We start from the raw sequence: 493,950 nt of genomic DNA on the forward strand, positions 1-493,950 counted from the left end.
GGATGGATTACCAGCAGTCCAGATAGAATTATCACAACGACGCTTCACACAGGTAGCAATTAAAACAGAATATTAAAATTAAGTAGCTCAAATGCATGGGCAAAATTTCATAAGAGCAAGGGGAAATATACATTAAATTGAATCGTCACACCAGAAGCTAGTCTCCGAGAAAACCCGAAAACATCATCATCCCTTTTATTTTAATCAACAATCACAATAATCACCCGTCGTCACAGCAACGCACGAATGCCATATACCAAAGCATAACCAAAGGTTACAGTGGGAACAATAGCCCGAACAACGAAAGGGAAAAGCATAATTTTACATGAAAGGAACCAAGAATGAATCAAGAAATTTAAAATTAAGCCAGAGGAAAATTAAATAAAGCTTCTGTCCTCTTGGTTAGAACTCAAATGGTTCAAAATTCAACCTAGTTGGGGTGATTTGATAAAGATAAAAATTTAAATATTACATGATCTTCAAAAATTTTCTACATGATTAATTTGATCCATCAGCTTCACCCCAGATCCATTTGGGAAACCCCTAAATACTCTCATAACCATGTGCGGAGATCTGTATCCTGTATTTACAATTCCATTTATGTGATTACCCCAATGAAGATCTTTCCTTATATTAATACCTAGGTATTTACAATGATCCCTAAAAGGAACTTTCACCCCATCAATGCAGTAATTAAAACTGAGAGGACTTTTCCTATTTGTGAAACTCCCAACCTGACTTTTATCCCCGTTTATCATCATGCCAATGCCTACTGTCCATCTCACAACAATATCGAGGTAATTTTGTAGTTGCTCACAATCTTGTAACTTATTTATTACTCTGTACAGAATAACATCATCTGCGAAAAGCCTTATCTCTGATTCAACTTCTTTACACATATCATTGATATATACAAAAAACATAAAGGTCCAGTAATACTGCCTTGAGGAATTCCCCTCTTATTTTTTACAGGGACAGATAAAGATTCACCTACTCTAATTCTCTGAGTTCTATTTTCTAGAAACAGAGCCACCCATTCAGTAACTCTCTTGTCAAGTCCAGTTGCACTCATTTTTGCCAGTAGTCTCCCATGATTTACCCTATCAAATGCCTTAGACAGGTCAATCGCGATACAGTCTAATTGACCTCCTGAATCCAGGATATCTGCTATATCTGGCTGGAATCCTACAAGTTGGGCTTCAGTGGAATAACCTTTCCTAAACCCAAACTGCCTTCTATCAAACCAGTTATTAATTTTGCAAACATGTCTAATATAATCAGAAAGAATGCTTTCCCAAAGCTTACATACAACGCATGTCAAACTGACTGGCCTGTAATTTTCAGCTTTATGTCTATCATCCTTTCCTTTATACACAGGGGCTACTATAGCAACTCTCCGTTCATCTGGTAGGCTATAGCTCCTCCGACCAAACAATAATAAAATAAGAACTTCAAATATGGTACTATATCCCAACCCACTGTCTTTAGTATATCCCCAGAAATCTTATCAATTCCAGGCGCTTTTATAGTTTTCAACTTTTGTGTCTTACTGTAAATGTCATTGCTGTCATAGGTAAATTTTAATACTTCTTTAGTATTAGTCACCTCCTCTATCTGGACATTATCCTTGTAACCAACAATCTTCACATACTGCTGGCTGAATACTTCTGCCTTTTGAAAATCCTTGCAAACACACTCCCCTTGTTCATTAACACGTTCAGTACCTGCTTCTGAGCGGGACAGTTGAATGCCTAGACTGGCCATTTTCATGCCCGGCCCTCTTGATGTGCATCACTTAATACAATTTACAATTACTCCTAAACTAAAATGTTAGGAAAATGATACTTTGTGCTTACCTCTTAGTAAATATTTAGGGTGTGATAACAGGTGTCACAGGTTTCAAAATACGTCTAATTTTATACAGCCTATCTGTATTTTCGGCATAACGATTACTGTCATCATAGTGAAGAAATGAAAGAATATGAAGGAAGCGTTTTAGAAAATATCGGAGTATGAAAAACAGGGTCTTCGGTCCAGTATATTTTTTATATCAGGATTTTGGATTAATCGGTTTCCACGATTGCATGATCGAATTCTTTGTGAAAGGCCGGGGCACCGCACTTATCACTTGACTCGCGTATGGATTGGTCTGCTCACACACATACTGATAAAATTCGTCATTCATGAAAATACTCACGTAACTCAAAATATCCTGCTTATTTTCTATTTGAACGTTTATACCTGAATTCCTTGTAAATGGTGGAACAGGTGGACAATATCTAGCATGATATGTATCAGGCACTTCACTTTCCTCTATAGGCCTATCGGATTCGGGAATCGGAATTTCCTCGTCACTCTCACTTTCACTATCTGAGTCTATTTCAGGAATAAGTTCATCACCAGAATAATCATTGTGAACAATATCTAATAATTAATCTTCCATAAGAAACTTTGTTTTATAAGCCATTATACTACACTCAGTAAGAACGACACGCACTGCATTGGAATCTCAAGTACCGACTTGACGCGCGAGGAAGTGCTGAGATATTCCCGCTAAAACAGCTAAGATAAACATGAGCACACTCAACGTGAGGGTTATCTCAAAAAGATCAACCAACTTCCTGCTACAACCAATAATGCTGACTAAGGTGTAAGAAGGCATAGATGACGAATATAAACAGCATTGCTTCACGCGGAACATTAAACGTCTTACACCATCCACGGTCCGCAATGAGTTAATGATTCCTGGAATGTCCTTCTTGGAACCTGTTTCTGCATTAAAGTACCTATACATACTCTTCCATTTTTCACAAAAATTAGTATGGCCACTAATTATGCTTGCCATCATGTTATCCTTAGCTGACTTCTTTGCTAGATTCAATTTCCTAGCAAGTTCCTTCAATTTCTCCTTACTTCCACAGCCATTTCTAACTCTATTTCTTTCCAACCTGCACCTCCTTCTTAGTCTCTTTACTTCCCTGTTATAATAGTGGATCTTTACCATTCCTTACCACCTTTAAAGGCACAAACCTATTTTCACATTCCTCAACAATTGCTTTAAACCCATCCCAGAGTCTGTTTACATTTTTATTTACCGTTTTCCACCGATCATAGTTACTTATTAAAAACTCCCTCGTGCCTGTTTTATCAGCCATATGGTACTGCCTAACAGTACTAATTTTAATCTCTTCCTTTATTTCACATTTATTTTTAATTACCACAAAAACAGCTTCGTGATCACTAATACCATCTATTACTTCGGTTTCTCTATAGAGCTCATCTGGTTTTACCAGCACCATATCCAGAGCATTCTTCCCTCTAGTTGGTTCCATCACTTTCTGAATCAGGTGCCCTTCCCAAATTAACTTATTTGCCATTTTTTGTTCATGCTTCCTGTCATTCGCTACCTTCCCAATTGACATATGGTAAATTGAGATCACCCGCTACGATCACGTTCCTTTCCTTATCGTTTCCCAGATAGCTGATTATCTGATCAAATAATTCTGAATCAGCATCTGCGCTACCCTTTCCTGGTCTGTACACTCCAAAGACATCAAGTTGTTTATTATCTTTAGAGATGAGCCTTACCCCTAGAATTTCATGTTTGTCATCTTTAACTTTTTCGTAGCTTACAAATTCTTCTTTCACGAGAATGAATACTCCCCCTCCTACCATTCCTATTCTATCTCTACGATACACCCTCCAGTTCAATGAGAAAATTTCTGCTTCCATTATATCATTTCTCAGCCATGTTTCAACTCCTATTACAATATCTGGTAAGTATATATCTATTAAATTACTTAATTCTATTCCTTTCTTTACAATACTTCTACAGTTGAGCACTAACAGTTTTATGTCATCCCTACTTGATTTACAGTTCCCTGTTCCCTTAACACCGCTCCCTAGGCCACCCTGTTTCCCTGAATGTACCTCATATTGGACTGCATACGCCTCTTCAATGATGCCTAGGCCATTTATGACAGCTGATGGCAGAGCTGTTAACGATCCAACAAGCCTTAGGCCTGTGGACTGAACGTACATACAGTGAAAATGAATGCTAAGCGATTTTGCTACTTCCTTGTTGGAAACTCTCTTTTATTGTCATATTTAAAGATACATGTCCCATAAGGTTTAATTTTCTCTACCAATTCATGTCAGAAAATTTGAACTATGCTCTTTGTGCTGATTATTCATTGGAGAAAACCTATTGAGTAACATGAAAGACTCCTTGAACTTTCTTATGTTAGGAACGGGCCTGACTCTATATTCTGGAAACTGAAAAGTGTTGCTATGAGTCTTAGGAAATATTCTTTAACCATTCAAATTTTACCTTCCCCTGTTTATGATTTTGTCATATTAGTGTGTCTGCCCTCTTTGGGCATAATTGTACTACTATACCCACTCTTGTTTATAACTCTAAATATTGTAAGTTTATTCTCCCTTTATGATTTATTTTTTAAACCTTCTCTTTCTCATTTTTTCTAGGTATTGTAAATGTAATGTGAAGTGTGCAGTTGGCAAGAAACTAATAATTTGATGTCAGATTGGAAGCTTACGAATGATGTTGCTCTAATATTCACTATTTGTCAGAATGTTCTGACTCCCCCACACTAATGATGTTGATTGATTCTGTAAATTCTTTATTGGCCCCTTGTATGGATAGTTATTTTGAATATACTTTACTGAATTAATGATTGTCGCAATTTGACTAATAATTCATCTTATTTGATATTGAGCTTTCTTCTTTGTTGTGATGGTTGAAAATTGTGATAAGACGTGTCATATTTGATTTCCTTCACATATTATGGTTTGCTCTTGTTCTTGTACCATCCACATCCGCCCTTTATGGTGGTTAACCTTGCCTTAACGATTCCATGATTCTTTGTCACCTGGGTTATCTTAAATATTATTTTTTAACATGCTTCCCCTCTGCTCTATTACCATACTTTGGTATCACACATCATGACGTGCGTTGAGTGTTTCTATTTAACGATAAATTACTCTAAACTCTATGAATATTTCAGAGTAGGGTATTTCAATGACAAGCAAGGAGAGTGTGGGGGCGTACAGGCCTCTAGTATCCTCTTGGTAAGACATATTCCCGTTTCAAAACCATTGGTCTGGATTGGTTAGGTCCGTTGAGTGAACCATATGTACACAGCAAGAAAAGGTTAACAAATAAATAGAATTTTAAAAAGTGACAGCAGCGCATTCTGTGTTAAGGAGTTCAGAATTTCAATCGTGGGCTTCTAAATGTGCTCTGAAACTTTTCAACTGGAATTGCATCACTCCACTAACTCTTATTCAGGTTTACAATATAGAAGAGTTTATGACCAATGAAGCCTGACTTCCCGCAGTGTCATCTCTTGCAGTTTGTATCAAGAACTGCTTGTGTTGATTTTCTTTTCTGTTGTTTTACATCGCACCAACACAGGCGGATCTTATGGCGACGACGAAATATGACAGAGCTAGGACTGGGAAGGAAGCAACCATGACATTAATTAAAGTGCAGCCCCAGGATTTTCCTGGAATAAAAATAGAAACAACAGAAAACCATCTTCAGGGCTGCCAGTAGTGTGATTTAAACCCACTATCTCCAGAATGCAAGCTCACACAGTGACATGACCCAAACCATGTAGCTAACTCATGCGGTAGTGGTGATTATTGCTTTTAGGTGAAGTGTAAATGGGCAACCATCCTCCATTTTTGTTTATTAATTGATTGTATATGTTCATTTTTAATAAGAATACGGTTATTACTTTTCTGTTTGCAGCAGCCTCAGTTTCGTCAGGTCCTCAACACAATGCAGCTAAATGGCCCACGTGGACAACAGAATCCGGGACCACAGGGCCAGCCTCCACAGCAGTTTGAAGATTCCTTCGACTTCTTGAGTTGAATGTGAATATACTGGTATACCAGCCAATGAATCATGAAGGAGTAGTTCCTTGCTTTTAAAATCTCCAGGTCTACTTCCTTGGGTTATTATCATTGTACTTTGAGAGGACCTTCCTGTTATTTATGTGTAATTCCTGTCCTCAGTTTACTTGCGATATTCAGGGAGCTTGTTATTCTTTAATTTAGTGCTTCCATGAAACTTCTTCCTGAAAATCTAGGTGCTATCCCATTTATGTAGATTGGAAACTCAAATTATTACTTCCTGTGGAAAGACAATGGAGTATCACAGAGGCTATTTAATTACTTGTACATTTTAAGTAGACCTCGGCAGTAACTTAGAAGTGTTTCTGATGGCCAGATCTACATGTAATAGACATTTGAGCACTGATGAGTCTGTCTACATGATGGACCAGGAAATTAAGAGAGTGAGAGAGAGCAGCCACTTTGAATGTTTCGAAAAGTACTTTACAACATTACCATGCAACGTGCCTTGTAATTGACATCAAGGAAAATAGCTTGATTTATATGAATCAGCAACTCAAAAGCCCACTTCCGCAGTGGAAAAGAGTCTGTATGCGGCTTGGCTCATAGGAACGAAATCGGACACTTGGTGAGGAGAAACTTCAGAAAATATTAAAGGAAGCCACCACCCTCTCGGCCAACCATATGCCACAAGTATTCTATACTCTCTGTCTTTGACGTAACCTTATAAAAAGAAGTCCAGAGGTGTAATGTCAAGACATCTAGGAGACCAGGGAATTAGACCATGTCTTCCGATCTTACATGCTTGAAATGGCGTACAGATGGCCGAGAGGGTGGTAACTTTCTGTAGCATGTTCTGAACTTTCTCTCCACCTGAGTCTCCTATTTGGTTTCAGTGAACCATGCCACATTCTCTGAGCTTTTTCCACTGCAGATGCTATTTTGTTCAAATTATGTTCTGTTATTGAATTTGATTTAGAAAGTGGACTAAAGAAAAGTTTTTGAGTTGATGATTCTTATAAATGAACCTTTCCTCTTGTCAATTAAAAGTCAAATTAAATGCTGTTAAATTTGTAAAGTACCTTTCGGGGCATCCTGTGTTTACACCCTGGTAAATCCCTATTCTGGCTACTTTACACAGAGATTAAGATAAGTGGGACAAGCAGGAAGGTATTTGGTTAAATACAAGAAAACCTCTGTCCTTCACATGTGTAGTATAGATAGTAGAAATATCTTTGCAGTTAACTCCTCCCTACCCACCGCACTAGTCTATTATCTGTTTTCAAGTTCAGCTTCTTGAAACTCATATTTCCAATACATTCTGGCATCTGAAACCATAATTTCTATATATGTGTGTGTAGTTTTGTATTGTTGTTTTAACGTTAAAAATTAAATAATTGAAAAAGAGGTTCAACCTATTCAATACATAAAAGAAAGGAATGTAGTGATTACATTCTTATTTAATAGTGATTAGAAATGGGACCGGTTTCGACCCTAGTCCAGGTCATCGTCAGCCGTTCAAAACATAAAAAACAAGAAAAGCAATGCATATGAAAAAGAATAAGTGAACTCTGGATCGGTATAAGATGAAATATAAATTGATGATGGGGGTAGAAATTGTGAGTCACTTAAAATAAAACAGTACGTAATATTATGAAAGGTAGTACGGCACACGCAATGATAAGTAAAGTCACTCAATGTTTATGAATAGTGGAGAACGGTCAAATGGGTCAGTTTTTACACTCTGTCAGGTACAAAGTCACAACACTATCGAACAACATATGAAGATCCATAAATATTTTGAAGTCGCAGACGAATAGATTTACAGAAGCAAACTGCCAGCTCTCAGTGATCAGCGCGGCACATCCAAGGTCATGCGCTGTGGTCTCGAACGCCAAAGTAGAATGGAGAATATCCTGAAGGTCCAGTATTTGCCTCGGTTGTGGTTAAGTACGTATATATAGAAATATACAACGCAATACAGTATAATTGAATGAGTAATATTGCTCCTGCTGAGTTCTTGGAAAACAGTTGACTTGAAAAAACAATTGTAAAAAAAAAATTTTTTTTAATTAGTAAAAAGCGCAATATCGGAAAACAAATGAAAACATATATGCACAGTGCGCTATTTTTTAAATTGAAAAAATTTAGGTCATGATTGAAGTAGTCGAAGTTGGCGCAAGACAAGAGTTAAAATTTGAATGAGGAGAACCGAAATGAAGGTAGTGGGTTTTTTTTTTTTTTTTTTTTTAATAATAGAAAAGGTAGAATAAATTAATACCGGTATAGGAAGAGTGATAGTGAAATAAGAGAAGAATAAAGGAAATTAAAGATAAATGGTGTTGAAGAAGGATAAGATAGGGAAATGAAAGAAGGGTAATTGAGGGTGGGTTATTGGAGGTAGAAAATGTGGGTGGGAACTTTGTAAGGCATGGAAAATAGAATTGGGGTTTTGGAATTTGGAATTTTTGAGAAGAAGAATTAGGAAGTCGAAAAGGATGTTGGGTTTTTCAGAAATGTCGTTTAAATTGAAATTAGGGTTGAAGTACTGGTCAAGGTGGATAAAGCAATTTTCAGTTATGTTTAAGAGGGGGCCTTTGTTAATGATCTTAAGTATTTTCATGTCATTTTCAATACTGGTGAAACTATGCTTTGAGTCTTGTATGTGCTGTCCTATGGCAGAGAATCTGTTGTATTTAATGGCGTTGACATGTTCAGAGTACCTGATATTGAAGTTGGGGCCAGTTTGTCCGACGTAGGAGGAATTACAGTTGTTGCATTTGAATCTGTATACACCAGATTTAGAAAAAGCATTAGATTTATTTAGAGATTTAGAGTTGTGTAAGATATCAAGATTTCTATTGTTAGTTCTAAAAGAAATTTTCATGTTATGTTTTTTAAAAATATTAGTTATTTTATAAGCATTGTGAGTGAAAGTGAAGGTGGAAAAAGCAGTTGGTTTTATTGTGTCTTTAGATAAAGTGGTTTTTGGACGGTGTTTGAATTTGTTGATGATGCGGTTTATGAAGGAGTTGTTAAAGCCATTGAATTTAGCGATGTTGCGGATGGTGTTTAATTCGTTATTTAAATCTTTTTTGGACATAGGGGTGTTGAAGGCACGAAAAATTAAGCTGTTATAAGTGGCACGTTTATGAGCTTGAGGGTGCGAAGAATCTTGTCGTATTGTGGTTGCTGTTTGGGTTGGTTTTCTGAAAATTTTGTAAGATAAAGAAGAAGGATGTCTAGTGATAGTTAGGTCTAGAAAATTAAGAGTTTGGTTGTGTTCTGATTCGAGGGTGAATTTAATGTTAGAGTCTAAGTTGTTGAGATGAAGAAGAGTAGAGGCTGCGTTGGTTGATTCTTCATTTAAAATTACTAATGTGTTGTCGACATATCTGGCCCAAAAGAGGATGTTGGAGAAATTATTATTATTATTAATTTTTGTGTTTTCTAAGAAGTCGAGGTAAATTTCAGCAAGAATGCCAGAGGCTGGTGAGCCCATAGCCAAGCCATCTTGTTGATAAATGGTGTTGTCAAAGGTAAAATAATTATTGTTGAGAACTAATTTTAAAATAGACCTGAAGTCCTGAATTTCAAGTTTACTTAGGTTACTGAATTTGTTTAGGTTGTTGTTTATAATGGGGAATAATTTTGAAATTGGAATACTAGGGTACATGTTTACAATGTCAAAAGAATGGAGAGAGAAATTTGGTTGGAATTCAAAATTCTTTAATTTGTTGATTAGATCAGAAGTGTTTTTGATAGATTTGTTGGATAAAAATCGATAATTTTTTAGTAAAAATGCTTGGATGAATTTAGAAGTGTTGTATAGGGGACTGGGTCTGTAATTGATAATAGGACGGATGGGAATGTTAGTTTTGTGAATTTTAGGGAGGGCTTTGGCAGTGGGTAGTCTTTTAGAACTAACAATAGAAATCTTGATATCTTACACAACACTAAATCTCTAAATAAATCTAATGCTTTTTCTAAATCTGGTGTATACAGATTCAAATGCAACAACTGTAATTCCTCCTACGTCGGACAAACTGGCTGCAACTTCAATATCAGGTACTCTGAACATGTCAACGCCATTAAATACAACAGATTCTCTGCCATAGGACAGCACATACAAGACTCAAAGCATAGTTTCACCAGTATTGAAAATGACATGAAAATACTTAAGATCATTAACAAAGGCCCTCTCTTAAACATAACTGAAAATTGCTTTATCCACCTTGACCAGTACTTCAACCCTAATTTCAATTTAAACGACATTTCTGAAAAACCCAACATCCTTTTCGACTTCCTAATTCTTCTTCTCAAAAATTCCAAATTCCAAAACCCCAATTCTATTTTCCATGCCTTACAAAGTTCCCACCCACATTTTCTACCTCCAATAACCCACCCTCCTAACCTACCCTAAACTACCCTTCTTTCATTTCCCTATCTTATCCTTCTTCAACACCATTTATCTTCAATTTCCTTTATTCTTCTCTTATTTCACTATCACTCTTCCTCTACCAGTATTAATTTATTCTACCTTTTCTATTATTAAAAAAAAAAAAAACCACTACCTTCATTTCGATTCTCCTCATTCAAATTTTAACTCTTGTCTTGCGCCAACTTCGACTACTTCAGTCATGACCTAAATTTTTTCAATTTAAAAAATAGCGCACTGTGCATATATGTTTTCATTTGTTTTCCGATATTGCGCTTTTTACTAATTTAAAAAAAAAAATTTTTTACAATTGTTTTTTCAAGTCAACTGTTTTCCAAGAACTCAGCAGGAGCACAATTACTCATTCAATTATACTGTATTGCGTTGTATATTTCTATATATACGTACTTAACCGCAACCGAGACAAATACTGGACCTTCAGGATATTCTCCATTCTACTTTGGCGTTCGAGACCACAGCGCATGACCTTGGATGTGCCGCGCTGATCACCGAGAGCTGGCAGTTTGCTTCTGTAAATCTATTCGTCTGCGACTTCAAAATATTTATGGATCTTCATATGTTGTTCGATAGTGTTGTGACTTTGTACCTGACAGAGTGTAAAAACTGACCCATTTGACCGTTCTCCACTATTCATAAACATTGAGTGACTTTACTTATCATTGCGTGTGCCGTACTACCTTTCATAATATTACGTACTGTTTTATTTTAAGTGACTCACAATTTCTACCCCCATCATCAATTTATATTTCATCTTATACCGATCCAGAGTTCACTTATTCTTTTTCATATGCATTGCTTTTCTTGTTTTTTATGTTTTGAACGGCTGACGATGACCTGGACTAGGGTCGAAACCGGTCCCATTTCTAATCACTATTAAATAAGAATGTAATCACTACATTCCTTTCTTTTATGTATTGAATAGGTTGAACCTCTTTTTCAATTATTTAATTTTAACGTTAATACTTTCAGTACGGAACAATGAAATTTTTATCTTTAAATTGTTGTTTTAATCATAATATATCCTTGATGGTTATTTCTCACCATATAGTCTTCAGTTTTTCAGTTTTGTACTTACGGATGACCAGGGAATCAATATTGGTTACATACTGCCCTGTGGTGGTATTAGATTATTCTTGTAACTTCATTCAGTTCTCAGTTATGCAAGTGGAGGTTGGAATGATATACCTTATATTAACCCGTGAGAGGTCATGTCCGGTCGTTTCGACCATTTCTGTTTATTCTTATCAATCCTTCCGCGAACACTGTTTATTATATTTTCTATTCCTCAGTATCTTTCAATGGACTCAACCACACTTCCGTCACACCACTGTTATCACTCGCCACTCCTTCAGTGATTTACAAGCTGGCTATCCGGTCGTTTCGTTCGCACGCAACTCCTCAGGTTAGCTGTCTCCATTCTATTCAACCATACGTGACTCATGGCGTAGACTTATTTATAATGCGGAAAGTGCACTGTTATCATTCATTGTTGAGTAGTGGGAGAAGGAGCATTGTCCAGATGTGTGTTAAATGAAATTAAACATAATTTTAAAAGTATTTTCCATAAACAGAACTTGAATATTTATTTTCAATTTCATCACCAAAAGACAATCTCATTATTATAATTATTATGTTAAAAAGTGTTTGTCTGTGTTTATATAGTATTATCTTATATTATTGTAACAATAAATGGCATATTAAATAAGCATTTGGTGTTTTATTGATTTCCGGTCGAAACGATCGTACGCGGCTCCTGACATTACACTCTGCATGCGACCACTCCTGAGTTAATGGATAATGGACGCTTTAACAACATTGACATCATGCTGCCTCCTCTCCTCCATCCAGGTATTATAGGGCATGGAGCACTGTCAGGTCTACCAACAAATGGCAATACTCGCTACATGTGCCATAGGCTATTCCTAACCTAACCCTGTCAGTAATTGTGTTTGCCAGTAGATCAGAATCTAACCAATCACTATTTACACAATTTTGTCACAAACATTAATCTGCCTGTCACTATCAGTAATTTTGACACAAACAATAATCTGGGGTTGGAACACTTGCACGGAGTGACACTTGCACGGCGTGACATTTGCACGGAGCCTTTCACTCTACTTGATGAGTCAGAAGTAGGATGGTGACACTTGCATGGAGCTTTCACTCTACCTGATGATTCAGAAGTAGAATGGTCATACTAACATAAATTTTGGATACCTAATCTAATTTGATAGGTACTTTGACGAAAATGCACATAAATACTGTCTTCTCCTGGAAATCCAACACCACACGCATAAATGCTTCAACATGTAAGAAAATGACTCAAAAAGTATAAAATAGTCTTCGGCTCGCCAGGTGCAGGTCTTTTTGGTTTGACTCCCGTAGGCGACCTGCGAGTCATACACCCAGCCCCCGTGCCAGCGGAACGAACCCAGAACCCATTATGGTTAAACTTCCCGACCCTGCCGGGAATCGAACCCGGGACCCCTGTGACCAGAGGCCAGCACGCTAACCATTTAGCCATGGAGCCGGACAATAAATTCCATAAAATGACCGCATAATGCCTTACAACTTTATAAAATGACATAATACAAAATGGGAAAAAATGACAAAATGACCTAATAAGTTAGCATTTTTTTGCTATTTGTTTAAGGTCGCACTAAGACATTGAAGGTTTTCGGCGACGGAAGGGTGGGAGATGGGGAAGGTAGCCGCCGTGGTCTTCATTACGGTACAGCCCCAGCATTTGCCTAGTGTGAAAATGGGAAACAACGGAAAACCATCTTCAGGGCTGCCGACAGTGGGGTTCGAACCCACTATCTCCCGAATGCAAGCTCACAGCTGCGCAACTCTAACCGCACGGCCACTTTCTCGGTAATTAGCATTTCTACAATGTGGGAACTATGATAAGGATTTCCATACAAGTTAGCAATGTCTATTTAGAACCAATTAAAAAATGACATGTCACCAGATTCAGAATATTTCTATATTTACAGTATTTGCATTATTTACAAATCCTGTAATATTCCAGGGTAGTTTCATTGCAGTTTCTGAGCGTAAGCAACACAAACTAGGAATTATCTTAGTTTGCCATCAACTTGCCATCTGGTAATCACGGTAGTGAATTTAGATGCAATTTATAAGTAACCGTTAATTTTATATATCCGGCCCCATGGTGTAGGAGTAGCGTGCCAGCCTCTTACCCGGAAGCCCCGGATTTTATTCCCGGCCAGGTCAGGAATTTTTACCTCAATCTGAGGGCTGGTTCGAGGTGATTAGATTAGAATTGAGGAGCTATCTGATGGCGAGATAGTGGCGCTGGTGTAGAGAGCCAAGAATAACTACCGAGAGGATTCGTCGTGCTGACCACACACCACCTCGTAATCTGCAGGCCTTCGCGCTGAGCATCGGTCACTTGGTAGACCAAGGCCCTTCAAAGGCTGTTGCACCATGGGGTTTGTTTTTATGGTTAATTTTATACATTGTAAGAGACATTTAGCTCACTTAGCGCCGTTTCCGGGGAACACCACGGGGAGGTAGTCTCTTTGCGTTCCTCAAACATATATTTTTTTCACGTTATGCAAGTTCGTCAAGTTTTTTTTATTTTTTAAGTGCTGATTCAAGATATTTGTATGGTTATGCAGTGATATTTCATTGTCACGTTTTCTCTTTATTAATTATGATTCAGAATATTTCTATATTTACAATATTTGCATGATTTACAAATCCTGTAATATTCCAGGGTAGTTTCACTGCAGTTTCTGAGCGAAAGCAACACAAACTAGGAATGATCTTAGTTTGCCATCAACTTCAAGTATTTTTAAGACCTTTGAAATACTCTCATCGATCTTCACTGCTGATTTCTTCCTTCTCTTCTCATCGATATTCAAAACTATCCTGACAAATTGGTGACCGTAGTACTCTGCGTCATCTCGAAGAGTCTTGATCAGCGAATATACATTCGGGTGCGCTCTAGAAATTAAACTGTTTATTCTTTGGTTCCAGCCTTCAGAAACGTTATTGGTCCGATGCCGCCTTCCACAATTGTTCCACATATTCCTTGGCATGTGCTCGTTATCCAGCCATTGACCAACGACATAGTCGTAAAACACTTCTAGATTCTGATTTTCAGGCGAGCTCTCCTGAGCTCTGCTGATTTGTATGGTTATGCAGTGATATTTCATTGTCACGTTTTCTCTTTATTAATTATGATTCAGAATATTTCTATATTTACAATATTTGCATGATTTACAAATCCTGTAATATTCCAGGGTAGTTTGAAGATGCCAACAGGGGGCTTAAAGTCAGGATATCAGTGTTTGCCAGCGAGAAATGAAAATATGCTTTATCAAGTTGCTCTTCCTTCTTTGTCGACGGGACCTTCAAAAGTTCAACCATTGTCAATCATTTCTAGGGAAATGAGCGCTAGTGCTGAACACATTCGAATATGAAGTCTAATTCCTTCATTTTCCCTGTACGCAGTAACAAGGCCACAATCTTGTAGTTTCCTCCATATACATTGATTAAAATGATAGTTGCAACCAAAAATCTCAGCTTGAGGAAACAGCGTTTTAGCTGATTGGACGATGGCGATTTCGAAGTCCATAATACGTGTCACAGGGTTCCATCCTAGTATGTTGTTTTTAACAGCTTCGAAGAAACGAGCATAAGGTTTCCCATTTCTTGTTTGGTAACAGCGCGTAGACAGCTGGTATCGTGTTGGTTTCTTCCCAAGAACTTCCAAGATCGGCGTGGATGTTTAGTAAAAGCCCAAACTGCTTGCTTGAACTTTTGAAGGTCCCGTCGACAAAGAAGGAAGAGCAACTTGATAAAGCATATTTTCATTTCTCGCTGGCAAACACTGATATCCTGACTTTAAGCCCCCTGTTGGCATTTTCAAGTAGGAATTTTCTACCGTCGTTCATTGCTATGTGTCACTGTTTGAAATAGCCATGCTTAGTAATTTCCGGGAATTTTTGGCTTTCCGTGCAAGTGTCAACACATTCCATCTCCGTGCAAGTGTCACTCTGTGCAAGTGTCACAACTTCCAATAATCTAACCAATCACTATTAGTAATTTTGTCACTAACAGTAATCTAACCTTCCCTACGAGTAATTTTGACATTGACAGTAATGAGCATTAAGGCTACTGCACAGCATAATCAATCTCTGTCTTGCTCTTTGGCTGAGTGGTCAGCATAGTTGCCTTCGGTACAGAAGGACCTGTGTTCGATTCCTGGACTGGTTGGGGATTTTAACCTTGTTGTTGTTGTTGTTTGAGTCATCAGTCCAGAGACTGGTTTGATGCAGCCCTCCATGTCACCCTATCCTGTGCTAACCTTTTCATTTCTACGTAACTATTGCATCCTACATCTGCTCTAATCTGCTTGTCATATTCATACCTTGGTCTACCCCTACCGTTCTTACCACCTACACTTCCTTCAAAAACCAACTGAACAAGTCCTGGGTGTCTTAAGATGTGTCCTATCATTCTATCTCTTCTTCTCGTCAAATTTAGCCAAATCGATCTCCTCTCACCAATTCGATTCAGTATCTCTTCATTCGTGATTTGATCTATCCATCTCACCTTCAGCATTCTTCTGTAACACCACATTTCAAAAGCTTCTATTCTCTTTCTTTCTGAGCTAATTATCGTCCATGTTTCACTTCCATACAATGTCACGCTCCACACGAAAGTCTTCAAAAACATCTTTCTAATTCCGATATCAATGTTTGAAGTGAGCAAATTTCTTTTCTTATGAAAGCTCTTCCTTGCTTGTGCTAGTCTGCATTTTATGTCCTCCTTACTTCTGCCATCGTTAGTTATTTTACTACCCAAGTAACAATATTCATCTACTTCCTTTAAGACTTCATTTCCTAATCTAATATTTCCTACATCACCTGCCTTCGTTCGACTGCACTCCATTACTTTTGTTTTGGACTTATTTATTTTCATCTTGCACTCCTTACCCAAGACTTCTTCCATACCATTCAGCAACTTCTCGAGATCTTCTGCAGTCTCAGATAAAATAACAATATCATCGGCAAATCTCAAGGTTTTGATTTCCTCTCCTTGGACTGTGATTCCCTTTCCAAATTTCTCTTTGATTTCCTTTACTGCCTGTTCTATGTAAACATTGAAAAGGAGAGGGGACAAACTGCAGCCTTGCCTCACTCCTTTCTGGATTGCTGCTTCTTTTTCAGAGCCCTCGATTCTTATCACTGCAGACTGATTTTTATACAGATTGTAGATAATTCTTCGCTCTCGGTATCTGATCCCTATCATCTTCAGAATCATAAATAGCTTGGTCCAATCAACATTATCGAATGCCTTTTCTAAGTCTACGAATGCCATGTACGTGGGCTTGTCCTTCTTGATTCGATCCTCTAAGATCAGATGCTTCATGTGTTCCTACATTTCTTCTGAAGCCAAATTGATCTTCTCCCAACTCAGCTTCAACTTGTTTTTCCATTCTTCTGTAAATAATACGTGTTAATATTTTGCAGGCATGAGATACTAAACTAATAGTGCGGTAGTTTTCACACCTGTCAGCACCAGCTTTCTTGGGGATAAGTATAACAACATTCTTCCAAAAATCGGATGGGACTTCTCCTGTCTCATACATCTTGCACACTAAATGAAATAACCTTGCCATGCTGGTTTCTCCTAAGGCAGTCAGTAATTCACAGGGAATGTCGTCAATTCCAGCTGCCTTGTTCCTATTGAGGTCACTCACAGCTCTGTCAAACTCTGACCTCAAAATTGGGTCTCCCATTTCATCAGCATCAACAGCCTCTTCATGTTCCAGAACCAAATTATCTACTTCTTTACCTTGATACAACTGTTGGATATGCTCCTGCCATCTTTCTGCTTTGTCTTCTTTCCCTAGAAGTGGCTTTCCATCTGAGCTCTTAATATTCATACACCTAGATTTCCTTTCTCCAAAGGTTTCCTTGATTTTCCTGTATGCAGCATCTACCTTTCCTTGCCTTCGACATCATTGCACTTCTCCTTCAGCCATTCTTCCTTAGCTACCTTGCACTTTCTATCCACTTGATTCTTTAATCGCCTGTATTCTTTTCTGCCCTCTTCATTTCTACATTCTTGTATTTTCGTCGTTCATCAATCAGGTCTAGTATCTCCTGAGTTATCCACTGATTCTTAGTCGATCTTTTCTTTCTTCCTAACATTTCTTCAGCAGCCCTACTGACTTCATTTTTCATGACTCTCCACTCTTCCTCTATAGTGTTTCCTTCAGCCTTTTCATTTAGTCCTTGTGGAACATGTTCCTTGAAACAATCCCTCACACTCTTTTCTTTCAACTTGTCTAGATCCCATCTTTTTGCATTCTTTCCTTTCTTCAATTTCTTCAACTTCAGATGGCATTTCATGACCAACAAGTTGTGGTCAGAGTCCACGTCTGCTCCTGGGAAAGTTTTGCAATCCAACACCTGGTTTCTGAATCTCTGCCTAATCATAATGAAGTCTATTTGATACCTTCCAGTGTCTCCAGGTCTCGTCCACGTATACAGCCGTCGTTTGTGGTGTTTGAACCAAGTATTGGCAAGGACTAAATTATGATCAGTGCAGAATTCAACCAGCTGACTTCCTCTTTCGTTCCTTTGTCCCAATCCAAATTCTCCTACTGTACTACCTTCTCTTCCTTGGCCTACCACTGCATTCCAGTCTCCCATCACAATTAGATTCTCGTCACCTTTTACATATTGTATTAAATCTTCTGTCTCCTCGTATGTTCTTTCGATTTCTTCATCATCCGCTGAACTAGTAGGCATATAGACCTGCACTATTGTGGTGGGCATTGGTTTGGTGTCTATCTTGACGACAATAATTCTTTCACTATGCTGGTCGTAGTAGCTTACCCGCTGCCCTATTTTCTTGTTCATTATTAAACCAACTCCTGCATTTCCCCTGTTTGATTTTGTAATGATAATTCGGTAGTCGCCTGACCAAAAATCTTGTTCTTCCTGCCAACATACTTCACTTATACCAACTACATCTAACTTTAGCCTATCCATCTCCCTTTTCAGATTCTCTAACCTACCACAATGATTCAAACTTCTAACATTCCACGCTCCGACTCGCAGAATGTCAGTATCCATCTTCCTGATGATCGCCCCCTCTCGTGTAGTCCCCACCTGGAGATCTGAATGGGGGACTAGTTTACCCCCGGAATATTTGACCCGGGAGGAAGCCATCATCAGTACATCATTCATACAGAGAGAGCTGCATGTCCTCGGGAGTTAGTTACGGCTGTAGTTTCCCGTTGCTTTCAGCCGTGTAGCAGTATCAACACAGCTAAGCCATGTTGAGTATTATTACAAGGCCGTATCAGTCAATCATCTAGACTGCCGCCCTTGCAACTACCGAAAGGCTGCTACCCCCCTTTCGATGAACCATTCGTTAGTCTGGTCTCTCAACAGATACCCATCCGATATGGTTGCACCTGCGGCTCGGCTATCTGCATCATTGGGACACGCAAGCCTCCCCACCGTGGCAAGGTCACATGGTTCGCAGAGGAGGTAAGAGGATAATTCCATTGGCCTGTGGATTGGGTGTTTGTACTGTCCCCAACATCCTTGCAGTTCACACACCGCACACAGCACTCATCTCCATTACAGTAACATGCAGTTTTCTATCCACGGCAGATGCCTCCCAAACTCGTCAGAGGGTCTGCCTTACTAGTCTGCACCAGGCTAGAAATTGCCACACAAAATTATTATTATAACCCTGCCATTAACAGTGCTTTCCGATGAATCAGAATCTAATCAGTCCATCGGGGATCATTAGGCATGGGGAAAATATCCTTGCAATCAGTCTATCAGTATTTCTTGTATGAAGGAAAGTATTCTCAAAAATTGTTCGCCCTCTGATATCCTGTTATGCTAGTCCCATAATGTATTGCCTGCATGGAAAAGTTATAACTAGAGCCCGGATTTCCATGCACTATCAAATCTCAAAATATGCATGCATTCATGCACTATCATATGGCAAAACATGCGCAATAAACTGGAAAATGTGGACTATCAAAATTCATTTCCTTTTGAAACATGAACAAAAACTACCCTAATTTCTCCAAATTGTCTTGATTTAAGCTCATCCGTTTATCATTCAGCACATACTTAAGCACAGAAAATTATCTTTTTACGTCACGAGAAGTGATAGATGCATAATTCAATGAAGACATTTGGACAAAGTGAGGTCAAATTGTACGTCTTTTGCATTTTCACCACAATACGTCTTTTATAAGCTTGACGAATTCAAAATCAGGATTTGAACGAATTAGTTTGTTCAACTTATCCCTATCTGCAGCAGCTGTTTCTCCATGCAATGATTGCAGACACATTTGAATGTCCTCAATAACATGGTAACGATTGCTTGCTGCGATAACACAGACGTGTGACGATTCAGAGTTCCGGGTAGGACATTCCAAGATAACAACAGTAGAGGGTTCAATGAAAAACCAGAATTTGTAAGCTGCTATCCCAGTAACGCGGCACCACAGAAGTGCGATACAAGGTTTCTTTTGTTCGTCTAACAGACGAAAAATGAGCCGTCAATGATTAATTGACAATTTACGGTTCAATTTATAGCAATGTACAACTGTAGAACTGGGACACCTTATTCCTAAGAATTAGATTTCGACGTGGGGCCTACCGACTTACGTCATTGTTTACTCAAGCAACAGATAAGAAAGTGTTTGGTTAATTGCATTATACTGTAGGACCTGTACCGTATGTAGACTACTAACTATGGTTGTCACATAGGATGCCAGGAATACATTCTCTCCGTCTCTCAGTAATAGACATACCGTAGCCTACAACGTGAAAAATTGTCCCAAATTCTGCAAACTAACATTCAGAAAATTCACTATGATGCAAATTAACAATATATATGCATCAAAGTCAGAATAAAATTCATATTATGCAATATTAAACCTCCAAATATGCGCTATTAAATCCAAAATCTTCCAAATATGCATTATGCATGAATTTTCTCCGAAAAATGCCAAAACATGCAAACGTGCACAGAAAAAGAACGGTTATTTGGAATTGTTAAGCCGTAAAACGAATATTTGCAAAGTTTGAGAAGTGTAGCTAGCTTATTTAAAAACATGCATTTGCATGGAAATCCGGGCTCTAGTTATAACTAATAATAATATTGGTCCACGCTGTTGTTAGAGCACTATGCATTCATTACATTAGCAGCTTTGTAAGACCATCATCCATCAGTGTACCAAGTTAAGAATAGTGAAGTGAGTGAGAGGGAAGACATCATGATGTCTATGTTGTTACATTGACAACTGTCATCTACTGTACTGTAGTCATAGCATACCTATCATAAACTTTATTCCAAATATTGGTACTTATACACTTTTCTACAGACAAGAAAATTATAGCCCCTAAAATAAACCAATAAAATCTTACCGTATCCGTTCCCCCATCATTTCAGCAGGTAGTAATGGCAAAAGAAAAAAATATTCTTGAATAGTGATCCCCAGTTGGTGTATATTAAATATTCAGGCATGGAGGGATAAATTTGGTTTTGTTCTAGAAGAAAATAAAATCCAGCTTCATCATGTTGTGATTTCATTTCATTATTTATCGCCATCAGAGTCAGTCTTTTAGATATACTTTAAACAAGATTATATTGAAATATATATATATATATGAAGGATGTATATCATCTTCTTAATCATTCCTGTCTTATCCTTGTAATCAGTCATCATTTTTTCTTCTGTGGAAGAAATCATCCTCAAAAAATAGTTTGCTTATTTGTATCCTGACTTGTCTAATCCATAATGTAAGAGTTATATGTTTGCATCTTACCCCTGGCTTGTCCAAGGACTGAGGGCTTGAACATGGTCTACTCTGCTTCGGTCATCTGAGGAGTTCTCTGTTACAAGATACAGTAGATGTGGTCAAGAAAGCAAAGCTGTCACACTGACTTCCTGGTATCGGAGTAGCGAGCCTGACTTTTACCAAGAGGCTGCAGTTTCCATTCCCAGCCATGTCAGATATTTTTATGTGGACGTAAGGGCTGATTTGAGGTCCACTTAGGCTACCTGAGAACAGTTCAGGAGCTATTTGGCATTGAGATAATGGCCCCTGTCTAGAAATAAATAATAATAATAATAATAATAATAATGTTATTGGCTTTACATCCCACTAACTACTTTTATGGTTTTCAGAGACGCCGAGGTGCCAGAATTTAGTCCTGCACAAGTTTTTTACATGCCAGTAAATCTACCGACACAAGGCTGACGTATTTGAGCACCTTCAAATACCACCGGACTGAGCCAGGATCGAACCTGCCAAGTTGGGATCTGAGCCACTTAGCCCGGCCAGTCTAGAAAGCCAAGAATAATGGTAGAGAGGATCTGTCATGCTGACCACATGTCATCTTGTAATCTGCAGGCCTTCAGGCTAAGCAACAGTCATTTAGTAGGCCAAGGCTCATCAGGACTGTAGTGCCATGGAGTTTATTTATATTTCTGGGGGGAGGAGAGGAATAAGAAACCTTCTTTTGTGGGAGTTATGATATTTTCATTCACAAGTTGTGTTAGCAAGGAAATTGCCGTGGTCGTAGTATGTCAGTTTTGTATGACTGAAGGAATGGATTTGCAAAGATTTCAGTCCACCTATCATGTAATTGGCAGGAATGGTGGCTGAAAATCTATGCAGCATATGTGTGGTGCCTTTTTTATGGGTCTGTGTGTGTCCAAGGAATTTCACTAATATGAAAATCTGGGATTTCACCCATATATTCTGTACTGTAATTTTGCTAACCAGCATGTGTGTGTGTTATTTATATTTTGTGGTTATTGTATTAGTCTGCTTGAGGGTATCCTTAAATGTTGGCAACAAAACTTTGAAGAGATTTCCAACATTGAGTTCTCAAATCCAGAAGGTAATCCAGCAGCAGGTCCTTTCTTACACATCACATCAGAGGAAGTCACTAGCATGATTTGTAAGATAGGACCTTCTATTGGAAATCTCTTCAAAGTGTTGTAGCCAATGTTGAAGATTGGAACAGCCGTCTCTCACAGTACAGTCTTAAACTGAACAAAAAGAAGACCGAATACCTGGAAACCATCCCAAGCAGCAGCTCCATCCAAGTTGATGGAGAGACCTTAACAAAGACCGTAAGCTTTAGGTATCTAGGATCTCGCCTACAGATCGATAGTGGGATATGTGATGAAGTGCAAAGTAGGATAAAGGCAGCATGGATGAGATGGAGGGAAGTCACTGGCGTATTCTGCAACAGAACAATGTCACTACATCTGAAGTCCAAAATATACCGCATGGTAGTACATCCTGTTTTTTATATGGTGTTGAATGTCAACCAGCTGACAAAGCTATAGAGTGTCAATTACACAACATGGAAATGCATTGAATCTTAGGGCGTGCCGGATTATTTCTTGTCACTTCGTCGACCAATCGACAGGGTTCAGAGGGGAGCGTAGAAGAAGAAAACCTACAACCTGTTTTCCAGTCAGTGACCGGGTCGGGAATGGAATAAATGAAGCCCCCATCTTGCAGCGAGGATAGGAATTGTGCCGGTTGCTGAAACCTGTCACACTCCTCTGGGTTAATGATTAATGACTGACAGTTGAAATGAAATGATAGTGGAGAGTGTTGCTGTAATGAAAGATGACGGGGAAAGTCAGAGTACCTGGAGAAAAACCTGTCCCACCTCCGCTTTGTCCAGCACAAATCTCACATGGAGTGACCGGGATTTGAACCACAGAACCCAGCGGTGAGAGGCCGACGCGCTGCCACCTGAGCCACGGAGGCTTCTGAGGAGAGCACAACTACTTCAAATAATGGGCAAAATGTGCTTACTAAAATTATTGACTTTAAATTGCAATAAATATTATTTAATGAACAAATATAAGAGAGAATTGATATTATTTAATGTTTGTCACAAATTATCAGTCACTTTCCATGATGTGTGTGGTGAAAGTATCTTGAAACAATTTCAGTGGAGTATTACAATGTTCTGAAACACAATGAAAATATGTGGACAATAAAACCAGAAAGAAACTCAAAAAGAACTGAAAATCTGGTAACACTGATCCCGAACGATAACGGAGAGTCAACCCACACAATCCATAGAAAATCTGTCCAGATCTACATTTAATTAAGGTTATCCACGATTTGAATGTCCTATTGGATACCAGAACATCACCCAAATTAATCCTTAATCGAACCAAATTAATTTGCAGTTAATCTGGGTTGGTTGTAAATATTTATTTCAAAGCATGGTGCTTATTATAAATTAACAACAATTACCAGAATATGAAATAAATTTACACCATGTGCTGTCAGTTCATGACACCCTTAAATTATGGTTAAACCTCAATGCTGAAATGTGCATCACCCCAAACAGGTGTTCGGAAGGAACCAACAACACTTGATCTGGAAGGATCCTACGTTACATATTCAGAAGGTACAAAACTGCGAAGTGTAGAAAAATATTAATTCAATATGCATTTAGAAGAAAAGCCAAACACTGAAGTTAAATAAAAAGTTAAAACCACTTGAAAAGTCTTATAAATGAACCAACTTTCAGTTTATAAAACATTTAACTTCATGAAGCTAATTCAAATTACAAGTCAACAGTTTGCTAAAGAAAAATAAACATGATATTCTTTAATCCATCGACCTAACTACATCTACAATCACAGTTCTGTCTACTTACACTTGTCCCATTAAACTACGACTATAATTAACAACAGTAGACCAACATCTTACCTAAGCAATTTTTTTTTTTTTTTTTTTTTTTTTTTTTTTTTTTTTAAGAGTTAAAATATTTCTTAACAGCTGACGACTCGAATCCGCATTCGTAGTGTATAAATCAACTAAAATCAAAATATCAAGTGCCAACACATTGCACATAGTCTATTGCACACATGAATTACAAAATCCATAAAAGAAAAGAAATATAAAACAGAAAATAAAAGATTGTTGAACTTGAACACACGCAGCCAAGTGTTAGGGATCAGTCTTCATTAGCCAGGTTTTCACATGGAATAACCCTTACATTTAAGCCACCATTGGTGCAACTCTGCTTGGGAAGCACTTTACAGCTGGTAAATATTAAGCCAAAATGTGACTAACACCTGCTAATATCTTCCTTGACTGAGTCCACTACTACAGACACTACCATCGTCCAAGCCATTCCATGAAAACACCTAACCTACAATATGAACTATGTACATGGCGCTCCAATTCTATCGTCTAGGGTAATGCTAAGTGTCTGCATGTCCTTAACACTATTGAGAGAAATCGAAAGTAAATAAAGTATACGGACAGTTCAGTCTAGCTATCATCAAAGTTCAAACAATCAAAGTGAAGTTCACTAAAGAAACGTAATAATTCGTGGTGAATGCAAAAACAGTAAACACACACTTCAAACTACTTGCTACATGACTGATGTTATGAAGATCCAGATTGCCTGCAGTGTCAACATTTAGTTTGTGACAATTTAAACTATCCAGTAAAGTTAAACTTTCATTAAACTCACGCGTGACAAATGACTAAGCCTCCAAGCTCACTTTGCTGACCTACAATGTTTCCTAGTCGCAGTGTATTTCACTGTGTGAAGTTGAAAGAACAGAAATACAATCTCCAAACATGCAGTAAGCTATCTAAAAACTGCATCGAAATCTACTTCATTCGTGAGGTCGGTTCCCAAACTACACATCTCTAGTATGACATGAAAACGTCACATGGACATAAATGACTCCAACTATGTGAATACATGGAATCATAATCATTGGTGAACATCACTTGTATTTAACAAAGAGATATATGCATAGGCTTTATATATAACCATCCTATGGGGTCACCATATACGAATATGATTTTTTTTTAGGATTTAATAGAGGAAATCAACTTAATGAGAAGTAACTTTGAAGAAGCAGGAATCATTATGTTGGGAGATTCGAACGCTCAAAGTCAATTCCAGCATATAGTAAAGAAGGAATAGAGCCAATGATAGGTAGCAGAAATATCCAGGATAAAGAACGTAATGTATATAAGGATAAACTCCTAGAACTATGTGCTGGAGAAAATTTATTTATTCTAAATGGACGGTAGCGGGGAGATGAAATGGGAAAACTAACAAATATCACAACGCAGGGAGGTAGCGTAATTGATTTGGTCGTGTGTACAGGATATATTTTAGAGATGGTAAAGGAAATGGAAATCTTAGAATGGGCCGAAACACATAATTCCCCGGTATCTGTTACCCTAGAAGTGTATGGGAAAGAGCAGGAGGAACGTAACATTGTAAGGAAAAAAGAGAATAATAGGATAATTAATAAATATAACTGGTGCGAGATTACCCCAAAAAGAATAGAGACATATTTAAGAGGAGAAGAATTTCAGATAATTAAGAGTACAATAGAGGTAGTGTTATTTAGTAGTGATGTGGACCTAGCAGTAGAACTAGTGGAGAAACCCTTTCACGTAAAAAGAAAGCAGAATAATAATAAAGATGAGGGGAAAGGATTGTATAATGATGTGTGTAAAACTAAGAAATTGGAGGTGATTAGAGCCCTGAGGGCATATAGAAAAGAGGGGGAGGCTGAGGTTCGGGCACGCTATTGTGAACTAAGAAAGGAATATAAAGTCTTGTTAGTAGAACAAAAGAGGATATGGCAACAGGAGCAGTCTAAATTAATAAACATAGACTGTAAGAATAATCAAAGTGATAAGATATAGAATAGAATTAACAAAATAAGTAGAGGTTATAGAGGATACACTAATGTTAAAATTGCTAATGGAGTTTGGACTGATTATTTTCACAAATTGCTAGGAGGACAGGATACTTGGATAAACAATAGAACATGTGTGGATATCTCGAGGGGTTTAGAGATGTGTATCCCCTACTTAGATGAAGAAATATCAGAATATGAGGTTTTAGAAATGATCAGAAAGTCCAAATGTAGGAAAGCCGGGGGCTTCAGTGGTATAAGTAATGAATTTTGGAAAGAAGCAGTTAAAAGCCAATAAATGCTGGAAATAATAGTAAAATTGTTCAATATGATATTTGATTCTTCGGAGTTTCCTAAGTCATGGCAGACAGGTATAATATGTCCAATCTATAAGAAGCATGGGGAGAGAAGTAATCCAAGTAACTATAGAGGTATAACATTATTGGACTCCCTAAGTAAATTATATACAGGAATTCTGGCAAATAGACTGAAGAAATGGGCGGAAGAATTCTCCATCCTCTTGAGATATCAAAATGGTTTCAGGAAAGGCAGAAGAACAGTAGATAACATCATGATTGTAAAAACAATAATAGATAAGTATATAAAACCGAAATCAGGAAAACTATATATAACAGCTATAGATTTTGAAAAGGCCTTGGACACAGTCAGCAGGGGCGCATTGGTCGCGAAATTACGCCTATTAGGGGTAACTAGTAAGATGTTACAAGCAATGGAGGCGGTCCATCGAGCGGTGCAATGCAGTATTAGGGTAGGTGATGGGGTAGCATGTGGTCAAATAGAATCTAAATTGGGTTTGAAACAAGGATGCAAGCTATCTCCTATTTTTTGTTAATTATAAACGATATATTAAACGGACATGGAGGTGGTAAGTGGATGAGCCCAGTTCTAATATATCAGGCCTAATTTTCGCGGATGATGTCCTGCTGATGACGTTAACGGCCGGAGGCATGCAAAAGAGTATTAATGCTGTGACAAAGTTTGCTAAAAAGTGGTCATTAAAAATTAGCATTTCCAAGACGAAAGTTCTGATTTGTAAAAAGGGCTGTAAGCGAGCGAAGAATGAACAATGGACGATAGATGGATATGTGGAGGTCACAAATAGATTAGAGTACCTGGGAATATATATAGCAAATAATGGAAGGGTCTTGCAGCATTATCAGTAATTAGAATTCTTGAAAATAAATTCCCAAATACAGATTACAAGATTCAGAGAAATGTCGTGCAAGGCGTAGTTAAAAATCGAATGTTATATGAAGCTGAGGTATGGGGTGTACAGAAAGAGTGTGAGATGCTGAACCAGGCTATAAGTAAGTTTTGTAAAATTGTAATGGGGTACCAAATTGTACAGCAAACTGTGGAGTAAGATTAATATGTGAAGAAAATACCCAAATATATATTCTTAAGAGAATTTTGAAATACTTGTTGAGACTGAAAGGAAGAGAGGGTGGCGAGCTTCTGCAGATCGCATATCAACATCAGAGAGAAAATATCCAGGGAGAGAATTGGCTAACTAAAGTTAAAAGTATATCAGACAGGTTGGGATATGGAAATTATTGGGAGAAGGACCTCGAAAGGTTGGAGAGATCGACGAGTAAACTAATCATTAGACTACTCAGAGATATTCAGAGACAGTGGTTGGTATCCGAATGTAGAAGCAAGGCGACCCTCTCAGAGTTCAATAGGATAAGGCAGGATATGAACTTAAGTATTGTGAATGTAAATAGAAGAGAAATCCTAGGTTTGATATGGTGGATGATGGGAATTTATAAGAATAAGGGATGGATTAGGGGAAGGATGCAACAAGGTGCCTTCTCTGTAGTGAAAACAGAGAAGAATTTCACACATTGAAATCATCTAAAGAAACCCTAGCGGTGAGAAGGAAATTTTTGAATTGCAAGGAACAATATATGATAAGTAAGGATGAGAATGGATATAGGATTATTAGGATGATAAGCAAAGAATGGTATAAGCCTGGTAATCTCAGTAAATTATTAATTATAATTAGAAATTTATATAGAAGAGAGTTGAAAGAGCCTACAATACGGGTAGGGCAGATTACAGATGGATGATTGTGTTATGAACCGGTTAGTTACAGAATGAATCTGTCGATATTTGTATGTAGTATAAGCAATATTAGTAGCAGTATCACTGTAAGGTCGCTATTGTTAGTAAGCCATAACGTATTTAACTGTTAAATTGTATGTAATGAGACAGGGCCCAATAGATAGAATGTTTCTTCTTCAGCTGCTGGCGATCCATAGCTGTAGGTTGATAACATTCATTCACTCATTTATTATTCATACATTCAGTCATTCATTTAATTCAGAAATAAGGGCTCTCTCCACAGTTACTGGTTATGCGTTACTGGGAGTGATGAGTCTCCTTGCTTATCATGCATGCATGAATACCATTCATCCTCTCTGAAGGGATTCATATCTCCGTAGATGCTGGTAGTCTGTAGCTACTGGATGAGTGCATTTAATCCATTTATTCCTGTACCCATTCATAAATCCACCCAAACATTTATCCTCAGTCCAGTGAGGGAATCATTCATTCATTCATTCATTCATTCATTCATTCATTCATTCATTCATTCATTCATTCATTCGTCCATTCATTCATGTAGAAAATATCGTAGGCGTTGCCCTTTCATGTGGTATGGTGATCCGCCAGTGTAAGGAAGCACATATTAGGTAGGGAATCATTATTTAATTAATTAATCCATCCAATCAAATGGGGTAAAGTGTCTACAAATGCAACAGAGAAAGAAGAAAGGGAGGGGGCATATGGGGAGTTGGATTTCGGCTTACATGTGTCCTGCTGAATTGGGAATGGTGAGAAATTAGTGTTTGACAGCTATTAGATCAGGTGAGGGTCTTCCGTTTGGGCCTCAAGAGAAAGGGCCGGGCGTGTTATCCCTGGGAAGGTGGCTCCTTTTCTCATCAGGGGTGGATAACACGACCGGGCAGTAGCTATGCATAAACCCATCCATGCATTTATTCAGTGAATCGAATGCTCTCTCCTCAGTTGGTGGTTATCCGTGACTGGGAGAGAAGTGTTAATTCATTCATGCATGCATGACAATTCAATTCAATCATGGTATCATTCATTATCAACTCATTCATGCATTAATGTAGCCATATGTATAGTGTCCGTGAATATGGAGGAGAACTCTGTACAGACTTATGACAAATATTAGATAAAATTGTAGAATATAGTTTAGATATAAGTACCACCATGTTAATTGTAGTTTATATGGTGTACTTGCCAGTGAAATTGTAATACAAGTCCTGTAGTGTGCAATAAATAAATAAATAAATAAATAAGTAAACAAATAAGACAACCAAGGTTTGTGCCAGCAGGTCTGTGAAAATAGTCAAATATGACATCAGTCACGCGAATCTTGTTAGCAGTACAACGCCAGAGGGGGAAACCTGTGTCATCTCGAAGACCAATTCAGTGACTAAGGGCATTTCTGTTGAAATGTGTTCACCTAGTAACAACGCACAAGATTCTTACGAAAAAAAAGGACAACTTGGAAGATGAATTTGACAGTATGACTCAAATTGAAGGGAAATCCCGAAGACGTGCGTCAAAAGGAAGAAACAAAGGAGTAGCACCATCAAGATTGACTTACAAAGTGCAAACATATTACGTGAGAGAGCCAAGCACAAGGGATAAACTGCTGAAAATGGCACCCCGAGAGCGGTAGTTATGGTTGACTGCTGCTGAAGAGAAGCACGTATTCTAAAGGAATGTAAAGTATGGGAATTGGCAAAGTTTCTGTCTGAAAAGATAGCGACTTAGTGCAAATGGGTTGTCAAATCAAAACGAGATGGTGTTGGAAACATTCACAAGTACTGTATAAGGTCCGTTTGGTAGCTCGAGGAGAAGATTTCGACGAAGCATTTGCACCTCCTGTTAAAAATTGAGATTTTTAGAATTTTGTTCGTTGTAGCTGCAAAGAAGTGTCCATGTTCGACATTTGGATGTCAAATCGACATACTTGAATGTATTAACAGAAGATATATAAATGGAACAGCCACAAGGTTTTGAAGAACCGGATCAGGAAAACAGAGTATTAAAATTAATAAAAGTCTTTATGGACTGCAGCCTGCACGTATGTGGAATAGAAAGGCTGAAGAAGTTTTATTGAAACTAAGGTTTCAACAAGGAAAGGCTGATCACTATCTGCACTCCCGAAGAGAAGAAGATGGTTCTATTACGTATACTTTGTTATACGTGGACGACTTGCTGGTAGATTGCAGATCTTCAGAATAAATGGCAAGGGTTGGTCGAGAACTACTCAATTATTTCAACATGAAAGACTTAGGTGATGTAGAACAGTACATGGGAATCCAGATCGGATGAAAACTGAAAATGGAAACGAGTTTCCTCTCTGCAGAAACTGTGGGTGTGGCGAGGCATTGAGGGATATGATATGAGGGAGGAGCTGGAGAGTTTGAGGGAGGAGCTGGAGAATTTGAGGGAGATAATTAGGATTCTTACAGAAGACAGGAGGGAAGGTAGGCCTCCCTCAAACAATGTACAGATCACAGTAGGTGTAAAAGAGGGATGGGAAGGAAAGGGGGGAACTGTAGAAAACAGGTGGTCTAATTTTCTGAGAGGAAGGAGATTACAGGCTAAGGGCTCTATTCAGGATCAGAATTCAGGAGAGATGTCTGAAAAATCGGTACGAGTCACTCCAGGTACAACAACAAAGGGAAGATGAGGAACAGGGAACTGTTGCTGAGATGTGTGGAAGTAGGAGAAAGGGAAAAGGTAGGAAAGGGAAATGTAGAGTAGAGCATAGAAAAAGACAGGTGGAACAGGGTCATGGGAAGGCAAAAAGAGAAGAGGAAGTAGCTTCTGCAGCTATCAGGAAAGATATGGCTGACCAGGAGGGGAGGGGATCACATGAGGTGGGTTTGAGGCTCTCGTCATGGGGGGTTCCATCGTTAGGCATGTGGGGAAAGTGTGTGGAGGAAAGGGAACCACGGTAGAGAGTTATCCAAGAACGAGGTTGAGGCAGATATTGAGGAAAGTAGAAGAGAAGGCGGAGGGGAAGGAGAAAGTGGAATCTGGTAAATGCAGCACGAGTGAAGTTTAAGGAAGTAGAGATTATCAGTGGAAAACTGTGTAGCAGGGATTCTGACTGGAGGGTGATGGGGGATATAAATGAGACTATGAAGTGGGTATGTGGGAAACTGGGAGTGAAATTTCTAGATCCTAATGGGTGGGTAGGAGATAAGGATCTGTGCTCAGATGGCCTTCACTTAAACCGCAATGGTACGTATAAGTTAGGAAATTTGTTTGGAAGGGTAATAGGGAGGTACGTTCACGGAAACAGGGTGGTGTATGGAGCGTTGATAAGGGTACAGAGATCTGGAAGTCAAGTAGGGATGACATAAAAATGTTAGTGCTGAACTGTAGAAGTATTGTAAAGAAAGGAATAGAATTAAGTAATTTAATACATACATACACTGACTTAGCAAATGTCATAGCGTTTTGGGCCTCCTCTGGCCCTGCGAACTGCAGTGAGACGCCATGGAAGTGAGTTGACAAGTCCCTAGTAGTCCTCTGGACGCAGCTGACACCAAATTGTTTGCAGAGCGGCCGCCAGTGCTGGTCTGTTCGTGGGTGCAGGATCCATGGCACGGAGCCTGCGTTCCAAGACATCCCAGATATGCTCGATAGGGTTCATATCGGGGCTCCTGGGTGGCCATGGCAGTCGTTGGACCTCCGCTGAATGTTCCTGGAACCATTCCCTGGCAACGTGGGAGCGATGTGGCGGCGCGTTACCATCTTGAAACACAGCAGCACCGTCTGGGCACTGGAAGGCCAAAAATGGGTGGAGATGGTCTCCGAGCATCTCAACATACTGCGTACCATTCAAAGTCTCTTCCAGAACAACTAGGGGGCCCATTCCATACCAGGAAAATGCACCCCAGACCATAACAGAAACACCAGCGCCCTGGACCACACCTTCGAAGCAGGCGAGATCCATCGCTTCATGTGGTTTGCGCCATACACGGTGCCTCCCATCGGCATGGTGCAGTTGAAATCGTGTTTCGTCCGACCATATCATGTTATGCCATTGTTCCAGTGTCCATCCCTGGTGACTGGCGACAAATGCGCGTCCTTGTGCCCGATGACGTTGGGTTTGCAGTTGCACCCGTGTGCAGCTCCGGCTCCCATACCCCATAGAACCCATATTCCTACGGATTGTCCACTGGGAGACGTGTCTAGCACGGCCTGTGTTGAATTGAGCCATGATTTGTTGCACGGCTGCCTGTCTGTCACTATTGACAATCCGTCCCGTATGCAGTTATCAGACTGTGCCTCATAAATAGGCTTCTGATAAGCTCACCTGCATACACCCAGCGTCAGTGGGTAGGGTCTGACACATCCCACTCTGACGAGTCTAGTGTCAGACCTAAGACGAAATGCTGGTTAATAGAGCAAACGCCTGAAAAGCCTTACATCTGATATGCCGGTCACGGTTATCGAGGGTGGCTGGACGGCCGGTCGTTCCTCTGTTGTGGACGATGACACCGGCATTCAACCATTCACGATACACCCTAGACACGGTTGATCGTGTGAAGCCAAATTCCCGCACCACTTCCGAAATTGCACCTCCCATCCGTTGGGCACCCATTCGAACGGTGTCAGCTCACGACGACGTTCCATGTTACACCTGTCACATGCACAGCCACTGCTCACAAGGTCTCCTACACAACTGCCGCTGGCACAGGGGGTGTGTGGTGCACAGACAACACACCTGCGCATCAGTACTCCGCTATCCCATGACATTTGCTCAGTCAGTGTACTTACCAGATATTGTAATAGGAGTTGACACATGGCTGAGAAATTATATAATAGATGCGGAAATTTTCTCATGGAACTGGAGTGTGTATCGTAGAGATAGGATAGGAATGGTTGAGGAGTTGTCATTCTGGTGAAAGAAGAATTTGTAATCTACGAAAAAGTTAAAGATGACAAACATGAAATTCTAGGTGTAAGGCTCATTTCTGTAATATGCAACTTGATGTATTTGGAGTGTACAGACCGGGGAATGGTAGTGCTGATATGGATTCAGAATTATTTGATAAGATAATCAGCTATGTGGGAAATGACATGGAAAGGAATGTGATTGTAGCAGGAGATCTGAATTTACCAAATGTCAATTGGGAAGGAAACACCAACGACAGGAAGCATGACAAACAAATGGCAAATAAGCGAATATGGGAAGGACAACTGATTCGGAAAGTGATGGAACCAACTAGAGGGAAAAATATCCTGTATGTGGTGCTGGTAAAACCAGATGAGCTCTATAGAGAAACCGAAGTAATAGATGGTATTAGTGATCATGAAGCTGTCTTTGTTGTAGTTAAAAATAAATGTGATAGAAAGTAAGGTCTTAAAAGTAGGACTATTAGGCAGTACCATAATATGACTGATAAAGAAGGCATGAGGCAGTTTTTAAAAGGTAACTATGATCGGTGGAAAAGAGTAAATAAAAATGTAAACAGATTCTGGGATGGGTTTAAAGCAATTGTTGAGGAATGTGAAAACAGGTCTGTACCTTTAAAGGTGGTAAGGAATGGTAAATATCCACCTTATTATAACAGAGAAATAAAGAGACTAAGAAGGAGGTGCAGATTTGAAAGAAATAGAGTTAGAAATGGCTGTGGAAGTAAGGAGAAATTGAAGGAACTTACTAGAAAATTGAATCTAGCAAAGAAGGCAGCTAAGGATAACATGATGGCAAACATAATTGGCAGTCATACAAGTTTTAATGAAAAATGGAAGGGTATGTATAGGTATTTTAAGGCAGAAACAGGTTCCAAGAAGGACATTCCAGGAATAACACTAGCCAACGTGATTTTGCGGTGAAATAGAAAATATGTAATTCTTATGGAAATCGCTGCCCTGATTCCGAAAATGATGTTATTTTTCCCTATCACGTCTAGTTTTGACGCAATTCGGTGTTTTATAATCTGCATGAATTCGTAAGATGTAATGTTTAGAGATGTTCTCGCGCAACTATTTTTAGAAAACAATTATGTAATTTGATTTGTTATTGTTTGCATTTTATTATAGGTTTATTGCTGTCTAAATTTTCATTTTGTAGTTGGGGATTTCCTGGTAAATTCATAACAAACTCCCCCAGATACGCAATAGACCGCGAGGTATGTAGGATTGAAAATAAGACAGTTGAGAGTTTGTCTTTCATCTTAGACCACTTGAATAATCTGACGTGTTAAAAGCCCCAGCCCTTATGCAATGTTTATGATGGACTGATAAAGCAGTTTCCTTTCAAAGGTAACAGTCCGAAAGTATTATACTCAAGAAGATGAATTTGTATTTTGTACGGATGTTTCAAATCTTCTACGTCGATTGGGAGAGAAAGAGTATGATCCTAGTAACTGGCGTGTTTTTATTGACTCTTCCAAAATAAGTTTAGAGGCTGTTTTGCTTCATAATACAAATGTTCTGGCATCCGCCCACTTGCACACTCCACAAAAATGTCTGAAACATACGAGACCTTAAAGTTGGTGCTTGAAAAAATTAAATATCATGAGCATGGGTGGCAAATTTGCGGTACCGGTAATTTGAAGATCATTGGATTGTTGCTGGGACAACAAAAAGGCTATACAAAATTTCCCTGTTTCCTATGCGAATGGGATAGCAGGGCACGGGATAAACATTGGGATACAGTGAATTGGACAGAAAGGAAACAACTACAACCAAAATCCAAAAATGTCTTGAATGTAAGTCTTATTGACCGTGAAAAAATTCTACTCCCACCCTTGCACATCAAATTTGGATTGATGAAACTGTATGTCAAGGCATTAGATAAAAGTAGCCTATGCTTCCAATATTTATCCACTAAATTTTCCTCATTATTAGATGCAAAAATCAAAGAAGGCGTATTTGATGGACCACAGATTCGTAAGCAGATGAAGGATAAAATTTTCACAGACATGATGACCAAAATTGAGAATGAGGCATGGAACGCATTCAAAGATGTAGTGACTAAATTCCTTGGCAACATTAAGAACCCTCAATACAAAGAAATTGTAAGGAAAATGTTGGTAAAGTTTAAGGAACTCGGTTGTAATATGAGCCTTAAGCTTCATTTCTTAGCTTCTCACCTGGATTATTTCCCTCTAAATTTAGGAGCTGTCAGTGAAGAACAAGGTGAAAGGTTTCACCAGGATCTCAAAGATGCAGAACAACGCTATCAGGGACGTCGGGATGTAAATATGATGGCCGATTACTTTTGGTCGATTGCACGAGACGACCCTTCTAGAGATCATTCAAGATCTTCAAAAACCCGGAAATTCCACGGAAAACGGGAAAAGACGGAGGTGTGAATCTAACCTGCACATAATGTAAGTAACAAAACTATGTATTGTCCCCTTCAAAAGTGGTAAAAATCATTTACTGGAGAATATTTTATTTCTACTGTAAATTGGAACATTATTTCGTGAACCAGGAAGGGAGTTTTTGCACTTCGAGTCGGCTAGAACCAGACACCAGGTGTACGGAAATCCCAGCCAAGGGCGAGCAAGGGGAGAGAGCAGATACTGCTAGCCAAGTAACCTTCAAATCAGCCGTGAATACCACGTGACCAGGCGAAATGTGTGTCAAGTGCTCAATCGATATTAGTGAAGGTATATGACGTCTGACTATGGCAGCCAATCAAGTGATTAATTTGGTGTGATGTTAATGAAGTGACCAATCATGTACAATGAAAAGACGCACCCCTGTCTTAAGACGGTGAATTATGGATTTTCCTAAGGAAACTTTCTCTGAAATTTCTACCTCTGAACGCGACGTGGGGAGGATTACTCTGACTTCAGCTACGGACGTGAGAAGACGCATTTTGCTTACTGGGGAGCTTCGTCTTATTTAGAGCCTACAACTTGTCGCAGACAGCAGTTCAGACGTTCACGGATTCTACTTACAATTCACCAGATATTAAAAGATAAGTTACCTTTCCATCTCATCAAACAGCGGTGTGTGTTTTGGACTTGTCTCAGACTTAATTTTCAGTTTCAGCTTTCGCAAGAACCTCCACAGAGAAGATCATTGGTTCGAGTGCAAGTCAGGATGCCTGTCTTCTTACGAGATGAATGGTGTGATTTCCAGCGCGCCAGCATGTCCTCAATGCACGAGTAAAATGTAAAGCGGTTCAGACGGGCGAGACCAGGATCGATGGTGCGTAACGTGGTAATGCACTAGGTCATCAGCCCGAGTCCTGCGATCGACAGTCACCACCAAGTAATATTTAAACATTGTTATTCTTTCTTCCTATCTGTAAATGCAAATGTAATGATATAGCCTCTACTTATTTGCTTAGAAAAATTTCTATTAGTTAGAATTTTTCCACCTCTTCTTTCTTGGTGAAGGTAGTTTGGGAATGTGTGAGTATTTTGAACCTATTAGCTTGTTTGAGTGAATGTCATCGAGAAGTGTTTCAACTGTCCCGAGTTCATTGTGGCAGGAGAAATAAAAGTAATACGACCTCAACGTTAAACTAGGACTATTTGAATATTTTTTATACTTGAATTGAGATCAGATGGGACAGTAATTTCGTGGATTCCATTATATCAGAGTTCATTCCTCGATTATACGATGTATGGTTGGATTTCGAGTGCGATAGAGTCATCTGTGATATTGTTGTGCAGTAGCTTCCGCATGTATGATCTTGCGCGGCCAGGGATGATAATAATAATAATAATAAAAATAAAAATAAATTAACCTAATCATCGCGTAAAAGGAACACCTAAAGTCATGAGCATAATAATAATTATTATTGAATATGGTTGATGTGCGCTCATTTATATTAATTTAGGCCTGGGAAATGGCAGTATCTGACCGATACATTTATATATATTTTTGCTGTGCTGTTATAATTATTTGACTGGTAGATGGATATTATTGAATTTAGCAGATAAGTTGTGCATCCATTATTGAGTCAATTTAAGAAGAAATATGTTACCTGACGTAATTTCTTCGTTGTGAGCGCAGATTAATTGAGAGCCACAATTATGGTGGAGAAGTAAAAGTAAATATCGCAGCTCATGAACCGCGTGCGCGGAATGTTGATTCTGACCTGTGTTTAAGCAATTTTGTCGATGATTTTTGGATGATTTTTGCTCGTAAAATTTCCCTGAACATCGTCGTATAACTGAGTTCTTCAATAAAGTGATAATCATTGCTCTATCACATCTCAAGTGGATGAGAGGAGGTCCCCACGATATTGTCATCATGAGAATATTTTCCCTGACTTTGACTAAACATGAAAATAATAATCAAGGGCTAGCATTCGTGTAAATATGTATATAATATTTCCGTGTATCTCTGTGTGAATGTAGTGTGTGTGATTTGTCTGTAGTTTGCTTATTGTAATTTTTCAGTCCATATTTATGATGATGCTCTTCGTTGTTTCGTGGAATTTTTGGCCTATTTTATGCCAACTTTAGTGGTTCATTATTTGACTGAATTTAAACCTTTAGTGGATTTTATTCGTTTTTAAGGAAGAATAGGGTTTTAACTAGCGAATACATATAAATAAGTATAGGCCATGTCAGTGGATTGAACTCACAAAATTAAAGTTGTAAGAGTAATATAACTAATTATTTTCAATCAATGAGTAAATGTAGGTTGACATGATGTCAAGTTCCAGATTATTGTGTGAAGAACAACTACTGAATAATTATAAAAGAGAATTTATTAACTAATTTGAAGGTCAAGGAAGACGATTTAACCATAATTTCATAGGAGAAAATTTTTATTTAATTTTCAGAGAGGAGTGAAAATGATAATTTTCAAACTCGATTTTAAGTTAAATCCATTGAAGAAGGAAATTTTATTTTCAGATTATTTAATTACTATGGGAGAGATAATCTCAAATTAATTATTATTAATCAATTAATTTTCAACTAAAAATATAAATATTATATTTACAGATTCAGGCATTTGCTGTTTCGTTTATCGATGGAGTGTCCATGTTGATAACGACATAAAAGAAGACAAGTCATATAAAAATTCCTAGATTTTGTAAATTATTGTAAAGTTTGAGAAGAGCAGTAGTTGTAATAAATGTGTGAAACCTATTTAGCTTTCTCTCATTTGCCACTAGTTCATCATCTATCCCTGCACTTTAAAATTTTCGCACAGCCGATAAGCGAACGATCTACCCCCTGGAGATCCTCGCTCACCGGCCGAGCTGAGCCCGGCATGACGGGTGCAGTATGTTTAACCATGTAATTTTTATTCAAGGTACGGTTATATTAATTTAAAAGCAACTGTACAGTCGAAACTAAATAGGCGCTTTATGCTTCAGTTTCACGAATTTCAATATACATTAAAAATATAATACATACGATCTACTTGCTTACAAAGCAGCATTTATGTGTATTCAATGCATGAAAAATATGATTATGTTTTGCAAGCTGAAATTTACATTAATACATCAAATTTAATCAATACTAAGTATCAACAATTTTACGTAAAAACAAAATAATATTTTGTAAAATTGCCACCAAATCAGACGTGATTCGCCAAAACTAATTTTTTTCTCGAATTCTGCCTTATGAAATTCATAAAACCCACCTAGTTTCGTTTTACCGCACAAAAATGTTTTATTTTGCAGGCTAGTGTAATTAATGAACAAGGGGAGTGTGTATTTGAGGATGTTCAAAAGGCAGAAGTATTCAGTCGGCAGTTTGTAAAGATTGTTGGTTACAAGGATAATGTCCAGATAGAGGAGGAGACTAATACTAAAGAAGTATTAAAATTTACGTATGATAACAAGGACATTTACAATAAGATACAAATTTTGAAAACTCGCAAAGCGACTGGAATTGATAAGATTTCTGGGGATATACTAAAGACAGTGGGTTGGGATATAGTACCATATCTGAAATACTTATTTGATTATTGTTTGGTGGAAGGAGCTATACCAAATGAATGGCGAGTTGCTATAGTAGCCTCTGTGTATAAAGAAAAGGGTGATAGACATAAAGCTGAAAATTACAGGCCAGCAAGTTTGACATACGTTGCATGTAAGATTTGGGAAGGCATTCTTTCTGATTATATTAGACATGTTTGCGAAATTAATAACTGGTTCGATAGAAGGCAAGTTCGGTTTTAGGAAAGGTTATTCCACTGAAGCTCAACTTGTAGGATTCCAGCAAGATATAGCAGATATCTTGGATTCAGGAGGCCAAATGGACTGTATCGCGATTGACCTGTCTAAAGTATTTGATAGGGTGGATCCTGGGAGACTACTGGCAAAAATGAGTGCAACTGGACTAGACAAAAGAGTGACTGAATGCGTTGCTATATTTCTAGAAAATAGATCTCAGAGAATTAGAGTAGGCGAAGCTTTATCCGACCCTGTAATAATTAAGAGGGGAATTCCTCAGGGCAGTATTATTGGACCTTTATGTTTTCTTATACAGTATATATAGATGGCATGAGTAAAGAAGCGGAATCAGAGGTAAGGCTTTTTGCAGATGATGTTATTCTGTATAAAGTAATAAATAAGTTACAACATTGTGAGCAAATGCAACGTGACCTCGAGAGATGAACAGCAGGCAATGGCAATGGTATGTTGATAAACGGCGTTAAAAGTCAGGTTGTGAGTTTCACAAATAGGAGAAATCCTCTCAGTTTTAATTACTGCGTTGATGGGGTGAAAGTTCCTTTTGGGGATCATTGTAAGTATCTAGGTGTTAATATAAGGAAAGATCTTCATTGGGCTAATCACATAAATGGGATTGTAAATAAAGGGTACAAATCTCTGCATATGGTTATAAGGGTGTTTAGGGGTTGCAGTAAGGATGTAAAGGAGAGGGCATATAAATCTCGGGTAAGACCCTAACTAGAGTATAGTTCGAGTGTATGGGACCCTCACCAGGATTACCTGATTCAAGAACTGGAAAAAATCCAAAGGAAAGCAGTTTGAGTTGTTCTGGGTGATTTCCGACAAAAGAGTAGCGTTACAAAAATGTTGCAAAGTTTGGGCTGGGAAGAACTGAGAGAAAGAAGATGAGCTGCTCGACTAAGTGGTATGTTCTGAGCTGTCAGCAGAGAAATGGCATGGAATGACATTAGTAGACGAATAATTTGAATGGCGTTTTTAAAGTAGGAAAGATCACAATATGACAGTAAAGATGGAATTGAAGAGGACAAATTCGGGCAAATATTCATTTATAGGAAGGAGAGTTAGGGATTGGAATAACTTACCAAGGGAGTGGTGGTGGTGGTGATTATTGTTTTAAGAGGAAGTACAACTAGGCAACCATCCTCGATATAACACTAATCAAAGGAAGAATATGGAAGGGGCCCGACACTTCGAAAAATGAAAATGTCGGCCAAAAGAAGACAAGGACCACGAAGGGCGTGAAAATGAAAGAGTCCTTAGCCCTCACAAACCTAATAGCGTCGGGGTCGGAAAAGAACAAGAGCTGACCAAGGGAGGTCGGATAGGATAGATGATAGTGAGGAGCCTGGCACAAGTAAGTGGAAGCAATACCAGGACTCTGCTAAGGGCCCCGTGGTCGCCAACCCACGCTCCAAAGTTCAGAGCCCCTGGGGCCTCTTTTAGTCGCCTCTTACGATAGGCAGAGGATACCGTGGGTGTTACCCACAGGGGGGTTACCAAGGGAGATGTTCAATAAATTTCCAATCTCATTGAAATCATTTAAGAAAAAGCTAGGAAAACGACAATTAGGGAATCTGCCACCTGGGTGACTGCCCTAAATGCAGTTCAGGATTGATTGATTGATTGATTGATTGATTGATTGATTGATTGATTGATTGATTGATTGATTGATTGATTGATTGATTGATTGATTGATTGTGTTACGGGGATACCCGTGGAGCAGAAAAAGGTTAAAGAAGGTGCTGGGGTGAATTGGTCTAACTACAATGTCAAAATTAATTAAAAGCTTAAACTGAAGGTTATATTTTCAGAACTCAAAATTTAACAATTTTAATAGGTACAAGTAGCCAACATTAAACAAGATTGGGAAAGAATCCAAGATTCAGAACCTTAACACCTTGGACTTTAAGCCCCTAGCTTTACATTTCGTGAGCTACATGCTCAAATTTACAAAGAGCACAAATTTACTCAAGGGCAGAAATCCTCCTCATTCATGGAGCACTTGCTTCCAAAATACAATGTCTAGCCTTCCAGAGGCACTCGTTACAATCACCAAATTGAAAAAGAGCTAACAGGCTCTCAGTTTCTACTAGCCTATTCAAGGCAATATCAGAAAATTATCATCACTCACCATCAAGGCACAACTTACAAATTGAAAGGTAATGTTATACAGGGGTATCTAGTACCCAACCTACAGGGCCTTTGCGGAAAAGAACAGGTTAAGTAAATATCCCGAAACACAAATTGAATGGAGGCGTATAGTGCTCCAAGATAGTGAAAACTTAAAAACCTAAAGGGCACTAGGCCGGCGAAACAGGGGCTATCCCAAACTACTGAGGTGACTTGTATAGGAAGTAATTTACCACATTGCAGAATGAAAAACAGTTATAAACGTAGTCACCTCAAACCAAGATGAAGGGGAGCTCGAGGGGGTAATTCACTCTCTATCCCCGATTTACAGTTAAAGAGTTTACAAAGTTTTTACATTAGCCAAAAGATGATTTACGTTTTAGAAAAGTTGGTTACATAGTTAAAGATTCGGACCTTTCCCTCGGGTTAAACTGCAGAGGTAGCAAGAAAGAAAGATGTTATGTGGCCATTACCTTGTAGATGTACTGCTGACCGATGAGAGAGGCCGCCCGCCTCCAGCTTTGACACACACACTCAATAAGATAACGATCAGATGGCCAAGAGACGTGCAAAGCCGTAGTTTATAAACCCTCAGGGAAGGTTCAAGACCTTTCACGAATAAACCAGCCACACCCTCACAATTTTATTGGTCAATTTAAAAGTTACACTCAAAATAGAAGAAGAAGAAGACTGTGATAAGTTGAAAATTAATTACAGAAATTTGGGATTGGCTAGATTCAAAATTGGCGGAAATAAAAAGGAAATATTGCCAACCCAAAAATAAATGAACATCAATCGAAAAAACTATGAATACGGAACTTCTTTGAATTATAACTTCTTATACCTCGCACCAGGGTGCATGAACATAGTTTTTAGTGGTGTCCTCTATGGAAGAATGTCCAAACTTCTTGATGAATGTCAAACAAAACAAGTAGAAATTCATTCAGGTTAGGAAACAGTACAAGAACAAAATTACTCAATATTTTAGTGGCGACTTCTTCTGATTAGTGCTCTGTCTCTTCTGCTGCCAGTCACACCAGTTAGATGGCCTTCCTGCTGTCGTTACCTCCCATTGTTGATGGGGGCCTGGGGCGTAACGGTAGGGCCTGGAACCGCAGACTTCTCGCAAAATGTAATATACCCTAGTCTAATGTCACTCAGCATGGAAATAGTCTGGGCGGTTTTGTAGAATACGTCGAAGTAGGTTTGTTTTTCTTTCTTACAATTTGTATGTAGAGGAATTGCCACTTGGTTTCATCTAGTAGTCGTGCATTATTTTCAGTGTAACACAGTACCGCTGTAAAAAGTATTTGCCCTTGCCTTCTCTTGCAACACGCTCCTCAGAAAAGACCAGCACCAAATTATATAAACATAATAACAGTAATGATAATTGATACCAAAATATATTAGAGAATGATACTTTCTTAATCTGTAGTGCACCTGAGATAGTAGTACGCACAAATTTTGCAGATTATTTAACTTTGTCACACATGTATTCGACAGCAGTAAATTAAATTAAATGCCGTATGTCTTTTAGTGCCGGGATGTGTCCGAGAACTTCCGCTCGCCAGATGCAGGTCTTTTGATTTGACTCCCGTAGGGGACCTGTACGTCGTGATGATGATGATGAAGACGACACATATACCCGGTCCCCATGCCAGGGGAATTAACCAATTATGGTTAAAATTCCCGACCCTACGAGGAATCGAACCTGGGACCCCTGTGGCCAAAGGCCAGCCCTCTAACCATTTATCCATGGAGCCGGACTTCGGCAGCAGTGTACAATAGTCTACCAATAAGAAGTTGTAGTAACAGTCAGGCAACTCAGTTTCGAACCAACTCTCTTTGCGCGAAGTTAATAATAAGTTTATCAGGTGTGCTGTTTGATATTTTACACACAGCTTTTTAATTTAATTTTGTTCGATATTTTTCTGTTTTGTAATCGAATAATCGGTTACAGAGTATAGTTCTGTAGTTACCGAAGAAAACATGAAACCAATTTATATATATAAAATAAGAGTTTTGTCTGTACATTGCTCAGAATGTTAAAAGAATGGTATTTCTGTATCAGTCATGCCCACTGTAACCAGGAAATGCACTTTTTACTTTTCCCTAATGTCTGTCTGTCTGTCTGTCTGTCTGTCTGTCTGTCTGTCTGTCTGTCTGTCTGTCTGTCTGTCTGTCTGTCTGTCTGTCTGTCTGTCTGTCTGTCTGTCTGTCTGTCTGTCTGTCTGTCTGTCTGTCTGTCTGTCTGTACACGCATCACGAGAAAACGGCTGAAGAGAATTTAATGAAAATCGGTATGTAAAGTCGGGGTATGAACCACTACAATCTAGGCTATAAATAATTTTACTAACTCTGAGTGAAATGGTAGTTTAGGGGAAGATCTAAAATTTAATTCTCAAATATTTATATTATTAGTGGTCCTATCGGTTAATAATACATAACTAATGTTATATAGAATTAAATTTCCGATAATTTATGTACCAGGAAATGATTGTGGGGCCAGAGCATGAGAAGGATCTCGGGTAGTGTTCGGTTTATTATTGGAGCAGGTACGGAGACGGATAGTATCGCACGGCGAATAATATATGGTAAATCTTTTTGATATAATTTATTAAAAATATTCACAGAAAAACCACCCTGCAATTGGAATTTCAAACTCAAATTCCCAGCTAATATTTTCCAAAAAGTGTAAAATAAAAGATCGATGCTATTATCTTTTGTGACGTCTATTTGCTTGAGGATGTCCAAAATAAATATTACTCTTTTATAGATCATATACACCCTACAGTTCATCTAATATGAATTGAAATACAAAAATATCACTTTGCACCTTGAATTGTATCAAGTTCATCACTTATGGTGCTGACCTACAGTCTTACTAATATTTTGAGCATATACACACTGTCATGAAAAAGTTGGTAGATTAAATGAAAATACTTGATCACTTGCTGTATGTCTCTACAGTTCATTTAAGTTGAAAAATGAAATAAATAGTGCACTTGTAAATCCTAAAGTTCATCTATGTGAAGTTAATTCAATTTATGAATGATTTTGAAAAAGGAATTTACAGACAAAAATCAAGATATGAACCTCTCTTGAATGATTATAAATTACGAGTTGATATTCACACGAAGCACTTGTTAGACCACTGTAATGAACTGAGTGCTTTGTAAAAGATCAGTCAGTAGGATTACTCACTCAGAATACGAGAAGATCTGCTTACAAGTGTTGAAGTTGTGCTGTACGGCGAATTGGTGCCTGGAACATTCCGCGGCGTGCAGCCAAGGCTCGAACTCAGCACCGGCGACGTGTTCAGTGAAGATACCACGTTAATCTCCCTCGTCGACGTCCCTCGATGGGTACCATAGTTGAAAAAACACGTAAAACCCACGTTGGAAGCGACGTTCGATGTAGCAGAATCACGCAGCACTTTGCCAAGATTTCCGTTGTTCTTTGAGGTAATGTCGAAACACGGAAAGTTCAATTGGCATTATAGAGCTCACAAATATCACCAACACAAGTGGTAATGCACAGTTCTATTCTTATATTAATTTTACGGTGTTGAATTAGAATTCACAGTCCATGCTACGGAAAAAACAGTTTTTATATACACACACTTCATGGAATTAAGATTTAACACAGTTCATAATTGTCACTAATTATGTCTGAGATTCGACTGTAAAGTAATGATCACAGTCCATAAGCGCTTGAAAAATGTTATTAACAATAGTCTCTACCACAGTCTCTGAAATAAAACTGTTCGCAGATTAAGGCGATTTAATGGCTGGATTTACAACACACTAGTCTGTACTATTTAATGTAGTCATAAAAAGTCCTTAATGTTCACTGGGTTTCTCACAGTGGCGATCGAAAGATCGAGAAAGTGCACACAAAAATAGTCAATTCTAGCCCTGTTATTGGACGAATGTCGAGCGAAACAATGTCTCATACAGTTCACTGTTATACTATCGTAGGAGAAATACGTCTTAGATTGATTGATTGAAATAGTCTCAAATTAGGGTCTTAATCTGTAGTGCACCTGAGATAGTACTACGCAATATTATCACAGTTCAAAGATACAGTTCGGAATTACGTGAAATTGGTAAAGTTCACAATGTCGTATACTGGTAAGTAAAATATTTGACACTTCAATTCTCACTTCCAATTATAAGTTCACTCAGTTAACAAATTTACAATTATATATAATTCGATGGGGCCATCAAAGACCACGTTGTCTTGTTGCATTTGACACTGAATTTGGCCTTCTTTAGAGCCCAAATTACCCTCATTCTTTGTGAGTGGGCCTGCTTACGCTCCTCTGTCCAAGGGGCACCGTGTCTTCTCTTCGGTTGCTCGTCTCGGTTTAGCCCGTTCGTCAATATTTTCTTGCGGAAGAGATCTCTGTTAAGGGCGTCTTCAGCTGAGATATGTAGCATTTGCAGGTCTTCTTTGGTATTTCTAAACCAGGGAATTGTGGTTTTGGGGTTTGAATCAAAAAAGTGAAAAATTTCTTTAGTTAACTTTCTTCCGTCCATTCTTTTCAGATGACCGTAAAATCGTGCCCGTCTTTTTCTGATTGTGTCGGTAATTTTCTCTATTTTGCTGTAGACTTCCTTGTTGGATCTCTTTTGATGGATTCCATTTCTGTACTTTGATCCCAAGATTCCTCTCACAATTTTGCGTTCTCTTTTCTCCAGTTCTTCAAGGAGTCCTTTGTTGGCATTTAGAGACAGGGTTTCGGCTGCATATAGAACTACTGGCTTCATAACTGTTTCATAGTGACGTATCTTGGTGTTTTGGGAAAGGCATTTTTTGTTGTAGATTGTGCGGGATGTTTGGTAGGCTATTTCCAGTTTGCGTACTCGCTCCTGAAGTGCTTCTTTGTCGAGTCCATTTTTCATGATGATCTCACCCAGGTATTTGAATTTGTCTACTCGGGTGATGTCCCCGTATTTTGTATGGAGTTTTGGTGGAGCCTCTTTGATGCTAGTCTTTACTTCTGTTTTCTCAAACGATATCTGCAAACCAGTTTGTTCGGCAATTTCCTTTAAAATTTCAACTTTAGCTCTAGCGATTTCTATGTCGTTTGAGAGAACGGCAATATCATCGGCAAATGCTAAGCAGTCTGTTGCGATCCCCTTGGATTTGGTTCCTATTCTCAATGAACTGTAGTTGGTTTCCTGTAATCTCACCCGCCAGGTTCTGATGATCTTTTCAAGAACACAGTTGAAGAGTATCGGGGATAGCCCATCACCTCGTCGGACTCCTGTTTTGATGTCAAAAGAATGCGAGAGACATCCGTGGAACTTCACCTTGGATTTTGTATCGGTCAGGGTGGCTCTAATTAATGCCAGCAGTTTCAAATCAACTCCAAATTCATTTAAGATGTTTAGCAGGACTTCCCGGTCAATGGAGTCGTACGCTTTCTTAAAGTCCACAAAGACAGACACATACTGCTTGGAACTTAGTGTACAATATCTGATAATCGTTTTGATATTTTGGATCTGTTCAACTGTTGAGCGACCTTTTCTGAACCCTCCTTGGTATTCACCTATTTGATGTTCGACTTGTGCTTCCAAACGCTCCAGGATGGCAAGTGATAGAATTTTGTAAGTCGCGGGTAGCAAAGATATTCTTCTGTAGTTCTTGATGTTCTTCATGCTGCCTTTTTTGTGTAATGGATGGATCACAGCTATTTTCCAATCTTCGGGTAGGGTCTCCTTGTTCCAAATTTCTTCTATTTGCTTTTGCAAGATATCAAGTGATTCCTCTGGGGCATATTTCCATAGTTCTGCTACTACTGAGTCTTCCCCCGGCGCTTTGTTATTTTTGAGACGGACAATGTGGCGCTTGATTTCATCTCTGTCGGGTGGTCTGGAATCTGGGTACTTGAGTAAGGGTTCCTTGGTCTCAATGGCGCTTTGCGGTTTAGAGCAATTAAGTAAATTCTTGAAGTAATCTGCCAGAATGCTGCAATTTTCTTCATTTGACGTCGCCAGTGTGCCGTCCTTTCGCTCAAAGCATAGAGATGGTGGCTTATAGCCAGTGAGTTTGCGTTTGAAGGCTCTGTAGTACTCTCTGCTTTCATTCTTCCTAAAGTTTTGTTCTATCTTTTCAATGAGAGATTTTTCGTATTTACGTTTCTCAGTTCTGAACACCCTAGCTGCTTGGGCACGTTGGGTTTTGTAGGTTTCCCAGTCATTTTCTGATTTCGTAGAGTAGTACTGTTTCCACGCATTGAGTCTTTCATGGAGGACTGATTCGCAGGTACCATTCCACCAGGCATGCTTTTTGCTTCTCTTGATTTCTGCAACGTCTTTGGCGGCCTCAACAAGGAGACTTTTGGCGTTGTTAAAGTCACAGTCATTTGGTCTAGCCTTCTCCTGGAACTCCTCGACCCTCTGCCGAAGTTTATCATTGCCAAAGCGTGTGATCTGTTTGGTTATCTTCCTTGTGTTTGCGGGAATTGGTTTGAATTTGATAAGTGACATATAATGATCTGAGGCCACATTGATGCCTTTCTTTACCTTGACATTCATAATCTCAGGGCTGTTTCTCCTGGAGATTGCAACGTGATCAATTTGGAACTCTCCGAGAGCTTGGACGGGAGAATGCCAAGTCATTTGCTTTCTGGGTAGATGGCGAAAGTGGGTCGACATGACCTGCAGGTTGTGATTTTCGCAAATGGACACCAGTCTTTTGTCGTTGGGATTGGTTCTTTTGTAAGGAGGTAACTTTCTTGTACTTCTGTTCACGACCTAGTTGGGCATTGAAGTCACCCAAAAGAAGCTTGACATGGTTGCTAGAAAGGTTTTAGATTTTGGCCTGAGTTTTTGACTCTTCGGGGTACACCGAGATGCTCCGACTCGTCTCTTGCATGATGTCGAGACTCCCCCAGAATCGGAACGAGATTCGTGCACCGTGGCGTTCACGACGAGGGATTTATCCGAAGATTTACCCCCTGGGGTATGTTTCTTGAAATGTTGTGCCATCATGCTTTTTGACTTGACTTTGCTTTGGACGGGTACCCATCCTTTTACAACTAGGGTTGTTAACCCTAGAGGTTGCCTCAAGATGTTTTCTGGCTTCTGGTCATTTACCAGTCTTCGCCGTAACCCTGGCAAGGGACCAGTTTTTTTTCACGGTAGTATTTTATTTCCCTACTACCCTCTGACTCTGCTGGCGGCAGAGCCAGCGAGCTTCCCCAATTCCAATGGAATTTTAACTTATTATATTTCGAAAACCACTCGACAGATTGACCTCAAATTTGCAGCGTTTCACTTCCATAATATTAGCTAAAATTCAGAGTTGGTCTCATTTTAATTGGTCCAGGCGTTAAAAAGTCCATAAAATAATTTTCGAGAAATTTCCGATGGGGAGGGAAGCGACAGGCAGGAGTGACGTCACTTGACCTTGCTCGACTTGCGCTCTCCCTCACGCAGCGCAGTGGGAACGAGAACCAGACTCCTGCAGCCAGACCCACCGCGCAGCACTTCGAACCCACGGCCTCCTGCAGCCCAGCCCGTGCAGTGTCTTTCTCTTTCTGACGCGCCAGCGTACTGGCCCACAACACTGGGCTCGTACGGCCCACCGCTGTCCACCGCACTGGGCGGGCTCCGTGGAATAACCTTGAGTAGTTCTCCACAATAACATGTGCGCTGTGCACAACGAAATGTTCACGTCACACTACTATTCGGATCATTCACTCTACGAATTCCGTACGCTACTAACATATTGCAAGATAGGCTAATCGCATTTTGAAATTAAACGGTACATATTTCTCCTGCACTATAATAATATTATTATTAATAATAATAATTGAAAACAAACAGAAACTTTATTATAAACTAATATTCGTTTGCAATTGACATCAAGTTAACTGAAAATGAATCTAAATAACACGAAGCATATTCATAGGACTTCATTCGCGTTTACCTCGAAATAAAATATAAACAGAAATGACGTGCAATTTGCCAACAACAAAAACAATTCTGAACATAGCTTTTACTCAGTGTGAGTAGTTTATTGATAGTTAATGAGGTGGAATGGAATTACTGTGAATGAAAAGAAGAGCATCAGCATTGTCGTGCGTTGATAATGAAGCCAGCTGAACATGATGCTTGCATACATGTTACTTTCTTAGCGATCTGGTGAAATTTTGGATAGTTTTGTCCATTTGTTCTCCAATGGGATGCTATATCTATCTTCTTGCATTCAACAATTTTGCCTTAAATATCTTTCCAGCTCATCTGTTGGAATAGGAGCATCATGAACGTCAGTCCACGAAGAAAATTTCATTACTTTGGCAGGTTGTGGCATAGTCATGGAGTCTGATGAAATGGCGTATGGCTTTTAGTGCCGGGAGTGTCGGCTCGCCAGATGCAGGTCTTTTGATTTGACTCTTGTAGGCGACCTGCGCGTCGTGATGAGGATGAAATGATGATCAAGACGATACATGCACCCAGCCCCCGTGCCAGCGAAATTAACCAATTAAGGTTAAATTTCCGACCCTGCCGGGAATCGAACCCGGGACCCCTGTGAACAAAGGCCAGCGCGCTAACCATTTAGCCATGGAGCCGGACAAGGAAACGTTAGAATGCTCGTCATTCAAGCACACTTCGTTCATCGTAAGTTTTTTATCTAATCATAAAAAAGACAAAATCAGTCCGACTCCTTTAATCTACACTAATACAATAAAGAGAGAGCGCGAATTTTGTTAGTTTGTGTATATCTGGAGGGTAATCTCAGAAACTACTGGACCGATTCTAAAAATCCTTTTACTAATGTAAATATAATTATCCCTGAGGGACATGGGCTGTATTTTATTTTCAAAACAATTCGAGGTGGGGGCGACAGGGAAGGCATAAAAATAATAGGCTGATATAGGCTAAATATCGAATTTGTCGTGCAAGGACAACACTAAGCTCATTTTAAGCCCCTTGACCCAAAGAACAAATCTCGGTAAGCCCTATGGGCCCGAAAACTATATTTTACGGCCCTGAAACCGACCATTATGGAGATATTGGTACCACTAGTGCTGCGAGAGGAGGCAGTTCTCCGAGTGATTGAATCGGTTGTAGCAAGTGAAGCGCTCCTCCGGTATTCTCCGGTACTACTGCCGAGAATTGCGGGGGTATACGGAGGGTGGCGGAGGAAACGAAGCGAACGTGATCTGCTCATTCAGACAAAACACTCCTTCCTGTCAGTTGCTGCGTGTAACTTGTGAAATTTCTGGCACCGTTACCTTCAATGTGAAGCTAATGCCACGTAAACCATCAGATGTTTGGAATGTTTTCGATGCAGAAGGCGATCAGAAGAAATCTGCCAAGTGCAAGTTATGTGCACGTAGTTTTTTTAACGGGAGGCGGCACATCTAATTTATTTGATAATTTAAAGAGGAGTCATAAGCATGGGCGCCCGCAGGATCTTTTCCAGGGGGGGGGGGCACATTAACAATTTTCTTGAATATAAATACCAATATAACGTCAGAAACATTAAATTGTTTACAGAAATTTGCGAATATAACAGATGCTAGATGACTGTCAGTAAGTTCATTTTATGAAATAATCTGGTATGATATTAAACAATTGAACATCAACTTTTTAGAATTCCAGGGGGGGCAGCGCCGCCCCCCCCCCCTTGCGGGCGCCCATGGTCATAAGCAGTAAATGGAATGTCGTATGGCTTTTAGTGCCGGGAGTGTCCAAGGACATGTTCGGCTCGCCAGGTGCAGGTCTTTTGATTCGACGCCCGTAGGGGTCGTCATGATGAGGATGAAATGATGATGAAGACGAAACATACACCCAGCCCCCGTGCCAGCGAAATTAACCAGTCATGGTTAAAATTCCCGACCTCTGCCGGGAATCGAACCCGTCTCCCCTGTGGCCAAAGGCCAGCACGCTAACCATCTAGCCATGGAGCCGGACGTCATAAGCAGTGTTTGGAACAAACAACTGAGCGAAGTAGCGAGGTGTACGCCCCAGGCAGTGAAGAGCATAAACGCTTGAATCGAAGTTTGGCTACGGTATGTTTGTTTCTATAGATATGCAATCGCTCGACATTGTCCGGGATAATGGTTTCAGGAAGTTTGTTAACGATTTAAATCCGAAGTATGGACTACCATGTCGCCGAACTCTGTCTGAGGTAGGTGGAAAATGAACTCATATTGCACCATTTATTGTACAGTATTACAATTAATTGCCAGCTATTTCCTGTGATCGATATCTAGGTTATATTTATTTTTTCTTAGGGAATTCTAGGCGAAATACATGACGAAGTACAGGTACAGGTTACAAGAGGGAGGGGAAGGAAAGGGAGGAGTTGTAGAAGACAGGTGGTCTAATGTTCTAAGGGGAAGGAGATTGCAGGCCAAGGGCTCTATTCAGGATCAGAATTCAGGACAGGTGTCTGTGCGAAATCGGTACGAGTCACTCCAGGTAGAACAACAGAGGGAAGATGAGGGACAGGGAATTGTTGCTGAGATGCGTGGAAGTAGGAGGAAGGGAAAAGGTAGGAAAGGGAAATGTAGAGTAGAGGATAGGAAAAGACAGGTGGAACAGGGTCATGGGAAGGAGAAAAGGGAGGAGGAAGTAGCTTCTGCAGCTAACAGGAAAGATAGGGCTGTCCAGGAGGGGAGGGGATCAAATGAGGTGGGTAGGGTTGAGGCTCTGGTCATGGGGGATTCCATCGTTAGACACGTGGGGAAAGTGTGTGGAGGAAAGGGAACCAGGGTAGAATGTTATCCAGGAATTAGGTTGAGGCAGATGTTGAGGAAAGTAGAAGAGAGGGAGGAGGGGAAGGAGAAGGTGGTAGTGTTTCACGTTGGTACCAACAACGTAAGGCAAGCTGATATAAGTACCAACATAGTTGGAGATGTGTGGGATTTGGTAAATGCAGCACGGGTGAAGTTTAAGAAAGCGGAGATTGTTATCAGTGGAATACTGTGTAGGAGGGATACTGACTGGAGGGTGATTGGGGATTTAAATGAGACTATGGAGTGGGTATGTGGGAAACTGGGAGTGAAATTTCTAGATCCTAATGGGTGGGTAGGAGAAAGGGATCTGCGCTCGGATGGCCTTCATTTAAACCGCAGTGGTACGTATAAGTTAGGAAATTTGTTTGGAAGGGTAATAGGGAGGTACATTCAGGGAAACGGGATGGCCTAGGGAGCGGTGATAAGGGAACAGGGAACTGGAAATCAAGTAGGGATGACATAAAATTGTTAGTGTTGAACTGTAGAAGTATTGTAAAGAAAGGAATAGAATTAAGTAATTTCATAGATATATATTTACCAGATATTGTAATAGGAGTTGAATCATGGCTGAGAAATGATATAATGGATGCAGAAATTTTCTCACGGCACTGGAGTGTGTATCGTAGAGATAGGATAGGAAAGGTGGGAGGGGGAGTTTTCATTCTGGTGAAAGAAGAATTTGTAAGCTACGAAAAAGTTAAAGATGAGACACATGAAATTCTAGGTGTAAGGCTCATTTCTAAAGATAATAGGCAACTTGATATATTTGGAGTGTACAGATCGGGAAAGGGTAGCACTGATGCGGATTCGGAATTATTTGATAGGATAGTCAGCTATGTGGGAAACGACATGGAAAGAAATGTGATTGTAGCGGGAGATCTGAATTTGCCAGATGTCAATTGGGAAGGAAATGCGAACGACAGGAAGCATGACCAACAAATGGCAAATAAGTTAATATGGGAAGGACAGCTGATTAAGAAAGTGATGGAACCAACCAGAGGGAAAAATATTTTGGATGTGGTGCTGATAAAACCAGATGAGCTCTATAGGGAAACTGAAGTAATAGATGGTATTAGTGATCATGAAGCTGTTTTTGTGGTAGTTAAAAATAAATGTGATAGAAAGGAAGGTCTTAAAAGTAGGACTGTTAGGCAGTACCATATGGCTGATAAAGCAGGTATGAGGCAGTTTCTAAAAAGTAACTATGATCGGTGGAAAACGGTAAATAAAAATGTAAACAGACTCTGGGATGAGTTTAAAGAAATTGTTGAGGAATGCGAAAACAGGTTTGTACCTTTAAGGGTGGTAAGGAATGGTAAAGACCCACCTTATTATAATAGAGAAATAAAGAGACTAAGAAGGAGGTGCAGACTGGAAAGAAATAGAGTTAGAAATGGCTGTGGAAGTAAGGAGAAATTGAAGGAACTTACTAGAAAATTGAATCTAGCAAAGAAGGCAGCTAAGGATAACATGATGGCAAGCATAATTGGCAGTCATAAAAATTTTAGTGAAAAATGGAAGGGTATGTATAGGTATTTTAAGGCAGAAACAGGTTCCAAGAAGGACATTCCAGGAATAATTAATGAACAAGGGGAGTGGAGTGTGTATGTGAGGATCTTCAAAAGGCAGAAGTATTCAGTCAGCAGTATGTAAAGATTGTTGGTTACAAGGATAATGTCAAGATAGAGGAAGAGACTAAGGCCAAAGAAGTAATAAAATTTACGTATGATAACAATGACATTTACAATAAGATACAAAAGTTGAAAACTAGAAAAGCGGCTGGAATTGATCAGATTTCTGGGGATATACTAAAGACAATGGGTTGGGATATAGTACCATATCTGAAGTACTTATTTGATTATTGTTTGGCCGAAGGAGCTATACCAGATGAATGGAGAGTTGATATAGTAGCCCCTGTGTATAAAGGAAAGGGTGATAGACATAAAGCTGAAAATTACAGGCCTGTAAGTTTGACATGCTTTGTATGTAAGCTTTGGGAAGGCATTCTTTCTGATTATATTAGACATGTTTGTGAAATTAATAACTGGTTCGATAGAAGGCAATTCGGTTTTAGGAAAGGTTATTCCACAGAAACTCAACTTGTAGGATTCCAGCAAGATATAGCAGATATCTTGGATTCTGGAGGTCAAATGGACTGTATCGCGATTGACATGTCTAAAGCATTTGATAGGGTGGATCATGGGAGACTACTGGCAAAAATGAGTGCAATTGGACTAGACAAAAGAGTGACTGAATGGGTTGCTATATTTCTAGAAAATAGATCTCAGAGAGTTAGAGTAGGTGAAGCTTTGTCTGACCCTGTAATAGTTGAGAGGGGAGTTCTTCAGGCCAGTGTTATCGGACCTTTATGTTTTCTTATATATATAAATGATATGAGTAAAGGAGTGGAATCGGAGGTAAGGCTTTTTGCGGATGATGTTATTCTCTATACAGTGATAAATAAGTTACAAGATTGTGAGCAACTGCAACGTGACCTCGAAAATATTGTGAGATGGACAGCAGGCAATGGTATGTTGATAAACGGGGCTAAAAGTCAGGTTGTGAGTTTCACAAATAGGAAAAGTCCTCTCAGTTTTAATTACTGCGTTGATGGGGTTAAAGTTCCTTTTGGGGATCATTGTAAGTATCTAGGTGTTAATATAAGGAAAGATCTTCATTGGGGTAATCACATAAATGGGATTGTAAATAAAGGGTACCGATCTCTGCACATGGTTATGAGGGTGTTTAGGGGTTGTAGTAAGGATGTAAAGGAGAGTGCATATAAGTCTCTGGTAAGACCCCAACTAGAGTATGGTTCCAATGTATGGGACCCTCACCAGGATTACCTGATTCAAGAACTGGAAAAAATCCAAAGAAAAGCAGCTCGATTTGTTCTGGGTGATTTCCGACAAAAGAGTAGCGTTACAAAAATGTTGCAATGTTTGGGTCGGGAAGAATTGAGAGAAAGAAGAAGAGCTGCTCGACTAAGTGGTATGTTCCGAGCTGTCAGCGGAGAGATGGCGTGGAATGACATTAGTAGACGAATAGGTTTGAATGGCGTCTATAAAAGTAGGAAAGATCACAACATGAAGATAAAGTTGGAATTCAAGAGGACAAACTGGGGCAAATATTCATTTATAGGAAGGGGAGTTAGGGATTGGAATAACTTACCAAGGGAGATGTTCAATAAATTTCCAGTTTCTTTGAAATCATTTCGGAAAAGGCTAGGAAAGCAACAGATAGGGAATCTGCCACCTGGGCGACTGCCCTAAATGCAGATCAGTATTGATTGATTGATTGATTGATTGATTGATTGATTGATTGATTGATTGATTGATTGATTGATTGATTGATTGAAGTACGCAATGAGCTGAACATCGAACTGGCAGCAGCAAAACATGTCGCTTTTATCGACTGACATTTGGACATCCAATAGACAAGACCCGTACATAACTGTGACTGCCCATTTTATATTATAGGCGTCAATTGCACTGATGTCGGCATGTCTAGCAACGGAAATTCTGGAAGGAAGTTATACCGCGGAGCATATCGCTAGCCGCTTGTCAGGCATCATCAATTCTTGGCAGCTGTCTGGAAGTGCCAGCAATTACTACAGATAACGCTGCAAATATGGTAGTTGCGGTATGAAAGTTAAATATCCGCCATGTTCCCTGTGTAGCGCACACACTTAATTTGGCCATAAGTGATGTGGTAAACAGCACGTTCCCTTTTCGTACGCTTTTGGATACTTCTTCAAATATTGCCACGGATTTCAAGTATGTCACAACATAAGTAAAAGTAAGATTAGGGTTGTAAGTTTTGAAATGTTAAACTCAAGGTGTTGCCGAACTATGGCTTATAAAAATACATTTGCTCCAGGCCTTCTCGCAACGCTGTTAGTGTTTATGTCCTAATGTTTCTTCTAGGCAAAGTACTTTTGCAAGCCATAAATTAAAACATCAACAGTTATAGAGTCCGGTGAGCACCCACTCCGGCTTATTCAGTAGGCCTACTATTCGACCCGAAGGAACAGTCAGCTTGCCATGATGCGCCGTCTCCTCGAGGTAAAGGACCAACTCATAGTGGCCCAGTCGGAACTTGTGAAAGCGCCGCAAGCACTAACAGGTGAGAATTGCGAATACAGTGTAATGTATTGAAAACCCTGTATTTATGCAACATTTAAATATAATGTAAGACATCAACTTTTTCCAGTTGACGAATGGTTGACACTGGCGTTTGATTGTTTGGTGTATGGCTGTGACTCCGAAGTAATTGGGTGTATTTATTATGACGCTGCCTTTTTATAACATACTTCTCTTTAATATACCAAAAATTATGAATTATTTTTACATTAAATTATGTATCGGTATTAGGCCCTATACGGTAGTTTCTTCATTCAAAGCAACACTACTACAGCTGTTGCTTAAAAACAGTACCATACGTAACAGCCCAACGGTTTGGCCGTGTTGACACTCTACTTAAAATAGGTCATAATAAAACAAACTACTCCGCTCCTACTGCTCCTTTCCTTCCATAACGGTTTTAGCGAAGGAAACGGAGGTAATCCGAGATACCGATTCATGTTGCGCGAACAACTGCTCCGCTCCTTACGCTCCTTTCCCAGCACCAGGCACCACACTACCCCTGCTCTCGGAATCGGATAAGGAAATGAACTGCCGTAACCATGGCAACGCCAGCTCCAGGGTTCTACAGCAGCGCGATTATGTGTGTACGTTTGGGCATAGCTGCCAACCTAAATTTGCATACATAATCCCTGAGCATATCTACAATATATCTCCAAAAATTAACATGTTACAGATGTGAAGTGGTATTTATAATCTGTTTTAAAAATAAAGAGACATGTCTCTCTTTTTTGTTTTTGGAAAATCTACGTAGGAGTGGGTGGAGGAAGGGCTGATAAAGGGGTTGAATTCTTTTTATGCGGATACTTATATCTCAAAACCTGAAGATGTTACAGATGCGGAAATACGTATCTGTAATCTCCTTTAAAAATAAAGAAACGTGTTTTTTTTTTTACTTGAGAGAAGACGTTCTCACGTGTACAGTTCTATGTCGCATGGTCATCTCAGCCCCAAAAGGCAATACGACAAACTTTGTTTACAAAGAGTTTCTGGGGTAAATGAAACTCAATTTTTCAGTGAGGTTTTATACTTTCAGGGATTTTCAGATAATGTCTTAGTACAGTACCGGGGAACGATTACTTTTATCAAATTACGAAATCCACGCCAGAAGCCGCGAGTAACTGCTAGTGTGTACATAAAGTTCACCGCAGATCGTATAGCACACAAAATTAACGTCTTTCCCATCACTGTCAACTGCAGGCTTGAATACCAATCAAATACGACTTTTAAGTATAGGATCCGGTTCAGAAGTCTTGTATTGTGCGGTTTTAAGTTCGTTTGTTGCTTCTTTTTTTACTTCACGATTTTTTGCCACGGTTTCTTTTCTTTTGGAATTACAGTCCACATTCGTTTCCGATAACAGAATAGACGGAGAAGTCAAACTGAAAACCACAGCAGATTTGATCGGCTCCACTCGACCGTATTGCAACGCACTCCAGTGACATGCAGTACACTGTACACATTGAAGCAGTCAGCCCATAGAACTACCACAGCGCTGTCCTTGGCTCACCGCGAACGAATGACAGAGCGCTGGCCCTGATCGGCCCGTGCGATGACGTCACGGGCTTCGTTTGTTCGAGCCTTTCAAAGCCGAAAGCCCACTGCAGTGTACTGCTGAAGCAGCTCATGGGCTGGGCCTCGCTGCAGGACTCTGACGAGAACCTTCTCTCGCACAGCTGTTCATGCATCAAGCCGGACTACCGTGAGTCGCCGACTCCACGCTGCAGGTATTTAAAATCGCCTAGCTGCGGAAAAGGGACTACTTCTTCCTATCCACAGAGAACTTCGCGTAGGCTTTCCACTACAAGAAAGTGTTACTCCACGACAGGAATGGAAATTACAATTTCGTTAGATGAAAAGGTATTTTGCTCCAATGCAGGTAAACAGCTTAAGTGCTGGCGTCCAGCTGGAAAAGTGTTATGAAGAGCCCTCTGTCCAGGTAACTAATCAGTCATGTCGCTTCACATGTGGCGTATTGCGGTGGATGAGTGGTGCCGGTCCAGGAGACCGAGCTCGATAGCTGCAGTCGCTTAAGTGCGGTCAGTATCCAGTATTCGGGAGATAGTAGGTTCGAACCCCACTGTCGGCAGCCCTGAAAATGGTTTTCTTTGGTTTCCCATGTTCACACCAGGCAAATGCTGGGGCTGTACCTTCATTAAGGCCACGGCCGCTTTCTTCCCACTCATAGCCCTTTCCTGTCCCATCGTCGCCATAAGACCTATCTGTGTCGGTGCGACGTAAACCAACTAGCGAAAAAAAAACCGGTCCAGGAGAGTTAATAGAGGTCACTCAACATAAGATTACTTGTGAATATATGGACGTTTTAGAAGGTGCTGTTCTTTTTAGTGTTCGAGCTAATTACCCCATAGAAGAAGTTCCCGTTATCAGGTTTGTGTAAGATAACTGCTCTGTTCACACTGAGCATGTAACCGAAGCTTTTTTTCAAACAGCGCCCTGACGTTCACGTGCCTTACTGGCCTCCTTAGTCGGCTGACTTAAACATAATAGAACATGTTTGGGCAAGAATGGTAAAAACGAGGGTTCCAGGTCAGGAGAGACCAAGAGCGGCTCTGTTAATGCACTGCCATCGAGTTTGGGCGAATCTAAGGAATGAACCAGACTTTTTCCAACATCTAATAGCTTCCATTCCCAAGCGGCTAAAGAGCATCCAGCGTTAAGAAAAGACTAGTGATGGGCGAATGATACAGAAGTTCGAGCAGGCTCGAGTCGGCCCGATACGCTACGTAGGCTCGATGCCGTATCGAACCTGTTCGAACTGTCAGGCGACACCACACATCGACTAAGCGGAGCGCGGACGGAAAATTCGTCCTATTAGATTACTACTAGGTACACTCAGTATATTTATGTGTGGGGGGTGGTGAACACAACGTTCTCAGTGAACGGAAAGAGCATTTGTTTAAGTCTTTCTGGCAGTACGAACAACAGATTGGTAATATTTATTTCGTTAATATGTACCTTTGCATTTTACATTTTGTCCGCTCTTCAGAAATACGTTTCTGTATAACTTTGTCGTGTTTTTCAGGCTTAATGTTGTTAATCATTACTTTCAAGTACCGATAGTTAACATGTTTTTCGTATGCTACGAGCTATTATTTTCTCATTAATAATTAGTAATACATTATTATTTTATTTGCTATTGGCTTTACGTCGCACCGACACAGATAGGTCTTATGGCCACGATGGGACAGGAAAGGGCTAGGACTGGGAAGGAAGCGGCCGTAGCATTAATTAAGGTACAGCCCCAGCATTTGCCTGGTGTGAAAATGGGAAACCACGGAAAACCATCTTCAGGGCTGCCGACGGTGGGGCTCGAACCCACTATCTCCCAATAATACATTATTCTGTCCGCCTCTGTGGTGTAGTGGTTAGTGTGATTAGCTGCCACCCCCGGAGGCCCGCGTTCGATTCGCGGCTCTGCCACGAAATTTGAAAAGTGGCACGAGGGCTGGAACAGGGTCCACTCAGTCTCGGGAGGTCAACTGAGTAGAGGTGGGTTCCATTCCCACCTCGGCCACCCTGGAAGTGGTTTTCCGTGGTTTCCCACTTCTTCTCCAGGCAAATGCCGGGATGGTACCTAACTTAAGGCTACGCAGGTGAGACCGCCTGGGCGAGGTACTGCTCATCCTCCCCAGTTGTATCCCCCGACCCAGAGTCTGAAGCTCCCGGACACTGCCCTTGAGGCGGTAGATGTGGGATCCCTAGCTGAGTTCGAGGGAAAAACCGACCCTGGAGGGTATGCAGTTTAGGAAAGAAAGAAAATACATTATTATAATAGACGAATTTGTTATTACTTCAGACAGAGCAGACAATGGCCGGTAGAAAAAGGTCATGGACGTAGGACTACTTTGAAGAGCTTCCAGACAAACGAGTAAAATGCACTCGATGTGATAAAATATTAAAACGATAGTAAAAATACATCGACGATGATAAGATACTTAAAAATTCATAATATTCGTCCTTCGTCGCATGACACCATTCCAAATGAGGGGGAGACACCTCCACGTAAACGACGTCGACATATGCAGGTAAAATATTCTTAATAGGTTCCGTTTTGTTTTTCATGAATAGTACAGTGGACGGTCGCTCGCATTTGACTGGCGAAAGGCTCAGAATGTCCGCCTAGACAGGGTCTACATAGTTTACTGTTGAGGTATACAGTTTATACCGATTTTACGTGCGTAAGCATTACGTTATGAAACCATCAATTTATTAATTGATTGGCAATTAGTCCGCCTCTGTTTTGGAGTGGTTAGTGTGATTATCTGCCACCCCCGGAGGTCCGGGTTCGATTCCCGGCTCTGCCATGAAATTTGAAAAGTGGTGCGAGGGCTGGAACGGGGTCCACGCAGCCTCTGGATGTCAACTGAGTAGAGGTGGGTTGGATTCCCACCTCAGTCATCCTCGAAGTGGTTTTCCGTGGTTGCCCACTTCTCCTCCAGGCTATTGCCGTGATGGTATCTAACTTACGGGCTCGGCTGCTTCCTTCCATCTTCCTTGTCTATCCCTTCCAATCTTCCCATCCTCCCGCAGGGCCCCTGTTCAGCATAACAGGAAAGGCCGCGTGGGCAAGGTACTGGTCATCCTCCCCAGTTGTATCCCCGACCCAAAGCCTGAAGCTCCCGGATACTGCCCTTGAGGCGGTGGAGGTAGGATCCCTCGCTGAGTCCGAGGGAAAAACAGACCCTGGAGGGTAAGCAGATTAAGACGAAGAAGAAGATGGGCAATTAAAGAAAACGATGCCGAAAACCGAAAAAGTAGCTAGTGGGTCGTAAAGCCAATAACGAACAATGGGATTCTTTACTTCTATGGTTATGGCCCCAAACAGGAAATAAAAACCCCTTACATCCTCGTTTTAAAGCGCTGGGGAAATCGGGCTAGAAAAATATAAGGGCCAAGAAAGAATAATAATTGTATTGGCTTTACGTCCCACTAACAACTTTTACCGTTTTCGGACACGCCAAGGTGCCGGAAGTTAGTTCCGCAGGAGTTCTTTGCGTGCCATTAAATCTACCGACAAGAGGTTTACGTATTTGAGAGCTCGAACCTCGGCGCGTATCGGGTCGGCTCGATCCCGCTCGAACACGGGTATCGTTTGCCCATCACTAGCTGTAGCCCGAGTTAGACTCCGCCTTCGGTCACGTGACTGCTCGAACTTGCTTCGAACAGGCTTGACCCTCGCCGCGTATCGGGTCAGCTCGATCCTGCTCGAACACGGGTATCGTTCGCCCATCACTAGCTGTAGCCCGAGTCAACTGCGCCTTCGGTCACGTGATGACTGCTCGAGCTTACTTCGAACAGACTCGAACCTTGGCCCGTATCGGATCGGCTCGATCCCCCTAGAACACAGGTATCGTTTGCCTATCACTAGCTGTAGCCCGAGTCAGACTCACCCTTCGGTCATGTGACAGCTCGAGCTTGCTTCGAACAGGCTCGAACCTCGGCTCGTATCGGGTCGGCTCGATCCCGCTACAACACGGGTATCGTTTGCCTATCACTAGCTGTAGCCCGAGTCAGACTCACCCTTTGGTCATGTGACAGCTCGAGCTTGCTTCGAACAGGCTCGAACCTCGGCTCGTATCGGGTCGGCTCGATCCCGCTACAACACGGGTATCGTTTGTCTATCACTAGCTGTAGCCCGAGTCAGAATCCGCCTTCGGCCATGTGACAGCTCGAGCTTGCTTCAAACAGGCTCGAACCTCGGCTCGTATCGGGTCGGCACGATCCCGCGAGAACACAGGTATCGTTTGTCCATCACTAGCTGTACCCCGAGTCAGAATCCGCCTTCGGTCATGTGACAGCTCGAGCTTGCTTCGAACAGGCTCGAACCTCGGCTCGTATCGGGTCGGCTCGATCCCGCTACAACACGGGTATCGTTTGCCTATCACTAGCTGTAGCCCGAGTCAGACTCACCCTTCGGTCATGTGACAGCTCGAGCTTGCTTCGAACAGGCTCGAACCTCGGCTCGTATCGGGTCGGCTCGATCCCGCTACAACACGGGTATCGTTTGCCTATCACTAGCTGTACCCCGAGTCAGAATCTGCCTTCGGTCTTGTGAGAGCTCGAGCTTGCTTCGAACAGGCTCGAACCTCGGCGCGTATCGGGTCGGCTCGATCCCGCTAGAACACAGGTATCGTTTGCTTATCACTAGCTGTAGCCCGAGTCAACTGCGCCTTCGGTCACGTGATGACTGCTCGAGCTTACTTCGAACAGACTCGAACCTCGGCCCGTATCGGGTCGGCTCGATCCCCCTAGAACACAGGTATCGTTTGCCTATCACTAGCTGTAGCCCGAGTCAGACTCACCCTTCGGTCATGTGACAGCTCGAGCTTGCTTCGAACAGGCTCGAACCTCGGCGCGTATCGGGTCGGCTCGATCGCGCTTTTACACAGGTATCGTTTGTCCATCACTAGCTGTACCCTGAGTCAGAATCCGCCTTCGGTCATGTGACAGCTCGAGCTTGCTTCGAACAGGCTCGAACCTCGGCTCGTATCGGGTCGGCTCGATCCCGCTACAACACGGGTATCGTTTGCCTATCACTAGCTGTAGCCCGAGTCAGACTCACCCTTCGGTCATGTGACTGCTCGAGCTTGCTTCGAACAGGCTCGAACCTCGGCGCGTATCGGGTCGGCTCGATCCCGCTAGAACACAGGTATCGTTTGTCCATCACTAGCTGTACCCCGAGTCAGAATCCGCCTTCGGTCATGTGACAGCTCGAGCTTGCTTCGAACAGGCTCGAACCTCGGCGCGTATCGGGTCGGCTCGATCCTGCTCGAACACGGGTATCGTTCGCCCATCACTAGCTGTAGCCCGAGTCAACTGCGCCTTCGGTCACGTGATGACTGCTCGAGCTTACTTCGAACAGACTCGAACCTCGGCCCGTATCGGGTCGGCTCGATCCCCCTAGAACACAGGTATCGTTTGCCTATCACTAGCTGTAGCCTGAGTCAGACTCACCCTTCGGTCATGTGACAGCTCGAGCTTGCTTCGAACAGGCTCGAACCTCGGCTCGTATCGGGTCGGCTTGATCCCGCTAGAACACAGGTATCGTTTGCTTATCACTAGCTTGAACACGGGTATCGTTTGCCCATCACACGCGTAGAGAGCGGGATCGAGCCGACCCGATACGCGCCGAGGTTCGAAGCAAGCTCGAGCAGTCACGTGATCGAAGGCGGAGTCTGTCTCGGGCTACAGATAGAACGTGTAGATTAGCAAACAGCATATGAAGTGAAGCACCTTTCACACATGTGTGTGTGTATAATATTTATAACGAAGGTGCGTGCTTTCACATATTACTACATTCAGTCATTGACGTATATCTTATGAGGAATAAAGGTTGGCCATAAAATTAGAAGGCTTAGATTATGATAATATGCAGTGTAAATGACGAAGGATGTACCCGTAATATTCCCTGCGTATTAACAGAAGTATTTCCTCCCAAGGCAGTACTTGTGTGCCGTGTAACAACTCCACGTTGGACGCAACACTATGAATAAAAAACCAAACCAGACCCCATGGCGCAACAGCCCCGACGGGCCATGGCCTACCAAGCGACCGCTGCTCAGCCCGAAGGTCTGCAGATTACGAAGTGTCGTGTGGTCAGCACGACAGATCCTCTCGTGTGTTAATCTTGGCTTTCTAGACCGTGCAAAATTATGAATACGGTAATATTATTCTTACAATGCGATGCTTTGGGCGGCTAAGACAGCTGGCAGCGCCTCGGGCGAGGTTCTCCTGTCCTCAATGTTGGGGGGTTTGAATCCACTCCTTGGGAGAGTATTACCCTTGTTGCTCGTATAGAAGACTTTGAGTAAGAAAGGATTGACATCTCATCAATCGTATACACAAATACATGTATAAATATTATGATGCAGCAATGTTACTGTTTGATTGCGTGAAATATAGGCTATATGAAACTCAAACGTGACTCGCGATTTCAAGCTGTATCATTTACAATAATTCAGGTCAATCGGTTCAGTAGTTTTCGAGACCATCTGGAACAAATAAAACAAGACATCATCTTATGGTTTTAAAAATCCTGACCCTACCGGGTATCGAACCCGGGACCCCTGTAACCAAAGGCCAACACGCTTACCATTCAGCCATGCACCCAAGCGAGAAACGTGTCAACAACAACTGCTGGTAAAATATACATTTTTAGTCTTGTAACCATTTAAATATGTAATTATTACAACAGGTGAATGGTTTCCTTTTTCTGTCTTTATACGGCCCAAACAACACATTTTAGTAGAGAATTGGTTTATACGGATGGAGGCATGTGTAACGAATCATCGCACAAACACATATTTTGACTGTCTCCAATATATAGGTATGGGTCGAAATTAAATTATGTACAAAATACACGGAAGTAACAGTAGAGAGGACGAACCGGTACTGTCCAGCATAAATACTCTTACATATCCTTCTCAAGTTTGCTGGGTGTTAGTAACAGCAAGGCGCTAGGTTGCGGCGCGCGCAAAAGCTCGAGCAAAGCTCGAACAGGCTCGAGCTCTGACGTCATCTGTTCGAGCAGCTCGAGCCGGGCTCAAGCACATCACTAGAAAAGACTACAGGCCTTATGGGCCTACTGCCTTCCACTGTTGCCATACTCGCTCACTCACCGCGGTTCGGACACTGCTTGTGAAATACAGTGATGACATAAAATTATACAACGCTCGGTACAGCTGTTGCAAGACTAATAATAATATAAATGCCAGATTATCTCCAGTCATTAATGAAATTTCGTTTTGCCATAACGTTTCTAAGGATAATAAGCCCACTGACTGTATCATTCGAAATAGAGTAAGAGTTTGAACATGTAGGGATGCCAACTAAATAATAATAATAATAATAATAATAATAATAATAATAATAATAATAATATGCATGTCCAGAAACCGAAATGATTGTCTTGTTTCTTATATCTGAGAAAGTTTCATGATCGTTGTTGCTTTAAGGGAGCGCAGTGCTGAGTCTATTAGCCCCCAGAAACATTTCATTATTAAGGTAAATACTGTGTGATTACTAACACAGGAAGCTGACGGCGAGATATCTCTGTCTCGGTGATGTATCCTTCAGCTCATTTCAGATAAATTTAATCGCAAGTGACAACAGATGCAAGGGCTTCATGTTTATCACAAAATACGATAACTTAAATATTCTTCGGCAACATAAAATACAGAATGCTGAATGACCTATTCGTATGATTTCTTAAAATCAGGTAGTTCGGGGATGCTGTTTACGAAAGTGAGGATTGTGTTCAGAGTTGGCGGTTCATCTCTAAAATAGAATTCATGAACAGTGCGCCCTATTCCACTTCTGACAAAATCATGGTATTTAATGAGTCTGAAGTTACTGCGAATTAACTTTTTCCTTTCCCGCTTCTTGCTGGGACTCTTGGAGTGGCCCTTCGCTGGCTACCTTCCTTATTTTGAAGACGGAAGTCTTCGAAATTCCTAAAAATTTTGCGGCTTTATCTACTACCCAGTTTACACTTCGTCCTGGATGCTTTGTTTTCAAATATGAAAATGAATTAAGCACCATTTGCCGTTCCTTTCTCCTGACAACTTCACTACTTATCCTTTTCACATGTTCAGCTATAATTTAAATGTATTACTCGCTGACTGATTATATAAACAATACTCAACAGACAAAAACAATACACGATACACACAACCAAAAGCAATGCAATACACGAAAAATGAAACACAATATACTGTATTTATAACAAAACACTATGCGCCCCAGGAAGACGATCACTTCACTCTGCCGAATATCTCCCAATCATTGTAATGAGTGACACACACAAAAAGGGAAACATGCCGCACTGACCTCACCAATGATGATTCGCAGTGGTTAAGCTGAGTTATTACACGTGTTGACTACTGTACACACTTCCGCACTACACGCTGAAATGTGGCGCGCAATGCGACAAGCATGGCCGGCTGTTCCGTGTACTGAACCGCATATACGATATTTAAAAGGACAAACTCAAAGATATCAAAATGATTTTACGTCTTCTTTAGTATTGTATGGCACAACCAATGCTTGTTTCATAAGAAAAATTATACATTTGATAGGAATTCATTATAATTTTTATATACATGTAGAACTAAAGTGGGTAATACCAATAGAAGTAAAAGCCCATAAGGCGGGTAGAGTAGCGAGGCGAGTAGAGCTACTAGCATCGTGTACATAGAGTTATAGTCACTGATCTCTATACCTGGATGGCTGGTAGCTTGGGTAGCAGTAAGCCGAATAGAAGATGACTGGCGCAGTAAGATGGCAGCGAGCGCACGGTGCAGTAGACCACGAGGAGCGCGCTTGCTTTGTTTATGCTTAGTTCAGTGACGCCAGGCCTCTTGATTGTAGTTTCACGAGTGTTCTGTGCTGTGTTATTGCAAAGTAAATAGTAGTGTGTTTTACGAATTTAGGTTCGTTGCCTTGTAGTATGCTTGTGAATTACAAGATTAAATTTAAATATGTATATGTTTATCTGAAATATGAATGAAGAAACATTCTACGGGGTATTAACATACCGCAGTATTCAGCTTATAGATGTACAAACAGAACCGATCAGCAGAAGGAGAAATCATTTCATCGGGGAGTTTTAATAATAATGTTATTTGCTTTACGTCCCACTAACTACTTTTTTAAGGTCTTCGGATACGCCGAGGTGCCGGAATTTAGTCCCGCAGGAGTTCTTTTACGTGCCAGTTAATCTACCGACACGGGACTGTCGTATTTGAGCACCTTCAAATACCACCGGACTGAGCCAGGATCGAACCTGCCAAGTTGGGGTTAGAAGGCCAGCGCCTTAACCGTCTGAGCCACTCAGCCCGGCTCGGGGAGTTTTATACTGTACATAAGAATCTTCCTAGGGTAGTGTTTTGAGTTTTAGGTTTATTGTATCTTATTTCGCATATTCTGGGAGCAAAACGGCAATTAATTTTTGTAGGTTTCCTTTCTCGAGACCCGAACATCTAAGATCATCGATTAGGAGTATCAGGCGGGAGAATTGGGAGCCTTCTAAAACAGCTGTTCTCTGCTCGGATCACTTAGAGGAAGACTGTTTTGATAGAAATGGACAAACTGTACACCTTAGAAGTGATGTACAGCCAACTGTTTTCAATTTTACTGAACATTAACTGCAAGTAAAGATTTTTTTTCCTCATAATTAAACTGACGGTTTCGATGAAATAATTGACGTGACCTTATAACAATCTTAGAAAATGAAGTCTGGAGGAATACTAGACCTTATTTACATCAGTAATAATTATGGGTTTCAGACACTGGAGTGGTGGGAGAAGGAAAAGTGTGGTGGGTGTTTGGGGCTGTTCCATTATACTATTCGTGGTATTTGGGACTCTTTTAACTGGTGTTACATATTTCTGATGATAACCATCAATATCGCTTTGCTAGCTGAATTTAATTAAAGAGGTCTGTAATAGTACATTAAGCTGCAGGTAATGTGATATATTGACTAGTTTTGAATATTTGCTGGTTTTATAAATGTGTACATTTGCTTCAATGATATTTTAATTTGATAATATGCGCGTTATTTGTTGGAAACAGGAAACAGAAATTCATTATCAAGCACCGATTACGATATGTCGAATCTAGGCCTGTATATTGAGCTACGTTTATAGGTACATCATTTTAAGAATGCATAATTTCGTGGCATACATGTATACAATTTACAGCAATGTTTCCAGAAACTGGTTTTCACTCGCATTGTGTTACCGATCGCTAATTGCATGTATTCAGCACCTAAGTTAATATTTGCCGGCCGTTATTATACACTCATGTTTATTGCTATCCCGGAGATTTACTGACCTCGGAATGACGTGTCAGTGATCCCAATGTCCTTATGCTTTGAGTGAACATGTCTCTATATTTTTAATTATTCCAATGCGCCATTAATTGCGACTTAAAATTGACTATATTATCATTGCTTCCCCATAAGGAGAGCTCGAGGTTGGGTACGCCAACATGGCGAACCGCGCGTTCAACTTGGCGTACTTTCTCCTGCAGCGGAGACCTGCAATCAGCGATCCATGTATAGAGATCAGTGGTTATAGTCCATCTTCGTAGTAAGCGTCTTTCTGGACGACCGGAGGTGTGGCCTGGCCTCGTGTGCGAGGAACTATGGGAGCGTTCGCGCTGGTGGTGGGGGAAAGAACTTGAACCTTTCCTCCAGCTGACACAGTCGAGTTCAGGCAGCGGACGTAGCCCTGGGAACTGACTGAAATAGTGTGGAAAGCTTAGGTGCGATACGTTCCCGGGTCGGGGTGGTCATTATGCAATGGCTCATCGGTGTACATACATCACACTAACTCAAAGGTGTAGGAATTACTTAATATGATAAACTAGTGAAAATAAAATAGTACCGTGCATTGTACAAATCGAGTCTTATATTTCGATTGTCTGCCTTAAAACCTTGTCAATTAACTACACAGGCCTTTGAGCATAACATTCTAAAATTTCAGTTCTATTCCAGTACGGAAATACTTCGTAACTTTCGTCGTAAATGTTGGTGACTTCAGGAAATCAGAGGGTCATGCCTAAAAGAATTCATATCGGATGATGCTTTCGACACAACGTGAAATAAATCTCAGTGTATAGTAAAAGTGGAGGTCAATATTTTGGCACTCTGTAGCCTTTAATTTATTCTTATACATTCTTACGAATATGAAATCTGTTATATAAAATTGAAAGGTTTGAACCATTTGGTAGAAAATCAATTGAACATAACGACAGTAACTTGCAACTGGTAATACTGCGAATAAAGGAAGTTCGTTTGAAACTGTACTGTACTGTATACCAAGGAAAGGCGCATCGGTACGCGCTATCAGTTCATCAATCGCCTAACGAATAGGAGGAAGTTGTTTCCACTGACAGCCTGGAGATATAATCTACTTAACGTGATTTCTAGTGAAATACGTACAAAAGAGATTAATTAATGCAATTTTGTCGGGAAAATTCAGAGAAGAAGCATTAGTAGAAATACTTCAGCTACTTTCATAATAACATTAACAATGTCTACTTTTCTTGTCCATCAGAAGAAATATAATAATATATAACACTCTTGAATAATCTGCTATTGTTATGACTGAGAGAACAGGTCTCCTACAGCAACAGCAGCAACAAAAACAACAACGAAAACAGCAACAAAATGCTCCGGAACAATAGACAATATAAATCTGTCTCATAAAATCAGAGCAAAAATATTATCGGACTTCTTACGTGTTCTATGATCATGTTTGTTTAATATTCGGAGTTCAGGGATCTTATTTACAAATTATTCAGAATAATCTTCACTCTCGTCTGAATCAGTGTCATCTGAAGTTTCACCGAGGTTGATGTCGGACTGGTCTAATTCTAATTCCTTATGCATGGTGTTGTAACGCTCCCAGTATTCCTGCTCAGTGTCTTTTAAGTGGTCGCAACATTTTTTTCCGTTTGTCTTGCGAATACTGTGCAAGCAATATCGGCAAAGAGCTTCCTTTTTGTCGAGTGTGTCTGCTGTCAAGTCACAAGTGATCTATAAGACACAGAAATATTTCGTACAGAATAAGCATTTTTATTTTTATTGGGAATAGGAGCGCCTCATTTATGAACAGTGAAGGCATTAGAGATGCTATGGCACACATTTTTATGCTAAAAAACTAATTATGCTTTATTACTATTAATTGAGATATATTCTTTTTTTTTTTTTGCTAGGGGCTTTACGTCGCACCGACACAGATAGGTTTTATGGCGACGATGGGATAGGAAAGGCCTAGGAGTTGGAAGGAAGCGGCCGTGGCCTTAATTAAGGTACAGCCCCAGCATTTGCTTGGTGTGAAAATGGGAAACCACGGAAAACCATCTTCAGGGCTGCCGATAGTGGGATTCGAACCTACTATCTCCCGGATGCAAGCTCACAGCCGCGCGCCTCTACGCGCACGGCAAAATCGCCCGGTGAGATACATTCTTATCACAGACCTCTCCTTTGATATCTCCCCAAACCAACTCAGTGTGATTGAGATCTGGATGATATGTTTCATATGTTCACTCATGGTATAAACACTTTCACGTGCCTAGCCTCGCAGTGGTCTCCCAGATTTAGAAGAGGACCTAGAAGCCATGCTCGTCACTTCAGTAATTTCAACTTAGCCCGCACGTAACAACACGCGCCGCTTGAGAGACGTTTTCACTTCAGCGCTATAGTCCGTTTTGGTTGAAAGCGTCCTGCGCGAGAAATGGTTGCGCATGCAGTGGTGGGAGCTATCGTCCCCCCACTCCTACAGCAGGTCCAGTCGCCAGGCTAGCGCTGAAGTGAAAACGTCTCTCAAGCGGCGCGTGTTGTTACGTGCGGGCTAAGTTGAAATTACTGAAGTGACGAGCATGGCTTCTAGGTCCTCTTCTAAATCTGGGAGACCACTGCGAGGCTAGGCACGTGAAAGTGTTTATACCATGAGTGAACATATGAAACATATCATCCAGATCTCAATCACACTGAGTTGGTTTGGGGAGATATCAAAGGAGAGGTCTGTGATAAGAATGTATCTCACCGGGCGATTTTGCCGTGCGCGTAGAGGCGCGCGGCTGTGAGCTTGCATCCGGGAGATAGTAGGTTCGAATCCCACTATCGGCAGCCCTGAAGATGGTTTTCCGTGGTTTCCCATTTTCACACCAAGCAAATGCTGGGGCTGTACCTTAATTAAGGCCACGGCCGCTTCCTTCCAACTCCTAGGCCTTTCCTATCCCATCGTCGCCATAAAACCTATCTGTGTCGGTGCGACGTAAAGCCCCTAGCAAAAAAAAAAAGAATATATCTCAATTAATAGTAATAAAGCATAATTAGTTTTTTAGCATAAAAATGTGTGCCATAGCATCTCTAATGCCTTCACTGTTCATAAATGAGGCGCTCCTATTCCCAATAAAAATAAAAATGCTTATTCTGTACGAAATATTTCTGTGTCTTATAGATCACTTGTGACTTGACAGCAGACACACTCGACAAAAAGGAAGCTCTTTGCCGATATTGCTTGCACAGTATTCGCAAGACAAACGGAAAAAAATGTTGCGACCACTTAAAAGACACTGAGCAGGAATACTGGGAGCGTGACAACACCATGCATAAGGAATTAGAATTAGACCAGTCCGACATCAACCTCGGTGAAACTTCAGATGACACTGATTCAGACGAGAGTGAAGATTATTCTGAATAATTTGTAAATAAGATCCCTGAACTCCGAATATTAAACAAACATGATCATAGAACACGTAAGAAGTCCGATAATATTTTTGCTCTGATTTTATGAGACAGATTTATATTGTCTATTGTTCCGGAGCATTTTGTTGCTGTTTTCGTTGTTGTTTTTGTTGCTGCTGTTGCTGTAGGAGACCTGTTCTCTCAGTCATAACAATAGCAGATTATTCAAGAGTGTTATATATTATTATATTTCTTCTGATGGACAAGAAAAGTAGACATTGTTAATGTTATTATGAAAGTAGCTGAAGTATTTCTACTAATGCTTCTTCTCTGAATTTTCCCGACAAAATTGCATTAATTAATCTCTTTTGTACGTATTTCACTAGAAATCACGTTAAGTAGATTATATCTCCAGGCTGTCAGTGGAAACAACTTCCTCCTATTCGTTAGGCGATTGATGAACTGATAGCGCGTACCGATGCGCCTTTCCTTGGTATACAGTACAGTACAGTTTCAAACGAACTTCCTTTATTCGCAGTATTACCAGTTGCAAGTTACTGTCGTTATGTTCAATTGATTTTCTACCAAATGGTTCAAACCTTTCAATTTTATATAACAGATTTCATATTCGTAAGAATGTATAAGAATAAATTAAAGGCTACAGAGTGCCAAAATATTGACCTCCACTTTTACTATACACTGAGATTTATTTCACGTTGTGTCGAAAGCATCATCCGATATGAATTCTTTTAGGCATGACCCTCTGATTTCCTGAAGTCACCAACATTTACGACGAAAGTTACGAAGTATTTCCGTACTGGAATAGAACTGAAATTTTAGAATGTTATGCTCAAAGGCCTGTGTAGTTAATTGACAAGGTTTTAAGGCAGACAATCGAAATATAAGACTCGATTTGTACAATGCACGGTACTATTTTATTTTCACTAGTTTATCATATTAAGTAATTCCTACACCTTTGAGTTAGTGTGATGTATGTACACCGATGAGCCATTGCATAATGACCACCCCGACCCGGGAACGTATCGCACCTAAGCTTTCCACACTATTTCAGTCAGTTCCCAGGGCTACGTCCGCTGCCTGAACTCGACTGTGTCAGCTGGAGGAAAGGTTCAAGTTCTTTCCCCCACCACCAGCGCGAACGCTCCCATAGTTCCTCGCACACGAGGCCAGGCCACACCTCCGGTCGTCCAGAAAGACGCTTACTACGAAGATGGACTATAGCCTGGCGACTGGACCTGCTGTAGGAGTGGGGGGACGATAGCTCCCACCACTGCATGCGCAACCATTTCTCGCGCAGGACGCTTTCAACCAAAACGGACTATAGTAAATGAAACACTAGAGGTAGCATTGGCGCCACCGTCTACGAGAGAATCATTGTAGCGAGCGGAGCATGTTGATATCGCAGCTGTTTGGCAAAAAGCTCACTCCGCTGCACACATCAATGTAAATATGGCACTTTTAAAACTGTGGTGATATAGATAAGGTTTAAAATTCTTACATATAAATATTCTCAGATACTACAGTATACTTGCGACGCTTCTCTCCAGTAAAAATGGGAAGCCCTAAAAGCATAATTACTGGAGAAATGCGTTATAAAAGAGGACGGTGTTCAGGTGCAGTTACGTAACACAAAATTAATCTACTCTTCACATTAAGTCTTCTAAGAACATACGTTTAGATGGAAGGCACGTATATATCGATATCCTTTATGTAAATGACCAGGACTTTGCTATAAATCTGCCCAACAACCGAAAATGTCCTCTTCTCGTACGAAGCGGATAAGCGAGTTTTTAGGCCTAAAAGTGTTGACGAGATTTTGGGGTAAAGTAGACAAAATATTGTCATCGCCGGTATAGACCCTAGCTTTCTGAGCCCAAGTTGGCAGGTTTGAGCCTCGCTCACTCCGGTTATACCTGAAGGTGCTCAAATATGTCGGCCTCTTGTAGATAGATTTACCGGCACATGAAAGAACTCCCGTGGGAAAAAATTCCGACACCTCAGCGTCTCCGAAAACCGTGTAAGTAGTTAGTGGGACGTAAAGCCATTATTATTATTATTATTATTATTATTATTATTATTATTATTATTATTATTATTATTATTATTATTATTATTGTCGATGTTTTCTAAACGCGATTACAAGTGGAAGTATGACACTCGGTTGTGGTTTCAACATATTGTGGAGTTTTTATTTAGCTTTTCCTGAAATTTATTTAACTTGTACATTGATATGCGACAGGAAAGGGCTAGGAGTGGGAAGGAAACGACTGTGGCCTTAATTACGGTACAGCCCCAGCATTTGCCTGGTGTAAAAAATTGGAAACCATCTTCAGGGCTGCCGACAGTGGGTTTCAAACCCACGATCTCCTCAATGCAAGCTGACAGCTACGTGACCTAAAGCCTGCAGCCACTCGCTCGATATCATGCACATCATTTTTCTTTATATTCGCTTTCAAAGGCTTGGCCATTCAGTGAAAGGAAAATGTCATCCCTTATATTTCGTAAAACATTCATTTCAGTCTTCAAGGAGAGATCCAAAGAATTTCATTCACGCCGACAGGAGAATCAGTCGCGAAGTCAGCCCAAGTAGGCCAATTCCCATGACAATAAGTGTCACGCAAAGTATTATTTTACACGCAGGGAAATTAATTTCAAAGAAACATACCTGTGAAATGATATATCACTGCCCTTTAAGACCCTCTCTATGCAGCAATAAGATGCACAGGAGACTGGCATTTTCCTTCAGAGAAGTACATACCTCCATTTATCGGGAAGCTCCATTAGTGACAGTGCCAAACAATCCAGCTTTTGCCAAACAGCGCGCTCGTTCAACTTCGCTCGCGACTGCAGTGCCAATGCTACCTCTAGTGTATTATTTACTAACTCTATGAGCGTGTAATCGACTGGGATAGTATTGTTGGGAGATCAGAAGAATGCACATGCTCGGTGAGGCACGGGGTGAAGGGATTTTCACCAGCACAGCCAGTGAAGCAATGGTTACCATAGCAACTCCGCTACTATCCAGGCGACTTCATATTGTCTTCTACTGGCAGCTCTTCGCTCTTGTCAGTTGTAATCCAGCAAACTGCAAGGTGTGAGTTAATGTTTTCGTGTAGCAGTTAAGAGCAGATAAGAGCCGATCTGTCTGGGCAAAACAGGAAGCTCGTGCTTGTAGGCCACATTCCTCATACTTGCATTCTTCTCATCTCTACACAGTAGCAAGTAGAGTAGAGTAGCTAGTACGCAGTAGAGTAGAGTGGGTTTCCGCTGCGGTAAAGTAACTCAACCCAGAGTCCTGCAGCAAGGCCCAACCCATGAGCTGCTTCAGCAGTACACTGCAGTGGGCTTTCGGCTTTGAAAGGCTCGAACAAACGAAGCCCGTGACGTCATCGCACGGGCCGATCAGGGCCAGCGCTCTGTCATTCGTTCGCGGTGAGCCAAGGACAGCGCTGTGGTAGTTCTATGGGCTGACTGCTTCAATGTGTACAGTGTACTGCGTGTCACTGGAGTGCGTTGCAATACGGTCGAGTGGAGCCGATCAAATCTGCTGTGGTTTTCAGTTTGACTTCTCCGTCTATCCTGTTATCGGAAACGAATGTGGACTGTAATTCCAAAAGAAAAGAAACCGTGGCAAAAAATCGTGAAGTAAAAAAAGAAGCCAACAAACGAACTTAAAACCGCACAATACAAGACTTCTGAACCGGATCCTATACTTAAAAGTCGTATTTGGTTGGTATTCAAGCCTGCAGTTGACGGTGATGGGAAAGACGTTAATTTTGTGTGCTATACGATCTGCGGTGAACTTTATGTACACACTAGCAGTTACTCGCGGCTTCTGGCGTGGATTTCGTAATTTGATAACAGTAATTGTTCCTCGGTACTGTACTAAGACATTATCTGAAAATCCCTGAAAGTATAAAACCTCACTGAAAAATTGAGTTTCATTTACCCCAGAAACTCTTTGTAAACAAAGTTTGTCGTATTGCCTTTTGGGGCTGAGATGACCATGCGACATAGAACTGTACACGTGAGAACGTCTTCTCTCAAGTAAAAAAAAAACACGTTTCTTTATTTTTAAAGGAGATTACAAATACGTATTTCCACATCTGTAACATCTTCAGGTTTTGAGATATAAGTATCCGCATAAAAAGAATTCAACCCCTTTATCAGCCCTTCCTCCACCCCCTCCTACGTGGATCTTCCAAAAGCAAAAAAGAGAGACATGTCTCTTTAAATTTAAAAGAGATTATAAATACCACTTCACATCTGTAACATGTTAATTTTTGGAGATATATTGTAGATATGCTCAGGGATTATGTATACAAATTTAGGTTGGCAGCTATGCCCAAACGTACACACATAATCGCGCTGCTGTAGAACCCTGGAGCTGGCGTTGCCATGGTTGCGGCAGTTCATTTCCTTATCCGATTCCGACAGCAGGGGTAGTGTGTGGTGCCAATATCTCAATAACGGTCGGTTTCAGGGCCGTAAAACATAGTTTTCGTGCCCATAAGGCTTACCGAGATTTGTTCTTTGGGTCAAGGGGCTTAAAATGAGCTTAGTGTTGTCCTTGCACGACAAATTCGATATTTCGCCTATATTAGCCTATTATTTTTATGCCTTCCCTGTCGCCCCCACCTCGAATTGTTTTGAAAATAAAATACAGCCCATGTCCCTCAGGGATAATTTATATTTACATTAGTAAAAGAATTTTTAGAATCGGTCCAGTAGTTTCTGAGATTACCCTCCAGATATACACAAACTAACAAAATTCGCGCTCTCTCTTTATTGTATTAGTGTAGATTAAAGGAGTCGGACTGATTTTGTCTTTTTTATGATTAGATAAAAAACTTACGATGAACGAGGTGTGCTTGAATGACGAGCATTCTAATGTTTCCTTGTCCGGCTCCATGGCTAAATGGTTAGCGCGCTGGCCTTTGGTCACAGGGGTCCCGGGTTCGATTCCCGGCAGGGTCGGGAAATTTAACCTTAATTGGTTAATTTCGCTGGCACGGGGGCTGGGTGCATGTATCGTCTTGATCATCATTTCATCCTCATCACGACGCGCAGGTCGCCTACAAGAGTCAAATCAAAAGACCTGCATCTGGCGAGCCGACACTCCCGGCACTAAAAGCCATGCGCCATTTCATCAGACTCCATGACTATGCCACAACCTGCCAAAGTAATGAAATTTTCTTCGTGGACTGACGTTCATGATGCTCCTATTCCAACAGATGAGCTGGAAAGATATTTAAGGCAAAATTGTTGAATGCAAGAAGATAGATATAGCATCCCATTGGAGAACAAATGGACAAAACTATCCAAAATTTCACCAGATCACTAAGAAAATAATATGTATGCAAGCATCATGTTCAGCTTCAGAGATAAATTGCAGTTCAGCGGGCTTCATTATCAACGCACGACAATGCTGATGTTCTTCTTTTCATTCACAGTAATTCCATTCCACCACATTAACAATGATCAATAAACTACTCACACTAAGTAAAAGCTATGTTCAGAATTGTTTTTGTTGTTGGCAAATTGCACGTCATTTCTGTTTATATTTTATTTCGAGGTAAACGCGAATGAAGTCCTATGAATATGCTTCGTGTTATTTAGATTCATTTTCAGTTAACTTGATGTCAATTGCAAACGAATATTAGTTTATAATAAAGTTTCTGTTTGTTTTCAATTATTATTATTAAAAATAATAATATTATTATTGTGCAGGAGAAATATCTACCGTTTAATTTCAAAATGCGATTAGCCTACTTTGCAATATGTTAGTAGCGTTCGGAATTCGTAGAGTGAATGATCCGAATAGTAGTGTGACGTGAACATTTCGTTGTGCACAGCGCACATATTATTGTGGAGAACTACTCAAGGTTATTCCACGGAGCCCGCCCAGTGCGGTGGACTGCGGTGGGCCGTATGAGCCCAGTGCTGTGGGCCAGTACGCTGGCGCGTCAGAAAGATAAAGGCACTGCACGGGCTGGGCTGCCGGAGCCCGTGGGTTCGAAGTGCTGCGCGGTGGGTCTGGTTGCAGGAGTCTGACCACTATCCTACCCCCTCCACCGGAACCGAGCTCCGAGAGCTGGCGGAGAAGGCCGAGGACGCTCGATTTTTCAGTTGGCGCGTCATTCGCCTATTCCATGTGTGTACTGACGGTATTCCGCTGAGTAAACTGAGCATTTTTGTGCGTTTATTTGGTGGCAAAATCAAGTGTATGGAAGAAGAAACATGTAAATTTGTAGAACTGACAGTGAAAAAAGAATGTTTATGGAACATAAACAGCATTATTTACAGAAACTAAAATATGAGACGGGCGGCGGAAGAGGACTTGATTACGAAAATGGTTAAAGAGGGTTTTGGTTTTATGGAACTGAAACAGATTTTTTTAAAAAAATACGATGATCTTACAGCCAAGAACTGACGAAAATTCGTAAATCCAAGAAGTCTGGAGGTGGTGCCGCCGACATCTACACTCCCTCTCTAAAGTGGTTTAGTAAAGTATATTTTGCAAGGTTTACTGAAAGCCGTCCGCCTCTGTGGTGTGATTAGTGTGATTAACTGCCACCCCCGGAGGCCCGGGTTCGATTCCCGACTCTGCCACGAAATTTGAAAAGTAGTACGTGGGCTGGAACGGGGTCCACTCAGCCTCGGGAGGTCAGCTCAGTAGAGGTGGGTTCGATTCCCATCTCAGCCATCCTGGAAGTGTTTTTCCGTGGTTTCCCGCTTCTCCTCCAGGCAAATGCCGAGATGGTACCTAACTTAAGGCCACGGCCTCTTCCTTGTCTATCCCTTCCAATCTTCCCATCCCCCACCAGGGCCCCTGTTCAGCATAGCAGGTGACACCGCCTGGGCGAGGTACTGGTCATCCTCACCAGTTGTATCCCCCGATCCAATGTCTCATGCTCCAGGACACTGCCCTTGAGGCGGTAGAGGTGGGTCCCTCGCTGAGTCCGAGGGAAAAATCAACCCTGGAGGGTGAGCAGATTAATAAAGAAAGAAGAATATTAAAAGCCACAACGTAACATTTGGAGCTCAAACAAATGCAGGTGTATTGTCCTATAATGGAGAACAGACCTCCCTCTTTTCGATGGAAGAAGGATTTAAAAAATACCTAAACCTATAATAGTTTCGAAGATGCAACAACAAATATAAACAAGTGTCAGCTGGATTGTCCCTTTAGATGAAGGTTTCTCAAGTTTCAGTGTTACACAGCGTGTTCATCATGTGTCTCGGCGTGTTTAAGTTAGACAATGATGCAGGACTGTGTACTTTAATCATATTAATAACATACATAGGGATCTTCTACCTCGTATCACTTGACAATGTCATTCATTTTAAGCAATAACAGTAATGTCCACAACAAATAGAATAATTTTCATATTTTGTTTGGAATATCCAAAATAATGATTGTTTACAGTACAATGTCAGGTCTTGAAACTTAATCTCTACACCTGGGCCGTGCAAGCAACGAACAAACGAATTATATAAATAAATAGATAATTGGGGTAATTATGGCAAAGAAGCTACTACAAATCAGGCCGACGCCAGCGTGATTTACAGTGTACTGATGGCTATTATCATTGGCCAAGAACTTCAGAGTCACCTCAAGCTTAAATCTCGGTGTTATTGCATTTCTCATCACTGTGTTGTCTCTTTGAATTTGCGGTGTTATAGCATCTAACAGTGTCTGAAAGTTATCAGGCTTCGATCTCATACACTTTCTGTATTCTTTTTTATACTCTGTCGCTAGTTCTCTTAGAATTAATGTTGATGCCCCGAGTGTATCTCTCCTAAGCCAGCCTCTTACCCATTCCCTTCTTTCCTCATTTGCTTCTTCTAATGCTTCACTAACCTCTTGCATTAAAATGTTTGCAAATGTCTTTAAACTCTTCGTTACGATGTGCTTGCGTCTTGACATGGTGCTACTACTCTACTCTACTGTATGACTCTACTCCCGTATGAACGATACAAGTGTCAACTCTACCAGACAGTGGTAGAGTAGAGTAACGTGGCTACTCTACTATCTACTATACTCGCCACGCTACTCTACCCGTGTAAACCAGTCCTTAACGCTGGATGCTCTATAGAGCAAGTGATAAAGAGGAACGGAAGGAATGTTCTGGGAGGGAGAGTGAGGATGAACCCGTCACCTGCACTTGTTGCAAAGTCAGTATTTGACACGACTCTTCAGTTATTTAATACCCATTTCACAATTAGTTTTAATTTCCATTTTTCTTTTCTTGAAATTATGTAACTATGGACAGTGCATTATGTTTATTACTTTACCATACGTTTATTTTATTTACATATTTTCTAGCAAGGTGCGATACGTTCTTATTTTTGATAAGATATTTCTGTAAAAAAAGTCTTAATTTTATAATAAGTACTAGGTGATGTACCCGTGCTTCGCTAAGCGATTCTCAGAAAGACTGACCTTGTGGTTTTCCTAACTGAAGTCAACAAAGGTCATTACAAAAATGTCAGTAGGAGAGTACCGATTAAAAGCAATGTTATCATATAAAATACTCGATCAAATGAAAAACCGCACATTTTCTCACTTTTAACGAACAGTACCTACTACAATGCCGATTTGACAGACCAACGTTCCAGAGCTGGACTGACCAGGCCGCAGACAGCCGTGAACACTCCTCTGTCATTATTCCGTTAAATATGCACACTGTTCTTTCCAATCCGAACACTCCCGGCACTAAAAGCCATACCCCATTTAATTTCCCTGACTCAGAGTAGGGATTGAATAGTTCGAATGCTATAATGAAACAGTGTGTTAGGTACCAGTAGTACCAGAAAATTTATGAACCAAAGGAGTGGCATGCTAAAGAGCAAAGTGATCTAACTCCCCAGCTACTTCCCGTCAATATTCAGGCAGGCTGTTACACTCGGTACGACGGGGCGAGTTGGCCGTGTGGTTAGGGGCGCGCAGTTGTGAGCTTGCATCCGGGAGATATTGGATTCGAACCCCACTGTTGGCAGCCGTGAAGGTATTCCGTGGTTTCCCATTTTCACACCAGGCAAATGCTGGGGCTGTATCTTAATCAAGGCCAAGGCCACTTCTTTCACACTCCTAGCCCTTTCCCATCCCATCGTTGTCATAAAACCTATCTATGTCGGTGCGACATAGAGCAAATTAAAAAAATACTCGGTACGCAGCAGTAATTCTATATATCGCAGATGAGTGGCAACAGAAGACACAAAGCACATCACAACAAACAGTGGTCAATGTAATGTTATTGTTGATCAGATTTATGAGCTGTCTATACTGCAGGCCTACACATGTAGTTTTCTTTCGACTCTGTGATATTACGGCGTCTTATAAAATTATTTATAGCGTAGACCGTAGTTCCTTATTCTCCGACTTCACATACCGATTTTCATTAAATTCCGTTTACCCATGACTTAGTAACCAAAATACAAATTCATGAACATCTCTGTGATCATAACCGGTACGATAACAATGTATAAGATATAATTGGCTGTAAATTTAATACTATATAACTTTAGTTATGTAGTATTTATAGATACGACCACTAATAACATAAATATTTGAGAATTAAATTGTAGACCTTCCCCTAAACTACCATTTTACTCAGTGTGAATAAAATTATCTATGGCCTAAATTATAGCGACTTATTCCTTTGTATACCGATTTTCATTAAGATAGGACCACTAATAACAAATATTTGAGGATTAAATTTTAGGCTTTCCCCTAAACTACCATTTTTCTCAGCGTGAATACAATTATTTATGGCCTAGATTGTAGCGACTTATTCCCATACTTTTCCTACTGATTTTTGTTAAGATACGATAACTAATAACATAAATATTTGAGAGTTAAATTTTAGGCCTTCCCCTAAATTACCATTTCACTCATCGTGAATACAATTATTTACGGCCTACGTTATAGCGTCTTATTCCTCGACTTTGCATTAGTGATGGGACATTCGATTCATTTTACTGAATCGATTCATTTGATTCCGTTCACGTTACTGAATCGATACAGTGATCCGATTCACGGCACATTAGTCACCGCTCCTACTGCATCTGTCTAATATGTGCTGGTAAGACAGCAGCAACAGCATTCAGTGCTCGCAACTGCCATCTGGTTTTCATACTATGAACTCCTTAAAAAAAATGCTAGTCACTCTAATACCTACATGGAAGGTTTCCGGCGATGCAGGATGGGAAAGGTTAGGATTAGGAAGGTAGCAGCCATGGCCTGAATTAAGGTACAGTCCCAGCATTTCCTGGTGTGAAAATGGGGAAACTACGGAAAACCATCTTAACGACTGCCGACGGTGGGATTCGAACCCACCATCCCCCGAATGCAAGCGCATAGCTACGCGATACTAACCGCACGACATCTCACTCAGTCATTTTTGAAAATATGTATTTTGCTATCAGCTGAAGATTTTTTTAAATCGTCATATTTTGTACAGGCTACCTGAGATGTACAGTAGCCCGCTGGTTTTCTGATTCAACATACTGTTGGTTAAGTTATTGCATATGTCCACATATGATTGAAGTCTTGTCCAGCGATGTGACATATGAACTGAGAGAATACTGAGGCGTTCTTCCCAATATAAAACAGGTAATTTTGAGTGTTCATGAGCATGACTCATAGCCATAGGGCTGGCTAGAGTCGAGTTTAATTGTCAAATGTCAACTAAAGTTATAATACTAAAATTCATTAAACTAATAAATAGTATAACCTAATAGCCTACCTACTTACTAGCTACTTCAGAATTATGTTTTGACTACCTTTTTAACATTGCAAATATATCCATCTATTATTTAAACCTCCCTGTAAGAAGAGGACAGTGAATGCAAATGGGTATCTTTTTCAAACGAGCTGAGCTCGAGAGTCCATTGTAGCATACGATTCTTTCAGTGTACGATGGGTCACTGTATGTCTCGCTGCAGCGGAAGCTCGGTTCTCCGACAGTGTCCAGTGAGCCGATAAAGGCCCGCTCACACCTAGCGGTAGAGAGACGCGGAGTGATCGTCGGGGATCCAGCTCTTCGGGAAACAACACAGGATGGAACCATCTCGTTCTCCTTCACAACCACCCACCCGCCCTAACCCATCACGGAACCATACCCGTCTCCCCCCCCCCCCCCCCCTAACTCACATAATAACTCCCACCTTCTTTCCTCTTACTCACTTCCCTCGCCAATATCACCCCCTTCTATCAGTAAATCATTCACCTATTCCTCCCTAACAACCGTACCTCACCATAGACAACAAATTATAACTCAAAATCTCTGTAACTTGTTATCATCCAATGTCTCTCCCCCCTCCCCCCTCCTACCTAACTCACATAATAACTCCAACCTTCTTCTCCTGTTACTCACTTCCCTCGCCAATATCACCTCCTTCTATCAGCAAATCATTCACCTATTCCTCCCAAACAACCGTACCTCACCATAGACAACAAATTATAACTCAAAATCTCTGTAACTTGTAATCAAACCAATGTTTGTAAATCATTGTAATCTGCCGATGTATGTAATAAAAACTAATAAAAAGCATTAGAACAGAGCTACACCTCTTAGCCAGGAGGCCACTTCCCCACATCTCCGTAAAACAAAGCTCCTCCATTTTCATCTACCAACTCTGATAAATCCCCAAACCCCGCCAAATCTCCTGGCCACAGAGAAGGCGTAACGTTCGGGAAAGGGAATGGAAACATCCTCCTTGGTCCTTGGAAGAGAAGTTCCGAGAAGAATTTCTCTCGTATGCCCTCATATCTACCGGAAGCGCGCCTCGCCATTTGGACAGCTGTTATCATCTGCCATAGTGGTGTGTGAAGCGTGACTCAGTCGAACGCAACTAAAATGGATCGCTTGTTAGCTCTTGCTCTGTTGGCTGAAGATGCTGAAAGGGAAGAACAAAGCCAAAATCGAAGATTTTGGGTTCACGACATAAATTTATCCAGGAATTTAAATGGTGAATTTTGTACATTGTTTCAATCGCTGTTGCGCGATGAAGAGAAATTCAAAGTGTATTTTCGAATGAGCATTGTGAAATTTCAACAGCTATTTCAGCTTGTTGAAGAACATTTAAATAAGCATTTTGCGAGATTTCGTGAACCTATATCAGCGACCCTACGACTGGTTGTATGTTTCGGGTGAGTTAATTATGTTGAATATTTTAATAGTTCTTAATGTTCCATTTATTACAAAACTCTAGTGGCATACATATAATAAACACAACTAGAACTACATGACAATAGATATTACATATTAAAATCAGCGATGCACTAGTACTCAAGTGGTTCTGTTAATACATATAATTTTAAATAATTACGAATAACAATGTAATTTATTACTAGAAGTAGTAACTTAAAAAGAACTAAAGCTATTGCCACTGGACTGAATTTAATTCCGATGATACAGTGGTCTCTGCCATTCTAATTACCCGCATTTCGCAGTCTGTAACAGTATCCAACACTTTTTTTACCTCAACTTGAATTTCGGTGGGGGGGGGGGAGAAGGATTTCACGGTTTCAGCCATGTTTTGAAAGAAACTAAAAATGGGACATTGCACTGCCGAACTAATATTAGTCTTTTTCAAGTACTCTTTGAACACTTTAGCTACAGAGAGACTCTGATCTTTCTTCCTCTTACGACTCTCATAAGCAGGCCTGTTAATTAGGGATAACAATGCTGAAAGAGGAGAATCCTCACACACACTAGTAAAGGCTTGTACTTCGGTGGCATCACTTTCCTCTTGTGTTTCTAGTGTCTCAATAGTTGATACCTGACTTTGTTGACATATGAAGGGTTTGAGAAAATATAATTCCTCCTCGTATTTCCAGGGTTTTTTCACTTTCCCCCCTTTACTGCCACTCTTTTCTCTTGAAGCCATCGCTTTTCTATAGCATTCCCTAATACTTTTCCATTTTTCCTTGCATTCGTTTCCTGAAAGAAAGATATACTTGAAATTAATTATAATAAAACAAGACCATGGGCAACAAAACATGCTGCTATGTGTAATTTATAAAGTCTCAAAATCGGACGGTTAGACTATTGTACTCTCGTTTGTTTTCAGATTTCTTGCTACTGGTGACAGTTTCAAAACATCTGCATTCAGCTTCCGGCTTGGCCATTCAACAATAGTCACGATTGTTCATGAAACATACCGGATTTTGTGGGAAGTTCTTCAGACAATAGTAATGCCTCAACCGACATCGGAAGTGTGGAACGGATTGAAGCAGGCTTTCGAGACAGATGACAGTTTCCAAACTGCACTGGTGCAATAGACGGCAAACATGTATCAGTTCAAGCACCTGCTGGGAGTGGATCTACATTCTATAATTATAAACGCTTCTTTTCGATTGTTCTCCTTGCATTAGTGGATGCTGGCAACAAATTCATTTGCGTAGATGTCGGTTCGTATGGCTCTAACAGTGACGGTGGCGTTTTTCGGAATTCTAATCAGGGAAAAGAATTGGAAAACAACAGTCTTAATGTACCACATGGGAACCCATTGCCAGGGACTGGAGTTGCAGTACCACATGTTGTGATCGGGGATGAAGCATTTCCTCTCCGAAAGTACTTACTAAGGCCCTACGCAAGAGCCCAGTTAGAAAATAACTATGAATAATAATTAATTAATGTTACTTTTTTTACGTCCCACTAACTACTTTTTAAGGTCTTCGGAGACGCTGAGGTTCCGGAATTTAGTCCCGCAGGAGTTCTTTTACGTGCCAGTAAATCTACCGACACGGGGCCGTCGTATTTGAGCACCTTCAAATACCACCGGACTGAGCCAGGATCGAACCTGCCAAGTTGGGGTTAGAAGGCCATCGCCTTAACCGTCTGAGCCACTCAGCCCGGCAAATAACTATGAGAAAAAGGTTTTCAACTATCGTTTAAGTCGAGCTCGCAACGTCGTAGAAAATACATTTGGTATAATAACTCAGAAATTTAGGGTGTACCAGCGACGGTTGCAATTAACACAAGCACACGCTACAGACACTGTGTTAGCAACGTGCGTTATCCGCAACTTTTTGAAAGATGATATTACTAGCCTTCCGGAGGAGCCAACATCTGCCACGGGACGTATAGCTTTTCAGCCGCTAGAAACTATCGGAGGAAATGCTTCGGTAGATGCAATGGTAATTAGAGACAATTTTAAAGACTATTTCAATACCATAGGAGCAGTTGAATGGTAAAAGAACATTGTGAATCGTGGACGTCAACCAGTTAATTGACTGAACATTACTATTATTTCTCTAAAGTCAGATTGTGGCTATGACGAAACGTGTATCAAGTAGTATGTAGTCTATGGCAATATTAGTAAATATATAATAGTTTACTGTTCTGCACAAATTAAATCACTGAAGAACAAAGCATAACAATGAAATTAAATGAAATGTCGTATGGCTTTTAGTGCCGGGATACCCCAGGACGGGGTCGGCTCGCCAGGTGCAGGTCTTTCTATTTGACACCCGTAGGCGACCTGCGTGTCGTGATGGGGATGAAATGATGATGAAGACAACACATACACCCAGCCCCCGTGCCGTAGGAATTAACCAATTGAGGTTAAAATCCCCGACCCGGCCGGGAATCGAACCCGGGACTCTCTGAACCGAAGGCCAGTACGCTGACCGTTCAGCCAACGAGTCGGACAGCATAACAATGATCTTATTTTACGTTAACGACAGAACTATTTAATTTCCACTGTATTCTGAAATGCACATAATTATGAATAATATTTATTACCTTCTCTAAAATAGTTACGAAAGATACAATATGCTGGATACGCGAGTAACTATATTTAAATATCGTATTCTGTTACCTTAAATGGAGATTGTGATTTTAATTGATGCCTTGCGGATAAACAGCCTTTTCTTGAACATTGTTATGATAAAATATCAACATTTTATTGAATTTTCAATTTTAAAAAGTACCTTACCTGTTGCATTTCCCAGTTCCTTGCTTATCTCATCCCACGCATTATCTCTTGCAATGGTATTGCTATATAACTTATGACATTTACGATATAGAAACGTGTACTTTTCAACTAATTGAATACGTTTCTCACAATCCATTTTCAGCACAGCCCAGTTTAAGTGTCTCTCAGGAATGTGAATATCCGCAGACGAAGCAAGCACTGTGCTGTGTATGTGTGTATCGCCAGTGTACCGCATGGACTCGACGAAAACACCCGACTACTTTACGAATGCTACTTTTTTTTTTTTTTTTTTTTTACTACGGTGGGCCCCCGTAGCCCGCTCCGCCACCGTGACCATCGACTCAATCTACATGGCCTCCGACATGCTATTAATTTCTAAGAAGAAAAGAGATAGCTTGGTAGAGTGGGAAGTGATACAAGGAGTATCTGCCTGTTTCCATGTCAGACACGATACCAGGCGAGATTGTGTTAGGTATATGGTGTTGAAGTATGGTATTGAAGGGTCAGGGAAAAACCACATAGGCAGGAAGAAGAAAGAGCCTACATGTAAAACCTGACATCTTTTGATAGCACATGCAAGGAGTGGGCTGGAGATAGACCAGAGGTTGTGTTAGTTAGGAACAGGTAACATTTACAAAACATAAACCAATTCCTTGCCTTTCCATCGTCTGGGGATCAGTCCGTCTGGGCACTGCTGTGACTAGCACGGTCCTTGCCGGCTGCGGAGCCATGCGTCGAGTACCACTAGGGCCTGTCGCACGACTCCACCTCCTTGGGGTGCCTCGTACCCAGTCTCCGATCCCGGAGAATGAGGCCAAGCCCGCCGACGGGGGGGCCTCCTGGAAGGGGGTGGGTCATGGAGCCGGGCCTCCCTCCTCTCTGCCCGCACCATGGCCCTGTAGACTGGGCAACTGCGGTGGGAGGCCGGGTGGCCCCCCGCGCAATTGGCGCACACCAGCGCCTCCTTAAGTGTTGCGCAGGCCGTGTAGTGGTGATCACTACCACAGCGGTTGCACTTCACTTGGAGTCCACAGCTAACTTGACGGTGGCCCCACCTCAGACAGCGGAAACACTGCAAGAGCTGCTGAGGGGGACGTTTTACTCTCACCTGACTGCCGCTACCCGCTGAGGTCCTTTCCTGATTGGCTCCTCGGTTGACTGCTGTCCTGGGAGCAGTCTTGGGTTGCGGCTGGGTGGCCCTCTCCTGTTGGGCCGGCGTCGCCGCCCTCGCCTTCTGCTTCGTGGTCCGGCGTCGTCGTCGTCTTCTTCTTCTTCTTCTTCCCGGGCGTATCTTCTCGGCAGGGGAAGAGGCCTCGTCCTGGTGACCCTCCTCCCGGCCTGGTGACCCCGGGGTAGCTGGTGGCTCCGCTGCGTCGCCGTCTTCTTCCTTCTCCTGGCTGGCGGCGGCGGCGGCGTCGGTCGGTGCTAACACTTGACTGCATTCCCTGTCCTGTGGGGCGCACATCGAGGTCTGCAGCTCGATAGACGTGCTGGCAGGCTGCGCCTGGACAGCAGCCTCAGAACGCCAGGGGGCGTCCTCCTCCACTGAAGTCGCACAGTCGCGGCGCCAGAGGGCGTCGTGCCCCACCTCCGTGGTGGCGTCGCTGGTCGCCGGCTGGGTGGCCAGGACTAGATCGGTGTTAACCACCCTATTCCTTAGCCTCCTCGGCGTCTCCCTGGTCTCCGTCGCGACCCTGACTGCGCCGGTGTTCATCCCTGGCACTCCGTCCCTCCCTGGTAGACGGATGACCTGGAGCAGAGAAGAAAGCTCCCGCTCTGCGTCGCGCATCCGCTCCTGGTCGTGATGCCTGATGATGAGGCCTCCTGGTAGGAAGCTCTCGACGGCCATGGTTGTCGAGATGATTCTGCCTCCTCGGCGAGGGCGCCGCATTCTGTCCAGGACGAAGCCCCGTTCAGAAGTTACAGGGCGCCCCGCCCTGTAGTATACGAGCAGCGCCTCGTACTCCGGGTCGGTGTAGCCTTCGGAGAAGAGGAAGCCGTCAGGGGGGTCACACCCGTCCCTGTACGGCTCCGTCTCCACCTCGATCTCCTGGTCCCCCTGCTGTGGCTCCGTCTCGGGTGCAGGCGACTCGTTGTCCTCCGCTGCCCAGCAGTAGTGCCACACGTCCGAATTCTTCATCCTGGTCCTCCTGAAAGAGAATAAACGAACACTGAGAAGTGCTCAGCTCAGACAAAGCTCTTTCGAAGTCGTACTAATAAGTACAGCTGTCTGGTTAGCACTTGAAAAGTACTGAGAGCCTGGCAAGGAGAGAGAAAGCGCAGCGAGAGGCACATACGTCCTTCCACTACGGCAGTCAGCTCGTCCTTTACGAATGTTACCGATGTTATATTCCGGTGGGAGGAGCGGAAGAAATATTCTCGCCAAGCAATTTCCTCCTCTTCGGCGCGGCGCGTTTCCCCTCCAGTCTGTGTAATCCACTGCATCTAATACGCAGTAAAAGAATATTTTCCGGCCTTCGCGCCGCGTCTCGCTTCCGCTAAGTGTGAGCGCCGCGCAGCGCAGCCGAGAAGAAATTTCCGTGGTCTGCTTCTTGTGAAATGAAATGGCTTAACGCCCACTGCAAGGAGCCGCGCCGCGCCGCGCGGAACAAGCTTGTGGAATTTCCGCGCCAGAAGCCTCCAGGTTTCTGGAACGGAACTTTTCCTTTCGGCGCGCTTATCTGGGCGAGGGTAGAAGGATGGAATAACGGAAAGATTGTTTCGGGAGTCCTCGACTAGTACCAGCATGCTCGTACCTTCACGCGGTTAGTGGTATTGTGCCTGTTATCTTGTCTGTGTTTCTGTTGTCTTCTGAGTTGTGTTTCCTCTTCTGTCCTGTGCTCATCGTTCATTGTGGTAAGTAAAATCATGCATAACCAAATTGAGCTAGAATTCAACAAAATCAACATCGAGCCGGATGTTTCCATGTGTTTTTATATTGTAAATTTAATTAGAATATAATTTAAAAATGTAAAAGTGTTACTTCTCCAACAAACTCCTCAGTCACGTTTATTAAGTGAGGTAAAACATATTTAAGGATTTCATTTCTTTTTTTAAATTCAGATTTTCAGAATGAATGAAGAAGGATTGGTGGTTTTGGTGAAGGAATATCCCCATCTGTACGATCCCTCTCATCCCAACTACCACGATAATCTGGGAAAGGACAATTCGTGGGATGAAATCAGCAAGGAAATGGGCCTCAGTAGTAAGTACATTTATTTCCAATTGACAAGCACGTTAAAGTTATTATAAAATAAAATAATATAAAAACTTTTCATTACCCAGTACAGTGAACAAAAAAAAAAAAAAAAAAAAAGACATATCAAATACAGCCATTAAATTCTAAGGACATCATAATTAACACTGCCTTCTATCCATAAGCAAAATGTGTTAGAAGGAAAGTAGTAGCGTAAAAGCAAAAGCCGCTATAAAATTGTACTATGTGACAAGAAAACAATGATCCTATACTAAAAGAAAGAGTAAACAAAAGGAGTTAACAGATAAACAGATGTAGTGCAACCTGAAAAAAACATCAGATTTAAACATTATAAATATGTTTAACAATTGATCACATTTTTGTTTTCTTATTACTTATTACGTAAGAAACTTATTTTTTGTTATAATAATTATTACCTCACATATTCATTGCCATATCCTATGCATTTCATGATTATGTTTCCGGTCAGGGAATTGTTCATCAAAACAAATATATAGAGAGATGAAAAACGATAACTTAATTTCATTACGATGAAAAGTCTAAAATTATACTACTTAGTTAATGTAAAACGTTTACTAATAATTGTACGCTATCATGTTAAGTTCTCAACGAGAACAATACGTTAAGAATTAACTTTTATTCGTTAGTGTTCCTTCGGCCAACATTTATCATTCTTTCTTGCCATTCCACCGATCGTGCATGGGAGCTGAAATAGTCCTTAAATCTGTCCCTGATCCGAAGAGCTGATCCTGTGTACGTCCCTCCAGTGCGTCTCAAATCTTGAAGCGCAGGTGTAGCTCCTATAAGTTCTGCAAGCAGATTTGGATGATCTTCGCGTAAGAAATTATGAAGCACGCAGGCTGCCAAAACAAATTTCGTCATATGTTCTGGCGAAACTTGCATTTTCTGAACTTCTTAGATAAAATGCCAAATGAATCCTCACAGGTATTTCTAGCTCTGCTGTGTCGGTAATTGTATATTCTCTTTTTTTTTTTTTTTGCTAGGGGCTTTACGTCGCACCGACACAGATAGGTCTTATGGCGACGATGGGATAGGAAAGACTTAGGAGTTGGAAGGAAGCGGCCGTGGCCGTAATTAAGGTACAGCCCCAGCATTTGCCTGGTGTGAAAATGGGAAACCACGGAAAACCATTTTCAGGGCTGCCGATAGTGGGATTCGAACCTACTATCTCCCGGATGCAGGCTCACAGCCGCGCGCCTCTACGCGCATGGCCAACTCGCCCGGTGTATATTCTCTCCTCCGCGTTTCTTTTTGATTCATCACCGGGATAAGGCCTCATCAAGTTCCGTTGCAGAGGAAATGCTTCATCTGCAACAATGACATGAGGCATGAGCTCATTCGTTCCAGGTAGAATTTTATCCGGAGGAAAGTCCAGTTTGTTCTGCTGAAGTTTTCTTCCGAAAATACTATTAGAAAATATTCCCCCTTCGCTATTTTATCCAAAGCCCCTACATCTACCATCACAAACTTATAATTGGCATCGACTAGATCGAGAAGCACAATGGAGAAGCTTTTTTTGTAATTGTAGAACAATGACCCACTGTTGGCAGGCTTGTCAAACACCATATGTTTCCCGTCCATTGCTCCCACACAGTTCGGGAAATTCCATCTTTCTCGGAACTCTAGTTCATTTCTCTCCCAGATTTCTTTGTTTGGTTGAGGCATGAAAATAGGAACCAACTTTGTCCACACAGCGTCACACACATCGTACACAATCCTTCTGACGCTTGTCTCTCCAAGTCTGTAGCTAAATGCAAGTGTTCTGAAATAGTTCCCGGTAGCGAGAAATCTGAAAAGAAAAGGCAAATAAATAAATAAATAAATAAATAAATAAATAAATAAATAAATAAATAAATAAATAAATAAATAAATATTATTGCTTCTTGACTAATTCTTTACGTTTGTTAAATTATCATCATCATCATCATCATCATCATCTGTTTACCCTCCAGGTTCGGTTTTTCCCTCGGACTTAGCGAGGGATCCCACCTCTACCGCCTCAAGGGCAGTGTCCTGGAGCTTCAGACTCTTGGTCGTGGATACAACTGGGGAGTATGACCAGTACCTCGCCCAGGCGGCCTCACCTGCTATGCTGAACAGGGGCCTTGTGGAGGGATGGGAAGATTGGAAGGGATAGGCAAGGAAGAGGGAAGGAAGCGGCCGTGGCCTTAAGTTAGGTACCATCCCGGCATTCGCCTGGAGGAGAAGTGGGAAACCACGGAAAACCACTTCCAGGATGGCTGAGGTGGGAATCGAACCCACCTCTACTCAGTTGACCTCCCGAGGCTGAGTGGACCCCGTTCCAGCCCTCGTACCACTTTTCAAATTTCGTGGCAGAGCCGGGAATCGAACCCGGGCCTCCGGGGGTGGCAGCTAATCACGCTAACCACTACACCACAGAGGCGGACTGTTAAATTATCACAAATTTTAATTCATCTCTGATCTGATTACTTTCTTTCTCCAGCTAACAATAAATAATTTGATAATATTAAATGCCCTGTCAGTTTGATCAAAAGCCTGTAATTTAGTTGTGAAATCCCTAAACTGAAAGTATACAATTTTGTGACTGGTAAAATATTCGAAGAGATCCTGCACATCCCAAAATTTAGTACAATTTCGCTTTGAGCCATTGATGGTTACGTGTTTCTCTTAATTTCTAGTGGACGAAATAAATATGATATACTCAGTTTTGCTTCCTACGTCACGATGAAGAGAACTGCTCAAAACCATGGGATGTGGCTACAGCGACAAGGCTTAGCCTTTAGATAATTGATTTGAATTGATTTGATTGATTGATTGATTGATTGATTGATTTTATATTTCAATAATGATATAAACATTTAAGAAATTATTTAAACTTTTATGCATAGTTAAATTATTTATTTATTTATTTATTTATTTATTTATTTATTTATTTATTTATTTATTTATTTATTTATTTATTTATTTATTTATTTATTTATTTATTTATATTACATCATTTTTATTTACTTTCAGCTGATGAGTGCAGAGCCAAATGGAAGTCCCTGCGGGAATGTTATCGGAAGGCTTTAAGAAAAAGACAACCGAAATCTGGACAAGCAGCCAAGAAAATCAACTCTTGGCGCCTCGAGGCACAAATGGAGTTCAGCAGGCCCTTCATCACAATGCAGAGAAGCCAGGTGAGCAATGTAGGAACTCCATCCGATGACGATGAACAAACAGATATTTCTGAGGTTCAGGAAGAATCTCAGGATGTCGACTCGGGTTCCTCACATACAATTGAAGATACCCAGAAAAATGACAAACGACCAGGATTGTGGAGTGGCAAGAGAAAGAAAACTGCGCCTTTAACACCTTCGGCTGCTATTTTTAAAGAGTTTGTTGAGTTGAAGAAATCGCGACAGTCTTCTCTAGGGCAAGAGGGTGACCATCTCCGAAAATACTTTCAAAGTGTAGAAGAGACAGTAAGAACATTTCCACCACAGTTACAAGTAAAAATTAAAAGTCAGATTTCCACCATCATTCATCAGGCAGAATTTGTAGCAATCAATATGCAGTCATTTCCAGCACCAAATTTCATCCATCGCGAAATTCCTGTCCAGTATCGCTTTCCACCAAGTTTGACTTCTTCCAGTATCCTTACACACACTCAAGCAGGTTCATAGATCCCAATCCCACCAACACCAGGCCATACTCAGGCACCCCAGTTCAATCAAAATCACCAGCCGAATGACGTCAACCACCCAGTGAACGACAATTAAGTGTAAACCATTTCGCTACTCTCCATGAGCTGTAACTACATACCGCCTCCCACAAAATTATCGAGACATCTGCTTTTGTTATAAGACGTTATTAGAGCAACAATGATATGTTCATGTTATCTGTCTCTGTGATTCGGATTTGCTTTCATTTCTCAGTGTAGCAAATACGTTCTATTTAACAACTTGAATTTCTATTTAGTAATGTTTTTTTTATAACTATGTTCCTTTGCTTTAGATTTGCATTAAATAATATATTACGTTTTCAAACCTAAACTGCTGAGTAACAATTACTTTGTGATGTTGTAAGTGGTTCTTTGTGCTTCAGATTTGTAGTACGGTAATTTTAGTGTGTAGCAAATACATTCCATCTGAACAAATTGTCTGTGCTTTAGATTTGCACTAATTCCTTAGTGTTGCGAAACATTCCAATTTAAGTCCTAAACTGATATTATATTTTGTGTCAGTCTTTGTCACGTATTTCTGTAAATATCTGTCTCTAGCAAATAAATGGCATTTTAAAACAATTTAATGAACGTTTTTTGTGTCTATTATTTTTTGGGAAGTGCGTAGTTGAACAGCCGGCCCCGTGGTGTAGGGGTAGCGTGCCTGCCTCTTACCCGGACGCCCCGGGTTCGATTCCCGGCCAGGTCAGGGATTTTTACCTGGACCTGAGGGCTGGTTCGAGGTCCACTCAGCCTACGTGATTAGAATTGAGGAGCTATCTGACGGTGAGATGGCGGCCCCGGTCTAGAAAGCCAAGAATAGCGGCCGAGAGGAATCGTCGTGCTGACCACACGACATCTCGTAATCTGCAGGCCTTTGGGCTGAGCAGCGGTCGCTTGGTAGGCCAAGGCTCTTCAAGGGCCGCAGTGCCATGGGGGGGGGGGGTAGTTGAACGATTTTCTTTGGCGTATATCTTCCGCACAAACATTTTTACAATTATTTCAGAGAGTGGAACATGTTCCATAAAAGTATGTTAGTCACAAAATCCATTAAAATAAAAAGTATATTAAAAAATCAGCCTTTGGGGAAGTTTTATTTAGTTTCCCAACTAACTTTTGTTCACCTACGCCTTTTTAAAAAACACTGAGTCAATTATTTTATATTTTGTTTCCTCCAGAACCTGTATAGTCTTTAAATGATTTAGTGCATTACCTTAGGATGGAAATTTTCAGCAGCTCTGTGATACTTTCATACTATAATCTGATGCAATTGTATAATCTATTATCATCTTTAGCCCTAAAGTACCTTCGGATAAAATAGGCTTTGTGTATCGGACAACAAAATAAATAAAAACCTTTTCGATACGCTGCATTGAATTGTCAGTAACTACTATTACTGTTGCTATATTGTGTTACTCTGTTTGTACGAGAAAATATGAAATTAAAATATAAATGAAACAAATAACTTACCTGAGGCATATAGCAAGTCTTTCTTCACATGGTACAGCTCGGCGAAAGGTGGTATTTTCTCGCTCTACACACGGCTTAACTAGGTTCAATAGTTCATAGAATTTTTCTTGGGACATATGAAAGTAGTGGAAAAAATTACTTCGGTCCTTTAGTAGATCAGGAAATAAATGGTGAAACTCTCCGTACGTTTCCCTTTTCTCATAAATGTTGTGGACCCAAACTTTTCTTTCGCGTTTTTCTTCTTCCTCATTTGCAAGTAGCGCAAGCGCAAATAATAAATCCTCCTCGGAACTGGAACTCATCTTTCTGCGTGAGCTGCACTTCCCCAACTGGGTGACGCGGCGCGGTGAGGTGTGCTGTATGGGCGAACTCTCGGAAAATGGCCCGTGGAATGTTCCGCGCGGCGCGGCGCGGTTCCCTGCAGTGGGCGGTGCTTATTAACGGTCTCTCTTCGACAAGTCGTACAATTTCTTCTTCCCGCCGAAGCTATGCAGGATCACGATGCGGTCCACGACCCTCGATCCGTGGAAGAAGCGAGCCTGTGTCCCCGAGCCTTTGATGCACAGCGACGAACGTTCGGCTCCTGGGAATACGGCAGTTTGGGAATCGTTGTCTGTACAGCTCCCTTGCTGCATGAGCCGATTCTCCTGCTGCACCGTAAACGAGGTGAATATCAGCTAATTCTGAAAACGTAAATGTTTCCATTATCTGATCAATTGGATACAGTGATGTTAGGTCTACAACTGTCCCACGCCTGGGGGACAGCAAGCTAGAACGTGTCAGCAATGACGATGGGGCAGTGGGGGAGCCTACGTCCAGTGCCGCATTCACTTATTCACGCGCCACCGCTGAATGTGCAACAGCTGTGTCAAACCGTTTCCTCATGTGATTGGTTTACGTAGAGTTAACAGTGTGTTGAGGCTAAAAAGGGTACATTTAAAGTAAATAATAAGAATACATTTTGAAATAAATCAGTGGAGCGAAGTCATATGTAATAATAATAATAATAATAATAATAATAATAATAATAATAATAATAATAATAATAATAATAATAATAATAATTCGCTTTACGTGGCACGGACACAGATAGGTCTTATGGCGACGATGGGATAGGAAAGGCCTAGGAGTTGGAAGGAAGCGGCCGTGGCCATAATTAAGGTACAGCCCCAGCATTTGCCTGGTGTGAAAATGGGAAACTACGGAAAACCATCTTCTGGGCTGCCGACAATCGGATTCAATCCCACTATCTCCCGGATGCAAGCTCACAGCCGCGCGCCTCCAACCGCACGGGCAACTCACCCGGTAATAATAATAATAAAAATAATAATAATAATATCATTTAGACTTTCACGGCCCGTGTAAATATTCATGAGTTGTATTTTTGGGCTTATGTCGTGTAAATAATAAAACACACTCAACGTTTCAAAAGGAACCTTGCCTTTCTTCATCAGGAGACAAAAGAGAAAAGAAACGACGTATTGATGGTTGCTAGGAGAAAGTAACAAGGAAGCTTCAAACGGTGCCCAAAGATGTAAAGGGGGCGCCATTTTAGCCCAATGCTTGAGACAATGAATAGTAACAGCAAAGCATTACTCTCTAATGGTTCTGATTATAGGTAGCCATGATTCACTGAGGTTGTAACCTGTAGCTCGGCACATAATCGGACGTCTGTTAAGAAAAAAGATGTAAAAGGAACTGCTTACCTACCTTACATATATAACACGACGGATCGTATTACTAAAATCTTACGTAGGTACCATATACGAACTGTTTTTGGAACATCAGTTAAGATTAGGCAACTCCTGCGACCAACTAAGGATAGTTTGTCTAAATTACAACAACCTGGTATCTACAGAGTTCCCTGTACTTGTGGCAAGGTTTATATTGGGCAGACTTCGAGAACGGTGTGTACTCGCATCAAAGAACATACCATATGTATCAGACTCAACCAACCTGATAAATCAGCTGTTGCTGATCATGCCCTAACACCTGGTCATGATGTCTTGTTCCAAGAAGTGGATGTTCTTGCCTGTATAAAGCAATATCGCCCAAGAAATTTCAACCGCGATACAGGTTACAACCTCAGTGAATCATGGCTACCTATAATCAGAACCATTAGAGAGTAATGCTTTGCTGTTACTATTCATTGTCTCAAGCATTGGGCTAAAATGGCGCCCCCTTTACATCTTTGGGCACCGTTTGAAGCTTCCTTGTTGCTTTCTCCTAGCAACCATCAATACGTCGTTTCTTTTCTCTTTTGTCTCCTGATGAAGAAAGGCAAGGTTCCTTTTGAAACGTTGAGTGTGTTTATAATTATTTACACGGCATAAGCCCAAAAATATAACTCATGAATAATAATAATAATTTGCTATTTGTTTTACGTCATCTTATGACGACGATGGGATAGGAAAGGCCTCGGAGTTGGAAGGAACCGGTCGTGGCCTTAATTAAGGTACAGCCCCAGCATTTGCCTGGTGTGAAAATGGGAAACCACGGAAAACCATCTTCAGGGCTGCCGACAGTGGAGTTCGAACACACTATCTCCCGAATGCAAGTTCACAATAGCACGCCCCTAACCGCACGACCAACTTACTCCAAGCTCTAATGCCGGGCTGAGTAGCTCGGACGATAGATCGCTGGTCTTCTGATCCCAACTTGGCAGGTTCGATGGAGGCTCAGTTCGGTGGTATTTGAAGGTGCTGAAATACGCCAGTTTCATGTCTGTAGATTTACTTGCATTAAAAAAGTCCTGCGTTACTACATTCCGGCACCTCAGCGTCTCCAAAAACCGTCGAGGTAGTTCTTGGGACGTAAAAAAATTACATTATTATTTCGTGCTTGCAAACGAAAAGCACATGTATCATGGTAAAATAAAGCATTATAGCTTACAGCTGCCTTTGCAGAGCTTAATAAATTTTTAAAATAAAAGTGACCAGTCTGAGTTGCTCAGACGTTTAAAGTACTGGTTTCTTGGTTCCAACTTAGCAGGCTCGATCTTGGCTCAGTCCGATGGTATTCGAAGGTGCTCAAATACGTCAGCCTCGTGGCGGTAGATTTACTGGCGCGTAAAAAGAACTCCTGCGGGACTAAATTACAGCACCTCAGCGCCTCCAGAAACAGTAAGAGTAGTTAGTGGGACATAAAGCAAATAACACTACCGATATTATTATTATTATTGTTGTTGTTGTTACGGAGTTATCAATCAATCAATACTGATCTGCATTTAGGGCAGTCGCCCAGGTGGCAGATTCCCTATCTGTTGCTTTCCTAGCCTTTTCCGAAATGATTTCAAAGAGATTGGAAATTTATTGAACATCTCCCTTGGTAAGTTATTCCAATCCCTAACTCCCCTTCCTATAAATGAATATTGGCCCCAGTTTGTCCTCTTGAATTCCAACTTTATCTTCATATTGTGATCTTTCCTATTTATAAACGCCATTTAAACTTATTCGTCTACTAATGTCATTCCACGCCATTACAGCCCGCTGACAGCCCGGAACATACCACTTAGTCGAGCAGCTCTTCTTCTTTCTCTCAATTCTTCCCAACCCAAACACTGCAACATTTTTGTAACGCTACTCTTTTGTCGAAAATCACTCAGAACAAATCGAGCTGCTTTTCTTTGGATTTTTTCCAGTTCTTGAATCAGGTAATCCTGGTGAGGGTCCCATACACTGGAACCATACTCTAGTTGGGGTCTTACCAGAGACTTATATGCCCTCTCCTTTACATCCTTACTACAACCCCTAAACACCCTCATAACCATGTGCAGAGATCGGTACCCTTTATTTACAATCCCATTTATGTGATTACCCCAATGAAGATCTTTCCTTATATTAACACCTAGATACTTACAATGATCCCCAAAAGGAACTTTCACCCCATCAACGCAGTAATTAAAACTGAGAGGACGTTTCCTATTTGTGAAACTCACAACCTGACTTTTAACCCCGTTTATCAACATACCATTGCCTGCTGTCCATCTCACAACATTATCCGTGGTAGTTAGAGGTGAAAGAAGGTGCGGGCGGGAATAGGTCTCAACTTACGAAATTAAAGTTAATTTAAAACTTTAACAAAGGTTATATTTTCTTTTCAAAATCAACAGATAACAACAACAGAGTAACAGGTACCAAGTAGCAGGAAAACAATTTAAGAAATTACAATTGTTACAAGATTTGGGCTTCGAGCCCCAAGATTAATTTCTGAGCTCTCAGCTCACCACCACAATAGCTAAAGGGCAGAAAATCCCTAAGTACGAGGAGCACTTGCTCCTAATTACAATGTTAAGATGAAAAGAGCAGACTCGCTCTCAATTTTACAAGCCTATCAAAGGCTACAAGAACCTTCATTCCTAACTGCCCTTAAGGCACACATACAGTGAAACAGGGGTATTTAGTACCCAACCTACAGGGCCTTCACGTGAAGAAAACAAACTCTGGGTTAATTAAATGGCCTAAAAAACCAAATTGACTGGAGGCGTAGCTTGCACTCCTACATGAAACTTCTTAAAACCTAGGGGGCACTCGGCCAGTTATACAGGGGCTAATCCCATACTAGGGAGGTGACTCTCTTAGTCTCTTAGCGATGAGTCAGGTGTAACTTCGTATTGTGGTTAGCACTAGAGGACGAAGTGTGACAAACAGGTCTTGTCTATAAACATAAAATATGCACATCAACAGACACACACACGCAGTGAACCCAAACCACTTACAGTGTAGAATGAAGAACTGCCAAGCTGCGTTCAAGGTCAATATCTAGCGTTTTAACAAGCACGTCGTCCGTGTGTTGTGTTCAGCTTGCGCCACGTACAAGCAATTGCGCACTGAAACTCTAGATTTATAATTTTTGTTATCGGTACTTCAATTTTTCTGCTCGGATTTATGAGAATATCGAACTATCGAGACTCAGAATACTACATCGATTGAGAACTGAACTCCCAACTCAATACGCTGCAGAAATGGTGTAACATCTGACATATCAATGTGAAACTCGTAGCAATTGTTCAAGTGACCACCCTGGGCTACTCTGCAGGCTTCACTTCTCCGTACCGGGCGAGTTGGCCGTGCGGTTAGGAGCGCACAGCTGTGTGCTCGCATCCGGGAGATGGAGGCTGCGAACCCCAATGTCGGCAGCCCTGAAAATGGTTTACCGTTGTTTCCCAAGTTCACACCAGGCATTGCGATTGCTGTACCTTAATTAAGGCCACGGCCACTTTCTTCCCATTCCTAGGCCTTTCCTGTCCCATTGTCGCCATAAGACTTCTCTGTGTAGGTGCGACGTAAAGCAACTAACAAAATAAAATCACTTCTCCGAATCCAGTCTTCCATAATATCCATTGGAGATCTGGCGGGCCAATTGATGGGTCCATGTCGTCCTATCCACCACTGACCAAATGACTGATCCAAATTATCACGCAGTAAGCGGCTTATATCAGGTGGTGGACCATTGTGTAAAAACCATGTGTTTCTGCGTAGTCGAAACGGCGCGTCCTCTGAAAGCTCTAGTAACGTACTTATGAGGAACTCCAGGTAAGATACTGAACCCTTTAGGTCCATATTGAGGGATACCTACCTTTCTTACCTATCAGCAAAGTTCATGAGATCTGTCTCTTGGGTCGTGTCGGGTTCTTCGTCACTTGCTGAGGTAATGGTAGGGTTCAGTAATTCTAATCTATCTACTGGAATGAAAGGTCTATTTAAAAGATTCCTATTTATTCAGGAAATTTTGAAGCATTCTATGTCAACGGTATCACAGAAGTCAATTGTGTCCACTGGACACCACAATCATTTTACATAAACGTCAGAACACTGGTGTGAGACTTTAACGTAACTGCCTGACGGGCTTTCATACTAGAAACCATTGTCTCAATTAAGTTATTAATCATTTAAGAAAGGAAAGTCTGGAAATCCTTAAATTCGGCTTCCATGTGAGACCACATGTACCATCATAGTGATTCGTTATGGTCCAGCCCTCGTAACACGAACTCTGAACTCTGGGAATAATTAAGGCCGTCCAATCGGTGTGTGCCACACAGTGGTTCTACGGCATTGACCCTTAATTGAATCGATGTGACCTGCGTCTATGTCATGGACCGACATCTAATCTTCTAAGTTACTTTAAAGTCATTGTGGATGATGACCGCAAGGAAATGATGCTACAATGGCATATGGCCCTAATCTAAGTCACTGAGGTTAATGACCCCCTGACCATCCAAGTTTCTAGGCTGAAGGCTAAACACAATTAAGTTACATCGGTTGATGACCAAAGTTTCCACTTTACTATCCCCAGCACATTCACTGCTCAATCAAGTTCAATAATTACAACAATAGCAATGCTCACAAACTTTGTGGCAGTAAAATCCATTTCCTTCGGATATATCCCTTTAATCGTTACTTTATATTTTAATATTCCCCCAGAAAAACAAACTAAAATTTCCAGAATACATCTCCAAGTTATTCGCTTGATTAAAGTTATTCAAAATGCGGTTTCACTGAATTTAATAATTAAATAAATTTAAATGATTTAACGAAATGTTAACGAACAAAAAATTTTATCTCCGCGGACTCTGGTTTCTTCACAAATTTCTGCGCAGCTTGTGATGTGAATTCAATATTGCGATGTTTATCTGGCTGGAAAAGAATTTTTACACAATTCATGTCCAGTTATATATCTTGTCTTGTGATCTCACACTTTTTAAAATCTAATCTAGTCCTAACCGTTATTAACACTTGGATATCCTAATAATCTACGTACAAACCAAACAACTCTCCATATAATTACGATGTCATATTTCGTCATACCATTATGAATTTTGCACACCCCTCACAGACAAACCAATTATCACGACCACCGCTCTATATTTTGGACAACCCTGAATTTGGTTACTCTGTTCCTTATACTCGAAGTTCATGGTTTCAAATGTTCATTACGTCCCCAATTACAGTATTTCACAATACTCAGATCATTACCGGCTATGAATTTCAACTAAATCCAGCATTTTAACGTTTCCCTGGCCGAGAGTACAATCTCACCTCCACGCCTGTCCCGTTATCATAGCTGAGGTCTCTCATCCCCCGAGTTCGCTTGGCAGTTACACGAAACACCTGGTTTATTCACAGTTGACTGGCTTCTCAAAATGCTCCCTTTAAACTCTGCCGACATAATTAAACAAATACGATATTCTGACCAACAAAATGCACAGATTATGCTTCAAGATGCCCACACTAATTATACGCGTCGCCAATTGATACCGCTATGGATTTCTATGAATTTCTTTCCATTCCCAACATTATAAAATATTCCTCGGGCTATCATGTCCCGGCTTCAATGACAGGACTCTAACCTGATTCGCACATCTCATCTCAACTCATATAAAACATTCCTCGGGCTTCCGTGTCCCGGCTTCAATGACAGGACTCTAACCTGATTCACAAATCTCATAACAACAAAACTAACCTCTGTTTCCCAGCTCCACAATTATCATCGACAAAGAACTGGAATAAAATCCTCACTAGAAATCCCGACGTCTAATATCGCACAATGCGTTAATCATGAATAACTTCGCATAAATGATATCGTATTTAATAACTTGATTTTTACGAGAAATGACTGAAACATTCTACTAGATCTTTTTATTGTCAGTCAGACACAGTTTAAAAATGGGCATTAAAAAAAACGTGTCTCTCCGTGACCAAACTCATCACCCTAGGTTCTCACCCGACAGCGCGCTTCCACTCGATTGAAAATGAGTGACCATGGATTATTATTATTAACGTCAAATTGCAGACAGAAGAATTTTACGTCGAATGAACATCTTAATTTGACATCACAAAATATAGGCAGTACACTCACACGGATGACGATCTACATTGGACGTGATATCACTTCGGAACCCTATTCAATAACTTTTTACAACATTATACGGCACTCGCAAGACTTCAAAATTTTATCCAAGTGGAAAATAAAACAAATGACTCTTTTAGTCGTACCCTCACATTTACAAAACTTAGTAGGGGTGACCACTGCGTCGTATATCCCCATTCAAATACACTTTTAGAGATCACGAGACAAGATATAAGAGGTAGTAAGATGGAAAGTCACCTACCTCATGTCGTCACGCCAGTGTTCGTCATAGGGCTCACCTACGACCCTGGCACTTTATTTAGCCATTTTTACATTCATGGCTTCACAGTTTATTATTATTGTTACCGTGTTTTAGCGGTAGGTAGAGGTGAAAGAAGGTGCGGGTGTGAATGGATCTCAAGCTACGAAATTATAGTGCCTGTAAAGTAAATTTAAAATTTAATACGGTTATATTTTCTTTTCAAAATAAATAAGTAACAAGCATGGCAGGTACAGAATAGCAAGTCAAAATAAGGTAGTTACAATATTTACAGAATTTGGGCTTCGCGCCCCGAGTTCACAATGCTTGGGCAATCAGCTCAGTTTTACCCCAAACACAAGTTTTAACAGAGGGGCAGAAAACCCCATTCATACCTAGGAGCCCTTGCTCCAAATTACACTGAAAAGCCTCCTCGAGGCATACAACATACAATTTTCAAAAGAGCCACTCGCTCTCAAATTTAAGCCTCTCCCAGGCCACACCAAACTCCACCTTCAAGCTGTCCTCAACGGACATAAACACAGGGGGTAAAATACCCAATCTACTGAGGTCTATTAAACGAAAAGAATGTTAATTAAATGACCTCTAAAATAACAATTTGAGAGGAGGCGAACTTGCACTCCTAATACACTAGATTAAGACCTACTTGGCGCTAGGCCGTTAATACAAGGGCTAATCCCATACTAAAGAGGTGACTTAAGAAGAGAACAATTTGTTTTACATCGAAGAATAGGTTGAGAAAAATAAGTTCACCTCAAAACAATATGAGTGGGAGCTCGAGAGGGTTAGCACTCTCTATCCCAGAATGTAGCTTTCCAAGAGAATAGATGAAAAGATTAGTTACATTTACATTTTAGGAAAAGGTTACATGGTGGAACGCTTCGCACCCCCGCCCCGAGAGTTAAACTGCTGAGCTAGCAAAGAAAGAATATATTAATCGGCCATTACCTTATAGTTGACCGCTGCCGGAGAAAGAGGCGCTTCCCGCCTCCTGCTATGTACTTAATACACTGAAAGATGGAACAGAAGTGGCCCGGAGACCCAAAAATCAGCAGTTTATATCCTCTCGCGGAAGGTTCTAGGTGTTAGGGGAAAGAAAACACCCTCCCACAAACTTTTTATTGGCTAGGGTATAGAAACATATTCAAGTTGGGGGAAGATACCAATGATTGGTCAGAAATTAATAACAGAAATTCGGGATTGGTCAAATACAAAACAAGGGGAAAGAGAGGGGTATACAGCCAACTTAAACAATAACCGAAAGAAATTTAACAACGAACAAACTTTTGAAATAAAATTTTCTCCAAAGAACAGTTATTTTTCTTCCCACTAGGGTGCACTATAGTAGTTTTTCAGTGGTGTCCTCTAGAAGAGAAAGTTCACACTTCTTACTTCAAGCAAAACAAAAGTACGTCGAAAATGACACCGTTCACAAACTCAAAAATTTCCAGGTGGTGACATCTTCTGAGAAACTAGAAAATTAATAGGGTAAATAAAGTTCAGACTTCCTCCAGCAGAGGAGTTTCCACAGGCGCACATTTTAAATTAGCGGAGTGGAGGTGTACCGCCCGGTACAATTATTTTCTTCAGGTTTCCTGGAATAAAGCATTAAAAAAAGAAATACCCTTCACTTGTTTGTTGAGCGCACACGATGGACTATAATTGTTTCCGCACACGAATTAATTAATCACATTAGAATTTATTCAGTACTTTGACCGTCCTATCTGGTACAATTATTTCACTCAAGAAAACTATCCCCTCATGGACTCAAGACCTAGCCACACTGGCTGAAATCTGCAGTTGAACTCAGTCTACTTTCGTTGTTTGATTTCGCAGAGCAGCTCAACAATTTTTCGTCCGCTTTGTATCACAAATGCCGGAGAAGGAGAGTTCGTCATGGCGTCCCTTCATATTTATAGCAGTTACCCCCTCTCTTCGGATCTCTCCCTTTGCCGCCAAGAAAATTTCTCTAAATTTTCTGACTTACCTAAACTGTAATTTCAAGAGTTTTGAAAATGACTACATGCTTGCTACATTTCTGGCGGTAGTGTTCATGGACATTTAAAAATTTTACGGGTTCGATTTGTGAGATGATTGACCCCCTTTGATAGGCACTATATTTTTTTGACTTGGCTTGGGTCGCCATGTACACGCGCTTTGAAATAGTTCACAAAAATGACTTGAGATTCTTCCGCCGTTGACACGTGTGGCTGACGTCACGTACCCCAGAGCGTGGGACCGAAGGTAATCACCCCCTCGTCACGTGTCAAATCCATGCTATCAAGAATCCAACTTTTAAATGATTGTCGATTTTTGCATAATGTTCTTAGGGCACAAAGGTCATGGGTTCAATACCCCTATGAACTGTGCAGGTAAGATGATAATAATGTTATTGACTTTACGTCCCACTAACTACTTTTCACGGTTTTCGGAGACGCGGGGTTGCCGGAATTTAGTACCACAGGAGTTCTTCACGTGCCAGTAAATCTACTGACACAAGGCTGAAGTATTTGAGCACCTTCAAATTCTACCAGACTGAGCCAGGATCGAACCTGTCAAGATGGGGTCAGAAGGCCAGTGCCTCAACCGTCTGAGCCACTCAGCCCGGCAAGATGATTGGTGCCGCACTGCGTAAAGTGCTGGCCTTCTGAACCCAACTTGGGAGGCTTGGTCTTGGCTCAGTCCGGTAATTGAAGGTGCTCAAATACGCCAGTCTCGTGTCTGTAGATTTATTTGCATTTAAAAAATACTGCGGTAAAAAATTCTGGTATTTCAGCGTCTCCGAAAACCGTGAAAATTAGTTGTTATTATTATTATTATTATTATTATTATTATTATTATTATTATTATTATTAGTAGTAGTAGTAGTAGTAGTAGTAGTAGTAGTTATTATTATTAGTAGTAGTAATCGTAGTAATATTATTATTACGGAGGTTCTAATTAAACGGGTCCATTACAGTCATCATTTTACCTATCGGCACTTACTGTCCAGTAATAAGCCTTCTGTCCGCCTCTGTGGTGTAGTGGTTAGTGTGATTAGCTGCCACCCCCGAAGGATCGGGTTCGATTTCCAGCTCTGACACGAAATTTGAAAAGTGGTACGAGGGCTGGAACGGGGTCCACTAAGCCTCGGGAGGTCAAATGAGTAGAGGTGGTCCGATTCCCACCTCAGCCATCCTGAAAGTGGTTTCCCGTAGTTTTCCATTTCTCAAGGCAAATGCCGGGATGGTACCTAACTTAAAGCCATGGCCGCTTCCTTCCCTCTTCCTTGTCTATCCCTTCCAATCTTCTCATCCCCCCGCAAGACCCCTGTTCAGCATAGCAGGTGAGGCCGCCTGGGTGAGGTACTGGTCATTCTCCCCAGTTGTATCCCCGACCCAATGTCTCACGCTCCAGGACACTGCCCTTGAGGCGGTAGAAGTGGGGTCCCTTGCTAAGTCCCATGAAAAACCAACCCTGGAGGGTAAACAGATTAGGAAAAAGAAGAATAAGCCTTCTATTACAAATGCCCGGCGGCAATTTCACAGTAGCTCTTTTTCCTTTGAGCAATGTTCACGCATGGATGCAATTACGATTTTTGAAATTTGTCTTATTAATAAAAATTTAACTGAATACTTATAGCCTTTTCTTTCAGTGTCAACCGTCCTTTCATTGACCTAAAAAGTTTATGAATAAGCATAGACAACCCGTACTGTCTGTTGTCAGAAATTCATCGTAGACTGTCGCAATAACAGCACAGAAATGTTGCGCCCATTTTTCATTTACTTATTAACTATTTCCTTTCATTTTGTCAGCTTGGATCACTGAGTAATGCCATTGACGTCTTATAAATCACGCACAACTACACAACACTTGATTTGCATGCATGTGCTGCTACGGATCTTCGACGTCACTGTAAGGATTCTGTGTACTTTTCACACAGGCTACCCTAGACCGGTTTTCGAGTACAGCAAGTGGCCTGGCACGTGAGTCTACCTCTCCTACTTGCCAAGCCTTTAGGGAAGTGCACAACATGTTTTGGCCTGCAATAAGAAACAGGTTCAACAAGCCCTACACTCTGCTACTGTACTTAGACTACGCTTGGACAGAATGACATCACCGGCGTATCCTGCTACGGCCGTTCAAAACACATTAGGTCCTGAAATATTTGGCTCAGTTATGGGCAAACTAATAGGAAAAGGTAAAAAGTACATAGCATATATTGTGAGATGTATTTTTCTTTGCTGACTAGCTTAATATCTGCCCGTATACCCCTAACACTCTGTATATATATATTAAATTACTCAATTCTATTCCTTTCTTTACAATACTTCTACAGTTCAACACTAACAATTTTATGTCATCCCTACTTGATTTTCAGTTCCCTGTTCCCTTATCACCGCTCCCTAGGCCACCCCGTTTCCCTGAATGTACCTTCCTATTTCCCTTCCAAACAAATTTCCTAACTTATACGTACCACTGCGGTTTAAGTGAAGGCCATCTGAGCGCAGATCCCTATCTCCTACCCATCCATTAGGATCTAGAAATTTCACTCCCAGTTTCCCACATACCCACTCCATAGTCTCATTTAAATCCCCAAATACCCTCCAGTCAGTATCCCTCCTACACAGTATTCCACTAATAACAATCTCCGCTTTCTTAAACTTCACCCGTGCTGCATTTACCAGATCCCACACATCTCCAACTATGTTGGTACTTATATCAGCTTGCCTTACGTTGTTGGTACCAATGTGAAACACTACCACCTTGTCCTTCCCCTCCTCCCTTTCTACTTTCCTCAACATATGCCTTAACCTAATTCCTGGATAACATTCTATCCTGGTTCCCTTTCCTCCACACACTTTCCCCGCGTGTCTAACGATGGAATCCCCCATGACCATAGCCTCAATCCTACCCACCTCATTTGATCCCCTCCCCTCCTGGTCAGTCCTATCTTTCCGGATAGCTGCAGAAGCTACTTCCTCCTCGCTTTTCTCCTTCCCATGACTGTTCCACCTGTCTTTTCCTATGCTCTACTCAACATTTCCCTTTCCTACCTTTTCCCTTCCTCCTACTTCCACACATCTCAGCAACAGTTCCCTGTCCCCCATCTTCCCTCTGTTCTTCTACCTGGAGTGACTCGTACCGATTCCGCACAGACACCTGTCCTGAATTCTGATCCTGAATAGAGCCCTCAGCCTGCAATCTCCTTCCCCTTAGAACATTAGACCACCTGTCTCCTACAACTCCCCCCTTTCCTTCCCCTCCCTCTTGTACACCTACTGTAACCTGTACATTGTTTGAGGGAGTCCTATCTTCCTTCCTGTCTTTTGTGAGAATCCTAATTATCTCCCTCAAACTCTCCAACTCGTCCCTCATACCCCTCATTGCCTCGCCACACCCACAGTTCGTACACTCGCGCCCCTTAGCCATTCCTTACGGAAAAAATGAAAATAAAAATAAAATAAAAATAAAATAAAAGTAAAATAAAATATTGGGCTGAGGTGACTACGTTTTGTAACTGGTTTTCTTCCTTTCCGTAATGTTCTAATTTATTCTTATACGAGTCACCTCCGTAGTTTAGAAATAGCCACTGTTTCATGAGCCTAGTGCCCCTTAGGTTTTAAGTGTTCGTATCTAGGAGTGCAAGCATTCGCCTCCTTTCATTTTGTGTTCGGCCTTTTATTTAACTGTTATTTCTTTTTACACGAAGGCCCTATAGGTTGGGTACGAGATACCCCTGTTTCGATTTGTACGCTGGACCATGGAAGGCCAAAAGGTGTAAGATATTTTTGGTGTTGCCTTGAGTAGGCTTGTGAACTGAGAGCCCGTTAGCTCTTTTTCATGTGTTGTAAAAGTGCCTCTGGGAGGCTTAATATTGCAATTTTGGGAGCAAGTGCTCCATGAATTTAGGGGATTTCTGCCCTTTGAACAAATTCCTGCTCCTCTGTAAAATTTGAGCTGGGAACTCAAAAAATTGTAAAACTAGGGGCTTGTAGCCCAAGAGTGTTAAAGTTCTGAAATCTTGGATTTTTTAAAATCTTGTACCTGAAATGTCATTGTTATCCTACTAAGTGAAAAGTTGTTAAGTTTGTTTTTCAAAAATATAACCTTCATTTAAAGTTTTAAATTCTTTTCTTGCCATTGTAGTTAGACCCATTCATCCCGGCACCTGCTTTCACCTCTGCGGTCCACAAATACCCCTTATCAATAATAATAATAATAATAATAATAATAATAATAATAATAATAATAATAATAATAATAATAATAATAATAATAATAATAATAATAATTGTACCGGGAGGTACACCTCAACGCCGCGCATTCAAATTCAGCGCCTTAAGAATCTCCTCTATTGATCAATAGGTGAAACTGATACTACACGAACTTTGAACTTTAATCAGAAGATGTCACCACTGAAATATTGAGTAATTGTTTTGTTGTGAAGTTTCCTAAACTGACTGAATTTCTCCTCGATTTGTTTTGCTGTACATGAAGAAGTTTGGACATTTTTCTACAGATGACACTACTAAAAACTATGATCATGCACTCTGGTTCAAGGTGCAAGAGCTTTTAACTTAAGGAAGTTTCATATTCCTAGGTTTTCCATAGCTGATCTATGTTCATTTATTTTTGGGTTGGCAATACTTCCTTTTCTTTCCGCCAGTTTTGAATCTAGCCAAGCACGATTTTTTAAAATTAATTTTCAACCAATCCCGCATTTCTTGTTCACTTTGAATCTGCTAATAAAAATTAAGGGGATGTGTCATGATTAGTCTTGAACGATCTCGAACCTTCCCTTGTCAATTGATCATCGTCTTTCTCTCTCTCTCTCTCTCTCTCTCTCTCTCTGTGTGTGTGTGTGTGTGTGTGTGTGTGTGTGTGTGTGTGTGTGTGTGTGTGTGTGTGGCGGGGCCGCCTCTTTCTTCGGTCAGTAGAACATCTATAAGGTAATGGCCACATAACTTCATACTTTCTTGCTACCTCCGCAGCTTTACTCGAGGAGAAGATCCGAATCTTTAATTATGTAACAGTACTTTTCTAAAATGTAACTTTTCTTTGGCTAATGTAAAACTTCATAAAATCTTAAACTGTAAATCGGGGATAGAGAGTGAGTTACCCTCTCGAGCTCCCCTTCATCTTGGTTTGAGGTGACTACGTTTTTGTAACTGTATTCTCCAGTAATGTGTTAACCCATTTATGCCCAGTGTTGCGTTTTCGCAACATTTGTCATCCGTCCGTTTAACAGCATGTAGCTAGTATTATAATAAAGAACAACAGGATCTATCAGTTCCAACTACAATTTGAATGTCGAATCAACATCGCAGACAGTGAATTGAGAATCCAGTGTAACAATCGAAGTGGCAGTGGACTGTTGTAAACTTGTGTCTATGGAAATGGAAGGTAATAAGCGCGCGCTGTTACAAAAACGGTACGTTATCACATTATAAATGTGCGTAATTCGTTGAAGTTCACAAATAGTGAATAACAAAACTTAAGTTAACAAGTATACAGCTTGTGAGATTTGTATTTATATTCTTCTGCTCACATATTGGCTTAGAACACGAGCGTTGCGTTTTCGCAACACTGGGCAGATACGATACCTATTCAAAACTACAGTGTATATTTATTTTACAGAAACTTGAGTGTCCATGAAATTCTCTCTTTATTGGAAGAAAATGAAGATACCGATGAAGATAGCGGTGACGAAGACTTTGGTGGGACATGCGATAATCTTACTGGAAGACAGCTAGCTGCAGAGACCGAAACTGTTCTTGGAGGTGCAGATGGGGCCGTTGTTATAGGTGATGAGTGCAAGGGGAGTATGCTCAATTTTTCGTACAGTAATTCTAGTGCTGTGAGCGGGAAGGTAAACAATGGCAGGGAAATTCCTACAATGCATGCTTCTGCTAATTCTTCTCTCACCTTGGTCACGAAAACGCAAAGAAAAAAGACAGTTGAGACTACGAGCAATTGTCGGAAATGGCAGAACGAGGACTTGCTACATCAGAATTGCATAAGAAATAAAGTTCTACAAAATGAACAGCTAATTTATAGACCCCAGTTTATTGATCAGCCATATACTCCACTCCAAATGTTCCAGTTCTTTTTTATAGACGAACTTCTTGACATTATTGTAAAGGAAAGTGTGAAGTATGCTATTCAGAAGGGAAAGGAAAACTTTCAGCTTTCCATTGAGGAACTTAAAGTGTGTTTTGGTATTTTAATTCTGAGTGGTTATATACCTGTACCTCGAAGGAGGATGTATTGGGATGAACGGCCCGACACAAGAAACGAGGCTGTGATTAATTCTATGAGGCGAAATCGTTTTGAGGAGGCTATGCGTTATCTCCATTTGAATGACAATACGTCTCTAGACACGAGGGACAAAATATCAAAACTCAGGCCATACCTAGATTCACTTCGAAACTCGTTTCTAGAGTACACCATTTGGCAAAATCAATCTAGCTGTGATGAAGCCATGATTCCCTATTACGGGCGCCACGGTTTGAAGCAGCATATAAAAGGCAAACCCATCCGCTTTGGGTATAAAGTTTGGTGCCTCAATCAACCCCTGGGATATCCGATTGATTTTGATATATACCAAGGAGCAAAAGGGCCTGGAAACTGTTACAAGGAAAAGCTCGGTTTAGGTGGTAGTGTACTTCTAAAATTCACCAAAAGTCTTCTAAGGGACATAGTCGGGAATGTACTTCCACGTCATATGTTTGCTGACAATTACTTCATCAGCCTAAAAGTAGTTGAAGAATTCACAAAACTTGGTATTGGTATCACAGGAACTATTAGAAGTAACAGAACTGACAAGTGTCCTCTAAAAGATATCTCTGTTATCAAGAAAGAAGAACGGGGAACGTTTGACATGAGATGTGACAGCAAGAAACTACTTGTGTGCAGATGGAATGACAATTCTGTTGTAACTCTGGTATCGAACTGTGATGGTGTTTATCCAGTAGGAACAGCAATCAGATATTCCTTCAGTGGAAAGAAGAAAATCTCGATTCCTCAGCCTTTACTAATAAAACCATACAACGAGAACATGGGTGGAACTGACAGAATGGACCAAAACGTTACTACTTACAGAGTAAATATGGTGGTGGCCCATATTTCTTTGGGGTATTTATGTGTCAATCCAGAATGTCTGGATTTTGCACAGGATTTCAACGAAATCTACTGGAGTTAGTTCTATGGATCTCCTAGAATTTCGACGTTGCATAGCATTAACCAGTGGCGGTGGGCTCTCAGGAGCACATGAGCACGTGAACACCCAGTTTTAATACATTTTACGCATTCATGGATAATTTAAAACTTCCCTTTCTTTCGACCTGATTTCGACAATTGTTCGAAAGCATTTGACTTATATCGAAGCTCTGTTACACCGACAGTTGTTTGTTTGGCTGACAGTGCAGCGAGCACTCAGGATAATGCGCTATTTTGCTGAAGACTATACGCATGCGCAAAGCAGATGACGTCATGGTTTACGCACTGATATTCCCATTAGCGAGGAGCACGGTAAGGTACGTACCTTTCAGTCTAGTCACCCTCAAACCAGTGGCAGTATTACAGTTGACCACAAGGGTCCGCCACCTCCCCTATTGCGGTTAGCCACAGCCTCCCAGCAGCTACTATTGCATTACATTACCGGCAGATTTCGCTAGTAATTCTGAATAGGCACTTTCTAGCTCGTTATGAACAGGTGTTCCTAATCGCGGGAAGAAGTTTGCTTTATCTTGTGATTGGAAAATCTTTTCAACTGAAATTTATTTGAGTGTTGTGTTTTGCTTCTCTGCTTGTATGATTTGTAAGCATGGTATTCTTTGTGCTAGAGAAAATTAATTCAAATCAGGTAATTTTAACCAGCAAAGTATTAACCTCACGATAAGTTAGAAATTAAAAGGCTAGGACCGGCAAGACCAGATTTGATTATCGAAAAAGTTACAAAACTGACAAACGCGAGTATAGGCGTAAGTTTAAGAGAGAAGTGTACGAAACACGCAAGTGGCTCTGTGGATGTAGGTCTAGGAATGCGCTTTTTTTGTTTGCCCTTTTTATTTTTCAACAAACAAAGAAGTGTATGGAATTCAGCTGGGTGCACAGACCCTGCTCTTTTGAGTGCAAAAATAAATAAACATGAAAATTCTCATGCACACAAAAACGCGAGTATTGAATTCCCTATGTTAGTGTTGTCTATAATTTCCAGGACGAGAATAATTAACATGTGATACAGTAGAACTCTGATTAACCGAGATAATGTGGAGACTATTAGGGTCAATTCGCAAAAAAGTATTTTTTTTAAAAAAAATCGACCGGTAAATGCGGTACACATTATTTCTATGCTTTTCACCATACCCAGGTGAACTTCGTGCTATTTGAAAACCAAAAATAGTACTCGCATCCTTCAATGTTCGCAGTGCAGTAAAGTTATTATTAATTTTACTTTTGTTCTACACTAACACAGCCGGCCCCGTGGTGTGGGAGTAGCGCGCCTGTCTCTTACCCGCATGCCCCGGGTTCGATTACCGGCCAGGTAAGGGTTTTTTTTACCTGGATTTGAGGGATGGTTCGAGGTTCACTCAGCCTACGTGATTACAATTGAGGAGCTATCTGACGGTGAGATGGCGGCCCCGGTCTAGAAAGCCAAGAATAACGGCCGAGAGTATTCTTCATGCTGACCACACGACACCTCATAATCTGCAGGCCACCGGGCTGACCAGCTGTCGGTAGGCCATGGGGTTTGCTTTTGTACTACAGTATCACCCAAGTGAACTTCGTGCTATGTAAAAGCAAGAATAGTACTCGCATCCTTCAATATTCGCAGTGTAGTAGCGTTAATATGAATTTTACTTTTGTTCTACATTAACAGATTAGTCTAGTATAAAATTTATTCTCGATTACAGGGGTTCTACCATATTATTTGTGTGAAAGGAACCGTACAAGGAACTTTTAGTGAAGTGATTTATGTGCCTATGTTACCTTTTTGTTGATTTGAGACATGAACAAATATGTTGTTGTGAACCCCCCTAAAATTTTTATCACGAGCCGCCACTGGCATTAACATTACTACACACGCATGGAACGCCCGGAGTGAGACATGGTCCAGTTGCTACTCCTACCGGTGCTAGAGTGTCGACTGAGCTTCGTTTCGATAACATCGGACACTTACCTGAAACTCAGTGCAAGAGAACGGGGTGTGCCTTTTGCAAGTCAACTACTAACAATCGATGTGTGAAATGCAGAGTAGCTCTTCACAAATGTTTCAGAAAATTTCACATCCGGAAGGGACAGTAAAAAATGACACTTCCTTCCAGCAAATTTTCGGTATTGTTTGTATTTATTCGTGAATATACATGTTCATTGTTTGGGGAAAATCTTCACAGAGACATTTTTTATCAATTATACCGAAAATGTCAGTTTTTCTAACAGTAGATTGCATCTAAACGGTAAATATCATATTCCATACATGGACTTCATTGAAGTTCTGGATCTGCCCAGTGTTGCGTTTTCGCAACATGTAATTTTGAACACATAGAGCTTTATTACTGTGTAATTTTGAGTTATTTATGTTTATTCTTAACCAAGTAGTCAAATTTGTAAAAATTATCAAAATAGTAAATTAAAAATGTTCTGGGAATAAATGGTTCCATGCGAGCCACCTCAGTAGTTTGGGAATAGCCCCTGCTTCATCGGCCGAGAGCCCTATAGGTTTTAATATTTCATTATCTGGAGCGCAGTGTACGCCTCCACTCAGTTTGTGTTCGGACCGTTTATTTAACCTGTTCTTTTTCGTAAAGACCCTGTAGGTTGGGTACTAGATACCCCTGTATTAAGCAATTTCCATTTGTAATTTGTGCGTTATGAGACCAGAGAGTGTAATATTTTGATGTAAGATTGCCTTGAGCGGGTTGTAAGAAACTGAGAGCCTGTTAGCTCTTTTTCAAAGTTTTGTAGGAATAACGAGTGCCTCTGGAAGGCCAGATATTGTATTTTGGGAGCAAGTGCTCTTGAATTAGGGGATTTCTGCCCTTGACTAAAGGATTCCTTATTTTTAATTAAAGTTTTGTAAACTGGATCCGGTATCTCTGGAATTGTAAAACTAGGGGCTTGAAGCCCAGAATCTGTAAAATTCACTTATCTTGGATTTTCCTAGTCTTGTTTCAAGATTGCTTTTGTACCTGACATGTTGTTATTTGTTGATTTTTTGAAATTCTAAAGAAATATAACCTTCAGTTCACGTTTTAAATCAATTTTGATATTGTAGATAGACCCATTCACCGGCACCTTCTTTAACCTCTTTCTGCTCCCCGTATCTCCGTAATAATAATAATAATAATAATAATAATAATAATAATAATAATAATAATAATAATAATAATAATAATAATAATAATAATAATAATAATAATAATGGGGATTTCAGCCTGTTCCCCTATCGGGTGCGTCCCAGGTGGCGGATCGGGAGGCTCGCGGGACTTGTCCGGAGGGTTTGAGGGAAATAAAATACCTCTCGCGGACCAAAAACAGGCACAGCTCGCGAACATCTTCAGCAACCTCTGAAGCTCACTACTTCAGTTGTAACCATGACACCGACATAGATCGATGTCCCCAATACTTTTAACTTGATAGCATGATGGAATAAACCTACAATATAACTACCCGAGGCCCAAGTAGACATACTAGTTTTTCTCGGTAATCGGATTTTGGGGGACCGAGAACATCATGCGGGAATGTATCGGAGCTTCCCAAATCTCTTCGCCCAAAATGCAAAACTTTCTTTGGTAGTCTAAACATCAACACACTTCGGAAAACTGGGAAGTTAAAACAATTAACAGACATGTTAGATAACTTAAACATCCAAATTTTAGCACTTCAGGAAACCAGATACACGGATGAAAATCATTTTGACTCAGGATATTATAGAATTTACAAAGGCAAGCCAGCAATCTCCCTTCATATGAGACCATTACAATTTGGCACAGGATTCGCTGTAAGAAGAAACATTGTAAACTCAGTACTTAACTTTTCTTCGCCTTCTGAACGAATTTCAACACTATCCATTAAATCAGGAAACAAAGCTTATACATTAATTAATGGGCATGCACCCACCAATAACTACAATTGAAAAGATCCACAAACGGTGGAAGACTTCTGGGAACTGTTAGAAGAAACTACAGCCACAATTCCAAATCATCACATAAACATTCTATTAGGAGATTTCAATGCCCAAATTGGTAGGGAAAAGAAATTCAGGACCATTGCAGGACTATACCCAGCGCACAATAGAACAAATAAAAATGGAGAAAGATTAATTGATTTTTGCAAAAATTTTGATCTCAAATTAATGTCAACACATTTCCGGGCGCTTCCACACAAGAAAACAACCTGGAGATCCCCAAATTTTCACTTGGGTGAATTTCAACTAGATCATGTGGCTATTTCCAAGAAAAATCAAAAAGAAATTATGAATGTTAAAGTTAAAAAAGGGATCATTGTCTCTGACCACCATCTATCCTTAATCAAGGTCAAATTTCAACCAAACAGGTCCAAACCCAGAATAACAAAAAACCTGCGTTTCGATTCGGAATTTCTTAAACAGAACGCTAGTACTTTCATTGAAAGTATTCCTACTCACAATCCTTCGAACTGGTTAGAACTCAAAGACATACTTTTGAAGGCTTCTCGAAATGTTGGCACACCACCCAGGAAACGCAAACATAGGTGGTGGAATGAAACCTGCGACAAGGCCATAAACTTTAGAACTAAAGCCTGGCAGAATTGGAATTCTTATAAAACTGAACAAACCTGGCAGGAATTCACCAAAATACAGAAACAAACATAAAAAATTATCAGGTCTGAAAAACGCAAATACGAACACTACAGATTGGCAGAAATTGAACAAGGTTTTACAAAAAAACAATACACGAAACTTCTACAAAACTTTCAGAGAAGAATTATCAAATTATCAGGCACCTGGTCTTTGCTTCAAACGCCCAGATAGGACATTGGAAACGAATAATCAAGAGAACTGCGAACTTCTAGCAGCTTATTTCCAGGATCTTTAAAACTGTGAATCCCCTAAAGAACAACTCACCTTTGAAAAACCCTTATCTAATAAAGATTCAGAACCCCCAACACTGGAAGAAGTCAAAGAAATAATCCATGGACTCAAAAATAATAAAGCCCCGGGGAAGATGGTATAATTGCCGAAATGCTGAAGATAGGAGGTGACAGCGTAGCCCAGAAAATCCACTCGATTCTTGAGAACATCTGGATCACTGAAGAAATTCCGGAAGATTGGAAATGTGCGCTAATCCATCCACTACACACGAAAGGGGATAAAACGAACATCAATAATTACAGAGGAATTAGCTTGATACCAGTTGCTTACAAACTTTTTTCCAAAGCCTTGCTGACTAGACTTGAGAAACAAACAGACCATCTAATTGGTGAATACCAGGCAGGTTTCCGAAAAGGAAGATCTTGTACAGAACAAATCCTTAATCTCAAAACTATCCTCCAAATGCGCAAAACCAGACAAACAGTCATTACTTTTGTAGATTTCAGAAAAGCATATGACTCTATAGACCGTCAAACACTTTTCAATACTCTAGAAGAATTTCAAGTGGATAAAAAAACAAGAGAATTAATCAAACAAACATTAACTGGCACAACTTCAAAAGTTAAATTCCTAGGCGAAACATCTGAGCCTTTTCCTGTTAACACCGGGGTCCGTCAAGGGAAAGGTTTATCGCCGTTACTGTTTAACTTGGTACTTGAGAAAGTAATCAGGACCTGGGAAAAGGAAACTAAAGGAATAACCCTTGGAAGACTACGTTAAGACAGAATTCACGTGCAATGTCTGGCCTTTGCTGATGACATAACAATCCTTTCCAATAATAGGCATGAAGCAATTCATTCCATTGAAAAACTGCATGAAATTGCCATCAAAACGGGACTTCAAATTTCATATGAGAAAACTCAGTACATGGAAGGAGCCTCACGATACTTAGATGGACAACCTATGATAACTAAGTTTGGCAAAATTGTTCAAGTGAACCAATTTAAATATTTGGGAGAAATTACTCAGCCGTCTGGTTTAAACCGCGAAGCAAATAAAGAATTTCCAAATTACAGAAAGCATACAGGATCACTTGGAACATGTAAAATAAAAAATCAATATCTCGGAATGCAAAACTTAGACACTATAATACAGTGATCAAACCTGAAGCGTTATATGCCTCAGAAACCTTAATCATTGGTGGTGGATCTTTAATTAAAGACATTGAAAAACAATAAAGGAAAATTTTACGAAACATTTTTGGCCCGGTTTGTATAGATGGAATATGGAGAAAAAAATCATCCCAGGAGATATATTGTCATTCTGAAAAAAATTCTCACACTTTTCGGAAAAGACGATTGAAATTTTATGGCCACATTATCAGAATGAACACTAACAGGCTAACTAAAAGAATTTTCAACCTGGCCCTTTCGTCTAAAACGAAGAACAGCTGGCTTCATGAAATTGAAACAGATCTCCAGGAAATCAACATCTCAGAAGACATTGTACAGGACAGATGTAAATTCAGAACAAAATCGACAATCACCAGTTTGAAGACAAACCCAACACCAGAGCTACTATAACTTGGACAGAAGAACGAAGGAAGAAGCTCAGCGAGAGGATGAAGAGATTTTGGGAGGAAAAGAAGGCCAACACATCAGCTAAGCAAGTTCAACCGTGCTCCTGAGTAGGGCATAACGATGTAAAATAATAATAATAATAATAATAATAATAATAATAATAATAATAATAATAATAATAATAATAATAATAATAATAATAATAATAATAATAATAATAATAATAGAACTCTCTATTTCTCACTTACCGTCTTCAACACCCATTTCATCAGCTATTCCCTTCCATGCTTTGTCAACAACGTTGGCATAGGCTTGCAACCTTTTGTCCCAAATTACACTTTTCATAAATAGGCCTACTTTGGAGATTAATGCCATTTTCCGCTTTCATTTATAAAAGCAAGAGTGAGAACAACGTGCGCAGTCGGAAGATAAACAGCAGACTGACCGGGCGTGTTGGGCGGTAAGCGGTTCAAGCGGGGAAAAGAAATAATAATTATTTCCTCTTAAAGCGGGTAGAATCGGTTTGAGCTGGTTAACGCAGGTAGGCGGGTGCACTATGGCCGCCCCGATCAGTTTTCACTATCTTTTCTTTCCCGCTCGCCCGCCACAATAAAACAGGAAGCGGGAAGCGGTGCACTATGGCCGTACCCTAACGCAGGTAGGCGGGTGCACTATGGCCGCCCCGATCAGTTTTCACTATCTTTTCTTTCCCGCTCGCCCGCCACAATAAAACAGGAAGCGGGAAGCGGTGCACTATGGCCGTACCCTAACGCAGGTAGGCGGATGCACTATGGCCGCCCCGATCAGTTTTCACTATCTTTTCTTTCCCGCTCTCCCGCCGCAATAAAACAGGAAGCGAGAAGCGGTGCACTATGGCCGTACCCTTAAGCGAGAAGTTGGGTCACTGTGCTTTCAGCACTACCCCGTCCCTCCTGTTTTGTACTGGAGTGGTCTTCAACACTACCCCTTCACTCAGGGGCGGCCGTACCTTATGTGCTGCAGTGCTGCCGCACACTGCCTATTGGAAAAATAAATTAGTTTAAAAATATTATTTACAATCAAATACAGTGCATTGAAAAAAACGTCAGCCAAAGACTAGGGAATTATTCAACTCCCCTCACAACCATGTACTGGTGAGCTCCACGCCGGGTGCTGTGCGATCACAGCTCAGCGAGAATGTATAAGCTTTTAGCCAGAAACCAGGTACTCTGGCTTTTGCGCATGCGTGCCGAACTTCTCCGATACAAAGACAATGTGTTCCGATAGGCTGTGGAAACAACAGCTAAGACATCACTTCACAGCGATTCTTCGTTCGACCACAGAGAGGCAGCACTAGCACTAGTCACACTTGCATTACTACCGATATGAGAACGTGGCAGCTAGCACCCTCTTGACTCAGCGATATTATTACGAGGGGATTGCTCAAAGCAAACGGGAAAATAAAATACTGTAGAGCTGTTCACGCCAGGTCTTTTAATACTAAAGAGGATAGAATACTACCAACTTGCCTATTCCATAGCCACATTTGTAAATCAATGAACTATAAAATTTGTACTTTTTATGTTGTCAAAATAAGGACATGATATTGTGATGTTCTTTAATTAAAAAATTCTAGTTTATAAATGTCACTATAGAAACATAACATGCAATTTTGCATTACGACGTCGCTGGTTTTATTTCAATGATGTTGGTAACATTGGGAAGTTCTGTTTTTGCGCGCTCACACCAAGTGTTTGAGTTCGTGAATGTTTTGCCATTGCAGGTGTTATTGTGTATTTAATTACATAGTTTTATAGTTTTTTATGAGGAATGTGTGTATGTGTTGGGGTTGTTTGCGTGTTTGTTCAGTGTGGGAAACTCAGTGGAGAGCCTCTTGAAAACCACATACCGGTACGTTTCTAAATAGTTTTATTTTTTGGAGTGGGGATGGGTTACAGCACACAACTGATTTTCTGCACCAGCCGCCACTGCCTTCACTCCCTCCCGTCCATTCCAGTACTGGAGTGGGGCAGTGTTGATTGTTTACAGTACATCGGAACACCGTTAATGCGCGCGCGTATACATATACCCTCTGTAATGATGTGTCATACCGCGTGAGCAAAATAAAACTGGTGCGGAAAATATTTATAAGATTGATGTGGAATTGGCCCTTGTTAATGAACAGAAGAACTGTCTATGACAGGAAATGCTGGAAATCGTGATTTCAATGCACCCATCGATTGCTGTCACATGTCTGCGCGTTCGCACCTCCCGCATGCTCTGTCCCGAGTACATCGCTGTGTCGTTACATGTGGTTCATGCGCCCATGAACGTATGATTTATTGGCAATTCTCACTATTTTCGGTACTTTTCTACTTGTTTGAATTTAAGTTTGATGTTGTGCTTACCTTTAATTATGTTACGTTTAGTTATTTTTTGTTGATTTATAACAAGTTCCCCTTGGCGTGCAATCATGTCACAGGTCATACGAACACTTTTTGCTTATTTTCTTCCTCTCGCTTCGCTAACTTACGTCATTTTTACGTCGCCTGTTGATTGGTCACATTACCTTCACATGACTGCTTGCGTCACCGGTAACTTGTCCCCTTCTGGTACCGAGAATGTATTCTTCCGCGTCTTTCTATTTTTTCATTGGTTATTTCTGTTTTTCCCTTGCCTTTATTATATTATTAATTGTGTGGAAATCATGAATATTCTTTCTGGACTTCTCTTCTTTCATTATTTTGTATTTTATGATAAGGTTTCTCACGTACTTTTTAGTAATTACTACTGTTAGTCTTGCAGCACTACTTTTTGTTGAATCTGGAATCTTCTGCAGTGCTTCTTAAGGACTGCCACTCAACATGTTCATCTGGACTCCGCCCTGGACTCCGCACCTGGATTCCGCTCCAGGACTCGACTTGAGGACTCGTCGCGAGGACTCGGCTCCTCACTTTGCTTCGGGCAGCTCACTAGAATTGCCAATTCTTAGCAATGTCCATACGGACTACGCATCCAGCCTGTTAGCCTCGCCGGGTGTTTAGAAGCGGCATTTCTCACGACATGTATTCACTTCGCCCTGCTTGGGGCCGTTGACATGGGCTCGCCCTCTTGTATAAACGAAAGTATGTCAAGCCGAGTACCTTCTACTCCGCACCAGCTGGCCTGTTCAGCAGTTCTATTTTATTAAATTTCATTAATGCCAGTCTGGAGTTAGCATTCTGCTTTACTTTTATGAACATTTTAAATCTACGTTTGTCAGCATGTCTGATCTTGAAGATGACATTTTCTACTGAACTGGTTTGCCTAAAAGGATTTGTCTTTTACACTGCAGTGTTAGACTATTAATCTGAAAGCTTAATGTTTTCATTATTTTTAATTTTACCTCCCCGGTGGAGAATTTAATGCTGCAAGTCTGCCTCAAGTTCGTTGTTAACTTTCCAGTCCTTTTCAATCTATTGTTAAAGCAACTTTTTTTTCTATTTAGCTTCGTCATTTGATGTTTTGAATATTCATTTATTACTCTGTTAAATTTCAATACTGGTTTGGCTTGTGCCAGCCTTCCACATTAATGTAAACTTCAGATATGCTGAATTTTGTCAGTTTCAATTTATATTCACTATTATGTGCACAGCCGGTGGTCAGTTCGGTTCAAGGCTAGGTGTACGTTACTTGAATTTCGAATTTAATCATTGATCAAATTATTCAAATTATTTATTGTTGTTTTTTTCTAAAGATTATAATAAATGTTGTTGACTGCTGATCCTTTATCTTTCATTCCCGTAAAACTGGGAATTACTCTTTGTCCTTTCCTGGTTTTACCATATGGTGCCGTGACCAGGATCAGCAGATTTCGGTTTCTTACTATTTTGTATTCATTTTGAATTGTTATTGTTTCAGAAGGTGATTTTGTAATTACTTCATTGCGTTCCTGATGTAGCCTGCAGTTGCCCCAGTTAACCCGAAAGCTAGCATGCTGCCCGAGGACAAGCTGATACGTGCTCGCGCAGCCTACAAGGGACAGCTAAGCCTGTTTCGTAAGTTCCTTGCCAGCTGGGAATACGAAACTTGTTATGTTGACAATCTTGTTCAAAGGTTGAGAAATTATGAGGTGGCTTACAGTCGTTATGATGAAGCCCAAACGAATTTAGAAATTCAATGTCCGGAGCAGTCAGTTGATAGGGAGGAGGTTGAGAACCTCTATTATGAAGGACACGCTCAAGCCGTTCAAATTATTAGACGTCTTACTCATTCCTTAAAGCAGGAAGAACTTTCAAATTCTACTCCCCGGTCAGGATTGTTGAAAACTCCTGACAGTCCCGCTCAGGCCTCTTTGCCTAAAATTCAGCTTCCTCCGTTTCGCGGTAATGAAGACGAATGGGATTTCTTTTTTGAATTGTTTGACTCTTTAGTCAACCAGAATGAGTCGCTTCCTGACATTCAAAAATGTCACTACCTTTGTTCTTCGTTACAGGGTTCGGCGTTGGAACTCGTTGAGTCTCTTTCTCTTACTAATGATAATTATAAGGTTGCTCTAGGATTATTGAAGGAACGTTATGCTAATCCCCGTCTGAGGATACATCGGCATATGCAAGCCCTATTTAATTTACCTGCTACAAGAGTAGATAATGTTCAAACATTTAGAACATTATTAGACACTGTTGAACTCCATGTTAAGGCTTTGGCGATTTTAAACCAACCGGTTGAACACTGGGATACTTTTTTAGTATATTTGGTTTCTTCTAAATTTGATCAGGATACTTTAAAAATCTGGGAGTCTGAGGTTTCCAATTCTCAAACAGTTACTTATAAAAATCTAATTCAACTTCTAAAGCAGAGATGTCAGATTCTTTCAGCTGTTGATTTTCAAATGAATGGTCAGCCTTCAAAATTGACGAATAAACTTCCGCTGCCTACAAAGGTCTCAAAATTCAAATCATTTTCAAAACCTCAGGTGTTGAATGTTCAGACCAAAAATGCCAAATGCAGGTGTGGTTCGGAAGGTCATTTATTATATTTGTGCCCTAAATTTAAATCGCTGTCCATAGTTGACAGGAGGTTATTTCTTCAGGCAAACAAGCGTTGCTTTAATTGCCTATCCAGCAATCATTTGCTAAAGAAATGCAACTCTACTAATTCTTGTAAGCATTGTGGCTCTAAACATCATTCTTTAATACACCGTCATATCAAAACTGGAGTTAATGCTTCATCGGCAGACTCTGTTCAAGGCAGTATTCCATCTGCTAGTGCACAAACCTTTACTCAAGGCACATCCACTTTGCGAGGTTCTCAAGTACTGCTTTCCACAGCGGTTGTTCAGATAAAGGATTCCGAAGGTCAGAGGAACTCTGTTCGATGTCTGTTGGATAATGCAGTCACCCACGACTTTATTAGTGAAAATCTGATAGAAAGGTTAGGATTACAAAAAATTCCCACCGATGTGGAGGTCATAGGCATCAATAACAACAAAGTATGTTCTACTAGCTTTGTTAGGATCTGTATAAGGGACTCTATTCAAAGCAATGCATTGTTTAATTTGAATTGTTCAGCTATGAAAGTTATCAGTAGTAACACACCTCATCTTTCCTTCGATATTAAAGACTGGGCCATTCTCCCTCAAGTTGAAATAGCAGACCCTAGTTTCTTTGAGAGTGCACCTATAGATCTTTTATTAAGTGCTGATATTTTTTGGCAATTATTATTGCCTGAGAAGGTGCAAATCATGCCTAATGTGTTTGCCCGTAAAACTAAGCTGGGTTGGATTCTCACCGGGCGCCTCCCTAAGAATCCTATAGCTATTAAACCTCAATGTCATTTCATCTCCGCTCAGGATCAACATAATCTGGAAAGATTTTGGAAATTGGAAGAATGTTCTTTAGATTCACTTCAACTCTCTGAGCAGGAGCATATTTGTGAACAACTTTATAAACAAACTGCTTTTCGTAATTGTGATGGTATATTCGTGGTTCAACTTCCTCGTGTCTCCAATCCCCCTCCTTTAAGTAATACTAAGCCTCGTGCTCTTAAGGCCATGATAGCTATTGAATCGAAATTTAGGAATGATCCCTGTCTTAAATTCCAATATGCTCAATTCATGGAAGAGTATGAAGCTTTAAATCACATGGAAGTAGTAAGGAAATTTGAAGACACTATTCTTACTGATTCTGTCTATCTTAATCATCATCCGGTTTGGAAGAGTGGGAATGAAAAATCTAAGAAAATACGAGTGGTATTTAATGGTTCAGCCCTGGATGATCAAGGAACTTTTTTAAATGATACTCTTTTGGCTGGTACTTCTATTCAAGTTGATTTATCTATTATTTTGTTAAATTTTAGATTATTCCCGGTTCCCGTGATGGCTGACATTCAACAAATGTATCGGCAAATTCTGATTGATCCCGCTCAACGTGACCTGCAAAGAATTCTCTGGCGTGATGATCCTAAGAAACCGCTAAAGCTCTTCAGGTTAAAAACTCTAACTTATGGATTGAAACCTTCCTCCTTTTTGGCGATCAGAACTCTTCATCATCTTGCTGAATTAGATGGCCATCTCTTTCCTCCTGAGGTAAGTCAGGCTCTAACTACATCCTTTTATGTGGACGATTTCTTGTCCTCTTTCTATTCAATCTCAGAAGCTGCCCAGGTTGCTAAGGGTTTGATTCAATTGCTTGAAGGTGGTGGATTCGTCTTACACAAGTGGTGTTCCAATCACGACCTATTTTTAAACGCCTTTAAGGATAGAGATCTGATTAATGATTGCGTAGAATTGTTTAAGGAAGAAACTACCATTAAGGCTCTTGGGATATATTGGAGTCCTAAGCAGGATATATTCACTTATAAATTGACACTCTCTTCAAAGCCGCCTATCACTAAACGTCAAATCCTTTCTGAAATTGCAAAAATCTATGACCCTTTGCAATATTTAGCTCCTATTGTTGTCCTGGCTAAACTTTTCATGCAGGAGTTGTGGGCATTGAAAACTACTTGGGATGAAGTTGTCCCCCCTAGTTATCTTCAAAAATGGATTAAATATAGAGACAGCCTTCTTGAGGTTTCTACTATTTTTATACCTAGAGTTCTCATTAAGCATCCCCCTGCTGATATTCTGGAACTCCATTTGTTTTCTGATAGTTCTGAGAAGGCATACGGGTGTTGTGCTTACCTTGTCTCGAGAAACGAACCATTTTTTTCCAATCTTGTATCTTCGAAATCCAAGGTAGCCCCTTTGAAGGTCGTTTCATTGCCTCGGTTAGAACTTTGTGCAGCCCTACTCGCTGCGGAATTGTCCAATAAACTACTTCAAAATTTAAAGGTTCACATCTCTCAAACCTTTTTCTGGACTGATTCGACTATCGTTCTGCCTTGGCTTGCTAAGCCTTCATATCACTGGCAATCCTTTGTCTCTCACAGAGTTGCTAAAATTCAGGAACAAACTTCAGTAGACTCCTGGCGGTATGTTCCTACTCGCGAGAACCCTGCTGACGTGATTTCGAGAGGTTGTAGTCCTAGGCGTTTAGCTAACCTTTCCTTATATTGGCACGGTCCTATTTGGCTTGTTCAACCTACTTCTCTATGGCCTAGCCATCCTAATTTAGAGTCTGTTGAGCAAATTGTTCGCACGACTTTAATTTCTGCGCATGTTGCTATTGCAACTTATCCATTGCTTCACAAATTTTCCACTTTTCACAAGCTCGTAAGAGTTATGGCTTATGTTCTCAGATGGAATTTTTTGTATTAGATCAGCCTTTAAGGCCTCGAGACTTTTTAACTGCCTTGGAAATGAGAACAGCTACTAATAAAATATTGTTTTTAGTGCAGCAAGAAGTATTTTTGGAGGAGTTTCGATCACTTAGTAAGGGCACTCCCTTAAAAAAGGTCAGTAAACTTCTGTCGTTGTCTCCTTATCTTGATCAAGATAATCTCTTACGAGTAGGTGGTCGGTTGTCTTCTTCTATTCTATCAGAGGATAAGAAGCATCCCGTCATCTTACCTTCTAAGCATCACGTTACTGAATTGATTATAAGACAATTTCATTATCAGCATTTGCATGCCGGTGCTCGCACTTTGCTATACCTTATTCGTGAACATTATTGGATTATTAACGGGATTCATGAGGTTAATTCTGTGATACGTAAATGTGTAAAATGTTTTCGTGCTTATCCCATACCTTCATCTCAGCTCATGAGTGACCTGCCCTCTTTTAGATCTCAACCCTGTCGCCCTTTTGAGTACATCGGTGTTGATTATGCTGGTCCATTTTCTTATATAAGTAATCGTCTAAGGCCTGCCTCTAAGACTTTAGGTAAGGCTTATGTTGTTCTGTTTGTTTGTATGGTCACTGGGGCTATACATCTTGAGCTTGTTACCAATGCTACTACTTCCTATTTTTTAGCTGCTTTCTCTAGATTCTTTTCTCGTAGAGGGTTCCCCTCAGAAGTTTTTTTGACAATGCTAAAACATTTTGTGGAGCCTCTGAAGAATTAAGGCGAGCTATTGCTTCTTCTTCAGCTCAGCAGGAAATTCAAAATTTTGCATATTTAAAGGGATTTAAGTGGAATTTTATTCCCCCATATGGTCCCCACCATGGAGGCAGATGGGAATCTTGTGTTAAACTTCTTAAGCGGCATTTAAAGAGAACTTTGAATTCATCTTTTCTTTCCTATGAAGAATTTAATTCGCTACTTATTTTGATTGAAGCTGTGATAAATTCTAGGCCACTCACCCCTTTATCTCAGGACCCTCAATATCTTCTTCCCCTTAACCCTTCACATTTCTTGATAGGGCAATCTATGGTCTCCTCTCCTCCGACACTGCTCCGAAGACTAGATTTATCTCTGCCGATTTTGTGGAGAAAAGTAGAGGCTGCTCGTGAAAGATTCTGGCAGCTCTGGCGCCTGGAATACCTGGGGCAGCTTTAGGTAAGGAGCAAATGGAAATTTGAGTAACCCAACATTAACGAAGGCGATTTGGTTCTCTTGCGAGATCCAAGTCCTCTTTTAGTATGGCCGTTGGGCAGAATTGTTCAAGGTTTTTCTGGTCAGGATAAAAGGATTAGGGTGGTAAAGATCCGCACTAGTAATGGAATCTTTGTTAGACCCATTACGTCATTCTGCCCTCTCCCTCTCGATGTATATGGATGAAGTTATTGTAAGTCCCGAAATAATATCTTTTTTCTTTTCGCCCTCCCCCCAGTATGGTTCATGCGCCCATGAACGTATAATTTATTGGCAATTCTCACTATTTTCGGTACTTTTCTACTTGTTTCAAAAAGTAATAAAGAAACGGTAGTAAGAATACTACATTTTCCAATGAGGCTTCATAATACCAAAACTATAACCAGAAGGTTGACATTCTCCCATTACACACAATAGAGGATGAACCGAAATTCGCGCGCTCGGGCGTCGCAGCGTGACTCCTCACATGCCAGCAATAAAAAAATTCTCTCACAAAAGTTCGTCCTGCGGGTATATCCTGCAAAAAAATGACGTTGAAGAGTGATAATCTGGCAACACTGTAACCACATGTAGGGTAACTACGTCTGTCAGCACACATTAGTTGTACTGTACAGTTGGTGCAGTGGATCGAGTTTTGGGTTAGCATGCAGGAGATCGAGGGGTCGATCCGTGTTGAGGCGTACGCTTTTTATTTCATAAATATAATCCAGGCGGTATGGCATCTGGCATCTTAATCGTCAACAGCGAATAAATTCACACCCACGACGTGGAAAGGGCGTCTTTCAAAGCTGACCAATGAAAAAGATTGTTCCTCCAATTCAAGGGTCGTAGTATGTAAGTGCAAATGGTTTCTAGAGGACCCGTTGCAATCGCTGTTGACGATTAAGATGCCAGATACCATACCACATGGACTACATTTATTTCTTTCTTAATCTGTTTACCCCCCAGGGTCGGTTTTTCCCTCGGACTCAGCGAGGGATCCCACCTCTACCGCCTCAAGGGCAGTGTCCTGGAACTTCAGATTCTGGGTCTGAGGATACAACTGGGGAGGATGACCAGTGCCTCGCCCAGGCGGTCTCACCTGCTATGCTGAACAGGGCCCTTGCAGGGGAGTGGGAAGATTGGATGGGACAGACAAGGAAGAGGGAAGGAATCGGCCTCTTGTGATTATTGGGATTTGATTATTTGGACTCGGAAGACGGCGATGAATTGTGTATGTAAAGTATTTATTCAATTGTTTGTTTTGGTTTCTCCTCAGTATGTGAATTTTGGAATTGTTTGATTTGTTTGAAGTTGATATGATTTTAAAATTATTTGATTGTCATGGTAATTCTGGTGCATCCTGTACCACACGCGCCACATCGGCGTGGGAGCATTCCGGTTTCGTAAAGTTGCATCAATTTCGTAATTTCTAGAGGCTTCCTAAATGTTCTTTGTCAGCACTATTTTTTCTGCACTCCTATTGGAGAAAATAAAAGGAAATGTGATTGGTAGGTGAAGGAAAATATCGTACGCTCATTGGCCGTGGTAAGATTTCATAATTTCCGGGGAGAAGCGTTGTCGCTGGAGCCTTGCTCTGCGAGGGCGTCTTTTCTGTTTCACCAGTGAAGGGAACGGTCACCTTCCAAGGTACGGGTCTTCTTGTCCCCGCCATCCGGTAAGCACTGATTATTTTTTTAACTTTTCAGGTATTCAGTTTCCTTCTGCTTCCAAATGTTATAATTATGACTTAGCCGTTTCGGTAAGTCACCTCACTTTGTCAAGAGATAGTTCCCGTTTGTTGTTTTGTAAATTAAATGTTATACGCCTTTCGAAGTAATCTTTATAAGTAATATTTTCCTCGGGACTATCTCATTCATTCCGCTTCATCGTGGATTATTCATCTTTAGGTCGGGTACCCTTTCTCAGAAGTGTTTTTGAGGGGGCTACCCACTGAAGATGCTCTGCTCCATGATTATACGTAAATATTTTTCTCCTTAGATGTATCTCTTCACTTTAGTATAACGTTACCTTCCTTATTTATTTCAAACTGTTTTGGGTTTTTAAAGGTAACGCCACGACAGTGGAACGTCATGTGTGATGTTCCGGTGTAAAAGAAATTTCATAACTAAATGCTACCCTCATGTAAACTGTAAATTGTAATGGTTGTTGAAATAATGCCGTCAAAATTTTAATGGTATATTGGCTATTGCTTTATATATGAAATTGAATCTAAATTGTTAAGTAAAGTTTAGGATTACATTGACTTCGCTTCCTCAGTATTACCAATACCTTCCACCGCCTGGATATGATTCCCAGCCGCTTCCCGGTTATCCTTTCTTAATAGTCATGTTGGTTAAACTGTTTGTTTATTTTCTGTGATTAATGTGCTTGCAAATTTAGTTTCGTACATGTTGACATGCCTAGTGTAGAGTACTTTTGGTGAATGCATTACGGTAGCAAACATTTTCTCTTCATTAAACCTATTAATTGTAACCTTACCCTTTGGAGAGGTTACAGTATGTTAGCAGAGTTTTGGGTTGCTGAAGAAGCAAAGTTGACGGTAATTCGGTGATTATAACCTAAAATTTAATTCAAGTATTATCTCGTAGTGTTTCCTTTTTTATCAACATGTCTCGTGCTATCCCAGGTCCGTTCCATTTGAGGAAGGAGGAATTAGCTTACGAACTTCGTATTCATAAGTTGAATTCGACAGGAAATGTTAAGGATGACACGAGCTTGTTGAAACAATCGCTAAATGAACCTGTTTTTGTCCCAGGGTTATCAACAGATGAAGTGTGCGCATCTTTGTCGATTGTCAGAGATAAAATTGTAGAATATAAAGCCATTATTATGTCATTTTGTTCTTCTAAACCGTCCGATGCACAGTTAACACGTGCGAAAGGCCAAGTGCAGCATTACGTGGACAGGATTCGCGATTTGTTGGCGCATAATTTATCTGAAGATGAGCGATGTGAGTGCGAATCGTTGTTATTGCAGTTTTGTGATATTTTTGATAAATTTGTTGGATTGCTGGAAGGTAATTCTTTGCCTAGCTCAAGTTCAATAGTTAATGTACCCGTCCAATTTGAAACGTGTGACAGTGATACTGTATCTATATCTACTGCTTCACAAGTTAGTGCAGTGGTCACTTGTAATGATATTCCCGTGCAATCTTCTCCTGCTGTATTTACCAGTGCTTCTCTGCCCGTGAATAATGATAGTGGTGCTTCTTGTACGCAAGTTGCTATGTCAACTGTTCCTATGGGAACTGTTAATTCTACTGTGTCTTTATCTCATCCTCCGGTTGCGACCCAAGTTGTTTCTCTTCCTATTGTACAAAGATATCCCCATGTCCAAGTGTCACCTGTAGTAAATTCTTCAGGGTTGTCACAGATGTGTGAAAATGTGTCGCAAATGCGAATATCTGTGCCGGTTTCTATGCAATCTAACCATAGTCCTAACCTCACTTTTAGTACACCTACCCTATCCCAAGGGCATTCTAATCAAGATTTCCTTACTACTGTGATACCTTCTTGTAGCCAATCCAGTGCTATTCAGGTAACTAATCCTGCTGCTTCTCAAATTGTTTCAAACTTGCCTCACCCATTAACTGCTATATTTAAGGGTGTATCTAAGTTCACCGCTAATTCAATTGACGATGTCATAGTGTTTCTACGTTTTTTGGTTGAATTTAAAGATCAGAGTATAGTGTATTCCTTAAGTCGTGACAATTTCTTCCAAGTCTTATATCAACATGTATCTGGAGCTCTTTCTGAGCATGTCATAAGAGCCATTTCAGAAAAGTGGACAGTTGACCAATTTCATGCACATGTGCTTGAGTTTTTTATTCCTTCCCGTGCTTTGTCTCCTTTGGTTCAGAAGCATTATTTTCGAGTACAGCATTTGAATGAAACATTGTCGGAATACATCCAGGACATTAAGTTCAATGCTCGGATCTTCATGCTAAACTATTCTGAGTCTCAAATGGTTGCTAGCATTATTGAGGGTCTTGCACCAAATTACCGGTCGCATCTTGCTCTGCCATCACGACCCGCTACGTTCGCTCAGTTGGAAGCTATTACTGTTTCTGCTGAAGGCATTAGGTATGCCGACGAGTTACGAGTCGCGTTAGCTCCTCCTCCTGTGAGCATGTCTTTTCAGGTCACTAGTACCGTTTCTACTTCTTCCAAGCCACGTAATTCACGTGCATGTTATAGTTGTGGTTCTACGGATCACTTCCAGCGGAATTGTCCTAAGATTGGGCCCTTAGGCAATTCAAAACCTGTCATGGGTGGTCAACTTCAAAATTTCCAAAGGAATTGTCCTAAGATTGAGCCCTTAGGCAATTCAAATCTTAATGAGAATAGAGTTTCTCCCTCCACTAGTTCTTGCAGATATTGTGGGTCAAATAGACACTTTTCAAGACAGTGTCCTCGCAATTCTTCCGGTTCTGGGCGTTCTGGTAATAGTAATCCCAGATGACTAGCCGCCGATCCTGGTGCCAAAACTTATAGTGTACCTTCATGTTTCGTCTGTTATCGCTGTCAATTAGTTGATGATTTACCCGACCCTGTAGTCGATTATAAACTTCAGTCTGACCCTAGTGTCAATTTTCCAAAATCTTGTGGTATTTCTGCTATTCCTCCATGTAAATTACCTTACATTTGCCTAGAAGAGAACAATGAACCAGTTTGTGCTCTAGTTGATTCTGGAAGTAGCCTCACCTTGATGAGTGAAAATTTGTATAACTCTGTGAAATCTATTTGTATGTTCCCTGCTTTAAAACCTGTGTCTTTAACCTAATTCTAATTCCTTGAATTTGATTGGAAGTCTGAATCTCAAAATTACAATACGTAATTTCACATGGAAAATGCCCGTGGTAGTGGTGAAAGATTTATCTTGTCCTTTCATTCTCGGTGCAAATTTTATTGCCAAAACTGGTATGGTTTTGGATCTTCAATATAATGAATTCCAGTTTAAGTTTTCCATGAGGATCTTTAAATTGTGTAACCGTTCTCCTATCCTTCCTTATCATGTCAGTGCTGTGTCTGAGGACACAAGTGAACCAAAAGCTTTTGACTTTAATCATTTGCCTGATGACCAGGCCAACCAGCTTAGGAATCTTTGTGATAAATTTCCTGATGTGTTCACTGACAAGTTAGGTGTGACCAATGTTTTGGAATATAAAATTGAAGTAACTGACAATGTACCTGTTCGTTCTCCTCCGTACCGGTTGTCGCCTCCTAAGATGAAAGCCCTTAAGGCTATCATCGACCAAATGCTCGCTGATGGTGTAATACGTCCTTCTAAATCTGCGTACTCTTCTCCCATATTCCTAGTCCCTAAACCACAGGGTGGTTTTCGGCCTGTAATAGACTATCGAATATTGAATAAGCGAGTTGTGCTTCAATCTGTTCCACTTCCTGACTTGCGCTCTTGTTTCTCTTGGTTTGCTAATGCCAAAATTTTTACCACTTTTGATCTGAATCAGGCGTACTATCAGATACCTCTTGCTGAGGAATCCAAGCATCTCACAGCTTTTGCTACTGACTGGAACCTCTATGAATTTGAGCGCGTGCCGTTCGGACTGGCAACGGGAGCCGCTGTTTTGACTCGGCTGCTGGATAACGTGTTGTCAGACATTACATTCAAATTCGTTTATAATTATCTTGATGATTTGGTAATTTTTAGCGAAACTTTTGAAGAACACCTTGCTCATATCAATGAAGTCCTTGAAATACTCCGTAAAGCAGGACTAACCCTTAAGGGTAGAAAAGTGACTTTCGCACAGCCTCAGATGTCCTTCCTAGGCCATATCGTGTCCGAGAAAGGCGTTTCGGTTGACCAATCTCGTACTGCAGCTATCCAAAATTTTCCTACTCCTAAAGATGTCAAAGCTGTCGCTAGGTTCGGTATGGTAATTTCTTCCGTAAATTTATCCCCAATTTCGCTGAAAGAGTAGCCCCATTAAATGGCTTGAGGAGAAAAGATGCTAAATTTGAGTGGGGTGATGCCCAACTTGAAGCTTTCTATGATCTGAAATCTGCTTTATGTAATACTCCTGTGCTGGCGATGCCAGATTTTCTAAACGTTTCATTCTCCAAACCGATGCCTCATCTACAGGTATATCTGGTGCTCTCCTTCAGGAATTTGAAGATGGACGTTGTCCTATCTCTTATGCTTCCCGTAGTCTAAATCCTGCTGAACGCAACTATTCTATATATGAGTTGGAAGCCTTAGCTGTTGTTTTCTCCTTGGAGAAATTTATAATGTATCTTGAACATCTACCTTTTGATCTTGAAACAGACAATCAGGCATTGAGTTGGGTACTGGCCAAGCCAAGAAGAACTGGTCGTCTTGCGCGTTGGGCAGTACGCATCTCAGCTTTTCAATTTGAAGCTCGTCACATTCGTGGAACTCAAAATATTATTGCTGACACTCTTAGTAGGATGTTCTACCCTGGCAGTTCTGATCCTCAATTAGAATCCGCTCATCCCTCTCCTGAACAAATTTCGGCCTTTGTAAATGTGGTTTTGGCCAATTCCCCTGTCCTTTCCAAAGATATTTCTAAACATCAGGAAGACGATCCTGAATTGAAGGGTATTATTGACAGGATTAAATCTGGTGAACACGTCAAACCGTATGTCCTAAAAAATGGTGTTCTGTGTTGTCCTGCTCGTGGGCGCAGAGACCCCAAAATTGTTGTACCTTCTAATTTAGTCCCTGCTCTTTTCAAATATTTCCATGAATCCCCTGTTGGCGGACACCTTGGTGTATTTAAAACCAGAGAGAGAATTCGTAAGCATTTTATTTGGAAATCTATGGATGGTGAAATTCGCACAATGGTCAAAGCTTGCAAAACCTGTAACATCAGTAAACCCGCTCCTAATACCCGCCTTGGTCTGTTGTCATCTGAGCAAGCTTCTCGCCCAATGGAGAGACTATTTATCGACTACATTGGACCATTTCCGTGTTCACGGACCGGCCATCGTTTCATACTTGTGTGTGCTGATGCGTTCTCGCGTTTTACATGGCTGTTTCCTACTCGCATGGCTAATGCTAGTACTACTATTTCTTGCTTAAAACAGATCTTTGCTTCATTTGGACCTTGTCAATTTTTGGTGAGTGATAATGCTAGAGCTTTTATATCTGTGCAATTCCGTAATTTCTGTTTTGACCTATCTATCTCTCATGTGACTACCACACCTTATTATCCCAGGCCTAATTATGCTGAAAGAGTTAATCGGAACCTAAGATCTGCTCTTATTGCATACCATTCTTCTGACCACTCAAGGTGGGATTCTTCACTTAATTGGCTATCATTTGCTTTCAATACTGCTGTTCATGAAAGTCACAAGCAAACTCCTGCTTCATTAATGCTAGCGTTCACCCCTAATTCTCCACTTTCTAATCTGTGGTCCATTAACGATCTCCTGCCTGATGTCGCTAATCCAGAAACGATCCGTGCTGCTTGGCATTGTGCGCGTAAAAATTTGAAGGTTTATTACGCTAAAGTTCAACGTAACTATAATCACGGGCGAAGACCGCACAATCTGTCTGTGGGTGACCAGGTCTATGTAAAGACTCATCCCATTAGTAGTGCTGCGGACCATGTAATTAGCAAGTTATCCCCCAGATTTCGAGGTCCCTGCACAATTTTGAAATTTTTAACCCTGTGTCATTGTTAGTCAGTGATCCTGAAAGAAAGAGGATCAGCCGTGTGCATTTATCTCAGATAAAAATTCCCTAGTTATGAGATAATACTTTAGAAACTATTTTGTTTTGGGGTAGTGATAAGGAATTGGTTGTAAGCAAATTTTTAATTAATTAGTGCGCGCAATTTTTCGGGTTTTATAGTTGATTATTTAGTTAAGTCTCTTTAGTTGTAATGGAAAGGTCATTTATTATCATATTAGATATAATTTAGTATGTATTGTGGGGTAGAATTAAGATCTTCGTAACTAGGGATTGTTGTCAAATTGTGAAATCAGGGTAAACTCCGGTAGAGTTTTTGAGTTTCTTTAAACTATTTCCGAAATTTCATCTTAAGGTGTCCATAGTGCTTGCCTGAATGGGGGGGCTAAGATAGTCCCAAACCTGTGGGGGAACCTCCCAAAGGAAGGTCGAGGAGACACCGGTTAGGTGCCTCCAAGCTCTTGTCCACCAGGGTGGCTTTAGCTTTATATTCCCTGTCTGCTGCGGATAAATTTCTGTTGCAGTGGCCGGAGGGGGATACTATCCCCATTTCTGCTGTCGTGCCTAGTGAACAGGTACGTTATGTCTTGGGCCCTTCCGTTCTGCACTGCATTCCAGTGACCTGATGTACAGATGACAATTACTGTTCCTGCCTGACAACTTGACGTCCCTAGTGCAAGAGGGAACCGTCTGCATGGTGGTGACCATCATCCCATGTCTTGATTCTGAATAGTTACCAGACATACACTGACGTGGCCATTAGTGGCACGTGATATCACCTATACTTGGACATGTCAATTTACAGCGCTGTAACCAGATATGCCAATGACGCCAGTCGTGCTAGGCTGTGCGCAGTCACCCAGTTTGAACTGTAATGTGGAGGCTGAAGACAGCGGCCGCGTCGTCAGTCACATCAACAGCAAGAACTCGTGGTGCTATGGTGTAAATAAAATGAAAAACCAAGAACTCAATCCAAAAGATGTCTCTTATTTTGTGTTAAATTTTTTTTCAGGGAACGTTTCAGTTTTTTTAAAGAAAATAATTTCAGTGTGGTGTTTTATGAACATAAGAACAGAAAAAAGAAATTTTTTTAAAATCTCTTTAGTGTATATTTTATGTGATTTCTGTTTCAAAGAACATTGTTATATGTCCTTTGTCTTCAGTGACATTTTTCCTTTGTTTTTCAGCGTTTTATTTTTAAGGTGTTTTGTTATTTTCTAAACTATGCAGAAACTGGACTGCTAAAATTGTGAATAAAATTTTTATTTTTGGAGCTGTGCTCCAAATTAAAGGGGGGGAGTATGTTGTGATTATTGGGATTTGATTATTTGGACTCGGAAGACGGCGATGAATTGTGTATGTAAAGTATTTATTCAATTGTTTGTTTTGGTTTCTCCTCAGTATATGAATTTTGGAATTGTTTGATTTGTTTGAAGTTGATATGATTTTAAAATTATTTGATTGTCATGGTAATTCTGGTGCATCCTGTACCACACGCGCCACATCGGCGTGGGAGCATTCCGGTTTCGTAAAGTTGCATCAATTTCGTAATTTCTAGAGGCTTCCTAAATGTTCTTTTTCAGCACTATTTTTTCTGCACTCCTATTGGAGAAAATAAAAGGAAATGTGATTGGTAGGTGAATGAAAACATCGTACGCTCATTGGCCGTGGTAAGATTTCATAATTTCCGGGGAGAAGCGTTGTCGCTGGAGCCTTGCTCTGCGAGGGCGTCTTTTCTGTTTGACCAGTGAAGGGAACGGTCACCTTCCAAGGTACGGGTCTTCTTGCCCCCGCCATCCGGTAAGCACTGATTATTTTTTTTAACTTTTCAGGTATTCAGTTTCAGATGTAGTGTTTCATTTAATTTCTCTTGCCGGAGCGTACCCGTGTTTCCTTCTGCTTCCAAATGTTATAATTATGACTTAGCCGTTTCGGTAAGTCACCTCACTTTGTCAAGAGATAGTTCCCGTTTGTTGTTTTGTAAATTAAATGTTATACGCCTTTCGAAGTAATCTTTATAAGTAATATTTTCCTCGGGACTATCTCATTCATTCCGCTTCATCGTGGATTATTCATCTTTAGGTCGGGTACCCTTTCTCAGAAGTGTTTTTGAGGGGGCTACCCACTGAAGATGCTCTGCTCCATGATTATACGTAAATATTTTTCTCCTTAGATGTATCTCTTCACTTTAGTATAACGTTACCTTCCTTATTTATTTCAAACTGTTTTGGGTTTTTAAAGGTAACGCCACGACAGTGGAACGTCATGTGTGATGTTCCGGTGTAAAAGAAATTTCATAACTAAATGCTACCCTCATGTAAACTGTAAATTGTAATGGTTGTTGAAATAATGCCGTCAAAATTTTAATGGTATATTGGCTATTGCTTTATATATGAAATTGAATCTAAATTGTTAAGTAAAGTTTAGGATTACATTGACTTCGCTTCTTCAGTATTACCAATACCTTCCACCGCCTGGATATGGTTCCCAGCTGCTTCCCGGTTATCCTTTCTTAATAGTCATGTTGGTTAAACTGTTTGTTTATTTTCTGTGATTAATGTGCTTGCAAATTTAGTTTCGTACATGTTGACATGCCTAGTGTAGAGTACTTTTGGTGAATGCATTACGGTAGCAAACATTTTCTCTTCATTAAACCTATTAATTGTAACCTTACCCTTTGGAGAGGTTACAGGCCGTGGCCGTATTTAGGTACCATCCCGGCATTTGCCTGGAGGAGAAGTGGGAAAACACGGAAAACCACTTCCAGGATGGCTGAGGTGGGAATCGAACCCACCTCTACTCAGTTGACCTCACGAGGCTGAGTGGACCCCGTTCCAGCCCTCGTACCACTTTTCAAATTTCGTAGCAGAGCCGGGAATCGAACCCGGGTCTCCGTGGATGGCAGCTAATCACACTAACCACTACACCACAGAGGCGGACTGGACTACATTTACGAAATAAAAAAACATACGCATCGACCCAGGATCGACCCCTCGACCTCCTACATGCTAACCCAAAACTCTATGACTGCACCAACTGCGCAGCACGACTAATTTGTGCTGACAGAGGTAGTTACCCTACATGTTGTTGCAGTGTTGCCAGATTGCCACTCTTCAACATCCTTTTTCTGCCAGATATACTCGCAGGTTCCGCCTCTGTGGTGTAGTCGTCAGTGTGATTAGCTGCCACCCCCAGAGGCCCGGGTTCGATTCCCGGCTCTGCCACGAAATTTGAAAAGTGGCACGAGGGCTAGAACGGGGCCAACTCAGCCTCGGGAGGTCAACTGAGTAGAGGGGGGGGGTTCGATTCCCTCCTCAGCCATCCCGGAGGTCGTTTTCCGTGGTTTCCCACTTCTCCAGGCAAATGCCGGGATGGTACCTAACTTAAGGCCACGGCCGCTTCCTTCCCTCTTCCTTGTCTATCCCAACTTTCCACCCCCACCCCACAAGGCCCCTGTTCAGTATAGCAGGTGAGGCCGCCTGGGCGAGGTACTGGTCATCCTCCCCAGTTGTATCCCCAGACCCAGAGTCTGAAGCTCCAGGACACTGTCCTTGAGGCGGTAGAGGTGGGATCCCTCGCTGAGTCCGAGGGAAAAACCGACCCTGGAGGGAAAATAGATTACGAACGAACGAATATACTCGCAGGACGAACTTTTGTGAGAGACTTTTTTTTATTGCTGGCATGTGAGGAGTCGCGCTGCCACGCCCGAGTGGGGGAATTTCGGTTCATCCTGTATATATAATCCTTTATTTAGGAATCTGACCCTCAACGGATTTGCCATAAGACACAGTATTGTACGATTTTTATGTTTTGGATGATGAGATGATTGACTTACAAATACAGTACTCATAAAAGAAAAAATATATTGTTCCGCCCTTTACAAACAACTTTACATTATTGATACTTGATTTATTTCATCAGAATATGTTTCAGTTCTCTTGAACCATCATCAGCTGGTTGACAGTTAAATTGACGAAAGACATTCTAAAAATTACTAGGAAAATGACACATAAATGGATGATGTGTTATAAAAATTTTAAAAGTACATTATAAGCAGCGTGATGATTTAAAAACCACTTGTTAGTGTCTAATTATTAAAAATACATTTCAATATTACAAAATTTACGACCAGGTGCTTCCTGCCGCCAGTTTTATGTGGAGGATTATAATTATTTTCTATTGCATGTTTCTGTGGTGATACAGTCTGATGTGTTGCAAATGCAAACTTGTGTCCTCATCCCGAGGTAGTGCAGCTCTTTTAAGGCTCACCCCAATGGAGGTGAGCTGCATGAACCATTTCAATCACATACCAGCCTCCCGCCATTCTTAAATTTCTGGCAGTAACAGGAATCGAACCCGGGCCTCCGAGGACGACAGCTAAGAATGCTGACCGTTATGCTACGATATGTGCACGAGAGCCGGGCTGAGTAGCTCGGACGGTAGAGCCCTGGCCTTCTGAGCCCAACTTGGCAGGTCTCCTCTCGGTAGATTTACTGGCACGTAAAAGAACTCCTGCGGGGCAACATCCCGACACCTCGGCGTCTCCGAAAACCGTAAAAAAGTCACTGGGACGTAAAAACTAATAACATTATTCATTGTACATGGAGATTGATGAAGATGAACACAAACACTCAGCCCTTCAGGTAGGGGAATTAACTAGTGTACCGTACCCAGGGGTAAATACCCTCTAGGACGATGCCTCCATTCCTGTATGGACATCCGACTAACTCAGGGTTGGGCAGAGTGTGGGTTGGTTGTCGATTGGGTCAGGATAAAAGTCGAAGTTCTACACTAAAATAGCAAACAATGACAGGAAATGGAGGTATAACACGAATGAGAAACAATCATAGGGGGTAAAATGGATTTATTAATAAATATCCCCGATCATATCACATGAAAATAAGTCAATCAAAAAAATAATTTGTAAAAAAATGAACTCAAAGTATTAGAAATAAGTCGAAATTAGAACGTTAATTGAATAATCATACAAATTTGACATTAAAAAAAACAAGTTCAACAAAGAACATTTATATAAATCAAGACTAAGTTTCTTCTTATAGACCAATGTTTATATTGTATGGCAACAAGTGTACGCAAACACTGACATGTGGTATTTCCGTATGGAGTTTCACACTATCGCATCCCAACGATACGGTTTCAAAGTTAAGTTAATCCCGAGAATCGTCAAACTATTTCCGTAAAAATAAAAGTTACATTATAAAGAAAAGTTACGACGCAAAGAAAAATAATTAAGACGCAATGGACGCTATGTAAGTTATGCAAAATACTAGGGGCAAATCCTACACTATATTTACAACAATTCAAATAATCAAACTAGACATATATACATACATCGGATATCGAGTAAAGTCTTAAATGCTACACTGATTCTAATGTGAATCCCGGTTCACTGCAAAAGATCTAGACAGAACTAGAAAAACCAACAATACTTCAGCACTCGGGCTGTTCCCTTTAAAAACAACGAGACAAGGTATACAATCACAAATAATAATGTAAAACATCATCCTGTAAGGGAAAAACATATAAATAACCCTTGATATCACGAAGAAAGCAATGGGCAACATTGCCTCCTTCTGCTGCGTTTGAGCGCTCAACAGCGCGGTCATCCGTCATGTACTTCCGGGTAGATTACGAGCTGAAAAGAAATGTTGAACTCCACTATGCTAAAGATTGGATTTTGTCTCCCGAGGCCGCCACAAGGAAATACTGTCTCCTTCACACTTACAGATAAATACAGGCCAGGAATCAGCTTGCCATGAAATAACGCCTTTCATCGGCTACACGGAAACTCACGTATATTCATTCCTTCTTAGCATGCTTGGGCCATTTAACAACATCAGACTCAATAGTCTGGAATTAACACTGTCCATTCTGATCACAATATACACTCAGAAGACACTAGGCAGGCACACACATCTGCACAATACTCTATATCTTGTCAGGCATACAATCAGCCTGCACCAATACATTATAATTCAGCATGCAATTTTTATCTCATTATTTCTCATGAATCCCACTGGCCTTTCCAGATAATGAGACGCAGTTCATGTCCTTGGCAGACCATCAGGCAAACAGAATCCAACTTAACTTCAAAGATCTTATTTTAACAACGACGTTCTGCAGCTCCTTCTGGCAGCTTCTGTAAAACCATGCATAATGCAAAATAGCTATACCTGTCTCTCTGAATAACCCGAAATAAAATGAACTAATACGTGTCTAACGTTGTATAAAAATGAACCTGTCCATCTAGCCCTTCTAGCATATATTTAAGGAAAACTTGGAATATCCTACGCTAAATAACATACACAAATAAACAACAACTGATCCTATCAATCCCTCATTTTCCCAAACATCTAATCATAAAGCAAAATGAAAATAAAATAAACATGCATTATTCTCGTATCCGAATCTATCATAATCACAAAATTAAACAAACACATGCCGTCAGGCTTACTTTACATGAAAATTAAAAATTCTATCTACACTGCCCTAGTACCTTAACATAACTTACATATCATGCCATAAATAACGCATGCGCCTTACTGTAATTTACATGACGACTCTCGAGATACCACGATAGCAGCTTACATCCCCACTGATTTAGGGATCTACACCATGTTAATCACAGCATTAATATGTGGGAATGCACTTCCTTCCTCTGCAGGCGTATCCATCATCTTGCTGGAAAATAATTCACTGGAACACAGAAGACTATAGCTGATAATATCTTCGCTGCTTAATGCTGCGAGCCGAAATACCCTTTCTCTTTACAAGATCAGCTAAACACACTGATTCACATATATATTACACACTTCACTTAAAGGGTGAAAATACAGTTTGAAAAGCAGCACACGGTTCGTTACGGAAGTTCCACGCGAAGACGCGCCCGTCGCGAAGTAGTGAAACAATAGCACGTTTCCACTACACTTGTTACTCAGCAGTCACTAAGCACCGTCTTTATCAATTGAAAGTAAACTCTGCCAAAATTATACTATTCCATTTACTCAAGTACAGTAAAATATTGCAACTGCACAATTTAAAGTATCATTGAGAGCCAGTTACTATTACTGGAATAACACCACGTTAATCACGATCACCAATCAAAGTTTGTGCTTCCGCACTATCCAAGCATTTAACACAGAGATACAGAGTTGGTGCTTCCGCACTATCCAAGTTTTTAACACAGAGTGACGCTCTCCAGAGCTTGGGTTACTGAGGAGGCTTCGGTGACGCCATTAATGCTGGGGTTCCCGGGTGTCTGAACCAACCACCAATCAGAGAGTTCGTCGTATATAATGACACAATACTTATTGTGATATATTTACAAAACCCAGCTCAAACACTAGCAAATCTCTTCCACCAATTTTTATATTACATTTCCAAATATATCTGACTTCTGAAACTGTGGAAAACCGGTTACCTACAGAAACTGACTTTATCAACTGAGCACGTTGGTCATCCTGGAATTAAGATTTGGCGCGATGTGGCCTACAGGTTTGCAAAATCCTTAAGTTCCCATTGGCTGAAATATCTTGCTTGGTCAGCATCTAATACACGTGTCGATCCTTGCCAGCGCTTGGGTACGCTATCCTTTCTCACGGTCATACGGAAATATGAAGCAATATCCAGCGATTCACTGTCTTGCTCAACATCCGGTATCAACTATCTTGGGATACAGTGCTTTAACATGTTAGACTGTAACTTTTATGAATAAATTTTACATATTGGGTCAAATAATATTCCAATTATTATTACGGGCCGGCAGGATACGGCTCACTAGATGCAGTTAGAATCCCCGGCTTGGCCGAGAATCGAGCCCGGGGCCTTCTGAACTGAAGGCCAATATGCTAACCGTTCAGCCAAGGAGCCGGTTTAGTGTTGCACCCGCCTATCGAGCGGTCAGTGCCAAGTTCTTCCGGTAACTCAATTTCTTCTCAGGGTATTCCATCTATCGCTCATAAAATCTGTGATTTTATATGGTTAGTATTTTTTACGTGGTTTCGCAAGAGACTCGGTCTGTTGAGATGCACATCATGGGAATACCTATACGCTGAAGTAAGGACCTGTGGCCGATAACCTCAAAAAGAATCTCTTTCTTTTTGTTAAACTCATCAATTACTTATATCTACAAAACTTATTAGCTAACTTACAAACTAGCCGTTACCCAAAAGGAATTCAAAACACAGGCAGTTTCTAAAAGAAAAATATAAGAAAATTTATTGAATAAATCATGTTCAATGTAAGTTAATGTGAATTCTGGGTAGTATTATCTTAATAATATTTAAGCATAAAGGATTAGAGTCAGCGCTGGCTCAAATAAAAGTAAAATAATTAAGCTTTAAATTATTTACATTCTTTCTCATTTAATGTTCAAATTCATATTAGTTATTTACTTCTATAATGGTAGCCATGTTCCGAAATGTATTTGATTTCCTCTAATTATATTCAAAAGATCACTGAGCAATCACGGTCTCCATATAAATACTCGTTGTGAATACTGTCACGCTAATTATATAAATTATTCTCACCACATTTAAGTCATCTCACTGTGATAAAAATGGATGGTTTGCTAAATTGAAACGTAATAAAAATTAAATGGGATAAAGTCAGATTGCGAATGTAAATCTGATCATATCTTTACGTATGTATTTCCCAAACAAACTCTTGCGTGAGTGTGAAATCGTAAAACTGCTCTCCAAATTTTCCATTCATAAATCTGAACTCTGATTATTTGGTCACTTATCTTGAATACGCATAAATAACAACTTACGGGCTAAGACAATACCTCCCTAGATCCTACGACATATGGCTCCTAACTAACCATTATCCTATTCTTTATATTTAAAACACTTCAATTTAACTCATATCTGCGTGAAAAGAAATGAACATCTATCTAACTGTTCAAGTAGTTTCCGATCCACACACTCCTCGACCAACGGCTCAATGTGCTTTAGCTATCATCTATAACTCGATATCTCTCGTGTGTAGGAGCTACTCAACTCGTATAGACAGTACAGAATGAAATTAATACGTATTATATTGAAACGTCACCGCACCAAAGAATATCACATGTATACTTAGTCATGAGCCTAGTAAACCGTATGTTAAAGAACTCTCTTATACTCGGTACATGCCATTTACTAATGTCAGATAAAAACTGTCACGATTCACAATTCTACCATAATACATGTCAATCTTACCTTAAAATGATCATCTGCGCGATGTTCACACTTTGACATATTCTTTCCATATGGCACAGAAACTCACCACATGTAAATCTAACACAACGTTTCCTCGGCGAATAGCAATTCTTTCTCTTACCGCAGAATATAAACAAACATCTGTATTTCAAGTATTCCTCAATATGCTCCAAGAAATAACCACATTTCAACACCATTCCAATATACATTATCATACCACCGGCATACATATTGCCGTACGCATATAGCCGAATACACCCAAAACTATATGCCAAACATTTTAGAATTGCCTTGTAATAAACGCATTTTAATAACCTTTTATCTTAAAAACCGCAGTTTGAGTTCAATGCCCTCTTTCTATGAAGAAAGGAATACGTAACTTAACTATATTCATCTGTGTCGCGCAGGTAAATTCGTGACGTAGTCTTTGTACAGGTAAACGAGATTAATCGAAATTTCACTAGCTATATAGACTCATTGCTATTAGGTCTTCACAAGTAACACTTCTTTCATTTACTCATGCTAGTTTCTACTGTATGTATGCAAGTGCGGTAGCCTGTCTATGATATAATAGAATTCTAATTCTACACTGCCATCTTATCTTATACCCTTAAATATCTCACACTTCACTTTATGTTTCACACACGTTCTTAATTCATAAATATCACCAATTATTCAGCACATGCCGGAGTTAGATTGAGGGTGTAGATTGTAAGAAACTACTCTACTAAAAAAATGTATGGACTTAGCTCGTCAGATGCTACGTTTGGTCTGGTTGTCGCTCCATTCCTTGGTTGTGGTTAGACCCTCTGTTAGGATCTGGATCTCTGGTTGGATAACGTCTTCCTGGTCATCAGCTAGTCACATGGCTCGCCGATCCAATCCTCATCGGCCGGTCCTCTGGCTCGCCGATGCTCATCCTCATCATCCTGTCCTCTGGCTGGCCGGTCCAATCATCATCAGCTGGTCCTCTGGCTCGCCGGTGCATATCCCCAGTTCAGTCCATCATGTAGATTTAGCAAACAGTCATCATTCCAAATCTGCAGACAGCGTAGAAAATTCCTTTTGCGGAGCAATCAGCCATGATATATTCCCTAGTTCTACTGCTATTCTAAACGACGAAGTTTTCTTCGGTTGGAATAAGTTCTCCGTATATAGATATTAAGTTTATAACCACAGGGGTAACTTTCTTTTCATACGAAATTGTCGGTTCTGCAATATGGTGAGTCCTTATTCTTCAATCGCAGAGTGGTTGCTCACCGGACCCAAGTCAGACGTATCTCACCACAAATTATTTATTTCTATGATATCTCGTCTCTTTATAACATACGTAGGTGAATTATTTTATCGGATGTTATCGCCGATTGTAAACAGTTAATATCTTCCTCAGGAGTTTAGGATATTCTTCAGATGTAAAGCTTCGCTTGTATTTGCGTCTTACTTCTGCAGTTGAAATTTTTAGAGTATATTTTTAAACAATCATTCCGCTGCTATATTTTTTTCAAAACAATTCAAAATGAGCCTCTACTGTCCTGCAGTGTCTTCCAAATCAGTCCGTAACGTGACGTGCATGGTCTCCTATATGCTGTATTAATAAGAAGTTCATTGCCTTAATAGATCGCATGGGCCATACCTTCCTACGCCGCCATTTTGTAAATGGTCTACGAGATGCGAACGGGCACAGTGTTATTTTCATTATTTATAATAATAATAATAATAATAATAATAATAATAATAATAATAGTCCGCCTCTGTGGTGTAGTGATTAGCGTGATTAGCTGCCACCCCCGGAGGCCCGGGTTCGATTCCCGGCTCTGCCACGAAATTTGAAAAGTGGTATGAGGGCTGGAACGGGGTCCACTCAGCCTCGGGAGGTCAACTGAGTAGAGGTGGGTTCGATTCCCCCCTCAGCCATCCTGGAAGTGGTTTTCTGTTGTTTCCCACTTCTCCTCCAGGCGAATGCCGGGATGGTACCAACATAAGGCCACGGCCGCTTCCTTCCCTCTTCCTTGCCTATCCCTTCCAATCTTCCCCATCCCTCCACAAGGCCCCTGTTCAGCATAGCAGGTGAGGCCGCCTGGGCGAGGTACTGGTCATTCTCCCCAGTTGTATCCCCGACCAAGAGTCTGAAGCTCCAGGACACTGCCCTTGAGGCGGTAGAGGTGGGATCCCTCGCTGTGTCCGAGGGAAAAGCCGACCCTGGAGGGTAAACAGATGATGATGATAATAATAATAATAATAATAATAATAATAATAATAATAATAATAATAATAATAATAATAATAATAAACCCTTTATTAATCATCATTAATAAAGATACAGAGCCCGCCTCTGTGGTGTAGTGGTTAGTGTGATTAGCTGCCACTCCCGGAGGCCCGGGTTCGATTCCTTGCTCTGCCACGAAATTTGAAAAGTGGTACGAGGGATGGAACGGGATCCACTCAGCCTCGGGAGGTCAACTGAGTAGAGGAGGGTTCGATTCCCACCTCAGCCATCCTGGGAGTGGTTTACCGTGGTTTCCCATTTCTCCTCCAGGCAAATGCCGGGATGGTGCCTAACTTAAGGCCACGGCCGCTTCCTTCCCTCTTCCTTGCCTATCCTCTCCAATCTTCCCATCCCCCACCAAGGCCCTTGTTCAGCATAGCAGGCGAGGCCGCCTGGGCGAGGTACTGGTCATTCTCCCCAGTTGTATCCCCGACCCAATGTCTCACGCTCCAGACACTGCCCTTGAGGCGGTAGAGGTGGGATCCCTCGCTGAGCCTGAGGGAAAAACCAACCCTGGAGGGTAAGCAGAGTAAGAAAGAAAGAAATAAAGATACAGCACACAAATTGTGCCTGGTATAAACAAAGTTTGTCATATGTACTGTCACCTCTCATTATTACAGAAGTTCGCAATGGATAATCCCCGGTTTTTGCATGTTACATGATATCGATTGCAATGCTCACTGCACAGCTTGCAAACACAGGTTTCGTCAGGGTCATGGAAGTACTCAGTGTTGCACAGTTTATGGTGATACCCATGGACCGCCATCGAGTTAACGAAATGTCGCATGTCTTGATTAGTCTTTATCCATGTTCTATTCATCATCGCCTCCGATGAGTAAAAATCGAGCCAGATATCTTCCCTCTTCTTCACTTTGCCCTGCAGTAATTTTTCCCAAGCGTCTGTGGATGGAAACCCTCGCTTCATTCGGAGGTCCTCGATGAAGGTCTCCTTTGCAAGCTCATATGCAAGCCTTGATTTTGTGTATTTTGATATTCCCAGAGTAGCTTTCAGGAAGCGCTACTTGACTCTTTCAATCTTCAGCTCAGCCAGACCCAGTTTATCCCATATAATGTCCAGTCCATATGTGGCAATTGGCGCAATTTTCGCATCGAATAGTTTCGTAGCAGTTTCTAGTGAAAGCTTGGTAATTGTTTTAATATCATATATGGCTTTGGTGGCCGCAATTGCTCTAGACGTTATGTGAATTCTATAGGTTGTTGCTGTTGTTTGCATGGTCAGTCCTAGATACTTAAATGTATTGACAGTTTTGAGGACTGTAGATCCTAGGTATATCCTGTCACTTGTGGCCTCTCGGCCACGTTTCCGAAATGTCATTTTCACTGTGTTCTCTGTGTTAACTTTCATCTTGTTATCTTTTGCCCACCTGTCTAGATTATCTACAGTTTTTTGTACATCATGTAGGGAACTTAATCCAATGACCATATCGTCTGAGTATATTTTTAAATCCTCTATTCCTTGTTGAGTAACCTTTACCACATCGTACGTCGCAATGTTAAACAGCAAGGGCCTTAGTGGGTCTCCTTGGAGTACTCCATTGGTCTGCATCATCAGTTTCGAAGTCGCGACCTAGTCATCACTTTGTATGTAATTTGTAGTCAGTATGTTGCTTATCAGAGTCGTGAGCTTGTCTTTCCCCATTATGGCTTCCAGCTTCGCGATTATTAGTGGTCTGCTTAACGTATCGAAAGCTTTTGCATAATCAACAAATACTGCATGGAATTTGCCTCTTGGATATCTAAGGGCTTCTTTAATTTTAGTTAAGAAGTAAATAAATTTCTTTCTTTCTTGATCTGCTTAGCCTCCAGAGTTAGGTTTTCCATTGGACTCAGCGAGGGATCCTATCTTTACCGCCTCAAGGGCAGTGTCCTGGGTCGTGGGATGAAACTGGGGAGAATGACCAGTACCTCACCCAGGCGGCCTCAGCTGCTATGCTGAACAAGGGTCTTGGTGGGGGATGGGAAGATTGGAATGGATAGACAAGGAAGAGGGAAAGAAGCGGCCGTGGCCTTACGTTAGGTACCATCCCGGCATTTGCCTGGAGGAGAAGTGGGAAACCACGGAAAACCACTTCCAGGATGGCTGAGGCGGGAATCGACCCCACCTCTACTGAGTTGATCTCCCGAGGCTGAGTGGACCCTGTTCCAGCCCTCGTACCACTTTTCAAATCTCGTGGCAGAGCCGGGAATCGCACCCGGGCCTCAGGGGGTGGCAGCTAATCACACTAACCACTACACCACAGAGGCAGACAGTAAATAAATTAACATTAAAATATTGTACATTTGAAGTACAGTAACAATGAATTCTTACGTTTTGGCGAATTTTGTGCCCCCTTCCCCCCGCACCCAAATGGCGCCTTGGGTCCGGACCAGAGGGCCGTTTCTGACGAAGTATATCATCCGAAAAAACATATTCCACGTTTAACGATCAACTAAGCCCGAACTAAGCCATTGGCTGATGATTTTATCAAATTCGCGTTAGTCATCTCCAATCAGCTTCAGAGATGCCGTGTAGCGAGCTACTTTTTCTTTGCTTGTGGCTTTGCGTCGCACCGACACAGATAGGTCTTATGGCGACGATGGGATTGGAAAGGGCTAGGCGTTGAAAGGAAGCGGCCGTGGCCTTAATTAAGGTACAGCCCCAGCATTTGCCTGGTGTGAAAATATGAAACTACGGAAAACCATCTTCAGGGCTGCCGATAGTGGGACTCGAACCACTATCTCCCGGATGCAAGCTCACAGCGGCTAACTCGCCCGGTAAACTACTATCTTACTTCATTTTTAATATGTTTGTTTACAGACTAAACGGGCATTTTGAAAGTTTCAGGATCATTTTCGCTGTCAGCCGCAATCGTGATACTGTTGGCTCGGCACGGTATGAGTAGAGGAAGAAAGCAGCAGGAATGCTGGGTCAGTATTCCAGCGACTCGGTACGGCACGGTCGAAGCAGGAGACGGTCTTGCATGCTGTGGTAGTGCTAGTGTTGCGCTCGCCAGACGGGCCGCGCGTATTATGGTGACCTATTGGACTTTATTTGTGTTGCCGCGTGCACGTCTACACAAACTCAACAAACGTTTCTCATGTGAGTACAGCTTTCTTCTTCTATAGCGAGAGCTTGTATTTTCTTTTGAACTGGTTCCAGAGAGCTTCAGTGAGCTAAGTGTATGTGGAATTATTTTGGGGCAAGGTTGCTATTGTACAGATGTTATTCCTGAAGGGCGTGTGTTGTGTAATATTTACGTATAGTGAATAATTATGTAGGGTCAAATTTTACCTCCTGACATTACAAGAAGTATTATTGTAAATTGAATTATCTTCTGAATAGTGTTGTTCCTCGTGTGAAACCGGTTCCCGCCTGCATTTGTAATATATTGCATACTTGAGACTGTACAGCGTTGTGGATATGTATTTGTTGACGTCTTGAGTTGCTGGTTTTATGAGCCCAGTGCTAGAGAGTAGAAAGAAAGATTTGCCGTGTGTTGGATTGTATTTTCAGGGAGTGTTTAAGATACAGTATTATATGCAGCTGCGATAGTTTCTCCAGTTCAGATATTTTCCCGCATTAGGTTTATTTCCATCGTAGACAGGTTGACTCACCCTGTAAATTTCAATGACGCTTATACCTAGGAAGGACCATCCTCCCTTACATGTGGGTTTATTGTGGCCATGTGGAAAGGACGCTCTTATATAAGGAAATTTCTTTTAACGGTGGTTTTGTTAGTCTGTAACTGTTCTTACATGTTTTTGCAGCTGGTTTTCTTTCCCTCTTTTTATCTGATATGCAAAAACGCCAGTGTCCGCGAATAGCCTTGACTTTTTATGCCCTGTGTAACTATTCCCAAGAGTTACAAACCGGTTTAGGGTGGGAGAAATCCTTTGCCGAACAATGGTTGTACTTGAAACTCTAGTCGTCCAGTAACTTACCGGTAATTTATTTTTAAGTTGCCATTACATTTGCATTGTTTGTGGAAGCTACTATTTTAAAATTGTAAACTAAGGCCTTCCACATATTCTTATAATACATCACGTGATAGTGTATTCTGAAAAAAAAAAAAAAAAAAGATAAAAAAGGGGTGGGGGATTGGGGAACTGATAATTTGTTAGGACGCTGATTAAGTCAATAATTGGTCTTATCTTACAAATTTCATCCAAGCACCGTTAGTAGATTTGTATTAAACTATGAACATAGGGTAATTCTAAGAGGTTGTTTATTTTAACAAAGCTATGACCTACGGCATATGTTGAAGATGACCTTGTGGCGCACAGCATGAATTCGGTGAAAATTACTGAACGGAGGCGAAGTTTTATGATTTTTCCAGGTTTTCACATCTTTAGTTTTTAATAGAAGCAGAATATTTCTTTGTCAGGCATGTACATGATGTTTTCTGACAGTGGTGTCTGTAGAGCAGGGATACTACATTCTGGCTATCTCTGAAAGATCTTTAATGTCAAAATCTTAGGTAACTATATTTTACAGTTTATTATTAGCCTGTCTTGTTAAGAGGTTAGGCAAACTAAAACTACTGTCATCTAATATTAATAAAACTATGGTTTCATAAGCTGACCCAGCTGAGAATGGTTAGTCCACACCAAAGTTAATGAACAATGTCAACGAAAACATTTCTCAAGATGTTAATAAACATTGTGTCCACACCAAATAAACTTTTGTTAACAAACTTCTTTAACATTGTGTCCACACCAAAATATCTGTTTGTGAGGTTACAATGGATAGGGTCAGGAAGAAGAAAATACAGCTGCAGCTTTCATTATTTTAATGAGTGCAATTAGAGAAAAACGCAGACGCAAAGTGTGGCAAAGAAGAATATTGGAAAAGCGTTTAGAATTAAGTTTAGACCTATGTCAGAACTTTCAATTCATGATGCAGCAGGCTTTCAAAACTTTCTGAGAATGTCCCCACAAGTCTTTCAGTTCTTGTTGACAGTAATTGGGTCTGAAATTGCAAGAAATGATACAAATTTATCGGAATGTCATCTGCATTAATGTTAGGCTAAGTATAACTTGAAGATTCCTAGCGACTGGTGACTCCTACCAAAGAGTGTAAGAGATACTCCTATACTTCGCTTATGTATTTGTATGGTGTATACGAGTTGCTTGCGATTCGACAGTCGATTTCGAAAAATAAAAAATGTATTGTATTCCGCGCTATAAATTTGCGTGTTCTAATTGCGTCTTTGCGCATGTGCGAACCGAAATGTTAACGAAAACACGAAATGTTAATGAAAGTTTTCATTAACAAAAGTTAAAGAAATTTTGTTTATCAACATGCTCGAAAAGTTAATGAACACGCTGTTTTGTTTATTAACAGACAGAAATGTTCATGAACATTGTTCATTAACAATGTTTATTAACAAAGTTAACGAAAACATCTTGGTGTGGACGCACCTTAGTGGCCTGTCTCTTCAGCTTGTAGTCGCGTATTTATTTCCATCTACGCGCAGGAAAAACTAATCCCGTGACATAAACTTTCAAGTAAAAGTGCAAAGGAGCAGATTAACCGTCATACCAACCACCAACCCTTGCTCGTTGTATATAGTGCTCCTTAAATTCACCACTGGACATTCGAAGGAAAACTAATGTCACTCAACGGATGGTTGGTCTTAGTATGCATATTCCTTTACGAACTTGGAAAAAAAACGTGATCTCCGTACAGGCCATGAAGGTCCCTGGAGGGGTGGAAAGTAAAGGCTTCCACTATCCGTAACCTCGGCACTTGGTGGGATAGAGTGGTTAGCTCTACGCCCGGCCGCCTTTGCCAGCAGGAATTAACCTGATACTCATTTTGGTGTAGGCTGAGTCAACCTCAGGGCCATGCGCGGAAGTGGAAATCTCGTTTCTTAACTCGTACGACTTCCTGACGGTGAATCGAAGCCACGTCCTTCCGGGTGAACCGATTGAAACAAAATAATTTTCTAAAAGAGAGGTTGGTTGATGATTCGGTTTGAAGCATTTCATCATAACTGTTTGAAAGAAAAGGAACCCCGCATACAATTTGTGAAACAGTGCTGTAGGAACCCCACTAGGGGTAAGCGGGTTCGTCTCAAGAGGTACACGAATTTATCGTAGCTTGTGTTTTCAGCAGTGGCGGCTCGTGGATATCAGCAGTGGGGGGCGCACCTTAGTTTCATAATTCCACAAATATCTCAAGTTCTTCAAAACATGTTATCAAGATACACAATTCGAACACTATACGGTGCAATGCATACGCAATTGTTTTGATTATTATTATTATTATTATTATTATTATTATTATTATTATTATTATTATTATTATATGCCTTTACTGGCAGGACCTAGTGTTTACAGTGCACTATGTCTTCTGGTATGGGCTGGAGCAATTTTGTTACTTTCATTGATCTGTCTCTGTCTTATCCTTGGCTTTGACAATATGGATGTGACTGAGGTATGAGCGATGCTAGTAATTCCATTCCTTCTGCAGCCAGTCCCTGCTATGGATGATGTGAAAATGTTGCTCATAGGGTCGGTTGGTGCGTGCATTTCAGTGGGCTTCGCAGACTGATATGTAACAGCAACTTCTGGCTCAGTGAGGAAAGCTACGGGAAACTACCTCACTCCTCATTTCCCTAGTATGCCTCTTCAGTGATGCCTAGGCCATCTATGATAGCTGATGGCAGAGCTGTTGAGGATCCAACCAGCCTTAGGGCTGAAGACTGAACATACATAATAATAATAATAATAGTAATAATAATAATAATAATATTTGCCTGTTCTTGTCCACCATCGAGTTATGTTTAAGAATAGTTTCATTGTAGTGATCACTTACACAAGACACGACATTGACTTCACCAAGCATTTCAAAGTCCATGGTACTATTGATATCACCCCTGTGGTGATCCATTTATCTCCTTTCCTAGAACGGGAGAATAGCGGGCAAGGAAAGCAGTAAAAGGTTTCTGAGATATCACTTCCACATATCCGCGAGTTCTTGTTATATACGTCAGGAGAACTAATTTGTCTTTGGAAAGCCCTATTTTCATTTTTCTTTGTCTCCGGTTTTTTCAACAAGAAGTCTGGTGTCGGCCTAAAACACTCCTTCAGTTCGACTTTCTTCTCGGTAGAAAGAGAAGAAAACGTTAGTTCTTTAATATGTTCGACGGTAATCATACTGTACGAAGTGCATACATAGCACTACGCCTACATATAAATCACAACCTTTCTCCTAATTTCACCTTGTCACAGTCACATCACGGTCATTCACCAACACAAAGTTAAACATCGCGCTCTCCAGTGAGTATGGCCAACATGAGTCAAGTGCGATGAGCCAGTAGTTACAGTCGTTACTCGTTTCGTTAGTTAATAATCCTAAAAATTACAAGACTATTTTAAATGTATACCGGCACATTTAACTCAGGTAAGTGCCTCAGTAAAATAGTTCCTAGTTTTAGGAGAGAAATGGCATAAACTGACCCCTGTTAAATATAAATCATATCACCAATGTTTCGGGTAGGTTGGCTGCAACGATGGGCCGCGGCAGAAACGCGCCGGAATCTCCGTAGAACAGCACATCTCTACTGTACCTCTGATTGGCTCCCTCAAGGCCAGTCAAGCGAGACTCGGGAGTATTTGGTCCGCTGTGAGAGAGCGCCCTCCTGCGTAGGGCCAGCAGCGCATCGCGCCGCAGCACAGTACAACTCGCGCCCTTGATAATAATCTTATAGTAAAATATTTCCCTTGTTAACATTTAAGATTAAAATTCTCGAATTTAATGGAACCCCGTGGGGGGCGCGCGCCTTAGCGCCTCCCAAACGAGCCGCCACTGGTTTCAGTGAGCAGTTCAGAAAAGAGTCGCTACAGTCAATACAATCTTGTTTTGATTTAGTATTTTGGTCTACCATTACACCGAGTCCCCTTTCCGAACTATTCATTCTAAAATACGTGGATACGTGTAAGTTTGTACCTCCCACTAACGTGGTATGCTGCATTGCTCTTGTTTTATTGTCCGCCTCCGTAGCGTAACGATTAGTGTTATTAGCTGCCGTCCCCGGGGGCCCGGGTTCAATTCCCGGTACTGCCAGAAATTTAAAAAAAACTGACAGGAGGGCTGGTACGCGGTTGAAATGGTACATGCAGCTCACCTCCATTGGGGGTGTCCCTGTAAAGAGCTGCACCACCTCGGGATGAGGACACGACTTTACTTTTGTCCGCCTCTGTAGCGGTTAGTGTTATTACATTAGCTGCCGTCCTCGGGGGCCCGGGTTCAATTCCCGGTAGGTACTACCAGAAATTTTTAAAATCTGGCAGGAGGGCTGGTACGTGGTTGAAATGGTACATGAAGCTCACCTTCATTGGGGGTGTGCCTGAAAAGAGCTGCACCACCTCGGGATGAGGACACGAGTTTACTTTGTCCGACTCGTTGGCCGAATGTTCAGCGTACTGGCTTCTGTTCAGAGGGTCCCGGGTTCGATTCCCGGTCGGGCGGGGATTTTAACCTTCATTGGTTAATTCCAATGGCCCGGGGGATGGGTGTTTATGCTGTCCCGAACAACCCTGCAACTCACACACCACACACAGGACTATCCTCCATCACAATAACACGCAGTTACCTACACATGGCAGATGCCGCACACCTTCATCGGAGGGTCTGCCTTACAAGGGCTACACTCGGCTAGAAATAGCCACACGAAATTATTACATTATTATTTTTTTGTTTCGAAATCTACTCATTCACTTCATTTTTTCAGCAGCAGTGCATACAGTAATTAATGCATTAATAATGCTCGTATATATACCGTTGCTAGGCAATGACAATCTTGTAATTCCACTCACAAAAAAAAGCACGTTTCTCCATCTGTCTTGTCACTCTGCGTTGCCTGAGAAGTGAACAAAAAACTCCATTGGTCGAATAATTGGGCTATCATTAAGCAATTAAACAGTTCCCCGGCCATTGCTGACCGCTCAGTTTTGAGCTTCTTTTGTAAACTTTACTCTAAAGAAGTTACGAGATTTTCTTTTCCCAGCGACGATTATATACAATATTGTTGTTATTGGTGTAACGGCTTAGCTGCTTGCCTGTCATCCCCACGACCGATTTGATACCTGGTGTTGCTGGGTTGGGATTTTCAGTTGAAAATCCCGTGGTGTCTGGACATGGTTATGAGGGTGTTTGGGGGCTGTAGTAAGGATGTAAAGGAGAGGGCATATAAGTCTCTGGTAAGATCCCATCTAGAGTATGGTTCCAGTGTATGGGACCCTCATCAGGATTACCTGATTCAAGAACTGGAAAAAATCCAAAGAAAAGCAGCTCGATTTGTTCTGGGTGATTTCCGACAAAAGAGTACCGTTACAAAAATGTTGCAAAATTTGGGCTGGGAAGAACTGGGAGAAAGAAGACGAGCTGCTCGACTGAGTGGTATTTTCCGAGCTGTCAGCGGAGAGATGGCGTGGAATGACATTAGTAGACGAATAAGTTCGAGTGGCGTTTTTAAAAGTAGAAAAGATCACGATATGAAGATAAAGTTGGAATTCAAGAGAACAAATTGGGGCAAATATTCATTAATAGGAAGGGGAGTTAGGGATTGGAATAACTTACCAAGGGTGATGTTCAATAAATTTGCAATTTCTTTGAAATAATTGAAGAAAAGGCTAGGAAAACAACAGATAGGGTATCTGCCACCTGGGGGACTGCCTTAAATGCAGATCAGTAGTGACTGATTGATTGAAGGGCATGCGACCTTGAATCCCTGGTCACTACTAGGGTTGGGCAGACCGGAACATTCTGTTGTTCCGTAACATTAGGAACTTGGAGGCGGAGCGTTTCGGTACAGAGTGCCGCCACATGGGACGCGGGACTGTGACTGCATAGTAGAGAGAGAGAGAGGCAACATGACATGCTCCGCGTCAGCTGGAATGTGCCTGTAACGAACGTGCTGTGTCGAAGGCTGCACTAGATAAACTACTTGGCCTTGGCTGTGTGCAGTGGGCACTTGGGACGCGGGGCTGTAACTGCGCACTGCGCAGTAGAGAGAACTTCGAGAGGCAACATTACATGCTCCGGGCCAGCGGGAATATGCCTGTATCAGTGTATCGAACGTGCTGTGTGTAGTTTATAATGGCCATGGCCAGCATAAAGCTGCACGAAACGTGAACGAACAGTTGGAACACTGAAATTCGCGCACAATAATCTCGTTTAAAGGCTGCGTTTAGATTAAGATTTTTTCGGTCAATACGAAATACAGATAACACAGTTACAATGGCAGTGCAGGTGTTTAAAAGTAACTAATCCAAGGATATTTCCACCAGTTGAATGTATCGGCAGGTATTGTAATTAGGGCCAGGATAAAACTTCACGGCACGTGAAAAACCAGTCGAAAATCTGAAATATGCACCCAGAAATATCATGTCTAAAATGTTTTTAGGATAAGAATGTCTTCATTCATTCTGAAATACACCTGTCATAATTACACTGGCAGTAGATGTGTTTACAAATGTCACAATGTTATTTTCACTAATTAAACATATACTCGCACAATTAAAGAGATATTTACCGAGCTCGATAGCTGCAGTCGCTTAAGTGCGGCCAGTATCCAGTATTCGGGAGATAGTAGGTTCGAACCCCACTGTCGGCAGCCCTGAAAATGGTTTTCCGTGGTTTCCCATTTTCACACCAGGCAAATGCTAGGGCTGTACCTTAAGGCCACGGCCGCTTCCTTCTCACTCTTAGCCCTTCCCTGTCCCATCGTCGCCATAAGACCTGTCTGTGTCGTTCGGTGCGACGTAAAGCCACTAGCAAATATATATATATATTCGTCAGTACCGGTACTCTATTTACGTACACGATATTAAAGCAGGACACTAAAATACAAATTAAACAGTATATACTATACAAGGAGAATACGAAAATAAAAATTAAACACTATATTATACTGTAATAGGAGAACACGAAAATAAAAATCAAACACTCTGTTATACTGTACTAGGAGAACACGAAAATAAAAATTAAACACTATATTATACTGTACAAGGAGAACACGAAAATAAAATTAAACACTATATTATACTGTACTAGGAGAACACGAAAATACAAATTAAACACTATATTATACTGTACAAGGAGAACACGAAAATAAAATTCAACACTATATTATACTGTACTAGGAGAACACGAAAATAAAAATTAAACACTATGTACTGTACAAGGAGAACACGAAAATAAAAATTAAACACTATATTATACTGTACTAGGAGAACACGAAAATAAAAATTAAACACTATATTATACTGTACTAGGAGAACACGAAAATAAAAATTAAACACTATATTATACTGTACTAGGAGAACACGAAAATAAAAATTAAACACTATATTATACTGTACAAGGAGAACACGAAAATAAAATTAAACACTATATTATACTGTTCTAGGAGAACACGAAAATAAAAATTAAATACTAGGTATGTACTGTACAAGGAGAACACGAAAATAAAAATTAAACACTATATACTGTACAAGGAGAACACGAAAATAAAAATTAAACACTGTAACTTATACTGTACAAGGAGAGCACGAAAATAAAAATTAAGTGACTCTACCGACAAATGTTAATCTTCCAATAGGCTACAACACTTTAAATGGTGCTCAAAATGTTCACGGCATATTTGCATTCAGGAACATGATTTTAGAAACTTTGTCACTTTTCAGACGTGTACGGTTTTCTGTGATGGTCTGTCCCTGCTTTGAGAACACTCGTTCACAGGGAACTGATGTCGCCATAATGCAAAGTCTCTTCTTCATTAAGTCGTAGAGGGCTGGCAAGGTATCTTTGTTGTCATTCCACCATTGAAGAGGATTCTCTATCCTATGCAGAAGAGGCATATTTAAATACTTGTCCATCTGTATGATACTTGCTGCTTTTGGATTAACAGTGGGCGCTTGAACGAGCTCTTCAACGGCTGCATCAAAGTTTTTCCATAGTATGCTCGAAAATGATACTGTAGACCCATATGCCTGATTCTCATTTGATGAGGGCTCTCGTGTTCCAGCTGATGTGTTAACAGCTGTCTGTTGGTGTGCAGTGCCAATAACGGTAGCGGCATCATTAATAAGTTTTTCCTTTATTTCTTTAAGTTTGCTTTCATCCTTCATAAAACCATACGTCTTAAATCGTGGATCTAAAAGTGTTGCTTCCCACATTATATTTATATATTGTGGTACTTATTGCAAATTTTACTTGTCAGTTCTTCACATATCTTGCCAAGGAGTCGAGAAATGGCCGGACTGTCATATTCCATCTCTCGCAGCTGTTGGTAATGAGTTCGAAGGTTCCTACTCATCAATCCAATTTTTGAAAGGGTAACGTGCTTTTCACTGCTGACTTCCCTCGTCATTTCATCGAAGCACCGTAGAATTTCAACAGATTTCTCAATTATGTACCAGTCTTCATTGTTTAAAACTTCCACAGAATTATTGTTCATTATTGCAAGAGTACTTTGTAGTGGTTCTTTGGTCTGAATCACTCTATTCATCATCTCGTATGTCGAGTTCCACCGTGTTGGACAGTCCTGCTTTAGAGTCAGAACAGGATAACCCATCTGTTTTTGACTGCTGTGAAGTTTCTCCAAGGATTGTGGGCTCCTTTTAAAGAATTCGACAATACGTTTTACCTTCTCTCTCGTTGGCCTTATTTCTTCCAGGCTTGATTGTGCTACTAGATTCAAACTATGCGCTAAACACGGAACGTGCCACCAGTTGCACTTCTGAACCGCACTAACCATATTTGAAGCATTATCTGTTGTGCAGGCCACGATTTCGTCCTGAAGATCCCATTCTATTACCACTTTCTTGAGTTCTTCGGCAATGTTTTCTGCTGTGTCTTCCTACAAACTTTGAGCAGGACAGAAGCTTTGAAGAGAGTGTGCCATCACTTTTACGTATGAAATGAGCGGTAACTGCTATATAGTTTTAATTTTTCAATGAAGTCCACCCATCTGTTGTAAGGGCTACATATGAAGCATTTTCTGACATGTTAGCCTTGACATCTTGCAATGTTGTGTCATAGAGTTTATTCAAGAGACTATTCGAAAGTGTTTTACGGCTTGGGATACTATAATTAGGATTCAACATCGATAAAAACTTCTGAAACTCCTCAGCCTCAACTATATTGAAAGGTAAAAAATCTTTTGCAATCCATTTCAACAACTGTTCGTCAAGTTTCTCTTTCTTACTTGTTGACATAGGCCTGGATGAATAGGCTTGTATTCTATTTTGTTTCAATCTTTGTACCTTCCCTCTGCTTAACTCGAGTGTATGATCGGACGTACCTGTAGTAGTAGTAGTAGTAGTAGTAGTAGTAGTAGTAGTAGTAGTAGTAGTAGTGTTGGTGGGAGATGATGATGAAACAGCTTCCATTAGCGACACAGGAAGATAGGTTTGTCCAGTTATTGCTTGAACTGATGTGGCAGGCACAGTACTTGAAGCTTCAGTTGTTGCCTTTTCATCTTCTGAGTCATGATGCACCGATAAGAACCTACTTTGATAAATGTCTGTTGTGGGATGTTTAAGTCTGAGATGTCTCGTCATTGTGCCGGTTGAAGATCCCTTTGCACACAAAATAGAAAAACATACATTGCATTTCACTCTGTCGGGTTTTATTCTAGTAAAAATGTCCCAAACAGGACTCCGGTGTGACATCATGGAAAGTTTACCGTCTTTTGTACGGTATATATTCCTAGGCTTCAATGAAAACACTCTTACAGAACAGTTGAACACAACACAGAACACATTAAGTTATTCGCATGTACCGATTTACTACCGCAAGCCAGTGGCCGGTGCAACGGAACTCGCAGAACTAAGAGGATATGACAGAACACGAAACACTCCAACACGAGCAGCACGTGGCGGGACTGGCGGCGGCACGGGCACACTGCACTTCCGTCTCGTGTAGCGCCTGACACCCAGGAGCCGTCATCGGCTATATTCACTGTCACTCGGCTCATGGTGTCAAGCGCATCGTGTCGTCACAAGTCCCGCTTACCTTTGATTACTTGCGAATCTTGAAGTGAAACCAATTAAACTAGTGTATTATTTAAGAGGCGGCCAGAGCTGGAACGGCCGGCCACCAGCTCAGTAGTTGTTGTAACATGGGTCAAATGTTTGTAAGAGTTTCTATAAGGAAACGGAACAAGGTAAAATTATTTTGTTTTTATAGCGTACGGTAGTCTGTGATACACTTCTCATTAGTGTAAAAGCATTTTAAAAAGAAATGCAAGTATAGTTATAAAATGGTATTTAAAATAACGAATCTCCATATGAAAATGAGCTCTGAACCGCGGTTTTCCTGAACTTGTTGTAAGTTAAGATGGTGTTCAAATTAGAAGCAAACTATACCGTAGGGAAGTTTATTTTTTTCTCTAAGCGGCTACTTTAACATACTTAAAAATTAGGGATTCTTTATATATTTAATCGTGATTTTAATAAAGCTCTGCTTATTGACTTCCGAGTGTCGGCCGAATTCTAGTGCTGGTAGTTCAGCCAGTTTCCGTCAGATGCCGCAGCGTCACAAAGCCTTGTCCTTGAAGAGGGATGATGACAGATTAGCTCTTACCCATGCAGGGATGTGGTGAGCGAGATCTTCAGCTGCTATCAGTAGCTTCCTCACCCTTGCTTCGTAACAAGCGGCAGTGGACACGCTGACAATACTTCGTTACTCGCTAGTTGTGGTATGACCTTTCAATAGCACGTTATATTTTTTACCGAGTGCAATGGAATGGCAAAATGCTTGATTTGTAATAAGACATTAAACTTTATTAACAATTTTAACACTGGGCGAGTTGGCCGTGCGGCTATGAGCTTGCATCCGGGAGATAGTGGGTTCGAACCCCACTGTCGGCAGCACTGAAGATGGTTATACGTGGTTTCCCATTTTCACACCAGGCAAATGCTGTGGCTGTACCTTAATTAAGGCCGCGGCCGCTTCCTTCCAACTCCTAGGCCTTTCCTATCCCATCGTCGCCATAAGGCCTATCTGTGTCGGTGCGACGTAAAACCACTAGCAAAAAATATTAACATTCATCGACATTATTCTTTAAAACACGCCGAAGAATATGACAAATATGTTGGTGAAGAACACCATGAAATTGCGAATGAACTTAAAACAGCTGCCTTATCTGAGGTAGATGTTACCTGACTTTAATGAATTGTCTTTGTTATATTAGTGACGCAATGATGCTTACTATTCAAAATAAGACAATTAACTTATTTTTATTGGTAATTGTAGGTCGGAGGTGAATCGTCAGTTCGAATAAGCTACAACATATCTTACTAAAGAATGGCTAAATGGCGTAACGTTACAGAAAGAGATGCAGTAATGGTTGAGAACCCTCATACTGAATAAGAATAAATTGCTATAAATATACGTTGTTCCTCTTTCAGTTGTAGCCTATTACAATATGTGCAGTGGCGGTTCTAGATACTTAAAAACCGAGTTGGATAGCTGCAGTCGCTTAAGTGCGGCCAGTATTCAGTATTCGGGAAATAGTAGGTTCGAACCCCACTGTCGGCAGCCCTGAAGATGGTTTTCTGTGGTTTCCTATTTTCACACCAGGCAAATGCCGGGGCTGTACCTTAATTAAGGCCACGGCCGCTTCCTTCCCACTCCTAGCCCTTCCCTCTCCCATCGTCGCCATAAGACCTGTCTGTGTCGGTGCGACGTAAAGCAACTAGCAAAAAAAAAAAAAAAAAAAAAAAAAATGGGGGGGGGGGCTGTTTGGAATTGAAAGTCTTGGTAACGGAATTCAAAAGAAAAGTAACCATGTTTATGAAAATACAATGGGCAACATTAGCACAACCATTAACATGTTTATTTCAAATACGTTATATCTGTAAATTATCAATTTCTTTATTAATCAAGGAATTTTAAAATAATTAATTCACTAAAACCGAGCCCCCAGCCCCGCCAGGGCTAGAATCGCCAGTGGATATGGGTTTAAATCTACGTCTGTTACTAGTGTGCACGGAAACTCACCGCTGCACTGCTTCCCTTGCTCTCGATACGAGGCTTGCAGGCGGACCTCCCCTGTTTCTGCTTTACAACCCTCCTTGAGGCTCCGTGCATGTGTCACTGTTTATAATACCCACTACAACTGGGACAGATAGAACGCAACCGTTTCGGGAACACAACCGTTGTTGAATGAAACAATTACAAGAATATAACCGTTTTTCAGTTGCAGTGCGGTGGTGGTGATTATTGTTTGGTTTTTTGCTAGGGGCTTTACGTCGCGATTATTGTTTTAAGAGGAAGTACAACTAGGCAACCATCCGCTATATAACTCTAATCAGAGAGAAAAAATGGAAGGGATCCGACACTTCGAAAAATGAAGGTATCGGCCTAGGAAAGACAAGGGCCACGAAGGGCGTGAAAATGAAAGACTCCATAAACCTCCTTACGTAATACCGTCGGGGTCGGAAAAGAACAAGAGTTGACTAAATGTGGTCGGATAGGATAGATGAGAAAAGAGAATATCGTCTACTGCAGCTGGTTATTCAAGGGAAGATACAAGGTAAAAGAAGACCAGGAAGAAGGCGCATTCCTTGGATTGATAATTTGAAAACTTGGTTGAACTGTTCCACTACTGAGCAACATCCAAAGCAAGAATCTCTATTATGGTAGCCGATCTTCTGAAAGGAGATGAACCGAGCTCGATAGCTGCAGTCGCTTAAGTGCGGCCAGTATCCAGTATTCGGGAGGTAGTAGGTTCGAACCCCACTGTCGCCCCCTGTGGGTGGGGGTAGTAGAACAACACCCACGGTATCCCCTGCCTGTCGTAAGAGGCGACTAATAGGGGGCCCAGTGGCTCTGTACTTTGGAGCGTGGGCTGGCGACCACGGGGCCCTTAGCTGAGTCCTGGCATTGCTTCCACTTACTTGTGCCAGGCTCCTCACGTTCATCTATCCTATCCGACCTCCCTTTGGTCTACTCTTGTTCTCTTCCGACCCCGACGCTATTAGGTATGCGAGGGCTAGGGAGTCCTTCATTTTCGCGCCCTTCGTGGCCCTTGTCTTCCTTTGACCGATATCTTCATTTTTCGAAGTGTCGGATCCCTTCAATTTTTTCTCTCTGATTAGTGTTAATAGAGGATGGTTGGCTAGTTGTACTTTCTCTTAAAACAATAATCATATGATGAGCACACAAGTACAGTGTAGTGCAAACCGATTGATATCTGTCAAGTATACGCGTCCAGATGAATACAATAATCACCACCCCATTGTCGGCAGCCCTGAAAATGGTTTTCCGTGGTTTCCCATTTCACACCAGGCAAATGCTGGGGCTGTACCTTAATTGAATCGATTATTTCAGAAACCAGTCAAGCGCCAAGTCTGTTATTTTTTGGAAAATGAAAACAGTTGTCTAGCATCAGACAAAATATAATGGTAGGGGTTTTAATATTTTACACGAAAGTATTATATCTCTTAATACTTTCTATCTAAGGAAAATATTTTGTGCTTATTAACTTTGCTATAAAAACCGGAAAATACTTCCACTTAACTGGTCCCTGAAATAAACGAGTGTTGCAAACATATTTTTATGGGATAATTCTTGAGTTTTGAAGGGATTTTGTCATAAACCCCATATTTTTTTAAAAAGAAACATATTTTAATAGGTTTAGACTGTATTGCTGATACAAAAGGATGACATCAGCAATGCCTGCTCATCATGACAAGAGGTAATCAGTCCTCATAAACAAACTCCACAGCACATTCTGTCTCTGTATTCGGCCATTGTAAAATGTTATCATAAAAGTGTTAATATTCCATCAGGTAAGGCTTTAAGGCATTTAATTCACGTACCTTCTTGATATTGATGGGCACCTAAAACAAATAGTAACAAAGAATAATGTAGGGCTCAGACCAGGTACTTCCTTGTCTGAGTAGGAAATGTAACCTTCTCCTTTTACCCTTGCATTCCGAATAATATTACGCGTGTGAGTTTGTTTGTCTACCACTCCTCGTTTCCTTTTTAGATACAGGTTCGTCTTCTGATTTTTTTTTTTTTTTTTTTTTTTTTTTTTTTTTTTTTTGCTAGTGGCTTTACGTCGCACCGACACAGATAGGTCTTATGGCGACGACGGCATAGGAAAGGCCTAGGAGTTGGAAGGAAGCGTCCGTGGCCTTAATTAAGTTACAGCCTGGTCTGAAAATGGGAAACCACGGAAAACCATCTTCAGGGCTGCCGACAGTGGGATTCGAACCCGCTTCTGAATTTTCAGACATATCACTAAGAATATAAAAAACACTGCACTAAACAAAAGAAACATTTTTTGAATCATTTGTTCACAAAACTAGGAACATGCGATTCCAGAAACACAACAATGACAACAAAAACAGATGAACAGCTGGTTATTCTGGATTCAGAACAGCAGCGCCAACCGGAAAGGTACCAGCAGTTTACCGCAGAAACCAACCAAGCGGTGTCACTTAACTGGTTTCTGAACTAAATACGAAATTCAACGTAATGCCTGACCATTATAGGACGACGTTTCTTGACTGGTTTCAGCACCAAAATGTGCGTATACCCTCTTAGTAACATATTCTGCCATTAACTCATTTTTCCATTTTTTGGCACTTGACTGCTTTCTGAAATAATCGATTCAGTTAAGGCCACGGCCGCTTCCTTCCCACTCCTAGCCCTTTCCTGTCCCATCGTCGCCATAAGACCTATCTGTGTCGGTGCGACGTAAAGCAACTAACAAAAAAAAAGATGACACTTGATGAAGAGGGATATATCAAAGTGAGGAGCCCGGCACAAGTAAGTGGAAATAAAGCTAGGACTCAGCTAAGGGCTCCGTGGTCGCCAACCCAGACTCCCAAGGTCAGAGCCCATGGGGCCCGCTTTAGTCGCTTCTTACGACAGGCAGGTGATACTGTGGGTGTTGTTTTACTACCCCCACCTACAGAGGGAAGTTGCAGTGCCCCTCAGCTGTGGCGTTCTTTACCAGCACCGTTTCAGAGTTTCATAACGGGTAGGTATACAAAACCGTCGTTTACAATCCTTGTATTTCTTGGAAATGGGGTTTTCCAACGTAACTAGAATAACTCACAGGTCAGATAGGTCATTCCGGTGAGCAGCGTTGCTATTGGCCAAAGCGCCTGACGTCACCGAAAGCGAGAATGAAGTGGTATTCTTTTGAGCTTAGTAGTTACTCTAATTACACTCCACTCAAGTCATGAAATACAGAACTAATGGATATTGAGATGCTGTAACATTTATTATTTAAAACTTATACGAAAACATACGACTTCAAATCCGTCTTTGTAAAGACAAAGAGACTCACAACGGCTCGAAGGTTGGAACACAGGCCTTCTGCCCCTTGGTAGGTTCGATCCTGGCTCAGTGCGGTGGTATTGGAAGGTCGACACGTTAAAGAACTCTTGCGGGACAACATTCCGCCACATCTGCGTCTCCGAAAACAAGTTATTTTATCGAATTCAAATTTTAACACAATATGCAATGGGATGTTTTATAGCCTACATTGTTTATATATTTCAGAACTGTTTGTTTCCAAGGGAAAAAAACTGTTATAAATTTGTAAGGCTTTTTTATAACTCAGGGTTGTTGGAAAATTCCGTTCTTGGTCGCGTTACAATCTTTATCGTATGTCCAAAGTATCACTGTGTGACTAAAAAAATGCGTAAATGAATTCTTCTGTTATATCAGTTTGTGTTTTCATTGGATAGAATTATATTATGTATCACTTACTGGCCGGTACAGGGAAAGACGTGAGGCGGGGACGGGGTTGATGCACTATTTCATTTCAACATCGGAAACAGTGTCCGGCGTGCTGGCCGTTGGCACAAGGGTCCCGGGTTCGATTCCCGGCAGGGTCGGGCATTTTAACCATAATTGGTCAATTTCTCTGGCATGGGGCTGGGTGTATATGTCGTCTCCATCATAATTTCATCCTCATCACGACGCGCAGGTCGTCGCCTACGGGAGTTGAATCAAAAGACCTGCATCTGGCGAGCCGAACTTGTCTTCAGACACTCCCGACATTAAAAGCCATACGCCATTTCATTTATTTTTGTCGGAAACAGTACCTTATTTTGACTGCTTTGCTCAGCACTAACCGATGCTCAATAATTTCCTGGAATGTTTCGCATTCCGTACAAATGTCAACACCATCAGCTCCGTGCAAGTACTGTATCACAACTTCCTGGTGACAGACTATGTGACGCTGGAGGGTGAGAGGGGAATCGCTCGTTCGGCCTTGGCCTTTCGTACTGCCATCTATGCACCCGCGATGTAACTATCAGTGGAGTTAGTTGTCGACATCAACGAGACTAGTGGCGATATTTTGAAATAAAAGATGGATCTTGAGCTGACTACGGCCGCCTCTTAATTGAGGACCGTTTTTGCAAAACTTGCTTTGTGAAAAAGTGAAATTTTTCAGGTGAGACAAAAAACTGTTTTCCAAGAAGGGCTTTTTAGTTATAAACTTTCTTTTTTGTTGATCAACTTTATAATTAGTGCTTATTACACGGTGATCTTTGGGTTTTATTTAATTTAAGAATTGTACACTGTATGAGGGTTCAAAAGTCAACAGTTCTTTCAAAACTTGCATTCTACACAAAATATTAGTGAAGAAAGTGTTAGTAATTTTACTAAAGCATGAGTTATCTTGGTTTTTCCATCAATTAAACATATTTAATAACAGTGTAAGTTTTACAGTACACCATTCCTGCAATTTCTGATATGTACATTCTGATGAATATCGGTATCCCCTGCCTGTCGTAAGAGGTGACTAAAAGGGGCCCCAGGGGCTCTGAACTTTGGAGCCAGGGTTGTCGACCACGGGGCCCTTAGCTGAGCCCTGGCATTGTTTCCACTTAATTGTTCCAGGCTCCTCACTTTCATCTATCCTATTCGACCTCCCTTGGTCAACTCTTGTTCTTTTCGGACCCCGACGGTATTACGTATGGAGGGCTAGGGAGTCTCTCATTTTCATGCCCTTCGTGGCCTTTGTCTTCCTTTGGACGATACCTTCATTTTTCGAAGTGTCGGATCTCTTCCAGTTTTCCGTCTGATTAGTGTTATATAGAGGATGGTTGCCTAGTTGTACTTCCTCTTAAAACAATAATCACCACCACCATCAGTTCATTCAGAAGAGAATGTTATTCTTGTTCTATGAAATTTATTTACATGGACATTTTATCCACCTTTCACTCAAAATTATTCGACGTCTTCAAAATAATTTAAACATTGTCTTTGGCATATACGCTTTATGAATATAAAAGAAACCACAAAAAGAAAGGAAAATAGTATCATTCTAATTTTATCAGATATTTATTAACACCAAAAAGAGGACCATTGTCGTATTAATTTTAAACCAAATCTATGCAGTTATAATGATTAACAGTTTCAATGACTTCAAAATGAAAATCATTCCTGTAGAAAGCAAGTTTTGCTGTAACTCTTAAGTAGTAGAAAGCTAGTTTTGCAAAAGCTCGCTAAATTTTATCGACTATTACTGCAGCAAGAAGCAAGTTATACAAAAACAGGTTTCACCATCCTATAGAGGACTTCAATATGAATGTGAATCAATAAAAAAGTAAATTTCCAATTTTTTGCAGAAAGCAAGTTTTGCAAAAACGGTCCTCAATTGTAAAATAGCCAAGTATAACTTCGTGTGCCCAGTATGTTGTACCCGTACTTCCTTTTATTATACACAAGACTTTCTTTCTTTTCTTCCTTATAGTGTAAGCATTCTCGAAGATACCGCGCGAAAAGATGCTTTCAATCAGTTAACTGTAGCTTGCGGTCATGAGGTGAAGTTTGTTAAAACGTGGACTTGAGTTTCTTTCTTTCAGAATGTTCAGTGAAATCATTACTTAAGCTAGTGAAGTGTATTAATTAATTCTCTAATAGTTGTGAATAACTTCATGGGCTCAGTATGTCAGAATGTTCTACATCCTTTAATTATAGGAAAACTTGAATTGTCATTTTAAGACGAAACATTCAGGTGAAGAAGTGATATTTACAAGTCACTTCTTCACCTACAATATGACATGGTCTTCCATCATAACGATATAAATATGATAATATTTGTAAGTAGATGTAAGTGTTTCATAATAATATTAGCGACATAGTTTCTCTTTAAGGTGTTAGAAATAATGAATGTGTACCAATTAACATTAGAACCGATTACAAATTGAGCACGCGATAGCATTATGAGCGTTCAATTATATCAGTGAGCCTGTAATTCTGTTCACAATACACTCTGAACTCGAGGAAAGTGAAAATAAGAAGTTCTGAAAAGCTCAAGCAGAGGGAGAGTGTGGTGGCTAAATATCCTGCTACGACGATCATGCACGATAAAAATGAAATGGCGTATGGCTTTTAGTGCCGGGAGGTCCCAGGACGGGTTCGGCTCGCCAGATGCATTTCTTTTGATTTGACTCCCGTAGGCGACCTGCGTGTAGTGATGAGAATGAAATGATGATGAAAACAATACATACACCCAGCTCCCGTGCCAGAGAAATTAACCAATGATGGTTAAAATTCCCGACCCTGCCGGGAATCGAACCCGGGACCCCTGTGACCAAAGGCCAGCACGCTAACTTAGCCGATGACGGCTCCTGAGTGTCACGCGCTAGAACAAAGTGCACACTGCCGGTATCGACAGTCAGCTAGTAGGCGAAGGGGAAGGGCGCTTCTGACGGGATAGCAAGTCAATATCTCGGTCTCGCTTGAGAATGTTTCGGAGCAATTGACATTCCGTGTTCCGGAACAGCGAAACATAACTGTGCACCGGCACAGTGTCCCGAAACAGGGACATAGTGCCCAACCCTAGTCACTACTCTTTTATGCCTCACTGCGTGCAGGGACGCTGAACAAGCGGGATAAGCTGCGGGTGATGATGATGATTATAGTTAATATTACTTGACATCCAGCAGCAATCATTTGTTACTTCCGGTATAATCGCAATATACACTGCTCTAGACCGCTTTGGTAGCTTGGAACCCGACTGTTGGCAGCCCTGAAGATGGTTTTCCGTGGTTTGTTATTTTCTCAGCAGGTACATTGCACCTTAATTAAGTCCACGGTCGCTTCTTTTCCAGTCCTCAAGCAATCACTACTGATCTGCATTTAGGGCAGTCGTCCAGGTGGCAGATTCCCTATCTGTTATTTTCCTAGACTTTTCTTAAAGGATTGCAAAGAAATTATAAATTTATCGAACATCTCCCTTGATAAGCTATTCCAATCCCTAATTCCCCTTCCTATAAAAGTGTATTTGTCCCTATTTGTCTTTTTGAATTCCAGCTTTATCTTCATATTGTGTGATCTTTCCTACTTTTAAAGACACCACTCAAACTTATTCTACTGATGTCATTTCACGCCATCTCTCCACTGACAGCTCGGAACATACCACTTACACGTTATAATTCTCATGTTAGGTCCATATTGAAATATTCGTAAATACAAAGTATGTTACAAGTGTTACTTTTAACATCCACCTATTCAATACAAAGAGATCTAGTAAATTAAGAATGAAATCTTATTATAAAATGTTACAAGGAACATATTTTGCCCATGTTAAGGGCAGATCAGATGTAAGGCTTTTCAGGCGTTTGCTCTATTAAGCAGCGTTTCGTCTTAGGTCTAGCCCTGTCCTTGTCCATCATCGCCATATATCTGTCCCTTTTTTTAAATGTTGGCTTTCGGTCTTATTCAACCAAGTCAGCCAGCCTGTATTTGTATTGTCTTATTGTACTTGTTAATGAGTTATTTTTATATGATATTAACTAATATTGCCATTTTCTGTTAATCGTGAATTAGAACATGATTAAATTAACTTCCATATTTTGAGATGAACACAATTCTAATGCTAAAAGACCATTCATCGAGCTACAGGAATGATTAACCAGTTAAGATTACAATTTCCGACCTGGCTGGGACTAACCATCTGGCCATTGAGCCAGATATTGTGTTGTTTTGAGTCGGTGCGACGTAAAACTAGTAGCGTAATTTCCTGTACATGAAAACTTCATTAGCTGGAGGAAGAACCACGAAAGGTGAGCAACCACTTACAGAATACAGGCCGGAAAATAATCGGGTAATAAATGAGGAGGTTCGAACAAGGCGTATCTTAGCATTAGTGCTGGGCAAAACAGTTGCTATTAGACAACGTTTGCCGCCGAAACAGTTGCGCGGAGACAACCGTTTCATAAAACGTACTCCTACCCCTCCTACCGATGTGGGCAGAAATGAGGCACATGAACCTCGGCAACGTCTCACAGACCAGCCAGTGATCCATATCATATTATCCGATACAAATACAAACTGATACAGAGGAAGTGAACTCATTTACGTATACCACAGTTATACAGCATAGGCCTTCACTTTCTTCTACCGCTTTTTCCACACCTTGTCGCACTTGTGGATTTGGCGCTCTTTTACGCCTTTCCTGACTCAACCCTATGTGGAGGCATATAATGAGTATAATGACTATTGCGTGTTTCAGTGGTGGTTGTCTGAGTATGAAGAGGAGAGTGTTGAGACAAACACAAAATACCAGTCCCCGAGCCAGAAGAGTTAATTACACGCGATTAAAATCCCCGACCCGGCTGGGAATTGAACCCGGGACCCCGTGAACCGAAAACCTCAATGATACAGCATAGGCATAACCATTGGGTGTATGAGTAAACGAAAGCAACGCAATTTTTCAACTATTCTGAGCCAAAATAAATTGCCTTAGAAAAATTAGAACACTGAGTATGAAGAGGAGAGTGTTGAGACAAACACAAAATACCAGTCCCCGAGCCAGAATAGTTAATTACACGCGATTAAAATCCCCGACCCGGCTGGGAATTGAACCCGGGACCCCGTGAACCGAAAACCTCAATGATACAGCATAGGCATAACCATTGGGTGTATGAGTAAAAGGAAGCAACGCAATTTTTCAACTATTCTGAGCCAAAATAAATTGCCTTAAAGTAAACTCGTGTCCTCATCTCGAGGTGGTGCAGCTCTCTTCAGGCACACCCCCCCTTGGAGGTGAGCTGCATGTACCATTTCAATCACACACCAGCCCTCCTGCCATTCTTAAATTTCTGGCAGTACCGGGAATCGAACCCGGGCCCCCGAGGACGGCAGCTAATCACACTAACCGTTACGCTACAGAGGCGGACAAAGGTAAACTCGTGTCCTCATCCCGAGGTGGCGCAGCTCTTTTCAGGCACACCCCCATTGGAGGTGAGCTGCATGTACCATTTCAACCACATACCAGCCCTCCTGCCAGTCTTAAATTCCTGACAGTACCGGGAATCGAACCCGGGCCCCCGAGGACGGCAGCTAATAACACTAACCGTTACGCTACGGAGGCGGACAAACTCGTGTCCTCATCCTGAGGTGGTGCAGCTCTTTTCAGGCACACCCCCATTGGAGGTGAGCTGCATGTACCATTTCAACCACATACCAGCCCTCCTGCCATTCTTAAATTTCTGGCAGTACCGGGAATCGAACCCGGACCCCCGAGGACGGCAGCTAATAATACTAACCGTTACGCTACGGAGGCGGACAAAGTAAAGTAAACTCGTGTCCTCATCCCGAGGTGGTGCAGCTCTTTTCAGGCACACCCCCATTGGAGGTGAGCTGCATGTACCATTTCAACCACATACCAGCCCTCCTGCCATTCTTAAATTTCTGGCAGTACCGGGAATCGAACCCGGGCCCCCGAGGACGGCAGCTAATAACACTAACCGTTACGCTACGGAGGCCTTAGAAAAATTAGAACAGCTTTTTTTTTTTTTGAAATATAAAATTCTGACGTTTATAAACAACGTATAAAACATTTCATAGTATATGGTGTCAATTTGGATTCGATCAGATAACGTGCTTTCGGAGATGCAGAGGTGCCGGAATTTTGTCCCACAGGACTAACGTGCCAGTAAAAGTACCGACACGAGCACCTTCAAATACCACCGGACTGAGCCAGAATTGAACCTGCCAAGTTGCGACACTTGTTGGCTTCACCACCTCTAATCAGAAAAGCTTAACGTAAAAAGAAAGACGCTGTGTACGTAAAATACAAATGTAACAATAATCATATAGAGTGGGATAATGAAATATTATCGTATAAATAATTGTCATGCCTTTGCTGGCGGGACCTAGTGTTTACAGTGCACTATGTCTTCTGGTATGGGCTAGAGCAATCTTGTTACTTTCATTGATCTGTCTCAGCTTTATCCTTGGCTTTGACAAAATGAAAGTGACTGAGGTATGAGTGATGCTAGTAACGCCATTCCTTCTGCAGCCAGTCCCTGCTATGAATGGTGTGAAAATATTGCTCAAAGGGTCGGTTGGTGCATGCATTTCAGTGGGCTTGGCAGACTGATATGTAATAGCAACTTCTGGCTCGGTGAGGAAAGCAACTGGAAACTACCTCACTCCTCATTTCCCTAGTACGCCTCTTCAGTGATGCCTAGGCCATCTATGACAGCTGATGGCGGAGCTGTTGAGGATCCAACCAGCCTTCGGGCTGAGGACTAAACAAACAACAACAACAAATAATTGTCCACCGAGCTAGTTGGCCGTGCGGTTAGGCGTGCGCAGTTGTGAGCTTGCATTCGGGAGATAGTGAGTTCGAACCCCACTGTCGGCAGCCCTAATTATGGTTTTCCGTGGTTTCCCATTTTCACACCAGGTATTTTAATTAAGGCCACGGACGCTTCCTTCCCATTCCTAGGCCTTACCTATCCCTTTGTCGCCATAAGACCTATCTGTGTCAGCGCGACGTAAAGCCAATTGTAAATAATAATATTTGTCCAACGACAGAATAAAATCGCTGAATTAATTTGTAAAATAATCGGCAGATTACATAATTTCGAGTTAAGTAATTGACTGAAGGATTATAGAAAAAACACTCACGGTACCCCCTGTCTGTCGTAAGAGGCGACTAAAAGGGTCTCCAGGGGCTCTCAACTTGGGAGCGTGGGTTGGCGACTGCGGAACCCTGATCTGAGTCCTGGCATTGCTTCCATTTACTTTTGCTGTTTTCCGACCCCGATGGTATTAGGTTTCCGAGGCATAGGGAGTCTTTCATTTTCACGCCCTTCGTGGCCCTTGTCTTTCTTTGGCTGATACCTTCATTTTTCGAAGTGTCGGATCCCTTCCAATTTTTCTCTCTGATTAGTGTTATATAGAGGATGGTTGCCTAATTGCACTTCCTCTTAAAACAATAATCACCACCACCACCACTTAGGTTTATATGAAAACTAGCTGTACTAACCATCACTGATGGGTTACAGAACAACTTACAGACCATAGCAGCAGGGCTGCTACATAAATAAGTTCTGGCCCCACCTGACATATCATATGACGTACCTTGTCTTTCTCAACTCCATCACGATGTCCCAAATAAAATGTGTACAGTAATGGGTATATACCTTTTTTCAGAAATACAATTTAATAAATTATTCAGAACAAGTAAAATATCAACATTGATACTCAGACTATCAAATAATAAATAACCTTAAGAAGTCTGAGTATCTTGAATACTTGATAAGTGAATGATATTTCTGCCAGGAATGTTCGCCGTAGATAGACTTACAAATGTAAGAAATTCGGACGATTTTATGTATCACATATTGAAAACCGCATTTTACACACCTTTTGTTATGTACTCTTTTTTAGGTAGAAATAATATTTCGGAGATATTGTAGAAATTTTTGAAATTTGTAATAATCACGAATATCTGTATTATTTTGCCCCGTACGGTGAAACGCATGAAACATCTTTCCTACTCCTACTAATTGTTTCCACTCCCAGTAGAACATCCTTATTCCGTCCGTCTTTCACAGTGATGCTGAGAAAACGAGAACGTTCCAACAGCTGAAACTGGCACCAGATATAGGTCATCATCTCTCCTTAGCAATAAAATATACGATAAACCTCCCGCGACTATGATTTTTGAACTTTCGAAAAGAAAAGTACGTTCTTTTCAGCGAAGTTATTGCATCATCTGCGAAATGTTGACGTGAACAGCTCCATAATATTGTCATGAGTTCGAACTATGTCCATCCTTCAGTTCTGTGCCTTCTACGGCGATACTGACAAAACTAAAAAGTTTAGAAGGCAGAAACTGACACCAGATATCGGTTAGAAGAAAAATACAATGATGACCACCACATGCGAACAGTAGTGAAAATTACCTTTTTTCAGAGAAGTGAATGAACTATCTTCACCATTTTTACGCATGCAGTGACATTATCTACATCTACATCTAAATAATTCTGATCGTGGATGCTCTGTTTTAGCTCTTTCTGTGGTCGAGGTATGATTCATGGGAGGTGGAATTCAGTATAGGCCTTACTTGGCTCTTTCTCCATAAAATGTCTCATTAACGAGGTGAAACTGTCATTTTGGTGCAAGTGGCAACATAAACACCATCTATTGCAGTAATTATGTCCGTGGACGCCGTGTGAGCTTTATTAATAAGATACACAGTTCAAAAATTAGGGGAACATGTTTTTGAACGTATGCCTTGCTCCACAAAACATTACCTCACACCCAGATATATATTACCAACTAAACCTTTATTCATTACCGTTAAATTATACAAAAGAATATCGATGTATTCGCGTTCATTTTCAGAACACAAACGGAAATGTCCAAATAGGGGCGAAAATAAAGTGATAAGTTATCCAGGGTGGATTTTTATCACAATTGGAGAGTTTCAGTATGGTGTATGTCCACCACGAACATTTAGCACAGCTTGGCACCTATGTGGCATGCTTCGTACAAGTCGACGGACGTCACGTTGCGGTATTAGGCTCCATTCTTCAAAGAGAGCCCGTTCGAGGTCTTGGAGAGTCTGTGGTGGAACAGGACGCCCACGAACACTTCTGTCAATCCTATCCCACACAAGCTCGATGGGATTAAGGTCGGGACTCACTGCTGGCCATTCCATCTCTTGAATGTCCAGTTCTGGCAAGACAGCTCCGGTGATGCGCGCTACATGGGCCCTGGCATTGTCGTGCATGAGTATGAATTCAGGGCCAACACCTATGCAGCAACCAACACATGCTGTAACAGTATCTGCTCGTTGTACCCCGCAGCGGTAAGATTACCACGGACGACGACAAGATCTGTACGGCCATCAATATTGATGCCACCCCACAGCATCACAGAACCCTGTCCGAATCGGTCGCCTTCCTGGACAACATTTGGAATGTACTGTTCATCACGGCGTCTCCATACACATTTACGTCCATCACGCTGTGTCAGGGGAAATCTGGACTCGTCTGAACAACACAGGTCTCCATTGGCGAAATTGCCAGTTGACGTGGGTACGGGCAAACAGAAGGCGAGCTGCGCGATGTTTTGCTGCGTTAAACGGGGCATTCGAACGGAACGTCTGGGTCGTAAGGATACTTCTCTTAACCTGTTCTCTACTGTCTGGTCAGACACCGTGACTCCAGTGACTCTCCTGAGGTCTTGTTACAGTTCTCTGGCAGTTGCTGAATGACGCCGCAATGCACAAATGGTCAGATATCAGTCATCCTGTGGGATTGTGATGCGTCCACGACCTTGTCCAACCCTCCTTGTGAACTCGCCTGTCTCATTGTAGCGATTTCACAAGCGTTGGAAATGTGCTGGTGTACGTACAACGTGCTCAAATGACCGCAGTAAAATGCGTACCTCAACGACACACGGGCGCATCGCTATTCACTTTGTTTTGAGGAGTCACCTGACAGTTTAATGCATGGCTACGCCTACAGATGGACTATAACTTCGATTTGAGTACTGTGTGGAGATGAGAAGAATGCATGAATGAGGAATGTGGATGCAAGCATGAACTTCCTGTTCCTCCCAAACAGATCGGCTCGTGTCTGCTACACGAAAACATACTCACACTTTGCAGTCTTCAGCGTCTCGCCTGATGTAGGTGAGATATGTGAGCACTCAGATGAATATGGAAGAATCTGTCTGACTTCTTCACTTAGTTGATCCGTATATTGCTTTGCCGCAACTGGTATTGCTCGCACATACCAAATCACAGCATTAATAAGAGCAAAAGTCTGCAATATAACTGGCTAGATCTTTTGCTATCGTTATTTCAGCATGCTATGAAAATCCGGATCATTGCCTCGAAAACTTCCAGCGACAGAGATGGAGATAAAGGTTCAAAGATTATAAACTTGATATAATATATTAATCAAATCTCACGTTGATAGTGCTATTAGTGTTATTAGGGAGTATATTTTGAGGCGGACGCCACTGCTTCGATATGTTTGGGTGTATAGTGAAATAATTACTCTTAGTAATGATAAAACATACCAAATGTTTTTTTTTTTTTACAATTTTCTTTACGTCGCACCGACACAGGTAGGCCTTATGGCGACGATGGGATAGGAAAGGCCTGGGAGTGGGAAGGAAGCGGACGTGGCCTTGATTAAGGTACAGCTCCAGTATTTGCCTGGTGTGAACATGGGAAACCACGCAAAACTATCTTCAGGGCTGCCGACAGAGGGGTTCGAACCCACTATCTCCCGAATGCAAGCTGACAGCTGCGCGCCGCTAACCCTTGGCCAATACATGCGGTTACCAAATGTGTGGTAAAACATTATGTAGACAGACATTTCGAGTTCCAGTATTTTGATTTAAGTTTTTTTTAAATTTCACTCATGTCTAATTATCCTCGGCGTAACTCTCATCCGTTAAGAAATCAGTTGTTTTTTTATCTATTTAGCGTCATATTTATCTACCATAGTAATGAATACATATTAATTTTAATAAAAAATCACTATCGTATATTAGATAGATCTATATATTATACTTAATGGTAGCCCTCAAACTGTACTCGAAAATGATGAGATTAAAATGTATTGGGACCGAACAATTATCACGGATAAGACGACTATCCACAACAGACCGGATATAGTGGTGTTAGAGAAGGTACAGCCCCAGTATTTGCCTGGTGTAAAAATGAGAAACCACGGAAAACCATCTTCACGGCTGCCGACAGAGGGGTATTATTTCATCGATACATACAACAATGCATAATATATATTATATATACATATCTTATAAGTAGAGCCCGGATTTCCATTTCTATCAAATCTCAAAATATGCATGCATTCATGCACTATCATACGCAAAACATGCACAATAAACTGGAAAATATGCACTATCAAAATTCAGTTCCTTTTGAAACATGAACAAAAACTACCCTAATTTCTCCAAATTGTCTTCATTTAAGCTCATCCGTTTATCATTCAGCACATACTTAAGCACAGAAAATTATCTTTTTACGTCACGAGAAGTGATAGATGCATAATTCAATGAAGACATTTGGACAAAGTGAGGTCAAATTGTACGTCTTTTGCATTTTCACCACAATACGTCTTTTATAAGCTTGACGAATTCAAAATCAGGATTTGAACGAATTAGTTTGTTCAACTCATCTCTATCTGCGGCAGCTGCTTCTCCATGCGATGATTGCAGACACATTTGAATGTCCTCAATAACATGGTAACGATTGCTTGCTGCGATAACACAGACGTGTGACGATTGAGAATTCCGGGTAGGACATTCCAGGATAACAACGGTAGAGGGTTCAATGAAAAACCAGAATTTGTAAGCTGCTATCCCAGTAACGCGGGGCCACAGAAGTGCGATACAAGGTTTCTTTTGTTCGTCTAACAGACGAAAAATGAGCCGTCAATGATTAATGCACAATTTACGGTGCAATTTATAGCAATGTACAACTGTAAAACTGGGACACCTTATTCCTAAGAATTAGATTTCGACGTGGGGCCTACCGACTTACGTCATTGTTTACTCAAGCAACAGATAAGAAAGTGTTTGGGTAATTGCATTATACTGTAGGACCTGTCCCGTATGTAGGCTACTAACTATGGTTGTCACATAGGATGCCAGGAATACATTCTCTCCGTCTCTCAGTAATAGACATACTATAGCCTACAACGTGAAAAATTGCCCCAAATTCTGCAAACTAACATTCAGATAATGCACTATGATGCAGGTTAACAATATATATGCGTCAAAATCAGAATAAAATTCATATTATGCAATATTAAACGTCCAAATATGCGCTATTAAATCCAAAATCTTCCAAATATGCATTATGCATGAATTTTCTCCGAAAAATGCCAAAACATGCAAACATTCACGGAAAAAGAACGGTTATTTGGAATTGTTAAGCCGTAAAACGAATATTTGCAAAGTTTGAGAAGTGTAGCTAGCTTATTTAAAAACATGCATTTGCATGGAAATCCGGGCTCTACTTATAAGCAAGCATACGATAATAATGAATCTTACACAAATAAACCAAAGACTAGAAAGTTTCTCTCAAACATTTGAACATACTACAAATAAAAAAGAAAAACCTACATGGTAAAACATGGTTCCTTTTCTTAATACTTCTTGCTAGTCCGTAATTATAACATAATTTCCTAATGCTGCACATTTATATGCAAAAAGTATCCACTACGGAAAACCTCCAAGCTTCTACATCTTTTTTTTTTGCTAGTTGCTTTACGTCGCACCGACACAGATAGGTCTTATGGCGACGATGGGACAGGGAAGGGCTAGGATTGGGAAGGAAGCTGCCGTGGCCTTAATTAAGGTACAGCCCCAGCATTTGCCTGGTGTGAAAATGGGAAACCACGGAAAACCATCTTCAGGGCTGCCGACAGTGGGGTTCGAACCTACTATCTCCTGAATACTGGATACTGGCCGCACTTAAGCGACTGCAGCTATCGAGCTCGGTGCTTCTACATCTAACATATCAAATTAATTGAATCTGAATTACACGTAGTAAGGTATGCCTCGGGGTTTTCATATCTCTCTCAGTACAATAACATAGTTCGTGTCCAGCTCCATGGCTAAATGGTTAGCGTGGTGGCCTTTGGTCACAGGGGACCCGGGTTCGATTCCCGACAGGGTCGAGAATTTCGTACCTCGCTGGTACGGAGGCTGGGTGTATATGTCGTCTTCATTATCGTTTCATCCTCATCACTACGCGCAGGTCGCCTACGGGAGTCTAATCAAAAGACCTGCACCTGGCGAGCCGAACATGTCCTCGGACACTCCCAGCACTAAATTCCATACGCCATGTTATTTCAACATAGTTCGTATCACTTTACAATGCATTAAGCCTACAACATAAAAACTTTGAGAATAATATAGTTTGCACTTTCTATCAAAATTCAAATAAATAAATGCAAATTATTACAGTAGGATAGTATAAAGGTTATCAATATAGTGCTCAGTAAAATGCTTTGAAGACTATGCGAAAATATGAACGACGAAGTTAAATGAATGAACAGTTTGAGACAATAAATGGCATAAAATACAGTACTGAGGGGAAAAAATGAAAATGTAGCCTGCATGGGGGAACAGTAATCTTAGGATTTTGAACAGCTAAGAAAGAATTAAAAACGAGAGTGAGTAACAGGATTTCGGTTAATCAACTTCACCATCGCTCACTGCTAATGGTCGAGCTAGGTCAGAATCAGAAGATGAATCACCACTCTCCCCATCATCATTGTCACGGATTCCATATCACCTAAGCGTATGGCAAAACTCTCTACTGTATCTTCCATTTACTCATCCTTTCTTCACAACTTGCTTTTGAGGTTGATGACGTGTTGGTCGAATCCCTCCCAGTCAGCGGGTGTCACAGATGCGATAGCGTTCGCCGTCACTTCCTGTTCTCATACAGTTCTTTTGATTTTGGCCCAGCCAGCTCGATAGCATTGAATTCACACGTGTAGGCCCTATGGAGGCAAGCCTAAAACCGTGTGCCCACGGAATCTCAGTAAGTCATCGAACCGGTATTTTCTTGAGTATCTTTGAACTTCTGGATCAGTTCAAAAAGCTGAAATTTCTTCATTCTCTTTTAACCATTTCACTTTTAACAGTACGCCGGGAATGTACTTTGTTTACTTCAGTAGGCTACTGTGATAAGGTGCATTGTCAATTACTATAACGCTTTCAGAGGGAAGATTAGGAAGGAATTTTTTCACTCACCCACTTATGAAAATACTCCATTCTTTTGGCCATGGTAATCTCCTGTCGCCTTTCCTGCTCTAAAAATCAACGTTGCTTCATCAATGAACCCACTCTTAGAACCAGCGTGGGAAAGTATAAGCCTATTTGAAGAGCTTCTGTTGGTTGTGGCGCCTTGAGCACTGTCACTCTGCCAACATTTATTAAATGTCAGGTTATTGTCTACCCTAGATTCATCGGTATAAATTATGTTCCTGTTCTGAGAACGGCAAATTCTCATGCGTCGTAAATATTTACTTCGCCAATAAACAATGTTTGGGTGCTCAATCAGTATTTTCCTGTAACTAGCGCATCTCTTCCACTTGAAACCCATATATTGTAACAACATTCTCAGTGTGCGCATCTTCCACGCAATGTTCATTTTCGCTTGAATTGCCTTCGGCAGCTTCGGTTCTGTGGTAACAATTCTCTACTTTACATAGAAATCGTTTATGACATCCCTTATGACTATCAAATTCATCACAATGAAACTTGTGTTCCTCTGATCTACGCCTTTTCTTACCTGGAGTTCACAGTGAAGGCTCACCAGCAGAAAGTCCTTCCTTTTGGATCTTTGAGATCATTCGAACAGATACACCGCTGCAATTAGCTGCCCGCAAGGTGTTCTGTTACCAAATACTTAAATTTTCCTTGTCTAGCTTCTTCATCACATTGGTTTGTAAGATTCCTAATCACTTATCTAGCTTCATTGTGAATTGTCTTTCCCTTCTTGCGTGCGACAGACATTACGCTGTCTTTAAAAATAGTTAACCGAGCTCGATAGCTGCAGTCGCTTAAGTGCGACCAGTATCCAGTATTTGGGAAATTGTGGGTTCGAACCCCACTGTCGGCAGCACTGAAGATGGTTTTCCGTGGCTTCCCATTTTCACACGATGCAAATGCTCGGGCTGTACTTTAATATTAAGGCCACGGCCGCTTCCTTCCCACTCCTAGTTCTTTCCTGTTCCATCGTCGCCATAAGACCTATATGTGTCGGTGAGACGTAAAGCAGCAAAATAGTTACACACAGAAATAACAAGAGAAATGAAGAGTAACAACAATAACAACGGATAAATAGCAAACAGAGAGAGGAACACGAACGAACGTAGACAAAACAACGAACGCAGACACAGCTGGATTACAACTGACAAGAGTGAAGAACTTCCAGTAGAATATAATATAAAGTCGCCTGGGAAGTAGCGGAGTTGCTATGGTAACCATCACGTCACTGGCTCCGCTGAAGATAACCCCTTCGCCCCGTGCCTCACCGGGCATGTGCATTCTTCTGATTTCCGAACAAAGCTAAGGTCTCAAGGTATGCTGTACGACCATTGGAACCCAATCTATCAAATTAACGTTCACATACCAGACGTTACAAAACATGTTCCCCTAAGTTTTTTTGAACTGTGTACATTAACATGTTCATATAAAATTTCCAATGACTATGGGAAATTTCAGCTGTCGAAGACATTAATTAAAATAATATTAATTTTTTATATTAATACATAATTAGTAATACAAATAATATACATATAATGGAAATACGTATATAATTAAATATTATTATCGTAATAAATAGTAAACCATTGTCATCGTGTGACAGGTTTAAATATAACTACAGTACGAGAAGGGCATTTTGGACAGTTCTGCTACCACCTCCACCTTTGGTCCCCTGGACGAGGCCTCCACCTCAATGACTGCGCTGACTAAGATTACATGCTTAACCTCACATGACCTCACTAGAGCGGTTGGCTAAGAGCGCGCTCGTAACCTTGCGTGACCTTACGCTGGCTACATGTCCAGGCATAACCTTACAGACCTTAGGTTCGACCCCATTCTAAGGACCTTAACCTTACTGACCCGAGTTAGATGCCAAAAAGTGCAAGCTTACCCTAACAGCCAACGTGATTATGGCTAAGAGGGTAAGCTTAACCTAACAGACATGACTTGTCTAGACTTAACCTCACAGACCCCTGGTTCGACCCCAGGCCTAAGGGGGTTAACTTTACGGACTTAAGTTCTATGCCGAGGCTAACCGCACAACAGGGTAGGTTTAATTTTACATGATGTTAAAGGGCGTTAATCGTAGTGACCCTAGTTCCAAGCACGTGTCCAAGCTTAACCTCACAGATCCCAGGGTCGACCCTACACCTAAGGGCTCAACCTTACAGACGTAAGTTCGGTGCCAAGGCTAACAGCATAACAGTACAGGCTTAAGCTCACGCTGACCAGACGTTAACCTAACCGCTTGCCCTTCATTACACCCTAGCTAATTGTGCATGCTTAGCCGCATGCTGACGAGGCGTTAACCTAACCGGTTGACCTTCGTTACACCAGCTCGGGCATAATATTACACCCTAGCTAATTGTGCTGGCTTAAGCTCACGCTGACCAGGCGTTAACCTAACTTAACCTCCCAGGACTTGGAGCTTAACTTGGAACAAGATGGCGCTATAAGGCTTAATACGTATGCTTTATTCATAGGGGCGTAACATTGGAAAGCGATTATGGTAGCGTGGAGCTGAACTTGGATCAAGATGGCGGCTATAGGGCTCAGTACGTATGCTTTATTCATAGGGGAGTAATATTGGAAGGTGACTTCGGGGGCTTAGAGATAAACTAGGAACAAGATGACTGCTGCACATAGGACTAGGGAGATGATGTAAGGCGTAATACATGTACTTTATTTATAGGGGACGTAACGTTCGAGAGTGACTTAAGGGAGCTCGGAGTTGAACTTGGAACAAGATGGTGCCTGTACTGACGCGTAACGCGCTGTTCGTTTTTTAGTGTCTGGAACACTCAATTTTTGATTCGACCCTTAGAGCTTATAAATTTGAACTTTAGAGACTTACAGTAGCCTACAATATTGTTGATATTGCCCGGAGACTAAACCCTTGTGTTTAGAACCTAAAACTGTTTTGCGCTACTTACTGGGTACCTAACAAGAGAGGTTAAAACTCACCTGATATATTATACTGACGACATTTTCAAGACACATATCTATTCGTCCTTCGATATAAAGGTGGCTTTCATGAGGTAGGGTGTATCCATCTTGATGATTGATAATCATGCGAATTTCATCATCGTTATTAAGTCCAAACGTGAAAGGTTAATAAGAATGGAACTCACTTCGTAAGTCTTGGAGAATCTGCCTATGCACATCTATTAACTCGACAACTCCTTGCAAACATGTGGCATGTCTCCTCGATGTACACCGTGTTTAATAGATTTGTTTCATATTGATTTAAGCTGAAGTTTGTAAGCTACGTGCGTGTGACGATCTAAATTAATAAGCTGATTATGTATATTCATAAGTCTAAGGGTAATGTTACTGGTGTGTTTTACTGTCACTGGATGATAAAGCACAACTGACGGTTTCTCACGAATACTGTAACCACCTTCTTCTGTAATGATAAAGTCGTGCAGGACGTGCGAAGGTTGTTGATTACTATACAAGTCTGCAATAATATTACAAGTAATGCTTACGTGACGGTCATCGAAAAATGTTATAGGTTGATCAGAATCGTGACGTGAGTTCGGTGCTAGCTCTCTTGATGAAAATCCGAACAACGGTCCAATCGAATCAGGTTGTGATTTAAAGTCAATCTTGAAAGAAGATTCAATAACACATTTATGTGTAATCCTGCTTACTGAAAGAGAGAACTTGTAATTATTGTTGCTAAAAATCTCATCACCAAACTGTTCAATCAACACACTTTCAATGTATTCATGAATATCGTCTACAGAATAAGTTCCTGCCGGCAGGGTTAGGACATACTCATCGTAGTAGAACTTGTTTCTGCCATCTCGCACGTTATAGATTTTATTTTAGCTTTCAAATGATACTAGCCCAAGACTATGTAGCCGATGATTGAGTTCAATCGATGGATTAAAGTAGACAGTTGTTTCAGCTCCTCCTCCAAAACGTTCTTGCAACGCCCATCATCACGTGCACACTTATCCCTTTTGTCTGCACTCTTGGTTTGATATACGAACATTAGACATAATCGCCCACGCATGCGTGTATTGAATTTTTGCACTCAGTTTTTATTAGAAGCAATGTCTGCACTACTTCCGAAATATTATATGAGCTCAGATGGAGGGGGTGAGTCTCCATAACTATCAAAATACCTTACTTTAGAGTTACGGTTTACGTAGGCAACGTAATGAGTTCCAGGTCCATGACTGTCGTCTAAGTTGATTACGGCACTCTTAAGTTTCCGTGGGCATGTTGGTAGCTGATCTCGCATATATACACCGCGAAAATCGTTAATTCATAGTTGTTCAGCATACGTAGCAACTTCTTCGTGGATGAGAGCTCGATGAACCCCCTGCGGGTGGGGGATCCACATGTAGAATACACCCGCGGTATCCCCTGCCTGTCGTAAGAGGCGACTAAAAGGGGCGACCAAGGGATGATCAAATTAGAACCATGAGACTACTTGTAATTAGTACCATCACGCAGGGAACACCATGGGTCGCATTTACTTGTGTGTAGTACCACTATGTTAGGTACGCAATAGGTTTGTGATTAGTAGCGACAGTGTGTGAATCAGAATGAGGGTCTTACAGTACCTGTGATTCGTACCCCTATATGAGCAACACCATGGGATGAGCGACACCATGGTTCTGCATAGCCTATGCTTAGTTCCCACTATATGAGGAATACCACGGGATAGTACGGGACCCTGTGGTTAGTCCACTTATGTGAGGAACGCCATAGGTTTTCGTTGCCTGTAAATAGCGCCGCAATGTGCGAAACAACGTAGGTCTGTGTTACATGTGCACACTACACTAGCTGTGAATAGTACCATAATGTGTGGAACACCGCGAGTCTACGCTACTTTTGATTAGTACCGCAAAATGACAAATAGCCTGTTTCTACTTTTCTAGCGATAAGTACCATTATGAGGGGCCGATGGCCTGGAGCGCTGTAATTGTATGCTCAAAATTATGATACGGCGAGAATTTACAGCTAAAGACTCTCATCGCTAGATTGATCTCCTACCTTGACCTGTGTCTACCTAAAACGATACGCCTCATCGGACTATCGGCACAAAACCACGTCTTGTTACCAAGAATACACCACGCTTAGTCATCACATAATCAAAACAGCTGATCCACGTCGCCGTTGCTTTCAAAACGGTGATTTTCTTCCGCATCAGCAAACATAAGTCTGTCTTCGCAAAAGGATACACCCCTAACTGGAGCACATACAATTTTCAAATCAGCAGCGTTAAGTTTGCTAATCCATTTACCTATTTACTTCACGATCTTTCAGGACAGCATATCAAAGGAGGATTCTACATCGAAGAGCTGCAGAAAACTAAATATCCTAATCACTATTTAATAGAACGTACTATTTGTTGTCGTAGTAATAAACAGTATGTCAAATGGCTTGGTTTTAATAAAATCTTCAATTTATGGATTAATAAAGAATATGTATTTTAAAACGTTTGTTGAAATTTCTTTTTTGTTCTAGAACCTCTATCTCTCCTGTCTACTATTGCATAAACTTGTTAGTTAGCAATACTACTACTAGTTAAGATTGCATTAACTCGTTAGTAAACATCACTACTACTACTTAAGTTAGGATTTGGAATAGTGTTGGACAGGGGACAAGTTAAAAAAGTAATCAAGCAACATCTGTACTATGTTTTACAAATCTTATTTATTTCAGTGTATGTATACAATTTCTTCTTTCACAAACGTAAATCTGTTTAGTCCTTAGATTTTTCTTTACCGTTCTTGTCTTTTAAGACCTCCACCCGGCAACAGTTTCCCTTTCATTGCACCGGCAATGCCAAGTGCTGCAATCTTCTCAGCAACTGTAGCATTAGGTGACGTCACAGGCTGCATAGCTTTACGAAGCAGATTATCATCAGCTAGACGTCTTAGTTCAGCTTTATTGTGACTATGAGCAATGTCCTGCTCTTTGCAGGCAGCATCTAACATATTAATAACAGGGTCACCGCGTGCCAAGCGGACGTGAAGTCAGAATTCCAGGGCCACAGTACTAGTAACTAGGAAGATGAATCTCAAAAAGAAGAAGATCAATCACTTTATTGATGAGTCCATGCCCAGCATGCTTCCTCGCCTTTCATCCAGCACGTTTGTTCACCTTTTTCTGCGACAGCTTGCTTGCTCTTTTTCGCAGCCATGATAAGTGTTTATAAGCTAAGTCAACTCGTTAGTTTTAGGCCCGTGATACAGTTGAATGTGTTGACATGTACGGCGCTGACTCACTTGTTCATGATATAAACTACACGTGTGAAGCTGTGACAAAACTGGATCTTGAGTCCACTCACGAGGCACCTTATTCCAGATCATCTTTAGAGCATTAGCAGCTACATTGATCAAAAACGCCTTTGGTAATGAATTCAGATCTTCTTCAGTAAAAAGTGTTTAGTTTCTTTTTGCAAGCATAAAACTTTACGATTGCCTTTTCAACTGCGTTACATTTAGTATCAGATAGAAATAACATGTTTTATTTTAACACCAATTTTTCGATGTTCACTCCTTCCTTTACTGTTTTAAGCAATTCAGCATACGTTTTGCTGCCAGTTTTGCAGATAACTGTTTCCTGAGTATTATTATTTAAGTTTTTTTCGATGTTAACTCCGGAGAAACAGCCTGTTTTATCTGTGTTTTATCCGGCTCCAAGCTCCCTATTTCAGTGTCACTCTTACTAAACATCCATCTCACGATTTTCCTGGTATAATTCCGGTCAAGACTATCCGGGATAGCTATCAGCACCTTCCTTCTTGCATGAGTCTCAATTATCTCCCTCCAGTGGGTGAGACATGAATACAGGCTCTACAGGTCATTTACTCCATTCTGATTAAATGAATATGGTATTACATACACATATCGCAGCTTCTCCCGCTCTCCTCGACTCGTGTCGGTTTGCGTGACAGTGCGCAGGAATTCAGTCTTACCTTCCTCCTGATCAGCGTTCAGCAAGTCAGAGATTTCTGAATGCATATTCTTGCTTCTCACAATTCCATTCTTCTCTGTAAGATGTTTGGGATTTACAACCATTGATATATCCCAATCAGTCAATTTCCCTATATTTTCAGAGATGACGTGCGTGTTACTGTAAACACAGTCAGGCCATTCCTTAACCGAGAGCTCCGGAAAATCTTCAAAGCACGTAACTTCCAAGAGAGTCTCCTCTATATCTAGGACTCTGTCGCTGAATTGCGCCTGTGTCCCAACATCACGGGTTGTTTTCTTACTAAAGGTACCCTGTTCCAAATCACTCCTAACCTTTGGATCTTCATTCATATCAAATGCTTTGTATCATTTTTTTTGCTAGGGGCTTTACGTCGCACCGACACAGGTAGGTCTTATGACGCCGATGGGATAAGAAAGGCCTAGGAGTTGGAAGGAAGCGGCCGTGGCCTTATTTAAGGTACAGCCCCAGCATTTGCCTGGTGTGAAAATGGGAAACCACGGAAAACCATTTTTAGGGCTGCCGATAGTGGGATTCGAACCTACTATCTCCCGGATGCAAGCTCACAGCCGCGCGCCTCTACGCCCACAGCCAACTCGCCCGGTCTTTGTATCATTTATCTCCGCTTTGGTATTAGGAGTCATCTTAACTAATGCTAATAAGTCTTCACTATATTTGACTAACTTCTCAATGTCTAGTCGCATCCCCTCTAATCCTACTCTCTGGTTTGTAGTCTTCGTACTCTGTAGTTCCATGGTTACGTCCAGCTCCTCATCCGACATAGCACCTATGGCCATCGCCCGCTTCGCACCGCTAATCTCTTCCGCTTGTGACAGGCCTTGGTTTTCTACATCTAGTTCAATCTCTCTGAATTTGACATTGCTACTCTCAATACGTCTACTCTCTTTTCTCTTTGAGGACATAACCTTAAATCTTGTAAAGGGTTATGAATGACTTATTTACCTTGACAAAAGAGGGATGCCTCTTTAGCTGTTCAAAGAGAGATAATACCACGTACTGAAGAGCAGCACTTCCACTTATAATCGCAATATATATATATATATATATATATATATATATATATATATATATATATATAGTAGTACCTCGAAGGTAATAAAGAGCTTCAAGTACTTGGGAGAAAGACTACCCAAGAACTGATCGGAATAATATGCTGTTCAAGAGCGGTTCAGAGGTAGTGAGCCTGCTTCTTGTTGGTTTTTGGGAGGTTTCTGGTTCGATTCCCGACCAGGTCAGGAAGTTGTACCCAGATCTGACGGCTGGTTCGAGCTCCACTTAGCCTGTGTGAAAATAAATGAGAAACTACCTGATAGTGAGATAGCGGGCCTGGTCTAGAAGACCAAGAATAACAACCTGGAAACGGTAACTCAAATGATGATTTTCTTCCGATATCGAACACATATAAACAATAATAATGAAAAGGTTACATTTTGTGTTGTTTTTCGTGTTCTTAAGTGTTCGTTGTCCCTTCTTCACTCTGCCTTAGTACCGTGTATGTCCTCTGGCATTGTTGAGGCCTCTAACACACTGTGGTACGCTTGCGATCAGCACATTGGCGTCATCTTGAGGAAGAAGGTCACATACCATCTGGGTAATTCTAATATGGTCTGGGAGTGTCTGTGGAGGTCGTAGAAGATCAAAAACAGCAGTTTTAAACCTGTTCCATGCATGCTCATTGCAGTTCATGCCTGATGAAGTAGTTGGCCAATTCTTGTGGTTGATAACACGCACACACATATAAACCTTAACTGGCGAGCAAGTTCAAACAATGCATACATGGACTTGAAATTTGTTCGCGTTCCAACATTACCTGCAACAGTAATAACTCATCGATCCGAGGACATCCCTTGGCAACGTATAAACAAGAAGTTTTTCATTGATTACCAAGAGATTAATACGCTGCAACTTCCTTCGGGTGAAATGTTGTCATGGGGCAAGAATTAAAATAATCAGTAATGAAAGCAAAGCGAAATTCAAATGAAATTATAAAATTCATCGAACCATACGAATAGTATCCTTGTTTGTGGAATGTACACTGCAGTTCATATAAGAACAGAGATGCTCATATAGACGATTGTTGACAGATCTCAACTATACTGGGCGTCGATGGATTCGGCATTGCCGAATTTAAGGCAAAAATAACGTCGAAGAGGAACGCATACACTCTGGAACTGGAAAAAGGCAAGAAATCTGGTGCTGCAACAGGTTATCTAAACAGTCCGTCTTGTAACTATTTGGCAGGCGTCACGAACAAGTTCATCCTCACTCGACATCTTCTGATACGAATGAACCTTCACTGGCTAAACAAACTTCAAAGGAATATGTGTCATTCGCTACCAGTGACAATCGCTCCCAGTACATTAGCTGTTTACACATACGCGTGACTTGCTGTCCGGCTCCCTCCCCTATGGCATTGACCGGTGGAGTAACCACGAAAAATTCCAGAAATATCCCTTTCACTCCAGAAATTGCACTTGCCTCTTAGCTTCACTTCATCTCATTTTCCCACCGACTGCCATTGTGTTCTGATCGTAAATATTTAGTATATTCTAGTTGTGCTTGATATGGATGATTTAACGACGGTCACGGGAAGTGCTAACTAAATCTAACCTAACCCACCTAGCCTAAGAATCAGTTAGTTATCCTGAACACATCTGATGGACTCGCAGAGTTAGTGTAATGCTTTCGCCGTACGTAGCTGGCCTGCCGAACATTGCTGGATTTAAATAATAAAGAAGAAAGTAGAACTGGCTAAGTCAGCAAAGAGGATGCATCTGGATTTGCTAGGAGTAAATGATATTCGGGTAAGGGGAGATAACGAGGAAGAGATTGTAAAGTGTACTTGACGGGTGTTAAAAAGGGAAGGGCAGAGTATAGGGTAGGGCTGTTCATCAGGAATATTATTGCACGCAACATAGTTTGTGTTAGGCACGTAAATGAGCGAATAATGAGGGTAGATTTGGCAGTTGGAGGAATTAGGATGATAATTGTCTCAGTGTATTCAGCATGTGAGGGTGCAGATGAGGATGAAGTTGACAAGTTTTATGAATCGTTGAGTGACATCGTAGTCAGGGTGAACAGTAAAGATAGAATAGTGCTAATGGGCGATTTCAATGCGAGAGTTGTAAATAGAACTGAAGGATACGAAAGAGTGATTGGTAAATGTGGGGAAGATGGAAGCTAATGGAAATGGGAAGCGATTGCTGGACTTCTGTGCTAGTATGGGTTTAGCAGTTACGAATACATTCTTCAAGCATAAGGCTATTCACCGCTACACGTGAGATATTAGGGGTATCAGATCCATAATAGACTGTAACTTAATAGACTTCCAATTCATGAAATTCTTAGGAATGAACAGATGGTCCGGTTTTTTCGATGGTTCAGACCAATATCTGAACTATAGTGAACTAAGTATCTCTAGGCCTAGGATTAGAGAAAGTGAAATCTGTCTGCAAACGAATACGGGTAGAAAAACTCGAGGACGAGGGCATTAGACAGAAGTACATGGATATGATTAGTGAGGAGTTCCGAACAGTGGACAGAAATCAGGTTCAGGATATAGAAAAAGAGTGGGTGGCATACATTGATGCTGTAGTAGAAACAGCAGGGGAATGCCTAGGAATAACTGTGTGTAAAGATGGGAAAAAGCGAGCATCTTGGTGGAATGATGAAGTGAGAGCAGCTTGTAAACTTAAAAAGAAGGCTTATCAGAAATGGCTCCAAACAAGGGCTGATGCAGACAGCATATCGTACGTAGAAGAAAGAAACAGAGCGAAACATATAGTTGTTGAATCCAAACAGAAGTCATGGCAAGATTTTGGTTATAACCTGGAAAGGCTAGGTCAGGCAGCAGGGAAACCTTTCTGGACAGTAATAAGGAATCTTAGGAAGGGAGGGAAAAAGGAAATGAACAGTGTTTTGGGTAATTCAGGTGAACTCACAGTAGATCGCAGCGAATCACTGGACAGCTGGAGGGAATACGTTGAGAATCTTCTCAACCTGAAAGAAAATCTTCCTGGTCCTGTCGCGAACAACCGAGCTCATGGGGAAGAGGAAAATTATGTTGGTGAAACTACGATTGAGGAAGTGGTTAAGGTGGTAATTAAACACCATTGTCATAAAGCAACATGAAATTAGACCTGAAATGGTGAAGTATAGTGGGAAGGCAGGGCTTCATAGAGTAATAAGATTAGCGTGGAGTGTTGGTAAGGTACCTTCAGATTGCACAAAAGCAGTAACTGCACCTATCTATAAGCAAGGGAACAGGAAGGATTGCAACAGCTATCGACATATCCCATTGATTGGTATAACAGGCAAGCTATTCACTGACATCTTGGAAGGGAGGTTGCGATCAGTCATTGAGAGGAAGAGGAATGGAAACCAGTGTGGTTTCAGACCACAGAGGGGCTGTCAGGGTCAGATTTTTAGTATGCGCCAGGTAATTGAAAAATGCTACGAGAAGAATAGGCAGTTCTGTTTGTTTCGTAGATCTAGAGAAAGCACATGAGAGGGTACCATGGGATTAAGGGTAGAATATTAACATCAGTCAGCGAATTTTATGTTGACGATTGGGTTGCAGTGAGAATTGATGGTAGAATTAGTTCTCGGTTCAGGGTACTTGCAGGGGTTAGACAAGGCTGTTATCTTTCACCTCAGTATCCAGTATTCGGGAGATAGTGGGTTCGAACTCCACTTTCGGCAGTCCTGAAGATGGTTTTTCGTGGTTTTCCCATTTTCACGCCAGGAAAATGCTGGGGCTGCACCTTAATTAATGCCACGGTCTCTTCCTTCCCACTCCTAGCCTTTTCCTGTCCCATCATCGCCATAATACCTATCTGTGTCGGTGCAACATAAAGCAACGTGTAAAAAAAAAAAAAAAAAAACTTTCACCTTTGTTATTCGTAGTTTACATGGATCATATGCTGAAATGTATAAAGTGGCAGGGAACGATTCAGTTAGGTGGAAGTGTAGTAAGCAGTCTGGCCTATGCGGACGACTTGGTTATAATGGTAGTTTTTGCCGAAAGTCTAATATCTTGGAACTTGAAAATAGGTGCAATGAGTATGGTATGAAAATTAGCCTTTCGAAGACTAAATTGATGTGAGTAGGTAAGAAATCCAAGAGAATCGAATGTCAGATTGGTGATACAAAGCTGGAACTGGTAGATAATTTCAAGTACCGTATTTTGGATGTGTGTTCTCCCAGGATGGTAATATAGTAAGTGAGGTTGAAAGAAGGTGCAGTAAAGCTAATGCAGTGAGCTCGAAGTCGCGATCAACAGTATTCTGTAAGAAGGAAGTCAGCTCCCGGACAAAACTAGCTTTACATCGGTCTGTTTTCAGACCAATTATGCTTTACGGGAGCAAAATCTAAGTGGTCTCAGGATATCTTATTCATAAGATAGAAGTAGCAGACATGGAAGTAGCGAGAATTATTGCTGGTACAAACAGGTGGGAACAATGGCAGGTGGGTACTCGGAATGAGGAGATTAAGGCTAAGTCAGGATGAACTCGATGGATGAAGCTGTAAGCATTAACCGGCTTCGGCGGTGGGATCATGTGAGCCGAGTGGAGGAGGATAGGTTGCCTAGGAGAATAATGGACTTTGTTATGGAGGGTAAGAGAAGTAGAGGGAGACCAAGACGACGATAGTTAGACTCAGTTTCTAACGATTTAAAGATAAGAAGTATAGAACTAATTGAGGCCACAGCACTAGTTGTAAAGAGAGGATTGTGGCGACGTTTTGTAAATTCAAAGAGACTTGCAGACTGAACGCTGAAAGGCATAATGGTCTATAATCAAATCAATCAATACTGATTTGCATATAGGGCAGTCGCCCAGGTGGCAGATTCCCTATCTTTTGTTTTCCTAGCCTTTTCTCAAATGATTTCAATGACATTGGACTATCCTATAAATGAATAAATGCCCCAATTCATCCTCTTGATTTGCAACTTTAACTTCATATTGCGATATTTCCTATTTTTAAAGACGCCAGTCAAATTTATTCGTCTACTAATGTCATTCCACGCCATCTCTCCGCTGACAGCTCGGAACATACCACTTAGTCGAGCCGCTCGTCTTCTTTCTCCCAATTCTTCCCAGCCCAAACTAATGCTACTCTTTTGTCGGAAATCACCCAGAACAAATCGAGCTGCTTTTCTATGGATTTTTTCCAGTTCTTGAATCATGTAATCCTGGTGAGGTTCTTATACACTGGAACCATACTCTAGTTCGGGTCTTACCAGAGACTTATATGCCCTCTCCTTTACATCCTTACTACAACCCTAAATAACAAACAAACCCCATGGCGCAACATCCCCGAAGGACCATGGCCTACCAAGCGACCGCTGCTCAGCCCGAAGGCCTACAGATTACGATGTGTCGTGTGGTCAGCACGACGGATCCTCTCGGCCGTTATTCTTGGCTTTCTAGCCCGGGGCCGCCTTCTCACCGTCAGATAGCTCCTCAATTGTAATCACGTAGGCTGAGTGGACCTCGAACCAGCCCTCAGATGCAGGTAAAAATCCCTGCCCTGGCCGGGAATCGAACTTGGGGCCTCCGGGTAAGAGGCAGGCGCGCTACCCCTACACCACGGGGCCGGCACTACAACCCATAAACACCCTCATAACCATGTGCGGAGAACTGTATCCTTTATTTACAATCACATTTATGTGATTACCCCAATGAAGATCTTTCCTTATTTTAACACCGAGGTACTTACAATGATCCCCAAAAGGAACATTCGCCCCATCAACGCAGTAATTAAAAGTGAGAGGACTTTTCCTATTTGTGAAACTCACAACCTGACTTTTAACCCCGTTTATCATCACACCATTGCCTATTGTCCATCTCACAACATTATCGAGGTCATTTTGCAGTTGCTCAGAATCTTGTAACTTAATTATTACTCTATACAGAATAATATCATCCGCGAAAAGCATTACTTCTGATTCCACTCCTTTACTCATATCATTTATATATATAAGAAAACATAAAGGTCCAATAATACTGCCTTGAGGAATTCGGCTCTTAATTATTACAGGGGCAGATAAACCTTCGCCTACTCTAATTCTCTGAGATATGTTTTCTAGAAATATAGCAATCCAGTCACTCTTTTGTCTAGTCCAAATGCACTCATTTTTGCCAGTAGTCTCCCATGATTCACCCTATCAAATGCTTTAGACAGATCAATCGCGATATAGTCCATTTGACCTCCTGAATCCAAGATATCTGTTATATCTTGCTGCTATCCTACAAGTTGAGCTTCGGTGGAATAACCTTTCCTAAATACAAACTACCTTCTATCAAACCAGTTATTAATTTCGCAAACATGTCTAATATAATCAGAAAGAATGCCTTCCCAAAGCTTACATGCAACGCACGTCAAACTTACTGGCCTGTAACTTTCAGCTTTATGTCTATCACCCTTCCCTTTATACCCAGGGGCTACTATAGCAACTCTCCATTCATTTGGTATAGCTCCTTCATGCAAACAATAATCAAAAAAGTACTTCAGATATGGTACTATATCCCAACCCATTGTCTTTAGTACATCCCCAGAAATATTTTCAATTCCAGCCGCTTTTCTATTTTTCAACATTTGTATCTTATTGTAAATATCATTGTTAACATACCGTATGTAAATTTTTTACATAATGTAGTGTAATGTAATGTAATGGAATGGAATGTATGTATGTATGTATGTATGTATGTATGTATGTATGTAGAGAGGTGGTGGAGGAAACCCTTTCTGGGGACGATTGTCCATTGCGAACAGCTGGACTGGACTCTACTAATCTACTGGGAGCGATTACTGGACACCCTTCTAAATGACATCGGCGAGACATGCTTGTAAACCTGTTGTAGCGTGCCAGTAGGACTGGCGTCAGTGAATCTATGCACGTGTAAAACCGCCATAATTAATTTTGCTGCTGTTTGCATCGCTAACAACAATTGAGCTGCACTGAACGAAAGACGTCGCTACGTAACATATAATGGCACTTACACTTATGCTGCCTTCGTGTCATTTTCGACATTCCAACTTGTACCTTCCCAGAACTAAGGAAAATCGAAACTAGTTTGGGCGACTTATTGCTGAGTATTCATTAATCTTGTCCAGTAAACACCAAATGTGTTACCAGATATATTTTTATATGCTGACTGTATACGGTGTGCAGTAGCCTACCGAATGGATTTCCGTCTGCCTTTGAAGAACCAGTGTACCTTTGCTGGGTTTGAAGCCGTGTTCTAAGAATCCGGAGGTCGCTACAACACCACAGTTAAATATAGGTAAGTTGTCGGTCTCGAAACACAAGGAATACATGCCGTTATAAAGACACATGCCCCAAGTCCCTAAAACGAATCGGTTACAGTTGCAACATACAGAGGTCGGAGACAGGAAGCTAGCTTCCCAGATCCAAAATTGCTCCCTCCTCTTTACCAGAGAAATGAATGTACTGTATTGCCCGTATATACATACACCACTGTAACCAAATTTTCCTTCTCATTTGCAGATTTAGGGCTGTGGGAAATATAGTCTTATGTGCATCATTCACACAAACTACTGGCGTGGTTAAAATATTGATTTCGACGTATAACTTAAAATGTGTTTAAAACACTAAATACTGAACAGGCTGGAATGTAAAAATAAACCTTACAAACTCAAGTCGAGTAATCAGCAGAAGCGCAAGTATTTTTGTAAAATTAATTCTTCGCGCAAGACATATTTATCCCGTTTGCCCAGGCTTCTAAGCGACACATAACTGTACAGTACAGTTTTCGATGGGAAGTCCGGCTCCATGACTAAATGGTTAGCGTGCTGGCCTTTGGTCACAGGGGTCGCGGGTTCCATTCCGGCAGGGTCGGGAAATTCAACCATCATTGGTTAATTTCGCTGGCACGGGGCCTGGGTGTATGTATCGTCTTTATCATAATGTCATCCTAATCATGACGCGCAGGTCGCCTACGAGAGTCAAATCAAAAGGCCTGAACCTGGCGAGCCGAACGTGTCCTCGGACACTCCCAGCACTAAAAGCCATACGCCATTTCATTTCATTTCTATGAGATAAGTAGTACCGTACCATGTGAAATACGCTCACGAGGGACGTATTATTATGTATTTATTTATTTATTTGTGTTCGAACACTTCGAATTGCATAAAAATTGGAAAGAAAGCTCAAATGTGGTCGCTGAAATCGGATGAAGGATTACGCAGTTGATCAAACGAATAACTTCAAGTAATTGCTGTTAGTAACATTATGCTATGATGTTTGGTCTCAGCATTGACAATGACTGAAAAAAGCACCGTATTTTGATAGTACATATGTATCACACCACACTATATTCAAGAGTAAGATATTATTATTATTATTATTATTATTATTATTATTATTATTATTATTATTATTATTATTATTATTATTCCACTTGTATACTTATTCTTAATATTTTAAGCTGGAAGGTCTCCGCATGTGTTATGAGTATTTTTTTACAAGCGGATGGCTATTTACAACTCGGAATGTATCTATGAGTTATACGAACAGCCCTGAGTCCGATTAGGTGGCCTTTGTTTTTGTCTTGGGTCCAGGAGAAGGTTCGGGGCGTGGTCTTGGTATGGCAAGAGGATCTTCCACTCGTGGTTGGATGGCCAGGACCAATCTAGACGTATCATGTGAGCGTAAGGGGAAGCTGAGGTCTATATAGGCATGTGAGAAAGCGGAGGAGTTGATTTAAAAACGTTGGTGTACGTAGAGGAGATGTAACTTTTATGAAACGTGCTTGTCTTAAAATCTTTGGCGGAACGTAAGAGGAAATGCAAATTTTGTGAAACATGCTTGTCTTAAAAACATTGGTACCGGGCGAGTTGGCCGTGCGGTTAGGAGCGCGCAGCCGTGAGCTCGCTTCCGGGAGATAGTGGGTTCGAACCCCACTGTCGGCAGCCCTGAAAATGCTTTTCCGTGGTTTCCCATTTTCACACCAGGCACGGCCACGGCCTGCTTCCTTCCCATTCTTAGGCCTTTTCTGTCCCATCGTCGCCATAAAACTTATCTGTGTCGGTGTGACGTAAAGCAACTAACAAAAAAACATTGGTGTAACTTGACTTGCCTTAAAACTTTTGTGGAACGTGGTTGACGTGAAATTTTGTTAAATGTGATGTGTGGTACTGACCTACAAACTGTGGAGTGCTTAGGCACTTGGTATTATATCACTTGTGGCGGTATGGTGTCTTATATGTTGTTGAAAGCTATGGGGTACTGTACCTCAGACTTTCCATAAGTTATGTTCTGGAACAATAAGCGTGTGTTGCTCGAGTGAATGTATCTTTAAACCAAATGTTAGAATCAGTGAACACAGTATTATAAAGGTACAGTATCTGTGTGATATAACACGTGCAAATTATGAGAATATGCAAGTTGTGTTGATACACAGAGACAGTGAAGGGTATTTATCTACATATATGTGCTTTGTAATTAATGTTCAACGGACTGACTGCAAATGGTAGTTTAGTCCTCGCTTTTGGTTTCCCACTGCTGTTGTTGTTGTTGTATATATGGAGTCTTCCAGCAGTATTTTGTGAGTGCATTTTATGTATATTTTGGTGTGTTGGTGAGGTACTCGTGCGCGGATATTATTCTGAATATACAGTCCGGGACACAAGTATTCATACAGATTGGTTTATATGGAAACAACATTTTATCAGATTTAATTACAAAAGAGAACTATTTAAGTAATGAACATCTGTTTATCAGAATCTCGACTTAAACATTTCTTCTTCTTAATCTGCTTACCCTCCAGGGTCGGTTTTTCCCTCGGACTCAGCGAGGGATCCCACCTCTGCCGCCTCAAGGACAGTGTCCTGAAGCTTCAGACTTTGGGTCGTGGTATACAACTGGGGAGAATGACCAGTACCTCGCCCAGGCGACCTCACCTGCTATGCTCAACAGGGGCCTTGTGGAGGGATGGGAAGATTGGATGGGACAGGTAAGGAAGAGGGAAGGAATCGGCCGTGGCCTTAAGTTAGGTACCATCCCGGCATTTGCCTGGAGGAGAAGTGGGAAACCACGGAAAACCACTTCTAGGATGGCTGAGGTGAGAATCGAACCCACCTCTACTCACTTGACCTCCTGAGGCTGAGTGGACCCCGTTCCAGCCCTCGTACCACTTTTCAAATTTCGTGGCAGAGCCGGGAATCGAACCCGGACCTCTGGGAGTGGCAGCTAATCACACTAACCACTACACCACAGAGGCGGACGACTTAAACATTTACATACAGAAAATCAACACAAAATGACTCCTTACTAAATAAAAAGTTACAACTCATTGGAATATCATTTTTACGTAGGACATAAGTATTCATACCAGAGCAAGCGTATGTTGTTTCTATAAGTAACACCGTCACCAAAGCTGCCTCTGTGGATCAGTGGTAGAGTGTCGGCCTCCGCATCCCAAGATAGCGGGTTCGAACCCGGCAGAGGTAGTCGGATTTTTGAAGGGCGGAAAAAAGTCCATTCGACACTCCATGTCGTACGATGTCAGCATGTTAAAGATCTCTGGTGACACATTTGGTGTTTACCCAACAAAATTCATTAAATCTCACCCATAGACGCCCAAGAGAGTTTCGGTTTACTCGGCTTGCAATCTAGTGGGCCTAGAGTAAAACGGAACGTCGAAATTGACGAGCAGACAGCCAGATGGCGTCAAATTGAAATGTCTGCACACGGTAGCTGAGGCCATACGATTATTATTATTATTACCGTCATCAAATCGTTTCTTAATACTTGGTGTGCATATCTTGGCTATGGATGACATGTGTAAGTCGTTTTGGCATGGAATATACCAATTTCCTTGTTATTTCGGAACCAATTGTGTTCCATTCTTGTAGCAGTATTTCCTTTAACCTTCCTTCCTAATTTCCCCAGCTTGTTCCACAGATGCTCGATTGGATTGAGGTCTGGGGCCTGAGCTGGGGCTTTCAGGGTGTGTGGTGTATGATAAAACAGCCAAAGACGGGCAATTTCCGCAGAATGTTTGCGGTCATTATCTTGCTGGAAATAGAAAGTGTCCCCAATGCCCAGTTTGTCGACACTCTTCTGCAAATTCTCCTTCAGTACACTCAGGTAATCAAATCTATTCATAATTCCATCAATGAAAAAAGAAGCTTCCATGGATCCCCATACCATTACTTCACGTCCTCCATGTTTCACAATAGCATGGATATTTTTTATGTCCATCTCAGTATTAGGCTTTCTCCAGACCAACACTCGCCCATCGTTGTGAAATATATGAAATGTACTTTCGATACCAAATAAAACTCGGTCCCAAAATCCACGATCTTTTCCTAAATACTGGCTACTTTATTTTTCTTACTAATGTAAGGTTTCTCCCTGGGCGCCTAGCTTTATACTCCGCGCGATGAAGGATTCTTCTGATGGTTCTACTTGTGACGTGTTTCCCATAATATTCTTTTACATGGGCTTGTATTTCCGTTGCACTTATTTTCGGATTCATGACTGTTCTACCATCCTTCTTTCTCGAGTCGTCAGTTTGTATGATCGGCCTGATGTTTTGCTGTTTACAAGGATTATGTTTGTTTTAAATCGCTGTATGACACTTTGGACTTTAGCACGGCTTCTACGTGCTACATTTGCAATTTCATAATATAATTTATTTACATTATGAAGCCGTATCATGGTGTCTGTCTCAGCAACTGTAGTTTCCTTGATCTTGCGCCCCATTCGGATAACAATACCAGCTTGTACTGTGTACCGGTGCTATGCACTCTTCATCGACGTCTTTGTTAACAACTGCTGGGCACTGAATAGGGAGGGAGACGTTTCCACTGGCTGTACAGTTGAAGGAGAAACCAGGTGTATGAATACTTACGTCACTGGGTTAATCCAGACTAATGACGTACTTCGTTATTCGTTATTATTTAAAAACTTTTTCCGTTTATTCACATTGTGTAGTGATGTAGCATCTCCGTTTATATTTTAGTGATCTGAACTGTGTAAATGAGACACGTAGTAATTTCGTGTCGATATCAGGCTGTATGAATACGTATGTCCCCCAGTGTAGTTAGTTATTTTAGAAACAGTGGAATTATTGAGTTATTGATGAACCTAGGTGGAGTTCCTAACTATTTAGTCGTTTTTAGAAGGTAGGTAAGGCCTGAAGCAGATGTACCAGTACGCAGCTTTGTGTACACGCCTTGGGAGAGAGAATTATACTGCATTATTAAACTTTTAGGGACCCATTCTGTTGAACACTGGTGCCCGTGCTACGGACATTTCGATTACATATTTCATTAATATTTTATTAGTATTTTAATCATATTGTAATGATTATTATTATTATTATTATTATTATTATTATTATTATTATTATTGTTGTTGTTGTTGTTGTTGTTAAACTAATGATATTACAGCATCGAAATATATTATCATATTATTATATATTATCATGTCAAGTATAGACCTAGTATTGCAGGCTGCATAAAAACGCGAACACTTAACCTAGTGTACACTCAAGTATCGACATGGACGAGACGTGTCTCCATAACTCTTCAACCAATATTAAAATGCAGATGGGGCTTTTCATTGACGTGTTCGACGCGCAGTGCAGCATAACAATGATGAACACATCTGACAATAGCCACATCACTACACCATCTTCAACGTGGCTACCAAACGTTATAGCGTAACATTGCAAACCGCAACTACTTGAACTTAGTCGTTTGATCAAATGCATAATTTTACACAGAGAAGGGTCCTACAGCCGTTTTTAGTGAGCATATTTGAACTTTCCTACCAATTTTCATGCAGTTAAGGGCATTCGAACACAAATACTTCTCTCGTCAGTGGCGGGCTTGAATATTCGACGTCCTAGGTAAATGGGATGCATTTTACGTACAGCACCCCTAGTAAACAGAAGGCGATTCACATGGCACCTAAAAACGAGGATAAACAAAGTTTTGTTATTTTTTTTACATTGAATCATCAATTTAAAAATAATTGTGGTCATTGATCACCTATGCTTAGAGGCATGATTTTTTCGCATTAATGATAAACGCGAAATAATATTTTGAGGTGATTTTGAGATATCTTAATGAATCATATGATTATGATTAAGAAATCAGTGATTTAATTTTTTTTTACAATTCCAGTTAATTAAAACGAAATAAGCAGTTGAAAGCGGAACGTAATTATTTTGGTGTAAGTGAGAAACTGCAGCGAAATTCATGGAAAATAATGTTTGAAATTGTATTCCAGTAGGTATTAGATTTATGAAGGGAAATGGAAGACAGAATAACGATGTCTGAATTCGTCAGAAATAACTGTTCGTTTTAATATTCTAATAAAAAAACCTTAATGGTATGGCCATAGAGGGTGAAAGCCGTGGTCACGTAGGGTGAAAGGGTAGTTTATTATGTAACCATCCGGCTCCGTGGCTAAATGGTTAGTGTACTGGCTTCTGGTCACAGCGTTCCTGGGTTCGATTCTCGGTAGGGTTGGGAATTTTAATCATCATTGATTAATTTCTCTGGCACGGGCGGTGGATGTATGTGTCGTCTTCATCATTTCATCCTCATCACGACGCGCAGGTCGCCTGCGGGAGTCAATTCAAAAGACCTGCACCTGGCGAACCGAACTTGTCCTCCGACACTCCTGGCACTGAAAGGTATACGCCATTTCATTATGTAACTTTGATTAGGGCTATATTTAGTCCTAATCAAGATTACATAAGGAATCATGAATTATTATAAATAGGCCTATAGTTGTTATTTATATAACTATATCTATGTTCACATAAATAATTCACAAATCACACGAATTAAACTGCTGATGAATAATTTTAGAAAACGATTAAAGCGAATTTCAAGCGATGTGTCAAGCCCTATTTTGCGAAATAACGTGAAATAATGTTTCCTTTTCCCGAAATCGAGAATAAATTAATACGAAAACATCGTACCTCTACCTGTGCATGCATTTATATTATGTGTTGTTCAAAGTGAAATCTAAACGTAAACCCTTACAACATGTCTCTGTATTCATAAAAGCTAGGATGTTTTTAAAAAATTTCGACTTAATGCGTCGGAGATCTACTCATAACATTCCCCAAGTAGCAAGAAGACGTAATTATTGTCGGAGACTTGAAACTGCTCTCTTAAGATTTTTCATGGATAAGTAGGTTGAGGAGAGTACTACAGGACTTCAGGATGTTAGCCGATCCACTACTTGGACTTCCATTCAAGCTCGTCGTTCGCTGACACCGTGTCGTTCACCTTGCTTTTATATCCGCCAGTCATGACGTCATATCTGTTTGTGGCCTGCTAAACTTAATGCTGTCTTGCTGAGGAATTCACCTGCCATATACGGCAGGCTGGATTGGTGTCTTCCGACTACCGACCAGTTCATGGACTGAAGTAGTTGCGTGGGGAGGGTCAGGGTAATTTTCCTGCCGAATTTTAAAAACCGTGTGAAAAGGTCCATAATTAGCGCCAGCCAGGACTGTGTGCTTTTTTTAAAAATAATTAGGTACCTCTATTATTATTATTATTATTATTATTATTATTATTATTATTATTATTATTATTATTATTATTATTATTATTATTATTATTATTATTTCTTTCTTTCTTAATCCGTTTACCCTCCAGGGCTGGCTTTTCCCTCGGACTCAGCGTGGGATCCCACCTCTACCACCTCAAGGGCATTTGGACATTTGGACGGGGATACAACTGGGGAAGGAGCAGTACCTCGTCCAGGCGGCCTCACCTGCTATGCTGAACATGGGCCTTGTGAGGAGATGGAAAGATTGGAAGGGATAGACGAGGAAGAGGGAAGGAAGCGGCCGTGGGCTTGCGTTGGGATTTGCCTGGAGGAGAAGTGGGAAATCACGGAAAACCACTTCGAGGATGGCTGAGGAGGGAATCGAACCCCCCCCCCCTCTACTACTCAGTTGACCTCCCGAGGCTGAGTGGACCCCGTTCCATCCCTCGTACCACTTTTCAAATTTCGTGGCAGAGCCGGGAATCGAACCCGGGCGTCCGGGGGTGGCAGCTAATTACACTAACCACTACAGTTTTCCTATTTGTGAAACTCACAACCTGGCTTTTAACCCCGTTTATCATCATATCATTGCCCACCGTCCATCTCACAACACTATCGAGGTCACCCTGCAGCCGCTCACAATCTTGTAACTTATTTATCATGAATTGTTCCAAGTGTCCCTTTCGTTTGAAAATAATAAACATGAACAACAGTATAATTTTGAGGTTCTTTTGCAACTGCACAACCAGTTTTTTCCATACTCATCAACATTATAATGATGAAGGCATCTTTTAGTTACCTACTGTTTTTACATTATTGATTAGTGAGGAATCAGTCTTCCATTTGCAATCATTTCTTTCTTTTTTATTTTCTTCGCGCTTCAGACGCCTGCTTCTGCTGCCTCTCCAGTATGCATCAGCACTCCTCTCGCTCTCAACTCTGGCAGCCGCACGTGTCCGTCTTCGCGTAACACGATTTTTGTCGGTACGTGACGCACTCACGGAAAGCTCTGTTTTAAAGAGGTATGCCCAGTGGCGTATCCTGGAATCTCCACTGAGGCATGCAACTAGTAACCATGCAGTTAACACAATGTATTAAGTAAATTTCAATTCTACTCACCCTAATTACATGTAAGTGAACTCGAGCCAAACAGTTTTACTGGAAGTTCCTGGATTGAACGTGCGTATACAATTCTTGTTTTCTATTTTTAAATTTACGAGAGTCCGCCTCTGTGGTGTAGTGGTTAGTGTGATTAGCTGCCACCCCCCCCCCCGGAGGTCCGGGTTCAATTCCCGGCTCTGCCACGAAATTTGAAAAGTAAGTGGTACGAGGGCTGGAACGGGGTTCACTCAGCCTCGGGAGGTCAACTGAGTAGAGGTGGGTTCGATTCCCACCTCAGCCATTCTGAAAGTGGTTTTCCGTGGTTTCCCACTTCTCCAGGCAAATGCCGGGATGGTACCTAACTTCAGGCCACGGCCGCTTCCTTCCCTCTTCCTTGTCTATCCCTTCCAATATTCCCATCCCCCGCAAGGCCCCTGTTCAGCATAGCAGGTGAGGCCGCCTGGGCGAGGTACCTGTCATCCTCCCCAGTTTTGTCCCCGACGCAGAGTCTGAAGCTCCAGGACACTGCCCTTGAGGCGATACAGGTGGGACCCCTCGCTGAGTCCGAAAAGCCGAGGGAAAAGCCAACCCTGGAGGGTAAGCAGATTAAGAAGAAGGAGAAGAAGAAGATTTTTTTTGCTACGGGTTTTACGTCGCACCGACACAGATAGGTCTTATGGCGACGATGGGATAGGAAAGGCCTAGGAGTTGGAAGGAAGCGGCCGTGGCCTTAATTAAGGTATAGCCCCAGCATTTGCCTGGTGTGAAAATGGGAAACCACGGAAAACCATCTTCAGGGCTGCCGATAGTGGGATTCGAACCTACTATCTCCCGGATGCAAGCTCACAGCCGCGCGCCTCTACACGCACGGCCAACTCGCCCGGTAAAGAAGAAATATACGAGGGAAGGTAGAAGTCTCCCGGCTTGAACTATTTGAATCTTTTCATCAAACGAACGGCCAGTAAACTGATTTACAATTATATCCGTTTTAGACTCATCCATCGTTAATACCACAATAAGCGCAAAATATAATAAAAGACCGAAAACGACGAATAGCACAGGAACAGCACACACAGAATGAACTCGCTAATCAGCAAAACACACAATGAATTAACTCACTAGTTAGCCACAACTGAAGCACTGGAGGAAAGTCACCTCAGTGGCATTGGTCAGTTTCGTCACGTTGGGTTCTCGCTGGGGGATAATCTGTGGGTCCCGTTCGCTGTAAACATGTCGACTTTCTCCAAGTTGCTAACGGATGGCAGAGGGTAGCACGAGTATGGGGTGAGAAATTCTGACCAAGTTTCAATTGCAGCGACATCGTTCGGAGGGTTTCAGAACTACGTCTGCCACCGAATGCAATTTTAAGATTGAATGCCTTGCATCTTTAACTCCGCCATGCTGTCCCTTTCTTCCTAGAGAGTAGACGGCGAGACTACACCAGCACCACACATAGTCAAGCAACGGAACTAGTACAGTTGCGCGGACCTTTTGAACTTCTGAGAGATGAAATCGTTAATATTTGACTTAAAACAACCTAAAATCGTACATCAGACAGTTCTTTGTGTTATCATAACACATGCAGTGAATGCCTTGCATTCAAGGAGAATACGCCCCTGGGTATGCCTCTGACTTAATCCCACATTTGTGCTTGTAATCCTATATGTAAAATTGCAACTACTATGTACTTACGTGATACATAATATTAATTTATAGAAAACAGCTCGTATACTGTAATAAATAACAGTCTTAACAGAAGTGGCAATCATTCTTGAATGAATGTAAATATTCGTACAGCCGATTAATAGTGTAATATTTACTTATATTTTAGTGTTATTAATCAATACGGTTGAACATGAGATGTTTTCCTATCAAGACCATAATCTTTCACAATAGCACACAAGAAAAGAGCGGCAAAGTAATGCATTAGAAAGCTCATTCCCTTCCGAACATAACCGAGAGATGCTCTTCCGAACAGAGCCGAAGGAAAGCGAATCATTTTGAAGCCGCGTATTTGAGTTAAAGAAACGGATTACATCCATTTTTCGCAGTCACAATATGTAGAGCATTACAAGAGATAAATCTCGTATATAAGCCCGTATTGGCACATTAAAAGGTAAAATTCTACCTTTACAATACACTTTTAATTTTTTTTTTTTCAGAATAATATTGGAACATGTTTCATCCCATTGCGACATCTTCAGCCATAACAGTAGGACAAAGTGTTCACAATATAAAACAAGGATATATTAAAAGCACTGGATAGTTCTTGATACATTCTGTCCAATGGCGATTAAAAAATGACGGTGAAAAGAATTTTAAAAAGTGTATTGTAAAGGTGGAATTTTACCTGAAAATGCAATAACGCTATACGTAGAGCAGTTATAAATCAAGTTCTTGCAGTATGAACGAATTTTCTAAGATAAATATCATAATTGTTGAACAAATACGTACAATATTTCTTTGCCAGTTTTAAGGGAATGAGTCATCCCGTTTATTCCATTGAATGACCGTCTCTGATATTTATTTATTTCTTTATTTAATTTATTCAATAATAGTTTGACCTCCGCTATTTTGTTGGACCTTAAAACTTGAGCAGACCCCTTGATGCTATTCGACAGAGTTTGTGTCGGCACCGAATTTCACCCCCTACTGGTACTATCGTTCGGTATATAACATCATCCATATCATCTCGTTAACTCCTCGGATGAGGTTGGCGTCAGGAAGGGCATCCGGTCGTAAAATCCCGCTACGATGATTGATCTCACTTCATACCCGACCCCGTAGAGAAACAGGAAAATGGTCGGACAACAATCAAACAATTGAAGGTGCGTTTATGCGTGTTTATTTCGTCGTTCCATTGTATTCTACAAGATGGCAGAGAAACGGCGAATGTGTCAACAGAGATCTTGTTCATGCAGACACCATTTTTCGCAGATGATGTTACTCTGTACAGAGTAACAAATATGTTACAAGATTGTGAGCAACTGCAAGGTGGCCTCGATAATGTTATGAGATGGACGGTAGGCAATGGTATGATAATAATTTAATTTCGTGTGGCTATTTCTAGCCGAGTGCAGCCCTTGTAAGGCAGACCCTCCGATGAGGGTGGACGGCATCTGCCGTGTCTAGGTAACTGCGTGTTTTTGTGGTGGAGGATAGTGTAATGTGTGGTGTGTGAGTTGCAGGGATGTTGGGGACAGCACAAACACCCAGCTCGCGGGCCATTGGAATTAACCAATGAAGGTTAAAATCCCCGCCCCGGCCGGGAATCGAACCCGGGACCCTCTGAACCGAAGGCCAGTACGCTGGCCATTCAGCCAACGAGTCGGACTAATGGTATGATGATAAACGGGGATAAAAGTCAGGTTGTGAGTTTCACAAATAGGAAAAGTCCTCTGAGTTTTAATTACTGCGTTGATGGGGTGAAAGTTCCTCTTGGGGATCATTGTAAATACCTAGGTATTAATATAAGGAAATATCTTCAATGGGGTAATCACATAAATGGGATTGTAAATAAAGGGTACAGATCTCTGCACATGGTTATGAGGGTATTTAGGGGTTGTAGTAAGGATGTAAAGGAGAGAGCATATTTGTCTCTGGTGAGACCCCAACTAGAGTATGGTTCCAGTGTATGGGACCCTCACCAGGATTACTTGATTCAGGAACTGGAAAAAATCCAAAGAAAAGCAGCTCGATTTGTTCTGGACGATTTCCGACAACAGAGTAGTGTTACAAAAATGTTGCAAAGTTTGGGCTGGGAAGACTTGGGAGAAAGGAGACGAGCTGCTTGACTAAGTGGTATGTTCCTAGCTGTCAGTGGAGAGATGACGTGGGAGGACATCAGTAGACGAATAAGTTTGGGTGGTATCTTTAAAAGTAGGAAAGATCACAATATGAAGATAAAGTTGGAGTTCAAGAGGACAAATTGGGGCAAATATTCGTTTATAGGAAGGGGAGTTAAGGATTGGAATAACTTACCAAGGGAGATGTTCAATAAATTTCCAATTTCTTTGCAATAATTTAAGAAAAGGCTAGGAAAAGAACAGATAGGAAATCTGCCACCTGGGCGACTGCCCTAAATGCAGATCAGTAGTGATTGTAGTGATTGGATCATACGACGTGGAGTGGCGATTCCCTCTGCCGGGTTTAAAAGCGCGATCTTACAATCTTGAGGCTGGCATTACCACTGACCCATAGGAGTTAAGAGATTTAATCACTAGCTCAAAAAGGACCGCGATGCTCTGCGTATGTTTAATCAGCAGGAAATTTGTTTCCACATGGGAAATGGGAATGGACTTCGGTTTCTTATCCAATCATTGTTTCCTGGGTTAGTAAATCCATTTTTTATGACATTAAAAATGTGGCACGAGACCACTACAGCCTTGCATTGTGAAAATAGGGCAGCGCAGGAAAATGTCAACGATTTGAGCCCGAGTACCGTACGAGGCTGAATTAGCCATTCTAGTCGATAGTTCAGAATGAAAATTAAAGAATGGATCTGGAGATTAACCTCCATAAAACAAAAATAATAAAAATGGGCAGGAATAATTAACTTCCTGGAAGATGAATTCCTGGGAGTCTTGAAACTGTGCCCAAATTCATATACCTCGACTCAAATATTACTAACAATGGAAACTACAGAGAGGAAATCAAGGCAGAATCGTAATGACAAAGAAGGCAATGTCGCAGTTTAATCCCATTGGGAAAGACTGTTCACTTTTTGAGCCGGTGAAGGTAAGCGGGTAGTTCCCACTCATTCCCTCTATCTTAATTTACGGTGTGGAGACGTGGAGTTAATCGCTGACGGTGGGGGTGGGGGGGATAAGGCGTTTCCTGCCCCCAAAAATGATATTAGGTGGATAGAGTGGGGCAAGTTGACCGTGCGGTTAGAGTCGCGCAGCTGTGAGCTTGCATCCTGGAGATAGTGGGTTCGAATCCCACTGTCGACGGTCCTGGAGATTGTTTTCTGTGCTTTCCCATTTTCAAACCAGGCAAATGCTGGGGCTGTATCTTAAGGCCACGGCCGCTTTCTTCCTACTCCTAGGCCTTCCCTATCCCATCGTCGCCATAAGACCTATCTATGTCGGTGCGACGTAAAGTAAATAGTATTTTGCCCCCGTCTCCCCCATATTCTTCTGTTAGATGTTAAGTCCCCTTAAAATGTGGTGTTTGCTAGTCTTCGGAGGCCGTATGGGCGTTAAATCTGGAGAAGGTGGTTGGCGGTTTTATATCAAGAAATGAGATTGAAAGCGGACATTCCTTCAGAGAAATACATTTCCCAATGGGGACTGTTCTGGCGGTTCATCTGGTGGTAGACATTTTCACATTTCGATCATGAAATGCAGAATATACAGTACGGTAATAAGATATTTATTAAGAAAATGTATTTATGAAGCAAGTGCTATATTTTTTTTGCTTGCTTGTGATTATTTTTTTAAATTTCGTACATAAAACATTCCTTCAAAATATTTACTGTATTTACGAATCCTATTTTTCTGTTTACTTGTGAATATTATTGAAAAGTCTGCACATAAGACTCGTTCAAAAATGTATTTGAGAAACAAGCCTTATTATTGTTCTGTTTTTCTGTTTGTGAATATTGTTATTATATACGAAATGTTTGCATTAATAGTTGTTCCTCATTTCACATACCAGTGTTCATTTTAATCATGCCCTCCCCCCTCCCCCCTCCCCCCTCCCCCAGTTACCGGAAATTAGAGCTGTTAGAGCATGATATAAAAAGAAAACAGAAAACTGGAGTTCTTTGGCCACTTTGCACCTAGAGGAGGAAAATCTCTGGGGAAGATACTTGGTAGAAGACCACGTGCGAGAGTGCAACGACGATGGTCTCATAACATTAAAGGTAATGTTTGGTCCTACATACAGGAAAGCTCAAGAGAGAAAATCATGGCGAATTCTCGCGACAAATACTGTATCAATACTGTATTCTCGGCATTGAATGAACGACCGAGAGAAATGAGTTTATGGGATACCCAAAACTCCTCGCTTGCTGACTTGACTCATTTCCTAGATGGGAATTCTCATTTATCGGACTAAATCCTGCTCATTTCACGTAGATAGGTCTCCACTTGGCTCGGGATGACTCTTCCTGGGACAGTCTCATCACTTAAAATAGCCCTAACGACAGTCGCGTGTTCATGAAGGATGTAGGTGACTGAAATTGAGTAGCAGGTTCCTAGGTATAATCCCGTCGATATTCTGTTTACAGTTCATCGTGTAGTTAGTGACGACGACGACGACGACGTTTTTCGAAGAATCTCTTTGCCTGGATTAGAGTGAGAATTCACTGACAAGCTGTATGAGCTGGGTTGACCATTTACGTCTCCAAGTCCTCTACCCGCTTTTCGGACAGTTAATCGCATTTTCCGCCTTATTCTTCACAGGAGATAGGAAGTACAAGGAGGAAACGGGCCGTTTTCCGCACGGAAGAGAATGGATAAGATGGTTAACCAGTGAGCAAGCGAGTCGGCAACTTTGCACTCTTTATTCCGTTGGCTGTGACCCCAACAGCTTTCAGTTAACTCATTACCTGGCTTGCATTGAGCTGAATCTTTGACTTACTATGTGAACACTTGAGTCCATTCTTATTTTGTGATATGGAGGTTTTCACATATCTCGGAAGCGGGATAACTGCAGATGGGAGATCAAAGAGAGAGATTTTTTAAGCCGAATAAACCAAGCTACGCTTAATAGGAGGTTTAATCTCTTCACGTCCTGCCGTATAGACAAGAAAAAATCCTATTAAAGACTTTTGTACGGAATGTGCTGTAATATAGAAGTAAGAATTGGACACTCGGGGAAGCTGAGTGGGAAAGGATTACAGACTTTGAAATGTGGTGTTACCGGAGGATGTTCAGAATTTCTTGCGTGGAGAAAGTGATGAATCAGGAGGTTCAGGAGGTTTGAATTGGCGAAGCTATGCTTGTGGAACCTAATTTGCAAGAGAAGGGATGTGTGGACTGTGCATTTATTTATTTACTAGCAAATGTACCCGTGCTTCGCTACGGTATTCTACATTGTATTCGAATATCGAAGTAAATACTGTACTTGCAGTAAATAAGATTGTTTTAAAATTGCATGTCTCTTAGCGTTATCCGAGGAAGAGCATGGGGAGGTCCCTATACGTTGTTTCCAATGTAAAGTGTTTGTTACGGATTTGTGATATAACGGCAGGCTCACTTGCCTACTGCCATTCACAATCGAGTTGGGAAGTTTACATTATAATTGCAGGCCCCACTGCCTACTGCGCGGACACAATCGATTTGGGGAGTTTTCTTTAAAATGGCAGCCCCCCCCCCTTTCTTACTTCCAGACAGATTACAGTTGAGGTGCTTTTATTATAATGGCAGGCAATTACCCTACTATCACTCGAAATTGAGTTGTGCAGTTATCATTATAATGTCAGGCCCATTTTCCTACTGTCAGCCAGCTTACTGCCAGTCACACCAAGCTGGTAAGGTTCCATCAAAATAACAGGCCACTATGCCTAATGCCAGTCACATATTAGATGAGGACATTTATTTATAATGGCGGGCACCCTTGCCTACTGCCAAACACAATCGGGTAGGGGAGCTTTAAACAAAACTGCACGCTCCCTTGCCTTCTGCAAGTCAAATCGAGAAGTGAACTAATCATTACAATGCTAGGCCTTCCTTACTAATGACAGTTACACAGGAGTTGGAGAAGGACCCCTTTCCTACTGCCAGTCAAAGTCGGTGTGGGGAGTACTGATTACAATAGCAGACACCCCCTTTCTCGATCACTACAAATAGACATCAGTGAATATATTTATATATATAGATCGACATACGAAAGTATATGCGTGTTTACAATATTGCAGGCCTTCATTTACAGATTAACTGCTGCTAAACGTACGTCATATCGAGAAAGGATTATACCATAAGATGCCGGATTTAGTGGCCTAAATGGCTGGTCCTATGATATCTCATCTATTCTTGGGTCAGATTGAGTTAGAAACGTTGAACAGGGTAAAGTTTCGTATGATTATCTCACATTGCATTACTTTTCGGATAATTATGTGACAGCTACATACATATCATTTGGCTCACATATGGCTATTGGGTCGGCCAATTTTCGTGAAGAGTTTGATGATTCTGTATTTCATATAATTTAAAGTACGAATTATGCATGTGAAAATTCCAAATTTAACATCGATTAATAGAAAAAAATCAAACGTAAAAGGGATACAGATACGGCAAAAAGTCATAAGACCAAGGTTGTAGATCATTCCAAATTGAACGAAGTTTGTGAAATTCGTTGTGTGATAGGACTTTCCGAAGGTCTGCACCATCATTAAAATTGCCTGCATCTTTCGATATTCTTCGGGGATAAAAAGTGAAAAATTTAATGATCTTGGAAGTTTTCCGTCCGTTACAGGCTAAAACGTATAATTTTGTCAAATTTCAATTATCTTTTTTCTTCTGGCAGATTATGCCCCAATCTGGATTTTGGGCGAGGAGGGTAAAAATTAGGACTTTCAGGAAACTAAACCAAGAATTACGCAGATGCTCACTATTACCCCTTAAACGGAAAGCTGTTCGAAAATTTCGCCAAAATAGTCAATGTAGAGGCACACAGTCGTTACGATTTGATTTATATAGATAAGGAATCTGCTCCATGTACAACACCTTTTGGGCTATGTCTGCTGGACTTAACCTGCAAAACTGACCATTCATGATATCTCCCTTATTAATCCTTCTGACGAAAATATGCACATGAAGAAAAGTTTTAGAGGTGGAATTCCATCACGTTTGGTCGATTTCAAGTCAGGTTGGTCTTGTTCTGTATACATTGTAGAAGAGTAAAATCACCATTTCGGTTCCCTATAAACCGCCAGTCCATTCCGGAACATGAAATGTTATTGACCTTTAAAACCTACCTTTGGACAGGTGGATGCTAAATATAAATTTTGGTTCGAATATCTTCAGTAGTTTTCAAGTTGTAAGGAATACGCTTTACACGCACTCGCTCGTGAGTTAAGTCCGATGGGACTTGTACCGAAAAACGGTCCGTTAATGATATCTCCCTTATTAATCCTCGTATCGAAATGATGCACATGAGAAAGGTTTAAAAGTTCATTTCCATCAAGGTAGGTGGATTCCCATTAAGTTTGGTTGTGTATATGTTGTGGAAGTGCAAAATCACTGTTTCGGTTTCTTATAAACCCCCAGTCAGTTCAGGGATTTAGAAACAAAATTTGCCCTAAAACTTATCAAGGACAGGTGTATTCTAAATATGAAGCTTGGTGGAAATACATCCAGTAGTTTCTAGCACTCGCGTACATCGGCGTAATTAAGGAAGAAAATAATACAGTTAAGAAAGTTGAAATTAATAGAAAATGGATTATAACTGAGGACAGCCAGATAACGACAAATGTGTAAATGCCAAGTGAATGTATTGTAAAATCAAATGCCCCTCAATAAATTATGCTGGTGTGAGTTATGGATATAATAAAGTGGTAACAGAGGAGAAATTTAGGTGCAATGATTCTTAGGTAAACAAATAAGAAGATGACTGATGGTGTTATTACTTAATCTATTCGAGGGCGGTTATAACTTCCAACGATATTCCGCCAATATCCCGCAGATAGGCCGATTGACGCCTCTCTTGCCTTCTACCCAAGGAACAACCACGAATTTAAAAGCATGATGATTAAAATGGCAATACGTTACTTCCCTGCTGGCATGCAGTCAGAGACGTTGCCATGGTAACCTGTAGGTTCGTTGTCGGTCTGTCGGTCACTCAATGCAGAGCATGATACCAGCAGAAAATTGTCAATTTCTCCGTCATGTGAAGAGTAAGGTAAATTGTGAACATAACGAAAGTTGTTTATAATGAAGAGGCGTTTCACGTACGGTAAACGAAGTTTACAGAAAATCAATAGTATAAGAGAAAATGGAGAAAAACCCGGTCTATTCGAAGATTTTAAAATGATATGCAAATCGAAACCTTCCCCGGGATGAGTATACTCTAAATATGAAGTTTGGTTGAGATCTATCCAGCCGTTTCAACGTGATGGTGGAACAGACAAACAGACACGAAAAGTAAAAACCACCGATTCGGTCTTGAGTTGACCTAAAACGGATAAATATCTGAAAAATTGGCAAAACAAAAGAAATTACAGACAGCGGACCCCCTACAATTTTATTTGTATAGATTTATTTATTTATTTATTTATTTATTTATTTATTTATTTATTTATTTATTTATTTATTTATTTATTTATTTATTTATTTCATATGCCTATAAGAGAGTTGCACTCCAATTACATCATACATTACAAAATATATTATGTTGTAATAGGTAATGCAAGTTAGAAAATATACACGAAACAATTAACAATAAATTTTAAAAATACAATAAAATTGAGAGAAAATGTCAAAAGTCAACAATAGGTTAAACATTATTACTGTATATACATGTCACGATTAGATTATATATCAAGGTTGCAATTACTGACTACTGATTCTGTAAGTGGGAAATAACTAAATATTTATGTGCAGTCACGGACATACAGTATACTGACAGGTCAGGTGCATGATTAATACTGTAAAAATAAAATCCCGTTTACAGACAACTGAAGTCCATTCGGACTATTGACAAAAATATTGTATAATGAATTCCATTTCCATTTGTATAAAATGTTATTTGTGAAGATACAGTAGTTTAAGTATATTCACTGAAGAAATTCAGGAGACATTTTTTGAAGTCTGTTAGAGACATTGAGAGACCTGCGGCATGATTTTTGGATAAGCCATTAAACACAGTACGTACACATCGTTACTAATGACGAATATTTGTGAATTAATATGTTGGATAAGGGCCTGTAAAAGTACGTCCGTCTACGCAAGTTCCAGTTACTTACGTTGAAATGTATTCTGGCTAGCAGATCACCACCATCTATTATGCTGTTTATCATTATATGTAGAAACAGTTGTTGATATAATTCTCTGCGGGCGTTTGATGGAATGTAGCATAATTCTTCTAATGAGTAACTAAATGAAATTCTCAACCTATATGCTCACTCATTATGCTACTTGTAATAAATGAACTTTAAGAATCTCTTTTGAACCTTTTCAATTTTATTTATATATGACTTGTAACTTGGCATCCATAAAACGGATACACAATCGAATATTAACCTCACGAATGAGTTATAGAGAATTTGTTAGAGTTAATGTTATTTAATTCTTTCCCGTTTCGTATAATAAAACCTAGTTGTTTGAATGCTGCATTTACTATTATTTCAATATGTGAACTGAATGATAGGTTATTACATATTGTCTAAGCCATTTACTGATTCGACTCGTTTTAAATGTGTCCATTCAATAAGTACTCACACTGAAAAAGATAATTCATCGTAGAATAGGTCATAAGGAAGCATTTGCTGATATTATGTACCAGTTTATTGGTAATGCTCCACATGTAGATATTCTCAATGTCTCTCCTCAGAGAAATGCAGTCACTCTTTATACAACTTAAGATCATGGCAAACATAAGACATTTGGAATTTATAACAACATCTCGTGAAACATTTCTAAACAACATTTAGCAGTAGTGGACCTAAATTTGAACTTTTGAGATACACTTAAATTAACACTGAACATACATCTCTAACATTCATCATCAGACCAAATGTTCATGTTCAGTGTAAATTTCAACACTAAACATAAGCATTTGGTCTGATGATAGGTGACAAACTGACTTATGTTACGTAAATAGTAGGAGATATGGTTTGGTGTAGGATTGTTAAGTTCAAATCCGGAAAGGTTTCTGAGAAGTACACTTTCATCAATCTTGTCAAACGCTTTTCGGAGGGGTTCTAGAGGCGTCTTGCCCCCACAGTATTTTTCCAGATAGTAGGTAACATTTGTACGCCTGCCACCTCAAAGGGGGCCGACCTTGTACTTTAAAAATTTTCGAAGTGTCACTATTCATCTCAGCAACCCCGAAAAAAATGGAATTGACATTATTTCCGATTATTTTTATATATCACGCCCCCCTTGCTCCTCACCCCAAAGGGGGCTCAATATGGACTTTAAATAAAAAATTCCGTTGTGACACTATTCATCTCAGCTGTCCCGAAAAGTATGGATTCAACACTATTTTCGATTATTTTGATATATCACACCCCCTTGCCCCCCCACCTCAAAGGGGGTTCAACTTGAACTTCAAAAAATTCCGGAGTGTCACAATTCATCTCAGTGACCCCGAAAAGTATGGATTCGACACTATTTTCGAATATTTTTATGTAACCCCCCGTGCCCCGCCCCTAAGGGTACTTGGAGTGTCTTACCCCCACGCGGTTTGTCTCCTGATACTAAGTCGTAAGTGTACAAAGTTTGGTGTAAATCGCTCTAGTGGTTTAGGAGGAGATGTATTACATACACACATACATACAGTGATATTTATATATAGAGATGGTGAAATCAGAGATAAGGCTTTTTGCGGATGATGTTATTCTTTATAGAGTAATAAATAAGTTAGAATATTGTGAGCAACTGCAAAATGACCTCGATAATGTTGTGAGATGGACAGCACCAATGGTATGATGATGAAAGTGGTTAAAAGTCAGGTTATAAGTTTCACAAATAGAAAAAAAAATGTCCTCTTAGTTTTAATTACTGCGTTGATGGGGTGAAAGTTCCTTATGGGAATCATTGTAAGTACGTAGGTGTTAATATAAGGAAATATCTTCATGAGGGTAATCATATAAATGGGATTGTAAATAAAGGGTACAGATCTCTGAACATGGTTATGAGGGTGTTTAGGGGTTGTAGTAAGGATGTAAAGGAGAGGGCATATAAGTCTCTGGTATGATCCCAACTAGAGTGTGATTCGACACTGGAAAAAATCCAAAGAAATTCAGCTCAATTTGTTCTGGGTGATTTCCGACAAAAGAGTAGCGTTACAAATATGTCACAAAGTTTGGGCTGAGATGACCTGGTAGAAAGGAGACGAGCTGCTTGACTAAGTGGTATGTTTCGAGTTGTCAGTGGAGAGATGGCGTGCAACAACATTAGTAGACGAATAAGTTTGAGTGGTGTCTTTAAAAGTAGGAAAGATCACAATATGAAGATAGAATTGGAATTCAAGAGGACAAATTGCGGCAAATATTCGTTTGTAGGAAGGGGAGTTAGGGATTAGAATAACTTACCAAGGCAGATGATCAATAAATATCCAATTTCTTTGAAATATTTCAAGAAAAGGCTAGGAAAACAACAGATAGGTAATCTACAAACTGGGCGACTGCCCTAAATGCAGATCTTGATTGATTGATTGATTGATTGATTGATTGATTGATTGAGGAGGAGGTTATTCTGTGAGTTTGTAAGAACAAATTTCACGCTACCGTCTGAAAGAGTACACTAGTACGCTGCTGCTTAAAATTGGCGATTCTCCTGCTATAGTGCCAGTTGAGATGATACCAGCTACCAATGGTACATAGGAGAGGGCCTTGGAATTACGCCAGCTGCCACTCGGTACCTAGCCGCGCACAGCGGTTTCTGGCGGAATACCATGCAACAATTTGAAGATGTGGTTGAGTCATCAGTCCATAGACTGGTTTGATGTAGCACTCCATGCCACCCTATCCTGTGCTAACCTTTTCATTTCTACGTAACTATTGCATCCTACATATGCTCTAATCTGCTTGTCATATTCATACCTTGGTCTACCCCTACCGTTCTTACCATCTACACTTCCTTCAAAAACCAACTGAACAAGTCCTGGCTGTCTTAAGATGTCCTATCATTCTATCTCTTCTTCTCGTCAAATTTAGCCAAATCGATCTCCTCTCACCAATTCGATTCAGTATCTCTTCATTCGTGATTCGATCTATCCATCTCACCTTCATTCTTCTGTAACACCACATTTCAAAAGCTTCTATTCTCTTTCTTTCTGAGCTAGTTATCGTCCATGTTTCACTTACATACAATGCCAAAAAACAAAATCACAAAATATGTTCATTTCCAGTTACACCTATGTCTGTCCCATATACATATTTTTCTCTTTTGCTGATCTTAGAGAAATTGAGCCTAGATAGTTTCAGCGGCAACAACCAGAGGGCCATTTCGTTCTCTCTCTACGTTTGCTCCTGGCAGTGGACAATTCTTTCTTGGTAGTCTTTTAGTGAGTATGTCACTTTCGTATCTTTATTGCATTAAACGCATTCTGAATTTATTCTTATATACTCCCATCAACCAACGTATTATCCATCTCGTTTCCCATTTTGTTCACATTTCAGACCTTATTGCCATATTTTTAATTACTTTACAAAATTCTACCAGTGTTATCCCGCTGCTACATTTTGTCCTGATTGTTTGTCTTTCTATGTCGGTCACTCTTTGGATCACTTTACACAATCTCCTGGCATCCCATTATAAATTTGTTTATTAGTAGTAACAAAATGACCGGGAGAGTTGGCCGTGCGGTTAGGGGCCCAGAGCTCTGAGCTTGCATCCGGAAGCTAATGGGTTCGAACCCCACTGTCAGCAGCCCTGAAGATGGTTTCCTGTGGTTTCCCATTTTCACACCAAGCAAATGCTGGGGTTGTACCTTACTTAAGGCCACGGCCGCTACCTTCCCATTTCTAGGCCTTTCCTAGCCCATCGTTGACATAAGACCTATCTGTGTCGGTGCGATGTAAAGCGAATAATAAACACAAACAAGTTTTAACGGATGGAACACTTCTTGCGGTAACGGAATTAAAAACTTACGGAACGCGGAGATTGATTGCATTAAAAAATTTTGAGCATCGGTAAGGCGTAGTTTCGACAGCAGCTGCGACATTGGAGCGTTTCTATTTCTGAACTGCCTTACACGTTCCATTTTTGTCTCCCCCAGCTCCATCGCCTTTGTAAGTTTTGTATTTTTTCCTTTTTGTTCGTTGGCTGGTTTCTACTCGCTGCAAGGTGCAGGGCGAGACCATGTAAGGAACATTTTGTGAATGAGGCCATATCTGCGCTGGAATCCTTCCATTGCAAATATAACAATAAAATTACATACATTGGATTTCGATTAATGTTGCCTTGTTTTGGCCTGCGATCCTCGGGGCCCCAGGTTTTAATCCTGGCCGAATGGAGGGATTGTACTCTGCCCCCAATATTTCTGCAACTTGCACACCACATGCAACGCTATTCTCCACCACACAAACACGCATTCCCTATAACACAGCTGACGCTGCCCATTTTGGTCACGCACCTACGCCATTTTTCTAGCAACAAAAACAAACTATTGGCACAACATTCCCGGACTAACCAGGAATTGAACCCGGCGTCTCCAAGTTAGAGGAGGACTCGCTACCTTTACACTACACAGCAGCCATTTTTATAGAGTTCAATAATTCAACTTTTTTGCATTTTAACATTTAAGACAAGCTTATGATTTAAGTAATTTACTGCCTTTAAAGGTAAAATGCTCGAAGAAATGAACGCGTGGAATGGTGTAATTTCCTCGCAAATGCACTTTTCTCAGGTACAACTTAACCTAAAGATACAGCGTTTGTTGTGGGTATCCACAGGGTTTTTATCTACTTGGAAGGTGACTTCTTATTGATAATATTAAAATTAGGTCTGATATAATATTAAATGCAGAGGAACATACAAGACCATGTGCTCTTTCTTTTTTAAGCGACTATACGTGCAGTTGATGATAGTAGAAACTGTGCAGTCTGCCATTACAATAGATTCAGGGTGAAAACTTAGAATTAAAGATCTGTCTTTAAAGGGAACTTTGAGTCAGACCCGCAAATCAAATTGTTGAAACTAGATCTAGGTGTTATCCCTCTCTGTGGTTAGAGGCAGACGTCATTTGTGAAGAAAAGTAAAGTTCTTCAACATTTTTTAATTTGAAAGACTTTAAGTTGCGAACATTGACGGGAAAAGTACAAAATAAAAGTAAATGGGCTCACTTAGTCACCTGAGAAAACTGTACTCAATAGCAATCACTAATTACTTTTACAAAAAGTAATCAGTAAAATTACAAATACATTTACTTCACAGAACGCGAGTCTTTAGGGAATCACTGGCTTTTTTGCCAGGCTGAGTGGCTTAGACGGTTGAGGTGCTGGCCTTCTGACCCCGACTTAACAGGTTCGATCCTGGCTCAGTCAGAGGTAGGCCTATTTGAAGGTGCTAAAATACGTCAACCTCGAGTCGGTAGATTTAGTGGCACGTAAAGAAACTCCTACCGGACAAAATTCCGGCACCTTGACGTCTCCGAAAACCGTCAAAAGTAGTTAGTGGGACGTAAAAATTATTATTATTATTATTATTATTATTATTATTATTATTATTATTATTATTAGCATATGTACCCGTGTTTCGCTACGGTATACTACATTGTTTACGGATATCAAGTAAATTACTCTACATGCAGTGAATAATATTTTTTTAAAATTGCATGTCTCTTAGCGTTATCCAGAAACAGCAGGGGGAGGTTCCCATACGTTGTTTCCAATGTAAAGTGCAAGTTGCGGAGTTGTGATGATAACGGCAGGCTCACTTGCCTACTACCATTCACAATCGAGTAGGTAAATTTTCTTTATAATGGGAGGCCCCATTACCTAATGCGCGGCCACAATCGATTTTGGGGAGTTTTCGTTACAATGGCAGGCGCCCTTTCCTACTTCCAGATAGATTCAAGTTGAGGAGTTATTATAATAGCAGGCACCTTCCCTACTGCCAGTCAGAATTGAGTTGTGCTGTTATCATTGTAATGACAGGCCCCTTTTTTAATGACAGTCACACCGAGTTGGTGAGTTTGCATTATACTAGCAAGACCACTATATCTAATGCCAGCCACATTTTAGATAGGTACATTTGTTTATAATGGCGGACACACTTGCCTACTTCCAAGCGCAATCTGTTAGGGGAGTTTTGAACAAAATTACATGCTCCCTTGACTTCTGCCAATTCATATCGAGAAGGGAATTCTTAATTAAAATGGTAGTCCCTCCTTACTAACACTAGTAACAAAGGAGTTGTACAAGGATCGCATTCCTTCTGCCAAAGTCGATCTGGAGATTAATGATTATAATAGCAGACGCCCTCCTGCTGAGAGTCACTATCGATGTAAAATATTAATTATAATGGCAAACACACCATTTCCACATCGCTACAAATCGACTTCAATGAATATACAGTATATAGATCGACATACGAAGTATATACATGTTTACAATATTGTAAACCTTCATTTACAGATTAACTGCTGCTAAACGATACATCATAAAGACAAACGGATTGTACCATAAGACGCCTCATTTAGCGGTCTTCTTTTATCTCATCTATTTATGGGTAAACTTGAGTTACAAACGTTGAATAGGGTGAAATTTGGGTAAGGTTTTCTCACAGTGCATTACTCTCGGGTACTAATAAGACAGCTACAAACATAGAATTTGGCTCGCGTTTGGATACTGGGTGGGCCGATGTTCGTGTAGAATTAGATGATTCCGTTTTTCGTATAAGTGATTCGAACTATGAATTATACGTATACAAAGAGCAAAATGTTCACATCTAACATATAAGGAATAGAGATGCGACGAAACGTCATATGACCAAAGTTGTAGATCACTCCAAATTGAACTGAGATTGTACCATCCATTTTGTGATACGACTTACCGTTTAGCCAACAAATGCATCAAGAAGAACGTCTGCATAGTCATTAAAATTGCGTCCATATTTCGATATTTTTCGGGGATAAAACGTGGAAAATTTGTACATCTTAGAATTTTTCCGTCGCTTACAGGCTAAAAGGTATAATTTCGCCAAATTTCAATTTTGGAGCTTGTCTGGCAGATTGTGCCTCCATCTTGATTTGGGGGGAAGGGGGATAAAAATTAGGAAATTCCTTTTAAAAAATTTAAGCCCACGAAAACTTACAGGTTGGTGCTTTGGATAAATTATACGACTGCGTTCTTAAGCTGAGCCCAAAATTTGAAGCCCTCCAGCGTGCCCCCTGCAGGGAATTTTGAGATTTTTCGATTTTTCTAGGGATCCTGGGGTCACCAGCTTCTCCAGTACGAAGTTTTAAATTTCTGAGATTTCTGGAAGTGCCTCATTAATTCACGTCTATTTTCATTTTTATACCTTTATATAGATCGCTCCAGACCGATTTGCTTTTATATAATAGATGACAGATAAGCATGAGCACGTTTAAGAGTGCAGACCTCCACTTCGAGATTCACTACTCCTAAACGGTACATGATATCAACAAACTGTCTGTGCCATCAGACGCGCCCTTGTTTCTTCTATATATTTGATTCTAAAACATTTTTTAGTATCTTCCATATTTATGGGTTAAATTGAGTTCGAAAATTTGAATAGGGTGAAATTTGGGTACATTTTTAACGGTTTATATTATTTTTGCATACTTATGTATAAGATAGAATCATGAAATTTGGTCCAAATATGGTCTTCAATTGTGTCAATGTGTGCACCAAAATTGATAACTGTCTCTCCTATAAGTGTGTCAAACAATGAAATATAGTGTAAAAATCACCAAATTTACGAACACTCCAGAAATACAGTCAAATCTAACGTATAAGGGAGAGAAATAGGAAAAAATCATAGGACCAAAGTTGTAGATCACTCCAAAAGTGAACAGAGATTGTGCCACCCGTTTTGTGATAGGCTACGACGTACCGTTTAGCCGCGAAATACCTCGAAACAAAGGTCTGCACGGACATTAAAATTGCATCAATATTCCAAAATTTGTCGGGGGTAAAAAATGATATATTTAAAGATCTTGTAAGATTTCCGTCGATTGCAGGCTAAGACATATAATTTTGCCAAATTTCAATTTTCTAGCTCGTTTGGCAGACCGTACCTCAATCCTGCTTTGAGGGAAGGGTAAAAATGAGGACTTTCAGGAAACTAAAGCTAACAAATATGCAGATGGTCATTACTACACTTGAAACGGGTAACTGTAGGAAACTTTCGCCAAAATAGTCAGTGTACAGACACACGGTCGTTACGATTTTATTTATATGTATAAACAATCTGCTCTACGTACAACACCTTTTGGGCTATATCCGCTGTACATAGCCTACAAAACCAACCGTTCATGATATCCCCATTATTAATCCTCCTATCGAAAAAAATGCACATGAGAAAAAAAGTTTTCGAAATAAATATCTATCAAAGTTGGTCGATTTCCATCTGGGAGAGTAAAATCACTATTTCGGTTCCCAATAAACCCCCAGTCCATTCCGGAAATTTGAAATGGTATGGACCTCAAAACCTACCTTTGTACAGGCGGATTCCAAATATGAAGTTTATTAGAAATATACCCAGTAATTTTCAAGTTATAGACAACCAGACAAACAGACAAACAGATACCAAAGCTAAAAAATATTCAGATGGTCACTGTTACACCTTAAACGGATAACTTACGGAAATTTCGCCAAAATAATCAATGTACAGACAGACGGTAGTTACGATTTTATTTATTCGTGATTATTATTGATGATGATGATGATGATCATTGTTGTTTTAAGGGGCCTAACATCGAAGGTCATCGGTCCCTAATTATTATTATTATTATTATTATTATTATTATGGCCGCCTCTGTGGTGTAGTGGTTAGCGTGATTAGCTGCCACCCCCTGAGGCCCGGGTTCGATTCCCGGCTCTGCCACGAAATTTGAAAAGTGGTACGAGGGCTGGAACGGGGTCCACTCAGCCTCGGGAGGTCAACTGAGTAGAGGTGGGTTCGATTCCCACCTCAGCCATCCTGGAAGTGGTTTTCCGTGGTTTCCCACTTCTCCTCCAGGCGAATGCCGGGATGGTACCTAACTTAAGGCCACGGCCGCTTCCTTCCCTCTTCCTTGCCTATCCCTTCCACTCTTCCCATCCCTCCACAAGGCCCCTGTTCAGCATAGCAGGTGAGGCCGCCTGGGCGAGGTACTGGTCATACTCCCCAGTTGTATCCCCCGACCAAGAGTCTGAAGCTCCAGGACACTGCCCTTGAGGCGGTAGAGGTGGGATCCCTCGCTAAGTCCGAGGGAAAAACCGAACCTGGAGGATAAACAGATGATGATGATGATGATTATTATTATTATTATTATTATTATTATTATTATTATTATTATTATTATTATTATTATTATTATTTTTCACGTGGGGATGGAATGATACCGAAGTTTACAAGGAAAATACATTACTCTTTAGCATAGATACTTTAAGTGGCTACCATCACTAGGTGAAACTAGACAGACTTTCAAAATGATTGCTTCCAAGCAAAATTTGCGTGTCACTTTCGTGTTTTAATATTATTTTCAGGAAAACTAATTCAAAATATTTATTCAAAATAGGGGAATGGAAGAGTTTCCGTGGCTCAGGCGGCAGCGCGCCGGCCTCTCACCGCTGGGTTCCGTGGTTCAAATCCCGGTCACTCCATGTGAGATTTGTGCTGGACAAAGCGGAAGCGGTACGGGTTTTTTTCCGTGTACTCCGGTTTTCCCTGTCATATTTCATTCCAGCAACACTCTCCAATATTATTTCATTTCATCTGTCATTCATTAATGATTGCCCTCAGAGGAGTGCAACAGGCTTCGGAAGCTGGCACAATTCCTATCATCACAGCTTCATTCATTCCATTCCTGACCCGGTCGAATGACTGGAAACAGGCTGTGGATTTTCAGGGGAATGAAAATGCCTTCACGTGTCGTTACGAATATGAATTCCCGAACATGTCATTCCTTTCCTTTTTCAGTGTTGCAGAAGCCCTAAATAAAAAAATTCAGAAACTCAAGAAAAAACAATTAACATGACATGTTTTTATATAAAATCGTCCGGCTCCTTAAGCTGAATGGTCATTGTAGTGGCCTGCGGTTCAGAGGGCCCCGAGTTCGATTCCCCACCGCACCGGGGATTTAGGCACTCTGATGAACTTCTCTAACGCGAGGATTTGGTGTCTGTGTTCGTCGTAACACACACCTTCAATTACAACCACCAAGGAAACACTCAGTCTTGGATTACATTTTTCCACATGGTATTGGCGTCAAGAAAGATATCCTGTAGTAAAACTGAGTTCTATCCACTTATTGAACTGACCGGAGTACTTGAGAGAAGGTTAATAATAATAATAATAATAATAATAATAATAATAATAATAATAATAATAATAATAATAATAATAATGCACTCGGGAGGTAGTGGGTTCGAGCCCCACTGTCGACAGCCCTGAAGATGGTATTCCGCTGTTTCCCATTTTCACACCAGACAAATGCTGGGGCTGTATCTTAATTAAGGTCACGGCCGCTTTCTTCCCACTGCTAGCCCATCGTCGCCATACGACTCATCTGTGTCGGTGCGACGTAAAGCAAATTGTAAATAATAATAATAATAATAATAATAATAATAATTCATTCTTACACGAAAATATACAGTATGATAGCATTTAAGCCAACCGAGTGAGTTGCCTATGCTGTTTGAGCTATCAGCTTGCATTCGAGATAGTGTGTTGAAACCCCACTGTTCCCAGCCCTGAAGAGGGTTTTTCGTGTTTCCCAATTTTAACTCTAGATCTGTACCTTGATAAAGGCCATAGTCACTTTCTTCATAGTCATTTCCTATCCCATCATCGCATCCTATTTGTGTCAGTGCGACGTAAAAAATGCGGTCATGCCACACCATAGTTTGGCGCAACTAGTCAGCGTAATTGCAGTTCCGATAGACTTTCTTAAGGAGACGACATGTTTTTTTTTTTAATTTGGTGAGTTAATTTTTATATAATTACAGTAGGAATGCCATCTTGCGGAGATGAATGACAACAGGAAAGACACAACAAACATCATCTAACAGCAATAATCAGGACTTAACACATCGTCATTGTGCCTCTAAATATCGCTATATGACAATGTTGAGCGGATAAATACTGAACTGCAGCACATGTACACTGACTGACAGAGCAAATGCAACACCAAGAAGGAGTGGTCAGAACTTTATGCCAATTGCAGGGTAGACTGACGTCACTGAGGTATGCTCATGATGTGAAATGCGCCGCTGTGCTGCGCACGTAGCGAACGACAAATGGGACACGGCGTTGGCGAATGGCCCACTTCGTACCGTGATTTCTCAGCCGACAGTCATTGTAGAACGTGTTGTCGTGTGCCACAGGACACGTGTATAGCTAAGAATGCCAGGCCGCCGTCAACGGAGGCATTTCCAGCAGACAGACGACTTTACGAGGGGTATGGTGATCGGGCTGAGAAGGGCAGGTTGGTCGCTTCGTCAAATCGCAGCCGATACCCATAGGGATGTGTCCACGGTGCAGCGCCTGTGGCGAAGATGGTTGGCGCAGGGACATGTGGCACGTGCGAGGGGTCCAGGCACAGCCCGAGTGACGTCAGCACGCGAGGATCGGCGCATCCGCCGCCAAGCGGTGGCAGCCCCGCACGCCACGTCAACCGCCATTCTTCAGCATGTGCAAGACACCCTGGCTGTTCCAATATCGACCAGAACAATTTCCCGTTGATTGGTTGAAGGAGGCCTGCACTCCCGGCGTCCGCTCAGAAGACTACCATTGACTCCACAGCATAGACGTGCACGCCTGGCATGGTGCCGGGCTAGAGCGACTTGGATGAGGGAATGGCGGAACGTCGTGTTCTCCGATGATCTCACGCTTCTGTTCTGTCAGTGGTAGTCACCGCAGACGAGTGTGGCGTCGGCGTGGAGAAAGGTCAAATCCGGCAGTAACTGTGGAGCGCCCTACCGCTAGACAACGCGGCATCATGGTTTGGGGCGCTATTGCGTATGATTCCACGTCACCTCTAGTGCGTATTCAAGGCACGTTAAATGCCCACCGCTACGTGCAGCATGTGCTGCGGCCGGTGGCACTCCCGTACCTTCAGGGGCTGCCCAATGCTCTGTTTCAGCAGGATAATGCCCGCCCACACACTGCTCGCCAACAGGCTCTACGAGGTGTACAGATGCTTCCGTGGCCAGCGTATTCTCCGGATCTCTCACCAATCGAACACGTGTGGGATCTCATTGGACGCCGTTTGCAAACTCTGCCCCAGCCTCGTACGGACGACCAACTGTGGCAAATGGTTGACAGAGAATGGAGAACCATCCTTCAGGACACCATCCGCACTCTTATTGACTCTGTACCTCGACGTGTTTCTGCGTGCATCGCCGCTCGCGGTGGTCCTACATCCTACTGAGTCGATGCCGTGCGCATTGTGTAACCTGCATATCGGTTTGAAATAAACATCAATTATTCGTCCGTGCCGTCTCTGTTTTTTCCCCAACTTTCATCCCTTTCGAACCACTCCTTCTTGGTGTTGCATTTGCTCTGTCAGTCAGTGTATAACAACGAAAATTCGTTGATATTGTTCATGCAATACTGGACCTTAGACGACAGAACTTTGCTGGTCAGTTCTAAGCTGAAATAGCCCTATACCACATAGCGGCTTTTCTAGGCGCAACGACATGTTGTTTACGTTCAGCTCGGTTGTATAGAAGAGGTAAGGCTTTTTGTAGATGATATTATTCTGTATAAATAAGTTATAAGATTGTGAGCAACTGCAAAAAGATCTCGACAGTGTTGTGAGATGGACAACAGGCAGTGTTATGTGATAAAATGGGTTAAAAATCAGGTTGTGAGTTTCACTAATAGGAAAAGTCCTCAGTTTTAATTGCTGCGTTGATGGGGCTGAAAGTTCCTTATGGGGAATACTGTACCTAGGTGTTAATATAAGGAAATATCTTCATTGCGGTAATCACATACAGTAAATGGGATTGTAAATAAAAGGTGCAGATCTCTGCACATGTTTAAGAGGTTGTAGTAAGGACGCAACCGGTCTAGAAAGCCAAGAATAACGGCCGAAAGGGTTCGTCGTGCTGACCACACGACACCTCGTAATCTACAGGCCTTCGGGATGAGTAGCGGTCGCTTGGTAGGCCAAGGCCCTTCAAGGGATGTAGTGCCATTTTTTTGTAAGGATGTAAAGGAGAGGGCTTATAAGTCTGGTAAGACCCCGACTAGAATATGTTTTCAGTGTATGGGACCTTCACGAGGATTACTTGATTCGAGAACTGGAAAAAAAAGATCCAAAGAAAAGCAGCTTGTTTTGTTCTGGGTTATTTTCGACAAAAGAGTAGCGTTACAAAAATGTTGCAAAGTTTGGGCTGTGAAGACTTGGGAGAAGGGAGACGAGCTGCGCGACTAAGTGGTATGTTCTGAGCTGTCATTGGAGAGTTGGTGAGGAATGGCATGAGTAGCCGAATAAGTGTGAGTGGTGTTTTTAAAATATCTCAACATGAAGATAAAGTTGGAATTCAAGAGGACAGATTGAAGCAAATGTTCGTTAATAGGAAGAGGTGTTAGGGATTGGAATAATTCACCAAGGGAGATATTCATTAACTTTCCAAATTCTTTGCAGCTATTTAAGGAAAGACTAGGTAAAAAGCAGATTGCTAATCTGCCACCTGGACGACTGCCCTAAATACAGATCAGTGGTGATTGATTCAAGTGTTTGAGTCTTGGGCTTGCAGCCTCCTCACTATGACTCCCTTTCTTCTCATTCTTCGAGGAATCCTTCCTTCACATTTTATCCTCTTTTTCGATAGGCATCTTCGTTATGTTCCTGTCCAGTAGGGGTTAATGACCCCGCGGGTTTGCACAGATAGGGCTCATAGCGACGATGGGATTGGAAAGAGCTAGGAGTGGGAAAGAAGTGACCGTGGTCTTAAATAGGGTACAGTCCTATCATTTGCCTGGTGTGAAAATGGGAAACCACGGAAAACCATTCTTCCGAATGCAAGCTGATAGCTACGTGATCCAAACCGCACAGCCACTCCATCGATACATTGTAATTTATGTAGGTATTGGACGGTGGTAGTTGTAGATAATCTTTTGCTGCATGTCGGGTCTCTGTTTTGTCATTTGGACACTTTTGTTTTCTAACATTGTTGTGTATATGTTTGCACCATGCCTGCACGGACTGACTGACTTAAGATGTTTTTGTCCTCTTTGGTATCACCAATCCTATTAACATAAGCTTGTCAAGTTGACGGTTTTCAGTGTTAAAATAAATGGTACGTCACTGAAAGATGAATAATGGATATCGTGCATCCGGACGTGAAACAGTTCTTACGCCAAACGGTGATTTATATAATAAGCCTAATATCAAGTATCGAGGTTTTATTCCTGGTATTGACTAGAACCTTATCTTATCCTGTTTCGTTTCGCCTCCTACGTTATCGGTGGTTTTAGGTCGGCTCATTGAACAAAAGTACATAGCAGCTCATGGTGCCTACCCTTCGCACTGCTGCACATACCAGACGTCAACAAACGCGGCATGATTCATTTCATTTGGCTATTTTTTTCATATGATCGTGAATGGATTTCCCTCAACTCTTCGTGAAATAACCCCAAGTTCCATCTGCCTTAACATTTCGATTATATACGTTGACCTACGTTATTAATAGCGGTCCACCGCGATTTTACACGGAAGCAATTTGGCACAGTTGACATTAGTTGTTTTCCTCTTGATGTATATACACTCAACAGCACAAAAATTGGCCGTCGCAGATAACTTTCCTTTACAATCCTCTTGTTTGAAATTGTATGAACATGTTGAGCAAGTGGAATGATTCCAACTATCATCTCTTCGACCGCCGGCTATCCACAGTTTACGAATATGCTCGAGTTTCCAGAATGTATAGCTACGTGACATCTTTGGTGATGATGATGATGCTTATTGTTTAAAAGGGGACTAACATCGAAGGTCATCGGCCCCTGACATCTTTGGTATCATCAATCTTATTAACTTAAGCTTGTCAAGTCGATGGGAGCTCAGGGCTCACTATGGGTGGGAATAATGATTATGGATAGTAAACATTGACGCTTATTAAACAGCCAATGAAAATAGTCCACGATATATACTGTAGAACTGTATTATAGCAACACCTTGTCTATAGCGTTAGGTATCCAGTGGTACCAACATGCTCCTGATAAGGAAAATATTTTTAAGCCTTGCTTAATACGAGAAACATGTATGTATGCGTCTTGCCGGCCAATCTCTGTGCGGTTAAATGTATTGTACGTAGCTCAGTGCTGCGATGTTCTTCCAAGGTCCTTCCGGCCTCCTGGGTGTTTGCTCGCTCCTTTCTTTCCATTAGATATTTAAATCATTCCTGCACTTTCACCAAAACGACGATAACTCTTTTTTTGCTATTTACTTTACGTCGCACCGACACAGAGAGATCTTATGGCGACGATGAGATAGGAAATGTCTAGGAATTGAAAGGAAGCGGTCGTGGCCTTAATTAAGGTACAGCTCCGGCATTTGCCTGTGTGAAAATGGGAAACCACGGAAAACCATCTTCAGGGCTGCCGACAGTGGGGCTCGAACCCACTATCTCCCGATTACTGGATAGGCCCTACTGGCCGCACTTAAGCGACTGCAGCTATCGAGCTCGGTCCGATAACTCTTAAACCATTAATATAAATTAGAGGATACTTTTAAGCCGGCACCACGGTGTAGGGATAGCGTGCCTGCCTCTTACCCAGAGTCTCCGGGTTCGATTCCAGGTCCGGTCAGGGATTTTTACCTGCATCTGAGGTCTGGTTCGAGGTCCACTCAGCCTACGTGATTACAATTGAGGAGCTATCTGACGGCTAGATGGCGGCCCCGGTCTAGAAAGCTAAGAATAACGGCCGAGAGGATCCATCGTGCTGACCACACGACACCTCGTAATCTGCAGGACTTCGCGCTGAACAGCGGTTGCTTGGTAGGCCATGGCCTTTCGGGGCTGTTGCGCCATGTCTTTTTTAGATAAAAGATACTTGAGGTGAATAAAAAACTGTTTATTTCGATAAGGATTAGCCACATGATTAATCTTAAAATATGCTTCCTAATTTTAAGGTTGATCTTTTGCTGCAAACTAATCATAAGAACAATAATCGAAATAGGTATGCTCTCCCGGGCTTTTTGATAGTGGTTTTCTTGCTCGACAAGTCTTCCACGCATACTTGGATTTTTTTTTTTTTTTTTTTGCTAGTTGCTTTACGTCGCACCGATACAGCTAGGTCTTATGGCGACAATGGGATAGGAATGGGAAGAAAGCGGCCGTGGCCTTAATTAAGGTACAGCCCCATCATTTGCCTGGTGTGAAAATGGGAAACCACGGAAAACTATCTTCAGGGCTGCCGACAGTGGGGTTCGAACGCACTATCTCCCGGATGCGAGCTCACAGCTGCGCGCTCCTAACCGCTCGGCCAACTCGCCCGGTTACTTGGAATCTATCCTAAGCTAAGAAATCACTCTGATAGTCGTATTTTCCTTTGACTTCACTAAAACCAACACCGCTCGACCTTGTTTTGTTGTTGGTTAGTGTTTCCTACACCTAAACTCCTGATAAATGCGCTGTGCAACTGCGGAAACCACATCAACATCCATTCGGTGGTTTGCGACATTAGCCCGCATAAACACACACACTTACTGGGGACTTAATTTCGTAGTGTGGAAAGATCCTTTTTCGTATCCCCGAATACGAGGGTTGAGTGGCAATATTGATAGAACGCAGTATCTAATGAATTAACAATACAATTGCAGTACATTCCTTCAATGTAGTCACCCGCAAAGCCTATTAACTTCTGCCAAACGCTGGGAAACCGTCGGGGACCGCTGGCAAGGAGTTCTCTGTTGATGACAGCCACGGAGCGCCCTACTGCGTGGAGTACTGATGCCACGTCGGAATATCGGACGAGTTCCTTCAACTTCCCAACAGGTCGAAGTCACAAGGACTCATGTCTCGTGAATACGGAGGGTCTTACAAAACCTCCCAATGCCACCGTTGCAATCAGAGCTTGACATTATTTGCGACATTCCGACCCGCATGAAATGCCTTGAAGTGGCCGTGCGGTTAGAGTCGCGCAGCTGTGAGCTTTCATTCGGGAGTTAGTTGGTTCGAACCCTACTGTCGGCAGCCCTGAGAATGGTTTTCCGTGGTTTCCCATTTTCACACCAGGCAAATGGGGCTATACCTTGTAACCGTCCAGGCTTCTCCAGCCCTACTAATTTAATATAATATCATTTTACGCGATATCATTTGATATCAAGTTTATCCGCCATCGGCAATTATTTGTAATAACATATTTATTCAACGTCAATCATTTGTAATCAAGGCATTTTGGAATCATATTGTATATATGATAACATCGTTTTATTATTTAAATTGTTATATTATGTAGGATAAGAATTCATTATGTTGTAAATACGGTCAATATGTTGAGACATAGTTGTTTTCATTTCATCCCATGTTTGTGTATACGGAGGGTTATTCTTGAAGCTTGGGATTTTGCGTGAGTCATGGGTTTATTTTATGACCAAGGCTAGTAAACAGCGACCCGCGCTCGAGGCTTGCAAGCTGGTCAGCTATATGATCGCCACGCCTTCTGGACTTGTCAAGGAAGAAGAGGAGGGGAGTTGATGCTTCGATCTATCGAATCAGATACTTCGTTGTATATGAGTTTTGAGATTGAACTGTTACCAAGAGTGGGGGTGAGCCCGGATATATACTGATTCTCAACACGAGAACGGGACCTAACAACCTTACGACCTTCCAACCTTACAACCTAACTACGTGAACTCCATCACTACTACTTCTACTGTGAACATCTACTTTGAACGACGTGATTTGATTTTTGAAACAGTGTGTGGTCGCTCCGCGACATAGTTACTTTTGTACAATGTGTTGTCGCTTCGGTTATGTTATCGGATCTACGAGAAAAGAAACAAGCTTATGGCTTGTGTGATATTCAGTAAATATTGTGGACGAAGAACTATGTTTAGTTCAAGGTAGTTAGAGCAAGAGGTAGGGATCACGCGCATGTCTCCCCACCACGCTTGGCCTTCGATGACGTCAGCGTGCACCCTCAGCACCTTGCCTTCTGTATGAGGTAGGCTAATACACAGCTGTAAGCTATTCTGTTTTAGCCACAAGTTAGAGATAAGAGAACTTCATTGATATTTTAACATGCCTAACAAAGGGCATTCCACTTCACTATTACGAGAGTAATAATTGGAGATCAAATACAGTGTGAATCCAGCAGCGTTTCTGAAGTATTTCGATCTGTATAAAAGGTTGTAACAATGCTAAAACTGTGATCCCAGTGGAATGGTCATTCCGTATGTTCATGTTTTCAACACCCATGATAACAGTAACAAGGAGCTCTAATTGTTACAGACTCGAACATTAAAGCTTGATGACTGTAAGAAATATGTCCGTTGTTACAAGCAAAATTGGGAAACTATATACACTGTCAACAACACAAACAGCAATGTTGGGAAACTGTCCACAAAACAAACAGTAAGTTACAGTAAATGTTCTCCAAGTGCCACGAACTGACAAATTCCACGTTAAAATTATATAGGCCATATAAATTAATGAGCCTGTATACTAACATTCTTAGCACTGGTTTCATATACAACATAATAAATTGCCTTTCATAAAGAAACAGGGTTGTTATACACAAAGAATAATGCTGATATTTTAAAAAAATATCAAACACACTTATCCATAGCATCAGTGGAATTTCTTTGCTTTTCTCCTTTCTTTATCGGTATTGCATTAACTGAAACCCGGTCTGCATTCGAATAAAATTACGGCTTCTCACGAAGCAACTTGGGGGACCAATGACCTTCGATGTTAGCCACCTTAAAACACCCAGCATCATCATCATCACGAAGCAACTTGCAAGCTCATAAATTTCTGGGAATTTCTTCTTCAGGATATCCGTAAGGTTTGTGATGATGTTAGAACCCTCTTTCAGTTCTTTCCCGAGCTCGATAGCTGTAGCTGCTTAAGTGCGGCCAGTATCCAGTATTCGGGAGGTAGTGGGTTCGAACCCCACTGTCGGCAGCCCTGAATATGGTTTTCCGTGGTTTCCCATTTTCACACCAAGCAAATGCTGGGGCTGTACCTTAATTAAGGCTACGGGCGCTTCCTTCCCACTCCTAGCCCTTTCCTGTCCCATCGTCGCCATAAGACCTGTGTCGGTGCGACGTAAAGCAACTTGCAAAAAAAATGGAACTCTTTGAAATCTAATTTCCACCCCCTTGTAGTTTGACCTGTTTTCTCTCCGTAATCGCTTTCTATATCCAGGTTCTTCTTCTTTACCCTAAAAGCTACAATACAGCCAGTGAAGTTTTCAAGCAGCTCATCACGATCCTTGGTTTCGCGACTGTCCTCGAGCTGTTTTACTAGCTCTTCAAGGACTTAAACGAACCCTTGCTCATCCTCCGGTAAAGAATTGGATGTTGTGGGCTCAACGCTGGCCTTAGACTGGCACACGATATTCGAGTTTTGATCGAGTTCATCAGTAGTATGTAACATATTCGGGCGTAATGTTTCATAATCTTCCGGAGAACAGATGGAATTTCTTATCGCCTCGGAAGTATTGAGGCTAAGAAGCAATGATCTCACTTTTCGCGTCACATCTGTCGGAAGCGGATGGTCATAAAGCCTTCCGAACCCTCGAAGCTGAGAAAGATAGCTTTCGATAATGACTTGATTACTTCTGTCACCATTTATTTAGGTCAGTGGCTTTAGGGAATACACGAAAGTGTATGTTTCGTTCCTTCGCGTGCCTGCTATGATTTGTGCAGCCTGCAATGGCATGACAAAGCATACTGAAAAATGTACACTATTAAGTTACGGTTTTTTTTTTTTAGGTTTTATCACATAAAATAATCACACACGGTTTCTTATACACCAGAGATATGTTACTATCGTGTATTATTAGCACCTAGCTTCTGCGTGTACAGCGATTCTTATTCGAACTACCTCTACCTCATTCAGAGCAGATTCAACGCGAGGGTCCTGCGTGACGTCACAGCTCTGCTTTGCTACTGCGCACCTCTCTCGTGATCCCTACCTTGTATTCTACGTACCTTGTGTTTAGTTCAAGTCTACGGAATTTTGGTATAAGTCTGTACCGTATAAATAGTATAGCTCAGTTGGATTGAGATTTCTACTAATATGGAAAAATTCATATCTCTGAATTTTCTCCTCTTACGATCAACGCTGATCAGTTTTTACAAGTATAGGGCCAATGTCTAATTTAAAGACTAGGCAAGTAGGGAGTGCCAGTCCAGATAGCCCGTACCATATCAAAGAAGGAAGGATGTACATGGAGCAAAGTCTACATCGAGAAGAAGAGAACGAGTAACCACGGAAACCAGATGACTTCAACGGAAGCTGCAATTGGTGAGCTTCAATTAGATAAAGCAAGCAATAGTAAATTCAGTAAATTATAAATTCCTCCACGCTTTAAGGAAACTTTTCCGATTCATCTCTTTTTTTGTATAATAAATTCATTTGTATTTTATATTGCGTTAATTTTCTTTCTTAAGTGATAGTTAATGGTTAATTATTTAAAATCCTACCCCTGTGATTTAAGTATAAGTCTCTATGCTAGTAAATATAAATTTTGATTTACAGTTTTATTTAAAACTGTAACCATGGCGCCCAAACATTACATAGAGAAATGGGGAACCATGGAATGTTTATTGTTTTGCGTGGCAATTTGCGGGCAAGCCACAAATAGTTTATTTAATATTCATGTGTCCCAAGATAATAACTTTCATCTCCCCAAGTGTCATGACGAGGTGGAACAGTTACAACCTTGATGAAGGACACGGCCGCTACCCTCCCAATCTTCCGCCCTTCCGGCGACGTTAAACAAATAGCAAAAAATAAAAAAATGCCTTGACCCATCGTGCAATCGTCCTATAAAGTAATGCATTCTCGACACAGGCTTCACGTAATCCTCGATAGCATTCCGATGTATTTTTGCCACAGGAAACCTCGATTTTAATCCACGAACGATGATCACGTTTTGAAAACATGCTTTAGAGTGGTGAAATCGACACTCTTCACTTCAATGCCACACAGCAACAACATTCCCAACTGGATGCCCGTGAAATGCTTACTGCCATCGATAACAGCGTCACCAGACCTTTTCCGTAGGCTATCCTACGTGCGCATACCCTATCTTCTGCGAGTGTCTGGACTACGTTGCCAGTACTTTCTTTACAGCCCTCGTATATCTTACACCTTCATGAAGTTTTTCAGCCTTAACATTTTCAATTATATAATTACATAGGCTAGATATAAACCGAACGTTGTTAGTACCATAAAAATCAAAAGGCTAGAGTAATTAGCCATATAAATGACAATAGAGCTGCCAAAAAACATTTTATTACAATGAAAAACTAATTAGCAAGTATAGAAGTACCGAGCAGTGGTCCGAAGACTGTATTGGTCTCGGAGTTGAGCAATGGCAGAGTTCGGCACTGAATAGAGAGGAGTGGTCAGGGCTCACTATAGGGTGGTGTGAATGATTATGGGTAGTAAATGTTGGCGCCTATTAAACAGCCAATGAAACGATATACAGTATACTGTAGAACTTAGTTAAAGCAACACCTTGTCTATAGCGTCAGGTATTCTGTGATACCAACATATTCCTTATAAGAAAAGTGTTTCTGAGCCTTCCTTAATACGAGAAACATATACGGTATACGTCTTCCTCGTATATAACGTCATTTTAAACCTCAGTTTAGATTAGGATTTCCACCATGCGGGAATTTTATCAACTGAAGAAATAAGTGCCACAGAAGCTGAATATGTCAGTGACGGTGATTTGCCATTATCTGAATTACTGCGAAAAATAAACTGTGATGTTCTGAATTAACGTGTCTATGAGACTTTTTACAATAGACGATAGCCTAGTTACAACAGAGACACAGACGGACTGCGATATTGCATGCGAAGTTTTTATTTTTTTGCTAGTTGCTTTACGTCGCACCGACACAGACAGGTCTTATGGCGACGATGGGACAGGGAAGGGCTAGGAGTGGGAAGGAAGCAGCCGTGGCCTTAATTAAGGTACAGCTCCAGCATTTGCCTGGTGTGAAAATGGGAAACCACGGAAAACCATTTTCAGGGCTGCCGACAGTGGGGTTCGAACCCACTATCTCCCGAATACTGGATACTGGCCGCACTTAAGCGACTGCAGCTATCGAGCTCGGTGCATGCGAAGTGAAGAAGAATAAAGGTCACAATGATCATGGAGATGATGGTGACGATGATGATGATTATTATTCATTCAAACTGAGTGATTCTTTAGAATCAATCAGAGTTGTGAACATGTTCTACGAATCTAGGGGAAGGTGGAGTGAAATTGAGACTGGATTGTGAATGTAGAACGTAATTGAGAAAATATGATCATATTTGTGTTATATGCTGATTTTAAGATTGTTTCTTTGCTACTGGTTTAATGTTGCACTAACACATCGAACGTTTTCAGCGACGCAACGATGGGGTAGAGCTAGGATTGGGAAGGTAGTGGCCAGGGCCTTAATTTAGTTACAGTCCCAACATGTGCCTCTATGAAAAATGAGAAACCACGGAAAACCGTCTTCAGGGCTGCCGACGGTGGGATTTGAAAATCCAAGCTCACAGCTATGCGACCCGAACCGCATGGCTAAATTGCTCGGGTTTTAAGAAACGAATAAGTCATTAAATAACCACGTCAAGTCTGGTGTTAGAACTGTGTTTATGTTATTGCGCTCAACTTAGAATATAAACACAAAAACCGGGCGAGTTGGTCGTGCGGTTAGGAGCGTGCAGCTGTGAGCTCGCATCCGGGAGATAGTGGGTTCGAACCCCACTGTCGGCAGCCCTGAAGATGGTTTGGCCGCTTCCTTCCTATCCCTAGACCTTTCCTGTCCCATCGTCGCCATAAGACCTATCTGTGTCGGTGCGACGTAAAGCAAATATATATAAGAAAACAACACAAAAACAATGGCGGAAACAGAAGAGGGAAATGTTGAGCATGTTGTGAATATGCTAGATGAGATTTAATAAACATAGTAGTGAATGTAAATATTCTTTAATAAATTAATTATATTTTGTTAATATTCAAAGGTCCGCCTCTGTGGTGTAGTGGTTAGTGTGATTAGCTGCCACCCCCGGAGGCCCGGGTTCGATTCCCGGCTCTGCCACGAAATTTGAAAAGTGGTACGAGGGATAGAACGGGGTCCACTCAGCCTCGGGAGATCAAATGAGTAGAGGTGGGTTCGATTCCCACCTCAGCCATCCTGGAAGTGGTTTTCCGTGGTTTCCCACTTCTCCTCCAGGCATATGTCGGGTTGGTACCCAACTTAAGGCCACGGCCGCTTCCTTCCCTCTTCTTTGTCTATCCCTTCCATTCTTCCCATTCACCCACAAGGCCCCTGTTCACCATAGCAGGTGAGGCCGCCTGGGCGAGGTACTGGTCATTCTCCCCAGTTGTATCCCCCGACCCAACGTCTCACGCTCCAGGACACTGCCCTTGAGGCGGTAGAGGTGGGATCCCTCGCTGATTCGGAGGGAAAAACCGACCCTGGAGGGTAAACAAATTAAGAAGAAGAAGAAGAAGACAAAGAATATTCAAATAAGTTTTCAAGTACGATGTATTATTTTTCTATTTCAGGTACCGGTATTCATGTTTAGGGCTATATCAATCGCTCACCTCTGATTTGCATTTAGGGCTGTCGCCCAGCTAGCATAGGCCTCATAATAAGGAAAATCTTACGTAACAAATGCAGATTATTCTGTCTGCTTGAATATCATGTTCACAAACATGAATGAAGATAAAGATAATTAATTTTTTCAGATCAAGAAGATGAGAGTAAACCTACAATGTCAGCATGCTTTAAAGCACGATACCTGTCCAACCGAAACAACGGGTGGTGATAGGCAATCAGAAGTATATAAAGAGAGGAAAGATGCAGTTATGGAACACATTAAAGAATTCTAGCCTATCCAGAGTCATTACTCCAGGGGCCTATTCTAAAAAAGTATGGTCTTGTATATTACAAGTAAATTCTCTAGTAACTAGTACAAATACCAACAAAAGAAATTTCTACAGTTGTACTGTACTACTCCGTACTTACAAATTATCAGTGAATTTTTATGGGTGTGTTCCACGAAAGTACTAGTACTTGTAACTTACTAGTGAATTTGGAAGTATTCTCTACCAGTGAAAGGACAATAATATATACATGTAATAGTGCTATTTAAATATACTATTTATTTCAGATAAATTTTTGTAAATATGTGGTCTAGCAGTAATGATAGTGATGGTGATGAAAATGAAAACTACCGTCTGTATAGGGAGAGAATAAACTTCCAGTTTAAACACTGTATTTGAATACAATGAGCGTTTTAAGTTAAGCTCAATACAAGTCGAAGAACTTTTTAATGAATATTGGGCATAGGTTCAAACATCCTACGAACAGAAATATATCTCTCTCTGCTAAACAGCAATTACTAACAACACCACATTGGCAAGGAAATGGTGGTCGGTACCATGGTATTGCAGATATGCATGGGATGGCAAAATCTTCGTTCTGAAGGTCAATACATTCTGCGGTAGCTGCAATAAATGATATAAAATTTCCTCAAATTGTTCGTTAACGTGAAAATACTGAATAAATAGTGCAAGACTTCTGTAATGTAGCTCAAATGCCTCAAGTTGTGGGCTGTGTATATGGAACATTGATGCACCCCATTTACATGAAGAGCAGTATGTTGATCTTTTTTTACTATTGGCTTTACGTCGCACCGACCCAGATAGGTCTTATGGCGACGATGGGACAGAAAAGGGCTAAGACTGGGAAGGAAGCGGCCGTGGCCTTAATTAAGGTACAGCCCCAGCATTTTCCTGGTGTGAAAATGGGAAACCACGGAAAACCATCTTCAGGGCTGCCGACAGTGGGGTTCGAAGCCAGTATCTCCCGAATACTGGATACTGGCCGCACTTAAGCGACTGCAGCTATCGAGCTTGGTAGTATGTTGATCGGTATGGAAAGCATTCTACTAACTGTATGCTTGTGGGCCAGATATGAAGTTCTATTATCATCATCATCATCATCTGTTTACCCTCCAGGTTCGGTTTTTCCCTCGGACTCAGCGAGGGATCCCACCTCTACCGCCTCAAGGGCAGTGTCCTGGAGCTTCAGACTCTTGGTCGTGGGATACAACTGGGGAGCATGACCAGTACCTCGCCCAGGCGGCCTCACCTGCTATGGTGAACAGGGGCCTTGTGGAGGGATGGGAAGATCGGATGGGATAGGCAAGGAAGAGGGAAGGAAGCGGCCGTGGCCTTAAGTTAGGTACCATCCCGGCATTCGCCTGGAGGAGAAGTGGGAAACCACGGAAAACCACTTCCAGGATGGCTGAGGTGGGAATCGAACCCACCTCTACTCAGTTGACCTCCCGAGGCTGAGTGGACCCCGTTCCAGCCCTCGTACCACTTTTCAAATTTCGTGGCAGAGCCGGGAATCGAACCCGGACCTCCGGGGGTGGCAGCTAATCACGCTAACCACTACACCACAGAGGCGGACCTGAAGTTCTATTATGCCAGCGGAAATTGGCCAGGTAGCCCGAAACAGTTATCTCTTTCGAATGATGGAGCAAAGTTGGAGACCCTTACCGCAGTCGGTATTGCTAGGCGATTCTGCTTATCCTTTGAAGGATTGACTTATTACACCTAAACTAGTCGACTGAGATTAACTCAAGAGTGCAAGAGGTTTGACAGGGCCTATAAGAGTACAAGGAGATTAATTGAAAATGATATTGGTATTCTCAAAGAAAAATTTCCCTGTCTTTAACCATTTGCGAATACATCCCGTTTTTGCAGGTAACATTTTCTAATGTTGCGTAACACTATGTAACATTTCTCATGGAGAGTTACAAATCAATGCAATAGACCTGCAGGAAAACAACGTTGTGGATGACTTACCTGAGCCAGATGAAGAACTTGCCGGACCCGCCGTAGCTTACAGAAGAGATCAGCTAATTAATACTTTTCAGTGAAAGCGAGTCATAATTCATCTGTATATCCAATTTATTAAAAACTGTTAAATACTAAATACTATATTGAAACAAAACGCTTTAAGTTATATTACGATATTGTTAAACAAACCCAAAAACTAATCTAAGGCATTATGACGTAACTTTTAACCTATTACGTAAAAGCAAAGTCATCTCCGTACAGGCCATGAAGGCCCTTGGAGTGGTGGAAGGTAAAGACTTCCACCATTGTTAACCTCAGCACATGATGGGGTAGAGTGGTTAGCTTTACGCCCGGCCGCCTTTGCCCCCAGGAATTAACCTGGTACTAAGTTTTGGTGTAGGCTGAGTGAACCTTAGGGCCATATGCACCTCCGCAAGTGGAAATCTCGTTTCTTAAATTTTACGACTTCCTGACAGGGATTCGAATCCACGTCCTTCCGGGCGAACCGAGCACGCCCTTACCGCCTCGGCCAGGCAGCCCCTAACCTATTACGTAGTATTGCTATTTAAAACAATCACTACTTCACTACCTTCAAAAATTACAACACTGTCCACAGACAATTCGAGATAATATTTTTTCAGTGTCATATGGATTTTCTATTGCCAGTACTTCAAGGGCTGTTTTTTAGGGCGAAGAAATCTATTTGCAAATCAATCTTCCTACATTTCTTTTCTGCCATGTTTTCTTCGTGACTCTTACTGTTTTACTTGTTTGCCTCTGTTCACTGCAGGAAAATGTTGAGGGTGATTCATCATAAGATTCCGGAACACTGAGGCTGTCAACGGACGGTGAATGTTTTCCAAGAATGTTCAAAACTTTATTGTCAATATCAGTCAGTTTGGCATGTTTTCCACCACCTGTGCCAGTCTGCCTTTGATTATCAATCTTTGCCTAAAAGAAAATAACTGTTTTGTAGTATATGTTAATATAATTACCCTAATTAAAATTATGATTAAACTAAATTAAAATTAACCTAATCGAATAATTTCAATATAAATGTAAATTAATGAGTTAAATAAAAAACGTACTTACTAGTGTCACCTTCTTCAAATTAGGCCAGAATATATCTCTTACATACCTCCAACTTTTCCTCTCAGAATCTCCATGTTAAATATTTCCATCCAACCATTTATATTGTCTTGTTTTGCAGATTTTCGCTGAATGCACCGAAAGGAATATCTTCCCTTCTTTCTATTTCCTTCAAAGGGAACAACTTAGTTTCTCCTGTCACCATTTTAACAATTCCTGCGGAGTTTGCAATTTCGTAACAATTATGTTTGGCGGCCGAATATCGTTACTATTGGCATCTGCTGCCTAATATGAACGACGAAGGTATGACAGACTATCGCAGAACATATGCGAGGATCGCGGAAGAACAGAATGGGTGATAATAACGGAGTCATTTCCTATCATCAAAGAAATAAACTGAAAAATAACATTGTAGCATTACGAAATTCGTAGAAATATTAGAGTTCTTTGAATCTTTGCTGCATAACTTACCTTAAAATACGATATTACAGTAAATGAGACAAGCATAACTCAATTCAACGAATGGAATACGAAGATAAACGGCTGATTCATGTTATGATGTAGTACAGTGTGTTTATTGATATGTCGTCACTTCTAAAGTTTTAACAGTTCACTGGTAATATAAAAAAGACTTTCAATATTTTGTGGAACAGAAATGTACATCTCCATACTTCCTTTGTAAGAACCCGCACTAGTAACTTGTAATGCACAGTACCATACTTTTGTAGAATAGGTCCCAGGGGACGAAGTGTTGATCGGCAATATTTGAACAGCGAGCGAGCTAAGTGTGAAGAGAATGTGGGACGTGTTTTGTGAAAGACATTCATTTCAGTTTTTCAACCTCATTCACAAAACTAAATTTTTCTTCAGTTTAAGAATGTGTGGTGTAGCCATTTCTTCCGGGCGTAGGTATCTACATCTGATCGGCAACACGAACACATTTGATAACTGTTATATCTGAAAGAACTGTAGGCTTTTCGTGTGGTTGTGGGCTCAATACCGGGGAGTCAGCCGCGCCTGACGTTTCTGCTTTAAGGCATCCCAACGAACGCCAGTGGGGCGATGGTCGATTTTACTTTGTCGTATACCGGTACCAAGCTACAGTCGCCTTTAAATCACTTACTGCGTCATCACTGCACGTCTTTCGCAAACACATGTATGCGACAGGTATTTACACAATACATCAAACTCTCATACGGTTATGTAAAATGTACGTGCCACCAATACGCTTTCGATTGGTTATGAAATTGTTGCTAAAAGAGATGGCATACTGATAGAAAACGTGTGCGAGCTTGTGAAGCGGGACGTAGTTTTTACATCAAATAAGCTTTCTGCTAAACTGGAGGCAACAGTCACCGTGGTGCAGTGGACTAACCACAGACGTGTTGACGCACGTTGCGTTGGTATGTGGGTTCGAACCCCACGAGCGATAAATATTTTTATTCACATTTTAAACTTTGAGGATCAACTAAAAGGCCATTCGTGCCACATTCGGCCAATAGCATGCATGTTGAATGTGTAGTGGCCTGGCACTTGGTGTAGCCTAGCAGTTCTGGTGATTTATTTGCCATGTATTTAACCTTTTAAGGCCCTTTCGTAGGATAACTACCTTCCTTACCTACCTGCAGATCGGCATGAGATCTTTCTCTTGGGTCGTCTATGGGTTCGTCACTTGCTTAGTTAAAAGGCGGGTTTCAGTAATTTAAACTATTTTCTACAATGAGAGGACTCCAGTTAAAAGACAAGGATATTTTATTTATCATAAAATTTAAATCGAAGAAACTTGTGACATTTTATCACCTTTAAATAACGAACTCAGTCTTGTCCGTTAAAAACAAAAATAATAATAATAACGATGATGAGAGACGCTGGCTTTGGAGACCTTAATTCAACTGCCTGAGGGGCATCCTTACTAGAGACCACCGTCTTAATTTAGGAATGAAATAAAAAGTCTGGAGATCCCTAAGATCGGTTCGATGTGAGACTACTTGTACCACCATAATGATTCGTGATGATCCAGCCCCCGTAACACGAGCTCTGGACGCTTGGTATAATTAAGGCAGTCCAATCGGTATGTACCACACAGTGGTTGTACGGCATGGACCCTTAATCGAATCGATGTGACCTGCGATTGTGTCATGAACCGACACCTAACTTAATGATTAACGTTAAAGTAATTGTGGATGATGACCACAAGGAAAATGATGCTATAGTGGCAGATGGCCCTAATCCAAGTCACTGAGGTTAATGACCTTATGGCCATCCAAACTTCTAAGCTGAAGGCTGAACACAATTAAGTTACAGTAGTTGATGACCAAGGTTTCCACATTCATAAATCCCCAGCACATCTGATGCTCAACAGATCAAAATCAAAATAACAACAAAAACAACAACAAACGCTCACAACACTTGTGGCAGTAAAATCCCTTGCCATCCGACATGTCCCCTTAAATGTTACATTAACAGGTTGAAATTTCCCAGCAGATTTCCAGAATACATTTTCAAGTTAGTCATTTGGTTTTAAGCTAATTCTCGGCATACGATTCCACTGAATTTAATAAATTCATAAATGAAGTAATCTCATAATCCTAACTAACAACGTCGTTTTAAACTCCCTAACCATTTAATTCCATTTGGTTGTCATTCGGACCTGTTTATCAGAAACATTCCCTTTGATGAAAATAGTGATCTAATATTGTTTATGCTCTTTCCTTCACCGCAGTAAAAAAAAGCGGAATATATTGTCATAATTATCAGTACAATTTATTTATTTCATGACGTCACTCAACAGGTTTACATTATAACACTAATAATTATTAAGAAACCAGCTTGAATAATCCTAATCTTACATCCTATAATCTGCATAAATTTACACACAACGCGAAATTAAAACAACCCATGTCAAATCGCTTATAACGCCTACGGTTATCCCTTGGACTAATTCCGGCACCTCCTTCGATATGATTTCAGATCGATGAGACTCAACTGTCGTAACGCATCTCACCCAACTCTAGGATGGATGGACTACTGCACCCCATGTGCTCCACAAGCATGACCTCATATCACAAGAACCTACTGAACATTTGTGCCTTGGAAACCAACAACACAACAACACAATCATTCACCACGAACTCTATGGATTTACAGCTATCGTGACATTCAAATAAAATAATCGCAAAACTTTGTACAACTCTCAACACGAAACAACATCACTACCGATTCTCATATTTTGACATGCCTGAAAACGGTTATTTCCAACATAACGTACCATCGTGTCATTTCCGTCACTTCGCTGATGAATTCAACACTCTACTAAAACGAATCTCTTGTAAAATAACGAAATCTAATTCCAAATATGTACTACAAATGACAAATCTCAGTTACAATTTCTTTCTAACAATAAACTGACTCGACCGCCTAACAGATGGCTTGAATAACGGAAATACGACCCTTCCTCGATATCTCTTACCAAAAACACACATGTTATTTTGACCTGCATCAAATGAAAACCTCGCCTCGCTGGCAATTCGCATGAAATATAATTCTTGACCCACATAGATTATGCGATGAGATTCAATTCAAAACATCACATGAAATGCTCTTTTCCATCACGGTCCTACGGTTTCACGTGGAATCCCAACTATAGACTGACCCTACTCCCATAGCATTACATTACACAAAATAAATCCTCGGGTTACCTACAATGAAATTCCCGGCGTAAAGTATCTTCAACATTACAGGATTTCAACAACCTGATCCACATTCTTTCCCATTTTCGCAAGACTTATACAACTTGCTACAACAAATTATCTATACGACAATAATATGGAATTTCTCTCTTCGGTGACCCACAGTGTTGTTACATGAAGCACTCTGTGGCATACTAACCAACTTTCCTCGCATATCTGAGATTGACAACGCTATTTCCAAACCGAAACTTACAACTCGACTTACAAAATATTTTACCGTTATTTTCCTCATCAATTCTACACAGATTTTAACAGACTTTTGGAATAGCACTCCCCTTTAACAAAATCACATCGGTCTCGCCTCGTAACTTCCCTCGACAAATTTTACAGCGCCGAACACACGATGGTGTGCCTTTCGCCCAGCTGACATTCCATCATTACCGCGTACTCACTCTAAATGGTAAACTACGGGTTACATTTACAGGAAATTCACCTTTACACTGAATGGAATTTTGTGATAAATTAATGTCTTAACTTTGGCAAACAACAAATATAGAAAATAAACGTATGGAAATGATACTTTGCTCACGACATTATAGTCGTTTTACAATCATCAAATCTACTACTGTCAACATTTCACACGCTAGTTTCGCCACTCTCCCGATTATCCAAGAAACATAAAAGAATGACCATTTGTCGTATTCCTCTGACATTCTTACGAAATACAGTAAAGGAGTGACCAAAATGCGTCACAGATACACAAATAAAATGGTGGCGTCTTGAAATAAATAAATAAATAAATAAATAAATAAATGCACTTTATAACAAGGGTAATTCACATACTTGGAGATCATACGTGGTAATAATAATTATAATTTCGTGTGGCTATTTCTAGCCGAGTGTAGCCCTTATAAGGCAGACCCTCCGATGAGGGTGGGCGGCATCTGCCATTTGTAGGTAACTGCGTGTTATTGTGGTGGAGGATATGTTAAGTGTGGTGTGTGAGTTGCAGGGATGTTGGGGACAGCACAAACACCCAGCCCCCGGGCCAATGGAATTAACCAATTAAGGTTAAAATCCCCTACCCGGCCGGGAATCGAACCCAGGACCCTCTGAACCGAAGGCCAGTACGCTGACCATTCAGCCAACGAGTCGGACATCATACGTGTTTTCACATCTTAACAGGTCCACCAGCCTCTCTCATTCTTTATCTAGCCATCTCGACAGTGGCTTTTAAAACGTATTCATACTTTTCGTTTAATTTTAACATCATTTACCTGAAAATGACATAAATAAAAATGCCCTTCACACGTTCTCTTCCTCGCGAACCGAACACGTTCGTCAAATCACCGATCCGCACACGCAGTAGAGTTAAATGATACTAGCTAATTTAACTGCAGGACTTCGGCATTATAATGACCGTCTGTTGCCTGGACGTGAATTTACATGACGGTTCCAAATGGGAATACCGTTAATTTGACTGACAATCTCTCTCCACTTGGAAATGACGTTAAATAGCCATCTTTGGCCAAACTGCTTTCAGTTCTGGGGACTTAGTCTGCACAACCGATTTTTAATGTTATTCTGAGCAGCGCGCGGTCGCTTCAAATTCACTGAACACAATGCGGGATTGCAAAATGGCGCATCGTTCTTTTATAACATTTATTCCCACTCCCATGCCATCTGCATTTGCCGCCAAGAATTTACAGACACTTTTTTCACCCTATATAAATGTAATTATGGCTGATCACGACATAACACATAATTGCTTAATTTAGTAGCAGTGTTGATGATAAGCATTTAAGAGTTTCTCTAACCAGCTTAGTTGTTAAATTACCTCATAAGCTAGGCACTATATGTTTGGTCAATGTAACAGAGTTCAAACGAATAGGCGCGTCTTTCGACAGTTCTCCTTCTGGAGCTATTTAGCGGTCTAAAGTATTTACTATTAATAACCAAATTGTTTCATTTACGATTTCCGGACGTTTACTACGGCAAGTTCGTCGCCAATTCTTCTTAAAATGTGCTTTTATGAGAAAAATAGTTCCTCCATATCCCTGCGCATTCTACACGTGTGGGTGACGTAATTTCTCTAGCGTGAGAATGAGAATCACCACCTGTTCTCCACGTGCCGTCTCTGGTCAGAGATAAAAAATTCAGCTAGACCTGATGACTTGTAATTTATATGGGACCTCATGTAATGAATTTAGGACTCTGGCTGCTTATGACTTAAAGGTTATGGGTTCAGTATTCAACAGGTGAGTATGTTGACGTGCTCCTTATCTACAGTGAAACAAGACTGAACGCAGAGGAAACACAGCGCCGCACCAGGAAAGATTTCCACACAGACAACAATCAAACGCAAATATGTTTAGGAGGGTGGAGCGACGTTTGCGTATAACTTCGTCTCTTTCCCGAACATGTCCTGTTGGAGAGGCACTAGTTATGCCCGGTGATACTGCTGAGATGGTTTTGAACACGTTTCGGGAGAATCCTCACATGAGTACCCGGGCTATAGCACAACAGGCCAATATCAGCCAGTCGTCTGTTGTAAGGATATTGCATTCCAGTTTTTTCGTCCGTATCACATGCTACTACATCAAGAACTCCACGGAGGAGATTTCGAAACTCGTGTTGAAATCTGTGCATGGATACTGACGCAAATGGCAAATGATCCAGCGTTTGTATCTCACATTTTATTTTCGGACAAGGCACGATTTCATAATAATGGCTCTGTGAATCGTCCTAATATGCACTACTGGAGTGTTGAAAATCTCTATTGGGTAAGGCAGGCAGCATTTCAGGCACGATGGGGAGTAGATGTCTGGTGTCGTATTCTGGGTGATCACCTGATTGGACCGTATTTCTTTGAGGATCATTTGACAGGAGCCCGGTACCTACAGTTTCTTCAAGACAAACTACCATTGCTGCTAGAGGATGTGCCAATGGGTGAGCGTGTAACCATGTGGTATCAACACGACGGAGCTCCCCCTCACATGTCAGATGTTAGCAACTACCTGAATGTTGTACATCTCGGTCGATGGATAGGAAGGGCAGGACCTGTCATCTTGCCTGTTGGTTCGCCCGATTTGACGCCACTGGACTTCTTCCTATGGGGCTATTTGAAGGATGTAGTGTACGCTCAGCAGCCGAAAAATCCTGGAAGCCTTCGAAACCTTATTACGAAAGCCTGTGAATCCGTAATACCTACAGTGCAACAAAGAACCCGAATGGCAGTTCATTGGCGTGCTTAAACGTGCATTACTGCAGAAGACCATCTATTCGAACACTTACTCGCTAACAGACTGTTGCTCAGTCAAGCGGATTCAAACCCCCAACCACTCTATCCCAGTTAAATAAATAAATAAATAAATAAATAAATAAATAAATAAATAAATAAATAAATAACCCACGACATGAGGGCATTCGGATACATTGGCCTTGTGGATGATTCTCGAAGTACAAAATGCGAATAAAATTTACAGGCTCAAGTGGGATCCGACCCCACCTACCAAACGCAGCTCTATTAACAGCACCGAACTTAACCTATGACACCATGGCGACTCCAGTGAGTAGGTTTCCAGAAAGCCTACTGGATGGACTATTACTTCCGCTTCACAAATGCACACACGTTTTCTATCAGTGTTCATTTCACACCCTACTGAAAGCTCATAATTGGCACGTACTTTTTACATAACCGTGTGCCAGTTTCATGCATTGTGTAAATGCCTGTCGCATACGCTACATGTTTTTGCAAGGGTACTGTTGCAGTGAGTGATTAAAGGCGATTATTGCTTGGTATACGGCAAAGGAAAATAGACCATAACGACACCAGTGACGGTCGGTGGGATGCCTAACAGCATAAAACGTCAGGCGCGGCTGACTTACCCGGCACTTCATTCTCTGCGTGGATTCGTGCGATAAGGTCCTCCTCTGATGATACAGGAGTCTCGTATACCATACCGTTACTAGTAGCCCTCAAAGGAGTTTTTGACCATGTGTGTCAATCTCTGCATCGCAGATGTAGTTGGGGGTCGACAATTCGAAACCTTTTGTAATTTAATGCACGATGTGATGCTGTTGTTGGGTTGGTGCAGGTGGAACGCAAAAACTCCATCACCATATCTGAAGCGTTATTGATTTTAACGTTCCAGTGTCCAAACCATGCCTTGTCGGATACTGGTCCTCGCTTGGGAGATGATCAGTTTGCCTTCCCGAACAAAATGCCAAGCGTTGTCAATGTTATTTCTACTAGAGTTTTGTGAATGTTCAATTATGACTACTTTTCTATACATGAGTTGGGCATGAACATCTACAAGGACTATGTACGAATTGTGCGTGCATGTGGCATTAGGCTACATCTTTTCCATTCTCAGCGCTTTCAACAGTATGTGTGTCTACTCCTTAGTCCTGTTTCTTGATACGGGGTCAGCGATGAGGTGAGATGAATTTATATGCTATGTTTTTTACAGCCGAATTCCATTCCTGACGCAGACCTCAGTAGAGGGGCTAATGAAGATGAAATTAAAGATTGTGAATGAAATTGGGTAAGGAGGTGGAAGGAATCGGCTGTGGCCTATGGACAGGAACTGTCTCGGCATTTTCCTAGAAGTGAAAATGGGAAAACCACAGAAAACCACTGTCAGGACAGCCGACGGTGGTGTTCGTACCCACACGTCTTCCGAATCCAGAGTTCCGCTCCATAGCCACTCCAACACACCAAAATATATTTGCCTTCATTGAACTTCTCAGAGCTTTCCAGGCAGAGATACACGTCAAGATTCTATCCTCTGACCGCCCCCGAAAATTCTTCAAGAAATATTATAAAAATAAAATGAGCATTTTGACACAAGCAGTACGTGATTAGGCTGATTACAAACAGCCAGAATGCAGTGCACAAAACGACCTGTCTAGCACATCAAACGTTTTGGAAGGTTACTTAAAAATTTAGATTGTCTTTTTTTTTTTTTTACAATGTGCTTTACGTCACACCGACACATATAGGTCCTAAGGCGACGATGATATAGGAAAGGGTTAAGAATGAGATGGAAGCGACCGTGGCCTTAATTAAGGTACAGCGCCAGTATTTCCCTGGTGTGAAAATGGGAAATTAGAAAAAACATATTTAGACCTGTCGACACGGGAGCTCGAATCCGGTATCTCCCGAATGCATACTGACACCTATGTAACTCAACCCGCGCAACCACTCGCTCGGTAGATTGCCATTACGTTGATGCGTGAAAAAATGATAGTAATTATTAAACCGCCAGTTTCTAGAAAATGTATATTTTACATGTAACTGGTCCTAAGTCTAGAAGCTCTAAGTAGGTACACTTTATGCATAAATCGCTACTCAAAGTGTGAAGGAGAAATCGCTGTCATTTTCGTTTTCATTATTTGTAACTACGACACATTTTCATCCAATTTACGCGCAACGCGTAATGTGTTACCTTAAACGTTTTCCAGGAACTCTCATACAATTTCTCACCACTACGCGCAACTCTGGCATCCCTGTTATTTTGAATCACCCTGTACATAGCAGAAATTCGTACAAAATTTCTACTTTCAAAGTTCCTTAAAAGGAGGTATCATCTCGTTTTTTTAACCGTAACGTACGTATAACCTAACTCAAGGCATTATATTGCATAATTGGTCGAAATTACGAGTTCTGAAGAAATAAATACCGTACTATTCATTCATAACTTACAATCTGGGAACTTTTCTTCACCATTGCCTGTGTGTACACCACGAGTACCTGGCCTCGCAAATACTATAATCTTTTCATAATTATGAATCTGCCCCGTTAGGTTCTGCTGTGAACGTCCTTAGTAAAACTTGGCAACTAAAAGCCCAGAGTAACAGATACTGTTGTAGTTATGAAGTTACACAGAAAATCGTATGCGTCAGGTTGCTTAGAAGAAACTGACTAGAAATTAGGAGAAATTGAAGAAACCTACTAGGAAATTGAATCTAGCGAAGCAGTCAGCTAAGGGTAAGATGTTGACAAGCATAACTGGCAGTCATACTAACTTAAGTGAAAAATGGAAGAATATGTATAGGTACTTTAAGGAAGAAACAGGTTCCATAAAGGACATTTCAGAAATCATTAATGAACAAGGGGATTGTGTATGTGAGGGTCTACAGAAGGCAGAAGTATTCAGTCAGCAGTATGTAAAGATTGCACAATGGTTATGGTCTTGGAAGCATTTATTACATTCTTCCGCCTCCTTCTACGGAATCTAAGCCAGGGAAAAAAGGTATTAGGATATCATGGATCACTCATGCTACCGCGAGACAGAATTTTTCTGAACATTAGAAAGTACACAACGTGGAAATTGCACAATCGTCAAAAAGCAGAGTTCGACAAAGAAGCAGATTACCCTCATAACCTCTTAGTTATAACAGAACTTTAACTTTAACTAACATTCTATTTTCGCGGTTTTTTTAAATAATACGATATGGAATTCCATAGATGTTTATAGTTTTTGCCATGTGTATACTGGCATACTTCAGTACTGTGCAATGTAGTTTTTTAAATAATTATTTAGCCCGCGTTACAAGGAACGGAAATGAGGTTTTACGTGTAAGTTGAAATGTTTAAGGGAATTTCAAAACGATTACGTGAAACACATCCGCCCGTCTAATATGCAAGACTTTATTTCACACTGTATTTCTTTATTTTTAAAATATTAAGATGAACACACCATGCTTAATTCCCGGTCCAACATTCACACAGTCTATTAAAGAATCGGTATCATTCCATTCGGTAGACGTATTTACTTGCCCACTGGTTAAGTATTGAATAAACTGTTTTACATACATTAACAACTACTTTTAATGGCATGTTTTTATGTTGGCAGAAGTTGAATGCTTATCGTAAAGTTCCACTTATGTGATAGTACATATATCACACCCCCGAATTATATGTAGAAGTTGGAGATATTATTGTCAGTATTCTATTTTATTATTATTATTATTTCATTTGTATACTTTGCCATTTATATTGGTAAGCTGGAAGATATCCACATATGTAGGTATGAGTAATTTGTTTTGCACGAGTGGGAAAACATTGCTGTAATAACTCTGGTAATTTGAATGAGTCATCTGGCTACCCCAGTGTCTGTTGTGATGTACTTGTGTCAGGAAATTCCATTTGTCATGTATATATCCCAGCCTGATGAGATGAGCTTGTTGTTGTACCAGGGAAAGTTTGGTGATTCATGAAAACTCCCCAGAGTTTGTTATTGTCTTGGGAGGAAGGAGTAGTTCAGGGCTTGGGCTTGAGAAGAGGACCACTCATGATTGGCTGGCAAGCACCAATCCAGACGTCTCATCTGAGAGGAGGGGGATGTTGATGTCTATAAAGGTTGATGATACGGCGGCAACCAGATGATTGTATGAGGCATTGTAAGAGACATTGTAAGGGTGATTGTAGAGGTGATTGTAAAGGAACGAGAAGGAAGATAACTACAACTACAACTGACGCACTGTACGGGAAGGAAGTGGTGCTGATACACGGTACTGGAATGACACGGCAGCAATGAACTGGACTTCAAACGTTCGTGGAGCGTAGTCGTGTTATGTTCGTGGAAAGCGGCTGATTGTGGAGAGTGCTTGCGCATTAAGTATTGTAGCACTTGTGGCGGCCTAGCATTATATGTTGGTGAAAGCTATCTCAGACTTTCCATAAATTTATGTTGAGGATCGACAGACGTGTGTATATATCTTTACAACAAGTGTTAAAATATGTGAACACAGTAGTACAAGGTACAGTATCTGTGTGATGTGATAACTGCCGATTATGAGAATCGGTAAGTCGAATTGATATAGAGACAGTGAAGGGTGTTTATCTTCATACATGTACATTGTTCATCGGACTATCTGCAAATGGTAGCTTAGTTCTCACTTTCGTTTTCCCACGATTTTCATTATTATTGTTGTTGTTGTTGTAAATATGGAGTCTTCCAGCAATATTTTATGTGTGTATTATATGTCTAATGTTGTATGTTGATGAGGTGCTCATGCACGGAATTTGTTCAGAATATAGTTAGCTATTTTAGAATCAGTGTTATTGATAAACCTAGGTGCAGTTCCTACCTAATTAGTCGTTTTCAGGAGGTTAGGTAAGGCCTGCAGCAGATGTACCAGTACGCAGCATTATGTACACGCCCTGGGATATAAGTTTATCATGCTCTTATCTAAATTCGAGGGATCCATTCTGGTGAACTCTGGCGCCCATACTACGGACATTTCGGTTTATTATGCTTATTAATTTTATTAAGTTTTTGAGTAATTTTATTTATATATTTTTATTCATGAATTTATTTATTATTATCATCAAAAAAGAAACTTATTACAATTGGCGCCCAACGTGGGGCTGAATGATTGGTACATCTGTTAGGCGTATAAGCGTAGGTGCACTTGTCAGGTGTGGATGGAATTCTACAAACTATGTCAGTGAAGTGTTTTATATGTTTCATGTGTATTTTGGAGTATGAAGAAATGTTGTAGCGAGTCTAGTATTATAAAATTGAGAAGTAGAGAGGTTGTTAAAGTTGTTGATACCATGAATCAGGATAGGAGAAGTCAAAAGAATTCCACCACATTGAGTTTATCTAATTTAAGTGAGAGTAGCGAAATGGCTGATAGTAGGAAAGATCAATCGGCAACGATATGTGAGGAATCTAGTACCCCGTCTCAAACTCAGAATGTAGGGAATCAGGGGGAGGCTTCAATGCTCAGTATGCTTAAATCGCTACTTGATAGTCAGAGTAAAGAGTTGAAGAGTGAATTGAATTCGATTAACAGTAAAATCGATAATCAGAGTGTTGAATTGTCCAGTAAGATTGATAGTCAAAGTAAGGAGTTAAATTCAGTGAGTGTTGAATTGTCCAGTAAGATTGATAGTCAAAGTAAGGAGTTAAATTCAGTGAGTGTTGAATTGTCCAGTAAGATTGATGGTCAGAGTAAGGAGTTAAATTCAGTGAGTGTTGAATTGTCCAGTAAGATTGATGGTCAGAGTAAAGAGTTGAAGAGTGAATTGAGTTTTTTAAGCAATGAAATATACAGTATTAATAGTGAATTAAATTCAGTTAGTACGGAGCTGTCCAGTAAGATTGAGAAGCAGAGTGCAGAGTTAAATTTAGCTAGTGTTGAATTGTCTAGTAAAATTGATAGTTTAAGTATTGCTGTGAATGGTAGAATAGACAAATTAAACCAGAAGTTTGACCATCAAAGCAGGGAAATTCAGGAAGTCAACAATAAGGTAGAAGCTCAACGCTTGGAATTGACTGAGAAAATTGAATGCCGATTTAATGTAGTTAGGAAAGAATTTGTTGAAAACAGCAAGGAATGTGATAAAAGAATAAAAATAGTGGAAGATAAAGTCGAAGAAATAGACAGAATGAAAACCAGTCAGAATGTTTTAGTGAAGCGAATAGATGAGAAGAATGAGAAATTGGAGAAAGACCTTAAGTCGGTAAAAGATGACCTCAAGTCAGTAGAAGGAAATGCCAGAATGGTAGTGGAAGAAGGAATTAAATCATGTCATGTGAAATTAAGGCAGGAGATCAGTCAAATCCAATTAGGTAGCAGCATATGTAATAGGTACGTATCTTGTACGAGGGACTCTGAATTGCCCAAGTTTAATGGTCGGCAGTTTAATCCGATGGAATTCTTGAAAACAGTGGAGAAACGGTTTTCCAAGAATCTTGACGATGGTTTGATTGATTGGAGTATGGTTGATGAGCTGTTGGATGTTGCATTTGTTGGAGAAGCGAGATCCTGGTTTCAAGTTTATAGACAGGGTATTTCGAGTTTAGAGGAATTTAGGGAGAAATTTAGTTCTAAATTTTGGAGTGAAGCTATTCAGGGAAGGGAAAGAGATCGCGTGCTATTTGGCAAGTATAAACCCCAGGAAGGTGTATCTATGACGGAATATTTCTTGGCGCATGTTCTGATCAGCCAGAATATTGAAGGTCTAGCATCGGAGAGAGATACAGTCCGCCAGATGTTGAGGCATTTTCCTGAGAAGGTCGGATTAGCTGCATGTATGCAGAATATTGTTACGATTAAAGAATTAGAGCAGCTGTTAGAGAGGTTTGATGCTTTGGAAGGGCAGGGGAGGAATAGGCAAAGTGAAGGTAGGAATTACGGGGATAATGGGAGACAAGGTAATCAGCTAGGAGGAGATAGGAATAATCAGAATTTCAGTCATTCTAGGCAAGGGAATCAGGGTGGTAATTCCGGAAGGGGAAACAGACAGTCTAATCAGGGAGTTAATCACCAGGAATATTTTAGCAGAAGTCCTAATCAAGGGGAATCAGAAAGTAGGGGGCGTACGGATCAAAGACCTCCAGATCAAGTGCCGAGACATGATAATAGTGAACAGTCCATGTCAAGTAATTTAAACCGGAATCGGACTTCTTAGTTGGGTCAGATAGGCAGTCCGATACCGAAATTCCTATTCACGTGATGAAACAGGTAAGTTATGATTTAGACGTGAAAGAGGAATTATTGAATGACCCTGTGTTTTGTGTTCAGGGAGATTTTGAGAATAGGGGGCGTGATGAAAGTAAGAATGATGTGTCGGATGACTTACTTTGTGCTAGTGGTGATGGTAATAGCGATGTTGCGATCGATAATCTTACAGAAGTTTCTGAAATTGAAAATGAAGTTTTTTGTGAAGTTGATGAAGGTTGTTTTGTAAGTGAAGAGTGTTCACGGAGTATACATCATGAGGATGTTTTTGTTGATTTAAGTGTACGTGAGGAGAGTAAAGTTAGGTCCATTATGTGTGAAAATGGTGACTTTAAGATTAATGAAACTTCTGATAAGAGAGTCGAAAGTAGCAGTGTTGTTGGCGTTAAAGTAGTGCAAGTAGGAGCTGATATGGAAGGTGGTGAAGATAGATTAATTGTTGGGTCATTAAGTGGTAATGACAGCAATTTCAAAGTGTATTATGGTAAGAATTTCAATAATAGAGTGAGCGTGTGTGAGAATGGAAGTGTGCGTGAGATGAAAGAAAGTCTTTTCAAGCGAGTGCGTAATGTTTTATTTAAGTCTGAGAGTTGTGTGAAAGATTTGAATGACTTGCTGAGTGATAGCGATGTGGAATGTGTGAAAAAGTATGTGATCTGTTTGCTTGCATTAATTATGGTTTTGTGGAAGAGTAAACGTAGTGAGATTCCCGCCCATTTCAGAAATAGGGATTTCTTTGTTATGAATGTCCTGAATGAAAGCTTGTATAATTATTGTGTGACTGGATGGGATGAATGTTTGTGTGTGAGATAGATTGTATTCTAGATGTAATCGGATTTTATTACGGTACGCATTCCTCGCTTATCGATGCCAATGTTAAGTTTATGTATAGTTTTTTCATTTATATTAGGGTCCGTATACTGTGGACAGTAGAATAGGCAAGTGTGCTTATAGGCTCCTAACCGCTGAAAATAAGGTCCTTGGGACATTTAATATCTATAGCCTTCGCAGATATAAGAGATAGGATCTGCACCTTGGATGTATATATTATCATTTATGAGTTATGTGTACTGTAGTAAGAAGGGATTGTGTTCAATGGTATGTGAAACAATCAGAGTTGTGTGTATATAGCCATATTATTATTATTATTATTGTTTGGACAAATTGTATTTCGTGTGTGCGAATACAATGCAGTAGACGCAATGTATATATCATTATTACAGTAAATTATGTGTTCAGTTATGCCATTATAAGGTTATGTATGAAGTTCTGTTTTATGGTGAATCATAATATATGATATCATCGATTCACCAAGGGGGCGTTATGTGATAGTACATATATCACACCCCCGAATTATATGTAGAAGTTAGAGATATTATTGTCAGTATTCTATTTTATTATTATTATTATTTCATTTGTATACTTTGCCATTTATATTGGTAAGCTGGAAGATATCCACATATGTAGGTATGAGTAATTTGTTTTGCACGAGTGGGAAAACATTGCTGTAATAACTCTGGTAATTTGAATGAGTCATCTGGCTACCCCAGTGTCTGTTGTGATGTACTTGTGTCAGGAAATTCCATTTGTCATGTATATATCCCAGCCTGATGAGATGAGCTTGTTGTTGTACCAGGGAAAGTTTGGTGATTCATGAAAACTCCCCAGAGTTTGTTATTGTCTTGGGAGGAAGGAGTAGTTCAGGGCTTGGGCTTGAGAAGAGGACCACTCATGATTGGCTGGCAAGCACCAATCCAGACGTCTCATCTGAGAGGAGGGGGATGTTGATGTCTATAAAGGTTGATGATACGGCGGCAACCAGATGATTGTATGAGACATTGTAAGAGACATTGTAAGGGTGATTGTAGAGGTGATTGTAAAGGAACGAGAAGGAAGATAACTACAACTACAACTGACGCACTGTACGGGAAGGAAGTGGTGCTGATACACGGTACTGGAATGACACGGCAGCAATGAACTGGACTTCAAACGTTCGTGGAGCGTAGTCGTGTTATGTTCGTGGAAAGCGGCTGATTGTGGAGAGTGCTTGCGCATTAAGTATTGTAGCACTTGTGGCGGCCTAGCATTATATGTTGGTGAAAGCTATCTCAGACTTTCCATAAATTTATGTTGAGGATCGACAGACGTGTGTATATATCTTTACAACAAGTGTTAAAATATGTGAACACAGTAGTACAAGGTACAGTATCTGTGTGATGTGATAACTGCCGATTATGAGAATCGGTAAGTCGAATTGATATAGAGACAGTGAAGGGTGTTTATCTTCATACATGTACATTGTTCATCGGACTATCTGCAAATGGTAGCTTAGTTCTCACTTTCGTTTTCCCACGATTTTCATTATTATTGTTGTTGTTGTTGTAAATATGGAGTCTTCCAGCAATATTTTATGTGTGTATTATATGTCTAATGTTGTATGTTGATGAGGTGCTCATGCACGGAATTTGTTCAGAATATAGTTAGCTATTTTAGAATCAGTGTTATTGATAAACCTAGGTGCAGTTCCTACCTAATTAGTCGTTTTCAGGAGGTTAGGTAAGGCCTGCAGCAGATGTACCAGTACGCAGCATTATGTACACGCCCTGGGATATAAGTTTATCATGCTCTTATCTAAATTCGAGGGATCCATTCTGGTGAACTCTGGCGCCCATACTACGGACATTTCGGTTTATTATGCTTATTAATTTTATTAAGTTTTTGAGTAATTTTATTTATATATTTTTATTCATGAATTTATTTATTATTATCATCAAAAAAGAAACTTATTACACTTTCTACATTATTTTGAAGAACGTGAATGGACGAAGTTCAGCATCGTATAAAATAGGTGTGTGTTTCACTACGGTATGATGCGTCTAACACGAATACCTGCATGTTATTTTTCTTTACATTCCTTACATACATCTTCATTAAGCGTACAGTCTGCAAGCCTCTGTGAACTGACTGAACGCCATCACAATCCTCTGTTTGTGTAAGGAGTCCCTTGTCTCTCAAATGGAAGTGGGACTCCGTTACTCCCATAGGACCTCCCCCTGTGGGTGGGGGTGGTAGAATAACACCCACGGTATCCCCTTCCTGTCGTAAGAGGCGACTAAAGGAGGCCCCAGGGGCTCTGAACTTTGGAGCGTGGGTTGGCGACCATGGGGCCCTTAGCTGAGTCCTGGCATTGCTTCCACTTACTTGTGCCAGGCTTCTAACTTTCATCTATCCTATCCGACATTTCTTGGTCAACTCTTGTTATTTTCCGACTCCGACGCTATTAGGTTTCCCAGGGCTAGGGAGTCTTTCATTTTCATGTTCTTCGAGGTCCTTGTCCTTCTTTGGCCGAAACCTTCATTTTTCGAAGTGTCGGATCCCTGCAATTTGTTTCCCTTTTATTAGTGTTATATAAAGGATGGTTGCCTAGTTGTACTTCCTCTTAAAACAATCACCCATAGGACCGAGGCTTGCTTAAAATGTTCTCAGCTCGGTAAATTCTGTGAAGCAGGACGCTGCCCTATTTAGACGGTGGCGTGCCAGATGCGACCGTGCCGCATGCGACCCGTGCCACTAGCGACCGCATAATCTGTAACCGTGCCAGATGCGACCGGCGTTGACAGGATGCGACCGGCGTTGACAAGCAAATTGTCATTTGATAAGTTGTGTCATCACCCTAGATAAGGTAAGCTAAACGAAGTGCAATGTAATTTCAAAAAGTCTTATAAGCAGCTACTGCCCCTACTTTACATAACACTTCTGGGGGAAACTCGTTTTACAACACAAAATATGGTGATGCGTTTACGTCTTTTCCCACCGGGCGAGTTGGCCATGCGGTTAGATGCGCGCGGCTGTGAGCTTGCATCCGGGAGATAGTGGGTTCGAATCTCACTGTCGGCAGCCCTGAAGATGGTTTTCCGTGGTTTCCCATTTTCACACAAGGCAAATGCTGGGGCTGTACCTTAATTAAGGCCACGGCCGCTTCCCTCCAACTCCTAGGCCTTTTTTAATCCCATCGTCGCCATAAGACCTATCTGTGTCGGTGAGACGTAAAGCCATTAGCAAATAAATAGTATTTTCCTAAAATATCTCCATATATGGAGCTGCGCCTTCATGTCTGGGAGAAGGTACCAAGCAGGTTAGGTCAGTGCGTTGCCGGACGACTAGTTACAGCTACTTCGGTAGGCTGCTGGGTTCGAATACCCCGTCGGCCATCCTCGAAAATTATTTCTCGTGGTTTCCCATTTTTCATCTCCAGGAAAATGGGCGTGGCATTTCATTTCGTAAATCCCACAAATATTGGCCGGGAATCAAACCCGGACTGCCTTGATTAGAAGCGAGCAGTGATGCCACTGGGCTCGTTTCTATTACTCCCCGCTCTAGCCGGTTCTTACTGCGGGTCAGGGTGTGTAGCAGATTTGGCATTTTTTTACGGCTGGATGCTTTTCTTGACGCCAACCATTAGAGGAGAAATTCTACGTATTAAGGTGGTGGTGGTGGTGATTATTGTTTTAAGAGGAAGTGCAACTAGGTGACCATCCTTTATTTAACACTAATCAGGGAGAAAAATGGAAGGAATCCGACACTGCGAAAAAGGAAGATATCAGCGAAAGAAAGACAAGAGCCACGAAGGGCGTGGAAACGAACGACTCTCTAGGCCTAAAAAGTTCTAATCCCGTCGGGGTTGGAATAGAACAAGATTTGACCAAGGAAAGTCGGATAGGATAGATGAAAATGAGGAGCCTGGCACAAGTAAGTGGAAGCAGTGCTAGGACTCAACTCAGTGCCCCGTGGTCACTAACCCACGCTCCCAAGTTGAGAGCCCCTTACGAAACGCAGGGAATACCGTGGGTGTAATTCTACCGCCCCCCTCCACAGGGGAATGTGGAGTTAGATAACTTTCTTCTTTAGCATGACTTTCCTCTCGTTCATCGATTTTCTGGTACTACTGGTACGTAACATACTGATTTATCATAGTACTCCACGCATTTGATTCCTTCTCTGTGGCACTGATTGGAATGAGCAGTGTGCACACTTAAAGGAATAATGGCAGAGGATTGTTCACGGCTGTTTGCGGCCTGGTCATTCCAGTTCGGGAACTTTGGACTGTTAGATCGGCAGCATAGTACTGTTAAAAATGAGAAAATGTGCGGTTTTCTATTTTATCGAGTATTTCATAATTATGATAGCATTGCTTGTAACTGCGACATTTCTGTTGACTTCATTGTAATGACCTATGATAATTTCAGTTGGCAAAACCACAAAGACAGTCTTTCTGATGATGTAAAAAGACAGGTAGAGAGTGAGTGCCTGCCATTATCATCAAACTGCCCAACTCCACTGACTGGCAGTGGGCAAGTGGGCCTACCATCATAATGAAAACTTACCAAGTTGATTGTGACTGACAGTAGGCAAGAGGACCTGCCATTATAATTTCCTAACCAAGTCTTCACATGCGAAAATACGTATGGTGACTTGCCCGTCGCTTTTCTGAGTAACTTTAAGAGCTATTCAGTTTAATATAATCTTATTCACAACGTGTAGAGTATTTAACCTAGAATTCTGAATACAATGTAGAATTCCGTAGCAAAGCACGGGTACATTAGCTAGTCATATCTAAATTTGTATCAGAATCTAATTATGCTGTACCAGGGACTCCGACATTAAGTTTGAATCCCTTTCAGAAAACAATCGATAATGTTTGGTAAAAAAACACACGAGTAGCGTTGCGAAAATATTGCAAATCTTGGGCTAGGAAGACTTAGAAGTAAGAAGACGAGCTGCTCGACTAAGCGGGATGTTCCGAGCTGTCAGTGGTGAGATGGCGTAGAATGACATTAGTAGACGAATAAGTTTGAGTGGTGTTTTTAAAAGTAGGAGAGATCACAATATGAAGATAAAGTTAGAACTCAAGACGACATATTGCGGCAAATATTCGTTTATAGGACGAGGAGTTAGGGATTGGAATAATTTACCAACGGAGATGTTCAATAAATTTCCTACCGGGCGAGTTGGCCGTGCGATTAGGAGCGCGCAGCTGTGAGCTGGCATCCGGGAGAAAGTGGGTTCGAATCCCACTGTCGGCAGCACTGAAGATAGTTTTCCGTGGTTTCCCATTTTCACATCAGGCAAATGTGAAAGTCGATGTGTACTTTAATTAAGGACAAGGCCGCTTCCTTCCCACTCTTAGTCCTTTCCTATCCCATCGTCGCCTATAATATATATAATTTCGTGTGGCTATTTCTAGCCGAGTGCAGCCCTTGTAAGGCAGACCCTCCGATGAGGGTGGGCGGCATCTGCCATATGTAGGGAACTGCGTGTTATTGTGGTGGAGGATAGTGTAATGTGTGGTGTGTGAGTTGCAGGGATGTTGGGGACAGCACAAACACCCAGCCCCCGGGCCATTGGAATTAACCAATGAAGGTTAAAATCCCCGACCCGGGACCCTCTGAACAGAAGGCCAGTACGCTGACCATTCAGCCAACGAGTCGGACATCGTCGCCTTTAAGACCTGTCTGTGTCGGTGCGACGTTATACCACTAGCAAAAAAAAAAAAAAAAAAAAAAAAAAAAAAAAAAAAAAAAAAAAAATCCTAATTCTCTGAAATTATTTACGACTTAGGCCTACTTGCTTATCGTGCCCTATTAGTGCCGGGAGTGTCCGAGGACGTGTCCGGCTTGCCTGGTGCAGGTCTTTCTACCTGACGCACATGGGAGGCCTGCGCGTCTGGATGTGAGATTATGATAATGAGGTAGGGAAAGGTGAAACCCGGTGTCGGCACGTACCCTACTCCTCTCAAATAATACCAAGGGGTCTGTTCAATGCTTTACGTCCCTATCCGACGGCCGAATCACCATCAACAGCATCATAATCCCTCACTTCATTTGAACACTGCGAAGAGGTTTAGATTTGAATCCGGGCTTTTGGTACGCAATCTAGTGATTACAAATTGTATACACCAACTTTCCTACCCTGCCGGCCTACATTCTCATGGTGAAATTTTTTTTTCATCCGGGCTAAGTGGCTCGACGGCTCAGACGGTTGAGATGCTGGTCTTCCGACTCCAACTTGGCATGTTCGATTATGGCTCAGTCTGGTGGTATTTGAAGGCGCTCAAATACGTCAGCTTTGTGTCGGTGGATTTACTGGCACGTAAAATGAGTCCTACGGGACTAAACTCCGGCACCTCGGCGTCACCTTAAACCATAAAAGTAATTACTGGGACGTAAAGCCAGCAACATTATCATATTTTTCTTTCGACCAACGGCACTCGAACCTGCTAACAACGGTGTCAGACCTTTATTTTAGAAAAGACCAAGTTAGCTACTGATAAGCAATCTGCCACTGCAGATCAATTGTAAGTGATTGATGGGTCGCATGCGGCACGGTGCATATCCGCTCGGTCGCTATTGGCACGATAAAGGCCGGGTCGCATCCGGCACGGTCGCATCTGGCACGTAACCATTTAGACATAGTCCCAGTAAGGATCTCTCCTCTTTCGGGTTAGGGACCACCGATGGATTGTATAGTCCTAGCCGCCTGAGCACAAGTAGGGCCATGACTCAGAATATGTCCGAGGCGCCCACTCCTGTTCCATAGCAACTGGTATCCCGACTCTCAGGACCATTTACTAGGCCACTCAGCCGTTGCTCATGGTTCACGAACTAGGACGTGACTACAGTGACCCACAGCTTACAATTGCAGTAATTAATTTTCTTCAACAAAATGGCTATCTGAAAAGCTTATTTTGGAATCTTTCCCCCTGATTGGATTATCATACCACTAGTCAACCAAACTCAGGTAAACCCTTGAAATTCTTTGAACAAGAAGAATAATGCTAAGAGATATTCTATTGGATTGTTGTTCTTATTCGAATTTATTGGGAACTCATATACAGTTTTTGTCGTCAGAAAATAAGTCAGTAACAATTAATTAGGTATAATAAAACATATTCCATTTCTCAGATATTAATAATCTTGTTTCTTCTTTTCCAGGTGAGTACACGTGCTGCAGACATTTGTTTAAAGAAGGCTTTCGGCTGCTGTAAGTTACATTTATTATTTTCAGCCACTACGCCGGTTTTAAAAACGGGAAGCCATTGAAAATGGGAATTCTGTCATTCCACATTGTTCTTACGATATCCCGTCAGCGTATATTCATTTTTCTTTACCGAAACATTGCAAGTACCAATTTGGAGCAACATGTGAACTTCTATGCAAATAAAACGAGAGAGAGGGAAATCTGTACAGTCACATGATTGAAAATACCCATATCAACATAAGCAGAGAATTCCTTTTCAGCCCTAAATGATACATTCGTAGAATTTGCATTTGCATCAGTTGATCTCGAAAGAATTAAAAAAAAAACCCTAATCTGTTGCACTCGTACCTCCTTTACACATTGTAAATTTAACAACTGTTTGCTCCTATATTGGGAGCTATTTAAAACTTTTTTAAAACATTTTTCCCTATATACAGTAAACACTGAATATGTAATACAAGTACTTGAGAAAGAGAACGACAGATGAACTACCATTTGTAGCGAAAACAACGGCAAATCAGTATACAGTACAGAAATACCCTTAAATTATTTTGGATGTATAACACAAATTCCAGACTTTAACCACCGACACATGGAATCCTGATTTCATTTCTTTCACTTACAATACTATTCCTTATCATTCTCGCTGATTTTTATCAGTTGTCTAAATAGACTTTCACTTTAGCAAACGCACGTTGCGTATGTGTACTTTGCAAACGGGCCACAGATTTTCAAGCACACAATTTCCTTGAAAAATGAGTACACGTCGTTTATCGGCAATATACTGTCTACCCATCTCAGCTTGCTGTTGAAGGTTCTGCAGCAACACACGGTATCTTAAGAAAACAAGGTATATGACGAAAAACAACCTAGATGGCAGAATCCTACCAAATATCAATAGCTAATACCAAAAGAGCAACGAAGATATTCACTAACTGTCATGCCAAACATGTAGATAGTCCACACAAATTATTAATTAAAAGGTGCGCCCGAAAGGGCATTTTATACATTCTGTTAATTTTCTATGCTATTAAAAGCATAGGGATTTTGTTCTACTCTTGCAAAACGTAAAGTGATGCTGTTCACATTTCTGGCCGTATAATGTGCAAATACATTGATAATTTGCTTGATGAAACTTTTTGTTTACGCATAGTTATGGTGAAACCCATGTATCGCTAACCTAATGATGGCATGTCTTTGTATTTGGTTTGTTCTGGTCCAATCCCTGTATATCATTGCGTCCGTCCCAAATAAATTGTAGTCTATCTCCTCTGCTTTCCGTTTCCTTTCTGCTATTAATTCATTGTACGGTCCGGTGGATGGTAGTTATAGTTTGATCCTTAATTCTTCTAGGAAGAACACTTCTCTTGTCGGGGTGTAGATCATTCTGTTTGGTGCAAATTTTCCAGATCCAGTAGCTCATTTCAGGAATCTTGTTTTGACATTTTCAGTTTTTTAAAGATCAGAAATGGTTTGTTTCTCCCAAATCAGAGTGAGCCCATACGTAACTATAGGAGTTATTGTAGTTTCAAAACGTGTCAAAGCTGTCGCTAGTGTAAGGGATGTTAAATTCTTAATATTACAAATTGCACATATGGCTGTTGTTGTCCTTTCTTCGATATGCATACTGAAAGATTTGGTGGTTATCTGTAGTGTTATTCCAAGATATTTAAATTTTTGACACACTCCAAAGGTTCATTTTCTAGCAATATGTCATTTCTTGAATGTCTTCCCCCTTTTCTAAAAGCCATTTGCTTCGTTTTATAGACATTTATTTTGAATTTGTTCTTCTGTGCCCATTGTTCAAGGTTGTTTAAAGCTGATTGCAAGTCTTCTTTGTTGGACGAACCTAGGACCATATCATCAGCATATAGAATAAGCAATGTTTATGTGGTTCCTTCCAAAAATTTTCCTATGTCAGCATTTACAATGTTGAAAAGAAGGGGGCTAATGGAGTCACCTTGTAGGACTCTTTAGATACTGTGACTTCATTACTTTTTCTTTTTTTGCTATTTGCTTTACGTCGCACCGACACAGATATGTCTTATGGCGACGATGGGACAGGGAAGGCCTAGGAATGGGAAGGAAGCGGCCGTGGCCTTAATTAAGGTACAGCCTGGTGTGAAAATGGGAAACCACGGAAAACCACCTTCAGGGCTGCCGACAGTGAGGTTCGAACCCACTATCTCCCGATTACTGGATACTGGCCGCACTCAAGCGACTGCAGCTATCGAGCTCGGTGACTTCATTACTGATCTGAAACGTTGTATTTTAAAATGTTTTGTATGATTTTGGTTATTCCTTAATCGGAAAAGACCTCGTATGCTTTTATTTTACAGAAGCTTTGAATTATGTTGGAGGTCTGAGTCATTGACTGAATAGTCGGCGTTCCGGCGTTCGGGTGAGAGGGCACCGGGTTCGATCCCCGTCCGGGTCTAGATTTTAACTATCTCTGATTAATTCCTCTGGCTCGGGAAGTGGGTGTTTGCCTTTATTTTAATCCATTTGTTTTATCTGCATACAACACACCACGTTATCAACCACCACAGAAACAAGCAATGTTAATACATCCCTCCGCATAGGGTTGGCGACCGGAAGGGCATCCAGCCGTAAACTGGGTGAAGTCCACATTAATTGCCTACCCCAGATCGCTGGCCACCTGAGCCCAATTTGGTATATTCGATCTTGGCTCAGTCCGGTGGTATTTGAAGGTGCTCAAATACGTCAGCCTCATGTCGGTAGATTTACTGGCACGTAAAAGTTCTCCTCCGGGACAAAAATCGGGTACCTCGGCGTCTCCGAAAACCGTAAAAGTAGTCAGTGGGACGTAAACACAAATAATATTTGTTATGAATACATCTCTCCTTGTAAGGTTGACGTCAGGACGAGCATCTGGCCGTAAAAATGGGCCAAGTCCGTACCAAGTGCAGACTCCAATAAATTGGGAAACGAATAAATAGCGCACCAATGAAAATATTCTACTTGCATCATTCTTTTGTGTCAAATAATGGGACAACTTGCTCGATTGTATTGGTACCTTTCCAGAACATGCATGTCAGAATGATTTCTGTAATACTTCTTGTCTTTTAGACACCCTGTGGCCATTTCGAAAATGTGTTTTTAATTTTTTAAATCAATAAAAGAATTTTCAATTGGGAAGGAGATACGGAAAAAGAAGTGTGGTAGAATTGGTCTAATGATGTCTCCATTAACAATCACTTGCGCTATTCAGTGGAGTATGCCCATCTTTGGACCTGGTCATTTAATGTCGTATCATCCTGAAGCTCCAGTGTCATCAAGAAAATGCTAATTAGACAATCAGCACAATTCTATTTAGGCATTGAAGAATTTAATGAGCTCTAATAGAGTAAACTGTCTTCCCCTGCCCCGCCTTACATCACTTCTCATCAGGATCATAGTCAAACGTGACTCAACTCATAAACGGGCATCATAATGACCTGCAACTCGACCTGTTTCCACTGCACCGAGCCAGCGGTCGCATTTGAACAACAGCTACAACCAAGAACTGAAAACAGCTGTTAGTACTACAAACCATATGATACTGGACCTTTCGCCGTTCTTGTAGGATAGAGGTGCTCAGCAGGTTACCCGTTGAGGCTAGCCCAGTGCAGCTGGGTTGGCGTGACGTAAATGCGGGCAGCTTATGTTACAAGCATACGTCACAGTGAAGCGAGAGAGCGGACACAGTTTGGAGGGAAGGAAACAGTGACGTTCAGTTGTGTTTACGAAGCTCTCCTCCACTACTCAGCGAAATGCTGATTGGGAGACCGTATTTAAAATAGAACGCTATAAAACTAACCTTTTCAACACATTCCGGATTGATTTATACTGCGCTCAATATAAACTGTTAGTTTTATTTTCTTATATGTATTCATTCAAAGAAAACTGACACGTTATAATTTATGTGTTACAGTATACGAAGGTACAGGTTTTAAGCGTACAAGCCACAATTTACAATTCCTTGGATGAATATGATATTTCCATTTAGAAAAGTAAAATTCCTGTTATTCATTAAGCAGACCAAACCAAACCCCGTGGCGAAACAGCCCCGACAGGCCATGGCCTACCAAGCGACCGCCATCCGAAGGTCTGCAGATAACGAGGTGACGTGTGGTCAGCACGATGAATCTTCTCAGTCGTCAGTCTTGGCTTTCTAGACCGGGGCCGCCATCTCACCGTCAGATAGCTCCTCAGTTGTGATCACGTAGGCCAAGTGGACCTCGAACCAGCCTTCAGGTACAGGCAAAAATCCCTGACCTGGCCGGGTATCGAACCCGAGGCCGCAGGGTAAGAGACAGTCACGCTACTCCTACACCGCGGGGCCGGTTCTCATTAAGCAAAAAGTAATATAATTACATAATTCAACAAGTTTACTGCTTGATTTTGCACAGTGTTGTAGTGTTGTGTGAATTTCTCTGTTCATTGAATTTCTGAAAATAGTATTTAAAATGTAACAGGTGTCCGATGATAATAGCTAGCCTCCAAATGGCGAGAGGGAGTTTCGTCACGAGTGGGGACATAAATATTTACTATCCAAGATTTAAGTACAACAACAATGTAAATATATCTACCAGATAGATAATACAGTATGCCTTCAAATAAGTAACCTAACTGATGTTATTCCCCATAAGCATGATTCGATTGTTGGCGAGTTTATCAGATAATTCAAAACAAATAACCAAAAGTCACAGCTTATCCACCGCTACTCCGTATTACCACAGTAAAGTCGCGAAGCTCTGATATTTTTCATCCGAGGAGACTACAGTCGCAAGCGGCGAGGTAGAGGCAACTTGCTAGCAGACAACAGGGAACGAATTACCACTACAGTCTAAAATGGTCATAACTTCTGAACCATTCATGCAAATAATGTCCTGACAAGGTTATTGTAATCCTTATGAAATAGTGGAGTAGGTCAAACAATTTATTTCGATGAGGAGTTCGAGGATAATATCGAAATATTTATTTAATCTTAAGGAGTAACTTTTCTACCGCGGACTATAACACAAACTCGCTTCTAGAGGGCAGCCAGTTCGAAATAGGTATATACCATTGCGGACTTTTTGTAGAGGTTTTTATGCTCTACAATTCGTACGCTTACACTTGGGGTCTGTCGTTGACGGTTCAGGCAGCGTAAGCCAAGAAAGCAAGTGACCGACCGACCGACATCGAACCTGCCAAGTTGGGCTAAGAAGGCCAGCGCTCTACCATGGTCGGTGTCCTTGGTCCACCCCTAGGTCGCTTTCCCTTCAGATCTTTGTCAAACCATTTTTCATGCTACCCTCTTCAAGTGACCAAGCAATCTAATCTTGATGTTGCTAGAATGTCGTTGAGTGGTTTCACTTGGATGTCTTCGCGGACCTCTTCATTCCGGATCTTATATCGTCTCGTTTTCTGTAGAATTGACCTAAGTAATTTCATTTCCGCAGCCTGGAGTCTGCTGTTATCCCTTCTGTTGATGTTGCAAGTTTCCAGACCGTATGTTGTTATTGGTACAAAATAGGCCTGATATAAAAAGTTTTCTTAGATATTAAAGGAATTTGGTTGTCCCAGAGCTCCTTTTAGAATCCTCTTGGTGACTTCATCTGAGCAGCTGCCATCTCGAGTTGCTATTCTTGTAATTCTATACATTGGGTATTTTATTTGGAAAACAGATCCCCCCGTAAAACGTTAGTAGAACGCTCAAAAGAACTTCATCCTCTACTCGACCGCACCACTTTCGAACTGGCAACACCCAGGATATTCCCACGTTACGCCACGGCCATCTTTGTGTATCTTTTGGTTTCGAAGTTATTAAACGCAAACCAAATCATATACTTGAAACTCTTCTGTTTTTTAAAGTCGCTCTCATATACCTGAAAATCTTCACTTTTAAAGCCACTCTCATATACCTGAAATTCTTCACTTTTTAAAAGTTACTCCCCACCTGTCGCATGTTTAACTGAGGCCAACCGAGTGGGTATCCTCTCGTGTCTCTCATTTTCAGTCAAGCGGTGCCTCAACCATTCGGGTGGGTTCTGTAGTTCCGAAGTTACAACACCGAATGTTGAGCACATTCTGTCGGTACTTTTTTTCGGGGGGGGGGGTGGGGTGGGGGCGAAGCCCGCTCCCCCCGCGTGACCATCGACTCAATCTACATGGTCTCCGACATGCTATTATTTCTAAGAAGAAGAAAGAGATAGCAGGGAGGAGTGGGAAGTGATACAAGGAGTATCTGCCGGTTTCCGAGTCAGACTCGCTACCACGGCAAGAGTTTGTGTTAGGTATATGGTGTTGAAGTATGGTATTGAAGGGTCAGGGAAAAACCACACAGGCAGAAAGAAAAAAGAGCCTACATGTAAAACCTGACATCTTTTGATAGCACATGCAAGGATGTGGGCTGGAAAAAGACCAGAGGTTGTGTTAGTTAGGAACAGGTAACATGCACAAAACATAAACCAATTCCTTGCCATTCCATCGCCTGGGGATCAGTCCGTCTGGGCACTTCTGTGATTAGCACGGTCCTTGCCGGCTGCGGAGCCGTGCGTCGAGTACCACTAGGGCCTGTCGCACGGCTCCACCTCCTTGGGGTACCTCGTACCCAGTCTCCGATGCCGGAGAATGAGGCCTAGCCCGCCGAGGCGGGGGCCTCCTGGAAGGGCCCCCCGCGCAATTGGCGCACACCGGCGCCTCCTTAAGTGTTGCGCAGGCCTGTAGTGATGATCACCACCACAGCGGTTGCACTTCACTTGGAGTCCACAGCTAACTTGACGGTGGCCCCACCTCAGACAGCGGAAACACTGCAAGAGCTGCTGAGGCGGACGTTTTACTCTCACCTGATTGCCGCTACCCGCTGAGGTCCTCTCCTGATTGGCTTCTCGGTTGACTGCTGTCCTGGGAGCAGTCTTGGGTTGCGGCTGGTCGGCCCTCTCCTGGTGGGCCGGCGTCGCCTTCTGCTTCGTGGTCCGGCGTCGTCTTCGGCAGGGGAAGAGGCCTCGTCCTGGTGACCCTCCTCCCGGCCTGGTGACCCCAGGGTAGCTGATGGCTCCGCTGCGTCGCCGTCTTCTTCCTTCTCCTGGCTGGCGGCGGCGTCGGCGTCGGACGGTGCTAACGCTTGAGACTGCGTTCGCTGTCCTGTGGGGCGCACATCGAGGTCTGCAGCTCGATGGACGTGCTGGCAGGCTGGGCCTGGACAGCAGCCTCAGAACGCCAGGGGGCGTCCTCCTCCACTGAAGTCGCACAGTCGCGGCGCCAGAGGGCGTCATGCCCCACCTCCGTGGTGGCGTCGCTGGTCGCCGGCTGGGTGGCCAGGACTAGGTCGGTGTTAACCGCCCTATTCCTTAGCCTCCTCGGCGTCTCCCTGGTCTCCATCGCGGCCCTGACTGCGCCGGTGTTCATCCCTGGCACACCGTCCCTCCCTGGTAGGTGGATGACCTGGAACAGAGAAGAAAGCTCCCTCTCTGCGTCGCGCATTCGCTCCTGGTCGTGATGCCGGATAATGAGGCCTCCTGGTAGGAAGCTCTCGACGGCCATGGTTGTCGAGATGATCCTGCCTCCTCGGCGAGGGCGCCGCATTCTGTCCAGGACGAGGCCCCGTTCAGAAGTTACAGGGCGCCCCGGCCTGTAGTACACGAGCAGCGCTTCGTGCGCCGGGTCGGTGTAGCCTTCGGAGAAGAAGAAGCCGTTAGGGGGGTCACACCCGTCCCTGTACGGCTCCGTCTCCACCTCGATCTCCGGCTCCTCCTGCGGCAGCTCCGGCTTGGGTGCCGGGGTCTCCGGCACTGGTTCCAGCGTCTGCGGCTCCGTGTTGCTCTCCGGTGTCGGTGTCGTGCCGGTGAAGAGATCTCGGAGTAGGAGCCCGATCGCCACCGCCCGTTCCTGGGTCGTCATCGAGTCCGTCTGGTTGTCCATCCTGGTCCTCCTGTAATAAACTCTGAAAGAGAAAGAGCGAGCACTGAGAAGTGCTCAGCTCAGACAAATGCTCTTCCGAAGTCGTACTAATAAGTACAGCTGCCTGGTTAGCACTTGAGAAGTACTGAGCGCCTGGCAAGGAGAGAGCGCAGCGAGAGGCACGTACGTCCTTTCACTTCGGCAGTCAGCTCGTCCTTTGTTGTCGGTACATGATGGTTTCGAATGTATTTAGCCTGATGTTATTGACGTCATCACACCAAACCAAACCGCATGGCGCAACAGCCCCGAAGTAACTGCTGCTCTGTAATCAGTACGACGAATCCTCCGGCCGTTATTCTTGGCTACTATCTCACCGTCAGATAGCTCCTCAGTTGTAATCACATAGGCTGAGTGAACGTCGAACCAATCCTGAAATCCATGTAAAAATCCCTGGCCTGGCCGGGAATCGAACCCGGGGCCTCCAGGTAACAGGGCAGGTAGGCACGCTACCTCTACACCATGGGGCTGACTATAGACTGTCATCACGTCAAAAATTTGTCAAGCATAGTAAAATCTCATCCTCCGTGACTCAGACGGCAGCGCGTCGGCCTCTCACCGCTGGATACCGTGGTTCAAATCCCGGTCACTGCATGTGAGATTTGTGCTGGACAAAGCGGAGGCTGGACAGGTTTTTATCTGGGTACTCCGGTTTTCCCTGTCATCTTTCATTCCAGCAACACTCTCCATTCTCATTCCATAGCATCTATCAGTCATTAATATATCACTTTGTGAGTGGCGACCCCATCGTACTAATAGCCTATATATGCTTCATTCATTACATCCCTGACCCGGTCAATGACTGGAAAACAGGTTGTAGGTTTTCATTTTCAGTAAAATCTCACTACATTTGAGGATTTCTCTCTTGACATATTTAGCATGTAGGCCTACTCGTGAAATTTTCTCTACTAAGCGCAGCACATATCGATGAGTACTTGTTTTCTTTCTCAACATCAAGCAAAATATATCATTTAGATCAACAAATATCCAGGAAAGCTGTCTGCTGCAGTTTGCCTCGATTTGGTGCAAAGCGATAAACCAGAATACGCGGGAGTCTCATGTTTGTAGTTGTTTTCTTATTTCTACCCGATACACTGAAACCGTTGCGCGCCCAAGTTACCATGACGGTACGGGACTCCCGTTATCACGCAGCCAGGGTCATTCTTCAAGTGTTCTACCTAGACCCTACACATGAGTACTCATCAAAAACTGGTTGACATCATCAGAGGTGAGTGGCTCAGACGGTAGAGCGCTAGCTTTCTGATTCCAAGTTGGCGGATGCGATCCCTGCTCAGTCCATTGGTATTTTTTTTCTTTCTAGTTGCTGTACGTCGCACCGACACAGATAAGTCTTATGGCGACGATGGGATAGGAAAGGCCTAGGAGTTGGAAGGAAGCGGCCGTGGCCTTCATTAAGGTACAGCCCCAGCATTTGCCCGGTGTAAAAATGGAAAACCATGGAAAACCATATTCAGGGCTGCCGACAGTGGGATTCCAACCCCTATCTCCCGGATGCAAGCTCACAGCCGCGTGTCCCTGACCGCACAGTCAACTGGCCTGGTAAACTTCAAGTTTAACAAACCCGCAACTCAATTAATGACACAACATTAATTGCACCAATATGTCGATTATTTACATGCCATTCAATCGGTGTAATCTAGGTTCGTTTTAGTGCGTAAGAGTGAGCTAGCAAATCGATGTTAGAGCCATCTAACTGTAGAAGACGAAATCTTTGGGACTTTACAAGTTCAAGTCCGTTGGTATAGATGGCCGTAGACAAGGCGCGCAGTTTAAATAGCCGGGAAACCCTGGTATTATTATTATTATTATTATTATTATTATTATTATTATTATTATTATTATTATTATCATCTTCATACACTTCACATACACAAAACACATCACACTACCATCCACCACAGAAACACGTATTACTGATGACGTCCCACCACACAGCGTTGGCGTCAGGAAGAAATTTCACCGGGCGAGTTGGCCGTGCGCGTAGAGGCGCGCGGCTGTGAGCTTGCATCCGGGAGATAGTAGGTTCGAATCCCACTATCGGCAGCTCTGAAGATGGTTTTCCGTGGTTTCCCATTTTCACACCAGGCGAATGCTGAGGCTGTACCTTAATTAAGGCCACGGCCGCTTCCTTCCAACTCCTAGGCCTTTCCCATCCCATCGTCGCCATAAGACCTATCTGTGTCGGTGCGACGTAAAACCCCTAGCAAAAAAAAGGAAGAAATTTCAGCCGTAAAACTAGACATAAATACGGTACGGGCTGACCAATGAATTTAATAATAGAACAGGAATAATAATAGCAATAATAATGTTACTTTCACCCTGTGGGTGGGGCCGGTAGAATACACTCACAGTATATCTGGCCTGCCGTAAAAAGCGACTAAAAGGGGTCCCGGAGGCTTTCATTTTTGTAGCATTTTTTAGCCCGATATTGCTTTCAGTAATTTGTGTCAGGCTACTCGCTTTCATATTTCTTATCCGACCTCCCTTGGTCAATTGTTGTTCTTTTTCCGTCCCGACGGTATTAGGTTTCCGAGGCCTGGGGAGGCTTTCATTTTCAAGCCCTTTATGGTGCTTGTATTTCTTTGGCCAATACGTTCATTCTAAGCATTGTTGGAACTTTTCATATTTTGCTTGGGGTGGTTGCCCAGTTATACTTTTCCTTGAGTCAATAGAAACTTGATAAACTGCATTCCTTCAGACCATTTACAAATGAAACTGGCCAATTAAAGGGTGATGTAAGGTAAGGGGGGCAAATAAGGCCCACTTACAGATAGACTGCGGTTTGCTCTTAAAGTTACAGAGATACAAGAATTTGTTTCAAATAAAAAAATGTTCTTTTCACCAGATATCACAAATGTTCTTTTCACCAGATATCACAAATAAATAATTGTAAATGTATCCGTGGTTCCCACATAGCACAATTATGTAATTAGGCCTTATTTCCTGCTCTAACATGTAATAAGGCCCGCAGTGGTAGAGTACCTTAACCTCATCTCTATGGGCAATTACGAGGTCAAATAGGAAGAGGAAATGGCATGTTTTGTAGATAAGAAGTTTTAAAAGACATGTTAATTAATTCAAAAATATTTATGTTGAAATTCTAAAATGGAAATATAATATGGAACATTTCACCATGCCAAGTTAGGAGATCTGAATTGTCATATTTAAAAGTTACAGGAAGCATAATTTTCTCTGACCTTACTTCGAAAAACTAAGTTAATGTGCTTTAAGAACCAATCATACCACAAAATATACAATTCTTGAAATTTAAATCACACAGACAAAAAAAAAAACACTTAATTTTCAGCCAAAGTCATTTTTAACTTTTCCTTTCACTTCTTTAAAGAACTAGTTTACTTTAAGATAACATTTAATTCTGCATGAAATAAGAATCTTTTTATGTTTTGAAAACGAAGTCTGGAAACAATCTTCCTTATCGTTTATAGTCAGTCCAACAAACACTTTCGTTTCTTCCCTTGTTAATTCAGTAACGGTCACTGCGAGAGGCGTAGCTGAAATCTCAAACGGGAGTGAGCGGCACCTGACGCTCCGCTGGTACTATCGACACATGCATTTGCTAACGCAAGTCTGAGTTTCATCTGTGCCTCCACACGACGCAACGCTCCGCTCGTCATTTGCACTGTGGCCAAAGCCTAACGCTTCCCTTGGTTTTTTGACCGATGCCACTACTCGCAATATTGTTCTCACAACGCTGGGATAACGCCATTCCAGATCTCCTGGCCTCCTGGCTTTTCTAAATTACGTGACAATAGTGGGAATCGAATCCAGGCCGAGGAGCTAGCATGCTACCCTGAGACCACCTCGGTAGTCTTTAATACAAAAGTCATGTGTAAGAACATGTTATCGACTTCTAATTCAGATCAATACCAATGTGTACACAGGATAAAAAATATGTAATTGTTTGCTTATTTGAAATAATTTTAGTCTATTTAGTACACTGACTGACAGAGCAAATGCAACACCAAGAAGGAGTGGTCAGAACTTTATGCCAATTGCAGGGTAGACTGACGTCACTGAGGTATGCTCATGATGTGAAATGCGCCGCTGTGCTGCGCACGTAGCGAACGATAAATGGGACACGGCGTTGGCGAATGGCCCACTTCGTACCGTGATTTCTCAGCCGACAGTCATTGTAGAACGTGTTGTCGTGTGCCACAGGACACGTGTATAGCTAAGAATGCCAGGCCGCCGTCAACGGAGGCATTTCCAGCAGACAGACGACTTTACGAGGGGTATGGTGATCGGGCTGAGAAGGGCAGGTTGGTCGCTTCGTCAAATCGCAGCCGATACCCATAGGGATGTGTCCACGGTGCAGCGCCTGTGGCGAAGATGGTTGGCGCAGGGACATGTGGCACGTGCGAGGGGTCCAGGCGCAGCCCGAGTGACGTCAGCACGCGAGGATCGGCGCATCCGCCGCCAAGCGGTGGCAGCCCCGCACGCCACGTCAACCGCCATTCTTCAGCATGTGCAAGACACCCTGGCTGTTCCAATATCGACCAGAACAATTTCCCGTCGATTGGTTGAAGGAGGCCTGCACTCCCGGCGTCCGCTCAGAAGACTACCATTGACTCCACAGCATAGACGTGCACGCCTGGCATGGTGCCGGGCTAGAGCGACTTGGATGAGGGAATGGCGGAACGTCGTGTTCTCCGATGAGTCACGCTTCTGTTCTGTCAGTGATAGTCACCGCAGACGAGTGTGGCGTCGGCGTGGAGAAAGGTCAAATCCGGCAGTAACTGTGGAGCGCCCTACCGCTAGACAACGCGGCATCATGGTTTGGGGCGCTATTGCGTATGATTCCACGTCACCTCTAGTGCGTATTCAAGGCACGTTAAATGCCCACCGCTACGTGCAGCATGTGCTGCGGCCGGTGGCACTCCTGTACCTTCAGGGGCTGCCCAATGCTCTGTTTCAGCAGGATAATGCCCGCCCACACACTGCTCGCATCTCCCAACAGGCTCTACGAGGTGTACAGATGCTTCCGTGGCCAGCGTACTCTCCGGATCTCTCACCAATCGAACACGTGTGGGATCTCATTGGACGCCGTTTGCAAACTCTGCCCCAGCCTCGTACGGACGACCAACTGTGGCAAATGGTTGACAGAGAATGGACAACCATCCCTCAGGACACCAACCGCACTCTTATTGACTCTGTACCTCGACGTGTTTCTGCGTGCATCGCCGCTCGCGGTGGTCCTACATCCTACTGAGTCGATGCCGTGCGCATTGTGTAACCTGCATATCGGTTTGAAATAAACATCAATTATTCGTCCGTGCCGTCTCTGTTTTTTCCCCAACTTTCATCCCTTTCGAACCACTCCTTCTTGGTGTTGCATTTGCTCTGTCAGTCAGTGTATATTTGTGAAACTTTACGATCTAAAATAACATTGGGTTAGCATAGTTCTGTATTAAATTGAAAATAAATCTTTCGTAGCAGCTGCAGGAAATAAGGCCCATGCTTTGCAACATGTGGGCCTTATTTCCTGCATCGTGACCTTGAGTGTTTTCGATTGCATCATCTTGTGTTCTTAACCAAATTCGATAAAATGTACACCGTTTCATTGCTTATTTAATACACTATTAGATACATATACCAGTTTAATGCTATCCTAGCACTAACATTCCCTTTTTTACTTCCTTTTCCAAAGAAAAGTTATTAAAATGAGATCAACTTCCCTTCTCGAGTCTTGACTCTGGCCTAGCAACCAAATACTGAGGAGGGCCAAGTTCTCACTTTCTCCAACAGGTAGCAGGCATAGACAGTAAGCAGACGTGTAGGTTCATTACCGACCAAAGAAGCGGCAAATACGAAAACCAAACAGTGGGCCTTAATGCCTGCTGGGCCTTATTACCGCAACCTACCTTCACACGCATTAGTGTAAGTAAGCACCAAACACACACTTTCCTACTACTACTACTACTACTACTACTACTACTACTAAACATTTTCATTCCTCCCCTGAAGGGGGAGGCGGGCCACTTAGACGGTGACGCCGTCTCTCAGGCCGGGAGATTTGTTACGGTGAAGGAGATGTGCGGAGAAGGTGAGGTGGGCGGCCGTGGCATATACTACGAATTGTCCCGGCATTCGCCTTAGTGCAGGAGAATGGGAAACCACGTAAAACCATTCTCAGGACAGCCGACGGGTGGGGCCAGGCGTGAAGTCTGGCATTGTGCCCCAGGCCCGTTTCGCGAATGCTGAGGCGTTGAGCCATGGTAGAGCCGTGGTCAACTTTCCTATGCTCGGTTGGTCGGTCAGAGTACAGAGCTGTTGGACCACGGGCAAGCCGTGGCCTCTTAAGGGACGAAACCCAAGGGCCGAAACCCATTCTGCATCCACCGACCCACTTTCCTTGAAATAAAGTATACTGGTGATTCAAATTTTGAACAATGAATGATGATGATATTTCATAGATAATAGTTTGTATGTAGATACGGCAATAAGCTTTTGGACTTTTTTTTTTTCTCACAGAGAACTTTGCTCTGCGTTTTGAAAAGATAATCTGATCTGTTCACGAGTAAGACTTCTCTAAAAATGAACGAAGGTTTGAATCACTTAAACTTAAGAATGATTTACCGTTGTCTATAGTAAGTGGTACTCTCGTTCGCCACTAGATGGCTCCCTGTGCGCAGTGTGAACCATCTCATGATGAGGAGAATACGAATTTGGAAAAAATCGGAAAGAAATAATATAGTGAAAGGACACCTATATAAATCCTTAATGACTGGCAACCACGTAGGCCTGTTATGAAAGTGACAGAGTGTGTCCCTGTTGAAATACGTATTTTCACAGCTTCCCGTATAATCCTAGACCTTTAGTGTTTAGTGTAAGAACTCGAACATCGGGTCGGCGGACGCAGGGTGAGTCTGGGCCCACACGTGGCCATCGCTGGTCCGTGGTCCGACAGCTCTGCACTCTGACCGGCCAACCGAGCAGAGGAGGGATGGACACGGCTCTGCCGTGGCTCTACGCCCCTGTATTCGAGAGACGGAGAGGGACTGGTCCCCACCTTCGGCTGTCTTGAAAATTGTTTTCCGTGGATTTCCATTCTCCTGCACTAAGGTGAATGCCGAGACAGTTCCGTTATAGGCAACGAATACCTACCCCCTCACATTCTCCAAACATCTCCTGGTCTGAGAGACGGCGTAACCGTCCAAGAGGCTCACCTCCTTCTTCAAGGATGGAATGAAAACATGTTAGTAGAAGTCACACATCTTGGAACGCGACATAGATAGGGCGTGCTCAACTATTGCTGATTTCTCTGGCAGGTTGAAACGGATATTACGTTGATGTTCCTTGATACGAGTACCAATGGAACAGGGATGTTTGGCCAATGTATACCTTGCCGCAAGTGCAGGTAATTTTGTACACCCCAGGGGGTATTTTGTATGGCTTATTACTAAAGCAGGCCATACACTCTCCAACCCGGTACGTCAGTTCTTCCAACTTGGTCGGATGTCAGACCGGGTTGGACAACGGTTCGATAGTGTATGGAGATTCGCTGACCGAACATTTGTGTGCCCCAACCTCGAGCAAACCTTGTTCGGCCTGGTTCGTCGGACCGGGTTGGATAGTGTATGGCCTGCTTAAGAGTCGTGCAGCCGTTGTAAGGCAGACCCTTCGAGGATGACGAGCACCATGTGTTATAAGTACAATGTACCTTTAAAAAAATAAGGAAACAAGATCTTGCACGGAGAAACTTTATTTTACAGGCACATAAAAGAATACATAGTAGTACACATTGCTATTCAACATACTCACTATTCTTATCCAAGCTCTTGTTCCTCTACATCAAGACATCGATGTTGGCAAGACAGAAATCCGCTTCCATTTTCTGAAGCCACGTCATGACGTTCATCCTCGTGCTTCATCAAACGATCCGAAGAGATGGAAATCGCTGGAGGCCTGGTCGGACGATCATCGCTCAACCCAGCTCGACAAGGTTTGCCTTTTTCTAGGTGAGATAAAGAGAATAGAGCTGTGTTAGTATGTGTCTTTTTTCTGGGGGGGGGGTTGCCTTGAGGTTCCGCCCCGCCTCACAGCCCGTGGTGACCTACCTGTTTGGACAATGACCGACAAGCGAGTACTAACGCAGGAACATAGCCTGGTACAAGAGTACAGAATAACTTGAGGTGCAAAGGCTAGTCTTCTGCCAGCTACTTCCACCCCTCCGTAAAGAAGTTATGAGAAACCTCCCTAAACCCACCAGGCAATCCCGTATCTCCTTTTGGCACTGGTTACCCTGTCGCGGTCATACCAAGACATTCCCGGCGCTAGACCACTGCCGCTCAAGAGCCACTGTCACCCCCGGTCTATGGCCGCCTGCAAGGCTTTCAAGTTTGAAAATGGAGAAGACAATAAAATAAAAAAGAAATTTTGACGCGCGGTCGAGAGAGAATAAATAAAATGTAGTCTTGCAAACGACCATGCGGATGGCCAGTAATGCGAAAGCTCTTCCCAAAGGAGCTATTTCGCATACCCCTTAGTCGCCACTTATAACATTCAGGACGGACCGCATAGAGAATGTGATGCCGCACCAGTGTTGTCATAGCGGTGGTGGTGAATATTGTTTTAAGTGCACGTACAACTTGGCAATCATCCTCCGATAACACTTATCAGAGGGGGGGGGGTAGAGGGGATCCGACAATTAGAAAAATGAAGATATCGGCCAAAGAACGACAAAGTCCACTACGGGCATGAAAATGCAAGACTCTCTAGGCCTCGTGACCTAATACCGTCGAGGTCTGAAATGAACAAGAGTTGATCAACTAAGGTCGGGTAGGACAGGTGAAAGTGAGGAGACTGGCACAAGCAATGCCAGGGCTCAGCTAAAGACCCCGTTGTCGCCAACCCACGCTCCCAAGTTGAGTCCTTGGAGCCCCTTTTAGGCGCTTCTTACGACAGGCAGGAGATATCGTGGGGTTATTCTACCGCCCCCACCCACAAGGCAAGTTAAAGAATATTAAAGCTCTCCCACAAACTTTACGTCTCGTAGAAGAGAAATAACTGGCATGGCGAGCATCACATCTCGACTAGCATTCATCGTCTGGTCTTATGGAGGTAATTCCCCGCAATATTAACGTTGTTACTACTGGTTGTTTGACTAGAAACTAACTAATAGTACAGGGCAAGGTATATTGCGGAAATCATATTAAGGAGGTTGTCGAGAAAGGTTACAGATTTCTCCACATGGTTATGAGAGTATTTAGGGGGTGCAGTAAGGATAGGGCGTGTAAGTCTCTGGCAAGACTCCAACTAAAGTATGGTTCCAGTGTATAGGATTCTCACCAGGACCACTTGACACGAGAACTGGAAATGAAAAATGAAATGGCGTATGACTTTTAGTGCCGTTAGTGTCCAAGGACAAGTTCGGCTCGCCAGGTGCAGGTCTTTTTGATTTGACTTCCGTAGGCGATCTGCGCGTCGTGATGAGGATGAAATGAAGATGAAGACGACACATACACCCAGCCTCAGTGCCAGCGAAATTAACCAATTAAGGTTAAAACTCCCGACCCTGCCGGGAATCGAACCCGGAACCTTTTGACCAAAGGCCAGCACGCTAACCATTCAGCCATGGAGCCGGACAACTGGAAATGATTCAAAGGAAAGCAGCACGATTTGTTCTGGGTGTTTTCGGACAAAGGAGTAGTATTACGAAAAAATCACAAACTTTGGGCTGGGAAGACTTGGAAGTAAGGGGACGAGATGCTCGACTATATGGTATGTTTCGAACTGCCAGTGGAGAGTTCGCGTGGAATTATACAAGTAGACGAATAAGCTTGAGTGGTGTTTTTAAAAGTAGGAAAGAAGTATGAAAGTAAAGTTAGAATTCAAGAAATTGGGGCAAATACTCGTTATAGGAGGAGTTAGGGATTGGAATAATTTACCAAGGGAGATATTCAATAAATTTCCAAATTCTTTGCAATTATTTAAGAAAAGACTAGGGGATGTGCCACCTGGACGACTACCCTAAATGCAGATCAGTGGTGATTGATTGATTGATTGATTGATTGATTGATTGATTGATTGATTGATTGATTGATCAGCGGCTTATGCTGGGATCAAGACGTGGGCTATCAAAGATTTTAATATTACTACCAGTAGACTTAGGTGAGCCCTTTTCGATGGTAGGTTTAGTGAACGCCAAGCCTTCAGCGTTTTGAGCTGCAGCCAATAGCCAACGGAGAAGCCTGTTGTGTTGTGAAATCTGCTTCACAAGCTACTGCCCTGGCCTCTGCTGCTGCCAATGCTCAACCCCTGATCAGTGGAGATGGTAGCCGAAGGTTTATCAAATTAAAGTCCGGCTTTGTGGCTAAATGGTTGCCTTTGCTCCGATGGCCCCGGATCAATTTTTAGAATCAACCTCCTCATACTGTTAATTCCCCTGGCTTGGGGACTGGGTACTTACGACGTCTTCGTCATTCATTTTATCCTCATTAGGACACCACCAACCCTACACAGATGCCACGCACCATTATTATTATTATTATTATTATTATTATTATTATTATTATTATTATTATTATTATTATTATTATTATTTATTATTATTTATTTCTTAATCTGCTTACCCTCCAGGGTCGGTTTTTCCCTCGGACTCAGCGAGAGATCCCACCTCTACCGCCTCAAGGGTAGTGTCCTGGAGCTTCAGACTCTCGGTCGGGTGATACAACTGGGGAGGATGACCAGTACCTCACCCAGGCGGTCTTACCTGCTATGCTGAACAGGAGCCTTGGTGGGGGATGGGGTGATTGGAAGGGATAGACAAGGAAGAGGGAAGGAAACGGCCGTGGCCTTGAGTTAGGTACCATCCCGGCATTTGCCTGGAGGAGAAGCGGGAAAACACGGAAAACCACTTCCAGGGTGGCTGAGGTGGGAATCGAACCCACCTCTACTCATTTGACCTCCCGAGGCTGAGTGGACCCCGTTCCAGCCCTCGTACCACTTTTCAAATTTCGTGGCAGAGCCGGGAATCGAACCCGGGCCTCCGGGTGTGGCAGATAATCACACTAACCACTACACCACAGAGGCGGTCATCATTATTATTCAATACAAATGCTGGATATTACAGCGGTCGTACCCATCGTTCACTGGTTTATTAGCTTCCTCTGGTGGTGTCTGGCCCATGATCTCGGGTTCGATTACAACCAACAAAATAGGACCTGAAAGATTGCATTTCATTTTAGTAGTTGTACCTATAAAAATAAAATTATATTGCTCCTATAACAGCAGCCCTCCAGTGTCTTCCTACAAGGATGTAGAAGGAAACGGGAGTGAAATACCAGCACTCTGTTATCTATATGACTGAGTCAGAAGTATGAGATTAGGAAGTACAGTATGCGCCAAAATATACAGTACTGGAAATTATGTTTGTCTTATTGTCATTACCTTACTTATCGAGATGATAGTGTAAATGTTCAGGTGGTGAGAGATCAGGGGAATGTGATGGGAAGGGGAACTCAGCCCCGCGGGAAATTACTCGTCCTGGAGTCAGAAGTATGAGATCAGGAAGTACAGTATGCGCCAAAATATACAGTACTGGAAATTATGTTTGTCTTATTGTCATTACCTACTTATCGAGATGATAGTGTAAATGTTCAGGTGGTGAGAGATCAAGGGGATGTGATGGGAAGGGGAACTCAGCCCCGCGGGAAATTACTCGTCCTAGAAAGGTTTGTTGCAGCATAGCCATAGTCTGTCGAGCGGTGTGGCAGGTCGCCCCGTCTTGTTGGAACCACTGTCTATTCATCTGCATGTTCCTACACTACCCGTACGACGCATTTTTTTAAAAACAATAGATAGCATAACTGTGTTGCTAGGTGCTGGCTTGTTGAAGTGTTCACGATATTGTTCCGCCACTAACTTTAAACTCGGCCCACCTTGATAACCGTTTCCGTACGAGCGAAAATAATACTCCACTATAAACACTTTTTCCTCCGTCGCGAAACCCATTGTCACTTCCAATCACAGAGTACAACGTTCTTTACACAACTAACAATAATTCATCATGGCGATGTAACAACACGCAGACGCTCAGGCGTGCGCATGCGCACTGCGCAAAAATGAGTACTGTATATTTTGGCGCATACCGTATATGCGATAAGGAACGCCTGGTTGATAGTAGTGGCGATCTGACGGACCGAAGCCTAGCACATCTGTTCCCCTCCACCCCCCCCCCCTCCCGGTCCCCGCTCCTATCCGATATACAGCAGCAAACCGCTATGGGTGAGTAGAGGGGAGAGGAACGAGAATCTGGCCTCCGATATCAGGCTCCGATGATTAGCTCTCAGAAATACGTGCGACGTTTTTTCTCACTGCTTTCAAGTTTTGAAAATGGAACAATGTGTCAGATGCTTACATTATAATGTGTTTTAGACTTCCATCGTTCTCAATTTAGTCTTGGGCTTCACCGATAGCCTTTGTAGCCCTCAGTATACGCCTCTGGCTATCACACAACCTTGCTTAACACCGTTATTGATATGGAATAGCTCTCCAATAGAGCCGTTGCCAATGACAGCTGCCATCATATCAGTGTAGAGCAATTTCAAGATAGCAATAAATTTCTGCTGAAAACCACATAGAGCTAACATTTTCCACAAAGCTTCTTGGTTCAGAGAGTCAAATGCCTAAGATCAATAAAGGCAATATAAAGAGGTCTATTTTGTTCTCTACATTTTTCCTGAAGTTGACGAGCTGTGAATATCATATCTGTGGTTCCTCTAGAAGGCCTGAAGCCACACTGACTCTGGAAGTATTTTCTCCACCAAGGGTACTATACGATTTGCCAAGATTCGAGCAATAAGCTTTCCCAGGCACGACAGTAAGGATATTCCCCGATAGTTATTGCAATTTGTTTGATCCCCTTTCTTAAATACGGGAACTACCAGACTATCTCTGAAATCAGGAGGCATTTCTTCATTGCTCAAAATTTTGACAATCAGTTCATGTATGTGTCTAATTAGTTCCTCGCCTCCTTCTTTGAGAGCTTCCACTGGTATTCCATCAGGACAAGAAGCTTTGTGACGCTTTGCTTGATGTACAGCATGCTTAACTTCATCTAGTGTTGGCGGGAAGCCAAGTTCTTCATTGATGGGAGCTTATTTTAATATATCATACACCTTTTCATCAATAATCGAATCCTGGTTCAAGAGGTCTTCAAAATGCTCTTTCCACCTATTCATGATGGAGTACTGATCTTTTTAAGTGTACTCTTACCGCTGGACCAAAGAGGATTCCTCCCAAAGGTAGTGGGATCATAAACTGCTTTTGTCGCTTGGAAGAACTGTCGTGAATCTTTATTTGCTAGGTATTGCAACTCTTTTGTCTTTTCTGTCCACTATGCATTCCTGAGCTCACGGGTTTTTCTTTGGACATTTGCTTTGGCAATACTTACGGCTTGTTTCTTAGAGTGGGAGCTCATGTCCCTTCGCCATGCTTGCAAGGCTTTTCTCTTCTCTGAGATCAGTGCTTCAATTTCATCATTTTCATCAAACTAGTCCTGATGTTTTATGGTCTTATATCCTCCTGTTTCTTTGCAAGTATCTTGAATAGTGGTCTTCAAACTCTCCCAGTGTTGCGTTACATCAGGTTGATATTCCTTCGGAAAAGTCCGATGAAGGAGCTCTCTGTATTTTGAAGTAATTTCTGTATTGCCAAACTTCTCGGTGTTACAAGTATGTCTGAAGCTCTTCCGTTGTGGACAGTGACAAATGCATCACTGATCTAATAAGTCGGTGATCTGTCCAACAGTCATCACCTCCCGTCATTGCTTTGGTGATGAAAACATCGCGTAGATTTTGCTTGCGGACGATTACATAGTAAATGAGGTGCCAGTGTTTCGATCTAGGATGCTGCCATGATGTTCTGAAGTGATCCCGTTGGTATTGATGATTATCAACCCATGTTCAGCACATTTTGAGAGGAGTCTAATACCACTGGAGTTTTCACTGCCAACTCCCTCCTTGCCAATGACACCATTCCATACTTTATTGCCCTTTCCCACTCTGGCATTAAAATCATCAAGCAAGATGATTTTGTCTATGTGACTGATGTTTGATGGGATGTCGTCCAGATCTGAATAGAATATTTCTTCGATGTCATCATCAGAGTCTAATGAGGGGACATATGCGCAAATTACTGTGGCATTCTGGTCGCCATTTATTCGAAGTCTTAATGTTATGATGGGTTCATTATGTCCAGTTGGAAGCTCCAGCAGGTCTGTGAGAAGCTTATTCTTGATAGCAAAGCCTACTCAATGTATTCGGTGTTCGCTGGTAGGTTTACCCTTCCAGAAGAAAGTGTATCCTGCTCCATTTTCATTCAACTGACCTTCTTCAGCAAGACGGGTCTCCTGGAGTGCTGCTATGTCGATATTGTATCTTCGTAACTCTCTACCCACAAGGGCTGTTCTCCTTTCGGGTCTCTCATTTGAAGGGTCATCATTAAGTGTCCCTACGTTCCATGTAGCAAAATATTTCTTTCTTGTTCGACCGCATTGAGGTGATACCATTGGAAGCGGCTATCCAATCGGTACTAGAAATGGCTGACTATGTTTAGGGCACCTTTTCTAGCCCCTTCTCAATGTGAGGTGAGCAGAGTGGACCCTAAATAGGACTGCTCAGTCGTAGATGCAGCAACCGAATTGCTCTACAGCCACAATCCTAAGCAAGATGACCGATCACACATCTACCGCCTAGTGCCAAGTTATCACTAGATGCTTCCAAACATCACAATCCCGCCCCCGTCGCAACTTCCTGATCGCTGCAGGACTTTTGGAAGAGTCCGTTTGTTGTTGGAAGACTGCTGTGCGTGAGGTTCTTTGAGAGTGAGTGTGTTGCTGCACTTCAACAAACGCACTGTACTTGATGGCTTAAGGACTGTTTTCAGTGGCAAGCAGATGCAAGGCAATTGAAGGGCTCCTAGTCACTGCGGCCTTCGTCCGCCATTCCAGCCGAGGAGGGATTTACTGTCCTTACGCCTGGTCTGCCGTTGAGGACTTTCTATGCCGTTGACCATATATGGTTCATCTGCCTTTAGGGGAAGTTTTCCGCCACAAGGGCAAGAGAGTGCCCTGAACTTGATGAAGTCATGTGCCATTTCCTACACAAAGGCTTCATCAAACCTACTAAGGAAGAGCTCATCCGCCCGTAGCCGTTGGTTCTCCCGTAGTTTGCCAGGTTTGGTACTGGCCGCCTGACCCTCGCCAGACAGTCGCAGGTAGTAGCGTCTACTGTCACATACGGTAGCAGGTTCAGACAGAGACGCCACACAAGGGTAACCCCCGAGATATACACGCTATTCCTTTGTGCAGATGAGAGCTTGGTTCCCACGCTCGTTTCGATCCAATCATATAAATAAAAGCGATGAATATTAACACACCAGATTAGTCCAGAGCACTCAGGAAATTATGATGAAATTTTCTATCATTTTCGTTTCTTTGAATTTCGTTCCTAGGAGTAGTTATCATCCTAATTTCATAACGTCCTAGTCCAGCTTTCTGCCGCGTTTCTTCTTATCAGGGTGGTACATGTGAATCCCCTAACAACATTCGAGTCGCTGTATCCTTTACTCTAGGTCTCCTTGCTCTCTCACAAATCTTGCCACGCCCGAGCTGGCTTGCTCTGCCCCCCTCGCGCTCCAAGCTACTCTTCGCGCCATCCTGAATTCGATTCCCTGGCACAGCGTTCCTGATGCGCTAAATATTATATTCTTTCTTCATGAACGATATGGTTCAGATACATTACTATTTATATTTCATGTTGTTTTACAACACATTTGCCACACAGAATCACGCTTTCATGCTGTTCCCACACATACTTGGCACAAACCGCACTGAATCCATGATCCCATTCGTGCAGAAACGTCACTAAAATAGTCATTAACACAAACGCCACATAAACATGTATTGTCCTTATCATTTAAAAAAAAAATAGCACGGGGTTGACGTAGAGATTCATTCTCCCTCTATCTTGGACACCCCTCTATAACTGAAGCTGGTCAGCACTGAGGGTCATATCAAGTCTATCCTGTTAAAAGTGCTAAGGTGCCCGATAAAGGTACCTGATAAGGGTTCAGTCGTCATGAACGCAATACACAATGGGCTTAGAGAAATAGCTTGAGAGGATGGTTTTCCCGGCAACTGTATCCTCCTCATTCCACCTGGCATTCGAATAAAGAAGCAAGTGAGAGAAGTCGTATGGTTGCGGGATAGCAAGAGGTGCGAGGGTTAAGCATTGCTGCCACACATGTGCCGGTCTTAAGTCTCAAGGCCTGACAATAAACATATCTTCTGTCCGCTGTGACTTTTACGAAATGAGGTATTGTTGTGAAGTTTCAAAGTGGTAGTACAATTGTTCCTTAGTTACACATCTATATATATAAAATAAGAGTTTTGTCTGTACATTGCTCAGAATTTGAAAAGAATGGTATTTCTGTATCGGTCATGTCCACAGTAACAAGGAAATGCACTTTTTACTTTTCCGTAATGTCTGTCTGTCTGTCTATCTGTCTGTCTGTCTGTCTGTCTGTCTGTCTGTCTGTCTGTCTGTCTGTATGTATGTATGTATGTATGTACACGCACCACTAGAAAACGGCTGAAGAGAACTTAATGAAAATAGGTATGTAAAGTTGGGGAATAAGTCGGTACAATCTAGGCCATAAATAATTTTATTCACGCTGATTGAAATGGTAGTTTAGGGGAAGGCCTAAAATATAATTTTCAAATATCTGTTATTAGTGGCCCTATTTTAATAAAAATTGGTATGCAAAGTCGGGAAAAAAAGTTGCTACAATCTGGGCTATAAATAATTTTATTCACGCTGAGTGAAATAGTAGTTTAGGGGAAGGCCTAAAACTTAATTCTCAAATATTTATGTTATTAGTGGTCGTATCGATGAATACTACATAACTAAATTTATATAGAATTAAATTTCCGACCATTTATGGCATATACATTTTTACCATACCGGCTATGATAACACAGATATTCATGAATTTGTATTTTGGTTGCTAAGTCCGTATCAACGCCGAGCCACGAGAAAATGGGTTAACAGAATTTAATGAAAATCGGTATATAGAGTCGGGGAATAAGAAACTACAGTCTAAGCTATAAACAATTTTATTTACCCTGGACGAAATTGTAGTTTAGGGGAAGGCGTCTAAAATGTAATTTTTAAATACCTATGTTCTTGGTCCTATCGAAAACTACTACATAATAAAAGTTATAGAGAATACAATTTCCAGTCATTTATGTTTTATTCAGTTTTAACGTACCAACTATGCTAAGAGTGGTATTTCAGATTCGGAAGAATATTAAATACAATATTAAATATCGCAAGCGCATAACATTGATTAACAATAACATTACATTGACCATTGTTTATTGTGATGTTCTTTGTCTCTTATGCTGCCTCTCAACTCCGATAGATGGGATTACTGCTGCGTACCGAGTATAATAGCCTGACTGAATATTGGCGGGAAATAGCCTGGTAGTTAGAAAACTTTATTCTTTAGCATGCCATTCCTCTGGTTCGTACATTTTCTGATACAGCTGATGCGTAACACACTGGTTCATCATAGTATTCCAGCTATTCATTCCCTATTCTGACGCGCTGTGTTGTATGAGCAGTGGGCATAGTTAAGGCAGAGGCTCACTTAGTACAGTAGTAGTAGTATTCGTAATATGGCCTGGTCTAGAATAACAATTAGGGCTATTCCAAATTATAGCACCACAATTCAGGTAAATAACTCAAAATTCAACCCTGAAAAGAGCCGTTCCTTAAGAAAAGCTTATTACTCTTCATTTTTATTAAATTCTACATTCATTTTATTGCAAATTAGCAGCGAAGAGGGGGTTTCTCCTCTGGCTTGCAGGAAAAATTTGCCTCCAAGTCATATTTTTCCGCCGCCAGGGCAGTGAATTGATACTTTCCGACTCATCTGGTACTCCTAGGAAACAGCTTAGTAAAAGAGCATAGTTTTTGCCCTGGGACACTCCAATATTCGACGAAGAGTGTTCACGGCTCACGGCAGTCGGCGGCTTGGTCATTCCAGCTCTGAAACTTTGGACTGTTAGATCGGCAGCTTAGTCCCGTTCGTTAAAAAAAAATGTGTGATTTTCTATTTGGTCGAGTATTTCATATGAAAACATTGCTTTTAATCGCTCCATTCCTACTGACGTCATTGTAATGTATGTTCATTTCAGTTGGGAAAACCACTAAGACAGTCTTTCTGTTGATGAAAAAGGCAGGCGGAGAGTGAGTGTCTACCATTATAATGAAAGCTCCCCAACCTGATTGTGACTGATGGTATGCAAGTGGGTCTACCATTACAGTGAAAATTCCCTAACTCCGTCTTCATAGGAGAAAAGATGTTTGGTGACTTCACCGTCGCGTTTCTAGGGTAACGTTAAGAGCTATGCAATTTCATACAATCTTGCTCACAACGCGTACACTACCTAACCTAGAATTCTGTACAAAATATAGAATTCCGTATCGAAGCACGGGTACATCAGCTAGTTTACTATAATAAGTACTGCATAATGAACAACTTAATAATGAACATGGATCTGTTTTTACTGTTACGACTAATGTTTGTAATGAGTACATTATCTGTTACTCGTGCTTAACCTACAAGCTGCTGCGACTGCTCGTCAGATGCAGACAGTATCTTGTGTTTACTGTGTAATTTCATAATCTCAGAATGTATCTGCAGCGCTACTGTACTGATTTTTGAAGAAAAATTCAGACCCCTTTATCTTGGGCACCCCTCTAAGTTGATTTGATAGTTTGAGAACCAAAGTTATCAAACGTAAAAGGTAATTATATTTAATAATTGTCATTATAATTAACCAGCTCTGAATATATCGTTGGTATGTAATGGTGTCTGGAATTGGGAACAATCGAGCGTCCGGAAATAAGAACAAGTCTGTCCATCTTGCGAATTTCGCACCATGATCACACGTGCCATGACATAGGCTACATGTTACCACCAACACATTGCCTAGTTAATCCTTTCATCTTCAATACTACAGATTCCCTTACTCTCAGGTTGTGTTCTCAATTTAAATGAAACGAAAAATCAGAATAAACATACAGTGAAGATAAGTATAGGAGGTGTCTTATAGTGTTTCTTTTGATATTATCGGGAGCAAGAACCGTGCGAGTACTGCCATTCACTACCGTTTCTCTCTACTGAAAGAGGGTGCTGCCATCTAGTTAACTGTTTCGAAAACACATCTGGCGCTTATTTCAAATGTAGACGGTACGAGTGTCCCGAAATAGGAGCTGTCCGGGTATTGGTCCCCCTACCCTATTTTGTGTACCCTGATAGTTATAAATCACTCTTTCAAAAAGAGTAGTTGATATTATCTTGATGAAGGCGGCATTTTCTAGGCTGTCCAGCTGAATCATTTCTATCTGGTCCTCATTCAGTTTCAAAAAAGTTTCCCATATCGAAGGTCTGTTGTCTCGTTCAAAAGTAGATTTCAAGGTATTTTTACGTGTGAATTTTGTTGCCATGTTTGTTTTCTGAGTAGTTACACAAGGACATCACTTGAATTAAAGTTAACTATCGAAATTATTAGAATTGTTTACAGTACTGTTATACTGTTCAATGCAACACACACACACACACACACACACACACACACACACACACACACACACACACACACCTTCCTCTTACTGCGTGTAATGGCCAACTCAATTCGATTCTCTAAGGATGGTGTATTGTTAATAATTATGTTTTACAACTCCCTTGCGAGTAGTGGCAGTATACTGCAATTTTGAATTTTCATGTGCTGACCGGACAGGTGACACTTCAGTTGTTCGTAAACATAACCACATCTGTATGTAGTCCCACCTCTAGACAAAACGTCATGCTTAAATGGTAGGCAGCATTTCTGGTGTACGCCAGCAAGAGAACATTAGTACCGAGCTAGTTGGCAGTGCGGTTAGGGATGCCCAGCTGTGAGCTTGCATTCGGGAGATAGTGGGTTTAAACCCCACTGTCGACAGCCCTGAAGATGGTTATCCGTAGCTTCCCATTTTCACACCAGGCAAATGTTGGGGCTGTACCTTAAGGCCATGGCCGCTTCTTTCCCACTCCTAGTCCTTGTCTATCCCATCATCGCTATAAGACGTATCTGTATCGGTGCGACGTAAAGCAGATCGAAAACAAAACAAAAAGAAGGAAACATTAGAACCGTGTTCTGAATAGTGCCGTTGTAACCTCCAAGTAGAAGCAATACAGGACACAGCTGGGGCTCTATAATTGCCATATAAGTCTTAAGCTGATATACATTGCTGGCCATTAAAATTTCAACACCCAGCATGATGTGAGATATCACAACCAGTTTTATTGGACAGAATATCCATCATACAAAGTGACGATTGCCGTAGTAGCTCGGTACGACGTGCAAAAGATGGGGAGATCAGTACTGTGTGTCCACAACACAGGTAGCATTAACCACTGTTACACGACGCGACATTGAGACAAACTGTTTGTCTAGGGTATCTGCGCCAATGCTGCTTCCATGCGCGCCTAAAGTTCATCCGTTGTGGCTGCGGGTGTCCTGTGGCAGGGACAGTCGTCGTCCAACCATTGACCACACGTTTTCGAAGGGGGAAAGATCCGGTGAACACAGTGGTCATGGAAGCAATGTGACATGGTCGTTAACACGGAACTGTCTGACAGTGTGTGCCACATGCTGTCGCGCATTGTCCTGTTGTACATGACTCCATGCTGGCCGTAGAGATGCTGCGATGTAACGGTTGTTGGTCAATGTACCAGTAATGCGAACTAGACACGAGCAGGATTGTAATCCGATGGCATCCGATGACTTTAGGTGCCGGGCCGGAATGACGGCGCATAATGCTACACTCAGACAGACGTGCGTCACGGTGTAACCATATACGGAAGCGATCATCAGGTGCTGGAAGCAGCAGGATTCGTCGGAGAAGATATATTATTCGTCCCTCCGGGCCTCGCACTACTTCAGCTGCAGGTGCCTGTGGTGAACACTAATGGGCGAATGGACATGTTCCGCTGCTGCAAACGGCGGCGAACGGTGAGTGCGGACAGAGATTGTGCCACATGCCTGAAATCCTAAGCGAGGGTGTTAGATGTGGCCATGTCTACTCTCACGACGGGCCCCGATGGCTTTCTACACGTCCGTCCTCGCCATATTGATCCCATATCCGCTTTACAGTGTATGGACATCTTCCACCGCGGGAACCAGTTTCGCAGTAGGATAATCCACGATTCGCCCGTGGTTAAACGTGGAAACCTATTCTCATGTTCGGTGGCGTCCATATACACGAACTTCATGCCACTACCTGTCAGCGGCTGAGTTGGTTGGGTAAAAGTTTTCATTCCTTACCCAGACACGGTACAGCGGCGGGCCTCCTAGACGGTTATGCCGTGTAGGTAAGTTTCATACTATCACATTCACTCTATTTGATCTACTGTATATTATGTACTTATGTAATACTAGCTGTTACCCACGGCTTCGCTCGCGTGGATTTTCCAAGTTGATAAAAATTAATTGTTCCTCGGTACTGCACTAAGACATCATCTGAAAATCCCTTAAGTATAAAAACTCGCCGAAAAATTGCATTTCATTTACGGCAGAATCTCTTTGTAAACCACGTGTGTGGCATTGCCTTTTGGGGTTAAGATGACCAAGCTACTGGCAAAGCTAAATCTGGAGCATGCGACATGGAACTCAACATGTGAGAAACAGTCAAAAAAGGGGTTTCTTTATTTCTAAAGGAGATTACAAATACCAATTCTCACGCCTGCAACATGTTAAGTTTATGAGATATACTGGAGATATACTAATTTTAAAAACTGCCCCACTCCTTGGCTGAGAGTTCATCGTTGAGGCCTTCGGTTCACAGAGTTCCGGTTTCGATTCCGGGCTGGGTCGGGCATTTTAATCACGTGTGATTAATTCTTCTGCCTCGAGGACAGGTTGTTTGTGTTTGTCCCAAAACTCTCCTCTTCGTATTCACTCAACACACCACATTACCAATCACAACAGGAATACGCAATAGTAATTACATCCCTACACATAGTGTTGGCGTCAGGAAGAGCATCCAGTCGTAAAACAGCGTCAAATCCACGTGTGCGACACAGTTCGCACCCATGACCGCACAGGTGTGGGAAAACCGGTAGAAGAGAAGAAGATACTCATTTTAAAATATCACCCTCTTTTAAAAAAAATATTCACCGCTTAAGTGGATTTTCCAGAAAAAGTGCGTTTATTTATTTTTAAAAGAGATACCAATTTTAACGTCTGTAACATCTTCCGTTTCTGAGATATATGTATCCTCATATAAAGAATTCAACTCCTTCCTCACTTTTTTTCAACCCTCGCCCCTTACGTAGATTTTCTGAAAACAAAAATTTGTGTTCTTTTATTTTTAAGGAGATTCCAAATACCAAATGTTATGTCTGTAACATGTTAGGTTTTTGAGATATATTGTAGATAATCTCGCTACTGTAAGCATACTGGAGCTGATGTTGCCATGGTAACGGCAGTTCATTTCTTTATCCGATTCCTAGAGCAATGGTAGTGTGGTGCCAATATCTCAATAACGGTTGGTTTTAGGGTCTTAAAACCTAGTTTTCGGTCCTGTAGGGCTTAACGAGTTTTTGTTCTTTGCGTCAAGGGGCTTAAAATGAGCTTTGTCTCGTCCTTGTACGACAAATTCGATATTTCGCTTATATTAGCCTAGTATTTTTACACCTCCCCACGTCGCCCCCCCCCCTTTTTCCAAATTGTTTTGAAAATAAAATATATCCTATAGGACTCAGGATAATGTATCTTTCTATTAGTGAAATAATTTTTAGAATCGGTCCAGTAGTTCCTGAGATTAGCCATTACAAACAAACTTTACCTCTTTATACACTGACTGACAGAGCAAATGCAGCACCAAGAAGGAGTGGTTCGAAAGGGATGAAAGTTGGGGAAAAAAACAGAGACGGCACGGACGAATAATTGATGTTTATTTCAAACCGATATGCAGGTTACACAATGCGCACGGCATCGACTCAGTAGGATGTAGGACCACCGCGAGCGGCGATGCACGCAGAAACACGTCGAGGTACAGAGTCAATAAGAGTGCGGATGGTGTCCTGAGGGATGGTTCTCCATTCTCTGTCAACCATTTGCCACAGTTGGTCGTCCGTACGAGGCTGGGGCAGAGTTTGCAAACGGCGTCCAATGAGATCCCACACGTGTTCGATTGGTGAGAGATCCGGAGAGTACGCTGGCCACGGAAGCATCTGTACACCTCGTAGAGCCTGTTGGGAGATGCGAGCAGTGTGTGGGCGGGCATTATCCTGCTGAAACAGAGCATTGGGCAGCCCCTGAAGGTACGGGAGTGCCACCGGCCGCAGCACATGCTGCACGTAGCGGTGGGCATTTAACGTGCCTTGAATACGCACTAGAGGTGACGTGGAATCATACGCAATAGCGCCCCAAACCATGATGCCGCGTTGTCTAGCGGTAGGGCGCTCCACAGTTACTGCCGGATTTGACCTTTCTCCACGCCGACGCCACACTCGTCTGCGGTGACTATCACTGACAGAACAGAAGCGTGACTCATCGGAGAACACGACGTTCCGCCATTCCCTCATCCAAGTCGCTCTAGCCCCGCACCATGCCAGGCGTGCACGTCTATGCTGTGGAGTCAATGGTAGTCTTCTGAGCGGACGCCGGGAGTGCAGGCCTCCTTCAACCAATCGACGGGAAATTGTTCTGGTCGATATTGGAACAGCCAGGGTGTCTTGCACATGCTAAAGAATGGCGGTTGACGTGGCGTGCGGGGCTGCCACCGCTTGGCGGCGGATGCGCCGATCCTCGCGTGTTGACGTCACTCGGGCTGCGCCTGGACCCCTCGCACGTGCCACATGTCCCTGCGCCAACCATCTTCGCCACAGGCGCTGCACCGTGGACACATCCCTATGGGTATCGGCTGCGATTTGACGAAGCGACCAACCTGCCCTTCTCAGCCCGATCACCATACCCCTCGTAAAGTCGTCTGTCTGCTGGAAATGCCTCCGTTGACGGCGGCCTGGCATTCTTAGCTATACACGTGTCCTGTGGCACACGACAACACGTTCTACAATGACTGTCGGCTGAGAAATCACGGTACGAAGTGGGCCATTCGCCAACGCCGTGTCCCATTTATCGTTCGCTGCGTGCGCAGCACAGCGGCGCATTTCACATCATGAGCATACCTCAGTGACGTCAGTCTACCCTGCAATTGGCATAAAGTTCTGACCACTCCTTCTTGGTGTTGCATTTGCTCTGTCAGTCAGTGTATATTAGTATACCCCAGAAACGGGATGGGGAAGTCACCATACGTGAAGACTGGGTTGGGGAATTTTCATTGCAATGACAGGCTATCTTTCCTATTATCAGTCACCGTCAAGTTGGGGAGTTTTCATTATGATGGCAGGCCGACTTGCCTACTGCCAGTCAATCGAGTAGGGCAGTTTTCATTTTAGGCCTAAAGGCAGACATTCACTCTCCACCTGCCTTTGTATATCCTTAGAAAGACTGTCTTTGTGGTTTTTCCAACTGAAATAAACACAGGTCATTACAGTGAAGTCAGTAGGAACGTCGCGATTACAAGCAATGCTATCATATTAAATACTCGATCAAATGAAAAACCGCACTTTTTTTTTTTGTCCACTTTTAACTAAGAGTACTACGCTGCCGATCTAACAGTCCAAAGTTCCCGAGCTGGAATGACCAGACCGCAGACAGCCGCGAATACTCCTCTGCCACTATTCCCTTAAGTGTGTGCACACTGCTCCTTTCAGTCAACGCCTCAGAGTAGGGATCCAATAGCTGGATTATTATGATGAACTAGTGCGTTATGTAGTAATATCAGATTTTTTTATGAACCAGAGGAATTGCGTGCTTTTCTTCTAAAATTATCTTACTCTCCAGCTAGTTCCCGCCAATATTCACGCAGGCTGTTATACTCCGTACGCAGCAGCAATCCCATATATCGGAGATGAGTTGCAACAGAAGAGACAAAGCTTATCACAAAAACAGTGGTCAATGTAATGTTATTGTTGATCAGTTCTATGACCTTTGGATATTGTAGGCTTTCTCACTTAGTTTTCTTCCGACTCTCTGATATTAGGGCATCTAATGTAAAGGGAGACTTCCTATTTTTCATGGCTCCCTCTTGTCTTATTCTTCAAGCGATCGTTCCTTTACGATCTCTCCTGCTCAACTCCTGTTTTTTTCTGACTCCAACAGGGAGTTTTTCATTTTCACGCCCTTCGTGGCCCTTGTTTTTCTTAGACCGATACGCCGGGCTGAGTGGCTCAGACGGTTAAGGCGCTGGCCTTCTAACCCCAACTTGGCAGGTTCGATCCTGGCTCAGTCCGGTGGTATTTGAAGGTGCTCAAATACGACAGCCTCGTGTCGGTAGATTTACTGGCACGTTAAAGATCTCCCGCGGGACTAAATTCCGGCACCTCGGCGTCTCCGAAGACCGTAAAAGTAGTTAGTGGGACGTAAAGCAAATAACATTATTATTTATCTTAGACCGATACCTTCATTTTTCAAAGTGTCAAACCCCTTCCATTCTTTCTGTCTAATTATTATTACATAGAGGATGGTTGCCTAATGCCTAGTTGTACTTCCTCTTAAAACAAATAACCACCACTACTACTCATATCATAGTCGGTACAGTAAACCTGAATAAGACATAAATGATCGGAAATTGTATACTCTATAACATTTTGTCATATAGTAATTTTCGATAGGACAAATAATATAGGCATTTAAAAATTAAAGTTCAGGCGCCTTCCCCTAAACTACCATTTCATCCAGCGTGAATACAGCCTAGACTGTAGTTCCTTATTCCCCGACTTTACATGCCGATTTTCAATAAATTCTGTTAACCCATTTTCTTGTGGATCGGCGTTGATATTGACTAGTAACAAAAATCTAAATTCATGAATATCTGTTATCATAGCCGGTACGGTAAAAATGTATGACATAAATGATCGACAATTTAATTCTGCACAACTAGGTACCAACTGATGAGCCCAACCTAGCACACGGGGGCGAAACGCTGGCAACCAGGAATGAGTTAGCTGGAAAATTTATAATGTCCAATAACGGACCATTTATATTGGTATATAACTTTAGTTGTGTAATATTTATCGATAGTACCACTAATAACATACATATTTCAGAATTACTATTTTTTTTTTACAATTTGTTTTACGTCGCACCGACACAGATAGGTCTTATGGCGACGATGGGATACAGCCCCTGCGTTTGCCTGCTGTGAAAATGGGAAACCACGGAAAACAATCTTCAGGGCTGGCGACAGTGGGGCTCGAACTCACTATCTCCCGGATGCAAGCTTACAGCTGCGCCCCTAACCGCACGGCCAACTCGCCCAGTGAATTCAAATTTAGGCTTTCCCCTAAACTACCATTTCACTTAGCGTAAATAAAATTATTTATATCCTAGATTATAGTGCTTCATTCCCCGACTTTACATACGTATTTTCACTAAATTATTTTCAGCCATTTTCTTGTGATGCCCGTACATACAGACAGACAGACAGACAGACAGACAGACAGACAGACAGACAGACAGACAGACAGACAGACAGACAGACAATTAAAAAGTGCATTTTCTTGTTATTGTGGACATGGCCGATATAGAAATACCGTTCTGTTTAAATTCTGGGCAATGTATAGACAAAACTCTTATTTTATATAGTCCTATATATATACACGAGAGATTCAATAAATAGGATAACAAGCCCTTTCATTGCAACACCATATTCAACGTGCAATGGAAAGAATCATGTGAGAAAAGGTTTGCAAATGTAGGCTACTGTAATCGGTATTCCAAGAGAACAAGATGTAACAAAGGGAGGCTGGAAAGCAAAAAGAAAGAAGCCTGGTTCACAAACTGCGCTGTCAGATTCGGTTGGAGTCATGCGGCCTCTCTAATGTCTGACAAGTTGCGAGTCCCTGGAGGAGATACTCGGGACTCTCTGCCAGTGGGAGTTTTGTCTCAGTACAAGAACACTGCACATAATCACGAATGAACATTTACATGCAGACCCTAGGGTTCCATTCATATGATAGCCGTTTTTAGTTTATTTATTTAACAACAAAATGGTCCACCGACTAGAAACGGACAGTCTACATACCAATACTTTAAAAAAAAGAAAAAGCTTTACGTCGCACTGACACAGATAGGTCTTATAGCGACAGTGGGATAGAAAAGGGCAAGGAGTGGGAAGGAAGCGGCTGTGGCCTTAATTAATGTACAGCCCCAGAATTGGCCTGATGTGAAAAGGACACGAAAATTTGCAGACAACAAAAGGGAAATAGCGCGGGGGGGGGGGGGGGGGGGGGAGGAATCAATGTTTTTAAATGTAAGTTTTTTATGCTCTCTGATAGAGAGTTAAAGGCTGACAGTCTACAAACTTAACTGTGGTAATAATAGTTTATTTTTCAATACTATATAATAGAACTTTCACCAAAGGAACAATAATTACACATGTATTACAATTAAATAGAAATACAATTATACATCGGGAGAGTTGGCAGTGCGGTTAGGGGCGCACAGCTGTGAGCTTGCATCAGGGAGATAGTGGGTTCGAACCCCACTGTCAGCAACCCTGATGATGGTTTTCCGTGGTTTCCCATTTTCACACGGGGCAAATCACCGAATGAAAGCTCACAGCTGCGCGACCCTAACCGCACGGCGGCCATCTCTCTCGGTCCTAACACTAAAAACTGGAGATACGTTGAATTGCGATAACTATCGTACAGCAGCATCATAGCATTATGGTATGGTAGCATTAGTACTACATGTCAATCAAGTGATACTGAAAATCATACAGCAAAGATTAGAGTCTTACATGGAACATGAAATGTTGAAAAGCTCAAGCAGATTTCAGAAAGGGTTGAGGAACTAGACATGTGATGTGCGTTGAGTGATAAGAGAGAGAGAGAGCAAGGAGATCCACTTGTGCTTCATAGAAAAGGCCTTTGACTTAAGTCAGAAAAGGAGGTGGTGGGTGCTTCGACAGATGGGCATACCAAAACACATGCAGTCATTATTCTTTCTTTCTTTATTAATCCGTATACCCTCCAGAGTTCGTTTTCCCTCTCGGACTCAGCGAGGGAGGAGGACCAAGTACCTCGCCCGGGCGGCCTCATCTGCTATGCTGAACAGTGGTCTTGTTGGGGGGGAGATAGGAAGGGATAGTCAAGGAAGAGGGAAGGAAGCGGTGGCGGCCTTAAGTTAGATACCATTCCGGCATTTGCCTGGAGGAGAAGTGGGAAACCACGGAAAACCACTTCGAGGATGGCTGAGGAGGAAATCGAACCCCCCCTCTACTCAGTTGACCTCCAGAGGCGCAGTGGACCCCGTTCCAGCCCTCGTACCACCTCTCATATTTCGTGGCAGAGGTGGAAATTGAACCCAGGCATCCGCGGATGGTAGCTAATCACTACACCACAGAGGCGGACAATTGTTCTAATTGCAAAAAACTTGATTCAGGACCACAAGCAACAGTTAGAAATGAGCATGATGATACAGAGGGGTTCCCAGTTGGCAAAGGTTTATGGCAAGGCTGCACACACACAACTTGTGTGTGTTGTGTTGTCTGCCTGTGGATTTAAGATCTGTGGTCTGAATTAGCGGTGGGAGTATTCGAGACCAAAATGTCGAAGAATTCGATTCTTATACGTTCTCGAGATATCTCGAATCCTGATAAAAGTATTCCAATACTTCTGCAACATCTGAAAACAGTGAGGATAGTAGCGCTAGCTCTGAACTCAGAATTACCTGTGTGTTCATGATGATGGTTCAGGGAGGAGGGGGGGGGGTGTAAAGAGAGTAATGGCCATCATACGAGTATTTACCTAAGATGTATTTGAATGCTTCTCTCAGACTGAAGAATACAATCTTATTGATTGAGCGTATACACGAATACCAAGTTGTAATAATTGTTATAGGTGGCTATCTGAACCCAGATCATTCACAATCAATTGTTTACTTCCTTTACATTTGCCGTAAGGAGAAATACATGTTTTTCTTTCTAGAATTTGATTTACATCGCATCGACACGCATAGGTCTTATGGCGACGATGGGATAAGAAAGGGCTAGGAGTGGAAAGGAAGCGACCGTGGCCGTTAATAAGTTGCAATACCAACATTTGCCTGGTGTGAAAATTGGAAACCACGGAAAACCATCATCAGGGCTGTCGACATTGGGATTCGTACCCATTACCTCCCGAATCCAAGCTGACAGCTACGTACCCGAAACCACGGGCCACTCACTCGGTGAAATGAATGTTAGTTAACCCAGTTGATGTATAATATATACCTGTATGATTGAAAATACACCGTAGAGACGGATACTTTTACAGCGACCTATGGCGTGACTCATATATAGCTGCCTCTGTGAATAAGTAATAGAATGTCGGCCTTCGGATCCCAAGATAGCGGGTTCAAACCCTGCAGAGATAGTCGGATTTTTGAAGGGCGGAAAGAAGTCCATTCGACAATCCATGCCGTACGATGTCGGCATGTAAAAGATCTCTGGTGGCACATTTGGTGTTTACCCGACAAAATTCGTTAAAATCTCAGCCATAGATGCCCAAGAGAGATCCGGTTTACTCTGCCTGCCATCTAGTAGGTCAAGAGGAAAACGGAACGTCGAAATTGACGAGCAGACAACCAGATGGCGTCATCTTGAAATGTCTGCACACGGTAGCTGAGGCCATACAATTATTATTATTATTATTATTATTATTATTATTATTATTATTATTATTATTATTATTATTATTATTATTATTAAACTGATATAAAATAGCTGCAATTTAAAATGCCTTATATGTTCGTCATATAACATTCACACCGTACAAGGCTAGATTAACAAAAAGTAGCTTTCAATAAAGCGCTTCGTGGACACTGAATTGTTCGCGATGTTCACAGTTCACTTACATTTCAGTTACTCGAGTTAGGTAGGATTCGAGAACTTGGTTTCGAATGCAAGTTTCTATTCTTAAATGTTCTCGGATACATAGTAATCTATTCTGCCCATCACTAGTCTAAATACAAATACAAATACAGTAATCTAATATACAGACACCACTTCGATTGCTGAAAATAGAGATGTGGAGAATATCGTACTTCAAGTTGAGAGCATAGTGAAAGAATGGGACTGCACCGGTATCTTAACATTTGTAAGAGCAAGATAGGCCTACGAACTTGGCGTGGATTATGAAACATGCTGGCAGTCTTAAAAGAATCGAGAATCCTTCAAACGATAGGCTATAGACACTAACTTATTAGCTTTGTAGATGTCAGTGATTTTTATTGAGCGATAGGTATGTTGAGGAACCTCTACCAGTCTATGTTAGAACAGTAAAAATATCTCACTATTATACAACGCGTACTGGACTTAGTTTCTTTATACGTCGCACCGACACAGATAGGTCTTATGGCGACGATGGAATAGGAAAGGCAGAGGAGTGGGAAGGAAGCGGTCGTGGCCTTAAGGTACAGCCCCAGCATTTGCCTGGTGTGAAAATAGGAAACCACGGAAAACCATCTTCGGGGCTGCCAACAGTGGGGCTCGAACCCACTATCTACCGGATGCAAGTTCACAGTTGCGCTCCCCTAACCGCACGGCCAACTCGCCCGGTTAATCGAAAATGTGGTCAGTCGAACTAATAATAATCTGACTGATGTCGCACGAAATGCCGTCCAGAGAGGACGAACAGGCCTCTCCGTCAAGCCCGCTTAAGTCCACTGCCAAGGTTCTTAAACTACTAACCCACTGCTTTATCTGGCAGCCAAGGTTAATAGAGAGTCTGGCAGCTTACGGTCGAACTGCTCAGTTGTATGTAACTTCAGCGGAGGAAGATAGGGGGCAGAACGAGTAACAACGGCGCAGCTGTCTGGTGCGGAAGTGGAATGCGCAAGTTCGCATGGCGATCAATTGTTTTTAAATGCTAAGGGGGCAGGTGCACCAACAGAGAATTGTTTTGTCCTATTGTATGGTTCGCGTTATTTTGGCAGGATGAAGTGGTATGTTACCAGTATCAACATCAATAAACTGCAGACAGTAGTGCTGTAGGTTTAGGTTAATTTCATTCTGCAGTAGATGATATACAGACGCCTGGTCATAATATGTTCGTTAGCGAGAGTTAGAAGCCGACCAGTGGATTTGGTTGAAGTTGTGTAATAAATGAATGCTTCAAGAGTCTTTCGTACCCTAACGAAGTGTGATAAATCTGCCACAAAAGATGAAGTATACTCAAGGATGGGACGGAAAGGACATAAACGTGAGTACAAAATACTGATTTTAGGAAATGGAAATTAAAAATATAAGCATTGTTTTAAGAGGCTTTTGATGTGCGTTATGGAATGGGATGTTGCCAGTTTGTTTTCAGCACCATATTGGTAATTGTTTCCTCTTTTTTTTCATCCATCATTTAAAAATAATATATAGTATTCTTGACGCTTTCCTCTTGCATGACAAAAGCCTACCATAATTTAGCAGTATTGCTAATGTTTGCATTTTGAGCTTGGTGTTACAAACATTAGTTTAGAACGTCCTTGCATGTAAATACTAGAGATGTCATCTGGCATCAGAAGAAAAATTTATGCAAGTTCTTAAATTCCTTTAATCGAAATGTCTAATGATTAATAGACATTGGTTAGAAATCATCACATTTCTGGAGACAAAGGGAATTGTTACTGTGAAGAAAATAGAAGATACAAAACTCGTGGAACAAGTACGGTATTAGGTCTTCGTAAATCAGATAAGCAGTGATTGCTTTCTAGAGCAATGAAAAGATTCGTTTCATTATCTTAGAACAACTAAACATAAAACTATGTTTATACAGAATACGCCTTTCCTTTCAAATCGAACAAAATTTTGAGTAAAAATCAATGCATTTTACGTCAATACGTATCATTTAAATCGTGATGTTTTAGGAGTAGCGTCTCTTGTGTATTCTATCAGTCATGGAAATACTTATATTTGGGTTGTTCACTAGCTGAGCTACTCCATTGTTATCCAGCTATCTCCTAACAGCACAAGGTAAATTAGCATGATGTCACATGGCTTTAACCCTTTATTAATATATTACTTGTGGTTTAATGTCACACTTAATACATCGAAGGATGGGAAAAAGGGCTAGGATTGGGAAGGTAGTGGCCGTGGTCTTATTTGCCTGGCGTGAAAATGGGAAACCACGGAAAACCATCTTCAGGGCTGCCGACGGTGGGATTCGAGCCCACCATCTCCCGAATGTAAGCTCAAAGCTACGCGACCCTAACAGCACGGCCAACTCCCGCGGTTTATTAACTTTAAACAGACCATAATACTGTATCAGAAATACAATGGTGCTTTATGGCATGACACTAATATGCATTTCCTTGTAATTTCATAGATGTGGTGCTTAGGGACAAATGTGCCCTAAATTAATTGCTGTTTGCTTTACGTCGCACCGACACAGATAGGTCTTATGGCGACGATGGGATAGGAAAAGCCTAGAAATTTGCCTGGTGTGAAAATGGGAAACCACGGAAAACCATCTACATGGTTGCCGACAGTGGGGTTTGAACCCACTATCTCCCGGATAAGAGTTCACAGCTGCGCGCCCCTAACCGCGCGGCCAACTCGCCCGGTCCTAAATTAATTAGTGAACAATTGGAGTAAATAAAGGTCAGTAACTGCCTATGCAAAAAAATTGCGTGATTAAAAGATTGGAAATTAATTTGCTCTATCTTGGTTAGCTTTCAATAAATATAGCATCAGCGTGGTTTTTCAGTTGTAAAAGTTAATTTTTTCTAGTGGATTTGAACTTGGGTCTGGTAGGTTCAGACCTCTCTTACTTCGTCCTGGTCTGTTGAAGAAAATCCTCAGATAAACCGAAACGTTATATACATACATACTTACATACCTACATAATGGATTAAGGCACATACTAGGCACCAGGGAAATGAGCTTGCTGACCAAGTAGCAAAAGAGGCCGCGATTCGCGTAAACATCGTGGAGTGCTGTAAACATGTAAATACCTAAATCTGTAGTGTACAGTTATCTAAGTGATCTCAGCATAGAGAAGTGGCAAAATGAATAGAATGAAACCACTAAAGGCAGTATCACAAAATCATACTTTCCCAACATACACGACAGACTAAAACTAAAGTTTGATTTAAATCCGTATTTAACATCTATGCTAACAGGACATGGTCATATCAAGTCGCATTCATACAGGTTCAAATTTATAGACAATCCAATGTGTCCTTGTACTACAGGTGAGCACACAGACCATATTATTTTCGAATGTAAAATAATAGGTGAAGAAAGAGACATGTTAATCGGAGTAATACTGAAGGAAGAAAACTGGCCAGTAAATTAAAAAAAACTTATAAGTAAACACAAAGGCAAATTCTTAAAATTCATAACTTTTTTTGCTATTTGCTTTACGTCGCACCGACATATATGTTTTATGGCGACGATGGGATAGGAAAGGCCTAGAAATTGGAAGGAAGCGGCCGTGGCCTCAATTAAGGTACAGCCCCGGCATTTGTCTGGTGTGAAAATGGGAAACCACGGGAAACCATCTTCAGGGCTGCCGACAGTGGGGCTCGAACAAATATTAGCCTTATTTGTAAACATCCCATCTCAGAAATATGTAAAGAAACATACAATATTTACAGAATATAGATTAAGAAAATACCTCTACATGTAATATTACTGCTGTAATGAAGCATGTGGAATGAATTTCAATATTTAAAAAATACATACATACATACATACATACAATGTTGCCGACTAGTAATTTATTTTGCCATCAAAATAACACTCGAAAATACGTCAAAATCCGTCAAAATAAAAAAGTCTATATAAAAATAAAAGGGAATTTAAGCATGTTGACTTACCTATTTCGATTAAGATCTTATTTCACACACATCATCATCATCGTCATCGTTTTCTGCCTCTAGTTCTGCTGAGATGCTGTGTTACGCTGCCATATTGCCAATTTGCTCGAGAACATTTTTTGGCAGAGTATAAACATAACAGCATTTTTTCTCACCCGCTTATACTGGCACGCACAGTAAGGATTGAGTTCAGCACTTTAGTTTTAAGTGTATTTGTGAGGGACGTTTTCCCATTGTTTAGCATACTAAATGCTGTCTTGATGTCTGCATTTCACCAAGGTAAAACCACAATGCTCATGGCAAAGTCTACGAGTTCTTGAAACTGATTTTATGAACTTGTATCTGTACAAGCGACCTCGTTCAAAAATTCAATTGTGTTGATGGCATTGTTGTTCTACCGAACATTAGTAATTTAGACCGCTGAAAATCCATTTTCGTTATTATACTTTCAGTTAGTCACATTTCTTTAGCTAATGGGATTATACTTTCTTTAACCACCTTCAAACACTGTCCTGGTGCTATTAAAGACACTTTTGACAAAACCTGTATATTCTTCGGCAGTTGCCGTTGTAGATCGTCTGCTAAGCAAATCAGAAAATGTTCGCAGCTGTTGAGATTTTTTTATTAACATCAATTTTACTGTCTTTTTTTTAATTCAGCCAACAAACATTCTACTTCGTGCCATGTTACATTGAACCAGCATAAGGTCCAGCCGATATTTATGTACATACGACCAACCGAGAACGGAAACAGACGATTTCCAAGATATCATGGCACGTGCAGGGGCGTACAAAGAAAGGCTTATACGCATTGTTCATAAGAAATTATTTTTAAAAGAATCAAAGATTCATCAGTTGGAAAAAACATTCAAAAGGGGACGTAAATCGTAATCATTTCCGCCAGAAAAACCTTCATGTTGGTAACATACATACATACTGTACCAGGAAGGCATAGGCCCCAGCACATATAAATTATAAACTTTATTTTCTCGCATACAATTCAGTTCCGCTGCATGAACAGCTATGTGAGAGAATGTTCTCGTACCTACTGCGCGACACGAGGGAGAAGGCGAGTCAAGCAAGGTCAAGTGACGTCACCGCCGCCTTAAGCTTACTTCCCCTACCGAAGTTTCTCGATTATATTTTTACGAACTTTTTAACGCCTGGACCGATTAACACGAGGCCAACACTAAATCATACCTAATGTTGTGGAAGTAAAACCCTGAAAATTTGAAGTCAATCCGTCCAGTAGTTTCTAGAATATAACAATTTAAAGTTTTGGAGAAATACTCGTCCCTCATCACCTGATTCCAAGCGCTGCCCGCCTGACGTGTATATATAGGCCACTGGGCCAAGGCCATAGCTAGTGCAGTCCCGTCAGTACAGTCCCGTGTACAGAGTCATGCGTGCACAGTGTGTGTAGAAAGTATGCTTATCCGGGAGATAGTAGGTTCGAATCCCACTATCGGCAGCCCTGAAAATGGTTTTCCGTGGTTTCCCATTTTCACACCAGGCAAATGCTGGGGCTGTACCTTAATTAAGGCCACGGCCGCTTCCTTCCAACTCCTAGGCCTTTCCTATCCCATCGTCGCCATAAGACCTATCTGTGTCGGTGCGACGTAAAGCCCCTAGCAAAAAAAAAGAAAGTATGCTTCGTCGCGATTCGCGAGGACGTAATAGTGGCCGTACTCAAACGCTGTTGTAATAGTAAAAGAACGTCGTACCGTACGTGAAGTTTCCGCCGCGCCGCGACGACTTAAGATTCTAGACATTTTTCAAGGTGATAGAATACTTGCAAATTTGTTATAAAGGTGAAGCTATAATAGGAAGTAAGAATAGAAGTATCTAATATTTCACTGACTAAAATACGACACCGTGAACTGTGCAAATTCCACATAATTCTAAACTGTGCTAATACCATAAATCATTGCGTGTGGTAAACTGAAATCGTAATTTAAAACCACTTCTAAGACATATTTCCCTTACAGTGAACTGTGTGAGACTGTATTTACTCGATATTCATCCCATAACACGGTAAAGATCAACTATTTTCTTTATGCACTTTCTCGATCTTTCGATCACCACTGTGATAAATCCAGTGAACATTAAGGACGTTTTTTAATAATATTAAGTAGGAAGGACTAGTGTGATGTGAATACAACCATAATATCGCCTTAATATGTTAATATTTGTTCAGAGACTGTGATAGAGACTGTGATACATCACGTTTTCAAGTGCTTATGAACTGTGTATATAAAAACTGTGTTTCTGCAGCATGGACTGTGAATGTTAATTCTACGCCGTTATATCAGTATAAAAATAGAACTGTGCATTATGACGGTGTGTGATATTAATATCCGTAATATTTTCAATAGTGCCAAGTGAACTTTCCGTGTTACGACGTTAACTCCAAGAACAACGGAAATCTTGGCGAAAGTGCTACGAGATCCTACAACATCAAACGTCGCTTCCAACGAGGGACTTACATGGTTTCTTCAGTTATGGTACCCATCGAGGGACGTCGACGAGGGAGATAAGCGTGGTATCTTCACTGAACATCGCCGGTGCTGAGTTCGAGTCTTCGTCCGCACTCCGCAGACTGTTCCAGACACCGTACAGCACAACTCCAACATGTGCAAGCAGATCTTCTTGTAATCTGAGTGAGTAATCAATCACAACTGACTTTTTACAAAGCACTTTGTTCAGTACAGTGTTCTTACAAGTGCTGCGTGTGGATGTTAATTCATAATTTCATCGTCAGTTAAAAAATTCATATTTTGCTATAAATTCCTTTCTAAGTCATTAATTAATTGAAGTGCTTTATTCATTCCATTTTTAAATTTAAACAAACTGAAAGACATACTGCAAGAGTTCAAATATTTAATTTATCAAACTTTCCATGACAAGTGTGTGTGGTTATTTTTTGGTTTAAAAATTTAGAAAGACTGTAGGTCAGCACCATGAATGATGAACTGACAATTTCCAAGGTGCTAAGCAATATTTGTGTGTGTTTGCATTTAAAATTAGAAAGACTGTAGGCTATTCATGAACTATAGAAGAAGAATATTTTTTTTGAAATTCTCAAGCAAACAGACGTCAAGAAAATCATAAGATGAATCTTTTCTTTTACATTTTGGCAAATATTAACTACCAAATTGAGTTGCAATTGCAGGGTGATATATTTGTGGCTATTATTAATAAATTTTATAGAAAAATGAATTACCATCTATTATTCGCCCTGCGATACTATCCGTCTCTGTACCTGCTCCAAAAAACACTGGATACTACCTGAGATCCTTCCCATGCTCAAACCCCACAATCATTTCCCTGTACAATACATACATACATACATACATACATACATACATACATACATACATACATACTGTACCAGTAAAAGTTCGGGGCGTAAGGCATGAGAAGGATCTCAGGTAGTGGAAGTTGGTTTTTGGAGCCGGTACAGAGCAGGATAGACTCGCAGGGCGAATAATAGATGGTTATACCCTTTTTCAAACAATCTATATAAATAAAATTGTTTCTGTTTGTCTGTTCCACCATCACGTCGAAACGGCTGGATAGATCTCAACCAAACTTCATATTTAGGGTATACTCATCCCGGGGAAGATTTTGATATGCATATCATTTTAAAATCCTTGAATAGACGGGGGGTTTATAGGAAAACCAGAATGGTCTTTCCACCATCACGTCGAAACGGCTGGATAGATCTCAACCAAACTTCATATTTAGAGTATACTCATCCCGCGGAAGATTTCCATATGCATATCATTTTAAAATATTTGAATAGACGGGGGGTTTATAGGAAAATCAGAATGGTTTTTCCACCATCACGTCGAAACGACTGGATAGATCTCAACCAAACTTCGTATTTAGAGCACACTCATCCCGGGGAAGGTTTCGATATGCATATCATTTTAAAATATTTGAATAGACGGGGGGTTTATAGGAAAACCAGAATGTTTTTTCCACCATCACGTCGAAACAGCTTGATAGATCTCAACCAAACTTCATATTTAGAGTAAACTCATCCCGAGGAAGGTTTCGATATGCATATCATTTTAAAATCCTTGAATAGACGGGGGTTTATAGGAAAACCAGAATGGTTTTTCCACCATCACGTCGAAACGGCTGGATAGATCTCAGCCAAACTTCATATTTAGAGTATACTCATCCCGGGGAAGGTTCCGATATGCATATAATTTTAAAATCTTTGAACAGACGGGGTGTTTATACGAAAACCACAGTGGTTTTCCTCCATTTTATCTTATACTATTGATTTTCTGTAAACTTCGTTTACCGTACGTGAAACGTCTCTTCATTATAAATAACTTTCGTTATGTTCATAATTTACCTTACTCTTCACATGACGGAGAAATTTACAATTTTCTGCTGGTATCATGCTCTGCATTTAGTGACCGACACACCGACAACGAACCTACAGGTTACCATGGCAACGTCTCTGACTGCATGCCAGTAGGGAAGTAACGTATTGCCATTTTCATCATCATGCTTTTAAATTCGTGGTTGTTCCTTGGGTAGATGGCAAGAGAGGCGTCAATCGGCTCATCTGCGGGATATTGCCGGAATATCGTTGGAGGTTATAACGGCCCTCGAATAGATTAAGTAATAAGACCATTAGTCATCTTATTTGTTTACCTAAGAATCACTGGACCTAAATTTCTCATCTGTTACCGCTTTATTATATCCATAACTCACACTAGCATAATTTATTGAGGGGCATTTGATTTTCCAATACATTCACTTGGCATTTACATATTTGTCGTTATCCGGCTGTCCTCAGTTATAATCCATTTTCTATTAGTTTCAACATTCTTAACTGTATTATTTTCTTCCTTAATTACGCCGTATGTACGTGAGTGCTAGAAACTACTGGATGCATTTCCACCAAGATTCGTATTTAGAATACACCTGTCCTTGATAGGTTCTAGGGCAAATATTGTTTCTAAATCCCTGAACTGACTGGGGGTTTATACGAAACCGAAACAGTGATTTTGCACTTCCAAAAAATATACACAACAAAACTTTATGGAAGTCTACCTACCTTGGTAGAAATTAATTTCTAAACCTTTTTTCTCATGTGCATCATTTCGATACGAGGATTAATAAGGGAGATATCATTAACGGACCGTTTTTCTGTACAAGTCCCATCGGACTTGACTCACGAGCGGGTGCGTCTAAAGCGTATTCCTTACAACTTGAAAACTACTGAAGACATTCGAACCAAAATTTATATTTAGCATCCACCTGTCCAAAGGTAGGTTTTAAACGTAAATAACAATTCATGTTCCGGAATGGACTGGCGGTTTATAGGGAACCGAAATGGTGATTTTCCTCTTCCACAATATATACAGAACAAGACCAACCTGACTGGAAATCGACCAAACCTGATGGAATTCCACCTCTAAACCTTTTTTTCATGTGCTTTTTTTCGTCGTGAGGATTAATAAGGGAGATATCATGAATGGTCCCTTTTGCAGGTTATGTCCAGCGGACATAGCCCAAAAGGTGTTTTACATGGAGCAGATTCCTTATCTATATAAATCAAATCGTAACGACTGTGTGCCTCTACACTGACTATTTTCGTACAGCTTTCCGTTTAAGGGGTAATAACCATCTCCATAATTTTTGGTTTAGTTTCCTGAAAGTCCTAATTTTTACCCGCCTCGCCCAAAATCCACATTGTGGCATAATCTGCCAGAAGAATAAGAAGATAATTGAAATTTGACAAAATTATACGTTTTAGCCTGTAACGAATGGAAAAATCCTATATCATTAAATTTTTCATTTTTTATCCCCGAAGAATATCGAAATATGCAGGCAATTTTAATGATGGTGCAGACCTTCGGAAATTCCTATCACATAACGGATTGCACAATCTCCGTTCAATTTGGAATGATCTACAACCTTGGTCTTATGACTTTTTGCCGTATCTGTATCCCTTTTACGTTTGATTTTTCTCTATTAATCGATGTTAAGTCAGTTTGGAATTTTCACATGCATAATTTGTACTTTCAATTACTTATATGAAATACAGAATCATCAAACTCTTCACGAAAATTGGCCCACCCAGTAGCCATATGTGAGCCAAATGCTACGTATGTAGCTGTCACATTATTATCCGAAAAGTAATGTAATGTGAGATAATCTTACAAAACCTTTACCCTGTTCCAGTTTTCTAACTCAATCTGACCCAAGAATAGATGACATATCATAGAACCAGCCATTTAGGCCACCAAATCCGGCGTGTCTTATGGTATAATCCTTTGTCGATATGACGTACGTTTAGTAGCAGTTAATCTGTAAATGAAGGTCTTCAATATTGTAAACACGCATATAGTTTCGTATGTCGATCTATATATATTCACTGATGTCGATTTTTAGCGATCGAGAAAGGGTGGGTCTGCTATTGTAATCAGTACTCCCCACACCGACTTTGACTGGCAGTAGGAAAGGGTTCCTTCTCCAACTCCTGTGTAACTGTCATTAGTAAGGAAGGCCTACAATTGTAATGAATAGTTCCCTTCTCGATTTGACTTGCAGAAGGTAAGTGAGCATGCAGTTTTGTTTAAAACTCCCCTACCCGATTGTGTTTGGCAGTAGGCAAGGGTGCCCGCCATTATAAAGAAATGTCCTCATCTAAAATGTGACTGGCATTAGGCATAGTGGCCTGCTATTTTGATGGAAACTCACCAACTTGGTGTGACTGGCAGTACGCTGGCTGGCAGTAAGAAAATGGGCCTGGCATTATAATGATAACTGCACAACTCAATTTCGAGTGATAGTAGGGTAATTGCCTACCATTATAATAGAAACTCCTCAACTGTAATCTGGCTGGAAGTAGGAAAGGGGGGCTGCCATTTTAACGAAAACTCCCCAAATCGATTCTGTCCGCGTTGTAGGCAATGGGGCCTGCAATTATAATGTAAACTTCCCAACTCGATTGTGAATGCCAGTAGGCAAGTGAGCCTGCCGTTATATCACAAATCCGTAACAAACACTTTACATTGGAAACAACGTACGGGGACCTCCCCATGCTCTTTCTCGGATAACGCTAAGAGGCATGCAATTTTAAAACAATCTTATTTACTGCATGTACACTATTTACTTCGATATTCGAATACAATGTAGAATACCGTAGCGAAGCACGGGTACATTCGCTTGTTTATTAATAATGTTAATCAACTCACCACCCTGCAATGTCGATATAGAATGCAAATAATTTGTTGAAATCAAAAGGGTTAACGTAAATCTTCTTGAATGCAATTTGTGAAAATAAATAAATCTCACAGATCCAATAGTCTTTTGCGAAAACATAAAGTGTCAGTTTTTCACCTAAAGTCTTTCTAAGTATGACATGAACACACTTATAATTGAAAATAAGAATTTGAACTTCTGTTGAGAGTTTCTCAGTTTGTGAGCCTTGAAACATAGAACACTTGAAACTCCTAGAGTCTTCCTTATGTGAAATAGATTTTGAAAATAGATTTATCATTAAAAGATGAATTTTGAGCAATGGTGGAAAACTACGAGGTATCGTCACACGCAGCACTGGGTAAACCACTGTTCACGATTGGTAAGAAAGGAAAAAAAAAAGAAAGACAGTTTGTGACTACTCACTTATTAAAAAAACTTGGCTTACGAATACTGATGAGAATCTGGAACATTCCGCGGGTGCGGATAATGACTCGAACTTGAAGTTCCACGAAGAAACCACGTTGACATCACAGATGAAATGATGTTGAAGGTAGTTGGATCTTGTAGAATTTTCTGAAGATTTCTGCTGCTCGTGGAAATGATCTTAACACACGGAACATGCAAGTAGTATTTACAGATACTATGTTAATTTTAGGACGTCCAATGAGTGATCACAGTCCTTGTTGCAAAAGAAAACACTATTTTAAACTGTCACTGAGAATGTCCAACACAGTGCAAACACGTAATATTTCTCATGACCGTCTCTAACCACAGTCTTTAAATCGTTGTCCTGACAGATAACACTGATTCTCTAATGTTGATAGAACTATCTTATTTTAGAAAAAGTTCTTAACTTTCACTAAGTTTATCACTGTAACACGTCAAGTCCTAATATGGCACATAAATAAAAAGACATAGTCCAAGGATGTGCTATGTTAGAAATTAAGTTCCAGAGTAGTTAAAGTTACTGTACACGACAGTTTCTGTTGGTAATTTAATATTGTGTGCAATTAATTAAGTCCACACGTCATGTTATGGATGTCCAATATATAACTTCGAACTTCACTGATTTCGTACGTGTTATACTTCGAAATGTCTGAAAGTTATATCGTAGTCGCGGCACAATAGACTACTTACGGTGCGACGTCTTTTTTTTCAAGTACGATGGCGATTTACTAGCCCGTAATTTCGTCTCCGCGAAACACGACGAAAAGTACTGTCTTCGAGACTGCACGAACATACTATGTGAGGGCCAGGCTCCCCTCTCTCTTACTCATACACATACTGCACTGCTAGACTGGACTGCTTGCAATGAACTGAACTCAACTCAACACTAGTGATGGGCGATATTTCACGAACTGTGATTTTTTCACTGATATCAATAAATCACGAGTAACGACTGTTACTTTCTACGCTATCACTGTGATCAGCCGTGATTTGAAGATTTCACTTGGCAAGTGATCACCGTACGCCCTCTTAACTCCATATACGGAACTAGAATGTTGCTACCTAAACTGTGACTGTGATCGATGTTGTGATCAGTCGTGATATCACGACATGTGCTGCCGCAACGGTATCCACGCGAAGCGATGCGTTCAAGGAAGCAGCATCGCCGTGATTACCAACAGTACGGACATTTGTTGATTTCATTTTTTAAGGACGTCAACATATCGTTCAGTATATAATGTATTTGTAGGAATTGAGCACATTCCTCCCGAATATAATAACAACTAAAACACTTACAATCCTTGGCATCGCTTGCAATATCAGTTGTAGGAAATTGTCAGTTGACTCGCAGTGTGGTATTATTTTTAAGCGCGCGTTCAAAAAAATCGTGGTACACGGAACTCTCCTAGAATAGTAACAAACATGTATTTCTCCTGTATTTTGGAATACTAGAAAAAGGAATAGCAGTGACCTGTAGCAGTCCTTTAAAGAAGTGGATGAAAACTTCACATTATGTAATATGTGCAAACAGAAGTTGTCTTAAAAAGAAGTACTTCAAATCTGAATAAACATTTGGAATGCAAGCACCTCTCACTTGCTTTGCCAGAAAGCAGTAATCAACAATCGGCATGTATCTGATGATACAGACCTGGGATTTTAGACTCCAAAAAAATGTTTTAGGCACCTAAAATGGCCTTTTAAACGAGTAAATAGGTTTTTAAAAGAGAATATAGGCACTTCAAATATGCTTTAAAAATAGGCAGAAAATAGACTTTAAAATATGACAATATAGACCTACGCTGTAATGAGTTTTTTTTACGTTAAGTACAGTAATGTGGTATAGGTTAGGCTACCCTTTCTAAATAGGAATAGTTGCAAAATGAAGGCATAATTAAACAGGCGTTTATTACAAACAGCTATGGATTAGGAAACAAAAAAATTTCATCAGTACTGTACTAAAATTAAATTAAATGCGGAATGCTGGTATGCGTATCTATTTGTGAGGAACATTCCTACTGCTCTTTTCAGTCGTAGTTTGCTTTACAGTACATAACAATAATCTTCTCCAAATTTTCCACAGTCAGGCTGCGTCTTTTGTCTGTTAACACAATTTTAAAAGCAGAAAAAATGTGCTCTACACTCACAGATGTTGGAGGGGCATAGCAAAATTTACCTCCATTTTTCAGTTCAATTTCACTAGGTAGGTCTACTTTTCCCCATCCATTACCTGATGTACCCTTTCCTGCACTGAATTACCTAGATTCTTCTGCAACACACTAGCCCACCTGTCTTTTATTTTATCCCTTACTTTACCCCTAGTACTTTGTATAATATTCTCAGCTTCCTCAATTACAAAATATATCTGTTTGAGACTCTACTTTTTTTTCTATTTTTGTAATGATTGACTGGAAGAAATGAAAAATTTTCCTGAATATATGCAATGTCTCTCTGGACACTGGAATAATCCTTTAGCAGATCTTTGCCCATATGACACACATGCAGAGTTGTCTGTTAAAGGCATATTGTCTATCACAGATGTTCCATATAATACAGGGCAGCTTCCATTGAGGAACCCCAACGGCTGATGATTGGCTGTGGTGGAAAAGAATAGAGGGGAATTTCTCTCAGAAGATGGCTATTCTTGATGGAAGCTTACAGAACACTCTCTTCGTTGTTGAAATCAGATTATTTACTGCAGGCAACTTGGCCCTAACTATTTCTTTGAGTCTGTGCAAGGCATGGGCCATGCAAGTAACATGAACATTAAAGAGGGGTAGAAAGTTTTAACGAGAGGTAAAGTAGCAATCATGTAGGAAGCAGCATGGGAGACAAGGAGAAGGTCTTTATAATCATCAACACTCCCAGGATACAACAACTGGAACCCCTTGTTGATGATGTACACAGTGCTTTGCTCTATTTTCTGAAGCTGCTTAGAACAAAGGAGAGCAGTAAATGCCAATTGGGTTCCAGTTTTTCTACTATAAGATTAGCAATGTACCTGCCCACAGAGTTGCTGGTTTTGTCCACGTACAACCCTATGTAAGGACTCCCAAATATCCTCTGTGACTGGCAAAATTACCTCCTATATCTAAGTAGTTTTTCTTTAATGTAGATGTTGAAAGTATGTGTTGTTGGTGTATTTCTGTAAACAAATCTCTGAAAACATGACTATGCACAGAATTCCAGGGGATATTTTCAGCAACTAGGGCTCTAAACATATGAGCATAGAAACTACTGTGGATTGTGGGAGGTATACTTTGTGTGAGCAGAGTCTGTCCAATGTTACTTTTCATGGTTGAATTTGCTTTGTGACTCGCACTATCAGCATGCTCTTGTGAAATCTAAAACACAATAATGTGATGAAAATTACAGACTAAGATAAGGAATAGCTAATGAATAAAATTTGTAATTTTGAATTATTTCATTTAAACCACTATCACTCTAAAGTTAATTAAGAACAAGAACACTCCAGGCCTCGAAAGGTCTTGGCTTTCATTTACAGCTGCTGCGCAGCTCTAAGCTTGCAGATATTAGATAGCCGTGTGGTCAGCACGTCACATCCCTCAAGTGTATTGCCGTGCCTCAGAGCGCTGCTCATTGTAGCTTCCCAATTGCCCTCACGCAGCTGGGCCAACGCCTTTCCATACCTTACATTTTTCTATATTACTGTCGGTACTGGTATCTAGGGAAAGGTGCACTGGTATCGTTAACCTTACATCAGGTGGCTGAGAATAGTCTTTCATCATTATATTTTTCACTTGTGCCAGATAAATGTGTAGAATTTAATTTCCTAGCACATACCAAATAATCGGTTACAGTATAAAACACGACTGTTGCCAATATTGATCCTATTTTTTCCTTGACATATTGGTTGAACTTCGGCATGTCTACAAAAAACGAATGTAAATAATAAAATGATTAATTTTGTACGCCTAGAAGTAAATTGGCAACGACCGTGTCTGTAATGCAACCAAAATGTAGGCTGTTTATTAAATGCAAAACCTTAGGTGGCTGATTTTCTTATAAATGTTTACACAGAGATAGCCTAGTCACAATAACAAGGCATTCTCTTGATCACAAGCTACAAATAACAAGCAGCACGGACGATGCGGTGATTGTGATCACGTCACGACTAAAAATCACTGATATCAGAAAATCACGATATCAAATCACGCTGTGACTCACAAATCACGGTATCGCTCATCACTACTCAACACACAACAACTTGTTAGCCTTGACACAGTGGCATATATAGCTGGCGCTGGGAGGGGTAGTTTCTCTCGGTCATGTGACCGTGAGTGCGTAATTTCTGTTAGATTTTAAATCATTGTAACTCAGCAACCATAGGATGGATTAATTTGGAATTTATAGAGGTTAGTTTTCATGACGTCCGCTACCATTTAGCGTTTGTTCCATTAAAATTGGTACAGGCGTTGAAAACTTGTGAAAAGAAAGATATTTTCGAGAAATATCCCTAGGGGAGGTGAGCTTTGAACGACAGGTGACGTCACTTGACTCCGCCTAGCGCACTCGTGGAGTCTGGTACATACTGGAACATTCTTTTACTTAGATGTTCGTACGTCGGACGGATCTTATGCTGGAACAACATTTCTTTTGATAACTATGGACCAGGACCTAGGCTTTACTGGCACAATACAAACATACATACATACATACATCTTCATTATACATTGTTATGCTCTGTAAATTAGGTAAGAGCTTCCACGATCCTCTATTTGAAACTGGCTCTTTGGCCTCGTTTAGGCCTAGTTACTAACAAACTCTTCTTGCTTACAATACCACAGCAACGAAATACAAAACATTACATAAGCAAAGGCATATATAGGTTTAAGCAGACTAGGCAGTTGTATAGGGTGGCGGTTTTTAAGCTGTTACTCTTTATTCTAATTTTAAACATTTTATTCACAACTCGTGAAAAGGGAACACGAGCCAATTCATAATGAAATGGATATGAATAACTTTGGCAACAATCGGCTCAGATTTATTTAATTAACGGTCTGCTAACAGAAAGGACAGGGTTTGTTTTGGTAAGAACTGACGTCGTCACAATGCAATCATTAGCATTTTTCTGTGTCATGTCTTTTCATGTGATACCTTATTGAACTTATTAACATGTGCTAGAACTGCAAGAGCATTACAGAGACGATCTGGAAGAATGTTTAAATGATGAGGTTGTTCATTTTAAAGCATATATCAATAGCAACGATTTAAGGCGACCGGAGTCAGTTCTTGATCCACCTTTTATTTCAAAATATCGTCTCTAGTCTCGTTGCTATCGACAGCTAACTCCACTGATAGTTACATCGCGGGTGCATAGATGTCAGTAAGAAAGGCCAAGATCGAGCGAGCGATTCCCCTCTCACCCTCCAGCGTCACATAGTCTGTCACCAGGAAGTTGTGATACAGTACTTCCACGGAGCTGATGGTGTTGACATTTGTACGGAATGCGAAAAATTCCAGGAAATCATTGAGCATGGGTTAGTGCTGAGCAAAACAGTCAACAGTCAAAATTACGTACTGTTTCCGACAAACATAAATGAAATGGCATATGGCTCGTAGTGCCGGGAGTGTCCGAAGACAAGTTCGGCTCGCCAGATGCAGGTCCTTTGATTCGACTCCCTTAGGTGACCTGCGCGTCGTGATGAGGATGAAATGATGATGGAGACGACACATACACCCAGCCCCCATGCCAGAGAAATTAACCAATTATGGTTAAAATCCCCGACCCTGCCGGGAATCGAATGCGGGACCCCTGTGACCAAAGGCCAGCACGCCGGACACTGTTTCCGATGTTGAAATGAAGTAGTGCATCAATCCCGTTCCCACCTCATGTCTTTCCCTGTACCGGCCAGTCAGTGATACATAATATAATTCTATCCAATGAAAATACAAACTGACACACAGTGATACTTTGGACATACGATGAAGATTGTAACGCGACCAAGAACTGAATTTTCCAACAACCCTGAGTAAAAAAAACCTTACAAATTTATAATACTTTTTCCCCCTTGGAAACAAACAGTTCTGAAATAAATAAACAATGTATAAAACATCCCATTGTATATTGTGTGACAATTTGGATTCGATCAAATAACGTGTTTGCGGAGACGCAGAGGTGCCGGAATGTTGTCCCGCAAGAGTTCGTTAACGTGTCTACACGAGGCTGACATATTTGAGCACCTTCCAATACCACCGCACTGAGCCAGGATCGAACCTGTCAAGGGGCAGAAGGCCTGCGTTCCATCGAGCCGTTGTGAGAGTGTCTTTACAAAGACGGATTTGAAGTCGTATGTTTTTCTATGTTTTAAATAATAAATGTTATAGCATCTAAAGATCCATTAGTTCTGTATTTCATGACTTCAGTGGAGTGTAATTAGAGTAACTGCTAAGCTCAAAAAAATATCACTTCATTCTCGCTCTCGGTGACGTCAGGCGCTTTAGCATAGCAGCGCTGCTCTCCGGAATGACCTATCTGACCTGTGAGTTATTCTAGTTACGTTGGAAAACCCCATTTCCAAGAAATACAAGGACTGCAAACGACAGTTTTGTATACCTACCCGTTATGAAACTCTGAAACGGTGCTGATGAAGAACGCAACAGCTGAGGGGCACTGCAACTTCCCTCTGTAGGTAGGGGTAGTAGAATAACACCCACAGTATCCCCTGCCCGTCGCAAGAGGCGACTAAAGGGGGCCCCATGGGCTTTGAACTTGGGAGTCTGGGTTGGCGACCACGGAGCCCTTAGCTGAGTCCTAGCTTTATTTCCACTTATATGTGCCGGGCTCCTCACGTTCATCTATCCTTCTTCTTCTTCTTCTTCTTCTTCAAGTGTCATCTCCTTTATTTTTGCTAGTTGCTTTACGTCGCACCGACACAGATAGGTCTTATGGCGACGATGGGACAGGAAAGCGCTAGGACTGGGAAGGAAGCGGCCGTGGCCTTAATTAAGGTACAGCCTGGTGTGAAAATGGGAAACCACGGAAAACCATTTTCAGGGCTGTCGACAGTGGGGTTCGAACCTACTATCTCCCGAATACTGGATACTGGCCGCATTTAAGCGACTGCAGCTATCGAGCTCGGTTCATCTCCTTTCAGAAGATCGGCCACCATCATAGAGATTCTTGCTTTTGATGTTGCTCAGTAGTGGAACAGTTGAACCAAGTTTTCAAATTATCAATCCAAGGAATGCGCCTTCTTCCTGGTCTTCTTTTGCCTTGTATCTTCCCTTGAATAACCAGCTGCAGTAGATGATATTCTCTTCTCTCATCTATCCTATCCGACCACATTTGTTCAACTCTTGTTCTTTTCCGACCCCGACGGTATTATGTAAGGAGGCCTATGGAGTTTTTCATTTTCATGCCCTCCGTGACCCTTGTCTTTCCTTGGCCGATACCTTCATTTTTCGAACTGTCTGATCACTTCCATTTTTTCTCTCTGATTAGAGTTATATAGAGGACTAGCTGATGTACCCGTGCTTCGCTACGGAATTCTACATTGTATATGGAATTCTAGTGTACACGTGAGCAAGATTGTATTAAATTGCATAGCTCTTAACCTTACCCTAGAAACGCGACGGTGAAGTCACCAAACATCTTTTCTCATATGAAGACTGAGTTAGGAAATTTTAACTGTAATGGTAGACCCGCTTGCATACCATCAGTCACAATCAGATTGGGGAGTCTTCATTATAATAGTAGACACTCACTCTCCACCTGCCTTTTTACATCCTCAGAAAGACTATATTAGTGGTTTTCCGAACTGAAATGAACATACATTACAATGACGTCTGTAGGAATGGAGCGATTAAAAGCAATGTTTTCATATGAAATACTCGATCAAATGAACCACCACATATTTTCTCACTTTTAACAAACGGGACTACACTGCCGATCTAACAGTCCAAAGTTCCAGAGCTGGAATGACCAAACCGCAGACAGCCGTGATTCGTGAACAATCTTCGTCTTTTTTTTTTTTTTCCGGCGGGGAGAGGGTGCATACCGATTTTCATTTAATTCTCTTTATCCGTTTTCTAGTGATGCGTGTACATACATACATACATACATACATACATACATACATACATACATACATACATACATACATACATACATACATACATACATACATACATACATACATACATACATACATACATACATACATACAGACAGACAGACAGACAGACAGACAGACATTACGGAAAAGTAAAAAGTGCATTTTCTTGTTACTGTGGACATGACCGTTACAGAAATACCATCCTTTTCAAATTCAAATTCTGATCAAAGTACAGACAAAACTCTTATTTTATATACTATAGATGGTTGCCTAGTTGTACTTCCTCTTAAAACAATAATCACCACCACCACCACCACCACCGCACTGCAACTGAAAAACGGTTATATTCGTGTAACTTGTAACGGTTTCATTCAACAACGGTTGTGTTCCCGAAACGGTTGCGTTCTATCTGTCCCAGCTGTAATGGGTATTACAAACAGTGACATTCACAGAGCCTCAAGGAGGGTTGCAATGCAGAAACAGGGGAGGTCCGCCTGCAAGCCTCGTATCGAGAGCAAGGGAAGCAGTGCAGCGGTGAGTTACCGTGCACACTAGTAACACACGTAGATTTAAACCCATATCTAGAGGCGAGTCTAGCCCTGGCGGGGTGGGGGGGCTCAGTTTTAGTGAAATAATTATTTTAAAATTCCTTGATTAATAAAGAAATTACCGAGCTCGATAGCTGCAGTCGCTTAAGTGCGGCCAGTATCCAGTATTCGGGAGACAGTAGGTTCGAATCCCACTGTCGGCAGCCCTGAAAAATGGTTTTCCGTGGTTTCCCATTTTCACACCAGCCCTTTCCTGTCCCATCTTCACCATAAGGCCTGTCTGTGTCGGTGCGACGTAAAGCAACTAGCAAAAAAAAATAATAATAAAAATAAAGAAATTGATAATTTACAGATATAATGTATTTGAAATAAACTTGTTAATGGTTTTGCTAATGTTGCCCATTGTATTTTCATAAACATGGTTACTTTTCTTTTGAATTCCGTTACCAAGACTTTCAATTCCAAACAGCCCCCAGCCCCGCGCAGTTTTAAGTATCTAGAACCGCCACTGCCCATATTGTAATAGGCTACAACTGAAAGAGGAACAATATATATTTATAGCAATTAATTCCATTTTTATTCTTATTCTACTAAACCTTAAAATAGTTTTATAAATGTATACACACAGAGATAATACAGAAACCACTTGTAGAAGACAGGTGGTCTAATGTTCTAAGGGGAAGGAGATTGCAGGCCAAGGGCTCTATTCAGGATCAGAATTCAGGACAGGTGTCTGTGCGAAATCGGTACGAGTCACTCCAGGTAGAACAACAGAGGGAAGATGAGGGACAGGGAACTGTTGCTGAGATGCGTGGAAGTAGGAGGAAGGGAAAGGGTAGGAAAGGGAAATGTAGAGTAGAGGATAGGAAAAGACAGGTGGAACAGGGTCATGGGAAGGAGAAAAGGGAGGAGGAAGTAGCTTCTGCAGCTATCAGGAAAGATAGGTCTGACCAGGAGGGGAGGGGATCAAATGAGGTGGGTAGGGTTGAGGCTCTGGTCATGGGGGATTCCATCGTTAGACACGTGGGGAAAGTGTGTGGAGGAAAGGGAACCAGGGTAGAATGTTATCCAGGAATTAGGTTGAGGCAGATGTTGAGGAAAGTAGAAGAGAGGGAGGAGGGGAAGGAGAAGGTGGTAGTGTTTCACGTTGGTACCAACAACGTAAGGCAAGCTGATATAAGTACCAACATAGTTGAAGATGTGTGGGATCTGGTAAATGCAGCACGGGTGAAGTTTAAGAAAGCGGAGATTGTTATTAGTGGAACACTGTGTAGTAGGGAGGGTGATTGGGGATTTAAATGAGACTATGGAGTGGGTATGTGGGAAACTGGGAGTGAAATTTCTAGATCCTAATGGGTGGGTAGGAGATAGGGATCTGCGCTCGGATGGCCTTCATTTAAACCGCAGTGGTACGTATAAGTTAGGAAATTTGTTTGGAAGGGTAATAGGGAGGTACATTCAGGGAAACGGGATGGCTTAGGGAGCGGTGATAAGGGAACAGGGAACTGGAAATCAAGTAGGGATGACATAAAATTGTTAGTGTTGAACTGTAGAAGTATTGTAAAGAAAGGAATAGAAATAAGTAATTTAATAGATATATATTTACCAGATATTGTAATAGGAGTTGAATCATGGCTGAGAAATGATATAATGGATGCAGAAATTTTCTCACGTCACTGGAGTGTGTATCGTAGAGATAGGATAGGAAAGGTGGGAGGGGGAGTTTTCATTCTGGTGAAAGAAGAACTTGTAAGCTACGAAAAAGTTAAAGATGAGACACATGAAATTCTAGGTGTAAGGCTCATTTCTAAAGATAATAGGCAACTTGATATATTTGGAGTGTACAGATCGGGAAAGGGTAGCACTGATGCGGATTCGGAATTATTTGATAGGATAGTCAGCTATGTGGGAATCGACATGGAAAGAAATGTGATTGTAGCGGGAGATCTGAATTTGCCAGATGTCAATTGGGAAAGAAATGCGAACGACAGGAAGCATGACCAACAAATGGGAAGTAAGTTAATATGGGAAGGACAGCTGATTCAGAAAGTGATGGAACCAACCAGAGGGAAAAATATCCTGGATGTGGTGCTGATAAAACCAGATGAGCTCTATAGGGAAACTGAAGTAATAGATGGTATTAGTTATCATGAAACTGTTTTTGTGGTAGTTAAAAATAAATGTGATAGAAAGGAAGGTCTTAAAAGTAGGACTGTTAGGCAGTACCATATGGCTGATAAAGCAGGTATGGGGCAGTTTCTAAAAAGTAATTATGATCGGTGGAAAACGGTAAATAAAAATGTAAACAGACTCTGGGATGGGTTTAAAGAAATTGTTGAGGAATGCGAAAACAAGTTTGTACCTTTAAGGGTGGTAAGGAATGGTAAAGACCCACCTTATTATAATAGAGAAATAAAGAGACTAAGAAGGAGGTGCAGACTGGAAAGAAATAGAATTAGAAATGGCTGTGGAAGTAAGGAGAAATTGAAGGAACTTACTAGAAAATTGAATCTAGCAAAGAAGGCAGCTAAGGATAACATGATGGCAAGCATAATTGGCAGTCATACAAATTTTAGTGAAAAATGGAAGGGTATGTATAGGTATTTTAAGGCAGAAACAGGTTCCAAGAAGGACATTCCAGGAATAATTAATGGACAAGTGGAGTGTGTATGTGAGGATCTTCAAAAGGCAGAAGTATTCAGTCAGCAGTATGTAAAGATTGTTGGTTACAAGGATAATGTCGAGATAGAGGAAGAGACTAAGGCCAAAGAAGTAATAAAATTTACATATGATAACAATGACATTTACAATAAGATACAAAAGTTGAAAACTAGAAAAGCGGCTGGAATTGATCAGATTTCTGGGGATATACTAAAGACAATGGGTTGGGATATAGTACCATATCTGAAGTACTTATTTGATTATTGTTTGGTCGAAGGAGCTATACCAGATGAATGGAGAGTTGCTATAGTAGCCCCTGTGTATAAAGGAAAGGGTGATAGACATAAAGCTGAAAATTACAGGCCAGTAAGTTTGACATACATTGTATGTAAGCTTTGGGAAGGCATTCTTTCTGATTATATTAGACATGTTTGTGAAATTAATAACTGGATCGATAGAAGGCAATTCGGTTTTAGGAAAGGTTACTCCACTGAAGCTCAACTTGTAGGATTCCAGCAAGATATAGCAGATATCTTGGATTCTGGAGGTCAAATGGACTGTATCGCGATTGACATGTCTAAAGCATTTGATAGGGTGGATCATGGGAGACTACTGGCAAAAAATGAGTGCAATTGGACTAGACAAAAGAGTGATTGAATGGGTTGCTATATTTCTAGAAAATAGATCTCAGAGAGTTAGAGCAGGTGAAGCTTTGTCTGACCCTGTAATAGTTGAGAGGGGAGTTCCTCAGGGCAGTGTTATCGGACCTTTATGTTTTCTTATATATATAAATGATATGAGTAAAGGAGTGGAATCGGAGGTAAGGCTTTTTGCGGATGATGTTATTCTCTATAGAGTGATAAATAAGTTACAAGATTGTGAGCAACTGCAACATGACCTCGAAAATGTTGTGAGATGGACAGCAGGCAATGGTATGTTGATAAACGGGGCTAAAAGTCATGTTGTGAGTTTCACAAATAGGAAAAGTCCTCTCAGTTTTAATTACTGCGTTGATGGGGTGAAAGTTCCTTTTGGGGATCATTGTAAGTATCTAGGTGTTAATATAAAGGAAAGATCTTCATTGGGGTAATCACATAAATGGGATTGTAAATAAAGAGTACCGAACTCTGCACATGGTTATGAGGGTGTTTAGGGGTTGTAGTAAGGATGTAAAGGAGAGTGCATATAAGTCTCTGGTAAGACCCCAACTAGAGTATGGTTCCAGTGTATGGGACCCTCACCAGGATTACCTGATTCAAGAACTGGAAAAAATCCAAAGAAAAGCAGCTCGATTTGTTCTGGGTGATTTCCGACAAAAGAGTAGCGTTACAAAAATGTTGCAATGTTTGGGTTGGGAAGAATTGAGAGAAAGAAGAAGAGCTGCTCGTCTAAGTGGTATGTTCCGAGCTGTCAGCGGAGAGATGGCGTGGAATGACATTAGTAGACGAATAGGTTTGAATGGCGTCTATAAAAGTAGGAAAGATCACAATATGAAGATAAAGTTGGAATTCAAGAGGACAAACTGGGGCAAATATTCATTTATAGGAAGGGGAGTTAGGGATTGGAATAACTTACCAAGGGAGATGTTCAATAAATTTCCAATTTCTTTGAAATCATTTCTGAAAAGGCTAGGAAAGCAACAGATAGGGAATCTGCCACCTGGGCGACTGCCCTAAATGCAGATCAGTATTGATTGACTGATTGAAACATTAGTAGCAACTGCTATTCAGTGTGCGGTTTCTCAACCATTACTGCATCTTTTTATGTAATGTTATTTCATTTAGCCATTCTTTTAGTGATATATGAAAATGAATGAAAACCTACAACCTGTTTTCCAGTCATTGACCGGGTCAGGAATGTAATGAATGAGGCATATATAGGCTATTATTACGATGGGGTCGCCACTCCCAAAGTGATTTATTAATGACTGATAGATGCCATGAAATGAGAATGGAGAGTGTTGCTGGAATGAAAGATGACAGGGAAAACTGGAGTACCCGGAGAAAAACCTGTCCCGCCTCCGCTTTGTCCAGCACAAAACTCACTTGGAGTGACCGGGATTTGAACCACGGTATCCAGCGGTGAGAGGCCGACGCGCTGCCATCTGAGCCACGGAGACTCTTTTTAGTGAGATATGTTGTAGCTTATTAGAACTGACGATTCACCTCCGACCTACAATAGGGAACATGCATGATCCGGGGTTTTAATTAAAAATATGCTAATCTGATTCAAAATTTCATGCAGAATTCAAAAATGTGATCAGAATGTACAAATAATAACTCCAAACGTGATAAAAATCTACGAAAATGTCACGTCACGCAAGCACGTGATCTCATTGGTCTGACGTCATCGTACAGGTTGACTGAATTAGCAGACGAAGTAACACATAGTGTGCTGTGAGAAGCAGGATACACTTCGCGTATTTCTACTTTACGTTAGTGTCTAGTATGGTTAAATTCGAGGTCTATACATTGGATAATAATCTGAGTGGTATATTTTAGACTTAAAATGAATCCTGCGCAGACAGTGAGGCAGAAAACTTATAAATGGTGTAGAGTTCCGATGTGCAATAGCACATCGCATACCATACCAAACAAATTGTTTATAAATGTTCCAAAGACGCTAAAACTAGGGAGAAATGGATTTTGGAGAGCCGGAGAAATGCTGGTGATATATCGGAAAAGTCTACAGTTTACTTTTTTGAAGATTTTAACGTAAGATGAATTTGTTTGAATTTTCAAATCACTTTTCCATGTCAGCTGTTCTAGTGGTAAAACTTTAAATTTTAATGTATGATGCTTTATTTAAATGTTTCAATTACATCTTGGAATATGAAAGTAAAAAACAGTGCATTAAATAATGCTGATTATTAAAGTATTCTCCTAACCTAACCTATGTTTTGGGTGATCCATGTCAAGATAATAAATCAAAGGGGTTATGAACCATTTTGACAGCTCTAATTCTACCAATATATCTTGGCATGGGACAGTTATGTATGTCTTTATTGAAGAGCTTAATTGGTAAAGAAATTTAGGCTATATCTAAATACTCTATAATGTAACAAAGAATAGGCCTGTACATCATGAAAGGAAACAACGTGAATTTAACAAATGTATAACTCTACACAAAACCAATGCTTGTCTGTTGGGGTCTTAAAAGTTAACAATGCTCAATTATAATAATTATCATAATATTAATGAAATAAATAATTGCACACAGGTGAAAATAGTGATGTAGGTGTTTAAAATATTATCCAACTTAGCCTAAGTTTTAGGTTATACAAGCCAAGTCAATAAACCGAAGGGTAAAAATACCGCGCGAGTTGGCCGTGCGGTTAGGAGCGCGCAGCTGTGAGCTCGCATCCGGGAGATAGTGGGTTTTGAACCCCACTGCCGGCAGCCCTGAAGATGGTTTTCCGTGGTTTCCCATTTTCACACCAGGCAAGTGCTGAGGCTGTACCTAAGGCCACGGCCGCTTTGTTCCCATTCCTAGGCCTTTCCTGTCCCATCGTCGCCATAAGACCTATTGTAACCTTTCCAAAGCATCTGTACATACACCAGTTACCATTGTTCATAAATATGACGTTAGAATGGAGCACCATCGGTGAGCTTCGAACTCAGCCCGGTTTGTCGAACCCTCACCTTCCCCTACTGGAATAGTTCGCTAGCCGAGTCGGTATCGCATTTTCGGGTCTGTGGACTGTCCGATGGGGCGGTAAGTCCTTTAGTAATAGTCTCTATAGTAGGGGGGAAAGTTAATTATGAGAGGAATACCATTTCATTACTAATGAGAAGAAAGACAATATCTTGTATAATAAATTTTTACTTATACTAGTGAAACACATTATTTACATGGGTATGCCGTAGAAACACTTTACATATATTAACTTGGGTGATCTTAACGCTTAAATGTTCGGTAGTCTTTTCTACACTTCATTATACGTTTAAATATTCAAAATTAAGAAGGAGCTCCCTCTCGAACTATTACACTACCGGTACCTCAGACTTAGAGAGGCGTTTTCTCTCTAATTATTTCACTTTACACTTGCACTACTCACTTTACACACACATCTATTCAACATAGGCATACCCAGCTGTAATTCTGTTTGTTTGTCGAAAATTAATATATTCAACTTGCATCGAATTATGATATAAGTTTGCTAGTATCGTATGAACTGAAATAGGCAATTTACACTCCCAATCCCTTGAAAGTCGCGTTACAACAGTACTTTAAGTTATACGTTGCCAAATATGCAGTATGACAAACACGCCCATTTCATTAGGATTTTTATCAACACATATATCAGGACATTATTTACACAACGATGTTACCTATGGACAAGCATTTAGCGACTTCAATACCAGACATCATAAACAAAGTATTATAGCACTACCTGCAACCAATGGACAAGAATATATACATTTCACATACACACGATGGGCCGCAGGTGGTCTTATTTCACCTGCCGCTTGTGACAGGAGGCCTTACTGTCTCCTGCGATGAACTCAGGACCTTCTGAGACGGGGTATATCTGACCTGGAATTCCCTATACGCTGTGGATAATTAAAGAAATAAATTGGAGGGGTCCTTCATTTAATGCTCATTTGGAATCTCTGCGACGTTGGCTCTTTTTAAATTAACACGCGTAATCTTTGTACCGAAAAGGAAAGAAACTCACTACTTGTCTCTGTTCTATTTCACTGAAGAAAAACGCCTTCACTCCCCCGTTTAAAGGGGCTCATAAAACTCCAGCTGGGAGCTATCCGTGACACCCTTCCAACGAGCGGTCTACTAGCCTTCTCGGGCAATGGCTCCACGGCAAATAATCTATTCACTTCTTTCAATACTAGCCACAAATGGCATCACATAAATCACGGCCCTATATCAGGCCTAATCAACATGTTCACATCACGAGATCCACTTCGTGTACATTACTAAAGAGTTCCGGGGGAACTTAACATTCTCATTTCACACTATATCTTATGGCTACCGCCTGTTCACCCATTTCATTTCTCCTCTCGGTACATTGACTACGATGCAGATTTATTGATGATCTCCTGCCATCAGAATTCAAGTTAACTTGCGTATTCGCGAACTAATTAGCGATGTAAGATATATATACCCCAATCTCATGCTCCATTCGTTGTTCCAGCAGTTTTAATTTCTAGTAAGGAGGATTTCCTAAGAGCTTGTGAAGTACAAAAAAAAAATCAGTTACTGAGATATCTTTGAGGACTCCTATTGGCTGTAGAAAGATGACAACTGGAGTCGTTTACGTAGAATTATTTAAGCCCCTTTACTTGACAGTACTTCACACATAATTAATCTGAGGTCCTTAAACTTACGTCATGCATTATCAAACCCTTGTAAAAAAAAATGGTAGTGAAATATGGTCGTTCCCAAACCATGAAGAAAGTATTCTATAAGAACCCAAATAAAAATGAAATTATAATTATTATCCCTCTGAAATGGCGTGCTTGCAACCTACGTTACATCTAAGTGAAAAATTTACATATTTACAATGGGACACGACCTTCAAAGATATAAATAATTGGAAATGTACTCAGCCTTCTGGATACCACGTTCACAGCCTTACAGGGAGGCACTCCATGGATTTTAGACTGCTTGCATCACGTCATCGGTGATGTGAAGACCCATGATGACTTCCTGGCAGGTCACGAACATGACGGCTTGATCTGGTATGACGTTCTCGACGTTCTCTGCTACACCAGGCGAAGACAGCTAGGCGTCTGGTTCCCTCTAATATGCAGGCAAAATTCTGGCATTCAGATGGGCGTCGGCGTTCACTCCGGCGTTCACGTAGACATGTAAATGAGGGGAAATTATCTCAAGTGAATACGTTAGTTTATCACACACCACAATTTGAACATATGGTTGGATTTGCTCAATAGCACGAGCATTCCAACCTAATGTCGGTAATGTCCCAGAAGCCCGACATTAATCCCTTCTCATTTATCTATTATTCTTGTAGGCAGCGATTATAGGCCCTGAAATTTCACTACTTTCCCTAGAAACGACAGTGGTTAGGCCACTAATGTATTAGCATTCTCGTATTCACGACACTTGTTCAGGCCTGTTCTAATGCACTTAGCCGTAAGTCGAGCTCTCACTGTACTGCAGGTTATTTTAACGTGGCGCTGTCCTCAATTAGGTCTAACTGAGCTGTTCACTGACTTTCTTGGTAATTCATATTGATATCAAGCACGTACGCTCCACCCACTTCGCTAACTACGTCACTATATATGTTGGCTGAGCCGTATTAAATTAGACACATAGGAGGCTTGATGTACGACCTTTTTTCACACGGGTATCAGTTATTACGGTTTCGTACCGTTCCTATTTATTAATTTGCGGCACACTGTACACGCTAACATCTCACTCAGAGGGTGATTATTTCCACATACTCACAGAATTTAATGAATCACTGTATTACACTACTCAAATTACAAGATTATTTCTTCACAAACGACTCACTCACAAGCCACGACGGAATACTACCGTACTGGCATTACAATAAGAACGCACTGGCTGGTGTCTCCTTCTCAGCTCATGAATATATAGGCGCGCTACGCTAGAGACCCGAATGCTGAGGGTGGGGGAAAAAATGCAATCCTTTCTCACACATTGGTCCGTTAATACGCAACGTACAGTAACGAACAGGATATCAAAATGTAGCTCTTGTATTCCCATCTCCACTGAGTGACTGTTATTAAAATAACTTCGTAGGTTCTGAAGCAATCTTAAAAGCGTCCTTTAGTTTTCTGGCGGTGAATGATGACGAGCACAGGGGATTCCTTGTGTTCCCTGGCACGGCTAGAGTCCAACATCTGTTAGTCATTAAGACGCGCCCTTGTTTACAGCGCAGTTATCCCTCTGTCAGTTAAGTAGAGCACTTCTCGGTCTCATAATTATGCGTAAAATTCCCTGATTCAAATGAATGTTTGCGCTTAATTATCCAGTGGGTATTTTGTGATTTATAAAAATTAACAGAAATAAAACAGCTGAACGCGATAAGTTGGTAGTGGTGGATGAGCGAGGAAAACATGGTATAATGTTAGTTTTCACGTTGGACCTACTCTCTGGGCTCAGTTAGTGACCTAGATTCTTTGTCACGTGATAACGCGTATGGTTTCATCTCGCTCGCGGTGGGAGTGAGAGAGTTTCGAGTACAAGCGCTCTTGCACCGCCTTGCTGCTAATTACCAGCAACTAGAGCTGGGTCGCGCGACTCTGGATATTGCAACTCGAGTCCTGGAGCGGGCAGAAAAATTCTGACTTGGGCAGTTTTTATCGTAGAATGACGCGGAAAACGGCATATTTCATCTCCTGGATATCATGACATACTATAGGTGACGTTGTGAACGGTCACACTATATGTGACGGTGTGACGTAAAGCAAACAGAAAAAAAAAAAAAGTAAAAGTCACAGCACCCAAAGACATTCCTGTATTGAGCAACTAAAATGTCACCGGGACACTTTTCTTTCCTGATATGCTCAGCTTGTTAAAAGCCAAATGTAATTAATAGTATTGGCTTCACGCCCCGCTAACTACTTCTACGATTTTCGGAGACGCCGATGTGCAGGAATTTAGTCCTGCAGGAGTTCTTTTACGTGCCAGTAAATCTACCGACACGAGGCTGACGTATTTGAGCACCTTCAACTACCACCGGACTGAACCAGGATCTCACCTGCCAAGTTGGGGTCAGAAGGCCAGCACAGTCTGAACCACTCAGCCCGACTTGTGAAAACTAGATGAAGTCATATTTATCTTTATCATGTTTAACTTTTTCCCTCCACAAAGATATTTAATTCTCTTTCATGGGCCCTGGAAGTGGGTAGGCCAGTTGTCCCAACCATAAATATATATTTTTTTGGGAATGATAGATTATAGCCCTATAGTACTATGATCTTTCTTTCCTTCTTTCTTTCTTTCTTTCTTTCTTTCTTAATCAGTGTATCCTTCAGGTTTAGTTTTCTCTCGGACTCAGCGAGGGATTTCACCTCTACCACTTCAAGGGCAGTGTCCTGGAACGTGAGACTTTGAGTATGGGATGAAACTGGTGAGGAGGGCCATTACCTCGCCCAGGCGGCCTCACCTGTTATGTTCAACAGGGGCCTTGTTGGAGGATGGGAGGATCGGAAGGGATAGACAAGGAAGAGGGAAGGAAACGGCCGTGGCCTTAGGTGCCTGGAGGAGAAGTAGGACAATACGAAAAACCACTTCGAGGATGGCTGAGGTGGGATTCGAAACCCTTCTACTCAGTTGACCTCCCGAGGCTGAGTAGACCCCGTTCCAGTCCTCGTACTATTTGTTTTCAACTTTCATGGCAGAGCCGGGAATTGAAACCGGGCCTCCGGGAGTGGCACACATTAACCACTACACCACAGAAGCGGACTAGTACTATAATGCTACCTATATGTTTATGTTAGTGCTGAAATCCGATTTCTTACTTTACTAATGCTGAAAGCCCGAAAATGTAATGTTCTTCTTTAATAGGGGAATCAGTCTAGAAGGAAATGTTGAAAGTGATGTGATATCTATCCCGGTTCGTTGTTATCCTAATACTATGGGTTACAGTACATTGCACGTATATAAAAGACGCCACTTACAAACTTGCTTGTTATCCGCGAATTTCTGCGGCCACAAAAGTCACATTTTTCAAGAATGATGACATCTACACATGGTAGATTGTCTGACTGTGCTGTTTCGAACCTTTCTTCTGTCATTTCGAAGTTATTCGCGATCGTGAATAATAAACAATCGGCTTTTAGCAACGGCTGCTGCACAACGGCTGATAGAGCTCCATGCGGTACTGGATTGTGACGTCACAGCGCGCCGCTTACGTCAGAGGCCGTTTCACTCGCCTTGCGGAAAGGCACTATTAAATATTTTTTTAATGGTAGAAAACAAGGCAACATACCACAATGTAATACGATTACGTACTATTTCATTGGTGTACTTTTCAAAAAAAATATTTTTGAAAATGATGCATGTTCCCAATTACCAATAAAAATAAATTTGTCTTAGTTTGAATAGTAAGTATCATTGCGTCATTAACTTATCAAAGAAAATTCAATAAAGTCGGATAACACCTAGCTCAGATAAGGCAGCTGTTTTAAGTTCATTCGTAATTTCATGGTGTTCTTCACCAACATATTTGTCATATTCTTCGGCGTGTTTTAAAGAATAATGTCGATGAATGGTTTTTTTTTTTTGCTAGTGGTTTTACGTCGCATCGACATAGGTAGGACGATGGGATAAGAAAGGCCTAGGAGTTGGAAGGAAGCGGCCGCGGCCTTAATTAAGGTACAGCCCCAGCATTTGGCTGGTGTGAAAATGGGAAACCATGGAAAACCATCTTCAGGGCTGCCGACAGTGGATTAAAAAATCCACTAATCATAGTACCACGCTATAATAAAACACGACAAAATATAACGTGCTATTGAAAGGTCATACCACAACTAGCGAGTAATAAAGTATTGTCACCGGGCGAGTTGGCCGTGCGTGTAGAGGCGCGCGGCTGTGAGCTTGCATCCGGGAGATAGTAGGTTCGAATCCCACTATCGGCAGCCCTGAAAATGGTTTTCCGTGGTTTCCCATTTTCACACCAGGCAAATGCTGGGGCTGTACCTTAATTAAGGCCACGGCCGCTTCCTTCCAACTCCTAGACCCTTCCTATCCCATCGTCGCCATAAGACCTATCTGTGTCGGTGCGACGTAAAGCCCCTAGCAAAAAAAAAAAAAAAGTATTGTCAGCGTGTCCACTGCCGCTTGTTATGAAGCAAGGGTGAGGAAGCGACTGATAGCAGCTGAAGATCTCGCTCATCACATACCTGCGTGGGTAAGAGCTAATCTGTCATCATCCCTCTTCAAGGACAAGGCGCTGCGGCATCTGACGGGAACTGGCTGAACTACCAGCACTAGAATTCGGCCGACACTCGTAAGTCAATAAGCAGAGCTTTATTAAAATCACGATTAAATATATAAAGAATCCCTAATTTTAAAGTATGTTAAAGTAGCCCCTTAGAGAAAAATACGAACTTCCCTACGGTATAGTTTGCTTCTAATTTGAACACCATCTTGACTTAAAACAAGTTTAGGAAAACCGCGGTTCAGAGCTCAAATTTATATGGAGAATCCTTATTTTAACTACCACTTTATAACTATATTTGCATTTCTTTTTGAAATGCTTTTACACTAACGAAAAGTGTATCACAGACTACCGTGCGCTATAAAAACAAAATAATTTTACCTTGCTCAGTTTCCTTATAAAAACTCTTACAAACTTTTGACCCATGTTACAACAACTACTGAGCTGGTGGCCGGCCGTTCCAGCTCCGGCCGCCTCTTAAATTCACTGTATAATGTGTTACTTGAAAACTACATACAAGAAGTGTTTTGTAATATAGAGATTGCATTACGAATACTTTTTCAACCACTACAACCAATTGTTTGGCCGAGCGCTCGTCTCACTCATAAGACTCGAGAATTATTTACGATCATCCATGTCGCGAGATCAAGTCAGCAGTCTTGCCATACTCTCCATGAATCCTGACGTAACACAGTGTGATCGACGAATTTACAACAAAGAAAGCACGCCGTAAACCACTCGTTGCCTTGTTTGTGTTTGGTGAGTTCAATATATATTTGTTGTTATTATTTCATTCAGCTACGTGCAGATGTAAGCTACTCGATGGTACCAAATAAGTGGCAGTACATTAATATCGAACCGAAATAAGGAGCGGAAATATTTTTCTCTGCCTACGGGCGCCAAGTAGCTCAATCCGCCCCTGTACTTAACAACAAAATAATTATATTAAAGCAAAATATTACAAGCAACTATAGCAAAACACCGTCATGAAGAAAATAATAGTAGGGAAAACTTACGAGTAGTGTAACTGTTGCACCCAATCTCATAGGAATTCACACAAAATATAACTTGGTGTCCGCTTACAAGTAGTGGAACATAATGTGCAACGCGTTTACACGATATTTATCGAATATAATTTAAATAGTTTGCTGTAAATAATGAAGCATAATAATTACAAAGCAATCGCATAGTAATTCGCACGTAACTTTAATATAATTCAAATCCTTGACACTAAGATTTGCAGTAGATAAAGCAGTATGGCGATTTACTACTAGCTTAACATCGTATTTACAACACCCCCCCCCAAACCCCATGGCACTACAGCCCTTGAAGGGCCTTGGCCTACCAAGCGACCGCTGCTCAGCCCGAAGGCCTGCAGATTACGAGGTGTCGTGTGGTCAGCACGACGAATCCTCTCGGCCGTTATTCTTGGCTTTCGAGACCGGGGCCGCCATCTCACCGTCAGATAGCTCCTCAATTCTAATCACGTAGGCTGAGTGGACCTCGAACCAGCCCTCAGGTCCAGGTAAAAATCCCTTACCTGGCCGGGAATCGAACCCGGGGCCTCCGGGTAAGAGGCAGGCACGCTACCCCTACACCACGGGGCCGGCTTTTACAACACCATCACTTAGAAATAAATCCTACAAAAAAATTATCGGGATAATTAAGCCTTTTCTTGAAGTATTCAATGCCGGGCTGAGTGGCTCAGACGGTTAAGGCGCTGGCCTTCTGACCCCAACTTGGCAGGTTCAATCCTGGCTCAGTCCGGTGGTATTTGAAGGTGCTCAAATACGTCAGCCTCGTGTCGGTAGATTTACTGGCACGTAAAAGAACTCCTGCGGGACTAAATTCCGGCACCTCGGCGTCTCCTAAAACCGTACAAGAGTAGTTAGTGGGACGTAAAACAAATATTATTATTATTATTATTATTATTATTATTATTATTATTGTTATTATTATTATTATTTGAAGTATTCAGCGTTTTTGGGAAAACGCCCTAAGACTGCAGCGAGTAAACTATTCGAAGGCTGATACAGATGAAGTATTCCAACTATCAGTTCCCCGATTAATAAATTGATTACCACAGTTTTCCTGTGGCCTCCCTTTGACTTTGAATGATCGATCCTGACTGTGTAACAGGGCTTTTCTAGTCGACTCTTCAGCTCTCCCCGAGCTGGCTTATTAGTAAAGGATATCTAAAGACGATCCAGCCTTAGTAGATTGCAATGGACAATTTGTTGCGGCAGAATCTTTCCATTGCTTTAACATAAATAATAATGCTTAAAGTGAGCCTCTGTGGCTCAGGTAGCAGCGCGCCTGCCACTCGCCGCTGGGGTGCGTGGTTCAAATTGCGGTCACTCCATGTGAGATTTGTGTTGGACAAAGTGGAGGCGGGACAGGTTTTTCTCCGGGCACTCCGGTTTTCCCTGTCATATTCCATTCCAGCAACACTCTTCAATATCATTTCATTTAATCTATCATTCATTAATCATTGCCCCAGAGGAGTGCAACAGGCTTCGGCAGCCGGCACAGTTCCTATCCTCACCGCTAGACGGGGCTTCATTCCATTCCTGACTCGGTCAAATGACTGGAAACAGGTTGTGGATTTCCTGTATTTCATTCCAGCAACACTCTCCAATATAATTTCATTTCATCTGTCATTCATTAATCGTTGCCCCAGAGGAGTGCGATAGGCTTCTCGACAGCCGGCATAATTCCTAACCTCGCTGCTAGATGGGGGTTTCATTCATTCCATTCCCGACCCGGTCGAATGACTGGAAACAGGCTGTGGATTTTCAATAATGCTTGAAGTGGTGAACAGTAGCATGCTTTGGGCAAGATAATTCGCTCCTTGTATCCTACTTAAGGTAAATCGGAAAAAGGTCGCCCATTAAATAGGCATAGAGCGCAAATACAAGATACCTTTAAAAAGAAGTATTTCTGTAGTCAATCTCTATTCCTGGATTTATTCTTAGCTTCTTTATACACGACATTAGTTGATATATTGGTATTCTTTTGCTGTACATATGTTAAACTTTTTATTTGTGTTCAGTCTAGGGACAGAAACTCAATCCAGTATCAGCTGTGGTACTGTTAGCAAGAAACCAATAGTGGACCAGGGCGTGGTATCGGTGGCCCGCTGGGAAAGTCACTAAACTCACTGTTCGTTAGTCTCCGACTATGAGGCGGCGTTTTCGAGGTTAGCGATATTATTTCTTAGCTCCCGTTCGAATGTACAGACTGTCACTACATTATGTTAGTAATATACCGTACATGATAATATTTGACACATTCTTTCTTTCTTTCTTTCTTTCTTTCTTTCTTTCTTTCTTTCTTTCTTTCTTTCTTTCTTTCATTTCTTTCTTCCTTTCGTAATTTCCTAAATAATGAGGTCCATGATTTTTATCACTTCTTTACCGAGCTCGATACCTGCAGTCGCTTAAGTGCGGCCAGTATCCAGTAATCGGGAGATAGTGAGTTCGAACCCCACTGTCAGCAGCCCTGAAGATAGTTTTCCGTGGTTTCCCATTTTCACACCAGGAAAATGCTGGGGCTGTACCTTAATTAAGGCCACGGCCGCTTCCTTCCCATTCCTAGGCCTTTCCTATCCCATCGTCGCCATAAGACCTATCTGTCTCGGTGCGATGTAAAGCAAATAGCCCCCCAAAAAATCTATCACTTCCTCCAATAAGTCATTGTAGGCGAATTTCTACTTGCTGGAGAGACGGGTAATTTTAAATTCCCTTTCTCGCATACGTACATTTATTATTATTATTATTATTATTATTATTATTATTATTATTATTATTATTATTATTTGTATGGAGTTGAGCCTATATGGACTGAGTGATATCAACCAATTTCATTTCAGTGTCTAGCATTGTTCGTTTCTCTCCGACTGATAGGCGGCATTCTGGAGGTTAGCGATATTATTTCTTAGCTCCCGTTCGAATGTACAGACCGTCATTACATTATGTTAGTAATATACCGTACGTGATAATATTTGATACATTTCTTTCTTTCGTAATTTTCTTTGTCATCCTCCCAGTATTTCTTGAGCCCGTCTGCCAGCGCCTTTTTGTGCTCTTTGGATAGAGGTCCTCTCAGTCTTCTCAGTTTTGATTCCACCTTAAAGCTAAGTACCTCTCTACCAACTGTCTAAATTTGACTCTGTCATTCATTTTACGTTCTGAGATACCGTACCTATATATTTCAGATCCATTTCACATTTCTGGAACCACCTTGACCTTCTTGACTTTGGATTGATGAAATTCCATTTTCTTTTTTGTTAGTCGTAATCGATTATTGTGATTGGTTCTATCTTGCTGTACACATCTTCATTAGATCTCAATCGTACCTCCCACCGACCCATCTATTATCTAGGATCTCCCTTAATAGCCTGGGTTCCCTTTTTTTCAGTTGTCTGACTTGTCCCTGTCTACTCTCGGTCAAAGCTTCTGATGCATATAATCCTTCCGTTTTAACCGTGTTGCAGTGCTTCTTCTTAGTCCTCTTGTTCACGTGTTATTCGTGAGATGGTATCCCCCGTCTAACTTCCGTATCCTGACTTTAATAGCTCTTCTAACCCATTCAGCTGGACCAGCTCACCCAGAGTTCTGAAAATTTTGGCTCGTCTAATCTTCCTATACTTACAAGGGAACGTTCCCTACTGCCATATGGAAATCGACAATGACATTTCTCTGAGACCATGAGTAGACCCATAAAATAGCGATGTACAAAAATTTAGCTGCCATTTCGAACTGGAAGGTTTAGAAATCTTGATACAAAATACGTGTGACAACGCAGCTTACTGGACAACCCTTGCTTCTTGCTGGCTTGCGCTGCGCATAGCGGAGTGGAGTTGCAGTTGTGCTAGAGAGAGAGAGAGAGAGAGAGAGAGAGAGAGAAACTAGCAGGCTGCCACGCGCCAAGGTCACTTCATTGTTACAGAGCGAATGTGAAACATACATGAGGTGCGTTAATCGCATGATATGTTTGGCACCATCTATAACGAATATGCACTTTGAGGCCACATTGTTCTTCAGTTTACCTTACTTGTTTGAAGGTAATATTTCGCAGGTACTTCGAACTCGGGAGATGTCTCTGTTGTATAATTGGTTGTGAACCACAAATATTTAATCATGTCCTTGAACCGTGAGGAAGAAAATTGAAATTGAATGAAATACTGCATTTTCAACATGCTGCTTCTCTGATAACATCAAACTGAAAGTCTTTACAAGTTGGCACTATGTCTGTTAAGCGGCGATACAAAGCCTTCCACTGCCGAAAGAAAAACTTGTCCACGGGGTATATTTTCCCTGTAGTGCCGGGAGGTATCTGGAGATTGTCTGGAGGAATGTCTTCAAGACAGCTCTTATCACTATAAGTAGTTCAGAAATATAGCATGCAGTCGCTTAAGTGCGGCCAGTATTCAGTATTCGGGAGATAGTGGGTTCGAACCCCACTGTCGGCAGCCCTGAATATGGTTTTCCGTGGTTTCCCATTTTCACACCAGGCAAATGCTGGGGCTGTACCTTAATTAAGGCCACGGCCGCTTCCTTCCCACTCCTAGCCCTTTCCTGTCCCATCGTCGCCATAAGACCTATCTGTGTCGGTGCGACGTAAAGCAACTAGCCAAAAAAAGAAATATAGCAGTAGCAAACACTTCTCTTCCGCAAATGGAAAGAAGGATTCTTTAAACCAATACTTTAATTCCTTTTTCCCCATTTCCCTTGATTTTGTGGCTGTTACAATTATATTTCTGGCATGAATCATGTCTTTGGAAATTATCAGATTGAAATTTCCAGTTGCCTCCTATAGTACAATGAATAATTTCGGGAAAAGAGTACCGACCGTACTAATTATAGTCATAATTGTGTACGAATGGGTGAGTGCACTAACTGATTGAGCAACTGTTTCTGTATGTTTCTCACCAACAAACAATATAGTCCTTTACGCTTTCATTTCGTGCACGAAACCACTCTGATCAGTATTGTATATTGAAGAAGGAATGTAGTCAAAAAATCTCTGTAGCTGCTTCCACAAATTTCTTTGCGATTTTATCTTTTTCGTCGTCTTCTTGCAGATACGTACGGGATACCAATTTCGTAATTTTTTCTACTTTTTATTCTGTACTTTTTCTTAAAACGACTCAACCAACTAGCAAAAGCGCTGAAATTAGTTCGCCCCATTGAAATATATTTTGAAATTTCCAAGGCCCACAGTCGCAGATCTTCATCGCATACATTCCGCTTCAGTCTTCTTGCTTCTGTAAAGCGAGAAAATAGTTTTGTACACATCAATTTCCTGTGTTCAGCGGGGCTTACTGACGTAGATTCTTCCACCTGTACAGTTGTAGTGACGTCACCTTACAACTTTTGCGAACAGTGGTTAATGATAGCCCCTTGTTACCCTCCCCCCCCCCCCCTCCTATTTAACCATACATTTTCAGCTTTTCTCTTGTACGCGAGACCTACAGTTTGTTTAACTTTCTTCTGTGGACTATGAAGCCTAGCTTGAACTAGTAGATTTGCTAGGTGACTGCGGTGTCTCTTCACTGGATTAACTGGAATCAGACTAGGGGCTCAAAATCGGATCCGTAACACAATTTGTTCCTGGCAATGGTATGCTGCCTTCTCTTTCAGATAATGTGTCGCTGCTTCCATTATCACTTTCACTGTCACTATTTCTCTCCAGACACGACTCCGAGACGATGCTGGCACCCATAGGGTGATTTTCAGTTAGTTCGATCACATGACGACTCATCTCCCTTTCTTCCGAATTTATTTCACGGGAAGAGGAGAAACCTTTTTCACGGAAATAACGTAAATCATACTCTAGAACATCAGCCGGATTCATGACTGCTCTTTCAAGGGAACGTGTTTCAACAGGCTAGCGCAGAAGGCTCGCTTCAGCTGGTCACCAGGGCTGTCCACGTCGAGCTGTACGCTAACGCGTGCAATTCTATTAGACATTTCCGTATCGATTTCAGGACCTTACAGATCGAAATGGCAGCTGAATTTTTGTGCATTGCCTTCTTATGGTCCTCTCATTCTCTCTACCAAAATTTCATTTTATATTTCGGTACGACAGTGTGGACAGTTCCCTTGTTGGTGATCATCCAGTCTGATCCATCACTGATGTTCACCATGTACTTTGTCTTCTCAAAGGAAGTCTGCATTCCTACTTTCTTGGCTATTTCTGTCAGCTTATTGACCTTATTGATTGCTGAATCAATGTCGTTAGCAAAAATGACCAACTCATTCGCAAAGGCCAGGCAGTCAATGTACACTCCTTTAGCCTCGACTAATCCTGAACCGATCTTAGTTTGTTTCTTCTTGGCTCAACATTTTACTCCTCTCTCGAATGAACTTTTACAGAACATGAAGAAGAGTGGGAATAGTCTATCACCTGGTGTAAGGCATGTTTTGATCGTAAACGTGTCATTCACTCCAAACTCTTCCAGAACATTCATTAGTGATTCCCGGTCGATAGAGTCGTACGCCTTCTTGAAATCAATAAACATGACCACGTAATTTTACCCTCCTGTCGTCTTGTGTCTGATGACGTTCTTCAGGTTGAAAAACTATTCTGGGTAGAAACTGCCTTTCCTGAAGCCAGAGTGTTATTCTCCTATCTGTCTATCCAGGTGATCTTCGACTTGGAGAGAATTTTGAACGCAGCGGCCACTATTGAAATGCCCCCATGTTATTGGCTACCTACTTGTCTAAGGTTCGCGCAGCTGTGAGCTTTCATTCGGGAGATAGTGGGTTCGAACCCCACTGTTGGCAGCCCTGAAAATGGTTTTCCGTGGTTTCCCATTTTCACACCAGGAAAATGCTGGGGCTGTACCTTAGTTAAGGCCACGGCCGCTTCCTTCCCACTCCTTGCCCTTTCCTATCCTATCGTCACCACATAGACCTATCTGTGTCGGTGCGACGTAAAGCAAATTGTAAAAAGACCACAACTTCTTGTCACCTTATGAAGAGGATGAGTTAGTGCCAGTTCTCTAGATCTCCTCCAGAGTTTCCTCATTCGCCATTTTAAGTAGTTCTGCCACAATGAAGTCCTCTTCGGCTGCTTTATTATTCTTCAGAGTGATTACACTCTCTTTAATTTAAATTTTCCCTGGGTGGTCCTTGCATTCGCTGGCACCGGGGTGATTTTTTTTTTTTTTTTGTCTGTCACAACTGAGGTAAATTCTCAAAGTACCGAGCCGTAATACTGCAATTTTCTTTTTTAGTCAGACCCATTTTCCATTTTCAACTCTAACGCACAGACCGGGGGCTTGGTGTCATTTCAGATTAGACTTGAACGTTTAGTAGAAGTCCCTGATGTTGTACTCTCGGAAATCCTGATCAATCTCTTCTAAATGTTGTTTCTCATACGCCGCCTTGCACCTCGGCACACTCTAGTTGCGTCTTTTCTAGCTTCACGGAACACCTCGAAATCTTCTACTCTCTTGGTATTATTATTATTATTATTATTATTATTATTATTATTATTATTATTATTATTATTATTATTATTATTATTATTATTATTATTATTAATACGTACTACTGTTAACAAAAACGAATCATTCCTAATCTTTGTGTTGTTACAATGGGCTCTAAAAATTAGTAACTCCTGAACCCGAGGAACACAACAGCAGCCCCGACGATACCTACCCAAATTTACCAGCAGATTGCATTATTTAAGTCTGAAAAAGATTTTTGTTATGGAATATTTATTATAGCTTACATTTAGTATATACCACTTGTGCAATTAAGCATGCCACTTGTACACATTCATTCAGAATATTATTGACAGGTAATATGAATGCATTCAAAACTTAAACCATTTAATTATGACAACCGATTGTTGAGCGACTACCTCCATGATGAGAACAGTTTCGGAGTTCGAGCAATACTAGAGTGTATCAACCTCGAACCTACTACGCTGGCGTAGCAGGGTGAGAGGTGATTCTCCCACGTGGCGCGTCCCAGGTGGCGGACAGGGGGTCCTAACCGAACTTGAGCCAAATATCTCTCGCGGACCAAATACACAAACCCCTGTGGGTTGGGAGGGGGGGGGGGCGCAGACGAGGAATACACCCACGGTATCCCTTGCCTGTCGTAAGAGGCGACTGAAAGGTACGACCAAGGGATGATTGAATTAGGACCATGAGACTACTTGTAATTAGCACCATAACGCGGGGAACACCATGGGTCGCCTTTACTTGCGAGTAGTACCACAATAGGTTTGTGATTAGTAGCAACAGTGCGTGAATCAGGATGCATTTTACAGTACCCGTGATACATGCGAACACCATGGGCTTACGTTGCCCATAATTAGTACCATTATGTGAGAAACACTACGGGTCTGGGCGTTGCCTGTGAATAGTACCACTATATGAGCTACACCGTAGGTCTGCGTTTTCCATGATTAGTACCCACTGTGTGAGGAACACCACGGGATAGTGCGAGTCCCTGTGATTAGTACACCTATGTGAGGAACACCATAGGTTTGCGTTGCTTGTAAGTGGCGCCACAATATGAGAAACACCATAGATCTGCGTTACATGCGCGTATTACATTACCTGTGAGTAGTACCATAATGTGTGGAATACCGCGAGTCTACGCTACTTTTGATTAGTACCGCAACATGACAAATACCATGGTTCTACTTCACTAGCGATAAGTACCATTATGAGGGGCCGATGACCTGGATTTTGGCCCCCTTCAGACAACAATCATCGATTCAGGATTGTGCTTTAGAACCAGTCCCTTGGTCAGAAATACTATTGTTTTACGCTAGTTTCTGGGAATGTGAGGCATTGCGGGTCGGATCCACTGATTGTTTAAATTCATATTCATTTTCACACCAGGCAAATGCTGGGGCTGTACCTTAATTAAGGCCACGGCCGCTTCCTTTCCATTCCTAGGCCTTTCCTGTCCCATCGTCGCCATAAGACCTATCTGTGTTGGAGCGACGTAAACAAATTCATATTCACCCATTCATTCTTAGACCCAGTTTCTAACGATTTAAAAATAAGAGGTATATATAGAACTGAGGCCACAGCACTTGTTGTAAATAGAGGATTGTGGTGACGTTTAGTAAATCCACAATGATAATAATAATAATAATAATAATAATAATAATAATAATAATAATAATTTCGTGTGGCTATTTCTAGCAGAGTGCAACTCATGTAAAGTAGACCCTCCGATGAGGGTGGGCGGCATCTGCCATGTGTACGTAACTACGTGTTATTGTGGTGGAGGATAGTGTTGTGTGAGTTGCAGAAATGTTGGGGACAGCACAAACACCCATCCCTCTGGCCATTGGAATTAATGGTACTTTTACACAGTTTGGTCCAAGTATATTATTGACAATGGCCTCAGACTGTGTACGAGCACAGTGAATATTTTTCCCTATTTCAGAATCAGGAAATAATTTAGATGGAAGCTTAGACATGCAATCCATAGTTTTGTAGCTCTCATGATGAACAGCATTTTGGTACACAAGAACTCCCTATGCAGCAATCGTATTTTCTTTTAGTGATCTGTTCTTTTTGAAATATGTCAACACATTATTTGAAGTTGAAATTGATGCACTTTGAACATTAGCTTTATGTTTGCCCGTTGTAATGTGACTTTCTAAATCCATAGCCCCACGATTAGCCACAGAAACGTATGTTCCTGGTTTACATACTAGACACAGGCTTCTTCGTCGGTGCGGCCCGTTTTGAAACATTTATATCTTTTCTCCAATTCAGCAGTGAACTTACACTTTCTTTTCCCCATAATACATTTAACGTACCAACAGATCACAACATATATTGTAGAGTATTGTGGCACAACTAAGCAGCAGTATGGACGAAAATTATTTGTCTTTAGCTTCAGTTTCCGTATGCTATCGCCAGCTTCGACTATCGACTTCGACCAGCGATAATATACTAGTCAAAGACTACAGGAATTTAAACAGTTCAAGCTGCAGCTGATGTCAAAGGTTATGGAATAAGCGAGTCTAAGTTTACGAAAATGGGTTTCCAGTTGGAAAAATTTCATTTTAACATTATTAGACGAAAATACGGACAATCAGCAAATAATTAAAATAAATACGGACGTCTGGTAACCCTAGGCCAGCTGAGCGCCTTCATTCCATCTGTCTGCGGCGTCGATACACTGGACCAACACCGGGAGTTCTGGTCTGGTGAGCAACTTCCTATTAAAGCAGGAGCACTCTCGTGGTTATGCCACGTACCCTGAATGCAGATGTGTACGGCCGTCTAGTGATTCGACCTGTTGTGCTGCTATTCATGAACAGCATTCCCGGGGGTGTTTTCCAACAGAATAATGCACGCCCCCATGCCGCTGTTGTAACCCAATGTGCTCTGCAGTGTGCCGACATGATGCCTTGGCCTGCTCAATTTCCCGATCTGTCCCCAATCGCGCACGTATGGGACTTCTTCGGATGACAACTCCAGCGTCATCCACAACCAGCAATAACCATCCCTGCATTGATCGACCAAGTGCAACAGGCATGGAATTCAGTGGCGTGCAGTGGTTTTGAAAAGTGGGTATGCTGTCTAAAATAGGACATACTAATTACCGGACGCAGGAAGTACAATTTAACGTAGGCCTACATCATTACATAAAAGAATGTAACCTAGCTGTAACCATATAGACTTAACTGTAATCTCATGAAAATTGAAGGACTTCTAACCAGAGCGTACGGTATCATGCCAAATCCTTGGCTTTTCAGGAAACACAAAATAAGTAGTAGATTTTAAATCTACAGATCTACTAGTTTAAAACTGATATCTTTTTAAAGCTCCAATTAACTTATTGAGACGTATAGAAATAGTTTATTTATTCCTATTGCACCCGTTGATGCAACGGTTTGCAAAATATTTCCCAGCAGCTCAATTTCTTCTCAGGGTTTACCATTGCACATGAAAAATCTGAAAATTTTTGCTAAGTTTCGCTTTACATGAATTCAATTAGATACAAGATCACCCGAAGACGTAATATTAAGAAAATAGTTCTCCTATATCAAGTGCTGACGTTTTAATTCCATAATAAATTCTATTCAAACACCTACTCAACGAATTAATTATGTCTTACAAACTAGCTTAAGGATTAACTAAGATGAAAGAATTCACCACTCACAAATTCTAAATGTTAACTTATTTTAAGTCGTTTCCGAAATGAAATCAAATATAAATATTATTATTCATAATTAACCATAGGACATCCAAAGTGAACTTGAACATAACTCCTTTCATTGAAGATGATATTGTAATGATGTCTAAACTCCTCATAATCACCTGTATATCACCATACTGAACAGGTAAGCTACATAAAATCTGAATAACATCTGAATAAAATCTGAATAAAATGAAATAAAAATGAACAAAATAAATAAAATGAACTAAAATCTGAACTCATTTGATTCGAGTTTCTTCTTGGATATGTTTTAGTAACAATTCACGCGCTAAGGCTTATATCCCTAGTGCCTGTTAAATTCGGCTCCTAGCCTACCATTTCCCGATCTATTAACCTCTTATAAAATGTAAATTCAAATAAACACTGTTCCAGAAGACGTAAATTACATATATAAATATTCACATAATTCTTGTTTCGCATACATATTCATTTCAGGCTCAATGTGCTTCCGTCTCCTTATATTCCAATCATTACCTTGCTGTACAAGTTACTCTATTCATTTAGGCAGTCTAAATATAAATATCACACATCTATGCTTTGGGATTATATTACCGCGTCTTGACTTTGACATAAAGTATTCTCATGCTTCAAATACAGCATCTACTGCTATCATATTATCTAAATCTCAATTAAATTTCGGTATATAGTATTCATACCTTGGTTCAGGTCATTCCCGCGATGTACTTCTACTTACGTATATGCATCGTTTATAAGAATCCTTACCTTTTTAAATGTGTCATATACCGGGCGAGTTGGCCGTGCGCGTAGAGGCGCGCGGCTGTGAGCTTGCATCCGGGAGATAGTAGGTTCGAATCCCACTATCGCCAGCCCTGAAGATTGTTTTCCGTGGTTTCCCATTTTCACACCAGGCAAATGATGGGGCTGTACCTTATTTAAGGCCACGGCCGCTTCCTTCCAACTCCTAGGCCTATCCTATCCTATCGTCGCCATAAGACCTATCTGTGTCGGTGCGACGTAAAGCCCCTAGCAAAAAAAAAAATGTGTCATAGCATTTCTTTAAACACATATATTCCTTGCCTTTATCGTAATTCATAATATAACCTTCTGCATTACAATATGGTCTGGTCATCAGGTTGGATGATCCATTTCTCACCATGGGCTGGTCATCTGGTTGGGCTGTTCCTCTCTCCAGTTCGGTCCATCATGCACGTTTAACAGTTGATAATCATGTCAATTCTGCTGGCAACAAAAATAGACATTTCCGAGAAGAAAATTGTCATAATTCAATTCATCTGAGAATAATGTTTCTCCAGCAACTGTTCTTTTTCTTCTTTTGAGCTATAAACTCTAATCTCTTCGATATAACGTATTACATATATGTATCAGCTATCTCGGGGAAAATCTCCAAATGTTGCTTTAATAGTATTTAAAGTTCTTCTTCTTCCAGCTTGAATAAGAATAAAATATTCTTGCTTCGGTTTATATATATCTCTAATGCGGTTCGAATTGGCCCCTTCTTGCAGATTTGATAAGCTTGCTCTCGGGATCCTGCTAAGCGTATTTAATCGTATCTTGCTTTGCTATGATATTTCAGCTAACTATGGTTTCTTAGTAAGTTGATCTTATTATTTTCTTTTCAACGAGAATATCTTTTCTTCAGGAATTTTTCCCAAATCTCTTGTAATTTCGTGCAATATGTAGCTCGATCGCTGGTCACGTCTTCACTCTTCCGATCCAATTTTTTAAGTAAGTTTTTAAACAATCCCCTCATTTCAATTTTTTTAGGACAATCTACCTGACTTTTTACTATTCCGTACTGCCTTCAGTATCTGTCCGTTCCTAGATATACATGGCCTTCTATTATATATCGCATTATATACTCATTGCATATTCTTCTAAACCGAGTGGGCCATACCTTCCTCCGGCGCCATTTTGTAAATGTCTACGAGATGTAACGGGCACACCATTGACAGTGCATAATCCGTAAAAAACGAAGACAAGCGTGTCATTGTTGCGTTTTTTGTCTGAAAATTGTTATTGTATTCAGTTTTCTGCATCGAAGTACTTAGATTAGTAGAAATCATGTCTATTTCATGCATCACCCTTCACTATTCTGTTAAAAAAACTCCTTGATCTCTTATGTATGTATCAGAAAACTCTTTGTCCAGTTATACTTTTTACAATTCAGCCTGGAAGCCGACTTGAAATACCTCTGACACTGGTGCAACAGCATCATGCATGTTACGTTGTACACATAGACCTAACTCAAAATTGATAGTAACTTATTTGCTACGTTTTTGTCAGAAGTTCTTCTATTGTCCACTGTGTGCTCAACAACTAACAAAACTATGCATGAAGTCCCGCCACAAGATTTTTTGTTAACCGGGCGAGTTAGCCGTGCGGTTAGGGTCGCGCAGCTGTGAGCTTGACACATTCTTTCTTTCTTTCTTTCTTTCTTTCTTTCTTTCTTTCTTTCGTAATTTCCTAAATAATGAGGTCCATGATTTTTATCACTTCTTTACCGAGCTCGATACCTGCAGTCGCTTGAGTGCGGCCAGTATCCAGTAATCGGGAGATAGTGGGTTCGAGCCCCACTGTCTTCAGCCTTGAAGATGGTTTTCTATGGTTTTCCATTTTCACACCAGGCAAATGCTGCGGATATACCTTAATTACGGCCACGGCCGCTTTCTTCCCACTCCTAGACCTCTCCTATCACATCGTCGCCATATGACCTATCTGTGTCTGTGCAAGTTAAAGGAAATTGTAAAAGATTTTTTTGTTGCTTTGAGTCTAGTTGAAGGTGAAATCTAGCTGTCTCTCTTGTTTTGTGAATCTTGTGATGACATTATCATAAAATGTGTCTGTGCTTTACAGTTGGTGCAGAACTTCCTTTTCTGTGGACAGAACTGCCAAACCTGAAAGTCGCTCTGGACAGCTGAGGGACTGCTAACATTTCATTTCCGAAAATGTCATTTTTTTTTAATCTTTAGGTTTACTTTTCTCAGGAACCATAAGAGCTAGAGCGATTGAACTCGGTTGGCTTTCAGATTCGGCTTCGTTCTTGGTATAATAAGTACAGTAAAACCTCCGTTAACTGAACCTCTGTCAACCGAATATAGGTTTAACCGAAACGTGTAACTGAATTTTTATAAAGAAACATAAACATTATACTATTGACTGTGATTGTGGAACACAAAGAAGTAAGTTCTGAAGAAAAGGTTATAGTTGTCACTGAGCATGTCGGGGAAAAGCGTGCGAGGTCAACACCACTTCCTGTTATTCACGCGAGCCGGCTGAACCAACCCCCTGCACCCGCAATTCCGGCAGACGGGTTAGACATTACGGCTCGATCAGTTGTGCGTACAATAGGGTTATATAGGAAAAGCGAAAACTGGTTGTGATTGCAATTGAACAAAAACTTGAGGAGTCGGAAGAGTGAAAAATGAGACATTTTGCGAACTGAAGTCGCAGATATAATTGTGGGGGATTTCCACGGTTTCGGACTTGGTTAAAATGAGAGATAAACTAGAAGAGCATTCTTCCAAGATACCCAATAAGAAAACTATGGAACTATCTAAGAATGAAGCGATATGCTTAATGGTTCACACAACAACGAGAAAACGGAGTGGCAATATCAGGAGCAACAACTAGAGAACAGGCATCATCATCATCATCATCAATTCAAGATAAAGCAAAAATAATTTCTTGACATTTAGATTTGGCAGTGTTGTACTGCAGGCATCGTCAATCGAGAGCGAAATGCCTTGGGAGCCAGTTTGCTCCCCGCTCTTGAGGAGCGAGAGCAGCTTAGCGAGCAAGTGGGGGAAGAAGTAGGGGAAATGCATGACGTAGTACGCACTGAATGTCAGTGGCGCAAAGGTATAACACACCTTTCAGGACAGGTTAGATTGCGACACGATACAAAAATAGAATACTTACGGCGTGGAGACCAAGGGCGCTGCGTGGTATTGTTGCAGGGTTGCACAACTCCCAATAATTTTACGCTTCATTGGTCGTCTTTTCTTCCTATTTTGCAGTTTAATAAACCTAACATGTACTCTAAAATGTGTTAAAACCAACCATCTTTTGTCGTTCGATGTACTAATGCTTCGTAATGGACCATTAAACTCCGCCGTCTTCAAATCAAACTCAGGGGGTTAACTTTCCTACGCCAAACTCCCTAGCGCACAGCGCGCCGCTATTTAGTTTCAGCAGGGACAAGCCTAGGCCTGTATACGATGTATAGCATCAGGTAGCAAGCCCGCCATTATCGGTCCTAGCGAGTTGCACGAGAACAGCAAGTCCCCTAACGAAAAACAATTTCAGATGTCCCCGTTAGATTGCACCACTCTGCAGAGATGACTTCATCCCTGCTTTCTCTCCTCTCGCAACGGTAATTTCTTTTCCACGCCACTAGGGTAAGCTGTACCGCATCATTCACAATGTTACCAACATTTGTATTTCATGGGCAATCATGACCATTTTTTTTATCGCAAAATTTGTTTTGAGGATATACTTTCGGAGGAAACGTTTTCTCATCAGCATAACTTCACGTTATACTTTTGTCAACCGTAAAACGAGCTTTGTGACAACATTGTCACATGTTGATTGTTGATAAACGGCTGGACTATTGCGATTTGCTACATGGGGTTGTTGGTTACTGTAGACGTTGGTTTACATTTATCACGTGTAGGTCTTGGTGTGTTTCAGGTGATTGAGTGTTTTGGTTGTAGATAGTTTTTCTGTGCGTTATTATTATAACTGATTGATTCTAGATTGTGAGTAAGAGTTTGTCACAAAGCTGCCGGTGTTAATGTAGTTTAGTTTGACTGTTGGTGTCGTGTCATGGCATTATCGGTCAAATCTATCACCTGTGGGTGTATTAGTATTTTGCTTTAACTGAATGTCTGGTTTGAAATATTAACTTTTCAAGGTGTAATCTCATGTGCAGCGGAGTGTGAGTGAAGATGAATACTGTAAGTAATTTACAAGTTAGAGTTTTTCCAGCTTTCTGATGAGGAGAAACCGTAAAGACACTCGAAGACCATTACCGGACTTAAATATTGTGCAGAATATTAATACTGGAAATCGAGTTTAGGGGGCGTTTAAAAGGGATATTTATACAAATAGTGATTGTTTATGTGGTTGCGAAATTAAAAATGCGTTATTCTGCTTCCCTTGCTTGTTGTTTGGTGGGGAACCCGCGTGGACCAAAGTAGGAGTTACGGGCATAAACCATTTAAGAAACAAAGTAAAGAAACATGAATATTCAGCTGTTCACATTCAAAACTGTTTAAGACTGACACTTTTAGCAACTGTCAACGTAGCTGCACAACTGGATAGTGCGTATAGAAGGAAAATTGCGGAGTATAACGAAGAAGTTAGGCATAACATGTGTTAAATATTTTAATAAACTGTATTCGTTTCTGCGGTTCTTTTGAACTGGCCGTAAGGAGGCACGATGAAACTGAACCATCATCAGACCCAGGTGTTTTCAGAGGACTAATTAATTTTAGCGCTGAATTGGATGCCGTGCTAAAAGTTCATTAGGAAAAGACAACTGTTTTCAAAAGAACATCAAAAACAATTCAAAATGAACTTTTGATAATTATGTTGGAGGTATTCCAGGAAGAGCTATCAAAACAAATAAGGGAATCAGAATTTTTAGCTATTATAGCAAATGAAACCAGTGACATTTCCAATATATTCCAGATGGCTGTTGTGTACCGTTACGTAGTAAGAGGCAAACCAATAGAAAGGTTCTGGAGTTTCCTGTCTCCTGCAAAACATGACGCACAGACATTGACTGCGTGTTTATTGGAAGAGTTAAAGAAGCACAAAGTAAATGAAACTCCCCAAAAGTTAATTGCACAGACACCTATGACGGGGCATCCGTTATGGCTGGTTCCTCTGGTGGGGTACAAGCTATTGTAAAAAATCCTATCCTAGCACAGAATATGTGCATTGCTATGCCCATCAAGTTAATCTTGTAATCCGCAAGGCAACATCAATCAACCGCAATGTGAAAATATTTTTTCAAGTTTGCAAGGAATTTGTGCATTCTTCTCAAACAGCCCACATCGGACCGCGATACTTGACAAGGTAGTGAGGAAAAGATCTCGATGCGTAAATACAGTTTATGACTGCAAGGAAGATCTTATTAAGTGTATGAACCAGATATTGGAGTTGACTCTGTAATGAGTGAAACTACAATTTGTCAGGCTCTTGGTCATAAAAAAGTTCTTTCCAGTTGTAGTTTCAATTTTTGGCTGGAATTCTTCCGTAAAGTTAGGCTATGCCACTAGTCGAAGTTCTCTTCGGTCAGCTACAACACGGAGACACTGATGCGGGTTCTGCACATAAGGCCGTTTCAGCATTTGAAGTAAACATCTCCAAGATCCGAGAAGAAATTGACCTCACGAGCGGTAATGAACCTACCGATTACTCATTGAAGAAAAAGAAATTGGACAAGACTGAATGGAAAAGAGAAGCAAAGGAAGTGTGCGATGTGATAATTTCCCAGGCTAAAAATCGTTTTAGCTTCTCAGGTTATCTTGTAGCTTCATCATTGTTCCTTCCAGAGAAGTTCTCCTTGTACTGTTCTAAGTTCCCTGAAGGTACCTTACAGACAATGTGTTCAGTGTATACGTTTTTGGACAAACTAAAACTACGCCATGAACTATCGTCCATCTATTTAGCACAAGAATTCAGATCATTGTCGGGTGCTGTTAGTCTAGCAGAGTTTATAATAACCAACAACCTAGAGAAAACGTTCAGTGAGTGCTTGAAACTATTGAAATGAATTCTTACAATCTCTATGACGTCTGTTGAAACAGAAAGATGTTTTTTCTACTTTGAATAGGGTAAAAACTTTCTTAAGGAACTCTATGACCCAGGAAAGATTGTCGGCCTTGGCAATGCTTTCTATAGAAAGAGATCTGGTAATGGAAATCGCAGAATTCAATCAACGAGTGACTGACAAGTTTGCACCAATGAAAAACAGGAGTGCAAATTTTAAATTCTAGTGAGGTAAGAATAACTGTAGGTATACTGTATAAATAGCCTATTATTTCCTGTGTTTTAATTGCTGGTTATATTTCAGTTTCAATGGGAATGCAGTTCATTACATACGGATACTAGGGATTATTGTTATTTCTGTAAGATTCTCATTTAAAATTGCAACACTGAAAATTTTGGTGCAACACCCAGCTTCAGATACCACCAGCCGCCACTGGTAGAGACACTCTCCTCAGAGGCGATCAGTTCGTCGTCTGTTTGTTTCAGGGATACGTGTGTAACTACTCTACACTCTATTTAATCGAAATAAAGTTGGCCATACTGGTATAAAATAATTAATTTATTGAATAAGAAGGGAAACTTTAAAAAATTGAAGCAAAGGAAAATAATTACATAAATGAATAAAAGAAAAAAAATCATTAGCATTTAAATAATTCCCAAACAAAAAATTCCTACTAAACTATAACAGCCAATGTCTCAGATGATTCCAGTGCCAAGTTCGAATTAATTTATCATTAATTTTGATAAGTAAATAATTCATATTTTTATAATCAATTAATAATTAAATTAATCTCAACTCTGCGTTATTAAGCGCGCTTAATAATGGATTTGTTATACACTGAGCAGTTCATTACTTTATGCTGAAAGATACGTAATAATGGTTGCAAATAAAAAATGAAAGAATCAAAAAATTAAAACTGCTCGGAAATAAAATACATCTATCCTTCAAACACACAATGGATAGGGAGTCACTGCTCCTCCTTATTATTTATGACATTATTATTTTACCTGGTTTCAAATGAAATTTATCATCGAGCATTTGGTCCTCGAGAAAAGTTACACAAGTTTACAATTGCAGTTTAAGGTTCAAATACCTGAATATGAGCACACTGATATACACGGATCATTGGATGTCAGTTACCTCTACTATTCTTTCTTTCGATCGCCTAAACAGACCTTCCTGACATGTTATAGACTAGTATTGTACTGAACCCATAATTTTAAGTCAAGGGTTCAATACATGTTTCGCTGTAAGATTCCTATGGATCTGTGATTATTCTGATTTACCTCTGAATTACTTCAAACAACTGGTAAACGATACATTTATGGCCTAATATTGCTATTTACAATTCACCAGAGGTCTGTTCAGAGATTTAGTTGTATGTGCCTTGCCTTCATAGTATAATAGAAATGCCTTAATGTTTTAAAAAGCAACCAAATTGTCCTCCAGTCACGACAATAAAATGTGGATGATTCTCGCACATTGATTCAAATTAAGTGGTTACAAGCGAAGTGTCAGATAAGCATCATCGATCCTATCTCTATGGCTTAAATACTCTCCTGAAATACAATGCATCGTATGTTATCCTGACTGGTAACAAATAAAATATCTTCACGTATTTGACATGTCATAAAATACCATAATGATAGGATAACTGTTGTCTTATTGACTCCCTCTAACATCTTATAAATGCGGCTTCCCTGCCCAGTGACTATTAATAATCTCTCACTGAAACAAAACCGCTGACCATGACTCAGATTTACTTTCCTGATCACCTTAATAATCTGAAATATTCATTACTTGTGTCCATGCGTTTTATAATTGCACACAGAATATTAAAGACCGTCTCATTTAAGTGATAAAAATATCAACATTATCAAATACTCTGAAAATCATCATCGTTATTATCATCATTACATTTCCCATGAAAATTTGACATATGGAAATAATTGGACATGCCATAATTCAGTCTGGTAACATAAAATACAGCATTAACATTTATAAATAAGCTAACTATTTATTTCATTACAAACCATTACGTCGTGCGTCTGGGTACAATAATTACCTGGTCCTTTCAACAGTTATACTATTCTTTCATCATCTTGATCCTGTTTTATCGTTCCTCAATTTCATCGCTATCATCTGTCGTAGATTCCTTATTATTCTTTCTTGTGTTCCTTATACGTCGTCGATTAATTTATTATTCCTCTTATAGTCGCGTAAATATCAGCTTTCATTAAAGGAGCATTACACGTAGTTCAATCATATGGCTCTTTGATCTCAACTATCCAGAATCCTTCACTGGTATAGAGACACGAAGTATCCTCTTCTTGCAGGGAAATTATCCTATTTACGTTTCGGAAAGAATTTAATTATTGCTCATCTTTCAATCCTATAGACAACAATGACATTCTCTTATGCCCATTGAGTTACCTAAATGCACCATAACATTATTTTGACATATTTAAGGACATTCCAATTATATTATCCTACTAGCTGATGTACCCGTGCTTTGCTACGGGATTCTCAGAAAGACTGACTTTGTGGTTTTCCTAACTGAAGTCAACATAGGTCATTACAAAAACGCCAGTAGGAATGTAGCGATTAAATGCAATGCTATCATATAAAATACTCGATCAAATGAAAAACTGCACATTTTCTCACTCTTAAACGAACAGTTCTACTGCGCCGATCTAACAGTCCAAAGTTCCAGAGCTGGAATGACCAGGCCGCAGACAGCCGTGAACACTCCTCTGCAGTTATTCCGTTAAATATGCACACTGCTCATTCCAGCCAGTGCCTCAGAGTAGGGATTTAATAGCTTGAATGCTATGATGAAGCAGTGTGCTACGTACCAGTAGTATCAGAAAATTTATGAACCAGAGGAATGGCATGCTAAAGAAGAAACTGATCTAACTCCCCAGCTACTTCCCGCCAGTGTTCAGACAGGCTGTTACATTCGGTACGACCGGACGCCATGTTTGAAGAACTTTGCCGTGCTGGATTCTTCGCGTCTGCATTCTCGCTATTTCGGTTATGGGTCTTTCTGATCTACACAATGAAAAAGCGGCACACTAGATTATAGCGACTTATTCCCCGACTTTGCATACCGATTTTCATTAAATTCTCTTTTACCGGGCGGGTTGGCCGTGCGGTTAGGAGCGCGCAGTTGTGAGCTCGCATCCGGCAGATAGTGGGTTCGAACCCCACTGTCGGCAGCCCTGAAGATGGTTTTCCGTGGTTTCCCATTTTCACACCAGGCAAATGCTGGGGCTGTACCTTAATTAAGGCCACGGCCGCTTCCTTCCCATTCCTAGGCTTTTGCTGTCCCATCGTCGGTGCAACGTAAAGCAAATAACCAAAAAAGTCTCCTCAGCCGTTTTCTCGTGATGCGTATACATACATACATACATACATACATACATACATACATACATACATACATACATACATACATACATACATACATACATACATACTATGACCGTTCGTGGACGCGTATGGTTTGGAGAATGATACTTTTCTTCTGTTGGGCCTCGGCTAGAATTCAGTGGTTCGCGTGAAACTCCACCCTTCGACGAGTACCGGTCACATCTCATCAAATGTTAATCGAAAGCTAATGATTCAACATCCTACCAAATTATATCTAGGCTCTTAAATCTCATTCAAGAAATGATAACCACAATAAAAGTTTGGAAGAATATTAAATTTAATGAAATAATCCTAGGAAAAATATAATAATAATAATAATAATAATAATAATAATAATAATAATAATAATAATAATCTGAATAAGCAACATCACGGAGAGTTATCATTATATAAGTCCTATCACACTCTGTTGGCTCTAAAAATCTATCCTTGAGGCATTATTTAACATTAGATTCAAATATTAAAATAAATCGTAACTGTCTTTCAGATACTTCCATTATGAAGAAGGAAAAAAAAATCACACAAGAAACTTCTATCAATCGGAAGTCTTTCACTTCTCCTGCTTGTTTGTTCATTCATCTTAAAAAATCACTTTTACCCGTAACTTGCTTTCTCTGTTCTATCTATGTCGTCATTCAAACACCTACCTAGCTAATGAACAACTTGAATTCCCTTAACGGTCATTTCTCTAATATGACACAGAATCATATCTATTAATCAACCAAGACACAAATAATTCCATAACTAAATATCACGGTGTCGTTACTCCCGTCTGGATTCTAACTGTTGCCGTGCCTGAAAAATAATATCTGCTAACTACTGACATGAACAAATAATACAATGTTGGAAGGTCTGCGATGCATCAGCTTCTTCTCCAGATCTGCTAAAAATAATTCTAATGCTCAAACAACTACATAAAGCAATATGTCGAACGATAGCAGGTGACATTGATCCTAAAATACATCTGTCTACCGTTCGGGTGTATGAATTACTGAAGATCCTATCTATTCATCCGCACGTCTATTCATTTCTCTTAATGCTGTACCATAATACATATCATGACAAATCCTATGCGCTCGGCACTAAATTCTCCGAAATACCTTCAAATTCTAACATTACATACGTCGCTTGTCCATCCAATACTCAAAATATGCAGCGAACATTTCATTCAACAAAATTACCCTAACTCAATGACCATCTCAAAGATCAAACGTACGACTGTAACATGCAATTCAATAAATCTCGTCTACTATCACTACCGTATCAAAACATATCTGACGACTACGCTCGCCACACTTCATCAAAAATGTGCACCACATCAACATTAACACTCGAATAAACAAGCATAGGCATCGAAGAGCCTTAATTCCATGCATATGAATATCACACAATTCCTACTGAATGAACACTTCACCAACGTTCTGCGGAACAAGTCATGTAAGAGGATCACAACATTAATAATATTACACACACGCATTCAGAGAACTTACCTGTAGACACTCGACATTATCTTACCGCGATTAATTTCCACTAGCGTAAGAACAACGAATGAATTATAAACGCCTAACCCTATCAAACGCTGACGGTAAGCTAAAATCCTATCTCATAGACAGCCAGACCAACACTTCACAAAATAACAACAACCGGCCCGTTAGGTTATTCAAGTCGTTTCTTAAAGTCACCTGAATGTGATGACAAAATCTAGCTCTACATTAAGCTGCTACAAATAGAACAAGGAAAGACAATGTAGGGGTACTTATCACTGAAGACACAGACGTTCATCCCATTCTCCAGGTTATCAGCTTTCTGGACATATGTTTTACGTTATTCCGGTCATTCCAGCAGAGCTCGGATCCATCAGGGATCCAGTTAGCTTTTAAGCGCGCATCTCCATGTTATTGGTATCCTGGATCATAATAGACAGTGATCTTGCTGGCTTCCAATCCTGAAACTCGTACAAAATTTGTTAAAGAGAGTTTAATTAGATTTTTATATCCACACTTTCATTTACTAACCCTCCCCTGCAATATATCTGTGTCGTATATTCAATTATTAATCTTATTTAAGCGATCTGCTCTCTTAATATCCTATAGAACTCAGTGTTTAGTATACACCGGAGCTATTTCCAATGTCGACCTACTATCTGCTTTTCCTTTATACAGTGACGACGAAAAAAAATTCCACTTTAATTATCTTACAATAATAATCGGTTCGCATTTCATGACTCATAGAGCTACCATCTTATGATCTCCATTGCACCTGTTTCTGGCATTTGACGAACTTTAACATTACAGTCACTCTCTTCACTCGCAGAACTTGGCAAAGGAAAACATTCTACCAATTATTTACTCTTCCAACACATATGATACGTCACTTCGCACACGCCTTCTTGATGGTTAGCCGTGCAGGATTGTAAGTCATTCCATGGCCTCCGCTATGACTTTTTTTTTGCTAGTTGCTTTACGTCGCACCGACACAGATAGGTCTTATGGCGACGATGACGTTTCCCGGACTAAATGTTATATATGACCTTTTCTCTTCACAGCTGTTGACATAGTTTTCATTACTAATCTCCGCTTATATCTGAATTATTCTTAACTCAATCGTTTGTATACCACGGGGTTCTGAGCTTGATTTATCCACTTTATTCCGTAAGATCCCATATAACTATGCGAGTTGTATCAGTTTTTATACGTGATGGAACATATAACTTGGCCGTAATTTCGGCGATTCACGTACTTCTGTGCCCTTCTCTTTAATCTGTTTATTTATAACTTTCAATGAATCCTTCACTCTCGACCTCGACGTCATTGAAAGGTTACATACATACATACATACATACATACATACATACATACATACTCTGCGCCCCTATTATCAAGTCGGAGAACAAGACACCCCAGGGGTGCTCAGTTCGACATGATATTAATGAATGAATAAATACAAATTGCAGGATTAAACATTAGGTTCGGAAATAAGAGTAATCGATATTCAATTAGTATTATGCCATGATTTATTCAAAATAAAAGAAATACTTTTGCCATTCTGATTATCTTTGATTATGGGAAATGATCGCTACGTTAAGTTAAATTACTGATGATTCTTGACGTGACATAAAAATAATTCAGACAAATGGGATGGTACACGCACTGCCCTCGTGATGTCCAGGCCGTACTGTAACTCTGATGACGTCACGCTTAGGGTGGGACTTGGAGGCGATATGCATCCGCTCCACTTGAATATCACATTCGTTTAAATTACTTGAGAAACTGTTAACACCTTATAAAACCAAGCACTATTCATAAATATTTGTTAGTTCTGACATACAATGCATATCCTTCCCCGTAACGTTCTATTTCTCGCGTATATCCGTCTTTTTCCGTGAGTACAGGCTAACACTTTGAGACATATTCTTTGTGATTTCTATGCATTTTCTAGTCAACTTGAACATTCACACATATTCACTGATAGAAAACAAGCAAACGATTACCAATACAATATACCACAAATGTAAATTATTTCTGTACCACCGATTCAGTACCTACAAGAAAGATTAGGAGTAAGCTAACCTCCAACAATAACAAAATATTTACTGTCACTGTCATGAAATACAGTTATTGTTTAAAAAACGTAGATTTTTAAACAGCAAATAAAGCCTATACAATTATTTTCATATTCAGTTTTCACGGAATAACCCTGTTCTATTGCCTATGATATGAAATTTGATAGGAAAAATCTCAGCAATATTATTACACAATACATTTCTACCTAAAATGCATAAATTGGACTTGAATTTTCAGATACACCGAATTCAAATAAACCGTGTCTTACTTCATGAAATATATCTAATGTTACCCATGTTTTCGACATAATAAGAAATTTTAACTCACCATCTGGACGATGCACTCTTATTTCCCTCAGAATTTAGTCTTCAGGAAATTGGTTGATACAACTGTGTGGTGATTAACGATTAACTTTTCCCTAAGAATAGCCTTCTTCCATAACTTAACTTTTTCTTCATCAGAAGGAAACACAGATACGGGAGTGTATTCTCCTTGTTTATTATTTGCTTTGCAGCTAGGCACACAACAAGTCTTAGCATGGTGATTTCTCTCACTGATAGCCTTAATTCAACGATATGCAAATCGTGGCTGATAATACAACACTGAATGCACTAACTCAATTCATTTTACACCAGGGATATAACATTACACACATAAACTACAAAATTAAAACACGGCAGAGTGATATACTTAACCTATAGCCTCACATCATTACACGCTTACACTAAGTTTCCTTCACTAATTGAGGACTTTTCACGTGCTTTGAAATGAAGTAAAAATTAACTCGAGACGTCGAGTATATCTGCTCAAAGTTATTCTCACTTATCTCCTCGTGAGAACTAAGATCTAACGTTATCGTTAAATGGTCATCTATAAGGAATCGAAATTATTAATCCTCAAAAACCTTTAAATCAAAATAATTTATCGACGTTGGAATGCTGTCAAAATTGTAAATTAAATGTAACTAAAATATCATCGATTATTCCCTCTGTTAACAGAACACATACATCTGAAATATACAAGACATAACTTATAATTAGAAAATATGACTAATTCTACCAACTATCTACAGGAAAAATTCTAAAGAAGAAATATGTGCAATATTTACATCACGTCCACGTACAAATTAACATTATCGCTCTCCATTAGATTCATTCTGAGGTATCATTGAAAATGTGAAGTCTCCACATGGGTACGAATACGAGCGATAAAAGTGAGCTCTCTTGGTGTCGAACAACAGTCTGTTCTGGATATTTATTTGATAATCTACCTCCAAATTTAATCCTTTTCCAATAAGATTCACACAAACATTCGAGGCTTTGAATTAATGATTTCCGTAAGTTTCAACAGGATAAGCTTATTCCTAAATATTAAGACAGAATTTTGGAGCACACCTATCGACATATACTTAATATCATCAGAAGACTTTATCAAAGTGACTACAGTTTATATATTCTCGAAGAACCATTATCTATTTCCTTCCAAGATCAATATGATGTATTAAAAATATCGTCGCACACACACGTCACAATTCACTATCGGACGACTCATATCACGTGTACCATTTCTTCATAAATTCATAGTACAATTACACCCTTATAACGACGACTAATATTCTCCACAACTGTATATCACAAAACGTGTAGTCAGAAAATTACGTAAGAACATGTTATTGTCCAAAAAGCAAGTCTTACTTCCATTAACTTCGTCTCGATGATTAAATATACCATTAAGAATTATATATCTCTACTCACGTACTCCTAATAAATCCATGATCTCATTCCGGAATTAACATCCTGATGACATACCACATTTACCACGAGGTACGAATGGAAGTCCAAATATCACGGAAATATCGAAAAATATAGGGAAAATATTATCTCAAATTCCTACGACACAGATTAACACACTAATGCAATAAAATTCGTTAAATAAGAAAGGATGGTTACGATAACACATGGATAACTTCCGCTGATCTATCATTTCAGAACTCAGTAACACGTGGTTATGAATATGAATCAAGTACACGAACTAAACTTCATGTCCTAACTCGAACATTAGGGAACGATTAATGAAATAACATGAGAAATGAATCAACTACAGACTACAAGGTCACATCAAAAGAATAGGTAAAGAAATAAATTGCTACAAAGAACAGATATAAATAAAGACGTTGTCGACTTAACTTATACTGTATGCTTCATGTTGAGCTCCTGATGTCCTCAGTCGAACAGTCTAGGGTTGAAATCCTTGCATCTCTTCTCCGTTGGCGACGGTCCGTAGATTTAGGAAGTTCATGATGAAATATGTGTAGAATGCGGTACGAACTCCCATCTTCTTGCGATGTATGCTGTTGAGGTCCTCTTGAACTCTACACTTCCCGATGATTTGGCTGAAACTTGTACAGAATAAATTAGAGAAAGTCCTAGGCACAATCCTGCAAATTATTACTGAAAAACACGTACTTTAATTATTTATCTGCCTCCATTCGACGTCTGTTGGTTGAATACACTAATTGTAGTCGTGTAGTCTGGCACAATTTAAGTATAGGCTTAACGCTGGATATGCGACCACTATCCCTGGTGATGACTGGATCTCAACTGACGTTCTCGTAGACGAATGTACCGAGCGTAGCTGAAGAATAAATGCAATGAGTGAGAATGAGCGTGCGTATGACTCCCTTTAAGTAATGCCATGCCCCACTGATCGTAGGAAGTACGAGTCAGTTCAAGTACTGAATTCTTGTCAGCTCCTTTAATTAAATTCATATTACTTTCTACCAGTACACCATTCAAAGTTAAATATAAATTCAAATACTAATTATTGTAGTTTACACGTGATATCATTGTCACTGTTCAGTCTAATTTCACTTTTATACACATTCGTAAGTACACATATCACGCCGTCGATGTTATTAATAATATTATTTACTTTTAATCAAATACTACTGTACGCAAACATATTCCATCTATTTTCTTCTCTCTTCCTCATTTATTTCTATTTCTATTTTCTGATCCAGCTAGTGCTCTCCCCTTCATGTTTGAAACCGCTCGCCGCCTTGCTCAGGGACAACCACGTGCGATGCCGACAAAGAACCAGATTCTTGTCATACTACCCTACATTCGACCACTTGACTAGAAGCATACGGTCACATCACATACATACATACATACATACATACATACATACATACTTACATACAGACGGACAGAAATTACGGAAAATTAAAAAGTGCATTTCTTGCTACTGTGGACACGACCGATACAGAAATACCATCCTTTTTAAATGCTGAGCCATGTACAGACAAAACTCTTATTTTATATATAAAAAACCATTAGCGAATCCCTTTATACATTATTGTTATGATGATGATGATGATGATGATGATGATGATTCTTTTTTATTATCATCATCATTTCCTGACGTAAGTCACGATTGTCGCGTATATAACGATTATCTGTTTGCTAATAACATTAATCTCAATTGAAGAAACCGTGCCTCGAGTTTCTGGCATTCTACTCTCTTCTTTCTTTTCTTTTTCGCTTAATTGCAACAACTTTAACTGCACTAGCAAGAATAGCTGTCCGGGTCTCCCTTGATACCTCATTGTAAAACTTTTCAGGCACAGTTTCTTCGACGAATGTCGAGTGTTAACACTGCTGTTAAGGATACTTAACACATAATTGAACAAAATGGTCGTATCATCAAGAATTGTTAACTTTAACAAGTTGTTAATATTTGTGTTAAATTAACATGTCAGCAGCCCCATGTTAAACCTCTTAACAGCTGCTAAAATTTCAAAATGGAGGCATGTAGAAGACGTAAGTTTGAAGCTTTACTCCTGTATGTAGACTATCTATAAACTGAATAAGGCAAAGGACCACCCATACTAAGAAATGACGACTTTCTAGAATCGTCAGAAGAAATATTTCTACAAAGATATCTAATTACCAAAGCCATAATAAACAAGGTACTAAAATAAGTTGAAAATAGGTTAGAGTTTCCAACAGACTGAAACTTATCAGTGTCTCCATTGCAGCAGTTGCTTGTAGTTTTTACAAGGAGAGGTCAGACCCTGCATCCAATCGATTTCAATGAGCTTAATGTACCTGTTTGGTGCACTCAACAGTAAGTCGTGGGGACAAATTTCATGAGGCAGGATCCGCTTCGGACCAGGTAGAGGTGATAGTACACTAAAAGGCGATCGCATTTTACTTAAACTTGTCAGGTTCGCAACCTAATAATTTCCGAAAAATTGACGAATCCCCCAATTCCAATGCAACGCATATATTCTGGCCGAGGAATCACCGTTCTTGTCTACGAACCGGGACGACGCGAGTTCGAGTTCCGCCGTAGCTATAATTTTTTGTACAAATTAAATTATTATTTGAGGGAACGTGAAGGTAAAATGCGAATAAAAATACTAGGTAAACTGAAGTAAACTTTATTTTCTACCTCAAATTTCATTCATTCTTTCTTTCTTAATCTGTTTACCCTCCAGGGTCAACAGGGTTCCCACCTCTACCGCCTCAAGGACAGTGTCCTGGAGCTCGAGACTTAGAGTCGGGGGATAAAACTGGTAAAGATGACCAGTACCTTGCCTAGGCGGCCTCACCTGCTATGCTGAACAGGGGCCTTCTCTACCTCAAATCAATATATGCGCCGTTCCCGCGTCCAGGTCGAGTCACAAAAAGATGCAGACTAGCTCAATTTTATCAATTCAATATCGATGTGGGGTCGCAGGTTTCGGAAGTAGTCATCGGATGAGACAAACGGATAAATTGATATCATATCAGCTCGTTGGACGTCTCAGTCTCGCGAATTAAATAATCTAAATATTTAAATGAAATATTTAAAGGCCTTTGATATAAAAGAAAATATAACCCCTTGGTATATACATTATTTCTGTTGAATATAGAAAATGATCCAGAGATGCTCATTATTTATGATAAAATATTAAATTAAAATCACGTTTGTTACTCTTTCTTTGCTTATATACAATATAATTCCTTAACTTCTTCCCCTAATTTTTTATACAATGCATTGCAGATCTATTCATAAGTTTTCAATCTGTTTTGCCTGCATCTATCTGTCAACGTTTCATAATTACAAATTATATCACGTTTAATAACCTTTAGTATTTTTGTCGAGTATTTCAGGTTAAATGTCCTTTATATTCATACATTCACGGAAGAAAAGATAAAGATAAGTCATTGAAACATTACTTCACTCTCAAATAATCAAAAATTACTATTACTGATCATTATTTAAGTCATTCATCAAAAATAAATATAAATTCCCAAAATTAATCTAAGTGCCAATTATATTTACCGTATGTGATCTGTCATCATGTCATCAGTTACTCCTGACATCTTATTTAATGCTATTTCTGGAAATTCTGTGGTCTGTCATCTAAGAAGACTCTAATAACCAATGTCATTATCATCCAATTACGGAGAACCTCTTCAGTGATACCATTTAATATGAGCAAACAAGCCTCCTAACTCTATTTATTTGAATATATATGTTTGTGGTTAAGAATTTAGGATAATATGGGCTAATTTCACTTTCTCTATATGGATTCTTTTTTGATGATCTACAGGTATCTAACCGACATATGCAAGTTACATGGATCCTATTTAGTTCTATATATGGAATGCTGAAGGATTAATATATGTTATGGAATCAAACACATTTACTGTTAACCTTAAATCGCGTCAACTAACTTAATGTCATCACTCTTCCATCTCGACGAAAAAATAGTCATCACCATCATTATTCTTCTTATTACTCAACCATTCTTCATGCATATATCATCTGGTTCAAATTTCTCATATCGTATCTCATCCTTCATTATAATAACCGCAATAATCTATCTTAACTTGACGCATCCGTCCGTTAGGTCATCAGCCAAGAGGCTGGTTGGATCCTCAAAAAGCACCACCAAAGGTTATGCGGTTATAAGGAAACCGCAAAAACCAATGGCAGCACCGAAATGAGGCGTACTAGGCAAGACTAGGGGTGAGGTAGTTTGCCATTGCTTTCCTCACTGAGTCAGAAAGTGCTATTGCAGCACCTTTCATAACACTCAGATGCACTAGTCGCGCTCTGAATGTCATTACTCAGCACCACCCATACCCCAGCAGCTTCCATATTATCACAGCCATGGATGAGACTGGGACTTCGGTGGAAGCTACACTTTACTCTGGCCAGTGCCAAGAGATGGATACAAAAGTACTGTATCCATCATGAAATGGCAGCAGGCAAACTTGACGCATATGACTTCATAATTATTATTCATCCACTTATATATTCCATTTCCGTCTCACTTTTCTTCAGATTCCTCTTATATTCTTCATATGTCTTCTTATGATCCCTATGTAACCTGTATATGGCATTACGTTAACTCCATTTCGTAATATAATAACCTAATATTAATATAATCATAACACTAACCACAATGTCGTATCATATCAACAGCTGAAGTTAGTTAACCCCTCTACTCAATATAGACAGCATTACGAACGCATAACCTGGGTTATCACTGATTAAATACATCCTAACCCAAATGATTTGTCATTTTGGTTAGATGACTACCTATTATCTTCCTATGTTGTTATAGCAATGCTTTTCCACACGTAACATCACTTTTCTTGAATATAAATTTATGACAGCACTACATACACATATTACATACAATTAGAAAAAAGCACTTTTCAAAAACTTATTTAAATTACTTACGATAATGTTATTTCAATAAACTTATATTTTATTCCCTGTACTCCCTCGCTGGTGTATCCAAATGCTTAGCACATCTCGTCAAATACGACTGCTACATCGTGCTGGTCTCTGGGAAACATATGGGTAGGTCTCTCCTTCTCCGTCATCCAGGGATAGGCTTGCCGGCTTCAGGTCACCATTTCCAGACAGCCTGCCTCGGTCTTAGTGCATAACTTCATTTCTTGCGCAGTTAGGACAGAAATACAGATTAACATGGTCAGTTTCGTCATCTTAGTATTCAAAGCCTTCTATGATTCACAAATATATTGAGAATAATGCTCCTTTCAATTAAATTTTGCTAGAGTCTTGGAGACTACTAATATGACCATAAAGATTTCAATTACAATCTGATAGTTTGATATTGCATAGGCTTTTGGGCTTGTGCCGTGTCAAGAAAATAAGGTGAAATTTTTAACGTTTCGCAGAAAACTGTGCTCTGCGTCCTCAGAAGAATTCTCGACTGTACACGAGAAAGGCTTCTTAAAAATGACACTTTTGAATTTGGAACGTTATAATAGAAGTAGAAGTGGAAATGGTACGTTCATTCACCACCAGATGGCCCCTAGGACGTGGCACAATGCTAGCGTTCGAAGCGGAAGCTGACCGAACCATCACAATCAGACTAAGCGTGATCTTTGTGAACTGCCCTAAACAAAATTTCTTTCCTTTCCTTTCATTTTTTGCACATAATAAGTTATTTCAGTTTTCGTTAAAGAATGGTTAAGGAGTGCAAGTGTAGGATCTGTGGGTGTAGCCAGGCATTATCGAGTGTGAGGGAGGAGTTGGAAAGTTTGATGGAGATAATTAGGATTCTCTCAGAAGACAGGAAGGAAGGTGGGCCTCCCTCAAACAAGGTGTAAAAGAGCGATGGGGAGGAAAGGGGGGAATTGTAGAAGACAGGTGGTGTAATGTTCTAAGGGGAAGGAGATTGCAACCCAGCCCCCTTTATTTCGGATAGGTCCTCTTAAAACAGCAATCACTTCCACTACTGTATAGCCCGCCTGGTGGCCATGATCTTTACTGTGCGACTGTGATGATGGCGATTCGTCCGTCGGATGCAGACGTTAAGCCTTCAGCGGACCCTTTGTGTTATTCGACAAGAATAGGCTGTGTGCCGGGTTCCACCCTCTCCCCGCCGCCTCATTATGGTTACGAATATAACATCGACTATTTTCTTGATCTAATTTAATCCAGGGTGACCCAGTCAGTACAACAAATTATTTTTGACAAAATAGTATGACAACACTTCACTAATTAGTGGATATTTTAAAAAAAAGGACTCTTCTCCCCACAGCAGGTCTTCAGCTCGCTGGTATTTACCGTGAACGGGAAATCCTTCCCTAATTTTGATTGACGGGTCTCTCCTTTCCTTTGGCTTTCGTATGGTGTGGCTCCACCCGGCAGTTCTTGTAATGGGGTTCGAGCGCAAGTCTGTTGACTGTCACATTTTTGGATTTGGCAAGAACCTTACAACCCTAGTATCCTACGTACCAAGGATAGGAAAGGTTGTCATCTTGCAGTACTTTCAACGATGCACCACAGTAAATCTATTGATCCTAGCACAGGTGATGCAAAGAAATCAGAGATCACTACGTTCTACAATTTAATGAAAGGTGGGGTTGACGTACGGTAGTCCATGAAATGTCGAGAACATACTCTGTGGATAGAAAAACAAACAAGTGACCCCTTACTGAATTTTTTACCTTATAGACGTTAACAGCTATTAATGCACTAGTTACTTATACCTGGAACAACAAAGAAAAGGATCTCGTGAAGAGGCAGTTCTTGAAAGAACTCGCCAAGGAATTGGTTAGTCCTTACATGAGTTCCTGTTTGATGGCTGGCAATCTTAGCCATAAGCTCAGGACGGAAATTCTGCACACTCTGAAAGAAAAGCATCCACACTCCGAAGAGACTCAAGAAGCTGACGGTACCAGAAAACGAGAAATGTGTGCACTGTGCTCGAGTACTGGCAACAAAACGTATCAGACGTGTGCGATCTGTAAGAACTTTGTATGTGAAAACCATGGCAAACTAACTTGCCTAGACTATTTGGAAATTGCCTGAACCAGAGACTGAAAACAATGAGAAGCTGAATTTGTAGGCCTAAGTGTTTTTTAAAATTCTGGACAGAGATTCTGAATTTATTACTTGGTTTCATCTTTTATTAGTGTCTTAATTTTTTAATGTTTACTCGCACCAAAAGTTTATTTGTGAAAATCTTCGAAAAATTCATTATGGTGCCTGTTCAAAAATTATTCTTAAAGCTTTTTACATGTTCTCAGAAGGCACTGATGGAGAAATATTTCTGAATATTATCAATATTGATGTACAATCAGAGTTTAAAAAAATACAAATCCTGACGAAATAAATAAAATATGTGGGTCATGGTGACCCACCGCGACTTCTTTAAGATACGCTGTGTGCGCGACCACTGCCCGGTTAATTACCTTATTGTCGTGTGATCTTTGTGAACTGCCGCAAACAAAATTTCTTTCCTTTCATTTTTTGTGCATAAGTTATTTCAGTTTTCCTTAAAGAATGGTTAAGGAGTGCAAGTGTAGGATCTGTGGGTGTAGCCAGGCATTATTGAGTGTGAGGGAGGAGTTGGAGAGTTTGAGGGAGATAATTAGGATTCTCTCAGAAGACAGGTAGGCCTCCATCAAACAAGGTATAAAAGAGCGATGGAAGGAAAGGGAGGAATTGTAGAAGACAGGTGGTGTAATGTTCGAAGGGGAAGGAGATGGCAGGCTAAGGGCTCTATTCAGGATCAGAATTCAGGACAAGTGTCTGTGAAAAATCAGTATGAGTCACTGCAGGTAGAACAACAGGGGGAAGATGAGGAACAGGGAACTGTTGCTGAGAAGTGTGGAAGTAGGAGGAAGGGAAAAGATAGGAAAGGGAAATGTAGAGTAGAGGATAGGAAAAAAACATTTGGAACACGGCGATTGGGGCGGGGGCAGAAAAGGGAGAGGGAAGTGGCTTCTGCAGTTGTCAGGAAAGATAGGGCTAACCAGGAGGGGAGGGTTCAAAGGAGGTGGGTAGGTTTGAGGCTCTGGTCATGGGGGATTTCATTGTTTGACATGTGAGGAAAGTGTGTGGAAGAAAGGGAACCAGGGTAGAGAATTATCCAGGAATTAGGTTAAGGCAGATGTTGAGAAAAGTGGAAGAGAAGGAGAGGGAAAGGAGAAGGTGGTGGTGTTTCACGTTGGTACCGACAACGTAAGGCAAGCAGGTATAAATACCAACATAGTAGGAGATGTGTGGGATCTGGCACGGGTGAAGTTTAAGAAAGAGGAGATTATTATTAGTGGAATACTGTGTAGGAGGGATACTGACTGGAGGGTAATTGGGGATTTAAATGAGACTATGGAGTGGGTATGTGGGGAAACTGGGAGTGAAATTTCTAGATCCTAATGGGTGGGTAGGAGATAGGGATTTGCGCTCAGATGGCCTTGACTTAAACTGCAGTGGTACGTATATTAGGAAATTTGTTTAGAAAGGTTATAATGAGGTAAATTCAGGTAAACGGCGTGGTCTAGGGAGCGGTGATAAGGGTACAGGGATCTGGAAGTCAAGTAGGGATGACGTAAAAAAATTAGTGTTGAACTGTAGAAGTATTGTAAAAAAAGAAATAGAATTAAGTAATTTTATTATACTTACCAGATATTGTAATAGGAGTTGAATCATGACTGAGAAATGATATACGGTAATATGCACAAATTTTCTTACGGAACTGGAATGTATATCGTAGAGATAGGATAGGAATTGTATGATTGGGAGTATTCATTCTGGTGAACATGAAATTCTAGGTGTTAGGCTCACTTCTAAAGATAATACGCAACTTGATATCCTTGGAGTGTACGGACCAGGAAAGAGTAGTACTGACGCTGATTTAGAATTATTTGATAAGATAATCAGCTATGGCTGAAATGATAAGGAAAGGAATGTGATTGTAGCGGCTGATCTCAATTTACCAAATGCCATTTGGGAAGGTAATGCGAACGCCAGAAAGCTTGACCAACAAATGGCAAAGAAGTCACTGCAGGTAGAACAACAGGGGGAAGATGAGGAAGAGGGAACTGTTGCTGAGAAGTGTGGAAGTAGGAGGAAGGGAAAAGATAGGAAAGGGAAATGTAGAGTAGATGATAGAAAAATACAGTTGGAACAGGGCGACTGAGCCGGGGGGAGGGGGGGGGGGGAGGCGTAGTAAAGGCTGGAGCTTCTGCAGCTGTCAGGGAAGATAGGGCTGACCAGGGAAAGACAGCTGATTCAGAAAGTGATGGAACAAACTAGAGGGAAGAATATTCTGGACGAGGTGCTGGTAATACCAGATGAGCTCTGTACAGAAACCGAAGTAATAGATGGTATTAGTGATCACGAAGCTGTTTTTGTCGTAGTTAAAAATAAATATGATAGAAAGAAGATCTTAGAAGTAGGACTATTAGGCAGTACCATATGGTTGATAAAGCAGGCATGAGGGACTTTAAAAAAAGTAGCTATGATCGGTAGACAGTGGTAAATAAAATGTAAACAAACTCTGGGATGGGTTTAACGCAATTGTTGAGGAATGTGAAAACAGGTTTGTACCCTTAAAGGTGGTAAGGAATAGTAAAGACCGCTTTATTATAACAGAGAAATAGAGAGACTAAGAAGGAGGTGCATATGGAAAAGAAATACAGTTAGGAATGGCTGTGGAAGTGAGGAGAAATTGAAGAAACTTACTAGGAAATTGAATCTAGCAAAGAAGTCAGCTGAGGATAACATGATGGCAAGCATAATTGGCAGTCATACAAATTTTAGTGAAAAATGGAAGGGTATGTATAGGTACTTCAGGCAGAAACAGGCTCCAAGAAGGACATTCCAGGAATTATTATTGAACAAGGGGAGTGTGTATATGTGATCATCTTCAAAAGGCAGAAGTATTCAGTCAGCCGTACCGTATGTAAAGATTGCTGGTTAAAAGGATAATATCCAGATAGAGGATATGACTAATACTAAGGAAGTATTAGAATGTACCTATTGATATTTACAATAAGATACAAAAGTTGAAAACTAGAAAAGCGGCTGGAATTCATCATATTTCTGAGGATATACTAAAGACAATGGGTAGGGATATAGTACCATATCTTAAGTACTTATTTGATTATTGTCTGCATGAAGGAGCTATACCACACGAATGGAGAGCTGCTATAGTAGGCCCTGTGTATAAAGGAAAGCGTGATAGGCATAAAGCTGAAAATTACAGACCAGTCAGTTTGACATGCATTGCATGTAAGCTTTGGGAAAGCATTCTTTCTGATAATATTAGACATACATACATTATCATTATAGACTGTTATGCCTTTCAGCGTTCAGTCTGCAAGCCTCTGTGAATTTACTAAACGTCGCCACAATCCTCGATTTGCCACTAGTGTTGTGGCCTCAATTAGTTCTATACCTCTTATCTTTAAATCGTTACAAACTGAGTCTAACCATCGTCGTCTTGGTCTACCTCTACTTCTCTTACCCTCCTTAGCAGAGCCCATTATTCTCCTAGGTAACCTATCCTCCTCCATTCGCCTCACATAACCCCACCACCGAAGCCGGTTTATGCGTACAGCTTCATCCATCGAGTTCATTCCTAAATTAGCCTTTATCTCCTCATTCCGAGTACCCTCCTGCCATTCTTCCCACCTGTTTGTACCAGCAATCATTCTTGCTACTTTCATGTCTGTTACTTCTAACTTATGAATAAGATGTCCTGAGTCCACCCAGCTTTCGCTTCCGTAAAGCAAAGTTGGTCTGAAAACAGACCGATGAAAAGATAGTTTCGTCTGGGAGATCACTTCCTTCTTACAGAATACTGTTGATCGCAGCTGCGAGCTCACTGCATTAGCTTTACGACACCTTGATTCAATCTCACTTACTATATTACCATCCTGGGAGAACACACAACCTAAATACTTGAATTATCTACCTGTTGTAGGTTTGTATCACCAATCTGACATTCAGTTCTGTTTAATTTTTTACTTACTGACATCAATTTAGTCTTCGGGAGGATAATTTTCATACCATACTCATTGCACCTATTTTCAAGTTTCACGATATTAGACTGTAGGCTTTCGGCACAATCTGCCATTAGGACCAAATCGTCAGCATAGGCCAGACTGCTTACTACATTTCCACCTAATTGAATCCCTCCCTGCCATTTTATACCTTTCAGCAGATGATCCATGTAAACTACGAACAGCAAAGGTGAAAGATTACAGCCTTATCTAACCCCTGTAAGTACCCTGAACCAAGAACTCATTCTACCATCAATTCTCACTGAAGCCCAATTGTCAACATAAATACCTTCGATTGCTTTTAATAAGCTGCCTTTAATTCCATAGTCCCCCAGTATGGCGAACATCTTTTCCCTCGGTACCCTGTCATATGCTTTCTCTAGATCTGCGAAACATAAACACAAATGCCTATTCCTCTCGTAGCATTTTTCAATTACCTGGCGCATACTGAATATCTGATCCTGACAGCCTCTCTGTGGTCTGAAACCACACTGGTTTTCATCCAACTTTCTCTCAACGACTGATCGCACCCTCCCTTCCAAGATGCCAGTGAATACTTTGCCTGGTATACTAATCAATGAGATACCTCGATAGTTGTTGCAATCCTTCCTGTTCCCTTGCTTATAGATAGGTGCAATTACTGCTTTTGCCCAATCTGAAGGTACCTTACCAACACTCTATGCTAATTTTACTACTCTATGAAGCCATTTCATCCCTGCCTTCCCACTATACTTCACCATTTCAGGTATAATTTCATCTATTCCTGCTGCCTTATATCAATGGAGTTTATTTACCATCCTTTCCACTTCCTCAAGCATAGTTTCACCAACATCATTTTCCTCCTCCCCATTTGCTTGGCTGTTCACAACACCACCAGGATGATTTCCTTTTACACTGAGAAGATGTTCAAAATATTCCCTCCACCTCTCCAGTGATTCCCTGGGATCTATTATGAGTTCACCTGAATTACTCAAAACACTGTTCATTTCCTTTTTCCCTCCCTTCCTAAGATTCTTTATTACTGTCCAGAAAGGTTTCCCTGCTGCTTGACCTAGCCTTTCCAAGTTGTTACCAAAATCTTCCCAGGACTTCTTTTTGGATTCAACAACTATTTTTTTCGCTCTGTATCTTTCATCTACGTACAACTCCCTGTCTGCCTCGGCCCTTGTTTGGAGCCATTTTTGATAAGCCTTCTTTTTACGTTTACAAGCTGCTCTCACTTCATCATTCCACCAGGATGTTCGCCTTTTCCCATCTTTACACAGAGTTGTTCCTAGGCATTCCCTTGCTGTTTCTACTACAGCATCCCTGTATGCCACCCATTCACTTTCTATATCCTGAACCTGCTTACTGTCTACTGTTCGAAACTTCTCACTAATCATATCCATGTACTTCCGTCTAATTTCCTCGTCCTGGAGATTTTCTACCCTTATTCGTTTGCAGACAGATTTCACTTTCGCTACCCTAGGCCTAGAGATACTTAGTTCACCACGGATCAGATAGTGGTCTGTATCATCGAAAAATCCGCGGAAAACTCGTACATTCCGAACAGATTTCCTGAATTCGAAGTCGGTTAAGATATAGTCTATTATGGATCTGGTACCCCTAGCCTCCCAAGTGTAGCGGTGAATAGCCTTATGCTTGAAGAATGTATTCGTAACAGCTAAACCCATACTAGCACAGAAGTCCAGCAAACGCTTCCCATTCCCATTAGCTTCCATATCTTCCCCACATTTACCAATCACTCTTTCGTATCCTTCAGTTCTATTCCCAACTCTCGCATTGAAATCGCCCATTAACACTATTCTATCCTTGCTGTTGACCCTGACCACGATGTCACTCAATGCTTCATAAAACTTGTCAACTTCATCCTCATTCGCACCCTCACATGGTGAATACACGGACACAATTCTAGTCCTAATTCCTGCAACTGACAAATCTACCCACATCATTAGCTCATTTACGTGCCTAACAGAAACTATGTTCCGTGCAATGGTATTCCCGATAAAGAGCCCTACCCCAGACTCTGCCCTTCCCTTTCTAACACCCGTCAAGTACACTTTATTGCCCCCATTTTTCCCGAGCTAAGCCCAGCCATCGAGCGAGGAATCCCAAGGTGGACCGTTCGATCGTTGGCTATCACTTTCTAGAGGCATTTAAGGGTTGTTAAGGATTGATGACCAAGCAGGATAAAAAGAAATATTAAAACAACACTCTGACATTTATTCACATAAGCAGATAAATAACAAAATATTCTTGATGATATTTTTCTTTTAACATAACAGAGCTTTCATAATATCGGATTTCTTCCTCGATTTAGAGTGACACGTGTTCATATCTCCAGCTCTACTGTGCTGTAAATGAAACCAAAGAAGTAATTAGGCCACTTGCCTTTTTAAACCAAACATTTGACTGAAAGAACTAAATAAATTAACATGTGTTCAAAGTTTCACCAATTTAAAGTCGTCTCAACACGTGGTTTTTACAATGTACACAACTGAATTAGTCATTTACAGTATTTAATATTGATCAATGACACCAACATGAACTTCAGTAGCAAAGAAAAACTGTTTCCAAAATTCTCAAAATTAATTAATTATTATCTTGATTATTATTATTATTATTTTATCATTCAGTTAACCTGTTTCATTGTCACACGATCGTGTTCTTATTAATTCTCCACCGCATCATTTACCTAATGTTCATCATTAGCATTTCAGAGTAATGATTTTTAATTAATTATTAATGACTTACTTTCACAATGTTTCAAAGCAATCATGCGGTTGACAAATTTCTACCTTTGATCTTTGCATTTCATTTCTATTCAAATTAATCTTAAAGTATTTCAGATTTTTAGAAATTTACATTACCAACGTGTGAGCTAGTTAAATAAATTCTGTTTACAAATCGAGTGCCTTCACAAAGTAACGAGATGATCTTTCCTTTTAAATCTCGCTAATTGAAAAATTAAATTCCTTCCTAGTCTTCCTTGACTTAATTTAATTAAACTTTCCCTTAAGGGCATGAAATTATTTCTTAAGGCAACACACAACGATGAATGTGATCCGCGTCACAGCGAGTGCGCGACCAGATCAAAATTAAATGAAATCAACATGGCACAAGAGAAATATACACATTTACACACACACATTCACACTTAGGGAAACACGTTTTTATGTACACTATTTACATCGAATCCTGATTTGGCAATTTTATTTATGATTTTTATCGATGGTCGGGACGCGTAATGTCTCGCAGAAACAATCCGTGTACAGAAATTCTCCTACATTTATGGTGGCTAGTGATCGAAGTCATGGGTATCACTTGGTAGAAACACATTTCACATATCAGCGCAAGTTCATCTAATTCATGAGATTATAATGGAAGATTCTAGTAAAATCCATAAGCACTACCATCATGTGGGCTACAGGTTGAATTTACCGCAAGCGTGAGCCTTACTCGCATTATTTTTACTTCCTACCTGTGAAATACACTCGCAAACACGTGCTCCACTAATTATAATCTATCTTGCGCTCCAAATACACAAGAATAAATCAATATCACCACTAATTCATCATTTACTCAATTATGCAACAAATATCCCTCAGGATAGGCCATATTCCAGACCCTTCATGAACAGAGCACATTCCATCTCACATTTAGGAACTCTACAGTAGTTTTATGGCTCACGAGCGTTTACATCTGTTTTACCCGGTCTTTAGTCAATATTATTATTATTTAAGTGATTATTACATCTACTGATTCTCCTGGAATGTCGTAAAATTAGATGACTTCATCATAAAAACAACAAGTGATTTTAAAAGACACTAGGTTCGACCCTATTCACTCAAGATGTACACGCAAATTTTCCGTCCGGTAACTTTCAATATTACAAATAAAGCAGATTTATCGTGTGGTCAGTGATTATTAAACTTAAGCTCCTTAAGCATGGGAAGTCATTCAAAGACAACCTACATGTCTACTCTAATAGATTCCAAAATTTCATTCACACGTACCTAGTCTACCACGACACCTTAAGAAGTAGGAAAATGAAATATTTCTAACTACAGCAAACTGATAGATCTACGACTTAAGAAGAAAGACCTCTAGTTGTACAAAAGATAAGACAGATAAATTAAATTAAAAAGGTACTCAAGTTTTTGTAGAGTTCGATTCCCGTCGACAGTCAGTTATTTCAGCATACTCCGGCCAGTCTCCTTCCCATTACCAGAGACGCCTTACATTTTTACAGCTCCATGGAGGCTCTGCGATGGATGTCCCTCGATGAAATGATGTTGGTAATTGCGGAATTCTTCATCTTGAGGTGTCCAATTCCAAGACGTCTTCCGTTGATTGCTGGTCACAAGCTGTAACTGAGATGACAAAATTAAGTATTTTGCACAAGCACACGCAGAATATAAACAGCTCGTCTACACTGTCACACTTAACTTGGCTCCTAGGTGTTTTTATTCCACAGAATTCACTAATCATCAGACTAAATTCTGGCAGAACGGACGTCGACTTGACTTGAAAATTTTCCTTCCACGTGGTCCGGTAATGTGATGTCTCACGCAGCGAACAAGCATTAAGAAGAGCATAAAGCATTAAGAGAGCGATTCACTCGAAGCAAGGCCTTTTTATCTAATTAGCCCAGGGAGGTGTGTTCTTCAGCGAGAACGGTAATTGGCTGATGATCTCCTTTAATTTGCGCAGACTATTCCAGAAACAAGCTGGGTCGCGCGTGCGAAGGCAGTCACGTGGTTTGCTATAACCTTGGCACAGTCTCGCCGGTGACGTATCGCACCCCTCTGAACGACAAAAAAAACTCGTTCTCGGCTCGCCACGACTTCCCAAGTGATGTGTTGCGGCTTCAAGCAGACAATAAAATTTTTGCTTTCCACATGTTAAAATATTCGTAAGATCGCCAATTTTCACGGGGACATCATAATCTCCTATATCTTCCTCGTTATCTCCCCTTACCCGAATATCACTTACTCCTAGCTCATCCAGATGCATCCTCTTTGCTGATTCAGCCAGTTCTACTTTCTTTTTTCCATAAGCCCCATTAATATTGATAGCTCCCCATCGAATTCCATTTCGTTCGCCAAGTTGTTTCCAAGGAGTCCCTCGCCTGTCAAATGGGAGTGGGACTCCGTTACTCCCATAGGTCCGAGGCTTGCTTAAAATGTTCTGAGCTCGGTAGATTCATGAAGCAGGATGCTACCCTACTTACACATAGTCCAAGTGAGGATCTCTCTAACGGGTTATATATTAGACATGATAGCAAAATTAATAACTGGTTCAATGGAAGGCAGTTCGGGTTTAAGAAAGGTTATTCTACTGAAGCTCAACTTGTAGAATTCCAGCAAGATATAGCAGATATCTTGGATTCAGGAGTTCAAAAGGACTGTATCACGATTGACCTATCTAAAGCATTTGATAGGGTGGATCATGGGACACTACTGGCAAAAATGAATGCAATTGGACTAGACAAAAGAGTGACTGAATGGATTTTTCTATTTCTAGAAAATATATCTCATAGAATTAGAGTAGGCGAAACTTTATCTGACCCTGTAATAATTAAGAGGGGAATTCCTCAAGGCAGTATGATTGGACCTTCATGTATTCTGATACATGTATAAATGATATGAGTACCGGGCGAGTTGGCCATTCGGTTAGGGACGCGCAGCTGTGATCTCGCATCTGGGAGATAGTGGGTTCGAATCCCACTGTCGGCAGCCCTGAAGGTAGTTTTCCGTGGTTCCCATTTTCATTACAGGCAAATGCTGGGGCTGTACCTTAATTAAGGCCACGGCCGCCTCCTTCCCATTTCTAGACCCTCCCTATCCCATCGTCCCCGTAAGACCTATCTGTGTTGGTGCGACGTAAAGCAAATAACAAAAAAAAATCATATGATTAGAGAAGTGGAATCAGAGGTAAAGTTTTTTTTGCAGATGATGTTATTCTGTATAGAGTAATAAATTACGTTGCAAGATTGAGCAACTGCAAAATGACCTCGATAATGTTGTGAGATGGACAGTAGGCAATGGTATGTTGATAAATGGGCTTAAAAGTCAGGTTGTGAGTTTCACAAATACGAAAAGTCCTCTCGGTTTTAATTACTGCATTGATGGGGTGAAAGTTCCTTATGAGGATCACTGTAAGTACCTAGGTGTTAATATAGGAAGAACTTCGTTGAGGTGTTCACATAAAGAGATTGTAAATAGAGGATACAGATCTCTGCACATGGTTACGAGGTTGTTTAGGAGTTGTAGTAAGGATGAAAAGGAGCGGACATATAAGTCTTTGGTAAGACCCAAATAGAGTATGGTTCCAGTGAATGGGACCCTCACAAGGAGTACTCGATTTTGAACTGCAAAAAAAACCAACGAAAAGCAGCTCGATTTGTTCTGGGTGATTTCCGACAAAAGAGTTCTTAGCGTTACAAAAATGTTGCAAAGTTTGGGCTTGGAGGACTTGGGAAATAGGAGGCGAGCTGCTCGACTAAGTGGTATGTAAACATGTGCAAATGCAGTGTACATGTTTCGTCCAACTGTTGAACACCTTAAGCTAATGCCTCAGTATTAAACCATTAACATTAAACAAAAAAGAACAATGGAATAAAATCTTTAGTGATCAGCTTGTCCTGAATGTGCGATTTCACGACATGATAGATGCACTCTCTACTCATATATTAATTTGATATTTATCTTTAGATTTTAATAGGTCATACACTGGTTTCCCATAGGTTTTATTCCATTGTTCTTTTAATATTTAGTTTTAATGGTTTAATACTGAGGCATTAGCTGAAGATGTCCAATAATTGGACGATACATGTACTAGTTCTTGCTGTAAGATAATACTTTTATCTGAATATATGATGTATTGTATTGGTGGAACTTCTACATTGCATTTGTAGATGTTTAGTGATGTCAATATGGAACCAAAATGAATTTTTTAAATATGTAATAAGTGGTATGTTCCAAGCTGTCAGTGGAGAGATGGCTTGGAATGACATTAGTAGACGAATAAGTGTAAGTGGTCATTAAAAGTAGGAAAGATTAAAATATGAATATAAAGTTGGAATTCAAGAGGACACATTGGGGCAAATATAGGAAGGGGAGTTACGGATTGGAATAACTTACCAAGGGAGATGTTCAATAAATTTCCAATTTCTTTGAAATCAGTTAAGGAAAGGCTAGGAAAACAACAGATAGGGAATCTGCCACCTGGGCGACTGCCCTTATTGCAGATCAATAGTGATTGATTGATTGATTGATTGATTGATTGATTGATTGATTGATTGATTGATTGATTGATTGATTGATTGATTGATTGAACATACCACTTAGTTCAGCAGATCGTCTTTCTCCCAAGTCTTTCCAGCCCAAACTTTGCAACTTGTTTGTAACGCTACTCTTTTGTCAGGAACCACCCAGAACAAATCCGGCTGATTTTCTTTGGATTTGTTTCCAGTTCCTGAATCAAGTAATCTTTTGGAAGGCATTTGATAGGGTAGATTGTGGGACACTATTGGCAAAAAAAAAAAAAAAAAAAAAAAAAAAAAAAAAAAAAAAAAAAAAAAAAAAAAAAAAAAAACCAGTGGAATTGGACTAGACAAAAGGCTGAATGAATAGGTGGCTATATATCTAGAAAAGAGAGAACCCAGAGATTTAGAGTAGGCAAAGCTTTTCTCGACCCTATAATAATTAAGAGAGGAATTCCTCAAGGCAGTATTATTGGACCTTTATGTTTATATATATACATATACTAGCTGATGTGCCCGTGCTTCGCTACGGAATTCTACATTGTATACAGAATTCTAGGTTAGGTAGTGTACACCTTGTGTGCAAGATTGTATTATATTGCATAACTCTTAATGTTACCCTAGAAGCGCGACAGGGAAGTCACCAAACGTCTTTTCTCATTTGAAGACTGGGTTAGGGAATTTTCATTGTAATGGTAGGCCCGCTTGCCTATCGTCAGTCACAATCAGGTTGGGAAGTTTTCATTATAATGGCAGACACTCACTTTCCACCTTTTTTTACATCCTCAGAAAGACTGTCATAGTGGTTTTCCCAAGTGAAATGAACATAGGTCATTTAAAGACGTCGGTAGAAATGGCACGATTTAAAGCAATATGAAATACTCGATCAAATGAAAAACCACGCATTTTCTCACTTTTAACGAACACTAGGCTTACTACGCTGCCGATCTAACAGTCCAAAGTTCCAGAGCTGGAAAGACCAAGCCGCAGACAGCCGTGATCCATGAAAACTCTTCGTCTTTTTCCGGCGGGGGGTTGGGGGTCGAATAGTGGAGGGTCCCATTGCAAATCTATGTCCTTTCACTAATCTGTTTCCTAGGAGTACCCGATGAGTCGGAAAAATCTCATTTCACTACACTGGCGGCGGAAAAATCTGACTTGGAGGCAAATTTTTCCTCCAAGACAGAAGAGAAAACCCTTCTTCACTGCTAATTTGGAATAAATTGAATGTAGAATTTAAGAAAAGTGGAGATGAAGACGCTTTGCTTAAGAAACGGCTCTTTTCAGGGTTGAATTTTGAATTATTTAGTGAATTGTAGTGCTGTAATTTGGAATAGGCCTAAATTGTAATTCTAGACCAGGTCATACTACTATTACTAAGTTAGTCTCTGCCAAATGTGCACACTGCTCATTCAAAACACCGCGTCAAGGTAGGGATCGAATAGCTGGAATACTATGATGAACCGGTGTGTTACGTACCAGCTGTATCAGACATTGTATGGACCAGAGGAATGGCATGCTAAAGAAAAAAGTTTCATAACTCCCTAGCTATTTCCCGCCAATATTCAGTCAGGCTGTTATACTCGGTACGCAACAATAATCGGAGTTGAGTGGCAGCATAACAAACAAAGAACATCACAACAAACAATCGTCAATGTAATGTTATTGTTGATCACAGTGTTATGCGCTTTCGATATTGTAGGCCTTCACATTTAGTTTTCTTCCGACTCTGATATACTACGGTACTCTTATCATAGTCAGTACGGTAAAACTGAATAAAACATAAATTATCGGAAGTTGTATTCTCTATAACTTTTGTTATGTTGTACTTTTCTATAGGACCAATAACAGAGGTAGGGTATTTAAAAATTAAATTTGAGGTGCTACCCCTAAACTAAAATTTAATCCAGGGTCAGTAAAATTGTTTATATTTTAGGCTATAGTTTCTTCTTCCTCGACTCTGTATACCGATTTTGATTAAATTCTGTTCATCCATTTTCTCGTGGCTCGGCGCTGATGTGGACTTAGCAATAAAAATCGAAATTCATGAATATCTCCGTTATCGTAGCCGGTACGGTAAAAATGTATAAGACATAAATGATCGGTAATTTAATTCTATGTAATTTTAGTGATGTAATATTTATCGATAGGACCACTAATAATATAAATATTTGATAATTGAATTTTAGGCCTCCCCCTAAACTACCATTTCACTCAGCGTGAATAAAATAATTTATAGCCTAGATTGTAGTGGCTTATCCCCCGACTTTACATACCGATTTTTATGAAGTTCTCTTCAGCCGTTTTCTCGTGATGCGTGTACAGACAGACAGATAGAAATTACGGAAAAGTAAAAAATGCATTTCCTTGTTACTGTGGACATGACTGATACAGAAATACATTTTTTTTTCAAATTCTGAGCAATGTAAAGAAAAAACTCGTATTATATATATATATATAGATTGTACCAGGAACTGTTTTAGCCAGGTACATTATTTTAAAGTTGGGGGAATATTTGGAAAAGGACAGCAGTAATGTGTGTTCATGTGCCCGACATGTTATGTGAGCTCGATACGAAGTTCCTCGTGGCAAGCAGGACACGTCACGAGCGATGAACCTGCGGGTGACGTCAGTGCCACATGCTGTATGCCTTTCTCTCCATTGTACTGGAATGAAAATTTACTAACTTTTTAACCGATGAAGATACAGATATGAGACATACCTCGTCGTGTAGCAAGTGTTCTGAAGGCAAACACATGTCAGTTTCAACAAATTCCATCAAAGCGTTCAAGAGATAATAAGCGAGCAAGAAACCACATTTCTCCTCGTGACGTGGCGAGTAACCTTGGCCTTACGGAATATAAGCCGTGGTCCGGGAAGAAGCAAACAGAACATATTTCACGAGAGATCCTCAAAGCCCACTGCAGGGGGACACACACAGAGGCTTCTCATCTCCATATCGGAATATACGTACGCTCACACATCTCTTCGTCTTTTTGTGCGGCCGAGTGGCTATCCTCTATAGTTGCTCCCTAGCTGACCCCCAAATAGCATAGGTTGACGCCTCGGTGGCTGTCGCCATGTACACCTGCGTCATCCTAGACATTGCTCCAGCCATCTTCGAAGATGATATCTGCACCGCCATCCGCTCCGCTGGCTTCCGCATACATGACTCCTACCGGCTATTGGACGGCACCTGTTCATCGCCATCTCCAGTAATTCTTCTCTACATACCAACGTTGGACGACCAGCAGCACCTCATCGACGCCGGCGTATCCGTTCATAACAGTTTCTACCCCGTGGACTCTACTCCTCTGTAAATACTTGCCCAACTCTCCCGTCGCCCACATGCCGCCGACCATAACCTCGCAACAACCCACTTCGACCTCCTCTTCCATTTCCCCTACAACAACCATCACCACCACGACTTCTACCACGACGCCTTTGTTCTCCTCTCATATACCGGTTCCATTTGTCACGACTTGCCACCCATCGCCCATTATGACCTCCTCCCTTCCACTTTCTACATTTTCTACAACGGTTAACCCCTTGCCCCCTCCTAACAACCCCTTGGCATCCGCCGCCTCAACGCCGCCATCACCTCAATTATCGCTTCGAGACAACGTCGCAGCAGCACCACCGTCATCGTCGACCACGCAGCAATCCACATCTCATCATGGTCCACCCAGCTGTGTGATCCGTGGATTCCACCCTTCCATCTCCAGCCAGGACATCCTACAAGAACTTCACGCCGCCGGAATCCCCGCCTGTCGTGCGTTTCACATTCAGACCAGTTCAGGCCCAACATATATGGTACATCTCCTCCTGTCTGTGGCCGACGTCCAGCACCTCATTGCCACCGGAGCCCCCATCTATTGTCATCGATATAGAGTGGAGCCTTCTCGTTCAGAGCACGCTCTCTAACCTACACCACCTCTCGTCGCCCCCGGCCGACCCCTTCTCCCGTTCCACCTCTTCAACCCGGTAGTCCACCTCCTCCTCCAACTAATTTCTTCTTTTCGCCACCACCGCCTCCCCCCCTGACCTCTTCCGACTCTTACTCACTTCTCTTGTAACCTTCTCATCGGTGTTTCATCTCCTTGCTCTTCAAACCCCTCATCACCCCCGTACTTGAAACTTTACTTCCTCCAGTTCCGTCCTGTCACTCTTTAGACATATATTAAAACCTTCCACACGCACCTCTCGTTTCCTCACTTCAAATTCCCATCTACCTACTGCCCTTGCTCCTTCCCAACCAGCCGAAACTCCTGGCCAGGTGATTGAAAACTGAAAAAAGAAAAAGAAGCAAACCAGTTCAAATTCTTCGCTCACAGCTGGCTTGTCAGTCATGCTACTCGCGACAAGTGAAGTCGAACTCAGTGTTCATTCTACGGGAACGTCGTGATACTTGTATAATTTTCGACAGCAAGTTGACACTTAGTTTATGTGAACACCAGTGAGTAACCAGTGGATTTTCTTGAGAAATTGCTGGACTTAATTCGTCAGGGATATTTGAACTTCGGAATGCAATGCATTTATAACCTCGAAGTTATAAGACTTGCAATATTTCGCCAATATTGGAACTTACAAAATATCTCGATTTCCGTGTGAATAACTTTAACAAACTTGTTGAAGCTAGCACGACTAGGCCCTACTTTAAATGTTAATGATCATGAACTGTTTCAACTTAGAACATCGTGAGTGTAGGTTTGCAACACATTAACTATTTTGAATATTATCAAAGTCTAAAACCACTTTACCTTGCGCATAAAGACTGTTTACTAATTTCGTAATAGACTATACCATCTGAAACCAATTCGTGTGAATAGACTGTCTAATGTAATGTAAATGCGCCGTAATACATTACGCATACTTCGTAATTCAGTGACATTGTGAATTATAGGATTCGCTTTACAATGGCGAAAAATGAAAGTATCCTCCTATTCAATACATCATATATTCCGTCATTAGACGGAGTAAACAAGTTCAGACATGTTTCGGCTCGTTTGAGCCATCTTCAGTGAAAAAATTAGGGGGGTTGGAATAATTTACATAATATGAGTTGAAAAAATGCTAAAAAACATAATGAAAGCGCAAATGAAAAAACAAACAAAAGAGAGCCTAGACGGAAACAAAATAGCATAAATATACAATATTTACATCAATATGCAGAGCAAAAAACAACTTATTGCGACAAAATTCAGTGAAACAGGTGTTAATTTGAAATAATAATTGATACTGAAAACTGCGTTAACCTAAGAAACAAGGGAATGAGAAAACAAATGATGCAGAAGGAAATGAATAATAGTAGCACATGGTGAGGTTGTGGACCTCATAGTTTACAAATTATTAGTTTATAAAAACGACAAAACAGTTTGAAATCGCTGTCAAAATCCTAGTGGAAACCCATCACATAAAATTGGTCAGGAGGAGAGCGGGAGCAAACATTTTGAGAGAAACCAAGCCTGAATTAACTTGCAGGTGAAAAGCCTGTGATAAGGAGAAAAAAAAAACCCACCTTAAATTTAAGGCTTCAGAAATAGCAGCATTCTTAATATCTTCTCAATCTAGCGGTCCCTTTCTTCATTATTGTTTCATAATGTTGGCTGGTGTTTTGCCTTATTATAGAGGGGTCGGAAGGGCCGCATATAAAAATATGAGAAGCTGTGTTAGGTAGAAGACAGATGCATAGTAAATTGTAGTAATCTAGTGGAAACCGTCAATGAAGTTCTAATGGTGTGCAGTAGGTGGTTGTCCTCTCTAGTGGCCTGGCTTTCTCAAAGTAACGGTCTCGTCCGCGTGATCGAGTCTATTGTTGGTTCGATCACGCGGACGAGACCGTTACTTTGAGAAAGCCAGGCCACTAGAGAGGACAACCACCTACTGCACACCATTAGAACTTCATTGACGGTTTCCACTAGATTACTACAATTTACTATGCATCTGTCTTCTACCTAACACAGCTTCTCATATTTTTATATGCGGCCCTTCCGACCCCTCTATAATAAGGCAAAACACCAGCCAACATTATGAAACAATAATGAAGAAAGGGACCGCTAGATTGAGAAGATATTAAGAATGCTGCTATTTCTGAAGCCTTAAATTTAAGGTGTTTTTTTTTCTCCTTATCACAGGCTTTTCACCTGCAGGTTAATTCAGGCTTGGTTTCTCTCAAAATGTTTGCTCCCGCTCTCCTCCTGACCAATTTTATGTGATGGGTTTCCACTAGGATTTTGACAGCGATTTCAAACTGTTTTGTCGTTTTTATAAACTAATAATTTGTAAACTATGAGGTCCACAACCTCACCATGTGCTACTATTATTCATTTCCTTCTGCATCATTTGTTTTCTCATTCCCTTGTTTCTTAGGTTAACGCAGTTTTTAGTATCAATTATTATTTCAAATTAACACCTGTTTCACTGAATTTTGTCGCAATAAGTTGTTTTTTGCTCTGCATATTGATGTAAATATTGTATATTTATGCTATTTTGTTTCCGTCTAGGCTCTCTTTTGTTTGTTTTTTCATTTGCGCTTTCATTATGTTTTTTAGCATTTTTTCAACTCATATTATGTAAATTATTCCAACCCCCCTAATTTTTTCACTGAAGATGGCTCAAACGAGCCGAAACATGTCTGAACTTGTTTACTCCGTCTAATGACGGAATATATGATGTATTGAATAGGAGGATACTTTCATTTTTCGCCATTGTAAAGTGAAAACCGTCAATACGGAATGATTCTAATATCTTGTAATGTAATTATAGGATTCGTACACGAATACTTGAGGAACTGTGACAGTGAGAAGGAACATTACGATATATTACGAGAGAGAGCTATTTATTTATTTCTTTGCTGTGAATGTGAGTCATGATAAACTGTGCTTCGAATGAGAGTTATTTCTGACAAGACGAACGGTGTGCAGTGAGTGTAAAGATGAACTATGCTAAGGAATGTGTGTTTCATTTTCCAGTTATTGCAACTTACGAAAACAAACAGTGCCTCGACACATTTCTAATCTAGTGAATGGTGATTATTTCTGAAGCAGTTATAATCAGTTCTAACGCCACAAATCAAATGGTGCTCGTTTCATCTCTATCAGTGGCCTAGTCAGATGGACTTTCTCGTGTTAAAGCCTCTCTTTTATTAACATGAGAAATCCTGACTCAAGACAACGCAGATCGACGGAGAACGACGGAGATCGATGGAGATTGATGCAGATCGAAGCGGAACGTGGACTTGGTACTACGAGGGACGGTTCCTAGAACGTGGTACTATGGAACATCGTGGTTCTTGCTGTTAGCTGAGTTCCAGATTGCTGCTTGCAGAGAAGTATTCAACAGTTCGAGCTTAACAAGACGACATAATTCAGGTGATGTCAGTGTCTTGTCATTCAGAAGCATAATTCTGCTTTCAACAGAACTCCTATAGAAAATGTCATTTCTGACAAAGAACTTTAATTCAAATCAAAAGCTTCATTACCTAATATTTTGACAAACAATTATTAGCAGATTATAAACTTTAAAAATTAACGTTTTACAATACTTAAAAATACAGACAGACTTTTGGAAAGCAGTGTGCTCTCGTAATATCGTATGCTCTCACTTGTGGGAACTTTAGAATTTCAATTCAGTGGTTTATTTATAGTGAAGGCGTACAATAAACTCTAAATTAGCAATACTCCTATAAAGTGTATAAGTTACGTAAGTAGGACAATACTTAGAACTTTATACCAGAAGATCGAATTTAATTTCAAGTGTTTTATATTTGATTATAAATAGTTTGAGATGTTCACGAGAAGGAATTACAAACTTTACTTTGTTTAATTTACGTAGAAAACATACTCTAAAATCACAAGTGATAATAGAAAGGACTTTAGGATTTCGTTGAACTTACTTTCAACACGCTTTATTATTTTACATCAAGAAAGACATGGACATAACTGGTCGAAAAGAACATTATTCAGTTGGATTTTTACATGATCAACATAATTTTTTCGATATTTTGTTGTTGGAATTGGGGTATATTTTCCAATAAATATCCAATGATCACTACAATTCAGCGATATAATAGGGTAAATTTTCATAGATTGAATAAATGGAAGAAAGTTATGTTATCTATTATTTCACCTTGCGATCCTCCCTCTCTGTACCCTCTACTAAGGACTAGGCACCCCTCAGTACGACCTCATGCTCTTTGAAATCAAATTTTCCTGGTACGGTATATATATGTAAATGATATGAGTAAAGAAGTGGAATCAGAGATAAGGCTTTTTGCAGATGATATTATTCTGTATAGAGTAATAAATACGTTACAAGATTGTGGGCAACTGCAAACTGACCTCGATAATGTTGTGAGATGGACATTAGACAGTGGTATAACGATAAACGGGGTAAAAAGTCAGGTTGTGAGGAAAAGTCCTCTCAGTTTTAATTACTGCGTTGATGGGGTGAAATTTCCTTATGGGGATCATTGTAAGTACCTAGGTGTTAATATAAGGAAAGATCTTCACTGAGGTAATCACATAAATGGGATTGTAACTAAAAGGTACAGATCTCTGCACAGGATTATGAGGGAATTTAGGAGTTGTAGTAAGGATGTAGAAGACAGGGCATATAAGTCTCTGATAAGACCCCAACTAAAGTATGGTTCCAGTGTATGGGACCCTCCAAAAGATTGCTTGATTCAAGAACTGGAAGAACTCCAACGAAAAACATGTGGATTTGTTCTGGGTGGTTCCTGGCAAAAGAGTAGTGTTACAAAAAAGTTGCAAAGTTTGGGCTGGGAATACTTGGGAGAAAGACGATCTGCTGGACTAAGTGGTATGTTCAGTCAGTCAATAACTCAATCCAGTGGCGGCTCGTGACAAAATTTTTAGGGGGTTCACAACAACATTTTTGTTCATGTCTCAAATCAGCAAAAAAGTAACATACATCACTTCACTTAAAATTCCTTGTACGGTTCCTTTTTCACAAATAATATGGTAGAACCCCTGTAACCGAGGATAACTTTTATACTAGACTAATCTATTAGTGTAGAACAAAAGTAAAATTCATAATAACTTTACTACACTGCGAATGTTGAAAGATGCGAGTACTATTCTTGGTTTTTAAATAGCACGAAGTTCACCTGGCTGTTAGTGTGGAACAAAACCAAACCCCTTGGCCTACCAAGCGACCGCTGGCCTGGATATTATGAGGTGTCGTATGGTCAGCACGACGAATACTCTCGGCCGTTATTCTTGGCTTTCTAGACTGCGGCCGCCATCTCACCGTCAGATAGCTCCTCAGTTGTAATCACGTAGGCTGAGTGGACCTCGAACCAGTCCTCAAATAAAGGTAAAAATCCCTTACCTGCCTGGGAATCGAACCCGGGGCATCCGGGTAACAGGCAGGTGCGCTACTCCTAGAACACGGAGCCGGTTGTGTTAGTGTAGAACAAAAGTAAAATTCATAATCACTTCACTGCACTGCGAACATTGAAACATGCGAGCACTATTCTTGATTTTTAAATAGCATGAAGTTCACCTGGGTATGACGAGAAGCATATAAATAAGGTGTACCGCATTTTCCGGTCGATTTTTTAAAATAATTGTTTCCGAATTGACCCCAATAGTCTCCATATTATCTCGGTTAATCAGGGTTCTACTGTATCACATGTTAATTATTCTCGTCTTGGGAAATTATAGACAACACTAGCATAGGGAATTCAATACTCGCGTTTTTGTATGCATGAGAATTTTCATGTTTATTTATTGTTGCACTCAAATGAGCAAGGTCTGTGCACCCGGCTGAATTCCATACCCTTCTTTCTTTGTTGAACAATAAACAGGGCAAACGAAAAAGCGCATTCCTAGATCTACATCCACAGAGCCACTTGCGTGTTTCGTACAGTTCTCTCTTAAACTTACGCCTATACTCGCGTTTGTCAGTTTTTGTAACTTTTTTGGTAATCAGATCTGGTCTGTCCGGTCCAAGCCTTTTAATTTCTAACTTATCCTGAGAATAACATTTCGCTGGTTAAAATTACCTGAACTGATTCATTTCCTCTTACACAAAGAATACCATGATTACAAACCATACAAACAGAGAAGCAAAACACAACACTCAAATAAATTTCACTTGAAAAGATTTTCCAGTCACAAGGTAAATCAAACTTCTTCCCGCGATTACGAGCACCTCTTTACAACGAGCTAGAAAATGCCTATTCAGAATTACTAGCCAAATCTGCAGGTAATGTAATGCAATAGTAGCTGCTGGGAGGCTGTGGCTAACCGCAATAGGAGAGGTGGCGGACCCTTGTGGTGAACTGTAATACTGCCACTGGGTTGAGGGTGGCTCTTAGACGGCAAGGCACGTACCTTACCGTGCTCCTCGCTAATGGGAATATCAGTGCATAAACCATGACGTCATTTGCTTTGCGCATGCGTATAGTCTTCAGCACAATAGTGCATTATCCAGTGTGCTCTCTGCACTGTCAGTCAAAACGAACAACTGTCGGTGTAAGCGCTTCGATGTAAGTCGAATGCTTTCGATCGATTGCCGAAATCAGGTCGAAAGAAAGGAAAGTTTTAAATTATTCATGAATGCGTAAAGATGTATTAAAACTGGGTGTTCACGTGCTCATGTGCTCCTGATAGCCCGCCGCCACTAAATCAATCAATCAATCAATCAATCAATCAATCAATCAATCAGTCAGTACTGATCTGCAATTAGGGCAACAGCCCAGGTGGCAGATTCCCTATCTGTTGTTTTCCTAGCCTTTCCTTAACTGATTTCGAAGAAATTGGAAATTTATTGAACATCTCCCTTGGTAAGTTATTCCAGTCCGTAACTCCTCTTCCTATATTTGCCTCAACGTGTCCTCTTGAATTCCAACTTCATATTGCAATATTTCGTACTTTTAATGACCACTTATACTTATTCGTCTACTAATGTCATTCCACGCCATCTCTCCACTGACAGCTTGGAACATACCACTTATTACATATTAAAAAATTCATTTTAGTTCCGTATTGACATCACTAAACATCTACAAATGCAGTGTAAAAGTTCCACCAATACAATACATCATATATTCAGATAAAAGTATTATCTTACAGCAAGAACTAGTACATGTTTCGTCCAATCTTCAGCTAATGCCTCAGTATTAAACCATTAAAACAAAATATTAAAAGAACAATGGAATAAAATCTATGGGAAACTACTGTATTGACTTATTAAAATATAAACTTAAACATCAAATTAAAATATGAGTAGACAGTGCATCTATCAAGTCGTGAAATTGCACATTTAGGACTAGCTGATCACTAAAAAATTTATTCCATTGTTCTTTTTTATTTAATGTTAATGGTTTAACACTGAGACATTAGCTTAAGGTGTCCAGTAGTTGAACGAAACATGTGTTAGTACTTGCTGGAAGATAATAATTTTATCAGAACATATGATATCTTGAATTTGTGGAACTTTTACATTGCATTTGTACATGTTTACATACCACTTAGTCGAGCAGCTCGCTTCCTATTTCCCAAGTCTTCCCAGCCCAAACTTTGCAAAATTTTTGTAATGCTAGGTACTCTTCTATAATCTATCAGCTTCATGTCCGCATTATCCGGCTCCATGGCTAAATGGTTAGCGTGCTGGCCTTTGTTCACAGGGGTCCCGGGTTCGATTCCCGGCAGGGACACGGGGACTGGGTGTATGTGTCGTCGTCATCATTATAATCATTTCATCCTCATCATGACTCGCAGGTCGCCTACGGGAGTCGGATCGAAAGACCCTCATCTGGCGAGCCGAACTTGTCCTCGGACACTCCCGGTACTAAAAGCCACACGCCATTTCATGTCCGTATTGATACTTGGTATTCACAATCACAAAGAATGGGTACCGTCCACCTAATCAGTACTTCATTACATTTTGTTACTATGTATATAGTACCGGTTTCGACCTTCACGGAGGTCATCCTCAGCTGGTCATAAGATTTAAAGCTAACTTAACATATAACTCAAATCATTAATAAATCTAATGAAGATTGTCACATGATATGAGTGATAACATTAAATGTACAATAGATAAAATATACAATGATATGTGTCCTCTGGTTTAAAAAACAAGCGTCGATATTCTATGACATGTATATGTTACATAAAATTCTGGTGTACTGTTCGTGATTAACAGATAATTTGGTGAAATACAATTTCTACACTTGAAATGTTTATAGCATTCTTGAGGTACACTTTGAAGTTTAATTCATATTGGTGGATCGTTGCATGCGTTCATTGGTATGTTTGTACTAAGCATTCTAGAATAATCCAAGATATGGATGTGATAAAAACTAATAACACATGGTACATTAAAATGCAATATTTTTATAACATAAAACGTTCACGGTACTCTTGCGGTACGCTTTTGAGTTATATTAATGTTGGTAAAGCATTATATGCGTTCACAGGTATGTTTGTACCAAGCATTCTACAATGTTCAACGATGTGAATTGTTTATCTTGTGAGTTCATATAGTAGAGAATGTTGGATGATTTACATCAAAATATTGTGGTGTGTCATTAGTTTCTTTGCTACTAATCTCGTTATAAGATATTGAGTAGGTGCAGATGTTCCCTCTTTGTAGTTTTGTTGTTGGACATGCTAGTAATCTGCGAGAACAGAGAAGAAAATGAAGCATAAAAATTTTGTCAATAGAATGTCTATTGAACAAGTCAGTGGCGGGTCGTGGCTGTAAAGTAAAGAGCTTGTAACCGTACAACAGGGTTACAGATTCCATTCAGTATTTATTATTATTATGATTATTATGATTATGATTATTATTATTATTATTATTATTATTATTATTATTATTATTATTATTATTATTATTATTATTATTATTATTATTATTATTATTATTAACCCGATTCATTAGATTTTATATATTCTGTTTCTCATCATTTAGACTGTAATAATTGGGTATCACGTATATTATTGTATTTAATCATAGGTTAAGTGAAATTTATTTGTAATTATTCTGTATTGTAGTAAGTGAGATTTGTTGGTTTCATATTGTCATGCTGTGGCTTGTAACTCTGGCTGGATGAGCTGGCATAGTATTTTGCAATCGAGGCTATGTTTAACTGTGCAAGTAGATTTTCCGGTGACGCATTCAGCTTAGTCATTCTCAATCCGCTTGGGTACGCTTAGACAACACTTGACTGATGACATCAGTGCGTGGGCACGTGATTGCGACCAAGTGTCAGTATTCGCCAGCTACTGTATGTTGAAGTGGAAGGGATGAACAGTGAGTAGGGAGATGAGTCGTCATCGCGAGGTGATATAAGTCGATGCAACGGTGGGGAGAGGTATTCAGTTCATATCGCTCAGTTCATATTATTCAGTTCATATTATTCAGATCATATTCAGTTCATATTAGGCAGATCATATGAAACAGTCAGATGTATCAAATGGAAGAAGTGGTCTTAGTGTGATGGTCAGAGCTAAGAGTTGTGTTTGAAGAAGTAATAATCGAGGAGGTCTACAAGTGATGGTTGTATCCGAGCAGAGACGGGTACTATGCAGATAAAGAAACATCATCTTCTTGTGAGGATGGACTTCACAAGATGTTTCAATAATATTTTCCAATTTCCTATAATATATTGAGTGGACGTAATTACATTGGAGCTCCCTACACGCGTACCTGGTATGTAGGCCAACTCCTTGTTATATAAGAAGATAACAGCAGACGGCTCCCGACTTCAGCTCAGAGGTTTTCCCAAGAATTTCAAGTTCAACAGCGGTGTATGCCGACATCAGGTAATTAAAGCATCAGACATGTTATGCATTCATAACATGAAGAAGAATGTAATCAGCGGCGATATCACATCTCACTTCAAGTTCATGCCAATAGCTTTTTTTGTTTAGGTTAAATTTTCCTTTTATTAGTACCGCAAATCTCACGATATACTTTTTGTTAAATTGTGACGTAAATTATAGTCATAAACTCAGTTTTATTTTAATTATAAGTGATTCCAGTTCCATGTACAATCCTCATTTGTGGAAATGCAACAGTAATTTAATATTTTCCTGATCCATATCCCTGTATATTGCCAGATATGTGAGTTTATCACCTCACGCCTTGAGATAATTGATATAAGAGGTATGCTCTACCGAATTTTGTTGTTTTTCTTTAAAAAGCAACTGGCGCTCAAACAAATGTTATTTATATTGTGTGGAAGATATGAAGGCTATTACCCGTTCGGTTTCGAGCGACAGATTTAGGAACTTCTTTCTTTATCTGCTTATCTTCCAAGGTTGGTTTTCCCCTCGGACTCAGCGAGGGATTCCACCTCTACCGCCTCAAGGACAGTGTCTTGGAGCTTCAGGCTCTGCGTCGGGGGATACAACTGGGGAGGATGACCAGTACCTCGCCCAGGCGGCCTCACCTGCTATGCTGAACAGGGGCCTTGGTGGGGGATGGGAAGATTGGAAGGGATATACAAGGAAGAGGGAAGGAATCGGCCGTGGCCTTAAGTTAGGTACCATCCCGGCATTTGCCTGGAGGAGAAGTGGGAAACCACGGAAAATCACTTCCAGGATGGCTGAGGTGGGAATCGAGCCCATCTCTGCTCAGTTGAGGCTGAGTGGACCCCTTTCCAGCCCTCGTACCACTTTTCAAATTTTGTGGCAGTACCGGGAATCGTACCCGGGCCTCCGAGGACGGCAGCTAATTGTGCTAACCGTTACGCTGCGTTGCGTGAAAATGGTGTATTATAAACATAAAATGCACACTATGTCATAAATAGGATACATATTTAAATAAAACAGCACAACACTACGAATGAACCACGATGCGTAAGTACTCGTACTTCACACAGGATGACGCAGGGAAGACGAAACATTCCGCTCTTCCGACAACTTCACAGCACATTCCGCTATGTGGAAAGTACGCGGGTGACGTCACGGTTTTCATGGCAACCGCCAAGGCCAAGCGCTAGGAGGGAGCATTTGGGAGGTAGAGGCAGCTGCGGAATCTGTCGTCTTCAGTCAGTCTCACGCGCCGTACTGTGGCCGACAGCCGGCGTTTTCGTGAGTTCCCCTGGTTCTCATCAGGTGGTGAGGTGCTCCAAACGCCGTACAATAAAACATTTTCTTTCCGTAAAACCAACAAATGTCATAAGAAAAATAAATTTAAGTAATTCATTAAGGTAAAAATAAGTGGTGAAGTGGCACTTCACCTACTTCACCTGAAAAGCCTCCCCTGGAATAAGTGCTTACTTACATAGTGCTGTTGGCTGGTCGAATGTGTACAGTTAGGGAGCACGTCGTGTACTGCTTCATGTGCTTTTTTTTTATCGGGGGGGCCCCCGAAGCCCGCTCCCCCCGCGTGACCAACGACTCAATCTACATGGCCTCCGACATGCTATTATTTCTAAGAAGAAGAAAGAGATAGCAGGGAAGAGTGGGAAGTGATACAAGGAGTATCTGCCTGTTTCCATGTCAGACACGCTACCAGGCGAGATTGTATTAGGTATATGGTGTTGAAGTATGGTATTGAAGGGTCAGGGAAAAACCACATAGGCAGAAAGAAGAAAGAGCCTACATGTAAAACCTGACATCTTGTGATAGCACATGCAAGGATGTGGGCTGGAAAAAGACCAGAGGTTGTGTTAGTTAGGAACAGGTAACATGCACAATACATAAACCAATTCCTTGCCATTCCATCACCTGGGGATCAGTCCGTCTGGGCACTGCTGTGACTAGCACGGTCCTTGCCGGCTGCGGAGCCATGCGTCGAGTACCACTAGGGCCTTTCGCACGACTCCACCTCCTTGGGGTACCTCGTACCCAGTCTCCGATCCCGGAGAATGAGGCCAAGCCCGCCGAGGCGGGGGCCTCCTGGAAGGGGGTGGGTCATGGCGCCGGGCCTCCTTCCTCTCTGCCCGTGCCATGGCCCGGTAGACAGGGCAACTGCGATGGGAGGCCGGGTGGCCCCCCGAGCAGTTGGCGCACACCGGCGCGTCTCTAAGTGTTGCGCAGGCCGTGTAGTAGTGATCACCACCACAGCGGTTGCACCTCACCTCGAGCCCACAGCTGACCTGACGGTGGCCCCACCTCAGACAGCGGAAACACTGCAAGAGCTGCTGAGGGGGACGTTTCACTCTCACCTGACTGCCGCTACCCGCTGAGGTCCTCTCCTGATTGGCTCCTCGGTTGACTGCTGTCCTGGGAGCAGTCCTGGGTTGCGGCTTGGCGGTCCTCTCCTGGTTAGCCAGCGTCGCCTTCTGCTTCCTGGTGCGGCGTCGTCTTCTTCTTCTTCCCGGGGGTTGCTTCTCGGCGGGGGAAGAGGCCTCGCCCTGGTGGCCCTCCTCCCGGCCTGGTGACCCCGGGATAGCTGCCGGCTCCTCTGCGTCATCTTCTTCTTTCTCCTGGCTGGCGGCGGCGGTGGCGTCGGTCGGTGCTAACACTCGACTGCGTTCCCTGTCCTGGGGGGCGCACATCGAGGTCTGCAACTCGACAGACTTACAGGCAGGCTGGACCTGGGCAGCAGTCTCAGTACGCCAGGGGGCGTCCTTCTCCACCGCTGTGCTGCTCTCCACCAACACGGGCGCGTTCCTGGTTTGCGCCCGGGTAACAGGCCCTTCCTGGTAGGCCTGCGTCTGCGACCACTTCGCCCTGGTTGTCGCCTTGTTGGTCTGCGTGTACTTAGTGGAGTACAGCTTTCCAACTGGAGTCGCGCCGTCGCGGCGCTCGGGAGCGCCGCCGTCGTCCTCTGTCGTTGGCTCCGTCTGCGAGGCTGCCTCCTGGTAGCCCGAGACGTCCAGGTGCTCCCTGAGTCCTGGTAGCCGGGCAACCTGGAACTGCTGGGACGCGCGCTCCTCGTAGACCCTGAAGCTGGCTGCGTCGTTAGGGCGGATGATGATTGCCCAGGAAGCAACCATAATGCCGATGATCGGCAGGAGTGGCTCTCCGATGAACTCCGCAGTCGCGTTCAGGTGGTCGAAGACGCGCAGCGTCCCCTGGTAGTCGCTTTCCCCCGGCCGGTTGAACACCACCAGTCCCGGGCGTTCATAGCTGGGGACATCGGCCGTGTCGAGCGCGTCCAGCAGCTTCTCGACGGCTCCCTGGTAGTCGTAGTCGACCAGTCTCACTGGTAGGGTCGGCTTCTCCATCTTGGTCCTCCTGTAAAATAACCTGAAACAGAAGGAAGAGCGAGCACTGAGAAGTGCTACAGCTCAGACAATGCTCTTTCGAAGATGTACTAACAAGTACAGCTGCCTGACTAGTACTGGGAAAACCGGGCGAGTTGGCCGTGCGCGTAGAGGCGCGCGGCTGTGAGCTTGCATCCGGGAGATAGTAGGTTCGAATCCCACTATCGGCAGCCCTGAAAATGGTTTTCCGTGGTTTCCCATTTTCACACCAGGCAAATGCTGGGGCTGTACCTTAATTAAGGCCACGGCTGCTTCCTTCCAACTCCCAGGCCTTTCCTATCCCATCGTCGCCATAAGACCTATCTGTGTCGGTGCGACGTAAAGCCCCTAGCAAAAAAAAAAAAAGTACTGGGAAAGTACAGAGCGCCTGGCAAGGAGAGAGAGCGAGCGGGAGGAACACGTCCTTCCACTACGGCTGTCGAACTCGTCCTTGATGCTTCATGTGCTTTTTTTTTTTTTTACATGGCCTCCGACATGCTATTATTTCTAAGAAGAAGAAAGAGATAGCAGGGAAGAGTGGGAAGTGATACAAGGAGTATCTGCCGGTTTCCGAGTCAGACTCGCTACCACGGCAAAGTTTGTGTTGGTTGGATAGTGTTAAGGTATGGTATTGAAGGGTCAGGGAAAAACCACATAGGCAGAAAGAAGAAAGAGCCTACATGTAAAACCTGACATCTTGTGATAGCACATGCAAGGATGTGGGCTGGAAAAAGACCAGAGGTTGTGTTAGTTAGGAACAGGTAACATGCACAAAAACATAAACCAATTCCTCGCCATTCCATCGCCTGGGGATCAGTCCGTCTGGGCACTGCTGGGACTAGCGCGGTCCTTGCCGGCTGCGGAGCCATGCGTCAAGTACCACTAGGGCCTGTCGCACGACTCCACCTCCTTGGGGTACCTCGTACCCAGTCTCCGATCCCGGAGAATGAGGCCAAGCCCGCCGAGGCGGGGGCCTCCTGGAATGGGGTGGGTCATGGCGCCGGGCCTCCCTCCTCTCTGCCCGCGCCATGGCCCTGTAGACTGGGCAACTGCGGTGGGAGGCCGGGTGGCCCCCCGTGCAATTGGCGCACACCGGCGCCTCCTTAAGTATTGCGCAGGCCGTGTAGTGGTGATCACCACCACAGCGGTTGCACTTCACTTGGAGTCCACAGCTAACTTGACGGTGGCCCCACCTCAGACAGCGGAAACACTGCAAGAGCTGCTGAGGGGGACGTTTGACTCTCACCTGACTGCCGCTACCCGCTGAGGTCCTCTCCTGATTGGCTCCTCGGTTGACTGCTGTCCTGGGAGCAGTCCTGGGTTGCGGCTTGGCGGTCCTCTCCTGGTGAGCCAGCGTCGCCTTCTGCTTCCTGGTGCGGCGTCGTCTTCTTCTTCTTCCCGGGGGTTGCTTCTCGGCGGGGGAAGAGGCCTCGTCCTGGTGGCCCTCCTCCCGGCCTGGTGACCCCAGGGTAGCTGATGGTTCCGCTGCGTCGCCGTCTTCTTCCTTCTCCTGGCTGGCGGCGGCGGCGTCGGTCGCTGCTAACGCTTGACTGCGTTCCCTGTCCTGTGGGGCGCACATCGAGGTCTGCAGCTCGACAGACGTGCTGTCTGGCTGGGCCAGGACAGCAACCTCAGAACGCCAGGGGGCGTCCTCCTCCACAGAAGTCGCACAGTCGCGACGCCAGGGGGCGTCATGCCCCACCTCCGTGGTGGCGTCGCTGGTCGCCGGCTGGGTGGCCAGGACTAGGTCGGTATTAACCGCCCTACTCCTTAGCCTCCTCGGCGTCTCCGTGGTCTCCGTCGCGGCCCTGACTGCGCCGGTGTTCATCCCTGGCACTCCGTCCCTCCCTGGTAGACGGATGACCTGGAACAGAGAAGAAAGCTCCCTCTCTGCGTCGCGCATCCGCTCCTGGTCGTGATGCCTGATGATGAGGCCTCCTGGTAGGAAGCTCTCGACGGCCATGGTTGTCGAGATGATCCTGCCTCCTCGGCGAGGGCGCCGCATTCTGTCCAGGACGAGGCCCCGTTCAGAAGTTACAGGGCGCCCCGGCCTGTAGTACACGAGCAGCGCTTCGTGCGCCGGGTCGGTGTAGCCTTCGGAGAAGAAGAAGCCGTTAGGGGGGTCACACCCGTCCCTGTAAGGCTCCGTCTCCACCTCGATCTCCGGGTCCTCCTGTGGCAGCTCCGGCTCGGGTGCCGGGGTCTCCGGCACAGGTTCCAGCGTCTGCGGCTCCGTGTTGCTCTCCGGTGACGGTGTCATGCCGGTGAAGAGATCTCGGAGCAAGTGCCCGATCGCCACCGCCCGTTCCTGGGTCGTCATCGTATCCGCCTGGTTGTCCATCCTGGTCCTCCTGTAACAAACTCTGAAAGAGAAAGAGCGAGCACTGAGAAGTGCTCAGCTCAGACAATGCTCTTTCGAAGATGTACTAACAAGTACAGCTGCCTGACTAGTACTGGGAAAGTACAGACAAATACTTTAATACACCAATACCGGACAGCTCTATCTCAACAGCATTGAGTCGAGTGCGAACAGCGATGGTGGTGACATCTAGCGTGTTGGTGTGAACTGCATACTCGTCTATGCTACAGTTGAGAGGAATGCACTACACTCATTGGAAATATTTTTGTTAAAATAATTTAATAATCATAATAATTAAGAATGAAATTTTAAAATATGAAATGCCTCTTTCACAAACCTCCAAACGAGCATTATGTTAGCCGTGCCTTTCGCTATGTCCTGAAAATTAAAAGCAGCATTTGTTTGAGGATCCACCCATCCTCTGGGGGAAATATTTAACAACTACCTACTCTCTCCAGTTTTTTCTAGCCTGGCGAAGGACTTTGTATGGACTTAGCCTAGTTTTGCGGCCGTTTGCCTTTCCTACCACCAATCGTATGTGGAGGGATATATATTCACTACCTCGTGTTTCTGTAGTTGTTTCTCGTGTGACATGTTGTATATATTTGAAGATGCGTATGAATGCGAACACAAACCCGTAGTCCCCGATCTACAGGAATTAACAGACGCGAATAAAATCTCCGATTCAGTGAGGAATCGTACCAGGGTCCTCTGGACCGAAGGCCAGTACGCTGACCTTTCCGTGGTGGTGATTATTTTTTAAGAAGAAGTACAACTGGCCAGCCATCCTCTATTAACACTAATCAGAAGGGAAATGGAAGAGATCAAACACTCCGAAGAATGAAGGTATCATAAAAACGGGGGGCACGAAGCGCTAACCATTCAGCCAAAGCGCCAGAGCGGGCAGATAACTTCACAACATCCATGATTTATTACAATTTTGGAAAGAGAAGCTGTAATTAAGGAACAGGAGTTCTGATCCGATTATTTTGACTTCTCCTTCTTTTTCTTCTTCTTCTGCTTCGATACGGCCGATCTTCCCGAATGCTACAGGAGAACTCAGCTCACGCTGCTCTCTCGTTTTCGCTGTACTTTGAATTTTCTGTTGTACCTCTGAAGACAGAAATACATAATATGTTTAACACAGTGGGGTTACGGTGAGTGAACTAGGATGTTCTTGACAAGGAAGAAGTGTTCAGAATTTCCTAAAGTCTCTTTCACAAATTTATGCATGAAGAATTACCATACACACCTATTAAATTAGTTGGACTGGTGTTCAAGCCTATGCCTGTAATACACTGAAATAATTGTCTTGCCCGCTTCTGTGGTGTAGTGGTTCATGTCATTAGCTAATACCCCCGGAGGCCCGGGTTCGATTCCCGGCTCTGCCACGAAAATGAAAAGTGGTACGAGGGCTGGAACGGGGTCCTCTCAGCCTCGGGAGGTCAACTGAATAGAGGTGGGTTCGATTCCCACCTCAGCCATCCTGGAAGTGGCCATCCTTCTCCAGGCAAATGCCGGGATGGTACCTAACTTAAGGCCACGGCCGCTTCCTTCCCTCTTCCTTGTCTATCCCTTCCAATCTCCCTATGCCTCCGCAAAGCCCCTGTTCAGCATAGCAGGTGAGACCGCCTGGGCGAGGTACTGGTCATCCTCCCCAGTTGTATCACCCTACTCAGTCTGAAGCTCCAGGACACTGCCCTTGAGGCGGTAGAGGTGGGATCCATGGCTGAGTCCGAGGGAAAAACCGATCCTGGAGGGTAAACAGATAAAGAAGAAGAAGAATTTTCTTACGCCGGGCTGAGTGGCTCAGACGGTTGGTGCGATGGCCTTCTGATCCAAATTTCGCAGGTTTGATCCTGCTCAGACCGGTGGTATTTGAAGGTGCTCAAATACGTCAGCCTCGTGTAGATAGATTTACTGGCATGTAAAAGAATTCCTGCGGGACTATATTCCGGCACCTCGGCGTCTCCAAAAACCGTAAAAGTACTTAGTGGGACGTAAAGAAAATTATTATTATTATTATTATTGTTATTATTATTATTATTATTATTATTATTATTATTATTTTCTTACAGTAAAAAAGTGACTGGATTCGAAACTCATGGCCTTCAATTTTCAATTTCAAGACTACCGCGATAACCATTACGCTACAGGCTCACAAGTTTTCGATTGTGAAATTTATGGTACTGTTTAACAATGTGGATCCTCAAGTTTGAGTATACTAGAGTTCCATATATGTTAATATTATTGCTTTTACGTCCCACTAACATTTCAGTAGAGTATTTGATTGACTTTCTTAATATTAAGGGTCATAGAATGTAACCTCAACACAGATGCGAGGTCATTACTTTTTTAATACTTGCTGTCCTTATCAGTTCCTATGCCCATTATCTTGTGGGTAATTTGTTCAGCGCATAACACTTTTCTTGGAACATAACTGCAATGTAAGATTATTTAGTGACAAACACTGATACATTATAAACAACACGACAGTGCGCCAAGAATCATACAGATGGCTATGTTATTGAAGAGTTGGTCACACCAAGCCATGTAGGTAGCAGCACTATCGACTTTCTCACTGAAAACAGCAAGCTGTCCGGTATTATCATATTAAAGTATTTGGTACAGAGCGCCTGGCAAGGAGAGAGAGAGCGAGCGGGAGGAACACGTCCTTCCACTACGGCTGTCGAACTCGTCCTTCGATCGCTTCATGTGCGTCTAGGGCTGGTACTTTCAGTAACGGAGAGGTGATGTGGAGGGGCATGAGGGGTATTGATTGGGGAAGGTAAGGTAATGGTGGTAGAGAGGAGAAGTGGAGGTGCAATGGGGGCAATGATTGGGGAAGGTGAGGTAGAGCTGGACGTATCTTCGGGAGTTTCCTTGATATGCATTGGATTCTATTTCTTAACTATTTTTATATAGGCGTTTTTTAAAATCGGGATGACTGTATTAAAGAGGATATTAATTCTATCTGCAATTTCATTTTAGTTAACATTTGGGTTTGCATATTGATCTATAGTAATGTAAAATTCTTCCTTCAACCTTTCAAAACATCGCGACCATCATCACGGAAACTGAAAACGCCCTAAACAAAATGATACGAAATAAAGAAAACACTACCACAATACATCGACAAGATTAATAATAATAACAATAATAATAATAATACTAATAATAATAATAATAACAACAATAACGGAAATACCGTCAATACCGCACAAATAAAAAAACTGAAAGTCAAAATCAAGCAAAATAATTAAATAACAGAAGCAGATAAAGGTAACACTCCTGTCATAATAGACAAAAATTAATACATAACCAAAACAAAACATTTTTTTTCTAGATAGTATTTTTCAAATTAAACTTAAAGACCCCCACCACTAATATCCAAAAAAGTCTGAAAATGTTATTGAAGAATACTCACTTTCTTTTAAACCAACTAGAAATCACGAACTTCACTATAATGAAACCTAAACTACCGACCGCAAAAGCATTCCCAAAAATTCATAAAGAAAATGTACCAATGAGACCTATCATAAATTATAGATCACCCCCTGCGGGTGGGGGGCGCACATGTAGAATACACCCGCGATATCCCCTGCCTGTCGTAAGAGGCGACTAAAAGGGGCCCAAGGGGCTATGAACATGGGAGCGTGGGTTGGCCACCACGGGGCCCTTAGCTGAGTGCTGGCATTGCTTCCACTTACTTGTGGGAGGCTCCTCACTTTCGTCTATCCTTTCCGACCCCCCTTGGTCAACTCTTATTTGTGCTGCTTGTTGTTTTAAGGGGCCTAACATCGAAGGTCATCGGCCCAACTCTCTTGTTCGTTTCCGACCCCGACGGTATTACAGCATTCGAGGCCTAGGGAGTCTTTCATTTTCACGCCCTTCGTGGCCCTTGCCTTTCTTCGTCCGTTACTTCATTTTTCAAAGTGACGGATCTCTTCTTTTTTCTCTCTCTGTACCCCCTGTGGGTGGGGGACGCAGACGAAAAATACACCCACGGTATCCCCTTCCTGTCGTGAGAGGCGACTAAAAGGGGCGACCAAGGGCTGATTGCCTTCGAACCATGAAACTACTTTTGATTAATACCATCCCGCGGGAAACACCATGGGTCGCCTCTGCTTGCGAGTAGTGCCACTATATTGGGTACACAATAGGTTTGTGATTCGTAGCAGCAGTAGGTGTGGACTGTGGGTTTCCAGTACCCGTGAGTCGTACCCACGTGAGCAACACCGCGGGTCTGGGCGTAGCTTGTGAGTTGTACCACTAATTGAGCGACACTGTGGGTCTGCGTTGCCTGTGATTGGTACCCACTATGTGAGGAACACCACGGGAATACCGGCGCCCGTGATTAGTACACCTAGGTGAGGAACCTCATCGGTTTGCGTTGGCTATCAGCGGCGCCATTGTGTGAGAAACACCATAGGTCTGCGTTACCTGTATGAGGTACAATACTTGTGAGTAGTACCATAATGTTTGGAACACCGTGAGTTTACGCTACCTTTGATTAGTACCCCAACATGATAAATACCATGGTTCTACTTTACTAGTGACATGTACCATAATGAGAGGCCGTTGACCTGGAATTTGGGCCCTTTTAGAAAACAAGCATCATCATCATCAGGATTGTACTGTAGAAGTGGTCCCTTGGTCAGTAATGCTGTTTCTTTCTGGTAGTTTTTGGGTAGGATCCACTGATTGTTTTGGGTTCATGTCCATCCATTCATTCTTCATGTCATTTTTTTCTTTTGGTCAGTGGATAATTTAAAATTTCTGCTTTGGCATTTCATACCACCAGGGGCCGATGACCTAGATGTTAGGCCCATTAAAACGACAAGCATCATCATCTAAAGTTAAACATTTTATTGTTCCATATTGAAGAATATTACAGTTAAAATTGAAATAATTGATGAAGAGATTCAACCTATTCAATACAAAAGAATAAGAAATGTAGTGAATTACATTCCCATTTAATAAGTAGAAATGGTACCGGTTTCGACCCTAGTCTAGGTCATCATCAGCCGATTAAAACATGAAAAACAATGCATAGGAAAAGGAAATAAAAGATCAAGTACACTCCGGATCAGTAGAAGAGGCGATATAAAAATGAACGGGGGTAGACACTGTAAAACTCAGAAGAAATAAAATGCAAGTCACTCAAAAGACAACAGTGCGCAATTATCTGAGCGGCAGCATGGCACACGCAGCGCTAGGCAAAGTCCCACAATGTTTACGAATAGCGGACAACGGTTAAATGAGCCAGTTTTTTAACACTGTCAGGCACAAAGTCACATCACAATCGAACACATACGAAGATCCATAATCGTGCAAGAGTTGAAGACGAGTAGATCCATTGAAGCAACTTGCCAGCTTCCGGTGATCAGCGCGACACATTCAACATCAGGCACTGTGGTCTCAAACGCCAAAGTAAAAAATGGAGAATAGCTTGAAGATCCAGTAATTTTCCTCGGTCGCGGGAAAGTAAGTATATAGATAAATATAATACAATTCAGTATCATTGAATAAGTAATTGTGCTCCTATAGAATACTTAGAACAGTTGACGTGAAAAAACAATTGCGAAGAGAAAAAAAAATAGTAAAAAGCGCAATACCGGAAACAAATGAAAACGTATATGCACAGTGCGCAATTTTTTAAAACGTAAAAAATTCAGGTCTTGATTGAAGTAGTCGAAATCGGCGCAATGCAGGAGTTGAGTATGAATGAGAAGAACCGAAATGAAGGTGGAATTGATTTTTTTAAAAGAAAAGATAGAATAAATTAATAGAGGAAGAGGAATAGTGGAATAAGATAAGAATAAAAGAAATTGAAATTAAATGGTGTTGAAGGAAGGATAAGATAGGGAGATAGATGAAGGAGGGGTAGTTTAGGGTGGGTTATTGGAGGTAGAAAATGTGGGTAAGAACTTTGTTAGGCATGGAAAATAGAATTGGGGTTTTGAAATTTAGAAATTTTGAGAAGAAGAATTAGGAAGTCGAAAATCACCCCTATGTCTAAAAAAGATTTAAATAATGAATTGAACACCATCCGTAACATCGCTAAATTCAATGGCTTTAACAACTCCTTCATAAACCGCATCATCAACAAATTCAAACACCGTCCTAAAACCACTTTATCTAAAGGCATAACAAAACTAGCTGCATTTTCCACTTTCACTTTCACTCAAGATGCTTATAAAATAACTAATATTTTTTAAAAACACAACAGGAAAATTTCTATTTGAACTAACAATAGAAATTTGGATATTTTACACAACTCTAAATCACTAAATAAATCTAATGCTTTTTCTAAATCTGGAGTGTACAGATTCAAATGTAACAACTGCAACTCCTCCTACATCGGACAAACTGGCCGCAACTTCAATATCAGATACTCCGAACACATCAACGCCATTAAATACAATAGATTCTCTGCCATAGGACAACACATACAAGACTCCAACCATAGTTTCACCAATATTGAAAAAGACATGAAAATACTTAAAATCATAAACAAAGGCCCCCTCTTAAACACTACTGAAAATTGCTTTATTCACCTTGATCAATACTTCAACCCTAATTTCAATTTAAACAACATTTCTGAAAAACACAATATCCTAATTCTTCTTCTCAAAAATTCTAAATTTCAAAACCCCAGTTCTATTTTCCATGCCTTACAAAGTTCCTACCCACATTTTCTACCTCCAATAACCCACCCTCCTAACCCACCCTAAACTATCCCTCCTTCATCTATCTCCCTATCTTATCCTTCCTCAACACCACTTAATTTCAATTTCTTTTATTCTTATTCCACTGTTCCTCTTCCTCTATTAATTTATTCTATCTTTTCTTTAAAAAAAAAAATCAATTCCACTTTCATTTTGGTTCTTCTCATTCATACTCAACTCCTGCATTGCGCCGATTTCGACTACTTCAATCAAGACCTGAATTTTTTACGTTTTAAAAAATTGCACTCTGTGCATTTACATTTTCATTTGTTTCCGGTATTGCGCTTTTTACTATTTTTTTTTCTCTTCGCAATTGTTTTTTCACGTCAACTGTTCTAAGTATTCTATAGGAGCACAATTACTTATTCAATGATACTGAATTGTATTATATTTATCTATATACTTACTTTCCCGCGACCGAGGAAAATTACTGGATCTTCAAGCTATTCTCCATTTTTTACTTTGGCGTTTGAGACCACAGTGCCTGATGTTGAATGTGTCGCGCTGATCACCGGGAGCTGGCAAGTTGCTTCAATGGATCTACTCGTCTTCAACTCTTGCACGATTATGGATCTTCGTATGTGTTTGATTGTGATGTGACTTTGTGCCTGACAGTGTTAAAAAACTGGCTCATTTAACAGTTGTCCGCTATTCGCAAACATTGTGGGACTTTGCCTAGCGCTGCGTGTGCCATGCTGCCGCTCAGATAATTGCGCACTGTTTTCTTTTGAGTGACTTGCATTTTACTTCTTCTGAATTTTACAGTGTCTACCCCCGTTCATTTTTATATCGCCTCTTCTACTGATCCGGAGTGTACTTCATCTTTTATTTCCTTTTCCTATGCATTGTTTTTCATGTTTTAATCGGCTGATGATGACCTAGACTAGGGTCGAAACCGGTACCATTTCTACTTATTATTAAATGGGAATGTAATTCACTACATTTCTTATTCTTTTGTATTGAATAGGTTGAATTTCTCTATCAATTATTTCAATTTTAACTGTAAGCATCATCATTATCAAATTATAGATCTAGCCCAACTTACAAATTATCACAATTTATTCAAGCATTCCTAGAAAAGCATTACACATTTTTAGCCAAGAAAACAATACAAAAAACTATAGAATTTTGCAGCATCACCAAAATACTAGAAATCAAGCATTACCATATCATACGATATAACGGACATGTATCGTAACATACCTACTCACAAAACAATAAATGTAATTGAAAGTGATTTAAAAAACCACAATAACTTACGGATCCTAGAAATAGAAGAGTTTATGATTTTACTTGAATTTGCCATTAACACTAATTTTTTCAAATTCCATAACACTATTTACCAAACAACAAGGTCTTCTTATGGGATCTCCTGCTCCAGGTATACTAGCAGAAATCTACATTGATCATTTAGAGCACCAAGAAATAAACAAAATTGAGAACATCTTTTTCTATTGTAAATTTGTAGACAACATTTTTGTTATTGTAGAGAATAGATTCACCAATGAGACAAATATATTAGAACAACTAAATACAATAGACCCACATATAAAATTCACAATAGAAAAAGAAAATGACTGCACTTTGAATTATTTAGATATATCTGTCACTAGACACCACGATCACCTGACATATCAAGTATATAGGAAACCCACACAAACCTCCAATACAATAAGAATAGATTCTATTCACCCTAACACTCACAAAAAAGCAGTTTATCACAGTATGGTACACAGAGCATTCAATATACCTCTATCCCAGGAAGAGCTGAAAAAGAATTAAACACGATTTACGAAATAACCCATCAAAACGGATTTAATAGAGAAATGGTCAGTAAAATCATTCAAAAGATAAAGTATCAATCCAAATCAAGACTAACCAGAACTAACGACTCCAAGAAGAATTACGTACTTTTCACATTCAATAATACCCATGTTCATTCCATAACTAATGTTTTTAAAAAATTCAATCTAAAAATAGCATCTAAAATCACACACAACAGTGCCAACATTTTACATAACGCCAAATCCGATAATGATAATAGATACAGTTGTTCAGGAGTGTATCGAATGAAATGCAACAGTTGTGAGGCTAGGTATATCGGACGTACTGGATGAAATTTCTTTATCCGTTACAATGAACACATTAACGCCTTAAAGCATAACCACTTTTTGTCTATAGCTCAACATAACGAGGATTATAAGCATAATTTTACAAATATTGAAAACGACATGTAGATTCTAAGTATGATTCCCAAGGGCCCTCTGCTCAATATAACGGAAGAATTTTACATTACTATAGATCAGTATGCAAACTCAAATTTTAACTTAAATAAAATTACAGGTAGAATTAATATCCTCTTTAATACAATCATCCCGATTTTAAAAAACACCTACATAAAAATAGTTAAGAAAAAGAATCCAATACATATCAAGGAACCTCCCAAAGACACTCCCAGCTCTACCTCACCTTCCCCAATCATTGTCCCCATTGCACCTCCACTTCTCCTCTCTACCACCTCTACCTCAATCAATACCCCTCATGCCCCTCCACTTCCTCTCTCCGTTACCGTAAGTACCAGCCCTAGACGCACACGAAGCAGTACACGATGTGCTCCCTAACTGTATACATTCGACCAGCCAACAGCACTATGTAAGTAAGCACTTATTCCACACAGTCAGTCGACATTCTATTGACAAAATTTTTATGCTTCATTTTCTTCTCTGTTCTCGCAGATTACTAGCATGTCCAACAACAAAACTACAAAGAGGGAACATCTGCACCTACTCAATATCTTATAACGAGATTAGTAGCAAAGAAACTAATGACACACCACAATATTTTGATGTAAATCATCCAACATTCTCTACTATATGAACTCGCAAGATAAACAGTTCACATCGTTGAACATTGTAGAATGCTTGGTACAAACATACCTGTGAACGCATATAATGCTTTACCAACATTAATATAACTCAAAAGCGTACCGCAAGAGTACCGTGAACGTTTTATGTTATAAAAATATTGCATTTTAATGTACCATGTGTTATTAGTTTTTATCACATCCATATCTTGGATTATTCTAGAATGCTTAGTACAAACATACCAATGAACGCATGCAACGATCCACCAATATGAATTAAACTTCAAAGTGTACCTCAAGAATGCTATAAACATTTTAAGTGTAGAAATTGTATTTCACCAAATTATCTGTTAATCACGAACAGTACACCAGAATTTTATGTAACATATACATGTCATAGAATATCGACGCTTGTTTTTTAAACCAGAGGACACATATCATTGTATATTTTATCTATTGTACATTTTAATGTTATCACTTATAGCATGTGACATTTTTCATTAGATTTAGTAATGTTTTTGAGTTATATGTTAAGTTAGCTTTAAATCTTAGGACCAGCTGAGGATGACCTCTGTGAAGGTTGAAACTGGTACTACATAGTAACAAAGTATAATAAAGTATTGATTAGGTGGACAGTACCCATTCTTTGTGATAGTGAGGTACTCTTATCGGAAATCACCCAGAACAAATCGAAATGCTTTTCTTTTGATTTTTGCCAGTTCTTGAATCAAGTAATCCTGGTGAGGGTCCCATACACTGGTACCATACTCTATTTGGGTCTTACCAGAGACTTATATGCCCTCTCCTTTACATCCTTACTACAACCCCTAAACACCCTCATAACCATGTGCAGAGATCTGTATCCTTAATTTACAATCCGATTTACCGGTATGTGAGTACCTTAACGAAGATCTTGACTTACATTAACACCTAGGTACTTACAGTGATCCTCATAAGGAACTTTCACCCCATCAATGCAGTAATTAAAACTGAGAGAACTTCTCCTATTTTTGAAACTCACAACCTGACTTTTAACCCTATTTATCAACATACCATTGCCTACTGTCCACCTCACAACATTATTGAGGTAATTTTGCAGTTGCTTTCAATCCTGTAACTTATTTATTACTCTATACAGAATAACATCATCTGCAAAAAGCTTTATCTCTGATTCCACTTCTCTACTCACATAATTTTTTTTGTTATTTGCTTTACGTCGCACCAACACAGATAGGTCTTATGGCGATGATGGGATAGGAAGGGCCTAGGAATGGGAAGGAAGCATTTGTGGCCTTTATTAAGGTACATTTGCCTGTAATGAAAATGGGAAATCACGGAAAACCATCTTTAGGGCTGCCGACAGTGGGGTTCGAACCCACTATCTTCCGGATGCGAGCTCACAGCTGCGCGTCTCTAACCGCAGGGCCAACTTGCCTGGTACTCATATCGTTTATACATATATCAGAATACATGAAGGTCCAATAATACTGCCTTGAGGAATTCCCCTCTTAATTATTACAGGGTCAGATAAAGCTTCGCCTTCTCTAATTCTCTGAGATCTGTTTTCTGGAAATAGAAAAATCCATTCAGTCACTCTTTTGTCTAGTCCAATTGCACTCATTTTTGCCAGTAGTCTCCCATGATCCACCCTATCAAATGCCTTAGATAGGTCAATCGTGATACAGTCCTTTTGAACTCCTGAATCCAAGATATCTGCTATATCTTGCTGGAATCCTATAAGTTGAACTTCAGCAGAATAACCTTTCCTGAACCCAAACTGCCTTCTTTTGAACTAGTTATTAATTTTGCAAACATGTCTAATATAATCAGAAAGAATGCTTTCCCAAAGCTTACATGTTCCTGTAATTTCCAGTCATTTTAAGTATGAAATGCTTATTGATTTGTGTAATTATTTTTTCGAGTACATGCAAATTTAGCTATATATTAGGACTAGGGATATTGTGTTATCAGTGCCGTGTGCTCATATGTCTGATTATATCAGTTATATCAATGCATAAGGACAAATCAAATTATTGTCAGCCGGCCACTCTCTTGACCGGGCCCGATGACCTTTGCCAATACCTTCATCTTCAAAGGATCAAACTTAATAATTCTCAAACTATTGGAATTAAAATGAGTTGATAATTGAAAAGCACTCGTGTATGAGAAAATATAACGTACGCCGCAAAATATTGGAATGTTTTAATAGTTTTAGTTTGTTTTAATTTAGTGGAATAAGATGCTACATACTACAGACTTCTTGAAGTAATTGCTCTTCTTTAAAGTAAAAAAAAAGGTAAAAAAGCAGTTTGCTAAGGCCTCTTTGGATTACTACTGGAAGAAGTTCTACGATACATCTGGCATGTGAAATTATGTTTTGAAGAACACTTACCACAGCTTACCACCTGAAATGAGAAGTGCTTTCAAAACCATAAACTATATATAGCTTAAGTCTTACATCGATTGAAGATCCATTCAAGGACCTTATTCCATCTAATTTTATGTCTGCAGAAGAAGAGAACCTTAATGAGTTGTCTTGCAATGATGCGTTGAAAGAATAAATCATCAGCATGGAATGAATGAATCTGATTTCAGTAAAATTAGTATATTTCCAAGTGGTAAAGACCAGTTCATTTTAATTCCATTTGCGACCTTTTGCATGTGTAAACCTGGATTTCCAACAGTCCCTGTAATAATGAGGAATGAACGAAAATCAATGTGTAATAGGGAATAAGTGTCGGTATATACAGTTTGATTCCAAGATTTGAGAAAATTAGTGTTGAGCAAGAGGCTCATCTGTCTCACTAATTATCAGTTGAAATTCTCCTATGGTGCAATTGTTCATTTTTGTATTAGTCTTTTGAATTCTTACATGCATGTTTCATTTATTGTTACTTGATGTACCAACCGCATGTGCAAGATGGTTTGTAATATTAGACATGCTTTGATTTACAGCGCCATGGGAAGAGTCTAATTCAGCAGGGCTGCTTGTGAACCAAAAAAGTTTGAAAATTACTTCTTTAAAGCAGTCATGCTACACATGATTCAAAATTGAAGGAGCGGATGGTGGATAAACGGCCAAGTACCTGAAAAGAAAGAAAAAAAAAGGGGGGGGGGGGTAACACAGTTGTATTAAATTAGATTGATCAGTCTATCACCATTGGTCTGCATTTAAGACAATCACACAAGTGGCAGTTCTCCTGTCAGTTGTTTACCTAGTCTTTTCTTAAATAATTCCAAAGGTATTGGAAATTTTATCTCCCTTGGTAAATTATTCCAATTCCTAACTTCTCTTCCTATATATGAATACTGTATTTGCCCCCATCACTGCATTCAGCCATACTGCTTTCCCTGTCACACGCTCTTTTCGCATGCATGCTCCGAGCCAGGCTTCAGGGCAGCTCCTATGGACACCACTGCTTTAAAGTATTCTCTATCATGTTTGTCAGTGACAGTGGCGACTAGTGTAAATAATACAATAACTCCTTATGTATCCTCTTTGCTACTTACCCTTGCTGGTCACGTGGCGAGACATAGTGGGGCTCCAGATTTGGTGAGTGTTGAATACCAGTCCATACTGCATTGGAGGCTCCAAGAGATGAATAGTGTAGTGAGGTGAGATTTTTGTTTGGCAAAGGTGTGACAAAACACAAGTGTAATATAACATGTCTCCAATATATGGCGAGGATTTCATATTGTTGAGACGATATGGGTCATACGGAGGGTGTTTGGTTTATATTTTATTATTAATTTTGTATATTATATTTTTAAGGGTACTTACTTTACAAGATACCTTGCTGCGACTACTGTTGTATTCTGTTGGTCCACCAACTCTGTGGACTATCGCCTGACATCAAAGTTTCCATTAAAGCAAACTTGGTGGAGTGCAGGCACAGAAATCCTGTCCCATTCCTCTTTTAAGCTTTCTGTAGACCATCCAGAGTGCATGGATGGCAATGTTGGGGATGTCTTTTCAACAGTCCAAATGCGCACAAATCTGTTAGACTGGCCGTAGGGTTCTTTACAGGAATGTCTTAAAACGGACTTACACTAATTCTTAAAAATCTGGTTCCATTTCCTGATAAAAATGCAGAGATATTCTGATGGTATGACTTGTGATCTTGTCCATATGGATCCACATCTGGTTTGAATCTGCTCTGTACAATTGTGAGGTGTCTGTCTGACAGATATATGTCGTAATGGACTCCTGGAAGTATCTTGCATTCACTTTCACATTGTTGTTTCAAACCTTGCATGCTATCAGCTTTCCATGTTGGGCCAGTGTATTTTCTTGGCACGCCATTTGGCGAATCCCCTGAAGCACTGAGAGACACTTTCTTTGGAGCCCATTTGCTGGCGCTTTTCATGAGCACATGTTTCACCGAGGGCTCCTGGTTTGTGTAACTGGCCACAATAGTTTTCACAGTAGTCACCGTTAGTGTTAACCCATTCTCTCAACACTGTTTCACTATACATTTGTACAAATAAAAATACAAGTATGGAAAAGGGCCATAGTGATTCATTGGTGAGAGTATTTATTACGACATGAAACGCTTTGAACGTCTGAGGCTGAAAAAGGCTCGTATATTGTCGTCTCTAACTTTCTGTGTTAGATGTCGAGACAATAACATCGTCCCTAAATTCGCGGTGTTAGAGCATCCAATTGAATCGCCTCATACTCGTAGAATTCTACGTAGGGCGAGCCTCGCTCTCATTTGAGAGCGCATTCATTCTTTGAGAAGGGAACTGGATTTTGTTTCACGTGAGCTTTATAAGCTTCATCTTTCTTTAAGTCGGACATTAGAGGTGAACACATTCAATCATCTGGACCTTGTATCTCACATGGCTTTCTTATCGCTTTCATCTTCTTCAAGGGCTAGACATGTATCCAAATTTTTCCGTTTATCGATGTGCCAGAGGAAGAATTCTGTCCCACACTTGAATTCGTCTAAAGTAGTGGTTAATCTATCCACCACTAATTTGGATACTCCTCCTATGTCTGTGCTCGAGAAGGGATTAAATTTTGCGATTTCACCTCTTAAGCTTCCGATGGAGGAGATCATCTGTGGTGTTGAGGCTTCTCTAAAGCCCTTACCGGATCATATTGCTGAGGAGATTCGTCTTGAAACCGCCACCATTATCAGACATTTCAAACCCCCTCATCCTAACCTTACTTCTAAAGAGAGGTATGCTCTTAAACAACTAAAATTGAACAAGGACTTGGTGGTGTTGAAGGCTGATAAAGGCAATGCTACTGTGGTTATGAACACCGTTGACTACAATAACAAGGTTGAGGAACTTCTTAGTGATCCCACCTATAAGGTGCTAAAAAATGATCCTACCAACACCATTGATAGGAAAACAGTGTCTCTTCCTAAAGCTAGCTCGATTCCGAATGATGTTTCTCGTGGTTTGCGACAGCAGGCTTCCAAAATTCCCCGATTTTATGGCCTTCCTAAGATCCATAAAGACGGAGTTCCTCTTAGACCTATTGTTAACAGTATAGGTTCCCCTACATACAACCTGGCCAAATACCTTGGAGAACTTCTCAAGCCGTACATAGGTAATGAGGCATCCATCAGGAATTCATTGCATTTTATTGGCATTTTATCCAATCTGCATGTTTCTCCTTGTGATATTCTAGTCAGTTTTGATGTTGTGTCTCTGTTCACTAGGGTTCCAATCATAGACACCTTGTCTCTGTTGGATAACATCTTTCCTGGTGACATTGTTAATCTGTTTCACCTTGTGCTCACTACCACATATTTCAGTTTCATGGTACAATATATGAACAAATGGATGGTGTTGCCATGGGATCGCCATTGGCACCAGTCATCGCTAATTTCTATATGCAAGATTTTGAAGAGTGTTGCCTTCAATCTTGCACGCTTAAGCCGTCCATCTGGTTGAGATATGTCTATGACACATTTGTTATCTGGCCCCATGGTGAACACGAATTATCCATATTTTTGGATCACTTGAACAGCATACATCTAAACATTAAATTTACCATGGAGACTGAACATGGAGGATGTTTGCCGTTCTTGGATGTTTTGGTTTCTAAGAAATCAGATGGAACTTAAGGTCATTCGGTTTACCGTAAACCTACCCATACTAATAGATACCTTCATGGGTCCTCTCGTCACCATCCTTGCCAAAAGCGTGCTATGCTTAACACTCTTATCAGCCGAGCAAGGGAGGTTTGTGAGAAGGATAAATTCAACGGTGAACTTGAGTTCCTAACCAGAACATTTCTGAGCAATGGCTATTCAAGGAAACAGATTGACGAAGTGCTACATCCTAATCCAAAAGACAGATTGTCACGTGATTCTCGTCCTTTGAGTCTGGCCTTCTTGCCATATGTACAATCTGTCACGGATAGGATTGGCAGTATTCTCAGAAAGCACAATATCAAGACCATTTTTAAGCCTAACCATAGGCAATTGTTTGCGATCTGTCAAAGATCCTATTGGTTTAAACTGCGCTGGAATATATATGATTCCTTGCTCCTGTGGATCGGTTTATGTTGGCCAAACATGTAGGAAAGTAGCAACAAGGGTTAAAGAACATTGCAGGCACTTACATCTTTGCCAGCCAGAGAAGTCTGCTGTGGCAGAACATGCCATACATAATGACCATCAAATAATTTTTGATGCAACTTCTGTCATTTGTAAAGAGAAACATTTTATTCCCAGAATCATTCGTGAGGCGATAGAAATTGCTAAACGCCCGAATAATTTCAACAAAGGTGACGGCTATATACCGAGTAGATCATGGCTACCCTCCATAGTTAACTCGTCAACATCTTTCTCCGTGACTCTGGAGGCCCTGGAATGAGCTACATTTCTAACAGGGTCTCTCTATCTTGAGTCTAGTTATTATGGAGTGACCGTAGCCATTTTGCTTTGTTGTTGCTCTGAAGACAATCCTGGTCGCAGGATTGAAACGCGTCAGCTGGTATTTATTTATTATTACACGACCTAATATCCCCAAATAATTATCATAATGGAATTGCTTTTGTTTGAATGTTGGCGTAAAATGAGAGGATGAAAGTTCCAGACAGTCTGTATGTCAGCATCTTTCAAGTTAAGGAGCCGCATGCCTAAGAATCATCAAAATTAGTCTACTAATCTGATGGTTTGGTTTAAAATAATTTTTATGTTCTTTCTTGAGCAGATTCCGCACTTAAGATTTTAAGAGAGAAATTACTTTGTTTTTATTGCATGATTTAAAACTGTATTGTACCTGTGCTAAACTGAGGAATAAAATGAAGGATTTATTTGAAAATGAACAGTCTCAGTGTTAGGTACTGGTTTCTGATCTGTAAAGTTAACATTTGTTTGCTCTTATGTAAGATGATGGGACTGCTACAACAGATATCATCCAAACTATTTTCCATAACTCTCCAAGTGAATGTTTTCCAACACTTGATAGTAAAACTAGGCAGCAGCTTGAAGTATCCAATTCATTATATATATATTAAAAAAAAAAAAAAAAAAAGCACTCTCCTTCAGGACTGTTTTACAATTGACATGTTCGTATCCTGAAAAGTGCAAAAATCTCTTAATCTACCACAGGAAGACAATGAGAACACTTTGTCAGATAGGCAGAATGTGCTTACTGTTTATAAAAATCACCATGTTCTTTTTTTTTTTTTCAAACCCGGAGAAGCCTTTGGAAATAATTTTGATTTATTTGCTCTTCAACTTACAATAGTTACTTCTTTCTTTCTTCAGGTTTGTCTGCTTTCTGCCTGCTGGTGTTGCTATGTCTGTTGCTGGCACTTTGGTCGGGACATTTCAACAGCATTGAGGACCCTGATCAACAGTTTGCATGGTTACGTCGCAGTCGAGATGCTCGTCTATATGTTCGTCCTCTGACTAAAACCACTCTCCTTGAACCTAGCGAGCAGTGCAACTCCAACCACCGACTTCTTCTGATGGTGACCTCTGCACCAAGCCACACTGAAAATCGCCAAGCCATTAGGGACACTTGGGGCCAGAGACATCCAGATGCAAAACATTTCTTCTTTCTTGGTCGAGAAGAGAGTGAAACTGAGCCAAGTGTAAGTAATTGTAAAAAAATTTTCAGAGTTTGCCTTGCTTTCAAATACTAGAACTGTGACCAGTAGGGTTGCTGTGGACATTTCAAGAGAAGCTGCAGCCTGTACAAACATGTGGGCTGGCATTTGTGATGTCATGCACTTGTGAGCTACAGTAACTACACTGATCACTTTCTAAGATTTACTTCAGAGAAGTCACAGTGTGTTCTCAAAGAATGTACTAAAATACTTGTTGGACTGCAGAGAATCAAGATTCCAGGACTTGGGTAATCTTTATATCAGAGTTTGACATATCTGCAACTCCATTTACAGTAAATGTTGATTCTGTTCCCTTGCATTTACAATCAGAAATTATTGATCTTCAGTGTGACCATGAGCAAAAGGACAATTTTAAGAACAAAATGAACTTGAGAGATTACTGAACTTCCAACAGTTTCCTTGTTCAAGGTTCCCAGGTTCACAAAATTATGTTGTGTATGTATGATACAACATATTTATGTGAGAAGCTATTTTTGGTTATGATACTATGTTAGTCTGGTCCAAAAAATACATTGTCCAGTGAAATCCTGACAGTTATTCTTATGTTAAAATGTGTGCAGGATCTACATAACTCCAGATTACTGGCGTAGCCAAGGGGGTCCCAGGAGGGCCGCCCCCCCCCCCCAAATGTTTCCTGAAACTAGAGCGAGGATCAGCCGTTGTTTTATGTACGGTACGAACAACTTAAAAACTTATGCTGAAATGTTAAATTAATGTAGTGACAAAGAATTTACTAACAAGGCTCAGTAGGGCCATACATAATTCTCCATATTTGTACTGCTTGAAAGAAAGGAAAACACTTAGGAATGTGATGTGCAGGGATATTTCCCAGTAGGGGCCTCAGTATTGGGTATATAACCGTGTATTGACAAATGTCAAGATATGAGGAAAAGAGCAGTTGGCAAGGGATTACTCTGAAGGGGGCCGGAACGTGACCACCGAGATAATGGGGGCCACAGCCAGAAACATTTGCAAGCTTACAACATCATGTCAGCTTTTGCACATCGGTTCCAGGAAACAACAATGTCCTAGAGATCCTGGGGTTGTACCGTGGTTGAGAGATGTGCTGTGTTTAAGTTGCAGCATTGGGAAGACTGTGACAGGATTGTGAGCTGCACGTTAGTTCCTCATTTTGTGCCATGTAAATAACTTTTTTGAAAGTGGGCCATTTTGTCATAAAGAAGCCAAAACTATGTGCATCTTGGTAAGTTATGAAAGTTTTTTTTATTTTAACAGAAGCAAGATAGACCGCGGATGTATGCCTAAGTTATATAGGTAAGCCTATGTATTTTGTCAAGTGCCCGTGGACTGATTGGAACGTCAAATGGCACCATCAAAAGTGCAGGTAACTAAATACATTAAAAAAAGTGTTGCATCACCCCAGTTCCAACATCGCTGGAACTCTGACACTGAATGCTTATATTGCATCAAGAAAACAGTCCCTTTGATTGTTCCAAGATGTCACTAAACCTGCCCAAAGAAGTAAACAATCATGCATGAGCAGCACCTATTAGACGGAGTGCGTACGACAACGATCAGTTCCAGTCATTCCACCAGGAACGAGGTACACTGCTCGTGTTGTCTCTAGTTCTGCCATGCCTAGATGGTCAATACCACAGTTTGATTGTATCCGCGTTGTTACGTTGTGTTAGGAGGGGCTCTCATCAAGGGATGTTTCCAGGCGTCTCTGTGTGAACCAAAGCGATGTTGTTCGGACGTGGAGGAGGTACAGAGATACAGGAACTGTCGATGACGTGCCTCGCTCAGGCCACCCAAGGGCCACAACTGCAGTGGATGACCACTACTTATGAATTTCAGCTTGGCGGAAACCTGAAAGCAACACCACCATGCGGAATATTATGTTTAGTGCAGCCACAGGACATCATGTTTCAACTCAAAACTGTATGCAATAGGCTGTATGATACACATTTTCACTCTCGATGTCCATGGTGAGGTCCACCTTTGCAACCTAGACACCATGAGCGCTGTACAGATGGCCCCAAAAACTTGCTGAATGGACCCGTCAGAATTGGCATCACGTTCTCTTCACAGATGAGTGTCGCATATGCCTTTGACCAGACAATCTTCTGAGACGTGTTTGGAGGCAGTCTGGTTAGGCTGAATGTCTTAGACACACTGTCCAGCGAGTGCAGCAAATTGGTGGTTCCCTGATGTTTTGGGGTGGCATCATCTGGGACCAACGTTCGCCACTGGTGGTCATGGAAGGTGCCGAAGCGGCTATACGATACAGAAATGACATCCTCCGACCTATAGTGCAACCATATAGGCAGCATTTCGGAGAGGCATTCGTCTTCATGGGCGGCAATTCTCGCCCTCATCGTGCACATCTTGTGAAAGAGTTCCTTCATGATAATGACCGCTCGACTGCGAGTGGCCAGCACGTTCTCCAGATATAAACCCTATTGAACATGCCTGGGATACATTGAAAAGGGTTGTTTTTGGACTAGATGACCCACCAACCAATCTGAGAGATCTACGCTGATTCGCCGGTGAAGAGTGAGACAATCTGGACCTACACTTCCTTGATGAACCAGTGGATAGTATGCCATGACGAATACAGGCATGTATCAATGGAAGAGGAAGTGCTATTGGTTATTCGAGGTATTGGTGTATGCTACAATCTGGACCGCAACTTCAGAAAGGCTATCTGTATGATTTTACAACTTACAGTGTGTGGTTTTCGTGAGCAATAAAGAGAGCTGAAATGTCTGTGTATATCTCTATTCCATTTGCACAAAAAGGTTCAGGACCTCTTAGCACCAAGGTGATACAAAAACATTTTTTGATGTGTGTATTTTGTAATTAGCGGGCATGAAAACTCAGTTCAAATGGTTCTATCTTCTCATCAAGACAGCCGAGGCTTGAATTACAGTTGATTGTGAAACATTTTTAAAATGGGAAGTCACGTTCTGTTGATTCGGATTCTACTTAAAACATTCGATCCCATCCCTTACCTTTCTTTAGTACTTTTGAGCCATTACCGCATCATTTATGGTGGTGTATTTTGAGTATCCAACCATTCTTCGGGCTTACCTTGTACCTTAAATGGTGAGTGGATGCAGTGACGTACCCGGTGGATGTGAAAAGAAAGCCTGTCCTACCGAGTGCGGGGACGGATCTTCAGTAGATATTGATGGTTTTGATTGTTACCATGTCATTGTGTCCAACAATCGAAATCATAGCTTGTGTACTCTTAACATAAACTGGCTGCATTATTGAAACTGTTCGTAAAATTCATAATATCGTTCTTCATTTTTGAGGAAGTAGAATCTTCATCTAATTTGTCTTCTTAAAAAAAAAGAACCACTGTATGGTAGATTTCTTCTATATGAGTCTAGTCATATTAAATAAGCATGCAGTATTAGTATTTAAGAAAATTGAAACATTCATTATCATATCCAAAATATTGACACTTAAGTAAAACTACTTATATATTCATAGTCAGCATCACCAAATTAAGCAATAAATGCACAAAAAATAAGATAAACAAAAACTTTGTCAAATTTTGTTACGTAGTGTTATTGTGAAGGTGACTACCTTCCAGGTCGTAGATATTTCAATTACGGGAGACTCAAGGCCAACTCTATTGCACCCACAAACAAGGTTGTATCTTCCCCATCTCATGGCTTTCTTAATTCTGTCAGTGCCAGGAATCGAATGCAGGATGCCTTGTCAAATTCTAAAATAAGGAGACCTAAAAGTAAACAGTCAGCCCTGCGGTATAGGGGTAGCATGCCTGCCTTTTACCGGAGGTCCCGGATTCGATTCCTGGCCAGGTCAGGGATTTTTACCTGGATCTGAGGGATTGTTCGAGGTACACTCAGTCCACATGCTTATATTTGAGGAGCTATCTGACGGTGAGATGGCGGCCCAGGTCTAGAAAGCCTAGAATAATGGCAGAGAGGATTCGTCGTGCTGACCACACAACACTTCATAACCTGCAGGCCTTTGGGCTGAACAGTGGTCACCTGGTAGGCGAAAGCCCTTCGGGGATGTATGCCATGGAGTTTGGATTGGAAAAGTAAACAGAGAAGGAAACAACATCCCTGCAAGGCTCTTTAGCTTCCAGCTAGTTATTCCGTCTGGTCTTGTGCATTTAGGACAGTTGGAAAACGTACGCCTTAATAAGTGCTCCTCATAAAACCTTCGTAAAAATACTAACTGCATCTCTTTATAAAAATAATCACAAATGCCTGCATTTCGTGTGACTCTGTTGGTTGAGTCGCTGTCCTTCTGAGTCAGAGTTTGCAGGTTCAGATCCCAGCGTGGGTCGATGATCCTTAAAACGGTGTTGAAATGGCAACCACTCCATGTCGTTGGTTTCTGGCACATTAGTAAGAATTTTACATACGAATGTTAGCTTCACAAAACTGTAACTTTATACTATATAATCTGTATCCCAGGCTTACAAGGGAAACTAATAGGACAAGGTGAACCCTACCTAGCATATGTTATGACGTGCATTTTTCTTTACCAACTGACAAAATATCTATAGCCATACTCCTTACGTTCTATATATATGTTTTGTGTGTGTGTGTGTGTGTGTGTGTGTGTGTGTGTGTGTGTGTGGTTTTTTTTTTTTTTTCCTTCACCACTATATTTATATAAAATGTCACTTCTTTATAGCTTATCACATGACCATTATTATAATAAAATTACCGTATTTATTCTAAACCAGAATATTGCATCTTTACTCAAACTGTTTATTCTTGCATTAATTTCACTTGTACTTGGTATATATGAAATACTGCAGTTATGTTGGGATGGGAATAACAGAGGTTGGCATCGAAGGGGGAGGGTAGGTGGTTGTTGTTCAAGGAGTCCAGACACCCCAGGAGTTTTAACTAATGTACTTTTATTAAGCCTTTTTTATATAATGTATATTATTATTAGCTTCCAGAATCCTCACGAATCCACCGTTCTTACTTGGATCCAAGCACACACATTTCCTTTTTAGGTGTTCTATACCACCTAAACGCTGGAGTTCAGACAGTATCAAAATAAAATTCCGGACGAACTACCTTAATGCCCGCCCCCCTACCAAACTGAAATCCTGGCTACACTACTGCCCCAGTTATTGAACCTTGGTTATGGGAAAAATGGTTGGCATTTATTAAGACATTAATTTTGTAAAAATGTGCAAGAAGTTATTTTAGTTTGATAGTACATACTTAAAATTCTTGCTATAGCAGATCATTAAATATAGTTTAATATTATTACAAGCTTATATTTGCTCTTTGATTTATTAATTTATTATGCCATTTTCTTGATCAATAACACCATTCGCATTATGGGCACTGCACGTCACTTGTGCACTGAAGCCAAGTCGAGAGATCTGTGTATGGTCAAGGCTGCAGAAAAAGACTGCAACATTTTATTTCCAAGAAATGGAACATTATCAGCAGTGGCGAAGCTAATAGTTAACAAATGGGTAGGCAGGTAATCTTACCTTAAAGTTTCTTGTAGAGTAGTTCCAAACATTGAATTTTCTTGGTTGCAAAATGGTCAGTCGCATGGTTCTTCAGTAGCTGATCACTCATCAGTTCCTTCACAAGCTTTTTCTCGATAGAAATGGTACTAAGACTGCTGAGTCTTTCATTGTTTATTGTATTACGCAAGTATGGTTTTATCCTCTACAGAGTACTCGTGCTCCATTCAGAGGAAGCCGTTGTCACAGAAATGTTAATATTGAACGAATCAGTTTTGACACTTCTACATACACTGGTTCGAGGCCATTGAGGACAATATAATGTAAACATTTTGAGTGGACAAATGTTTTTCTATATGGGAATAGATGTTTATCAATTCATTTTCCAATCATTCCTTTTTAAAGAAAGGGGAAAATGTTCATAAGACTGTTCAGTTTAATAACAGAGAAGCTTTTTTTTAAAACTATGATCTGAGTTGAGTCGAACAACTCAACAAACTGGATGCTTTCAAAATCGCCAAGTTGTATTTCCTTTTGCATTATTAAGGTAGCAAGAACTTCATATGTTAACACATTCTGAGCGTTTGGAATGTCCTGTCATCTATATTTATCTCACTATTTATTTTGTGACTTTTTTCAATGCAAGAGGATACCATGTTTTCTGATCACATTTCATTGAGGATACCACTGGTTTTTCTAACTCATTGGCTGAATGGTCGGCGTACTGGCCTTCAGTTCAGAGGGTCCTGGGTTCGATTCCCGGCCGGGTCGGGGATATTAATCGCTTCTGATTAATTCTTCTGGCTTGGAGACTGGGTGTTTGTGTCCATCCCAACACTCTCCTCTTCATATTCACAAAACACACTACACTACCAACCACCACAGAAATACGCTAGTGATTACATCCCTCCTTATACGGTTGGCGTCAGGAAGGGCATCCGGCCGTAAAACAGTGCCAAATCCACATGTACGACACATTTCGCACCCGCGACCCCACAGGTGTGCGGAGAAGTGGTAGGAAAATAAGAAGAAAAAGACTCGTGTTTTTTCTAATCTCATTATTGCACAGAATTACATCAGATGTGGTTTTATGTTGCAGTAGAGCAAGGAGATGGTCTGTATAAATGAAAAGTTCTCTACAGAGAACAAACAAATGAATTTGGCCTTCTTGAGTATGTTAAGCAACCCAACAGCAGAATTGTACAACTCGCTGACCCAACCCTCATCATTCTCTGCAATGTCTTAAAAAACTTGTCTTAGATCATCATAGAGCAAAAATATTGTGTGGACCGCTCTGAAATGATAGCTCTAACGGGTAGTGCATGCTTGTGAAAGCCTGAATACTTTGGATTCCAGAAGATGAGTTCTTTCTGAGGATTTATTTAAAAATGAATGAAACACTGTCAGATTATGAATGAAGACCCTGACTGTTTTGGAGCAGTGGAGAAGAACAAGGTTTAACTTGTGGGTTGACGAATGACTTTATCAATTACTCCCCACTTTCGTAGAATATCAACAGTTAATTCTGATAAGCCTGATGCAGTCTTATCAATCATTACGCCATAAAAGCCTATGAATGTTTCTGCGGGATCCTGTTTTGAGCAGAACTGGATTATTACACTGACTTGAGATCTATTTGATACATCTAAGGTCCTGTCTGCCTGAATACCAATGTAATCACAAGAATCTAACTCTGCTTTGATTGTTTTCTGAATTATGGTAGTTACAGACTCAATTAATTCATTCTCTATTTCGCTAAATGTGCCTTTAAAACCCAATGTGGACTGGAGATGATCACGAATGTACTGTTACCATTCTAGGTAATTGCCCCTGTTGATAGTCTTCCCCTTCAAAATGTCCTCAAAATCCAAGCTCCTGTTTTCCAAGAAAACACACAATGTCAATAAGTCTCTCAACAACAACAAGCCAATTTTGTTTCACGACTTCCGTTAGAGTATGTTTAATGGCTTGAATTCTTGCACCTTCAGATAAAGAATGTTCTATACTCCCGCGCCCCAGTAAACAGAATCTCTCTTTATTCTGAATATGTTTATTTGAATGTTGATGCTTCTCTGCTTTCCTAAGAAAGTTTTTATAACAATTACCCCATTTAAAGTTGATTACTTTTCACCAAACAAAACACACGTATAACAAAAAAAAGCTTTCTGCTTTCAGAACAAGCTGTTAAACATGAATATTGTGTATACCATGGAAACTGAAATTTTCTCACTAGTTTACCATCAAAATACTTAATTTGAAATTGCTCAGATACGTCAGCCCTGTGTCGGTATATTTACTGACATGTAATAGAACTCCTGCGGGACTAAATTCCAGCACCTTGGCGTCCGAAAACCATAAAAGTAGTTAGTGGGTCGTAAAGCAAATAAAATAAATAAAACAAATAAAATTATTATTATTATTGTTATTATTATTATTATTATTATTAAATACTTAAGATGTAGGTCTATGCCTAATTTAGATTTTTTTTTTTTTTTTTTGCTTTGCACTTTTCTTCATAAGTTCAAGAAGAGAACAGTTTACATTTCAAAGAGTTCAAACATTCCCAAAAGGGCCTATTTCACTCATTATTTGAACGCACGTTTCAACCAGATTATGTCAGTCTTGTTCCTCACAACTAACAGAAACTGAGTTAATTGGTTGTTTCCATGTCTGAATTGTCACAAATGATGCCAATAATGCACTGATTGCCTACAACAGCACACAATTAACAATACACTTAACCGTCACCTTTGCGCTGGGAGTTTCTACACACTCAAATGGCAGAGGAGGCATGCCGCACTGGGGCCTAGACCTTGTGGAGAGAGGAGCGCGGGCGGTTACCTAACTTCTCTCCACCGTCCCGCTCTCAATCCACAAGCTGATGGAACACAAACAAAACAAAAAGTCTTGTGTGAGTCTAGTTACATCCTGCCTCCCTGTCAGAACAAGTAGTCTGCTGTCGCCATGTAGCAGGCTATCAGCGAAGCACGTCATCCATTGTCACATATCAAATAGAGATTATTCTAGTTTTAGTACAATAACAACACCAGATAAATTTATTATGTTATTTATATTTAATCATATTTCTGAGGGTGGGCATTGCCTCAAATGACTCCAAATACTGTAGTTTCGCCATTGGTTCACATGTTATATTATTCCTGTACTGATCTATGTTTGAAGTCTGGGAAACATTTCGGTATATTTCTTTTCGATTTGCAATATCCTTATTTTGACTTTTTTTTTTCTTTTGTTTGAAATTGGTAATTTTTCTTGCATTTCTTCATCCATCTATTTCAATGATTACAAATATAAGTACAAATTAACACTGAATGGTAACTGCTTCACTACAATTGTTACGGTAGTTGAAGTGGTTTCATCCAATTAGGGTATTTGACAATCTTTAGCAGCTGATTTCTGGGATGGGAACAGTTGATGTTTCTTCTTAGCAACCTGCATTATGGCGTGAACGACTGCTTAATATGATCAGTATCTCTATGGCTTTCATTTGTTTGTTTCTCTGTCTGTCTGTTTGTTTAAACAGAGACTAGCTCCAGTTCCAATAGATGGACCATTTAATTCTAGCTCAAATTTACAATTGAAGAGAATTACAAAATAAACAAGAAAAGAAAAACAAACAATAAATCATACCAGGTGCAAAGGCAATATTGTACAAACATTGCAGTATGGTACATTAAATGATTTGACAAAACATTTAAAAATTAAATTTAACACTCAACAGCCTAACATAATTCTATACCTATATTTGATTAAACAGGAAAGGCTTTGATATAAATAATACTTAACATTCTATTCTTTCTTTTCATTCTGTTCTTAACATTCTATTCACAATTATAACCAACACAAACATCGTAACTAATAAGCTACTAAAATTATAACTCGACTGTTAATATTTCAGTACTTTATGAAATGGTTTTACTTATACATATTCCAATTAGTATGTGAAGTCAATTGCATTCCTTGTCAAAAATTGACTGGTATAGGTGGTGATTTTGTAAAAGAATGGAGTTTGATTGTTGATAGTAAAATAATTCATGCACTCATAAATCAGATTTCTTTGCCGCTGACAGTTTGTAAAAGAAATTTTGCAGCAAAACTTTTCTGCAGTGATATAAAGTTTTGTAGGTACCAAAATGCCTTCATTAACTACTTGTATGAAATTCTTTTCAATGCAATGATCAATTATACTTTTGTAATTTAAATACTGAAGACATTTATTTTGGATTCTCTCTAACTTGTTTGGGTGTGACTGGTAATATGGCATCTAAATTACTGCATTGTGTTCTTATTTACTGTGAATGAGATAATTAGTTCAAACCATGTATCAATTAGATCATTAGAATTTCATGTCAAAAATCCCTAAAATTTTATATGACTCATCTGTAAGTGTTTCTGTGTGCCTAGATAAGGAGATATTTTACACGTAGCTGCTTCTGTTAGTTTGTACTGCACGTACATGCACATAACACCAGTATTTCAGAAGAGAACTGTATTTATGGTACAAAGTACATGTATCATAGTTTGAAGGGGAGCACTACCTTACACCAGGGAATGATCGGCCGGGCGATGCCGAGCGAGTGAAGGCCACATCCGAACGCGAGTGATTTCACACGTTTGGCATTGGGTAAAAAGTATACTACAACAATATAAAGAACTTTACTTTCTGAAAATACTCATTCGAGTTTTCCTGCCCATCACACTATTATTTACAGTGATTAATTTATCCCCGCTACTATTCTCCTGTGGAATTCCCTGATGGCTGAAATTAGGGACATTCCCAGTACTAAAGGTGTTGCAAACATTACCTATATATAAGAACATAATCTATAGCACATATCCTAAGATCATTTACTTTCTTCATGTAAATATTAACTAGATGATAAACTTTTCCAGTTAGTCTATAAGTTACATTAGTATGTTGTAGAATTTACCATTCTTCTCCTTTTTGACCTTCCTAGCTTCTGCAAGTACAGTTCCCCTAATTATTGAAAGGCTTTGATTGATATAAATTGGTGCTGAAGAGCTGAAACAGATATCTGTTATTTGAAGAGACCATTAGAAACTTTTCCAGGTGCTGCTGATGTGTCCAAACAATCTAAACTACCCTTCTCACATTTTCGTATAGATGGGGGTGATGCTGTACTGTCTTCTGACACTGTTGTTGTGAATATGATTTTAAAAGGAGACTCCCAATGTTCAACGAACCATTCCCATTTCTATGATGTGAAAACGATGCTCGGTGGTTTGGGTTGTAGGTTAACACAAAGTTCCGTACAATGTCACGGGATGAACGACAGTTCTATAGATCTTCGATTTGAGGTGGATTTGTATCTCTTGATTACACAGTGTTCCTGTGACATCCCTCAACCTCTTTCAGCTTGCATTCACTCTAGGTTGCTCATCGGCATCAATACCACTTTCGCTCCATAGACAGCAATTCGAGTAACAGAACAGGCCAATCTTTGTCAAGTTTCTGCTGTTGTCTTCAATGGTACCAGCCGCTACAGGACATGGTGAAAAGCATTCTCCAGATCAAGGAAGGCTACATGTAATGGCTTTCTTCCCTTATGTCTCTCTAGCATGCTTGTGGTTTGGATTGCATCTATCATTGATGTTAACCCTTTCATTCCCAGTATTGTTCCTAGACAACATCTTATTTAAAGGTGTTATATACAGTATTATGTTTATCAATCCTTGAAATCCCCTTGTTGTTGAGGGACAACAAGCTTCTAGTACGGTATTTTGCCACTTGGTGGTGCATGAATCTACTTCAAATGTATTAATCTCTTTGACTTGGATGTCAGGTTAAGTTGCTGTCTAGGGATGGCTGTTTGTGTGGTGTATTTATAATCCCTGTTATTTCAGCAGTGAATTGTTGTTTATATGTTTCTTTGGTGAAGGTTATGCCTGCATTATTGCTGTGACATAGTAATTATCAACTAAATAGTTTATGAATTGATAATACACCTCAATAAACATGTGTGTTGTTACATGTTGTTACATTGGGACTACAAGGTTAGTAATTGTCAATATCAAAATAATACTACATTTTGCTGTTTCGATTGATAAAATGAGTGATAAGCAGAGATTCAATTCTCACAAGTATTCCATTTACTTTATTTCAGGTGGTACTATTACTGGACTACTAGATGGGTTTCAATTATAGGGTAAAACAATGAAAGCTTGTGTATATTTATAACTTTTGGTAAGCTAAAGACAGTTTTACAATGGAACGTTTGGATTTAGAAAATATGACTATTGAGGAAATTCACGAACTTGTTGAGGGTGTAAATGATGGAAATTTATCACGAATTAGTGATTTCTCAGATGATATTGATGATGATGAGCTCTTCTGTATATGTGGGCAAAGGTACCTGTGGTGATTTCGGACTTGGTTTTTCTGGGGACATCGTAATGGCACTTTGTCAAGATTTATCCGAAGGACAAAATTTCAAAGTTTTCTTTGATAACTGGTTCTCATCCTTGCAACTGGCAGTAGCACTAGCCACTCTGTGTTGGCACAATTAGACAGGATAGAATGGAAAAATGTCCTTTGGCAAATGAGCAAGATCTGAAGAAAATGGGGCGTGGTAGTTAAGACTGGAGAGTTGAAACCAAGTCTAACCTTTCCCTGATCCGGTGGTTCGATCGGAAAGCCATCAATTTCATATCATCATATGCTGCCATAGAGCCTGAATCGAAATGCAGGAGGTGGTGTGCTACAGAAGAGAAGGCTGTAGAGGTGGGTCGACCATTTGTTGTAAAAGAGTACAACACGTTCATGGGAGGGGTCGATAAAGCTGACATGCTTCTGGGGCTTTATAGAATTGACATACGATCGAAGAAGTGGAATATGCGACTGGTATTCTGGTGTCTGGGGGTAGCAGTCGTAAACAGCTGGCTGTTGTACAGGCGACACCAAGAGCAACGAGGGAAAAAGTACTCATTGATGCAATTTCAGGCTGATATATCAACAGGCTTGACAAGGAGTGGGAAAGTCGATGTGAAAAGGAAAGGGAGTCCCAGCAATAGTGAGAATAATCCAAAGAAGAGGAAGGTGCAAGTATCACAAATCCAATTGCTGATGTCAGATATGACAATATTGGCCATTGGCCAGGATATGATGTGAAGCAAGGCCGGTGCAAATTTTGCCCAAAGGGCTTTGCTCATATCATGTACAGAAAATGTGGTGTTCATTTGTGCTTGACAGCAAAAAAAAAATGCTTCAATGACTATCACAAAAAGTAGTTGTTGCATGTTGAAAAAACATTGGTGTCTTTATTTCGGTTGTAATTGTTTCATAATGTTTGTATTTTATTTTTCATAATTATTTTCATTTTTTACTTAGTATGATTAAGAGTGAAAATTTCACCAAATAATGTGTTTACTTATTTCAGATATTTTAATAGTTTCCATCTATTGTGTTAGTGTTATATTTTCCATTTCATTTGACCACTGAGTCCCATTGTTGTTCCTGAACAACATGGTGTAAAAAATAAAATTATTTGATAAAAAATATTAAACAACAAATGTTTGTGTTTAGTGCATTGTATTAATACAGAAAATACTGAATTAAAAATTTTCCACAGCTGAATTCATAATGTGGGGATGAAAGGGTTAATAACGTGCGTGCTTTGAGAGAGAGCTAGAAAATATTGAAAAAATAAAGACGTCTGGAATAGTAAATTATACAAGAAGTTATCTCTCATGCAAAAACATTTGCAGTTGCAGTTATGTTTGACTCTGATCAAACTAACTTTGTGCTATGGCAGGGACACGGGCAGCATCTCGAGAATCATAGAATACAGATGAAAAGTAGGGTATATTCTGAGTTGCAACCTACAGAAATGATGATGTGTGCTTAAAAATGTGAAAGTTGAATTGATAATTGATATACAGATGTCAGGAATACTAGAAATGCCAAGTCTGAAGTACAAAAGTAGGAAGATCAAAGGAAATTCTTCACTACCAACCAGGAAAAAAATGAAGATTCATAGGGTATATGAAGAAGTGATAATACAAGATCATAACAAGTGATTTGGCCCAGTGCAGTATGATGATAGTGATGATGATTTCCCTTGAATAATAGTGTTGCAATTTTCTTGATGGTTTATTAATGTTATAGTGGTGCATGAAATGATTCACCATTTGTTTCTTATATAATTGATCAGTTACATGAGACGTCCTGTTACGCACCTGAACTGCAGTAACAGTAGAGTAGGGAAAAAGAAATTCATAAACACATGACGTGTAATTCATGATACCAGTGCTGATCACAACATGGCTGACAAGGAAAGACTTAATGATGTGGCAGCAATCAGTAATTATGTTTCTCTTTCATAAAACAAAAAGAATTGTTGTGACCCAGAGGCATTTTTAACAACTGTTAAAAACATGATGGGAATATGGAAACAGTATGAGTTGTTGTACAGAGGAACCTGGAAAATTGTGTAGAAAGGAAGCAGTACAACTGGGAATATCTGTTTTCTCACTGGTCAGATGATGCTTTACAAAGGAAAAAATTAAATGTATCCTCTTAATTCAATACAAAACATAATTCCATCATTAGATGGAGCAATAAAATTCAAACATATGTAGACTTGTTTGAGCCATCTTCAGTGAAATAAGTGGGGGTTAAAGTAATATACATAATACAAGCTAAACATGCACTAACAACATAATGAAGGAACAAATGAAAAACAAAAGAGACAGACTGAAATAAAAACAATAATAATATACAATATGTACATCACTAGATGGAGCAATAAATAACTCGCTGCAACAAATTCAGTGAAAAAAGGGTTAATATCAAATATAATTGAATCCAAAAATGTGCTAAACCTAAGAAAAAATAAAATAAAAGATAACAGACGGAAACAAAACAATAAGTGCTAATAGTGAGGTTGCGGACCTCTTAGACTAATTTTTTTTAGTTTGATAACAATTAAAAAACCAGACGAAATCACTGTGTTGAAAATTCAGCCTGACAGTCTGTCCTTGTAGAAATACCATCCCACGAATGGCTACGAGGGGAGCGAAAAAGCTTGAGAAACCAAGTTTGAGAGGAGACAACGTGCCATATGAAACATATGTGATAAGTGATGGAAAAACATCTATGAATTTAAAATTTTAGAATAGCAGCATTCTCATTTTCTTCTCAATTTAGTGGTCCCCTTCTCGAAGATTATTTCCAATGGTGGCTAGGTGTGTTTGCCTCATTTTAAATGGTCGGGAGGGCAGGAACAAAATTGAGAAGCTGTGTTAGAGAAGTAACAGGTGCATGGTAAACTGTAAGTGACCCTAGTGAAAACCGTCAAAGAAGTTCCATTCTGTACTGGAAAAAACGAGGTTGTGTGAGAAACTTGGGCTGATAAGTAAAAAAGTGTAAAATGGGTGTGAAGAACTCATGGTACCTAAAAGGTGGTTGTCCTCTTGAACCGGCCTGGCCTTCTCAAAGTTAACGGTCCCATTCGTACGAACGAGTCTATTGTTGACTCAGCAGTATTTGAGAGGATGGGAGGAGCAGAGGGGAAGGGGGGTGCAGGGCTGGTGGGGAGAGGGGAGTGGTAGTGAGTTGGAGAGATGGAGGCGGGGTTTATTTTTATTATAGAAGTTCCGACAAATATATGGAATGAAAGTTTCAAGTAGAATTTTTGTTGTTGTTGTTGTTGTTTTCATTTAAATTGTGAGAAGGGTTCATAAACTGATCTAAATCAATGTGGATGCCCTCGAGAACATTGAGGAAGGTGCCTTTTTGCTCATAATGCAAGTTCTTAATATCTTTATCTATTGATGTGTATTCGTGGCTGGGTGCTTTATGATGTTTACTCATAGTTAAACGATTATATTTGAGAGCGTTGCGTTGTTCAGCGTATCTTATGACAAAATTGCAGCCTGTTTGACCTACATAGCTGGAATTACAGGATTGGCATTCCAATTTGTAAATTCCGGAGTTCAAATATATATTATTAATGTTGTTATTGTTATTGTTGACATTGTGTGGATTGAAAATGAGTTTGGAGTTGGTGTGGGAGGTTCTAAATGCTATTTTGATGTTTTTTAAAAAATTTTTTTAATTAGAAATTTGGTAAATACTACTATTATTGAAAGTGAATGTGGAAAACTTTTCTTTAGGAGTGGAATCATTTTCTAGGGTAGTCTTGGGTCTGTTCTTATATCAATTGTTGATTCTACTGATGAAGGTGAAACCGTTGTGTTCTGCAATATTGTAAATGTTATTAATTTTGTTTTTGTAATTCTGGCGAGATAAAGCAACAGTTAATGTTCTGAGTACCATGCTATTGTAAGCTGCATTCTGATGTATGTCCGGGTGCATAGAAGTTTGTTGGATGGTATTGATGGTGTGGGTGGGTTTCCTGTATATATTAAAGGATAAAGCGTTGTTGCAGTTGCGCATAATGGTTAAGTCCAGGTAATTGAGGGCTTTATTGTTTTATGACTCTAGGTGAATTTTATATGTGGGTCAATGGACTTGAGAGATTCAAGTACTGTGTTGCTGTTAGTAACACGGGAGTCTGAAATAACAAACGTGTCATCTACAAAGCGTGTCCAAATAATAGAGTTTGCTAATTCAATTCAAGATGTGGAATGTGTACCCGATCCCATTCCTCTAAAAAATTAGATAAAGTGACCGATATAGGTCGGTCTGTCGTGCTAGAATCGAGGAATGGTATTAATACTCATGGTAGTCTATATAGGTTAGGTTCTGTTTAAACTCATGGTAGTCTATATAGGTTAGGTTCTTTTAAAACTGTATTGGGGAATAGTGTTAATGTGCAAGGTACACAGACTAGGTTAGATTCTTATCAGATCACTAAAATCCATGAACCTGTAGAAACAAAAATATCTACTAGTAGGCCTATTGTGGAAAATGACATCCAAGATACTAAGAAAGCACCAAGCTTAGTTGAACACTTTAGAGGATACTATCAAAATGTAAATGGACTTCGAAGCAAACTAACTGAACTTAAAATTTCTTCATGTTTAGCTGACTATGACTTCATGGTATTAACCGAAACAAACTTAAATGATGAGTGATGGTGAACTCGGACTCGAAACGTATTCAATTTTCAGATGTGATAGGTCTTCTTTAACGAGTACGAAGGCATCCCATGGGGGGGGGGGGGGGGGGGTAATGATCTGTATTAACAAGAGGAACCTACTCTGATACCGTGCATTAACACAGTTGAACAGGTGTTTGTGTCCCTGACTTTTAACACCACAAAATTAATCATTGGTGCTGTATACATTCCACCCAAGTCTCCTGTCCAAAAATATTTCGAACATTGCAGTGCTGTTGAAAAAATTATGTCAAATCTTGACAATCATTTATTGCTCATTGTTGGTGACTACAATCTACCACATCTTAATTGGATAGTAAATGAAGAAAAATCTTCTGGCCTTATGTCAGTAGGTAACCACACTATGCAGTCCAGTTTAGTTATAGACACTTTTTCTTATCTCTGTTTAAATCAGTTTAATGCTATCCCAAATTTTTTAAATCACTTTCTTGATTTGGTTTTCAGTAACTCCAGTTCCATTGAAGTAAAATCTAGTAATGAAAGCATTGTCCCCCTCGATAGACACCACCCAGCATTAGAGATTTCTTTACCTATAAATGAGCTATACAATTCCTTGCCTGCTGATAGTTTTTATTTTGACTTTTTAAATGGTGACTATAATGGACTAAATTATTATATGTCACAGTTCAGCTGGGAGGAGATGTTTCAAAATGTATCAATTGATAAAGCAGTAGAAATCTTCTATTCAGTACTACATTATAGCATGGAACTTTACATCCCTAGGGAATTTTAAGACTCCCAAATTCCCAATGTGGTTTAATCATAAATTGAAGTCCCTGATTATTGAAAAGAAGAAAGCACACAAGCGATACACAATATCAGGTCTCGATAGTGATAACCAGCATTTCTCGAAATTGAGAAATGAATGCAAGTCTGAATCTAAATCTTGTTATACAATGTATACAAGTATTACTTCCAATCCACAGAAATTCTGGCAATATCTAAGTTCTAAAAGGTCATGGAAAAAATGTTCCTTCAACAATGCATCTTAATGAAGTTACAGCCGATACTGGAGAAAATATTGTCAGTCTTTTTGCTAACCACTTTTCATCCATTTATTCTTCTTATCAGAATAGTAGTAGTATGTCGTATGATTATCCTTTCTCTGTCAATCTATCAGTTATAAACATTAGTAAGGCAGAAATTTACAACAAACTGATATCTCTGGAATTAAAGAAAACTGTCGGACCTGATGGTGTTTCAACGTACCTGCTCAAGTACTGCTCATTTATTTTATGTGAAGCACTCTTTTTATCTGTTCAACTTATCATTAAACCAAGGCGTTTTTCCAGTGGAATGGAAGAAAGGATTTGTTAGTCCAGTTTTCAAAAATGGTGATAAAACTGACATAAAACAATATAGACCAGTTATAATTTCTTCTCATATTTCCAAAATTTTTGACTCAATAATTCTTGACAAAATCATACCTCTCTTTAGAAACATCATCATTGATGAGCAACATGGATTCTTTTCAGGGCGGTCAACCTGTAGCAATCTTCTTTTATTCTACCAGTTCCTCTTGGATGCAGTAGAGAACCACTCCCAAGTGGACTGCATTTATACAGACTTCTCAAAAGCGTTTGACACTATCGTCCACGATATCTTGCTACAAAAACTAACAGGCTACGGAATTAATGGGCCTCTCCTCTCATGGTTTGAATCATGTCTTAAAAATTGCCTGCAGATTGTTAAAATAAGGAATCATTTTTCTGCACCTATTATTGTTACCAGTGGAGAATTCTGTGCTTTTGTTTGCTGACGATGCAAAAATTTTTATGCAAATTAATTGTCCACTTGATTGTTTAAAACTTCAAGAAGATTTACATCATCTGGAAAAGTATTGCATTCAAAATGGGTTGAAACTTAATCATGAGAAATGTAAAATAATATTGTTTTTTAAAAACAAGAAGAAAATATCGTTTCAGTACAAATTTAGTAATAACAACATTCTAACTCCTGTTTCACAAGTTAATGACCTTGGTGTTTTATTCAGTTATAACCTATCGTTTAATGAACATATTGAAAATATTTGTAAGAAAGCATTTCAAAGATTGGGTTGCATTACCAGATATTCTAGAGAATTTTCAAACTTAGCTACCTATCGATTGCTGTATGTGTCTATGGTACGCCCTATACTAGAATACTGTACACCTGTTTGGAACCCTTCTCATCAGACCTCTATCCATAGATTAGATTCAGTACAACATAAATTTCTTCGTTTATATTCATTTAGATCAGGATTCTCATATGATAATGTTGATTATACATCCTTACAACAGTCCTTAAATATGCATAGCCTGTCACAACGCCGTGAATTATTGGATACCCTCTTCATTTTTAAATTGCTTCATTCCTTGGTGAATTGTCCACAACTCCTTGCAAAAATTAACGTACATGTACCAGACAGACGCACAAGGTTCAAGAATACATTGTCTACAAATTGGCATAGAACTAACTACGCATTCAATGGGCCAATTGAACGAATGTCAAGATCTCTAAACAAACTGGATATTGATACATTTAACTGCTCATTGTCAAAATTGAGAAATCACTTACATAATCTCCAAATTTGACTATTATTTTCCTGTGATTACTTGTAATATAACCTGTGTATATCACGTTGAGTGCCGAGCCGATTGTAGCACACTATTCCACTGGTGCCAGGCATGTTTTTGAATTGCATTCCGCTGGTGCCAAAGCAATTGTACGCGTTGTAGTTTGTTTATATAATCTTGGGATGTATTTATATGATGTACTAAGTAAATTTTATCTCACCATACCATGGTCATGTGTGACGCCATATGGTGTCACATCAATTTTTAGGAAAGGTAAAATATAGCGTGACGCCGTATGGTGTCACAGAATTTTTTGTCATGGAATGTGCAATACGAATTTCAAATACGGGATATTTATTTGCTAATTCAAATTAACGCAATATTTATGAAAACCTAGTAAAATGCAAAACAAGTACTTATATTACATTACATATTGTTGTCAACAGTTTTCTGATAACTCTAAACAATGAAAATACGCGTCTCGGCACGCCCGAGTTCTTGTTACTCGTTGTAATTTTTCAAACCTTATTGGCATCGTTGTTCAAACATCGTCCTTTGTACACCTGTTTCATGTGCAAGTTTCATATTTACGTTTTGCACATCTCATCGGGAAGTTAAGGGGAACGCGCTAACTATACGCTACCTGGCTGCTAGCACAGCTCGGCACAGCCCGGTTGGCTCACGTCCGCTTTTTCGCTCCTCCCTACCTCTCCGCCACACCCCGATACTCCCGCGGCACTTCTAATTTTATGACTATTTATTTGTTCAATTTTGGCGTTTAAACTTGCGCTGGGTACATGCAGTTTTCACCTTAGCATTCTACTGCCTCCCACGAATATTCCTACCAAATTTCAACCGAATCCGAGTGTAACACATGTATGTGTTCCCTCGTAAGGTTATTGCCAATATCTTCCATTTTTTATATTTTTGCACAACTATATAAACTGAGTGATAATACGTACGTAAACGAGGAATAAACAATGCCTGGCGCGCTTTCACCTGTGACAATGACCACTGGCCAGTCAGTGGCTTCGGAAGAATACTGTGGCGCCACATGGTGGCATAGAGTAAAAATACGTAGCTGGAATAGACCCTGAAGTTCGCCCTTCACGTAGTACCAATTTTACGCGCATAGATGTCACAGCTGATTATCTATGGTGCATCGCCTGAAACTCAACTGTGCCGCCATATGGCGTCACGCCAACTCTGATTTCAAGAACGGTGTGCCGCCATATGGCGTCACGCCATCTCAAATTTGAAGACCACCGTGACGCCATATGGCGGCACGTGGCACCCAACGTGTTAAATCTGTACATATTTTTCTTTTTGTTTTGTTTATTCTTCTCTACTGTTATGTAAAATGTTATTACCATTAATAAAGTATTAAGCATTTACATAAGAATGCAGCTTACAACAGCATGGTACTCAGAGCATTAACTGTTCCTTTATCTCGCAAGAATTACAAAAACTAAATTAATACCATTTACAATATTGCAGAACACAACAGTTTCACCTTCATCAGAATCATCAATAGATATAAGAGCAGACCCAAGACTATCCTAGAAAATGATTTGCTCCTAAAGAAAAGTTTTTCACTTTCAATAATAGTAGCATTTACCAAATTTCTAATATTTTTTAAAAAACACATAATCAAAATAGCATTTAGAACCTCCCACACCAACTCCAAACTCATTTTCAAACCACACACTGTACATTTTTTTGTTACGTCGCACCGACACAGGTAGGTCTTATGGCGATGATGGGACAGGGAAGGGCTAGGAGAGGGAAGGAAGCGGCTGTAGCCTTAATTAAGGTACAGCCCCGGGATTTGCCTGGTGTGATCTTGGCAATATTTAGTTTACTGACAAGGTGCATTTTCATTTGGACAGTTAACAATAAACATGTATGCTTTTGAGCTACTGAAAATCAACAAGTGCTTCATGAAAAGAAAAACCCATCACATTCCAAGGATTACAGTCAGACTTATTGGCCCCTTTTTCTTTAAAGAAATTTTGAACAGCATGCTCCGCAATAACTTTATTCCACAGCTTCATGCTACTGCGTTGCTCTTCAGTACGCAGTGGTTAATGAAAGATGGAGCGAGGTTGCAGACTACGAACATTATGTTGAATTCCTTTCGAATGTTTCAACATGCAGGTTATTTCATGCAGGTTTCCAGCTTGTTTCAGGGACAGACAAATTTGGCTCCCCAGTAGTCCAGATCTCAACCCATGTGTATTTTTTTTGGGGGGGGGGGGGGGGATATCTAAATAAAAAAATATTTTTCAAAATGTCTGCATGATCTAATGGAGCTCAAGCTTTCAGTGAAATCGTGGAAAACATGTGCTGTAGGGTAGGCAGTAACTTCAGTGTTCGCTTGAATTAAGTTAGTAATCGAAATGGTGGCTAGTGGTGTGCCAAGTTAGAACAATGTTTCCATATTGCACTGTTTATTGTGGTATATGTTTGTTTGGGATTGTTTTTTGCAATACAGTTTGTATTCAACAACAAAATAGTAGATCATTTTGTGTGCTATTCTGTAGATATACCTATATATGACTTTTTGCAATTGCAGAAGGTTTACAAAATATTTCCATTTGAACATAAGTAGTTTATTCAAAGTATCATATCTGCTCCCTTTTTTGAAGCTTACCTGCCCTTTTGTTTATCGTATTGTGCGTTCCTGTACATGTTCCAAACTTTGCCGCTTGATAGTTCCTGTCTATTACTTTATGTCTTTTAAATATATTTAAAGAGAGAGGAACAAGAAAAGAAACACATAATAGAATTAACACAATGTCAGATCATTGTGGAAAGAGGAGAAAAGGACAAGGACAATATCCACATCTTCATACACTAGTTCTTTGAATAGATAGGCTCTCTCCTCATTAAGGCCAGTTTTTCTTAGGCCCCCCGACAAGCTTGTTTCTGCTTCCCAGCCTTAAACAACACTCATTGAGGAACAATATTGACAGGTCTTCAGTACTGATGCAGGAAGCGTAGGATAAGAAGAAAGCCAGATAAATACAGGAAGAGGAGAAAGCCTATCTATTCAAAGACAGCAGTGCATGAAGATCTGGAGACTGCCCTTGTCCTTTACTCCTCTTTCCGTCTCACCCTCTTCCCACACCGACCTCCCTGCCATTGTGTTCATTCTATTATTTCTTCCTTTTCTTCTTCCTCTCTCTCTCTCTCTCTCTATATATATGATTTGATTTGACATGTGTTTGTTCCTTTCCAATAGTTATGTCTTTTAAAAGTGATGTATCACAGCTGAAAGAAGTTACAATCTAAGATGGGTGCTATTTCCCTTCATTGTAGTGTAACTGGTCAGCAAAACTCATTACGGAGCTTCAGCAAGTTAGTTCAATTCACTTGAAATGACAAAGGTTGTAAAAGATCAAGTTACATTAGGCCCTGTTCTTAGTTTTGGATATAATGTCATGGTATAGAACAGCTAGTGTCTTAGAAATAACTTTGATTCTAAATGTTTAAGCTTAAATTTCTGTTGCAGCTATGTTAAATAATGAGGTAGACTTCGTACAACTTGCTGGTTATGAATTACAGACAGGTTCACTCACAAGTATGGAGTTATTTTTATATTCACATTAAATTAATAATAATAATAATAATAATAATAATAATAATAATAATAATAATAATAATAATAATGTTATTGATTTTACGTCCTAACTTCTTTCACGGTTTTCAGAGATGCCGAGGTGGTAGAATTTTGTAACGCAGGAGTTCTTTGTCATGCCAGTAAATCTACCTGTACAAGGCTGACTTATTTGACCACCTTCATATACCACTGGGCTGAGCCAGGATCAAACCTGCCTCACATCAAATGATATAGGCTGTAAAGTAATTGGTGTTTGGGGTGTGTGTGAATAATTCAACTTTGAGGCTGTAGCAGTAGTCTATAATGATCTAGAACTTTATACTGTTTTCAATTTCAGTATAGTGGTCCCCTGATGGAAACATTAACATGTATCTAGAAAATTTAAAGAAGCTTTTAATGACCTCTGTTTGCCATGTCAGAAGAAAGCTGTCAACATCTCTGAAAGGTGTAGCAATCTGACTGACAACCATGCTACCACACTGGGATGAAATACTGAAAATTTCACTATTGAAAAGACCTAAAGAGCTATGTAGTTTATTGTGATAAAAATCACCAGTGTGCTCATTGTGCTGATAACTCATCGACTGGGATATCTATGAACATTAACAAAACTCCCATGGTAGAACGAAAGAGAAATGACTGATCTTCCCATGAACTTAGATTCATACATACACTGACTTTCCTTAAGCAATAGTTTTTTCTTAAGTTGTGATTAGTATTCTTTATGCTCTGACTTACTCATTTCTTTGTTTCAGGCTGATATTTTGTCTGAATCTCATCAGTATGGGGACTTGATAGTTGAAGATTTTGTTGATACCTACCAGAACCTGACGTTAAAAACACTGTTTATGCTGAAGTGGGTTTTAGATAACTGTGCCTTTGTGCCCTACATTTTAAAAACAGATGATGATATGCTGATCAATACACGTGGACTAATACGCCAGTTAGATCACCTGGGTGATGGTTCACAATCTCTTGTGTCAGGAATGCGATATCGTAATGTATCACCATATCGTGATTCTTCTTCTAAATGGTATGTGCCAGAGTGGTTATATTCACAGGATGTATTTCCAGACTTTGTATCTGGCACGGCTTATCTGATGTCACGAGTTGCTGCAAAAAAGTTGTATGATGCAGCACTAGATACACCACTAATGCCTTTGGAAGATGTGTTTCTGACTGGTATAGTTGCCTCACAAGGGCTTGGCATGCCCTTGGAAAACTTGCCTCGTTTTCGCAAGGATCGACCGTCAAAAGTGGGACATCCATGCCTTTTCCACCATTTGCTAACTGTTCATGAACTGCCACCGACTGAACTGAAGAGGATATGGACCTCCCTTATAGACCTCAAACCTAGTAGCTGTGATTCACTATTTGTAAAATTTCTTGCTTTTTTATATGGTACTGGTAAGTTCCAAGTGTTACTGAATGATCCTTGGTGAAAGTAATATTCATCGAAATACTCTGCGATTCTCGTCATATTGCCTTACATCAGTCTTGAGAGAACAGTGAACAAGACCGAAAAACTAGCTGTTTTGCCATGTGAAGTGTATAGAGTCTTCCTGCTTGGAAACTTGCCCTGCATAACCTTGGACATGTTTAGAGTAAGAAAGTGCAAGATGGTTCCTAATTTTATTCTGTATCAAAATAGCAATCGCAAAATATTAACGCAAAGATCATTAGTAGTGGCTTTGCTGTTTAACACACTTTGTATGTCAGTGTATTTTACCTGTATATATTCTATGCAGATGTTAATAATGATGTTTTTATATTAGTGTTAGTGTTATTGTACGAAATGTAGTACAAAGATGCCCTAACGAGATACGGTTTAAACATAAGAACAACAGAATATTTCACTACAGATGTTTTATATTTATTCTTCTGTAAAATGGTTTTCTCTGTGTAATCCAAAGCCAATTAAGTTTGTTTGTAAACAATACCTGTTCCCCAATTCAGCCTCAAAATTAAATATTGATTTGTTTCATATTCTGAAAAGCTTCTTCATATGGATATATTGCTCAGAATATTTTATTACATTTGTTGTAGAAATTCATATTTATAAAGATTTTATTATTTTAGCTCTCTTATTAAGATTTAAAGGGTTTGGTGTTCATTTGTAGATATATTCTTGTTTATCATCTTCATTATGTCACTTGATCTCTCCCTTATTTAAGCCATGATGGGACATGAATAATGGCAATGTCTGAGTGCAATCAGTATTTGTTCGTAGTGTAATGAATGTGCTCTGTATATGTAGGAGACTATGATTTTATATGTCTAGTAATTTTTATATTTATGTGGTTATAATGAATTTTTAAAGAATTTTAAAATTCTTCTGTTGAGAATGGTAATGAAAGAATATATTCTGTATAATGGTATTTTCTTCAGATTCCATTATATTGTAGTAATTCCATAATTTACAGTATATACATTATACCTTAATGGCACCTTAGCTCTTAAACAGACAATAACAGAAGGTTGTGTTTTTTATTATTTTTTCCCCACTTCATGTCACTCATATTTTCAGTTTTAATTGGAATTTTCCCAATCTTTGTTTTTATTAAGCATGCAGATTATTTGGAACTGTCGTATTTCTGACAATGGGTACTTAAAGATTCTTTTAATGTTATGTTGCATTATAAATTGGTGATTCTTTATTTATAGGTACTTGCTTTCATAATCATAGACATGTATATAATATGATATCATTACACTATATCAGAAAATAACTTGTACAGAATTGGTGCTCGATGTTGTCTGGCTATCATTACCAAATTTTAAATCTGTTTTGGAATGGTACCAGTGTATAAAGTGGTTGAAAATTTTCTATGCTGCTTTTTTTCTTTTTCTTTATGAATGCCATGCTATTTTTTCTTTTCATTCTTTGTTTTGATTTAATATTGAAATGCATTCTTGTGTAAAAAGATCAGAGAATTACTTTTCACAAAAAGGAAATGGATATGAAATTGAAGTAACTTTGGAACATCTTTGCTTCAGTGCCTTTTTAAATTTCATTTGCTTCTTTCATTTTTAAGAAATTGTTTTTTTTCTACAGTAATTTACTCTTTAAACATCAGGCCCAAGAAAACTTTCACTCTCAAATGTTGTTTTAAGGCTAGATCCATAAGTAGGAGACTGTGATTTTATATGTGTAGTAATTTTTATATTTATGTGGTTATGAGCTTTTAATTTTTAGTAACTAAATTGTTTATTAAAAGCACTTGAATTATTTATAAAATTTAAAGCAAGTACTTTTCGATATACATATTTTTAAAGGTGGATGCTACCATTGGCTTTCAGAATTTATGCGTGATAAGTAAATAGTGTATCCAGTCTTACCTAGTATTGTAATTTGCAGAATATCTCTATGAATTGTGATGGAATATCAAGATCACTGTATATAGCAACAGTGAATGCAATAGCAGAGACCACAAGCAGAATGTTTCAGAATTGTTCCATTATTATGTGCCATAAAAATCATAATTAAAAATACAAGTCAACGAAGCACAGATTTTAATAGGTACAGACACCACTTTCATTAATTATAGATTAAATTCACATTTTAATTAATCATATCATAATAGTAATTTGACATTGATTTTTTTTTTTGACGGTTCACAATGAAGTTAAAATTAACCCTGTCCTTCATCATAACTTCCTCAAAGATGGGAGTATTTTAAGTTTGTACACTGATTAAGTGTAACAGAGGACCACTTCACCACTATATGAAGATATTAAATAAATAAATATTTGCATGTTTCTGCAGAATACAGTATTGTATAGGCCTTGCTCGGTAATGTTGAGATAAGCTGGCTAGAGTTGAAAACTGAATAATTCCTCTTTATTTTAATGTTAATCCAATTAGGATAATACAGATATTATTACGATTCCTTGCTTTACTCATAACATTATATGCTTTAAAAGAAAAAACCTGAGCTCTGGTTTTAAAAATGGTTATACTCAAACCATGCTAGCACACTCATTTTTTTTCCTTCCATATATTCTACTATTCTCCACTAAATAAATATCATGAAACACCAGGTGGCGGTGATTATTATTTTAAGAGGAAGTAAAACTGGGCAACTATCTTCTATTAATGCTAATCAGAGCAAAGATATTGAAGGGGTTGAACACTTTGAAAAATGAAGATATCGGCCAAAGGAAGGCAAGGGCAACGAAGGGTGTGAAAATGAAAGTCCCTAGGCCACCAAATGTAATCCCCTCAGGGTCGGAAAAGAACAAGAGTTGACCGGGTGAGGTCGGATAGGGTAGTAGATGAAAGTGAGGAGCCTGACACAAGTAAGTGGAAGCAATGCCAGGACCCAGCTAAGGGCCCTATGGTTGCCGACCCACACTCCCGTGTTGAGATCCCTTAGGGCCCCTTTTAGTTGCCTCTTACTACAGGCAGGGGATATTGTGGGTGTTATTCTAGCAATGTCACACCTCAATCAGAGGTTTCAATGACTATGTAGTGCAATTGTAGATACCTTAGTCTTCTGTGTCTAAGTTTATAGATTCATATCTTGGTGCAGTCAGTTAACTTTCAAAGGTGCTGAAATTTGATAGAGAATGTTGGTGGATTTACCATTATGATAAAGACCCTCTTTTAAAACAATTATACACTCCAATAGTTCAAGGTATGTTAATTATACCACCAAGAACTTCAATCTAGATAGCCTACAGATATTAATGTCACTTGGTCACAATAACTGTATTACTTGCCTTTCTTGACCAGATCGGCTTCCTCTCATATCGCACATCTCCACGGTTAATTTTGAAAAACTCAGTGAACCTTCTTCCAGCCTTCAGTCTTTAGATAAGCCTGAGATCAAACACAAGCTCACAGGTACGAAACAGAAATTGGTATGGCTAACACAGTAGAAGGAATTAATGAATGAAATTTATCTTAAAGTAATTTTAAATGCAGTAGTTCACTGTTCTTTTAGTACAGTTCACTTCTACTATTGTACCTTAATAAACTCCTAAGAGACTGAAGCACGCGAGTAAAACTGGTTAGGCACGGTAAAGACGATTTTGGGTGCGTCTCATTGATTATCTACAGTGGGGACTCGTGAGGTTATAAAAATAAATATTTCTTATTACTATTAATATTTCTTACAAAATGAAAAATCATGCTTGACCAAAACTTACCTTGTCACTTCATTTCTAGAAGACCAGTTCTAACCTCCTATTTTTAACTGGAGCAAATTTCTCTATTACTCACTTATTCGTTATCTAAAGGATCTTTTGGATAAATCATGCTTATGATAGGGTTATGATGTAGTTGTATCACAAATTACTCCAATTCATGGACTTAGATTTTAACTTCATTCAAAGTCCTCCTCAGCCTAAAAATACAAAGGGGGTTTGTTCATTTATGCAGTTTCTTGGTATGCATCAATGAACAAGACTTCCTTTCTTGACCACTCTGTGATTAATAAATTGTACAGTTCCATCCCTTAGCTTATTTCTGATGCCCGACTTTCCTTTGTTAGAACCTGGTGTCGAAGTCAAACCTTCACTCTGTAGAAGGTATGTCCAACTGTTTTATTTTTTAATTGAATGTTTTAGATATTTTAATATACCTTAGTTTGTACTACACTGTATAACAAAAAAAAAACCGACGCACCAGGAAGGTATTGTCCAATGGCGATAAAAATCAGTGGATGTGAGGGACAGACATAGAAAAACAAACGATCAAAAGTGCAGAACAGTCGAATGTTTTATTGCAGAGTTAGAGTGTTACGAATTGAGAACGTCAATAAGGTGTTGGTCCACCCCTGGCCTGGATGCAAGCTGTCACTCGACGTGGCATAGACTGATAAAGTTCCCGGATGGTGTCCTGCTGAATTTCGTGCCAAATGGTCCCCAACTGTTGGGATAAATCGGCGACATTCCAGGATGTTCACAATCACCTAACCATGACGTCCCAAATGTGCTCTATGGGAGAGAGATCCGGCGACCGAGCTGGCCAAGGAAGGATAGGGCAAGCTTGAAGAAAGTTCATAGCAACACATGCCGTGTGTGGCCGGGGATTAACCTGTGGGAAGTAAGACCTGGATGTCGCTGAAGGAATGGTAACACAACCAGCCATAGAATGTCATCAACATACCGCTGTGCTGTCAGTGTGCCAGGAATGACTACCAGAGGGGTCCGGCTATCAAAGGAAATGGCACCCCAGTCCATCACCCCCTGTTGTGGGTAACGTGTGATAGTCAATGCAGGATCCCCACGCTGGCCTGGACGTCTCCAAACATGTTTGCAGTTGTCGTCCGGGCACCTTTGGAAACGGGACTCGTCACCAAAGACAATACGTCCCCAGTGAGTGCAGTTCCACGTTGCTCAAGCGCAGCACCACTTTAATCTGGCTTGACGGTGAACAGGCGTGAGTTGTAAGCAGTGTAACAGGTGGCGCGAGCGCAAATTCCTCTCACTCAGGCGTCTGTTGCTGGTCATGGTGGACACGTGTGCGGGTCACACACTGGATCGTTGATAACGACGACTCCGGTGCTGTGACAGCTGTTCTGACAATCGCTCTGTCTGCCCGTGCTGTTGTGGCCCTCGGTCGACCACTGCCGTCTAGACGCTGATGTCTGCCGTTGCTGACTCATGCTTGCCAGTATCGTCTGATCGCCGCATCACTTCGACCCAAATGTCCAGCGAAAGCTTGATTCGACCAACCAGCTTCTTTCAATCCGATCGCACGACCTCTTTCAAACTCTGACATCTGCTCATAATGAGCACTAATCCTTCGGCGTGGCATTCTTACAGCCAACGTTAAGATAGTGCAGTCGAATGCAGCAGCTACTTTGAGCATACGCTTCAGAATTCCGCCTTACATACACCTGATGCATGCGCAGTTTGGATGCGCAGGAACTCCTGCTATTCATTCATTGGACACGAAACTTTAATCATTTGCATGTTCGGTCGGAATGTCTTTGCATACGTAATTTCCTTACAATTGGACGCCTTCCCGATGCATCGATATTATGTTATAGAGTGTACTAGATATATGGAATCCGTACTTATAATAAGTAACAAAAACTCAGCATGTTTTTCTGTTGTAGACTGAATGCGACCCTGAATAAAATCGAAACTTATGGCCCCGAATTACAGTAGTAAGTCCAGCATTTGTCTCTGAAAACTTGGCTTGATTCAAAGATCAAGTCTCAATGGGCCTAACTCCTTTGCTGATACACGATCTTCCTAAGATAGTATTTTAAAAAAAAGAGTATTTTACGCAGTGCATTTCTACAAACCCTTGTCACTTTAATAAATCACACGAACAAAATTCTTACTGTATAATACTGGTACACACTTCACTTTATAAATATGTTTAACTTGTATAATGACCAGGACACAATCAAAGCTGAGCAGTGATGTTAAGCCAGGAAAATTTCCCTTTTCCATTAATAAAATGTTCCCTTAATTAAACACATTGCATACAAAATTGTATAATATATCAGTATTATTTTCTTTACATAATGTTTTGACCCATAATCAAATGAATCAGGCCATTTGAAAGAATGAAATTGTACATAAATTTTAAAAGCTTCCCTCTAGCAAATTTGGAAGTAAATATGTCATCTGTTTCAAATCAGCACTGCTCTCCGATCAAGTCAGTACCCAGTCTTTGTTCTTCAGTGAGCTGACTAAAAGCTGTTTCTGGTTCATGGTCTTTAATATAGATTTTCCATGTTGAAGCACCCTTGAATATTCAACCAGCAAACTTAGATGTAGGGTCCAATCAGTAGGACTTGGATTTCTCTGACTTGTCATGTCATATCTTTATCTCTCTCTCTCTTTCTCTTTCTCTTTTTACAAACTTCAGTTGAATTAAGGGCATTTCTAGCTTTTTGCAAACAGAAGAGAGAGTTTTTATTGGCTATACAAATGCATATTTTGCTATAAATTACCATTAAGTTATATTTGACAAGAACAGGTGTATAAAAGCATATTTTTTGTTATATTATTATTGTTTTAGCAGCTCTCCAAGTAGCCTATTATTCTCGCAAATACTATGGCCTATAATGCCAAGTGATTTTGTTTGTGTTTGGTAATTTTTATTTGCTGTCCTAGAAATATTTCATCATTAATGAAATTTGAAGGTAACACGTTTTGCAAGTTGTCAAAATGGATGGGACAAAAAAAAGTTAAGAATATGGCCAGTTTGCTACTGGTTGGCTGAGTATTCTCTAAACAATTTTTAGATAATATGGTATTTAATTTCCATTACATTGCATTTCCAAGTTTTTATGTCACATTCTGATATTTTCAGGACATATGTGCTTGTACACTCAACTGCACAAAAAATGACCATCACAGAAGATGACTCTCTTTCAAAAGCCTCTTGTTTTGAAATAGGATGAGCATATTGTGCAGGTGGTACCACAAAAACACGCAGTAGTGATTACATTCCTGCACATAGGGTTGGCGTCAGGAAGGGCATCCGGCCATTAAACAAAGCCAAATCCATATGTGTAACACAATTCACACCCGCAAACCCACAGGTGTGGGAAAAGCAATGGAAGAAGAAGATTATGCTGGTGTTAGGATTCAAAGTATCATCTCTTCAACCACTGGCTATCCACAGTTAATGAATATCCTAGTGTTTTGAGAATATGTAAAATTAAATATTTCTTTGTTGGCCAAGTTTTGTGTGGTTCAGTGCACATTTCCAGAATTTTTAGATCTTAGAAATCTGAACCATACAAGCACAGTTGTCTAAAATGTATAGTTCCTCAAAAAGAGGATTGAGTGCATGGTTAAGTTCCTTGTATTTTAATATTTTATAAGACTTAACAGTAAGTATTATCAAAATAATATTCTCTTCCCATGTACCAAACCCTGTGGATACCCACAACAAACATTATATTTGAAGGTTCAGTTCTTTCTGAGAAAAGGGTATCGAAAAGGAAGTTCTACAATACCATGTGCTCATTCATTTTTTAAGTGAGTGTACATTCAAAGCAATTATACTAACAGTGACTTGACGAGATACTTACTGAATGGTGAATTTTAATCCCAAAACCAAATATTTTGGCGTGAGGGGTTCAGTTCCAAAATAATTTGTAAACTGGTGGCAGAAATAGAGATAGGACAAAAAACTCCAAGATGCTTAATAATTGAAGACACTAAAGGTATTATCCTCACAACCACGAGGAAAGTTATGAAAGACTTTCCCCATAGCCAACATAGACCTGTCATGATAGTTACAGGAATTCAAATACTTTTGCTAAGTAGCACCTCCTCTGTCTCCGTAGTGAGATACCATTTGTATGGCGTACATTGTATATAATTTACTTCTACAGCCTGCATGTGTTTTTAGAATGATTCAGTGTAATTTTTCTCCTTGTCTGACTCCTTGGCTGAATGGTCAGTGTACTGCCCTTTGATTCAGAGGGTCCCAGGTTCAATTCCCAGGTGGGCTGGAGATTTTAATCACTTCTGATAAATTTTTCTGGCTCAGGGACTGGGTGTTTGTGTCTGTCCCAGCACTCTCCTCTTCATATTCACACAACACACTACACAAAATGTAATAGTGACTACATCCATGCATGTAGGGTTGGCATCAGGAAGGGCATCTAGCTGTATAACGGGACAAAATCAACATATACAACACAGTTCACACTCATGACCCCACAACTGAGAGAAAAGTGATAGATGAAAAGTGTAATTGTTCTCTTTAACTGTTAATGTACTTTTTAAAGAAAAAAATAACTCTGTGTTATTCTGTGTCATTCGGTGAACCCAAATATTTTGAGTCATACATAAATAACAAAATAAACAAAATTATGAAGATTCTTTAAAGTACAAGATGAGGTACAGTAACAGATTGCAGATTATCTGTCTTTCTATGGATTATCCCAGTTATTTCTTGAGTTATTTAAGCCACCCTGGTTCATTCTGAGTTTTGTCTGGGGGTTAAATGTCAGGCCCTTCCTGCTGCCATGTGATTTATCAGTAGTGATGGGATAATTAAATAACCTCCATCTGATCATTAAAATAATTGAATGAGTTTCAGATATCATTCAGCTTAGTGATGGAATAATCAAATGCTTTTAATTTTAATAACCTCCATCCGATTATTTAAATATTCAAATAAATAATCAAATGAGTTTCTTTCTGTTATCATTCAGTTGTATCGCATAGAATAATCGGATACGTCATGAATAAAGTTTTTGGTTTAAGTCTGTTGGATGGATAATCGATTGAAATAAGCGAATACGGTAGTTGAGTTCTTACAGAAAATGGTAATATGCCTTTTTATTTTTCAAATTAATCTCCAAATGTTGAAACTAAATGGGTGAGTGAATTGTCTTAATCCTTGATATCTATAAAATAAAGTTCCTTATTAAGTAAATGCCGTCTTCTCGCCACATAATGGAACAAACTCCCAGCTGCCAATTTCTTTTAACTTGCAGCAGACTCCAGTGATCTAAAGTATTTTTGAGTCGTTTAGTGACAGAATTTCAAAGATAGTGACTAGCAACTTCGTCATTTAGAGAAATTTCTGTTGAATTTTAATTTATGGAGTTTTGAACGAATAATGGGAAAATAATCAAATATATGAAAACAATCAAATGAAGTGAAATACAGTAATTGAATAAGCAATTTTGTATTTGATTATCCCATCACTATTTATCAGTTAAAAAGTTCAACTCTGAATTGACCATATAAAATGTTAAGTATTGAATTATAAATTTCAGTATAATACCGTAGTGAAGCACGGGTATATTGCTAGTTTTATATAAAATCTGCCAAAATTCGCGATCTGACGGCAACATTCCTCCCATTTTTCAATCTTTCTTTCCAGCAATCGATTTCGTACTCCCCAAGCTAGCGCCAGGTGTTCTGCCTGGTCAGTTGGGTCCCTAAATTTTTGCCATCTTTTCCTATAAGCATTTTTAATATGGATCAAATCTTTGAGGAGATCCGGCGTGGTGTCGTCTTGGATGCCTTGGCGGTCCTGCACCCGCGGTCGGACTGCATACTTAGTCATTACCCGGCCAGGACTCGTTTCCAGCGTGGTCCCCACATTTTTACGATGGTCCAGAACATTTATTATTATTATTATTATTATTGGTGTTCTGAACCACGCAGCAAGATGCAAGACCGCTATTTGGCGGTAAATTACATCTGCTACCATTGTCATTGCTGACAATGTGTCCAGCACCATTTTTCTGTAAAATATTTTCACCGCCTTGTCAATACTTACGCATTTTATTTTATTTAATTACCGTACATGTACATGTTTCGAGAGCCACCGCTCTCTTCTTCAGCGGTGCCAAATATTAATTGATCCTTGGACTATGGTACAATGGTATAATATAACAAGTATATATGAATTTTGAAAATTGTTACAACAATTTCTCTTAGTTTCACCTTTCCTATTTACTATGTCATTTGTTGCAGATTTTACTGGAAATTTCCTAACTAATGTAATCTATTAAATTAATTTAATTTAATTTATGTCCTTATTTACATCTGAAAGAATAATTATTTCTTCTTGTCTAAATTTAACATTTCTTATCATTTAGTGGAAATCCTTAAATAAATCAATTTGTAAAATAATAGATAACATCTATAAATAGTCTTTATCCTAAAATCGTAAAATCATAAATAATAAATATCAATTCATAAAATAATAAATAACATCTAAAATATTAGTTATCCTTTAATATGTTTCTGCTCTTTTCTTTCTTCTTAAAGTCTGCTATAATTTTCTAGACCTCTCATATCAGAATATCTTCTCTTAATCTCGTCCAATTCTTCATTCCATCTAATTTATCCAAAAATAAAAATGATGTGATATTGGTCTGAACCCAAACAATATGTCCTCCTTCCTTCCTTGTTGTCAATCTGCTACTCTGCTACTGGTCACGCGATGACCATGCTGGTCGCTTTCTAACTGTCAAACTCTTCAGCTCGACTGGTTGCCAAAATTTAACCTTGACCGAAGTATTCTTGTACTAGTTTGAATAAACAAACGTGTTCTGCTCTCTGCTGTCAATAAAATGTATAAGTATTGACAAGGCACTGAAAATATTTTACAGAAATTTGAATATAAGTCAATATGGACCAACATGGTGAAAATAATCAAAACCAGCACCATTGTCGCGTGTAGGCAAGTGCGTGGGATTTCTGGCAATACGAATTATATACTTCCATGCATTATTGACCTTATTATAGAGGTGAACAACTGCATGGTCAATATCATTCCTATCGTTTATTTCAAATGTGTTTAAATTTTTACTTATATGCCAGGAGAATCTACTGTAATCTAACTTTAAGTTCTCCAAAGGAAAAGATGGCTCTTGAAAACAAAACCTGGAAAGATTAAAAATGATCGGTTTATGATCAGAATCAAGTAGTACATTATGAACAGCAAAATCAATTGGTCTCAACTTGTTTTTCACCCCGCCGCCATTAAGTTGATCTCCCCCCCCCCCCAAAGACTTGTTTTTATGTTCAAAGGAGTTTCCAAATACCAATGTTCACGTCTGTTACCTTCAGTTTTGAGATATAAGTATCCCCATAAAAATAATTCACTTTTTCCACACTCGCTCCCCCCCCCCCCCCTCCCTTAAGTGAATTTTCCAGCAAAAGATACTTGTTTCTTTAATAGTAAAGGATCTTCTAAATACCAGTTATCATGATTCTAACATCTTCAGTTTTTGAGATATGTGTCCTCATAAAAGGAATTCAACTCCTTTTCACCCCCGCCCCCCAAGATGATTCCCCCCCAAAACGCTTTTTTCTTTGTTTTTAAAGGAAATCCAAATTCCAATATTCACGTCTGCAACAACTTCAGTTTTTGAGATATCAGTCTCCTAATTAAAATAATTCAACCCCATTTTCAGTCGCTTTTACCCCCACCCAAGTGGTTTTTCTGAAAAAAATGTTTCTTTATTTTTAATAGAGATAAAAAATACCATTTTTCACTTCTGTTACATGTTAAGTTAGATATACTTTCGATATGCTCATTTTAAAATTTCACCCCCTTTTTAGTTCCCCTTAAGTGGAGTTTCCAAGAACAAATCGCCTGTGTTTCATAACTTTTACAGGAGATTCCAAATACCAATTTTTACATCTGTAACATTTTACGTTTCTGAGATATACTGTAGATATAGTCTTTCTAAAAATTCACCCCAATTTGTCACTCCTGTTTAACCCCCATTATTTGGATTTTCTGAAAACAAAAAATATGTGTTTCATTATTTTTAAAGGAGATCCCAAATACCAATTTTCAGGTCTGTAATATCTTCAGTTTCTGAGATATAAGTATCCTCATTAAAGGCATTCAACCCATTTTTCACTCCTCCTATTGGGATTTTCCAAAAAAAAAATAGGGTTCCTGTATTTTTAAAGGAGATTCTAAATACCGGTACCAATTTTTACATCTGTAAACTTTTAAAGTTTTGAGACTTAGATCCACTCATTTTAAAAATTTATCCCCCTTTTCACCCCCTTAGCGACGGAATATCGAAAAATCCTTCCTTAGCAAGCACCTACATTGTAATGTAAATGTATCTTCAAAATTTCGTTTCTTTATGTCCAGTAGTTTTGGCTCGGCGATGATGAGTCAGTCAGTCAGGACATGTTATTTTATATATAGATTGTGATGATAAAAATGTCACCATTTTGAATGTAGAAGCAGGTTACCGGTGTGTTATCTTCAAATAACAAATCAATCTTTTCGGTTTGTCAAAAATAAGTCTTGTGTCAAATATAGCAAGAAATTGACTCCCTAACACAGTACTTTATGAAAGTTAGATTAATTATTCTTTACTGATAAACTTGACTGCAAGGTGTAGGACCAACAGAGGGGGAACTTCAAATGCTTGCTCAGTCTCTGTACTTCATGATTTTACTTCACAGGGATAAAACCATAAGAGACTAAGAGACTAAGTTGATTATTTCTGTATTTATTTATATTTGTATGTGTTGCATAATCTGAAGTTATCTTTTTAAATAGATGAATACACATAATAATTTCTACTAAGATGTAGTCAGTACCAGTATACGTATGTGCATTTAGCATCTACTGTACATGCTTACTGACATTGATTATATTCTTATCGTAATAATGATTAATTGAAGAAAAGTTTGTAAAATTCCTTTACTCCTAAAATGTATTATTAAAGACAAATTCTGCTCTAATCCACAAAGTGATAAAATATGAATCAATGTCACTATCACTATCAATATCAGCCATATTCAATCGTTTTTACGATGTGGCCTCTTTAAGTCCGAAGCAAGGTAGGTTTTCATGAGGTCTCTCCATCTGGGACGGTCTTGAGCGATGTTCTGCCAATTGATCCCAGTAGTCTTCCGGATGTCTTTATCCCATCTGTCCGGTGGTCTTCCCCTTGGTCTGAGATGATCTTTCGGACACCACTCAAGCACAAGCTTTGTCCACCTACCATCAGTTCTCCGAGCAACATGGCCTGCCCACTGCCATTTTAGGGTAAATACCCTTTCTAAAATGTCACTGACCTTTGTGACTGACCTGATGTAATCTGTTCTCTTCCTGTGTTTCTTCGTCAAGCCTAGCATGAACCGTTCCATAGCTCTTTGGGTTGTTCTGAGTTTTTGCTTAACAATCAATGTATTGTTGGAAATAGCTGCTGTAATTCTTGCAAATTTATGCTGTATTACAATCTGCCTTGAGTCAAGTTGCGTGACTACTAAATCCACCATTGGAAACAACTTGTAAAATATGTAATATAGTCTTCAGTTGTATTGTTTATGAAGTTTGGTAATGGTCTATATTAGTAATTATCATAGAGATGATGCCTTACCTAATCTTTGTATACGGTGCTGATAACTTATGCTGACACAACCATAAAATAAGGCCATGACAACTATCCTTATTTTCAGTTCTATGGAAAGTCAAGAATCTTCTTCTAGGTACTTTACTCTACATTTCCCTTTTAGTATACTTGGTCACTTGTTCTGAAAAGCAGATTTAATGTGGTGTTTCAATTAAACTTAATTCCATGACAGAAACAGCTTTAAAAGAAAATTTTATGGTAAAATAACTTGTTTCACAATAATTCTGTACTATTCAATAACTCCTCTTCTTCTGATTATTATTATTATTATTATTATTATTATTATTATTATTATTATTATTATTATTATTATTATTTCTTATTAGAGGTCTTTTGAGTTGTTGATACAATCTGAGCTAACTTGCAAGTCGTTTTTAACTTTCTATTGTCGTACTATCATAGGAAACAGTATGGTCAACACTTGAAGTAGATAAACTGAAGCAATTAAGGTGATGGATTTTGATGCAGAAAGAAGGAATTTTACGTTATCAAGTAAGTGTGTTAACTCTCATAATATGACAGATTATAGACTTTTCCATCTACAAAAAGTCCACCTATCTGTTATTAGTTCTCAGGAATATTTGTTCATCTAATTACCTACTAAAAGAGTACAGTGATCAAGTTCAAAATAATTGTTAAATTAAACTAATTACTAGTAATCAAATTATGGATTGTATCACTACTTTACCTATCATATACAAGATGGCCAACTAAAAATAGAAATAGGCAGTGGCGTACACGGAACCCCATCTACCCCAGCACTGCTGGGGTAAAGAACTTTGTATTAATATTTTCTAATTATTCCTTAGAACGTTTTTTATAATGTTTAAAAAATTGCGAACATCTAAGCCAGGCCAAGTACAGCTGTCTCCACAATCCGCTCGCACTACCGCAGTTCAGCTTCTCCAGCGAGCTGGGTTTTCTTGCCAGCGCGATAGGGAGCTACCCCCAGCAAAATTTAAGGTCGCTTGGGTGACGAATGCACTTGAAGCTTCCTTGTCCTGAGAGCAGTGTGGAGCTGTAGGCGCACCCTGACAGCAATTTACGGTGACAGGCCAGCTAGCTTAGGTAACGTAATGTTAGTTTTAATACTTGACACTCGAAGTCTTCAGCGCCACACACTAGAGACTGAAAGAAAAATATCAACATGTTTACAGTATAGCCACTTGCACATCGTCGTGCTAATAAAAACAGAGCCATGATACCGTATAGGCTTTTGGGCTTATGCCGTGTCAAGAAAATAAGGTGAAATTCTTAACGTTTTGCAGAGAACTGTGCTCTGCGCCTTCAGAAGAAATCTTGACTGTCCACGAGAAAGGCTTCTTCAACAATGACACTTTTAAATTTGGAAGTTATTATAGAAGTGGAAATGGTACGCTCATTCACCACCAGGTGGCCCCCAGGATGTGGCACAACGCTAGCGTTCGAAGCGGAAGCTGACCAAACCATCACAATCAGTCTAAGCGGCTCACATAACGTGTCTGCATAAAATATGACATTGACAGGTGTATGGCATAGACACAAGCCTGGAATGAAACACCTGGCGAAGAGGAACATACGAATTTGGAAAAGGGAAGGGACGGGGAAAGGAAATACCTACGTAAATTCTTAATGGCTGGCAACCAGGTATTACTTACTTGATAGCCGGTGTCCCTGTTGAAATTGTTAAGATTTCTATGTATTTCCACAGCTTCCCATATAATCCTGGACCTGTAGTGTCTAGTGTGGGTAAGAGCTCGAGCATCTTGGAATATGACATCATGACCCGACGATAGAGCGTGCTCAGCTATCGCTGATTTGTCTGGTTGGTTGAGATGAATATTACGTTCATATTCTTTGATACGGTTACCAGTGGACCAGCATGTTTCGCCGATGTATACCTTGCCACAAGTACAGGGAATTTCGTATACCGCAGGATGTAAAAGTGGGGACACTTTGTCCTTTTAGTGGCGGTGGCAGACACTTTTTTTATATTGTGTTTGCAGAGGACCTTGACGATTCGATCTGTAGTGTTGTGAATGTAAGGCAAGTAGGCAGTTCCCTTCACTTCTTCTTTCTATGAGCTTTACTTGGTCATTTCTCTGGGATGTAGGGCTCTATGAATCTGCAAATCACTGTAACCATTACCCTTGAACGCGACTTTGAGCATGTCCATCTCCACCTGGATATGTGATGGCTCACAAATTCGTCTCGCCCTCTTGGAGAGTGTCATGAGAATGCCTGGTTTTTGTGCTGGATGGTATCATGTCTTAAAGTATGGGCCGTGAAGGCATTAATGACAACAAAAATAGAGCCAGTTTATGAAATCAGTTGTAATATAGAAGAATATATTACAGTTTTTTCTTGAGCAATTCATTGATGGCACGTGTAGAGTATTTGTTCCGATAGCTGCAAAACAATATTTAGGTTGTCCAGCATGAAGACAACACAGAGCTAAGCGAGAAGTAAAAGAATTTTGTATTTGGTTGTCTGTGATGGTGGTATATAGTGAATTTTTGTAGTGTTCCTCTTGGTGAAGGTTTCGCGAGTTCTGTGGCATTCTTCATGAATATAACGTGTGTTATACATCGTGATAAATATTTTCCCTTGTTTTTTGTTGATGCACATACACTCAGTATGCGAGTGAAACTATAAAACATCAGCAACAGTAAAATACCAGTTAAATTTTGCTGATTAATTTAGATTAGGCTTTTTAAGAAAAAAAACCAAATAGACCCAGTGTATTTTTGGAAATCTATGACTACTATCACAAAAGCGTCACTGGATGAAACTGTACATTGTTTAAAATGTGCTATAGATTAAGTTATGATGGTGTCATCACTGCCGTGAATGTCAATTTGGAAGTATGTGCGAGCATGTGGTTGAAAATATTCTTGAAAGATCTTTCTCGGGTAGACTTTTCCATGAAAAATGCAGCCTAATAAAATGGTAATGTTGACTTTAGAGAGTGTAGTGGGGCTATGATTATTTATCTTTAAAAATTATTTTTTGCAGATGGGGTAATGAATACGTTCACCGCATGCCACTGGAAATAGGGTAACCTCTTTTCTAAGGATTAGACCTACATTCAGATTTTCATGTTCTCTTTGTTTTTTTTTTTTTTGTTTTTTTTTTTTTTTTTGTTTTTGTTTTTTGTCACCTAAGGAAGAATCCATGATCACACATGAGATATGAACAATCATTTATCCAATAATTTTGAAAAAATATATAGGGAAAATAAACTACAGGGACATTCTTTTAATTCTTTTATCTATGAAGGGGATTGTCATTTTCACGTGCGCTACAGGCTGTCTCTCGCCAAGCACTTGGCCGTAATGTGCTTCTTGGCACCACAAGTTCCCCTCCATGGCAGTCCGCTGAGAGCTTTATCAGCGTAAGGTTCAGTTTAGTGAAGTGTTCACGGCATTTAGTGCTCAGTGTGTTGTTCCAGTGCCATTTTCATTACATGAGAGTGTGTGTGTATACATAATACCTCCTAAAAGTACAGGAAATCTTGTGCGAAAACACACTGACTCAATGCCAGACGAACACTGGCCGCATTATGGCAACGTGCTTGGCGGGAGACAGGCTCGCATCATAGGCGACCAGGAGAGCGACAATTCCCTGCACAGATAAAATAATGTCCCTGCAGTATGACTAAATGGTTTTAAGCAAAATCTGTTCAGAGTAAAGTTTAGGAAATGAATCCTGCCAGTAGAAAAGGATTATCCATGCAAGCACTTGTTTTTTGAAGACTTGGCTGACATTGTCGGTGGTGAATGAACTGTGAAAGGAGAGAATTGCTCCAGATGTGTACAATTTTGTGTACGTATAACAAGGATTGTATTTTAAATAAGACGATTAAAATTACTCCATACCTTTTGTATGATAGTACATTTCAGTGAGTAACAAATTTGGACAGATGGAGGGAAGAATTGATGTCTGTAAGCGAATAGACAGGTATGATTTGCAAATTTATAATTGTACAAAACTGTCAAGGATATTATTGCCAAATGTACATGACTAACTATTTCATTTGCTTGCCACTTCCATAAATACAAACATATAATTTGTTTACTTTATTGTATGTGATGATGTTAAAATGTAATCCATATCCCATTTTATTTTAATAAAGTTAATACAATTTTTATATAAAAGAAATTCATGTCTCTTTTTATATCCTCTTAAACAACATATATTTCATTCTTTGCCCAATAGACTTTTCCCAGTCTCCTCTACATTACCCTGCATTTTGTTACTCCAAGAAGAATATTCATGGCAATATTTGACTATTTATTTATCACAGTATTGTTGTAGGAAATTACAATGCATAATTGCATATGATACTGTTATTCTACTTTAATGTATTTATTCAGCATTAAGCAGTACATGAAATAGCTTTCGTCCAAAGGTTACAAACTGGGTGAGTTGGCCGTGTGGTTAAGGCCACGCAGCTGTGAGCTTGCATCTGTGAGATAGTGGGTTCGAACCCCACTGTCGGCAGCCCTGAAGATGGTTTTCCATGGTTTCCCATTTTCACACCAGGCAAATGTCAGGGCTGTACCTTAATTAAGGCCACAGCCACTTCCTTCCAATTCCTAGGCCTTTCCAGTCCCATCGTCGCCATAAGACGTAGAGCAAATAGCAAAAAAAAATACAATTGTTTGAGGTCAATCCAGTCAGCTTCCCAAGCACTCATTAATGCAATACCGTGAACTAACAACCATTTGTTAAGCCCCTTCCTATTTTATTAAAAGAGTAATTCATAAGATGAAAGATTTTACAGTTCTGCATAGTGTACACCTGGGCCAATGAATCTGATACCAATGTCTACAACAATACTGTATGAATAGATTGTGTTTTAATGGGCTAATTCATTAAAAGATTTGGCCACCAAACAGGACTTTACAGCAAACTCAAGCTAAGCGCACATAGTGAGCCGACGAAGGACAGGCTGTATACCGCCAGAGCCCTACTTGCCATTGTATACAGCTGCTATTCTATTCAACAAGAAGGAATTAGGAAATAGCCTCATTGTATAAAAAACAGGAAAGTAAAGAAAAGTAGGAGCCCACAAGATGACCATCACTGTTGTTTGTAATAAGCATCCCTCAGTAATAACAATAGACCTAATAACAATAGCGGTTAGTAATGGAAATTATTCTGTAAAAGAAGAAGGTATGAACTGGGAAGAAACTAGGAATGAAACCTCTTGTATTGTTATTATTCATGACCCTTGTACATCGGCGTGCATAACTATAGTAACTGATAGAGCTTGGATCTTGGTGACAATCATTCACTACTGATCTGCATTTAGGGTAGTCACCTAGGTGGCATATTCCCTATCTGTTGTTTTCCTAGCCTTTTCTTAAATGATGGCAAAGAAATTGGAAATGTATTGAACATCTCCCTTGGTAAGTTATTCCAGTCCGTAACTCCCCTTCCGATAAACGAATATTTGCGCCAATTTGTCCTCTCGAATTCCAACTTTATCTTCATATTGTCATCTTCCCTACTTTTAAAGACACCACTCAAACTTATTTGTTTACTGATGTCATTCCACGCCATCTCTCCATTGACAGCTCGGAACATACCACTTACTCCTTTTGTAAAATAAGTGAAACATACCACTTAGTCGAGCAGCTCGTCTCCTTTCTCCCAAGTCTTCCCAGCCCAAACTTAGCAACATTTTTGTAACGCTATTGTTGGAAAACACCCAGAACAAATCGAGCTACTTTTCTTTGGATTTTTTCCAGTTCTTGAATCAAGTAATCCTAGTGAGGGTACCATACACTGGAACCATACTCTAGCTGGGGTCTTACCAGGGACTTATATGCCCTCTCCCTAAGAATGACTTTAAAAATACGTTAAAAACACATAAAACCACTCATTAAATATAAAAATTGATTTGACATGAGTAATCACAACTTCTTTCAGCTCTCCTAATTTTTTTGCCAATTTGCACGTTCGTTGGTTTGCCATAGTGGGGACGATATAATGGAAGATATGAGTTATGGATGACCACCAAGTGAGGAGAGAGCATTTATTTATTGTAATCAAAATTGATATATGCAGTTTGTTTTTCATAATGTATTAGTTATAATACCTGTCATTGACGGGATAATCACATAGCATGTGCATGATTATATTTTTGTCCTCTCCTCACATCATTCCCAGATTCTGACTCGCGTAAGTGGGCATGCCTCTCCCCGTAGCTTGTCGTGACGTACTCTCTTCCTTGCATTCTGGGGCCCTTTGCAGTTTCATATTTCTTTTCATTTTTTTCTGACATTGATTTGATCTCTTCCTTCTAGTATAAAAGAAAGCCATGTATCAGGTTAATATTCAAAACCTACCGACAGGTATACAAACCCATTAAAACATTGCCGAAATTACAGTCTGTAATTCGTTATCGGAATTAACCAGACAAATCACTCCACCAACTAAGAACGACCATGCACTACCACCCACCAAATCAAAAAAGAGCTTTCAATTTGTCGGTCCTTCTGGTCTCCAGGCCTGGCGAGGTTTCCTGTGTTGAATCAAATTAAGCCACAGGCTTCACTCCTGGTAGTGCCCTTCCATCAATTCCTTCAAGTTTCAGCTTTGCAACCATACTTCACCTGGAATCTGTTACGAGCTCCCTAAGCTCGATCTTACCTTGTGCCTACTTTGCCGGCTTGCTGCTGTGTATATTCCAACTCGACTCATCTTGCACTGTCTGCTCACACGCCTCACCTGCGACTGTTTGCTGTCCCGCCTTCCTGGCCTCGTTCTACTAAGTCACGATGTTCTCGCATGTTCTCGGCTACACTTCTCTCCCATATAAAAGTCACCGCATCCTTGCAACCTGCAGTCAGGCATTCTGTGTTAACTTGAGTGGTGGGAGCAGAAACTGTTTTGCACGGCTGGCCCGTAGCGATTTTAAATATTTTTTCTTTCTTCAACATGACATCTTTATTGTCTTCGCTATGCTGGGTGAGCAGAGTTTTATTATGTTATTCTAGACACTTTGGACTATTCTTCTCTAACTTTGCCCCTCAGGCCTTAATATATATTTTGAACTCTGGTCCATTCAGGGCACCTCTTACTGTTTATTTGATCAACTTCAAATTGTCAAGACTTAGTTACTAAATTTTGCACGTTTCTGCCACAAGTACTCATAGCTTGGGTGAACGTTTTAATATTGAATCAAGTGAAAGACTGACTAATACGGAACTTTTATATACAACCTGTGTGCGTGTGATAGAATAACTTTCAATTATTGCAGCCTGATCTTGACCGTCTCTCACCCTCGCCACTGCTATTTCTTATCTCTTTTTCTTGTCACTGTTAACATTGCTTATAATTTCCTGTCCTTTCCTTTCCTTTCCCTCTAATCTTTTTCCTTTTCCTTAATTTCCGTGATTCTAAATTTATAAAAGTGGTCTTCGTGTTTAATCTACTATGAATATTGGTGTTTAGCTATTGTACATATTTTCCTAAGGTGTGTAAATAATTATTTTCATCTCTTCTTAATATTAATAAAAATATTCTGTCTTCAAAGAAGTCTAGTCATGATCCCATAAGCTTTTCCTTATATGGACATGTTATTTGTATCTACGTAATTGTACCTAGGTCTAGTTAATGGTCTAATGATCGTTTTTTTCTTAAATTCTTCTTGGTATTGCCAAAGCAATATTGTAAAACTCTAGTCACGATGAGCTCCATGAAACTTTTCGAATTCTATTTTATGGTTGAAAGTAAAGCTATCATAATAATTTAGTCTTGGTATTTGCGAAAATCCCTGATTGTAAATTACTTTCTTCTGTTGGTGTTCGTTACAGGTGAACAATGTAGTGGAAGTGGAAAATGTTTGTTGAAGACCTTATTTGTAAAGTGTGGTAATATGTTTTATTTGTAATGACCTATCCTGTACAGTGTAATATTTGTAACATATGTATTTGTAAATAGTAGAATTCAGTTCTATATTTACTGGAAGTATCCAGAAAGTTGTTGGATTAATTTTTGAACAGGGTGTGTTGCTTTTGTTGGTTAGGTATTCTAGAATGTATTTTCTAACTATTCTGGAAATGGAAGATTCGCGAACATGCGTATTCGAGAAACTTATTTAAAGTTCGCGACTGAGGTACCTAGGAGTTGTGGTTGGTGAACCTAGGTGGGGATATTATTTAATTTAATTTCCGGGTTGAACCGTGTTGTACTTGTACGCATATCACGTACAGTTTGCCAACGTTTCAAATACATTGCAGTATTCTTTGTCAAGGTGACTGAAATACCCCTACTCGATCCGAGGTAATCAGTCTCCCAGGCAGAAATTACACTACTAGAGTGGCCTTGATCTTGGCATTTTATATCCTAGCCTTTCTGGCTGACGTGAGCCCTGGCTGTCTCGCGAGACTTCTGAAAAGTATATGTCACAGCCAGGTAGTGGGGGGCTTGCCCCCGCTGTTATGTAATGGGGTTGCGGCCCGTGTGTTTATGTTGTGGTCTGTATGTCTTAAACTATGAATGATAGGCATCCAAGAATTACTGATTTTGTATCCTTCTTCTAAATTTATGTTGTGCGGATGTTTCTTGATTTCGATAGCCTCGCGGATTTTCCTTTCCAGATTCCAAGGGATAGCTGCTAGGATCTTGGTCTTGTCAAATGATATTCCATGCCTAGTTTCGTAGGAATGCTTGGCTACTGCTGAGATATCTGTGTTTTGGTTCTTGGTGTGACGGATATGTTCTTTTAGGCGGGTGGAGATCAGACGTTTTGTCTCACCTACATAACAAGCTCCGCAGCTACAGTCAATGTGATACACTCCAGGGGCCGGTAATTCTATTGTGACTTTTACTGGTGGTAGATAACGGGCTAGCTTACGGTGAGGTTTATAGATAGTTTTTATGTTGTATTTGTCCAGTATCTTGCCGATCCTGTCTGTAGTGTTTTTAATGTATGGCAGTATCGCTGTTTTCTGGCGGGTCAATTCTTCTTTCCCGTTGTTTTCCCCTGCGGCGGCCTTTTCTTTGTTCTCTTCTAATTTTTTAAGGACTCGTCGGATGTTATTGAGCGAGTAGCCATTTTTCCTAAGGGTTTCCGTGAGGTGTTCTTTTTCTTCCTCGAGGTGCTCTGCGTCAGATATCGCTATGGCCCTGTTCACTAGTGATGTTAGGACAGCCTGCTTTTGTGATGGGTGATGATGAGACGAGGCGTGTAGGTACCTGTCTGTGTGAGTGGGTTTCCTGTATACTGCGCGACTCAGCGTCCCATTGGGGTTACGTATTACTAGCACATCCAGGAACGGTAGTTTTCCGTCTACTTCTATTTCCATGGTGAACTGAATGTTTACATGTATGGAGTTGAGATGGTCGAGAAATAGCTGTAGGTTATTGCTCCCGTGAGGCCAGATTACAAAAGTGTCGTCCACAAAACGGAGAAAACATTTCGGTTTCAGGGCAGATGTAGCTAAGGCTTTCTGTTTGAAGTGTTCCATACACATGTTTGCTATTATTGGAGAGAGTGGCGACCCCATCGCGGCCCCTTCTGTCTGTTCGTAGAACTCCCCGTTGAAATAGAAATAAGTGGCACTAAGGCATTCTTTAGCTAGTGTTGACAGGTCTTCTGGAAGTTTATGGTCTAATAGCGGAAATACTTCTGTTAGCGGCACCTTGGTGAAAAGTGACGTGACGTCAAAGCTTACTAATAGGTCCGTACTTTCAATTGATTGGTCCTTAAGGAGCTGGATGAAATCGGGAGTCCTTCACGTAGGTTTCAGTGTTTCCTGTATGTAGCTGAAGTAGTCCAGCTAGGTAACGGGCGACATCGTGCGTGGGAGAGCCTATAGCGCTCACGATAGGTCGCAGAGGTATGCCTTCTTTGTGGATTTTAGGCAGGCAATACAATTTTGGAGGTATCGGGTCTGAGGATATCAGTTTCTTCTGTATTTCGGCTGGGATACTGGAATTTTTTACTAGTGTGTGGAGTTTGTTCTTAATGCGGTTGGTAGGGTTCCTAATTTTCCTGTATGTAGAATCGGTGAATAATTGTTCTATTTTCCGAGTGTAGTCTGTGCGTGTCATTATCACCGTAGCGTTGCCTTTATCTGCGGGTAGGATAATTGTTTCCGTATTTTGACGTAGTGTTTTTAAAGCATGAGTTTCTTCTTTAGTCAAATTGGATGGCGGCGGCTTTGCGGATCTCAGTAGACATGATATATCCTGTCTGATCTCCTCTGCAGATTCGGTAGGAAGGTGCCAGATTGCAATATCTACTTTGCTAGTTATTTCTTCTACCGGTATACTATTCGGAGCTACTGCGTAATTGAGTCCTTTTCTCAAGACCGAGCTGGAAAGGTTCACTGAGTGGCTTTTCTGTGAGGTTTACTATTACATTCTTTTTCAGTGGAGCAGGTGGTTTCGGTTTCTGTTTTTGTAAGAGGCGGTTGAATTTCTTGTTTTGCTTGGCAGTGGCTAGTTCCAGTGTACGCTGGGATTGTGTGTTGCTAATGCTGTCTAACGTGGTCCAGTCATTGAGCGACAAAGTGCTGGCAACTTGCAGGTGGAGATGAAATAATTTATTGTTGAGGTAGTCCAGAGTCTGTCTTGTGTCACTGATCCGTTCTCTGAGGAGTTTTATGCTGGTTTCGTGAAGAATACGGTCAGTCCGTCGGTTCTTGGTGTGAAATTTCAGTCTCACACATGCTGGTATAATGCTGTTGTCCCTGCAGCGTTTCAGAAAGGCGAGTCGAGCCAGGTAGTTACTCATTTTCTTTCGAAGGTTGTCGAACTGCCTAGTAGCTTTGAGAATATCCTCCCCGTAAAGGTTTCGTACCTTAGAAGTGAAGCTTCCACGGTGTGAAGAATTATTTAATTTAATTTTCGGGTTGAACCGTGTTGTACTTGTACGCATATCATGTACAGTTTGCCGACGTTTCGAATACAATGCAGTATTCTTTGGCAAGGCGACTGATATACCCCTACTCGATCCGAGGTAATCAGTCTCCCAGGCAGAAATTACACTACTAGAGTGGCCTTGATCTTCGCCTACCTGGCTGTGACATATACTTTCCAGAAGTCTCGCGAGACAGCCAGGGCTTACGTCAGCCAGAAAGGCTAGGATATAAAAGGCCAAGGACCCACAGGCCATAGTAGTGCTAGATGACTAACCACCAGTTCTAATGGTAAACACCAAAGCATGGCTTCTTGTCTTGTCGATCGTGACTGTACCTGGGATGATTTACTTAATTCTGATTGCTCCCAGTCTGACTCTGGTGTTCATTTCTTGCAATCTTGTAGGATTTCTGCCATACCTTCTTGTAAACTACCGTATTTATGCATAGAGGTAAATAATGAACCTGTCTGTGCGTTACTAGACTCGGGGAGTAGTGTCAGCTTGATGAGTGAGACCTGGTACGATTCTATGAAAACTGTTTGCAAGTTACCTACATTACAATCCGTCTCCTTAACCTGCCATACTGCTAATTCTAATTCGTTGAACATTGTAGGAGCACTAGAGGTCAAGATTAGAGTCCGTGATTTCACCTGGAAAATGCCAGTACTAGTTCCAAAGGATTTATCCTGCCAATTTATATTGGGTGCCAATTTTATTGTTAAAACAGGTATGATTTTGGACTTCCAGTTCAACAGATTCCATTTTAAATTTTGTACAAGAACCTTTGAGCTGTGTGATCGCTCCCCTATTCTGCCTTGTCACGTTAACGCTGTTCCTGAAGATTCTGATGAACACAAGGCTTTTGATTTTAATCACTTACCCGAAGAGCAGGCCAATCAACTTAGGAAGCTCTGCGATAAGTTCCCTGATGTCTTCACCGACAGGTTAGGTGTCACCAATGTCTTAGAATACAAAATTGAGGTTACAGATAACATACCTGTTCGCTCTAATCCGTACCGGTTGTCACCTCCCAAAATGAAAACCCTGAAGGCTCTCATTGATCAAATGCTCGCTGACGGAGTGATACGCCCGTCCAAGTCAGCCTATTCTCCAATGTTTCTGGTCCCTAAACCGCAAGGTGGTTATCGGCCTGTAGTTGACTATCGGATGTTGAACCGTAAGGTAGTCCTCCAGTCTGTCCCCCTTCCTGATTTGCACTCTTGTTTTTCTTGGTTCGCTAATGCAAAAATTTTCACCACCTTCGATTTAAATCAGGCCTATTACCAGATACCTCTTGCCGAAGAATCCAAGCATCTCACAGCATTTGCGACCGATTGGAACCTATATGAATTTGAGCGCGTCCCTTTTGGCTTGGCGACTGAAGCGGCTGTCCTTACACGGTTACTAGATTATGTCTTATCGGACATTAAGTTCAAGTTCGTTTATACTTACCTTGATGATTTCGTAATTTTTGGTGAAACCTTTGAGGAACACCTACTCCATCTCAACGAAATGCTTGAAAGACTGCGTAAAGCAGGCCTAACCCTCAAGGCATCCAAGGTTTCCTTCGCACAACCCCAGATGTCCTTCTTAGGACATATTGTGTTGGGGAGGAGTGTCTCAATCGATCAGTCTAGTACTGCCGCTATCCAGAATTTTCCCCCTCCAAAGGACGTCAAGGCTGTAGCCAGATTCATTGGCATGGTTAATTTTTTCGCAAATCCATTCCCAATTTTGCTGAACGTGCAGCCCCATTAAATGCCTTGAGAAGAAAGGATGCCAAATTTGTGTGGGGTGATGCCCAACGCAAAGCCTTCATGGACTTGAAATCTGCCTTATGTAACGCTTCTGTACTGGCTATGCCAGACTTTTCTAAACGCTTCATCCTTCAGACTGACGCCTCTTCCTCAGGCATAACCGGTGTTCTTCAGGAATTTCAAGAAGGGCGTCGTCCTATTTCTTATGCTTCTCTTGCCCTGAATCCTGCTGAGCGAAATTATTCCATTTATGAGTTGGAAGCCTTGGCTGTTGTCTTCTCTTTAGAACGCTTCAGAATGTACCTGGAACATCTTCCTTTCGATCGGGAAACTGTTAATCAGGCGTTGAGTTGGGTATTGGCCAAGCCGCGAAGGACCGGTCGTCTAGCACGTTGGGCAGTGCGCATCTCAGACTTCCAATTTGAAGCCCGCCACATTCGTGGCACGGAAAACGTTGTGGCTGATGGCCTCAGTAGGATGTTCTATCCAGGCAGCTCTGACCCTCAATCAGAGCCAGAAGACTCATCTCACGAACAAGTATCAGCTTTTGTCAATGTAGTTCTCACTGACTCTCCCTTCCTTTTCAATGATATAACCAAACATCAAGAGGACGATGCTGAGTTAAAAGCTATTATCGACAGGATTAAATCCGGTGAGCATGTTAAGCCCTACATTCTTAAGAATGGTGTCCTGTGTTGTCCTGCTCGCGATCGTAGAGGCCCCAAAATTCTACTCCCAACTAACTTGGTCCCGGCACTCTTCAAATATTTTCACGAATCCCCTGTGGGCGGTCATCTTGGCGTTTTCAAAACGAGAGAGAAGATTCGTAACCACTTCATTTGGAAATCCATGGATAGTGAGATCCGTACCCTTGTCAAGTCCTCTAAGATTTGTAACATCAGCAAACCCGCCCCAAATACTCGTCTAGGTCTCTTGTCTTCTGAGCAAGCTTCTCGCCCAATGGAAAGACTGTTCATAGACTATCGGGCCCTTCCCGAGATCTCGGAATGGTCATCGTTTCATACTTATGTGTGTTGACGCCTTTTCGCGTTTTACGTGGCTGTTCCCCACTCGGATGGCTAACGCCAACACCACATCTCGTGCTTGAAACAGATATTCGCCTCGTTTGGACCCTCTCAATTTTTGGTAAATGATAACGCAAGAGCCTTTACTTCTGCCCAGTTCCGGAATTTCTGTTTTGATCTATCCATTGCTCATGTAACCACTACCCCGTATTACCCGAAGCCAAATTATGCTGAGAGTGAATCATCACCTGCGATCTGCCCTCATTGCTTATCACTCCTCAGACCACTCCAAGTGGGATTCCTCACTAAATTGGTTGTCGTTTGCATTTAACACTGCTGTCCATGAAAGCCACAAGCAAACCCCTGCTTCGTTAATGTAGGCTTTTACCCCAAATTCTCCTCTATCTACTCTGTGGTCAATTAATGATCTTCTGCCCGACAATGCCAGTCCAGAAAAGATCCGAGCTAATTGGTACCGTGCACGAAAGAACTTGAAGGTTTATTACGCTAAGGTCCAGCGTAATTACAACCACGGGCGAAGACCACACGAGCTCTCTGTGGGTGACCAGGCGTTTATTAAAACGCACCCCGTCCGTAGTGCTGCGGACCATGTTATCAGTAAGTTGGCCCCCAGACTTCGAGGTCCCTGGACCATCTTAAAAGTTCCTTACCCCGGTGACATTATTGGTGAGTGATCCCGAAAGGAAAAGGATCAGCAGAGTCCACCTCTCCCAGATCAAGGTACCTTACGTCTGGTAGGGAATGGTAAATCCCATTGTTGGTGACCATGTAGATTTAGTTGCAAGCTATTTGTAAGAGTTTAGTTATAAGGTAATAATAAGTTTTGTTTTAAGTTAGTTATAAGTAATTTTGTAGGTAAATACCTTAGGGAACATCTTGTGTAATGAATTTAGTATTATAAGTTAGGTAGGTTTTGTTAGGGTCACTCCTTGGAATTTATTCCCCTTACTTTCAGGTTGAGGGTAAACTCCTATAGTTCCCTTTCACCACCACCATATCTTGTCAAATGAATTATAGATAGCAGTGCTTACCTCGGGGCTAGTGCCCTAAAATCCCTGGTGTGCGAGGGAGAGTCCTTACTGCGTACTCATTAAGCCACACATTGGGTGACTCTATGCAAGATCTTTGAGCCCAACAGCATACCTTTACCTCAAGTATTCCCCTGTCTGCTGCGGTTTGTTTATGTTACAGTGGCTGCAGTGACCAGCTTCTTCTGACGGCAACCTGAAGTGCCAAGTTGGGAGGCTCACTCTGTACCTTGGGCGCTACCATCCCGCACCACAGTCCCTGGGCAAACATCCTAATGGTGGCAGTCTGACTGGACGGTGTCTCACCCATCTGCTTATTTGGTGCAAGATACCACTGGACTACAAGTTACATAGCTACCTGGGTTGGACTGAAGTTGAATGGAGGCTGGCGGCAAACGGCCCTGTCGGCAGCCGTATCATCAGCGAGAACCTGTGGCCTAGCTGTGCTGTGACTGGTGTGAAAAAGTGGTGCAAAATACTTAGTCCATAACTCGCCTAAAAGGAGGCTTTGAACGCTGTTTAGCAACAAAGTGAGAAGTTCCTGGATGACTAACATTTGGCAGAAAGAATGTGTGTACATCCTTTGGTGGACAGTCTAGAAATTGTCAAAGCAATTATAAAAGGTCCAGAAGGTTTTTTGAAGTGTAGTGTGACTATCCATGTGCAATTTTATGTGATATTTATTGAATAGGTGGATCTATGACCACCTTCATTATTTTTGAAAATTATTGGTGAATCGTACAATCTTGGCTACTAAAACGACCTTGATGTAGCGACTGTTTGTTTTGTTGATTGTTAGAACGTCGACTTCAAGAAGTCATGATTGTTAGGGTCATATATCTTTATTATCTGTACTGTGTGAGAATGTTTTATCGCTTTCTCCTCAGTGAAATTATGTTACTGGTTGAGCGTGGCTCGACATTCGGTGGGAGGAAGATGTTACAGGTGAACAATGTGGTGGAAGTGGAAAATGTTTGTTGAAGACCTTATTTGTAAAGTATGGTAATATGTTTTATTTGTAATGACCTATCCTGTACAGTGCAATATTTGTAACATATGTATTTATAAATAGTAGAATTCAGTTCTATATTTACTGGAAGTATCCAGAAAGTTGTTGGATTAATTTTTGAACAGGGTGTGTTGCTTTTGTTGGTTAGGTATTCTAGAATGTATTTTCTAACTATTCTGGAAATGGAAGATTCGCGAACATGCGTATTCGAGAAACTTATTTAAAGTTCGCGACTGAGGTACCGAGGAGTTGTGGGTGGTGAACCTAGGTGGGGATAGGCGGACTCATGCATTCTGATTGGCTACTCCAAGGCCAGGGTTTACCCTTATATAGAGTGCGAGACAGCATTTCGTCGTCTTGTCTTGGACTAGTCTGTCTTAGGCTGTCTGAAGTTTTACGTCGTCAGCGACGCCTCGCTATCGGGATGGGCCACCTTCGGGTAAGCACTCTTGTATTCCGTTCCGGCTAAAATTTCCGTAATGTTCGGTTGCTATTTCGTATAGGAGTTTGCCCTAGCCAAACCTAGATTCGCCAAATTAATTATTTATGACGCCTTAGCCTTTCAGCTGGGCTTGCCTGTTTGTTTTTCGAGGCATTCCCATTTCTTGTTTCACTAAATATGTAGATTGTAGTTTAATATATTTACCTTGCGGTTTGCCTCTGGTAGTTCGGTGTCACTTGATGTATGCTAGAGTTTTGGAGAGTACGTTTACTTCATTGTAAATTTGCATTGTACAAGTGGATTTTTAATTAGATGTATAGTTGGTTTGAAATTTTGAATTTGTACGAAGGTATTATCAAATAATCTCTATGTTATGTGTACCACAGAGCATATAGTTCGTAAATTGCAAGTTGGCGGATTTTGTTCGGAATGTATTTGTACTGATATTTACGTATGTTGTTGTCGCGGAGATCCGCGTAGTTTCAGCTAATGTTTCGCTGAGTGTGTAGTGGTTTCTGATACTGTGTAGTTGCTCTTACCTCCCCCCCCCCCTTTATGTGTTTAGAGCTTTGTTTTGTGTAACCACTGTATTAGCGGTTACTGTGTTATCAATACATTTTGTAATTTGAACTTTGTTGTTTGAGCTACCTTAGTTATCCCTATTTCCCCTCTTTCCCCGCTTACCACATCATACCTTCTTTAATTTCTAATGTATGCATCGCTCTATTTTCCCTGTATGGTCTGGCACTGGAGCTTGGCAATACTTTATGTTTGCCACGTAACGACTTGCCTGGTGGCCTCTATTGCACACGTCTTTTGGCCTAGTGGCTTATTCTCTGGTTCAACGTACAGGCAGATTTATACTTTGCACTCGTACTATTTGTCGTCGTCAACAATCGACTGAGCTTGTACTGTTTAACACATCTAACCTGGATACACTCAATTTATCCCTCCTCCCCCCTTATTATCAAGAAGACATAACAAATCCAAAAGCTTTGGTTTACTAGTAGCTCCCTACCGAGTCATTGGAGGAACTTCGGCGGATCACTAGCAGGCATCGTTTATGGTTAGAACTAAGGTGGAATCGGATCGCCTTCGAACATCTAACTTTTGTTCTTGATTAATGAAAACATACTTGGCAAATGCTTTCGCTTCAGTCCATCTTGTGGACCCCAGGTACACTGCAGTTGATTTCTGTTGATGACCACCACACAGCCTGCACGGCACCTAGGGTGACATCAACTGTGCAGTGGGCCATCCGACCTCAAATTGTAATTTGCACGGTATATAGAGCCATATCTAGGGCAGAAATGAAGGAAGCCCCTCACCATGTGCCTGCCCCCTCCAGTAAGTCGCTGCGTCGGCAGGCATGGCCGCATTCTCTGGGTTCGAAAACTAGGTATCAAGGGCCCAAAAGGATGCAGCAGATCTTAGGATTTCTTACAGCACGACTTGGTAAACTGCAAGGCCCGCGCTAGTCACAGCAGTGCCTAGAAAGACTCATCCCCCGAATAAATGGACTGGCATGGACTCTTCCAGCCCATATCCTTGTATGTGCTATCTACAGTTCGTCAGGTTTTACATGTAGGCAACTTTTTTAATTCTGCGTCTGTGGTTTTTCCCTGACCTTTATAGTTAGGGATCAAAGCTTTTACTCTGTGGTGTTGTATACTCTGTTGATTACTCTGGACTGTGAGGTGTGTCCCAGTCTCAGTGTGTGTGTCAGTTTGATGTGTGTGGTATTTGGAAGCAGTCGTAGATGTTACGACATGTTGTAAGCTGGAATACTGAAGAGTGGACTTGTACAGATATATAGTATGGCTTGTGACGTTGAATAAACCAGTATTTTAACTAAACAGTGTGGTATTGTGGTTATGTTACTCCTCTAATAGCCCGATAGATAGTTCTCCTACACGGTTATGGGCCCAGGTCACGAGAGTGCTACTGAAATATCCAGTGTTCCAGAAGTTTCCAGAAGATCGACAGAGCTACAAGGTTTGTTTCTTGGTGTGCTTGCATAAATAGTGAAGATTAATAAGAGACAATTGCGATTAATGAAATGTATCACATTCAGCAGTTTTCGGGTGTAGATTTTGGGAACTGGTCGTTTAGAATGAAGAGTGTATTACGTCAAGCTCAAGTGTTAGAAGCTATCGAAGTTGCTGATTTAGCTACAAAAACAGAAAATTCCAGTATGGAAGCAAAAGCTCAGGCATTACACATTGCTGGTGTAAGTGATAGTCATCTTAATTTTCTGAACCAGCATAATTCAGCTTACGCAATGTTCAAGAGTTTAGAAGATAATTTTAAACGTAAAGGGGCAAGAAGTCGTTTAAATTTGAGGAGACTTTTTGAATAAAACTACATATGATGGTTGTAGTTCATTAGCAGAACATATTGTGAAATATGTATAGGAGTATTTCTAACAATTCTAACAATTGGCCGTTGGTTGTAGCAACATACACAACCATTAACCCGGCTCAAGGGATGTAGGGTCATCTTCCCTATCCTTCACTTGAGTAATTCTTGACTGGTGAATCCACGTTGCGAGGGTGGGTATTCTCCATATCAGTAGGCCGGTGTGAGGGAGAGCTAAGTTCAGGGAGAGACCCAGTCTCGTGGGGGTATAACGTGGAACCCATGCCCAGAGTTATGCGCGAAGACCTTAACAGCACCTTAGGCAGAGAAGGAGAGGTTCAGAATGGCGTAGATGGTGGATGAGGTAACCTGTCCTCTGGGGAAAATTAGGAGAGGAAACCACTGCCTTGTGGAAAAGAAGGATCTTCAAAGGCTAAGGGAGTAAACCCCAAAAGAAAATCCTCAGATGCGTTAGGCTTAGCAGGTTAGCAAATGAGTAAATTTGTACTTGCTTTTAACTACAATACAAGCATCAGATGGTATTTTAAAAATGGAAATGGTATTGACAAGTCTGACTACAGTTGCACAGTTTGATGATAATGCTGATGTTCGTGCAAGTATTATATCAGAGAACAAAACCAAATTTGGAACAACAAATATTTTAACAATGAATGGGAAGGAAAATGAATTGATTGACCTAATGGAGAGATGAAACTCAACATCCTGGGATTAATTGAATTAAAATGGAAAGGGAAAGGAATGAAGAAACTAAGAAAGGGGTACACCTTGTACTGGATGGGTAACAGTAAAGAGAAAGGAAATGGAGTGGGATTTGTAGTGAATCAGAATCTTGAAGCAATAGCTGAAGTTGCGTATGTAAATGAAAGAATTATTATAATGCACATACATGTAAACAAGGAACTACTGAAGATAATACAGGTGTATCTCCACAGACAGGATGTAGCGTGGAAGAAAAAGAAGAGTTCCTCCATGAACTGGAAACAGATATTGTTGGGGATGGGATCATGATAATCGGAGACCTGAATGCTCATGTGGGAATTGATAGAATGGGGTGTATGAGAATGTTCTGGGCCCATATGTGTATGGCGATAAAAATTAAGATGGAAACAAACTGTTGGCTTTTGTATCAGAGATAACCTGATAATAAAGAACACATTTTTATCAAGAGGAATAGCCATAAGATCAACCGGTATAGTTGGGTTGGACAGTATGGAACACTCATCGAATTTTATAATAACAGACCAAGAATGGGGAAGATACGTCATGAATACGAAGATAATCCCCAATGAAAGTATGGAAGGTTATCATAGATTATTCATTGTGGAATTAAAACAAGTAAAAATCCAAAACAATTGTACTGAAGAAGATACCAAAGATCAGGATTTGGGAATTGGGGGAGGAGAATAAAAGAATGTCATTCCAAGATTGTATAAAAGGGAAGTTGCCTAACACGGAAGTGCGAAGTGGAGAAGAAGAGTGGGACAATTTAAGATAGACATTTATAGAAGCAGCAATTGAGGTATGCGGGAAAATGAAAGCAAAGGTTAAGGGAAAGGAGACACGGTGGTGGACAGCAAAATAAAAGAAAGGAACAAGGTCAAGAAAGAAATGGATAAGGAAAAGCAAAAAACCTATCAGGGGGATGAGAATAAGGTAGAATGTTAACATGTGGAATACAAAAGATTGAAACTACAAGTAAAGAGGAGTATCAAGGTAGAAAAAGATAGATGTTGGGGAGAGTTTACCAACAAAATTGAGCATGATAGTCAAGGAAATCAGAAACTATTATACAGAGTGTATGTTGGGTATTCAGCCCCAAGGCTGGTTTGATCCTCTGCAGCTCCGCCAACAGCTGTCATAAATAGCCTAGGCGTCACTGAAGAGGCGTACTAGGGAAATGAGGAGTGAGGTAGTTTCCCGTTGCTTTCCTCACCAAGCCAGCCGTTGCTATTACACATCAGTATGTCAAGCCCACTGAAATACATGCACCAACCGATCCTATGAGCGATATTTTCACACCAGTCAAAACAGGGGCAGGCTGCATAAGGAATGGTATTACTAGCATCACCCATACCTCAGTCACTTTCATATTGTCAAAGCCAAGGATGAGACTGAGACAGGTCAATGAAAGTAACAAATTTGATATAGCCCGTACCAGAAGACATAGTGCACTGTAAACACTACATCTCGCCAGCAAACGAGTAATACAATCAAAAAGAATAAATCAAGGCATTAGAGAGAGAAGATGACGAAAAGGGTCTTCAGAAGGTGATGGCAAAGTATTTTGAGAAACTTTATAATGAGGATGACTGTTCGGAGGAAGAAGGAGATAAGAAAATGGAAATAATAGACCGAGAAAAAGAAGAGAACCCGATAATATGGTTGGAACTTGAAAGGGCAGTGAAAGTAATGATCAAAGGTAAAGCAAGTGGAAAACACAAATTAATGCTGATATGATTAAGGCAGCAGGAAGTATTGGGCTACAGTGGCTATACAGAGCCCTCAATGCCATATTGAATGATGAAAGGATACCTGAAGATTGGCAACAATGAAGCATTGTACCACTGTTCAAAAAAGGAAATAGGAAGAAATCTGAAAATTACAGAGGTATAACCGTACTATCACATGGGCTAAAAGTAATGATGCAAGTCATAGACAAAAGACTGAGGATATGATAGAAAAACATTTAGAGGAAGAACTATGGCTTTAGACCGGATAGGTCAACAATAGACTTGATATTTACAATGCGAATGATAATGGAAAATCATCTGGAAAGCAACAAGGAAATCATATTCGTATTTTGGATCTGGAAAAAGCTTATGATACAGTTAAGAGAAAACATGTATGGGAATGCCTACTGGAAAGGAATGTACCAAAATAATTAATTAACGAGATAAAAATGTTCTATCATGAGAGTAAAAGCAGTGTACAAGTGGGGAGTGGTGACCCTGAAACTTTTTATACAAAAAAAAAACGGTCTCGAGCAAGGAAGTGCACTGTCGCCATTATTGTTTATTATACTGATGGACGAAATCATAAAACGTGTAAAACAGAGTACCAGTAGTGATTAAGTGAATGCTTTGGTATTTGTAGATGATGTGTTGATTTGGGTAAAGGGAGAAGAGGAAGTACAAAGGAGACCGGACATTTGGAATGAAAATGTGGAGTTGGAATGGTAATTAGTAAGAATAAAACTGAGTCATGCACTGTGGAAAAGAGGAAAAGAAAAGTCAAGTGAACATAGACGGAGAACTGTTAGAGGTTGTAGAACACTTTGCGTACCTTGGTAGCATTATTAATGGAAGTAATGAAATCAACTCTGAAATCGTCAGAGAGCTTTTATGGGATGACAAAGTATCCTCGGGAACGAAATTAACATTATATAAACAGTATTTCATACCAATTGTAACATACGGACTAGAAACACTGATAACTAATAAGAGACAAGATAGTAAGATCCAAGCAGTAGAAATGAAATGTTTAAGAACATAGGTTAGGAAAAGAAGAGATAGAATTCAAATTAAAATCAGTGAAGAGCTAAATATAGAACTGTTAGTACAGAACATACAGAAAGCAAGATTGAGATCGTTCGGACATGTAAAAAGAATTGGAAAGGAACGTTTAGCAAGAAGGGTATTGGAAACAGAAGTTAAGGGAAAGAGACCAGTTGAAAGACTGAGAAGAAAGTGGATGGACCAGATTTGGAAGGATATTAGAGAAGCTGGACTGGATGTGGCGGAAGTAATGGAGCAGGAATAGTGGAAGGACAGAAAGGAATGGAGGAGGCTTGTTAACCACACCCGGGCGGCTGGAGTGGGACATTGATGATGATATCGTTGATTCCTAACAATCGAAGGATGCTGAGACTGTGTTACCTGAGGATGACAAGATAAATTATCTGTTATTATCATTTGGACTTTCACAGCCCGTGTAATTGTTTTTGAGGTATATTTTGGTCTTATGCCGTGTAATTAATTATAAACATACTCTACGCGTATAGAAAGGAACCTTGCCTTTCTTTATCAGGAGACAACAGAGAAATGAAACATCGAATTAAAGGTTGCTAGGAGAAAGCAACAAGAAACTTGAAATGGTGCCCTAAGATGTAAAAGGGACGCCATTTTAGCCCCATGCTAGAGAAAACGAATAGCAACAGCAAAGCATTACTCTCTAATGGTTCTGATAATAGGTAGCCATGATTCACTGAGGTTGTAACCTGTATCGCAATTGAATTTATCTGGGTGTTTACGTATTTCAACCGCCTCCCTGATAATTCTTAGGCGATATTGCTTTATACGGGCGAGAACATCCACTTCTTGGAGCCAGACATCATGAACAGGTGTTAAGGCATGATCAGCAACAGCTGATTCGTTGAGTCTGATACATCTGGTATGTTCTTTGATGCGAATACACACCATTCTCGAAGTGTGCCCAATATAAACCTTGCCACAAGTACAGAGGACTCTGTAGATACCGGGCTGTTGAAATTTAGGCAAACTATCCTTAGTTGGTCGCAGGAGTTGCCTAATCTTAATTGACATTCCAAAAACACTTCGTACATGGTACCTATGTCAGATTTTAGCAATACGATCCATTGTGTTATGTATGTAAGGTAGGTAAGTAGTTCCTTTTACATCTTTTTCCTTAACAGATGTCCGATTATGTGTCGATTTCAGAACCCTTGAGATCGAAGCTCTGTTGTAAACATGGCTCTCAAGGTGGTCCTCAACGTGTGAAGTGTCAGCTCTACAAGAGGAAATATTTGTAGATATCGGTATCTGCATAGTTTAATGATCAAGACAGGAACTGCTTGGTTAGGCCGAGTCAGCCCATTGTGTTACTGGCACAAGCCGAGCCTTCCTAAATAGATGCAGTAATAATAATAACAATAATAATAATGTTAATTTTACTGCAACATTTTGTTATAGGTTGAATTTTTGTTTTGGTTATATTATTAATTAAATACGGTAACAGTGATCTTAGTCTCCTATATTCTTTAAGGACATGTTGTGAGATTGTCAAAATTACTGTTAAAATTGCATAAATCGATAGGTTTTAGGTTTATTATGGCAGAATATTATTGAATACCGTATATGTCAAGATTTATGGTAAAGATGTTAGTCAATTCTCTAAAATATGATAGCCTACTTGTAAGGAAGCAGCTGTACAAGAAGAAAATCCTTATCCATTCGTTTCTTTGAAGACTAGGGGGAAGATGTTGATCATGTGTGAAAACTTACTGAAATCTATTTTAAAGAGAATACATGTAATGGTTTAAGTTCAGTCATAGAAGGGTACATACCTAATGAAGCCACAGCTCATTTGTATGAATGAAATTTGTTTTCAAGGTTAAGCTCACATGCTTTAAATCTAAATCCAATGGAAATGGTCTTAAAGAGGATGGCGATTTTAAGCATTTATAAAGTGAAATACCAATGGTTCCTTTCTTTAACAGTAAAATCTAGGAGCTAATAGGTCTAATTAACGAGTATTATTGTTATTATTTTGATGTGCTTTCAATTAATTTAATTACCTCCTGTCCAATATTCCCGTTTCGGCTACTATTTTACATTAATGAATCGGGATAGTGTAGTGAAGTAAGATGGCTGCGGCCGCACGCTCCCGGCATCAGAAATCTCATTGCCAGTCGATATCTATATGTCTGTGTTTACAACTTAGGGCACCATTTCAAGTTCCTTGTTGCTTTCTCCTGGCAACCTTTAATGCGTTATTTCATTTCTCTGTTGTCTCCTAATGAAGAAAGGCAAGGTTCCTTTCGAAACGCGTAGAGTGTGTTTACAATTAATTACACGGCATAAGCCCAAAATATACCTCAATGAATAAATTATATGTTAGTTTCAATGCCTCGTAGTTATGATTAAGTGTTGACAGCTCTAGAAACTCAACCAGACTTAACATTAGACTTCGAGAAGAACAAGAAGGAAAAAACAGAAGAAACTTCAAAATTCTGTTACCAGGAGTGATCACATTTTTCTCTGCTTTCAATGTGGCAAACCGGGTCATAAACAATATCAGTGAAAGAAACATTCCAATTCTTCATCTAGAAGCTTCTACAGAGGAAGAGGAATGTTCACTCCAGACAGAGGAAGAGGATTTTCAAGGTCAAAAGGACATGGTCGAGCACATTTTCGTACTCCAGTTTCCACGAACCGTGGAACTACTACATGGAAAATTGACAGCAGGGGAGAAAACTTCAACACTGAAGAAGATGGCAAAGTGACATTTTATGCAGAAGATGAGAACGAAGTTCAAAGTGAAAGTGAGTTAGAAAAAGTTTAAATTCATGTAACTCTGATAACATTGTGTGTAATGTAGAGAAAAATAAGCAAGTTAATACTGATAGTGATCTTGTTTGGTGTGTGGATTCCGGTTATTCTGATCATTTTTTGTCTGAATTAGATCTTTTTGATACCCATGTGAAATTAAGACTTCCAAAGAAGATAAGTGTATCCAAACATGGCATAAACATTGAGGCAATTCGTGCGATATAGGGAATATTCAAGGTAATATACGTGTAAATGGCACAATTGTTTCTTGTACAATTAAAAATGTGCCTTATGTACCAGAACTCAGAAAATATATATTGTCAGTGTCAAGGTTGGAGCAGGTAGGCTGCAAAGTGATATTTCATAGGAGTAGTGATTAAAAGTTCAGTACATGTCACGGAACATTAGTACCATGATTACCGCTTGCATCGGCAATATCTGTGTGCGGTATGACTGTCCTATATTTCTTTCTCGCAGATGACTTGCAGACGACGTGATCGAGCGAAACACAACGCTACCAACCACTCTACTTAGGAACTAGACCATCAGTGAGCATAGGGCTCAAGTGGAGGTGACTGATTGCGCGTGATGTTTAATTATTCTTTTCGTTGCTATGGTAATCAAGTTACGTGATGTTTAATTATTCTTTTCGTGCTTGCTACGGTAATCAAGTCTCCTTCTGGCAACTGCTGATCTCCATTAAGGTACGAACTTTCTTGAATAATAGATTAATACTTTCAGGAGAGAAATATGGTCCACTGTACACTTTTAAGATGAAAGTTGAAAAGTCTAATGCTAACTATGGTAATTTTTTGAAGAATTGTAAACTTAATGATGAATTAGAGTTATGGCATTGAAAGTTAGGTTACTTGAATTACAAAAGTATCGTATAAGTATTTTAGCAAAGAAAGATCTAGTTAACGGATTACGTACCTAACTTATGAGATGTTAGATTTGAAAATTATAATTGTGGGAATTGCATTCTTAGAAGTATGACTACACAACTATTTAGTGGTAAAAGAGAAAAGTCAAGTACCCTAGGCCCTTAGAGCTTGTTCATACTGATGTGTGTGGTACAATTAAACTTTTAATTTGAGACGAATATGAATATCTTGTTACATTTACTGAGTATTTTTCTGCGGTATATCTATTCAGGAATAAGCATGAGGTTTATAACAAATTTGTTGAATAGTATAATTACGCAACAAATCATTTCTCTAAAAACTTGTTAAAACTTAGAGCAGACAATGGTGGTGAATATAATAGTAATAATATGGATTTTTTTTACAAATGTAAGGGTATAAAGCTAGAATATACAGTTCCATTCATAAATGAATCAAGCGTCAAAATGAATAGAACCTTAGTGGAAGAGGCTAGGACTTTATTGATTGAATCTGAATTACCCAAAGAAATGTGCGGAGAAGCAATTTATTGTTCAACTTATTTAACAAATGGAAGTCCAGCTGTTTCTTGTAACAAAACTCCTAGTGAACTATGACAAGGTAGAAAACCCAATTTATGCAACTTAAGAGCTTTTGGTAGTAGGGCTTATTGCTCTTTGCATGTGCCTAAACAGTTCAGGAGAAAACTAGACCCAGCTCGAATTTGGAGATTATGGGATGCCTAAAACAGAAAGATTGTTCTACTGTAGGTCACAATGTGATTTTTGATGAACATAAATTATCGTATAAGAATGTAGTGACTTTATCAGCCTAGGCTCAACCTCAAAAGGTTACTGTTCAATCAATTAAAGTCAGTATTGGGAATAAAGGTGAAGATAAAGGTAATGAGCAGGTAGTTCTGATCAAACTGGAGAAGAGAATTAGGAGGAAACCAGTGTGGCGTGATGATTATGTCACAGATGTGGATAAGGTGGTTGAAGAAGCAGAAGAAGAGATGCCATTTGCATTATGTGCTCAGTCAGAGTTAGATGTCTGTATTGTACTATCCATATGAAGGAGATCGATGTGCTTGTTGTACGATCAGGAAGAAGAGAATTGTTTTTTATGCTTTGGATGTAATGGCGACTGTCAATGAAGAGATTGTTTATGTCGTTTAAATCGCTATTTATTCAGTACATTGGCGCAGTCGGTAAAATCCGTTCATTAAATCCGTAAACTAAACTTTCAGAAGACATAAAATGGAAAGAAACAGTACTATACCCATTTTCGATGTAAACGGAGATGTCGCCAGCCTTGCTTGTAGATGAAGAAAATGGAAACGTTCTGTCGAATTGTATATTGCCGCAAAAGGAATAACAGATTCTGCTAGAAAACAGACAATTTACCTACATTCGGTTGGAGAAGGCTTGCAAGACAGATTTCATTCTATCCCTGAACACAACACTATTCCTACAGGTAAAGCTGTGAATGAATGTACTTTGGAATTGTTATATAAACATTTTTTACCGAAAAGCAATCCGCTATTTGGGCGGCATATTATGAAGTCTATGAAACAGGATATTAATGAAATATCTGACGCCTTTATATCTAGGTTGCGTCAACAAGTTGTCAAATGTGATTTTAAAGATACCTACCACAACAAAAAATAATTGAAAGACATGTTTATTTGTGACCAGTTCGTAGAGGGTTGCAAATCAGCTGAAGTTAGAAAGAGAATATTGGAAAAATCCTCTGTCACACTAGACGATTTGGTTGATATTGGACGGGCTCACGAAATGATAAACATGCAGACATCACATTTTAGTAAGGACGACGGTTCTGAGCAAGAGGTGAGGTGTCGAATGGGAAGAAATATGGGACTTCACAAAGAACTATTTCCAATAGTGGCAAAAACAAGGGGGTGTTCCGCCGAAATTTTGGTGGTTATCAAAATAGAGGGGAAAGGAAATGTTATCGCTGCGAGGAAACAAATCACTTGGTAAGTGAACCCCAGTGCCCTACGAGAAACAACGTTCGCCAGGCTTGTAATTTGACCGGGCACTATCGGAAGTGTCGTAGAACAAAAAGGTCATATACGTTAGAATCGGGGGAGTCAGCTGTTGATGACGAAGTTTCGGTGGGCAACGTCAAATATGAAGTCGGCCCTGGATGTAATAGTGATTTATACTACACCTTTCTTACAAATGACGAAAAACGGGAGACAACGGGGAAGACCACTTGTCTATTGTCAGGCGTGCCCTTCGTTTTTATTATTGACTCGGGATCTATTTGTGATGTTATTGACCAAGAACTAGGAAGAAATTTAAAAGGAAGCAGGTAAGCGATAAAGTAAAATTACTAAATCGTTCAAAAGACTTTTCACTTATGGTAGAACCGATCCGTCGGATATTTTGAATTCGAGGCGGACATAACGCAATCCAGTAGAAAAATGAGTACAACTGTTTTAGTTAATAAAGGTAGAGGACCACCTATTCTGGGACGTTCCTCGGCTACAAAACTAGGAGTATTACGCATTTCTGAGCAGGTTAATCAGACGGTGGAATCTGACACATCGAAGGTGGGCAAAATAAAGAATTTTCAGCTTAAATTACCAATCGACACGAAAGTCCCGCCAGTTATTCAACCTCTGCGGATGGTGTCATTGGGATTGAAACAAAAAGTAGCACAATTTATCCTTGAGCTGGAGCGAAATGACATAATTGAAAAGGTTGAAGGACCGTCAAGATGGGTTTCCCCTCTTGTACCAATTCCAAATGGTGACAGCGTTAGATTGTGTGTCGTTATGCGAATGGCAAATAAAGCTGTGCTAAAGGGTAGCCATCCCTTACCAGCCATGGAAGAGCTACACCCTGAAATTAGTGAAAGCAAATGCTTTTCGACGTTGGATGTTAGGTCAGCTTTTCACCATGGGGAGTTTCATCCACACTCATGGGGATTACCACATTTAACACACATTTAGGCTTATGTAGGTTCAAGCGGCTAATGTTTGGTTTGAATCGAGCAGCTCCTGAGTTCCAAAAGATAATGGAGCATCTGTTAAAGAACAAGATTCCTACAGTAGTTTACGTATTTATTGAAGACATTTTGGTGTATGGAGAAACTAATACATGATTCAAGATTTTAAAAGGTTCTTGAAGTTTTTTGCGAAAACGGTATTGAACTGAATGAGGAAATGTGTGAATATGATAAAACTTCAATTATGTTCTTGGGTCAAATCATATCATCAAATGACATTAGGCCTACCTAAGACAGTGGCGGCTCAGAAGAATTGCAGAAGACCGCAAATTTGTCTGAGCTGAGAGGTTTTCTAGGCCTACTGAACTACGTAAGTAGTATTATTCCTAACATATCAACCATGACAGGACCACTGTGACAGCTTACATATAAAGTTGCACATTTTGTATGGAAACAAGTATACCAAGAGGCTTCTAATAAAATAAAAAAGTACTTACATCTAGTTCAGTTTTAGAATATTTCAACCCCAAGGACGAAACTGTAGTGATGGCAGACGCTGGCCCAAAAGGACTTGGTGCGGTCTTGAGACAACGGAACAACGAAGGTATCCCACGCATAATTTGCTACGTTAGTCGTAGCCTGTCAGACGCCGAACAAAGTTACTCTCAGACGGAGAAAAAAGCACTTGGGATTTTCTGGGCGTGTGAGCGTCTAAGGATTTTCCTGACTGGTAAGCAGTTTTGCCTGTATACGGACCATAAACCACTAGAGGTAATGTTTGGGCCTACATCAAAATGCTGCCACAGTCTATCCTAGTCAGCGTTCGGTGGCAGACGTATTGTGTGGAGGTGTCAGGAATGCCGGCGTGGAATGTGAACGGTGGCCAGTAAAGTAATTCGAGAGGGAAGAGGAAGATGATTGGCGTGGATCAATATCGTGTGGCTATTGGAAAATGGCAGATGAAAGGGAAAAAGGAGATAGCTAGAAATAAAGGAAGTATAATGGAAACAAGAATGATGGACGAGATGATATTGGCGGCAATGGTGATTATGATATTACTAGTTATAGGAGGAGTAGTGGTAAACCCCAGCCCGACTTCCAGTGGCAACATGAACTGGGAAGACGTGGAGGTCATTAGAAAAGTGGTGAAAGAAGTGGTGGAAGAAGTATGCCCGTTTGAGCAGATTAAGAATATGATGAAAGAGCAAATGAAAGAACTTGAGCATATAAGGCGGTGGATACAGGGAAAAACAGACGAGATGATGAGTAGAGTAGAAACCAACGAGAGAGAGATCACATCACTCAAGTCAAACGTAAGGTAGATGGAAGGAGAGGTGGTGAAGTTGCGAGCGGAAATTAAAGACTGTAACCGAGAACGGAGGAAGAAATGCCTATTCATATATGGAGTACCGGAAGACAAAGCAGAAGATAAAGTACTGACAACATACAAAGTTGTGGAAGTCATCCAGAAAATGATGAGAATTAATTTTAGCGAAGTCGATATTGATGATGTAGAAAGGATAGGTAAAAAACGGGGCGAGAGACCGATAAAACTGAAGCTATTCTCCACCTTGATGGCGGAGTAGTGATACGAAGTGCAGATAACATAAGGATCACAAAAATTCGGATTAAAGAAGACATTGGTAGAGAAGGGGTAAAGAACATAAACACTCTGAAGAAACATTTGGCCAGGGCTAAATTACAGGGGTTAAGAGCTCATATTAAGGGTCAAAAGTTAGTAGTGACCAACGGTACTTGGACTAGAATGTGGACTGCGAAGAAATTACGAGAAATGGAAGATGACAGGAATGACGAAGGTGTAGTGGGATAGAAAGTGGAGGAAAGACAAGCCAGAAACTGTAAAGTGGGGGATGAAGGACATGGAGGCAAAGAAAGAAACAAGGAAAATAAGGTAAAAGAACCAAGCTCGCAACATGAAGGAAGGAACTTGATAGATTTGTTAGCCATAGCTAACAGGGAGGTAATGGCAGAGATGAGGATTGTGATAAGGAAGGAAACCAGGGAGACCTGGGCATTAACGAAGGAGTCCAGGACGGAGGCCAGTGGGAGAGAAGATAGAAGGATACAGGAAGAAATTGTGGGAGTAGAAACACAGGATGGAGCAAGAGCAAGCAAACGAAGTGGAAACACGACTGGGAAGCAAGAAGGAGAAGAAGAAGAAGCAAGAGGTGCCCTAGTGAGAGGGAGAAGTCTGAGCCTAAGAGAGTTATGGGGCAAAAAGAACAGAGTAGACGAAGACATAGTGACAAGAAGCAAAAAGTTAATGTGTAGTGAGAAGTAAAAGGCTGTATTCACGATAATAGTGGAGTGTGTGCGTGTTATTCATAATTATGTTAAGAGCGAGTAAACGACAGGTGTGATAGAAGATCAAGTTTCCAGGCGGTCAAGTGTGTAGTGAATGAGGAAGAGGGTGAGACAAATTGGTCAGATGATAAGGAGAAAGATAATATCTGGTGACGGTTGGTTTATGAGCCGGGGTCTTAGTTATCCTAGTTATCTTAGTTATAAGTGAGTGCACATGGCTTCATTTAAAGTGGTGAGTTGCATGGGTTCTAAACTTAACAGATATAATGAATTAATAGAGGTTGAAGAGTGATCAACAAGAAAGAAATATAAAGTCTAATAAACTGCACATCGGCACTACAGTGGAGATACCACGTAGTCAGGTTAGCAATATAAGTAGAATATAAGAAAGGTCAGTGTCTAAGAGATAATGTGCTGAGTGCGAACCCGGCCGGAAGTGGAACAGTCTGTGGTCTAGTGCAGACTCAGCCCGACACAGCACTGTACTCTGCTCAGTTATGTGTTGCCAGTTTTAGTTTCACATTGCCATTAATGCCATACAGTCTATAGATGGAATTACCCTGTTGCAATAGTTCTTTTAGTCTTCGTTTTATCCCTCTTCTTAATAGCAATATTGAGTTTTTACATTTTTAATTATTATTATTTTTAGTACTACTAGCTTTCGTTTACCCTTGGTCTTAATAGTGAGCCCTGACAGCACTCCCTGTGACCTGTGCACGTCTCAATTCTGAATCTCGGTGTTGGGTTACGCCGCGGCAAAGCAAAACAGTCGGTGATCCATGAAGCCTCCACTCTAGGGACGTGCAAGTCCGACGAGTTGGGTCACAGGTTTATATAGTGGACTGGTATCAGTATATTTTAAACGTAGAAAGTAATCATCATTTCCTACCCAAAATTACGTAAATATTCCGTAACAGAATGTCAAGAGATCTAAGATATTGGTATATTCATCAAGATTCATTGATCATTATTTCATTTCATCCTAAATTAAATAACTATCCTAGTATTCCTACACTACATCAAATGAGAACTCTGTGAAATGTTTCATTTATGGAAGGATTTTCCGTTTTCATGACTACAAAATGAACTTCGAATAACAGCTTCACAATGAGCGAATTAATAGCAACACAAACGGATATAGGAGGAAAAATGAATGTTACTTTAATTCGAAATAAACACCTAACTTCTTGCTCTTGTTACAAAAGGAATTACAACATCGACAATCAAGATAAATCAAAACAAAAGAGACAAAGTGTCTCACTGCTGAAGGCTTACAGTGAAAGATCTATTATCCATCACACATTTTTGAAAATAAATAACTGGGAATTGTTGAATCATCCACGTCAAAAACGCTGTTCCTACTCAAATATGTCATAGTATTCCGTCATTCTCATTTAAATCATCGCATTATTTATCGGTAAACTGTCTACCTAGCAACTTGAAAACACCGTTATTCTAAATTTATAAATCATCGCACATGCAAGAGAAATGTTTGAAAAACACAGGATCGTAGCATAATATATCATCCATCAATATCATGCACTTAAAAACAGACTCGATCCTCTCGGACATTCATCGAAGACTGCACCTAGATAAAGGACATCAATAGACACTGCAGCATCTACAATAACCTTCTCTAACTACGTTGATTCTGCGCCACCGGATTCCACTGCGAAGTTTGGCCTGAAATAACTGCATCAGCACTAGGCATCAACTCAAATGATCTACAAAAAATATCCAACTAGCAAAGAAATGATTTACTTACCGTAGGAGATCGTATTCCCTTTACGACATGACCCAATATTTTATGTTACTGTTCATTTTGTGAAGATCCTAAACATCCCCTTAATACCGTGCGCTCTGGTCTATGTTGTATTTAAATAGGATAAATGTGACGACCATCTATCAGTATTCACGATTACGAAAATCCTATAACATTATCCTAAATACGGCCTCGTGCCTAAATAAATCATCCATCATAACGACATTAAAATTCACGCATGACTACCACAATTCTTAACGCCAAGACCTTCATCAGGACCTTCACATTGCATCATCTCAAAATACGCAATCCTAATGACACGTCTATAATCATCCACATTTCATTATCCGTATACATATTTTCGAAGATCCTACCGTATCAAACACCTTATCACGTCACACAAAAACGTCATGCACGGCGAATTCACAATACCTAGGAAAACAACCTATTCAGGCACTTCACGTCAAAGACTACCAAATATGTTGCCGCATTAACACCATATCACCACAATAATATCGAAGTTTCATTATCAAACATCGTATTCTGCACAAGCACATAATATCTGAAGACCATAGAATCGCACGTCGCAAATACTGAGCTCCTCCGAGGTATTTTGAGCCACGAGTTAGGTTAACGTTCATCACAAAAACACTATTACGACACCAGTACCCATGGTTGCCGAAAAATCATTCCGTAAAACCTTGCTAGAAGACAATAAAAGAAAACTCACACGACCTATCGCATATTATCACAACATAGATTGAATCACCGCACTAGACGCAACGATCATAATCAATACAACGCAATGATTAATAAATAACGGTCGCCTTCAAGTTGAAAATTATACATGTCATAAATCGACATTAAAAAATGAATACTACTCTACATCTAAAATAAGCAGCTACGTGGCGGAATATATAGACGATATTTAAGTACTCATCCTGGGTTGTTGCTCCACGACGGTGTCACCTTCCATGTTCAGCTCTCCATTATTAATATTATCCATTAGTGTCCATCACATTCCTGGCCAGATCCTTCGAGGTCCCTCTATTTTAGTTGTTCATGTTAATACGTGTTGTCATCTCATGTCTACTCAATAAACGCCGGTTCCATGTTACCTGAAACTCAGAAATGTCTATTAGGACAGGGTCATACACCTTGATACAATTTCACAGTTCAATCAACACACTTGCCTTTACGTTTTCGATAACAAGATATCTTGTTTTACAATATAATATGTGTTTATAATATGCCAATATCACGTTAATATATCTCTTCAACATAATCTTTCTCCCCACGAATTTTACAATTCCGATCCTTCTAAGACACACAGATTGAGAGTTAACTTTCTCAGAGACAAAAAACAAATTCTACATCAACATAATAATCGCAGACGGTTTGCTTTTCAGAATTCTCCTGTGCTTCCAGCTCCCATGTGTTCTTTACAATTGAAAACATTTGACACATAATGCGTAACGATCTCGTATAAATCAGCTGCACTGGCAAAGGAACTTGTTTAATAATTGCTGCCTCGTATTTAGGTTAGTAATCGACAGTTTCATTCTCCATCTCGATCGTCGAATCGTGCGAGACTAGATGCACAAGGTATGGCCCTCTCATATAAACTTTGCTTATTCCAAATCATTCACACATTTCATGGCCCTCAGTAATATTATGTCATTGACATTTTCTGCCGTTCATACGCATTTTAGTAACTTTACTTGAGGAATGTGTATTATTCATTTAATCCTGCCCTATGTTTCACGATGTTTTATTGTCTACCAGTATTTCCGAGGCACCACGGGGTTTAGAGCTTGTTATCAATCCGCCGATATCTTCAATTCAGCGATGCTGTTCACATAATTAGACAAGTCAAATGAATTGAAATTCTCCTGGAGGCGTGATGACCGGGCATAAGATTTCATTGACATTATTTCTCAACATAAACTTCCAATGTGTTCACCAACCTCATCCTGACATACATTGGAAGGATATAATAGCAATATTGAGATTTTTTGAGGTTTTGTTTATATGTGGAAAGATAACATTGACTCATGGACATTTGATTATTATTATTTCCAGCAACCTTGTTTTTCCACATTTGGTGTTAGCTATGTTTACTATACGAGTATTATTTTATGTGTATAGCATCTTACGCTGTCTAGGTTGGGCACTATTATTTTTCTCCCTTAATGGATCAATAGGGCCTCATCGCTGTAGATCTGGAAGAAAAATAAAGGCTTTATTACTTATTATAAAAAAATCTAAGTCCTCCGCGAGAATTGAACGTTGGCTTCTGAGACTCCAATCTTTTGACTGTCAAGTATGCAAAGGGGAAAAGAAACATAGCAGATACTTTATCAGGTTAAGTGATAATTCAATCGGCGAAGCCAAGAAAAATTATCTGATGCACTTGGCTACGTATTTGGCACCATTTGCATTATCTTTGGAGGAAATAGATGAAGCTTCAAAAATTGATCGCACTCTATAAAAATTGTCCGGTCACATTTACAAACATTGACCTCCTTCCATTTCGGGAGATGATGTCGCAATTATGCGTCATGCAATATAATAGTGAAAGAAAGTAAGTTGGTAATTCCGAAAAGTTTACAAACTAGGGTCCTTAATTTGACACACGAGGGTCATCCGGAAATTTAGGAAGTGAAAGGCAGACTCAGATCTAAGGTATGGTGGCCGGAAATGGACAAAGCAGTGGAACGGACAGTGAGGACATGTCTGGGTTGTCAGATTACCAGTAAACCCGAGAAGCCCGAAGAAAAATCTCCGACAATGATTCCTAAAAAGCCTTGGCAAGGAATAGCTGTTGATATTCTGGTAGCTTTTCCTAATGGGGTACAACTATTGATCATGATACATTATTTTAGCCGTTTCATGGAACTGACAAAACTAAGTAGCACTGACTCTAAAAGCATAATAAAGGCCCTAGGTGGTATTTTTGCAAGATACGGGTACCCTGAGGTTCTCTCAGCACAGAGCGGCACGAACTTCTTCAGCGCAGAGAAGGAAAATTACCTGCAACAGTGCGGAATTTATCACCACAGAGTTACCTCGTTACACCCACAAGCAAATGGCGCAGTGGAAAGAGTGAACCCAGGGATAACTTAACGACTATAGCTTGCAATGCCATGAAATTAGATTAGGAGTTAGAACTAAACAAGTATCTACTGATGTACCAGAACCATGAGCATCAGACTACAAGGTTAGTCCAACGGAGTTATTTTTAACAGAAAATTGAGGGACAAAATTCCCGGTCTGGACCCATACAAAACAAAAAAGAAATTAAAAAAGGAGGTGGAACGAGACCTTATTCAAAAGTTTAAAAAGGGAGAATACGCGGACATTAGAGGTTGGGCCCGAGAAAATAAATTATCAGAGAGCGACAAGGTTTCGATGCGTAACCAAAAAGTAAATACATTTGGACCAACGCCTTTAAAATTCGCCAAGAAGAATGGCAACGCTGTGACAGTAGAGACTTCGGATGGTAGACAAATAACTCGCAACTCTACCTTTTCATGAAATGTTGTCTAAGGACAAGTCAGAGATTGTGAAATAGCAACGAGAGGAACCAGAAGAAGAAGAAAATCAAACAGAGAGGAAAGAAGAAGAAGGGAGCCAAGAATCGGGATCGAGACGAAGTCAACGAGAGAGGAAACGCCCGGGATTTTTGTCAGACTACGATTTAAAATAAAAAGAAGGATTGATGTACAGTACGACCGATATGAAGGAGATTTGTACCTGTTAAGAAAGGTAAAATGACCTCAGACCCTGTTTATTATACAACGGAAATAAGAAAATTAAGAAGAAAATGTAGAATAGTAAACAGGAAAATGAAAGAGGGTAGGGAAAATAGAGAAACTAGAAAACAGCTAATGAGGGAACTGAATAGGGTGAAAAAGGAAGCAAAGGAGAAATATTTGATTGGCATAGTTCAAGAGGGAGATCCTCCGTGACTCAGACAGCAGCGCGTCGGCCTCTCACCGCTGGATACCGTGGTTCAAATCCCGGGCACTCCATGTGAGATTTGTGCTGGACAATGCGGAGGCGGGACAGGTTTTTTTCCGGGTACTCCGGTTTTCCCTGTCATCTTTCATTCCAGCAACACTCTCCATTCTCATTTCATAGCACTTATCATTCATTAATAAATCACTTTGGGAGTGGTGACCCCATCGCACTAACAGCCTATATATGCTTCATTCATTCCATCCCTGACCCGGTCAATGACTGGAAAACAGGTTGTAGGTTTTCATTTTCATTTTTCACTTCAAGAGGGTAATGACCACAAATTGAAATGGAAAAAGCTGTATTCATATATTAGGGATCGAAAAGGAAAAGAATCCAAATTCCTACAATGGTGGGAGAAGGGGGTGAATACTATTTAACAGATGCTGAAAAAGCAAATCTATTTAGTAGGGAATTCAGAAATTCAGTAGATTGTCAGGAGTTGGAAACCGTAACAGAAGATAGAGCGGGAGAGACTCATAGGGAAACAAGAATCTTCTCATTCACAAATGAAGATATTTTCAGAGAAATCCAACTGCTTCAGCAAGGAAAAGCAGCAGGAAGTGATCAAATTACTGCGGAGGTATTAAAGACAATGATACAGTGGTACATAGGGCCTTATTTAAAATTTATCTTGACTATGTCATAAATAATAGTGTAATACCAAAAGAATGGAAGGAATCTATAATAATACCAATTTATAAAGGAAAGGGTGATAAAAGGAAACCAGAGAACTACAGACCAACCAGCCTGACCAGTATAGTTTGTAAAATACTGGAGAGTTTATTAGCAAAGTACATCAGAGGGATATGTGATGATAAAAATGGGTTCATGAGGAGCCAGTATGTATTTAGAAAGAAATTTTTCTTGTGAGGCACAATTGGTGGGATTTCAGCAGGACATATCAGATCAGTTGGATTCA

General features: G+C 40.7%; 2 protein-coding genes across 3 annotated transcripts; both read left to right on the top strand.

The window, feature by feature from the left end:
• Positions 1-89,064: 89,064 nt before the first annotated feature.
• On the top strand, positions 89,065-93,853 carry LOC136867185 (uncharacterized). Its single transcript, XM_067144305.2, has 2 exons — positions 89,065-89,705; positions 92,736-93,853. Exons 1-2 carry the CDS (start codon positions 89,573-89,575, stop codon positions 93,383-93,385), a joined length of 783 nt encoding a protein of 260 aa, XP_067000406.2. The 5' UTR covers positions 89,065-89,572; the 3' UTR covers positions 93,386-93,853.
• Positions 93,854-149,764: 55,911 nt separating this feature from the next.
• LOC136867186 (beta-1,3-galactosyltransferase 5) lies at positions 149,765-445,484 on the top strand. 2 transcript variants are annotated; one of them, XM_067144307.2, is made up of 3 exons: positions 149,765-149,854; positions 418,311-418,639; positions 442,177-445,484. In XM_067144307.2, exons 1-3 carry the CDS (start codon positions 149,785-149,787, stop codon positions 442,861-442,863), a joined length of 1,086 nt encoding a protein of 361 aa, XP_067000408.2. In that variant the 5' UTR covers positions 149,765-149,784; the 3' UTR covers positions 442,864-445,484. The 2 variants fall into 2 exon arrangements, with proteins under 2 accessions (XP_067000408.2, XP_067000407.2); XM_067144306.2 differs by lacking the exon at positions 149,765-149,854 and adding an exon at positions 303,655-303,924.
• The last annotated feature ends 48,466 nt before the right edge of the window (positions 445,485-493,950 follow it).

This window comes from Anabrus simplex, chromosome 3 (assembly GCF_040414725.1).
Source record: "Anabrus simplex isolate iqAnaSimp1 chromosome 3, ASM4041472v1, whole genome shotgun sequence".
NCBI lineage: Eukaryota > Metazoa > Arthropoda > Insecta > Orthoptera > Tettigoniidae > Anabrus > Anabrus simplex.

Coding starts and splice junctions, on each gene's coding strand:
- LOC136867185 (XM_067144305.2), top strand. CDS start 89,573: ATGAATGAAGAAGGATTGGTGGTTTTGGTGAAGGAATATCCCCATCTG. Junction 89,706..92,735: donor CAAGGAAATGGGCCTCAGTA/GTAAGTACATTT, acceptor ATTTACTTTCAG/CTGATGAGTGCAGAGCCAAA.
- LOC136867186 (XM_067144306.2), top strand. CDS start 303,828: ATGAATGCTTCAAGAGTCTTTCGTACCCTAACGAAGTGTGATAAATCT. Junction 303,925..418,310: donor GGGACGGAAAGGACATAAAC/GTGAGTACAAAA, acceptor TTCTTTCTTCAG/GTTTGTCTGCTTTCTGCCTG. Junction 418,640..442,176: donor AGAGTGAAACTGAGCCAAGT/GTAAGTAATTGT, acceptor TCTTTGTTTCAG/GCTGATATTTTGTCTGAATC.